The 539,208-nt window shown below is 44.6% G+C and overlaps 9 protein-coding genes and 4 long non-coding RNA genes across 26 annotated transcripts; 7 read left to right on the plus strand and 6 right to left on the minus strand.

Annotated features, from left to right (window-relative positions):
- Positions 1–4,818: 4,818 nt before the first annotated feature.
- PPRC1 (PPARG related coactivator 1) lies at positions 4,819–28,581 on the minus strand. The gene is made up of 14 exons (XM_081192149.1): positions 28,382–28,581; positions 20,278–20,418; positions 19,581–19,733; positions 18,455–18,556; positions 14,956–17,662; positions 14,286–14,339; positions 12,743–12,803; positions 12,396–12,463; positions 10,555–11,419; positions 8,257–8,394; positions 7,396–7,462; positions 6,106–6,227; positions 5,794–5,945; positions 4,819–5,215 (listed from the first exon to the last, which is right to left on the minus strand). Exons 1-14 carry the CDS (start codon positions 28,487–28,489, stop codon positions 5,112–5,114), a joined length of 4,842 nt encoding a protein of 1,613 aa, XP_081048275.1. The 5' UTR covers positions 28,490–28,581; the 3' UTR covers positions 4,819–5,111.
- Positions 28,582–41,234: 12,653 nt separating this feature from the next.
- LDB1 (LIM domain binding 1) lies at positions 41,235–104,202 on the plus strand. Of its 3 annotated transcripts, none has more exons than XM_081192264.1 (11): positions 41,235–41,618; positions 92,959–93,061; positions 93,774–93,818; positions 95,910–95,985; positions 96,220–96,322; positions 97,538–97,710; positions 97,938–98,060; positions 98,564–98,647; positions 100,271–100,394; positions 100,890–101,032; positions 101,728–104,202. In XM_081192264.1, the coding sequence occupies exons 1-11, from the start codon at positions 41,594–41,596 to the stop codon at positions 101,956–101,958; spliced, it is 1,230 nt and encodes a 409-aa protein (XP_081048390.1). In that variant the 5' UTR covers positions 41,235–41,593; the 3' UTR covers positions 101,959–104,202. The 3 variants fall into 3 exon arrangements, with proteins under 3 accessions (XP_081048390.1, XP_081048389.1, XP_081048391.1); XM_081192263.1 differs by having other exon boundaries at positions 41,238–41,618; positions 100,890–101,038; XM_081192265.1 differs by lacking the exon at positions 41,235–41,618 and adding an exon at positions 73,181–73,594 and having other exon boundaries at positions 100,890–101,038.
- Positions 104,203–125,130: 20,928 nt separating this feature from the next.
- Positions 125,131–157,168, plus strand: LOC308586007 (prominin-1-A-like). 4 transcript variants are annotated; one of them, XM_081192209.1, is made up of 25 exons: positions 125,131–125,270; positions 127,046–127,387; positions 136,184–136,245; positions 137,480–137,685; positions 139,881–140,001; positions 141,537–141,600; positions 142,331–142,420; positions 143,574–143,764; positions 144,145–144,219; positions 144,631–144,694; positions 145,986–146,145; positions 146,723–146,875; positions 147,611–147,734; positions 148,077–148,168; positions 149,176–149,260; positions 149,475–149,621; positions 150,557–150,628; positions 151,333–151,428; positions 151,626–151,679; positions 152,349–152,429; positions 152,867–152,935; positions 154,326–154,415; positions 154,868–154,980; positions 156,250–156,276; positions 156,879–157,168. In XM_081192209.1, the coding sequence occupies exons 2-25, from the start codon at positions 127,258–127,260 to the stop codon at positions 156,928–156,930; spliced, it is 2,418 nt and encodes an 805-aa protein (XP_081048335.1). In that variant the 5' UTR covers positions 125,131–125,270; positions 127,046–127,257; the 3' UTR covers positions 156,931–157,168. The 4 variants fall into 4 exon arrangements, with proteins under 4 accessions (XP_081048335.1, XP_081048338.1, XP_081048337.1 ...); XM_081192212.1 differs by having other exon boundaries at positions 125,141–125,270; positions 127,050–127,387; XM_081192211.1 differs by lacking the exon at positions 125,131–125,270 and adding an exon at positions 125,337–125,602.
- A 4,607-nt stretch (positions 157,169–161,775) lies between these two features.
- HPS6 (HPS6 biogenesis of lysosomal organelles complex 2 subunit 3) lies at positions 161,776–167,905 on the minus strand. The gene has a single exon (XM_081192234.1). The coding sequence runs from the start codon at positions 166,961–166,963 to the stop codon at positions 164,516–164,518; it is 2,448 nt and encodes an 815-aa protein (XP_081048360.1). The 5' UTR covers positions 166,964–167,905; the 3' UTR covers positions 161,776–164,515.
- A 1,049-nt stretch (positions 167,906–168,954) lies between these two features.
- On the plus strand, positions 168,955–297,435 carry ARMH3 (armadillo like helical domain containing 3). Of its 4 annotated transcripts, XM_081192235.1 has the most exons (27): positions 169,796–169,829; positions 172,830–172,893; positions 176,558–176,669; positions 177,114–177,170; positions 177,312–177,458; positions 177,927–178,034; positions 179,825–179,917; positions 181,030–181,104; positions 181,645–181,731; positions 192,489–192,545; positions 193,347–193,390; positions 194,013–194,073; positions 194,347–194,393; positions 195,547–195,622; positions 197,803–197,899; positions 200,979–201,080; positions 204,013–204,071; positions 205,306–205,371; positions 206,161–206,230; positions 207,652–207,712; positions 209,651–209,739; positions 221,343–221,425; positions 222,472–222,598; positions 224,008–224,083; positions 261,814–261,892; positions 293,339–293,455; positions 295,440–297,435. In XM_081192235.1, the coding sequence occupies exons 3-27, from the start codon at positions 176,568–176,570 to the stop codon at positions 295,530–295,532; spliced, it is 2,073 nt and encodes a 690-aa protein (XP_081048361.1). In that variant the 5' UTR covers positions 169,796–169,829; positions 172,830–172,893; positions 176,558–176,567; the 3' UTR covers positions 295,533–297,435. The 4 variants fall into 4 exon arrangements, with proteins under 4 accessions (XP_081048364.1, XP_081048362.1, XP_081048361.1 ...); XM_081192238.1 differs by lacking the exons at positions 169,796–169,829; positions 172,830–172,893 and adding an exon at positions 168,955–169,092; XM_081192236.1 differs by lacking the exon at positions 172,830–172,893 and having other exon boundaries at positions 169,776–169,829.
- LOC308586045 lies at positions 172,037–195,659 on the minus strand. The gene is made up of 3 exons (XR_014007726.1): positions 195,534–195,659; positions 176,170–176,245; positions 172,037–172,870 (listed from the first exon to the last, which is right to left on the minus strand). It is a non-coding gene; the product is annotated as an uncharacterized lncRNA (long non-coding RNA).
- Positions 297,436–301,782: 4,347 nt separating the features above from the next.
- On the minus strand, positions 301,783–319,206 carry LOC308586046. Its single transcript, XR_014007727.1, has 4 exons — positions 319,091–319,206; positions 317,542–317,681; positions 316,575–316,651; positions 301,783–310,001 (listed from the first exon to the last, which is right to left on the minus strand). It is a non-coding gene; the product is annotated as an uncharacterized lncRNA (long non-coding RNA).
- A 185-nt stretch (positions 319,207–319,391) lies between these two features.
- Positions 319,392–435,839, plus strand: KCNIP2 (potassium voltage-gated channel interacting protein 2). 5 transcript variants are annotated; one of them, XM_081192275.1, is made up of 9 exons: positions 319,402–320,093; positions 424,632–424,734; positions 425,967–426,087; positions 427,129–427,198; positions 427,757–427,827; positions 429,817–429,924; positions 430,068–430,172; positions 430,846–430,908; positions 431,122–435,839. In XM_081192275.1, exons 1-9 carry the CDS (start codon positions 320,021–320,023, stop codon positions 431,167–431,169), a joined length of 762 nt encoding a protein of 253 aa, XP_081048401.1. In that variant the 5' UTR covers positions 319,402–320,020; the 3' UTR covers positions 431,170–435,839. The 5 variants fall into 5 exon arrangements, with proteins under 5 accessions (XP_081048404.1, XP_081048401.1, XP_081048403.1 ...); XM_081192279.1 differs by lacking the exon at positions 319,402–320,093 and adding an exon at positions 405,138–405,534; XM_081192278.1 differs by lacking the exon at positions 424,632–424,734 and having other exon boundaries at positions 319,392–320,093; positions 425,963–426,087.
- A 532-nt stretch (positions 435,840–436,371) lies between these two features.
- Positions 436,372–439,278, minus strand: LOC308586044. The gene is made up of 2 exons (XR_014007725.1): positions 438,932–439,278; positions 436,372–437,653 (listed from the first exon to the last, which is right to left on the minus strand). It is a non-coding gene; the product is annotated as an uncharacterized lncRNA (long non-coding RNA).
- A 157-nt stretch (positions 439,279–439,435) lies between these two features.
- Positions 439,436–465,774, plus strand: OGA (O-GlcNAcase). Its single transcript, XM_081192229.1, has 16 exons — positions 439,436–439,804; positions 443,110–443,161; positions 444,342–444,439; positions 445,750–445,880; positions 446,055–446,226; positions 448,202–448,300; positions 448,448–448,732; positions 448,954–449,112; positions 449,715–450,319; positions 450,655–450,829; positions 454,106–454,191; positions 455,062–455,166; positions 456,085–456,170; positions 457,887–458,079; positions 459,172–459,331; positions 463,681–465,774. The coding sequence occupies exons 1-16, from the start codon at positions 439,579–439,581 to the stop codon at positions 463,815–463,817; spliced, it is 2,769 nt and encodes a 922-aa protein (XP_081048355.1). The 5' UTR covers positions 439,436–439,578; the 3' UTR covers positions 463,818–465,774.
- An 11,226-nt stretch (positions 465,775–477,000) lies between these two features.
- Positions 477,001–483,192, plus strand: NPM3 (nucleophosmin/nucleoplasmin 3). Its single transcript, XM_081192291.1, has 6 exons — positions 477,001–477,187; positions 478,860–478,945; positions 479,397–479,516; positions 480,293–480,386; positions 481,336–481,487; positions 482,296–483,192. The coding sequence occupies exons 1-5, from the start codon at positions 477,112–477,114 to the stop codon at positions 481,467–481,469; spliced, it is 510 nt and encodes a 169-aa protein (XP_081048417.1). The 5' UTR covers positions 477,001–477,111; the 3' UTR covers positions 481,470–481,487; positions 482,296–483,192.
- Positions 483,193–503,656: 20,464 nt separating this feature from the next.
- Positions 503,657–522,009, plus strand: FGF8 (fibroblast growth factor 8). Of its 2 annotated transcripts, none has more exons than XM_081192289.1 (5): positions 503,657–504,212; positions 504,395–504,431; positions 506,618–506,798; positions 516,082–516,188; positions 520,499–522,009. In XM_081192289.1, the coding sequence occupies exons 1-5, from the start codon at positions 504,181–504,183 to the stop codon at positions 520,784–520,786; spliced, it is 645 nt and encodes a 214-aa protein (XP_081048415.1). In that variant the 5' UTR covers positions 503,657–504,180; the 3' UTR covers positions 520,787–522,009. The 2 variants fall into 2 exon arrangements, with proteins under 2 accessions (XP_081048415.1, XP_081048416.1); XM_081192290.1 differs by having other exon boundaries at positions 506,651–506,798.
- Positions 508,005–514,630, minus strand: LOC308586048. The gene is made up of 2 exons (XR_014007729.1): positions 514,539–514,630; positions 508,005–508,390 (listed from the first exon to the last, which is right to left on the minus strand). It is a non-coding gene; the product is annotated as an uncharacterized lncRNA (long non-coding RNA).
- Positions 522,010–539,208: the final 17,199 nt, after the last annotated feature.

Genomic DNA, 539,208 nt, shown 5'->3' on the forward strand with positions numbered 1-539,208 from the left:
ACACTGAAATATCTGTACAATGACAAGCTGACTTTAAAATTGCTACCTGTTGAACTCCTGGCTGGGCCACATCTTCCTCTGTTCGGAAGGCCTCAGAGCTTCACAGCAGGATGCCTGTTAACATCATAGGTGTCTACCCCATTTTTCTCAGAAAGTTACATCCTAAGCAGCTTACAAAGTATCTAAAAGCACATCATAATTTCCATGGCACTTTGAAATTGATGGATACATACTGGGTTTAGGCAACTAGGTTATTCTCAGTTACACGGACATCAAAGCAAAGCTTGGAAGGCGGATTTTATTTCTGACATCTGTATGGTGCCTCCCGACTTGAGGTTCTCTGGGCAGATTTCATACCTTCACAGAAACAGCCGCTTCTCTTGCTCTCCAGCACTATCTCAGAACAACAAAACTAAAGAAGCACATGTCAGTGCAACTGAACTGTTGAAAAGTTGCTGTATCCCCTGCAAGCTAACACAGCACTGTATCCTAAAGCTTTGGGTTTTTTTATATTTGATTTGGTAAGAGATTATATCAGCCACAATGCCTTCCAGGTCAGCAACTAAGTAGAGATTTACTACCAAAAACACTTGGTCTGCCCAAATTGTTTGATTTCAGCCAGCAAGTAATTTATGCATAGTAGCAAAAAGCAAGCAACCAACCCAGGAACCAGTTTTCCCCTAATAAGTCCTTTCACACACCAATGAAGCTTTCGGTGAAAAAATGTCATCAGGGCATGTCTAGGGTACAGCTACAATGGCACAGACATATAGTGTGAGACAGTGAGATGCTTGTTCTGGCATATAGTTCTGTTTAAGATTCGTGTTGCATTTGTACCTCTGAACTGTAAAATGGAGAAGGAACTTCAGATAAGAAACTAGGAACCACTTCAGCCTCATGCTTTAAAGTTTCAGCTTTAAAGTCCTATACTGGCTTACTCAAACCTTTTCACCCCAAGTTGCATTACTGATTAACTGCTGTTTTACACTCCCTTTCATACTCGCTACAATTTTTAAGCAGTGCCTTGGACCTTTGGAAGTGGCAAAGTTCACACCACGAACAACAAAGGGAAACAAGTGCAATCCTGCAAGAGGAACAATGCTCCAGGCACATAATTAGCCATATTTCTCCATCGTGCAGACCCCCAATGACAAGTGTCCAAGAAATCTTGAGACTTGAATTCCAGGTTTGTTGTCTTTAAAGCATTTCCACCTTGTGAATTCCAGGTGAATGCGCCCTAGCCGAGAGCCCATGCTGCAGGAGATCTAGGAAAAATATAGAGCTGGTAGCCAGGCCAAATTAAAAAGCAGAGGTGCCAGGGCATAGGATCAGGAATGAGGACTCTGTTCTTAAGCAAGTGAGGAGTTTGTAGAGCAAACATGCAGAGAGCAAGCAGATGGGACATACTGACTTTACATTGTATTATCCAACTGCTTATTAGTATTAAGTCTAGACAAATGTGTGGTTTCTTAACAGGCACTGCAAGGAGGAGCTGAAGAAACAGCAGCACCCGATGGCTTTTTCTATCTGGCTTCAGAGAAACCTTCACCACATGGGTTCGGAACATCTGGATCCTGGAACATCCAGGGTGCCTGGCCAATTGCCTGGGCTGATGGGAGCTGGAGCCCAAAATGTCTGGAAAGCACCGTATGGAGGAAGGCTGCTCCCAAGGATGAATTCTGCTTCAGAGGCACTTGTTTCCTGGAAAGACTCTTATTTTGAGGTTAGAGGAAAATCAGCTTGCCAAAATTATAAGAGACAGAATGTACTAATAGTCTGAGAGAACCAGAGGGCACACATTAAGAGAATCTCGCAGTCATCACGGGAAGAAGCCAGAGGCACTCGCTCTCTTACAGGCCCCAAGTTGCAGCTTCCACACCAAATTGTCTGATGACATGATTGATCAGGCAAGTTGTAGCAGATATGGCACTCTCTCATGGATTCCCTTGTATCCTATCTGCTAATACTGAAGTATCATGTAGTGTACTTGCTGCTAAGCAGGAGAATGGGAGTTGGTGCCAGCTGCAGCGATTCTGCAACCCTAAGACTGCTTCCTCCCCAAGAAAAAAACCACCCCTTGAAGAACAGCCTCATGAGTGTAAGAAAGGATTTCCACACTTTCAATGCAAACATGTCTACCACCTTTGTTACATCTGTTTCAGTGGTGCAGGATAAGCGGGGAAAGCATGTGTCAAATACAGTCGTACCTCAGAAGTCAAACAGAATCCGTTCTGGAAGTCCGTTCGACTTCAAATGCGTTCAAAAACCAAAGCGCAGCTTCTCATTGGCTGCAGAAGCCCTGTAGGACGTTTGGCTTTCAAAAGAACGTTTGGAAACAGGAACAGTCACTTCCGGGTTTCAACTGTTCGGGAGCCAAAACGTTCGAGAACTAGGCTGTTCAAAAACCAAGATACGACTGTACATAGAAATGCTAGCAGATGCTGTGTCCAATGAGGACTGAGTATACTCAGTGCTGGCTGACTGAATGTGGGGGGGGGGGGCAGAGGAAATGGCATAGTGTCTGGAAGAGTGTGTCTGACTGGCTGCCTGAGCTGGAGCACTCCAAATTGCAACCTTTTCCTAGAGATCCCACTTCTACTTTGATACTGCGGGTTCCTGAATTCTCAGTCCAGGCACCAGAGGGCACCACCTATTTCAAGAATGGATTCACAAACATTACGCCATGTAGTGATAGTGAGGAGGAACTTGCCCCAAAGCAAGCCTGCATCCTAGTTGCTGGCAACTGACACGGAGTTTGCAAATAGACTGTGACTGTGTTTGCAATCATCAGGGAAAATTTTTACCTCTAAAACTGCATCCTGAAAAAGCTGCTCGCAGCTGTTGAAAAATTAGCTGTGTAGCTGGAAGTCTATGATTACTGTGTATCTTCCCAAGCTGCAGGATAGTGTATAGATAAAATAAAGTCTATGGGGGATTTTATGCCTTGATCTAAAAACTTCCCTAATAGATTCCAGTTGATGGTGCAGATTATGTCTTCTAAACCCTCTCTGCAGTGTCATTTCAAGGAAGTGAGCAACCATATGTATACAAGCAGGGGGTAAGTAGACACTCTCTTGCTGAGAACATGACCTGGCACAGCACCCTAGGGGGAGATGGAACCAATGCAAAGATGCCCCCTGCAGAACCCACAAAGTACAGAATACAGCAGCCTAGGTTGAAATCAGCTGGTAAACTTGCCAGGATCTTCTGAATGGTATCTTATTCTCCATGCAAAGCAATGACTACATAAAAAATCTCCTAGCTTGTATGGCTTGAGTGATGCATGGCACCAATCTCCAAGGAAATAGTTCAGGGAACAACTTGTGCTTTTAATGTTATTGTGTTCCGGCTTCAGCAATTATGCTATTTATTGACTGATTTATGTACAGTGCCATCCAGTGGTGAATGAGGCCACTTGCTCCAACTTGCTAAAATAGATCCATCTCCCATTCAGGTAAGACTTGAAACATTCAGGATGCTTGCTTTTGCCTTATTGCCAAGCAGCTAAGGCAGAAAGCACAGTTGTGGGGGTTCCCCATGCTGCCCTTGTGCTTCTGCCCCTTTCTTCTATCTCAATCTCCATTCCCACGTCTCACACTAATTCTCTCCTCAGGGTATTAATTTCCTGTAGAATACCCGTTTTATTTAATGTCTGCTTAAGTTGTATTGGCATAGATTTCAGAGCAGAATTCACAGGCCCTTAAATCAAGCACCATGCTAGCCTATTACTTGGGCCTGTGCACAGCCACACAGAGATGCAGGTCTGATGGAAGACTGCTGGAATGTGTGCTGCTTGCACTTGAGCTAAGACCACGTTCCTACTGCAATTCAGCAAAAAACCTGAAGGATACTATATTGGGCACAGAATCCAGTTTCCAGTGAGCCTCAACGATCAATTTTTTTAAAAAAAGGAAGAAAGAAAAAAGAAGCAGATTTCTAATCCTTACAGCTTGAAAATTTTGTTTGAATTTCAGCAGGCAATGCCTACTGAGATCTCAAATATCAGGTGTTGCTAGACAAGATTCTCAGTAATCGGGACTTCAGTGTCCTTTGTAATTCCTTGCTCCTATCAACAGCTAGAAAAAGGGGTGTATCCAAAGTAATGTCAAGTAACAGACCTTTCCGATCCCTGCATGCCTCACTGAATCTGTCCTGGCTTTCTCCCCACCAACCCTCCAGAGATTTTGGGGAGGGCACAGGCCAGGCATGAGCGAAGGGCAAGTTCCATTGCGCGAGCTTAAATCCATGGAGCACATTAGCTAGATACTTCCCTAAGTGATTGCCTTGGTACATCATCATCATCGTCATAGCAGTAGTAATAATAATAATTATTCCTACTGTGGACTTGCAACTCTAGAAAAGGGGAGAACAAGTCTGCAGGGTTTGTTGTAGAAATATACCATAGGCAGAGCAAACAGAGAAGGGGTGTCGCAGCACAGGAGACGTTCTGGGTGGGCAAGAGAACAAAACCAGCCCACCCAACCCCACAGGAGCTGAAACACATTAACTATTGGCCATTCAGAACTGTGGTGAGCCTACATTCTTTATAGCCCTGGTGAATGTAGACTGGGAGAAACTAGACAACAAGCAGCTTCTGCAGCCCCACCCACAGCCACCTTACAGCCCACCTGTGGCTACCACAGGTCATTAAGACAACAGCACATCCTAACTTTGTGTGACACCCAAGGTGACCCCTTCGGACCTTGATCAGATGAGCTTGATTTCACACCTGTATGAAAATCCCTGAGGCCTTGTACCTTGCCTCCTCCAATCCTGCTGTGACAGATACAGACAGACAAAAAGTAGGAGACTGGGAAGATCTATGATTAGAGTTTATTGTCTGCATAGTGATTAAGTGGACTGAAGGTGGTTGATGTTGTTTTTCCATTCCTGTGCCCACTGTTAGAGAAAGTGTCCTTCCCCTTAAATAGTCCCTAGAAAAACAGCCAGGATAAAAATTGTTTATGGGATTTTTTTCTGTTATATTTCATTACAAAACCACGCTGGACATAGCAGCTAGGCCCAAGGGGCACCTGCCCCTGCAGCCAATCTGAGGTAAGGCTGGTGTAGGCAGATGCCTACCGGGCAACGTGAGCCCGAGAGAGCCAGCGTTACCTCTGCAGACTCCGCTGAGCCTGCTTCAATAAGGTGTCGAAGTCAAGGGAGTCAAATTTACTCCTCGCGGGAGCAGGCTCAAAGTCATCTCGGTTTGAGTCTGAAAAACACAAAGACAGTCACCGGTGAGTCAACTAGAATTAGAAACCAGAAAAGTGCACTGGAATGGAAAGGCTGACTAGGCCTCTAGCCACCTCTACACTCCCCCTAGACTGTTTGCCCCAAGAAAACTCTGGAATCAATTATTCCGAACTCTTCTCTCTCTCCCACCTTCTCTGTCACACATAGGTAATGAATATACGGGGGTGTTACTATTATGTTATCCATTTTGGGTTTGTATGTTGAAAACCACCCTGTGATCTTTGGATGAAAGGCAGTATATAAATTTAACACATAATAATAGGCAAAAATCAGTGCCAAGCTAGCTGAACCTCAACTGACAACTCCATTACCCAAGATACTTAAGACCAAGCTTCCTTTGCTGCGTTGCGAGACACCTCAATGCAGGACTGACACCACAAGAATCATGAGATCGGCAAAATAAAGGTTAAGCAGGGGGCTAACCTCCTGCACAAAGAAAGTTCCAAGAACTTGGATACTCCTGTTTGCTCAATGTCTCAGAGAAAGTTCATGGCAACTACGTTTAACCCAAACTCACAGTCACCTCCATGGACTCACCCAAGTCGGCGTAGTTCCTTTTGCAGAACTGCCGGCGTCCTCCAAAGCACAAGTCAAAGGGCTGCTCATCAGGGCGTTGCAGTGAATGCCCACCGTCTATGGCAGCAAAGGCATCTTCAGCATAGCGGTATGTCACAAAGCCATAGTTATCCCTGCCAGATAGGAAGGACAAGGAATTACGATTCTACAGCTGGGACCAGCCAGGGGGAAAGCGAAGGGCCAGAATGAAACACCCCATCCTCTTCCCCCCTCTTCCCATTAGATCCATGCAGCAAAGGAGGTTGCCCAAAGGAAGGCTTGATCCTCTCTTACCCCTGCTCCCGGAAGTGCAGGGTGCATTCCTCAATGATCCCAAACACAGAGAAACGGTGTCGTAGTTCTGAACGAGTCATCCGGCTGGGGATCTTCCCAATGAAGACAACACGACGTTCTTCCTATGCACATAATTGAGGGAGAGAAGGGGCAGAACTCAGCCACAGTTCTATCAAGCAATCATCTTCCTCCTCCCAATCCACTTGCCCCAACAAGAACACTCACCACAAACTCATTTTTAAATATAGATCCCCCTGCTTACTTGTGCGAACCACTGATGGGGAACTCATGGTCCTTCAGGATGCTAATAGAATATACTTTCCAGCATCAGTGAGCACTGCCCATCCAAGAGCAAAAATCTGGAGGGCCACAGGCTTCCAAAACTTGTTCTAACCCTTCCCATGGTGCCTCTGCGGATCACTGAGAGGAGGGCTACAGCTTCTCTGGAAAGTGCCGGAGAATTTTGGGATGGCCTCACGTTCACTTTCTATGTGGCGAATGTGTTCATGTGCTCTACACATGAACTTCCCCACTGAACAGAAGTCATGAGCCGGTTTAGCTACTACGCAAATACCCACAACTATTAACCTTTGTTCATGCAAATACAACTTCAACTTCTAATAGAAAGTGCTCCAGGACCTCACTTGGAAGTTTGCCTAAAGGGCTAAGACATTGTCAGGTTTTCCTCAAGGGAAGGGGAAAAGCCCAAGTAGGTGCATGTTCCCAAGGTAACTCAACCGTATGTGTACCATATCCAGGGAAATCCAAATTCGACAACCAGCATGCTTTTTTGCTAGCTGAGTGCATCTGTTTTTATTTTTCCTCTCTTTTTTTGCAACTCTTGTTGTGTATTTGCCTACCTCAACAAGGACAAAGACTCTGAAGAACATACCAAGCCTAAACCAGCCACCTCTATGGCTTCTGAGATTTCAGCAAGCATGGCCCACATACTGTCAAGGTCATCTCTGCAGCTCAAGAAGTAGCTACTTGCTTTTTTTTTTTTTAAAGCAATTGCTTGCTCAAAAACTGCACTTCTGCACTATATTAGCACTTTGGCAGTGAGGAAAGTTCACTGTCACTTAAACAGGCCAGCCTTTCCTTATTTGGATCAATGGAAAAAGCAGAGCTGCCTGGTTCTGGGAAAAACAGCCCAATAGCATTAGGTTGAAGAAAGCGTATCAATTCCTGAACAGGAAAGCGACACATGGTCTTACAATGGCCATGATTAAGGCAGCCCCCCATGATGTAGCTGCCCTTCCTAGAACACTGGTATGCCCCAGAAATACTCACTATTGCACGGTCTTTGTATCCGTTTTTCTGCCTTTGGTAACGCTCACGGGAGCTGCTGGAATTGTATCTGTATGGTTTTTTGTAAAAAAAGAAGTCAAAGCAAAGCAGAGTGAAAAAAGTGAAATGGTAGCAGAAAGGTAGGAGCAGCTTGATTCTTCACTTAGGGAGATACAGCCATCATCTCCTGGTTTTAGCTCTTAGAGAAGAATAAGATGTTCCAGGCTGCAAGCAGCTTCCAAGGGAGAGAGGGGGTGGGGAGAGGGGGGAGAGAGAGAGAGAAGTACAGATCCAGTTGGGGTCCACTCATGTGGCTGGTCAGTATAAAGCTAAACACCCCACTCATTGTGAAGGTGGGGGGGAAGTGCCGGACAAAAAACCCTGCAAGCTGTTGATCAGGTGACAACTAACTTGTGAAAGTTGGCACAGTGGCAAGAATACAGGGAAGACCTGGAGATCCTAGGCTGCAGTTCAGCTATGAAACTCAATGCAAAAGTCACAGCACACTTTACTGCACACGAGGCAAAAAAACACACCTCTGAGCCCCTTGGAGGAAGGGTAGAATACTAAGGTGCCAAATACGTGGGAAGGGTTCAAGGTTTCAAGAAAGGAAAATGCAAAACTACTTCACAAGGAAAACCCATATGGTGACTTAAAAAAGCACAAAAATGCATTTAAAACATTTCACATTATTTAATGTGGGGAAACAGAGAGGGAGCCCAAACTGAACATAAAATATTTGACTTTACTTTCATATTAGAATTGCTGGGGTGGTGGTGGTGGTGGAGAAAGGGGAAGAAGACAGATTATATATATTATTATATATATATTCAAGAGAACAAACACAAGTGCTGCATGTCTCACCTCTTCCTTCTGTGCAGAGAGGGGGAGCAGGAGGATGATCTTGATATGTAGGAGGAACACGAAGAAGACCGGGACCTGCCCCTCGACCGGCTCCAGGAGCTCCCACAGGAAGAGGAGCTGGAACTTCGAGAATGGTACCTGGAGTGAAGGAGGGAGCCCAGTGAGACCAGCAGCTACACACACTGTGTGTCCATGGGAGTGCCTGCAAACACACACAGGCGCTCCCAAGTGACCTTCAGCTTGTGCAACCTGCTTGCAATGGAGCTTCAGCATGCCTTCTCTCCCAAGGAACAAGGGCTTCCCAAGACAGAAAACTTTGTGGCAAAGCAGACTGTGACACCTACTTGCATTGGTAGAGGTCTATCCAAAATATATTGGTCAAATGTTCACCCTAAGACATGCCCAAGACGCTTTAACACTTGTTCTGTAAGGGACTGGAGCTTAATAGGGCATTTGCATTACATGCAGAAGATACCCAGTGAAATTCCTAGCATCTAAAGTAAAAAGAAATCAGTTAGCAGGAGATGGGGAGAGCTACCCTGGAGAGCTACTGTCAAGAATAGACAATGCTGATTTAGATGGATGAACGGGAAGCTGCCATATACCAGATAAGACTATGTTTAAGAAGTAACTTACTGCTAGCAGTAGAAGTGCAGGATATGCACAGTGCAGTTAATTAAGGGCTGCATAGCCATTTCTATCTCCCCACTACAAGATATACCAGAAGTATGGCAGATGTTCAGGCCACTCTATTCCACCACAAATCGGGACAAAGGTCAATTTCTGTGCTTGGTATGCATTGTGCAAGTTAAGGCTTCATTTCCATCAACAGGTCTTACTACAGTGGTACATCGGGTTACAGACGCTTCAGGTTATGCATTTTCAGCTTGCGCACCGCACCAATCCCGGAAATACTGGAACAGCTTACTTCCAGGTTTTGGCGCTCACACATGCGCAGAAGCACTAAATCACACTTTGCGCATGCACAGAAGCGCCAAATCACGACCCACGCGTACGCAGACGCAGCACTGCGGGTTGCAAATGCCACGGGTCACGTTTGCAACCCGAGGTAATTCACCTGATCAAAATTTCTCCAGAGAGAGGCAATTAAGGAGAGACTGCAACTTGCGCATCCGTTAGCCATGGACTGTTGCCACCTATGCCATTGTGTGGCTAACCTTCCACTCCAAGGGTCCTGAACACTGGGTTTTTGGAAATAATTGAAATCTTAGGCCTTAATCATCATCCGCATCCATGTGCATTCCTTAGTACTATCAAGTGAATAGACCAGCTGAGGGCTGGATATTGGCAGCCGCCTCAGGCAGCACAAGATGTCACTAGAAACAGAACTGATGAAAAGAGAAGCAGAGGCTTAATGGGCCCAGCTGAAAAGGTTCAGCAACCCACAACCTGCCATTCCTAGGATGGGAAGAGTCCTCATGGTGACTATATGTCACATGCAAACTGAATTAGTTTGTGGCCCCCTCCGTATAAGGCGCAGAACAAATTCACCAAGAAGGGTATCCAACTAACATGTCCCAGTAACAAAAGGATTTCCATTTATGCAAATCTGCTCCAGAAGGCTGGCAGAACCTCCAAAAATAAAATTAGGGGCATGGGGAGACAGGGAGAAACTCCTGTTGTGCAAACAGAAATCCCTGTGCTAACAGGACCGTGACTTAGCCCTGCTTTGGATTCAACCCAAAGGGACAGAAAGGGATGCTAGATGCACACTCATTAGAGCAGTTTGCAAAGCTATCCTCCAAGTAACAAGATGCAAGTTGAGAAGTTCAGTCCAAAAGCTCCTCTGGAAGAGAACCAGAATAGGCATGCAAAGATAAAGGTAAAGGACATCTGGACGATTAAGTCCAGTCAAATTTGACTATAGGGTGTTTTCCAGGTCATGTGACCAGCATGACACTTCTGGCGCAATGGAATATTGTGACGGAAGCCAGAGCGTTTACCTTCTCTATTGGTACCTATTTATCTACTTACACTATACATACATAGGCATGTATACTGTAGATAAGAGCCTAAGACTCACTAAGCTAGGAAAGGGCCCAGCTATCCACAAGGCTAGCAAAGAGTACAGTGGGCTTCCTCTTGGGCAACATAGACTCCATTGCTGCTCACGTGCATGCAAAACACCCCAAGCCACCCCACAGCACTCCACACCCATAACTTTCAGCCACAACAGCTGCTGAGGGAAAAGGCCCATAAAACTTCTGTGCCACGCAAGGGCAATTTGACACTCAGGGTGCCGAGTCTTGGCAAGAGGAAAGAGACTTCATCCCTCACCTTCGCCAGCGTTTCGCTGGGGGAGACCGAGAGCGTGACCGAGAAGAGGACGCAGAGGAAGAGGAAGAGGAGGAGCAGGAGGATGAAGAGTCACTGTTGTCACTGTCTCCATCAGAGCTGGAGCTGAAGGATCGGCTGGCGCGGGTCCGGCTGGCGCGGGTCCGCCTGCCTCTCCAGGGCCCCTCTGGGGGACTGGCTGACTTCTGCCTGCCCCGGTAGCACCGCAAGGAGCGTTTGGAAGCCAGCCGCTTCTGCCGAACCTCTTGAGGCTGCTGCAACGTGGGTCCTTCTGCGTCCCGGCAGGGGGATGCAGCCGGAGATAAAAGTACGGAGCACGGATCGTCGCTGCCCGCGGACCTAGGTGCGCTAGTCCGGTGGTCCAGGGGCTCCTTTTGTGAGCTGGTGGGGCTGCTGTCCAACAGCGGTGACTCTGATGTGTCAGGGCTGGAGCTGGCTGCAACGGGAATAGAGGCTCTGAGCTGCTCCCACCCAACATCTCTGGGACTCTGGCAGGCAGCCACCGTGCCAAGGGAGCCAGCAGGGTCCAGTCTGGCAGCAGCAGGGAGCTGGCTTGCAGCAGGGGGCTGATCCGGCACTTCTTTTGCCATGGCTTTGATGGGCTTTATTGTTATGTCAGAGTTTTGCTTGACGTTCCACCGGGCACCTCCCTTTGGCTGAGCGGCACTAAGCTGACAGTAGTCATGCTCACCGGAGCCGACGTGAACGGGGGCTGCAGCTTTCCGGTGAGGCTTGCTCAGGGATTTCGTGAGCCTGATGCCTTTGGTGAAGCCAGCCTTACCCAACAGGGAGACGGCCACCAGAGGTTTCCAGAGCTGGTGGGGCGGAGTGGCTGGAGGCGTCAGTCCTGCAGAGAGACAGAGAGCCCTCAGGAGATGGAAGAGAAACCCATGTGCACAGCACCCCTCCCACCCTCAAAACATGTGGTCCAGGCAACTGGCCTTGTTGCCCCTCCTATGGGGGGGTGTCAAAGTTTTCACCCCCAGCAATAGCCCAAACCAGCTCAATTTTACAACTTCCTTCCAGAAAAAATTAAGAAGACTCCATCTTCTTGAAAAGGCTATGCGGTGGGTAACCTTTTTTTGGGAGGGGGGGTGGCATTCCCTTCCGGGCAACCTTCCAAGGGCCGTATCCCAGTGTTGGGCAGTGCCAGTGATATAAGTGGGAGGAGCAACTTATGCAACTTTTACCACTGCACAGTGGGCTACTTTCTATTTACACACCCTTTTCTGCCCCCCATCTGGACAAGCAAGATACATTTTCAAAGTTTGAGGACACATTACAGCCAGAGAAAAATAGTTTGCAGTGTGAAAGACAAGTCAGTAAGGACAGTTGCCTGGGTTGCAGAGTTCCAAGGGCCACACAGAGAGGCCTGAAGGGCCACACTCTGCTTCCCTCCCCCATGCTCTAGTCTTTGAGTGAATTGCCACCCCCACCCAGCAGTTTACCTTTAATGTAAATTTCATGCCTTTGCATTTTGACGGCAATTTATAATTACTTGATTCTTTTTCTGCTTTTTAGCTTATGTCTTTTCATGTTTATGAAAAGGGTGTGTCACAGTTGCCCCATCTACCTTCCCAAAAGAGCACCCTTCCTCAGCATGAACAACCTAAGCTAGGCCCCTCAGCAAGAGCTCAACAGAGAATCTCAGGAATGCATTTTTTTGGGTGCTGAAGAGTTGAGGCAAATTAGCTCTGCCCTCAGCACTCACTTCACCTCTACCCCACACCACTCCTGGAGAAAGAGCGTGTTGAATTTCCTGGCATTTCAGTCTCAGGGATCATCTCTCAGTACAGAAAGAGCTTAACTCTAAGAGCCTTCACCTGCAACATTGGTGAGCTCTGGCGCCTGAAGCCGGTCCACCATTTTCTTTTCCTGCTGTGCCTCAGAGCTGAAGGGGAGAGAGAGAGAGAAAGGCCTCTATTACACACAAAGTGTCCCACACAATCAGGAATCACCTAGTCAGCACATGGAGCACTGAAACACCGCATGCTGGGTACTCCTTAGCAAGTTATCATGCAACTTAGTCCAGGATGTGCGTGCTCTGAAAAGCAGGTCTCTTGCCACCAGTGTTTCGTGCCTGCCTCCAGAAATGCAGTGCTATTTGTCAACCAAGCGGAAATAATTGTGGGTGGGAAGATACCTGGTTAGGACCAAGTTCTGTACTCACCCATTGTTCCCCAAAGTCACATTGTCCTTAGATTTTGCCATACTAGGAGCTTCCTTTTTGGCTAAAAAATAAAATAAAGCAAAGCATTATTCACAAGCATTTTTTTCTGAGCACAAAACTTGCCTATCTTTTCTGGAGACCTAGGTTGTTTTCAATGAAAAACACATTCACCCAAGCCAGTGGGCGTATTTGTTTTATTTTTACATTTATATTCCATCTTCCCCTCTCATCAGCTCTAAATAGCATACATGGTTCTCTCATCCCCATTTTATCCTCACAATAACCCTGTGAGGTAGGCCAGGCTGGGAGGCAGAAGCTGGCCCAAGGTCACCAGATGAGCCAAGTGGGGAATTGAACTCTGGTCTCAGATAGCTCTCTTCGTTTCCACAAGAAGTGTGGTGCTTTGTGGAAAGAAAGTGCAAGGAAGCCTGGGACTGGCTGTCACCTTCATGTGATACACAAGGCAGTCAGGCATGTTTGTGTCAGCTTGCATTTCTTAGTAGAGAAAATATTGATCTGATATGAAGAGATCTTTCCTATTCTGATTAATTCAAGAGGGTTCTGGAAGCTTCTCTGCGTGAAAGAAATAAGAAGGTTCATGATGTTTGGGTCATTCCTTCAGAGAAGGCAGAGTACAGCTGGCTTAAACTGGTTCTGTTATCTCTTTTGTCAAAGTCATGCTGACTATAATAGGCGGCCAGAAGGAGCCTCGGTTTCACTTTCACTTTCTATCTCTTTTTTTCTTCTGGTGTGGTGTTCTGTTCACCATTCTGGAGCCCCGTTCGCATCCTGAGTAGAATGCAACCCACAACTGCACATGTGCGATTCGACGCTTCTGCGTGCAACGGCATTTTGAGCGTCTGCGCATGCACAAGTGGCAAAACCCGGAAGTAATGTGTTCCGTTACTTCCGGGTCACCGCGGAGCGTAACCTGAAAATGCTCAACATGAAGCATATTTAACCCAAGGTACGACTGTACAGTCGTACCTTGGCTGTCGAATGGAATTTGTTCCAGAAGTCTGTTTGACTTCTAAAATGTTTGACAACCAAGGCGCGGCTTCCAATTGGCTGCAGGAGTTTCCTGTACGCAATCGGAAGCCGTGGAAGCCACACTGGACTTTTGGCTTCCAAAGAACATTCACAAACTGGAACACTCGCTTCTGGTTTTGCAGAGTTCAGGAGCCAAGGTACGGCTGTATAGTGTTAAGTTTTAGACTTATTAAAGTCGTTGTAAGTTGAAGTCTGCTGCAACAGGATTTCTTATGGACAATGCGAATCCTGAGTGTATTGAATTTATGACCATTATGCTCATTTGCCTTAAGTAGCAGTAAAGCTCAGCTGGATGAAATACAATTGCCTCTGGGAATCCTGCAACGTGCTTAAGTTTTTACTCTGCTAAGTATAGGTTGGAATCTGCTCTGGATCAATATGGAGTAGAATTTCAACGACAGTTTTGGGACAGGCGAAGAAGTTGGAGGAGTGAACAAGCCTGCCGGCACACTGGTCAACGTGCTGAGCTGCTTGTCCAAATTTCGCAACTCACCTTCTGTCTTTTCAAATTGCTCTAGCAGGCTGGACAAATCAGAGGCTTCAATTCCTGAGGGGAAAATGATAATATTAACGCATTGTGTACACTCGTTTGGGCTTCGTAACTTCTCAGAAGAAGCTTCACTGGGCGGCCGGAGAAGCCAGCCTCCCCACTATTACCGCCTAGCCCTCTTTGCCAGCATCTACAAAACAGTGTCTTAAGAGCATGAGAGGGAAACAGACATAATATGTAACTACTTAAGCATAAAACATGGAATGCAGTTGTTTGGAGCAAAAAAAAAAGGGGGGGGGGTAAGCAGGTTGCGAACACGTGATGAGCTAGAAAGAGGACTGTCCCCAGGCTTTAAAGCAGGGCTTCCCAAAGGGATTTTGACCTCCTGAAGTGAAGGGGTCAAGAAATACCATGGGGCAGAAATAGGAAAGGAAAATAAGTTTGCAAGGTATAGTGCATAATTAGGAATTATGAGCCTCCAATGGATATGGGCTTCCTTTTCCTTTTCTTAGAAGGGGATCCCACCATACAGGTTTATGACCCACCAAGGGGACACCCTGATCTGCACCCCAAGTTCTGTGTCCAGCAAAGGACTGCCTGCCATGCCATTCTTAGGCCACAGATGCCACTTAACCCTCTCCTCCCCCCAAACCTCAGCAGCACAGCCACTCACCAATTTCATTGATAAAGGCTTGAACAATGTCCTCTTTACAGCTGCGCTGTGCAATGTTGATGAGTGGTTGGTACTTCCAAATATGGGCTGTTTTCTTGGAGAGCTGAGCAGTTTCATGCACCTTCTGGGGCACCAATGATGCTGGAGAAGCGGTTGCTGTTGGGGCAGCTTCCTCAGCACCCACCTCCATTGCAGTTGGCGCTGTGAACTTTTCTGGCACTGAGGCAGCAGGAAAGGAAGAACATTCTTCATGCGACCAGGAAGCAGGAGGTGCCTCTTTGGCACTTGAAGCTGCAGTCAGTATACTCAAGGTCTTCTCCATACGGTCAGAGAGCACAGGGGTCTTCCCTGAAGGTTGTAGCAGATCAGGAAAGGACAGCTCTTCTGAGGGCTTTGAGGCCTCCCTGACTTGCTGGGAAAGAGGTGCAGAATGGGGTTCCCCCAAAGACTGAGGGCTGGAGCCCTTCCTGGCACAATGAGACAGTGCCGCTTCCCCTGAAGGCTCAATGACTGATGGAGAAGGCAGCTTCCCCAGAGCTACTTGCCTCCTTGGGTCAGACACTCTTCTGGGGTCAGCTTTGATGGCAGAAGGGACATGTGCTGGCGGGAGCTGTGTAGGCAGGCTTGGTTTCTCACTGGCTGCCAGGCTTTGCATTCTGGGCTCTGGCATCAAGGCTGCATTCTGGGGACCAAGTGCCCCTTCGGAACAAGATGGTGCAGGCAAACTGCCAGCCAGATGTCCCTGATCCCCGTAAGGGATGGGCAACATTGGATGGGGTACTGGCATGCCCGGCCAGTACGGTGGCTGTGGCACCCACTCGACAGAGCTGTAAGGGGGGCCTGGGGCTAAAGGTGGCAAAGTAATGGGCGGGGGAGGCCAGGTCGGAGGGGGCACAGGAGGAACCATGTGGAAGACAGAAGGGCGGGCCTCAGCAGCAGGAAGTGGAGGTGGCAGGCTTTGGTAGGGGGCTGGCACAGGGGCAAAGGGAGGCCAGGGAGGCACAGGTGGTAGGAAAGCCCCTGAGGATGGGGGCAGGAAAGGCGGAGGCAACGTTGGAGGCACCTGAACCCCAACAGGGGGAAAGGCACAGGCTGTGCTGGGCAGTGGGGACGCAGCAGGGAGAGATGTGATAGGTGGTGGTGGTGGAGGAGGAGGTGGAGGAGGAGGAACAGGGCTCATACAGCCATGCTGCAATGGAGGAGCCACTCTTGGTGCAGAATTTGGAGCTGGCATAGATAGAGGCGGGGCACTTGCACTGCCAGCTGGGACAGGAGCAGCGGAGGAGCCAGCGGGCTTCTCAGGGTCCTTTGCCAGTCCAGACGAAGCAACTTTGGAAGGCAATGGTGGGACCAAGCAAGGAAGCTCAGCCAGTTCTGTGGGGAGTTCAGGGAGGCTGGGCCACTTGCTGGCGCTCTGGTTCTCTGTGCCGCTCCTACAGCTCCCATCGCGAGGCTGGCGCTGCTGACGGCGCTGCCTGTATTCACTCAGGCTGAGAGGCCTGGGCTTTGCTTCCTTTGGGGGGCAGCCAGCATCCTCATTACTGGGAGGCTGCCTTTCAAAGTCTGCAGTACTGCTGGGGAGCTGCTGGGGAGGTTCTGGGCCAGCCACCTCATTCGCCAGCAGGACGGGCTCACTCAGCACATCCCCCTCTTTGTGCTCAGCAAACCGCAGTTCCTTGTTGTATGGCACAAGTGGGGTTTGGGGCTCCAGTTCCTCCATCTCAATGTCTGATCTTTCCACTGTATGGGCTGACTGGTCTGAGAGCAACCTGCCCTGCTCTTCCCCTCCAGCTTTCTCCATCTCCTCCTCTGGCACAGGGTGGCTTGGCTTAGTCTCAGCCTGCTCTTCAGTACAGAGAGGAATCGGCCCACAGCTTGTGGCCTCTTTGCGCCCCATTGTTTCCTTCTTCGATTTTCTCTTGCTGCACATCTTGTCCTTTGCCAAGGCACTGCGCTTTGGTTTTTTGTGTGCAGCTGAGCTAGGTTCAAATATAAGTTCTTGTTCATCCATTGAGTCCTGGGCTTTTGCCCCTGGATGAGCATCTTCTACCCCTTGGAGGGCAACCCTGCCGACATCTTCAGCCCGCTTGTCCAGGTCAGGCTCTCTGTCCAGGCAGGCAGCCTTGGTGCTGTCATCAGGTGGTAATTTTTCCAGGGCAGGGTCCAGGAGTGCTGCCCCTTCATCCACATGGCTAGCTGTACAGTTGCTCTCAGTTCCGTCCTGGATCTCTGTCTCCATTCTCTGCAGGACCACAGGGATCTCCATGCTCTCTCCACTCTCAGGCACCACCTCCAAAACAAGTGGGCCGGCAAGGAGCTCCTCGGCAAGGGGCCGGTTGTTAGGACTCAGGCACACTGTGAAAGTGGGTATGCAGTAAGGGTGCATGGACCTCACCAGCTCACTGAGGGAGATGCTCTCCGGGGCAATGACACAGGGACCATCACTTGCAGGTGGGTTCGGTTCCGCCTCCTTCATCGCTGATGCTACAAGGGTCTCCTTCACACCTGCCCCCAAACCCTGCCTGCTGCTTGTTGCGGCCGCTTCCTCCTCCTCCTCTTCCTCCCCATCACTGCGCTGCAGCACAGGCAGCTCTCGGTCCCTGTGCCTAAACAGCACACGCTTGCTACTGGGCTTCTTTGAAGCAGCCGAGTCGTTGTGACAACTTGGAGGCAGTCCCAAAGGGAGGCTGGCAGTGCTGGCTTCAATCTGGAGGGGAAGAGAGATTATGTAGTAAAGCTCCTTGCAGGTATGATGATCTTGGGCGGGGGGGGGGCGTGATTTCCAACTCCTTTGCTATCTCACCAAAGGATGCTTACTAAACACTGACTTTAGAGAGATCCACTGCCAGAATTACAGTGGTACCTCGGGTACAAACACTTCAGGTTACAAACGCTTCAGTTTACAGACTCTGTTAAGAACTTTACTTCAGGATGAGAAGAGAAATTGCGCAGCAGCAGTGGGAGGCCCCATTAGCTAAAGTGGTACCTCAGGTTAAGAACAGTTTCAGGTTAAGAATGGACCTCCGGAATGAATTAAGATCTTAACCAGAGGTACCACTGTATATTAGTCTCTTAGGGTTGCCAGATCATCACCCAAGGGATGCTTTTACTTATTTAAAGCATTTTTAAATGCATTTGCGCCTTTCATAGCTATGTGAAAGGCAGCAGCTAAGCAAGTGGCGTTTCTTCCATTTCTGAAGTACTCTGGTGGCAGAGGTTGCCCTTACTCGACTCCTGCTGATTTGGAACTCAGCTCCCCCTCTATGTAGCCCCCAATCCAGGAGAGGCCGTGCCAAATAGGACTTCATAAATAATCTTGATACAAGGCAGATAGGTGCAGGGAAATATTAGTTTAATATTTTATTTCATTTTTTTTTATACACCGCTTGATTTTAAGAAGAAAACCTCAAAGCCATTTGCAAGATAATGTAACGGTAAACCAGAGATAAAAACTGGGTTGCCCACTGCACAACCCACCGATTTGGTTGGAACATCTCACCTTCTCTGTCACAATGGAGCAAAGTCTAGGCTCCTTTAAGTCCTCTATGGTGTGGAAGTCTTGCTCAGGGGGTGTCACGGATAAGCTGAGAAACCTCTGAAACTGACAGAAGGAGAGTCGTTTGGAAAGCAGAAGTAAATTCAACTAAATCTGAAAATGCCATGTGAAGTGCTCCCATTTTACCAGCGGAAGCTGAGCTTTGCAAGATAGCAGCCAATCCATGCTTGCCTGGGGTGCATAGATTGAGGAATGTACTTCAAACCACATTTAGCATCTTTGCATGTTTCCACCCAATGGCAAGAGAGCCCTTTTAACACTACCTAGCCACCTCTTAATGCCACAACATGTACACCAGAGGGCGCTCTGGCCTTGCAGAGTTCACAGTGTGCTAGATCCATTACATTTGGATGCCAACTGTAAAGAGGGATACTTGCCAGGATTTTCTGAATGCGTGTACTGGTGCACATGCCTGCCAGGAAGAGGCAGCTAGCCTGGAGAAAATGATGTCACTATTGTCAATGTATAAGCAAAAAAAAAAAAAAAAAAAAAAGACGTGACTGTCCTAAGAAACTTCATCATCAAATGCAGATTGAGATGAGATCACAGGTGAGGAAAAGGGCCTCCAGAACTTCCATAAGGTTGATAAGCATCATCCTGGAACTGTGACAAAACCCACAAGAAAACCAAATGCTAGCAGCCAAGAACAGGATGCTGTTGTGTGTATATAATGATGACAGCAATAAGCTGGGAAATCTTGGAGCTGAGTACCAAGCAAAGTATTAAGCAGCTTGGATGCTCAGCCTATGGGAGACGTTTCAAGCTGAAGGAAGAGGAGGATGGGGTCATTCACATCCAAGTCTCCTCTTGGTGGAGAAAAAATATATACTTGGGAACTTAGCTGAGATTAGATGAGACAAACTCTGCCAGGGTCCAATCAGCCTATGGTATTACAAGGACAGGATGAAAGTTACATTAGCTTCTGTCAAACTGACATTTCATAATTAACCTTACCCGGGACGGGCTGCAATTTCAAAGGTGCTACACACTGTTGTGGTAACCCCACAATTTTAACTGGCCACACAAGAGAAGGCAAGCAAAATCTTCTGTCCCATAAACCATGTCATACCGAAGAATTATCACGCTCTCTGGGTGATGTCAACAATTCAGAGTCAGGAATGGTATCAAAAGGAGAGAGAGACTCGTCATCGGTGCTATCCAGAATATCTGTGATTGCAGTCAACAGGGAAAGCTCGTTCTCTACATCCATGCGGCCTTTTGTCTGTTAGGAGGGGGAAAACAAACCAAATTTGGAATAGACACTCAGTTCATATATGAAACTCAGGGATGGCCAATTTAGCTTTACCCAGGGAGAGTCCAAGGAAGGAAAGGAGCAACTCTCAAGCTCATTGCCAACACAGGCTTAACTCACTGAAAGTTACAAGGAAAACAAATTAAGTAAACAAGCTGTGGAGGTCAAGGAATGGAATGATAACAGAGGGTTGCTGTTAATGGCAAACAACTCAGATCTGCAAGATGAAGGAGCATTACCAAGATAACTTCACAACCAAATAAACACAGAATAGTTAGAACAATTGAAAATAAAATCCTTGCAGCTGGTTAACATTCCTCATACCATCCAAATAACAACTTCTGAAGCAGGTGTGAGGAATTTAGATATTAGGCCAGCCAACACATAGCCACTAAGAGTTTAAGGTCTATAAATCTCCCAAAGGATGTCTGAACTTTTGAGCTTCAACGCAGGCCCACACCAGTAGGTTGCTGTGTGCTGGCCGGCTTTCATCTCTCCATAGAGCAGACCATACCTCAGTCAGACTGCTGAAATCCTCAATGATGGAGATGACGGAAGAGTCTAAGTAGTCCTGCATCGTTTCCAGGAACTCTCCTGCTTCAAGGATGGTTTCTGCATCCAGTGATGTCAAATGCAAATCCTCTGCCAATAAGTACTGGGGTGAAGGAGAAAAAGGAAGAGCAACAGATGAGGGCATAGAAAGCTGCTTGGGGGACAATGTAAGTCAATTAAACATTACCTACTAGGGGCAGGTTAGAGCCTTCCTAAAAGTTGACTCTGTCTGATATTAATGCCCTCCCCTCTATTTTCGAACACTAGTCTAAACAATCAGGTAATCTTCAGCATGAAGGGTAGGATATATATCAATTTAATGAAAAAAGGTACACACAAAATGGATTTATTGCATGTGTGGCACAAGCACCAGTTCTGCAGTTCTAAGCTGTCAAGTGGGCACATATGGAATGAAACACTCCTTCCAGTAGCCTTGTTCCAAACTGCTGGAGGCATTATATACTAACAGAAACTTACTATACGTACATATAGTACAATAACATTGTTTTCTCAAGTGCTACAGAGCAGCTACTTGCAAGAAAAGCTTTAATGCCAATAAGGCTTACATTTTTGGTGTTGAGCTTCTTAAGAGGGAAGCAACACTATACTTCTAAGGCAGAGAAGACCAACCATTCTGAAGTTTAGGAAAAACCTCCAAGGTGTGAAAAAACTCCCCCCCCCCCCCGAGATCATATAGAGGAAACACATACTGGAAGAATTTTGCATCTCAAGGAGATGGGTTAATTGGTTTGTACAATTATTCTTCCTTGCTTCTCAGCACATCCTTCAGGACTTTCAAGGGCTTTCTGGTTTGCTTTATTGTTTTGACTTGCTGCTTGTGTTTCAGGGATAAGTGTTGGCAGAATGTGGGAGGATCAGCTTGTGAGCAAGTTCACAAGGTTGGGTGCCTGCCAGGAGACAGCTGCAGAATTTATTAATTAGGCCAGTGGAGAGGGGTCAGCATATCTTACCTTGCAGGTGATGTGACATTCCTCACACCATCCAAATAATGACTTCTGAAGCAGATGTGAGGAATTTAGATATTGGGCCAGCCAACACAAACCCTTAAACTAAGGGCTTAAGGTACATTTATATAGCTCTCAGGTGGGATCTGAAATTTGACCTTCAATGTAGATCCAGACCAGTAGGGTACTGTGCTGGCCAGCTTCATCTCCCCATTTTCATTCTCATCAACTAAATAGGAAAGACTCTTATCTTGTTTCTGTTATGTTGCTCTGCTTGAATACTGGTTTCAATGACTTTTATTTTGTATTGAGTCTACTATTTAATAAATCACCAAGTTTTTCTCCCCTGGTGTTATTTCCACTGACTCCCAAAGAACTCTTGCATTTGGCAAAACAGATCACTAGAGTCAGAAGTGCAGCCCTTTTCATCCAATAAATGTTGGATTCCTGCCCCTAAGTAAAGTCAAGCTGTTTTGCTAATACCTTATCCTCCAATTAGGGTACCAATGTTGCCTTACTACTCAAAGCTGTGAGTGCTAGCATGCACTAGGTCAGGAGTTGTCAATGTGGGGCTCTCCAACTCCCATCAACCCCAGCCAGCATGGCCAATGGAATTTGTCTGGAAAGCACAACCTTGCTATCCCTGCACTAGTTTCTATCCCCCGTTGCCTATTTCCACAGTCTCTGTTGATTAGCCCACAGCATGTAACTTTACTGAGTCAGTGCATGTTTGCCCCCCACCAACACACACACACACACACACACACACACACACAAAATCAAAGAGAAATGCCAAGCCACAAAATAAGGTGCAATTTGTTGCTAATGCAAGAAAGGTTCATATCATCCAACTGTGCTAAACGTGTTTTTGAGGAATGGATCTTCAAACATTCTAAGCAAAGCAATGGAATTATCATATCAGCACTGGAATATTCAAGAGACATTTGCACAATAGGATCACCATGCTGATCTCTTGATCACTTCTCAAGGGCTAGTGGGTAGTGAGAAAAGACAGGAGCAGTCGCCGTAAATGGCTTGCCTTAAACAAGGACAACTATTTCAAGGTAAAGGCTAAGCTGGAAGAAAGCAGTGGTCTTCATCTATTTCTACATGGCAATTTCTACAGGAGTAACATTAACTATGAGGCCGCATTCCAAAATCAGTATTGTCAGAGTCAGCAGCAAATAAACATGCATGATCTCTGGGAGGAGCCACCCATTCTGACCTGGGAGATATTTTCTGGCTGCTGAATCAACACATTTAAGATGGGAAACTTGCCAACTGGAAAAGTCTGCCTTCACTACTGGTTCTGACAAATGGATATGGTGGGAATTCCATTTTCCAATGCCTGCTCCCTAGCCTTTAGGAAGACATAACTGCAAGAGAACGTGATGAGCAAAGTTATGGGAAACTGTGACAATGAATAGATTACCTGTGGACCTCCGTATGCTATTGGACTCCCAGCCATTGTGGTCCAACAATATCTATAGGGCTATAGGTTTGAACCCATACTGGACCCTGTTTAGCTTTGCAGACATGCTAGCAGTTTTACTGCTGCACCACTAAATCCCACTTCAGATCACAGAAAAAATGCAGTTGGTCTCATTCACCCTAAGAACAACAACAAAAAATTCCATTAATGCTCCTTTATTTCTGAGGAATGTTCTCCGGATAGCATATTCCACTGCAGTCTAATATCAGCCAAGGAGCATTATAAAGTCAAATATGCTGTAACACACTGTACTACAAAAAAACCCTCTAGCACATGCATTCAGTGAATACTATTGCAGTCTGACATATGTTTTGCAGTAACTTGTGATCCTTCTTAGCCCCATATATCAAACTGCAATGGGAACAGCAACATTTTTATACTCTTCCAATGAACATTCTACAGGCACCACTCAACAAATCAAGGCATGGCCACCCTGCAATTAACCACTTGTTCAGAGTTGCAATCCTGTCCACGTAAGCAGTTTCCTACTACTTGGCCGCACTGCACACACATGGATGTCCAGCAGGCAAGTTGGTAAATGTTATGCAATTATCTGTAAACACTAGGTCAATGGAAGGTAGCAGAGCTGGCAGGATAGGTAAAACTATGAAGCTGAAGACTAGCTTCTCGGGGCAAAGACTATTTTTGTTATGTAACTGTAAGGTGCCCAACGGTTGACCAAAGTGAATCTGAAGGGCAGCCTTTTGTTTTCTGTGTGTGTACATACATGGTTAACAACCAAGTCACCATGAGCAGCAGTCTGTGCTCTCCTGCCAAGGTAACAAATGCTAACATGGAAGTCTGACAGCTGAGGGACACTGTTCCTGGCAACTGAGAGATCACTAGATGAGATAATGTTTTAGAATGCTTTTAAGAACTGTTTTGTTGTGGATGTGTTTGCAGCCTTTGACTCCTTTAGGAAGGGCAGGATACTACTACTACTACTACTAGTAGTAGTAGTACTATCATCAACATCACCATCATTAACAATATTCCATCAAGAATTTTTTTCACAAATATAATATATGCCTAATGCACTGTACTTTCACATTACAGCTAAACCTTACTCCAGATGAGTTTCTGGAACAGAAATGTCCAATTCATCATCCTTCATAGAATCTATGATACAGGTCCCAGGAGCCACATGGCTCCTACCTTTTCTATCCCTGGTTTCTAACACTGGTCTCCCACGCAGTTGGGGTGGGAAAGAAATAGGGAGTCACATGAACAGTTGCTCTTCCCAGATACCAAGCACAGAGATGCTAAATCACTTCAGCACGCCTGTTATCATTTTCCCTGTGCTCTGCCCTTGCATCAACTCAGTGGCAATGCCCCCTGCCCCCAGCAGCATCCAGGGGAGATCATTCTGTCTGGCCAGCTAAAATGCTGGTGCTGATGGAACATTCACCATAGTATGAAGTTGAATCCCACCCTGAGTTAATGCTTGCTAATCACCACCAAAGTTCGGCACCTCTCAGTTTGGCTCTCGTTTGTCATAAATCCTGGTTTCCAGTCTGCCGGGAATCCGTAACAGACTCTCTTACCTGTGGCAAGCTCGGGAAAGGATGCTGCATCTTTACCAACAAGCACCTTCTGATCCATTTCAGCACTTTGATCCTACTGCTGACAGTACTTTAACTCCACCAAGGCAGGCTCATAAACACCTCTTCCTAGGGCACTCCTTTTTTATTTTGGTGAAGCAGGGCTAGTCTCAGGGATGCAAACACCCAGAGAGCAGCCAGCTCAGCTTCAGGGAGGGAGGAAATGTGCAGAGCTGGTTAGAAAGCAGCTATGGAGCAAGTTCTAACTCAAAGCATGTTTAACCACTTCCCTCCCTAGACATCCAGCTGAAATTATTGGGCTTTGCACAGCAGACTCTCACTACAAGGACTTGGCAATACTCCATGAATACCTGGGAGCATTCTTTGGCCTGATGTCCCAGTCACCAAATTTTTCCATGACAGCTTCCCACCTAGTCAGCCAAAATTCTTTTCAGATGCAGAATCCAGAGCAGGGCTGCTAAACTGTTCCACATTTTCTACATGGAGGAGTCTGCATAGCTAGCTTCTCAGATTCTGAAAATTCCCATGGAGTCGTCTGCATTGCTAGCTTCTCAGATTCTGAAAATTCCTAATCAGTTTAAGCTTGAAAATAACCCAAACAAGCTCAAGGTAAGATGGTTTCACATGTGGGGGAGAGCATCCTGGCCTTGGATCTCCATTGTGGTCATTAACATCAACTGCTCATCTTTTGGTTGGGAAAGTGGATTTGCCTACCATCTTTCTCTGAAGGTCCAAATGTGGTGTTTTTAAGGCACTCCATAAAACGAAAACTGTTGCCACAACATGCAAAAGGAAAAAAGTGAATTTCTCAATAGGACCCATAGCTCATGATGTCAACTGGATAGGACAACATCTTTTCTTGGATTAAATGTTTATGGGTGGTATCCAGCTTTCCTGTTCCACTAGCACAAGAGACTGTGGACCAGAACCCCCCCCCCCACGTGCCTCCCCATGCAGTCACCAGCACACCCTCAAAGTCAGCTGTGGAAGGCTAGGAGGGGGGACCTTACAAAGATGATTTTGGGGACAAGCAGGGCAAGGAGAAGGGGGGCTTTTTTTGCTGTGCAAGCAGAGTTCTATTTGCAGAGCACTGGGTACAACCCAGGCAGTTAGCTCAGTTGGTAAGGCCAGGTTGTGGGTTCGATCCCTGTACGGACCAGCTGCATTTTCCCCTGTTGAAGGGGTTGGAATAGTTGACCCTTGTGGTCCCTTCCAACTCTACAATTATATGATTAACCCTTCATGTTCACTTTCCCTGCTGTGGATTTCACAACTAACCTCTTCCCACCCCCCACGTGTCTGTAAATGGCACCAATGACTACAGAACAGTTTCCCACCATCAGTAGATTACTGTGGCAAAGCAGGTACCCTTTCACTAGGCCTGAGTCAATATGCTGCATGAAGAGCTAATCACCTAAACGAGCATAAATGCATCAACAGGTAAATTCCTGACACTGCCACTGACTGCAGGTTTGACCTTGCTGCTCCCTCAAACTGCTGTAGGCTATGTTTGGTTAGCCATCAGGTCCCTGATTACAACGCCATGTCACCTAAAGCTGGATTTTCTCTCCCAACCCCTTTATAACTGTGGACCAGGGATGATGGGAGTTGCAGCCCAACATCCAATTCCCTAGAGAGCTACATGCTCCTCCTTCCTGCTATAAGCTCACAAGATCTTTGTCTATGCTTCCCAGTGTCTTACACTGAACCTTGTTTCCAGATTTGCCTTCTCCAATAGGCAAACATACTCCAGTTATATAGTAAGCCCACAACTTACACCAGGGTTACATTCCTGGGGTTGCACCTAAAGCCAAAAGTGCACATACAGTAGTCAAAACACAATGGATTCAATGGCAGGTGGGATTGCCAAAGTCATTTTTCCCAGGCCCCTTTCTGCTCCCTTTCATCATCATCATAAACATCATCATTTTGCCATGCACATAAAGCTGAATGCATACAAGTTATGGGCTTACTGTATCTTAATAAATGCCCCTATAAATATACCATACTTCAATTGTAATTTAACAAAAGTATAGATTATTAAGGAATTAACATTAAGAATACAGTGAAGGGAAATAGAAAACAAAACAAGAATCCTTAAAGAGGATTTAAGAGATGACAGGTTGAGAATTAACACATCTACCACTGTAATAAAGTCACATATGTTATGAAGCCTAAAGTCTGGTACTTTTATCTGCTTTGCAGTGTGTTCTCCATGGTATTAGGAATATAGGAAGCTGCCTTACACAGTCAGACCATTCCATTGGCCCATCTAACTCAGTACTGTCTAACTGACCAGAAGTAGCTTTCTACAATTTGTGATAGGGTATGATTGTACTCAGAAAGAATTTATGGGCTTAGTGAGCTTATTACACTGCGAAATTCAATTAAGATATGAATGTGGAATAGTGACAAATGAAAACCTAAGATAAAATCTTGCAAGAGAAGCCAAACATAGTGGTTCAGCTTCTGCAGATGAAAGCTAAGGAAGGCAGGTTCACCTACTACTTAACACCCCTTCCACTTCCAACTGCAACAGGCTGGTAATTTAGCAATATAAATTATGTTAAATGCATTTTCCTTTACTTCTCACTGCACAGACACACAAAACAACTAATTTATTTTTGCATGGTCAGGACACAGTCTGCAATCACATGCTTAGTACATTCATCACATGGTATGGACGTGGTAGGAAGGAACTCAATTGGAGAAGAAGTCCAGCTGGAGTCCCAGCAGACTCTTCCAGTGAACAAAATGCCAAAGCAGGCCACATGCACATTACTGCTATTTATCATTCCTAACATGGGCATACACTCTCAACTCCCATAAATGGCTTCTCTCTGAAACTGCTTGCTGGAAGCAAAAGCCATGCTCCAAGTGATCATAATTTTTCAAAAAAATATATAAGCCAACACCAAGGGTTTTCAGGAATGCTGGTAGAATCAGATTCAGAGAACAAGAGATGCTAGATTGTTTGGAGCAGACAGAGGCATGCATGCTTGTAGAGTGCCTTCTCTCAGAAGAATTGAAACTGCTGAAAGACTGCATCATCAAATGGGGCTGAACAGGATCAGCAAGTGGGTGGGGATGAACACACCCAGAAATGAAAAGCTTTGGGTGGGGGGTGTATAAGAGGAAGAGGGTGGAGTTAAGGCAGGCAAAAGCATCAGGGCCCATTTTTACATGAGGGAACGCTTCCCAGTCTGCAGCCAACCCAGCGCATGAGACAGGGCTCACCCATCTCCAGAACAAGCAAAAAGTGCTCTAGCCCACATTGGCATGGGTGGAGGAGACAAAACGAGCCCCGCCCCGTTATGAAAGATAATGTGGATATACCACAGAAGAGGGAGTTAAAAAACAATCACGGGAAAGGGGCTCATTCTGAGCCAGATTTGATCAGAGCGATTCCTAAAAGATTCATAAGTGGGGAGGTCCTATTTCCTTTGCTTAAACCCAGGACCCCAGCCAAGTCATAAATACCCCAGTTCTCCACGGAAATAAGTCCAAAACCGCCCCAATGGTGGTCTAGGGGACACACACACCCCCGACAAACTCTAAAGCTAGGACTAGCATGTCTTAGAAACCTCCAGTTTAACGTATCCGTTATGTCGAGGCCCTCGATAACTTTTTTTGTCGGGGTGGAGGCCACCTCCAGATCTCTGAACTGCGGTGGCCCTGACCCAGCTCCCCAAATCCCACCTTATGTCACCGTGTCACTCCTCTGGCCGCCACCGCGCGCCCGGGGCCCACGCGAAGAGCCTCTCCGGGACTCCACCATTCGCAACTTCGCAAAAGCTGGAGCCAGATGTTCCGCGAAGCATTTCCCCCTCCTGCCCCCGAAGCTCCCTTCCTGCCCGGTTCCAGCGCTGCCTTCGCCCTCCTCGCCTCCCAACCCCAGGGCCATGCTAACCCCGGTTTCCCGGTCGTGCTGGCCGGTGCCACCTCCCTATGCCGGCCACGCCGCCTCCACGTGTCCACCCAGCGCCAGCCAAATGGGCTAGCCCAACTCTCTCCCGCCCGCTACCAGCCGCCAGACCCGGCCATTACCTGCGTGGAAGAAAGGCCATTGCCCGCCACGGACTCCGGGCCCCCTCGCAGCGGGAGGGTTCCCCCAGCCCCGGCATGTCCCGCGCCGCCGCCCCACAGCGCCGCCATCTTGGCACCTCCTCGCAAGCAGTTTCAGCAGCCCGGCCGGCACGCTAAAACTCTGTTTCCCAGAAGGCAGCGCGGCGGGGAAGTGAGCTTTTCTTCTGGCGCGATGTATGCTGAGAGCTCCGTTCCCTAAAGCATCATGGGCGTTGTAGTTTCTTCTGCTGGAGGCGGGCTCAAACAATAATCAATCACTTCAGGCTTGCAGTAATAGCGCGGACATTCAGTGGTAAAAGCATTGCTTTATCTTTGCATTGGTCTGAGGTAATGCTACAGTTTTTAGCCTATTTGTTATGCAATTAAGAAACTGTACAGAGGAGAAATCGTTTGGCACTGGACTTCAGTGTAGGGTATAACTAAGAGGTCTTCTTCAGCCTTCGCCTGTCTGAATCTGATGCTTGGTGATGGGATCTCATCAAGCTGCGTGGTTGATTTTTTCCAGCAGCTTGATCGGAGGTTCGTTGTTATGCAAGATGCAGACCCTCAAAAGTTGCTCTCTTGTTATACTACTACGTCGTTAACATGCTGGGGGAAACGATGCGGAAAGGCTACGGAGATCAGTATTGAAGCAATTATTCTGTTTAGCCTTCTCTTTTTTGTAACAGGTCCAGATCCCAAGAACTAAGGTTGCAAGAATACTGTCAACTAGCGTGCCCATTGAACACAGCGAGATTTCATAGGTCCGACTACGCACGCATAGGTTCGCGCAGCTTAGCACACCATGTGCGCGGTAGGCAGCCTGGTGACTGATTTGCAGATTCGGTGACGCAGTCTGTAGTTTTGTTCTAGCCTTGGACCCCGAAAGACGTCTCAGTACAAAGCAGTATTAAATCATTTCCGACAATTTCCTCTTTATTGAATGCGGCATTTCCTTGCTTACAGCTGCCATGAATTCTATATTCTTTTTATGCAGCGCGAGAGAAAGCAGACTCTTAACAAAGATCAGCTCTGGACTTAAGGCCGTTAGGCAATCTTATTACATGATTACAATACAATAATACAATTATGCGAAGGAGGAAGACATTTTACAGTTGGGCACGGGCTGCTGCCTCAGCTCCATCTTAATAGTAGGCGGCCCGCCCTTCGACTCCGGGAGTGGGTGACGTCACTCAGCCCCGCCTCTTTGTGGCCTCATTTTCCCGCGGTTAGAGCCCGGAAGTTTCCTCCCACAAGCTTTGCTTGGTGCGTGCTTGGCTTCCATGTGGGCAGCTGAGCTGCTGCGTGGTGAGTCAAGCTTAACTGCAGCTCTGCCAAGAAGGAAGCAGACAAGAGGCCGTGGTAATACTCCAAGCCTCAAGGGGCGAACGGGCTGAGCAGCCGGCACTCTTAGAACCACCCAGTCCAGCTGCAGCCGCTTGGGCTCAGAGGATTAACTTGTTTGTTTATTATCATTTTTTGCAGTTCATATATTTCATAAATATTAACAGTATAATAGCAGTAACAACAAGAGCATCAAAGAGTGCAAAAGTGTAACATCAACTGAGTTCAGCACGTATAAATCTTAAAATATTTTCAGCGGAAGATTCCAATTCTAAACGTAGCTAATCCGTCTGTCCTCTCAAGGGGGTGTGCAACTAAAGCGGTGGAGCAATAAAATGCCATTAACTTTAAGCAGCAGCAGAAGCATAAACATTTCATTGAATTACCAAATGAAAATTAAAATATATATCAACACAACAGCTTATAAAATACAGGCAGCCATCTATTCTGTATGCAGAAGGTCCCAAATTTAATTTTGGACATCTGGTAGGGCTGCATATGTCTCCTGCCTGAGACTCTGAAGTGCTGCTGCCAGTCAGTGGTAGACGTTACTGAGCTAGATGGACCTTATTCTGGTCCATAGGCCCAAAGGAGGGCTTGTGGGAGTGGTTGGGTGCAGGGATGTTAAAGAAAGATGTCAAAAATGCCAGAGTGATCAGTTCTAGGGACATATTAAAGAGAAAGGTGTAGACTTACAGAAAATCAGCCTGCAAGGTCTTCCAGCTTTTACAAAATAAAAAAAAATTCCTTCCAGTAGCACCTTAAAGACCAACTAAGTTAGTTCTTGGTATGAGCTTTCGTGTGCATGCACACTTCTTCAGATACACCTTTTACAGACGCAGGATGGACACCACAGCAAAGAGATTGCTTATCTGTGCCCAAGCAAACATTCATGTATTTTTTATACACAAAGCAGCATACATCATTTTAGCCAGGACTTCACATCGCTTCACCTGACCAGATGAGGGCATAGGTGGCAAAGACCCAAGTCATGCAGATAGTTCCTGTTCTGGGCTCAGAGCCCAACACCCGAAACCCACAGGTAAAGATAACACCAAAGCAAGCCAATTAGCTTATATCAAAGCATGTGAATATAAACACATATGAGTTCATTGCTACAACAACTACCACTTAATTGCGGGGTTATCTTGACTACCAAGATGGTGTTGCAGAGCTTCCAGAACAGTTCGCCTTTGGTTCAACACAGACCTAAGGTCTGATTCAACATGAGGGAGGGAACCCGAGGTTTGTCACAGCCAGGCATTTCATAAGGATGGGATGACACAGAAGAGCCCTTATCTCTTGCGCCTGCTAAGCTGATAAATGTTAAGGATGGGCCTCTTGAGCAGGACCTCTGCACTCTTTCCTAGGACCTGGACAGGTCATAGAGGTTCAGGCAGTCCTTCAGATATACTTGTTGCAAGGTTTATGCCACTTTAAAGGCAATCACCAGCCCTTTAAATTGGGCCTGGAAACATACTGGCAACTAGTGCAACTGATACAGGATTTGGCTTTCCAACCACCTTGTCCCTGCAAGCAATTTGGTGGCTGTATTCTGCAACAGCTGAAACTTCTGGACCATCTTTAAAGAAAGCCTCATGCAGAACACATTACAGTAAAAGGTAAAGGTAAAGGACCCCTGACAGTTAAGTCCAGTTGCAGATGACTCTGGGGTTGCAGCGGTCATCTCGCTTTACAGGTGAGGGAGCCGGCGTTTGTCCGCAGATAGTTTTTCCAGGTCATGTGGCCAGCATAACTAAGCTGCTTCTGGCACAACAGAACACCGAAACCAGAGCAGCGCACAGAAATGCCATTTACCTTCCCGCCGGAGCAGTACCTATTTATCTACTTGCACTTTTTGGCGTGCTTTCGAACTGCTAGGTTGGCAGGAGCTGGGACCAAGCAACAGAAGCTCACCCCGTCATGGGGATGCAAACCACCGACCTTTGATTTGCAGGCCCAAGAGGCTCAGTGGTTTAGACCACAGTGCCACCCGCGTCCCAGCTGGCTGCAGATAAAAGTCCTGTTCAGTGCCAGAGTGAGGCCACATACAACAGCACTATTCTATATGTTTGTGTGCATAAAGCAGACATAGGCTCAGTTACACACACACACTGTTTAAAATCTAGGGTAGAGTATTGTAATGCTGCCTGATGGGAGCTGCCATTAAAGAAAGTTCAGAAACTTCATTTCATATTTTTTTAAAACAATAAATAAATATTTTTTTGTTAACAATCAGCCAGCAAGATACTAGAAGAAACAAGATGGCCTCCTTTGCTTTACCCCATTCCTAAATCAATTGTATTGGTTACCAAGTTGTTGGTGGGCTCCCATTTAAACTGCTGGTCTTCTAAAGAGGAATGGGTAGTCAGATTGTGCGAGTACTTGGAGCTTGCAAAGCTGACAGATGCAATAAGAGATAAACCTAAAAAATTGGTGAAAGAAGAATGGGAATGTTTAAATCATTATTTAGGGGACAAGGGCTCAACAAGAAAGATCTGGCTAATGATACCACATAGAGAAATGCTCCCTGATACCAAGATGAGGGATTCCTTTGGAATGCAGATAGAGATAATTGATAAGAATAATGATCTGTTGTGAGCTTGACGGAAGTGTACAATAGATGAGCTTTCCTGCTTTGGCTCAGCTTTCTTTTTTTCCCCTTTTTCCCTTTTTTCTTTTCTTTTATCTTTCCCATAGTTGCTTATGTTCTGTCTCATGTACTTCATTATTTTTTGTAGTTTTTTAAAAGTTTTTCCCCATTACTAGTAAGGAATTTTCCTTTGTAATTTTGGTTGTCTATATTTATATGTACCTGTTTAAAGCAAAATAAAAGTTTTTTTAAAAACCTGCTGGTCTTGATTTTTACAGCAGTAAAAGGTTTGAGATCAGATTATATTGTTATAAGAATTCTGTAAGGTATCATAAATAAAATGAATGTTCATAAGTGCACAAGGTAAACGCACATATATAAATACATGTCTGAAATAGTATGGGAGAGCAATCCTGAAGCCATCTGGACACTTAATGACCCCAAATATTTGCTCTGCAGAAGGAAGCATCTTGGAAAAACCTGCCCCAATAGCTCAAACCTTTCTAATTTTGTTTTAAGGGCATATTTTGTATTTGAATAGGGTAGGCCTGTGACCTGGATTCAAGAAATAAGGTATTTAGCATCTCAAAAGATTGGCCCAGGCTGGCCAGGGAATGCAATCAGTGAAACATTATCAATTATCTTAAGATCTGCCTTGTTTTCCTTCTGCTGGTTCCTTTCTCCATTCAGTTTTCTCTCACCCATAACATAAGTAGGGGATGCTGAATCCCTTGATGGAGAGTTGGGCTGTAAAAGCCAACTCCATTTTTTTTTCTATAACAAGATGAATAAATTACCCGTACATGTAAACCTGCCTAAGCCTGGAGATTGGGCTCAGTAATGATGTATCAATTAGAGACCCAGGGTGTAGGTTTCTGTTTTTAAAAAAATGTTTCAATATTAATTGCATTTAACCTTTGGCTCGAATGCATCCATGAATGATTCCTGCATGCCAGCATTTTGTGACTCTCATGCCTCCCTCCTCCGCTGCATTCCATCTCTCCTATCTGACCCTGAAAGTGGCACAAAGGCAGGATGTTTTCCCACGTCTGTTGTGAGTTAGCCCCAACATCTCCTTAGGGGTTTCAAGGAACAGATAGGGACAGGAATGTCAACAACCCTGTCAAAGGCTGGGTTGCTAAGGAAACAGTGATAAAGTAGCACATTTGAGACCCAAATGGCCTGAGCAGTTAGAAGCACCCAAAAGTAATTGTGGAGGTGAAGTTACCTGTATGGAGCCATGTGTGTTTTCTTTCTCATGACCTGTAAACTTTCTTGATGTATGCAGAAGACTGTTTGATGTTGTATGATGCTTTGTTTGATGTGTTTGAACTACTGTATATAAGTTTTGTTCTGATTTGTCTTTGAGCAGCCTTTTTGAACTGGTTCTTCTGAGTAACTGATTGGCAAGACTGTGCTATTGCAATAGTAAATAAACCAGGTCCCTAACTGAATATGCTGACACTTGCTGTAATTCTTTTGGTTCTGTGTTTTATTTAAAAGGTGTTCCCTCACCTGGGTAACAAACAGGTGGTGTAGAAGCCAAATTCTTTCCACAGTAATCACACTCTGTGGCTCAAAATTGGGAAGACTGGCAGGCACCAGAGATAACGCTGTTTCAGGGGTGGTTCTGCTGCCACAAAGAGCCGCACAAACAGGAGGCAGAGATGTGAGAGGGCATCAGCGGAGGAAGGGAAGGAAAGAGGGATAGAGGCCAGTGTTGCCCGCGACACCCCTGACCATCATTCAAGGCACCCCAGGGTGCCACAGCACACTGGTTGAAAACTATTGATATATGGTGTTAATTATCCAACATGCAAGAGAGTGGATTGGTGCATGTGTTCAGAATAACTCTCCTGCAATTAGTTTGCAGCAGAAGTGAAAAACAGTCCCTGTGTATCATATACCGTAGGTAAAGACTCTGGTTGTAAAATTTTGCACTTGCTCCTTCTTGAGCTCTAGAGCTTCCTTTAGAACAGCTTTTTTCAGCCCTAAAATGCCTGGGTGAACAGGATGCAGCTCACCTTAGGCAGCTGCTGTTTGGGCAGAATGCCAGCTATCCACATGCTTCAGATGTTTTTTCATAATTCAGCCTATGAGTGGCACATTTGCACTTTCTGCCCAGACATGGCTATAGGACTGAGGAACTGTTGATTGGCATTGGGGCACCAGTAGCAGAATCTTAGAGGGCACAAAGCCACTGTAGGGAGCCAGATGCCTTGTGATGGCATGATGACTTTGCAAGATTTAGAGAAGTTTACCCAGCTACGAAAATGCCCTTATTCCATGTGCTATCATATACTGCTCACCATGGAAAATACTTGCCTACAAGGCTTCTATTGCCTTTTGATGAATTTGGGAATTCACTCTTGACAGGTGTGTGCATATGTGAGATGTTTGGACACAGCAGGTTCCCGTATAAAAAAAGCCCTGAATAAAACGTACTTCTTCCCTTAACCCCAAGTAACATCACACAAAGACAGAAACAGGGATTTAACTTTCAACATGTCCTTGACATGGACAATGCGAAATAGCCTCAATGACCTTGGGATGACACTGGATTGTAAGACTGTGGTGGGTTGGGGTGTGTGGAATGAAGCATACAGTTAGCTTAGTGCTACAGCTGGGCATAATACGATGAATGAAAGAAAGGAGTGTTATCAATTATTTGGTTGAGATTCCTACGTTTCAGGGGGTTGGACTAGATGACCCTCAGAGTCCCAACTCTACAGTTCTATGATTCTACCTGTCACTGCCAGCCTGCTGCGCCCATACCCACTCCACCCCTTTCCCCTCATTCAGCAAACCAGGGCTTTCCCAGACCACCTCCAGTCACCCAGTCAGGCTGCAGAGGAGGAGTGAGGTGGGAGCAGCATTTTCAGTTTTGCCTCAAGTGGGGAAAACATCCCAGCCAACTTCCCATCCCTGGACCTGATTAATTTCCCCTCACTAGGGACTGGAGCTGTGTCCGGCACCAAGGGAATGGTTCTACAAACTAGTTAATCAGGACAACACAGTTAACATAAGCTTTCCTTCTAATTACGGTAAAACACATGGTTTGGGGAGGGGCGATTGAAGTCAAAAGTAGACAAACTGAAAGAGAATCACAGTGATCCTCTTTACAAATAAGCTACCAGTCTCTCCAAAGTTTGACCTGGTAAGTAAAAAAACCAGTACCGTATGTTATTCAGGAGAATGGGAGCAGTTCTCCTGGAATGTACCAAGATCCAGATTTTCTCACAAACTCTTTGGGTGGCTATATGGAATCTAGAAGGTCTCTTAAGTGATTTCTCCATAGATGCCTTCCTGACCCTCTCTCTTCATATGGCTCCTGGCATCCTCTCCTGCCCTCCCTGCCTGCCAGCCTCAGTGGATTTCCCCCTAGCCTCCTCTTTAAGAATACTAATATTAAAATACTATTTTCTGTTGCACACACATGTTCAAGGCAAGGATGCTGGCACTGCCCTAAATTTCGGAGTCTGAAACCAAAAGCCATGAGCCCAAAGACTTGGCTCCTGCACAGGGACGCGGACTTATAAAAAATATTGGGGGGGGGGGCCGGGAAAGCTCATGAATAATAAATAAGCTCATGAATATGCAAATAAAGTGGCGCCGCCTCCTCGTGAGCGAATAGGGGAGAGTGTGCTGTGCCTATTAATCAGCTCCGAAGAAAATTGGGTGGAGCTTTTGCTCGGGAGGGAGGGCAGGAGGCATGCAGCCCGACCCTGTGCATTTTGGGCTGGGGGAGGGGCGGCGATGGCGCTCTGCTGGAGGGGCGCCGGAAATTATTGGGGGGGCAGAGCCCCCCAAACGAATTTTTGAGGGGGCTCGGGCCCCCTCAAGCCCCATGGAGTCGGCGCCTATGCTCCTGCATCAGTAGCCTCGTTAATTTCTGTAAGGCATCTTAAATTGTTCTGAATATTCTCAGGAAATTACATTGAAAAGGAATGGTACTGAAGAAAGTTGCAACTCCCTAACTGGAAGACACTACATCTATTGAGGAATGTGGCTATTATTTTAAAGTTTCTGTTTTGGATACATATTCAAGTTTCACTTCTTAGCTCTGTTGCCTGCTGTGTTATTGATGTCAGACTGTACATTTCAAAGGTTTTTAATTATACTTCATCTATTTGTATTGACAGAAATATATGATAACTCTGTTCCATTTGCACTGGCTAGAATGAGCATCAGAATGTGAAGTTTCTTGTCATTATCAGATTTTATTAGTAAGTGCTCCCTCCTTTGTGTGAATGCGTTCTGTATCCTTTCAGTGTTACTTCCTTTCTCTTTGTTCTTTTAGATTCAACATCTAGGAACAGGTTATCTAATATCCTTTGGAAGGCTTCTAGTAGGAATTACCACTACCACCATTATCATCAATACTTATTGAAATACAAATTGCTTTTAGGATAGAGGGTCAGTGTCTTTCAGAGCACCAACTTATTGAAAGCCAGGGTCTCTTCTGTTCCATCCTCAGCTTTTGCCTCATTCTGATCAACACATGTGAAAATTTTAAATAAATCTGCAGCACCCTTTGCTCTCTTTTTGGTAATAATTAAGTGACCACTTATCCTCACCCTATCTCCTCTGGTTTTGTTTAATGTCATTCTCTTGCAATAAAAATAATAAATAAATATGAATGCACATTTCGCTAACAGCCTGCCTCTTGTAGCACCTTAAAGACCAACTAAGTTAGTTCTTGGTATGAGCTTTCGTGTGCATGCACACTTCTTCAGATACCAAAGACAGTGGGATACGTGGATTGGAGAGGGTTCTTAATTCTAAGACCCTTGGGTATAATGTCCAGGTTCTTGCATTTAGTAAGAAAGAAGATATCAGTCTGTACTTGTGCAAGTTTCTTGGTGAGGTTGATGGACTTCCATTTCATGCGGCTCAATGTGGTGCCTTCCATGGTTCCAGTAGTAGATAGGTAGCCGTGTTGGTCTGCCATAGTCAAAATAAAAAAATTCCTTCCAGTAGCACCTTAAAGACCAACTAAGTTAGTTCTTGGTATGAGCTTTCGTGTGCATGCACACTTCTTCAGATACCAAACACGAAAGCTCATACCAAGAACTAACTTAGTTGGTCTTTAAGGTGCTACTGGAAGGAATTTTTTTATTTTGACTATGGCAGACCAACACGGCTACCTATCTACTACTGGAGCCTGCCTCTTGTAAGAGGTTTTCAGGAAGCAGGTTTGCTCCTCATATCCCTTCCCCAACTCCGTATCTGTGAAGTCTTTTTATGTGCTCCATATCTGTGAAGTCCTTGCTGCTAGGTAAAAGCTAATTTATTAAAGAGCTTGGCCATCTGTTAAGAGATCAGATTGTCCCAACCCTCTGGAGAACTGTTACAATAATTTTAAGGTGTACACACATAGTGGGCCATATTCCACAGAAAACCAATCCTTCACCCTTCAAAATTAAGAAATATTTCCCTAAAAAATTAGGCACTTTACTTTAGCACACAGGACAATCCCAAAGCCATATTATTTTTCCTAATGACCCCAAATATTTCTTCAGCAGAAGGAAGTATATTTGAAAAAAAACCTCCCCCAATAGTTATTTTCACTTACAAATCCTTTAAATCATATTATGTATATGAATAGGGTAGATCTGTGACCTGGATTCAGGAACTAAGGTATTTACCATCTCAAAAGAATGGCCCAGGCTGGCCAGGTAATGTAATCAGTAAAATATTATCAGGTACCTTGATAGACAGGAGACAAGTCACACACTCTAATTTCTGTTGTAGAGCTCCTCTTTTGGTGGCAAGTGTATGAAGCTTTTTGGGTGCCCCTGGCTAAGGGGCTGGGCAGTTTCTAAAGCCTTTGGAAGTTATTGGACTTTTGTTCTGGGTCCTCACCACCTACCAAAGGGGGCAAATAATTCTGTTGCAACAGGTAAATAAAGATCCGCCTTGCTTTCACTGCCTCCTGCCTCCATCCATTCTTCTCTGACTGATAATGGACTTAGGGGACAAGTGGAGTGCCTTGATGGAGAGTTGACCTGTTAAAGGCAACCCCAGATTTTTCTATAACAGAATGTTGTGCTCCCCAATAAAATAGATATTGGTTATCTCTGGATAACTGGGGATGTCATCTGCAGGCACATGCATGCCCACAGGCCAAGTGTTGGCAACACGTCTCTAACCACTACACTTGCTTGTTCTCATGGTTCCCATTGCTGGAAAGTTATTAAAATAAATGGTAAGTTTGTGGATTTGTATACACCTAAAGGAAAGTACAGTATGGTGAATAAAAATAATGTAAAACATGATTACCACCCACTCCTTTATAGCAATCACACAAAACTATTCCACCCTACCTTTGGGGGATAAACTGTGTCAAGAGATATCAGTGAACATCATGAATATGCAGTACTTGGAATTCACCTATTTTTTTTCTTCTTCTTCACTGGTTGCATGACATCTTCCTAATCAGGAAATGGGAGAATTCTGCCATCACACATAGGTGCACCATCAGTTCAACTTAATAATTAATCAAAGAGTAGACATTTAATTTTTATATAAAGCTGGGGGGGGGGGGAATAAGATAGGTTTTTATAGAGTTCCTTCTAAAGTGGCATGAATGAAAAGAAAGGACCAGGAAAACCTATGGTGAAACTAGGAAAAAAAGCAAATAAAATCTGGTAATGCAGATAATACCAATACGTATAAAGAGGTGCTGTCAAAATTTAGAATTCTGTATTTTAAAAGTACAGCTAAGGAGAAATACTGCCATGGACTAATTAAAAATAACCTGTTTTTTTACCCTAGTACACATTGACACATTGCTGGAATTGGGCCGTGGGGAGCAGTGTGGAGATGACCAAATGAGCACATGCTGTTTGTGGCCTAATATAAGGTACTCAGTGCATACAAGCAAGCTGAGGCAGGCTCTGCTTTCCTGTATCTTAAAAGCAGACTTTAAAGTATCCAGCAGGCAGTGGCGTAGCGTGGGTTGTCAGCACCCGGGGCAAGGCAAGTAATTTGCGCCCCCTAACCAGTGGAGAGAGTGAGTGAGCCAGGTAGGGACAGAGAGCTGCGAGTGCGAGCGCGCCCCCCCCCAGATGTTGCGCCCGGTGCGGCCGGGCCCCCCTGCACCCCCCACGCTACGCCACTGCCAGCAGGGAGTTAATATTGATTGTGTTATTGTGTATTATCTATGTGCAGTCTTTACATGGTCAGAAGTGGTTTAACAGGCTTAATTTCTAAAGATAAATTGCTGGTGACGCTGTGGTCTAAACCACTGAGCCTAGGGCTTGCCGATCGGAAGGTCGGTGGTTCGAATCCCCATGACTGGGTGAGCTCCCGTTGTTCGGTCCCTGCTCCTGCCAACCTAGCAGAACTAGACTCATGATGAAATCTTCACTCAGCTGTGAAACCCACTGAGAACTATAGGGCTATTTCAGTCTAACCTACCTCCCGGGGTTGTTGTGAGGATACAATGTATGCTGCTTTGTCCGTGAAAGAAAATGGGTTATAAATGAGGCAAATAATTTGAAGATCTGGATTGTAAACTGCAGTAGGAAATTGAACAAGAATACTGTACAGTATTAATACAATATAGGAAAAGACTGGCTGGGCTATAGCTTTGCAGATAAAGAATACAGACATTACAGTAGATCACAAACTACTGTACATTATAGGAGGCACTGTCATAAAAAGACGAAAGCCATTTTGTGTTGCCTTAGTAGAAACATTATAGCCAAGACACAGTATTAGTCCTGCTCTGCTTAACACTGATTAGGTCTCAGCAGAGAGAAATATGTAAAAATTTGACTGCTTAATGCTGAATATGATGCAAAGGAAAAAATGGAAGATTCAGGAAAGAGCATCAGAAACATGATAGATATATAGGAATTTTGAAGGGACATCTTATATTTATCTTGTACTGGGAAAAATATATGGAGGTTTCAGACAATGAGTGCTACTCCTGAGCAATTGCCTCTGGAATTTTTTAATTTTAATTTTTCACAAAGATTGCTTTTAAAGTAGGAGGATGTGGTTTTTCTTTGATAATAAAGAACAAGATGATATGCTTATAACTTGTGGGAAGAACCATTTAGGTTGCATTTTCCATCCAGGAATAATTACTTTGGAATACAGGTAAGGGGAGGGGAGGGAGGGAATTTTGTGTTGCTTGGTTTGGTTTTTTGATGTGGCAGATCTAACCCGGGCTCAGCTCTGAAACGTATTTGCAGCAACCAGGGCTTAGTGAGTCCTGGGAAATGTAAAGTAACGATACAAGAAAAGTGTCGCCGCCGAGCATTGCAGAGTGCCTTTCCTTCTTCGCCACTGAGTCATCGTGGCCGGTCCCCACACACCTCATTAGCAGGCCTTGCAGGGTAGGTGGCAGGCAGGCTTTGCAGCAAGCGAAACTACAAAGGGCATCCAGGGCAGGGCAATGGAGACAAGTGGTTTGAGAAATCGGGGAACGTGGGGAGGATCGGTGCAAGAGGCTGGGTCATCTGCAGCAGGGATTTGGTCGGGGAATGAATCCTGCCTCGGTGCAAGGGGAGAGAGGGAATGGACGGCTCCCGAGGATCCTTCTGATTTTGGAACGATTCAGCCCCAGCCACAAGTTCGCGCCTAAGCAAGATGCACGCAACGCACGTGATCCCGTGCTTTTGCACCCCCGGCGCGCACACATGTATATGCACGCTTGCAAAACATGCCAGCACATGCCAGCACACGAGAATACACAGAGAGAGGCGAGCGCGCAGGCTAGTGCGCGCGCCTGCCTCGGCTCCCCTCCCCTCCCCGCGCGAGCCCGCCCAGGGTGGCTGCTGTGGCAGAGATTGGTGTGTTTTTCCCCATCTGCGTCACATGGCTGCCCCTCCCCCCCGCCCGCCTGCCCCTCCCCTCCCTGTCGCGGCTCGGCGCTCGGCTCAGGTCACTTTGACAAGCTCGCGCTCGCTCTCCTCCCCCTCCGCCGCGCAATTAGCATATTAATCAGCCCCCGGGATCGGGATTCGGAGCCGATCGGAGCGCCTCGTCTACGCGCACGGCGAGGCCGGAACGCAGCGTAGCCCAGCCCTGGACTCGCCGAGAGACGCGGGATCGGGCTGCTGCTGTTGCTGCTGCCGCCGCCGCTCCGCTTGCTGCGGCTGCTGCGCTTCCCGGCGGGGAGGCCCCGCGATCGGGGGGCGGCCTTGCCCGAGGGCTCGGCCAGGGTCTCTCTCAGGGCGGCGGATGCCAGGGCCCCGCCGAGCGGGCACGTCGCACCTCCCCTGCGCCAGGCCGGGCATGTGAAGATGTCAGTGGGCTGTGCGTGCCCAGGTGAGTGCGAGCGCTCGGGGAAGCAGGGCGAGGGGAGAGAGGAGGGAGCGGTGGGGCGTACATCCTTCTCGAAGCCTGGGGGAAGCGCCTGCCTCCCTGCCCCTGCCCGGGCCCCTCTGCAACCAGACGGAAAACAACCCCGCAGAAACCTCCTCCTCCCTCCCCTCCCCAGCAGCGGGAGCAGTTTTGGGGATGGCGGGGTTTCAGCCGAGCATGAGGTGGGGGAACCTGGCGTTGGCTCGGGATCTGTGCGCGCGCGCGCGTTTGCGGTAGGGCATTTTGCTTGCCACTAGTATAGCTGGTATCTGGCCAGAGAGTGGGGGGCGGGGGGGGGGGCTTGCGCGGTGTGCCCAGCGCTGAGGTGAATGCCTGTTGGAGTTGCTCCTGTGATGGGGGAGGGTCTCCGGGGCTGGGAGTGGGGCACTGTGCAGTTAAGAGGAATGCTGGGAATGGGGGGGGGGTCGGGCTAGGATAGCTAGATCAACATTACAAAAATAGTTGTGGGAGGGACCTGTGCTCTGTGACAGCAGTGGCTGCGCGGGTACTGCTCTCCAGGGGTGTTCGGTTGTGGGGCGGAGGGTCGTCCTGTGGGGGTTGTATTCAGCAGTGGGGTGCCGATATCCTCAAGGGATGTTGCTTTGCAGCGCGCGAAGGTGTGCGCTTCTTCCGCCTCTACAGGGTTCTGTGCAAACGTCTCTTCCGTTTTTAGGATCACTAATTCCAGTAATTCATAGCCTGACAGTGCTCAAGGATGTGGTTTATTGGGGTTCACTCCAGTCTGGTGAGGTTAAGCATTTCCTCCAGAGTTGCTGTGGTTGTGACCACTTCTGGCTTGACTTGTGTGGCCCAAGAAGGGGGATAAGGAAGTTGCTATTTTGGGGGGACGGACACGGACTGACTATTGCCCTGCAACTGCTCCTTTTGGAGAAACTGTTGAGACTACATGGTTGTTGGGTCTCTCCTCTTTGCTAAGTGCTTTTGAGTTGGATTAGGGGAAGAGGAGAACTAGCTGGCTCATTAACATAGATTTTTATTGGTTTTAATTTTTGTATTATATTGCAAGTTGCTTTGAGTTTGCATTCCCTTTTTAAAAAAAGATCAACCAACAAGTTTAATAAATAAATAAATTGATCTAGCTGGCAGGCGTTCAGCTCTGTGCCAACATGGGTCTTACTGTGCTATCAGAGTGAAAATTTCCTGATAAGCCTGGGAGTTGCTCCAGAACTAGAGAGTTTTGTAAATTCTGGGTGCTCCTCAATATAGTATTATGCCCCACAACCATTGCTCCAGAGCTTTTAAAACACTTGCACATAAGTTGCCATCGTTATGAAATGTGAAGCCAAGCAGGGACCCATCCCATTAGTGTTTGGTAAAAGACAGGTGCCAGTCAGGAAGGCTAAGATCTGGGACTGGGTGTGTCTGATAACTGAGGAATGCATTAAGTATTCAAGACTGCTGCTAAGAGGGAGCTGATGGCCATCCTCCATAAAGCATCAAGGATGGGTACCGATTCTCTGCAGACTGTCTGTTCCATTATCAGAACTCTTTGTCTAATGTTATCTCTCTAAATGCCATGAGTGGTGGGGTGGGGTCAAACAGCTTCCCCAGTAGGTTTTCTTCAAAGATGTGTTTGACATGACCATGCTCAACTCCCTTTCCAGCCCCTTTCCTTTTGGAACAATTGCTGCCCGTGGCTCCTCTTCTGCTTCAGCAGCCTGTGACACAATCAAGCAGATTGTGTGGGCGTCACTGAAAAGTTAGGCTGCTTTCAGTAGGGAGCCTGCTGTGCTGCACCCACACAGCCCATGGTTTTTTGGGGGAAACCCTTCACAGCAGAGGCCTAATTTGCCAGAGAGGCTTCCCTAATGACCTCCCATAACTGACAGGGAAGTGGCTTGACTGCCTGAGAATTTATACCTCATTCTTAGAGGGGTGCTGCACCCCACACTGAGGTAATGCTAGTGGCCAGGTAATGTCCAACTGCTCCATCTCCCAGTGACACACCAGCCTGACCCAGATTTCCTGAGTGTGGGTCAATTTTCTCCAGTGGGCATGGGTCATTACTGTACTCCCAGCACACAGGAGCCTCCGCCTAATCTGACATTGGATCCCTGAGACCCTAACCTCTCAGATTCCCTCATTACCCCCTACCTGTTGTCTGCTTGAATCTACTTCCCTGGCTTGCAGCAATCTCTGTTTCTAAACAACCCCCCTTCCCTTCCACTTCCCTTCCCCCACAACCTCCTCCTCCATCTCCCGCTGGAAGCTGCCAGAGCAGCGGCTGCTTCCTCAAGCAGAAAGTCACGTGTTCTCCCTCCAAAGCCAGGCCAAACATTTAAAGCACCAGGCACACCGTGGGTTTCTTCTCCCTCTCCTCCCTCCAGGCATTCCTCCTTATCTAGCCCTGCATTGGCCCTTCCCGTCTGCTGGCCAATACAAGTGGGGTGGGGTGGGGGGCAGCCAGGGTACTCCATGTCCCAAGGAGCCTGCAATCTGCCTATAAAAAAACAGGTCTGCTGCTGCTGCATAATGCCTGGCTTTTCATAGAGGATCTTGCATTAAGTGAGATGAAGATTGATCCTCTCTGCATCCTTAGCTACATGGTACTCCTGTTTTCTTTCACATTCAAGGTTGGAGCTGTGTGTACCAAGGGGCTTGTTAAAATCCCGGCTCCCCAAGGTGTGCACACGACAACAGATGCTGTGTTGTAGCCATGTCTTGTCCCAGGTGTTTATAGATAGCATCTTACAAATGGCCTGGGGTTCAGAAGGCATGGTAGGAGAACCAAGTCCCCCTGCTAGAATGGGTGCTGGCTATTTCCAATGGCTGCAGAAGGGAAGTAAGCAGCCATGGTTGTGCCTCCGTGCATGTGCATCTTTTTTCATGCTGCAACTCTAGTTTTCCCCATGATTTTGCTCCTAGGAGCCCATAACAGACTGTTTATCGGAATATAGAACAAACAAGCTCTGGTTCTGGCCTCCTGCCAGCTAGAAACATTTAATGAGCCTCTCGTGTGGCTGCTCTTATGGAGAGGGGGGGCTGCATTAACTTGGAGGAGTTTCCAGCTGTGGGTATATTTGCCTTTAAAGGGGAAGCCATGGCATTTGTAAGTTACAACAAAAGGGTTGCCTCTATAGGGCATTTCTCCATGTGGTGTAGCTCTGTATTCCTTCCATTTTCTCTAGGACAGAAAGCAAGACTAGTGCCTCGCACGTATCCTGTAGACCAGAGGGAAATATCTGATTCCAGTGTGCTTACTGAGTCTCTTGCCTTGCACCAATCCTTCCATGCCTTTCTCCAAATTCCTCCAATTTCCCAGAAGCAGACATCCTTCTTGATTATTATTTTTTAAAGTAGGGGGTGGCTATAAAACGCGTGATGCAGGAGATCCAAAGCAGGGGTGTGTGTGTGTAATGATGATGATGTTGGTGCTGGGTGTGATGTCTCACTGCCACAGCTGGGCCTGCAGGGTTGTGTTACGCAGTGTGTTGTGTACCATATGTTGACTTCCATTATGAAAATTCTTGTGCGATCAGGACACCGCAGTAGTTTGCAAATAAATGTGCTTGTGTATATGTTATAAAGCTGTTTCCTATGAAGCTGCAATTGTTCAGATAAACAACTCTGCTTCAGAAAGGACTGGAAATGTTTAGTTTTGTAAAGGTGTTGTGGTTTCGCAGCTGAAGATTGGCTGATAAACATGAGTCCCTGGCTTCTCCGTTGGTATATGGCATGGTTCACTTGCCAACACCATTTTGATCCCACCCCCTCAAGGAGTATTTCAGGGCATCCACAAAAATAATATATTTTTGTAGTAGTGTAGTAGTGCTGGACATAGTGATACAGGGCCCTGCAGAAGCCCATTTGGCTTTCTTGGAGAGATTTCACAGTCTTTTCCTTTGTTATAGACAACAGTCACTCATTGGGTTAATAAGGAGAACCCAGAAGATGTTCCTCCCATACAATTCCTTCCCATGTTTTCTCTGCTGTTTGCTTTTTCCTTTCTTCATAAAGGCATTTATACCCCACCCTTTAGCAAAAAAAGGCCCTTGAAGCGTCTTACAAAAATCAGTACCAAGTTCTTTCTCATTGTGGTTTTTAAAAACTGGCATATGAAAATGTTCTTTTGTTTTTTTTCTTTGACTTCCAGTGCAGTTGCAACACAAACATTTCAATGGTTGCTATTGTCTCACCTGGTACAGAAAAGTGGTCTAGAACATAGCTGGGGTAGTATGAAGTCCTGCCTTTCTGCATTGCTTGCCTTGCAGCTACCTGTTTACACTTCTTCCATTACCTGTAACACAATCCCTAATGTTATTATTTGTCCAACAGTTGGCATTAGCCTTTTTGTTTTGTTTTGTTTCACTCATTAAATTTTAATTTCATTTTATTTATGGCACTTCTCAGATTTTCCAAATTTGTAAAGCGGATTGTGGGGGGTAGGATAGCTGACACTGCTCACTAGTTCTGTGCCAGGGACTGGGCAGCTCTAATGTGCCACCCACTTCCACCTTTGCTCTCGCATTCCAGGACGATAACAGTTTGGAACTACAGTGATAATCTCACTCTTAGCTGATTGCAGAAGGTTTCATAGAATTGTAGAGTCAGAAGGGACCACAAGGGTCATCTAGTCCAACCCCCTGCAATGCAGGATTTTTTTGCCCAAGCTGGAAGAGCAGCACCTCAATAGCACTAAAGAGCCATAATGAAGAAGCACCTTGGGTCATTGCATCTATTTGCATTTTCCCACACCTGCAAAGCACAATTTTATAAGTGGTTTTTCGAATGCAAGACATAGAACATTGGAAGCTGTTGTATACTGAGTCAGACCATTGGTCCATCTAGCTCAGAGGTTGCACTGACTGACAACGGCTTCCTAGAATTTCAGGCAGGGAGTCTTTCCCAACTCTTCCTGGAGATGCCGGGGATTGAACCTGGGACCTTCTGCATACAAAGCAGATTCTCTGCCACTGAGCTATGGTCCTTCTCTTTTAAGGCAGAGGTGGAATCCTTTCCTTCCCATTACTTTCAGAAGTCAATGTTACAGCTGATGGAGACTCTATTACTGATTTCTGAAGGTGACTTTGCACAAGAAAATGGGAACCAGGTGGCCAAAGACACTTGGTTAAGTGGGTTTGTTCTGCAAAGGAGATGCTACTTATATACAATCGTACCTTGGATCTCGAACGCCTTGCAACTTAAACGTTTTGGCTCCCGAATGCCACAAACCTGGAAGTGAGTGTTCTGGTTTGCGAACGTTCTTTGGAACCCGAATGTCTGATATGGCTTCCATGGCTTCTGATTGGCTGCAGGAGCTTCCTGCAGCCAATCGGAATCTGCACCTTGGTTTCCAAACATTTTGTAAGTCGAATGGACTTCCGGAACAGATTCTGTTCGACTTCCGAGGTATGACTGTATAATGGCTCATATTGCCTCAGAATTATTCTCTGTTCTGACCCCTTCAGATGGGACAGATATACATCCATCAAATTTAAGTAAATACAAATAGGTTATGATTTCTTTGTTTCCCTTCTTCTACAGAATTTAGAACAGGGGTCAGCAAACTTTTTCAGCACGGGGCCGGTCCACTGTCCCTCAGACCTTGTGGGGGGCCGGACTATATTTTGAAAAATAATAATAAATGAACGAATTCCTATGCCCCACAAATAACCCAGATATGCATTTTAAATAAAAGCACACATTCTACTGGTGGACTTCCTGTTTAGCCACGGCCATTACTGAAGTGCAGAGAAACCTCTCTGAGGTTTTCTGAGCAGCGCGGGGCTTCGGGGGTGTCGCAAGGACACTGCGCACCTCCAAACCTCAAGGGGATTATCCTTGAGGGACTGGGGCACCCAGCACGCTTATTTCCAGACCGTCTGGGAGCCGGATTTAGAAGGCGATTGGGCCAGATCTGACCCCCAGGCCTTAGTTTGCCTATCCATGATTTAGAATATGCTTGAGCAAGGAAAAGAGAGAGAAGCAGTCTGTTGTGAGAGCACTATAGTGGCAGAGTGATTGGAGTTGGGGGCCAAATAAGCAACTTGGGTAGAGCTCAAAGTTCTCCCATTACCCCTGGAAGCTCTAACCAAAAGCCTCTTTGGTTTCTGAATTTTCCACAGTTGTGAGGACCAGAAACTTGATTTAAAAAAACAAGAACTTTATGAAAGCTGAGATGCCCAGTCCAGATACCATACAATATTGATAGCACCAGTGTATTTGTCCTGTCAGAGCAGTTTTTCCTTAGGCATTGAACACTTCTGCCTTCACTCAAAGGGGAAGTACTGCCTAATGAAATTATGAAGTTCAGTAGAGTAGTTCCCGGTTCTTCTCCATTTGAATCATCACTGAATAGTCAGGCTATTTATTAGGCTACATAGGATTTAAAGTGCTCCAGATATCCAAATGGCCTCAGAGCACATGCACAGACCCTGATTCCATGACTGCTGTCTGACTGGAGATTGTCACAAACCATGTGGCCAGTGTTAGAAACTGGGATAGAAATGGCTCCTGGGACCTGGTTTGTGGGCGCCTAAACAGAATATCTAGTGTGGCCATTTGGTGGTGGTGGGGAAGTCGGCAATGCTTTTTATTTATTATTTTGTTAAGCATGAACTAATGCGCAATTCACATAAGTGACATATTGTTAATATATTTTTAACAGAAATTGTTAATACATGTTTAATTTGGTGTTTACAATAAAAATATTGGTACTATACTTCGGTTTTCTAAACACTACTCTTTATTACTAAACTCCTTGACATATTGCCTATCCTAAACCTTAACATATACTTCGAGCCTTCGAAGCACATACATTTCAGTAATCCTTGAGTTTCAGCCAGGCGCAAAAAATGGCACCCAGATTTTTGAGGTGCTTGCAAATGGAGAATCTTTAGATGCAAAATGCACCTGGTGCCCTGCTAATTTCAAACCCTGCATGTAGCCAGGAATGGCTTCTGTTGGGTGTGTGTGTGTGTGTGTGTGTGTGTGTGTGTGTGTGTGAAAAAGAGGGGTGGCGGAGGCTGTTCAATAGATATTTGAAATTCCTCCTTTCTTATGGGGTTATTCAGTACTGTGAATACTTCCCACAAATATCTTTTGCTGCTAAAGAGTCTGGGAATTTGCTTCATGCTAACTTTCTGCCCCTCTAATCCAGGGTCCACAGCTAACAATCCCAAAGACCCCATATTACCTTTAGGCTACTGTCAGATGCGTTCCATGAAGATCAAGGTGCTACTAAGTATAAACAATAGGCAGATGCTGCCTCTGACTCCCAAGGGATTATTGCTGAAGGACATTCTTTTGTGCAATTCACCACAATATTTAGAATTGGAAAGTCTTCTCTTAACCCTTTGGAGTAACTGGTCAGGGATGATTGCATGGCAAATGGAGAAGTTCGTTGTGAGTAGAAGAAACAGGGCAGGTACCACATGGTGGCTTCAAAGACATTAAGTATAAGATGGAAGAGGCATCAGTGGTGCTCCTTACTGGAGCGAAATACACTGCTGGCCAGAATGAGAGTATTTTAGTAGCATTATAGCAGCAGGAAATTGGGTCCTTTTAGTAGACACATGTAGAAAGACTAACCTTGCTTGTGCCAAGAAAGAGGTGGCAATGGACATTCCCAGTGGGGAGAGGAAACCACTGCAGTAGCAACTTTGTAGTCACAACCTGGAATTTAATGTACAGTAGATAGAAACACAGTTGTGTGCTGATTACATGGAGATAAGGCCAGAATGCAGGTACATTCTCTCTGTCTCTGTCTGCCTGTCTGTCTCTCTCACAGAGAGAGTCTTTCTCTTTCCCAAGCTTTTGAGCTCTTGATCTCTGCATGCACTTGAAAACTCCATCCTTTGCAAAGAGAAAGACATGTTTCACTCGGGTAGCCTTCCTATGCCAATCTCTGATATGGAAAATGTGGGTGTAGCCAAACAAATAATCAAAAGTATTCATGGGATCTGTTAGGTCCAGATGGGTCTGTGATTGTCCATCTGCTCCAAGAGAGTCAACAGAGGAAGCCACTTTACACTGAAACAGACCACTGGTTCATCTAACTCAGCATTGCCTACCCTGATTGGTAGTGGTTCTCCTGGGTTGCAGGCAGGGGACATTCCTAACCATTCACAGAGATGCCTGGGACCTTTTGCATGCTCTATTATGAACCATGGTCCTTCCCTCAACATGACTAGGGCTGCATGATTAATTCTGTTGTAGAGTAACCAGGAACTGGAAAATTCTACATAATTCGTGGACGTGAAAGAACCTAAGAGATCCATGAAGCAGATCCTGTGGAAATTGTGGAGCCTCCAAACAGGATGCCAAATGTGACTTCATGAGGCTGGAAACAGAATACTGAACTAGACTTTAGCTAATGATGCTACTGCAGTTCGAGTTAGTCTCAGCAGTGGATGCTGGAAAGAGATGACAGGATGCAGAGGGAACTTTCTTATTGTCCAAGCTAGGAAGGGGTGGAAGATGCTGGTAGGGATTGTTTTCAGATGAAGATAGGAGGTTCTAGGCAGGGCTGTTGCTGCACTTGGATGCAATAAGGGTTGGCAGTGAGAAGCAGTAGTGAGAGATTGCTTGATGGAGCCCGTGGGTGCTGAGTGGGGGCAGGAGCAGCGGATGCCTGGTGGGGGGCGAGTGAGCTGCTGTGTCATACTGGGCCATGATTGGTGCTTTCCCCGTGTGCACTCAGAACTGAATCAGGAGTTAATTGGGAGCTGTCACATGCTGGGTGCATGTGAGCCCTTGCCAGCCACGCTGCTGCGGCATCTAGCTCTGCTCTGCCGCTCGGCTGCCCAGGGAATTCACCAGCCAACCAGCTCTGAGACAAACACAAAGAAACCTCCGTGCTGCCAGCCTGGGGGCACACACTGTGCAGCCTGGGCATGCACCAGCCTTGGGAATAGGGAGGGGGCAGGCAGGGCCTTGGAGGGAGAACTGCAGGGGGCAGGATATGCTTCCTACTGGGGCAGGCTGGGGCTGGAGTGAAATTGGAATTCCCCTCCACCACCCGGCCAGCCCTCCTGCCGTCATTCAGACATTGCTTTCAGCATGAAGAGTCTGCTGCGTCTAAACTCACTCGCAGCTCCCTTCACAATCAAGCCATCTGCCCTGCATGTTTTGAGAGAGGAACTTTCCTAATGCATGCACTCTTCCTCCACAGTCTGTAAGATGGAGCTTTTTTATTGCAATAGCTGGGGAGGAATTACATGTCATGCACAACTGCACATAACAAAACACTATTAGGGTAAAGTAGTTTCAGGAGGGAGGCTGGTTCCAGAGAAGAGGCAGGGAGGCACGAGGAGGAAGTGGGTGCTTAACCCTTCTCCCGGCTGTCATTTTTCTGTTGCAGCTTCTGCCCCCCCCCAGCCACTATTCCTATGGGATTCCAGACACATGTTTGCAAGGGTGATCTTGCTTTTAGAGCAATGTGAGGCAGCAGCAGGTCAGGGAAGTTGCATTAGGAAAGTGTCAGGAGGGGGAAGTGCTAAAGACACTCCACCATCCCAGTACTCCAGTTTGCCTGCCCACCCCTGAAGGTGCTTTGCTCATGAAGTTTTGTTATGTGTTTTTGGGGGAGGAGAACAACGTGTATCTCTACCCTTGCAGATGACGTTGGTAAGTTTTGCCATGTGGCCCCAACATACACACTGGAAAGGAATGGCGTAGAAGACAGCTCTAGGGGTGCGCCTATGCAGAGACTAGGGCAAGGGGCTTTGTGAGTCTTATACAAGATTGCATGTGGAGGGAGACTCCGCATTAGAGGTAATAAGCAAGTTGGAAGACCTGTGTGAGGAAACATCTGCACGTATCTTCTGCCAAGATGTGGAAGCAGCATCCTGCAACCCAAATAAGCAGGTTGCAGTTACTTGAGGTTAATTTAGCAATCCCAGCTGGGAGGGCCCCCCAAAGATGCCCAGGATCATTACCCTCGCTGCTGCAGAGCAGCTTCCGTGGAATATGAAAGGATGCATTAGGCACTCAGCTGCAGGTTCGGCACTGTCAGCACACAGATGCTGAAGATACACAAGGCTATGCAGGGCGTAATGGAATAATAGCAGGTGGTGGTTTAGATGACAAGCTGCACCTCTAGATCATGTCCCACGTAAGGCACCTGAAGGAATAACATCTTTTTTTGAGCCAAGCCTTTTCTCTTCCTCCTCACCTGGATTTTCCTGGCAAGTTTCTCCCCCTCTCCACACCTTGTGCTTTGCCTAGGACGGTGCACCCCGCCCATCCCCATGGTGCCTGGGCACCCATCCCTGTGAAATGAATCCCTTCATGGCTTGTAGGGGGGGAAACAGTTAGGCTTCTAAAGGAGGTGAGTCACAAGTATGATTCTGTACTTGTGGGTGGGCTCCGTTAGGTATCCCCAAGCTAAGCTGCCTACTTTCCTGGCTGTTGCTTTTTGCGCACCATGGTACGGGTGCAATTATTTTGCCTGGTATATTCTGTTAGGGATGTTCAGCTGCCAAAGATACTGTTTTACTGCAGAGGTGCACAGACCTCAGGCTTTCAGGTTCCATTTTGTTTTCCACTAGAACCCACCAGCCAGAGCCAGGTGAATAAGAGTGTTTTATGCAGATGGCTGAGAATTAATTGGCAGAGGTTGCCTTTGAGCACATGCTCAGTCCAGGAATTTTACCAGAACCAGAACCAAGATCACATCTTTTCACACACAAAAATCACACCTGGTCTCTCACCAATGGGGAGTGAGGGGAGGGGGAGCTTTGTTGTTGTTCTTAGATAATTGGGAGTTTTTGCTGATCTGCTCCAAATAATCCAGAGATCTACCCGTAGAATCCAATCTACTTTCTGCCCACCTATGCTTTACTATAAGTGGTTATCATCACTGTTAGGTTCCCTTCCACACTTCTACAATTCATTCTGCAAACCCAGTTGGTCATAAGGGTGGCCCAGGATGCAGCTTTCCCTTGCCTTCTGTTCTGCTGGAGGGAAGGAGGGCCCAACATTTGGATTGAAAGCCTAGTGTTAACTCTAGCAGATTTTTTCGTCTAGTCTGGAATAACCCTTTGGTTATGCACCAACAGGGTCACTAACGTGGGTTCAGGTCCACTCAGTTCACTAGAATAAATGAACAGCATGTGGTGGAAAGCATTTGACCACGTTTTTAGCACTTTTAAACTATGCTGGCTGCTAGTACAGTGAGCTAAAGTGTTAAGAGGTAACTACTCTACATTTAGGGATCTTAATTATGGGTCTGTAAATGATGGTGGGGAAGTGCTGCCACCCTTTCCTAAACCTCAAATGCTCTTAGAAACATAGGATGGGAGTTGACCTAATTGTCACCTAGTTCATTTCTGCTCTGGGACATGATATTCCATATCAGCAGTGTGCCAAAAACCAAAAACTGTCTATATGTATACATACATACATAAATGTATACATACATATATATGAGAGAGAATATGGAAATTTCAAGGCAGCTTATTTAAGCATTTCACACTTTTACAGTTATTAAAATTCTTTCTTACATTTAACCTAATTTTCTTCCTTGTACTTTAAGAAAAAGTCTTATATTTCTTGCTGCTGAGGCTGAAATGATCACTTTAGATCATTTTAGACAATACAAAACAGTGAGCCTATTCCCACTCCTTTGATATTTTCCTCAGGCTTGAAGATACCCCATTGATTCAGCCTGTCCTAAGTGTGATTTGCATTTTAAACTGTGATTCTATAAACATCTATCTGGAAGTAAGCACCACCAAACACAAGTGAACATTCACAGGATTGCATTGTCAGGCTGCATTTCAGTGCACCATTATGTGGGTGTGAGCTTTGTGTAACCCAGTAGGACTTTTTTAGACTAATAATTTTAGCCTTTGCAGATCAAGGACCCACATGCAGAATAATATGTTTTGCATCTCCACTCATCTCTCTCTCTCTCTTTTCAAAAACCCTGAAAAGAACTGTGGTGGCATGACTCACCAGTTAAAGTGAGATCTTAGGCCTTTAATCATTTTTGTAGCTCTCTTCTGACTCCTTTCCATCTTCTTGTCAACACCCTCCTTGAATTGTGATGCTCAGAACTGTTGCCTACATGTGAGCAATGTATTTTTCCTGGCCTCAAAGCCTTGTCCTTTGTGGTTTTCAGAGACTTTCTGAGCTGGAGTTTAACTTTCGTTAGTTGGTAATCTAAAACAAAAGCCCACCATGGAATAATTTCCTTGTGTGTGATGCACATTTCTACTTCCATTGCATCCGTTTCCCACCCATTCCTTTTCATTGCACGGAGTGTTTAAATTCTGCATAAACTTGCAGTGGAGCCTGCGATCATATTGTGGGAAGGTGTGAACAAGAGAAATTGCTACCTGAGCATAACTCATGCTTCATACAGCAAAACTACCTATACTTTGGTCAGAATCTTGCTCAGGATGCATTCCCTCCTAAAACTGTCAGTGTGGTTCAGTGAGGTCAAAGACAGAGTGGACTTAGCTTTGTAACCTCAGCAACTTGACCCTTCCTGACCCAGAACATCCCATAGGGGATTTAAAAGGGTGAGGGGAGGAAATCTCTGTTTACAAAATCCAGTTTGTGGGTACTTTGACTGCAGGCTCGTCCCCAATCTTGTTCATTTCCCTTCATCTACCAGCATGTCGCCAGAATTGCCTGGTTTCCGAAACCACTCAGCTTTATTCAGAGCTATTCGTTCATTAGCTGAAGTTGTCCTGTCATAGACAAGTTGGCTGAGAACTAAGAGCCCTGCTTTGCTCTTTCCTAGGGAAGCCCTATATCAGGGGTCGCCAACACATTGCTTATCCTTGGGTTTGCTGGCTGGGGCTGACGGAAGTTGTGCTGTACAATAGTGTCCTATACCAAATGTAATTGAACTGTGGAAAAGACTCTATAAACTGAAAGTAGAGATGCTGTATATACTTTTCCTTGTTTATTTGTTTGTTTTGTAACACAATAAAATCTTTAATAAAAACTTTTTTTTTTTAAAGAAGGGCACCACTTTGGCTGCATCTGCCTTATATCATCTAAATCATGTTGATGGAATTTGTGCTCTGTATGTTCTACACTGATCTTTGTGCACATGTTTCCTGCCAGTTTTTGGTGAGACTCTACTGGTTTTATTCATGTTCTAGCAACACAGTATTTGCTCCGTAGTCATTCTGGACAGGGACTAGGTGTCAGCCACGTTATTGCTGATTTAGATTCACCTCTCTTCACCTGTAGGTTGGGCATTCCAGATAACAGTCTCCACCAGCAGGGAGTCATGTCTTTTACCGTGGAGTATATGCAATAGTATTCAATAAATAAATTTAAAGGTGACAGGAAGACTAAAGAGACTGGGTGTGGATGTGCACTTCAAGGATTGGAATGCCACTCACTCAAAGAAAGAATGAAAGAGGCTTGGAGAAAGTTTAGGACTGAGTGGTGTGCTTGGATTCTGCTGTATGTGCACTCTCATGCTGATAGGATAAAGGATATGGGTCATCCTACATATTTCTTTTGGTCTGGATCGGATTGGAAAATGGATTGGTTGAGCCCAGTGTGGACTCCTAATCTTTATTAGCCCTGCTGCAAAATGTGAGTAATAACGACCTACCTCACAAAAGTGTTGTGGGTGGACATGTTAAGGACTGCAAAGCTGCTGGCAGCAGAAACACTGCAGCACAAGGGAAAACAAAAACAAAACAGCTCCTACTCATTTTACAGCCAATATGAAGAGTTCCGGAAAGGCAGCAGGAACTCCCTTTTCTCTAGCCAAGCCGGGTGTTGAGTAAGATAATGCCTTTCAGTTGTTTGTTCTATGGGCAAGGGCAAAAGCTGTGTTAAGCTATGTGCCTCTATTAATATGTGCATAAAAGAGGCCAAGAGAAGGATGTGTTTTAAAAGTTCTTCCAGCTGTGCATCTCACTGGAGATCAGATCTCATGCAGTTGGAGACTATACAGTGGTACCTTGGGTTACAGATGCTTCAGGTTACAGACGCTTCAGGTTACAGATCCCGCTAACCCAGAAATAGTACCTCCGGTTAAGAACTATGCTTCAGGATGAGAACAGAAATCATGTGGTGCTGGTGTGGGAGCAGCAGGAGGCCCCATTAGCTAAAGTGGTACCTCAGGTTAAGAACAGTTTCAGGTTAAGAACGGACATCCAGTACAAATTAAATTCTTAACCCGAGGTACCACTGTATCTAAATAACCAAGCCAGCCACATTGGTCTTTCCTGTTCTGTCCATGAGAACACTAACTCATGGATAAGTGGCTTCCCCACTGCTGGTAGAATGCGTAAATGGCATTAAGGTTCACAAGAAAAACTAACACTGATGCAGCTTGGATTGTTCAGTTCACACTGGAGTTACCTAGCACAGAAGTATCACCAATAGCTGTTGCCTGCCATAGCTCAATGGTAGAGAATATGCTTTACATGAAGAAGGTTCCAGACTCAATCCTGAACATATCCAGGTTAGGGCTGGGAGAGAAATCCTTGTCTGAAACCCTGGAGACCCACTGCCAGTCAGTGTAGACAGTATTGTGCTAGATGGACCACCAATAGTCTGACTATTGGGAGGTTCCTGTGCATTGCCAGTCCTGTTCAGCCTTGCTGCCTCCCAGAATCCCCAGCATGGCAGGCTCCCATTAGGGCTTAGTTTTCACTGAGATGCGAACCTGTGTTTGGGCTGTACTACTTCAGACTATAGGTGGAGGTTCACATGACCGAATGCTCTTCCAGAAAAAAAGGGGTATGTGTGATAATAACTGCCCCAAATATGTCTAGATGGCAGGGGAAAAGCTTAGAAGCTCCTCATTCTTATGATTCCTAGAGGACCCTTAAGGCTTCTACCTCTTAAGGCTTCTCCCCGCCCACCTAAAAAACAAAATCAAAAAACCCAACAGCAGCTGGGGCTGCTAAAGCCTTTCAAGATATGTAAAAAGGAAACACTCTTCTGAAGATGCAGAACTCTTAGTTCACTGGCTTAACCCCATTAGATGCTCCCCCCAAATGTGTGCTATTACAGAATCTCCCAAAAAAAATAATGAGTTGACTGGGGATGAGGAAAGGAATTAGAATGGCATAAGGGGGAAAGAGGACAACTTGTACAGCAAAACCAAATGAAAATGCAGCTGCTTGCTTACACCTGAGTCCCAGTTTCAATTTGCAGAGGTTTCTTTTCAGAGGGGAGGGAGGCTGGGGATCCCATTTAATAATCAAGGTGCCTACTGCAGCATGTATCTGGCCTGAGACAATCCAGAACTGACAGTTGCTCTTGCTTTTTAAGTCCATATCTTCAAGGCAAATGCCATAACTCTTCCCTTCTAGGTATAGCAGCGTGATCCTTTCATCTCTTGTCTTGGAAATTTCAGCTGACCAAGTCTGTGAGCGTTCCTTTCCTTGCTAGAGGCCAAAGGTGTGCGTTGGCTGCTTTTGAAACACAGGCTCTTTCCAGCAACGTAGCTTCTGGAGAAAACTAGAGTCACAACAACTAGTGTCCAGTGGGACTGGCAGGATAGACGGCAGGGAGACTAACAGCAGGTAGAGTCAGAGCCAGTGAGAGGCAGAGCCACCCCATGGCTGGTTGTAAGTATGAGGCAGGCAGGCAGGGGGTAGCTGAGGGCAGACTGCAGTTGGTAAGGCAGTGCTCCTTTCACCCATATTGACCAGTCTCCACTGACAATTAGATTGTTTCCTATACAGTGGAACCTTGGAAGCCAAATGCCTTTAAATTCAAACATTTTGGTTCCTGAACCCGGAAGTGATTGTTCCAGTTTTTGAACGATTTTCAGAAGCTGAACGTCTGGCATGGCTTCCGCAGCTTCTGATTGGCTGCAGGACACTCCTGCAGCCAATCAGAAGCCATGCTTTGGAAGCTGAACGCTTTGGACTTCTGGAACGGATTCTGTTCGACTTCCAAGGTATGACTGTACTTGTATCCTGCTGGTCATATAGTGAGCTCAGAGCAATAGTTTAACCCCACAACAACCCTGTGAGGAAGATCTGGCTTGTAGAGAGTGACTTTCCTGGTAAACTTCATCCGTGAGTGGGGAGGCGATTCCAGATTTCTCTTGTTCAAACCCAGCACTCTGCTGCATCACACTGGCTCTCTAGAGAAAAACAAAGAATAGTTTTGTAACTGCAAGCAGGCTCTAAATTGCTTCCTGGCTGAGAGGGGCCGGAGTGTTATGGAGTGCTCCTGTTCTCAGCATGGACAGCTTCATTGATTACCGGGGAGGCTGAGTGGTGGCTGTAGTGATGAAGAACAGAATTATTTGCCTGAGCCGTGGGAAGCAGATACCATGGTTTGCTTCAGGATTTTTTCTGCATGTACCCATAACTTCTGTGACTCTTCTTCCTGAGGAGCAAGCATTTTTTGGGGTTAGAACATTTTACTGTGGTGCTTATAGAGATCAGGGTAGAAGGATAGAGGTACACACTGCTCTGAACTTCTGGTATTATGCTGACAGGTGCCATTGGCCATTATGAATGAAACAAATCCCCTTTCTTTGCCTCTTAATGGTGAAAGGACCAGCTCAGTGTATTACCAGGAACAGTGTTGAAGACTGCGCTGGGGCTCTTACCCCTTTAGTGTCAAGAGCAAACCAGGAAAAATGTATATAAAAGCACAGATGTAGATGTGGTGTCTGTGGAAACTGTGCTTGTTTATTTGGGATGTTGGTGGATGAATTTGGCTAATCTCTCTTCATGTTAAAATACAGTTATTTCTAATCAGTAGAAGTGTTTTGGTGTGGTTTCGCAGCTCACTGTGCAAGGCAAGCCACCCAGGGAGCCTGTTCTTCTCTCTCTCTCTCTCTCTCTCTCTCTCTGTGTGTGTGTGTGTGTGAGAGAGAGAGAGAGAGAGAGAGAGAAGTTGGAGGAGCTTGTTTAGGTTTGAGGACAGCTCATGATGGTCAGCTGTGCCCTGCCATCAGTATTTCTCATTCACTCTCTTTCTTGCAAGGATTCTGCAGGATCAGTGGTATTGGACACAGAATGCAAAGCATCATTCCATCTTAGATGTATTTCCTTGCTGGAATTTCCCCTGCTTTCTCCTAGGGAAAAAAACCTGGTACCTTGTTGGGATGAGTGTAATCTGCTTCTCCTAGCAAAGCCACTAAGCATTTAATCCTACCAGCCAACAGAGCTTCCCCAGTGTCCCAGTTTAAACCACCAGCCTTTTGTGTGTCTGGTAAATTCAAGTTCACTTTCAGAAGTTGACTCTCAACCAGTATTAACTCGATAGTTTCCTTTGCACAGAGAGCATCACTCACTTCTGCAGCAGGCACATTCCTAATAAATGTTAGCTGTGTTCAAGCAACGTGAGTTCCAGTGTTCAACAACATGGGAGCAAGGAGGAGAGCCACAACAAGTAGCCCCATCCCTAGGGTGGCATGTTCCTCTCCTGACATACAGGTGAATGTCTATAGGGAGGGGGACCTTCACAGGTGTGTGCAAAGGTCCTTTCCCTACAGACTTTTGTGCTGTACCTGCAGATGTTGGGGGAGGAGCGTGTGACCCTGGAGGTGGGGCTACTTGGTTATATATATATATTATATGTATTATGTATATTATATATGTATTTGGTTTCACAGTTCACTGTTGGGAAAAATATAATGATTTTTATTAAAGATTTCTTAGTTTACAAAAATACGTGTATTGTCTTATTTTGAGCTGTGTTTTCTACAGATCAGTTTCATTTGTTGTGAGACATTAGTGTTGTATGCATTATTAGGTTGAGAAGAAAAGAGGGGGAAAGAGGGGGAGGGTGGAGAGGTGAGTGGGGTGGGAATGCTTCATTATTCTATTTTTTGGGGGGGTTGTGTCAGTATCACTTGTGTGGTCCATTATTGTTGAACACTGGAACTCAGGAACACCCAAATACTGTAGGACTTTTGTTACATTTTTGTGACTCTGTTATGAAGAGAGAATAGTGGAAACACAGCAGTATTTTAATCGTGGAAAATTTCAGTGAGGCCTGTATGACGCAAATACTTGAACTCTTGGGCAGTATTAGTATTTGTTGCTGAGTGTTTGTAAGGGACAGTTTCTGAAGCTCAGGCGGGTTGGGAAACGTTATCTGCCACCACCACTGAAGCCAGTGAGGAACAGCAGCAACTGCAGCACCATGATTAGAACCTGCTAAATGTTTCTTCCAGCTTGGAACCAGCCACCTCAGGCTCAGGAAACAAGTGGAGGAAGATGGAAGAATTACCTATTCAGCAGGGAGCTATCTGTTTAACTAGGCAGAGTCCCAATAGGGACTGTAAGCCAGGCTGGATTGAACTGCACCCCCCCGGGGAAGGAACTGGCAGGAGAAACGCTATTCCTGATGCATTCAATATGCCCCCCCCCCCGGAATCCAGATGCTGGAGCTAATGGAAAGGGTGGGGCAGTGCGCATGTCTGAGCCACTGTGCATGCAAGTTAGTTAAGAGTGAGCATCTCTGTATTTGTGCAAATACAGGCATGCGTGTATACCAAATACGTTTGCACACTTGGAATTCTGCAATTGATATATTTGTTGTTTGTGTATCTCTGGTTTGCTTGCATTTGTGCACATTTGGGCTTTTAGGAATGGGCAGGCTTTTCTCCATAGAATGCATATTGATGCCTTGGAAAAGCAGTAACCAGCAGCTTCATCTTGACATGCTGAATCTAAGGCACTCTTCATCTAGAGACACACACAGAGCGTTTTCCTCCTTTACAAGCCTGGGAAATAAATTTGCTTTGTGCAAGTCCTGAGGGGGGCTCAGATAATCCATGGTTATCACCAACCCATTCCTCCTGAATTCTAGGTTAAAAAACGAGATTTGTGTCGCTGAGTGGGGGAAATGCTCCCTTCCTCGGCCAGCTGCAAAAAGAGCCCTGCAGATCCTCCTTATTGCCCAGCAACTGAAGGAAACCACAAGTCATGCATGCAGGTGCCCGATAAGCCTGCCTTCTGCCGAACAACTCTTGGGAGAGGGTGGGGCTGACTTTGCTGCTGCCTGTCCTCCTTTGCCTAAGTTGCTTTGTACAGTTCCACATGCTGAAGCCATGCTTAGGAAAGGGGCCCTACCAGATTTCCTCCCCAAACGCCAACATATAGCAGCCAAGGCTCCCAGTGATGCCCAAATCCCTACGTAACCTGGGCTATTTTTGCTGGGGGTTGGTCTATTGATATAATAGGCTGCCATGGTGTTTCTGCCAATGTCTCAACATGCTTACTTCCATACTTTAAAAAGAAAGTGAAAGCAACCTGTTGTTACTAGTAGGTAATCATATCTCACCTACACACAGACATGTGTGTACACCATTACCAATTGTATAATCAGGTAGTGCTTTGTAGCTTACTTGCATCTGATTGATGTGGGCATGTCATGCTAGTGCAACTGTAATTTCTTCAGAAGAGCAACACAATTGATCCTCTGCCTTGTGTAGTAACAATATTTCATATTCAGGAAACAGTTTCCTTGTATGTTGAATCTTGTAATCTTGTACCTCGGGTTACAGACGCTTCAGGTTACAGACTCCGCTAACCCAAAAATAGTACCTTGGGTTAAGAACTTTGCTGCAGGAGGAGAACAGAATTCGCGCTGCCGCATGGTGGCGGCACAGCGGCAGCAGGAGGCCCCATTAGCTAAAGTGGTACCTCAGGTTAAGAATGGTTTCAGGTTAAGAATGGACCTTCAGAACGAATTAAGTTCTTAACTCGAGGTACCACTGTATATGCTTCTAAAGTGTAGCCTTCCACCACTGGTGCTGTTAATGTTCAAAATCTTAAGTCAACCATTAAAAACCATGAGAATTACTTCAGAAATTCTAAACACACATGGATATCTTTTTTTAAAAAAACAGTATTTAATTACCAGTTCCTTACCCTTTGATGCATTCTTCCATCACATTTTCAGCCTTTTTGTCTAGGGATGAAAGAGGTGATTAATCAATCTAAAATGTTACCTTTTATTTTTTTTAAAAAAATCAGGTTTTAATCACTATGGGGAGGATGTTGGAAAAAGTAATTTCTGTACACTTCTTGACTCCACTTAACAATTTAGTGAAGATAATTTCCTCAAGAAGGAGTGATCTGCCTGTTTTTGTTAGCAAGCAAAAACTTATATTGATTAAATATCCTCAACATATCATCCAATATGGCTAATTGAAAGAAACATACAAGCAGTTGGAGACTCTGTTTTCTTCAAATTCACAAGAATTCCTTAGTTTAACTATGTGCTCCCAGAAGAGATAGTGATGGTGGCTAACTTGGATGGCTCTAACACAAGTTTGGCCAAATTCATGGAGAATACGACTGTCAATGGCTAGTAGCCATGATGGCTATCTTGTCGCCCCACTGTTGAGGCAGTATGCCTCTTAGTACCCGTTGTGGGGTTTCACATAGGAAGAGTTCTCTGCACTCAGGTCCTACCTGTGCAGGCATCTGGTTGGCTACTGTGAGAACAAAATGCCTGATGCAGCAGAGTTACACTAGTAAAGGGTTAAGAACAACAATTTGTTCATTTCCCCCTTCCAAGTTCACTGACTTCCATTTTCTCCAAAAGATGTCCCAAGCTTTACCCAAAGCCATGCAAATGTCTCCAGACACCTCCAGACACCTGGTTATTCTGGGGAACCAACTTGCTTCAGTAACTGATTAGTTTACATGCTTAAAGGATGAACCTTGAATGTGAAGTGAGCTGAAAGTCTAGCATGGTCACTCTTTCCTTTCTAGCACAACAATTCAAATAAGATAAAGGTTGTTATCTGTGGTGGGTGGAGTTCACAGTTTCCTAGAGAAGCACAATAAATTGTAAATGGCTGAAGAGATTCAACCAGGGGTGTGTTTGCTTGGCTGGTTGCTCGTAAGAATCCCCCTGCCCAAAAAGCATCCACTTCTCAGAGTTGTGCAAGGCTGTTGGTTACAAACAACTCCCCAGATAACAAGCTTGAGATTGAAGAGTATATTTGGCAAACTCTGATAAGCAACTCAGCTCCTGTAAAGCATGTGGGAAGGGGTAAGTGCCATGCTTTGGGGTCTGTAGAGTTGCATGGGGTCAGGATTGGGACAGCTGTAGGCTATGTGGCTTGTGAGTAAGAGCACTTTTTGTTCTGAAGGGGGTAATGATGCATTGCTGTGGTGCATTTTCCCCTTCTATTTATTCCAAACATGCTGCTCCCCCTCTCCTTCTCAGCCCTTTCTCCTGGCTTGTTTGTGTGTCCCTTGTTAACAAGAGACTCTGATGGACTGTAGTCATCTCCTTGGCATTTTGTTTGCCACTAAAACTCACATACAGGTGAGAAGTGCCAGAGTATTAGTGGGCCTGTCTGTGGCTTTCTCTCCTGCTGTTTGACAGCAGGGTGGTTTGAAGAGCTGTGGAGCAGCTGGCCTGTGCTCTTTCTGTCCCTTCCCTAGCAGGAAGAGAATCACCGCTGCATGGAATTGGCATGCACAGATGTAACATGAAACCAGAAGGTTAGGGTAATGCAGAAGTTATTGGTCTGCCAGAAGCCAGAAGTGGGACTCTGCTTGAGAGTTGTGAGCTGCATAGTGCTAGGTGTGTGGTAAAGGTAAAGGTAAAGGGACCCCCTGACCGTTAGGTCAGTCGCAAACGACTCTGGGGTTGGGGCGCTCATCTCACATTATTGGCCGAGGGAGCCGGCGTACAGCTTCTGGGTCATGTGGCCAGCATGACTAAGCCGCTTCTGGCGAACCAGAGCAGCGCACGGAAATGCCGTTTACCTTCCCGCCAGAGCGGTACCTACCGTATTTTTCGCACTATAGGACGCACTTTTTCCCCTCCAAAAATGAAGGGGAAATGTGTGTGCGTCCTATGGTGCGAATGCAGGCTTTCGCTGAAGCCTGGAGAGCGAGAGGGGTCGGTGCGCACCAACCCCTCTCGCTCTCCAGGCTTCAGGAGAGCCCCACCGCCAGCCCCACAAGTTCGGGGGACAGCGGGAGAGGCGCAGTGCGCCCTTCCCGCTGTCCCCCGACTTGGTTAGAAGGCTGGCGGGGGGGGGAGCCTGCTCCTCCCCCTCGCCAGCCCCGCAAACTCGGGAGACAGCGGGAGAGGCGCAGCGCGCCATTCCCGCTGTCCCCCGACTTGGCTAGAAGGCTGGCGGGGGGAGAAGCCTGCTCCTCCCCGTCGCCAGCCCCGCAAACTCGGGAGACAGCGGGAGAGGCGCAGCGCGCCTTTGCCGCTGTCCCCCGACTTGGCTAGAAGGCTGGCGGGGGGAGAAGCCAGCTCCTCCCCGTCGCCAGCCCCGCAAACTCGGGGGACAGCGGCAGGGGCGCAGCGCGCCTTTGCCGCTGTCCCCCGACTTGGCTAGAAGGCTGGCGGGGGGAGAAGCCTGCTCCTCCCCGTCGCCAGCCCCGCAAACTCGGGGGACAGCGGCAGGGGCGCAGCGCGCCTTTGCCGCTGTCCCCCGACTTGGCTAGAAGGCTGGTGGGGGGAGAAGCCTGCTCCTCCCCGTCGCCAACCCCGCAAACTCGGGAGACAGCGGCAGGGGCGCAGCGCGCCTTTGCCGCTGTCCCCCGACTTGTCTAGAAGGCTGGCGGGGGGAGAAGCCTGCTCCTCCCCGTCGCCAGCCCCGCAAACTCGGGGGACAGTGGCAGGGGCGCAGCGCGCCTTTGCCGCTGTCCCCCGACTTGGCTAGAAGGCTGGGGGGGGGAGCCTGGTTTTGCGGGAGGCGGGGGAATCCCCCCGCCTCCCAGGAAAGCCAGGAGAAGCCGTGCAGCCTTTTAAAAGGCGCGTGGCTTCTGCCGGTTTTGCGGGAGGCGGGGGAATCCCCCCGCCTCCCAGGAAAGCCAGGAGAAGCCGTGCAGCCTTTTAAAAGGCGCGTGGCTTCTGCCGGTTTTGCGGGAGGTGGGGGAATCCCCCCGCCTCCCAGGAAAGCCAGGAGAAGCCGTGCAGCCCTTTTAAAAGGCGCGCGGCTTCTGCCGGTTTTGCGGGAGGTGGGGGAATCCCCCCGCCTCCCAGGAAAGCCAGGAGAAGCCGTGATCTCTTTAAAGGGTTTGCACGGCTTCTGCGGGCTTTGGGGAGAGGTGAGGGAATCCCACCACCTCCCAGTAAAGCCAGGAAAGCCCTGTGCAGCCCCTCCGCCAAGGAGAGGCTGCACGGGGCTAAAGGGGAAGCCAAAACAGCGAGCGGGATCCATCCCGCTCGCTGCCTTGGCTTGATCCATAGCTGCACGCAACCCCTCCGGCAGGGAGAGGTTGTGTGCAGCCTGTACGCTGCTCTTTGGGGCTGCGGGGGGGAAAAAGATTTTTTTTCTTGAATTCCCCCCCTAAAAACTGGGTGCGCCCTATGGTCCGGTGCGCCCTATGGTGCGAAAAATACGGTATTTATCTACTTGCACTTTGACGTGCTTTTGAACTGCTAGGTTGGCAGAAGCTGGGTGTGTGGTAGTTTCCAGCAAAAGGTTTTGCTAGTACAGACATCTTTCTGTAGGGTTTTGGTTAGCAAGTACATTGGCTTGCCAGTTAATCTAGACCTCAAAACTAGAGTGATCGCTACTTCCCTATAGGGATAGCTGCTCCCCCTTAAGAGGGCACCAATCCCATGGGAACCACAAGAGCACTTTGGGTGCCACAGGCCTTCCTTCTAGCTATCCGCTAGAGCAGCCTTCCCGATTTTGGTGGCCTCCAGATGTTGTTAGACTCTAGTTTTCATCACTTCCAGCCAGCGTGGCTAATGGTCAAGAATGATGGGAGTTGTAGTTTAAAATATCTTGAGGGCACCAAGTTGGAGAAAGTTGCACTAGGGCATTTTTATGAAGCATTTTCTTCCCTCTGCATGCTGTATGGCTGTTTGTTATTGTGATTTTTCCAATTCCACCAACCCTGTCCACTAGGCTTGATGTCACTGAGCAGCTAGAGGGTAAGGCTGTGTGTACCCTACATAGTTAAAGCACTTTCAAAGCACCTTCTTTCCCTCAAAATAATTTTGGGCACTGTAGCCTGTTAAGGGTTGTTGGGAATCATAACTCTGTGAAGGGTAAACTACAGTGCCTAGAATTCTGTGAGGGAAAGAATGTGCTTTCTCCGGTGTCCTTTAATGTGCTTCAAATGTCCAAGTAAGAGTGAACTAGTGGTTGGTCAGTGGGCCAGGTGGAAGTTTTCCTCAACTGGGCAACAAATCCAGTTGCTGAAAATTAATATAAGTAGCCCTCATAGGAAAAATATTTTCTACAATCAAGCGGCACATATATATTTTATGAAATAACAATTAATAAATAAAAATTGTACCCATTGTTTACTCAGAAGTAAGTTTCAATGAGTTCAATGGGGCTTACTCTGCAGTGGGTGACTATAGCAATGCAGGCTCAGGAAGTCAATTTAGGGAGCAGTATGGTTGTAGAGAGACACTTGAAAACTCGTCTCAGAGAATCACATAGTAGCACTTGCTTCTTTTTCAATGCCAGCTTCATGTTCAAAACCAGCACCACCCAGTGAAAACCAAAGGCTCTAGGCCAGGCCACCGAGAAGTGCCCCTTTAAGTGGCATTTTTTAAAAAAGGGAGAAATTAGTAAACTGTACCAGTGTTCTATTATGAAAATAATGGGCCATAGGCCAAGTCCTTGTTAGCTTGTTTGATAATTCCTTCGCTGGTCAAAATGACCTCAATCTCAATTGTCAGAAAAAAACCCCAACAACAAATCAGGCACAGAGCCAACAAAAAAAATATTATTGACTGCTCACAATCTTTTGTTGGGATCACCTAAATGGAGCTTATGGTTTCAGAATCTCTGGTCTAATAGCTTAGTGCAGGAATCAGCGACAGTTACAAGCTCTGTCTAAATGTTTTCAAAGTTGCAATCAGAGCAAATTTAAAATAATTTCCCTTCTGTCTCAATGACTGGTTCAGAGACACCTGATGTCTCTTCCAGTTATCTTCCAGGGGCAGTGCAGGGCCATCAAACAAATTAAGGCATGCTTTCCGCCTTTTATTCAGGTCAATGTGCATTACATTATCATACAATGCAAGCACAAGAATTGGTGTTGGGGTCAAACTTCAGCATCCTGAGAATGTCACCTTCTTTTAAGTTTCTAGCCCTTAAGGCTGCAAAACAAGACTTGAAAATGCCCTGAACATCATATGAAATCTCAGAAGCCAGAGGGGGAGGAAGACAGGAATTTCAGTAGACAAGCAGAACAGATTTAGCACCTGGCATAGCTCTTTGTTCCTCCCTATGGCTAACAGAAAAGGAGTAGATTATGCAAAAAATAATAATAAATCAAATTGATATTGCATGATTTTATACAGGCCACTTCATTCGGTTTCCTTAGTAAAAAACAATGATTTATTTATCTCTAGACAGACACAGTCTCTTGATTATATTGAGCTACCAACAAACAACAGAAGAGATCAAATTATTCCAGGTTGCTATATGCTAAAGGTGCCTGCAAGCCAATGAAAAAGTTGGTAAAACTAGCTTTGTTGTTCAGAATACTGTCATGCCAGGAATCTGTATGTAAAATCAGGTAAGTTTTTGTAACCTAATAGAATCCAGCTGGAGCAAAAACTGCTGGACCCCACCTGAGGCCCTGCTACACATGAAGTAGCCACATGTTCCTGTATAGCACAGGAGATAAGCTGAGTGGCACCCATAGCAGAAGCATACCTGGGTACTGGGAACATAGCATAGAAGCTGCCTTGCAGGGGGCAGCTCTTTGGAAACCTCATTGATCAGCGGCAACAAAAGAAATGAGATAAAATGACAGTGGACTATTTGCCTGTGGAACTAGGGCTAGGCTAGAGAGGGAAGATGAAGGACTCTGTTTAGCAGGCCCTGAAGGAAGCACTTAACTGCCTGAAACAAGTGACAGGAAACACCTGCTCAGCTGTGGCCTTTGCAAGGTGCAGAGGTCCCCCCCTCTCCTCCGGTGACTTTGCATGCCAATGAGTCCTGGAGTAGACAGCCTGCCCCTCAGATGAGGGCCCTTCCCCACCGTCACACACACACAGCCCCAGGATTTGTTGGTGAGCAATTGTTTTGGTGCTTTCTCTGGAGTGTCCCTTCAAGCTCCTCAGGGTCCTACACATAGGATCTGGAAATCCGACCCAACCTGCACCCTCCATATTCCCTAAGGCGTTCTAACCATCTTGGCTATCCAATCTTGGCAAAGCCCCAGCGAAAAGGACTTAAGTTTCTGAGCAGCTGTGTCTCTCTTCTAACAAGGGGAAGTGCTCCTCGTCGGAGAGCAGCATCCGTTGCCACGTGGTTGGATCAATGGCCGTAAAGCTGTGTCTGTGTGATTTATATCTCCCAGAGCACCAGTGCTAGCTGCACAGAGTACAGTAAAAAGGGGCTGGTGAACTGTGGCACATGAAAAGACTGAAGAGAGAACTGCAGGAGGAGGGGAGAGAGAGAGAGAGAGAGAGAGAGAGAGAGAGAGAGAGAGAGAGAGAGGTTGGTTCTTGTGCTGCTGGACTCCTATGTATAAAAGGTGGAAGGGATCTTCTTCCTCCTCTTCCTCTTCCTGTTAAAATATGTATAGTGCCCTTTGTCCAAAGATCACAAGGTGGTTCACAACATTAAAATACAAAATGAGAACACAAAATACACAATACCTCCCAATGGAGACTGAATAGGACTTCCGCCAACCACATCCCAGTCCTGCTTCAGCATCCATCCAATGCCTCTTTAATTATTAACTTGACCAGAACCAGAACCAGCTGGAGCTGCTGCATCTTTGTGGACCTGCTCCAGAGAGGGATCGCTGAAGGTGAGGATGCGCTGCAAGGCTGCTGTAGCATAAGGGTGCCCTAAGTGAGCAGACAGGAGAATAAAATGCACACACAGGGCATGTTTTCTTTCTGCCTACCCAAAGGTTGCTAAAGATGTGTTCCTACTAGAGGATGTGTTCCTGTGACATGGACTGATGCTGCTAAAAAATGATATTGCTGACCCCCACACCTACCAGTCTGCAGGACTTAGTGGTTTTCACCCTCCCCAAATACATGTGGGGAATTTAGCCCCCCAGTTTCTGGATTTTGATACACCCCATGAGGCAGGTATATCCCACCATCTCCATGCCTAGCTAACCTGAATCACAGAATTTCTAGCTTTGCCTAGCTTTGTTGGGAAGCTTGTTTGTCTCATTTCCTAAGCCCATTATAATATGTATATTGACAGTCCTTGTCACTGCAGTGTTGATGGTGGTGCAGTTGTGTGATGTGTGAATCTGAGATGTCAGGTGGGACAGAAGTCTACAGTGTGTGAATGCCTGAAAGACGTGCACTCCAGTAGATTAATAGATCTGGTACTTTGATCTGGAAGCTCTTGATGTCTGTTCAAATGCTGCTAAAGATTACTTATATAGTTTTGAGAAAGAAATGTTCAGCACCAATCCCACCACACCTGTAGAAGAGGAATCCTGATAACTTTTCTCTCACAGCATTGTGGTGAGGTTAAATACAATAAAGGCTGTACGGCACTTAGGAAATCAAGAAGGTTATAGCAGGCAGTATTTTTGTCCTTATAGTAGTATTAGAGGCACCCCCATTACTTTCAGTGTCTTCCTGTTCTAGCAAGACATAATATGACAGATGAAAGAAATGAGTGTTCTGGATCCTTTGGTTGAGATCCCTGCATTGCAGGGGGTTGGACTAGATTACTCTCAGGGTCCCTTCCAACTCTACAATTCTATGACACTATGAAAAGGATTTAAAAGAGCGCTGGCACTTAGAGTTGCTTTTCTATGCTTCCCAGTGTAGCACAAATACAGGTGTGAAGAGGAGGTGGAAGGGGATAAGCTATTTTGCTGTACCTCCAAAATATCAGATTTATATGATTGTTACAGGGATTGGGTCTCCCTTTCTAGGAAGCTTTGAACTTGCATCAGCCACAGGTTAGAAACCTCACAAATATGTGTGCATTAGGATATGCTGTGGCTCCATTTCCCAAGCTCATGCCGCTTTGGGTCCTGAAGAAGTGTTTCCTTGCCACTGTGGATTGTTAGGATGATACCTGTTGATGCCAGGAGAGGGAAATGATTAAAAATAATAATATTTTACAAGGGTTATTTATTTATTTTTAAATCAGACTCTGGAGTTATCAGGAAAATAGCTTCACAATCAGCCTTTCAGGTTCCATGTGACCATTCAGTGTTTTATGTCATGGTATGGTACCCTGAATTTTGGAAATGACTCATAACCCTTTGCTGCAGTAGTGAACATATAGCAGCACCATCCTTTCCCAGACACCATCACTACAGCCATAGTAACTGGGCGCATCAAATAACAGATCCACCATGGTGCTTCTGCTGAAAGGAGCAAAGCTCATGAAGGTGCTATTCTGTGACTCATCCTGTTTTGTCTGCCGTTCCTTGCAAAACCCAAGTTTATTAGAGGACTGCTTGGTAGCATTTTAAATCAGAGCCAGAAACTGTCCCTTGCACCTAGGGCTAGAACCCTAGGCTATGCTGCTTTTTAATGGCATTGAAGCAGCCAAGAGGAGAAATTCTATTGCTGCCTTTGCTTATTAGGCTAGAAACTCTGTGATCCACTTGGGAGACTGAGCATAGATCTGAGAACGTAGTAGTAGTTAGTTAGTGATCAAAATGGGATATAAGTGTTCGGGTGATCCTTGAGGTACCCTGGGCCCAAGTTGTTTAGGATTTTGTAAATACATACAAGGACCTCTTGCTGAGGGTGTCACCAGTTTAGGAGAGTGAAATAACTGAAAAGCAAATGGCAAAGGCTGGAGTTATATGCTGATTCATTGCAGTATTTCAGGCTTCCTCTGGTACACCTGGAGCTGGTTCTTGTCAGAGAGGGGATACTGTGCTAGATGTACTAACCACATAAGACTGATCCTTTGTTTTTATGTAGCGGAGACTCACATCTCCTTGCTAGACCCTCACTAGAACCAACTGCGATTCTCAGGAAATTTGTGACCTGAATTCTGTAGCTTAGAGTCTGGTAATTAGAACCATTCCTATCGCTAGGCTGTTCCCGAAAGCAGAGCTTTGGTTTGTCCCAGTGGCAGTTTGACACACAGCACTTTAGCTACGTTTTGTGTGTGTGTATGATTTCGTATTTCAGCACATAATCCAAGCCCCGACTCCTTTTATGAAAAAGAAAACAGATGTGTAGCCTTTCAGCTGCAGTTGCAATTGCACGTTACTCAGAGTTCTGCAGAATGAAGTATTCTTCCATTATTTTCTTACTTGCTCAGATGAGTAGCAGGCATTTAAAATGCTGTATTTATTGACTTCTGATTTTAGCATCTGATGAAAATATGACAATCCTGGTTCAGGCTGCCAGTACAATTAGGCTTGTGCTGCTAAAGTGGAAGTTTAAGTTAAGTGGAAGACACACAATCCATATTTTGAGGGTTTGTTCTATTACAGTCAAACCTAGAAACCTGTAACTTATAAAAAGTCTATTGTGCTAGAACAGTTGTACAGCTGCAGCTGTATATGTGTGTACATTTGCACAACCAGCTATATACTCCCCCCCCCCCAATTATTTTCCAATGCTCAATTGAAGGAAGCACCTAATTTTATGCCTTGAATCTTACTGGCTTTTTTACCTGGTGTGTGTCTCAAAATTACTCCTCATTGCAGGAGAATTAAATATACCAACCAACACCAGCCAATCTGAGTAGCTAAAAAGGCTTGCTCTAAAATGGAATGATACTTACTTGGGGTTTAGTTTCCAAGTTAAAAACAATAATGTGTTGTTACTACTTTTTTTAAAAAAATGCAATTAAAAGTTCTGAATGGAAAAGTGTCTTTTGCCAGCTCTGTCCATCAGTTCTCATTTGCAAAAGCTGCCATGTGTCCTTATTTTGGGATGTTGCATTCTACAGAACATATATTGCCCATAGAACAGGTGCTGAAAACTCACCTTTGTCTCTCGTTTCTGGCTAGTACTGGATTTCATGCTTCCCTGCTTAGTAACATTTAGGGTTTGAAAGACATCTTGTCTGTACCTACAAGGTTCCTATATCCCAGGGCAGCTCTGAAGGGGACGCAGTGGCCTTAGACCTAATGATGAGGAACTTGTAGCTCTCCAGCTGTTGTGGGATTATGGGAGTTGTAGTCCAGTGATGTCTGGAAGACACAGGTTCCCCTACCCCTGCTTTAGTTCAATACTATCTTACATAAAGACCAATGCTATAGATTCACTGTTTCTAAAATTAGAAATGTGAAGGCTGAAACGTGCCTGCAGGTCACTATCCTGCGCTAGAAACCTTCCACTGAATTCTAAATGTGCTCATAATATTTGTAGTTATTCATCAGGCGGCCAGTATAGGTACTCTTATTTATGATTACATGACATGTTCAAGGCTGAGCCCTAGGCTAAGCTTGCATCCTTTTCTCCTGACAGTGGTTCTGTGCTATTGACAGCTGGAGGACATGCAGTGATGCAAAAGGAATGGCTTTCACCATTCCCAGCAACCAAACTGTGAAGCTGTTGGCTCCTCTGTTGGATGGGGGGAACTGACAATCTGAGCCCTAGGTTCCATGGCTGTCCTTGGTGAGCCACAGCACAAGTTTAGTTCTACTGGTTGCTCATAACAACTTGACACAAATTCAGCCCTGCTGCAAGGGAAGACATAACTGTTTTTGGCTACATTTAGAAGAGACCCCATATCACAAAAAGGCACCACATCCTGGGAATTGCAGTGAAGGCTTTGGACTGCACAGCCCTAGGATGTCTCAGTTGCCCTAATTACACTGGGATATAAACATTTTGCATCTGGCATCGCAGGAATTTAGGCTTTTGGTCTACTCTAAATCAAACTCTACAAGCTAGCAGGAACTGGAGTAGTTAAATGCCCATCTCCTCACATGCAGTTCCGCCAGTAATTATTTTCGTGGTTGTTTGTGGGTTACAAAATATCAGTTTCAGCTGGATTCTATGCATGTTTAATTTACTTGGAAGTAACTCCTACTAAAAGCAAAGGGTTTTTGCTTCTTAGGTGCGTCGTTGCAACAAACTACCCAGTAGGAAAAAGCACTTCAAGCTATTTCAGGACGCAATCCCAACCCTTTCATTGAATTAAAGCGATTTGGGCACTAGATTTGCGCAGATGGAAGAAAAGAGTGAAACCTCCCAACGTGGCGAAGTTTCCTTCCTACCAGGGATATTTGCAAGACCTGGAATAAGGCAGGCTTTGAAGCTCTCCATCCCGCTTAGATGGGGGTGGGGGGAATTGGCCTTTTTCTGTTTTTGCTGTAGAGCCCGAGAGTTTCTTCCATGGTGGGAGAAGACCTGGTACTTCCCAGCCTGCTTTACTTAGAGTGGGGAGCTTTTTCACCCACCCCTCTTCTTCTTCTTCATCCTCATCATCTTTAAGGGCGGATGGCATCACCTCCCACCGCAGCTTTCTCTCCTCTGGTCTTTCCGGCTGCCTGGCGTCCCCTTCCCTCCCTGGGATTTACCTCTTTCTGTCTGGGTCTGTCTCTCCCTTTTGTTTTTCTCAGCCTAGGCATGGCAGATCCCTCCCTCTTTCATGCGATCAGAGCAGCCCCTGGAGCGGGGGAGAGAGGAGTGGGAGTGGGGAGGGAAGGCCTCCTCCTCCTCCTCCTCCTTGGAGAGGAGCTTCTGGGCCTCTTTCTGAAAGGCACAGGGAGGTGTGTGTGTGCGCGCGTGTACGCGAGAGCGAGCGTGTGTGCAAGAGCCGAGCCTCCTCCATGCCCCAACAGAGGGCCTGAGACAGCAGCAGGAGCAGCCATTGTTCAGGGAAAACCTGGCAGACAAAGGACGGGCTTCCTCCTTTTCACCGAAGCCTTCCTGTTTCCTTCGGCGGCCGCTCGCTCCGCTAGGCCTCTCGGCAGCCGCCGCCGCGCTCCGCTCCCGCCTGGTCCAGTTGCAACCCGGCTCCTGGCCTTTTTCTCAATTATTCTTTCCATTTTGAACTTTCTCTCTCCTCTCCCCATGGCTGGCTGGGAGTAAAGCACCCTCGGGCAGCAGGGATGTTCTGAGTTCCCGTCTTGCCGCCGTCTCCCACTTCTCCCCCCCCACCCCACCGTCCCGCCCCTCGCCCGCAACAGCGACACTCCGCCACTTCTCCCCAGGTAAGGCTCGGAGCTCGCCGCTCGCGCTCGGATCAAGTTCGGGGGAGGTCCGCGAGGCCGTCCCCGGTGCCTGGGAAAGGTCCGGGTGTGTGTGTGTGTGGAGGAGCCGGCGGTGGCGGCGGGGGCCGTTCAATGGCTTCTTCCCAGCCACGGCTTTTGCATGGATGCGGCGCGGCGAAGGGCTTCCTCCATCCGAGCATGTCTGCGCTCCTAGAGCCATGTGAGGATTGGGAAGGAGCTGTGCTGGGCAGGAAAGGCAGAGGGGTTGAAGACACTCCGGCTTACCTTTTGGGTGGGAGGGTGGGTGGGTGGATCTCCCAGCGAGGGGGTCTTCTTGTTCCCAGCCTGTTTTTTCCTTTCTTCTGGATTCCTCTCTCTCTCACCCCCCCCCCCGCTCCCGGTGTCTTCAGGCAGTGACACTAGGCCCTACTCTCCTCGGAACAGAGTTGCAAGCTGGCCCTTAAGAAAGAGGGTGTGTGGGAAGGGAAAGGAACTGAAGGGGTAGATTGGGAGATGGGGGCTTCCTGGGTCTGTGGGCTTTGCTTAGTAGCAGCAGCAGCAGCAGCAAAGATAATAAAGTTTCCTTCAAGGTGTCTGTGTCTGTGTGTGTGTGTGTGTGTGTGTGTGTGTGTATGTTTGGTCAGTGGGCAAGGGAGGCCGCCAAGACACGAGTGAGACCAGAATTCTCTTTTAGTGGAGTTTACAACTCCCAAGTCTGCTGTTTTCAAAACAGGGGAATGGCAGAATCTCGGAGTGTTAGGAAGAAATTGTGGGAATGGGTGGGTTTTTTTGGGGGGGAGATAGGTCCCTGGAGATAAGCAGCACTAGGGGTTGCAGTGTGCATGATGGGGTCGTTTAATTTTTCTTTGCCGGAGGCTGTTCTCCTGCTGTCACTCTGCAGCAGCCTTCCCTGGCCTCAGACCCTTTCCTTCTGTCTTGCTCCAGCTTCTTTCTGTAAACCAGAATAGCTTGTGTTTGGCTGAGAGCTCTTTCCCCTGGAAAACCAGTTATAAGTTTTTCCAGTTTCCAGGCTGCTCAGCGAGGCTAGAGCTGGACAGGAGTGGCCTTTGCATATCCAGTAGGTCGGAGTTGGGATTCTGTCAGTGTGGAAGCTCTTAACCAAGCCTTCCCCTGTTTTATGCATTTCTTAAGTTTCAAACAAATATTCGGACTTCGGATAGGACAGTAGTTCCTGGGGAAAATGTGGGGAGTATTTTCAATTAACCTGTCATATTCTGTAATTCTTCTTAGTATTCTTGAGACTAAACAAGCTTTGTAGCTCTATCAAACCCTGTCCAGGGGGCAAAATTTGCATTGGACACAATGTCTTCAACTTGGAAGAGCTGGCGACTTGTACCCATATGAGTTTATTTACTGTGGTCCTTCCCTAGTGGAGAGCACATTTGTCTTGGGGTCATTAGACACACTGGCTAATTCTAATCTAGACCCTAGCTGCTGGTTGACTCAGAACAGGGTAAAGAGGTGGGGATATGTTGAGCTCATGAAAGAGAATTCTCATCTGCACTAGGCTTAAATGAAGCCTTCTACAACCTGGTGCCCTCCAGAAGTTTTGGGCTGCTAACCTCAACCCCAGCCAGCATCATCAATAGGCAGGGAGAAGAGGAGAGGTAGCCCATCTGCAAAAATTGGAGGGCACCAGGTCGGGAACAGCTGCTTTAGTGTGTCTTGGGGCTGTGTACTGAAATTAGAACATGTCCAGTTCTTTACAGACTCTTGCCTCAAAGAGGCCCTGCATACCAGACACTAACACTGTTAGTGTAGACAACTCTACAGAACTTGAATTTCCAGTTTAGTGTCTCCCTTTGGTTTCTTGCAAGTCCTCAGAACAGGGAGAAGGATTTGTTAAAATCTCAGCTAAAGGTTTGACAGACTACCTTGTGGCACCTTAAAGACTTAACACATTTACGACAGCATACATTTTTTGTGGACCGAACTCTGTGGTCTATATGAAAGTTTGTGCCATAATAAATTGGTTAGTCTTTAAGGTGCCTCAAGACTTTACATTTTTTGCTTCAAACAGATTAGCAAGGATATTGTATTCACTTTAGGTTTTGTTATTTAGGTGCTTGGTCTCCAGACTTTGGGAAGGGTGTGTGTGTGTGTGTGTGTGTGTGTGTTATTTGACAGCAAATCATAAAAATCTTTGGACCTCTGTTGTGTGTTGGCAATGTCAGTATACTTTGTGGAAAGATAGATAAGGGATGAGATGCAGTTTCTCTAGAAGATTTGGTGAATAGACGCTGCAATCAAGAGCTGCTCAAGGGGTACCATCTGTCCTCCAAGGTTTAAGTTTCCCCATCTGGGTAGTTATTCTGAACATGGGATGACTAAAGCAGTGCTGGAAAGCAACAACCTCTCCATGACAGACTGGCCACATGCAGTGTAAAGCACAGTATTGTGCTTCATCTGCACTGAGCCCAGTAGGGAGTACAAACAGGTCAGTAAGAATCATTTAAGGAGGCTGAGAAAAGCAAATAATAGGTCAACAGCCAATTTATTAATCTCCTTAGTCCTTTGTTATAAACAAGCCGTTTCTATCTTTTCTGCATATTTGTAGGGCAATTGTTGTGAGTTTATTTGGAGGAGTATGCTGGTAAAATGTTTATGTTCATACTGCCAAAGGAGATGTCTGATACTTTGGTGTCTCTCCTTTTCTGGAAGCATCAATGAAGGAACTGAAGAAGTCTCCCCACAGTGGATAATCTCTTGTTGCTGGGAAGTTTTGAATGCGCAGGGATCTGTGTTTGAGTTTTATGTCTTACTTGGAACAGTGCAGAATCATAAAGCACTCTAAAGATTAAAAATGTAACTGTGACTCGCACAACAGTGCTATCACACTTTAGGTATGTGCCCTGTGTTTTTGAATGATTGTCAGAGAAACCTTCCTGCCCAGAAATCCCATGAACATTATCCATTTCACCCATCAAATATACCCAAGTTGAGCATATACTATACATGTGACAAAATACTCCTGTCTGTATTACTATGTTTTTGTGTCACCTTATGCAGTGGTTCATTCCCCCCCTCCCCCAACTTTTCAAATCCAAGCAGTTGAAGAGCTCCTGTCAATTACAGACTATGCCCATCATCTTTGTCTTATTGTCTGTGGTCAGTTCCAGATTGCTTGAGGGTCTCCTGTTGTAGAAAGAGATCTAGTGGGCATGCTGCTTCTCCGTGTTGCTCTATCCAGTTGTCATGTAAAGTAGAGGGTTCTCTAGCTATTGAGTAGCACCATAGATTTTCCAGTAGGAATTTATTTGAGCAAGGGGAGCTTCATTTATTTTTTACAAGATTGTAAGAGCACCCGGATTTCAAACTATTGTTTAGAGCAGGCTATGTTGTAGTATGATTGGAGCCTGCTGGCTAAACATCACAGCCTGGATCTGCACAGGAAAACCTGCTGATTCCACTATCTCCCTCAACAAAGCTCAGTGCTGCAAAACAAAACCATTAGTGATTAGGTGAGGGATTATCAGTTCCCCAAAGCTGTATCTTCTTAGCTCTGTCACACCATCTCTCGAACATGCTCAGTACTGATTCAGATCTATTCTGTAGCTTTTGGAAACTGACCTAATGGAAATGTGGTTTTTCATTGTGCTTCTTTATTTTGGTTTAGAATTCCACAGCAGAGAGTCCTAGCCCAGACTCCGCAGGTCCTTGGCACTGGATTTAAGGCATGCCATCCACTCTCCAAAGCACTGTGCTACTGCCAACCCACGGGGGCTCATGGTTGCACAGCACTTTGCTGATCAAGCTGACAAGTATAATTTAAAAAGCCCACAACTCACACTTTTATTTCCTCTACTTCTTTGTCAAGGCCTTTCCAGTTGTATAGAGGTATATATGCTCCGTTTTGCTTTTTGAGATCTCTCTTCCTTTCCATAAGAGTATTTGGGCCAGCTCATGTAAGGGTTAATTCATTTGGAATGTAGAATAGCTTTTGGAGGTTATAAAGAAATGGCAATAATGTACATACAATTGACTAGCATTGGGAATGCAAATAATGGATGTGCTTGCCAATCTCCAAAAGGGAAGCTGCTCAGCTTATTCCATGGGTAAGAGGCATGAGCCCCAAATGGTAGTCCAGCTCATCTCATGTGTCTTACTGTGGGTGGAATGGGAAGAGATATGTATGATCCCTCTTCAGGCTTTATACTGGAAGCATGAACCACTGGCACTGCTGTGCTGTAGTACTTCATCAAACCACTGCTGTGCTGTAGTACTTCATCAAATATGCCTGTTTTTTCCGCCCTGTGGCTTTTAAAAAGATAAATAGGACCACCCTTTCTGCACCAAGAATTTAGAATTCCAAAGTGGAGTACTTTGGGATTCTACCTTGGCTTTAAATGTTGGTTGAAGTGTGCAGGCTGTAATCCTGTAAACACTTACCTGGCTGATAGACCTACTGAGCCTAGTGGAGCTAGTGAAATAGATAACCGTCTCTTCAATTGACCACAATTTTGCCTTTTTCTCCTGGCTTAACACTGTTGCATTATAGGGTTTGAGGCATCAGACTGATATAAATGTGGATGCATAACCTCAGAAATAGTGTAGACTTCAAAATGGGCAGCACTGATGGTAGGACACAATCTGGAGTAATGCACATTACTTTAGGGAAGATTTTCTCCAGCTTTTGATCCTTAAAACAGCAGCATGTGAGATCACAATCCTTCTACCTCTTCTTTCTTTGTCTCTTTTTTATTTGCTGTGTTTCTGTCCTGTTGTCTCCTAAAGCGGAACACATAAATGAAAGAAAGACAGAGGGCCTTCCATCAAACTTACAAACTAAAAAGACAAACCGCACAAGGGAAAAGGGATAAAATGGTGAGCTGTAAGTAGGCAGTTTTAACTCGCGTGTGCTTCCTTCAGCTCTCCAGTCTCAGGGTTGGAGCACATACTGGTGTTTTGGAACTCTTAGTGGAACGTTGCCTTATACACTGCGGTGCGTTACATCTTCTGAGTGTCCAGGAAACTTAATGGGAGCCAGGAAGCACCTATTTATAGTGCCAGAAGCAATGCTGGCATAACAGATTTCAGTGTATCAAAGACATGGCAGGCCAAAGTTGCAGGCCCAGTTGATCTTCTGCAGAATGATAGTTGAAGGATCTCTGCAGCAAACTAGTGGTTGTGGAAACTTTGACTTGGACCCTTTTGCATTTGATACTGCATTCTACTTTCCATCCGTTACTTTTAATATTTGTTAAAGAAAACTCTTCCCCCTCCCACAAAGCTTGATAAAATTATCCCAGCCCCCTTGTTGGCATGTCTCCTGCCTTACATTGTATTACTATTATTTAGATGCCGAGATGTTAATTAGTTATGAGAGTCCCTTCCGTGAATTACAGGGATGGGGAGCCTGTGGTCCTTCAGGTGTTCTTAGACTCCCCTTGGTGGCAGCCAGCATGGCCACTAGCCAGGAGTGATGAGAATTCTAGCTCAACAACACCTGGAGGCCTGCAGATTCCCCCTCTCCAATGCATTGCAATCCACACAACTCTATATTTCTCTTAACATTTATCTGCACCAGTCCTGCTTACCATTCTATCCCTGCTGCAATCATAAGACCACTTTTAAATATATTTATTATTTTAGTTATTATTTGCATTTGCTGGTCACCTTAGACTGGATGTTCTTTAGGTGCCATGAAGCAATTAGATTTTAAAACAGAATTTAAAGCACAGCATAATGCAAGAAAATTCAGTATAAAAGTCTGATACCAAACAAGGAGAATAAAACATCACAACCTTTCTCACCTTCACTGGCTCCTCATTTGCTTCCAGGCCCAATTCAAAGTGTTTGTTTTGACCTGCAAAGCCTTACACGGACTGGGACTTTGGAAGCTGGCAGAAGACATCCTTCTGTATTTATCAATCCATGCATTATGACCTCCTAAACTGTTTTGCCTGAGTCAGTCTGACATACAAAGAGTAGTTGCTAAAGAAGAGGACCTTCTCAGCAGAGTCCCTTCAGTTGTGAAATGCCCTCTCAAGAGTGGCTCACCTGATACCCACATTAATGTCTTTACAATACCCTAAGAAGGATCAGGCCAATGGCACATCCAGTCCACATCCTGTTCTCCCAGTGGCCAATCAGATGCTGCCACTTGCACCTCTAATACTGCCACCAACTGTGGAGGCGGAGCTTGGCCATCATGGTTTGTAGCCACTGATCCACCAGACAGACTTAGTTGTTCTCCAAGGCCTTTTAACATCTTCTAGCATTCTTTTACATTGGCATTCATCTGTGAAGCCAGCTTATCTACATCTAGATGGGGTTGTAGCTGGGATGCCAACCTAAGCTGGTGAAAGGCACTGTGCACCACAGATACCACTTGCACCTCTAATAACAAGGATGGATCTAAGAGTGCCCTCAGGCTACAAACATGATTCTTCAGAGGGTGTACAACCTCATCTAGAACTTCATGTTGGAAAGTGAACTTCATAACCCCCTTTTCAACATGGTATTTCTGTTAGAGTACAGCACCAGGGAAGAGCCTTCTGGCACCTTAAAAGATGTGCACCATCTTTTGTGGACTGGGGTCCACTTTATCAGATACACCAGTGTTTCCCAAACTTGGGTCTCCAGCTGCTTTTGGACTACAACGCTCAACATCCCCAGCTACCGGAACCAGTAGTCAGGGATGGTGGAAACTGTAGTTCAAAAACATCTGGAGACACCCAAGTTTGGGAAGCACTGAGATACATGAAGTGCTATTCTATGTTTGTAGGTCAGTATAAACCTGATGGTAGAGAGAGGAAGAAGAAAGCAGCGAAGTCATGGTGAAATGAAATGCAAAAATGTAACAGCTGGGCTAAAGCTTAAACGTATGCAAAGTTTACCATTCACAAAACAGTGTTAAAGATAACAAAAGCACCAAGCACCTGATTGTCTAGTCCATGAAAGCTTATGCCATAGTAAAATTTGTTAGTCTGTAAGGTCATACACAACTCTTTGTTTTTGTTGCAACAGACTACCATAGTTTCCCCTCTGTAAATGGCTAGAATACTCAATACCAGGGGTCAGCAAGCTTACTGGATGATGGGCCAGTCCACGCTCCATCTGTTGGAGGATGGGTCGGAGTGTGTGCGCAGGCGCACTCTTCCGGATCAGAGGAGTGCCCATGCGCACATGGTATTTCCAGCGCTTCTCTGACCCGGATGTGTGCCAGAAATAGTGTGTGTGCATGCGCATGGGCGCTTCTCATGCTATTTCCGGTACACATCTGGGTCGGAGGAGCACCTGTGCACATGCACACGGGTGCCATCAACCTGGAAGTCAGTCCCCACATTGCGCCACACCAGTAAAAGTGGGGGGCAGCAAGGGTCACAATGGGCCAGATAGACGAGCCCCGTGGGCCACTACCGGCCCATGGGCCTTAGGTTGCCAACCCCTGCTCAATATGCACAACTACTAAACAAGGTTTTTGTATGATAGGAAGAGCATACTTAGCTGCCTTATATTGAGTCAGACTATTGGTCCATATTGCTCAGAATTATTTGCTCTGACTAGCGGTAGCTGTCTAGGATTTCAGACAGGGATGCCAGGAACTGAATTTAGTTTTGGGTTTGGTATTGCAGATTCTGTAAGGGGTGCCATAACAACATAAGGAAAGCCTGCTGGGTCAGGCCAATGACCCATTTAGTCTAGCATCCTGTACTCATAGTGGCCAACCAGATGTTTGTGGGAAACCTTAAGCAGGACCTGAGCTCTCGCCTCCTGTGGTTTCCAGCGGCTGGTATTCAGAAGCATTTCTGCCATCGACCACAGTGTCAGGCCCCTTTGTAGTGCACATTAACCACACTAGGACATCATCCTGCTGAAATGGCATTAGGAGTAACTAATATAAACTTGTACCATCATGATCCCTGATTTGAATTCCCCCTCTGTTCCTCTGCAGCCTCTCTAGTTGCAGCTGTGTATTGAGCCTTCCTAATTCTAGCCATGAAATGTGTGCTGAGATATGAAGGTTCTGAATGCTGCTTGTCAAATGTGATCAGGTTAGGGCTCTGACAGACATCCAGGCGAAAGGAGCAGCTACTGCAAGCACGGCTGTACATGCTTCGTGAAGTTCAAAATCTTTTTTTTTTAAATATTTTTTTATTGGTTTTACAAAAAAAAATTTATAGACAATACAAACAAATAAAGAAACAAACAAACATGTATAATTTCATATCCTTTTTTTCATAAACCTCACTTCTCCGACTCCCCCAAACCTCCCCTTTCTGCATCCCAATTTCTAAAATTATTTCAGCAAATCCTAACACTTATTTTAATCCAATTTGTCCCTTATTTATTCTTTTCATTTACTGTAATCCCCTTTTTTCTAAAACCTCAACATTTTACCATTCATTAATTTTGTAATATTTCTTAAGATAAATTTTAAATTTTTTCCAATCTTCATCCGCCGTCTCTTTCCCCTGATCACGGATTCTGCCGGTCATTTCAGCCAATGCCATATAGTCTATCACCTTCATCTGCCATTCTTCCAGGGTGGGTAGATCTTGGGTCTTCCAATGCTTTGCGATGAGTATTCTTGCTGCTGTAGTTGCATACATAAAAAAAGTTCTGTCTTTCTTTGGCACCGATTGGCCGACAATGCCCAAGAGAAAGGCCTCTGGTTTCTTAGGGAAAGTACATTTAAGTACCTTTTTCATTTCATTATATATCATTTCCCAGAAAGCCTTAATCTTCGGGCACGTCCACCAAAGGTGATAGAAAGTACCTTCAGTTTCATTACACTTCCAACACTTATTATCAGGCAAATGGTAGATTTTTGCTAGCTTGACTGGGGTCATGTATCACCTATAGATCATTTTCATAATATTTTCTTTTAAGGCATTGCATGCCGTAAATTTTAAACCGGTGGTCCACAACTGTTCCCAGTCAGCAAACATAATATTATGACCAATATCCTGTGCCCACTTAATCATAGCTGATTTAACTGTTTCGTCTTGTGTATTCCATTTCAGCAACAAATTATACATTCTTGACAGATTCTTAGTATTGGGTTCTAACAGTTCAGTTTCTAATTTTGATTTCTCCACCTGGAAGCCAATTTTCCTGTCTTGTTTATAAACCTCCATTATTTGATAATAATGGAGCCAATCTCGTACTTTGGTTTTCAATTTCTCATGACTCTGTAGCTTCAATTTGTCACCCTCTTGTTCCAAAATTTCCCAATACTTTGGCCATTTGGCCTCCATGTTGAGCTTCGTGAAGTTCAAAATCACACATGAATGAATTGGATCAGGATGTCCCTATTGCCAGTGGGCAGAAGAGAAGTGACTAACCCCTCTCCCAGGATCCTAACCTGGTGAGGAATTTGTCTGTCTATCTTCTCAGCTGATCTGCACTGGAGCAGCTGAGGAGGTGGAGGTATATGTGTGCTTCTCCTATGACTGTGTGTACAGAAAGCGAGAGAGCGCACTTGTGAAAGTGTGGGGTAGTCCACTTTTACATGCATCCATCACTGGCCCCACAGGTCAAAAAATGTTTTCCACTCCAGACTAGAAGATATTTAGGGTTGAAGTAACTTTAAGCTTTAAAGTTCATGAGCAACCCATTTCCTTTTCCCAAAAGGCTATTCAAAACTCTGGAGCTCGTGGATATTGTGCCCACAAACTGCCCCTTAGGAGGAGCCAGAATGCTGCTGTGTTGGGTTACTTTCTTTGTCTCATTGGCACTAGTCTGCCTAATTCAATTATTCTAGGAAAAGCTATATGTTTGGTCTCTAATCAAGGGCCAAGTGCTCAGCTGCTCAGAGGACTCGGGAATTGCTCTAACTCCTTTTTGTGAGTTCTGGCCTGTGACATTCCAGCTGTGTGCTGGAGCCTTGGTACAGAAAGCAGAGATCAGGTCATGCATTTGGCATTTTTAACCTTGGATAGCAACTTTGCTTCCTCAGTTACACAATGCTTTTTAAGCATTTGTCTTGCATCTTCATGTAGCAATCTTAAGCCAGTTAAGTTTTCTCTGGTGCATTATATTCCAAGTGCTACTGCTTGTCTTTGCCCTATGGCCAAGCTGCAGTAGTAATCTCTTCAGAATCCCCAAACTCATCACAATCTGTGCACTAACCTTCTTCCTGCCTGATGTCGAACAACCCTCATTGCTAAACTCTTTCCTCCCTCACAGCAAACAGTCCAGCAGGTGAAGCTCTTAGCCATTGTGTGGGTTTTTCCTCTACTCTCTGCTGTCCATCCCCAGATCAATTCATCCAGCATCACACCTCCCTCCCTTTCAGCTAAACCATTATCACTACACATTTATTCGAACACCTGATAACATAATACTATTCTCTATTAGATGACCCTTTCTCTGGGATCCAATTCTAGGTTGTCTTCTGGAACATCCCTACTCCCAACATAGTCTGTTCTTAAAGAAACTGCTATGCTACTTTGTGCTCCAGGGAAGCCGAGTGCAAATTCACACAGTCCTATTTGCTTTGTGATAATTCTTGCAGATGAGTGACAGTAGTAAACATCCAGCCAGGATGATTAGGTATTGCAGATACACCAATCTGAAAAGGCAAGCATATAACTTCATAACTTGCAACAATGCATTTTGTGAACCGTCAGTAGCTTGAAGTCTGTTAATTTTGGTTGCATTTAAAACGGGGGTTTGAGCTTTTAAAGGCTATTGAATGTATTGTTTTTATAAACTGGTCCTGTGCCCACAGAATCCACTGCATGGAATGTGTGATTCTGTAGGACCACCAGAAACAATGATTTGGAGATCACAGTGTGACCTTGCTGGAGCCCAGATCTTTCGCTCCTAAAAATTAGCATTCAAGGCACAGGAAGGAAAAATACCACTCCCAGAAACTCCCTTCTGGGTTGTGGCTCTGAGTCTAGAGCCTTGTGTTGATCACCTGGCCTGCTGTGAGTTTGCTCAGATAAGGGTCTTGCCTGCCAGCTGGATTCAGTTCCTCACCTCTTTTGTGGAACTTATAAAGTAATATCCTTGCTTCTGGGACAGTGAGGCATCTTGACTCAACCCATCTGGAAAAGCCCGTAATAAATGGAGCCAGTGACTTTCAACTTTGATGTGCCTACCAGCTGGTATGCTTTAAGGTGGCTCTCGCCAGAGCACACGGCTGTCAGTCCTAACATATAACACCTTCGCAAACCCAGACCAGATTTAGACAAGGCAGTAGGCAAGTGAAAAACATTTATACATGCAAGATTTCCCATAGTCTGGCATCCGACTTAAAGCGGCCTTAACTTGTATGCTGCCCCCTACAGATCTAGTGCTTGTGCATGGTGTGGCCTCCATCCAAACTGTAGAGTACAAAAGGTGCATGGACTGAGGTCAACACATGGGTTAAGAACCTTTTGGTATGATGCTGGACCATATGATGCCCTGTTTTCTTTCCAAAGTGCTTTTTGCACATCTTTGAACCAGGCCTTAGTCTTGAAATTTAAAACACCTAATTTTCAAAGACCTGAAATATGTATGACTCAAAATAAAAGGGCAGAATGGGCTGTATCGTTTCAGTCTGCAGAATAAAGGATGCCATTTATGAATCCCCCCAAATGCAAAGAACTTCTGCATGTAAAGAGCTTGCACATCAGAGAGAGAGATTCTAGCTTGAATAATCTCTGTACTTTTGCTAGGTTTTTTTCTTGCTCACCAATACCAACAGGGAACTTTTTTTTAAAGTGATCCCTGCAGTCTGAAGGGATCATTTTACTTTTGTTCTGTTCCATATATAGTCCACATGAAAGTGCCAGCACAGAAGTAAGAACAGGTCTCGGTCCCTTTCTAATGCAACTGTGAGAAAAGAATTGGGAAAAAACCCCAAGGTCTTTGAGAGAGCTTTTGGCTGTTAGCATACTACTAGTTATCGCCATGCAAATTTCTCTAGCTCAGAAGCCAGGTTTTTTTTTTAAATGCATCATACCAACACTTGTAACCAGAATGCAATTAAGCAAGTTAAGGAAATTTGACAAATTTGTTTGCTTTGAACTGTGATAGGCTGTTAAAGTTGATGATGCAGTAAAGCAAATGATGACTGCTTTATACTTTGTGTTTGGTGAGGTGCTTTCCACTCCAAAACGTAGTGTGTTCTGGGCTTATCTTGTGGATGGAGGTATCTCCATTGAATATCCCTATACCAATGCCATTGCTCTTTCCAGGTTACTGATAACTACTGTGTAAATGTTCCACGCATTAAAGGAGCAGTGTAGACCCCTACTGTGAGGAAATATACATTCGGAAACTTAGTCTTATTAACTGATGTTTTAACTTATATTTGATGTTCGCTACATATCAATTGACTATGCAGTGAATGAGTAAGCCATGAAATTATCTGTCAGGTTGTTTTAGCTTTGCCCAAACCAGCATGAAAGCACCTACCTGATTGCCTTGGAGATCTGGCTGCAGATTTGATAAAAGAACAGTGCTTATTCCTACAATGCATAATTACCTTATGCAATTCACTAATGCAAGATATGGTGATAGCAATGATGGCCACTAGCTCAGAAGGTTTTTAAGAGGAAGGCTATCAGCAGCTTTTAGCCATGATATAGCCAGTATACCTCCTGAATACCAGTTGCCAGGGTCTAACAGTAGATGGTCATCATCATCTTGAGCTTTCAAAGATGACAGGCAGTTGTCTGGGTACCAGTGGAAAAAAGATGCTGAAACAGAAGGACTTAGTTCTGATCTAGCAAGGCAATGGAGACCAATGCTTCTGCCCCTTTTTTGAGTTATGGGGCCAAATAAGAAGTCCCTTCAGCTTTCAGGACACCTGGGGAGTAGGTCTCCTCCAAAGTGGGCTTTACCAATCCAGTATGCATAGGGTGCGAGTGAGAAGGCATGGAGGGGGCGCTTTAGTTTAATGAAGGTTGTGAAGTGTCATGAAGGTTGCCTAAAAATGGGCTGCTCCCAAGGTGTGGGAACTGTTTCCTCCCCTACTCTTTTTTATGCAGCTTGTTGGAGTTTAATTTAAATATTGAGAGCAGACTTTGTCCTGGAGGAGCTTGCAGTGAGTTTGCAAGGAAAGCTAAAGTGCCAGGCAAATCTCTGAAATGGATGGTTTTGGTGTAATTAAGCTGCTTCGTGTAAGGAGTGTTAGATGTCCCTTTGGGTAGCCTGATCTTGTGAACTCTGACTAGCTTTTTCCTGCTGCTGACAGAAATCCTTTCCCCATGTGGAGCTTTCAGCATATGGCAGACAGGCTCTAGGTTGATCCCATTTTAAATACCTCCCTTTTCAGACTTCCTTCGGCACAGTTCTGGATGCAGCTGCACAGAGATGCTTCTCCATTGGCTGTGCATGTGGAGTGAGTCTTGAGCTCATGTGCCTTCCCCCTCCCTTCTCTGGTTTAGCCATGGAGAGGAGATTGGAAGCTTTTCCTTCCATTTTAGACTTAACCACAGTTTGTCGTGGTGTCTCAGCCCAGCAAGGTGTACAGTGGTACCTCGGGTTACAGACGCTTCAGGTTACAGACACTTCAGGTTACAGACTCCACTAACCCAGAAATAGTACCTTGGGTTAAGAACTTTGCTTCAGGATGAGAACAGAAATCGTGGCACGGCAGCAGCGGGAGGCCCCATTAGCTAAAGTGGTGCTTCAGGTTAAGAACAGTTTCAGGTTAAGAACAAACCTCCGGAACGAATTAAGTACGTAACCAGAGGTACCACTGTATAGTGGTACCTCAGGTTATATACGCTTCAGGTTACAGACTCCACTAACCCAGAAATAGTACCTTGGGTTAAGAACTTTGCTTCAGGATGAGAACAGAAATCGTGGCACGGCGGCAGCGGGAGGCCCCATTAGCTAAAGTGGTCTTAAGGTTAAGAACAGTTTCAGGTTAAAAACAGACCTCCAGAATGAATTAAGTTCTTAACCCAAGGTACCACTGTAGTTAATTTTCAGTCTATGGTTATTCTATGGTTTCCAAATGAGGTTTTTGCATCAAGGGGATGGTCTTGTATTTGTTGAAATAGTGGGATCGTGTGGAGTATAAAATCTCTAAATACATCAACCTCTTTAATGATAGTTTGTTTAAACAAGCCAGCTTCAAACTCTTTTTTTGTTTACAATGCTGCCATGTTTCCAGAAACTATAGTTTCTGGAACTATAGATTAACTGCATTTTAGGGTTCAGGTGTAACACTAAATTGTGGTCAATTTAAAATGGGAGTGGAAGCTTCCAGTCTCCTCCATGCAGGTGTACTGGAGGCTTAGCATTACAGGTGAGTGTAGGCACATTGTCCTTGCATAGCTTGCAGATGATTTGTTGGCTTACCTGGAAGGGACAAACAAGCATTTTGGGCAGTTTACATTGACTGCCAGGAAGCACGAATGTTTCAGGGTTGGTGGTCCACATTTGGAGCTCAGACATTTGGAGTGTGCAGGTCTAGGCGCTAAGAACCCTTGGTCAAGCTGGACTAAGCCGGATGTGCAGCCAGCCAGCCAGCCAGGGAAACTCCATTACTCACCAGCAGCAGATGGTGCCTGTCAAGGGATGCTGAGAGGGGAGGAGCAGGGTGGTTGCCTCGGTGATTTTTCCATCACCACAGCAACAGAAAGGTCACCCAGAGGGTCCTTCATGCTCTCCCTTCCTGTGTATGAAGCTCTGAGATTTGTTGGAATGTAAGTCAGGGGGTATGATTGGAGGGATGGTATATTCTGGGAAGGGGGCAGTGGAGGTTAGAGAGATGCCTTCCAGGATGAATTGTCTTGGGGACCCCTCTCCTGAGATCTTGGAACAGCAGGTAGTACCTGTTCCAAATGCTTTAGACTGAGTTCGAAGTACACATGAGTGAAATGGAATCCAGAATTTGGCTTGCTTCATCTTTCAGAGTGAGAAGAGTCCGTTCCTTGCTCACATGCATAGGTAAAGGTAAAGGGACCCCTGACTGTTAAGTCCAGTCGCGGACGACTCTGGGGTTGCAGCGCTCATCTCGCTTTATTGGCTGAGGGAGCAGGCGTTTGTCCGCAGACAGCTTCTGGGTCATGTAGCCAGCATGACTAAGCCACTTCTGGCGAACCAGAGCAGCGCACGGAAACGCCGTTTACCTTCCCGCCGGAGCAGTACCTATTTATCTACTTGCACTTTGACGTGCTTTCGAACTGCTAGGTTGGCAGGAGCAGGGACTGAACAATGGGAGCTCACCCCATCGCGGGGATTCGAACCGCCAACCTTCTGATCGACAAGTCCTAGGCTCTGTGGTTAGACCACAGTGCCACCTGCATCAGGTCACTTCATTTAGGTACCGTATTTTTCGCTCTATAACACGCACCCGACCATAACACGCACATAGTTTTTATAGGAGGAAAATCCGTAGGCATGCCACTCGTGGGCATTCCCTCCATAACACGCACAGACATTTCCCCTTACTTTTCAGGAGGAAAAAAGTGAGTGTTATGGTGCAAAAAATACGGTATTTGAAAATCAAAAGTTCCCCCACTGCCTCTCATTGAGCCAAAAACTCCTCTTATCAGAGCACACATGTTTCTTTGCCTTTTCCCATATATCTACTTATGATGAGGGACAAGAGGAGCTGCAGGTCTGTGTTCCATGTAGCAGCCTCCTGCAATAAGCATCCTGTGGAGGGAAGCAGAGAGGAGAAACTGGAACAGTTTGTCACCAGGGCATCCAATGTGGCAAGTTGCTCCTTTTCTGAAGAAGAGCCATCTGCTGTGAAGGAACCAACTGGAGTCAAATGATTCCTGATGGTGGGTGGCACTGCTAAGGCAACAATGTCTAGCACAGCTCCCCAGTTGCTCCCTTGAGGCAACAGCTCAGAGGGGGGCAGCTTGGAAACTTACAACCAGGGTTCTTTAACTAGAACTACCAACACAAAATGCCAGGGAACTGGTTCACTGTGTCCCAGATTGCATGTGCATTTCCACATCTTGGCTCCCCTGTCTTTGATTGAATATATCCAGGGTGTTTTGCTACTTGACTAAACAAAGGGCCTGTAAGTGCCCCCTACCATTCCCCCCTCCCCCACAATGTGCATGATGTTGTTAGCTAAGCATTTCCAGCTTGAACTCAGCTATTAGGACCAAAGGCTGGTTGGGTGGGGAAGGTGATGTGCTGCAGCACATACTGTCCAGACACAGTGGCGGCACCTGCCAGGAGTGGAACTGGTCTTTCTTGCTCAGCGGGAGTGGCTGCTGCACTGGTGCAGTGCTTCTCCTGGGGAAACAGAGGCAAGATCCGGCTCTGTTCTTTTGGTCCAAAGAAGGGGGCTGAAGGGAGGGAGAGGGAAAACTGTACTGATAACACCAAAAGGGATGGGGCAGAGGGGAGGGGACAGAAACCAGTATGTATGTCAATACTCTGCAATGATGTGGCAGAGATTGATGGAGCAGCAAATAGAGCCCTCTAGTGACACATTTGCTTGTTAGCACGAGAGACACTTGCCGGAAGAACACGTATTTTCAGCCCCTTCCACTCCCACTGAAACTCTGGTATCTCCCCACACATTCGCTAATTGACATTACTTTTTAGTGCTTTAAATGACACTGGATTGTCAGTGACAGCCTCCTCAAGAAGAGAGATGTAAAATTATCAGAAATTTTAAAGCCATCAAGGACAAAAAAACCAAAACAGTTTTTGGGGGGTGAAATTCTTGAGGAAATTGAAAAATAGGCAATACTTTTTTTCTAGTGCCCTTTAAAGATCCAAAGTCACTTTGTTACTTTAGAAACATAAAATGTATCATGCATAACTTGGTTTGCTATTAAATTACCATGTTCTGTATGTTATATTAAAAATACAATTTATTCAGTTAACAATTACAAATTGAGTATACTTTTTGCTTTTCTTTCTTTTTGTTACATTTGGAGTTACAAGCTGCTGAGCTGTAAGAAACCTAGCATCTCTTTGGTTTTTGCACTTTATGAGAAGGAAAAAAACAAACCCCAATAAAAACAGGAGAAACCACCAGCACTTTCTTTTTTAAAAAAGAAAATTATTATGGGTTGTGTGCAACTAAGTCCTACATTCTGTTTCTAAACAGGGATAGAATACCTGTGGCCTTTGGGTGCTGGCTGGATTCTAGCTCCCATCAACCATTACCAGCATGGCCAGTGGTCAGAGTTGCACATGGGAGTTGTAGTACCACATCTGGAGGGGCACAGGTTCCCCACCCCTGGTTTAAAGCTGTTGTATGCGGAGACATTTTCCTCTTCATTTCTGCTCCTTGGACTTCCCTCAGTGGGTTCTCCCATGTACAACTCTGATCCTTTAAGTATGTGGTGCAATTTTTCCTACCGACTGCAGAGAGATTAGACGCCAGAAGTGAATTGGTGGATACAACACCACACTGCTCTTGATTCTGCATATGACCTTGGGTATAAGGCACCAACTCCTCTTTCTCCATCACTCTGTACCAGAGCTGCTAGCCACACCCTTTGTGGCAGGAAGGATGTGGAGTGGTTTGGATTGAGGGGGTGTTCTAGCTGCCTGAATTACCTGCGAAGGAACTTTGATCTAGATCTAACTTTTAATTCACATCACGTGACATATTTTCTGTAGTGTCTAGATTTCTTTTTCCGTGTTGGTACAGAAAGTACTTGTACCTGGGCCCTACTAAGATAAATGTATCTTCCCAATCACTTCTCTGAGCTCAAAGCAAGCTGAATGAGGTGGTAAAATTTGAAGGTGGTAGAAGGGACTATGCCACTTAAATTTGCATAGCAGCACTATAGTTTTTAAATACTCTTGCACATAAAAACTCTCAGTCACAAGAAAGAAAAGCATAACAAGGAGAAAGGATCCATACCTCTTGCCTGCTGTGCTGGTTTCCTACATGCATGCAGGTGCTGTTTCTGTGGTTGTTGTTTTTTATTTTAATGTAGGACAGTTAAGGGGGAACCTGTGGCCTTCCAGATGTTAGATTACAGTTCCCACCATCTCTGACAGGTGCGCATTGTTTTCTGGGGCTGATGGGAAATGTTTCAACAACATCTTTAGGACCACCATTTTCCCCCACCCGCCCGGACATATAGACTCCAGAGGTTTAGGTATGAGGTTCAGAAAATGATCAAGGGACTAATGCAACTTCTCTATGAGGAGAAGTTAAAACATTTTGGGCTTTTTAGTTTGTAGAAGAGTCGAGTAAGCACAGGGGCATAATAAAAGGTGCCTAAAATTATGTGTGGGGTGGAGGAAGCAGATAGAACCAAAAGCCAACAAAGAAAATTGTATGTTGGAAGAGGCGTTGCCCACAAAATGAACTATTTCACGGTTGGAGACAGAATCCCTTCTGAATACTACCAGTTGCTGGGAAACACACGAGGGGAGTGTGCTGTTGTGCTTGGCGGGCTTCAGGAACAGGACACTGGGCAAGGTGGACCTTTGGCCTGACCCAGCAGTGCTGCTATTATGCAACAAACATATAAATGGCACCTTGTGCTGCAAACCAATGTTCTGCTATTTACGGTTTCCACTCCAGATACTATCTTGAGCAGGGGTCCCCAACTTTTCTGGGCTCAGGGGCACTTGATCTACAAGAGGAAGTGGGTTCTGGGCCATGACAACCTTTGCAACAGTTACTTTGTTATCCTCTGAGGTTCCACAGGACTCCGGTGGAGAGTGTCCCCCAAACTCCTTTTATTTCTATCTCTTCTTCTGAAAATGCTACTGCCTTGTTGATGCTGGAGAAGTCTCGCAAATTAGTGTTCAATGAGGTGGTCACCTGCCACTTAATTTGGCTGGAAGTGGTTTCCTCCTGCCACAGTCCATTTCCCTGACAGGGAAAAAGCAGCACTAAGCAATGGCTGCACCCTCTCCTCTTTCTCTTCTTCCCCATATCCAGTGTGAAGTCAAGGGGAGGCAGGGAGGGAGGAGAGCATCTATAGCAGAGCATTATACTTTCATGGCACAACATAACTTTGGCAGCCACTCTGTGTGACTTTTTAGTAGAAGGGAGGAGTGCATGTAGCTGTAATAGTGGTTCACTGTGCTTCCTTTGCTGGGAGCCACACCACAGTGCTGGAACAGCTCCTTCCATGCGTCTCTTGCCCTTGAATGTTAGAAGACAGAACCAGAAGCACAGCTACTATAGCGCTGTGCTGTTTTTCCATGGTGTGGGAAAGACAGTGCTGTGCAGTGGCAATAAGGGGGATGTGGCAGGTGTCAGTTTTTGTCACCCAATTCTTCAGCCAATGATATTTGCTCTCTTATCTTCAGCTTTGAGTTTTGTTTGATGCTGGCATTTTATATTCGGAACTTCTCTGTCTGGAGGAGCTGAGTCAGGGCTGGTGTGGTAGTGGCGTGGATGCCTAAGGGGCTGTAGTAGTCACAATGAAATCACGTATGTCTCATCCTTGTCCCTTGTCTGCTCCTTGCTGAGTGATCTTCTTTCATTTTCCCTCCCCCAGGCTGTTCCTCTAAGTCATTCAAGCTGTACTCTCCAAAGGAGCCCCCAAACGGCAACGCCTTCCCCCCCTTTCACCCGGGCACTATGCTAGATCGAGATGTGGGGTAAGTGAGAGGCTCTTTTAAAGATGTTTTTCCTTCCTTTTGATAGCTGAGGAGGTCACCTAAATTTGTTTCTGGAGAAACACCCCTGGAGTTCAGGGGAGCTCAGTTCCTGCGTATCATCAGCAGGGTCCACTATTGAGTAGAAGGAGGGAATCCCAGAGACATTAATTGTTCAGAGAGACAGCAGGTGGTTGGTTACCTTTAAGGGTAGCTACTGTATGCTGAGGGATGTGGGTGGCGCTGTGGGTTAAACCACAGAGCCTAGGACTTGCTGATCAGAAGGTCAGCAGTTCGAATCCCCGTGACAGGGTGATTTCCCGTTGCTCAGTCCCTGCTCCTGCCAACCTAGCAGTTCGAAAGCACGTCAAAGTGCAAGTAGATAAATAGGTACCACTCCGGCGGGAAGGTAAGTGGCGTTTCCATGTGCTGCTCTGGTTCACCAGAAGCGCCTTAGTCATTGCTGGCTACATGACCCGGAAGCTGTACGCCGGCTCCCTCAGCCAATAAAGCGAGATGAGCGCCGCAGCCCCAGAGTTGGCCACGACTGGGCCTAATGGTCAGGGGTCCCTTTACCTTTACCTTACTGTATGCTGATAGGAGCCATTAATTATTTTCTCATGGCACACCAGCCATTCTCTTCTGGCATGCTGCTGTGCCCTTGCATACAGTGCTTTTTTGTTAATCTATCCTGTATTGGCTTATTTCTCTGCAGACCAACTCCTATGTATCCGCCAACATACCTGGAGCCTGGGATTGGGTAAGAGACTGCACTGCTTTTCCTTCTGACAAACTGTGTTAACAACAGGGTAAAGACAGATAAAACATTTTTCAAGTGTGGTGCAAGTGATTTCTGAGCAGATCACCCAACTGCCCCCTTGTTCACGAGGGTATGAAGGCGGTTACTTTCCCCTCACCTTGAAAAGGACATAGAGGTAAAGAAGGAAGTTGGAAGACTCTCTTTCCCACTTCCTCTTTCAGCTCTATGTGCTTTTCAAGGCTTAGCTTAATTCTGTTGGATCTGACTTTTACTAGATCCCTTAGAAAAGTGAAGGTTGTGTGCATTCTCTCTTTCTCGGGGTGGGGCTGATGTGAGGGAGAAGGGAGAGAAGTGACCAGAGAGGGTGATACCCATAACACTAAAAAAATTCAATTGTGCCCATAGACCTAAAAAAAGGTTGGCAACCCATATAATCCATATGCATGTTGGAACCGTACCATAGTATTACTGAACTCATATTCTGGAAGAAAAACAAAACCTGGTTTCCAAACCTTCTTATAATGACAGCTGTTATAATCTCATGATACAGTCTAGCAAAGCTCTGTAGTTAAATGTTTCAAGAAACATTTGCAGCCCTTTGAGGCATTTGCTTTCATGGTAGCGGATCTGTGTTCAAACCACTTAAAATATTAACATCTGTCCTCATCCAAACAGAACCTTAAATGAAGGGTGCATGCGGTGTGCATATTTATGCATTTTCAGATGTGTATGAAATTACCCATTTTGACAAGAGTCAGAACTTCAGTGTGTAGGGAGAAAAGGGGGGAAGGGAAGTGGAATCAAGCTGAGAGAAGTGGCTGGGGCGACCCAGTCTGATGGGTGGGATATAAGAAATAAATTAGCAGCAGCAACAGCAGCGGAGTGACCTTTTCTCTGTTCCTACATTGTAAATCACTCTGAGGGTTTTTGCCTACAATCAAACAGTATATAAATTTTATGAAATAAACGCACTCTCTCGTTTGAGGAAATCCCGTGAAATAGTCTCCTACATCAAGTATCATGCAGGTACTTTCTTACTAGGATTGGAACATTTGTAGAAGAAAATCCCATTATATTCAACTGGGCTTACTCTTATAAAAGAATCTCAAGTTCAATCCCTGGCATCACAAGATAGGACTGAACTTTTTAAAAATATTGCTTTTATTTTGTATAATCGTGAGATACAAATACCCATTCCCCTCCCACAGCAATAAGCATGCAGCATGTTCTTCCTCCTATTGTTTATTTTGTTCCATAACCATCGCTGCTGGTGTCTATTTTGTTTCATAATCATGGAATGATTAGTAGATGAATCTCTGGGCTATGAAAGACTTTCACCTGAAAACTTAACGAGAACCCTTGCTAAGTCAGTGTAAACAGCCATGAGCTAAATGAATCAGTGGTTGGACCCTGTGTAAGGTAGCTTCCAGTGTTCCTATTTTAATTGACTAAAAAGCGACCCCCAATTAATCAGACAATAGGGTTTTTTATTTTAAAAAGCCCCAAATACTTTTAATATGAGTAGCTACATAAAGTTCTATGGTGGCAATTACCATCTGCAGAGACATTATCATATTTGCTACAATTTTCATCAGCAGCACCTGGTGGTGGTGGTGATTTCGCATCCCTGAAATTTGATGGCTGCTGTTAGTTTAAAAAGGAGGACTCCAGGCATGGAGATAGATGCAAATATGTGGTTAACGTCACATCTAATTGTATCGTAAGAGCAGTAAATGAAGTGTGTACCCTCCACCGCACCTCTGGAAAGGCCTTTTATTTATTTAACAATGGAATTGTTATTTGACAAGATTACTATACTGCTTGATTGTAAGAAAACCTTCTAAAAGTTTGCAAAAATATGGTCCAGTGATTGGAGAGTTGGACACAGATGTGGAGAAACCTGAATTGACATCCCTACTCAGCCATTAACTTGGTGGATGGCACTTGGGGTGTGGGGAGGCATTTTTCTGTCTGTGAAATGTGATCACCAAAGCAAGTAATACATTCTGCATCATCGTAACACCCCAGACAAATTATTCTATCTTATTAGATTGAAATATTAATTGTTCAATTGCTGTGGTTGATTGACAGGAGGCACACACCATATGGCAACCAGACTGACTACAGGATATTTGAGCTCAATAAGCGGCTGCAAAACTGGACAGAGGTATATTTTATATGGGAGTTCAGGGTGGTTGACTCAGGAGGAAGAGTGGGGAAACTTGCGGATGGGGGTACTGTTACTCTTTCAGGGGATGGAAGAAGAGTCTGGGGTGTCCACCAAGCCCTTGGAAACACCCTTCCTGGGTTCCTTTGCTGCCTTTGGTGGTGGCTGGTTATCTCCGAGCCTTTGGAGATCTCCCCTCCCTGCATGTAATGCTTTTGTCCTCTGTTGCTGCAGGAATGTGACAATCTGTGGTGGGATGCCTTCACCACCGAGTTCTTTGAGGATGATGCCATGCTAACAATCACCTTCTGTCTGGAAGATGGACCAAAGAGATACAGTGAGTCTCAGCCTAGGACGGATCCTGCAGGCAGACACCGTTGTCTCATGCAGGGAAAGGGCTGGAAACTGAGCAGGTTGCTTCAAAGCCTCTCCTGAGCTAACCTTGAAGGAGTAGTCCCCTGTTTTCAGGGTTGTCTGTGAGCTTAGCATCTGGTACATAGTTGGTGTGGCTCAACCAGCCCCCCCTTGCCTTCACAGCCCACCCTGAAGAAGGAACTCCAGAAGAATCTACTACATAGCTCAGATACTGGTAAAGCTGATGACTAGGAACGGAGTGTATATCGTACTGCTTACTAGGCTATAAAAACTGACCCTTCATTTTTCAACCACAGAACACTCCAGTTGCCTTTCAGCAGACATTTAGCTCCTGCAATCTTGCTTAGGAGCTCATGGTGTGTACCAGAAATTTCAGAAATTTCAGCAGTTTCTCTCTGTTCCTCCAGTATAAATACATTTTCCATGATTGAAAACAGATTTGTAGTGCTTCCTGGGCACAGACACATAACTTGGCTGAAAAGGTTGGTGTGTTAAGAGGCACACTGGAAATGAAAATCTTAAAAGTCTTAAAAGGTTCAAGCAATTTTTAAAAAGCATTTTCATCCCTGTAGTTCCTCCAAGAATCTTCATTTCTCACGGAGGAACTGAAAAGTTTCAGGGCCAGGATGGTCTTGATTTATGCATTCATGTCAGCACTTGCATGTGCCTAAGGCACACCCACACACCTCCCTTTATACATCATATTCTAGATAAGAGGCAAATTCTTTCAGGGTGAAAATGTGTATCATTTCTTTTTAAAGCAATTTGGCACATCACCATTCTCTCCTTGGGGCAGAGGTTGGAATGCTGTTGTCCAAGTAGGCTTTTGAAGCATAGCTTCCTAGAGACCCAGTTGATCACAGCAGGTCACAGCTCTGATCCCCACAATCGTCATGGGTGGGCCTTGGGCAACCCACCTATGAGTAAGCCCGAGGGGTTTGGAAACAAGGACAGTTTGCCCAGGACCCCCAAAACTGGAGCTTGGACTGCTATACATATTCATGTGGATACTTCATCTGGTGCCTTACTATGGAAGACTTCGCTTGCTTGGTATTTCCACAGAGATGCTCATGATCCCCAGCATAAAAATAAGTGCCTATTGCTCTAGCAGCCCTGAGTCTGCAGTGCAAAATATCAGTAACTGATTTTCATCTCCCTTTCCTTCCCCTGCGTCTAGCGATTGGCCGCACCCTGATCCCCCGCTATTTCCGCAGCATCTTCGAAGGGGGTGCTACCGAGCTGTATTATGTCCTGAAGCACCCGAAGGAGTCCTTCCACAACAACTTTGTCTCTCTCGACTGTGACCAGTGCACCATGGTCACCCAGCATGGCAAGCCCATGTTCACCCAGGTGAGAGGGCAGCACTGGTCCTCTGCCTCGCCCCCAAGCCAGGCTAGCAGGAGTCTGTGCTGAACTGCCCCCCAGAGTAGTTCAGCCCTTTGTCACTGCTTATGACCTCCTGCAAAGAGCCCGAGGGTGGCGGAAGCAGGCAGAAACCTAGAGACCAGGTTTGTTTGCAGGGTGGAGAAGGCTCACCTGAGCCTCCAATGCCTTTTGTTTGCTTTCCACTTTCCCAGGTGTGTGTGGAGGGCCGCCTCTACCTGGAGTTCATGTTTGACGACATGATGAGGATAAAGACGTGGCACTTCAGTATCCGGCAGCACCGGGAGCTCATTCCCCGCAGCATCCTTGCTATGCATGTGAGTCCTGTGTTTGGTACTGGCTGTGGGCTTGACCTGGTTTAAGCAACTCAGCCGGACTCCCTCTGAAATCAGGAGCATTTTGTAGTTTGTTTGAGCTTGCTTTGTGTTGCTGAGCCCTACTCCCCCCCCCCCAAAAAAGCACTGTTGCTTCTTGGATCTTTGCCAGCTCAGCTCCTCGGCACCCAGGCCAGCACCTGTCACCAGAGGGAAGAAGTGGGTGCACAATTCTCAATTCCTAAATTGTTGATCTTGGACTGGATGCCATACATGAGGCTTTTATCCAGCTTTTCATATCTGCATTTCATGGGTTTGTTTTTACTGCATTTCATTGGCACTCTCTTTCTACTGAAAAGAATCATAAAGTGGCTTTGGGGAGGAATAATACAAAATGCAAGGAAAACTAACCCCAAGAAATATTGATGATCACATTAAAAGCAACAGTAGTACAATTAAGCCTTCTATTCTTGTGGGACTCTTCCTTCTCTCCTTGCTCACTGCAGGCGCAAGATCCCCAGATGCTGGACCAGTTGTCCAAGAACATCACTCGATGCGGGCTGTCAAACTCCACGCTCAACTACCTCCGAGTAAGTGCTTCCCCACAGCGCTGGTTAGGCTGTGGAAAAAGCTCCCTTGCATCCTTCCCTTTTACTTTTCATAAAGAAACATAAAGCTTACCTTTCAAATGCGGCACCTGGGGACTAATGCCTCTGTATTTTTTGCTCTACTTTACGATTTATTTGAGCAGAGCAGATCATTTTACTGCGCGCATATTGTGGCTGCAAGGAGGACTGGAGGCCAGGAAGTTATTGCTAGAAACTAGTTCCGTGCAAGGAAAGAGTACAGGAAAATGCAGATTAAAGGTTTATACAGAGGAACATGAATTTCCATAAATATATTTATGTATGAAAATCAGCTTGTGGCATTGGCTTCTGCGAATGCTCCACAGCTGTTGGGGGCAAAGATGCCTTCATATTGGGCTATGCCCATGTGCACAGAAAAGCCTCTGCATTCTGTGTGTAGCTTGAGATGCATGGCTTGGAGGTGTGTCCCTGTGGATGCTCCACTAGCCAAGAAAAGGGGCAAGGCTGAAGCTGGGAGTGTACTTTATTCTGAGACCAGAGACTAGAAGATGGTTTATGTTGCCAGGGTGCTCCTTTTCCATCTTGCCCAAGACACAGACACAGAGCTGCATTTGGCTCAAGGGGGTTCCTAGCCTCTTTTTTATATATATAATTTTTTATTAACAATTTCAACATAACAGTATATCAAAACATATCATATTCATTATTCCCCCCCTTCCCCCAATCCCCATCAAACCCTCCCTCCCCCCCGAGACTTCCCGCAGCTCCTCTCTCTGATTTCTCAGCGCATGTTATTTTCTGCATATTATAAAATTATTTCAATTCTTATATTATCTATCTACCATGTTAGCAATCACTAAATTTGTGTATGTTTATTCAAAACCTGCCAAGGAGTCCCAATTCATTTTGTTGTCTTTTTAAATACCATATTTTTTGCTCTATAAGACTCACCTTTCCCCCCCTAAAAAGTAAGGGGAAATGTGTGGGCGTCTTACGGAGCGAATGCAGGCTGCGCAGCTATCCCAGAAGCCAGAACAGCAAGAGGGATTGCTGCTTTCACTGCACAGCGATCCCTCTTGCTGTTCTGGCTTCTGAGATTCAGAATATTTTTTTTCTTGTTTTCCTACTCCAAAAACTAGGTGTGTCTTGTGGTCTGGTGCGTCTTATAGAGCGAAAAATACGGTGCTTTGTAAAAAGTTCCCATTCTTCTTTGAAGTCACAGTTGTCCTTATCTCGCAGTTTGTATGTCAGTTTAGCCAGTTCTGCATAGTTCATCAATTTCTCTTGCCACTGTTCTTTTGTCGGGGTTTCCTCATTCTTCCATCCTTGTGCTATCAAGACTCTTGCTGCTGCTGTTGCATACATGAATAAGTTCTTCGTTTTCCTTGGAAGGTCTTGTCCTACAATCCCTAACAAAAATGCCTCTGGTTTTTCTTTACAAATGTCATTTTAAACATTTTCTTCAATTCATTATATATAATTTCCCAATTTAAAAAAAAATTATCTACATTCCCACCACATATGATAAAAGGTCCCTTCCTTTTTTGAGGGGTTTCTGGCCTCTTAATAGGGGCCTGCTCTCCGCAGCAAAACCCAACCTTCTCTCTCTTTCTTCCCTCTTTACAGCTTTGCGTAATCTTAGAACCAATGCAGGAGTTGATGTCACGGCACAAGACCTACAGCCTCAGTCCCCGGGACTGCCTCAAGACATGCCTCTTCCAAAAGTGGCAACGGATGGTGGCGCCACCTGGTGAGAGTTTTGCAGGGCCACCCTTGGTACTACAGCTTCCTGTGGCTTGACCACCAAGATGGAGGCATTTCCTGTGAAGCCCACTAGAGGGAGGTATAGGAATTGCCCTTCTCCGGCCTGCAACTTCTAGTTGGGACTACTGACATTTTCTGTGAAACCCACCAGAGGGTGCTGTGGGCATTGCCCTTCTCTGGGATGCAATCGCTAGTAGGGAATCCTGACAGTATTTGGTGCCAGAACTCTTGGCTTCTACTCCTGGCTCTGTTGCTACAATGTGGGATGGGTGAATGAGATCTGGGGGGTTGGTGATGTGCGAAGAGGTTACAGGCAAGTGTAACCAGTGAATCAGGCTTTGGGGGAAGCCTAGCAAATAGACAATAGCGAGTTGGGTTGGGGGGTTATTTTTAGTTACAGCTTGATTATATTGGGGAATACCGGATTCATTTGCTGGGACCAAGATGTCTCACCGGCGTTCCCTTTGCTAACACTTTCCAGCTGAGCCTGCACGTCAGCAGCCCAGCAAGCGCCGGAAAAGGAAGATGTCCGGGGGCAGCACCATGAGTTCTGGAGGTGGCAACACCAACAACAGCAATAGCAAGAAGAAAAGCCCAGCCAGCACCTTTGCCCTCTCCAGTCAGGTACCTGTAAGCATCCCCTTTCCATTCTCTCTTTTCGTAACCTGAGAACTCCTCCTGCGAGGGGCCCTGCTCCATGGAGCTGGAACACCCTCAGAAACGCTGGAGAAGGCTCCCTGCAGTGTATCTGCAGGGGGCGGGATAGAGAGCTTTGTTTGTTCAAAACGGTGGCGGCAGCCATCTTGAAAGTGGCAGCACTGTTGGGGTGCCTGGTGGTGCCAGCGCCACATCAGGAAGAGGCTTCCTTCTGTGATGCTTCATGTTTGACATCCTCACCCCCCTCAGCCCTATGCCACCTACATTCAGGCATAGTCAGAGGGTAAGCTTCCTCCTCATGAGGGAACAGTAGATCCAGAGGTATTTGACCTCTTCCTCCTTGGATCAGATCTGGAACAAAGCAGAAAGGGGCCATATTTATCCTGCGCTCTGGGATATTCCCAGACGTGTTAAGTGGCTGTCAGCTCCTAAACACACAGTGGAAATGGAGTAGCCACAGTTGTAGGAATGTTGGTGGGTGGGGTGGGGAGTGGGGGGTTCAGCTTGATGAAAGAAGTAGAGAGTAAAGGAAACCAAGGGGGTTGGGTGTCCTATTCAGAAGGAAATGTTTTGATTTGGCGGTGGGTGGCTGTCTCCCTCTGTGGTGTGGGTCAGGGCAGCCTCCACCTCGATTATGTTTCGGGACCCTCTTCCCTCCTCAGGATGTGATGGTGGTGGGCGAGCCGACCCTGATGGGCGGGGAGTTTGGTGACGAGGACGAGCGCCTGATCACGCGGCTGGAGAACACGCAGTTCGACGCTGCCAATGGCATTGACGACGAGGACAGCTTCAACAACTCTCCCGCGCTGGGCGCCAACAGCCCCTGGAACAGCAAGCCCCCCTCCAGTCAGGAGAGCAAGTCCGAGAACCCGACGTCGCAAGCATCGCAGTAAAGCCCTCACCCCCAGCCTGGCCTTCAACGGACTTGGCTGGCGTCCCCATGGACTGAGTCGAAACCGTTCTACCTGGACAATTTGTGAAGAAGAGTAGCCGGCTGGCTGGCCGGCAAGGTATCAGGGCCGGTGGGCCTTGCAGCACCAGCCTGCCCACCTGCCTGCCTCCAGTTGGCCTGGCCACCACTCCCTGATGTCTGCACTCTTGGCTGTGCCCTTTAGGGCAGACTTGGGGCACTGGGCCTGACGGAGCCTGGGTCTCACGCTAGGCCTGGCAGAATTTTAACTCCTCCTCCCTTCCCACCCACGCATCCAGAGCTCCGGACAACACAGGCGGCACTCCTGCAGGATGGCGTTCCGTGCTCTTTACACGCCCCGTTGGAACCTGACTGGCACGAAACACCTCAGGAAGGGAAGGGGCCACGAATGCTCTTGGCCATTTGGCAGAATGTCCAGCCCTAAGCACGTTTTATATAGAAGTCCAGCTCCATATTTGGCCTCAGGGGGCTCCCTTCTAACAGGAGGGTCTGGCAATGTCACAGGGGCAGCTATGATTTCTGTGGGGTGGGTCTCAAGCAGTCCCTCCTGGCAGCTGTAGGTGCGGCAGTGGGGCTACTGCTGCCCCACCTGAAGACAAGGGGAGTTTAATGCCTCCTGGAGTGTTAGAAAGCAACCCTGCAGTTGGCATGGTGAGGGCACCTGCCCCTTTGGGTCTGGCCTTCTGCCTGACCTGCTCCTACAGAAAACTGCAATCTTGACCCCTCCCCTGTACTTTGGGTTTGGTTTTTTGTTTTTTTACAAAAAAAATTATTAAAATTGTACGTTTAAAAAAAATATCTGCCCTTCCTCCCTATTTTCCCCCAGTCCTGATTTTTGTACAGGCTTGTCTACCAATTGGGAGTCTTGGTTTTTATATACAGTTCTGAGAGCTTCAAACCAAGGAGAGACTTTGCAGACTTCCTTTCTACATCCTTTGAGGACAGCATGGCTGCCCCACTTTGCCCCCTCTGTGTAACTTGTGTGTGCTGCTGTCCTTGCTCCCTCCCTTCTCTACCACCTCCCCCCCCCCCTTTTCGGGTTTGTGTACCTTGTGCTTGTATATTTCCGCGCTGTAGGCTGTGTGTATGATACTGTTCTTTCACTGTGTTCTCACTAATGCAGCCGCCCCCACCAGTGGTTGGGGGAGTTCATTGTGATGGGCGTCCTTTGTGGGAGGCAGGAGAGTTCAGAGGGTACTGTCACCAGTTTACAGCAGTGCAGAACATGGGGAATGGGGGTGAACGCAACCTGGAGATGGGGTAACACGTACTTTGTAAAGAAGGGTGGCCATTTCCTCCATTGCGGAGTGAGGTTCTAGGTAACTTTTTTACAACCAGATCCATCCTTCCTGGTGGGGAGTGACAGGGCTCACAAAGGTCCCCAAGGAAAGAAGACCTGTTCCTAAACCCACCCAGTTCACTCTCTGGTGTTCGGATGTCACTCAACATTTTCCACCTGCAATTCCTTGCTCTTAATTTTGTCCCGAGAACCATGGAGAGAAGTTGCGTTGTCATGGAGGCCTCAAACCAACCATCTGTCAAGCTTGGGTTGCCATGTGTGAGGTAGCCCCCAAAGTCTTTTGGTCACCTCATGGCATGGGCTGATTGTGAGGGTGGTGGCATTTAGAGGGCACAGTCTGGACTGTCATGGCAACCACCCTTTGCCTTACTTAGACTGTTTCTCTGAGCAGGTCCCAGACTGCGAGGGGTTTTTTCTTAGGAGGATGGCTGCCGCCAGGCTTACCCTAGAGCTGCTGTTTCCGGCCATTGCTCTGTGGTAGATGCCACCTGGCTCATGCGCTGGAATCCCATGTTCTCCATTCCCCTGGAGGAGCCCAGATGGATCAACCTGGAACATGCTTGGGGTGTGGGGTGGGACTGGTCACTTTTTGTGTTACTGGGCCCAGATGCTCCATTCTGCTCTGTCCCCCGGGAGTAGGCAATACAACAGTCAATACTATAATTTACAGGGCGTTTTTCTGTAACCTTTTTGTACCTAAATATATGAGTGTCACGTCCCCCATTGCTGTGCTCGGCATGAACTGGTGACGTGAACTCTGTCCCCTCTCCCCACCCTTCTTGCCCTTTCCACCTACCACTCCCTCCCCCCCCCCCGGGGCACTGTAAAGCCTTTTTTTTTTTTTTTTTGCATAGTTTGTGCCATTTATGGTCATGTATGGTACCAATAAAACAACTTTTTTCGGTTTGGTGCTCTCCTGCCAGAGTCGTTTCTCATCGGACCTTGAGAAAAGGGACCTGTCCTCCCTTGCTAGGTGAGGTTTACCTGTTTACCTAGACTTACCTGTTGTTCCCTGATGCCAGCCTCTCCCAAACTTTAAACTCTCATCCTTCTCTCCTATCCGTCTTCCCTTCTATCTCCACGGAAATGTGTTTGCTGGTACAACCCATTCTGGGACTGATACACCAGGAAACAAAAGAAATAACAGACACATCGAAAAATCACAGAAAATGTGAGGGCATGGATCAACAATGCTGGTAGTGATTGGAATGGCATTGCTCCTAGAAACATGGAGTTGGGAGTTTGCAACACGGCTTCTTACCTGCAGTAGTAAATTGTCCTACATCACTGACCCAAGCAACCGTAAGCAAGCAACCATAAGCCATGTTGTAGGAAGATGGGGGAAAGGAGGGAAATGTTATTTCAGGCTGGCTAAGAGAGTCACTTGTTAAGTACTTAGTGGTGGAAAATCATGATAGGCAGCAGTTCTTTGAACAACTTATGATGGAGTGCCAACGGCAAGAGCCATCTTCCTGCCTCACTGGCAGTGGTCACTTCTAGCGTTATATTTCCCTGTGCCTGCATGTGTTTTCAAAATGAATGCAGTGAAGCTACTTCATAGTAGTTGTAACTCTTCAGTTGTAACTCTTCTCGTGTTGGAAAGGCCATCTTAACCCATTGTGAGACCTGTGTTTTCCAAAGTCGTTGCAACCCTCCTCCCTGTTCCACATCTCCTATTTGGAACAGACTTTTCCAACATTTCAAAGACACAGGTCTTTTGACCGCTCTCCTGTCCCTTCTCCATGCAAATTTAAAAAGTGAGGATGGAGTGGTAACTTCTGTCAGCAAAGAGCCACAGCACAAACGTGCCTGGTTCTATCTAGGCCTTTATTCTTCTTTTAAGCTTAAACACATTTGCTAGCAGTTGCTAAACTGTTGGATCCCATAGGCACAAACCTGTTGGAAGAGAAGAAACCAACTTCTCCAAAGCCCGGGCCTTTATTTCTTTAACCTTTATACGACAGGCCTACTCAAGGGAAGCCGTAAGGAGTTTTCCGTCAGGATAATTATTTGTGCTGCTTTAGAAGCCTATAACTTTGGGTGGCTGAGGGGGAAATGGGCCTCCACGCTTTTGTTCTGACAGAAGCCTCCTTGTGCCTTGGCTCTTATCCCGATAGCAGTTAACCACAGAGATGCAAACAGGCCACAGTGCTTGTGCTGTTGAGGGTGAGGACAGGAGGAGGTTAAGCAATGGTTAATCTTGCCAATTGTCCTATCCTGTTGGCAAAAGACTAAAGGTCAGGCCAGTTCTGTCATGATACCATTGGGGAAGGCTCAGGTTTCTCACTCCTTTCCTCATCAGTAGGAGCAGCCAAAAAATACTTTTCAGGTCCAGCATCCTAGATCCTCCTTTTCCAAAAAAAGAAAAAAAAAAAGAAAAAGCTGTCATAGGTTACTAGAAACCCATAATGTTGGGGTTGAAAACTTGAATACAAATCAGCTCTGTTGTATCTTCATTGCCAGCAGCCTGCTTTTTGTGAGTTGGGACCCACAATAAAAACCCCTCTTTCCTTCAGGGTTACCTTCTCAGTTTGCGAGTTGCAGATTTCAACTTGCTCATTTTTTCTTTATTGAAAGGATGCTCATTTGGGACAGAGAAGAACAGCATGTAGCTTATAGTTGGCCTTAGCATTTGATGGTCAGTAGCTAATGGCAAGATTTTGTTTTAAAAAAATCAGCTGCAGTAAGAGCTAGCATGTCCTACAACAATACAGTGGTACCTCGGGTTAAGTACTTAATTCGTTTCAGAGGTCCGTTCTTAACCTGAAACTGTTCTTAACGTGAAGCACCACTTTAGCTAATGGGGCCTCCCGCTGCCACCGGAGCACAATTTCTGTTCTCATCCTGAAGCAAAGTTCTTAACCCGAGGTAATATTTCTGGGTTAGTGGAGTCTGTAAGCTGAAGCGTATATAACCTGAGGTACCACTATACAGTGGTACCTCTGGTTACGTACTTAATTTGTTCTGGAGGTTCGTTCTTAACCTGAAACTGTTCTTAACCTGAAGCACCACTTTAGCTAATTGGACCTCCCGCTGCCGCCACGCAATTTCTGTTCTCATTCTGAAGCAAAGTTCTTAACCCGAGGTACTATTTCTGGGTTAGCAGAGTCTGTAACCTGAAGCATATGTAACCCGAGGTACCACTGTAACACCAAGATGCACAGAGTCATGATCCACAGGGTTGTTTTTTGTTTTTGCTTGCCATGCAGTGAAACACTGGTGAAGAAAAGAGCATACAGGGACACTGATTTCACTGAATAAGATAATCTGATTACTTGCAGGGCAATCATATACACATGTCTACCCAAAATTAAGTCCCATTGAGTTCAGTGAGGCTTACTCCCAGGAAATCAGGCACAGGATTGCAGCCCTAATTCCCTTTGAAATGCACACCCACTGAGAAAAAATCAAAGAACCCCTCCCCTGCCCCCACCCACTACTTGTGCCGTAGCAGCTAGGAGCTGGTGCCTTGTTCCACTGAGCAAATTGATGCAGAGCAATTGCCACTTTGCCCTTTCCTCTCCAGAAGATTACAGTGTGATCAGCCTGAACACAAAGGCACTACAGTTTAGGCCTAACTGCTCTGTGAAGACGTGTTGACTTTGCGCTTGGATATGGAGGTAACATTTGGGTATATTTAGTTCTCTCTATGGTCCATTTAAAACTTGACCGTATACTCATTCTAAGAAAGGGCCACTTCTGATGCTGCAAGCTGCTTACAGGAACTTGCATTTAGGAAGCACAGTAAGTCTGCAACTTGTGTGCATTTAACTTGTGTGCATTCAGCTTTATGCGCTTGGCAATTAAAAATTCCCAAAAACATTTTAAAAGGGGACAGGCATCCAGGGGGAAAAACTTTCACAATCTCACTCACCATTGCATCCACTGTGTTTTGATTATATGTGATTTTGGCTTTAGGCATGATCTCTGGAACGTAACTCCCATGTAAGTGGCAGACGTACTGTACATCACATTTCAGGTGTATTCAGATCCCTTTAAAATCATGTTCATTATCCCATCATTCATTGGGATTTGATTTTCATGCAAAATATGAACATCAATATGTCATCCTATTCTGTCATGTTGTCTTCTGTTATTTACATATTGCATTTGTATCCCTGTTTTCAGCCAGGATTGGCTCCTGGAGTGACTTTTAAATAAAACACCCATATACCTTATTTTTCCATGTATAAGACTAGGGGTTTTTTAACCAAAAAAATAGGTTTAAAATTGGGGCTCGTCTTATACACAGGTAGTGCTGAGGGGTGTTTTCTTAATTTGGAATCGCCAAAAATAAGGGGGTGTCTTATACATGGGGGCATCTTAGACACAGAAAAATATGGTAGATACAATATATCTATAGAGATCTTTGGGGTGGGGTGGGGGAGTCTTTTTGCCCCTTGGCAGTCATTGATGCAATGCAGGCTTTTCTTTCCAGAGAGAGGGAAGGCAAAAGAACCTGCAGATAGATACAGAGGTTCGGTGATGGTACAGATGGCAAACCAAAAACGCTGCCTTTCCCTTGGTCGTCATTTTAAAGAGATGGAGGGGACTGGAAAAGGCTAACCCAAAGGTCTGCATCGCTCTTTCCTGTGTGATATGCTTCTCAACATGCCTGAGACCACACATTTAACTGTTTAGTATATTATTAAATTGAACAACATTGTGAAATGTGTTTCAATCTGCTTCTGATTATGTCAGTAATCTAGAAGCATTCTTCAGGGTATAGCCCTTTTAATATTCCTCCTGTGTTTCTCATAGGAGGGATGTTTTAAAGGACTGTCCTGTGAAGGACGCAGGTGGGTCAATTGTTCTGAAAGCACCGCTGCTCCCATTGGTAAATGGCACAGTGTCATTTGGATTCTTAGAGGCTGACCCCAGGGTGGCTTTGGAGTGCAAGCTAGATAGCCATTGGCTCCCTTCAGTTCTTAATCTGTGATTCTGGGAAAAGCAGCCGCTGTCCTGAAGACAAAACTACTTGTGTGAACTTAAAGGTGGCCTTGTGTGTTATATAAACACGTGCCAGGCAACGATGCCTGTCCCTGTCCCTTCCAAGGAGGAAGTGGCCTGCAAGCATCACAAACTCTAAGCCAGAACAGTTTGGATTTACCCTCCTCCACCTGCCCCTCATAAACTTCCTGCTTCCTGCTTGTATTTTCAAGCGTGCTAATCTCTACAGAGGTGTTCCTGTCAGCCACGCCCACAGCAAAAGTGCACAGCACCCTGCGGATTAAGAACAATTCAAAGAATTACAAACCCAAGAGCAACAGGAAAGTAGCATGTTGCTTTCTCTTTTTAAGCACTTGCAGCCATTTATGAAAGATACTCCTTACAGAGTTGTTTTAAGGATTATTGAGATAATGTATGTGAAGCTCTGTGAAAACACATAGGGTATTATATCAAAGCATACGTACAATTGTGCACTATTTTATTTAAAAGTATTTTAAGCCTGGCTCCAGATTTTTGCTAGCTTCAGGTTGTTGGGAGTTTGATAAATAAGCTGCAGCAGTGCACAGAAAGAGGCAGTCTGGGAAGTAGTTATTTAAAAAGAAGCAGGAGGGGAAAAAGGATACCATTTTGTAATATTACTTCCCTTGATCAGGAGCACTATACTTTGGTTGATGCAGCTTAAAATAGTATTAGGCTATTTTGCTGCTGCATCAACCTGTTGTCTCATGTTAAGCTTGTGATCCACTAAGACCCCTAGATCCTTTTCACATGGCAAGGCATGTGTCCCCCATCTTGTACTGTGTAGTCTGCATGGAGTTCTGCTGCCTGTTCCTTCTCACTTTTCCAAAAACCACCTGCAAAAGGACATTCTTTTCCTGCGATGACATCATGTAGCCCTGGCAACTTCCCTCTCCCAATCCTTCTGTCTTTGCCCACCACTCGGAGCTGGGCAGTACAATATTTGCATTGCCAATTGCACTTTATGGCCCAGTACTCTGCTCTGTTTCTTAATGGTACCTCTATCAGCTGATCTCCTGAAAGGGAAAACCAGTGTAGCCTGTATGTTTATACTGCACCTGGCATTGTCCCATAATACTCCACTCTTATTGCCTGCTTCCTTAAACTGGGACAAAGCTTCAGTAGCAGTGTTGGCAGTGCAGAGGGAGAGTTCCCAGTCCTTGCAATCAAGTCCCTTCAAATGCTTAAAGACTCACTAGAACTGGTCTCTGCATGCCATAAAGAGCACACCCATAGCTTTCTCAACACAGACCGGACAAGGAGCCTTCACTTTGGGAGTGTGCATTTTGTATTACAAATCTGGATTTCCTTTGTCCTCTCTTCTAGGATGGTCGTCTCCTGCTGTTTGGTGAATTGAGACTTGGAACAGGTAGCAACTGGGCAAAGCAGCAGAAATGCATTCATGTGTGTGGCCTTTTTATTACAGGTGAATGCTGTTTGTTCTGTTTTCACAGTCACTGGCTTCATATCCCTAAGCAAACAGGTGTTTCAGCATGTCACGCCTACACCTCTCTTGTCCACAGCAAGGAGAACTCCTGGTCTTTAAGGAGCCCAGTTCCAGACTTAGTTATGCAGGCTTTCCATGAGGGTGGCTTTAAAAAGTCATGAGATTTTAAAGTAGAATAACAATTTACCTCTTGTATTCTGACATATGAGCCTGTTGAAGCACACTAGAATTATTTCAAGTGCTCTCCAACTAGCATTGTCTTCTCTAAGGGGAATTAAGTGGGTAACATCCAGTAGCTATAACTCTTATAGGGCTAGGTAACTGCAGCCAGAGATCAGGGTTCAAATCCCCACTGCCATGAAACTCACAGGGTGACCTTGGGCAGCCACTGCCTCTCAGCCTAACCTGCTTCACAGGGATTAAATCAGGGGAAGAGTCACAGTGGCCCCTGCTCTTCCTTTTGAGACCCTGGTGGTTCCCCTCTGTCTGCCCCTGTATATCCCCCTTAGCTAGCCTACTGCCCTCAGGAGTGGTGGAGAAAGCACCTCCAGTGTTTGAAGTATGAACTGTCAGGACAGTGAGCTCTGGTACATGCAGTGGGGGAGCATCTTGTCCTTCACTTCGGACAGCATAATGTATTGTGCTGACCTCCCTCATTGGATCATCACCTTGTCATGGTGAGTGGGCCTGCACGTTCCTATGACTCTTGTGAACGAAGCCTGTCAGGAATCTCGTACTCCCAGCAGGGTCACCCAAGGTGGTAAGGTCAAAGGGAAGGTGCTAGACAAAGAATGATCCAATAAGTCCTCAACGGCAGAACAGGCGGATGATAACAAGCGGTATGTTACAACGGCTGTGAAGGCCAATGAAGGCTGCAGCAGATAGGATCTACCGGTTCGTCGTGACAACTCATGCTATCGGAACAGAGCCCTACTGCAAAGACTGTGCATTGATCAGCGTGCACTGAGCTACACACATAAAACAAATTCACGCACAGGCGTCTTCCAAAAACCCATCCCACGGACTTATTGTTAAAACATTGTTTATGGAAGCCAATCTTACTCGGCTACAAGTGATCGCCAAAGAAGAACTGTGCTGACCCTGTCTCTCTCACCACGAGGAAGCACAGGATTGCCGTAGATAAAGATGGAATTTCAGTTCCAAAATGCATTTCTATCCCACCTTTTCCTCCAAGGGGTTCAAGGTGGCATTCATGCCTCTTCCTACCCATTTTGTTTTTACCTTCACAACATCCCTGACAGCTAGAATAGGTGGAAAGACTGTGACAGGCTGAAGGTCACCCAGTGATCTTTGTGGCTGAGGCTCAGGGGTGCCAACTTGAATAAAATATGAGGGGGGCAGGTAAGCCCCATCCCTCATAATTAATTTGAATAGCAATGCCCATCAACTTTGGTCCCCCCGGCCCCCTCAAAATTTTATTGGGGCACCCCAAAGCACTCTTGGCCCCTAGGGGTTGGCTCCTATGGGCTAAGTTGAGATTTGAACCTTGGTTTCTCTGGTCCTAGTTCAGGACTCCAGTCGCTTCACCACAGGACTCCAAGACTATCCACTCCTAGTCAGACCCTTGGGGGGGTTTGTTCTCTCTCTCTCTCTCTCTCTCTCTCTCTCTCTCTCTCTCTCTCTCTCTCTCTCCCTGCCCCCCAGCATATTCAATAAAAAACCCCAATTCCTTGATAGTTCCTAGAGTGGCCAGAGGCAAAACAGGAGAGGCTGCTGCCCACTTAATAGCTGTGGGAAATTCAGCAAGTGAATTTATGGCATTTCTACCATTGGCCATTTCAGAAACTGGATCTGTTCTCATGGGGGAGGGGTTTATCTGGCAAAATAGGCCAGTTTCAGTCATATGTATCTTTCTAATCTAGGGCAAAGGACAAGCTTCAAGCAAGCAAAGCAGCATCTTTGGTCTGGCAATCTTTGTTGAATCCCAGTGTTGGGGCTGTTTGTTTTTGCAAAACAATTCTGTTCCCCTGAGGCGTGAGCTGCTTGCTAAGGAATGTCCCTCTGGAAGGATAAAGCAGGAGTCCAGACTCCCAGGCGGCTGCTTCAGTCAACCCCAAGGCACCCTTAGCTCTTTAACAAGGAAGTTTCCTGTCAGAAATTCCTCATTCCCCAGGCTCCACTAGGGATAGCTTTAGCAGCCAGAAATGAGGTGTTACGAACCCTCTGAGGGTGTTTGATTTAGGAGAAGGGTGGGTCTGGTTCCTTTCACAGGAGGAGCGGAAAGGCCTAGCGAAGAAATCAGTAGCTCCTCCCTGAGTTTACATTACTACAGCAAAGGAGCAATGTGGGAAAGTTCTATCCTCACAAAATAAATAGTTTTTACTAATCCTTTTGCTAATGGAACAAAACTTTTGGTCTAATCAAGCTTATCCCTGTGCGCCATACTTCCGAAAACTACAATGGATGACATCAGTTTCAGAAAGATTACTCCAAGGTCCCTTCATTTTTGAATTTGTGACGTACAGTTTTATACGGAAACATATTGAGCTCTGACTCAAAACCCTCTCACCTTGCCCCAGTCACCCTGAGTCACTCTCTCGCCAACTCAAACTGCAAGAATGTGATGCTCATATAGCTTTACAGTATCTGTAAGGAATGACCCCCTCAGGGCCTGCTCCTCCCCCTTGGAAATCTACCCTTAACTGCCCAGTGGGAAGGATCCTGATGTGTTTTTAATCTGTGTATATTTTTATTGTGTTTTAAACATATGTTTATTGAATGTTACTTGCGAGCTGACTTGGTAGGATTTATATTCTGAACGATTGGGATATAAAGAATTGCAATCCATAGTAAACAATAGATTCACTCCCCTAACTTATTCACTGTTGATGATATATTGAAGTGTACATCAACTTCTACTAATTGCATAAAATGGAAGGTCCAGGGACAATATGTCAACAGTCCATCTCACTTCTGCATCACTGCTGGAGATTGTTACTTAGGCTTTAAAATACAGGAAGGTTATTGCAATGTTTGTTTATGTATTTAGCTTATTATGCCTATTATAGGTAAGAACTGAAGTCTTTCTGAAACCCTCTGAGTTAGTACTCTGACACAGCCTCATGCCCTGCCATGTCTGCTATTCAAGAGAGTGTCACTCAGACTATGGGGAGATTAACAAACATATTGTGGCATAAGCTTTTGTGGGCCAGAACACACTTTAATGCTTGAGAACATTTGTGACAGGGCCAAAAAGGGGTTCGGTTGAGCAAAAATGCCAACAGATTCTGGTGATGTTTACTCTGAAAAAAATCCCACTTTATTTAATGAAACTTATTTTCAAATAAATGAGCATTGGATTACAGGCGTAGCTTTTCTTTTTTGCTCTGGAAACAGGCAGAGACAGCAGCAATTAAAGGAAATCAAAATATTATTTAACAAGCCTTGAGTGCATGATAGTAAGAAACTGCTTTTCTTCTAAGAGGAGTTGGTAACAAAATACCAAATGTGTTACCCAACAACTCATACAGGATACCATTAAATACTTACTAAAGATAAGGTGAACAAGCAACAGTCAATTGTGTCAGTTAATAATTCAATAATCTAACTGTAAAGTTGATAAAGGAAATCAGTACTAATAGGCTTTCATTTTTAATTATGACTTCTAGTGCTTTTATGTTATTCTGCTATCTCCTTCAACTCATTGTTCCACCAAATGCTTCCCCACAGTGCCTGCAGTTTTCACTCAAGGAGCATTTCCACACAACACCCAGGCCTTGCTCAGCGTGGCTTCCTTTTTTTTGGTTCTGCCTCTCAGCTCCTCTCAGTTGCTCTCAGCTTACTGCTAGCTGCCCTGCCTACGTGCAGCCAAGGCTGGGATTCACCAAGGCACAATCCATTATTATACGGCATGCCAGGTCAACCCAGGGTACCATATCACTCCAGCTGCAGCTTGTTGTAATCGTACAGCCTTCACCAGCCTGGTGCCCTCAGCTATTTTGGACTACAATTTGTAGTAGTAGTAGTAGTAGTAGTAGTAGTAGTAGTAGTAGTGTTGCCACCTTTGTTCTGGCAAAATATAGGACAGGGTGGGGTGGGGTGGTTGGGGGAGATTTTTCCCCATCTGGTGATGAAGTGACTTCAGACCAATCCATTGCAATCTATTGCAGCCTAACCAGACTGCCCTTCTGGAATTTGTAACACACAAACATGCGCATGAATTTTTAAATCTGTCTTCACTTGGCTACCCAGAGCTTCAATACATGACCTTTCACGGACATGCATTTGGTGAGGATGCCTGATTTGGCAGAGAGAGAAAGAGGAGACCTGAAATACAGGATATAACTGTATCAATACAGGACATAGCATTTTAAATTGAAATGCAGGATAATCCTGTATTATACAGGACAGGTGGCAAACCTAACTACAAGTCCCATCAGGCTCAGCTGAAAATGCCCCTCTGTCCCAAACAACATAGTTTCTCTGTCAGTCTTCTCCAAAGAAATGTTCCCTTTCGTTGTTGTTGTTTTAAAAAACCTAATATTAGATAATGACTTTCTATGAGGTTCAGTCTCATCACCATCTCTTTTGTATGCCACCATTCCACAGAAAAGAATTGTGCGAAGTGGTTTATGACAAAGAAAACAGGAATACATCTCAAAACCAACCAACAATTTCACAATACAGTCACAACATAATAGCCAATATAACACCATACCCAAAACCACATCAATTCAGTACTGTAAGTATAACAAGATTGTGTAGCACCCTGCTTGTGGTTAACGCTTAGCTGGAATGAAATATTCAACGCAGCAATAGAGAAATTAAAATAATTATTTATTTGTCAGACAAATAAATGAGAGGCACAGTGGTATATGGTTACCAAGCTCTGGCCTGGCCTCCTGCCATTATGGCCAGCACTTATATTCCCTTAATCCAGCCCCCTTTGCTCCTCCTTTGGCTGCCTCTGTCCAATCAGCCTGGTTGGATTTCCTATTGGCTGATTGCTATAACCAATCCTAATAGATACACCCATATCCTCCTGTCCTTATATGGAACACAAAGAGCTATATATTGTTACATCTATAAATGACAAATAAGTAGTAATATATCTTACATGTGTCTCAACAAGGAATCTTAATTACCAGGTCACCTCTTGCCCTCCTTGCCCTATTGCCTTCTAAAACAAATGGTTAATCTTAAATTTTTATCTTAAACATATGTCAAGGATCTTGAGTTTCACATCAACATTGAAAGATCTCCTTCATTTGAAGGTTTCTAAACAAATGTCTGACAACTTATATATCAAGACAGCTTGGATGGCGTCTTCCTGTCTGGCAGGGGGGCTAGGTTGGTGGCTGACTTAATTACAACTCTTACAACTATATGAAATAAGAATCTAGCATTTGTTTGCATAATTACATCTATGCCAATACACTTAATACACAACACAGGTAGCCTCTTAAAAGGAATAAGGCCCTTTGTAAAGTAGAAAAGGGACTCAGTAAAAAAAGGAACACAGTAAAAAACCGCTTTAAAAGAAACCTCTTCAGTTTACAACCCCCCCCTTCTCCAGCCAGTTGCTTTTCCCATTAGCTCTTCCCAACATTTATTGCCCTCTAACTTTCTCAGTTTAAGAAAGAAACAGCTTTAAAAAGACTTCCCAAAAATGTTTTTTTTTCTACCAGCTAGATGCTTCTCCATTTGGTCTTTAACCTTAGAAAGAAGATCTAGCTCATTTTACTGGGAGGCACATTGGTATTATTTTACTATTTACTCATTCCTAATTATATTTATCTCTGCCTTTGTTATCTTCTGTAACATGTAGGGTCAGTGTCCTTACTCAGTCTGTAATTCCAGCTTTTACGACTTTGAGAATTGTTTTCTGCTATAAATCAAGGGGGCCCCCTTGTCTAGGAGGAAAACATTGCCAGTGTTTTCTTAAGCAGCTGGTCTGCCTGGCATGAAACTTTTGAAAATCTAAGCCCTCTCTTTAATATACAAGTCCTGATCAAACATTAATAAAATGCAGGCTTATGCCTGATGCCTCATTCCCCCCTTTCAAGCTCAAGGACCTTCGTCCCAAGTGTCCTTGATAGCTTGACCTTCATCATATTCCTGAGGTAAAGCTCTGTATAGGGCCATGATATGAGGTAGAGTTTCATTTGAAACCATCTTGCTAATTGTACTTCTAAAACATGAAATGATACATGGCATCATACATAAAACCATTACCACTACCGTTAAGAAAAACAAGCAAGACAATAGTATCCCTTTGAGTCCTGTGACATTAGGTAACCAATTGGTGAGCCATCCCATATCCCATCCTTCCCATGTTTGTACTGGGACATGTGCTATATTCTCCATCTTTGTGGCCAACACACGGATTGCCTCACCATTATCTGAAATGTTAAAGCAACAGGCATTCCCTGTCAAGTTCAAGACTCCACATAGGCCTCCCTGCTTGGCAAGTACATAATCCATTCCCATTTTCAGCTGCAAAATGGCGGCTCTACTTTCATCCAACTGTTGTGCAATAAGTCTCAAACTCTGGGCCGTTGCATTGGTTACAAGTTCCACTACTGCTTGTAATCGAATTATTCTGTTTAGATTATAAATAGGATCCCGTGCCCCTTGTATGAGCTCACCAGGATTCCAGGAGGCAGGATCATAATAGGCTATAATGCGCTCTGGTGGCCAATCATCAGTACCGCTCCAACTTTGGGTACTTCCTCCTGCTATATGAGAAATATCAGCGTTTCTTCGTGTACGCTTGGCCAAATTAGTGGGCATAATCCACATTGGTGGTAATACCCATCCCAGGAAACAAGTCCCACTCCATTTGGAGGGGAGTTTCTTGTATGCCCATTCTCCACATATCCACCACAACCATCGGGTCTGAGGTTTTTGGTACGTGGAGTACAGAAGGCGAAATATCAAAAGAGGTAGAGAGTTCACAGTGCAGTATGTTAGATTGCCTTTTTCTGTCACACTTATGTTCCATACCACTTTCCATGCATGAATAAAAGGAGGTGCACAGGGCAAGGCATTCCGAGTTCGATAGGTAGTATCGTGTGCCCAGGTATTCTTAATATTATCCCAAGTATAGTGACAATGAGAAGAGCCTATCATGGTAGAATCAGCTGCATCTGATGATTTATGTACACAGAATTCCCCTTGTACAGGTATAACTCGTAATGGTTTAGTTGAGTTCCATCCGGGGAAATTCTGTATTTCTGTTTGGTGTGGTATTTCGCTTACCATACCAATGGCATCTAATGGTATCGGTAATAAGGGCATACCTCCCTCTGAATCATCTGGCCCAAGAGAGCAAACAAGGCAATTGGTCCTATTTGCAACATTGGCTACCATTTCAGCTAAACCTACCCACATATTGTGGTCATGGCGGAATCCATATTTAGTCAATTTGGTCAGATTCAAGGACCCTTCCCCTTCCCAAGGGATCAGGATTAATAATAAAATCATGTTGATGTCTAGCATATGCATTCCTTCCACAAAAGATTACCTTATTGTGATAGCAAATAAATATTAGTCCCAATATAATTCCCCCAGTGACAGAAATGGGGAACCACCAAGACCAAAACATATATCCCGAGGATCCCCAATGAGTAATATCTCTGATAATTGTTCCACAAGGGGGGGGCCATTCAATTAATTGTATAAGAGAATCTTTCCTTTCACAATCGCTGGTTCAGATGCTCCTCAAGCTTCAGGCGTGCGCAGGTCAGCCAGCTTCCAGGTTGTGGCTGCAGCAGGCCGGTCGTCTAATGTTGCCCGTGACCTAGCCCGTTCCCGGTAGGGCTAGATACAGGGGTTTTTGGAGAGAGTCAGTTTAAGAGGATTAGAGGGGTCACCTTTGCACGTCCAACTGCCTTCGGACTTCTTCAAACAGGAGTGATGAATCCAGGGGGTCACCTCAGCTACCTTCACCGCTGTTGGAGTAGAGAGCAAGACGGTGTAAGGTCCACGCCACTTAGGTGCAAGTGGATCACGTTTCCACTCTTTCACCCATACGCTATCGCCAGCCTGGAACTGATGAATCGGCTCGGCAATGCTGCACGGCGTGCGCTCGAGGGCCCACCTGTTAAGAGAAACAAAAACACGGGAGAGAGATTGCACTTGTCCCTGTGTCACATGGTCTCCTATTTGTTTAAGATCAGCTGGAATATCCTGAACAAAGGAGGGCGGTCTCCCATACAGGAGCTCAAAAGGTGACAACTTAAGTCTTTTTGTGGGTGCACACCGAACACGAAACAGTGTTATGGGTAACACATCTACCCATCCCAATCCCGTTTCCTGGGTTAATTTTGCCAATTGGGTTTTCAGAGTCCGATTCATTCTTTCAGTTTTCCCTGAACTCTGAGGCCTATAGGCTGCATGCAGTCTCCATTTCACTTGTAGGACTCGACATACTTCTTGTACTACTTGATCAATGAACGCTGGCCCATTATCACTTCCAATGCATCTAGGTAACCCAAACCTCGGGATCAATTCAGTGAGGAGTCTCTTAGTTACCTCTCGTGCCTTTTCAGTTCGGGTGGGAAAAGCTTCAACCCATCCGGTAAGAGTATCTACAAACACAAGGAGATACTTGAATCCCTTAGAAGGGACCAGCTCTGTGAAGTCCACAATTAGGCTTTCCATGGGGACATATCCCACATGTTGGATTCCAGGAGGTTGTACCGGTCCCTGCCTGGGATTGTTTTTAGCACAAAGAACACATTTCTGTGAAATGCAAGTTGCTAATTGTGATAGGTTAATAATATACAACTTCCGACTGAGACTTTCTCTGGTTGCAGTACCGCCAAGGTGAGTAGATTCATGATAATTTCTTACAATTGTGCCTGCTAGATGATGAGGTACATAAATCCTATTGTCCGGCAGGATCATCCAACCGTCCTTCACAACTGCTCCTTCCTGTTCAGCCCACTTCCTCTCTTTTAAGGGGCGGTAGTCTTGCTTCACTGCTGTGGCTAGCATTACCATCTTTTCCTTCTGCCACTTCTTCTTCTCTTGTTTCTCAGCCTCATCCCTATTCCGATAAACTCGGCGTGCAATGGCCATAATTTGGCTCATCAGCATCCCTTCCCATCCTTCTGATTTCTGAATTTTCTTACGAATGTCAGAAGCGCACTGGGCCACAAATGTAGCAGTAATCATTCTGCTGTTTTCAGGGGCTTCAGGGTCAAAAGGAGTCCATATACGATAGGCTTCTTGCAGCCTCTCTAAAAAGTCTCCTGGACTCTCATTTGGTTTCTGTTCCACTTCTGAGACTTTAGACATATTAGTGGGCTTCTGGCATGCCCTGCGGATACCTTGCACAAGCGTCTGGCGGTAAGTGGTAAGCCTGGCCAGATGAATTGCATTGTTTGGATCCCAATCCCAATTAGGATCTTCCAAGGGAAAGTTGTCTTGGAGATGACGGTCAATATTAAAAATATTTCCCACTCTGGCCTGCTCACGCAAATATATCTGTGCCTTTTCAATTATGTCTCTCCTTTCCTCAGTGGTGAACAGAGTATTCAGGAGCTGGCGGCAATCTGTCCAAGTAGGACTATGAGTATTTATTATTGAAGTCACCAAGTCCATCATAGCCTGAGGTTTTTCTGCAAAAGATGGGGTGTGTGTTTTCCAATTCATCAGATCCGTAGTTGTGAATGGAATGTACTGGAGGGTCGAAGTTCGAGGTGGCCGTGGTCCGAGTTGCCCGTTAACCAGCACAGGCTCCTCAAGTGCATCAAATACTCTTCTGAGAGGGGCTACTACGTGATCTTTCTCTTCGCTTTGCTCTAGGGGCCTCAAATCATAGGGGATGGTATTTGTCCCAAGGCGTTCTTTTAGCAGCCTTATACGCCTGGCTGTATTGCTTGCTGACCGATTAAGGTCTCCCTGTAACTTCTGTAATAATTCTCTAGGACTTGGATGTACAGGGGTTTGGGGTAGGCAATCAGTTGTTCCACTAAAAGAGACTGTAGATGGAGTTCTACTGGGACTCACAGATGGAATAACCGCTTCTGCTTGGGCTTTATTATAGGCCTCCAATGCCTCCTGAAGATATTTATCATAATCTATCAAGGAATCAAGTTCTGTGACTCCAGCCCCATTATTCATTCCACTTTCTTGCCTTGGGGTTACAACTGGTGGAGTGTTTGGATTAGGCTCCCTTCGATGTGGAGCATAGGGTGGAGGTGGAAGCAGCTCTTCCTCTGGTCCCTCAAAAATGGGTTTGAGTTTATTTGGCAAGATTCCTTTCCTAGCTTCGGCTTTTACAGCCAATAATTTGCATCGTTGGACTTTGCATTCCCTTATCCATGGAGGATTTTTATTTAATGTGCTCAGCCAGGAATCTATATATGAAAATTGTTCTGGGCACCCTCCAGTTTCTTTGGCGATGTTAGACCAAAGTTTGCTTACTAAATTTATATCAAAGGTTCCTTGAGATGGCCATTCAGTATTTTGCTTCGGCCACTCTAATTCACATAACGTTCTCAGGCGCTCTGGCGTCATTTTGACTCCATACGCCCCTGAGAAGGCTTTCTTAAAATTATTTAACATACATTCAAGAGGTGTATTTTCCCCTTTTGAACCCCCAACTCCCATTGTATGGCCCTGTGAAGTATCCACTCAGTCACTCACACACACGCTTCGTGGGTTTCCTTGCCTGGTGAAGTCGCCTTACCAGGAACCGAAGTACTGCCCACTCCACACTCAGGTCAGCTACAGATTGCTCTGTACTTTCTCACACATACAATGCGCTAGATACTTCACCACACACTACCTCCCAACTTTCCTTTCCCTACACCAGATCACCATCTGATGTACCCAACCACCTAGCGTACTCAGTTCCCACTTACTGAGACGCAGAAGTTTGATCAAGACTTCTCTTCCTCTCAATTAATTGGAGGGCCAAAAATCCCTTTGTGCACTTACCCTTGGTTGGTTCCGTTTCCCCCCGGTCCGTCGCCGCCAGTGAGCAGGGTATCAGACAGACGAGACTTCTGCGTTCCCCCTGGAAAAATTTACCAGTGCGCGCTGGGTAAGCAGTTTAGAGATCCTCTCTCTTGTACCCTGCCCATTAGGGCGAAGGGGCTGCGTTCCAGCAGACCACTTATCCGAGTCACGGGAGCACCATAAAATGTAGCACCCTGCTTGTGGTTAACGCTTAGCTGGAATGAAATATTCAACGCAGCAATAGAGAAATTAAAATAATTATTTATTTGTCAGACAAATAAATGAGAGGCACAGTGGTATATGGTTACCAAGCTCTGGCCTGGCCTCCTGCCATTATGGCCAGCACTTATATTCCCTTAATCCAGCCCCCTTTGCTCCTCCTTTGGCTGCCTCTGTCCAATCAGCCTGGTTGGATTTCCTATTGGCTGATTGCTATAACCAATCCTAATAGATACACCCATATCCTCCTGTCCTTATATGGAACACAAAGAGCTATATATTGTTACATCTATAAATGACAAATAAGTAGTAATATATCTTACATGTGTCTCAACAAGGAATCTTAATTACCAGGTCACCTCTTGCCCTCCTTGCCCTATTGCCTTCTAAAACAAATGGTTAATCTTAAATTTTTATCTTAAACATATGTCAAGGATCTTGAGTTTCACATCAACATTGAAAGATCTCCTTCATTTGAAGGTTTCTAAACAAATGTCTGACAACTTATATATCAAGACAGCTTGGATGGCGTCTTCCTGTCTGGCAGGGGGGCTAGGTTGGTGGCTGACTTAATTACAACTCTTACAACTATATGAAATAAGAATCTAGCATTTGTTTGCATAATTACATCTATGCCAATACACTTAATACACAACACAGGTAGCCTCTTAAAAGGAATAAGGCCCTTTGTAAAGTAGAAAAGGGACTCAGTAAAAAAAGGAACACAGTAAAAAACCGCTTTAAAAGAAACCTCTTCAGTTTACAACCCCCCCTTCTCCAGCCAGTTGCTTTTCCCATTAGCTCTTCCCAACATTTATTGCCCTCTAACTTTCTCAGTTTAAGAAAGAAACAGCTTTAAAAAGACTTCCCAAAAATGGTTTTTTTTTCTACCAGCTAGATGCTTCTCCATTTGGTCTTTAACCTTAGAAAGAAGATCTAGCTCATTTTACTGGGAGGCACATTGGTATTATTTTACTATTTACTCATTCCTAATTATATTTATCTCTGCCTTTGTTATCTTCTGTAACATGTAGGGTCAGTGTCCTTACTCAGTCTGTAATTCCAGCTTTTACGACTTTGAGAATTGTTTTCTGCTATAAATCAAGGGGGCCCCCTTGTCTAGGAGGAAAACATTGCCAGTGTTTTCTTAAGCAGCTGGTCTGCCTGGCATGAAACTTTTGAAAATCTAAGCCCTCTCTTTAATATACAAGTCCTGATCAAACATTAATAAAATGCAGGCTTATGCCTGATGCCTCAATTGCACTAATAACATTACATCTCCTGGCAATAGCTTTCTGGCATTGCCAAGAAAAATATTAACCAAATCACTGAACAGCAAAATCTATTTAAAGAGCCATCTTCTTCAGTCACAAGGTAAGATGTTCCATTCTAAAGTATGGTTTGTGTCCCATCATCCAGATTATGTACTTGTCTATACAAACATGTTTACCAATAAAAACCCAGAAAATATCAGCCACACAAAACTGATAAAATGGGAACTGAAATGTCAACAAGTGGTTCCTGAAGGTTCCTGAATGTTTGCTTAACATTTAAATCTCCATCTCTCCCCCTCCCCCATTTCCCAGTAGCCTGAACAATTTACCATGATGAACCACTTTAATGAGAAGTACGGTAGTGTGCCACATGCCTAAGTCTTCTTCCATAGTTTGAAAAATTTTAATTTCTGCATGCATAGCATTACACTCTTGCATTACATGCAACTATTCATCCTGAATAACTATTCCTTCCAGAGTTATTTTGTAAAGTAATCACAATCACCAAGGGCTGAACTACACAATCAGCGGACAACTTCACTATAATGGGCTTCCAATAACATTATTGGCCTGAGAGGCTTTGGAAAGCAGCAGAAAGATCTTGGTGCCTTACCGTATCCACGTCCCAGCATTCCAGGTGAGATGGCGCTTTCCTTCTGCAAGAGAACCTGGGTAAAAAATGCAGCATGAAAAAAACAAGCTTCCTCCATTGTTTGTCTTTTCTGTTTTACTGTACAGCTTTTAATTGATGCTTATTGTTTTTGTAATACTATGTAAACTTGTGAGTTCTACCTGAAAAGTAGTATACAGTGGTACCTCAGGTTAAGAACTTAATTTGTTCTGGAGGTCTGTTCTTAACCTGAAACTCTTCTTAACCTGAAGCACCACTTTAGCTAATGGGGCCTCCTGCTGCCGCTGCTGCACAATTTCTGTTCTCATCCTGAAGCAAAGTTCTTAACCCGAGGTAATATTTCTGGGTTAGCGGAATCTGTAACCTGAAGGATCTGTAACCCTTATATGAAACTCATAGCAAACCTTCCTTCAACAATGTTTTTAGATTTTGTCATTTCCCTCAATTCTGCTACCATTTGCCTTTTCTCTTTGGATACTTTCCCATAAATCACAGATGTTTTGCAAACAAATATAGGTTTCCAATTTGAAACTGGGAACAGAACAGATGATTTCTATTAATTATAGGGGTGTGTCAAAATTTAAAAAGTGTTGAAATTGTATTAATGAAAAGACAACTGACCTTTGTGCCAAAAAGTGATATACAAATAAACAATGATGACGACGGCTATACGTAGTTTCTGTCTGTTTATAAATAATTTATAGATGAAGTTGTACATAAATTTACTTACATATTTTTAAATTATTACATTTATAACCTACCTTTTTTCCAAGGAGCTGAAGGTGGTGGTGTACACCCTTCTTCCGCTCTCTTGTGAAGTAGGCTAGGCTGAGAGACAGAGCCTGGCCCAAGGTCACCCAGTGGTTTTCACGGATGAGTGGGGGTTTAAGCACTGGTCTCCTGGGTCTAAGACGACTACGACCACACGCTGGCTCTCAAATGGTAATAAATTATTACCAGAGATGGAATCCAAGGGGATGAACTGTGGAATTAAATAAACTTGAGGATGAGGGAAGGGTGAAAAGAATGATTACATTTTGATAGATTATCTTATTTTGGGAATAATAATATTAAAAGGTGGCCTGATATTTGGTAGCGGAGGCAGAAAATGCAAATGGAAGCCCTATGGTAACGTAATTAACACTTGACAACTTGGTAGCTTAAAATCCACTGTGTGAGGAAGACCCACAATTTCATGCATAATGGCAAAGACAACCCTAATAATAATGTTAATCAGATTTGGTGATCCCAACCCGAATAGCGTGGCAGCAAAATACAGCCTAGGTAAGAGTTTTTGCACGTTCAAGACACTCCCCATATTTGCAGGAGAGTGCCAGTGTTTACAAAAAGCAGACCTCCTGAAGGTAGCATATGCACGAAGCCCACAGAACAGTTGTGTGCATTCACAGTCAGTTAAAGACTTGCCTTTTGGCTCATTTGTTTCCTAGCCACTAATAACAGATCCTCTCCAGTGCTATTATTTATGATTTTAAAATAAAAACTGGTAACCCCCTTGATCATAAAATATCCGAGAGATGAACAAAAGTACATTGAGAATAAAGATCCAGAAGATACATACCCAGTACAACTTATGGATTTACACTCTTTGGAGACATTAAAATCTAGCTAGGATCGGGCAGTTTGTAATAATATTTAGTGTGTGGGTAAGAACATTATTAGGCTATTATTATAATGTCCATCCAGCGTGGTGTACAATCTTTTTTCTTCAATAATAATATAAAAATAATGTATAATGGAAGAAAATCCTTAATTACTGTATATTCAGTACAACGCTAGCTACAGATAAAACTAATAACCATTCATTTCACAAAGTGAATAGTAAAAAGAATAAAGTTTTGTGTTTAGTGTTTTATTGAAAATCGCCATTGGAAAGCTTTATTACTGTGTTTATTAGAGGGTTTTTTAATGCATTGGTTTTAACTGCATAAAAATATTTTAATAAATATAAATGAATAAAAGAGCTGGAAATGCAGAAAAACAAAGTTGCTGAGGAACCATCTTGCGCTTGGGGGAGAGACAGAAACAGTCTGGTGAGTTGGGGAAGTATCCAATTCTCCATCTGTCCGGACCTCCCGCCCTCTTCCCTTAAGCATCTAAGAGTCTCCAAAGCTCCCGAGTCTGCAAGGGGCTGCGCTCAAGAGTTTCCTGCGGGCCCCGGGCTTTGGGAGCCGGGGATGGCCTTGGGGGGCGCAGGGGTTGCGCGCGGATGTCCTGGCTTGCTCCCGGGCCGGGGAGGGGGCACGGGCAGCTGGGAGGGGCCAGAGCACCGACTGAGAGAAAGCGGCCGCAGGCGGGCCGGGGAACGGAAGGGAGGGCAGGGCGGGGACTGGAAAGGAGGTGAGGCTGTTCTCCTGGGTCCAGCCCCCTCGCTCCACGCCGAGAGAAATCCGCTATGGGCACCGGCGCCCGACGGAGCGCCCTCGCTGTAGCCTTTGCTCTCCTTCTCCCGCGCCCCCCAGTGTCCGCGAGGGGGCAGCGGCAGGTGAGGCTAATCCCCCCTTCCCCAGGCGCGCGTGGTTTGGGCGGCTTTCTGAATCCATCTGCCTCTCCCCGGCCTGAGCGCGACCAAGCGTGGGATCTCTCCGGCTGGCTGAGGGGAGGGAGTCGGAGCGCGCGCGCGCGCGCGAGGAGAAGTTGAGACTTTCCTAACTCCCTCCCGGGCGGCGGACAGTGGCGCTTGGCGGGTCGCGGGGAGGGCGAGTCCGTGCCTACCTCACAGCCGGTGCTGAGCTCCGTGGCGCCGGCGGCAGCGCCGCTTACTTCCTCCTCCTCCGTGCCGCCTCGTTGGGGCGCCGCAGGTGAGGAGACTTTTCGGTGAGAAGGACTTTCCGGGAGGAAGTGTGCGAGTTCGGTTGCTTGGAGGGTGGGACGGATGGGACGGCCAGTGTGTTTCATCCTTCTGGCAGCGCCTCTTGGTTCTGGCTGGTGTTTCCTGAGTAGGGGGCTCCTGTCTGGGATGTTAGTTCTTGGAGTGGTAGAGGCTCGAGTTTGGCGCGAAAGAGGCGCTGTTTCTGCCATGGGCTTCGTAAGGACCTGAGAAATGCTCCTGCCCCGAGTCAGGCCAGAGGCTCATCTTGTCCGGCCACCTGTTTCTGACCCCCCCCCATGATCCTGGGGCCCCCGGAAAGCTTCCACATCAGCTTTGAATCTGGAAGGGATCCTGAGGGTCACCCAGTCCAACCCCCTGCGATGCAGGGCTAAAGCTTCTGTCCTGCTTTCCTCCCTCTCCTTCCAAGTAATATTCAGAGGGACAGTATTTCCAGCCTTTAGCTAGAATAGTTTTCTACGTTCATGTGCAGTCCTCTAAAAAACACAAACGTGCTGTTGACATGATTATTTTTCTCCAATGAACTCTGTAGTTCAGGAAGGCAGAAAATAAGCACATAAAGTTGTCCCCTCCCCGCTGAATTCTACGCTGGAAAATGCATCACCTGTTGGATTTTGGTTTGTCAGGCCGGTAAATACATAGAGATCCAGTGGTGATGGTGATGATAACAAATCACTTGCCACATTCCATCTCAGAAAAGGTTTGCTAACCGAACAATTCATTTGGGTGATGCAGCTCTGCAGCCAGTGTTGTTCAAAGCATTTTGGGGGTGATCATAAAGGTAAGGTTCAAAAATGGCTTTGTTGTGCTTTAATTCTAAAGCAGCCTCCCCCAGCCTGGTGCCCTTCAGATGTTTTGGACTGCAATTCCTATCGGTTCCAGCCAGCACAGAGGCTAATGGGAGTTGTAGTCCAAAGTGTATGAAGGGCCCCAACTTGGGACAAGTTGTTAGAAAATAATGAACTCATCGACATGACTGCAACACTGGGCCCTGCTGCATCATGGTCAGTGTTTGAACTCCTGAAGTCTTCCTTTCCTTGCAGTCGTTTGCATTTTCTTGCTGTGCTCTTGCCCATATACTGTTGGCTATGGCTGAGGTTGGCAGGTAGGGCATATGCCTCCTAACCTTCTGTGCCAGCCCCCTAAGCTACTGTTTGAAGGTTATGGGGTGGCATGATTTGGCTAAAATTGGGTGAGGAGGGAGTTAAGGGCATGAGCTTGTGGATTGCATTAAGGGCCTCCTATTTTCACCTCTGTGTCCTCTGTCCTAACTCCAGAACATCCCTGTGGACTACATTATCCACCCACATCCCAACTTGGACAAGGAAGTTGGTGCTATTTCATGTCCACACCCCCCCACCACCACTGCAGTCTTTTCCTGGTTGACTTCTGAGCTGCACCAACTCACTAACACCTTTGCTTTATTGCAGGCAGGCAGTTGAGCTCCCTGGTCTGGTGGGGCAAAATTCTCAAATCCTTTGCATCCAAGGGAAGGGTGAAAAGAAACCATTGCAGAGGCCAGCTGTCCTTCTAGGGCACTGCACGGGCAGGGATTCCTGTGAAGGAAATGATCTGAAGCTCCTCAGGATCTTTCTGAGCTTGCCCAGGAACTTTGAAAGGGCCCTGCATTTCTACTACCAAGATGGCTCTGCAAAACTTCACACAACCTCAATATCACCCACAACCCACTGGCCCAAGTGGTGGTCTGCTGGACTTGTACAGTATGGTGCACTCCTTCCTAGGGATGGTACAACCCAACACCTTCCCAGCAGGTAAGTGGTATAGCAAGGCAGGTTTTGCCAGACCAGGTCTTCCCTATGATCAAGGGCTACTGTGGTACAGAATAAAATTGGGTTATGAGTCTGTGAAGGGAAAACATATCTTCTCCAAAGACTGTGATCAACAGCTTATTTTCTCCATTATGCACACAGGTCCCACTTTCCAAGCACCCACTAGGTGAATAGTCACTTATTGAACATGAGGAATTAACATCTGAACCTCGCTATACACATCACAGATTCAGATATCAGAACCGAGAGCATTTTTTCCTTCCTTGTTTGCTTGTTGGAGAGAGGGGAAACTGATGGGACAAATCAGAGTGCATTTTGCAGAGGGATTTCCTGGTTTAATTTTTGCAGGGGTGGGGGGAGTCAAAATTCAATGATCAGGAATGCGTTATATATTTCCCCATAGGAATAAATGGAGATCAATGACTTGTTATTCAAATGCTTGCCAAACAAACGATTTCAGGGAACACATTGTGTTTAGTTGGCAGGACCTGCACGTACTGAGAAGTTACCTTTGGGATAGATGTTGCAGTTGACAACTTTCCCAGGATGAGACAAGAATTGATAACTGATAAGAGGTGTGGATGGCAAACAACTTTTGAGTTTCCAGTACCTTGCTATGGCACAATACAGGGATGTACTGTCAACCTAGTGCTGGAGACAAAGGCCTGTACCCTGCAAAGTTGGTCTGTTAGTGTGTGGAGTTCCACCTGTACAGCAGGACTGCCTGTCCCCATGTATACCCACACTCTGTTCTTTAGGATTGGGGAAAACCCCAGAACAGATTTGCGAGTGTGTAGATGAGAGGGAGAGGAATTCCCATTACTCTTGTGGAAGTTATTGTACTAAGGGGATGACTTTGGATACAACCAGAAAACTGTATTTTACTATTCTAGGATGAGATATTGTGTCTTTTGCTTTTGGAGTCCATACTTGTGACAGTATGACTAAAAAGTGGGTGGAGGAGATGATGGGGCATACCGTAATTTACACATTAGTGAGTCTGGCAGATAGAAGCCACATACCATTAGCTGCTGGGTGCGTTTATTGTGCAATATTCCTTCCTCAAATGTTGAAAAAATATGAGCCAACCTTTGGAGAGTCTTCATATCTACTGAGAGAACAGCATGCAGTGCAATTCTGTGAATGTCTGTGCAGAAGTAAGCTCCAGTGAGCTTAATGGGAAATGCTCCTGTGTAAGTGGGCACAGGAATGTGGCTTTTATTTCTCTCCTTGCTCCATTTGCCTGCTTGCTTGTTTCAGGCTCCTGTGCCAATCGCCAGAACAGGTTGTTTTTAAGTGTAAAAAAAAAACTTCTTAAAGAGAAAAATAAATTGCTGAACAAATGTTTGAACAAATTCATGCAGGCACTTGAGAAAACAACACAAAAGGAAAACGGTGTCTGAAGCACAGGAGACAATAGGCACCAAGTTTATAACTACTGTGTGTGTCCTTTGAGGAGGGAAGGCAGAGGGAAGCAGCAGGCACCCTGCAGCAAAACAAAAGTCCACACCCACTCCTGTTTCTGTATACGTCTTTGTGCAGTTTAAGAGGAGCCACATAACTAACTTTCAGCCTGCCCATATGCATTTTGCATGATAAACCTCCAAGCTGTGTCATGCTTTCTAATAAATGGTGCCAGACTTTCATGTAAAACTCCAGCAGAAGGTCTTAGAGGTCTCTGGCGAGAAAATGAGAGGGAGTATCCAGAGACAGCTCTGAACATATTGGTTCCGGTGACAGAAAATACAAATGGCCCCTCACTACCAATGATTTGTTTAATTGCATCTCTGCCCATTTCACATATAATCATAGCTGTCAACTTTTCCCTTTTCTTGCGAGGAATCCTATTCGGAATAAGGGAATTTCCTTTAAAAAAGGGAAATGTTGACAGCTATGCATATAATTGCAGTTTACAGGCAGCCTTCAAATGCAGCCCCACATACAGTCCTATGCAGTAGTCAAACCTGGAAGTCACCAGAGCATGGATAACTACAGCTAAAGGCTCTCTGAGGTCAGAGCACAGGTCACCTGACACCACCAGCATGGCCTTGTCATTTAAAAATGTCCCTCATTCTCTGTGTTATATATGAATAGGAGGGAGACATGATTAAAGAAGCGTGGCAGCCTTTGCTTCATCTAGTTTGGCCTTGAGGTAGGCTGTGTTATCTGGGATAATCACGAAGAAGGCCCCGAGATTATGATTTCTTATCTTCTTGTGATGCAACTTAAAACGTTGTTGGGTCCTCTTTTTGTAGCAGTGTTTTGCATGCTGACTCATGTTCTGTTTGTGGTCAGCAACCTTAACTTCATGACCTTCCCAACAGTTACTGACTCCTTCTCCTTTAAAGACCAGACACAGACAGACTCCTAAAATCAATGATTTAGCTAGTCACAATTTAAAGGTTTGTTGTTTGTTTAGCTAGTCACAATTTAATGGTTTGTAATAGCTAGTGAGGATTGGTGCCCCTTTTGACCTTCAAACCATCAAATTGGTTAGGTATGAATAAGATCCCTGCCCTTATGGGAAAAATTGACTCACAAATTAAGACTGGCAAGAGGAACAAAGCACAAAGATACCTTTGCTGGGAAATGCTGGAGCCTTACTTCATCCACAAATTCTCCAGAAAAGCAAAGACCAGTTCCAACTCATGGATCACTTAATAAGATTTTTTTTTATTAAAAAAAGCAGATGTATACTTTTTAAAGTTTAGGTGTATGTACAGGAATACAGGTTTTCAGAATGTATTTTTGGGACAAGTGAAATGTAAAGGGGGGGGGGGAATGAACAAGGTCCAGCCTAAGAACAGCCATGCTGGATTAGTTTGAAGGTCTAGCTGGGTCTGCTTCCAAGACTGGCCATCTTGGATGCTTCAGGTAAGGGATGAAGCCAAAAGCTTCCTCTTTGTTGTTGGTCCCCATATATGGTATTCAGAGGTTTATTGCTGGGGGGGGTGTGCATTGTCAGTCCTGGGGCCACATTCCCTTCCAGGCAACCTTCCAAGGGTTGCATGCCAGTAATGGGTGTGGAAAAAGGCACACGTGGGTAGAGCAATTAATGCAAATATTACTTTTCCTAGATAAGGCTATTTTCCTAACACGCACTCACACTCTCTTTCATCCATCCAGGCAGGCAAGAGGTGTTTCCAGAGTTCAGGGGCTCATTCCAGCCAGGCAAAAGCATTAGGTCTGCAGAGGAGAGCCAACGAGGGGTGTGGCCTGGGGAGAGTTCTGACTGTGAGATAGAGAGACTTGGAGGACAACATTATGCCCCTGGGCCTGAGGTTCCCTACTCTTTGCCTCGTGGCTCTGACAAGCGAGGTTCCTTTTAGCCATTGTAGCTAATAGTGATTAAAAGATGCAATGCTTTTAAAAAGCTGTATAAGGGCTGAATGAGGTGTGCGGGGAAACATTTCATTTTCAGAATGGCTCCTAACAGCTTCTAACATGCCATTTGCTGCCATTGTTGGTGCTCCCTGCTGGGTTTATATTTGCAATGAATTATCTGCCACAGTCCCTAAATTTGGCTAATTATGGCCAGTTCAGGAACCCACCAGCCTATCTGTGAAATGATCGGTTTTATTGTCCAGATCACATATGCTACACAGCATAAGAACCAAATATCTGTCATTTTGCTGTCCCTTCACAGTTTTGAGGGATCCTTTTGGAGTACCTTACAGTCTCCTTAGGATTTTACTATGCTGAATATTTTGGCGGTCATTTGCAAATCTCATACCTGCCCTCCAGATAATTTGTGAACAAGTTAAATATTGCTTCTCACAATAGAAAGTCCTTCAGGGTGGCCTTCATGGCTTATTTCCCTCATTTGTTTATTCCCTCTGCTTTTGATTGTTTGATCACTTGCCATTCCATAAGCAGACCTGTTCTCTTATCCCATGACTGCTAAGTTTACTCAAGAGCTTTTGGTGGGAGACTCTCTCAGATGTTTGCTGGCAGTCCAGTTATGTCAACTGGATCAGTCTAATTGATCTCCATGTTTTTGTTGGCAGTCTCACATAATTATACAAAGACTGGTTAGGCAGTACTTCACTGTGCAGCACGTTTGCAACCTGAAGAGCCGGGCCTGAGCCACCCCATTAGCATGGACTTTGCCAAACTGCAGAACCCAGCCAAAAATAGACACCCCGGCATATTTTTCTGTCCTTCCATCATAAACCCCTGATGCCCTCAGTAGTGATTTTTTAAAATATACCTTTCATCAAGATTAGATGTGGCCCCTGGTGGCTGGATAAACTAGGCAGAGAATGGATTCCACAGGAAAATTGTACCCTTAAGTCCTCTGTAAGAAGTGTGGGGCAGAGGGAGTGAGGAATTGAGCTATTTTATCCCAAGGCTTGGGAGGGCAATGGGATTTAACAGGTCATCAAGGGAAGCCGAAGCAGATAGGAATTTTTTTTTTAATGGAGTTTGATGTCAGCACTCTACCCACTTTGGCAGGAATGGCACTCTTCATAGAATGCATGGGTACCAATATAACTGGTTGCAGCAAGGGAGCTGTTCCAGCTTCAGTCAATCATTAACGTCTCTTAAAAAAAAAAATCCTAAGTGATCTGATTCCCAGATGCAGAAGAGAGAAGTGTGTTTGGGGGGCAGGGAGGAGGAAGGGAAAGAATGGAGGCAAGAGAGATGGCAAATGGGACCAGGAAGGAGGAACTGGAAAGGGAAGGTGGATGTCTTGGGAGGGAGGAACAAGAAGTGCTGTCACCAAGGACTCCATGGCCCATTATACAATCACACTAAACCAAATAGTGGCTTTGCACAGATGAGCAAACATTCGGGTTACTGGAAAGAAAAGTGCAAGCTGCTTTGCTCTTCCTGCCTTCCTGCTGCAAGCTATGGTTTGTCTTAGGGTTACATCTGAACCTCACAGTTTGTCTCAATCCAGAAAAGCCACGAGCTGTAGCCAAGGCTTGTTCTGTGGCTTACCACTCGTGGCTTGTCTGGGAGGAATAAACCAGGAGCCCGGCTCACAGGTGTGAACTGTGCCACAGAGTCCTGGATGACAGCACCTCTTGTTGCAATCTTCTTTTCCGAAATCCATATGGGTCCACAGTAAGCATTATAAAGTTTTTAAAGGCTTGGTTCAGAGTCACGTCCTCAAGTTGTGTGGGGCCATTGTCCACTCTGGGCGTTCAAATATCATGAGTCAGGGTTTACACATTTTGACCTTTTATGTTCTTTTATGATGTGGTTTCTTTATTTTTGTGGTTGCATTTCCCAGCTTCTCTGGCATGAGGGCTAAAAATCGCTGCCTTTGTTGCAATACTGCTAAGAATACTGAGCCATTTATTGATGTTCTGATGATTTAATCACAGTCATATTTTCAAAGATGGCTACAGCCTGTACTTTCTTGGAGTCAGAGGAACTGGGGTTCAAGCCTAGCAGAGAGCCATACTGAAAGCCATGCCCATCCCCCCAGTTTCTCAAGAAGAGCTGCGTGCTGAATTTTCTTAGTAGCAGTTTATTTATTTATTTTTACATTTATTTATTAATTTATATACATCAAATGACCACAGGGTGATTTACAGTATAGAACATAATAAGCAATATATGTCAACACGTTACTAAATATCCATACAATTAAAAAAAAAGTTTATATACATACCAATTATTGCGTATTATGAATTGTAGTGGAGAATATATAATAGTACATAATACTTTATGAGCAAGACATACTAAGCAGTAATGTCAAATTATACACAATGTCTTCCCAGCAGTGAACATCACAACTCAACAGAGTTATTGCCTACTTATCTCAGGTGCAACTATAGAACATAGCGCATATCTAAGAACAATAGCCTCTTGATAAATATGGGAGAGGAAAACCTGCTGGATATCTAAAGTGCAGAAATAGTGTACAAACGCACATACTTTTCTGTATACAGAACTAGCTCTTAATCCCGCCTTCCCTTTCTTCTCGTTTTTCACCCTGGGATATCTTCACTTCCCTGCCTCTCTCTCAGGGGCCTTTCATCATCTATCTGATACTTTCATGGGGGTGCATACTTTGCTCCCCTAATGTTTCCCCTAAGGGAAGAAACCAAAAGGGTTCCTATCCCTTGAGGTCATCCTTATGGGGACCATCACTGGTAGCCTGCAGCCTGCCTGGTTAGTAGAGTCCAGTTTGCTTGCCTCTTTGCAGCAACAGCTAATGGACACTGCCTCATGCACTCAAATGCTGAAAGATTAGTATAAAATGTTAAACAGTCTTGGAAAGTATCCTCCGCTATAAGAGGCAGAGAGTAAGGTCTTTGAAGCTCACCGTGCTTTCCTCCCTGGAGGCACCCCTATGCTTTGTTGTTATTTTACACACTCCAAAACGGAGCCATGGGCATTGTGTGTGTGTCCTGTGCATGCAGGCCTTGGCTCCGATTTAACTTTCTGTGGTCTGGTTGTTTGCACACATTTATAAGGCCATTCTATTCAATGAAGAGAAAAGCTTCCTAACCCTCTCTGGTGTGAGGTCTGCACACACTGGTTTGTATCGGACATGTGGCAGAGACTCTTTCTCCATCCCCTCTCCTGTCTCCATACCACTCCATACTGTCAATAGAGATTCCAGTTTCCAGTCAGTCAGCTTGTCCTCAGCCAGACCTGAGCCTTGGCATAAGGTAAAGTGACCCCTGACCATTAGGTCCAGTCGTGACCGACTCTGAGGTTACGGCGCTCATCTCGCTTTATTGGCCGAGGGAGCCAGCGTACAGCTTCTGGGTCATGTGGCCAGCATGACTAAGCTGCTTCTGGTGAACCAGAGCAGCGCACAGAAATGCCGTTTACCTTCCCACCGGAGCGGTACCTATTTATCTACTTGCACTTTTGATGTGCTTTCAAACTGCTAGGTTGGCAGGAGCAGGGACCGAGCAACAGGAGCTCACCCTGTCGTGGGGATTCAAACCGCCAACCCTCTGATCGGCAAGTCCTAGGCTCTGTGGTTTAACCCACAGTGCCACACGAGTCCAGTTTCCAGTCAGTCAGCTTGTCCTTAGCCAGACCTGAGCCTTGGCATACTTCTTGTTATATTTAGATAAATATTCAGCATAAAATGGACTCTGACTTTTTGATGTTTCTGTGCTTTCCAGTGCTTTTTAATATCTTGTTGTTCTTGAAAACTCCTCGCAACTTTAGAATGAAAGCACCAGAACTAGTCGCTGTGTTTCCGTTGCACAGGAAAAGTGCTGCTGTTAATCTCCCCCCTACCGCGCCCACAACTTTTGTTAATGCAGGAACTTCCCGTTCAGTAATGCTACCCTGCAGACTAATATTTAGATCATATCCTGGTGTCATAGCCCCATAGTCTTTTGCCTCCAGCCTACGAGGCTCAACACTGCTTATTTGTGTTTATGTAATTCTGTGAATCACATCTCAATTTACTGTCAGTGCATTTTTCTTTTTCCTGGGTTTTAAATCTGATTGTGTACAATGATGAGTCTTACCTGCTAGGTGGTGATCACCCAACTTCCCTCCTTGCATAACAAAGGGAGGCATTCAACAAAGTTTTACTCAGGGTAGACCCATTGAAGTGAATGAACCTAACTTAGTCACATTTGTTCATTTCAGTAGGTAAAATTCAGTTGAATCCCACCCAAAGTCACTACAGGTAGATTAGACCACAGCACCACCCGCGTCCCTTCAAGCCTGCTTTTGTTGTTTAGTCGTGTCCGACTCTTCGGGACCCCATGGACCAGAGCACGCCAGGCACTCCTGTCTTCCACTGCCTCCTGCAGTTTGCTCAGACTCATGTTTGTAGCTTCGAGAACACTGTCCAACCATCTCGTCCTCTGTCGTCCCCTTCTTCTTGTGCCCTCAATCTTTCCCAGCATCAGGGTCTTTTCCAGGGAGTCTTCTCTTCTCATGAGGTGGCCAAAGTATTGGAGCCTCAGCTTCACAATCTGTCCTTCCAGTGAGCACTCAGGCCTGATTCCCTTAAGAATGGAGAGGTTTGATCTTCTTGCAGTCCATGGGACTCTCAAGAGTCTCCTCCAGCACCATAATTCAAAAGCATCAATTCTTCGGCGATCAGCCTTCTTTATGGTCCAGCTCTTCTTTATGGTCCAACAAGCCTGCTAGTTTTACCTAAAACCTGGAGAAACTGATATTCTCAGTCCCATATGTTTACAGGCTAGAACCAGCTGCTCAGTAGTGGGAGAAGAATACATAGGTGGGCCGTTGGCCTGGGTTAGCGAGGCTCATCTTAGGTGCTTATGTTTTTACCTGCTAGATCAGAGTGGGCAGAAGGCAGATCTAGCTTTACTGGTAGATCTTTGAGTGATTTGCAGTAGATCAACAAGGGTTTCCGACTGCCAATTGTTTTGTGGCAGCAAAATGATCCCTTTTCTCCAAATTATATTTTCTCTTCAGAGCTGTTGAAGCTCAGAGGCCATGTTTGGTAAGCATACGGTATGGCACCCCTTAGTGGTACAGTGGGGTATTGCTTAACTTGGGCTGCAAAGGGGGGGGGGGAGTTTCTTTTCTATCAGCATAATGTTTCTTGAGCACTATAGCCCGTGGCACAAAATAAAAAGAGAGAAAGAAATTTCATATGTGATATGCATAGAGTCATTCAAACGGGTTGTAGCAGGAGAGCTTTGGAGAAGGACAGCTGGAGAAAATAGGGCCTCATTCTGGTAACTTAGGCTATAGGTAGGAATTTCCAAAGAGATCTCAGTGTTGCGTGATGCACAAATGTCCAATAATGTAGGTGATGGTATATTCCCTCTTCCCCCTCCCCACCACTGCTGACCCCTCTGTTCTTCTCCTCAGATCTTCTGACTCGCCTGATCCAGCGCCAGGTTAATTTTACAGACCCAGCAGTGTATAAAGAGGTGATTTATTTATTTTTTGTATTGGGTCATGGAACTCAGAGGCTAGTGGGTGGCAGTTGGTGAACCTGGACAGGGATGAAAAGGAAATGTTGGTTGGTAGGCTCAGCAAACACCAAAAGGTTGACACTTCACCTAGAAGTCAAACATGGTCAGTGTCTCAATAAATATATAAACAGTACAAATGAAAACATTCTCAGTTGCCCTCTGCAAGCTTAATAAACCCAGTAAAGATTCTGATAGGGACTCAGGGATGCATGATGGCCCCTCTTTCAGGAGAGTGAAATTAAGATCAGCTGTGGCATTGGAAGGAGAGTGCTAGGGAAGAAGTCCAGAAAAAAACCCTGGTTTGGAGGATCAGACTAGGCCAAGCTTGCCTAGACAGTGCCATGCCTTCCTAGTACACTTTTGGTGCTAGCATGCGCAGTTTACATTATCCTGGAAGGCTAAGAAGGAAAGACCTTCTGAGGTCTGAGCTTCCACAGCCACGTTGTTCATAGGGATTACTGGACCTGTGATTATGTGTGACTCTGGGTGGGAACTTTTGAAGCCCGAGTGCAAGAATGCAGTGCCCTGTGCAAGTACATATATACCCTGATGACTAACAAGAGCAGCCTGATCCTTGCCAGGAATGCAGGAGCAGGGGTAGAAGCCTGTAAGCCCTGGTACATGCGACTAGGTCACTACCTCTATTTTTTTTTATAATGATTTTTATTGGGGTTTTTAACACATATTTAACACAAACAATACAATAACAAACAAACAAACACATAAACATGTAAAATTTCAAAACCTTCTTTTCTTGAACCCTGTTTCTCCGACTTCCCCATACCTTCCCTTTCTGCATCCCTATTTTCAAATTTCTTCCAGCAAATCCTCACTTCAGAATTTGACTAATTAACCTTTTACTCCTCCTGTCTTTTACCAAATCAATACAGCTGTAACCTCTTAATTTCCCTAACCTTGGCATTTTAGCACTCATTAGGTCACTACATCTAGATGAGCAAAGTGGACTCCAGAATAACAAACTTCATGTCCAGTACATGGCCAAGAAAACATTCTAATAAATCCAGATTGTTTTTGAAGAAGAACCATCAGTGGACTCCTGGCGACCACCCTGTGCTGAGCCCTTCACCCTTTTATTTTGGGGCAGGGAGGTGTCAGCATCTTTGAATGATCATACTAGCTGACTACTGTGTCTGTTTGTTTTCTTCTCTCCTCCCCTCCCCTTCTCTAGATGTTTGTATACCAAGCAGGCTTCCTCGTTTGCCTTGTCATTGGTCTTCTTTTCATCATCCTTGTGCCCCTGGTGGGTTTGTTCTTCTTCTGCTGCCGCTGCTGTGGGCACTGCGGCGGCTCCATGTACCAGAAGCAGACGAAAAACACCAATTGCAAGAGGCGGACATTATTTGCATTCCTGCTAGCTGTCTCTACCATTCTCGTGTGAGTTGAGTAATATACTGAGCACAACGAACAGGGCGGGAGTGGGTTATTGCTGTGACCAGTTCAGCAAGGAGTTTATTCCAATCTGTCTACATTGCCTGTTCAGCAGTAGTGGACAGCATGGTGAGGCTGTGCTGCTCACCTGACTTCCCTCTGGCTGAGTCAGTGCAGAATACTGCAACAGAGTGGCTGAGGGATGAGGTTAAAGGTAAAGGTAAAGGGACCCCTGACCATTAGGTCCAGTCGTGACTGACTCTGGGGTTGCGGTGCTCATCTCGCTTTATTGGCCAAGGGAGCCGGCGTACAGCTTACAGGTCATGTGGCCAGCATGACTAAGCTGCTTCTGGCGAACCAGAGCAGCGCACGGAAATGCTGTTTACCTTCCCGCCAGAGTGGTACCCATTTATCTACTTGCACTTTGATGTGCTTTCGAACTGCTAGGTTGGCAGGAGCAGGGACTGAGCAATGGGAGCTCACCCCATTGTGGGGATTCGAACCACCGACCTTCTGATCAGCAAGTCCTAGGCTCTGTGGTTTAACCCTCAGCGCCACCCGTGCCCCTTGAGGGATGAGGTTGGTGCAGTGCAAATGCACCAGTGGAGCCAATCTGGCGCTCCTGCCAACATGCTTGCAACATGCTGACCTTACCTCCCACCCTCCATCCTGGTAACTCAGCTGGAAGGGAAGTCAGCTGATGGAGCAGCCCCCAACTATACAGCTACTGCCATTCGGACCCAATTTCAAGCAAGATGCACCTGCTTAGCTGTCTGATATGAATTGGCTTGTCTCACCTGCATGTACAATGTTTGTAGGCCAGGTGGGCACTTCTCTTATGTGCTGATGTTGTACACATAGTGGCTGCAGGTCTAGTTTAAATGAGACAATTTATTTGTCTACTTGGCATCACTTTTAAGTCTGCCCACAGCCTTTTATGATGGCCTTGTGCAAAGGAATGGCTTCTTGGAGCTGAGGGAGGATGGGATGGTCCCTGCAGGGAGGCCCAACAGGAAATTGCACTGTGCGTGTAAGCTACTTCTATTGTGTGGAATGAAAAGTTGAGGTTAGTAGCTCTGGCAGCAGAGATTGAGTTTCCAAACCTTTGGGGAGCTGGGAGATCAGCCACTAGAGACGTTTAGCAGTGCAGTATGATCAAAGTAGGCCTTAATTCTTGCCAGTTCTCAAGCAAGTATATCTCCTCACTGAACAACTACAGAGTTACATTGGAGTTATATTTCCAGTCAGACTTGACCTCCAGCATCACTGTTCCTATCAATTCAGCACATGGTTCAAGTCTGAGCAGCCGGTCACTAATTAACCTTGAGGCACATGAGCATAAATGTGTGAAGGGAGACTCCCAGGAGCCTTCTGTGGCATGGCTGGCTTTTACTCTGGAGCATGCCACCACAGGCACAAGCAACTGCCAGAGCCCTTTCTGCACCATTTGTCCTTGCACTAGTTCTAAGGAGGTTCTTGCAGCCTCGAGGGAACCCAGGGTGCCTATGAAGTGCTGAATTATTTCAGTATCATAAAGTTGGAATGGATCTAAAAGTGACCTGGATTAACCTCTGACCAGGGGCAAGGGGAGTGCATCCACCAGGCACCCCCAAAATCAACCTATACATTCAAGATTACAATGTGTTGCAAGCACAGAGTGGGCGCTACAGAGTAAATAGTTGGAGACGAATCACACAGACATGCAAGTCACATGCTGCAGTTTTACTGCTGCCTTTGCGGGGGTACCAGTAGGTATAGAGAAGAAGAGGAGTTTGGATTTGATATCCCGCTTTATCACTACCCGAAGGAGTCTCAAAACGGCTAACATTCTCCCCACTCTGTGGGGTGAGTGGGGCTGAGAGACTTCAGAGAAGTGTGACTAGCCCAAGGTCACCCAGCAGCTGCATGTGGAGGAGCGGAGACGCGAACCCGGTTCCCCAGATTACGAATCTACCGCTCTTAACCACTACACCACACTGGCTCTCATTACCTGCTCACATTGCTTACACTGTATCCCACATTTGCTCCCCCCAAAATGGCACAATGTCAAACAAGACACTTCATAAATAAGTCACAACTTTGTTGGTTATGCTTTTTGACTGGTTGCATGATATTACTAGCTTTTCCTCTTTGAGGAAAAAGAGAAGCAACTTCAGTATGAAGAGTTGTCCTCTCAACTCTGCCTGCTTCCTTCACTGCAGGGCTGGGGATATTTGTGCGTATGTCAGCAACCGTCAGATATCACAGGGAATCAGTGGAGGCTTCGTCACTTTGAACAATACAATGGACAACCTGTTCATGTTCCTGAACTCTATCCCTAAGGTATATAGTCTATAAGCTGTATTATGCGCCTTCCCCTGCTTCCTTTCTGCAGGCAGGTGTCCTCCTATCCTCTATGCATGATCACTTCTACTGCCCTGCCTACATAGTCAGGTGTTCTTCCTCTTTTTCTTCTTGTTTCCTACACCAGCCTCCATATGCCTTGCCCTGTTCCCCAGAAGTGCACCTCTGTATCCCTACCTCCAACCTCAAATGATATACTTATGAGCATCATAGCACTGTTTAGCGGCCATTATCCCACTGACATGCCCTAAATCTGCACTTTCAACACTTCAGTGGCCATGGAAAACTACTTAGCCACTATCAGTTAGCAAGGGAAACTGGATCATATGATACCTGAGGAAGAATCCTGTGCCAGGAATAGAGGTCCATGGCTTTTCAAGCACAGGTACAAGGTGAATTCTGGGATCATGACAGGGCTACAGGAGTCATCTTGGTAGTTCTGGACTTCAGTGCCTTCTCAGGCACTTGTTTTCCATATCTGCTTTGACAAGGATATAGAAATATACTCGTTTAAACAGCAGCACAAACTGTTCATAGTACTGGAAGGCACAAACATGCTTTGCTGTTAACACAGAAGAATTATCAAAATGGTGCTGAGCTACATTGTTTACCGAGGTATATTGGTTTAATGGTACCTCCCACTGAAGGCAGCTCCCACAAGAAACACAGGGACCAATATATCATGCCCTGCTAACTTCCTAGAGCTGTTTCTGAATAGTGAATTAAATTGTTCTTTGGGAAATCATTTGCAAAACCTACATGTGCCTGAAATATCTTTTTAACCCATGCTTAACCATGGGGATTGGGAGGAGCTGGTCTGGATAGAAACACCCACCATACCTGGAGGCAAAATAACTGCAGTTGTGCTCCCAGTCCACAAAATGTTGGGTTGGCTGTGGCTTCAGTGTCTCTTCACCTGCAAAATTAGATGGTAGTCAATTTTGTATGTTCGGTTCCTCAATTTTTTTGCAAATAGTATTTGCCTCTATGGTGGAAGATACTCATGAACACTTACTTCTAAGCTGTGATCCGTTATGAAGTTCCACATATATTTTTGCAGGACAAACCTAAGTGTGTTTATGTCAAAATAAGTGCTCAAAGGGGACTGATTTCCCAGTAAGTGTACACAGGATGGTAGTCTTTAGGGCTTGTTTTGTAGACTTTCTACACAATATTTATTTATTTAGGCTATTTATATAATGCTATTTCATAGAAAACAAACATCAATTGAATCAAACATCAATTAAGTATTGTGGAATTGGCAGTGATTCAGGAGTTCAAAGAAATCTTTTCAACTGGATTGGTGTAAAACTGGGGAGTGAGACAATGCGGAAGCAATGCACTTCAGTACAATGGGCACTTTTGAGTCCTCTGTGTTCAAGCAATGCACATCATGCTGTTGTCCTTATAATTTCATATCCATGACCATAAATATGTTCAGGATCTTGATCCCGCTTGCTGCCCCCTCCCCTGCAGAGCATACTGTATTTCATCACTTTCCTGGTTCTTCACAGGAGATTAATGACATCATTGACTCCAGTTCGGTGCCACTGAAGCAAGCCAATCAGAGCCTGCAAGGTGAGTTTCTGCCACTGGCCACAATCTGTGTTGTTTAAATCTTGAGTGAGTGAGGCAAAAAAAGCAGGCCTCAAGCTTGGAAATCAACTGAAATTACCCAGTCTCATTGGTGGAGGTGTGGTCAAGGAGCAAGCCAGGAGTCAGGGTCAAATAGCAGGCCACAACTGGAGGACAAACCAAGAGTTTGGGAGTCAGAAATGGAGGACAAACTAGCTGGCATGAACAAAGAAGAATGAAGGATTCAGCGAACACACCAGTGCTCAGGAAGACTTTGTTGCTCAAGCAAGGCTCAGCTGAAATGGGTAGCCTTTTATATTTCTTCCTGCTCAGGAAGATACAGTGTCCAGCCAGGGTGGGTAGAGTCAGACCAGTACTGGAAGGGTCTTCACTAAGAAGATGTTCACCTGAAGCTCAGTGCTCCACCACACAAGACAGGTGCATACAGACCCAGCATTTCCTGAGAATTAGAAGTCTGCCCCAAAGTTCAGTGGTCATCTGCAGAATTCCTTCCTTTACCCTTGTGGCCTGCTTCATACACGCAGTCATCACTGAATTCTGCTCCTACTTAAACTGTAGAACTTTGGTATGTACCCAAAGCATTGCCCATTATCCCTTTATCATTCAAGGAGATCTCAATGTCCATAAACCATTTTTTTTCTGGCATTTGGTATGTGACATAATAGTGGGAAGCATTCTTGTTGATCCTCTTGTTCTGATGTTTTCTCTGCAGAGATTGGGCAGACTTTGGGAGACAAAATCAAGAATCAAATAGGTGGACGAGTAAACGAAGCACTGGACGATGCTGAACGTCTTCTCAATGGTACTGACCTACTGTTTAACGAAGAGTGTGTTGTGGGATCTAGTAGTAGAGATGGAGGCCCAGAAAGTGTGTCAGTTTAACTGTGGCACAGGGCGAGGCAAAGGTGCTCAGAGGACAAAGAAGGTTTAGAGCATGGGTCAGGAATTTTTGGCCCTCCAGATGTTGTTGGGACTCCAACCCCCATCAGCCACAGCCAGCATGGCTAATGATTAGGGCTGATGGGCACTGTAGTCCAGCAACTTCTGGAGGGCCAAAGGATAGCCAGCCCCTGCTTGGGAGAAAAGTGCTCATTGCTGCAGTTCAGTGTCCTGAATTTGATTTGTTTGTTTAAAGCATTGTTTTGTTTTGTTTATGTTTTTACCCCTCTTTATGTGACTGCTTCAATCTGTGGAACTGGCAATGTTATAGGTCCTGTATAGTATTTGTTCTTCATTTGTAAGAAATTGATCTTGTAGTGGGGCAGCCCCCACACTTAAGAACTCCTTGCCTATTGACATCAGGCAGGTGCCTACGTTGTGCTCTTTTTGGCACCTGCTAAAAACATTTTAGTTTAGGTAAGCCTATCCAGATATGTTGAATGTTGACAGGGTTTTTACTCTGGTTTTTAGTTTATTGTATGTATGTGTGTGTACACACACACACACACACACACACAGATAATTTCATTGTTTTATATCTTTGTTAACTTTCTTTTTACATTCAAGTGCCATATAAATTTTACAAAAGAAATAAATTGCATTTGATTTGTTCATTTAGGTCCAGCTCTGAGGGCCTTCTGGTGGTTCCCTCCCTGTGAGGTTACAGGGAACCAGGCAGAAAGGGCCTTCTCGGTAGTGGCGCCCGCCCTGTGGAATGCCATCCTGTCAGATGTCAAAGAGATAAATAATTATTTGACCTTCCGTAGACATCTGAAGGCAGCCCAGGAAGCTTTCAGTGTGTGGTGTTCTGTTGTGTTCTTATTTATTCTGTTGGAAGCCACCCAGAGTGGCTGGGGCAACGAACTCAGATGGGTGGGGTACACAAATTTATTTATTTTGTTTTATTTTATTTCATAAAACTTATGCACCACTTGATTCCCTTGTGCTAAAAACTATCTGTCATCGGGGTGGAGATTGCAAAGTTCCTCCTCACTCTTTTTCTCTGTCCATTGCAGTGACTAGCTCTGTGGAAAAAGAGCTCCGGGCAGTCAATGAGTCAACAAATCACTTGCGGGACCTTCAGGAACAGCTGAGCCAAAACCTGACCGCCTTGAGCACTGATATCAACCAGACTTTGAAAGACTGTGGTGAACCTTGCAAGGGTGTCCCAATGTGGAACCTGGAGCCTGGGGCCAATCTCAGTGCGGTAAAATGGGGTTGGAGTGCAGAGACCTTGGGAAAGGGATGGTGGGTTTTGAGAGAACATGGGAAGAAGCACCACTTTCAGGATAAGTAGGCTTAGCTAATTGAGTGACACTACTGAGACAGAGGCTAAAGCCAGTGTCAGGTGGTGCAATAGATGTCAGGATGGAATCTCAGCTGAGGCCTGGCTACAGTGTTGGAGCGTGTCTACAAGATGCCCATGGATGTGTTTGTCTGGTCTTGCCAGCATGTAAACATACAAACGTCTCAGTGGACGTAAACATTTGAGTGAAACACAAAGATTCCTACCCCTTCCAGAACACAATGCATCATCACTTTAATTTATTATAGATAGATAAACTGCCCCTTTATCTGTTCCCACAGGTTCCGGATGTCAGCCACCCACTCCAGCTGTTGACCAATCTGACAGACTCAAACCCTCAGGACACCATTGCAAAGGTAACATCCTTCCCTCCGTCCATCTTTTCTCTCTCCTCCGCAATCAGAGTGTGCCACAGAGAGCAGGTTTTCTGAGTGCCCATGCCAGGTGGCAGTGTGCCAGGGACGGCCTGTCTAGGAGAGGCTGTGCAGTAGGAGCAGAACCACAGACTGAGCCTAGCATCATAAATCACAGCCTTGGACCATAGGGCTCCCCTGATCTCTCAAACCATCAATGCCTGTATCCCATCCTCAGAAGGTATTGTTAGCCCACTTCCTCTTTGGAATCAGCACGTATTGCAATGCCTTTTTGATTCACATTGCTTTGCCCTTTGTTCAACACTATAAGAGCATATGCGATTCTGAGATCTGTGTTGTTTGTCTTTTGTTTCCATCTGCATATGTCTTTATTCTGGGTTCTGGCATTGGCAGGCAAGAAACGTTCTGGCTGATATTCCAAAGAAGGTGTCTGAACAAACAAAAAAGGTGGTGTCTGGTAAGTAGTTTCAGCAGATAGATAAAGGTGTGTGTATTCTCATTTCAAGAACCAGTTGAAAGGCTATGGTTACACTTATAACGTCCTCAGAAACTAGAGGTCACCTGCTAAATATCTCTTTGATCAGTTCACATTAATATGTGGAATTTAGTCAAGTCTTGGCTCTCAGTCATTCAATATAACTGTTTACAGTTATGCAATAGCGCAGCCTTTTCTTTGTTTAGAAATTGTTATTCTACAAATATACCTTCTACATAGTAATTGGAGTTCACACCCAACAGTTTCTCACATGTGCATGTTCAAGCAACATGACATTTCCTGTCCTGAAGCTCCAGTTACAGCTACCTGCTGTGGATGCATGGAGTGATAGGTGTGAGTTAATCACATGTGAACATATGAAGCTCTTGTTCTACAGAGTCAAATCAAGGGTCTGTCCAGCCCAGCACTGTCTACTCTGATTCACGGTAGTTCTACAAATTCCACTTGAGATCCCTTAATTGGAGATGCTAAGGAATTCAGTCTAGGACCTTGGACATGCATTCACTCTTATCACTGAGCTACAAGATGTCCCAAAACATTTTTAAAACGTATGTCCTCCTATGGACCAATGCCACATACACACTGTTGTTTAGAGGACATGGCTAGTCTGCACATTGTTGCTAGCTCCTCCATTTATTAGGCATCAGTGGGGCTCAGTCAGGGCTGTCTTACGCATTTGCGGCGCTGGGGTACAAAGATCTGCCCGGCGCCCTCCCCCCGGTTGCCCAGTCCCAGGGGTGCAGGAGGGCAGAGCCAGCTGCCCACCTCAGCATCTCACTGGCTTGGTCACCCCCGAACTCAGCGTGCAGAGCCACCCGCAGCAGAAGAGCCCACCGTGGTGCTCTGACCGACCGACGGGCTCTTCCCCGGACTCAGCTCTCGGGTCCCAGACTCTCAGCCTGGCGCCCCTGAGAGCCCGGCATCCAGGTGCCCCACACCCCTAGCGCCTATGGGTAAGCGCCTTGGGCTCAGTGGAGCTGGGCGTTTCCCTTCTCCCAATCCACAGCTTTCCTTGTCCTTCCTATTTTGTCCTCCCTAACTTGAACTGAATGAAGGATGGGTAGCCAGAAATGAAGGAGGCATGAGATTTGCTGAGGCATGTGAATGGTTCTTCCTCGGAGAGCTAATAGGCAATTGGGCATAAATGCTACATATAGAGAACACATAGCAGATGGCTCCCCTGTGGTAAGATGCTCTCTGCCATAGTGAACAAAGTATATTTGTTTATCTGTGTATCTTTTGGTCCTTGCAGAAGGAGAGGCTCGCCTCCGTGATGTCGAGCAAGCGATTGAAGATAGCCGTAGCAACTTTTCCACACTGAGCAGAATGGGGAATATCTCTCAGTCCATGACAGATGTTGTCAGTTGGGCGAGTACCTATGAGCCAGATATTGTCACCTATGATAGCTACAGGTATGAATTAAAGTGTTCTCAGAGTATTGTAAGCTGGCGGAATCCCTTAGGTTAGCTTAAGCCACACTAGGTCATGTGTTGGATGAAATGTTGGTCCCCTGTCCCTCCTGACCATGAGTGGTCATTATGTTATCAAAATGGCAGCTATAGAAAATGGAATGAGAATGGTAGCCTAAACAAAGGGCTAAAAGCTTTCTGGCCACTATTTTGGAAGCCTCTGATGTGCAGTTTCATGTCACACTGATGGTTTCCCACAGCATTTTTGGACAGGGCACCACATCTAGTCTGCAGTAATAAGAAAATTAAAATCCTTGTCTTCCGATTTGGTTAATTGGCCCAGATAGCACTTGTTTTTCTTCAGTGCTATACCATTGTTCATAACCTAGGCTTGGATGGGATCTCATGTTTTCTAATTTGCTTCTTCTTGTTGCCAGGGCTTTGATGCACATGCCAGCAGAGTATAGTCTTGCTGATGCTGGTTTTTAGCAGAGATCAAACCCATTACTAGGGTTTTGACTCCTTCCTTAGCCATTGCCTTCTGTCGGAATCTTAACTGTTTTCCTTTTCCTTACTTTAGGTGGATTGCTGGCCTTTGCCTCTGCTCTCTGGTGCTCGTGATCATTGTATTCAACGTGCTGGGCCTGTTGTTTGGGGCACTTGGGCTAAACCCGCGAGAGATACCTACCAAACGGGGCTGCCTCGCAAACACTGGTGGAGACCTCCTCATGGTGTAAGAGACTTTGCACCTTCTCCCATCTCATGACAGACAGTCATCCAATAAGTCAAAGGAATGTAGGAAGCTGCTGCTGCATCCCAATGTCAGGCCCTTGGTTCATCTAGCACAGCACCATCAATGCTGACTGGCAGTGGCTTTCCAGAGTTTCAGCTAGAAGTCCTTCCAAGCCCTACTTGGAGATGCCAGGGATTCATCCTGGAACTTCTGCATGCAAAACTCATGTTCTATTACAGAGCTCTGGCCTGTACCCTTATTACCCTTCCTGATGATTGCCAAATATTGCCAAGCTGTGTTATGGCATAGCAAATGTTAGAGCATGGGTGGCAGGACTCAGGAGGCGGCTGCAGATCTTTACATGTATTGCTGGTTGCCTCATTCCCCAGCTCTCTGGGAGCTATTCTATGGAGGGTTTTCCCGTACACAATATGTTTTGTGTACAGGCTCCTACTAGAGAAAGCTAGGGTGGGAATGTCCTTAAGTATCTAGAAATGCAGTGTTACTGGCAGATTGGCACATTGCAGAGCCATGCCCCCTGAGTATTTGGTACCCTGATCTTGTCCTGGACTTTCCCATGGACCTCTGGTTGTTCCTTATGTTTATCTGATGGATTGTGTATCAGAATGAATGGAAGGGTTGCCTGGGGCAAATGTACAAGGGCTCCGACGGCTGCTCTTCACATCCATCCAGCAAAATCTCAGGCCTCCAATCATGTTTTCCCTTCTCTGACAGGAGCGTTGGGTTCAGCTTCATATTTTCATGGCTGCTGATGCTGCTAGTTCTACTGACATTTTTAATTGGGGGAAGTATGTACACAGTGGTGTGTCGGCCGTGGGCCGATGGGCGTCTCCTTCAGGTAAGTTCCTTGGGCTACCATGAGTATTCTTCGGTACTGCTGAGTGCCATCTGCAGTGGAACAAGGGGGGAAATAATGTGGGCGAGGAGAGAAGTGAGACATGGTTTCCCTTAACACCAGACCAGAACCCACACACTGTAACCTTAGATTCTAATCCTGGGATCCCATCTCTCCCCCTTGTCAATCATTATCATTTTGGCATGGAAATTGCTGAAGTAGGCATGAGACAGCCAGGCAATCCCACATTCTGCAGAGGAGGAAATCGCAGGGAGAGGCAAATACTGAAGATGTTTTGAGTTGAGAGGCTAAGAATCTAATTAATGACTCTTTATTTTCTTCTAGTTTCTGGACACACCAGGGTTGTTTCCTGAATTCAACCTGACACGGCTCTTGCATTTGAAGAGTTCTGATGTGAACCTCTCCAGCCTGTACAAGTGAGTGGCTGGCTGGCTGGATTCCTCCATGGCTTCCTGCCTGCTGTGACTTTGGTCCTCACCTTCCCCCAAAGGGAGAGAGACTCTTGAGAGTAGTGTGGGAACTGCAGGCCTGATAGAGTCAGGCATGCAGTGTATGGGAGTAGAGAAAAGTAAGTTCCACCCACTTGCCAACATGCAATGTCAGGGTACCATGCACAGCCATGCCAGGGGGCCCTGGTGCAGAGAAGTCTTTAAAAAAATATATTTAGTTTTTTCAGATTTTGAAATTTGCAAACAATTCTCAAACAACCAACACAGAAAGAGAACTCTTTTTCCTTACATTTCCAGCATGTATTTGACCTTGTTTTATACAAGCTAGTTTACTAGGGGTTTAATATCAATGATACATCAATTTCATATAATTTTCTTTCAACATATAACATGTCCAAAGTCCTTGCCCAGCATAGACAGGAAGCTTCATAATACAGTCGTACCTTGGAAGTCGAACGGAACCCGTTCCAGAAGTCCGTTTGACTTCCAAAACATTCGGAAACCAAAGCGTGGCTTGAAGCTGTGGAAGCCCTGTCGGACGTTTGGGTTCCAAAGAATGTTCGCAAACTGGAATACTTGCTTCCGGGTTTGCAGCGTTTGGGAGCCAAAACATCCAAATACCATGGTGTTCAGGATCCAATTTGACTGTGTAATCTCAAATCTGGTGCAGAGAAGTCTTTCCCTGACCCACAACTTCTCCATTCTGCCAAGAGTTTGCTAGAATAACAGCCTGAATCATGCTTTTCTTTCTCTGAGGTACCTTTCAGCCTGATCACTGTGCTTCTTAGTCCTGCTATTTCCCCACAGTTCTTGCCCCCTTGCTGAGCTTGTCACCAGCAACCCCATTGCCCCCTGGCGTAAGAGTTAAACTACATGATTGGAAAGCTTGATTGCGTGGTGATGCTGTTTCCCCAGTTTATGTTTGACATAGCACAGTGTATGCTGGTCTCTCAGCTCCGTTTTCACTCTTGCAGGAACTGTGAAAACAATGCCCCCTTGTGGAGCACCCTTCACCTGGGTGAGGTCATCCCTCTGGATGAGATCCTAAACACCAGCAAGGTCAGTGATGAGTGTCTGTAGGTGAACTGAGACAGCCACAAGAGAAATTGAATGACCAGCAAGATTAGTGTCCTCAGATATGCTCTGGGATAGTTTAAAGTCCAGATCTGGGGCATATCTTCAGCCACCTGGAGAACCCCAGAGAAGTGTCCTGGGAGACTGGATTGTTATGTACTCTGCACCTACTTGCCTTGTTTTTCTTTTGCTCTTACAGTACACCGGTAATATTGATGCAGCCTTAAAAAAAATAAATATCAGTTTGGGCTCCACTGACCTCCTGACAGATGAGCAGAAGCGTCGCCTGCAGGAACTGGGCTCAAAGGATGGGCTGAACCTGAATTTTTCCAGTGCTCTGAAACAAGTGAGATGAGAGGGTGGAACAGCTTATCACAAGATGATTTCTTTTCTTGATCTTTATGGGGTTTGACATTGTCTGGTATCGTGTGAGATATGTCACATCTGAAAGAGAGTCGTGTTTTTTAAAAAAATAAAAAGGTCAGGCCATTAAAAGTCGTTTAGATTGCCTAATAGGACTAGTGACTTGCCTAGAAAATGATATCATTGCCAGTAATAGTAGTGTAGGCTCCATCCCCACAGGAAAATGAATGCCCTTCATGCTTGCTGGGGTATGAATTGCTGCAGGAAGGAATCCGTCAGCTGGGATATTCTGATTAACTGACAATGGAAGGGTCGTTGGGTTGATGATGTCAGCATAGGTTACTGGCAGCTGCTCAGTCTGTTCAGGAGAAAGGATAGTGTCTGGAAAGGGCTTTGGGTGCAGCCCAAAAGGAAAGCCATTCCCCAACAAAACCTGTGCAGGTTACTGAGTTTAAGAAAATCTCAAAGACATCTGTATAATGAAATCATGCCATTCCACATAAATAAAAGCAGCAGTTAACACGTAAACAGGATAGGATTTGCCTGGTGCCTAAAAGCAACGACGAAGATGCCAGGCAGATCACCCTTGGGAGGGAGATCCATAATTAGAGCACAGTCACTAAAAAGGATGGCACCCACATGTCCTTTTGTAGGTGAGGGCACCCAGAAAAGAGCCTCTGATTGTTGTCTCACAGATCATTGGAGGTGGAGGGATGAGGTGAGCTTTCTCTTCCCAGAGGTGTGATGTGAAATAATAATAGCTTACATAATAAAGGGGTTCAAAATGAAATAAAGCAAGTTGGAAAGCGGATTCTAGGAAGTGTGCGAACTTAATCTGCCTGGGCCCTGACCTTACTCACTCCAATGTCTCTTGCTATCCTTGAGGAGCTGACCCACCGTGTGTCCCTTTCTTTGCAGATCAACGAGACTGTGACAAAACAAGACCTGTCTTCATTGGCAGCAGATCTAGATAAATTGGCAGAAAACACAGTGAGTGGTGCTTTGATTGGGATATCCCCATTCTTCTGCAGTGCTTCTCTCCCCCAGCTCCCTTTCTAGGGGGAGGGGCCCTGTAGGTGTCTTTTTGGGACCACTTCAACCCAGAGCTGGCCCAAGACATTTTGGCACCTGAGGCGAACCACAAAATGGCACCCTCCCTGCCAGAGAAGTAGGGGTGAATGAAGATCTACATTGGGAACAAGGGGGAGAATTGAATTAATCTTATTCAACAGCTGAAGTGGGAATGAAATGCCATCATGGCAGGGGAAAGGGGGCCTGTTCTGAATCATGCCCCCACCATTTCCTCTCTAAGGGTGATAGGAGACCAGCAGCAACTCCTGTTTGCCAAGAGGTCACTGTAGAGGTGGCATGGGGGGCAGGGAACTGTTGAGGAGAGGCAGATCCAGTCCCCAAGCAGTGTGCCACAGCCGTCAGTGCCACTGCAACAGCAGCCATGGGCATGTGTTCCTTGGATGCTGAATCGGCTGTCCCTGTGGATCCTGCTGCCTGAGGTAGTCACCTCATCTTCACTAATAGATAGGCTGGCCCTGATTTAACCCCAGATCCTCCCTGAAGATGAGAAATAATTGCATCCCACATTGTCTCCTGGAAATGTGCCCACTTGTACGTGTGAAAGCAGCAGAAAACCTATCAATTTCTCTTCACAACGGTGGTGCTTATGAACATATTTTCAGGCAATTAATGAGAAAGCTCGGAGCGATTTTCAACTGGAGGCCAGAAGGCTGAGGAAGCTCCGGGATTGGGTCAATGACACGTTTCCTCCTCAGATGGTGAGTGCTGCTCTCCCCAAACACTTTTACCTCCTTTTGGCCCAGACCAGGTGCCGCCTTGAACAAGGCCTCTCTGGACGGTTTTGATTCTTGGCCCTACCAGGCCATAAGATGGTTGATATCTGTCCCACCTTCTGTCAACTTATTCCATCCAGCTCAGTGGATGGTGCCCTCTGATGAGCTTTCTCTGTCCTCAGCACATCCTGAGAAGCAGCATTCGAAAACTGCAGAAGTCTGTCCCTCAGATTCCGGTAAGCAGGGCAAGGTTTGAGGAAGGAGTGATCTGGGAAGTGGGGCTTTGATGCCAGGCTTTCTGAATGACACCCCATTAGATATTGGATGGGTGGGGAAGTACAACCTACTGACAATCTCGCCAGGCCTCCTTGCATAACAATGTGAGATCTCAAGGTAACAGGTGCCAATTGGGAGATACAGAGATTTCCCTTGGCATTGACTGTGTAGGGATGAGGTTTCAGAACCTGGAAGACTGTGGGAGATTGACAGAGTTGGTAGGCATCCCAAAGATGGACAGAGGAGGTGTTAATGGGGCACTGGCAGAATTATGCTTGTGTGCATTCGGGGTCTGTATGGTGCTGGGTATGAAATGCTAAGCTGCAGTCCTTCATATGTTGGACTCCCAATTCCCATCAGTCTCAGCCAGCATGGCCAATGGTCAGGACTGATGAGAGTGGTAGTCCAGCAGCATCTGAAGAGCTGCAGTTGTGCAACTCCCGCTAAAGCATACCAAAAAACCTGTCTCAGCCTTTTGATAATATACCAGCGCTGCTCCCTTATGCCCATTGGATTATGTGATGTTCTGCTCAGTGGTCTGCTCAGATCTGTATGGAAAGTGGTGGTGAGGGCAGCCCATGAGACTGGCTCTGCCAGGGAGTGAACCTGACAGTACTGTGTCCTGCCAGGGTACAGCGAACGCCACGTTGTCAAAAATAGAAGACGCTCAGATATTTATGAAGTGGCAGGCGCAGGACGTTGTCAAAAATGTGAGTCTTCTCATCATTCAACCCATTTCCTGGTGGGGGTACACAGAGGGCATCATTAAGACTGGATTTGTGCATCGCCACATAATGTAATATGGAGGCTCATCCAGAAGTCCTGTAGGCCTCTAACTACGACATTAGACATGCTAGTGAACAACTCTGGGAAATGGGAATACAGGAAATGCAGTGGAGAGGAGGAGAAGCGAAAGCTGGTGCTCCTAGGATGGGGACATGTGACACCCCAGCTGATCGTGCATTGATTAGCCGTATTACCTTTTCCTGTACCCCATAAGACAGCCCAATTTCCCTTCCTATTCTTGGAACCATTAATGGAGCTTGGATAGGGGATTGGAGCCCCATAACTGAACCCCTTTCCTTGTTTGGAAGCTGTTGTCCTATCCTCTAACTTGCACCCACCCATCTTACCTTCTTACCTCTAGGAGACTTCAGCTTTCGTGAAAACTCTGCTGGGTTTATTTGAATCATATATAGACTGGGCAAAGAGTACTGTAAGTAATGCCAACTGCTGTTGATGGAGATTGGGCTTAATCCTGAGTGATGACAAGGTGGGAGCCTGGTTGTCCTTGCTTGTATACTTCTGCTATACTCACATCCAGGCTGGATGCTTGCCTGTGGCTATGCATACCCAAGCCAGTCAACCATGAATTTACTGGACCTTTTAGCCATAGTTTATTTATTATTTACTGGTTTAAAAGATTTATAAACTGCTTAATCAAAGCACTCTCTAGAGACGGTGCGCATAACAAAGTTGTAGTTAAAATGCAGATGAAAAATGCAAAGCAATAAAAAACAAGTATATATAAAACATACTGCATTTTTCCATCTATAAGATGCCCCCTATTTTTGAGGACTCAGATTTAAGAAAATGGGGGGGGGGTATAAGACAACCCCTAATTTCTGACATTATTTTTAAGGAAAAAACCCTAGTCTTATACATGGAAAAATACGGTAATTAAAACACTGATTAAATCAGTAAAACTTTAAGAACAAATACGAGTAACTAAATTATATGTCTGGGTAAGTTTGCAATAGACATCTAAAAAGATATGGGGCAGGGAACCTTTTCTGCCAGGCGGGCCAGAATTTTATTTCCAAATCTTTGACAGGTTACTTTGGGCAGGTGGACGGAGTTTTGACACCAGGTGATACTGCAGTTTGAAACTTCAGTTGTCCCCATGCCCTGCTGCCTGAACTTCTGAAAACTGTCAGGAGCACTTTTGCAAAGGGCTTTCAATAGCCACACACTCCTTTTTGAATGGCCAGTTTTTGGAGGTTCAAACAGCAACACCTGGTCCTCCATTCTGGCAAGATGCCCATGCAACCTCACTCATGAAACAGGAAGGAGGACTCCTGCTGAGCTTATGGCAGCTGATGAGTGAGGGTTAATTTCTCCTGGCTTGGCTGCACTTGCCTGTTTCCTACAAGTGTGAGCAGCCAATGTAACATTGAATCCCGTCATTCTGCCCATCAGCAGCCAATGCAAATATCTGAGGGCAACGCCAATATGCTGACAGAACCTTACTCCTGGCAGCAGTCGTGCTGCAGCATTCTGTGGTTAACTGCACTTTCCTGATCAGCCACTTGCATTCACATGCCAGTCTTACAGCCTCATGCACAGGTGGCCCTGGAGGCATATGTAAGCAAAATCAAGTTGAACTCGTGGGAAGTGTACTGCCGTTGCCCATCTTACTTCTAGGGTGCAAGCACAGCATGAAGTTATAAGGTTGGCAATGCCAGGACAATTCCTACCATGTGCTTAGCTGGACAGGCAACATTTATGATGACATCAGGATGAAGGTGTTTGGCCAGGAAAGGAGTGCAGGGCTCGGGATTTTTCCTTTGGTGGTCATGATGTTTCCTTGTCTTCTTTGCTGGCAGATCAAAGAGCAGGTGGGCCGATGTGGCCCTGCAGCCTGGGCACTGGATAGTGTGAATACCGTGGTCTGCAGCTGCGTTGTCAATTCATTGGTGAGGCAGTCAACACGAGGGATAAGCTGGGGTGTGGGAATGAGCCAGCATGGATAAGGGACAGCAGGGTGGCAGTCCGTAGGTTGAGAGATGGCGACTGCAGCCCAGGATGTAGGAGTAACTGGTAGGTGGTGGGGCCACAGAAATTGTAACTACCTTGGGCAAAGGCTGTGCTGTGGCTTTGGGAATCTTGCCTCGGGTGGCGCATGGAAAGAAGCTGGGGAGACATCTGCACATAGGACAGATCCCTGTGCTCTTGAATGGGCACAGGGCTGGGGAAAGTGTATAGATGTATGTGAAGGGAGCTCTAGGGAAACGTTGGGGAGATGGATGGAAAAGACACAGGTAGGCTGTAGGCGAGGCTTACCTTGCATGAGCTCAAGCAGGGTGGGAGTTAAGTGGAGAAAGACAGCGGGAGTACTGACAGCTGCCTTCCCCTCTTCTCCCCTTAGAACGCCTTCTGGTTCAGTCTGGGCTGGTGCACCATCTTTCTGCTGCCGAGCATCATCTTGGCTGTGCGGCTTGCCAAGTTTTACCGCAGAATGCACATGGATGACGTCTACACGTGAGGATGGGTTATACTTTTGCCTGTCACCCTGCCTATGGCCATGGATCAGATGCTTTACTTCTCTCCCCCCACCCCACTCTCAGTACTGTTCACTGATTATAGGCTTGGACACCTCGTAAGCCCTCCACCCTCCAGTTGGTTCCATTACCTAGAAGTGCAAGTCCAGCTGTAGGGCTGCTCCCATGGTATTCTTGTAAACCAACAATCCCTCTTGTGAAAGTGTCTGCTTTTAAGATACTGATGGAAAAGTGGGTTCTCCAGGGGAAGCCTCTAGGGGAAAGTGCTAACTGCCTTCCCTAGTAAATGAAAAAGGGAATGTTTTGACTTCCCACTTGCTTATACAGTGGTACCTCGGGTTACAGACGCTTCAGGTTACAGACTCTGCTAACCCAGAAATAGTACCTCGAGTTAAGAACTTTGCTTCAGGATGAGAACAGAAATCGCGTGGTGGTGGCGGCGCAGCGGCAGCAGCAGCAGGAGGCCCCATTAGCTAAAGTGGTGCTTCAGGTTAAGAACAGTTTCAGGTTAAGAATGGACCTCCAGAATGAATTAAATTCTTAACCCAAGGTACCACTGTACTCTGAAACAGCTTTCAACCTTTCTGGCAAAACATGGTCCTGTGGAAGCCACACCAATGCTGTGTTATCTGGGTTTGTTGTCGTTGTTGGCATCAATCCGTCTTGAGAGACAATGGAGTGTGCCTCCATGGGTGAAGTCAAATTGCTGTGATAGGGACATCGAGGTGACCTCTCCAGGGCACAAGTCTGCACAGTATGAAGCAATAACAAAAGAACCCCATGACCCTGGGCATGAACTAGACTAGAGCCATGACAAGTTCAAGAAACAATTGCTCACGTGACCAGGGAGGATTCTTGCTATTAAGGCAGCATTTCAGAGGGTGCATAATTCTAAGCTTATGGCTAAACTTCTTTGCACCCACTTTGGCTGTGCGATGCCAGAAGTAGACCCAGAGAACACATGTAAGACACCTTACTATATAAAGGAGCTATGCTAGCTAGTGCTTAGGTGCATTGAGCTTGGTCGATGGACATGGGTTTTTCTGCTGTTCAACAGGCACCCAGGTTTGGCAGCACTGCTGAAAGGTTGCATTGTCCTGCCATCTGGTTCCTGTATAAGCAGTTGGGGGTTATAGTACTCTTTTTAATTCCCTTGCCCACATTAGGGTTGAGGGAGCTTAGCATGCATTCTGGAAAGCCTTTGAGGAAGCTGTCATATATCCCATTGACATTCTCTTTCTTTTACTAGGGATGGTGCCATGGAAAATATGGAACTGTAAGTATCTTTTCATACCTCCTGTCTATGTTTGGTGTGGAGTTCAAAAGAAAGCCGCCCTAGATGTAGGAAATGACCATGCAATTTAAGTAACGGGAAGGAGGTCCAGTACTGGAGAAAGGTGCTAAACAAGACCATTTTGGGAAAGGAGCTCTGCCAATTCAAAATATGAAGCTCTCTTGCTTTGGTGTTGGTGTCTGAGACAGAAGACATTTAATGCTCTGCAGGGTATGCTTTTGGTCTTCTTTGCGCTAAGCTGAGCTTTCTGTTGCATGCTGGCTCCAGCTGCACAGAGGCAGTCCCTGGGGTGCTGGTAAGAGGAAGTATGGCTGGCATTGTGCACAGAACCCACCAAATCCTATCTGGGCATGAACTGAACCTTAGCTGCAGGGAATGCTTTTACAGTGGGTGGGGGCTAGGAAAGTATTCATCCCCACTTCCACTACAGGCCAATAAGAGTCATATAGACCAGAGAGATTTCTCCAAGTGTCATTAGTTGTTGTTTTTTTAAATCCTTATTAGAAACCCCTTTCCGCTTCATGCCCTGCCCAACCACCTAGCCTCAAGCTTAGAGCGCTCTTTCTACTTTTCTCCCTTTGCAGATCAAGGCCACCACATATGTTCAAAATGCCCCGAGCAGAGCTGAGGAACTAGCAGTTACCTTACCAATTACCTTGCCACCTATCGTTCTTGAGCAACACTGAGGATGACACATGAATGTCTGCAGAACTGCTTTGCTTCTCTTCCCAATGGGGAGCATAAGGATCACCACTCAGAAGCAAATTCTCCCTGGCCAAGTTGGCTTATCCTGCGAATGACACCATAGGGGTAGCTGCAAGACATGTTACACAAGAGCAGGCCTAGCTGTGTTCCCAGTACATAGCCCCACGTGTGTGTGTGTGTGTGTGTGTGTGTGTGTGTGTGTGTGTGTGTTCATTCTGAGTGATTCTACCCTAAAGACTAGGCTTGCAGTCTCTGCACTATGACATTTCTGCAAAGCCACAATCCTCCCATTGGGACTGTAGCTCCTTATGCCACACTGTGGCAATGATAAGTATTCTGGAGAGCCTGCCTCTTCTTTGAACACCAGTGCCTTACACAGTTATATGCCATTGAATGATCCTGCTGGCTTGGGTTGATGGCTGGCTGTGCTTGCTGTCTGTCCAAAATAATGATGGTGGCTCCAGTGAATGCAATTAATCCACCCAGAAGCAGCAAAACTCTTTCCCTGTCCCCATCTCTATTTGGGGTTCAGGAATGCCGTCTGATGCAGCTGAATCCAGGATTTTGTGTGACACAGCTAAAATGACTGGTTGGGGAAGCGTTTTGGCAATTCAATTATGGGCATTACAAGAAGCATCATGCTGAGCAACATGACAATCCTCCCGCAAGGAAGTGGGAGCTGACTTCAGTTTTATTGGGACTACAGTGGTGCCTTGCAAGACGAAAAGAATCCGTTCTGTGATTCTCTTCGTCTAGTGGTTTTTTCGTCATGCGAAGCAAGCCCATTGACTGATTAGCGCTATTAGCGGCTTATCGGCTAATCGGATCAGCTGATAAGTGGCTTAGAAAAAGGGGGGGGAGGGGAAAAAAACCCGCAGGAACTTGCAAGACATTGTCGTCTTGCTAAGCAAGCCCATAGGAAATTCATTTTGCAAAGCACCTCCAAAACGGAAAACTCCTTCGTCTAGCGAGTTTTCCGTCTTGCGGGGCACCACTGTACTTTATTTTTTTAACCCTCTATGGTTTTCTACTGTGTGTTTAAATTTACAAAGCAAAATCGTGTGCTCTAAATCTCTTAATAATGAAGGTATAACTGAATTGTGTACAATGCATTGACAATGCACTCTTATTTAAAAATGCTAAATAGTGCCTTGCTGTCTCAGGGCAATTTCTATCTATCCTTTACAACAGGGGTGAGGATCTTGTGGCCTTCCAGATGTTGTCTGACTCCAGCTCCCATTAGCCCTAGCGATCATGGCAAATGATAAGGACTTATGGAAGTTGTAGTCCAGCAACATCTGGAGGGCCATTCTCCATTCCTGCTTCACAAGAATCCCAGCAACCAGCAAGTAATAGGTGGTCCCACCTTCTCCCCATCCCTGCTCTAGACTGGAAAGAAAGGAGCAAGTACTGTATAGCAAAAGGAGGCTTAGCTAAAAAACAACCAAACAACGCATACTGTATGGTTCTGCTAATCCACATGTGCAGAAAGCACATGTTGCCTTAGGCCACTCGTCAGCAACCTGTCCTCCAGATGTTTCAGACGGTGATTTCCCAAGGCAGTACCATTCCTGAGGCCAATGGGAAATGCAGTCCTAAACATCTGAAAATCACCAAGTTAGCAAAGGCTGTTCTAAATTGGTGGCTAGAACACTTTTTCACATTTCATGTTGTCCCTTGCTATCTCAGGACATGCATTTGCATGTTCCCGTATTGTATGAACTTCTTCTACCCCCCTCCTTGATTTGCAGTCTTTGGCATTTTATATTTTCCCAAAACAATGAATTTATACAAATGCATCGTGCCAAAAAAAAGTAGGTCTCACTGCGGACCGAAAACTCTAGTAGAACTGGGAATGGCCTCATGCCTTCACTCTAAACTGAGGGTGGAACTAAGGCGAACTTCTGTCTGTGGAAGGATTTTTCCTTGTGCAACAAGAGTGTTCTCCCACTAAATCTGTTTTAGGGGTTCCCCCAATCCTTGGGAGAAAATTTGGGGGGGGTGCAGGACATGCACGGGGGTAGGGGGGAGTCCTGTTTGTGCAAGTGGAGACCGTTCTGCTTGTGAAATAATTTAGTTGAGCATTGCCCATGTGGTAGTAAAGCTTGTCTCTCTTTAATGGGTTACAAGCTTTCAATAAGAAATCCAAGAAGTAATCAGAAACAGCATGTGCCAGATTCCAAGATACATTGTACTACCTCCTTTAACAACCACCAGTGGGTTGTACATTCTGGTCTAAATGTATGTAGAATGTTTATTGCCAAGGTTTGGAGTCTAGGTAGGCTGTATGTTTTTAAAATTTGGTCTCTGTTATTGTAGTGATGTATTTTCCCAGGTGGAAAGAAGCCTCCCATGCACCCCATTCCTGTTTCTAATAAATTTCAATTTGGATTCCTGCTGTGGGTAGATAAGCATTATTGACACGCTTGGCTTCTGATCCAGTGGCAGCTCCTTGAAAGTGGTGCGTTGCTCTTGCTGCATTTGGGCTGCTGTCTGAGAACTTAATCATAGTTCTGAGGTTGGACAAATTCCCTAGTTAATGAGAAGAGTTCTTTTCCTGACGATGCATTTTTATTCAGTATTTTTAAAGATTGGTACAGAATTACTGTATGAGATCCAGCTGCCTTTTCAGTATGTGTGTTATAGGGAGTCTGCAGCATTTTTGTTGCTGGGAAAATGAAATCTCCTCCGAATTGCTAGCATATCACTGGCTATACTTGCTATTAAGAACGATGTGGTTATGAGGTCACATCAGGCATATAGTGGCTATTTCCTACAGCATCACTGAGAAGAGCAGATAGTCCAAATGTCATTTTGTAAACTGTAGGAGGCACTGTATGCCCACTATAATTGATCAGTGAGGGAGGTTTCAAAGCCCTATTAAAGCTAATAAAAGCCAGCTTCTTATTGGCAGCTGTACCCTCCCTAAACAACACCTATTCTTTAGTACTGCCCTGTACCACCAAAATCCTATAACCCTTCCAACACCATTCTATTTAGTATCCATTTCAGTTTTGAGTCTTTTATAACCTCTCATATGGGTCTTCATCTCCTACCTTAAAAACAAACTGGGGTGGCGGTTCCCAGTTCATCAGTGCTATCCTTTAATTCTAATACCAAGGGGCAAGGTATTATGCTATTACTGCTTGATCGAGATATACCAGCACAGATGTTCAGCAGGATATTTTTAACCATCTGGGGGAAAGACTACATTGCAACAGAACTTACTTCCTGAAATGTTTTACAGCCCTCTCAGAAAATGTGGTAGGTGAATTCTGAAGTGTAAGAAAAGCCTAGCTGGACAAATTTTTTTAAATAAAAAATAAATGAGAGAGAGAGAGATGAGGGTACACTACTGTGTAGCAGCCATACAGCTCGAGGGCTGACATTTGTGTACTGATTTGTAAGTGTGCAAATTCCTGGTAAGTGTTGTGTAGGGAGAAGAGGTGCCCAGGAGTCACAATCAAGACTTAAGATGGTTAGAAAGATATGCTAAAGCAGGTGGGGAACATCTGGCCTGGAGAGCAAAAGATTCCCATACATATGCTGCAGTCATGTAAAACACAAGGAACAAGTATGCCATAAGAAACGGGAAGCATTTATCACTGCAACATCACAGTCTGCAAAGTATCCCTAACTGTGCTCACTAGCATGGCAAAGCAGAGAACATATGAAAACTCACAAGAAGGTATAGTTAACCTTAGTGGGAAGTAATTCTATATTATTATGTGCAGGATGGGAAATATCTACCATACCGATTCTCTGTGGCATTTCCAAAGTGCAAAAACAGTGGCAATTCCAATTGCCAAGCTCTACAAGATTTCAAATGAAAATGAAAACGAAAGTCTGTTTGAGTAGTACTAGATAATCCAGGAATCATGCTGTAAAGCCACAGGATCAGAAGTGGGAAATGATTAGCAATCTGGAGTGAAGTATCTACCCCCACTTTTCCTCCCTTGATCTTGCTGTAGTAATAAGCCGCTTGAATTAAATGCCACAACCCACCCATACCCAAAGTACATGTGATACTACAGTTCTCCGTGTGAGTAAAAGCGCTCTTCTAGCATTTTCTATAATTATTGGATGATCCATTTGTCTTTTTATATCACTTCCGTGCATTCAGACTTTCCATTACTTTTTATAAGGTATAAGCCAGGGCTAAAATATTGGAAAATTAAAGTGGTGGAAGAACTACTGTAGAGAAACGGCTCCGTGAGAAATAAGGGTCACAAAATCTAGTGCTGCCTTGTTGGACTGCAAGTTGCTCCTCCTGTGCCCATTGACTGGAAGTGATCCAAGAGTGGTATTCAACTGAACTTTACTCAGAAATTGATGAACATGACTAAGTCAGGCCCAGAAATTTCAAGGGGCCTACTCAACTTTGTTGAATACTGCCCTGCCTATTTTGTGACTCTCTTAAAATGAGCTAGTAGCTGCCGCTGCCAAGTACAGTATCAGACGGTCAGGAAGCTGAAGTCTGTCATTGGATCTTTACAAATACAAAGAGTGTGTAGAGAGGAGAGCAAATAACTACGAGGTCTTCTAATAGGTAACTCCTGCAAACACTGCTATTAAATATAATCTTGGGATTCTATTGCACTGGATTGGCTAGGGCTCTTTCAGTAGTGGAATACCACCACCCCAATCCATTGTATTCTGGTTTCCATCAAAGGAACAGATACAAAGCCAGGACATCCTTTAGGAAAAGGCACCCCTGGAAGCATAATAATCAGTATTACATGCTGCTGCTTATAAAATAAAGAAAAAATCCAGACCAAGGAGGCTGCTTGTTCTTTATGTATAAAGAGACATCACACGCTACTCCCCTCTTGTTATAAAATGAAATCCTATTTCAAGCTAGTTTGCAACCATTTACCTATTGCTTCTCCCTTCCCTCCTGCACTTGTGTAGCTCTTGTCAAATCTCTACATCTCCCCCCTTCACTTGAAGGGACACTTTTAACCTCTCCTTTGTTGGAGGCAACTGTGAGGGAATCTAAAGGGTAGACTATGACCCCCATAACTGCTTTCACAGAAGAAGCTGGGCAGCTGCCAGCACAGCTCTTGTGCTATGAATAAGCAGACAAAAGGTGCATTGATTGCGAGCAGAACAGCTTGCCCGCTGCAGCTTTCCTTCCCAGCAATGGTTTGCTTTTTAGTGGAGGGACTTTTTCTGGGTCAGGCTGCAATTTATCTGCTGGGATTGTTCCCCATTAACAAGTGAGGCCGAGCCTGAATCAACAGAAAAGGCACACACAGCTGGGTGCCCAACAATACATATGCCAGGTACTTCACAGCCACAGATGAGTCCTCTTCAAGGTTGTTTACCTTTTAATACTGCATACAGCACACAGGATTCAAAAACAAGAATCTCATTAAAAACAGAATAAACTTGCCAAGATTAGCATAAAAAAAATTTCTGCCAAGTTACTCAGGATGGGCAGGGCAAACACACCATCCAAGGACCATTATGCGGGCAGTTTCTCTTAATCCTCTGCCTAAGAGGCCCCACTGGGCCATCAAAGGGAAGCTTGTGAATCCCAGCACTGTCAAAACCTTTAAAAAATTTTTTTTTAGGTTTTGCAGAGAGGAGGAGGTTTGTGCAGTACTTGGAAAAAGAAAGCCCACTCCTCTTTACAAGAACCCACACATTCCTCTTAAGTTTTCAGGTATGAAGGACAAGGTGATTTACTCTCGTCTTATCTTTATATATATATTTTTAAAAAGGCTCCAGGCTGAGGAAGCGTATTATGGGTTCCCTGAAAGCCTGAAAAAAACTTGTAAACAGTATTGCAGATGTGGATTAACTAGGTTTGGAACAAGTCCTCCATTTGTGCTGGTTTTGGAAGGCAACTCCCAGTAACACAATTATACCTCTGCATGTCAAGTATTGACAAACTGGTCACTGGTCAGTATTGGTATGGCTTTCCTCATTCTCTGACAGAAGGGGGCAAGATCCAAAGCTGTCCTTGTGTTCTGCTACTTATCCATTTCCCCAGCCCAGGAAAGGCTAATCTGCAGCACCAAAAAGACGTATTTGCTCTGCGCAGGAAAAATCCAGATTGCTAAGGCGCTGCTGCAGCATCAGGCTTGGGCTGAGGCAGAATACATGTGATCTGCTTGGAATCCAGGCAGCTCAGTCTCAGGGCAGGGTCCTGTCTTACAAAGGGTCATAAGCCTACAGAAAATTACCCACCCAATTCAACTGGCGTACAGAATCCAGACAACACTGTGAGTAATAAAGCCTCCCACACCCCATTTTTGGCTGGCAAACCCATCCATTGAGTTTGAAAATTGAACTGCATGGTGACTTGCTGCTTACACTCAATAAGCCATCTCTCTCCTTTGTACTATATTGGGGAACCTTTGCAATTAAAAAAAAAGTGATTTCAGCAATTTCATAAGGTTTAAAATGTTTTCTCCCACCTGCAAAAAGAAAAACCCACTCCTGTCTGGAAATGTTAAAATTTACTCTTCCTGCCCCATCTATGTAAGGCGGCTTCAGTGATGAAAGTCTCATTAGGTGAGAATATTCCTCATTCCCAATGGCAGCTATTCTTAGGCAGAATGAAGGAATTGCAAGACACCAACAAGCATTACTGTCTTGCTCCAAGTCCCCATCATTCTTCCCCTATAATAGAGATATATTTGATTTAAGCCTACAGCCAGCGTGGGGTCCCAAACATGAGGCAAGGGTTACACTACTCTGCAAGTGTACAGGACATGCCCTACCCCTGGGAACTGCAGAGCTCCTTCTATTGACAACCTCCACTTTTCTTTTTTTATAAAAAGCAAAAGATAAAACCACTCTAGGGGACAAAGGTGTGCGCACACATTTGCAGTGGGGCTTCCCCAGTTGCAGGTAAATAATGCATGTTTAAACACATCAGAGGAGTGAGCTGTGGATTATCAGCCAGAGAAGCAGACAGAGGACATGCTTTCGGTCAGGGACTTTCCAAAATGCTGGTCTCAGGGGGAAGTAATACTGGTCAGTGAAACTTGGCAACATACAGGATGGCATATTGCCAGGAGCAATCCCTGCACTTTAAAAGGTAGCTACTAAAGCATATTGATGGAAGTTCAAGATGCGCATCCTTAAGGTAGTCAAAGCAAGGCAACTCCCCAGTGACACTAAGCCCCCATGCAAATCCGTCAGATGCATGTAGACTAGCATTTTACCAAAACGCAGAGGAAGTTTAACAAAACCCAAGCCCACCAGCATCATTCACAAATGGAAGGGAACACACCAGCAGCAGTTCTTCAGCTAGTCTCAACTGTGTGAGCTCAATAGTTTAGCTCCTATGTGACTTTCTCTGCTCTTGTTTAAGGCACCAGAAACACCCAACCCTTACTACAAGCTCTGCACTCTTCCAAAAAACCCATTGGCAATGCAATAAACTTTGGGATTTACCTCCCACTTTGGCAGAGGCAGCTTGCTGATGCAGGGCCTAAGTGGATACACAGGCTGAAGGCTCCTGACCCCACCAGGCCCTTTTGCCTGTTCCCACCTCTAAGCTTCATACCACCTCACGCAATGAGTGGTGTGTGTGGTTCTGAAAGGGTGTTAACTCCTCCTGGGCAGCTGCCTTTGGGGTATCTTTCTTTTGCCTGGGTGGGGTTGGTGGTGGGAAAGTTGGACTCTGTAAGACAGCATAGATTTCATCCTGGCCAGGTGGGCCCTGGGCAAGTCTGTGCAACAGGGGCTTCAGCAAGCCAACAGTCAGCTGGGATGACCCACCTGGGAGAAAGGGAGGAGGATCAAGTTCTGTTGGGGGTAAGTATTGCTGAAGAACGCTCAGGATGTCAGAAGCGCTCAGATTTGTAGGGCAGAGTTCCCACAGCTTGTCCAAGTAAGGGTCCAGGTCCCTATGCTGGGAGCACTCTCTCAAAAGGATGGTGAAGATCTCTTTGTTCAGCAAAGGGCTTAGCATGGAGAACTTTTCTGCAGCCTCCATCACACGCTGCCATCTCCTATGCTGGATAAGGAGGTCCATGGCCTGCAGGATGGCTTTGGGCCGCTGGCTGCATAGCAGGAGCTCAATCTCCATTTCCCCATCTGCCAGAGAGCCTCTGCTCCTCCTTGGCAGCACAGCCAGTGCCCTTCTGTAGAGGGGAACAGCACCCTCGGGGCCCTCCTTGTTGCCGTAAGTCCAAGAGGCACCCAGGTACTCTTGGGACAGCCCCACAAACTGAGGCAGCCACTTGGGCTTGAACTGGTGCAGCAAGAGACAGATGAGTTCAAAAAGTGGAACCATCCCATTTAGAGGCCCCTCCTCTTGCTTGCTGAGGCCGGGCACTGATCCCCCCAGGATTTTCTTCCACACATCTGGAGTAGCTCTGGCTACCAGTACTCCATCCCCATTCTGTTGCAGCTGCAGGTGGTTTTGGATGGCCTTCCAAGAGGCCCCAGGGAAGGAACTGAAGATGGCATTCAGGTAGGCCAGGTTCTCCTTGTTTAAGTCCAAGTGTAGAAGACGACCGAGCTCCTGCTCCACGAGCGCCTCACCATAGCTCTCCACCTCACTTTCCGAGGCCCCGACCACACACAATTTAAGGAATTCCAGCTTTTGGTAGCTCTGCAGTTCCAGCTGCATTGTGCCCAGCAGTTTGGTGTAAGGCTCTGGGAAAGCCCTGGGACGTTTATCCTTGGAAGCAAGGCTATAGCACAGGATGGAGGAGAGTGCAATGGGAGCCTGGAACATGTCTCCCTTTTTCAGTTTCTCTACGGTGAGCTGAGAGCTGCTGAGGCTCCGCCGCTGATAGTATTTGCAGGCCTCTTCAAAAACCATCTCGACCAGGGTGGGCTCTTCCCTGTCGGTACCAGAGAAGTCAAGGCTGTAGATGCCATTTGGACCCAGGAGCTGCACTTCCTCCTCCTCGGCATGGAAGTCCAAAAAAAGCACTTCCTCCGTGATCAGGACTTTCTTTTCTATCAACTGCCTGCTGCCCAAGTCCACAAGATAAAGAGCCCCTCCAAAGAAGCAGGCAAGGGTGTCCCCAAAAACCTTCAGCTGGACCTGCTCCCCTGGGGCCAAAGCACTTCCCCCAAAGTCAAAGATGGGTCTCCACACTCCGTCGGGCTGCACCAGCTCCACAGCTCCTGCCGTGCTAACCAGGAGGAGCCCCCTGCGACCAGAGAGCACACAGCTATGGATATCCAAAGGGTCCATGTTTGCCAAGAGTCCCACACAGCCCAAGAGCAGCTTCTTGAAGTCCACTTCACTGCCTGGAAGCAAAGCCTTAGTACAAATGCAGCCTTTGGATGGAGCAGCAATGATGATGTCAGCATTTTCGGGACGCCAGATGAGGACAAACTTGGCTACTCCCTGGAAGGTGGCTGGAGTGGGCAGCAGGAAAACACCAGAGGGTGAGGCGAGCACTCGGTACACAGGGCTGTTGTGCAAGACAATCCTTAAGGGGCTCAGCTGGGCTCCCTGCTCCCCGATCTGAAGGCGTCTAGTGCAGATGCAGTACCTGAAGGCTCTCCTCTCGGGCGTCAGCTGGGCGTCCAAGGGGGGCCTCTCCTCACACCACACCAGCTGGGCCCCCCAGCTGCAGATGGAGACAACCCGGGCACGAGCTCCATGGCACAGCTCCAGGCTCTGCAGCAAGTGCCACCCCACTGCGGGCACAAATCGCCAGAGTTCAGTCTTGCCGTGCTCCCAGATGATCGTCAGCACCCAAGAGACAGCTGTCCCGGGGCTTTCCAGGAAAAGCAGCCCCACCACGGGCGGCTGAGGAGGCTGCCAACTCCTCTCCAGGTCAGCCCCGTCGGCGCCCAGGCGCTGGAAGGCCACAAGCCGAGCCTGCGAGGCCGGCTGGTTCCACAACAGAAGCAGATGCTGCCTGTCCGGGCTGGCTAAGAGGCGGCTGGGAGCCTCGCCCGGGCCGCCCTGCTCCAGCAGCTCTCGCAGGCAGCGGCCGCGGACGAAGTCGCTCCAGTCCGAGATCTGCCGCAGCTTCATCTCGGGGCGTCCGCCGCGGCTGCCGACCACATGGGGAAGGAGCTCAGCGGGACGCGCCGCGGCGGGGCGAAGCTGGCGGCGCCTCACCAACGCGCCCTGCCTCTTCGAGCCGGGAGCCTCGCCTCGCCCGGTCTCCCCGCCGACTCTGGCGCCACTCTATCCCCCCTCGACGCCCTTCTTGCTCTCGCCGGGCACTTCCACGTCCTCGAGGAGGGCCCCGCTGCCTGCCTCTGGCGCCTCCCGAGTCCCCTTAACTCTAGTCCGCCAGCTCCTGCGCGCCCGCTCCTCCGCAGCGGTCAGGTCCTGGCACTCCCGGGCTCCGTCCCTCGTCCTCCTCCCGCTGCCTCGCTTCTTCCCTTTTTCCTCCCTTCTTCGCGCGCTCTCGAGAGTTGACAGCGGCTCTCCCTTAGGCGCCCCGGGGTCCGCCCCAAGGAGGCCGAGCGCCGCGCCGAGTGCAGGCAGGTCGACCCGGGCGTTTCTCCAGCGAAGCTCTGGGCGCGCGGGCAGCGAGAACCTCGGCGCCTCTCCCCGTCCAGGTCCGAAAGCAACAGCGCCCCGCACAATTACTGCAATCACGAGGCCTCTCGTTTCCGGGCGCAGTCGCTTCCGCGGCCGGGCCTCGGCGGCAGAGCCCGAGCTGCCTCCGGCTCTCTTACTTCCGTCCCTGCCCGATGAGGTTAAAAATCTCACCGCTTCGACTGAGCTGCGGCTCCGGAGTGCAGAAGCAGGCAGAGGGGAGCAGAAGCCCTCCCGGGCCTGCTTTACAGCTCCGCCCTGCGTTAAAGAGACACGTCATTATCATCAATAGTTTTCACTTGTATAGCGCTTCGACGGAATCTCTAAGCGGTTTATGTTTTAGAGGCAGGTCGCAGAGTATTTACTACGAAGGGTGAGAGGACTCAGCAGGCCTTTGGCCCCTCAAAATTACCCGCTTTGCATTACCTGCAATGCATGTTTACTCATGGTGCTCAGCGGCGTTTACTTCGTATAACACTGCAATTTACCGTGGAAATAAATCACAAGCCAGTGGTTTTTAGCACTGTGTTAACATAGGATTGTTGAAAGCAGCAGAACGCTTCGTTGGGGTTTTCCGACAGGAGACCAGCCATTGGCTTTATTGAACAGTGCAGTCATAGTCCCCCTGCTTGAGGGGGCCTCACAGGAAAGCGGCTTTAGGGTAAAGATGGCAGTCTAAACTTGTAGTAACATGGTGTGCAGTCCACAAACAATTACGTTCATGGCCTGAAGTACACAAAAAGCAGCTTCCTAGCCTCGAGAATAAGCCCTACTGAAATAAACTGAATTTTCTTCCAACAGGATCAGGCTGCTTTCTTAAACTCATTTATAAAACCCCCACCAAAGTTTACTTCAAAAAGGGGTTCAGTCCTGTGCACCCTTTCTAGTACCACTGTAGAACTTATGTCTGAGTAGAGGTGCATAGGACTGGGGTGCATATCTGTCTTGCCTCAGAGAATACAGTGGTACCTCGGGTTAAGTACTTAATTCGTTCCGAAGGTCCGTACTTAACCTGAAACTGTTCTTAACCTGAAGCACCACTTTGGTTAATGGGATCTCCTGCTGCCGCCAGAGCACGATTTCTGTTCTCATCCTGAAGCAAAGTTCTTAACCTGAAGCACTTTTTCTGGGTTAGCAGAGTCTGTAACCTGAAGCGTATGTAACCCGAGGTACTACTGTATTGTACTCCTGCAACCTTAGTTTTACCTGCATAGGAGTAGTGGGGAATAGGAAGGATTGGGCCCAGCTTGGTGGCTTGCCATAGGCATCAAGTTGGCCACTATGAAAACAGGATGCTGGACTAGATCAGCTATTGGCCTGATCCAGCAGGCTGTCCTTATGCTCTTAAGGATGGTGTGTCTGAACTATACAAATGTGTGTGCAGGCAGCAACGCTTCTCAGACGAGGTTTCTTGCTTTGCCAAGAGTGGGGCACATTTCCCGTCTTTGTATTTATTTCTTCTTCAGAAGCAAACAAGCAGAGGCAGGAAAAAGTCTGGAATGACAAACACGCCCAGACTATCTGCAGAGCAGGAACAGCCTCCTGTGGCAAATTTGTGCAAATCTGACTACAAGCGAGCGAACCAAACGTCAACAGTTTGTTCTTATCTAACAGTGTGTATGCGCAGCAGTACATGAAGAGCTCACATTTACAGGACGACAAACCAGCTGATTGATTTGATCTGATTTAATTGCATGGATTAATTTGCAGCTAGGGTTTCTTCACGCTTATGCTGTGTGAGTGTGTAAAAGCACATGGAGGATCCCTCCTGCCTCGTGGTGGTAACTGCTTCTTTTACACAGGCTACTTCAAGGTCTTAGGAACGGGGATCAACTGATTAGGGATCTTGGAGGCAGATTATGTGGATCCTTTCACTAGTACATGAGTTTTCCATAAGAAGGGCTTAAGATCCCCGTAGGCAGGACACTGCAGCCCTGTAGTACGATTCTTTGCACGTTGACTCTGGAGTAAGCCGCAATATGTTTAACAGAGCTTCCCCCAGGTAAAAAAGCGCGTGGGATGTAAATACAGTGGATCGGGCTGTGAAAATTACATCTGCTTCCGTACTTTCTAATCCTGGGGTAGATTACAAAATAACTGGCTGCGGGAAGCCAGTTCTGCTGAAGGTTTCCTTTCCCCCATATATGCCCGTGTAAGGCCGGCTCGGCTATGCCGTTCGATTTTCATCCGCACTCAACTCGCACTAGTACCCAGCAGAAGCCGTCCTCCGCAAGGTGGTTGGAGGTGGGACCGGGCAGATAAAGGACGGCGCGCCTGCGTAGTAGGGAGAGGGCGGGGCGAAGTCTGACTCGGTGGCGCATGCGCGCCGAGAGGCGGTCGCCCCGCTCAGGTAACGGGGGCTATTTCGCTCCCTTCTTTTTAGGGTCCGGCCTCCGTTGCGCCCCGCGCTGTGTAGTTAGGCTGCGCCCTTTGAGGATAGGGAGGGAGCGGCCAGGGTGCGAAGTTGGGGTGGCGGTGGGAGAGGACCTGGCGGCATTGCCTGGGGTCGGGTGGCATAACATGACTGGGAGGGAGGCGTGTTGGGGTGCAGAGGGGGACGTTTGAGGAGGCTGCCCGTGGGGCGCTCTTGGGGGCGTGTTTAGGGAGAAGGGGGCCTGAGCGCACCTGTTTTTCTGTGTACGTGGGATAGGGGGACGTACCTGGGATGGGAAGAGGAGAGCCCCGTTTACAGTGGAGGTGAGTTGGGGTGGGGCAGGGTGGGGCGGGAGGAAGTAGGTAGGTGCTGCTGCTCAGGAGGCAGTTTTATGCATTTCCTGCTCTAGTCATCTCCCCCTACTCCTCTTTTCTGTTGTTAAGCGCTTTCACCTTCCTGCACCCCTGTTGCAGTAGTATGGAAGAGGGAAGGGGTCTCATTTGGGGGCAGGTGAAGTGTCTTGTTCTGCTGTTGCCCACACGCTTAAGCCTCCACGTGGTTCCCTGCCCTCATAATTGGGACCAGTGTGCTCTTTCTTCTCTTGTTTCCACATATTTTGATAAAAGATTGGCTTCCCTGCCCCAAATCTTGTTTCTGTATGGGGTCCATTCTTCATAGATCACGTAATACAGAGTCGATTCCCAGCTGTTGGAGATGACTAAATTAATATTCTTCAAGGGTGGATTCCCTTCTTTTCTTAGCCTTCCAGGGTATACCTATGGGCACAGTGAAGACTGTTAATCAGTTCGTAGGAGTTGGCTCCTATGTTTATAGCTTATACCATCACAGTGCATGTACGCACTTTGTTATGTGTTCACAGGAAAGCTGAGTGATTATAGCAGCTGGGTGCACAAGAAAGTGTACACATGCATTACAATACATATGTGTTGTCCACCTTCTTTGATGATCTATGTATTTGTTAACTCCCACACAGAAGTAGCTCCGTGTTGGGGTTTTGCAATGTCTGAAGCTGCTCCAAGTGTGCTTGCACATGTTAATAAAATCAAACTTCTCAGAAATATTGCAATCTGCATGTGGCACTTGTATTCATTTTAAAATATACCTGCGTTTTGATTTCTTCGGTCTATAGTTTTTTTGGGTCACACATAACCAAGTGAGGGAACCTAAAATTGAAATGGTGAACACTTGCTTAACAGCAAGGCATATGTTTTAAAAATGACTTATAAAATACCTTATGCATTTCCCCATTTCATAAAGCAAACGCTTTGAAGTAAAAGAGAAGCTGCAGAACTTAAAACCACAGTTGATGTGGTATTCATTATGACCCTTTTCTTTATGCATGAAAGTAGCCATAAGGGAAATAGGAAAATGCACATGGGGTTACAGCTAGGTAACTGGCTTCCCTCCTCCAGCAGGCCATTCCCTTTCTACACACACACCATTTCTGCCCTCCATTTCACAAACAATATTCTGTGGTTACTGAGAATTTTCTGCCCTTATTGGCAGTTTTTGTTTTTAAATTGTTTTATATCTGCAACCCTTGGAGTTCCCTTGAATGATCTGATTCTTCTCTCATATTTCTCTGTGTTCTTGTTACTTTTCCTGGCATTCCCCACTTGATTTCACTATTAGTAATTTCATCATCATCTTGTGCCTCCACTCAATGCAACCCCTTATATCCCACCATAAGGAGCATCTGTTCACATAATCCCAACACTGCTTTGAAAGTGTATTAGCATTTATTCAAAGGTAACAGATTCCATGGTTTACATTTTGTGGTAACTCTGACAGATTAGAAGATTTCCTCATGGTTTTTATTTCTGTAACAACTTCTCACTGAAGCTTTGTTTAAATAATTAACATTTGTACATAATGAAGGGGAGCTGAAGTTGTAAGAGTACAGTTAACTTAAAAGACAATCTGCATTCATGCCTAAGTAGGAATTTGGACCCATACCTCTCTAGTTCAAGAGGTAACATTGCCCACCAGCTCACATTCCAATAGCAAAATTTGATTAGAGGTTTGTGTCCCAGTGTTGATGGTTAGTTTATTATAAATGAGATTGATTGGCCTGGAGAATGGTCTGAAAGTACCTGGCACACTTTTGCTGCAAGCATGAAGCAGAATTGGCTCTATCAGGAAAGAGTGGACAGACTACAGACTTGGCAAATATTTTTTGTTCTTTATTAGAGTCCCAATATCTATTAACCAGAGCCAGGAGCAAAAGGCATAGAGTTATAATTAAAGAAGAGGGTGCCTCTGAGTTAATTCTGAGCCCAGGAATTGGTTTTCAGTGCCATAACTGAATTAAGCTCACAACCCTTTCACAGAAAAGTGCATTCCTGGTTAGCGTTCTTCATTTTTGCAGCTTAATTTACGTGTGAAAAGTCATCTTGTTGCTATTTTTAAACAACTGGGAGTCAGGAATGCTTGCTGATTTATTGCAAATGGTCTAGAGATCTATCAGTAGATTCCAGTCTACACTCTTCCCACCCCTGCTATAATGGGTGGATTCTTGGGAATCCTTTTATCTGTTCAGAGGCTCTGATGTAGAGGGACATCTTATATTATGCTTCTAAATATCATAAATAAAGCTGCATATTTGTAGCAGATATGTCTAACCCTTAATGGGTTACCGTCCGTTTGTCTGCCGTTCTCTAGAAGTAGTTGTGGTTGGTTATGCCAACAGTGTCTATTTTATTTTTCCTTCTCTAATTCTTCTCCTTTCTCATTTTGCTTCTGTATTTTCCCTCTCTGTGTTAGTAAGACCAGTCGGTTGGGTGTTTTTGTGGTGGAGGGATCTGAAACACGTGAGCTAAAGTTGCTGGGCAGTGAATCAAGTCATTGTCAGGCAGGTTTTAACCTGAGAGTCGGAACATGGCAGGACAGCAGGGGTTCTTGCATTGCAAACTTGATCTTATTGTATTCTTTTCTACCTTTCTCTTTGTATTACAGAAGTGGTAGGTGCTTCACATGGGGACTTCTTAGACACTGAGCTGTACAAAAGAAGATCAAAATTGTAAGTGCTGATTCTAAGGAAGGTACTTGTATCACACCTGTAACTAACTTCAGTCAGATACTTTGCTTTCTCCGGATAAGAAATTCAAAACTGGCTACTTTATTACTTCAGCTGTAGGTTTCAGGATAATAAAATAATGTTACCCCCCTCCCCCGGCTGTGGAGTGTGTTTACAACTTAATATGAGGCAGTTGGCGTCTGTATTGCTCTCACACAAGTGGTTTCCTTAGTTCCAATTAGTTCTAGGTGTGCAAATGTATTCCTGGATGTGGGGTCACAAGAGGCTTAATTTATAGGCACTGAGGCCATTCTGAGGTTATTGTGGGCTTAATTTTGTTCCCTTGTAGATCAGTTTTAAACTCTGGCAGTAGAAAGAAATGAGCTTGCCTCTGAATATCATTTTCCGGGAATGGGAGACTGCTGTTGCAGAGACCAGAATGGTGGACAAGATAAGCTCAGCAGAGTTCTTCTTACGTAGCTTCAGTCATGGGATGAGACTGCAAGTTATGGCGGGGAAACATTGCACTGTAAAATATTATGTTTAGAACAGAAAATTCTATTTCTAGAAATATTTCAGTTTCAACATATAATTGTATGGTGCCATAGAGTATTTCCTGATTTTAATGTAATCTCTGTGAAAGTCAATGTTTAATCTCACTTCTTCATTTTTAGTCTTTCTGCATAATATGAGATAAGGAGAAATTAATGTATCTGGCAGCAGCTGTGTATGTAGCTGCTCTGTGTCATGCCCTGTTGCTCTGTTGCCTCTTTTCTTCTCTGCCTGTTACAGCAGGCTGAAGGGGCTGGAGAAAGCAGAGGGGTGGTGATGCAGGAACACAGCAGCTGCGTACTCTGACATTGCTTCAGTGGGTTTCAGTCTGTGGTGGCAGACATTACTTTAGGTCTGGCCTCTGGCTGTCGACGGTGACTAGAGAGAGAAGTCAGAGAGGTTCACAACTAGTGCATAACAATATCCTTCTCCTGTTTGTTGGTAGCATTTAGGGCATTATTTGAAAACCGGAATCTGTCTGACTATAATTCTCCCTGCCCTGTCCCACCCTTGGGTATTGCATACTACCCGGTCAAGCTTTTAAAAAAGTTGCTCTGGATTGGGATGCTGGAGGAATGCTATAACCATTTCCACCTATTGATTTCTCTTGCTCAGCCCCTTGGTGGACCCTCAGATGTTGAAGACTTTGGGGATGCATTTCAGTCTGCTAGAATTATGATGCTGTGTTTGTTTGGAAACATGGTAATAGCTCTGTTGAAATAAGCAGCTACTTTTCTAAAACTGAAGAAGAATGAAGGTCTGTGCCAGTGATTTCTGTAGATCACGAGACCAAAAAAGCCTTTGAAGTTTTAGAATGAGAGGGTATTGTACTTTTTGTTAACAGCTTTCCACATGTTACTTTGGATTCTCTAACGTAGGCAGCTATAAGATAGAAGAGACAGTCTTAATTGTTGCCTCTAGCAATTTCCCATATGTATGTGTACTCTGTCTAGTTTAGGACAGCCTGTGTCCCAGTTCTAGCCTTGTTGAAAGCGTGAACTTATCTGCATGATTGTGTTACCTGTCTGTAGCTTCTTTGCTCTCACTTTACAAAGGGATGTAGAATATTTTGCTTTCCTGGGCACCCAACACAAGAACTGAAATCTGTTACTCCTGACTAGGTGTACAAGGATGTTCTTTAACCGCATGAAAGTATGGCTTGTTGTTTTAGTAGTGGTGACATGGTGTGATTAGTTGTATTCCCGGTAGACTACTCGGAGTATATGGACATAAGTGTGTCCTATTGATCTTGCTCCGACTTTATGATTTTTGTTGCAAAAATCCTTGAGTCTGACAAACAGAATGTTGTGCTACTGGTATCACCTTCCTACAACTTTCTGGGTTGTATTCAACCAACTTGTATTCAGAGTAGACCCCTTGAAATTAGTGACCATGGCTAACTTAGGTCCATTAACTTCAATGCATCTACTCGGAATAAAAGTTAATTGAATACAACACAGAAAATTACAAGAAGGTGATGCCAGTAGTGCATTGCACTACCTGCTAGAGATTGGCATTGTGTTCCAAAGGTAACAATGGTGAATGTTTCTGCACCTGCCCCTTTAGACCAGACAAATGTGTGGAATAAATGTCCTGCTATATGACCTGCTTCATATGCCTGATGTTTGCAGAAGATAAATCTCTGTGTGGTAGGCTGAAGCTAACATATGTCAGTTACTGGAAATGCTCATGAAGGAGAAAGTTGTGGTATTTTCTCTCTATTGTAAGCAGTTGAAATGAGGAGCTCTTTAGGCGTTGCAGATGTGCTACCATGTTTGTGCTGCTCTGTGCATTATTTATTGTGCCTAAATGGAACTGCCATATGCCCCAGCTTCTGCTTTACCTCTATAAGTCTATGCCAGCACAGATGCTAGTTGCTTTAAATCCAGTAATCCTAGTATTGGGGTGAGGGCTGGTAGTTTACCCCAGGAAAGGAGACTTTTGCAAAGTGTATGTAGGCTATGCGATTGTAGGGCAGTGTGACACTTTCTTTGTGACTTCTTTCTCACAAGAGGAAAGCAAACTTTTCAATAATGGTAGAGAATAGTTGTTGAATAGAAAATACAGTGGTGCCTCGCAAGACGAAATTAATCCGTTCAGCGAGTCTCTTCGTCTTGCGGTTTTTTCGTCTTGCGAAGCACGGCTATTAGCGGCTTAGCGGCTATTAGCGGCTTAGCGGCTATTAATGGCTTAGCGGCTTTAAGAAAAAGGAAACAAACTCGCAAGAACTCGCAAGACGTTTCGTCTTATGAAGCAAGCCCATAGGGAAATTCGTCTTGCGGAACGACTTAAAAAACGCAAAACCCTTTCGTCTAGCGAGTTTTTCGTCTTGTTAGGCATTCGTCTTGCGGGGCACCACTGTATTCCTTTGGGCCAATTCCTATGTTAAACAAAGGTGTGCTTATCATCATTTGTACATGTTTAGAATTTCAGTCAATGCTAACTGCCTGGAGCATGTATCTACATAATATATTTCTAAAGGTGTATCTGTGGCTTGTGTGTACTGCATTTTTATATTAACAGGTACAGATTTTTTGGTGTGAAGTTGTGTTGCAGGATTCCTAATTTAGCAGGACTTCTGATACAACTATAGTGCTCAGTAGACCAATTTCTACTTTCTTAGGTGCTAAATTTATACTTCCTGCTTGGGGTTTCCTGTTTGGGACTCTGGCTTAGCCAGATATTTGTTGGATTACTTTTGACAAGACTTTCTCTCCAGTTCCTCACCTTTTTAAATGAATCTGTAATCTTCCATGCTCCACACTTTCGCTTTCTGTCCAGAATACCTGATGTGAAATGATTCCTGCAGCAGGTATAAGAAGAAAACCATTGCATATAAAAAAACCATGTGCAAATCTATTTTGTATTATGCACATTTGGACAAATTGCATTTTATTAAACTTATTTTTTGTACATTTTTCTCCTATGTAGAAAAAATATGTGTGAAGCAGCCCAGAGGAAATTAAGATGGTTGTAATGTAGTTAATAGCTATAAAGTGCCTTGTAAGCTCTAAATTTTTTTTAAAAGCAGAGCATAACCTGGAAACGTGTGAATGTTGTGGAAATTAATCTTGAGAGAGCTTCTCTGAAATGTGGCATGTCTCTCTATCCATAGATTGTAAACCATGGCGCAAGCTGAGAAGAAAGGCGGATTGCTCCGGAAATCTTCAGCTAGTAAGAAACCCTTGAAAGAGAAGGTTGTGCTAATGTATGATGAGATCTTTACGGTAAGGATGGGACTTTGTTCTCCTCATTGTGGCATTTTGTTCAGCTGCAGGATACATTTTACTATGCTGAAGTAGTCCCATTGGGAAGTGTAAGGCAGGTTGCCCTGGAGCTGTGCCTTATTGCATTATCTCTGGTTTCCTCTCTTAGTTTAGTATTAGTAGTATCTAGTATTAAGAATGAGAAGGGGAATGCAGTGAATCCTGCCTCTGGGTATGCTTTTACTTTGCCGCTTTGAGGTGAGTATATCTATACAGCAGGAGATTTCCTCATTTAGAATTACCTCTGCAGGCTCTACCATTGATAAACTGCGGAAGAATATATGGTGTGTCTCAGGGCCCATTTCTGCATGCTGTTTCCTGTTTTCCTGGTTATAATATTGCTATAAGGACATCCATATTTGTATCCACAGTGGCCATTGTAACAGGAATTACATTCTTTTTCAGACAGAGGATCCCAGTAAATGCAGTCCTCGGTTTTGGGAGGAGCTCTTCCTCATGAAGGTAATATAGCAAAGATCAAAACATCCACTGTCTTCTAATCATCTCTTCATGTTTACTCATCTATGTAGCAATTTCCCACCTTTAGCCATGTCCTCAGTGACTCCATGAATTGGCTTTTCCCTTTTCCCTTTGTCTTGACAGGTGAACTTGGAGTACCTGGAAGGGAAGCTGGAGTCTCTAGATGGCGAAGAGCTGATGAAGATAAAAGATAATATTAACTGTTTGTTCCAGCGCTGCATCCGGGCTTTGGGAGAAGAACATCCTATCAGAGTGGTCAATGCATTACAGGTGCTGTACTGTACATTTTGTGTCTCCAGTGGAGCTAAACCCAGGAACAGGCAGCTAATGACAGTTGTATCAGTGTTGATGAAGGAAAGAGTCCACTTCCCATTAAGATTGACTAAGATACATGTCAGTTCAGTGTGCTAGACCAAAAAATCCCCTCTGTTAGCATTTATGTAATAATAAAATGGTTTCTCTTCTTTGCTACTTTGTTGGCAGTCAGGAGAGTAATTGAGACTGAATCTATGTAAGCATATTTCAAGTTCCAAAACAGGCAAGCATACTAAAAATGCAGCCTGCATGGACATGGAAGAGAGTGAAGACTATGTAATATGAATCTGCTGTGTTTACTAAATCAAAGTAAACATCTTCCCAAAATACAGCTGTAAGTAAGGGTCTAGGGCATATAATAATAGGCTCTTGGTGCACTGGAAGCTTTCTCACAGTTCTAGTGTTTTTCTCTTTCCGACACAGACGCTGTGTGCACTGATCCGTGGAGTTCATCAGAAGAACAAATCCACATCTGGCTTTGACATCATCAACATGTTAATGGGTTTTGACAAGGCTGAACTGTGTATGAAGGTGAGGGCTAGCTAGAGTGCAATAAAAGAAAGTGCTGCAGGTGAGGGTTAGGGAGACTGCAATAAGAGGCAATGGTGTGCTTGTGGAAGAGACATGTTAATCCATTGTTAAATATATTGGTTACAGTGTCTCCCATAGTATTAAAAGGTCTTGTCCAAGGTATGGACAGTCTCATGTCAAATATAGTTGATATCTGCATGCAACCACATGCGTTGCTTATATTTCTGCTAGCTTTCTTTGTCCTCTTGAGTACTGGTAACAGAGAAGAAACAATGGCATATAGTGCTTTTTGCAGAATTGATGTGTTGACTTTTAGACACTGTATAAATATCTATAATGAGGCTGTGATTTGCAACTAGAGGGCAAAAATAGAAATCCTTTAAAATGCTTCATAACTAAATGTATCACAGCTGGGTTTTCTTTTGTGTGGGGGGAATTAGCTCCATAAGGAAGCAAGGCTAATTACAGTATAATAGCACCTTGCTTGAGAATTACAGCATAATCAGGAGGAAGCCCCACTCAAGGATCCTTCATGCAAGCACTGGCACTTCACTCTCAGGCTACTCTGTGCATCCATCTGGGCGTACATTTTTATTTCCTTTTGTGAAATCAGCTGAGATTCTGAGGGAACAAAATTGTGTGTCACAATCCACACTGTGTGGTTTTGATTTGATGAAGCACAGTTTTAGGCAGAACTGTTGCTTTAATTTGTTGTGGTTATCTGCCTTGGGAAATATATACTTGGTAATATTTATGTTTTAGATGATGGGACAGAATACCTTTTAGAGAATACCTTCTAGAGATGAAAGTAATTAAACAGATTTATTTATTAAAGACATTTGTATACAAATCCCCCCATAAAAAATGCTAGGCAGCTAACAACAAAATCAAAATACGATTTAGCAAAATAAAATATAAGTTACGAAAAGTTAAGAATTTTAAAACACCAAGACCAGCGGCAGAGTAGAAGTTATTCCAAAGTATCAGATGAAAACAAATATAGTAAAAGTGCAGTCTACAAAGAAAGAACATTCTTTAAATGGAAAGCTTTTATTAGCTTTTGTAAAGCCATTACAGAGGGGACCAGACATAATAGTATGTATGCAAGACAGCTTCATTTAGACCAGAGATGGAGAACCTGTGGTCCTCCAGATGTTGGACTGCAACTTCCATCACCTCTTACCTTAGCCATGCTGGCTGAGGCTGATGGGCATTTGAAGTCAACCATATTCAGAGAGCCAAAGGTTCCTCATTCTTGACCTAGAATTTTACTAACATAGATCCTTCCCATCAAGGATCATGATTAAACTCTGTGGGGAAGGGCCATAGCTCAGTGGCAGAGCATCTGCCTTGCACGCAGAAGGTCCTAAATTCAATCCCTGACATATCCAGGTAGGGCTAGGAATGTTCCCTGTCTGAAGTCCTGGAGAGCCATCGCTAGTCAGTGTAGACCAAGGGTAGTCAACCATTTTATACCTACTGCTCACTAATGCATCTTTCTTGATGTTAAAATTTCCTTACTGCCCACCAGTGCTCGATGGAAGGAGGTTTCAGCTTGTGCCGTAGAACCCCCTACCGCTCTCCTAGAATCCTGAAATGCCCACTAGTGGGCAGTAGGGGCCAGGTTGACAACCCTTGGTGTAGACAAGACTGAGCTAGATGGGCCTGTAGTCTCACTCAGGCTAAAGCAGCATCCTATGTTCCTAGTACTCTATCGGGTACAGCGTCCGTGTGGGGGTTGTGAGAAGTAATGGATATGCTGTGGTTCATAGTAACTTTCCCCCCTCTAGAATCTGATGGAGAGTCTGGATGCTCTGCTATGTGCAGAAGGCTCTGAAAGTCTCAAGAGTTTGTGCCTGAAGCTATTACTCTGTTTGGTGACTGTAAGTAATAGACAATAGAGAGTCAACTATAAAAAGCATGCACTTTCAAAACTTGGAAATTGTTATTTGTGAATTAGCAAGGAATTCTTAATTTCTAAGGCAGAGGAACTTTCAATTCCAGCTGATCAGTATTCCTGCTATAGAGATGACTGCTGTCTAAATTACAGTCTTGGATATAAGTATTGTGTTAGTACATTTAATGTGAAGCCTCTTTTCCTGTCACAGGCAGGGATGTACTCTTATGTATAGACCCTGTTTTAAGATTGTTCAGCGTATGCATCTCATGGAGGGAAGTTTGATACCCTTAATTATTTTAGAGAAGATTTACTAATTTACAGAGAGTTTTGTATTTGTTGCTGATATCTACCTGTGAGAAATTGGTTTCTTTTTTGTTGCAAGTTTGTATTGTTTATCTTTCTTTACAAATGTCTATCTTGTCTATCCTATCTTACAACTTTTCCTAATAGCTAATAATAAACAAGGAAAATCACCCTGAGGGCAGGGTGAGAGGTAGGCCAACCCATAATTAATGCAAGTATGTGAGCTTCTGTACCTCAAGCACATCCCTAAAGCTCTGCCAAGTAAAGTGTTAAGTTTCAAGAGTTTCCAGCCTAAGTCTTATTTTCTAACAGAGATTTTCAGCTTCCCTCCATCCAGAGCTCAGTGGTAGGAATGTAGCAAGAAGCATTGTGATGAATCTTCTGGTGTTGGAAATACTGATTTTATTACTAGCAATATTTAGAAAGCACCCCTAAGGATAGAAGATAGCCCAGAACAAAATGGTTCAGGGGAAATTATATAAGTGATAAGATAGCATTAATATTGTACTAAGTAAAATCATTAAAGTGTATACCAAAATCAGTAACCTCACTGTAGCCCTAGTACATATGCCTAGAACCCACAAAGAATGGGCTTCATTACACAGAATATGGGAGAGTGTCAGTAATTGAGAGCACTGCTTCTTGAAACAGGAGACAACAAAAATACTGTGGAGTGGTGGGTGCAGTTCAGTAATTTTGCAAGGGTAGTAGTAGATAAGAGCATGTTTTAAGTGTGTTGTCACTTCCAGAAACTTCTTTAAAACAACAACCGCCCTTTGATTCTCAATTCAGGTGACAGATAACATCAGTCAAAACACAATTCTGGAGTATGTGATGATTAACAGCATCTTTGAAGCTATCTTACAGGTAAGTTCCACCCCCCCTAAAAAAAACCAACAAATCTCTGGGCAGTTAAATTTTCCATACTGCATAGCTATAAATAGTGCAGTTCCTGTAATGTTGCTTAAATGGAAACTTAAGATGAATGCCAAGTAGCATGTTAATGTCTCTCTTGCTTTAGTCTTTCTGTTTTTGGTTTGGTCAGTGGATACATTTTAGAAGATTTCATTCACATATTTTATAAATTTGGCACTGTGAACCTAATTCTCTAATAAGCTATGACAAGTAAATTTTTTTAGTGCAGTCAGCTTAAGTCCGTACCCAGCTATTCATTCCCTTCAAATGTGCTGATTCTCTTCAAGGTAAAATGTTCGTTTCAATTTGCTCCGTACAAATGGGGGTTGTCAAGGCCTTTTTAAAGTTGTATAGGTTCATTTTGGAAACAGACTTTGGGTCTGTTTGCCTGTTGTTTATCTACATCTTTTCAGTTCAGGTGTCTAGAATCACTTTGTTCTTTGCAGCATAGAACCGTAGTTTAATCTAAGTTACTCCTTTTCTTGATTTTAGATCCTCTCCAGTCTCCCCAGTCGCAGGGAACATGGTTATGAAGCTGTTGTCCTGCTTGCCTTATTAGTAAACTACAGAAAATATGAGGTGAGTAATTCATGTGTAAACGTGTACCTTATCCCTAGGGCACACGTGTCCAAAGTCTGAATGAATTTTATTTTTTTGGTCACAGACCAGTTCCAGCTCACATACAATATCAAGGAAGTCATAAAACACAATAGGAATACATTTGAATTTGCAATTAGGTATAACAGGGACAATACAGATATATCAACAGTTTAAAAATATATAAATTAAAACTTAGTTATTAACATATAACCTAAAATTATCATTTAAGGTCTTAATCATTATGATAGCACAGCTTGTTCTCGAAGTTTTATGACAATTGCACAGAATTTGGCCACCCTTAACGTGATCTCGGGATCCTTGTCCTTTACCAGGGATTTTAGACATTGAAGTTCGGAATCATTTGGAGATTTTTGCATAGCAGGGGTAATAAATACTGAGCTTATATCCCCGTAGAAACGGCAGCGTAACAAGGCAGGAGAGACAGTTTCTATCTCCATCAAGCTGCAGGGGCAGACTTGCTCCGAGTATGGTTTACCCTTGAATCTGTCCTGCAATAAGGCAGATGGCAGCAGGTTGAATCTTGAGAGTGTAAATGACTGTCTGTATTTAGGTGTTTGTAATTTTGACAAATAATTTGCTGGGGTAAATCCTCTCCCATTATCTTTTATTGCTGGGTGTTTATTCATCTCGCTCACGTGGCATTACAGTTCCACATCCCAAATTTGTTGGCGGATTATTGCTCTAGCTTTCTCATAACCTACAGCTATCAGGGCCTGTGGGGAAAACCCCAAGCCCCTTAGCTTTTCATGCAGTGTAGCTTTCCATTTGGATTGGTAGGAATCCAGTAGGGTTACGGGTGCCAACCCAACAGGGAAAAAGATAAGTTTTAACCAATAATGGATCTTCAGTTTCCATATCTGAGCTCCAACAGGGATTTGCCTGACCTCCAGGCAGACAGCTATGTTAGACACACAAGAAGGGATCCCTAGCAGGCAATGATAGAACTTAGTTTGGAATGATTCTAAGGGAACAAAGTTTAAGAAGCTGCAGAGCCATATGTCAGTTGTGTTAATATTTTTGCAGCAAAGACCTGGTAGGCTGCCGGAATATATTGGCTCCCCTTTCCCATAGAAAAATGTTATAATAGCTTTGGTAGATCTTTGGGCATTTACAATAGTATTTTTAACCTGATAATGCCATGGGCCCTTTTCCTGGAAGGTTAAACCCAGGTATTTAAAAGATGATGCCCCTGTTCAATAGGTCGATTGTCAATTCTCCATTTGTGTCTCATTCTTTTTTTAGAGAACACCATAACTTTCGATTTGCTATAGTTAATTGTTAATTGTTTGGCATTACAATAAACAGTGAGATATCTTAGAAGTTTTCTTAGGCCTACACAGGAGAAGGAAATCAGAACTGCATCATCCACATATAAGAGAACCGGGAGGGGTGTACCAGCCAATTTAGGGGTGTGGGCATTTTCTTTCTCCATGTTTGCTACTAAGGAGTTAATATAGAAGTTGATTAAAGTAGGCGCAAGGACACAGCCTTGTTTAACACCACGGTAGGTTTGGATTTCCTTGGATAAATGGTCCTGTCAGTCACACCTAATCCGGACCCGAGTGTTTTCGTATAAACTGCGGATGAGACACAGTAGACGTCTGTCTATGTTTGAGGTGCGATATTAAATCCGGCCTGACGGCCAATTTAATCCAGTCCCTGTGACAGTTTATTTCCTGGGGTAAAATCCCCCCAAAAGCTGAACAACTTCAATCCTAAAAAAGCTCAACAACTTTACAACTTTGGTCGGCCCTCACGCATGTTCACTTCATCAAATCTGGCCCTCTAAGAAAAAAGTTTGGGCACCCCTGCCCTAGGGGTTTACAAAGTTTGTTTGGCTTTAGTTGCCAATTAAAAAATGGTGGTTGCCAGGACTCTGCCCCTTCTCTAAGAGGCAGATTCCTGCCCTTGAAAGCATCATGCACGGCCAGGAACAATTTCCACTTTCCTAGGGTGGCAGACTGTTTCTGCAGTTGTGCTGCATTTCCACTATGTTCCAAGTGCCTTGAACGTGCATTGCGAAAAGGAGCCCCATTTGTTTTCTCCAACTTCTTTGTTCCTGGGAAACAGTATAGCTGCAGGACAGTCCCCATCTCTCTCTTGTGGGTTTCAAGCTGGAGTGGAGTTCTGGGACTTTTTCTCCTGAGGTGCCTCAGAAATACAACAATGAAATAAGCAGCAGCCTTTCAACCTTGTAGTAAGAGAGGTAGGTAGGGATTGTCGGCACAGTTGCACTCTAGTTACAAGGTTGGGAGGAAAGCTAGTACCGTATTTTTCGCCCTATAGGACGCACTTTTCCCCCTCCAAAAATGAAGGGGAAATGTGGGTGCGTCCTATGGGGCGAATGCAGGCTTTCGCTGAAGCCTGGAGAGCGAGAGCGGTAGGTGCGCACCGACCCCTCTCGCTCTCCAGGCTTCGCGGACCTCTCGGCAAGCAGCAGGAACGCTCCCGCTGCTTGGGGAGAGTTGCTGGCATCCCGAAGCCTGCGCGCGCTGATCTCAGCGCGCCCAGGCTTCGCGGATCTCTCCTCAAGCAGCGGGAACGCTCCCGCTGCTTGGGGAGAGTTGCCGGCATCCCGAAGCCTGCGCACGCTGATCTCAGCGCGTCCAGGCTTCGCGGACCTCTCGGCAAGCAGCGGGAACGCTCCCGCTGCTTGGGGAGAGTTGCCGGCATCCCGAAGCCTGCGCGCGCTGATCTCAGCGCGTCCAGGCTTCGCGGACCTCTCCTCAAGCAGTGGGAGCCACCGCTGGGCTCCCACGGCTTGCAGAGAGCTGCCTGTTTGGGGGCTGGGGTCGGGGGAAGCTCGGGCTGCCCCAGCCCCGCGCCTGGGGGGGAAATAATTTTTTTCCCTTTATTTCCCCCCCAAAAAACTAGGTGCGTCTTATGGGACGGTGCGTCTTATAGGGCGAAAAATACGGTAGTTGTTGCTCACCAGGTGAGGATAGTGAGTGGAATCTTGTCCTGGTGTGCTAGAATGTGAGCTAGAGCATGTTGAAAAATTGTGTCCTGCTTGCATCCAGATGAAAAATTGTGTACTGTATCCATTTTAGTAGTATCTCTGTGTTTCCAGTGTACTTTGTGTATGTGTTTAGAAATAATCCTACAGTTCTTTGCTTATAAGCACAAGGAAAGCTGTTCTATAAAGTACATATTTTTAGTATGGGAACAACTGTGGTGTTTGCAAGCTTCTGCCCCTTCTTTAAAAAGTGGGAGTTTCTAGTTTAGGTTTTCAGACCCCATAATATGTATGATTTGGCAGCTAACTAGGTAGCCTGTTGGACTATTAACGCCCATGATAGAATTGATGGCCATGTGATCAGTGGATGACCTGGTATGTCATGTAGCACACAGTTCCTTGAGAGGATAGTGTGCATGTTTCTGATGCTTTCCAATTACTTGTTATTTTCTCTAGTTTGCGTGAGGCACAGTATTTTTATTATGGCTTCTATCATTTTGCCTAGTCTGCAGGATTTGATCTCACTGTTATCTACTAGATGCTGAAATCCATTTTGCCTAGTCTGCAGGATTTGATCTCACTGTTATCTACTAGATGCTGAAATCCATAATTTCTGGATGTGGAAACAAGATGTATCAGGTTGTTTCATATTTCTGTAGTCCCTTTGGGATGTTAGTGCATACTTCAGTCAGAAACACAGAAACAATGCTAATAGCATTCCCAAATCTAAAAGCAAACTTAGGTCAGTGGAAATATCCTCAGAGAAAGAAAAGGTTATTGTTTTGCTGCTATTAGATGAGGGTCACTGGGGTAGTCTGTTTCAGATAAAGTCATTTGGAAGTCCCTCCTGGGGAAAATAAGCTTGCATAAGGCTTAATTTTTCTCCTAGGGGTTGTCTTGGCTTTGTATTACAGCTGAGAGAATTTATATGTATGTGGTGCTGTATAAAGCAGTTAGTATGATTTGAGAAAATAGTAGATTTTTTCCTGGTCAATCTGGAGAGACATTAGAATTGCATGTATTTGTGTCATGCCTCCAACATTGCAAATCTTCTGTTGGAGGGTGTGGGGGATTTTCCTGTTTTTTATGTAAGCTGTGAGAGTCTTTTCATTTCAACCACACTGTTGCTGGTCATACTCTTTTTTTCCCCCAGAGCCTCGTGGGCTGCTAAATTGTTCCATTAAGTTAAGGAAATCTAATTGCATTGAGAGCGTATTCGTTGCTTATGACTTTAATGCTTGTCTATAAAAAAAACAAAACCCTCTAGTGTTGCTTACAAAAACATGGCTTTAAATGTGCTTCAAGATTAGCAGAATATTTGCTGATGTCTTTATTCTTATCCAGGTTCACCTTATTTTTTTTTATTGCAAAATCATTAATCTGATTTATAGACAGTGCTCCTACCAGCATAGAATTTCAGTCCATTGCTCTGATTACCACCTCCAAAGGCTTTCTTTATTCCCGGGTGATTCCATGAACTGCAGCAATTTAGCAGTGGGTAGGGCTTTCCTAAATCTACAGATTCATTTCATCTCTAGTTTAGAGCCCTTTGATATCCAGTTGCCAACACCTAAGCATAAAGCTTTCTGGAAGCATAAAAACAAGTAATTTCATAATCTTAAACTGAGAGGTGGGTACTTCTGTCTGCTGAATCCTAAGGCAGAACATGTAAATCTCTATAAATACGTGTATGTTTAAAGTGAAAAACAATATAATAGAATGAAACAAACACTTATCTGTAATCTGGATATGGCATGTTAAGACTAGGCATGAATCAAATTATCCTCCTTTTGCGATCTCTGACACAGCAGTGGAGAACAGGATCTGATTGGGCAGGTGGGGGTTGAGATTGTTTTCTCCCCCACTCTCATGGGCCATGTTTGGCAGGTGGCTGGAGCCACCCATCGGCCAGTCACTTTCCCCTCAGGAATCTTATGACTTCAATGTCCCTTTCAAAGGGCAATCTTGCTCAGTACTTTGCAGGCACTGTGGGTCAACTGATTGGTGGTGTTTGCAAACCTTCTTTTGGAGCCAGATTTTTCCCTGTCCCATGCCTGATGCCATATACGGCAGGTATAGGGCAGGTGGCTGTGGCTTGGTCTGCAGACAGGAGGTTACCCATGCCTGCTGTAATAAAGTCTGTTCAGCTTCTTTTGTGGAAGGTCTCATTTCAAACCCCACCCAGACTGTGGTTTGCAGCTCTAACCATAATGCAGAAACCAGGCCATGGTTTGAACTTTAAAAATTATACAGGCAAGCTGCTTCCGTACAGCCAGTCCTCCAGTCCTTGACTGCAGTGGCTTCTGAAGGTGGAACCATGGCCATAACTAGTTCAAAACCCATAGTTTGACAGTTTTAACACCTCATGGTACCATACTTCAGCTTTCTAGTGTGTTAGCAGAATTGGTCTAAGGCATAGTAATCAGAATGGCAGTCAATTTTAGATCACGGTTTCTTTAAGAATCTCATAAATCCTGATATTCTAGTGAGAGAAATGTTGAAGATGTGTGCATTTAGGCATTTAGGTTTTAGAAAATTAAGTATCCCACAATTGTATACATGTCTGTATGTATGCATGACTCCCATATAAGCTGGTGTAGGCTTTGCAGCCTTAGCCTGGTTTCATGTTGTGCGCCCCACTCCTGCCTACAAGCAATAAGAAAATCCAGATTTGGCAGGGTGTGTATTGGGGAAAGGAGGGAATGGAACCTCCTTACTATGGTTTGGTAATCAGAACAAAGCACGTTTGTTAAACTGATACAGTTACATAATTTCCATTAGTCTCTTTTCATTCAATTATAGCTATGAAATCACTATAAACATGCCTTGAAATTGTTACTTATACATTCTATCTATCGGTCTCCTGACCTTTATGTCTACTTCTAGGGCAACTCATAAATGATGATAAAACAATGATGGATAAAGATTAACAAGTTAAAACAGCAGAAGTAGAAAAGCAATTCAGATTGGTTTTAAGGGGAAGGGCTGTAACTCAGTAGTAGAACATCTCTTTTGCATGTAGAAGGCCTTAAGTTCAATCCCTGGCATCTCCTGGTAGCACTTGGAAGGACACCTGTCTAAACTTTTGGTGAGCCACTGCCAGTCTGTGTAGACAGAGCTGAGCTACATGGGACAATGGGCATCTTCCTATGTTCCTTGATCTATGTTCCTAGATGCTGTTTTAAAAGTCTGGGGAAATAAAAAAAGTATTTACGTAATGTAAAATATGTGCAGAGTTTACCACCCTGGCAGGTACATTCCAAAGGTGGGAGAAGGCTTCTAAAGAAGGCAATCATAAGCTAGTCCCCAGGTCCTAAGCTGTACAGGGGTTTAATAGTAAGCATCAGTACTGAAGGTACCAAGTAAATCCAGTCAGCTGATGTGAAGTGACAGCCATCTTGAAATTACCTGCTCATGTGATTTAATATGAAGTAAAACTAATTGCTTTTTTGTTTAACCTTATTTGTGACAGTTTGGTTACTTTTATTGTTTGGAATCTTATTATTATTACTACTGTTATAATATATTTATTTATACCATGCCTTTTTCATTATGGGACTCAAGGCAGCTTACAGATAAAAAATAGGAACTGCTAAAAAAGAAGAATAAATCATTAAAATACTATCATTAAAATATAATTAGACCTTGATAGAATTAAAACGGTCTACATCTATGAAATCTGTTTAAAATTTTCATGATAACAATATGTACACTGCATGTAACTGAGTAAACCTTTAACATTACAGTGGTACCTCGAGTTACAAATGCTGCAGGTTACAAACTCCTCTAACCTGGAAGAGTTACCTCGAGTTGAGAACTTTGCCCCAGGATGAGAACGGAAATGGTGTGCCAGCAGCACGGCGGCAGCAAGAGGCCCCATTAGCGAAAGCATGCCTCTAGTTAAGAACAGTTTCAGGTTAAGAACAGACCTCTGGAACGAATTAAGTTTGTAACTAGAGGTACCACTGTATTTAAGCTCATGTCCTTTAAAAAAAAATAACCCATGTTGCCAGTTTTAAAATAATAATAATAATAATAATAATAATAATAATAATAATAATAATATCTTTATTGTCATTGCCCCCTCTCGGGGACAACGAAATTACTTGGCTGCTCCATCCACCCAGGTAGGGCACTCCACACAAAATCAAATCAACTATAAAAACACTAATTAAAACAATACAATATAAAATACAAAATGTGAATATGCTAGCTCATAGAAAAATGCCGAGTCGATTTAAGATAGCTAAATAGTGGTATCTTTTAATCACTGCAGTTACTGCAATACAGGCACCACCAGGTGGCATGGTCAGCCAAATGCTTCTGGTGAGAACTGGGGGTGAGAGGCTGAGCCCCTGTTCTGGTTAACTCTGTAGCTGCACAAAATGCAATGTGCTTGAAGTTCCACTTCTAGTCCTAAAAATCCATGACTATCACAAAAAACACAGTGGTGACCGGACCCAAAGTTGGTTAGCTTGGGCAAGGTAGTAGCCATCTGTCCCTTCATACCATATCCTGTGGAGATCACTTCAGAAACCTTGCAGTGCCTTTTCTCTTTTAGAGGAATTTCTAAAGTCAGGAATGGGATGATTGTGTGCTGAGAACTGTACAAGAGCCTAACTAACATTCATAGCTGTGGAACTGAAGGATAACCAAGATTCACCAGAGAACTGGGTAAAGTCGTTCCAAAAGAATAACTGTGTTTTGCCATAAGTAAAGGAAGACGCGGAACAAGGTGTGGCTGTTCTTGTAGAAAGCTTAGGCCTAGGGGGTATTAGAGAACTCACTGATACGATCTCCTAGCTGTGGCAGGCCCTTGCACCCAAAGTGGTAATGGGAAATTATGGTGCAGGACCAAATAGCCCTTTTAGGTGAAACAAAGCTCTGTTTATCTTAGTGTCTTCAAAGCTATCTCCTCATCTAATCAAGGTAATTATGTAGAAAGGTCAAAGGCCTTGAGTACATTGAACAGTCGTAAAGATTGTGTAAAAGAAAAGATCTGAAAGTGCAGAGGCCTGGGGGCAAAGCTATTCTGTTTATTAATTCTGCCCTGGGAGATGAAAAGGTTGTTTTTTAAAAATGATTATACACCAAATAAATGAACAGGTTCAGCTGCATATTGTTAATCTCTTGCTGCAGATAGCAGTGCCATGTTTGGAATATACATTCAGGAAGCACACTTTCCACAGATGAGGGTGTTGTTGTTTTTGTTCTCCCCCCCCCTTCCTAAGTTTAAATTTGTGAGAAATGTTCTCATCCCTCCCTCCATTTTAAGTGTTCTTGTGATGCAGAGCTGGGGGCATTATGCTATTCTGGGGCTTATGTTACAAGATACCGGTCCGTATTAGCCCTTTTTTCTTCTTTTAAAAACACTTTTCTACCTTTCCTCATGGATTACACATGACTCATGTGGGACTGAGTTGGAGTTAGGCAAGAGTTAAGTTTTTCCAAACTGCAAAGTATTGCAACCAAGAAATCCATGGCCTCCCCAGGAAAAGAGGAAGAAGAGAATCAACAGAGAAAATAAAACACGCATAGCCGGGAAGGCAGGTGCACTCCCTCTTCACCCCTGTGCCTCAGCACTTACATTCTTGATCTATTAGAGCCGAAACCCTACTGACCCTGATAAATAACAAAGAAATCCTCTTGAGTATGTGCATTTTCTTATTTTAAATGTACTTAACTCATGGCACCATCATGACTGCAGGAATAGCATTGTGTTTCCTTTTGCTGCCCTAGTGCTAAGCGCTTTTACTTGTGAGAAAACATCATTTATATTTTTAAAGTAAAAGTACAGTCATACCTCGGGTTACAGATGCTTGAGGTTGCGTGTTTTCGGGTTGCGCACTGCGCCGAAACCGGAAGTACTGGAATGGGTTACTTCTGGGTTTCGGCGGTTGTGCATGCACAGAAGCGTTAAATTGTGACCCACGCATGTGCAGACACGGCGCTGCAGGTTGCGATCACTGCGGGTTGCGAATGTGCCTCCCGCACGGATCACATTCGCAACCCGAGCGTCCACTGTACTAAACTGAACATCTGTAATGTTGTGCATAGATTGGAAACTGTGTGTCTGGTTCAGTGGTGGTGTGATCCTGACATTACTAGGGTGGTTCTGAGTTGCTTTTATGCATGACTGAAGAAAAGACACTTGAAATGTGCCGAGGCTTTCATATTTAAGGGGAGGGTATTCACTTCAAGGATGCCAATAATAATTATTTTTTAATCGTTTCACAAAATACCCAGTGTCTTGACTTCTGCCCTTTGAACTGCTCCTGAGTGAAGAAAGCCTTTGGTTCATACACAAGGATTTCAAAAGGGTCTGAAAGATGTGAGTTATTTGGGAACTTAGATGTTGCTGTTCCTCCAGTCAATGACCCTCAGAGTGGCTTACAAATAGATTGAACATATTTAAATTTGTGTATACATATGTGTAAAGAAAATTCAAATTTTTTTAGTCCTGCTGTGTTGTATCAGCTGTCAGAACACACAGATATGAAGTAGGTAAAGCTTTTCCTATACACACTTAGTAGGAACAAGTGTTGTTGAATTCATTGAGACTTTCTTCTGAGTAGATATGCATAGGGTGTACGGTCAGATGTCTTTTTTCTGGTTCTAGCTGTCTTACCTATTCCTCTCTTAGTCTGCTTGTCTCTCTGCTAGCTTTTGGTTATCCCTGTCCTTGTGCCTGATAAAGTAGGTAAAGGTAAAGGGACCCCTGAGACCATTAGGTCCAGTCATGACCGACTCTGGGGTTGTGGCACTCATCTCGCTTTATTGGCTGTGGGAGCCGGTGTACAGCTTCCGGGTCATGTGGTCAGCATGACTAAGCCACTTCTGGTGAACCAGAGCAGCGCACGGAAACGCCGTTTACCTTCCCACCGGAGCGGTACCTATTTATCTACTTGCACTTTGATGTGCTTTTGAACTGCTAGGTTGGCAGGAGCAGGGACCGAGCAACGGGAGCTCACCCCGTCACAGGGATTCTAACCGCCGACCTTCTGATCGGCAAGTCCTAGGCTCTGTGGTTTAACCCACAGCGCCACCCGCATCCCTGATAAAGTAGGTACTTGCCTCCAAAAGCTCATAGTGCACTGAATTTATCTGTCCTTAAGATGACAGATGCTTCTCTGTATTTTGCATTACCATCCTGTAATGGCAATTTTTCTTGAATTGTTGCTTTTCTCTTCTCAGTATTTGGCTCCGTTTAGGCACGGATAATCACTGAACTAAACCAAAGCTTTGAGCATAAGGTTGTTGTTAATGGGATTGCAATTCCTTTGGTCCCAGATGTTTCAGTCTGTGCTGGTCAATCTCTCATATATGAACCAGTCTGTGCTAGACACTATGCATAATGAGTGTTTCACGGTGGGTATGTATGTATGGGTATGTATGGGTAGCTCTTAGAACGCTGTTCAACCAGGAGCATAGAAAACTACTATACTGATGGACACTGGCACTAGATGGATGCAGTATTGAATATATTGGCTTGTTTACTGTTTCCCTAACAGTGAAATAATGAAGGCTAATGTGTAAAATGTGACCATGACTCTCAGTATCTTGGAGGGGCTCTCATTTGTATGTGAGGCTACTGCACTGAAAGGAGGAGTGGACCTAGAGTCTTGTGGTTTAAATTGACAGGCACGTGTGTCCCCTGGCATCATAAGACGGGCAAGACCTTTGCATGAAGCTGTGTTGGCTTTGCTGAGTCACTAAGCTAACCCATGATAACCCATGACTTTCCTTCTTCCCACTACAGTCTGTGAATCCTTATATAGTGAAGCTGTCCATCATAGATGATGAGGCCACCCTCAATGTGAGTATGATGGATTAAGTGCTGTGACTATTGCACGTTATCCAGAGGACTAGGAATACAACAAGGAGCTGAACTGAATTATTATTTTTTAAAATCTCAAGACATTTTCAGAAGCTCTGATTTCTGTGATCGTGACTGAAGTATTCCACAGTGTATGAGAGAGGAATAAATCTATGATATAAGTAATGCAATAAAATATTTAATGAAGAAACAAAACAAAAAAAAATATTTGAATGAGAAATTAATGGGATCTGTAGCAATGTGAAGCCTCCACATGTTTTTCCTGCCAAAGGGTATAGTCCTAATTTGGGGACATAGCTTTTGCCTCCACCTATAGAACCGGTAATACAGAATTTTAGTTCCATTATTTTCATATCTTGCCTTTCTTCCAGAGTACCCAAGGCAGCATACATAGCTCTCTTCCCACCATAATTTTATACCTTCAGCAACCTGTAAAATAAATTAAGCCCGGGGGGGGGTGCCGTTGCCCTCCAGTGAGCTTCAAGGTTGCATAGTGATTTGAACCTGGGCCTTCCAGTCCTAATCTGATATTCTTAGCACTACAAAATGCTTGCTTACTTGAAATGAGTCTTACATGGAAAGGGACGTGCAGATATGACCTTGTCAGATAATGACAGAAGCCTGATCCCTGTAGCTTATATGGATCTAGTGCTATAAATTATTGGGGGTAATTTGGAGAATAAGCTTTTGGGGGGCAAAGGGCTCTGTCTCTGCTCTGCACTTGCTGTGTGGCTGTAATCTGTAGGGAGTAGAACTCAACATCTTGCTCTGTTTTTACAGGGAATGGGTCTTGTAGTCGCTCAGGCTTTGTCAGAATACAACCGGTAAGTCAAGTTAAGGCATGTCTTTTTTTTACAGCAGCAAAAGGAGTTAACATCCCCTTCTGAGAAAACTTGCTGATGCGCCTGTCAGCTGCTTGCTTCGGCTGCCTGAAAATGACTAGATCTTTGAGACATTGCATTCCTGCTGTCATTCCAATCAGTAAATCTGTTTTTGGCCTTGCGTAGTAGAGGTTTGGTTTCACAGGGGAACTGCCAGGATTGCATTTACTTTCTTCTTCCTTTAATTGGCTGTACCTTTTTGTGAACTGTCTGTAACATCTTCTGCTCCACCACTGATAGAAGACTAAGTGAATTGCTGTGTATTGCTTCTGACAGAAAATCTATTTTGGTTATAGGACTTTTGAAATAAACAAATATCTAACCATATAGAAATTATTAGAGTGGATCAACTTTGTTATTCACCTCATCCACATATGAGCTCTGATGTGGGATCAGTTACTTAGAATAATAGAATTGTAGAGTTGGAAGGCACCCTTTGAAAATAGGAAGTGGGCGAAAGCTGACTATTCCTCTTTTCTGTTAAGAATTTGAGTCAAATCTTTTTTGCACACATAGGTTGGCAGCATCATGGCTTGATCTATCTGTTGCTGTCCTCTTTTTTTAGGCAGTATAAAGACAAGGAAGAAGAACATCAGAGTGGCTTTTTCTCAGCCTTGACCAACATGGTAAGGGGTGTGCGTGTGTGTGTGTTTGTGTGTGTGTGTGTGTGTGTGTGTGTGTGTGTGTGTTGATGGTCAGTGTTTGCCGTGCCAGGGGCCCAGTCCAATGCTTGTAAAAGAAAATGAAAATGACTTTCTTATTTATGCTACATTAGGCTATGACTCTGGCTCCCCTGAAAATATGTAGTGTCCATTTTACTTTAAGAATTGTGTGCCTGCTCAGCTTGAGGGAAAATTTCTATAGATCCTAATGCTGTGCAATATTGCTTGTTTCCACAGGTGGGCAGCATGTTCATAGCTGATGCAGATGAGAAAATCTCCGTTCAGTAAGTGCACCCAGCAGATAGCAATTTGCTGCTTTGATTGAGGAGTATAAAATGCTATCCATTGCTGACATTTAACTTAAAAATGTAAGACAAGAGAAATTTAACTCTAGCTCAGCAGCCAATACTAGAGATGGCAGCAGGCAGTCTGGTACATGAGTGAATTAGCAGAAGCTTTAGTCAGATGGTTAGGGTATAGCATTCTTTTCTTATGCACTGAAACTGGATGGAAATGGGGGCAAATAGGAAGGAGGAGTTACCATACATGACATTTGGATGTCCATGTTTTTGAGCAGATACAAGTAAATTATTTGACACTGATGACCACATCAGAAATTTTGCCACAGTCAAGCAAACAAAAACATTGTTGATGCCTGCAACCTTCTGGGGCCATACCTACCCTATGTGTTTTAAGTTGACCAGTTGGTTGTAGATGATTTCCTTTGTCCTTCCTTCTTCTTTGGGGCTGGGGATAACTAGAGCAGGGTGCTATATGTGAAGTGCAATAAATAAATGTTAAGTGCTGCAATAAATTGGGGTGGACGACTACATTTGTATAAAGCAAAGGTTACCTTCTATCAATGCATATGGGGTACGTGTAGATTTTTGCTAGGTGTCTAGTGGGTTTGGAAGTCCTGAGGGGGGCGGGAATACCCTGCAGGGACCCAGCTTTTTTTCCTTTAAAAAAAAATCATTAAAGATTTCTTAGATTACAAAAATACATTTTTTCAAGTTGTGTTTTCTATAGATCAGTTACATTTGTTGTGAGACATTAGTGTTGCATGCAGTATTAGACTGGGAAGAAAAGAGGGGGAGGGGGGAATGGTGTGTGGGGTGGGTGGCAATGCTTCTATTATTCTACTTAGTGTATGTGTGCGATTTTGTGTCAGCGTCTCTTGTGTGGGTTCTCTTTCTATTCGCTTGTTATGCTACCTTGGTGGTAAGAGAGGTTGGTTGTCTTTGGTTGGCTGTAGTGAGATTTGTTTATGTGTGTGAGGGGGTGGGTTTTTGAGGGACCCAGCTTTCTAATATAAATATGTCTTTGTTTATCATTCTGGGTATCCAAAGTAGCTGGGTAGTAAGGGCGGGGGAAGTGACCCATTATTTTACCCTCATTTACTGCAGCGCATCTTTTTCTCTTACATTCTTTTTGTAGAACCAATGAGGCTATCCTTTTGGCTCTTTATGAAGCTGTTCACTTGAACCGAAACTTCATCACTGTATTGGCACAGGTGGGATGAAATTCCTTTTTCTGCACCTGAGGATTGGAATGAAACTAAAATAGCTTCAGCATGCTGGAGATAGCTGTGCCAATGGACCTTGGAGCTCTTCCTGTCTTTTGTCAGATGTAGTGGTTTGCCACAAGAAGCAGGCTTTCTTCTGAATTTGATGGCTTAGGGAACAAATGCACAATGCTTATTTGTTTCTTTCTGTTATCTCCCCCCCCCCCAGTCTGAGTACCTCTGAGCCCTGAGGGTGAGATTCAGACTAGTTTGTTACTGAAATGATCCTGAAGCAAGATGTGATAGGTCCCAGGTGACTACCAAGTGAGGAAGGATGCTTCAAGCTAGTTTAAAACTGGAGAATTGTTTGTGCAGTATTTGCATACCAAATGGCTCTTCTTTTATCCTAGTCTTTCCCAGGTTAAGTGTATATTGGTGGGAATCAACACTCTGCAGGCAAGGATATCTAGTCCTGAAACAACCTCAGTTGGGCCTGGGAAGGCAGAAATTGCTTTGGTCCCCTAGATTTAAGGGTATTAAATTGTTCTGATCATCAACTAGAGTCGAAAACTGCTCTATACTTTCCCCCCTACTCATAAGGTCTTTTGAATGTTGCTTTCAATCTCTGGCCCTTCTTTTTTATTTAATCAACCAGTAGTAAAAAGCCTTCTGCCCTCTCACCTGATTTAAAGGTTACTGGCATGGCTGTGGCATTTCCAGTCGTCACTGCTCCTTGGTCTGTGCTCTTGTAATATTCTCTAGAGCTGCATATGTTTTGGCTTTCTTCTGCATGTTGGCTCTTGTGAAAAGCTGAGTTTTAATTTTTCTGCTTGTGCAGTTCTTGCAGGATTGGCTTCTGTACTGGAGTGCAGTAAATGTAGTGGTATTTTATTAAGTTTGCATCAATTGGCGTGTGTGTGTGTGTGTATGTTAGCATACAGAACAGGGCTACTTTTCATGTGTGTTTGCTGGTATTGGGACCACAGCTAAAACTTGTGTAATTCATATGTGTTTAAGTTGTTTTGCTCATATTGTACATGTGCACAGGCTGGAGACTATAGAGCAGAGCTAAACGGGGAGGGTATATGTTGGTCTAGTAGATTTTTTTCTCAAGCTATTGGGGAGTTGTTGTACCATGCACAAAATTACATTGATAGATGTGTTTTAGAAATGAGGTGCCAATGTGCTGCTGCTAGGTGGTGCTGTTATCCCTTAGCTGGCTTGGGAGTTATAAAACCTTATTATAGCAGCATGCAATCGTTTTATTGCATGGAAATAGAGTTGCTTGCCTGTAATATTTTCAATGGGCTGTATGTTTCAAAGCTTGCCCCAGAGATGGCTTTCTGAAATTGGGTCTACAACCATTGGCGATGTGCTCTCTTACAAAATGGGCTGGTAAGAGCCCATTAATAAACCAGACTTTCTAGATGTCTGCCATGGCAGACCCCTATGTGAACTTCCATGAAACGTTGTGCAGTTAAAAGCAGATTGGTAGTTCTAGAACACATTTCAAATCATTGCTCTGCTTGTTGCCGGGAGAACATTTGAAGATGCATTGATATGAAAGGCGTACTCTGAAACAGACTTCATTACTTCACTGTTGGATATGAAATAGAATAGTATGAAACCTTGCCTGTTCTCGTGAATGCCAGTGATACAAATGGAACCCTATGGAGAATAAAGTTAAATCAGAAATTAGATTGGGGGGGAGGGGGCTGCTGGCTGAAATGAAATGCAGAGAAGAACTAGTAGAAGAAGGCAGGGGAAATCTGTAACTGCATTATTATTTATGTAGCCCTGTCCTCTGGAAGCACCTGGGTTAAGCAGCTGGGTGGCAACGTGATGCATTGACTTGCTCTTTAAGGAGAAATACATTAAGATAGGAACTATAAGGACAGGAGGAAAATGCTGCTTCAGCAGCAACTCTGTATTTTGGAGGGTGTGAGAAAGAGAGCGTCCCCCAATTGGTACTGTCAATTCAGTTGTTACAAAATAATGAAAGGCTGAATGGGGGCACTTTCCAAGTTTTTCTATTACAAACACCAACTCACAGATTTCTGTAGGGATTGTAGGTCTCATCAGGTTTATCAACAATGCTGAGCTTAGAATGAGGGTGCAGCAAACAAAACTTACGTTGTACGGTATGGGCCACGTGGAACAGAACTGATCTACATGTGTTTGGTTCCTAGAGTCATCCTGAAATTGGTTTGGTGACCATGCCAGTAAGCCCAACGACTCCGACAACTCCAGTCACTCCTCTTGGGACCACACCACCTTCTTCTGATGGTGAGCTCTTCTGCATATGCTCCAGTTGCCTGCATCTTGATGTGTTTATACCCTGGGAAACATAGCAATTGTCCTCACTTTGTCCAGAGAAAACTTAAGCTTTTGTAGTTCAAAGCCAAGGTTTTCAATGCATCTGGAACCCCACCAAGTGTAAGAATGAATCACAGCATGATGGCTTCATGTGGCTGGATCATAAACTGACCCCAAATAAGATTTCCCCTGAATCTGTTTTTATGATGTGGGAAGGCAGTTGTCCTTGGTAAACAGGAGGACAATACACAGTTGCATGAGCAAAGTTGTGGGTAGTTATCCTGGAGAAAATAGCATCAATTGTCTATACTGGACCTCACGGTTTCCCTGTGTATGTGTGTGTGCTGACTTCTTTATGCGTCACAGATGGTTTAATGGCAGAATGTGAAGGGCTTGAATAGAGCTCAGTTGGTAAGCATCTCTGGGTGAGAGCAGTGTGTGTTACCCTCTTGTCGCTGCTATTCAGGTCACTCCGATATCCTAGCAGAAGAGCATTCTTCTCTGGGAGGATAAATTCTTCTTGGTTGCCATGGATATCAAAAGCCTCCATTTAAAAAAAATCATGTCTTCTACCTCTGCATATGTATTCCATATGATGCTGAGGGTTGGGAGCTGCTTAGGCTTTCTTTCAAATTGTTCACTGCAAATGTATCCGCCCACACACTTTTTAAAAAATATTCAGCAGGCAGAATTTGTGCTTACCTTCATCTCTCTCTGTCTTTCGCAGACGGCTGCAGACAGGCATAGTGAGCGCCGCCTTCCTACTGCTGGGAGGTTGATTAACAATAGTAGAGTAATTTTAATCTTGACCTGCATCACTACCGTTAAAGGTCTTTCTCACTGTTGCTTTTTATTTCTCCTTTGTCCTTTTAGTAATCATGAGCATGAGTTTGCTTTGCTCCCAAGATTTCTGGCTCATTCTTTTTTTAATTTTTTTTTAAGCATGCCAGGATTACTCCACCTCCTCAGGCCTTGCAATTTAGTAATCATTGACTCACAATTGGCAGTATACTACTTCAAAGTGGAAGGTCACTTTTCCTTTTGGTTTGCCTCAAAAGGATTTTGTTAAGCCCCCCCAGCCCATGTAGTTCCGGGTTCTTTACCAGCAACTGGAGTTTGCAAACAGGCTTACAGTCCAAAACCACTTCCTCTGCATCTTGCTTGTGACATGGACTAAATACCATTTTCAATTTTTTAAAAAAGTAAAAACCCACGCTTTCTTTCATGAAAGGGTCAAGGCTGCAGGGGTTGAGCTATGATAAATAGTAACTTTCTACACAGTGATTTAAAAAGAAAAGAAAAGAAAAGAAAATGACCTACCTTTTCCTGATTTTGCGTGAACTGTGTCTAAGGTGACTGTCACCATGGTTATCCTAAGTGCTGATTTTGCTGGCTGCTGTTAAATATTCATTCACGGTGTGCATCATAGCAGCTCCAGAAGGATCCATTATAGTTGTTGAATACATATTAGTTAAATCACTGAGTGGATTAGTGCTACTATGGGGAGGTTGTATAGTTCTGATGGTAGAGGGAACAGCTGAGCTGAGGGCCCTGTTAGCAGTGAGCTGAGAACAGCTTTCTTGCCTGTTAAATGTGGAGGAATGACCTACTGGACAAGTTACATAACTGGGCTGACCTCTCTGAAACTGTCATATTCTCATGATTTCTCTTTGGGTGTCCCAGAAGTGAAGGCAGCAAGAAATGTGTTGGGCTGGCAATACATATTGCTTGGCCATTATGTTACAAGGCTTTGATGGGGAACTTGTGGATGTCCAAATATTGTTGGACTCCCGTCATTTTTAACTGTGCTGGCTGGGACTGATGGGGAGTTCAATATCTGCTGGGGCCACAAGTCCTCCATCCCTATTTGAAGGGCTTAAGTGTTCTTGTTTTTGTTTAAATCCAGCAGTGCTAGAAATGCCTCCACTCCAGAAAAGACACATAAGACTTTGCTGTACTGGTGATCATTAAATGGAAGGGAAAAGCTAATGGACATCCAAGCCTTGCAATGCTGTTAATGACCAAAGAAATCCACATCCTTCCTGGAAGCAGCAGAGATGTGGGGGGAGGAAGCTGCTGTATTGAGCTTGAACTGAAGCTTGACATCAGGGTTCTTGTCCCATACTTAGATGGAAACCTTTTGAGCAGTAGTGGAAAAGTATGTACGGATATTGCAAGGAAGAGAATGGAGAAGTATGCAAATCCCAGAGAACAGAGTTCAGTCCTTCTCTTTCTCTTGTTCCTTCTCCTTCCCTCAGTGATTTGGCCCTTTCTCTCTCCCCCGCCTCCTCTCAAAGGGAGCTGAAAAGTTGATGCGGATCCCAATCCCTCCCCCCTCCTCCCCATCAAAAGGAGCCATGCAGCTGATTCGGATCCCGGTCTCGCCTGCCTCCCTTCCCCCCTGTCAAAGGGAGTTGCGCAGCTGATGCAGATCCCAATTGTGCCTGCCCCCCCCCCAGTTGTCAGAGGGACCCAGTGCCAGGGCTGCTGCTGCAGCCGGGCCGGGCGGCAAGCGATCAGGCAAGGAATGTCACCGCCCCCTGCCCCCACGAGCAGGCCGTGGCGGCAGGATCCAGTGCTTGGGGGGGGGGCGGCAACATTCCTTGCCCGCTTTATTTAATCCTGCAATTCACCAGGATCACTCCCGTGATCTACTGGTCGATCATGGTCGACAGGTTCCACATGTCTGACCTACAACAACTGGAGAGCTACAGGTTAACCAAGTGTGAGTTAGGGCCATGCCTGAAGAATAGGATATTAAGCAGGGTGGCAAAAGCACTACAAAAATGTGCTTTTATTGGAGTATTTCCTGTGGCGTTGGTTGTGGATGGTCTTACCACATTGCGGGAGTGGGGAGTTGAACCAATGAACGTTATTTTTTATTGACATCAGGACTGGTAGTGGTACTGCCTGGGACTATAGAAAGTTATGAACAGAAATACCTGTAAGACTGGATGTTTCCATAACAGAGGCATCCTCTTTACCTCCACTGGGAGAGCTTTCGAAACTTTGTGCTGGTGATTAGCAAATCTTATCTGACCTTTCCTAGTTATAAGCACCGTGGAGCTGCCTCTGGATGCCGATGTGCAGACCAGCAACCTGCTGATAACTTTCTTAAAGTACAGCTCCATTGTAATGCAGGACACCAAAGGTAAGCATTTGTGTTGACACAGCTTTACATTTCAGAAATTTGCTGGAGGGTGGGGGGGGGAGGGGATGTTGCTAGTTGGTCTGTATACAAAAATCTACCTGGACTCCCCGTGGAGATGAAAGTGGTTCACGCTGAGAGAATGAGCTGGTTTCTCATTGCCAGATGGCAATTACTGGATACTAGGGAGCCCTGGCGCTGAAGGGAGGGAAACCAAATATAGAATAAGAAAAACTGTAGTTCATAACCGCCGGAGGAGTCTCAGCATGCCCTCCCTATGAGGCAAAGCGCATCCAATTTTCAGCTATATCGAGGGAGGCGGCAGAGGCTTCAGTGCATAGAGTATGACATTTCTAAGAGTGCCCAAGAGGAGCAGTGCAAAACAGAGCTCTGGATGAACCTCTATGTATCATATTTCCTGACTGGCAAAGGTAGCTTGATGTGGGCTGGTGAAGGAAGGCTCTGCTGAGTGGGCAAGAAGCTTTGACTTTCTTCATAAAGTGGGTGATAATTGGGTCGTGCATGGGTTTAGGTAGTCTGCCTACATCATGGTTTCATAAATCACAGTGCCTTGTACGCTGGCATGTTTTCTTTCCTCTGTATTTTAACCTTTTGCAGACCATTTGTATCACAAGATAGGAATTTCTGGCATTAGCCCACTACATTTTGCTTAGCGTCCCATTTTTGGCAACATGCAAAAAAAATCTCCTGAAGAGTTTAAGAGAGAATTGTAGCTATTCCCTACCTCCCACCCTTGACTAGAGTCATTTGGTCCTTTTTAAATTTCCATTACAGTTTATGTAGCTAAGTGTGAAGACATTAAGCAGCACAATGCAACTTTTTGTTATGATTCCTTTGTAACATCCTGCAACAGCAATTTTAGCTGGGCCTGGGTTCTTTTAAATTCAACAAAATGTATCTTCTGAGAAGACAATTACATTGACTCCCCCTTTAAAAATATTTGAGATTACTTTTAAATTCTTTCTCTTTTCAGGTTTTTTAAGCAGAGCGTAATTCGTGTTCTAGGTTAATCTTTCTAACGTGTAGGTGGCTGAAAAATTGAATGCTGTCCGTTAAGGATATTAATTGTTAGTTCACCTCTACCAATGCTCAGTCTAGTTAACATTTTATGAATTAATTCCCCTAGTTGTTACTCTCATTTGGTGTTATCTGTTAATGTTTCCTGGTTCTGACTTTTCCTTGGCTTGAGATAGAGAAGAAAGCTCCAGTCAGGTAGCCACTGCCTGCATAGAAATGGCATGGTAGCAGAACCTCCCTCTCCCTGTCACCTCGTCTATGACCTAGGACCAAAGTCGGTATCTACACCGGGGTAGCTGTGTCATTTTTATAATGTACTTATGGTTTATAAAGAGGAGTAAGATGTGCTTATACTAAAGTACTGCTCTGTGCAGCTGCAGATCCATACGCAATGATGTGCTGTTGAACATATTGCATCACTTGCAGTATGAGTAATCTAAAGAGCAAATGCTCAGTATAGAAAAGTAATGCCTGGCATGTAATCCCAAAGGAAACACGACTGTGGCCACAATGTCTTGCAGTGAAAAGATAACAAGGCTCCAGAGTACTGGGGCTTTCTTTTTAAATTGGTAACACACATGGCCTCAAGGGATGGCAATGTTTAAATGTACTTGTGTGCCATTGTGCTTTACATGTACCCACAAAACTGGTTTGGGTGTCATGAAAAGCCATGCTTTATTGTGATGGGAACGGGTTTCAGCAAGTATTGGGCTTGCATGTGCTCTCTTCCCCTCCTCTTGTACCATGGCTGCAGAGAGGAGATTAGACGTTTTTTCTTCCATTTCGATCAATCATAGCTTGTTGTTTCACCTATACGTGAAAACTGGTTCATCTTAAATAAATATGTATTAAAAACAAGTCAGATTCATAACCATGGGTTATAAGCTACCTTGTTTGAACAATTCTTATTTGAGATTAATCACAGTTTTAGAATTGGACATAATGCAGATTGCCGTTGATCAACAACTTCCAATTTCCTCATTATGGTTGCATCAGAGAAAGACGTAAGATGTGATGTGATAGCTTCCTTTGGCTTGTTCCTGGCATGATAAACGATGGCTTATTGTGATGTCCAAAGCTGCCCACAGTTTTGAGGTTTTCACGTTTATCTTTTTTAAAATGACTCTTTGTCCCTAGTGAGCAGAGTTAACAATTGGATCCATGTCAAGGCTGCCCACCACTCTTCAAGGCTCTTCATTGTTAGCCAGAAAATCCATCTCATTGTAAAAGGCTTTACGAGGCCAAAAGAGGATGATAAGAGCTCTGCTAGATCAGAATGAAGGCCCATCTTGTCTACCAAGTGGCCAACCAGATGCCGATGGGAAGCCAGCAAATAGGACTTGAGTGCAACAGCACTTTCCCTGCCTATGATTCCCAGCATCTGGTATACAGAGGCATATTACCTGTGACCGTGAAGGCAAACTACAGCTATCATGTCTAGCAGCCTTTAGTAGCCCTAAATTCCAGTGCTATTTTGCTAGAAAAAAGGTTCCAGAACTAGGTGTGATGATACGGAAGAGAAGAATGATGGGAGTTGTAGTCCAACAACATCTGGAGGGCCACAGGTTACCCCACCTTAACGATAGGCTCTGGGACAAGAAATATTTCTGTACTAATAGTAAGTCTAGTGGCTGTGTTACATAGACACAGTGGAAAAGATTAACATCAAAGATGTAAAGAGAGACGATGAAACCAGGATTAATAGCACAAGCTTTATTACAGATCTTTGGAGGTCTTACAGTTTCTTGTCTAGGGTAACAACTTTAAGCGTAGAGCTGAAATGCTACTGATGCCTCACCTCTTGCTCTGCTTTTTCTGCTTCCTGATTCACCTATCGACCCTTTGGCACATCAAGGTATAAGTGCCTCATGTGGGACCTGCTGTTTTTCATTTTCAGATGAACACCGGCTCCACAGTGGCAAGCTCTGTCTGATTATCTTGACCTGCATAGCAGAGGTAAGCCCCGCTGCTGGTGTCCTGTATTTCATTTACATATGCATTAGCCTCTAGCCTGTGACCTGGCACTAAGCCTGCATTCCTAGCCCTCCTTTCTTTAGGAAGTCGAATGATAACTAATGCGGTATTTATAGTTAACCATGTGCTGATGGTCAGCTTCCCAAACAAATCATTCCCTTTTGTCCATTACTTTTATTCTGATACTGAATGTTTGGAGAAGTAAACATGAGAGATCGTGTGTGTGTGTGTGTGTGTGTGTGTGTACACACTTATGTGTGTATGTGTATATACTTCTGCAGAAGGCACTTGACACAGGTTGTCTAGGAAGTGATACATGATTACACATTGGTGCTTTCCAGTCTCCTAGAGGAGTCCCATTTTTCTATTGGAAAAAGTATATTTGTTCAAGTGCCAGCTAATAGTTGGTGTTCTGTTTTGTTTAGCATTAGAGCAAGACCCTTCTGCCCTACAGCAGCTCATTCTGCATCAATGCTACCCAGAATCTTGGTTTTTAAAGTTTCAAGAGGCCATGAATTCCTATTATTTCCGTTGCATTATTATTTTAAAGTGGTATTTCAGGAGGCCATGAATTCCTATTATTTCCATTTCATTATTATTATTATTATTTAAAAAAACCCTCAGCAATTAGCTGCTGTCGATATCACCTAAGCTTACTTGAGAGGAATGTAGGTAGTAGAAGACAGTTATTGTCTGCTTTCAACCAGGGCAATGTTTGACTGTGGAATTCAAGGAGAGCAAATTTGTTGCCATACTTGTGTTACATAGAACATGATTTGATTTAGAATTGAAGCTAAAATGAAAGCTGACTGAGGCTGCTGAGCCATCTTCCAGCAGCTCAAGCTGTAATAACTCCAGTGACAATGAGTCCATTGGAATGTCGCCATAAAGCTTTCTATATACATTATTGTAAAGAAGCTTCTTTGTGAATTCTGCAGAGTGCATTACAATTTTCCTGACACTTTCCTGCAGAGATGAACATCAGAAGGAAGCATCAAAATGCATCCAGTTTTTTGTGGGGTTTTTGAGCTGGGCTAGTCATCCATATGGAGAATCTGCATAAAAGTATAATTTAAAAGCACGCTTAAAAACATAATTAAAAGACTGATAATTACCGGTAGTTATCTGTATAATATTTACTTGGCAGTTTTGCAAGTGTTTACCTTTCATGACAGTGCTACCTTTCATGACTGTAGTGTTTTTTCTTCCTTAATAGGACCAGTATGCTAATGCTTTTCTGCATGATGACAACATGAATTTTCGAGTAAACCTCCACAGAATGGTGAGTCTTTCTCATTAAGTGCCTTGGTTTACCAGACTGGTGTGGACTCTTAAATTGGGTATCCTTCATGCATGGTGATGCTTCCAAATATATGAAAACCTACTTAATGTGGAGTGCCTGGTGTGCTCTGGTCCATGGGGTCGCGAAGAGTCGGACACGACTAAATGACTAAACAACAACAACAACTTAATGTGGATTAAACACACTTTAATAATATGTTTAAATAATTGAGATAACTGAACAGAATTTTGAAATGTAATTCTAGTGTGTTAGAATATCATAAATTAATCCTGAAAAGACCCATATTAACATAAGGTTTCAAAAATGCACATCTCTCATAGGGTCACTTATGATTTCTATTTAGCTCATGCATAAAATTGTCTTTTCTTTTTTGTCATGGCCCCTTAACTTCAGACACCAATGGTCATATCAGTTATCTGACTGTGAAAATCTTCTCTTCCTGACTTGTAGATAAAACATCATAGCCAATGATTGTATGAAAATCTGCTACCTAGCTCAGTATTTTTTTCTCTAGCAGTGATGTTTATGGACATTGTGTTGAAGGACACAATAGGAGGTACAGCCTAGCCAAAACCCAGCCTACAGATACCCTAGTCTTTGCTTATAGCCAAATCAGTAAAGTGACGAATGGGACTGTGTGGAATGGGAGAGGGGGAAAGCCATCCCTTTGGGCAGCAGTTTTATTTGCATGGAAAGCATTTGAGATAATGTATCTTGGGTGTCACTGCTGCATGCCACATGACTATTTTATCTCCATGTGTTTTGAAGCCTATGAGACACAGAAAGAAAGCTGCTGACAAGAACCTTCCCTGTCGGCCTCTGGTTTGCGCAGTGCTGGGTAAGTGTACTTACTAGATTTGGTCAGCAGCTATTTCGAAGATCAGTGTGTGTGTGTGTGTGTGTGTGTGTGTGTGTGTGTGTAGATTTATTTATTTAATTTGTATATCATCCTTCATTTAGAGATCTCAGGGCAGTTCACAACATGAAAATACAAGATAAAAACATAAAATACATAAGAACAAAACAAGAGCAGAAAAACCCAGGCAAACCAATAACCCCCTACTCCCTCCCACAAATACATTTAAAAGGGTATAGGATGTTAATCAGCCAAAGGGCTGGTTGAAGAGAAACGTTTTTGCCTGATGCCCTAATGTATATAATGAAGGTGCCAGCCGAACCTCCCTCAGGAGAACATTCCTCAGTACTTTGCCAGCTAGGCATTAATTCTAAAATGTATTTCATTTACCAATATGGCATCTTCTTGCCTCTTCTCTGCCTGCCCCTTTACTTACTTTGGGCAAGGAGAAAAGCGAGTCTTTATACATAAATCTTAACTGAAATTGGCTACAGAGTAATGGAACACATTTGTTCCAAAGAGTTTCAGAAGCTAATGGAATACTGTGTTGCCAACTTTCCTTAGCTGGATAATGCACTAAAATCTAACATATTAGTGCTGCACATAAATAAAATTAACTGCTGATGACTTTAAATAAGAGGCTGGATGAGCTGGTGTGGATAATTGAATATAAGAATTCTTATATTCCACTCTACTCTACAGTTCTTTGAAAATTGGTAGGAAAGACAGGCAAATATTGGCAAAAGTGTCTGGGTCACCTTGTCCACTCTGGAAAACATTGACAAAAGGCCAGAAATAGAAATTGAATATTCTGAAATTGAATTTCTGAAACTGTGTGATGCCATTAGACTTTATTGACTCAGTGACATAGGAACAATTTAAGCTATTATTGAGACCCTGTCAGATTTATTGTGCTTTGGAACATTCTCCATAGATGTAAAGCACCATTTTCTATCTCATTATCTAGTGTAAAATAAATATGGCCCCCTATCACAGCAAATTTCTGAAACTTGTTTTTTGCAGGAATTTTCCACCAGTGACAAGATTTGAAATATGTAGAATTCTAGCCCTCAAAAGTAGCTTTTGATATGGATGATAAGGGGAAAGTTGGACAACTGTTTGAAGGATTTGATGCTTGGAAGTTGAAAGGCATACACAAACATGGCTTTTAAGGCATTCATTTCCCACTAGTATCATCTCAGGTTTTTGGAAAAGAGAATAACCACAGCCAGAACTCTCCATACGGTCCCTTCCCACTGCTCATAATTATAGTGTGTTATGTCTGCATTGATGTTAACACTAGGCAGTGCAAGTTCACGATCTGGAAACGAAAACTTAAATTGATTATAAGTCCAAGGTCTTTGTCATAGTTTTGTCATGATATCTATATCCTTTCCTTCTAGATCTGATGGTAGAATTTATCATCACACACATGATGAAAGAATTTCCCATGGATCTTTATGTGTAAGTAATAGTTGACTAAAGCATATTGAGACATTTATTAACAGGCATCGCTTTTTATTTAATTTTTTTAAAAAACAGAATGATTTCCCTCCCCAAGGTAATTTCAGGAAACTCCCTAAGAGTTGTGCTTTTGTTCAATGTGCCAAGAAATTGAAATTGAAACGAATTCCCATTCGGAGAGTTTTCCTAAATTACTTAATCAACAGAACAAGAGCAAAAATCTTGAGCTGGAAAGTATTTCAAAACACCAGGCAAGTGTGTTAAGCATTGTCCAGGAGAGATGGTGAAACACGGTGCTAATGGCCTATAAAAGGCCAAAAAGGAAAGCGGGGGCGGGGGGGGGTGATGCTTTGATGCCTGTGCATGCAAGAAGCCACTTCATTTTACCTGGCTTATCAGAACCATGTATCATATGTAGCTCTTGAGATGTTCTTTCAAAATTCTTTTGAAGGACTATTTGAATGTCAGCAGCAGTACCTTTGTGTACTGTGAGAGACTGGGAGATTAATCAAATCATTTATAATGCTTCATTTCCCACAAATGCATTTGTGCTCGAAACAGTTTACAAAAAAGTGTTACTGTTACTTTGCAATAGGTGAAGAACTCAGAAGTGATTATCTTTCAGCCTCCTGGCAAGTGTGCTGTGTGGTTGCTGCGGGTTATTATCTGCAGGTTATCATCCTATCATCTCTATGAATCCATTGCAGGCGGTCCCTTGGAGATTTGGTACAAGGTGTCATGCCAGCTTTATTTCTCAGTAGCGTTTGAATCAGGAGAGTGTATCTCTGGATCAGTGCCTGGACTCGGTGGTAGTCTGGGTAAGAAGAAACTGACTTGGTATCCTGGCAAGACAGGCATTGTGATTGGTTGGTTTATGAGTTCAGATAATTGGTCAATTGCCTGCTTTGGACAGAGTTGTGCTCCTCCCAAAGGATCAGGTTTGTAGTGTGAGGTTACTCTCTTTGTCACCAGAGATGGACCCCAGTGGCCAGGAGAGACATTTTCTAGCTTTGGCTGATCAGATAGCTATAACTGTTTCTGGACCAGGGTAGCCTGACAACTGTCAGCCATGTGCTACCTATATGTGGATGTAGCTCTTTGTGGAACGGCCCTTGAGGTTAAGCTGGAAGCTGCAGCTAGTGCATAAAATGACAGCTCACTTTGGCTGAATATCACCATCATATTAATGGGCTGTTGAAATAATTCCATTGACAGCCCAGTACCTAACTGGCAAAGTTCAAGGTCCTAGCATGGGTGGGAAAAGGCCATATACAGCTGGGGATGAGGATACTGAAAACATATTGGCATCCTTATATGCCCAGCAGTCTGAGCCAGTGTAGTGTGGTGGTTGAGTGCCGGATATAATGGAGTGGGGTGGAACAGGCGCACTACCTTGAGCTCACTGGAGGACAGGTGGGATATAAACTCAAGAATGAAAAATTAAATATAACTGATCCCTACATTCTGCAGGAGGGGGAATCCTGAAATAGCATCTTATAAGGAGGTCTGTAGTGTAGCAGCAGCTATCCACTGGAACTCAGACAGGCACCATCTTCATTGTCTTTTTTGTGTCTGTTAAAAACTTCGCTTTTTCAATCAAATTTCCAATAGGAGATCTTTATTCGACGCAATATCTGTATTGGATTCCAAATGGTTTTAACTGTGTTTATATATGTACTGATTTGTAATTGTTTTATGCGTGCAATTGGTAGCTATTTTTATATATGCAGTTGTTTTATATATGTTGTTTTTGTATTGTGAAATTTTCTATCTGTTTGGTGAGATCACTTTGATATCCCTTTGAGGAAGCAATTCCAAAATTAAATAACAATATCACTTTTATGCAGCTGGCTCTTGAAAATTTGCCAGTGTTCCGGCACTGTATATCACAATTACATGCTGCTTATTTCATTAGGCTTTCCTCTCTATTTTCTCCAGACGCTGCATTCAAATAGTGCACAAGCTGCTTTGCTACCAGAAGAAATGCAGAGTGAGGCTTCATTACACTTGGAGGGAACTCTGGTCAGGTAATTATTATTTTTTGCTTGCTTTCCTCTCTTCTAGTACCAGTTTATCCTTCTTGTCCCTTCGCAAGCTTGGTGTTTTGTTGTTCTAGAATCAGAATTACTACAATAACTGAAGTGTGTTGCCCATTAATACCATTGTCCTGTACCTTTCGAAGCATGATTGCACCAGGAAGTATAATTGTGGGGAAGCAAGGGGCAGGAGAAGTAGCTGTTTAAATCAAGCTGTATGAGTGGTTTTCTTTAGGTAGAGCTTCCTCCATATCAGGTGAGAAGTTTCTATATAGGATCTGTTCTAATCGCTGTTAAATTTTAGAGCAGAAATAGGTGTGATCCTAACAATTGGGTGCTATTTTCCAAGTTTGGTTCTCCCTTTTGCCCCTGTAAGTTTCAGACAGATTTACTTTGAAATCTGATTTCATTCTAGGCAATCCCCACTCCTACTCCTCATCATTGGCTACTGCTGGGGGTGGAGAAAGGCAGGTAATATTCAGGTTTGCCTGAATATTAAAGAGGGGCAGTGGGGTGAGAACTTTGTGTCAGGCTACTGTGTCCATACTAGCCCTAATCCAAGCATTGTAGCTCTGCCCTGGGAGATTTAAACTGAAATGGGGCATAGCAGTACTTAATAGACAGGCAGTGGACTGACTTTTGCCTCTGGAGGATGAAAAGGATTGAGCTAATCGGTTTGTCTAGCTTCTAATTCTGCCTTCCTGTTCTATGCCTGGAAGCAGGACCAGCAAGTAATTTTTGAGTACAGCTAACTGTGCCCTCACCATAAAAGTTTCCATGCTTTAATAAAGAAGTTGTTATAGAAATGGTCTAGTCCTATTATATGTCCTGGGAACAATAGCTAATGGCTTGGTTTTTTCAATGAAACTCTTTAGGGAAGGGCAATTGGGAAGCTGTGTTAAATTGTTCTTAAAGCAGAGCTTTGTTAGATGGCTAGCAGTCTTACCTCTATGGCCAACTGCAGCTAGGTGAAAATACTGCTGTTATCTGATTCTGCCTCAATCAGTTCACATTTCTTTTTGTGACATGTGGCTCCTTTAGGTTTTCTAAAGCAGAGTACAGAGGGTGATATATCTTTTCTCTATTAATGAATTAGCAATATTTCTGTTGCCCTTGCTTTTGTCAGAGCTGTGGCTGGCACTGAACATTATGAGAGCTTTCCCCTTCTTTCTCACCCTGATAATGTTTTTTGCTGCCACTTGGTATGAACTTGCATATCACACATTTTGCATTTCTAAGCATTGCTGGGGGAGGGCAGAAATGTGGGGCTGCTGCTTTGGATAGCAGCTATGAAATATGTGTAACATCAAGCTCTGTTCAGTTGCACTTAAAGACAAGGTTGATTCATATGGCGAAGTACCAAACCATTAGCTAGTGCTTGTCATTCTTGGAATGAATAATAATCTGACAATTATCATTTACCCTATACACACCAGTGGAGCTATATGCGTGTTCATACAGCTTCTAAAAATACTGCTTGGAGGGCATGTGTTGGGTTGAAATAAACAACAGACGAATGACAAGTGTCATATGGGAGGCATCTCTCGAGCATGACTCGGGGAGTCCCTTTTATTGAATATTACAGCATTGCCACATGTGTGCTTGTTGCTGATTGGTTAACACAAATACAATGCAAGGGTTGCATATAGGCATTAATCGTCAATAGATTAAAGGTTGGGAAAGGGAACACAGAATTGGACAGGTATGAAAACCTCCTTATTAAACTGTTACTAGTGATTGATATAGCAAAACTTAAAAGAACATAACTATCACATTCCGTAGATGTGGTCAACCATGCATTAAGAACAGGTCAGGGTACGATGTTTCATGAACTCAATGTGAACTAAACATTCTAGGGTGGGTGAGGAAGGAATGCTTCAGCTTAGAGCGGTTTGCCAGACTCATGTGCAGAAGCAAAACTTCCCATCAGGCATGAAACATGCAATCCTAAAGGCTTCCTGATATCCTCTCCTGTTGGCTCTCCAATTTGTTTCCTGCCTTTGCTCAGGTCAAAAGCAAGTTCCTCTTATTGCCAAAACACTGGCTTGTTGCTCCTAAAACACTTCCTATGTATTTCAACCACCAGATCTGTCTCCTACTGTATTGTGTATCTCCATTCTGTTCTTCTACACGCCCACACAAAGTTTGCGTTTCTCTTGCTCCACTTTCTTCTTCCCCTACCTTTCTGTTCTTCAGAAGACTCCCAACAGGGAAACATTGCTTAAGCCATCATAAGGGAAGCACATCAGGGTGGTGAGACTTGCAGCTTTAGTTGCAAGGAAAGCCCTCACAGTGTCATACAACTAAAGAAAGTTAGATCAGCATATGCAGCACAAAGGTTTCTTGGGGCAAACCCCACATGTTTAGACAGTATCGGTGATCCTAGCCTCCCATCCAACTTTCGGTTTCCCAGTTCAGATATTCAGAGACTTTCTCAAGAAGCCAAGATAATTTTTCTGAAGCCAGATGTGAAAGGGACAAGGAGCGAACATGCGGGCACAACATGATTTATCAGATCAAGATTGGGATGGCCAAACCAGGCCCAATATGTGTCTTGTATGTGTGTGTGTGTGCTGAACCTGCCCTAGCCTAGGGCATACATGTTGGCACCCCCAACATAATGCATTGTATGTTAAGCTGTCCCTGAAGATTGTTTGGAAATGTTAACTGTCTAGCTGTCCTGTTTTTAATTAGTTAAATTGTATGGAGGAACTTCTCTCAATGAAAACAACATTTAAAAAACAAACAAACATTGGGATGAGGGTAATTATTAACTTGTTAATTACGAACCTGTTTGAAATCTGATCTGCTTCAGAGGCCCTTCTTCAGGTGCCCTCCTTGTCAGAAATTAGGTGGATGACAGCTGGGAAGCGAGTCTTTTTAGTAGTAGCTCTCCATCTTTGAAATACTTGCTCCAGATAAACTCAAGAGACAGATAATGCTATTTCATTTAGGTACCAGTTTAATGCCTTTTTCCTTAACAATATTTTTTAAAAATTATGCTTCGCTATCCACTATTTTTGCTATGTTTATGTTATCTGTGTTTAATAGTGTTTATAAAATAATAATAAGAATAATAAGAATAATAATTTTATGTAGTTCTATAATTTTACTATTTGAAGGCTTTTTTTAAAAGTCAGAATGCAACATTAACAATTGTGATGAATAAAAAATATGTCATCATTTTGACTAGCCTGGATAGGGGTGTTCTGATCTGTGGTGGCATGACCTTTACAACAGCAGAATTTCCACTCTTGCTTTGTTACTCCAGCGCCAAGAACACACATTTTGTATTGTGAGTATCAAGTGTATTTGTCAGACAAACATTGGAATAAAAAATAGAAATCAAAACACATGGATAAGGCATTCGTGCAATTTAAATCAATCAATCAATGCCACTTCAAGTGCTGCATTTTGTTCAGGATAGCCCATGTTATGAAGGGTGTTGATAACCTAGCACTTAAAACAGTTGTATTGCCTAGGCGCTGAGGATTTACCCACAGCACCACCCGTGTTCCCAGTGAAGGTTCACTGGGAACGCGGGTGGCACTGTGGGTAAATCCTCAGCGCCTAGGACTTGCCGATTGCATGGTCGGCGGTTCGATTCCCCGCGGCGGGGTGCGCTCCCGTCGTTCGGTCCCAGCGCCTGCCAACCTAGCAGTTCGAAAGCACAATGAAGTGCAAGTAGATAAATAGGTACCGCTTACTAGTGGGAAGGTAAACGGCGTTTCCGTGTGCTGTGCTGGCTCGCCAGATGCAGCTTGTCACGCTGGCCACGTGACCCGGAAGTGTCTGCAGACAGCGCCGGCTCCCGTCCTATAGAGTGAGATGAGAGCACAACCCTAGAGTCTGGCAAGACTGGCCCGTACGGGCAGGGGTACCTTTACCTATTGCCTTCACTGAAGTTCTGTATGTCCATATTTTTAAAGTAAGAGTACTTATGTAGATCTTAGCACAGTTTATGACATTCAGTGATCAGGTGGTAGATTGCAGAGTATCCATTCACGGCAGGCATTTCTTCTGCCTGTGGCGTTGTGTGGCCAGGCACACCTCCGCTTTCACTTATATATCCCCAGCTCCCTTTTGGCAAAATCCCATTGCTTTCTTGGCTGATTGACAGCAAGCCTTCCAGCACAAGTAGTGTCCCCTGGTAATTGCCTGCCATGTCCATGAATTCTGGGGGAGACTGTGCCTCAGGGAAGTTTGATGCACTTGTTTGTAAGAAAAGAACATCTATTTCTAGAGCAAACTCTGAATCCATGAGTATCTCTCTGGAGGACGGTGCTGATACCTCGCTGTCAGACCCTATTTGTAAATAACCCTCTCTCTCACCAAGTGTGTTTTGATCACTCTTGTGTCACAATTTGATTGGTGCTTAGTGTGGCGGGTTCCTGCATCCTGGTTAGCAAACAACCCCCTGCTACTCCCTTAGGAGATTTCTTCCTGGAGTTTTCCTGCTTCCTGCCTTAGAGTAGTTGTTGTTAAGACATCATGGTATTATTACAAGTATAATGTGCAGGCCTCAAAAGAATTGCTTTGGAAGTGGAAAAATAGAAATATACTGACGCTGCCGCCTTAGGGCAATCTCAGTTGCTTTATGTGGAAAGTGTGTCTATCCACAAAGGGTTTGACCAGGCTGTGTTTACCTGATGGCATTCACTCTGGCAATAGTTAATTCTAGTTGCCTGTTGGCATTAAGGTACAAACCAGAGATCCTAGTGCTACGGTCTGCTCAGCTAGCTAGGTGTGCCTCATGCCACTGCCTGTGATGGCCTTTCAGTAGATAAAGGAACTTGAGGTTTCTGCTTGATTTTCTTTATTCAACCTGGTTGGTATTGCAGGAATAATACCTGTCTTGTTTCATCTAGCTGTCATTGAGCATTGTAAGAAGGGTACTCTGGCTGAGTGAGCTGAGCCACTTCTGAAAGATGTCAGTATTTTTAGAAGTTTGTTGTGAAGAGTGGTTCACCAACTCCCTGCTCAAGCATTCTTAAGGAAAATAAGCTTTGTTTACTTCCATTTGTTCTGCCTTTGACTATGGACAGCAGTTGAATCATCTTTATTCCATTGTGTATTATTTTTGCACAGTATTATTTTACTCTGTGCGTATATGTACATACTCTATATCATTACTAAAATTGTACCCCAGCCTCTTCTCCCCAGTTTACCCTCTAGATTAAGTGCCTCCTTCTTTCAGTTTTGTCTCTTAGCCAAAGCCCTTGGCTTCTTCTTAGCCAAGCCCTTGGCTCTCTTTATTGCTCTCTTCAGAGCCCTCTCCAGTTTGTCTAATATACTGTATTTTTCCATGTATAAGACTCCCCCTATTTTGGCGGACTCCAAATTAAGAAAACACCCTCTCAGCACTACCCATGTATAAGGACAAACCCCAATTTTAAACCTAATTTTTTGGTGAAAAAACCTAGTCTTATACACAGAAAAATACAGTATGTTCCTTCTGTATTGGAAGTTGATTGTGGTGGAAACTCTTTATTGAGAAGCCTGCAGGTGGAAGCTGCTAAAGGAGTAGTTTCTCATAACTGATTTAATTATTGATTTTATTTGCATAATTAACCTTCTCAGAGCATTTAGTCTAGATTATTGTCCATTATTTTGGACTTATTTCACCTAATTATTGCCCCTTCCTCAGCCAGCCAGCTTGAGGAATTAATATCTTACCTGTGGGATCTTGCCACCTCCCCCTAGAGGCCAGTGCATATGTAACATTTGAGATTATTTTTAAATATGGTAAAGAAATTGCAAGTGTACTAGAAGATGCTCTTAGCTCATTTCTCTCCACCACCCCATTCCCCTAATCTATCTTAATCTGTTTTCAGTGTTGAGAGTCATCACTACCTTTAGTGATTAATGCCAACTAGAATTTTACACTTAGCCTTAGTTTTGGTTAAAGTTGAAGTCTTCCGCTGCTTAGACATATTTATCTGAATACCTCTGTTTTGAAGAAGATTTGCTTACTAGCACCTGGATGGACTTTCTGCCAGCAGTAATTCAGTTGTCTCCATGGCTGCTCAGAAGTTCCTGTGGTTCCCCCTTCCTTTCTCCTGCTGCTGGACTATGGGCAAAAAAAGCCAGTCTGACTTGTCATGTCATCTGAACCTGGGTCATGGTTTGTTTCCAAACAAGCAAGAAACAGTAACCAAGGTTTGTTCTTGTCTTATCATTTGGGGGGGGGGGAGCACCGTAGGGACTTTTGAGCATTGTGCACCAGCATGCTGCTCATTCATGTTAAGTCATAGTTTTTTATTTAAGCTATGGTTTATTTAAACTATGGTTAGTGTGACCCGTGGACTGGGCCACTGAGTCAGAGAACATACATTTGATGTCCAGATTTACATGCAGCCTTGCATGACTTAGCATTAACTTCTTTGCCTGCAACAGTGTGTTGGTATTTCATATATGTTTCATTTTATTTTTAACACTCTCCTAAAAAAAGAGAGGTGACAAACAGCATTGTGGATGCAGAAGGAATTTTCTGCATTTTGAAAATCAACTGGGAAGGCCTTTTGTTTCCTTTCAAAAATCTGCACAAAGTCCATAGTTCTCTTCTGCTTCTTCTCTTCTGAAACTTTGACCCTAAACAGGAGGTAGAATAAATCTGAGAATTTTTCGTTCATTCAGGAGTTGAGTGCTGACATTAGGAACTGACACAATATGCAGTATAGAGGGATGGATTTGGTAGAGCACCTTTGGTAGAGATGTTTGGTTGCCGCCTCTTTTTCTGCTTTGAGAAGTGGGGCATCAGTAAGAGTTAAAAGTCCTGGAGCTGGAGTTGCCCCTGATTTTTCAGAAAATAGGCAAATAAACCCCCGTCTCTAGAGTGCCATGAAGGACTTAGGAAAGTTGCATTTAGAGACTGGACCTGTGCACAATGCCTAATCTCTAACTATATTGTACCTCAATGGAGATAATGATTTTTAGCACATCTTATACAATTTCAGCAGGGTGTTTCCATGTCTTTCTACCTGACCTGCTTTTGCCAAACAGTTATATAAGGTTTTGGCCTAGTAGTAAGAAGAGGCAAGCAGTAAATCCCATGAAGATGTTCTCTGTTCTGTTATACCACCAGCACCTGCCTTTGATGCAGAACTTTGTGCAAACCTTCCTACCTTTCTTTTTTCCACTTTCTTGAATTTCTCCTCTTTACCCCCACCTGCTTTGCAGATTGTTCAGATACCAAGAATGAAGTATAATATAGTCTTTTCTGTTAGCTTCAGGTTTCCATACTATCCTGAATGAATTGTGCAGCTTGGTGTGGGTTCTATAGCTAGATAGTCAGGAAGTGGATAGTGGCTGGCCAAATCGCATACCACTCTTCTCAGGGGGTTCTCACAAAGGGAACAGGACCCAAGCATTTCCCCCTGCTATAACAGACAGCTCAAAGCTCCTGCTGAGTACTGGAAGTGCCAGTTTGCAGACTAATCAGAGCTATGTGAGCTGGAGAGCCATACGAATTTGCAGCCATCTTAATAATAATAAAAAAAAAGATTGAGAAAACAGCTTAAAAGCAGGTTACCCTACTTTTTTTCTTTGGTTGCTTTTATCCCAGTGAGAGGAAATTGAGGGAGAGTAGTAATCTGGGCAATTAGACGAAATGCCAGTGCTGTCAGTTGTGGACACGGCCTGTAACTTTTGTACTGAGCTTCTAGTTTGCTCTTGCTTCCTAGTCTGGGGTACAGGTGGATGTTTTTGGGTCTTTTTATATTAAGAGTTCAAATGGTAGCAGCCAGAGGAGGAGCCCCTTGAGAATGAATGAAGTACGGAATAAATTTTTGTGCCCCTAAGTGGTGTAGTGTTTAGTCTCCTGCCTTTCTCTTTCTGTCTCTTTCTTCTCTCTTTCCTGCTGAGTTTCAGCAGTTGGGGGACCTGAAATTGCTCTCAGTGCTTCAGGGAATGAGGATGCTAGGATATTTTGTGGCAACCTGTGACAATTCAGAAAAGCTGGTGTTTTCCCCCCCTTTGGAGATGCATAGATCACTGAGACTCTGCTGTTCTTTATAGCTGGGGTGTGTGGACGTAGCCAGGATTTATGTTAGAGGGACAGGCTTTATGTGGGGGTGGGGTGGGGCAGAACCAAGCTGTCTACAACACGATTGGTCAATTAAGTATTTTTATTTATTGATTTGGGTGCGACAGATGCCACCCCCCCGGCTAAACCCATGCTAAGCACCAACCTAGATGACCACCAACCTAGATGGCTTTAAAGAGGATTAGACAAATTCATGGAGGAGGAGGCTGCTGACATTATTAGCTATGATGGCTGTGCTGTGCATCCACAGCTGGAGGCAGTAATGCTTCTAAGTACCAATTGCTGGAAACCACAGGAAGAGTGTTCTTGTGTTTGAATCCTGCTTGCAGGTTTCCCACAGGTATCTGGTTCTGTGATAACAGGGTGCTGGACTAGATGGGCCTTATCCAGAAGACTTCTTATGTTCTTACGTCCTGTACTGGCTACCTATCCTGAGCCCAGTTCAAGGCTGATGTTGACATACAAAGCCATACACAGCTTGGGGCCTGATTCTCTGAAGGAGCACATCTCCCCCTTGTATGTTGAGATCAGCAGTGGAGACGTTTCTGTCATCCATCACTGGGTGAGGTGCATAGTGTGGTGGCATGGAATAGGGTCTTCTTGGTGGTAGTGTCCTGTCTCGGCAGTAGCCTCCCCTATAAGGTACATCTGACACCATCATTGTTCCTCTTTTAGTTCCAGTTGCAATACATACCGTTTTTTCTGGGCTAATATTGGCTGTCCAATTAGTGTACAAATTTTATTTTATGTTACTGTTTCTTGCTTGTTACATATTAGTGTGGTGTTACTGTTGCTTGGATGGTGTATATTGCATGTTACAGTTTTTATTGTTGTTTTAAGTGTAACCCAAGTGTTCTCCATGCCAGAAGCTAGTAGAAGTAGGATCATTTTAAAATAAGAGTTCAGACTTTCAGGGTAGAGATTTTCAGATTCTCCACTAAAACGGAGCAGCCTGTGAATCAGACCTGCCGATAAACAGCCACAGGCAAATTGCACTTCTGCAGACAGTTGTGTGGTGGAGCATTCCATGCACTTGAGCCAGTGATCTCTGTCTGTGGAATTTCTTAAAGCTGAGCCAATGATCAAAGCATATTATAGCTGCTCATGTGAGAAGTGTCCAGTAAACCACCATCACAAAGACTCAGGGCAGCTGTCTTAGTCCCTAGCAGTGATTGCCTTGGATGGTGACATTCACCATGGAGGCTTAGTTACCTTGGAAACATGTTTTAACTGCATCTCTGCTCTGAAGAACCCATTTGAAGCTACTCTTCTGCCCTGAAGGCTGATGCCTCTAAGTACAATATGGGCAGCAGACTCTTTCAAGCTGGAGACAGTGTGGCATATAGGGCATGCCCACAGTCCCCAAAGCACAATTCATTACACTAGCAAATGAAGCTATAAACACAAGACTAGGTATTAACACAGAGAGGCATGTTAATAGCATGAGGACAGTGGGTGGGTGCATGTTACTGCAGCGGTGAGCTCATTAGTGCTCTAAATCTGAGGGGAAACTGTTATCTTCTAAATACAAGGATGAAATGTGTAGGTTTTTTTTAAAAAGGAATTTGCAAAGAAGTTGTCTTTGGTTGTCATGGTTATATCTGTGATCACTAGACCGAGATGGAAATTGCTTCTCTGCCGTATTTGCTTGATTATGTTCTGGCCTAAGATGAGTTTCTAAACATTTTATCTGTCTTTCTGTGATTAACCTGATGTACACCGACACCGGTAAAATAATACTGGATCATGTTATTGGATCATGTGGCCCTCACTATCCTTCAGCTGTTTTCAATCATATCCAAAAGATCAGAGAGCCCCACCTACCCTCAGTGCCATGGTTGGTTCTTACTCCTCTCTTGTTCTATCATCTTCCCTGCAGTTATTGACTTGTGGCTGAAATCTGTTCCAAATGGATGAATATACATTGGGCAGACTCCTCCTCCCCCCACCTTACCCTGCTTGTGTTTTTATCCTACTACTCATATTAACCTGGCCCACCCAATGCCCTATTGAGTAACTCATTAGACCTTCCACAACGTGCCTGATTTTTAACATTGTCTCATGACAGAGGATAAATTCTGAGCATTTCAAGTCTCTAGATCATGGGTAGGCAAACTAAGGCCCAGGAGCCGGATCCAGCCCAATCACCTTCTAAATCCGGCCTGTGGACGGTCCAGGAATCAGCATGTTTTTACATGAGCAGAATGTGTCCTTTTATTTTATATAAAATGCATCTCTGTGTTACTTGTGCGGCCTGCCTGGTGTTTTTACATGAGTAGAATGTGTGCTTTTATTTAGAATGTATCTCTGGGTTATTTGTGGGGCATAGGAATTCGTTCATTCCCCCCCTCCAAATATAGTCCGGTCCCCACAAGGTCTGAGGGACAGTGGACCGGCTCCCTGCTGAAAAAGTTGCTGACCCCCGCTCCAGATAAATGATCAGTTGGCAGCTGGATAATCTTTTGTTCTGGATCCTGCCAGATTGCCCTTGTCTTAAATGGGCTTCCTGTTCTGGGAGTTCTCAGCTAGCGGATTATAGAGCATGTTGCTTTCTTGCACAGTGGTGGTTCTATAAGTAGGAATGCTCTTCATGATAATGCTCTAGCTGTACCTGTAAAATTTGGCTCACAGACTGACATTAAGCCGATCCAGCTAGAAAGTGATGAAGAGCCTTTGACATAAAACTTTTTTGTATGGTTTCCTTACTGGGAAATTTCAGGCTAAGAATTTGATCACAGAACTCCTATATCTACACCTAGCTTTAGAGCAGAAAATTACTGTCAGTTCACATAATCAGAAGGGGATTCTTTCACTTGCCAAATAAGCTCCAAGTAAAACAGAAGTGCCTGTGTTTGAAAATTGCTTTCTATTGTTACCAGTGATTGTAATAACACTGTCAAGCATATAAATTTCTTACCAGTATTCAGAATGCAGCAATTCCTCATAAACCATTCATGAGCCAAACATTTTTCATTTACTAATCTGTCCATTCTCCTTGGGTGACTGTTGATATAAAAGAGGGATGGAGAATCCAGTGGCTAACATTTTCTTCTCTCCAGGCAATACTCCCAAGAGGAATCAAAAGCGACATGTCCTGCCCTAAGAAACCTGGCACTCTGTGTAGTATCTACTTGGGTGTCATGCATGCCATTATAAAACTAGTCAAGCTATTGCAGAGTTGCACTACACCTGCTTCTGCCTTGTGCATCATCAGCACAAATGACAGCTGAGATTGGTTCTCCGTGTCCTGTGCTGTCAGTGTTTGAAACTGAAAGCTGGCAGCTGATTTCCCAGACCCTTGGTGCTACTTAAGGTGCTGACAAGTAGGGGGAGGAAACCCTCTGTGTCAGTTGATTTGAATGGCAACTGACTCAACATGGTATTGAACAGGAAGGATAAATCTGGGACAACAATACATCAGTTTCTGTGCTTGCTTATCTGTGACGGACAGGATTCTAATTAATCAAATGCTTTCTTTGAAGACTTTGAGCAAGTATCTGCTTATGATAATGTAGTTGCATTAAAAAAACTCTTTTCATTCTTTTCTCAGCTCTGATTAATCTATTGAAGTTTCTCTTGTCCAACGAGACTGTTTTGCTGGCAAAACACAACATCTTTACATTGGCTCTCATGGTGAGTTTCTTTCTTGGGGACAGTGAGAGTTAACAGCACTGAATTTAAAACCTAGGAATTAGTGTGGAGCATGCCCACTCAAAAACACACACCAAAAAAACCAGATAGTGATCTTATTGGAGCCATTCTTAGAAGTTCTGTTCTCTATCATGGCATCTCTGTTTTTCTGTGTATCTGGGTTGGGAGCACTTATTTTTGGCTCAAGCTGGAATTGGATTCAAGGACTTTTCCTGCGGCTGGATATCTGTTTGGAATGTCAAAGCATTTGGGCAAGGTGTTCAGTGGAAATGTGAGAGAGGGAGGAAAGCCCCTTCATGTGTATGTTATTGACTGTTGTGCTGTGCGACAAATGGATCTGTCACTGCTTTGGGTAACAAGTGGAGTCTGCTCAAACAAACAAATGAAGCAGTTGCACTGTATCCCCATCCCCTAACAAGACTGAACATACTCAGGAATTCAGCCAGCCTGGAACAGGAACCTTGTACTGGCTTACATGGGAGAGTGGGAGTTCCCCAGCAGAGCTGTATAATGTGAGAGGGCTCAGGTTTGGGCCCGGTTGCTAGATAGGGATGTTCTTGAGAGTGGTAAAAGGAAAATGCCTCCCCCAGCACACCCCACTGCTTTTCTTCCCCTAGCCTAGAAACAGCCCTGTATAGAGCAAGAAAAGGAGGTGTTTTTTTTAACCCTCTCAGGATACTTGCTTCTGTCCCTAAGCTCTGTCCTCTCGCTATTAGGCTTTGGCAGGCTCTCTTCTTCAGTCCTCCAATTTCCTTCCCTCCCTCACGGGAATGATGCCCGCTTTCAGTGTTTTGGGTGGCTTATAACCAGTTTTTATTTTTATCCCTAAATTTATCAGGGAAAGAAAAAAAGTGGTTTATAATCAATTGAGGTGAAACACTTGTTATCTACAAAACACTTGTTATCTATAAACACTTGTTATCTACAAAAATTAAATAATGACTTTTTTATTTTAAATGCTTAGATAACTGCATATATTATATGGCACATTTTTCCTGTAGTAATTCCTATAGCTTTTGTTTTTGAAGGTGGTAAACCTGTTTAACATGTTCATCACTTATGGAGATACCTTCCTTCCGACTCCTAGCAGCTATGATGAGCTATACTATGAAATCATCAGAATGCACCAGAGTTTTGATAACCTGTATTCTATGGGTGAGTAGTGTCGGATGACTTGGTTTGCTGTTGACAAAACACACAGCTATGACAGATAAACTGTGTGGGTGTGAGAGAGAGCAATTGTGTACTCACTGATCAGCATGTGTGCTCACTGTGTGGCTGTCAGTTACCGCATGGATGTGAAATAATCCTGTTCGAAAAGGATAAAGGTTCCTTGTTCTTGGCAAAGGACATTTTGAAAGTGACTCTTCAGGAGCAGACATCCAGAAACGATGCTGTTTGGGTACAGAATTGCCATCTGGTTCACCTGTGTATACATGAAAGTGTGTTTGTTTGCTATTGCCAGGCATATAATATTTAAATGGCGCACGGTGCCCTCATTTAGAGTGAGCCAGTCTGCCGTGCGCAGAGAGTTCCCAGCTGGGAAAATATGCCTTAGTCTCAGGTCAGAGAGCAAGCGCACCCCCCAGAGCCAATCAGCAGCAGGAGTTGGTGTTGTAAACAAGAGGTGAAAAAAGCATTTGATGGATGCACAACAAGGAACCTACTGTACAGAATAGGGAGCACGTAGGCCTGCTAGCATCCACAGAACCAGGTCAAAGCCTCAGAAGCAGTTGGAAAACAACCCCCCCCCCAATACCCTTTTTAAAATAGTGCAGCAAACAGTCTAGATCTGTAAATGATGTTTTTGGGTGGGGGAGTGAAGGTGCAGAGAGATGCAGTGAAATGCTGTAGAGCAAATACTTAGTAGGGAGGCAGAATGAAGGGGAGGAAGGAATGCTGGCAGGGAGACATAACCAAGGAATTATATGAATGCACTTACCTCTGAGTAACACTTTAGAAGGGCTGCCTATAAAGGGCCAGCCCTCCCTGCCTCCCATTGCTTTCCTCTCCTCTTAGAAACATTAGTCTGGCAAGCATATAATAAGGGTTAAATGGTCATTCATAAAAGGGACGTAGTTGATCCACTCACACAGCATGATAATGTTAGAACAGTTACATAAAACTTCGGATAGCCTCTTCCAATAAACATTGATAATAACTTTAAAACAAAAAATTGAATGTACATGCATATTCAAAGTGAAAACAAATAAAAGGAAAAATGTGTTTTCCCATATTGTTTCTGCTGTATGCTGAACAGTGGAGGCAATAAGCTTCTTAATATTTTTGTTTATATGTTGAGCAGTGTAGAAGCAGCACAGTGAAGTTCCAGGAAGGTTCCTTAGGTTGGGATGTGTTTTCGAAGTCTTATCCTCCTTATTATACTACATGCACATTCTTTACTCGTGGTGGTGGTCACATTTGGATGATGCCTGTACTTCATCTAAGATTATTTATATTTTTCTAATAATTTGTTTAGTTACTTGATTGCCTTGGAAAATGTTGTACTGTTGTCAGAATAGGTGCCATAGAATGTAACCTTCCTTTAATCTTTTTTCTTTCAGTTTTGAGGCTATCTACCAACGCTGGCCAGTGGAAGGAGCCAGCCAGCAAGGTGACACATGCGTTGGTCAACATACGGTAAGAAAAGGAAAGTTTTTGTTACTCATTTGTGCATTCTTGCTTTTATTCCCAGAACACTTCAATTTTTGTTGCAGTATAGCATGCTGGTTGGTTTCTCAGCCAGGATATTGGGGTGGGGTGGGATATAAACCTGAAAGAGTCTTGTAGCACCTTGCCCCCCCCCCCAAAAAAGTGCTATGTTGCCTAGTTTGCTGAACATGTTCCCACTTCAGCAGCGATTGCTTTTGTAAACTTAGGGGTACAACAACTCGTTTGTTCTTTAAAACGGGTTAAGGTATGCGTTTCAAAATACATTGTTTTCTAAGAGTAAGATGTAGACTTACTTTGGATAGTCAGGGGCAAGGTGTAAGTATTTGAATGCATCTTTTGCAATACTCTTTGCTGTTCCCAGAAGTTCCACTTTTTAAAGCTATGAGCAAGTGCCTATGAGCTCATCCTCATAATATCCCTGTGGAATGATACATGATTCTGCTGGTAGGGGGGCTGATTGGCTAATGGGCTTTCCTCCATACTGAGGCTCTTACATCTCATGGGGCTTACAGGGGCTGCTGGAATCAATAGTGGCTGGCATGTTGGGTGATGACCTTGGGAGCCTGTCCCCAAGGTAATATTTAAAATGAAAGATTGGAATAAAAACCAATACTTAAAAGCAGATTATGGCCTGAAGAGTATTCCTTTCTCAAGGGGCATGCAAACAACTAATTGCTAGAGCCTGCAATTCATCTTTCTTGAGAGGCTGTTTGAGAATTTGTGTCCCTTGCCTTTTTCGTTCAGCAGTGGTTACTGCTGAAGACTGGAGACTAGCCAGGTTGGGAGAGAAGTTACTTTTAAATGTTTGGGGGTTGTGTAACTGGAAGTTTAAAACTGAACAGCCCCATGATTCACTAAGAAGTACCAAATCTTCCCCCTTGAGTTCCCTAAGAGCTAGTCATTTGTGTCAGGGTAAGAAGGATTAGAAAGTCAGGCACAGAAGTCATGCTTCCCCTGTGACACAAAACTTACCTTTGTTGTGGTGTCTCTCAGGAAGACAGCATGTGGAAAACAAACTCCCTCCAGGCATTTTCCAAGTAATTTTATGTGTCTGTAAACCACCATTAAAGATTCTCTCTGCAGGCCTGTGAGTTTCATGTCCTTATATATAGGTTCTGCAAGATTTACTCTGCTGCGCTCTTTATTTTTCATGAACAGAGTTAAATGAAGCTCTTGGGGACTGATAATGCTCTAAATGTACCAGCTGAACAGGCAGTCATAGGTAGGGGGTTGCTATATAAAATGCCATAGAAGATTGAGCCTGCCCTTGGCATGGTCTGAATCTTTTGGGCGGGGGCGGGGGGGGGGGGACTGCTTAGAAAAGTCTCTAGAATTGAGAGTAGAAACAAAGTGAATTATGCTTGCAAATTGGAGGGATGTGACTGGAGAACAGTCTGGCTGTTATTTCCTCTGCAGGCTCCTTGACAATTATTTACTATAATTGATCTTCTTGGACAATAGGAAAACAGCCACTAGACTGTATTAGCAGTTTTGCAAAGAGAACGATCCTGCAAACCTTTTTGGTGTTAGACTGTTTGCCCAACTAATACTTAAGGCTGCAGTCTTAAACCTGTTTATGTGGGAGTAAGCACCACTGAATTTAATAAGACTTACTTTTGAGTAGACACAGTTAGGATTGCTCTGCAAATCCGTTCCTTGCATTCCACATGTATAAACTTGCATGTAAAACTAAATTAACTTGAATGAGAAATAGTTTCTTACTGATGAATTTCTTACCTGGCAGGCATTGATTCATTATATGTAGTTTTGAGAGGTTAGTTTGTTAAACTATGATAAGTGGCATACTCTTCTCTATTAACTTATGGGTTTTAGTTTTGACCCACAACTGTTTTGATGGAGGTGGCCTGAAATTGCTGGAGCATTGTGCAGATATGTCGTAGTTGGCTTATTTAGGGCTTTCTTAAATTTGTCTCTTCATTTGGAGGTAGTGATGGTAGTTCTGTTCTTCCCTCACTTTCACTCTGGAGATAGATGTTAAAGCAACATGATATTGCATGGGAGGTGTTGGCTTTACAAGTCTTTTCTTGTTCATAATTTTCACCTGCCTCTATCTGCCTGGACCTGCAGGTGCTGAGAGTTGTCCAGGGACTAGGACCCTGGGCAGGCAGACAGCATTGATAGCACTTGTTGCCCCAGGTGTGAAGCAACTGCTGGGACAGCTATATAAAGCTTGCCTGCCTTGTGGGTGGGGCTGCCATAAAGGGGCAACACCAAAGGGAATTGTACCTTTCGGGGTGGCACTTTGGGGGGTTGGAACGAGGGCATTTGCCAGCCTCCTTGTGGTAAGATCAGTGTTTTTAAGGGGGATGGGGATGTTTTAAATTGTTTAATTGTTAAGTATATTTGTATTAGTTTGTATATACATTAATATTGTTAATTGTTTTAATCAATTTTATTGGGATTTTTTTGTTTTTTATATTGTAATCTTACATTTGTGTAATGTAAAGTAGCCTGTGTGTAATTGTGAAGTAGCCTGATACCTATGGGTATAGGGCAGTATACAGATTTAATTAATAATAATAATTTTTCTTGATCCATTTGCTGAAACAGTTGTGGCTTTATAGTTGAGACTTGCAGATGATGTGCAATCTTATGAGATCAGTGTGTAGCATAACATGATTTGAGGACAGTTTTCATTTAGACTTAACAAAGTTTGATCATCTTGTTGTATTCATTGGGGCTGAGATACCATCAGTATGCAACTGATGCGTATCTTTTACCCCCAACCTCTTCGCTTCTGTTATTAGAGCTTTTCTTTGACTTACTGTGATTTTTCCTGATCTGTTCACAGGAGGGTAAAGTTCTGCTCTTGTTTCAGAGTGCTTTAGACTATAGAGTCCAGGCTGGTTGCATAGGCCAATGTATAGTTTCTTTTTATTAGTTCAGCTTATTTTGGATGGATTATTCTTTTTCCTTCATTTTTATGCTTCTTTTAAAAATAGAAATAGAATACAGTTTTCCTCTATTTTACAAATGGATTATGTGCTACTGGGAGCCATTTGGCCATAGGAGGAGGAGGAGGAGGAGGAGGAGGAGGAGGAGGATGATAATAATAATAATAATAATAATAATAATAATAATAATAATAATAATTTATTTATACCCCACACATCTGGCTGGGCTTCCCCAGCCTCCCTGGGCGGCTTCCAGCCAAATATTAAAATACAGCAATACATCAAACATTAAAAGCTTCCCTCAACAGGGCTGCCTTTAGATGTCTTCTAAAAGTTTGGTAGTTGTTGTTCTCTTTGACATCTGGTGGGAGGGCGTTCCACAGGGTGGGCGCCACTACCGAGAAGGCCTTCTGCCTGGTTCCCTGTAACTTGGCTTCTTGCAGTGAGGGAACCACCAGAAGACCCTCAACGCTGGACCTCAGTGTCTGGGTAGAACAATGGGGGTGGAGACATTCCTTCAAATATACTGGACCGAGGCCATTTAGGGCTTTAAAGGTCAACACCAACACTTTGAATTGTACTCGGAAACATACTGGGAGCCAATGTAAGTCTTTCAAGATCGGTATTATGTGGTATTGGTGGCCACTCCCAGTCACTAGTCTAGCTGCCACATTCTGGATTAGTTGTAGTTTCTAGGTCACCTTCAAAGGTAGCCCCACATAGAGCGCATTGCAGTAGTCCAAGCGGGAGATAACCAGAGCATACTGTTCATTTTTTGTAGTACATCATTTGAGGCATTCTTCAGTTTTAAAAAAAGAGGGGAATCATTTCAAAATGTTTTTCTAGTTTAATGCAGGGGATCATTTTATTCTAAATCACTTAAGGGCAAGAGAAGTCACATTAGTGATACCCAAGCTCTGTTGGAGATCTTTTAGTAATCTGGTCCTTGTTGATTGCTCAGCATTTCCCCACTTTTTCCCATATGATACCTTTTGTGCTTGCATGTTATATTTTTTTCTTCAAGGTCTTACATTTTGAGTACTATTTTACACCAGATGTTTGTTTTCAAATGATTTTGAGGCAAAATGCTCTTCTCCTTACCTTCCACTTTGTTTGTGCCATTGGTTTAGTTTAGCTGATTCTAGTATTAAGTAGCCTGTAGTGCATTTTTGTTTGAACTTTTGATTTTCCAAATCTCGCTAGCAAAGTAAATGGCTCAGTAAAAGAAGACATATCTTTAACTCACCACCACCACCACCTGTGCACCCCTAACGCTGAGATTCCAGTAGGCATTGTCCATAGACTTTCAATACTATCCTTGTAGTCACAGAGGCTAGAAGCTTGCTTTTAAAAAAGATTTTAAAATCTATCATTTTCAGGAAGTTGAATCCTCTTCCCAGCACTCATGTCTCCATCTGCATAGCATGATTGTGGAATATATTTCCCTCTGTCAAAATGGCAAACCTGGCAATGTCCAGTCACCCTTGATTGTTGCAGAATTTACCATATTTTCAAGTTGCATGTGGTGGTTTCCTATGTAAAACGACTGGCTGCGTTGGTTGAGGTGCTCAGCTGTAAGGTCGATAACTGGAAAGCTGACCTTCACTTCCGTAAGGAAATAAGCAGCTTTCCAGGCGATCAATTTTTCCAGGCTAATGAGCCCCTTTACATTAACATCTTGCAGGTTTGCATTTAATGAGGCTTTTATTAATGCAGGGTTTGAAAGGACATCCTCTGATTGCTTACTAAGTGATGGAGGTGGCGCCTGAATCATTGTATTCTTTTAATAGACTTTCTTCTGATCAGTAATTTTCTCAAGGTGAATAAATAGATTAACCCCATGATTAATAGATTCAATTGCTCCATTATCCGTAATGCAGTGACATCATTTAAGGTCTTCCCCCCCCCCCACTGAAACATTTTGAAATTGGCTAGTGAAGTCTTTGCTATGCTACCTAGGCTAATAGATCTTTGATGTTTCATTTGGGTAATTGTGTTTCTTCTGGTGCTGTCCATTGTGGTGTCTCTGCCTCAATGCTGCTGCTTGCTTTATTATCTCAGAATGCAGAGTTGCTCTGCTGCAGTTGCTCTTCTTAGTCCTCTTCTAATACACGAGGCCCTGCTGCGTTCAGCATTGTCACGAGAGTGATTAGTGAGGTGCGGCTGCTGTTAGAACATAATTTCTGCATGTGTATATAATGGATATGCTAGATGTCGGGTTGTGTTGGCAGTAGTAGGGCTGTAATTTTTTGAAGTTTAAGTGATTTAATATTCAGGTGATTTCTCTTACAGAATTTGAGAGGTGATCATATTATAGTTGGGCTCAGGTGCTTGATGAATGTAAGTCAAACTTCTAGGTAGTTAACGTGATGAAACACAGGGAGGCTGAAAGGGCTACCCTAAGATGTTCATTATTATCCCAGCCTGTTCATTGTATATGTACCAGTTCAGAAACCTCTTAGTTGAAAGTAAGAAAAGGTCTTGCTGTTAAACATTTTCCAGATATCACAATAATTATTCTCATTTGGGGTCCAAACCTAATCCAGTGCAGGATCTGAAACTATTGGTATTGTTAAGAGTTTCCTTTCTGCCAGAGTGTTTTTTCCCCCACCTGTCCATTCAAATTACAGTGGTACCGCGCAAGACGAACGCCTCGCAAGACGGAAAACCCGCTAGACGAAAGGGTTTTCCGTTTTGGAGGCGCTTCGCAAAACGAATTTCCCTATGGGCTTGCTTCGCAAGACGAAAGCCCATAGGGAAATCTCCGGGGACCTCTTTTAAATGCTAGCGGTGGGGAGCAAAGCCTTTCCCCCCCCCACCGGCCTTCAGAAGAGGTCCAGGAAGGCTGGCGGGGGCCGAAAGGCTTTGCTCCCCAGCGCCAGCATTTTAAAAGCAGTCTGGGATAGCAGGGAAGCGCTTCCTGCTATCCCGGACGGCTTTTGAAGGCAGGAGAGATCCGCGAAGCCTGGGCGCGCTGCGCGCAGGCTTCGGCATGCCGGCAAGTCTCCGCCAGCAGCGGCAGCGCTGCCGCTGCTGGCGCAGAGGTCCGCGAAGCCTGGGCGCGCTGATGTCAACGCGCGCAGGCTTCTGCATGCCGGCAAGTCTCCGCCAGCAGCGGCAGTGCTGCCGCTGCTGGCGGAGAGATCCGCGAAGCCTGGGCGCGCTGCGCGCAGGCTTCGGCATGCCGGCAAGTCTCTGCCAGCAGCGGCAGCGCTGCCGCTGCTGGCGGAGAGGTCCGCGAAGCCTGGGCGCGCTGATGTCAATGCGCGCAGGCTTCGGCATGCCGGCAAGTCTCCGCCAGCAGCTGCAGCGCTGCCGCTGCTGGCGGAGAGATCCGCGAAGCCTGGGCGCGCTGCGCGCAGGCTTCGGCATGCCGGCAAGTCTCCGCCAGCAGCGGCAGCGCTGCCGCTGCTGGCGGAGAGATCCGCGAAGCCTGGGCGCGCTGCGCGCAGGCTTCTGCATGCCGGCAAGTCTCCGCCAGCAGTGGCAGCGCTGCCGCTGCTGGCGGAGAGGTCCGCGAAGCCTGGGCCGGACAGCTTTTGAAGGCAGGCGGGGGGAGCAAAGACTTTCGCCCCCGCCAGCCTTCAGAAGAGGTCCAGGACCTCTTCTGAAGGCTGGCGGGGGGCAAAAGTCTTTGTCCCCCCTGCCTGCCTTCCCAGGGGCTTTTAAATCGCCCTGACAGCGGAGAAGTCCTTCGCTGTCCCGGGGCGATTTTAAAATGCCGCCCGCCAGCATTTTAAGATCGCCCCGGACAGCGGAGAAACCCTCCGCTGTCCCGGGTTTTTTAAAATGCTGGGGGTGGGAAGAAAAGCCCTTGTCCCCCCCCCAGCCTTCAGAAGAGGTCGGGGGACAGACTGTCCCCGGACCTGGTCTGAAGTCGGTTTCCCTAGGAACGCATTAATTGATTTTCAATGCATTCCTATGGGAAACCGTGCATCGCAAGACGAAAAACTCGCAAGAAGAAAAAACTTGCGGAACGAATTAATTTCGTCTTGCGAGGCACCACTGTACTTTAGTGTCCTGGGAATATGGAGTGTATGAATCTGCCTGTTCCTGTGGATAGCAGTGTCTTATACTGCCACATTGCATAAATGGGCACATTTAAAGCTAGATTTTCCCTTTCACCTTCTTATACACCTTTTTCCTTAGGTGCCTTTTGGCTTCATCAACACTGATTGTTATGCCCCCATAATAAACTCCATCTAGTTGCAGTATAATGACTCCGTTTATATTGTTCACTGAGGTGCGTTTAACAGTAATGACCTTTGGCATACTGTCACCGCTAATCTAGCTTGGTTGATCTCAAATTGCAGGATAACAAAGAGCAGCCAAGTGGCTAAAAATGCAGTCCTAGTTGTTGTTGGGTTTATCGCTGAGATCTGGAATAGGTTCTAAATGCAGTTGTAGGAATAGGATAGAGATGTTTTTCCCCCTCTCAGATGGAACGGTTTCACATAGATTCTCTCCCCCCTCCCCCTTTTGGACGTTGTACAATGGGGTATGACATGGGAAGGAGAAGAAAGCAGGCAGGAGGGGAAAGTAGCAACAGGCTCTTGAGGGGAATGGAGAGGTAGCAATTTTGAGAGGCTGCTTGGAGTGCCTCATGAAATGTGGCTAATGCATTTCATAGAGAGAGAAAATATAGTGCTTTCTCCCTCTGCATTTCTTTTAAGTGAAACATGGTATATGTGTATTGCCTTAGGCATATTGCACAGTTGGTGTAAGAGGCATTTTGTGAGCTGCTTTTGATGCTGAATATATTTCATTGGTTAAAAATTCCCTTGTAATATATTTCTGCAACCCCCTGTAACTTTCTTAGCTACGGAAGCAACTTAAAGTGAGTTTTTGGCAGGGTGTGGGTGTGCAATGTGAGGCACAGAAGAGTTACACATTGTTACTTTTACACATATAAATGGCAAGACTAGAGATAGGGAGCCCTGACTTCCCAGCCCTTTTCTCCCCCCTGCTAGCTTTTTAAATAGGTATCTTTCAAAGATTCATTCCTTCTGCATATCAACACTTCATGAAGTGGCAAAAATATCTGACCAAAATATTGTACGTTGTTATTCTACATCTTGTGTCTCCTTTTTTATTTTTAAGGATGTCTGCTTCCACAAAGGTGTGTGGATACTGTGGGAATTGGTGTTCATATAATATCTTGGGTTTCTGTTATGGCAGCTGTTCTGCCCTGTGCAGAGCTAACTCTCCTAATTACATAGTTATGCAACCACAAGTGAACATTTGAAGCTCCTCTTATATTGAGGTGATTGGACTACTCTGCCTGTGTCTGTTGACCCTGACAGCAGCTTTCCTCCCCAAGTTCAGATACAACTTTCTCCACTAGAGCACAAATTCTTACTACTGCTCTGAACAACATTTATGGACAAAAATGGTTTCAAACCAGTCCCAAACTCTGGTGTCAACTTTCAGCTAAGCAGGAAGTCTGGTTATTCTTTTTTTTGAAAAAAATAATTTATTTTGCAAATAAATTTATTTTGCAAATAACAGATGGAAAGAGAGAGACAAAGAGATAGAAACATTGCCAGCTGACATTAACAATATTCCATCAATCCTAACTTAAAACATAAAGGCTTAAACATACAGGGATTCCTTGTGTCCAAATAGGTTCCAAAATCAGATGGATGCTTACAAACCATGCAATGGAACATAGAAAAGCCAGTGGGAACTTCAGACCACTGAATAGTGGACAGTCCAGCGTTTATCTTTCCAGACTTGCAATATAAGTTTCTTAGCCACCATAAGGATTTGTGAAATCCACTTTTGCTGTCCACCTGTTCATCCTCTGACTGTAGTGCTATAATTTAAGAGTGTCTGAACACCCACAGATATAAAGGATTTTTCCAGAACAGAGTTAAGATGAACAATAATTTCTGAGCAGCAAGAAAACATCCTGGGACATATTATACCTCAAAGAAGTGTTTTTAGCATTACATTGCCAGCAAAAGAACTAGCCAGTTTTTTTTCTGATAAAGGCGTGCTGTGGAGTCCAATGTACTTGGAACACCAATGTTTGCTGAATAAATTTCAATTTTAAATCTAACAAAACAATACATATAGATGCTAAAGCAACTTTCCATCAATTGAAGTGAATGAAACACTCTAAATCTATATTCCATGCATCTCTTAAGTTCCTGAACATCAATTTACAGCATTCCAATAAACTTTTATAAACCATTATTATGAGTTTAGCTTTCTGTGCAGATCCAATTATTTGAGGCACTCAAAGCTGATGGCCCATAAATCGACTCTAAAAGGTGCTGCAGTTGGATATATTACCCTTCAGGTCTAGTGGGTTAGTGGTGTCTGCGCCACAAAACTGAAAATGACAACAATTTTCTATCTGATCCTATTAACTGGTCTAACATATACAGTGGTACCTCAGGTTAAGTACTTAATTCGTTCCGGAGGTCTGTACTTAACCTGAAACTGTTCTTAACCTGAAGCACCACTTTAGCTAATGGGACCTCCTGCTGCTGCCGTGCCGCCGGAGCACGATTTCTGTTCTCATCCTGAAGCGAAATTCTTAACCTGAGGTAATATATCTGGGTTAGCGGAGTCTGTAACCTGAAGCATATGTAACCTGAAGCGTATGTAACCCGAGGTACCACTGTACATCCCACTATCAACCCCTTCTACAAAAATGAGGTTAATCCAGCTGTCCTTAACCACTGTTAGTGTTGACGCAGACATAACATTGAATTGAATTGAAGGGCAGGCAGGAATTTATGCTCCAAAATGGCAGGGAAGGAGGAAGGAGATAATTTGGGTGTATGGTTCCCCATTTCCCCCCGACACAGCTCCTTTTGTCTGAAATAAAATTCTGCCTTTAGCTGGAGACTTGAGCATCAAGAGCAGATGGCCTCCAAAGGAAGAGCAATCTTTTTTCCAAGCCAGTTGGACTAATGATTTTAAACGGGGTAGCTGAAGAAATAAAGCGGAAGGCAATATGCTTTGATGTATCCATGCAAAACCTGTGGAGCTACCACCTGTTCTTTCAGCTAATCTCTCAGAACAGTGCAGCTTCATGTGTAACTTCTCAGCAGAAGCAACCTAAACCCTGGTTTTTCTTCTTCTCGGCATATTTTACAGTTAGTATTTACATAAGAGATAATATTTCTAGAAAGTCAATCCTGCATTATGTGGCTTTATTATTAATTATTTATATATATAGTGCATAGTATATGCAAAAGCCTGCTCAGTACTTTTTCTTGTTGGTTTGTACACTTCTAAGGTAGGTGGTCTTAGGTAGGCGGTGATAGTTTCTGCTGTATAAATGAGAAATTGAGCTCAAGATGTAGGACTTGTAAGATTTGCATTGTGTATTAACAAAACCTTCATTCAGCAATCTGTATAACATGCCTAGTGGTGTTATTTGCCTTCATTTGCACCATTCCACTATAAGTTGTGTGGTGGAGCCGGGAGTTGTGCAGGAGGCTGAACTTTACCCTCACCCACTTCCACTAGAATCTTTTTCACCAATTCCTCTTTTTGATTTCACCAGGTATGGCTCATACATTTAAAACTAATCTTTGCAATTCTTAAGGACTAGAAACTTGCTTTTCTAAAAGAATTGCTTTTTATTGTTTTTATTTATTAAATTTATATACAACCCTACATCCAAGGATCACAGGGGTGGTTTACAGTGTAAAAAATACAAAACTGAGATTCTTAATAAGTCAAATTCTTCGCCAACTGTCATGTTTTAACATGTTTATACATAAAGATGGGTGAATCAGCATATTTCTAGTCCATGTCAACTTCATATGCATGCAGTCATAGGTCAATTTCATCCTGTCTGCCGCCCCCCCTGGTATAAATAGAAATGCACAAGACAATCATGTATAGCTTGTATGCATTTTATACATTTTCACCTGCATTACATATTGAATTTTCCTGCAAAAATGCATTTTGAGTCATATTTTGGGAACCAAAGCTGTACTGGAAAAAATGGAGAAGTGCATAATCTGATTGATAGCTGCATTTCATCCGCATATAACTGACCAACTAATGACCAACAAATCAGGTCATTTCACCTTAAAATCTAATTCAAATGAATTTCTCTTTCTTCCTTACTTGTCCATAACATTACTGTTTTGATAGTTGCTCTAAGACTCTTGATATGCTGTCCAGAATATATATCCCTCTGAATTCTAAAATTATAATGACTTCGCCTCTTTTGGATGTGAGATTGTCTCTAATCTAGAGATAAGGAACCTTTTTTCTACTAAGGGCCATTGACTCACAGGAAGTAAAAAAAGGGAAAGGTTTCATGGTTAATTAATTGAAGGACGGATTGACCCCCTCCCCCCAGTGGGTCGGTGGTTGAAGAACACCTTTGAAATTCAGGTTTGCTGTTAGCTGCCTGATCCACAACTTCTGAACATCTGAATGGCTTGGGCCATTTAAAATGTGTTTGTGGGAATATGATGTAATGTGTTGGAATGGGTAATAGGGAAGTGGGGATGAAAGAAACAAGCATATGCCTGAATCTAAAAGAATGTACAGCTTTGAGCTTGTAATTGTTGAAGAACAGGCTTTTTGGCAAACTTGCTCTGCGACCAAAAGGACTTTGAAAATTGCTTTGTGATGTGCATTTGGGATGTACTGTTCAAAGAGACTCAAATTCCACTGGTACGCTCTTGTTTTTAACTTATATTTACATATCTAATTAAATGTTTAAATGCATCTCAGACTAAACCTATATCTCAGAATTCAGATCTTGCCGTGGGAGTCTTTCAGTGTCTGCTAGAAGTTGGTCTATTTTCCCTGTTGAAGAGCTGTGGTATTTCCCCCAGGATCATTCTTAATGGAGTTCAAAGACAGTCAAATTCATCCCCAAGGATCCCCATGATTCCATGTCTCTCTCCTCCCTCCATTCAGTGATATCACTCCTGTCATGCTGTGCTCAGCAGGTTTATATGCTGCCTATGGCTCAGATAAATGTTTGTAAATTAAGAAGAACCTCTTGGAGTAGAAGTCTCAGAGGAAATAGGATCAATCTGAATGTATTGATGAAGGATCTCTGGAAATGTAAAAGTCCAAATGTTTGGGGCATATAGAAACAGGGATTGCAATTAGAGATTTATTTAGTACATCTTTAGTCTGAGGTTTTAACTGGAGACTCCTAGACCTATATCAAATACTGGTCATTTTTTTGCTTGTTGTTACTAATTAGCATGGTCAAAGCTATAATTATTCATTGCCCAAAATTATTGCCATTGGAAAAAATTATTGAGTACCATTATTTGAACAAGTGGCAACAACCCGTGCAGATGGTTCTGCTGTCTATCAGATTACCCAATAATTTGGATGATAGCTTCCCTTTCTGCTGGTTGGCTTCTTTCCACATGTCTCCCTGGAAGAATAACAATTGCAGTCGGATGTTAGGCCTGTTTTACGCTAGCTTTTGCTGTGTGTGTCAAAAAACTTCATGAGGCACTCCACCTTGAATGCCATTAACAAATGTATTCATTCTATGATTTTTCTGCTCATAGCCAGATAAATCATCTGCCAAATTTCCCAGAGCCTCTTGTTGGTTGAGATGTAAGTGGAGGCTGGTACCCATTACAAGAGGAGGGGAATCATGAGGTGGGGGCTTTTCCTTTTGACAAGGCAAGGCAGTTTTCCAGAAGCCACCTTACCAGGGTAATATACTATCCCCTGCTTCTCTCTCACACCTGGTTTCTTCTAAGATGGTATGAGTGTGGCATAGCTGAAGGATAATGGCAGAAGACAAATGGCAGCCTGATCCTATGCAGGTTTACTAAGTTCACTGGGCTTACTCCCAAATAAGGGTGCACAGTCCGTCCTGCAGTCTTTGAAAGTCTCTCTGTTCTATCTAGGCAGATAAGAATGCTGGAAGAAATGAGAAAGTAAAGAGGAAACCCACTTCTTCCTTAGTACTCTGCAACTTATTTCATGGGGATGAGCCATTTTAGAGTGGTTTCCAGAAATGTATGTATTGCTAAACATGACTGGAACCGCTTCTTAATCTTATTCCAGCAAAACCGAGTCTCCTGACTCAATATGGAAACTTTCCATGTTCAGGGAGTTCTCCCGCCCCATGTTCTTACTGTGTGGTTTCAGTACAAGGCCAGGAAGTACAGAGGCAAAAGCTCGTTTGATCTCCACAATATCCACGTACCACCAGCTCCTATGGAATGCAGCTGAACACGATCTTATCATGTTCCTGTTGCTGTCTGCCTGGGTTATATGTATGCCTGAATAAATACATTTTCGCTTTCCAGCTGGCTTTGAACGTTTTGATTCAAAGATTGACTTTCATAGAGAGGTTTTAATTGCAACCCCCTCCCTGTGCGCCAGTAAGAACCAAGCAGTTTCTTCCTTTTGTTGCTTAAATGGAAAAGAACAGCAAACATAATTGTTTTACTCCTGGTACCCTGAGACTTGTGTTTATTGAATAACAGACACTCCGGCATCCAATAATGTTTTAATTAATAGGTGATAAAATTGGGGTGTGGGCTGATTTTGCTGAAGAAACAGATTTGCAGTTTTGATTCCCCCCCCCTTTAGGACTGGATCAGCTCATTAAGTACATCTGTTCATTAAGGTAACAAAGTGCCTACCTTGATTGCCAACAGAAAACAGTGATTATAGTGACTGGCAGAGCTCCAGTCCCTGAGATGAACAAGAAGATTAGAGGAAGGAAATGGCCCAGAGATAAAAGCAAAGATTACAGTCCCATGTACTCAAGAGGACATTGCAGAGTGCAAAGAGAAGATGGCTTTCTAGTTAGATGTGTAGGCTTGGGTGCCGATCATTCAAGGAATGCCAGTCGACACAACAGGGAATAATTTGTCACCAAAACACTGGCTGCAAGGAAAGGGAATGCAAATTAAATGAGTCACCAAATGAATGTTTTCTTTTCAGTTGTTAAAGGTGCCTCATAAGCCAAGTACCTGTCTGTCTGCAAATGCCAGCCTATGGGGATAGAAAAGTTTGGCTGAGCTAGTTCCTGTCCCCTGGGAGTTAATGCCACCTTATGAGATACTCAAGAATAGAAAGCAATGTTTTCCCTAAAGCCTGTATCTATGGAGACTGGAGAACATACTCTGGGTTCAAAGGGCCACCCACTGACTTGCAGTTCTGCTTGGCCTACTGTCTTCTGCAAACAGAAGTTCTCTTTGCCAGTAGTGGGGTGGGCATGTGTTAAGTCATGGTGTGTTACCTTTAGCAATGCTAATTGGAATGAAAGAGGCCTGTCAGATGTTAAAGCTGCTGCTACTCATGGAAACAGGCGTCATATAGAAGTCCAAAAGGGCAAGGTATGTGTTGCTTTCAGTAATGCGTCCTTTGTGCTCTGATATATTTTTTGCACCAGGGACTGATGTTTCTTCAAGAAGCTGAAATTCTGTATGAAAATGAAGGCTTTTTTGTCATATGATTTATATTGTCTGTGATCAGAAGGAATCTGAGCCGCAGGGCACCAGCGACACCCCTGTTGGACATTTTCCCTAAGAGATTATGAAAGCTCAAAAAAGGTGTTTTCTCGCTGTTGATTAATGATTAATTAGACCAGTGCCATCATTTTGTGTATTAATTACAGTCATTATTTTCTTCCTCATTAGTTAAGAGGTTTCCTTGGTTGTTTGGGAGATGCTGGAGAGTACCTGCTGTCTTCACAGCTAAGGAAATGTCAGCCTACATCCAGACCTCCTAATACCAGGTTTATTTGAACTGTGAGGAGGATATTTATTAGGTGAAATTAGAAATCCTGGTATGCTTGGAGGAAATAGAGTTGGTGCTGTGGACTCTAAGGGACGGTAAAGGCAGTAAACAAGGACTAATGATATTGCTTAGGCTCGGAATAAGGGGAAATGTACTGCCTGTACCTGAAGGGTTTCCTACTGGGTAAATTAATCCAATTCTTGTGTGTGTGTGTGCACGTGCACTGAGATGTGTAGGCGATAGGATACACATGATGTGTTTTGCATGTTAACCTTTGTGGAGTCTCCAAGGCTTTCAAAGAAACAGGTTGTTATTAATGCGTATGCAAAACAGAGGTAAAAGGTAAGGGAAGTGGTGGCGCTGTGGTCTAAACCACTGAGCCTCTTGGGCTTGCCGATCAGTAGGTCGGCAGATTGAATCCGTGCAATGAGGTGAGCGCCTGTTGCTCTGTCCCAGCTTCTGCCATCCTAGCAGTTTGAATGAGTACCAGTGCAAGTAGATAAATAGGTACCACTGCAGCGGGAAGGTAAACAGCATTTCTGTGTGCTCTGGTTTCTGTCATGGTGTTCTGTCACACCAGAAGCAGTTTAGTCATGCAGGCCACATGACCCAGAAAGCTGTCTGTGGACAAACACCGGCTCCCTCGACCTGAAGCGAGATGAGCGCCACACCCCATAGTTGCCTTTGACTGGACTTAACCATCCAGTAATCCTCTACCTTTTTAAAATGCAAAGCAGAAGTAGCTTTTATTCATACACATTCTCCCTTAAGTAATTATTTAAGAGCTTGCTTGTGATTTTGTGCCTTAGTTGATTTCTCCCACCCCCACTTTGGATTATGAACTTTCTGCATTAACTTTTCATAGTCATCTGAGTCGAGCCAGTCTGATGCAGGTGTGCTCTTTCAGTTTTTCAGGGCAGCGTGCCTACCATATGCTAGTCATGATTGTTCTAATTGTTTAGCATTTGAAATACTTTTGTTGCCTTTCAGTTTGCCCAGAGATAATTGCTGGCAGGAGAAAGTCATGCTTTCATAGCATGTGTCTCCTCTTGTAGCTTCTGCACTGTCAGAAACAGTCAGCTGCAGCCATTTAGGAAGTGTGTGAACCAGAAGGCCAGAATGGGGTAACTTACTAAATTTAACCCTGAGCTGAAATCAGATTTGAAACATTTGATCCTTTTTTGTTTGGATCTCTCCTTGTCCAAGTAAGAACAGTGAGACCTCACTTTCCCTCTGCACATTGTGTTCTGTGCAATATTGTGTTCTTGCACCTGGCTGCTGTACCTCAAAATTAGGGATTGCACGTTGAAAGCTAATTCATGCCACCATAAAGAGATGCCAGTTTACAAATGCTTTAAGTTTCTGGGGTTTTGATTGAAATTAGTGGCATATTTTCTGCCACTTTGAGAAACTGGTAAGACTATCTGAAGGGAATTTGGGAGGTGCTGCTGTACAATTCACATTCATATCCCATTTAAAAGGTGGTTTTGCAACCCTAAGGTGGTTTTGCAATCTATGAGTGTTCAGGGCGATGACAAGATGATAAATTCCTGGGGTCTGTTAGACTTCTGACCAGCCCAAGGTGATGATTTCTGATTTGGATTTATCGGGAATGTAAGAGGGAGTGGTTTACTGAGAAAATCGTGAACAGATGAAAGGTCCCTCTTTTATGCTAGTGATTTTTCTCTCCCACCTTCATTTTGGATTTATTTTCATTTGCTTCATTGATAACCCTTGAGGTCCCTTCCAATTCTATGATTGTTATAACCATGTGTGAAAACATTACTCTGTGAAATATTAATTTTTAAAAGCGGGCTATTTGCAAATAGCTTTTTGTAGTTATTTTTAAAAGTTCACTGAATAAAAAGCTAAGCTCAGAAGAAAAACTGGAGCAGTTGTCTCATTCTGCCTCTTATCGATGAGCTTGTCAGCATATTGGGTCTTGTGGATGAGCTCCAGCTTTGAAGCGTAGTCATTTATGAGAGAAAATTAGCCTGAGTATGATTAATGCTGTGCCTGACAATCTGACAGGGAGCTCCCTGTTGACTAGCAACAGTAATTCTGCATTTCCTCCTATGAAAGATTCATCCATGACTGAAAGACCAAGCACAGTTCACATACAGCACTAAGCCCAAATCATAAGTTAACTGCAAGTTGTCCCATAAATGCTCAAACACACCATGTATTGTTTTTCTAAAGCTTGGACTGGTTTCCATCTGCTCTTGCTCTTTATCTTTGGAGCTTGATGATCCTGGTTTTGGTGATCAAACTGTGGTTAGAAAAGGTGATGAATTCATGTAACACTAAACTGTAGTTAAAACAAACTATGATTTGTAAGCCGACAACAAACCATGGTTTCAGATAGTGATTTATTGTCAGCAAACAAAAAAATAGTTAAGCTGCTGGGCAGGGTTCAAATGATCAATCAAACCATGACTTTGCTGCATGTGGCTCATGCATTGGAATACCAGTTAAAGTTGTATTAAAATTAAGTTAGTGTGAATTGACCTCCAAGGAAATTAATGTCTTACCATGGGAGGTAGATCTGTTTTTGGCTCCTGGGACTTTTCTCCTCCATTTTTTTAAAAATGCATGTCCATGTAAATTCCACTCCTGTGTCTTACATGTTGTTGTGAACTGGGATTCTGTTGTTGTTGTTTCTATTTATATACTGCCCTTCATCTAAAGATCACAGGGTTATATACAACATAAAAAACTTAATTTACATAGTATAATAATAAAAGACAATAAAACAATATTAGAAAAAATAAATAAGAATCCCCCCCCATTTAAAAGGCCATAGATCAGGGGTGTCAAACTCAAATTCATCGGGGGCCGCACCAGCAGTTTGGTCACCCTCAAAGGGCCGGTTGTATCTGTAGGACTATGTGTCCACTCTTTATTATCATAAAATATTGCCACTGCATTCAATTATATTTATGTTTGTGTACACGAAAACACACACACCCCACACTCTTCCCCACCGGGCGACCCACCGCTCACCTTAGCTGCCACTGAAAACAACGCCGCTGCAAGCGCCCTGTCACGTCATAGCCGCCGGCCGCGCTCGCGTCCCCCCCCACAGAGCGGAGGCTTCCGCTGGTCTAGAGCGGACCGGAAGGGCAGGCGGGCGGGGCGTCGCCATGGCAGCGCCGACGGGGACCAAGATGCATGCGCTGAAGAGGCGGGAATAAAAAAAAAAGCGAGAATAAAAGGTGAAGGCTGGCGGCCGGCGGCGGCTACATGGGCCACATGACGAGGTCTGGCGGGCTGGATTCAGCCCGCGGGCCTTGTGTTTGACACCCGTGCCATAGATTGTTTAATGGCAAAAGGCCATTTTTGCCTGGTTCCATAATTACATGTCTTTAGGCACTAGGCAAGCCTCTCTGGGGAGAGCATTCTACAAATGGGGAGCCACAACAGAAAAGGCCTGTTCTCATGTTGTTACCCTCTGAACCTCTCAGGGAAGAGAGACACAGAGAAGGGTCCCAGATGACAAGTGTATGGGGAGAGGCAGTCCTTAAGATATTGAGGTCCTGAGCACACATGTGGTCTAATGTGGGTTCTAATGTGGTCTAATTGGGTTCTGTAATTTTACATGTGGACATAATAGATGGACCTCTTCTTAAGCATGAGTCCATTTCCACTGCTCGATTTTTGAACAAAGGATCTATTAATTCAATACTAGTTTCTGGCTGCACAACTTTTATCCTCTTTGCTCTGACTTGAGCACCCAGGATATTATTTTGGATGGAAGCTGCTTGTAGCTGAATGTTCCTAGCTTGATCTCCTCATTATTCTTTGGTCAGTGGCACAGCTTGGTGGACCGCAGGAATCTGTCATTTGAATTGATTCAGAGTGACAGCAGGGCAGGGAAGAGGTGGCGGAAGCCGCATGTCTCTTGCAGTCTTCACATCTGGCTCCTCTCTGATGAATTCAGTGAGCTTCGTTCGGATTAATCCATTATAGCAAGATGTATTGCAGTGTTGCACTGTGTATGGCAAGAGAGAACTGGCGTTGCTGCTAGGATTGGATTTGCTGTGCAGATGACTAATTGTCCTGTCACCTTTTACTGTGTGGTTAGCCTTAAGTTGATTAGCTGTATAACAAAAGAGAGAGGACAAGGCAACATAACATATTGGAGAATAACATAAAATCCTGCTGAAGAACAAGAGATTTTAATTGGAAGCTTGGTGGATTTGGTCAGCAAGAACACTTTGAGAGCAAGTGTTCTCAAAGTGGCAAATGGGTGTTTACAGCAGGAGCTCACTGATACCCCACATCCACCTAGGCTACCTTAGATTCTGCAAATCTGGGTTACATTCCAAAACTTACCAGTTCTTAAAGTATCTGCTTACCTACAACACTCATTGACCTGCATCTCTTGCAGCCAGAGGAAGTAATGATAGGCAGTATTTTAAAATAATAATAATAATAATAATAATAATAATAATAATAATAATTAATAATAATGTGTCAAATTGAACAGAAGGGGGAAAACCTCACAAAGATTGGTGGTTTTGGTCTATTTTTAATATTAAATTTGAATGATGTTCATCTTCCCAAATTCTTAGGTATAGCCATTACCAGCCTATTTAAATTCATTTTAATCATTTGGGAGATCAGAACAAAAAATGTCAGGATATGTTATGACATCTGGGCACCAGCAAAATTGCCCATTAGTATACAAAGTATGTGATTTACAATTACCCATTGGCATTAATTTAGACTTAAACAGTTAATCATATATCTTGAGACACTACCAAAGTTATTAATTAATAGTAATTCATCCACGTACAAAGCTAATTTAAATTCTACTTGCTTGTGAACAAAACCAACATTTGCCCTTACTTGCGATTTAGGAGAGTGGTATAATATTCTAATTCACTTCATATATTCTTGAGGAAATCAAAGTTTTTCCAAAGAAAAAAACATAAATTGCCAGTATATTTTGTCAAACACATTTTCAGTGTCCAGAGAAATAAGTGAAACTGGATATTTGGTACTTCCAAGGGCAGCAGCTTTGTGGGGTTTGAGCTTCATTGGAGTAAACCTTTAATTTCATTTCCCTGTAGTTCTTCCCTTCCCTTCTGCAACTATTCATACAGTTGAGTTAAGCACCCCAATACAGCCACTAAAGCTTTAAAGAAGGGTGGGGAGAGTTATGTAGAAAATAAAATCTTTGCCACAAGGAAAAATTCTTGCAATTGTATGGTAGGAATATGAGGAAACAAGACAAACCAGCTGTAAAGTGAACTTGAGAAAATGAATGTTTAGTTAACCATCCTAAGTGGCCAATCATCTTCTGTATTCCACCCAGTGCCAAATATCTTCCCACTCTCATCTAGAAAACTGTCCTGAGGTCTTATGATGAAGGGTGATATATAAATCAAATGAATGAATGAATGAATAGAAAAACAACAACATTTATTTCTTACATTTGTATCCTACCTTTCTTCAATTGTGAAATCCAAGGTGGCATACTGATGTATTCTGTTTCAATAAGACTAAACCGAACAATTATGAACTGGAAAATGGGTTGGTAAAGAATTGATTTATGACATGCATCCTACTAGAATTCAATAAAGTAGTTTTGGTTGGGAGAATTCCTTTGTGGCCTCCTCTATCTTTCTATGTATGAGACCCTGTGCAAAATAAATTAGTTCATGAAAAGCTAATGCTGAGTTCCTGGCTTTCTTCCTTTTCTGCATTAGACTACATGAAAGATTGCTGTATTGGTTGGAAGGCTCTAATACTGTACTCTTATTCCTTGGTGTTTATCATTGCTTTAGTATATAAACCACACTCATTCTTTCCTGGCGGTCAGAAATCACTCTTCTGTGTGGACTAGATAACCACCTCAAATGTAAAGTCTGTGATCATCTGACAAATTGCTTGGAATACATTACTGGTGATAAATGCAATCTCCTTAAAGGGAAACCTATTCATTTAACATAGTACTTCCAGGATTAATTGCTTGCCAGGCTAAATTGCTCCATAAAAGTGCATACTTTTTTATCCAATTTCTTCATGGCATGATTAGTTAGACCATTCCATGCTTTGTGTGCTAATTACACTGGCTTTTTCTTTTCTTTAATTATTATTAATTCTTACACAGCATGTTTTGCTTTTAGTTTTTTGGCTGCTGCTTTAAAATCATATTGCTGTTTCCTCTTTAAATATCATGTTGTGCTTTAGAAAACAGAGGAAGCAGCTCTACAAAATGTAGGCAGAGGGCAGCCCTTACTTCACTACCAGTTAGCAGTATTAGGAGCCACAGGGTGCTAAATACTTCCATTTTATTTTCCACCCAGATGTCCTCAAATTTGCATATCAAAAAATAGAATAAACAATGTTATTTCAAACACAGAGTGAGAGCAAGAGCAGCAGGAAAATAATCAACACCAATGCGAGGAGGGAGAGCAAATAAATATTGAAGGCCTGTTGAAGTGAGACACTCTTCTCTAGATGTCAGAAGGTCAAATAAGGAAGGGGCCAGATGATCCTACCAAGTTTGTGTGCTGTAGCCAAGAGGGCTTTATCCTGTATTCTTTCCAGCTGCACATCTCACACCTGTAGAAAGCTGAGCGAGGCCTTTCTTGAAGACCTCAACAGATGGGCAAGATCAAGTGGGAGCAGGCTGTCTTTTAAGTAGACAACTTGGGAACAGAGAGACTGAGGAATGTTTATTATGTTTGCTCTCTGTAACTGTTAGCAGAGATTGTATTTGATGGAGTTATTTTATAATAAGACACAAAGGTATTTCACAGTGCAGTTCCTATACAGATTGGGCATCTCTCACATTTTTTAAGAAAGACTTTAAAAAAAATGTTCCCCAAAGCTTTTGATACAAGGTGTGAATTAGAGCTTTCTATTTCGGTGGAATCTGATAGTAATGTAGTCAGTATTTCTAGTTGTTTCAACATTTATATCTTGCACTAAATCTCAGTTGCCACTTAAGACTTTGTGAAGTTAAGTAATAGTGTCTACTGGATTAATCGCTATGCACTTGCTTATTGACACTCAAAGAACACTAAAAGGTTAATGAGACAGGACTTTCCTTTGCAGAAGCCTTGTTTCTTTTTTGGCAGGATTTGTCCTTCTTTGTGCTTGATAATTTTATGTTTTCCAACAATTTATCTGGAATATATGTTAAGCTAACTAGACTGCCATTTTCTGGATCCATTTTTAAACATTGACATAACTTTGAGCACCTTACAGTCGTTTTGTACAGAGGCTGACCTTGTTATATATTTTTGTGAGAATACGAGCAATTCTGCATTTGAGTTGTTTAAGAATTCTTGGAAGGATACCATCTGGGCCTAGTGACTTGGTTCTTTTCAGTTGTCAGTAATGTCTAGAACTTGTCACTACTATTTGCCTTGATTCCTCAGGCTCTCTTCCTGAAAATGGCAGTTCAGGCATGGGTATCTGCCCTACATCTCTGAAGTTGTACAGTTGTGGAAAGAATGTACCTTGTAACTTCTTAAAAACAACATTTGAGTTGACTATTGCTTGAATTCACAGATAAGTGAATTTTGCAGAGCTACAAATCCAAGATAAATATAAGAAGAAAAGCCAAGAAATTAAGAAAAATCCCTAGTATCTAGAAGAGCACCAGAAAAACAAATACCGTATTTTTCGCTCTATAAGACGCACCAGACCACAAGACACACCTAGTTTTTGGAGGAGGAAAATAAGAAAAAAAATATTCTGAATCTCAGAAGCCAGAACAGCAAGAGGGATCGCTGTGCAGTCAAAGCAGCAATCCCTCTTGCTGTTCTGGCTTCTGTAATAGCTGTGCAGCCTGCATTCGCTCCATAAGACGCACACACATTTCCCCTTACTTTTTAGGAGGGAAAAAGTGAGTCTTATAGAGCAAAAAATACGGTACTCGATGTATTGTCTATCCTTGAACTGTGTGTGTGCGCACACCCCTTTGCCAGAACAAGGAATCAAGGGCACATTTATTTGGATCCATCTGCATTTTAGTTAGTTGCACCTGTAGTTCTGCTGAGTCTTTGGCTGGTTGTTGATAACAAGATTTGGACTATAAATAGTTTCTCTCTTTTTTTACCACGACCCCACTTCCAAGCCTTTTACTCTGTCTGAGCATCCAACCCCCAATGCCTTTCAGACCCCCAAGATGTGCACTGGGAAACCCATAGTGAACTTAAAGGTAAAGGTAGAGGGACCCCTGACTGTTAAGTCCAGTCGTGAATGACTCTGGGGTTGTGGTGCTCATCTCGCTTTACTGGCTGGCCAAGGGAGCCAGCGTACAGCTTCCAGGTCATGTGGCCAGCATGACTAAGCTGCTTCTAGCAAACCAGAGCAGCGCACAGAAATGCCGTTTACCTTCCCGCCAGAGCGGTACCTATTTATCTACTTGCACTTTGACGTGCTTTTGAACTGCTAGGTTGGCAGGAGCAGGGACCGAGCAATGGGAGCTCACCCCGCCGCGGGGATTCGAACCGCCGACCTTCTGATCGGCAAGCCCTAGGCTCTGTGGTTTAGAACTTACATGTCTCCTAAATGGCTCATCTGCATCAATACAAAGGATGAAAATAAACCTCCAGAAGTGTTTACAAAATACCTCAGTGAGTATGTGGATTAGTTCCTCATACAAAGCTAGATTCTCTGGTAAATTATTCCCCAGCATGCACATTGCTGATGCTGAGCAAACAAATAACTGAAAACTCAGTAGGGAGTTGCTTCAGAACACCAGGCTAACACTGTCCCTCAGCTCTCCCACTTTTTTAAAAAAACAGTATAATTTTAATGGGTTAGGATCCCCCCACCCAATCCCGACTGACATATGTTGAATTGTGGCAGCACTAGCATAACCACAATAGTTTAGCTCATGGGAATTGTAGTCCAGATCTGGAGGGCTCCAGCTTGGCAAAGGCTGCTGTATTACATGATTCCTAAAATGGGCTGTCATCTTTACACAATGTGTTATAACAGAAAGATACTTGGGGGTGAGATGTGATGTCAGTGAAGCTTCAAATAGAAGGTTGTAGATACCTCCTAGTAACAACAAAGTTTAGCAAATGATAATTGACTGGTGTAATGTAAACTGTGCAAGTATATGTGGGCTTAGACTTTGTAGACGTTTTGTGTTCATTCAATGATACTGTAGCTGTTTAAGGGGAAAAATATTTTTATTTTCAAAAGCAACTTATGCTACAGCCTCAGTTCCTTCACCTCATTTTAGAGATGCTGTTATTACATTTATGGTAGAATGCAAACCTGACATAGGAACATTAGTTGCATCCCATAATACCCAGTTCCAGTTGTTGCACTTTTACTGGTGTTTATCCTAGTAACCTCAATGGTGGCAGTATTTAGTGTGTGACAATGTTAGGATGAGAATATTAATACTTTACTTTTTTCAGCTGAATTCTCATCGCAAGTATTGCATCTGTACTACATTTTTAGAGATGTGCTTTATCTGTAAGGGCATTTTACCATAATTATTATCAGGGTTGAAGCTACAGTTGTAGTAAGTAATTATTTTTTTGTGAGCACTGCTGAATTTTGAATATGTTACACATTGGCAATATGCTCCAAGCCAAGGGGATCACTGTTTTGAATTTCTTATTCTTCTGGGATGTTGAGAAGGGGTGTGCATCAGCACAATTTGGAAGTACTTCTCTTGGCAGCATCTAGAATTAAACTGCTAGGATACCAAGAGAAATTGCTAGTCCAACTCCCTGCTGAATCCAAAAGTCCATTGCTTTAGTGAATTTCTAGTGTCTTGCTGGAGCTCATTGTTAATGAGAACTCTGCATGTGCTCTGGAACTATGTGATACTTTGACGTTACTCTGCCCTTTAGATTCATTCCAGAGTAGTACAAAAAAAATGCTTTAAGCTGACTGACCTCCCTAGCATGGAATTGAACAGCAGTATTGGCTACAACATGTGCAAAAGCCAAATTAGTTCCTGGAACCTTTGCCATATATAATTCAACCACATGCCATTATTCAGCCATTATGTTTTCCCAGAAGATTCCTCAAGGAAACATCTTTAACCAGTAATGAAGCTGAGTTCACATTTCCTGGGAAAGGATCACCATCTTCTTCATGAGAAGCACCTCAAGTCACCTGGCTGCTAGTTGTGATTGGCCAGAGACCTCTTGTGAGCATCCTGCCACTCTAGCAGGAAACCTATAGAATCACAGAATTGTAGAGCAGGAAGTTAACCCAAGGGCCATCTTAATTCAACCCCCTGCAATGCAAGAATCTATATTGATATGCCGGGTAGTGACTCAGAACTTGACTTGAGTAGCATTTAATGCCTCTTCTTTTCTTAACACATTTTGGTTATGGTACACTGCCCATCAATAAGCCCCTTTGCTATAACTGGGCATCTGGCAGATTCCCAAGCTATTCAACTGTTTGGATGCCCCTAAAAGGCTGCTTTTCGTGCCTGTTCTTCCATATGTTATTTCAGTCATGTATCTGATGTGAAACACAACCTACTGTGTTCTTAAGAAAAGCTTTTCCTATTTCTTAAACTTTGCTATGAGGAACCCAGGGTCGTAATGGGGCGTGTTGTAAGCCTGGCTCTATTGTTTTCTTTCTGGAAGATGAGTATGAGGTGGTTGAGCCCTTTCAAGGTAGTCTAGTCATTACATGAACCGTTGTGTCAAATACAGAAGGCCAAGCATAGCATATGGAGGAATAAATCTCTGTGCACGTTCTATATTTCACTTTACATTGTGTAAGCTTTGTGATAGGCATTATCTCTGTTGACTAACCTGGCTGCCCCTCTGGAATGTAGAATAAACATTTTAAATGTCACTCATTGCTTGGCATATTTTGAAGCTGGCATGTGATCTGCACAAGCCACAGCAAAAGGAACCCCAGATGCGTCATGCTTTTTTTAAAGGGAAGAAGCATGTAATAAAATGACTAATTAGACTACTAATGAGCGTAAAGAGTAATTAAAATATTTTTGCTTTTTGCCAGCACCAGACTCTGAAGTGTTTTAAGTCTCAGAGGGCTGGAATCTAAACCTATTATGATTTATTTTGAAGCATATGAGCCAATTTACAGTTATTACTGTTGCAGGGGGTGGGTGGGAGTAGGACTCAACATTTGCCAGCAGTGCCTATTATGAAATGACTAGGGAACTGGTGCCTGAAGTTTTGTGGTAATTCTTACACTGTTGAGTCCCATCACATAGTCTAATGCTCATCCCTAGTGACCCATCCCTTCAGTTACCTTCTCCTAGAATGCAGGTTTCGCCAGAACCTTAATTTGCCTTTTACCTTCATCATCACGGTGTAATCGGCCAGAAAGGGACACAAAGAACATAAAAGGTGTTTCTGAGTATGTGTTTTCATTCACTCCCCATATTACGCAGGCTGTAGTGTGTGACGAGCAATGAGTAGGAGTAAGGCAGACCACTGAGCCGGTTTATCACGGTATAAGTTTAGCAAAGCAATTTGAGTAAGGAAACCTTATTACAGAAGAGAGAAAAACATTCTTCCAGCTTAATAACAATTTCAGCCGGGAGATTGTTGAGTCTTTGGGTATATTAACCAATAGGATGAGAGATTATAATGTTTTGTGTTAAAGCTGATACGCGTGAAGCTCACTTTTAAATTGTTTCCCCCAGCAGCTGCCTCCACATAGTGAGTCAGCATCTTCTCTTCATACCACTTCTAACCCATCTTTCATATTTCACTCAGTGAAACATGCATGTAACCACCTGGTGAGATTTCTAGAAAGCAGTGTCTAGGGCAGGGGTAACTGGCCTATGTCCCTTTAGATGTTTTTTGTTCCCTCAGACCCAGCCAGCATGGCCAGTGCAGTTCCAACATTTGGAGGATCATGGGTTAGCCACCCTTGGTTTTAGATACACAGAGAGGCCCATTCTCACCCATCTGTAGCCTGAGGCAAGCATGCCTGTATAAAAGAGAAACTGCCTTAAGGAGAAGCAGCGTTAAATAGTGACAACCATGAAACAATTGCAGATCAATAATGAGATACATAGCTGCCATGTTCTGCTGGTGGTAGCCTACCCAGCATTCTGCCTTAGAGCCATAATTAGCCCTATGTAGCTACCAATATATACCATAGACTCTATGTAGAGTGGGTCTCTCTGTACATTTTTGCCTCAGGACTTTTGTCTCTGGTAGCTGAATGTTGGAAGAGTGTGCATATGTAGCTGTGTCTGAATGTGTCCTTTCATATCAGACGTTTTCTCCAGGTGACGTCTGCAATAACAAATAGCAATGTAGGCACCATGCTATTTCCACCCTTGCTTAAACATGGCATCTTTGCTCCACCGCAGGGCTGTTGGGGCTGGTCGCTGTGTACATGGTAGACCAAACAAAATGGAAAGCTTTTGAAAAAAAGGTGTTGCTTCACATATCCTTTGCCAAGCACAGTATAGAGTTGTGTGTATGAACTCCATAATACATCTGCGTTTATGCTTTTGATAGACAGGTTCACTGCCTTGCTCAATATTTAGGCTAAAGACAGAGTCAAGGGAAACAATGGTACCTCCCATGACAATACTTACCCCCTTGAAAAGTATGGACTTAGCCCTTTGAGTGTGGAAGCAAAAGTCATGTGTTAAGCCACCTTCAAATAATTTATTTAGTATAATTTAAGACCATCGCAACTCATGTTCCATTTCTTTAGTTTTAACACCTTGTCTCACAACAACTGCATTGTTATTTGAATGATTGCCCTACTCATAGCATTTTAAGAGGCATGATTCATAATTATTTCATATGTTTACCTTGGAAATTTATTTGGCAGGTTAGGGGGCTTCTACAGAAATTACAGCTAGCCACTGGGAAATATGGGCAAAGTACATGTAGTAGATGAGCGGTGCAAAGTGGACTTATTTATGTTGTACCCAAAGGCATAGGTAAGGTACCTAACAGGAGCACTGGTGTCTGTGGTTGGTTAGAATAAATCCTCATGGTCTGTTTGCTTACCTTTAAGTCTCCTGGGCTGCATATCTTTAGGCAGAAGGAAGGGTGTCTTGGTGAATGATCCAGAATGCTTGAAATTTTTAACTGACTGGCTAACATGTGAATAATAAAAACAATAGTCTCTGCCTGCCAACCTCTGGCCCAAGTAACACAATACAAAAGGAGAAAGAGATGAGAAAGGAAGAGGAGGCAAGCACACGCCAGTTACTATCTAAGTTTAAGGACTAGCTGTTTAGGGAGAGGATGAGCCCAAATGTTGTTCTCATAGCAGGACAGGTAGAAAAGCCCTTCCTCTCATCTCTCTCTTTGCTGTGGCCTGATAGAATGGTTGCTGCCATGTGGTGGTTGAGGAATAAGCCTGATGGAGTTGGTCTTCCAACAGAGTTGATAGAGTGGCCCTACTTCCCAGAGTTCCCTCTGAATTAATCAGCCATTAGCTTCACTAACAACTGCTTTGTAAACGAATTCCTTTTTGATGTTTATGGATGTTTAAAGAATCTATGTCCCAATCAGGCACTGTTATTGTCCAATGTGAACTCATTATGGCTCATTGGGTACAGAGGCGTTTTATTTCCATAGGAAAGCTCTTTCCGACATGTGACAGATATGCTGTGTGAAAGGTTGCTGTGAATACCTGCTTTATATGCCTTGTGACTGGTAAATGGTCACACTGAAGTGGTTAATCGTTGGACCTCTGCTATCTACTCTGGCAGAAGTCAAAGAGCAGTGATTTAAGAGGGGTGGGGGATGAGAACTCGGATACCTCACTCATCTTAAATCTACAGCCATGCGTTGCAGCAGAAAATTAGCTTATTCTTCAAGCCACAGAGATAGACTGAATTGCTTAATAACCAGAAAGTGATGAGAGATAGAAAATTGAGTGCCGGGGAAGGAATCAGAAGCATTCAGTGTGTTCCCTTTTGCAAGCAAACGGAGCCAGATGAAAACAGAGAGGCTGAAAAGCTGCTGAAGGTTCAGCCTACACAAGCAGGCTCTCTTCTGTACTTTCCCCCCTGCTTCTTTAAAATGGGATGTGAGGCTCCCTCAACACAGAATCCATCTACCGCACAAAGAATACATCCCCACTTGACAGGAATGAACAGGTGTAACAGGCTGCTTTCTCCTACCATCTGACAACATTGCTGACTCAAATATTTTTCTGTACCCTTAAAAAGAATCTGCTTATACTGTCTGATGAAACTATCCCTTTGTTTTGCTTTCCCCCCTGCCGTTTATTTTTGTGGCTATTGGATCCCTCCTTTTAAAGCGTAAACTCACTGGTTTATTTTTATGCTCATTACTGAGGAGGAAAACAACCCTGACACTTTGCACAGAGGAACAGCAGCCTTATCATTAAAGCTGGGTCAGGAGGAAAGTCCTAGCTGCAGCAAGAGCTTCCTCTTTGGCTGCTTCTTGAACGGTTTACTTGACTTGAATTCACAATGGCAGAAGCCATGGGAGCTGGTTCAGAATGTCAGCAACCTCTCTGCTCAGGGTTGCCCATTACAGCACTATTAGGCCATTGTTTAAAGATTATAGATTGGGTTTTGTGTGTCAGCTGGCATATGGTGGGATGTTCTGTTACCATATGCCCTGGTTGACATGCCTGTGTGCACTTTTCAGACATGGACCCTTAACATTTGGAGAGGAATTTTGAATGTTGTGTTAATGCTGGTGTTCAAATGCTACTGAAATCTGATGTCCTTTTTAAAGAGAATTGAAGAGGCCTGAGACGATTGTATTCCAGAGGAGAGCAGTGAATTTTATCAAGAAGAAATTAATGAAACAATTTATTTAAAGCACTTAATCCTAACCAGAATTTATGGTGCTAATAAATGCTCAGAACTGTTCATTATTCCGGCAACTATAGGTAAAAGCAGGAGCTAAGCAGAAAAGCAAACATGTACTGTAAAATATCCCAATTCTCTAGTAAGAATATGGAAAGGGGGTGGGGGAGAGGAAGTTGGGCACAAATAGATGGTTTTAAAGTGATTATTTTTGCAAATGCTAGGAAGTTGGGCACAATTAGAGGGTTAAAAATTGATGTAAATGCTAGGGGTTTCTGGGATGAGATGGGTAGAGAAGAGAGCAGGTTTCCAGGGGGTGCAAATAAGTGAGGATAGCAGAGCAGAGGAAGAGGTGCTTTTCTTGGGGCAGGGGCACAGTGTGTCATGAGGGAAGGTATGTGAATAATGCAGTGGTTTGGCAAAGAGTTAAGAGCTGAAGAGTTTATGCCTTAGGTGTCAGAAAAACTAGGTTAGAAACAGAACAAAATTCGAGGGGGTGTGGAAATAGAGAGGTGATAACTTTTGTTGGCTTATGGACCAACTAAGTAAAGAGGAAGGAATTAGTGGAACTTGTTACCTTTCATTATCTGCATAGCTGACTGGTGGTGAAGTGGAGGCAATTGGGCTCCAGTAATGAAAAGGGAGGGACGCAGGTGGGTTGAACCACAGAGCCTAGGACTTGCCGATCATAAGGTCGGCGGTTTGAATCCCTGCGACGGGGTGAGCTCCCGTTGCTCGGTCCCAGCTCCTGCCAACCTAGCAGTTCAAAAGCACATCAAAGTGCAAGTAGATAAATAGGAACTGCTAAATAGGAAGGTAAACGGCGTTTCCGTGCACTTCTCTGGTTCGCCAGAAGCAGCTTAGTCATGCTGGCCACATGACCCGGAAGCTGTATGCCGGCTCCCTCAGCCTATAGAGCGAGATGAGCGCCGCAACCCCAGAGTCGGCCACGACTGGACCTAATGGTCAGGGATCCCTTTACCTTTACCTTTAATGAAAAGGGAGATGGAGGAGGATGAGAATGCAAGATTTCTCATGCCATCAGACATCTTTGGGAGAAAGAACCCCAAAAATCTGGAGCCACTAACTCTGGCTTTTTTGCCCAGGTTTAATAAAACAACAACAGCAACAAAGAATAGATTCCTGTTACTTGATGGTTCATTTAAAGCATTATTGGGATGTTAAAAGTTTTAAAAGGTGCACACAGTTCGAGCACTCCCACTTTGCTCCTGCCACAGTGGATCAGGGAAACAGCAATTGACTTAGCGTTGCATCTGAATCAGTTCTCATGGTTTGCTTCCCTCCCTATAAACCATGATCCGAAGCCAACATTTCTTTTGTGGGAGAAACAAGCCACAAGCATGGAACTTTTGCCCAGTGTGATTAAACAAACCATACCTCTTGGCTCAGCATTATGTCTGAATGCATCTTCTATGCACTGAAGGAGACATAAACCTGGCTTTCCCCTTAACCTTGGCTTGAAGATTGCTTGCCTTTCTAATCAAAAGCTTTCTGCCAAACAGGTGTGTTCTTTTGCAGATGAAAAGTCTGCCTTTGTCTCTTAGCAGGCTGACTTTCAGTTTGTGCTAAAGCAAATTCATTAATGTTGAAGAATTTCAGTCAATTTTTGTTGCCACTTCAGCGATGAAATATGCGCTAGTCAAAGGAGCCTTAGCACAAGGTTGTTTCCTGCCCAGTTCTGGGCAAGAAAATTACTTTGACGTTCATTTGCCATGGAAAATAGTGTCTGTCTCAAACAGCTCTGAGTTTAAGGCAAATCAATATCCTGTTTGTGGCTAATCTATAAATTAGGAGACCTGTCCAGAGTATTCTGGATCCATAGCAGAGACCTGAATTACGACAGTTTTGCTCTCGAGTAGTTAATTCTTAGATAATTTGCCTCACAGTTGCATTATTAATCTGAAAAAGAAATGTAGAATAGCATGGAATAGATGCATATTTAAAGCACAGTGCTGTTTAAAACAGGGCTTTTGTGTTTATACTAATGTGCAGTTCAGAGACTTTATGAGAAGTTAGAAGTTGGGGTGCTGTGAATAAAGCACATTGCTAAGGGAAGAGCCAATTGAACCCAGCTTCAGATGTGAACCAGGGGATTAGTACAGATTTAAAAATATTTTTTGCTGGCTTTGCTTTATTCTGTTTTGCTCACCTACTTCTGGAATTGAAACAGTGAGGAGGATGCATTTGAAGAGAGTTAAGTCACAGTTGCCTTGATTATAGCCTATATCAGATTTGTATAAGCATGGTAACAATAAACTTATCCAATTGAGTTAATTGCTCAGAGGCAAATTATCTCATAGCAATGTAAAGGTAAAGGTAAAGGTACCCCTGCCCGAACAGGCCAGTCTTGATAGACTCTGGGGTTTGTGCGCCCATCTCACTCTATAGGCCGGGGGCCAGCGCTGTCCGGAGACACTTCCGGGTCACGTGGCCAGCGTGACAAAGCTGCATCTGGCGAGCCAGCGCAGCACACGGAACGCCGTTTACCTTCCCGCTGGTGAGCGGTACCTATTTATCTACTTGCACCCGGGGGTGCTTTCGAACTGCTAGGTTGGCAGGCGCTGGGACCGAGTAGCGGGAGCGCACCCCACCGCGGGGATTCGAACCGCCGACCTTTCGATCGGCAAGCCCTAGGCGCTGAGGCTTTTACCCACAGCGCCACCCGTGTCCCTCATAGCAATGTACTCCAGGGCAAATTTCTTACTTGAACAAGTACCCATATTTAAACTTTTAGAGCACAGGAGCACAGAACGCTGTTTATACAGCGGCAGTTCATTTGTCCCTTTAGCTCAGTGTTGCCTACCTTGACTGGCAGCAGCTCTCCAGAATTTCATGTGTCTCTCCCAGCCCACCTGGAGATGTCAGGTTGAACTTGGATCGTTTGGTATGTATCACATGTACTCTTTTCACTGAGCTATGATTCTCCCCACAATTTGATATGATGAGTCAGGGTAGTACGCATCATGTTCAAGAGGAAACTAGTGCTCTCATAAAATCTATTTGTTGTTTGCATGAAGCAACAGTAGTGGTAATGTTAGGCCTGCTGACTCTACCTGTATTACCACCAGTATCTGGAGGAAGTTGTAAGCAAATACACTAAAGGAGTTCTATGGACATAACCAGGGTTGGGTGTCCTCTGTCTTTTGGGTGAAACAGTTTAAGTATATGAATGCTCACTAGGAAAAGAGTAATGGCCAAGCTACACATTATGTAATATCCACACTCACATTATGTATTCTCTCTTCACCCACACCAGTGCTTTTTTCCAAATAAACTTGCCAGCTCAGGTGGCTATTTGCCTTTTAGAGCTTAAAATATGTATATATAATTAAAATCTTATAGCAGAACAAAGCTGTATCAGAAATAAAACTAGTGTGCAAAACAAAAACAATTTAAAATTGACTCTTAAAGAGTTTTTTTTAAAAAGCTTGTGTAAACAGGTAAGTTTTTAAGAAGCATTTAAAAGCTCATTAATTGCATATCATTCCAGAGGGAGATGGTGAATGTTATCACTACAAGGCCTGTAGTAATCTGGTAGTTGCGGAACCACCGGCAGGGTCTCATTGGAAAATCTAAAAAATTGCCCTGGTCTGTACTGGAGGTCATGGTCTTCCAGCTATTACTTAAAAATATGTTTTTCAATTGACAATACATATGAGTAGTTCATCAAGCATCACTCTCCTGGCTCCCACTCTCAGACAAAGTACTCGGACTCTCAACTTGAGAATTCCCAAAGGCTTTATTCCAAAAGTCATCACATAGTTTAAACATAGATTAAGATACAGGCTACAGAATTGGTAATTCAGAAATAAAAGTGTAAGATACATGGTTGGCAGAAGCTAACACATTGTCACAACAGCTGACATGTCCACTTTGCTCCTGCTTTGCAGAGCGGGGTGGTCACAGTCAGTCTCATGATTCATGTCCCAAACAATGGGACTGGACAAGCAAGTGGGCACTCCTGTATGTAGGCTGGATCTGCTTGCCAGCACATTGAACAGCACATCTTTGGAGATGGGGCCAGCTCACTATTTGATTCAGGCTCATTTACCTCCCTGGTTGCCAGGGCAATCTCAATCTCCAGAGGCAGGTTGACAGCTGGGATGTCCAGCAGCATCTGGGCAGACTATCTGGACCCCTCCTCTTATTTCCCGCTCTCTCTGATAGATCCTGCCAGGACCATCCCTCCTTGTTTGTTGCTATGGGGCTTTTGACAGTCACTTTTGATTGCTTTTATCAATTTGTTTTTATTGATTTATTCTATGCTCTGACTCTATAGCTGCCCATAAGGTAAATTTACTTGGATATTTTATTCTCCGTTTTCCCCTTTTCATCCTTCTGTCATATTCATCTCATTTCACATGTTTGGTACTCCTTGTCAGTTATGCATGGCTGTCGTTAATAAGGTGGTACTATAAGGGAAGACTGAAATCTTTGCAAAATTGCTGCTGAGCTCTCCACACCTAAAATACTGGATGAAATCCAGTATAGCGCTAAGTGAACAAGGATTGCTGCTTGTGCAGCGGAACATTCCCCCTTCCCTCATGTGCCCCTTAAATCTGTTCTAGGGGTTGCCCATGCAGATTTGCCGTGGGTGTCCATGGGGGGCGGGAAGGGGAGAAGGTCTCATTGTGCAGGTGGAAATCCTTGTGCTGACAGGGTGGTTTGTTGAATACCACCCAATATTTTGAGAACACTTGAAGGGTCAGCTCAAACTTTCTCACAAAGAAGAGGGGCCCCTGAAAATGATGACTTCACCCTAGTCTTTCACTCTGGAGTTTATGGACAGGCACCAAAGTCTGATGGAACTTCCTCTGGATGTCTACAATTGTCTTGCATTGAGCGGTCACTCAGCTGCTCTCCACACACCCAGTTCCAGGCTTCAGAAGGCTTGGTGAGTTTCCCAGGGGATCTAAAAGATGGCAGATGGGAATCCCTCCATTCATAGTTCATTCTGTGGCCTCTTCACAGTTCTCCTTTTCTAGCTACTTGGAAGAGTGCTTTATAGCAAGCTCTCTTGCTCAGAAGTTCTGCAGAATAGGACTATGTAGGAAGGCTGGATCTGACTAAATTAAAGTGCAGCCATGTGTTATCTGTTTATGAAGGAATCCCTCCCTGCACCTCATGAATACCATATGCTCCTTCTTACCATAGGAGGGCAGGGATTAAAGGTCATGCTGCATGTAGCTTGGAGTGAATCAATAACTTTTATAAGTGCTAAGCCACACCAAAACTAATTATTTTTGTGGTCCAGAAAATACATTAGTGCTGCATTATGATGCTGGCATAGGCAAGTGGAATCCATCAAAGTCACTGGTCTCAGTTGGTGGGGGAGAGCAGCTTGCTTTGAGAAGAAGCTGCTCCTCCTGTTGCAAGCAGTGTTTAGGGGAGTGCTGAAGGGAAAGTGGAGGAGCGATCCCTGCTTCCTTCCCATAATACGTCTTGATAGAAATGTTCTAGCTACATACTACTCGCCCCACTTCCAAGAGAGAAAAATTGGACTTACTGTGAAGTTTTATTGGTTTACCTCACACGACCCAAGTCCTAGGGTGTGTGAGTGTGTTATGAATGCAATATTTATAGAGGATATCACCTAGGTTGGGGACTCCTGGGGACTTCTAGCTACTCTTGTTCTCTTTGGATTGATAATATTGTTATTTAATATTAATGTCCCCCCCCCTTGAATTCAATGTTTAAGTTTAGATATATCTATATTGAGAAGGATGTGTGTGTTTTGCTCCTTTGTTACTTGTTTGTAGCAGTAGGTAAAGCGTCTCCTTAAAGAAGCTTTATTCCTACCCTGGCACTAATCTCCTTGATAAAGCATAGTGGGCTGAGAGCCAGTTCCTTCTCATTGGATGAATACAGCTGTCTTTTTACAAAGGGTTTTGCTTGTCCCCCTTTGCTCATTATGGGACACTGTATTCTGTACAATGATTATATAAAAGCAAAATTATCAAAATAAAGAATTTTAGCGTGCTTATGTGAATGTTCTCTAGTAGTTGGAATAAGGAATGGATTCTAAGGGTTTTGTGTGCAAGAGGTTTGGAGAGAGAACTTAGTTCCAAGAACTAAGAGACGTTTTAGGTTAGGAAAACAAGTGCAGCTTTTGTAGGCAATCGTTTGGATCGTTTCTTCATCTCCTTAGTGTTCATGTAATGTATTGACCTCTGCTATGTCTATGAAAGCAATTTACATTTAGAAGAGCTGTTATCACACTTACCATAAAGAAATCAGTATTTTTATTCGTAGAACCGGGAGACTTTTAACAACCTGAAACAAAACTGAAGTTCATGCTTTATCTCCATTTGCCTTTGTTTTGTTTTATTTTGTGTTGGTCGCAAATTGCATTTGTACGTTGTGTGACTTAATTTTATTTGCACTTTTATATATCACCATGCAATCTGTTGATGGAGGGTGGTTTAGAAATATTCTCAATATATAAAAATACATTTTGATTGTCTTAACTCCTAAGACTCTAATAGCCTTGTACGGGGATTCAACATTGTACTGAGGAGTAAGTGGAAGTTATTTGAAATATCATATTGTTCTTGTCAGCATCTCCAATCAGCTGTGACTTGTTTATTATGCACTTTGCAGATAAGGTTGCTTACATGCTGTCCACCTTTGATGCTATAGTTGGGTCAGAAGTGTCATTAGTATCATATTTTGCCGTTGACTATCTGTTTCGGTTAATATCACATTAGGCCACAGAGAGCATACTTAAGAAGCTGCATGCAACTGTATACACAATGTACCATAGACTGCCCCGGCTGATAAAATTTGCTAGGGAAGAACTCAACTTAAAACTGTCTCCTCTAATATACAGTATTGTCTTAGTGCTGGAGATTTTCTGGTAATATGACTGACAAATGCTCCCAAAATAGTGGTGCTATGGGATAGTCATAGGTGGCTCATCTGGTATGGTGCAGCTTCTACATTAGTTTCTCAGCAAATGGATTACTTTTGCTTACCAAGAAGTCAATACGATGTGAATTTGGCAGTCCTGCTGGCATGCTTGCACTGCACTGACTTCCCTGCCACATCTCCCATCTCCTAGTAAGTAATAGCATCACAACTGCTGGGAAACTAGCATAGCAGCTCTGTTACCCTGGCAGCTGAGACCACATAACACCAGTCATGAAAGACCTACATTGGCTCCCAGTATGTTTCTGAGCACAATTCGAAGTGTGGGTGCTGACCTTTAAAGCCCCAAAAGACCTCGGTCCAGTATACCTGAAGGAGCATCTCCTCCCCCATCGTTCAGCCTGGACACTGAGGTTCAGCTCCGAAGGCCTTCTAGCAGTTCCCTCACTGCAAGAAGTGAGGTTTCAGGGAACCAGGCAGAGGGCCTTTTCAGTGGTGGCACCCGCCCTGTGGAATGCCCTCCCACCAGATGTCAAGGAAATAAACAACTATCTGACTTTTAGAAGACATCTGAAGGCAGACCTGTTTAGGGAAGTTTTTAATGTTGGAAGTTTTATTCTGTTTAATATTCTGTTGGAAGCCGCCCAGAGTGGCTGGGGTAATAATAATAATAATAATAATAATAATAATAATAATAATAATAATAATATCTATCTCTGAGGACAGCATAATTGAAGTCTGAGAACCATTGTGGCAATTTCTGGATTTGAGTACTACCTGAGACTACTCAGCACTGAAAGGCTGAATGATTCCAACAGGCAAGAAGTATCATACATGCAGACAGGCCCAATGCCAGCATTGTTTTGCAACTTTGAAAATGAGCAACCCATGTCTACATTCAGCTCTTGTGTAGCAAAACATAAGCTGCTTCACGTTTAGGGTGACTGTGAACACTGGAGCCATCAAAGGAAGGGAAATTTCTGATTGATACCTAGAACCTCATCTCCTCAGCTGCATTGTTTGTTAGATCATAATTACTGAGAACCTTTTTTTTCCTCTCTGAAAAAATATATATAATCTGTTTGAAACAGAAATATCCAGATGACTGAACAGACCAGGACTATATGCATGGATATATTATTCTAGAATCTGTTTCAGGCAAACTCAAGAGGAGGGCTTCAAGGACCAGTTTAGTATGGTGACAAAAAAGAAATCCTAGGTAACTTAGTAACCACCAGATGCTCCTAATTTTTATTGGTTTTCCATGTAGAACTGATATGTGTAAATATATCCCTTTGAGCTGTTGATTTTAAACTTTGTCAGCTGAAATGACACCACAGCTATGCAATACAATAGAAGAAAAGGCTTCTTTGCAACACGTAATGGAGAATATTTTCACTCTCCGACCTTCATACATGAATGTAAAATTTCTCTCTCTCTTTCAGAGCCATTATCAACCATTTCAATCCAAAGATAGAGTCTTACGCAGCTGTGAATCACATCTCACAGCTTTCAGAAGAACAGGTAAGTTACATGCATCTTTTTAATTCTGTTATTTCTTATGGTGCAGTGTTCAGAAGAGTTCACCCTACTCTGTCCCGGCTGACTGCATTGGAAGCCTTACATTATCCCGAGCTAGGGTTTAGCAAGCTCTCAAAATAGCAGCCCATGAGCAATAAATGGGGCATGTGCCGCCACATGGTTAAAGTCTAGGAAGGCAGAGCTGTGGCCCAGGAAGAAAGACTTTTTCCAAGACTACCCTGAATTGAAAGAGAATGCCCAGCAGGGTCAAGGTGGTTTCTCATTTGCAAATGTGTGCTTGATAAGTGATGACTCTGGAAATGCACAGTGAGATCTTGGCAAACATTTGGAATGCAACTTAATTTGGGGGAGTGCTAGGATTATGTGAACATACGCAATAGTTGATGCTGACTTTTCAGTGTAATGGAATTCACTAAGCCATGAATAGCTATTTTAAGTACATTTCTAAATGAGGAGATTTTTCATAGAGCAATTACAGTTATATTTTATTTTATCATAATTCAACCTGATTCCTCTACTTCCTTGCCTGTCAGAGCTGTGTAAATGGGCCTTCCTGAAGTTAAATAGCTTCAGGGAGGAAAAGGTTGACCTTCTTGTCCATTTCATTAAAACACACACACAGAGAACTGGGGCTTAGGAATTTTGAAGCTTGGCAGTAGCTAGTCATACACTCGGTCCACCCTTCTTTCCCTTCAGTTACAATTTATTATGTTGATGCATTGCAAGATAACCTGAAGGTATGGGTTAATGATGCAGCATCCCTGTTCTTGTTGGCTTTCCTTTGTACAGTTCCTCTGCAGAAAGAGTACTGCCAAGCTCCAGACAATCTATTCAACTTAATTTTCTTGCCAGGAGTTGCTGTACCCGTTACTATGTTCTATGATGTTGTATTTTACAGATTCTCATTCATCTGTTCACTGTTGATTATATCAGCCTATGCTTTTTTTACTTCTTTTTTTAAACCCTTCCAGCACGTGCAGTAATTGAAAATGGGGCCCTGGATGTGGGAGGCTTCGCAACCATGCTTGGCTTAGTCTGCTAGTTTTAAGAAAGGGAAGCAGCTTCTCCCTGTCAGTGCAGTGGAGCATTCATCCCCCAGCAGTTCAGGGAGGTCATGCTGAATTCTTTCTTCACCACACGCCTGTGCTTTAAATAAAACCACCAGCAGCAGCAGGCGGCAGGTAATGAAATCAGCTCTGATGCACAGAGCAGTTTGAGGAGAGATTATTAGGAAGCAGGGAAGTGGTTTGATTTCTTCTTTCAAATGGAAGCATTACCCCAAAGTGGCAGAAAGATCAAAATAGAGAGGAGTTAATTAAAAAGAGGTGGGACCTCCGGATGGCATCCAAAGGAGGAAGGTCTAGGCTAGGGCCATGCTAAATGGTAGCCACTTCAATTTTGTGCATGGAGGTAAAGCTTTGGAGAAGGGGTGGAATGTTCAGTGAACACTCAAATTTTGTTTACCTTCCTATCTCCTCGCTGCTATTCACTGCCTGGTTTTTTAAACTGGAACATCTTCCTGGGACTATTGAACCTAGCCAATCACAGATCAGCTAGTGACAGTAATGATTTCACTGAGGACAAATGAAGCCAGTATATTTGTTTATATTTCTTAAATTTGTATACCTCCCCCATCATCTGTAGTCCTCAGGTCAGTTTACAACATAAAAATACAAGGCCAAAAAAAACCTCAAGAACATAAACAAATCAATAACCACCCACACCTCCTTCCAGCCACTTGCTTTGCCCTCACCATGAACCGTGATATCAGAGATTAGGGATAGGAGGGATCTTGCACCTGTTGTCAAGGCAACCAGGCTTGGCTATCTTGGTCATTGCTACATTGGACTGGGGTGGATTCATAGGTTAATAGCCTTTGCTGTCACTGTCCCCACACAATAGGTGAACATTTGAGCCCCCTTTCTTTGACCCTTCAAAAAAATAATAATGAAGGAAGGGTCTGCATTTTGTAGGTGCTTGAAAGGTTTTGAGAAACAACTCTCTTTGATTCAGCATTAATCTATATGTCCATCCTAAGAGGGCCTTAGATCTGCTTCTGCAGTGAGAATCATGGAATCATTCTGGATATGGGACTCGGCTCTATTTTTGATTTTTTTTTAAAGCTAAATATTTCTGAATGCTTCTGCTTTTAACCAATCTGATAATGAGCTAAAATATATATTCCAGTGTTTTGAACAAATAGCTTGACTAGATAGTACACACAGACTGTTAATTTGGAACATCATATTAAATACATTGGCTAAAGCAGGGTGAGGGTGAGAAAGCGCAATATTTTTTGGCAGTAGTGTGCTGTGAGCACTGAATATGCTTTTTTGAAAGGTCATCTGTTAAAATCTGATAAGAAACCCAATTTTGTAACTTACAAATAATTAAGTAAATTGCATGATTATTCATAGGTTATATCAGTGCTTTTTTGTACTATCAAGCATATAACTAACAGCATTGTAGTAGCTAGAAGTTACATCTGTTGAAAGGTCTGGCTATCAAGTTTTCAAAACTAGGGAATGTCATTGTGATCAAGTCTACCCACCCTCTGGCTATGCAGGCAACTCCACAAAGCAGTTGTTGCATCCAGGCATTGTGATTTAGTTAACATGCTTCTCAGTTTGTGTCCACATACGGGCTTTCCCAATTTTATAATACGTGGAGAACTTCTTATTGTTCACTGTGCATTTGCCTCTCAATACTTGCTCTTTTTTTGTCCCTCCATTTTATTTTCTACTCTACTGGATGTGGATGTGGGGAGGATAATTAAGTTTAACCCTCAGAGTGTGTGGGTTACTCTGCTGGTCACTCCCCCAAATAGATGAACCAGAACAAGCCATATTGTGGAAACCTTCAAGCGACTGCTGCAAATTTTGCTGCACAGTCAGGGCAGATGTATTCAGCCAGTTCTGTCTTTGTGCCCCGTTTTTTTCAAGCAGCTGTAGCAAAACTACTATATCATGCTGTCATTCCACATTGTCATTCCGCATTGTCATTCCGCATTGTCATGCATTTCCTATCTAGTTCTCCTGATTCAAACCTTTAGTAATTTTGCTGGAATTGTCTGTCTGATGACATTTAGCTCTTAGTGATTACAGTTATGATGTAATAAGAGCTCTGTTGCTCAGTAATACTAATTTGTGTAAAGCTATTAGCTAAATTTTCTTCTGCTCCCTCTGCTTTTCATTAGTTTATTTAAAACAAGTTTTTTAAAAGCAAATAAACTTAGGAGTTGCTGTTTGCAAGCTCACATATCCCCACCATGATCCTAAGTGCTCTGCTCTGTTCTCTTTACATCTGGGTATGTACTGAGTCCCCAGCTACAAGTAAATTAATATAGTAGTTGCTTTAAGTGGCTGTTCTTGGTATTTTGAGCAGGGAAGAATATGTTCAAGCTTTTTCAAGCCACTGTTAATTTGTTTCATGGTCAGGTCATATATCCGTAAATGTCTTTGTGCATGTGTATTTAGTACTCGAAAACCGATGCAAGAAAGATCAGAAATGGTCCTCATTGTTAACAGGCTCTTTCATACACACTCACCAAAATACCACCAGAATTTCATAAATGTCCAGCTTTCATTTAAATATGAAGTGTACTCCAGAATTTTAACCTTTGTTTTCTGGGGCTTGAATTCCAAGCTCATGGATGAAATTAGCTTGCTGAAGTGGTGGTTTTCTTACTTCTAGTACACATTGTGCTAGTTTACTGTTCGAGTAGCACACATGAGTTATGTAATACCTTGTGACAGCTTTAGAGCATGCATATGACAACATTTAATTGTGTCCCAAAAATATCCCTGCTTAACTACAAAGAGAGAGAGAGAGAGAGAAGCCTCAGAGCAATTGCTTTAGTGCCTTTTAGTGGCTTCCATTAAATTTAATGTATTGGATGCAATAAAACAAATGTCACTGGAGCAGGATGGAATGGGCAGAAAAGCCACATTGGAGACAGGATTGGCTTGCTATATACCAGGGGCAGTTTATTGTCAAAGAGAGTTGATCCCTCCTTCCCCTGTTTTTTTAGCCATTTCATAAATGCATTTTCTAATTTAGTTATATTTTAATTACATGGAAGAATCAAGGCCTTTCAGGGCAGCAAGTATACTTTGGCAACGATGTATTCTGAGTTTATCAGACTCACATGTGTCTATGTACAGGACTTAGCTTGACAGTTTAGGAAAGATCTTCAAGTGCAACTTCTTCATAGTTCAGAAGCAAAAAATATTTCTTTTTGATAACTAAAGGGGAACACACATTACAGGTTTCTGTCTGAGATAGCCAAGATAAATTAATTTTTTTAATTACTTGAATTAAAATTAATTGAATTCAGTTACTGCAAACAATTAAATTTCCAAAATATCTGTCAGGTTTCCCTGAGTACATATGTGATGGGTGGAATTCAATGTCACGCTCCTCCAAATGTTCCATCTGTGCAAGCATTGCAGCTTGCCAGATGAAGCAATCCCCCCTCTCCTACCGCTGTGTGCTGTTCTTGGATTTTTCCCGCCACTGCCCCTGAGCCACATTCAAGGTACATGCTGAGGGAGGAGAGGGTGTGCAAGCAGAAGTCCTTGCATAGGGCTTCCACTGATGGGACATTAGGTTTACTTTGCCCATTATGATCAGCTCAATGAGAAGATTACAATTTTTGCAAGATCAGGATGGAAGACATTCCTCTGATGGGGTGACACTTGCCACCACATGTGACATGCAGGGTCCAACCAGGTCTTCTGCCTCGTCTCCAAAGGGAGGAGCCATTCTGCCCACCAGTTTGTGGGTGGTCTAGGTGGTGGGTTGAATGGCTCTATGTCGCAGTTTATCTTCTGACTATATGGTGTGTGTGTTTTCCAATTTTTCTAAACTCTTTTTTTATCCAGTTTGGTTGAGTATGTTCCTTCCACTCCATGTTCTCATTCTGTCTCCTGCCATTTCTTTCCAGCCCCTTTCTTTTTCTCGTTCAACCCCATTAAGTGTTTGTTCTCCTTCCTCCACCACCCACCATCCCGGTGTGGTTCCCTGGGGTGTATGTGGGGTTTATTTTAGGAGTGATGCTGAGGAGTCCTGTGATCCTCAGAATGGGTCTTGGAGGGTAGTTAGCAGTGGTTTCTGCTTTTGAGATTTGTCTAGTGACACAGAGCACAACAGTTCCCAGTCATCTCTTCCAAAGGTGGAAATGTTTAAAGTGGTCTTTCTGCCACACCCCTCTCCTTGTTTCCTCACCGCTCCATAGTGAGCTATTCAGCCCTGCTCTCTGGTTCCAGGTATTCCAGCACCTTTAGTTCATCTGGACTGTCTGTGCTCCTTAGCCTTCTTGGCAATTGGTGTGTGGGCATCGTTTGAGAACAGAGCAGCTTCAGGTGCATCTCACCCTTAGACTAGCTTGGCAGGAGCATCATTTTGGATTTCATGCATGTCTGCAGATACTGGCTTCCCACCAGGAAACTAGCTCAGTGGGAAGGCCTGTTGAGGCTACGGCATTAGGTACTAGGTGCATCGTCACAATAAACTGGCTAGGCAAGAATACATTTCCTGTGCTATAGGTGTTTAGTAGTTCACTCTCACAGGAGTATGCTAGTCAGTAATCACACAGTTCAAAGATTGAGTTAACTCTCTGTTAGCAAAAACATGACCGTCACAGACTTGGTTGTGTGTCAGACCTAATGAGCAGAGTAGCTCATTCCCAATGGTCTTCCTCCATGAAAATCAGCAAGACTAAAAGTCCCTGCCTCCTCACCAGGGCTTTCCCCAAGCAATCAAAACCGCACCTGCATGCAGTCAACCTCTCCTCCAAACTTTTCATATCTCTTCTGGTTCTGGGAGACAAGTGGGGAAGGGAGCTTGCTGCAGCAGGAAGAGGAGACACCTGTGACTCTTCATCAGCCTGACTCATTTCTGCCTCTTGGCCTCCTTCATCCTCCTGTCCTGCTTCAACTTCTGCCTCTGATTTTGGACTTCTCTCTGCCACAGACTCTCCCAGCTCACTAAGTCCTGTTCCCTCTTCAGCTTCTAACACCTCCTCTTCTCAGTCTTTTCCTTCTGACTACTGATCGTTGTCCCACCACCACTCCTTGGGCTTTGAGCCTTCTCCAGCTGGTTCCTTCCATCATTCCTCTTTCTCCAGCCAGTTCATGGCAATGACTGTATCCTAGGTATAGATTAAATTTGAATTTAGATGTTTGAATTTAGAAACTATAGGTGGTAAGCTAGGTAAAAGTAAAGGGACCCCTGACCATTAGGTCCAGTCGTGACCAACTCTGGGGTTGCGGCGCTCATCTCACTTTATTGGCCGAGGGAGCCGCGTACAGCTTCCAGGTCATGTGGACAGCATGACTAAGTCGCTTCTGGTGAACCAGAGCAGCGCATGGAAATGCTGTTTACCTTCCCGCCGCAGCAGTACCTATTTATCTACTTGCACTTTGACGTGCTTTTGAACTGCTAGGTTGGCAGGAGCTGGGACCGAGCAACGGGAGCTCACCCCGTCGTGGGGATTTGAACCGCTGACCTTCTGACCGGCAAGCCCTAGGCTCTGTGGTTTAACCCACAGTGCTACCCGCGTCCCTAGGTGGTAAGCTACTAATGCATCAAAGTGAACACAAGAATTTCTGCTTGCACAGTGAAACTTCCCTCTCTCTCCACTTCCTGTGCAAACCCCACACCCTCCCCAAATTTAAGAAGAATGCAGGAGGAGGGGAGGGAAGGTGGGAGAATGTTCCGTTGCACAAGCAATAGTCCTTGCACTGATGCAACAATTGCCTTAGTGCTATGTTGGATTCCACCCTATATTTTTTCCTACCCATTTTTTGTGTGGTTTGCTTGTTACTACTGTATTCCAACTCCTGGCCCGCACATCTTGTATGCTGGGATATTCTTAAACAAATCTTTACCATTTTACTGCTAATTATTTTAAGGGCTGTTGCTTGTTGGTAATCTGGTTATTTCAAATAATTAACTTTGATGTTACTTCAGTTAATTAACTTGAACCAATTAACCTCTTGTTTTATAGATGCTCCTTGTCCCATCCAAGCACTTGGGGTCAGAAAGCACTTTCTGCTACATGGCGGCGGGGCGGGGGGACTAAGGCAGGACTAATCAATAAGGATCTTTTTGCTGCTAAGGATGTTCAGATTCTGTGTTTCTAATGTGCAGTTAAAAGACAGTGGTTGGGATACTAGGGATCCTCTCACACCAGGTGTTTTTTATTGTACAGATATAGAGGTCAAGCGTTAAGACATCCTGCTATGCAGCGCCAAACATCCAGCATGGAATGCCTGTCCTGGTGTCAGAATAGCAAGCTGAGTTTAGTGGTCAACATATTTGTTCCTAGCTGTCCCGTACAATAGGGTGTGCTATCTTAATTCTATCTTAATGAGGATGCAGGCAGAAACATTTTGAGAGACAAGGCTGCTATTTTGAGCAGCATTCAAAGTGCTGTATGATGTGTCTAATTTTAGGTACTCTTTCAGAGATGGCTTTGTTTACTGTTTTGGTATATTGAAACTTGCCACGAGCCTCTGTGATAGGGTAGGTTCAGTGGTAGTAAAACTGCTGCTCCCTAAGCATCAACTCAAGAGTAGCATAGCAGATTATTAACCTATTTTCTATTTATAATCCAAATTCACTGGGTTACAGGCTAGTGCTCAGAGCACACTCATTAGTTCTATTTTTTATTATCTCTGCATTTGCTTGTAGAAAAATGCCTAATAACTTCCATAATTTAATTCCATCAGTTGGAGCAGGGGGTACTTGTGGCTTTCTTAACACCGAGGCTTAATGTGTTGGGACTTGTGAAGCTCACTGAGATTTTTGTGATGGAGGATGTTGTCAAGTTCAAAGTGATGCTGTTGATTAGCCCTGCCATTAACCATCTGCTCCAGTTGGTTAAAGTGCCACTGAAGAACAATCAAAAGAGCCTGCGTTTAAAACAGATTAAATTACAACTTTTTGCATCTGATATTAAAGAAGGAGCTGTCGCTTGTTAGCTTTTGTGAGCATTTGATTATCTGTATTTTCTTACCCCCCCCCCCAGTTTTAACCCTTTCCTGAAACCAAGGGGACAATAAGCACTGACTGCTTTCAGGCATTGACTTCAGTAGCATGACATGCAGGTGCTATGTAAGCTGCCTTCCTGACACTGCCCGCCCTCCCGCTGCTTTCCCCTGGATTATCTGCGCTGTGTAGGTGACATCTATTCCCCATGGTGGCAAACTAGGTCATCTGATTTTTATTTGCTTCCTAGGAGGGGGAAGCAGATCAACCACTGTGTCTCCTGGAGCATCAGAACAAATGCTTGTGAGGCAAAAGGTGCAGTGTCTGTAGGGAGACAACGAATGAACGCTGCTTTGGTGGTTGGTTTGCCTCTCACTTTCAGATGCTGCGAATTCAGTTCAAAGTGTTAGCCGGCAAAGACTGTCAGCCCCTAGATGCCCAAAGGGATGCTTTTCATTCCACATGAAGGGAATCCTGCATATCTCGGCTGAGATGTGTCACTGTTCTGTGTTGTATCTGTCCTGGAGAGCCAGGAGATTGAATAATGCCAAATTAATGGAGAACTAGGTGCAAAAAAGGGCCACTATTTTGTTAAATTGAAATAGCTGTATTGAGTCCCATCAAGGGAAATGGTGGGTATAAATAATGTATAAATAAATAACTATATAGAGAGCAACCAAATTTTTAGTTTAAAGAGAGCAGGGCAAGTCAGAAGGGTGGTATGCAGGTGCCAAACAAATGGACCATTGTACTGACATTCCTCTCTTCTCCTTGAGGTAGAGGAGGATAGTTTTCACCTGCTGTACCTCTTCCTGGTGAAAGGTGAATTCTGGACACTAGGATGGCCCTATTTTCTTAATAGGGTTCAAGATCTTTACAGAGCTTCTTTTTCTTACCATGCTCTCTTCCCTGCCTTTGCTAATTAGAGGCCCATGGTACCCAGACCAAAGTAAGGAAGAAAAAATGCCCTTTGCTAGCCTGTCACTTTAAGATTACCCAGTTTTTCTAGCCCTTGGTTCTCCTCTGGTGGGGAGTCATGTCCTTCCTGCCAATTTCCCAATACACAGGCTGGGGAAAGGCTGCTAGGCTGCTGTCTCCTAGGTGCCATTGCTACCTTGCCTGATTCATCCCCTGGTTAAGAGCCACCTGTTGGGCAGAACCAACGTGGGTCATAGAATAGAATCATAGAGTTGGAAGAGACCACAAGGGCCATCGAGTCCAACCCCCTGCCAAGCAGGAAACACCATCAGAGCACTCCTGACATATGGATGTCAAGCCTCTGCTTAAAGACCTCCAAAGTAGGAGACTCCACCACACTCCTTGGCAGCAAATTCCACTGTCGAACAGCTCTTACTGTCAGGAAGTTCTTCCTAATGTTTAGGTGGAATCTTCTTTCTTGTAGTTTGGATCCATTGCTCCGTGTCCGCTTCTCTGGAGCAGCAGAAAACAACCTTTCTCCCTCCTCTATGTGACATCCTTTTATATATTTGAACATGGCTATCATATCACCCCTTAACCTCCTCTTCTCCAGGCTAAACATGCCCAGCTCCCTTAGCCGTTCCTCATAAGGCATCGTTTCCAGGCCTTTGACCATTTTGGTTGCCCTCCTCTGGACACGTTCCAGTTTGTCAGTGTCCTTCTTGAATTGTGGTGCCCAGAACTGGACACAGTACTCCAGGTGTGGTCTGACCAGAGCAGAATACAGTGGCACTATTACTTCCCTTGATCTAGATGCTATACTCCTATTGATGCAGCCCAGAATTGCATTGGCTTTTTTAGCTGCCGCGTCACACTGTTGGCTCATGTCAAGTTTGTGGTCAACCAAGACTCCTAGATCCTTTTCACATGTACTGCTCTCAAGCCAGGTGTCACCCATCTTGTATTTGTGCCTCTCATTTTTTTTGCCCAAGTGCAATACTTTACATTTCTCCCTGTTAAAATTCATCTTGTTTGTTTTGGCCCAGTTCTCTAATCTGTCAAGGTCGTTTTGAAGTGTGATCCTGTCCTCTGGGGTGTTAGCCACCCCTCCCAGTTTGGTGTCATCTGCAAATTTGATCAGGATGCCCTTGAGTCCATCATCCAAGTCGTTGATAAAGATGTTAAATAAGACCGGGCCCAAGACAGAACCCTGTGGCACCCCACTAGTCACTCTTCTCCAGGATGAAGAGGAACCATTGATGAGCACCCTTTGGGTTCGGTCAGTCAGCCAGTTACAAATCCACTGAGTGGTAGCAGAGTCAAGACCGCATTTTACCAGCTTCTTTACAAGAATATCATGGGGCACCTTGTCAAATGCATTACTGAAATCAAGGTAGGCTATATCCACTGAGTTCCCTTCATCTACCAGGCTTGTAATTCTGTCAAAAAATGAGATCAGGTTAGTCTGACATGACTTATTTTTCAGAAATCCATGCTGACTATTGGTGATCACAGCATTCCTTTCTAGGTGCTCACAGACTGTTTGCTTAATGATCTGCTCCAGAATCTTCCCTGCTATTGATGTCAGACTGACTGGGCGGTAATTATTTGGGTCCTCTCTTTTCCCCTTTTTGAAAATAGGGACAACATTTGCCCTCCTCCAGTCTGCCGGGACTTCGCCTGTTCTCCAGGATTTCTCGAAGATGACTGCCAGTGGTTCTGAGATCACATCTGCCAGTTCTTTTAATACTCTTGGATGCAGTTCATCTGGCCCTGGAGACTTGAATACATCTAAACTAGCCAAATATTCTTGTACTGTCTCCTTAGTTATTCTGGGCTGTGTTTCCTTTGCTGAATCATTTGCTCCAAATTCTTCAGGTCGGGCATTGTTTTCTTTATCGGAGAAGACTGAGGCAAAGAAGGCATTGAGGAGTTCAGCCCTTTCTGTGTCCCCTGTTTGCATTTCACCATCTTCTCCTCTGAGTGACCCCACTGTTTCTTTGTTCTTCCTTTTGCTACGAACATACCCATAAAAGCCTTTTTTGTTGCTTTTAACCTCTCTAGCAAGCCTGAGTTCATTCTGTGCTTTAGCTTTTCTGACTTTGTGTCTACACGTGCTGGCTATTTGTTTGAATTCCTCTTTGGTGGTTTCCCCCCTTTTCCATTTTTTGTACACATCCTTTTTTAATCTTAATTCAGTTAAAAGTTCTTTAGATAGCCACCCTGGCTTCTTTAGGCACCTTCCATGTTTCCGTCTCATTGGTATTGCCTGACGTTGTGCTTTTACTATCTCCCTCTTAACAAACTCCCAGCCATCATGAACTCCCTTTCCTTTTAGTATTGCTGTCCATGGGATCTCACCCAGCACTTCCCTAAGTTTTATGAAGTCGGCTTTCTTAAAGTCAAGAAATTGAGTCCTAGTATGCTTGGCTGCTCCTTTCCGCTGTATAGTAAACTTCAGAAGAGCATGATCACTCGCGCCTAATGATCCTTCCACTTCTACCCCACTAACCAGGTCATCAACATTGGTTAGGACCAGATCTAAAATGGCTGTTCCTCTTGTTGCTTCTCCCACTTTCTGGACAATGAAGTTGTCTGCAAGGCCAGTGAGGAATCTGTTTGACCTTATGCTCTTGGCTGAGTTTGACGCCCAACAAATATCCGGGTAATTGAAGTCCCCCATTACTACTATCTCCCTTCCTTTTGCATGCTTGGCCATCTGTTCCAGGAAGGCATCATCTATGTCCTCCGTTTGGCTTGGGGATCTATAGTAAACTCCCACAATTAGGTCTCTGTTATTCTTCTCTCCCTTAATTTTGACCCAAATGCTCTCACATTGGCTTTGAGGTTCTAAATCTTGGATCTCTTCACAGGTATACACATCCCTGACATATAACGCCACTCCTCCTCCTTTCTTGTCTGGTCTGTTTCTCTGAAATAGATTGTATCCCCCCATTATTACATTCCAATCGTGGGACTTATCCCACCAGGTTTCAGTGATGCCTATTATGTCATATTTAGTTTGCTGTACCAAGAGCTCAAGCTCATCTTGTTTATTTCCCATGCTTTGCGCATTAGTGTACAGACATTGAAGTCCATTAATCATTCCCCCGTGTCTCTTATTTAAGGATTTTTTCCTCCCACCACTAGGTCCGCGTGCTGTTTGCTCCATTTGGTCTATGACATTTGGATGATCATCTTCATTAATTGATAGACTCCTACCTTCAGGAGCACTGTCTCCCTCCCCCACATTAGTCAGTTTAAAGCCCTCCTGATGAGGTTTCTGAGATTTTTGGCAAAAACATTCCTCCCAACCGTTGTGAGGTGCAGCCCATCACTTGCCAGAAGTCCATCTTCAAGAAACTGCAGTCCGTGATCTAAGAATCCAAACCGTTCCTGTTTACACCATTTGCGAAGCCAGCTGTTCACTTCCACTATTTTCCCCTCTCTCCCTGGGCCACGTCGTTCAACTGGGAGGACAGACGAGATGACAATTTGTGCATTTAGTTGCTTCAATTTCCTGCCGAGAGCCTCGTAGTCTCTTTTGATCTTCTGGAGGCTATTGCTTGCAGTGTCATTGGTTCCCACATGAACCAAGAGGAAGGGGTATTTGTCAGTGGGTTTTATGATTCCTTGCAGTCGTTCAGTTACATCTTGGATCTTAGCCCCGGGGAGACAGCACACTTCCCGAGACATCTTGTCAGGCCCACAGATCACTGCTTCTGTTCCCCTCAGTAGGGAATCCCCTATCACCACTACACGCCTCCTCTTGGGTTTGGTCGGGGTTCTTCCGTGAGCTGTCCGTTCCAAGGTCGCCTGCACATTCCCTGAGGACTGACTTTGCTGCTCGTCTTCATATACCTGATCGACTGTAATGAGGGAGAGATCCTCAAATGGAGTCTGCTCTTCGTCTTCCATGCTAGGAGAGAGGACCTCAAAGCGATTGTGTATTTCTAAACAATCAGAGTGAACCCTGGGCCTCCTACTTCTTTGAGTCACGTTTCTCCATATATCTGGCTCCTGTGTTGATGAACTAGCCTCCTTCTCAGGGGAGTCCCCTGTCTCCTCCTTGGTGGGGACGGTGTGCTCTGTTGCTTCCAAGAAGAGCTCCAGCTCTCTAATTCTTTGGAGCGTAGCTACACGTTCCTCCAGTTGCTGGACTTTGTCTTTTAAAAGGGCAATCAACATGCAATTGCTGCAGGTGAAGCTGCCTGCAACCTTTGGCAAGATGGCAAACATTGCGCAGGAATCGCAGGCGACTGCAGCTGTTCCCTCCCCTTCCATCTTGAGATCGTGTTGTTGGGGGTGGCTCCATCATAAAAAGCTTGAAGACAGGACAAATAACTTCTCCCACACAAAAAAAACCCTAGGTCTCCCCCAACAAACGTTTGAGACTAGCTCCCCTAAATCTAAAAGATGGATATAACTGCGCGCGCCGCTAGGCGCGCGCCGCTGCCCTACAAACTCTGATAAGCTCCTCCCACAGCTAATCCCCTGCCTCAACAGAAACCCTGCCCCCTCTGACCTTTACACAGGGAAAACAGCTAATCAGCCACAAGAAACACACACACACAAGAAAACCCTTTTTGCTCCTTCTTCAACTGCTGCCCTACAAACTCTGATAAGCTCCTCCCACAGCTAATCCCCTGCCTCAACAGAAACCCTGCCCCCTCTGACCTTTACACAGGGAAAACAGCTAATCAGCCACAAGAAACACACACACACAAGAAAACCCTTTTTGCTCCTTCTTCAACTGCTGCCCTACAAACTCTGATAAGCTCCTCCCACAGCTAATCCCCTGCCTCAACAGAAACCCTGCCCCCTCTGACCTTTACACAGGGAAAACAGCTAATCAGCCACAAGAAACACACACACACAAGAAAACCCTTTTTGCTCCTTCTTCAACTGCTGCCCTACAAACTCTGATAAGCTCCTCCCACAGCTAATCCCCTGCCTCAACAGAAACCCTGCCCCCTCTGACCTTTACACAGGGAAAAGAGCTAATCAGCCACAAGAAACACACACACACAAGAAAACCCTTTTTGCTCCTTCTTCAACTGCTGCCCTACAAACTCTGATAAGCTCCTCCCACAGCTAATCCCCTGCCTCAACAGAAACCCTGCCCCCTCTGACCTTTACACAGGGAAAAGAGCTAATCAGCCACAAGAAACACACACACACAAGAAAACCCTTTTTGCTCCTTCTTCAACTGCTGCCCTACAAACTCTGTTTTCCCTGTGTAAAGGTCAAGTGCCTTAAAAGCTGGACTGTTGCAAACAAAATTGGTTGTCCCTCAACTTCACAAATAAAATATTTTTGCTCTCTGATGTCTTTAGTTTTACACCAATAGCTTTAAATTTTTTTGGAAGTGTGTTGGTTTCTTTTAACAGTACTTGGAATCTAAAAGTCAGCAAGATGGTCAGGTATATGCTTCTATCCCTCTTCTGACGATGGGCAGATAAGGGTCTATGTTGAACATACCATATGATTGCCTGGCAACCATTCCTCTTGCCACCAGTAGCAGCTTCTGAATGCTTTGCTCCAGTGAAGCAAGCAAACAATCGAAATAAAACAAAGCTCCCCCCCATAAGCAAGGCAATAGTTTATCTTCTTGACAAAGAGGCAGATGGTCTCACAGATACGTAGTTCCATCCCCCTGAAATAATTAAAGTCTGTATTTCCCCCCCTTAAAGGGAATTTGGTATGGGACAACAGAATCTGTCACTACATCCTCCATGCCAAAAAGTTCCAGATCTAGAGGACTTCCTAAAGCTGCTTAATTCTTATTCAAAAGTAGGCTCTGATTCTTCATTTAACAGATGACAGAGCTACCTCCCCCCTTTTACCCTGCCCAGCTTTCTAGTTTCCCAAGTTATGCTGTTTGACTAGGGTATAGCCATCCCTGTATGGAAGATCAGATCAGATCTCTTGCACATTCACAGCCAGTGTTCCAGACCATTCTTTTCCTTGGTGCCATCTGAGTGTGTGTTTTAAAAGAAAAGAGTCAGAGAGGTATGGTGTTCTGAACTGCCCCTGATTTTGCCTCAGAGGTCTCCCACACATTGTGGATAATGTGCCAAACTACTATCAGCTTAGCTGAAATGTTTGTCCCTTCCTAAACCTGACCTTTGTCTCTGCTCATAGGAGGAGATCACACTCCTCTGCTGCCCAGCACAAAGTAACTGTTTGTGTCAATTGTCCATTACCTTCCTTTGTACCACATGGTAGTTCTTCTCTCCAGCCAATTCCTGGCCAAGAAACTGATTCAGCCTGCATTTTTACACAGCTAAGCTGTCTTGCACCTGGGTGAGGACTTCAAGCATTTAGTGATCTGCATTCACAAACTAGAAACTACTGGGGGAATATCTGCTACCCAGGACTTTTAGGGGATCCTACAAATCCATAACAATGCATACATAGAACAATAAATAAGATTTATAACATTTGTGTGCACATGATATTTTTAAACCAATCATTAAACTGTGAATAACCTTTCACGGAAGCAGGCAAACAGTTTCAGACATCACAACCCCTGGTAGTAAAATCTAACCACTCCCAAAGGTCCTGGGCAAAGATGTGCATCCTCATCTATCGAGAGGACACCAATAGCATCAGCACAAGATGCACCTCAGAAGAGAGATCTATCTTTCCACAAGTGGGGGACCACCAGATAAAAGGTCTTCTCTTGCACTGTCACCTGTAAATGTAATTTGCAGGTGGAATCACAAAGACTGTCTCCTCTATAAGTCTTGATGCACAAGCAGGTCAATATTTCTTTTGAATATGGGGTCCCAAGTTGTTTAGGGCTTTTTATAAGCACCCAGAATCTGGCTAAGAGGAGAATTGACAATCCTTTTTGACCCCATAAAATTTCCCACTATCTAGTCTCAGTGCCAACATGGAAAAGAGGATTGAATCTTTAGCTGGACAGATAGCTGTCCCATAGAGGAAGAGTTAAAAAAAATCATATTTTTTTTTTAGCTCTCAGCCTTTTCTGACCCACGCTCAAAGTATCATGAGTTTTGGTGCAGAGGAGGCAGTTTGACATGACATGGGCTTTATTTTATCAGCATGAAACAACTCTCTTGCTGCTTCTCTGTCACAATTGCTGCAGTTACTTTTCCAGGAGGTTATACAGGAATATAAAGTAGGTCATGCTGTGCACTGTGGATTCCGTGCAACCCCAAATATGGAAATCTGCCTGTGCAGTCTATAAGTGGGACATTCTAGAAAGTTCTGGAAGATTAGAGGTGCCACCACTCTCTTCTTTACCCAGGTATTTTGGTGTTCTTTACATGGAGTGAGGGAGTTTAACCAACAGCTCTTGGCTCAGTTTCTTTATGACCACATAGTGAGCAGCAGCAGAAAGGGACCTCTCATCATTTGGTAGTTTTGTAAGTTGTTGTTCCCATTCTCTTCCCCACCTCCAACTCTGTACGGATAGGGTATTGCTAAACCAAATGTGTCATGACTTCTTCCACCCCTTCCAAATTCTCTGAATTGGCCCGTCCTTGTCATTGCCTAGTTTGTCAACATTGTGAAGGCATCAGCCTTGTAGAGCTTCTTGAACTCTTTATCAACACTGCCTTTGGAATCTTTAGGCTCAGAAGCCTTTGGCTACTCAGTGCCATTACTGTATTTCATCCACCTAAGCAGTTGTGGCTAAGCCTTGTGCCAGTGCCCCCTTTGTATCAGCATGTTAAGAAGCTTTATACAGTGGTACCTCTAGTTACGGACTCGATCCGTTCCAGGGTGCTGTTTGCACCCTGAAAAGTCTGTAGCTAGAGTGCCACTTCTGTGCATGTGTGAGACACGCAGAGCGCTTCTGCACATGTGTGCGCAGCGAAACCCGGAAGTATACACTTCCAGGTTTGCCATGTTCGTATCCTGAAAAAATGCAACCAGAGACTGACGTAACGAGGTACGGCTGTACAGGATCTCCTTCTAATACTTCTACTTGTTGCATCATCATTTTCTCAACCATTTGACAGTGGCCAAACACTATAAACAGTTCAACATTGCCTACAGCAGTGAAAGTTTTAAACCTAACCTAATGGGCTGAAGAAGTTACTCTTGGCTATCGTTTAAAATGGTTGAGAAGGAGAGAAGTGAGAACCATCCTTTTTCCTCCCCTCTGAGGTCAGAAGACAGAAGTGACGGACCAGACACGTGTTTCATTCCAGAAATCCTTTTCCTCTGTACTTCACAAAAGGAAAAGAAGGCAAAGAACCACGATCTCCTCCTTCCTCCTGGCCCCTTGCTGTTCACTGAGGAAGAGGTGTGAATTCTCACTGCATTTTTCATCTATCAAGTTGGGAGTGGGGGCAGGGGAACAGGCATGATGCCAGCACACTTCCTCCCCATCCCATCAGCATTGGGGGTTGCCTCTAGCACTTCAGCCATGAAGAGGCAAAAGCAATCATAGACTCCCTACATGTTGAAGCCAGTCTTTCAAATATAGTTGTGGAATCTTTGAAAGCATGAAGCTATGCTGATGTCTGTCCAGCACGACTTCAGAGGTGCCATTCACAATGACAACACCTGTAATTCTCAACTGTCTGGGCATTTAGAGTGGGTTAACATTGCTGTGAGCGCTTGATTCTTCTAAGCCTGTCCCTTTCCCACCTGGACTGTCTGACTAGTGCTGCTCTGCTGTGGAAGGAAGTTAATAAAATTGTTGACTGGATTGATTCTGAATTACACTCTGTATTACTAAAAGAAATTAAATGCTAGGTGAAGACATCACTGCTCGAATGTCCTAGGATTCAAGACTTCATTAGGCTAAAATACTGGGTTTTGTATAGAAACAATAATTTAGAAGAGGAAGTCTCCTTCTGCATGTCAACTTCCCAAATCATATATTCACAGCAACATTAATACTTGTGTCAGACTTTCAAAATAAGTCATGATATACACAGCTTTTCCTTTATGGGCATTATCTCTGTGTAGGCAAAATCACCAGAGGGTGGTATTTTGGCTACTACATGCAGTCAATGCAAGGATTTCTGCTTGCACACTAGGACTTCCTCCCCTCTCTTCCCCTTGTTCCTGTTCTGTGCCCTCCTCTAAACTACTCTGGAGGGCTGAGGGAACTCCTAGAACAAATGTAGGGGGCATGCAGGCAGGGCTGTAGCTAGGGGGTGGTGAGGTGGGCCCCCGCCAGGGGCGCACAAAATCAGCTTAAAAATATGTCCATAAATATATATATATTGAGTATTGCCTCATAAGAAATGGTTTTAAATAGAGGGTGAATTGAATGGGTGGAGGGAGGGGGGTTGTAGGAAAGGCAGAAAGAAGAGCTAATTTGTCCATGGCTAGGGGGTGCAATCTGGACGGTTCTGCCAGGGGCGCAAGATCACCTAGCTAAGGCTCTGCATGCAGGGGGAGAAAAGGGAGAGAATGTTCTATTGGTCAAGCAGAAATCTTTGTGCTGATGGAGTTTTCACTTTAGCACTATGTTGAATACAACCTAGACATGATTCTGCTGAGAAGGGATAATGGGGCAAGTCCATTAGGAGCGGGGAACCAAGCAATAGGAAAATAAAGACAAGAAAATAATAGAGAGAACTATTTGACTTGGGGCAAATGAGCGATTTTAAAACAGGAAAAAGCAGCTAACATATTAATCCCTGCTGTGCAGCCTCTGTGTTCTTTTTGCAAATGATTTCTGAATGTCATCTAATCCTTCTAAAACTTAGGAAATACAGGCTTGTCTCTGTACGCAATGCTATGTAATCAGAGGAAATTAACCAGATAAAGTGAAGGGAGCTAACTAAATTGATAAATCATTGACGGTAAGGAGTTGTGTATGTACTGCATCTAATTGCATTTTGTAAATTAATGCCCAACATGTTCCTGAAGGGTTGGTGTGCTGAACATATATGCAAAAATATGCTAAAATACCCCAGTGAGGCTTTGAAATCTGCCTGTTCATAGATCATTGTGCACATCACCTTCAATTGCTCTGGACAGCTTCTAACAGGGACTTTTTGCAGCCCTTGAATTTATGCAGTGGAAATTCACAATGGAAATTGAACAAACCTCAGAGTCGCGGAATAAATCAAATCTCATTTCTCCGTGTGTGGAGGGTGGGCTTTTTGTCCTGTCCCTTTGCCTTTCCAGCAACTTTTAAATTGTACTGTTTTCACACCACCAGGTCAGATCCACCTTTCCTTTTAATGATCAGTTCTTAGTGCTTGGCCACTTCCCTGAACCTTTTTTATTTTTTATTAAATCTGAGCTAATGGCTTCTCAGATGCCTGGTGCCTTGCTATAGCTCTGTAACTTTAATTCTTGCATGAGAATTGTTAGGCAGAAAGAATGATGGCCCTTTCAGGAATATAGGAAACTGCTTTATATTGAATCAGGCTATTGAGCTCATGTATTCCCTGCACCAATGATGGTAAATCTGTGGCCCTCAAGATTTTGCAGGGCTACAGTTCCAGTAATCCTTGAGCCATGCTCGCTGGGGCTGATGGGATTTAGAGGGCCAGAGGTTTCCCAATCCTTGTCTGTACCAACTGGTAGTAGTTCTCCAGGAAAGGGAGTGTTTCCCACCTGTTTCTGGAGACACCAGGAATTGAACCTGGAAGACCAGGTTCTGCATACTAAGGAGGCACTGTACTACTGAGCCTTGAGCATTCTTTAGGCTCACATGTAACACATTTGGTTGGCAGTACAGGCCAGAATTCCTAAATGCTTTCTATGAAATGCTTCTTTCACTGATAAGAAAATCTTAAATGATTTGAATGCTCTGCTTCTTTTCTTTTTTCATTTAGGCCAGGGGTGGTGGGCAACCTCTGGCCTTCCATATGTTGGTCTGCAGCTTCCATCAACTCCAGCCAGAGGTTCCCCATGGATATACATACAGGATGTAAATAAGGTTACTCAGGGCTGTAAATACTGTAACATCAGTATATTGGGCTGCAGTCTGGAGAACTGCACAATTCTTCTCTCTGTCTATTTTTAAGGCAGATATTTGGACACCAAGACTGGCACTATAAAAGAGGATTGCCCTCATTTTTATTGTATACTTGGAATCCTATTGATTCTCTGCCTCTTTGAATGGCTTGTTTAAGATCCACCCAGCATTTCTTTAGTAGCCCCTACAGAGTCCACACCGAAGCCTTAGCAGACATTGTTTGGCTTGTTGGATTTGTGCACTACTTGGTGGGGGATATTGAAGAAGTGGATTTTGGGGTATTAGCTGTAAATTCTTAGTCTAATAGTTATGCATAGTACTAGTCTCTCCTGCCTTAAGCATTGCTTGAGTACTTTTTTTGTTGGGGGGCAGTGCTTTTTACACCCTTGGAAAACCCTTGGAAAACCTGGCTGGCACTTTCTCCCCTTATCTTCTGAGTTGTACTTACTAAAGGTTACAATGATGAGACTAGCCATAGCATATACGTTTGCTCATGGCTATGAAGGGTTATCTTTTCCAAAGCCTACCTCACTATCAGAGCTTACAGTTCTACTCATTCCCTCATCCTTGATGGGGAACCATATGCCTAGATCAGAGGTTTTCAACCTTTTTGAGTCCATGGCACCCTTGACCAACTACATTCTTTCTGCAGGAGCCCAGTTATGTCACCCTTGCCTGCAGAGCTGGCACCCTCTCACCCTTTCTCGAACATGCTCACTTGTGGAGTGTTCCCTCAGTCTCCTCTCCTCTCCCCTCTCATTGGGAGTCCTCTGAGCTGCCCCTCCCCCACCCTCTAAGAGATGTGCTTCCTCATATTACCCCACAGAGATCTGGGACTTGTCTGCCCATTCCCAACAGTGGGTCTGCAGCTCCCAAGTCTCTAAAAGCTTTTTGATTGCACTGTAGGGACAAAGGTTAATACTGGCTCTTTGTTTTGTAAAGGCAATTTCTTCCAGAAGAAATCTATCAGGCTTATATGTGTGTGCCCAGCACAGAGAAGTCAGCTGCCTTGCCTGGACCTGCAGCAGCCTCTAGGGTGGAGTTTGGCAGATGTTTTGCATTCGCAGTGGTATCATGAAGGGTACAGCAACGAATTGCTCCCCTGATTAAATCTGCAGGGTGCACTTTAGGGAATCGGGATTGAATTACCGGAGCTGGAACTTGTTCAAAAGCCTGAGGATCATCCCTGCTGTGATTAACAACAAAAACAAACCAACTGTTGGTTCTCTTCTGCTTCAGACATTAACTCCCTGGCTTGCACCTGTGCCCCTACTCCCCCCACCCAGTGCATTGCATAAAAGAGGGGAGTGGTAACTATTATGGATTCTGTAGGCAAGATTATCTACATTTTGCCGTGGAAGTGGGGGAGATAAGTTCAGTTAAATAAAAAGGAAAAGTGTATTGGCTTTTTGATTAAACAAAGCATCTCAATATATAACATAGACCTTTTTCAGTTTTGCTCTATGGAAGCTTACATTTTTTTAAGCAACAGGAGTAGGTTCTGTTGGAGGTGATATCCTCTGGTGTGAGAGCTATCTCACCCTTCCCTTCACCTGCACCAGTGATCCTTCCTTCTGATCACCATTGCCTGTTTGTGCTTTGCCTTCCCACTTCCCAACTGCAGTTTGCCCCATGATGTTATTGTGCCCCCTTTTTGTCAGTTGTCCTAAGAAGCAATTTATCTGGGTGCCCAGCCTCAGTGACCTGTAACACAAATCATGGTAGTAGTACTCGTGATCTAGAACTAACCTTACTATGGGTTATAACACTAATTTTGCCGTAGCAACTTCGAAGAAAGGACTGGTGCTGCTTTGGAATGATAGGGAATAAAGAAACAATAGTGTTTGTTTAAAAGAACAATAATTCTTGAGAATTGGAGGGGGGCAGTTTGAGAGAAGTGCTAATGTGCCTGGATTGAATAAGCAAAAGGAGTGCAAGCAGCATAAATGGTATTTTCCCAAGTGAATTGTAGCCACGTGATTCTCATTGACTTGAATGGGTGTCGTGCTGCTAAAACACTTTTAAATTCAGCCCATTTAATGGCCAGGCTGGGAGCCAGCGGGAAATTACTGCCGTTGCTAATACATGCTTGCATCTTTGCAAAATCTGAGAGTAAACCTAGGTGGAGGAACTGTGGGTTTTGTACTCTCCTCTCCACCTCCAACCACATCATTTTTCCTCTTCACTGAAACTCTGCCCAAGTCAGACTGTGGTCCCTGCCCCCACTACGGTCTTGAACAGTGCACAGCACAAGGCCTGATCTAGTTGGTAACTTTGAACTACTGCTAGACCATTTTACTGTGTCCTCAATCTTGGCTGTGTGGAGAAGTGATTTGTTAGCCTCTTGGAGTATTGCAACAATAATGTCGTCTACTGTGCAGTAAAGCAAATGAAAGATGATTTTCTCCCCAGATTTACAGCTGTGTTGGCCTTGGGGTCCTGGCTGTGTCATGACTCCAGAGTCTAGCAGCAAACCAGACTGAGGCTGCAGCTAAGGAGCTGAACCAGATTCAGGGCTCTGAGCCTGCTGCTGGAGATTGGAAGACCACTGAGGTTGACTGACAGGAGCACCCAGAACAATCTCTCACACCACCAGGATCTATAGCACCAAGACCCTAATGGGAGCCTTCCCTCTGAGCCTGAGGAACAAAATGCCTCTCACAATAGCAGCACAGGGAGGAACATAGGCAGGAGGCTATGGAACAGAGGAAGAGTGCCTGTCTTCCAGGCAGAGGATTGACCCTTTAAAATCTAAAGTTATCCACAAAGGCAAGGAGCCTGGGAAAGGCAGTCTGGGTAGCAGAGACTAAAGAAGGCTCAATTCTGCTCTCAACCTTTGTTGAATGAGTAAGTTGCTTGCTCAGAGCTATCCATGGTTCTGCAGCTCCTGCCTTGCCTTACATCTGACTGGAAGAGGACATACTGCATCCCTTTTTGGAGGATGAAGAGCCTGAGTCCTAATCTCTGTACCCAAAATCCCTACAATATGGTGTTGGTCACATTTATGATTTGGTTAAGAACATTCCCATGAAAGAAAATGTAAAATAGGAAGTATCAACAAGATTCTGGTGTTCCATTAAGTTATGTGCACTTCAGTGCCTGTTCCACCCCACCCAGCCATTTCTATTAATGCTATGTATCCTTTGGTTGTAAGATCCAGTTTGTTCAAAAATGTAAGAAATACCCGAAAACTCCTAACGTGTTGTTCCTCTCCACTAGAGGAACAAATAGGACAGTTTTACTCTAATTCTGTCTCTGATAATTCTCCCAAGGTGTTATTCTTTTCCATCAGAGAGGAGGGATCAAGAAGAAAAGGACAATATTGTTCTAATTCTGTCAAAGCCATTTACTTGCCATTTAGGAGTATATTCTTGTTAGCCTCAGAATTTCATGTAATAGAACGCTATCCAAATTCACTTATCATGGGAGTTGGCTCTCTCTCTGGTGAGTATGAGCCCCAATTCCCTCTCTAGCTCTGAGCTTGGGAGAAGGGCAGAGGTTTGCCTCTGCTATCAAGATATTCTTTGGAGGCACTTGCTGCACAACCCAAAGTTCAGGATGATGTCAGACAAGCTCTTGCCCCTGCTTCAGCGACGAGTAGAGTTGATGGTGAGCAGCTGTGTATCACCTTCATTTGAAAGAATCTGGAAAAGGACACGAAATCTTAAGAACACAAGAAGCATTTGTTGGATCAGGCCAATGGCCCATCAAGTCCAGCGTCCAGTCATCACATTGACCAACCAGATGCTGGTTGGGAAATCAGCAAAGAGGACCTGAGCACAAAGCACTTGCCTCTTTTGTGGATTCCAGCAATTGATATTCATAAGCATACTGCTTCCAACCATGGAGGCAGAGCATAGCCATCATGGCTAGTAGCATTGACAGGCTTCTTCTCCATGATAATCCTATTTTAAAGCCATCCATGTTGATGGCCAACAGTTCTACAGCACAGTCATTTAGGGAGTCTAGACATTTTACCTTTTGTCATAGGTGGAGCGCATATGCAGTCATTTTATGTGAGGATACTTGAAGCCACCCATTACTACAACAAAATTCCCATGAATTTTATCGGTCACCAGAAATTCTTTGTTGCATTGAAAATGCAAACTAGGCCCAGGTGGCAGTGCAATTTTGTTTTGAACAATTTTGAAGTTGGCAAATATTTGGTTTATTTTGGAAAGTATGCCCTTGGTTAATGCAAATCATTGACTTTGGCTACTGAGGGATGTTTTTAAAAGCTATGAACACTTAATTCATATGTGTTCCTTCCAGCTGAACTAATGAATGTATACAGTAAACAATAGAGAGCACAGCTAAAGTAAAAAGAGCCAAATTTGTCTGGGAAGAGAATGTCTTGCCAGGTTCAGTTGTGTATCCTCTTTAAATGGCTCCAGCTACTTTACTGTTGCCAGAATGGTACACACACCCACACAGAGTGAGAACCTAAGACCATTTTTAACAGCATACTTGCTAGGCCTGCCTGAGGGAGGAGCTGGACTCCAGGACAGTAACCTGTCTTCCCCAAATACCATGTAGTAGTAGTAGTAGTAGAAGAAGAAGAAGAAGAAGAAGAAGAAGAAGAAGAAGAAGAAGAAGAAGAAGATTCTCCTCCCCCTCTTCCTCCTCCTCCTCTCCCCTCCCCCACCCCCAGTTTGGTCCTACTTCTACTCATTTGTAATTTCTGCTAGTTGAGTTTAGTATCCGTAGTACATTATCTGAAGAATGTAGTGAGACTCAACTGATAGCTCCATCTGTTTGAACTAACATACGAGAATGACTTGATTCTGTGGTTAGTCGTACGGATAACTGCTGATAGTCTGAAACAGCACTGCTGTAAAAACCTTTCAATTTGGATCATGAACCACAGCCTGCTTAGCCATTCTGTCTACAGCTCAGCATATTTGTCTGTGGAAAAGTGGTCTCCTGCTTCAAATTCTGGCATTGTGTGTTCTATGCCTCTACAATAAAACAGAGTAAGGCACTTCTATTGATCAGGCGCTAACTATGTAACTATTGTGGATGCTGGTTTTAGTCCAGGGCTACTGCTTTAAATTTCTATTCCGCCTTTCCACACAATAGTGTTCAAGATAACAACAACAAATGAGATACAATGCAAAATAAAGTAATTGCACAAAATACTCAGCTGTTTATAGAACAAGTAAAAAACAGATCAATAAAGCAGTGGCTATTTAACAAAAGGCAGGCAGTAGATGAAACAGATCAGTGGAACTGGCCAAAAGCCTGTCTAATTAGAAAGGTGTTCACTTGTCAAAAGATCGCTAGAGAAATAAGGCTTCCCAAGAAGGGAGTTCCAGGGCCTGTGCAGCCACTAAGAAGGACCCTTTTCAAGTTCCACCAAATGAATGGTGGCAGGACAGAGAGAGGAGCCTCTTCTATAGATCTTAAAACCCAGGCACGTTTGTATGGGAGAAAGTGGTCCTTAGGGTCACCTCAACCAAAGCTGTTTAAGGCATTGTTGAGCATCACCAGCAGTTTGAATTGCACTTGGAAATAGACTGTTGGCCAGTGAAGATGTTGTATGAAGAAAGTCACATACTGCCTATAACCAGCCCCGGTTAGCATCTTGGCTGCAGCATTCTGAACCAGCTGAAGTTTCGAAGCACTCTACATAGGCAACCCTACACAGAGTGAAAGTACAGTAGTCCAGATGAAATGTAACCAAGACATGTGTCATATGGCCAGATCTGAAATTTCTAGGAATGGACACTATACACTAGCCATAACTGTGAAGGGCCATTCATGTAATGGTTCTAATGTACAGTGGTGCCACGCAAGACGAAATTAATTCGTTCCGCAAGTTTTTTCTTCTTGCGAGTTTTTCGGGGCTGGCGGGCGGCATTTTAAAATCGCCCGGGACAGCGGAGGACTTCTCCGCTGTCCGGGGCGATGTAAAAGCCCCTGGGAAGGCAGGCAGGGGGGGACCTCTTCTGAAGGCGGACGGGGGGCGAAAGTCTTTGCTCCCCACCGCCTGCCTTCCAAAGCCGCCCGGGACAGCGGAGAAACGCGCTGCCTTTCTCCGCTCTCCCGGGAAGGCAGGCAGGGGGGAGCAAAGACTTTCGCCCCCCGCCCGCCTTCAGAAGAGGTCCTGGACCTCTTCTGAAGGTGGGCGGGGGGTGAAAGTCTTTGCCCCCCCCCGCCTGCCTTCAAAAGCCGTCCAGGACAGCGGAGAAACGTGCTGCCTTTCTCCGCTCTCCCGGGAAGGCAGGCAGGGGGGAGCAAAGACTTTTGCCCCCTGCCCGCCTTCAGAAGAGGTCCAGGACCTCTTCTGAAGGCGGGCGGGGGGCAAAAGTCTTTGCTCCCCCCCGCCTGCCTTCAAAAGCCGTCCGCGATAGCGGGAAGCGCTTCCCTGCTATCCCGGACTGCTTTTAAAATGCTGGCGGTGGGGAGCAAAGCTTTTTGGCCTCCGCCGGCCTTCCTGGACCTCTTCTGAAGGCCGGAGGGGGGGGGAAAGGCTTTGCTCCCCACCAGCAGCATTTAAAAGAGGTCCCCGGAGATTTCCCTATGGGCTTTCTTCTTGCGAAGCAAGCCCATAGGGAAATTCGTCTCGCGAAGCGCCTCCAAAACAGAAAACCCTTTCGTCTTGCGGGTTTTCCGTCTTGCGAGGCATTCGTCTTGCGAGGTACCACTGTATGTTCCTTAATAAATACCTTAAATGAAACTAGATTCAGATACATTCACTACTTCTTCATTTGCTGAGATAACACGATGTTTGTTAATGTGTTGAGTGCTCTAAGGAACATTAGGCTGAATTGAAAAGAAGTTGGGGGAGGGATTTTTTTAAAAAAGTAGAAACCATGGAAACTTGGACAAAGCTTCTCTTGGTCAGGAGTAGTGTTTATGCACAATTCCCTTCCCTTGTCATTTGTGCAGTTATATATTACCTTTTACCTTGCTTTCTCGCTTCCCCAAGGCCTCACCTAAATGGTCAGCACACTATGAAAGACTAAGTGTTGCAGTAAATTACACAATAGTTCAGAAAGTATGCAAATTTAATTTAGTAAATAATTACTCGAGTGAGGAATTGGGATTTTGGTGGAATTGAGCTGAACACTGTTAATGGATCTCAGATGAATATTGTGGGTGGTCCAGTCACAGTCTAGAAATCTAGAAACAGTTACATAATGTGCTGAGTGTTTTGTTTTTATTTAACATCTAATTATTTAGTTACATACAGTACTTTGTCTTTGCTGCTTCGAGGAATTAATTCCAGCAGAGACTTCAGCTGCATCAGCAAATTCTTAAGATGCTGTCTGCAGACTGATACAGTTTTTCAGCTTTTTCTGTATTAATTAGAACACTCTTGTAAAATTTGTCAATTATCTGTTGTTTTATGTACAGATGCAGTCACTTCTTTCCAGTTAAAGTGATAAGTCTTTCAATTACAGGAATAAATTATATTAGCAGCTAATAGTTTCCAGAGACATGCTTTTGGATAATGGATTGGCATGTTAAGTGTAGGACCATTTTTGTGACATACAGTGCTTAATTAACTTTATTTGTTTTGGAAGAATGCATAGGAAATAGCTGTTTAAATTAAACATTGGGCTGATCTGTCCCATCTAGCTGTATTCTGGAAGGTAAACACTGCAGGTCTAGCAGTTCATTATATTTTGCTTTGAAAGGGCTTTGGTTAGGATGGTCTTCCCCAACCTGGTGTGTGCCAGATGTGTTTTGGACTATAACTTCCATCAGCTTTCTGTTACAGGGATAATATAGGTTGCCACTTTCAAAAGAAACTAAGGCAATTGCATCTTTGGCCTATCTTCTCAGCTGTTTCTGAAATAACCTCATGACAGATATTACTGCGAGTTCGTATGACCCCCTTTGTGTGCTCAAATTAGGAGGGGAAAAGCAAAATAGGGGCACTAATTGCACAACCTTCCTTGTTTCCAAGGTAGCTATTAAAATCTTAACACTTTTCGATTTCCCATATATGCAGTTCCACAGTCCCCAGAGCTACAATTATTTCCTTGCCGTGGGGCGTTTATTTTTTCTTGTTACTAAACCTATAAGAGAGGTCATGGAGTGAAGGCCTATTCAGTGATAACATGGTGAAAGATAGATCTAATCTTCAACAATACATACCTGTGTGAAAATCGTTACAAGTTCCTTCTTAAAGCGAGAATCTGATGGGTTTCCTCCTCATAAGGAACATCATTTTCAAATGTTGCAACAAACAGGCTATCTTTACATGTGCACAGCATTTAGACTATATGCATAGCATTTAGACTATAGCCCCACCCTGAAGTACCCTTGATGGGTGCATAGCATGGTTAAAACCTGTGACGTTTTATATAGAAGTGTTCCTGATATGCAGAATGTAATAATCTGAATTTTTTTAGTGCCAGTTACCCAAATCAGGCACATTCATAGCACACATGCCCCAAACACCATATTTTGATATTGTTGACATCCATCTGTCTCGATAGACAATGGATGAATGTGCCATTAGGGGTAAGTCAAATTGTTGGAGAGTTACAGCACCTGCTGTAGCTGTAGAGACCAATATGAAAGAGACATGTTTTGATGGAGCTGGGGCAGATGAAGGTGTCCGCTTCTGCTGATGCATGTGTACTATAGTGTTTCTTCTCTCTGTGGTCCTCCTAGCGGTCATTTCTCCTCTTGTCACTGCTGACTGTCTCCAGACATTGCAGTTTTAATGTTGCCAGCCTTCATATCATGTTTGCAGACATCTTTATAACATGATCTGCCAGCAGGCCTGGAGCCTGGAGCCAGCTCCTTGGGGATCCTGCCATCTTCCATTCTGTGTCCAAGACCAAGCCAGTGTAGATGTCACTGAGACAGAAGCGTGAACATGCTGAGAATGTTGGCTTAGGAGAGCACATCTTTGTTTGAGACTCTGTCCTGCCATGTGATGTTTATATTAGGAAAGCCAATACTGATTTATCAGGAAATGTATTCTAACACTATAAAATATAAAGTCTCTCAGTAATTCAGTAGGATTTTATTCCATCAGAAACAGCCTTTTTGCACCTCTATGTTCCCGTGATAGTTCAAGAAGTTCATTCAATTATCATACTGGTGATGTGTTTTGGATGCTGTCTCTGCCTTCCATATTAATAGGATACCAATGTGGCTGGGATAGATGTTTGTTTGTTTTTTAACTCACTGTGCAAGAGGTCTAGTACCTGCCTCAGATCAGCATCTCTGACTGTAGTTCTAGAAACAACAACATGGCTGAGTTGCAATAGTTACCTGATCTTCTTATTTGCAAAACTGTATTTGACCATACAAGCACAAGAGCTTAAATTCTCACAAGTTGCTTAATAAGATCCATGTTTCTTCTATACATGGACAAAAATATGTCTTTTGGAATGATTGGGAAACAATTCATTTTTGCAGAGAACATCATGGCCTCTTGGTTCATGAGAACAACATGTCTAAATCTTTGACAGTAGTGAGGATTTCCACCAAGTGGACAAAACCAGCCTGTTCCTAAAAATTATTGGACTGACACCCTTCATTTGCTCCATAGCAACTGTAATGTGATGCTCACTTAGACAGCGTCCTGTATTGCAGATTGTCATTTGCAACTCAAGTGTTGTTCCTACTTACTGAGATGAAGAGAAATTGGTAATGTGCAAGACTGTTGCCACAAGTTGCGGCTTGTTCAGGGATTGACCTCACTGTACCACCCACATCTTGCATCCCTAAGATACGGCAGGCAGTAGCAGGGTGGTAGCTGCTACTTCTGGGGGGGAAACAAGCTGCAGAGAAATCTGGAGCAGGGTTTATCTGAATGAAGAACAAAGCAGATTTATCAAAGGAGCCAGCTCTGTTCCTGCTGTGAGTGGCCTCAGTCTAGATCTTCAGATTACATAAATTCTAAACTGCATTTGTCACTTGTGGAAAGAGAAGACAGTTCAGGCAGAACCACTGCAAATGCCAGGGTATAAATACTGGTCCTCAACAGAGTGTAAGAATGGGGAACTGAGATTTGTGGAAGAGCTGCTCCCTGCCGTGTTCTTGGCTTAAAAACCATTGCAGCTATTCCCCTGCCTGCTGGACCTCTCTTTTTGCAAAGCTCCTAACAGGTATTTTTGTGTGCCATCTCTGCCCACAAATTGACGTTTACACATCTTCAGAAAGTGAGGTGATCTGTTTAAAAGCTGTGCCAATCCAACAGGGACAATTAAGCTTTGTCTCTTTCTGAGGTTTTTTCCCTGAGAGGCTTGGAATACACGGCTCTGTTTGCTGCTGGAGTTGTTGTTATTACTTATATTTGTTAGCTGATTTACACAAAAGAAAGTCTCAAAGCAACTTAACAAGATAACAGACCACAGATAAAACAATTAAAACCAGAAAATTTAAAACAATGAAATCCAAAATACTTAAAGCATTTATCCACCCCACTAAAGGTGACCATCACCATAGGAGCCAACGATTAGCAACGGTCTGAGTAATAATGATGGCACCAGGTGCATTTCCCTGGGGAGAACATTTCACAGATGGCTGGGGAGGTCACTACTGAGAATGCCCTTAAGCAACAGAACTTCATGTGCAGCAGTAGAAGGCTGATGTGACTTATGTGTTGCACAACAGCAAGAAAGCCCAGCCAGAAATGATGTCAGAGACTTCAGGTCAATGCCCAGGAACAGACAACCATTTAAATATGAAAGGAAAGTAATTGATACTAAACTTAATATGCCTTTTTTTAATTTTAAAAAACCCAGTGTTGAGAACTTGTGTGTGCAAACTCTTGCATTCTCACTGCCTCCTCAGGCATTTAAAAATAAGATCATGGTAGCTTTTTCAATGTCTCATGGTAAGAAGCTAAACAGGTGAGAACCTTGTACACACTGCCTTGAAGCACACATTCAGAAGACAGCTCTGTTCAGAGCCTCCTTCCCTTTCAAGTACACTTCACCTTCTTTCTGTGGTTAATTGCAGATGACTTGAATCTGTACAGTTGGCAAGAGGACAGAGTTCTGATTCATGGAGCTGTGGTGATAGCTTTCTATTTAACTGTCTGGCAGAGGGTGTATTATTCTATTATGCTCAGTCCCTAGTGGCTAGTTGCATTCGGGAGTGAATTATTCTTCCTCCTGGGTCTGATCTCTGTGCTTGAGGTCTATGCTTTCAAACATTTATTATTCCCATCGCAACCTCGGCACATATGCAAGAAAATGGCCAATTGAATCTGTAGATAGCTGTTACTGCTGGTGATTTTTTCCTCACTGCCAGTAAACCTGACAAACAGAATCAAGGAAGGAGCCTGTTTTCAGAGGAGGCAGCCTGTTCTAGCAACAGCTGGATTGCTGACAAAACTATTCAGAAGTGACCTTGCAGCACATCAACATTTATTCTTCCACTGCACCGCCCCATTCTCTGTTGTGTAGTGCATAGATTGCACCTGTGGAGAGCATCTTCGAGGTGCTAGGCAGCACATTTTTATAGATCTACTTGGCAGAGCTCCTCCAAGTTTGGCAGATTCCTCTTCCATCCTCATTTCCCATTAAGGCAGTAGGATTCCTGTACGCTCACTGCTGAATGCTGTAGATTGAACAATTTTCAACAAGCTGATTCTTCTTTCTCATTGTATATTTCTGGTGCAGGTTTTGGAAGTGGTGCGCTCCAACTACGACACCCTCACCCTAAAGTTGCAGGATGGGCTGGACCAATATGAACGTTACTCAGAGCAACACAAAGAAGCTGCTTTCTTTAAAGAACTGGTGAGTTTCAGCTCGTGAGTAGGAGCCTCAAAGTCTTGGCCCATGGTCTACTTTGCAGAGCAGCCACAGCACAGCCAGAACGTCCCTTTTATTATCCAGAAATATGACTGGCACAGGTGACAAACTAGTGTACTTTTCATTAGGTCACTTTGAACAGGATGCTGGCGAGACATGATTAAGGAAAGAAGGTTTTACCTCCATTCATCTCAGGGTTTCTTGCACTCATTTTCTGCATGTTCCTGAAGGAGAGAGCCAGAGAAATCTCATGCTGATTGAACCTTCCAGCAGCTCATCAGATGAGCATGTTCCAATAGTTCCATTGACAGAACATGAATAAGGGTGGTTTTTCATTTGAATTTCCCAAGAGGGAAATTGCCAAACACAGAAGCTTGAAACAGCCATGTTCAGAAACAGCCATGGTTGTCCTGATCTGTGCATTCATATAAGCAGGTGGCATATTCCCCTTCCCTTGTACCATGTTCTCTGCTACTTTTTGTGCATCAGCTGTGTGCTGCCTAAGTTCTCTCCTCCCCCCCCCCTTTCTTCCGGGAATTGTTGCTGCTCAGTATGCCCTGCTGTTCACTAACTTTACATTTCCCTTGATTAAAATGCAGATTTGCTTTTTCCAATTTTCTGAGATTATACTTTTTCCAGAGTCCATCCTCCTAAATGCTAGTAGTTTAGATTCAGTTTCACCGAGTATAGCTAACACAATTGCCAGCAGTCTTCCTTCCTCCAGTTTTTCTATCAGAAATGTTCAAATGGACTCTCTTCCCAGTTGAATGAAGACAAGGAAGCTTTCGTCATTATTCTTCATCTGATGATTGAACAAATGCAACCAGTTTAATCCCTATTTCTCTAGAGACTTCTTGAGCCTCTTACAAGCCAATCTCTGAGAACTACAATAAATGTTTTGTGTATTCCCTGAGTTTGCTATCAAAGCAGAAGGGAAGAATCCAATTGACCTGGTTTGGTTGTATGTTGACAAAATCCCATTATTTACCAGTTAAGATCTGCTGCCCTATTTAATAGTAAGGGGGTACATACTCTGAACCAAACATGTTCAACATTAAATTATGGAAATGTCCCAGATCTGCACTGTTTATTTTGATTGCTGTGTTCTGAATTTTTATGCAGAATTATGTACATTTATCTATGACTACAATAGAAGGTGATCTACACGGAAACACAAAAGGTTCAACTAGTTTAGCATTCTGTTTCTTACAGTGTCCCCTGAAGGCAGCTGTCATGACTTAACAGACCTATCACCCATGCTTTTCCCAGTCCTCTTTTCCTTTCTCTATGTTTTTAAATGGAATTCACTGTAATGATATGTGGTCCTTGCCACATATCATTACAGTGAATTCCATTTAGAAACATAGAGAAAGGAACGAGTGTACAAGCCCTTACGTTTCTTCTCCTGGCTTGTGCAGGATGCAGAAGAAACCTTATTGGACTTCAAAGCAGTAAACATCCATCCAGGACTCAGGGCTTGCACCACTTGTGGCTCAGTTGTGTACTGAAGCTGCATGCCTGGGAGCTGTTCACAGTCCTGCCAACCTTGCATCTAGCCAATTTCCCACTCTGTCTTGCCACTGCTATTGGACCTCCACTAGCTCTAATCCTGACCTCGCCACCACATCCTTCCTCCAATTTACCTCTGGGTTGAATGCACCCAATTCCCGAGAGCCCTATCTTGGCCCACAAGCTCTGAACCACCCGAGACACAAAGACAGACTGAGGAAGGAATTTTTTCAGCCATCTCTGCACTTGGATAGATTCCAAGCAGCATGAGAGAGATTCATAGGCTGTTTTGATCTGACTGAACATCCTTGTGGTTGTTGAAAGTCTTAGTTTGTTGGTAGGCTTTCTTCCCCGAGCCAATCACGTTGCAACAAAAGCTCACCTATCAGGGGTCTCCTTCAGTGCCAGAGGTGCTGGTCTGTGTAAGTGGTATATGAAATGACTGTTCTCTCTCACACAGGTTCGATCCATCAGCATCAATGTTCGGCGAAATCTGGCCTTCAACACTCTCAGCCAGGAAACCTTGCTTAAAGAATTCTCAACCATCTCCTGAAGCGGAGTTACCATCCTGCTTCCTGGCCAGTCCTGGCATCACTGAGTCCCTTTCCCCAGCATTGGCTGTAACTCCTGATTGTGGGGTGGTCTATCCCTAGTGCTTGTGTGGTTTTCCCCAGGAATCATCAAGGGAAGAACTGGACTTGTCCCACATTCCTGAGCACAGAGAACTGGTGATGTTGACTACACTGTGGAGTTGGGAGTGAGGAAGAGGAATATGTAGTTACTGCTTTTTCTCGCTTTTCTCTGTGCAGCAACTATTGTGCAGGGATAAGAGTTTTTCCCCAAGTGAGCAAAATTAGAGCAAAACAGTGTTGTTGGGAGAGGTCATCCTTCTGATTCTCTGCAACCTGTCTGATGATGGACAGATGCCGAGGAAGAGAAAGTAGTGCAGGGCATGGGAACTAAGTCCTTTATAATAAGGGGCAGATTGACTGAACTTCTGTCTATAAGTTATCTGCTTGACTTGGGTGATTTGCATCTGTTGCCCATGTGTATTGCCAGCCCCATCTCAAACTGGTGTGGAAATTACCAGCTGAAGTCTCTGCCCTTCACTCTGAGTTAGGGCCTCCTGACTGAATGGTGCTTGCAAGAGGTTCTCTTCAAGAGGTTTTGCAGTGTCCTGCCTAAAACACTTGGTCTCTGGAGTTCCTGAACTAAGAGGTTACCTCTATGAGCTCACCTCTGCTATTCCTACTGCCCTGTTCTGAGACTCTGGGGATTAAGGATATGAATATATGCCATTGATTCCCCACCCCCACCCCATAGGACCAATAAAAGAGAGTGCCCTCTGCTTTTATTGCTAATACAGTTGTTGTGTATCAGAGGGAACCCATTTTTTCCTGTTTCCAGTAGGTTAACTAAGCTCCTACATTAGGTTCTTCAGCATCTCTTCCCCTGGCCTGATACTCCTGGATCCCCAAGGTGCTGATACGGTGACCAAGTGCTCCTATCCACATTTTCAGTGTCTAGTCCATTCAGCACATACACTGCCTATGCCAAATTTCACGTTGACTGAAGCAGGAACTGCTTAGTTCACCTTCCCTTCCTCTGTCAAAGTCTACCTTCTCTGTGCTCCAATAAAGTGCTTCCTTGCATAGGTAGAAGTAGGGAATTAATTAGTTGGTAGTATCTCACAGCATTTTAGGGGAAAAGAAGCCTGGGATGGGGCAAATCAGTGTTCTACATCTCTGGCATTCTGTTCTATACTCCTGTCCACCAAGGGCTGCAACGGCAGATTACAGGACATGTTTGTGCGGTCAGCTGCCCCATAGATTTTTGTTATTCTTTTTCTAGAAATATAGGACTGTGCTCTGTTGGGAAGCCAGGAGTTGTTCATACCTTTGGTACTGTACTCAGACTGGAAATCTCAATCAGATGAGCACTAAAATTTAGAGTCTGAATTCTTAATTAAAATGTTGGGAGGATTTGGCACAGTATCTGTTGCAGGGGGTTGCCTCCTACCTGCATATTATCTTCCAGGTTGCAGAACCATGTCGAATGGGTGCCAACAGGATTCAGCAAGCAGGTGTACAGGCACCCTTGCTGGGCTCTTTCCTGGTGTATGTTGGTTATTATTCAGAACAGACTGCCAACTTGTGTGAGTCCTCTGCTCTTTTTGGACTCCAATGAGAACCTCCCTTCCCCAGTACGTTGATGGATCTCAGCCATGCTTAGCAGTGGACTCTGAGGCCAGAATTTCAAGGAATAATTCTTTTTTTCCCCTCTAGAAGAAACACTATGAACACCTTGCTGCTGAAATAGCACCTGTAAGATGATGTATATAGAATTTGGCAGTAAGGGGCCAGGGAGGGGTGTGGCGCCTCTGATCACTCTATTGTCTGCAGTGTATCTTTTTGTGCTCTTTTGGGGGAGAGGTAATAAATTATTACTACTCTTAACATTTTCTTGGTGCTAATGCTGTGCTTGCCGCTGTACCAAATACACAAACGACATCGTCCTTGCTAAAGAGCACTTGCCATCTTCAGTGAAGTATTTAGGATGGGATCTGCGAGGTGGAGAGAAGTTGGGTTTGAAAATCTGAAAAGTGCAAGCTTAATTCTTTGAATCCTTTTCAGTTTGTTATCTGCAAGCATTTTCTTTGTCAAACCAGTTGCAGGGGTTACCAGCACAGAGCACATTTGACTTCTGCAGCACTCACGGGTCCCCTCCCCAGCCGAAATTGGGTTTGAGAGATGTATTACTTTGCAGCCAATAGAAGAGGTTGTGACTGAGTGGGTGGGTGGCAACCCCTGCTCAAGAGCCTTTTACTTCTCTCCCATGTGACCACATGGAATCTTTTCATTTGTTCATGTGCCTTCTCTTGCTTGGTAGGCAGGGTCATCCTCCTCAGAATTAACCGGGAAGAGAAGCTCCGTGTTCCTATACTTTGGGCTGGGAGCGGGGTCTTCACAGAGGTCATCAGAGTTCTTTTCAGCAAGGTGTGTGTTTCTGAGCTTCCCCCTTTCCAATCTGCATTCTGTAGTTAGTTCTCAGTTTGTTATAGGAGTACCCTTTGTTTTAGGATGTACTTCCTAGTTTATAGTGATTGGTATTATTATGAATTGATGCCTTTGGGTTTATCTGACTCAGTTGGAAGCATCTTGGATTGTAGTCTGTATCCAACACTGTCATTTCTCTTGCACAACAGACTTTGGCTTGCACGGTGGAACTTCCCCCTGCAGCACCCTGAAGCAGATATGGGGAGGGTGGGGAGAGCAGAGGCAGAAGAAGTCTCATTGTGCAAGTGGAATGTCCCTCACTCAGCTTTGGATACAACACGATGTCATTTTTCTACTGGAATTCTTTGAGCAGTAGCGCACTTCCTGTTTGCATGCATATCCCTTGATGCTTGTGACAAAAGGTTGGCTGGGGGAAGATGCTACCCTCACTATAAGCACATGTCAAGGAATTCAAGGTGGCTTGAGTCAAGGGTCTCTGTTATGAAGTGTGCAGTGTGCACGCAATGCAAGCTTGCACATGCAACCTTGGCACCTATTGTTAGGATCTTTTGTGCTTGAGCCTGAACACACTTTGGAATTTGGCACTCCATGGGTAGTCATGGACAATGAAATCTAAAGTAATTTTTTTTTATTGGAAGGAATTACTGTAACATATTTGTTGAAAGCTATTAAGCAGAATCAATTGATGCCGATGTTCACAACACACTAACAACAGGCTAAGTTTAAATGAGTTTAAAGGTAATAAAAGGGTTAAAACTAATGGTGCAAGCTTTCAATTCGCAGAAATATACAGCAAAGGAAGAATGCTAACAAGAAATTGAGGAGGGGGGGAGCTGCCCGGCCACAGCAACAAAAGGAAATAATTCTAAAGCACCAGCCTTACCACAAAAACTGCAGGAGGGGGCTTGTGCAGCACACGTTGAAAAAAGAAGATGAGCACAATTTGGCAATATTAACAAATGAGGAAAACGTTTGGGATGACTGGCAAAGGAAAAGGATTTCAGTTCTGGAGAGCTTGAAGCAACTAACGGTATGAGCTATTTGGCTTTCTTAACAGAAAACAGGGAAGTAAGTCTTTTTTTAATAGTGGAAATGCTTGAAATGGTTTGTGAGCATAAAGGAGAGAAACATGGTGGAGAAAATTGCTGCTGAGGATGTGCTATACAAATCTGTTTGGAAGAAATGTGAAGGGAAAGGCAAAAAAATTGCACGGGGTGGGGAGGGATTTTTAGAGCAGTAGGACAAGCATGGAGAAGGGAAAGATCTGTTGCCAGCTTAAGAACACTGGCTCAGAGTATTTTGGTAAGGGATGCAGAGGAGAGTTTGGTAGTGTCATCCTGGAGCGATTCTGGTACAGCAAAAGGAACAAAAACAAGGAAAAATAAAATGAGGTAGTGTAACGAAGGGGCATATGGCCTGTTCTGTGAAGAAGAGGACACAGTTTCTGACACCTGCAGAGTGGGTGGGTGGATCTGAGAGTCACAGATTACAACCTTAGTGAAGATCCTGGGAGATGGAGTCCGACCCTTGAAGATAAGAAGCCCCTAACTCTGAGCAGGCTAGTAGCAGCTTTTACAACTAAATCTGAGTTTAATATTTACAATAAAAGGCTAAAAATATTGTCTTCCCGAAAGCATTGGGTGCTAAAAGTTTCTAAATCATGCCAGCCAGGAAGAGACTGTCCTAAATCTCTGAGAAATGCATTCTAAAGGTGTAACTTCTTTCTGATGTCCAGGTGCGGAAGGGGAAAAGATTAACATCACCACTATTTTCTGGTGGGAGCCTGATGCCACTGAAACTTCTTAATTAGCTATGTGGGGAAAACGAAAGAGTGACATTTTAGACGTCTTGGCTTAACACTTCCAGAAAGGGTCTTATGCTCTTGTGTTTTACTTTTAAATTTACAAGTGATAAGGAAGGATGTCAAGAAGACAGCTGCCAATGTATTTAGCAGGACACATTTCAGGTGGTTCATTCCTTGTCGTCCAGATCATAACAGAGCTTCCATTCTCAGGTGCAGGCTACAATACTTAGAGCAAAATCTGAATTTAGGGGTACTTGGTATCATTCCCTGTTGCTGCTGTACTGCACACTGGGGTTTTTTCCAGCAGAACTCATGTCTTCACACAGTATAGTATTAGAGGCATTGCATTAGGCCCAAGGCAAAACCTGGGTTTGATTATTTTGTTGACTGGCCTTCCTTTTATCCTGTCTGGAACCACAGCTGCCTCCCAGGCAGTGGTTTGTCCCTTGAGAGATATGGAAATTATGTCGCTGCTTGCAGAGGCCATAGAAAGAGAAAGAACTCAGAATTACTGTGAATTAGTGATTCTAGATTAGTTAGCACAAATCTATCTCCAGTGGGGTCTCCCTTATTCTGAGCCATGACCCCTGTCTGAGACAGCTGTAGCTTTTCATCTCTGCTAATTCTGCTTGGATTTTCCTCCATTCCTTCCACCTGATGCTGGCTCAGACTCTTTAGAGACAGGATATGTTTAGCGCTAATGAGGGAGACTAAGATGGGGCTTGTGGTGGAGAATTTCGACAGATCTATATGGAGCACTTGAATAAATTTTATAATGGTTAATTTATAGCTACCTTTGCCATCAATTTAGCTGCCTCTGAGACTCTGGAGTTGCCAGGTCTTAAGTGGAGTGGCAGAAGCCAGAAGACAAATATTTTAACTGCATATAATGACCTAATCTTAGGAGGGAGGGGGTATGTACCACAAAACATGAAAGTGGATGTGCCTATTTTTTAACTTATATGTGATCTAAGCAGTACTATTTTTCGGGGGGGGGGGTGCCAGAACTCAACACAAATGTCTCCCTTGTTCTTCTATAATGGCAATGGTGCCCACCTGAGAGGTGCCAGAACTGAGTTCTTTTCTCCTAGGATGCTTGCATACAGAGTAGCCTCCTTGCACCCATATTTAGGGGGGCCAAGATTCAGATGAGGGCAGGGCACCTAGACCTATATAAATAGTTGTGTGGAGGAGAGAATAACATGCAAACTGTACCTGCTGAAATTCTGTGCTCTGCATAACCATTAAAGGTGCAGGAACCGTGCCCTCATTTGCATCTTGGCCACCCTGCCCACCTTTGGTCTTGGTCTTTCAGTGCCCAGTTCTCCTCATCTGTAGGCGCCAGTACTGAAGCCAGAGCCAGCAATATGTCAGACTTTAATAAAAATGGATGCTTTTAAATTCTAAACATTTAATTTTGGCAGCCAACCTCTTGCAAAGCTTTCAGAGCAATCTTGTTAATGTTTTAACCAAAGCAGAAACAAGCATATCTCAGCACTTCTGTCTGGCTCTCAGGATCCCCCCCCCCCCACCTCCTGCTCCTGGAGCATGCTCAATTCTGCTGCTGCAGCGTGCTTTGCCTGGAAAGTCTTAATTTGCCAAATGGACATTTGCTCACAGCTTGCCCTTAGTTAAAGGGTGGATTGAAGTGGGGCGATTGAAATCTCATAGCCATTAACAATGTCTGTGAAGTGAATGTTCATAAAGCAGTGAGGGGGAGACCCCTGCAACATCCTTCCATTCTGAGCAGAATCTAAACTAAGAAAAGGATAAATTAGAGATGTTTTCAGTGGGCATATATAAATAGTTGCAAGCCAAGGAACTCTTGCTCTCAATTTGTAAAAAACTGCAATACACAAAGAGCATCCTAGAAACACTGTCCATGCTCGTTGGGGATTGTGCTGGTGATTTCACCCTCATATTACCTATATATTGGGCAGCCAATGAGATAATGATGTTCTACCACATGCCTCATCTCTCTCACACGCACACTGACCACTCAAGTGCTCCCATTCCATCAGCTCCAGTGGCTCAGGCAGTAATGACTCTGCTACTTCCAGTCCCCAGGTATCTCCACAGGCAGTTCTAATCTTGTACTCCTCACAAGAACTATTTCTGAGCACAGTACAAAAAGGAAAGTCCATGCAAAATAAGACATTTCAGCACTTTTCATAGAACCTCAGACCATGTCTGGCCAACCGGTACAGAAAACTACCTCCAAGCAGCCTTGCAGCTGCTGAATGACCAGAAGGCAGATTTTGCTGCACATCCCTGAAATAAATTTCTGTCCCTAGCACCAGCAATCGTTTTAGTGTTCTGACAGCCCCTGGACTGCAAGGCGAAGTGGCCCAGAGGCACTATATGGTCCATTAATAGAACACCTAACAATGGCAACTTTCACCCATTTAAATCTGAAACGGCTCAATCACTGCATGAGAACTTAATATTTGCCAATTTTTCATCCTGGCAGGAATTGAATCTCTGTGGGCATCTGTTGATCATTCAGAAGCAGACTCTGTAAATGTTTCCAATACAGAAGGCTTCCAGTTCTCTCTTTGCAGCCCTGAGGGAGTTTGTGAATGTTTTTATAAAGGTTATGGCACACTTTGTCTAGCAAGAATTGAGTCTTTCCCAACCCAGATTATATTATTCTGGTCTTGTCCATGGGGTGGACAAAGAATAAAGGGATGCTCAAGCCTGTCTTAACCTGCCTCATGGACTAACTGCATCTAGAGAGCTCTCTTCCTCTGTTGCAGTGATGAGAAATGCTGAATTCATGATGAAATTGGGTTATTGATGTTAACATCCTGATTTAGGTCACTGAAGAGGACTTTAGGCAAATGTGGATCTTATAGTCTGTCAACCAGTAGGGGATGATTGTCTCACAAGAGTAATTGGTCCAGATTCCACACAGTTGTTTTCAGGGCTCCTCTTGCCTTCTGGCTTGAGACTGCAGTGCAAACATACCTACAGAGTTAGTTAATGAGGGATATTTGTGTATCGCCATTTTGGTGTCTGTTCCCAGTCAGATGCAGACAACCACAGACTTTCTTCCTTAGTCTGAGTATTTTTGTGTGTGATGAAGCATCCTGGATTTAGGAGCCAGGAAAGAATTCCCACTCAAGTTCCTCAAAGCAGAGATAAGGATGATGGGTGAAGTGTGAATCCGAGAACTAAACTGGTGCAGACAGTACTTGGTTTAAAAATAAGTAAAGGCACAGCACAAATAGCTAGAAAAAGAAGAAGTCCTCAACCTTAGCTGCTATTCCTGCATGCAACAGGAGGAAGGTTATTCCCAGGGGTTGTAGGGTGGGTCATTTCTCCCACCCATGTTAAAAAGAAGCAAGAGAAAGAGAACCTGCTGGTCACAGGCCGAAGTATGAACCAGTGATACCTGGCTTGTTCTTTTTGGATGTCTGAATTTACGAGCTTCCAGCCTAGATATTCTGAGTCCAGCAGGATCTCATAATGTTTGTTTTACATTTGTGTGCATCTTACTGCACTTGGGTATAATAGTCTTCTGTTTTTTATATATATAGTTATAACTTGTTAGGACTAAAGAGCTTTCTTCCAGGCTATAAGGGCTTAGTATAGGAGCTAGAGGGAAGCTCCTTCTCCCCCTGGATAAGCCCAACAATAAACACTGCCTGACCCCAGAATCCCTGAGAATTAAAGTCAGTGGGGAATACTTCAAGTTTAGTGGAAGAAGGGGTATATGATCCTTGTGCCAAAAATCAGCTATTTGATTATTTTCGCAAGGAATTCCCAACATTATCCTGCCTTCAGCTGCATGGTTTCTGCCAAGCAATGGATCTGCAACTCCCATCCTGCAAACTACTTGGGAAAGAAGCATTCTCCCCCAACCCTAAGAGAGCAGGTCCCTTTCCCATTTATTGCAGCCAGCTGCTATCAACTCAAATCTGCCTTCTCCCTAGCTGCCTTTTATCGCCTCAATTAACATTTCCTTTATGGCAGCTTGTGAGTGTGGGTAACTGTTCAATAGCCTTCTCCCAAGGCACACTATCCAGACTTCATATGCTCTGACGGAAGCTTACCTAGCATTCTGTCCTCATTACAGCCATTTCACACCCCATAAGTCACCACAGGGCACTAATGTGGCACATTCACACTGGAAAGGGCTCTCCTACAGTAGCATGTCTTGCTGTAAAATGTGTGTGCGCACGCACTGTGCTACAGCACAATAGCAGTTCCAAGCGTTCTGGCTCTGGTTGGGCAGTTTATAAGCTATCCCAAATGGTTGCTTACTATCTTGCGAGAAGCTTATTACCACACCACGGCTATACGGGAAAGCCTGCTGGTCCATATCAAACGCATTCCACAAATGAGTACCTTAGGAAAACCATCACCAATCTTGCCTAGTTGTCAGGGTCTTCTGCCCAGATGGCTTTGAGTTCAGTATTAGAAGGGTATAATCCCTGGTGATAGCCATTACTTTGTTTCTCTGTCACTGGAGCTGGTTCTCCCCAGTGCTCCTGTCCCAAGTCCTCATACACAAATGTTGAGGTGGCATGTCTGTGATTGGAGCAAGGCTGCACCACTTCAGATTGTACCACTCCATGACTGATGGGTGGGCAAGGAGAGGGATTGGCTAGTGCTGGCAGCAAGGAATAAGAGCAATTGCCACGATTCATCTGGCTTGGGTAGTTCTAGTGATCAGTGGGCCCTGGCAGCTGACCTGGGTTACATATTTAATATGCATTGTGTACTTGCTCAGGGAAATGAGAATAGATAGGGTAGAGGTCACCAGCAATGCTCATGTTCAATGGCTAATCCTCAATATAGGATAGGGAACCTGTGGCCCTCCAGATATTGTTGGATTACAACCTGACATCCTTGAGCACTGGTCATGCTGGCTGGTGATGATGGGAGTTGGAGTCCAACAACGCCTGGAAGACCACAGGTTCTCCATCCTTGCCTTACAAGTTCCTTCTCAAGTAGATGCTTTTTAGGGTGAATTTTGCATCAAGGCCAGAGCCAGACTTCCTTCTTTAGGGACGAGGAGGCTGTGGGAAGTTTATACCTGTGCATGGGGGAGAGAACATGATCGATACTGAGGACTATTTTGTTGAGTCCAATGGCTTTTGAATTCAACAGCCAAAGCAATTCTATGCGAAAGAGTCAATTGCTGGCTCTTGAATCCTATATCTAGAATGGAGTGTAGATGCCTAGCAAATATTTAGACTGGCAGCAGGGCAAGATCTTAAACCTGCCGTGATCAAGCAAGTCATGTGACATGAAAGGAAGGAATGTCCCATGTAAACTATTGAAGGCCCATCTGATTCCAGTTGTACAGCATGACAAATAATTATATATGAAATTTCTATGCCCTGCAGAAAAATGTTAGCCCTTTGATCTAAGCAGAGCGTCTCGCCTGCATCAAAGGAACAGAGCACTTTGTCCTAGGGTACTGTGAGCCAACTCAGTTTCAACAGTGTTTGCGTCTAAGGATTTGCTTTTGTGTTGTTGAGGTGTGCCAAAAGCACATGGGACCTGTTCCGTTTTTCAAAGTGGATGGGGAGTCTGAGCATTGTCTTCTGGTGGAGGTCTCTCATCATCATCATCATCATCATCATCATCATCATCACCATCACCATCTGGCTGGGTTTCACCAGCCACTCTTAGACCTTATCTGTTTTTGTTTCTGGCGTGCTTGCTTTGCCTCTGTCATATTTGCTGGTTTTGGAGCCAGCTGTAGCACTTGAGGTCGGCCAAGTGGTACAGCTGAACCATATGGCGTGAAAGCATGGATAACATGATACCCTTCAACACAGTGACTTGCTGCCCTACCTTGTCTGCAGGAAAACACACCCACACATGAAGCAGCACTTGGTGCATAAGGATCATGATGGATGATGGGCCTCTAGCATGGGAATTCATCTGGGGTCAGCCTGGCACTTTTGCAGTTTTGTATTCACATTTCCTGCCTTAAAGCACCCTGTTGTCTAGCTGCAAGCTGCCATGTGGCATAACACATTTCACCATGTTGGCATAAAATAAGGCTGCCAGCCTTAGCTCAGAATTCTCTGTGTCCCTGATTCACAGGTGGCCAGTTCCTCAAAGGGGGTGTGCAAGATTGCACTTCACAACATGGAAACAATGTAAAGCCATGTTCCCTCTCCCTGCAGCCCCAGCCTTTGGCTCTTGTTGAACTATTAGCTTCCAGCAAAGCATTTTTCACACTTCTGGTTAGCAAGCTGCATTGATACACCTTTTGTGGGGTTGGGAAGCGGCACAGCATTTTTGGGGGGAGGGGCTCATTTGACTTGTCTCCATACAGAAGATGATTCCTGTTGCTTCTGTTGATATGCATTCCACATCTATGCATATTTACACACGTTGGCCCCGCTCAGTTCAGTGGGACTTACTCCCTAGTAAATGTACACAGTGGTGTTGTGGGGATTCTTTTGCACACACACCCCTTTTTGCAGAGCATGCATATGCAACGTTGGGGAAATCATTGCTTTAGACTAGAGAATTAATTCATGCGCTCTGTTTTGTTGATAAAAATGTGCCCTGTCTCAAATGGTTTACACTGGCCTCTCAGTCTTAGAGAATAATTCAGGCCCAGGCCATTCTAGAGACAAAGACAAATGCATTTCCCACCCTACCTTGCTAATCATTCTGGGCAGAGTTGTGCCACCCCAGGCCTTTGATTCATTTCCCTTAAACGCTTCCCTTCCTTTCTGATCTACCTAGTTGCTGATGAAGTGCAGCCTGGTTCAGGCTCCTTCTCCTTTGCCCCTTTCGGACTAATTGAATTAAGCGGATGGGAAGTGAATCCAATTGACTAGATTAAATGAGCTGGGCACAGATCTGGGAAGAAATCGGGGCCTTGGAAGCTGAGCAAAGGAGCGCTTCCTCTGGCCACAGCTCTTCCGCTGCCCCATGAACTGCACCCCCCCCAGGTGCCGTCACTTCACCACCCTTTGCCTTTTGCTTAACCTCTCATCCCTGGTCTTCCAGCAGCCCCTGCTGGGAAAGTGCAATGGCTCCCGTCTCCTCAGACATTTCCCCCCTCACTCTCTTCTGTTGCGCAGAGCCTCCTTACTCTCCTAGGTAATTAGTGGTTAATTAGCCAAGCTGTCTGACTTCGGCGTGGCCCCCTCCACTCACGCTTCCCTCACGCTGGGCCTCAGGGCTGTGAGTGTGTAATGAACTGCAGGCTGGGGAAGGCCCCAGCCACATTTGCTCATTTAATTTCTGCTGCATCAGCTTACAAGCGCATTGGCTTTTGAGGCTCTTGCTGTGCTGGAAGGGGCTTGGGACCTCCAAGCTGTTAGGTTTAAGCTGCGCTCCGGGGAGCAAACGCTCTGGTGACAAGCACCAGCTGGGACTGGAGGCTGGTGAGCACTGTCCTCTTCAATGCCAGCATTCCCAGACTGGCTTTCTCTCCCCGCCCCCCCCCACTCCCGCCTCCAAGAAGAACTGTCCCTAGATACTTCCATACATCTGCTGCTAGTGGAGGGAAGAGCATGTTTGTGAGGATGAAACACACAGGCTCCGTTTCCCTCTTTCCCTTTCGAAAGTGAGTGGAGACGCGGTGCAAACGCCTCTAGAAATAATGATAATCTGAAATGGAAGGTTTTGCCTTTTACACTTGACATTCCTATCTGGTCCATGTTTTGGATCTCCCAAGGTCTGGGTAACATTTTTATTAGCTGCTTTGAAAATTGAGTGTGTGTGTGTGTGTGTGCTCTGGGTCCCCACACACTCTGGGTTGTTTAACCTTTTCCTCCAAACATCCATCTCCTGATGTAATTTCCCCCACACCCTGCCCCAAACTATTTTTTAAAGTCAGGAACAGCATCTGCACCTTTCCCTTCCCCCGCCCCAATGCCTCACTACTCATGGAGATAATAACAATGGGGGGGGGAGGGATTTACATAAGGGAAAGGACTAAAACCCTGTCCACAGTAGCCACATGAGGGTGCTTATTTAGTTTTCTCCTTCTCCTTAACACATACTGTAATCCTAATCCCAGATCTCCCACATGCCAAAGTTACACAAGAACAGCCCTATACTACCCAGCTCCCTTGCTGATTTGGAAACTCAAAACATTTGCTATCACCATCTTGCCACATTTTAAATCCCCGATAGGCTGCAATATTTGCCAGCAAACATGGAGTTCCTGTCCATGAAACTGACAAGTAATCTATACACTGCCATTCATACTTAGCAGAGTTTTTAAAACTCACCTATCCAGCCTTAAAGATTATTATACCAAGTAACATAGAAGCAGAGGACAGGAAATGAACCTCCCTTCTTGAAATGCTTCCTGAATTGCGGAGGTGGCTGTGGCCTTCCCTGCAGAATGGGATGCCAATCTTGCTCATAGGTAGCAAGGCTTTAGGTTAAAATCAAACCAGGTATTATTGTTGTTTATTAAATATCTATACTGCCCTTTATCCGAGGATCACAGGGCTGTTTACAATATAAAACACAACACTATTCCTCACTTCAAAAAGAGGAAAAATTAATTATGGTAAAATCAAAATGGAACATCAACTGTCCAGGATTTAGATCATGGTGATTTAATATCCTGTGCTTTACTTTTCCCACATAGTTAAGCCATAAGAATGGAAACCTGCAATTAGCTAAAGGTGTGCTTAATAATGGTGATCAATGCTCTGTCTTTACTTAATGAGCTGTTAAATTGCATCCCTGAGATAGATCACTAAGACCAGCCTGCCATTGTAGCTGGGAGGTGAGGTGCTATGTTGCAATGGTGAGGGCATTGTGCTCTCTTTCTAACACAGATACACACCATGCTTTCCTCCTAGCAGGACTGAAAGGACTTGCTATCAATGTTCTTCATTTGCCCTCTTGATTTACAAAGTCCCAGCATTTTGGTCCTGAAGGGTTACTATGAATATGGTCTCATAAGTTTCCCACTAGCCTCAAACACTGCAGCGAGACTGTATCTCCTGCTGCCACCCCCCATAGCCTGCTTTTATATCCAGGTGATTGTAAAGGCCTTCTAAGTGCACAACAAGCAACCCAATTGCTTTCGAGCTCAGGTTGATTCAGCCTTCCAGCTGCAAGCTTTGAACATAATGCTCTTGCAAAATATGCTGGTCTATTATTGAGGTGTATGTGATGGATTTGTTATCTGATCTGTACCAGCATTTGAATAAGCACTCTTTCACAGCTGCTTTTGTTTTAATACAGCCAAACAACAGCAACAAGTGATGGAAGATGTATATAACTGCATGCTGTATCTATTTTGGCTATGTTTGCTAATACATCAAGGCTGTTGGAGTCCATTCTTTTTGTGTCTAAGCCTTTGTGAAATGCTCCAGGCCAGAGTAAATCAAGTAGCCACTGGAGTTTAGCATTGAGGTGAAAGCTATTTCAGACAATGCAGGTATGACTCAAAGCAGCTTTACGTCCTGCAAAGAAGTCACTAAACAGGAATGATTCTGTCATCTTAAAAAATGGTCTTTATTTCTTAAATTCAAATGTATGCATGGTACACTCCCTTCTATTGATCTTGTAACAAACTGAAAGAAATGCAGAGAGGAAGAGTTGGTTTTGCGCACAGAGCAATTAACAACCAGAACAAGTAAAAACTACCATCTCCAACAAACCAAATGGAAGGTGTACCCAAATGGGTATGTGCTTTTTTTTTGGTGCCAGGAAGAATGAATTATCCCCACTTGGGGGGGGGGCAGTTCACACATGCATGAACATCACTTGATGACATGCAACTGACAAGTCTTGTCTATGCATGCAGCAGAGTGAGCTGCTTGAGTTCTGAGGTTACATAATGGATTTTACCACTTCCAACTAGGGCTGAGGAAGGAAACCACTTTAATGTTCAAAAGAAATAAATCCCTGCAAATAGCAAAGTATGAAGCAGGCTGCACCAAAAGCTTTATTCCTTCCATGTTATATGTCTGTATGTGTTTGTCTATATGTCTTTATTGTTTATATGGAGGAGTGTGGGATTTTGCCTAGGGGAGACCTGAAATTGCACCCACCCACCCCCCACACCCGCAGTATGAAATGGTGCAGTCTGTCACCAGTTCTAAATATATGAACCTACTCTATTGAAAAGTATTAAGTTTTTAGATGATGTCAGGTGCTTGATCTGTGGTGGCTTTTGCAGATGTTTGTAGCCTCTGAGAAGGAGCTCCCAGACAGTCTCTCTCTAAGGAAATACCTTTCAAGAGGCACTCAACTCTGGTTTTAACTACATCCTTGATTCACCAGAAGAGCACAAAGTCTGATTCCTGAGGTCCCACAACTGGTTCAGAGAGAACATCTGAGAAGCAGCTCTTGAGAAGCACTGAGCTCCTGTTTCCACCTTAGCACCCATGATTCTTCCCCAAAGCCATGCTGGCACCTTAGGAGATGAAGAGGCTGCATCCATGAGAGTTGCTCATGCCACAGAAAGTTGAGTGTTGTATCTAGTAATCAAATTGTGCTGTTTTTTGTTTTACTTCTACACTCTATAATTTACTGTTCTCATCTCACATGTATACTGCCCATCTCATATCTGCTGCAGACTTGCCTGTACACATCATGCCCCATTAAATCAATATGGTTCTAGTCTATAGGGTGCCAGAACACTTTTTGCCCTCCTCCTGCTCACAGAGCTGCTTTCTGGGAAGTTCTATGAGGTATACTTATAGTTACCTATGTAGAGCTTGCCTGGCATCTCCCTGAGCCAGGGAGCAATTACCCAAAAAGCTTTGATTAACTCTTATTTGACAGCAATTGAGAAAAATAACCTTGGCCAGAAGAGTTTTTGGCACTGATTATTTAACCTGACATCATGTGTCCTGTTGGCAGACCCTGGGAGGCGATATCCATCTGGAACCACTTACGTTATTCATTGTTTCTTACATTTGTTTTTAATTTGCCCTTATTTGACTCTGGCTGTGACCACCTAGCTGACTGCAGTATACACACTCCCATTCCTTTTTCCTGGGCTCAGGTTTTACACTCTGCTTACAAACAAACAAAAACCAACCAACCAACCAAAGGATGGAAGACAACAGAGGATGGCAGTCAACTTTTCCCATCACAGTCCATAAATCGACCCCTCCCACAGAGCCCTAGGCCAACAGCCACCTGCTCAATCCCAAGATTTCCCCCAGCTTTTGAGGGCTGAACAGAATGGGACTATAATATCCCATCCAGCAAGTGGCTAGAGAGCAGCTTTTCCTCCCTTTTTCATAATACTAGAGCCCCAGAGTCACCTAATGGTAGACAGACAAGAGGACTACAAGACTCTGGTTACAGCCACCAATTTGTATAGCTTTAACGTGGGATTAGATAAATTCATGGTGGGCAAGGCTATCAATGCTGAGAGTCACAATGGTTGTCTAATACTTCCAGGAAGAGAGGCAACAGGGAGACGGAGAGGGCTATTGCTCTTGTGTCCTGCTTGTGGACATCTGGTTGACTGCTGTGTGAAAACAGCACACTGGACTAGATAAACTTTTGGGTTGATCCAACAAGGCTACTCATGTTCTTATGGACTCCGGGATCAACACAGGTTGTTTATAAGGCGCAGTTCTGTCCTCTGTGACCAGTGTGGGCTGCATTGATAGGTTGAACTATTGGAGAGGATGAAATTCTATGATTGTATTGAAACAACTTGGGTCAATAATAACAACAGTAGCATTGGCAGAAGATTTCACTGTCTGCAAAGCGTTTCACATATATGTAGACCTTTTAGAAGAAAAAAAATCCCAAAAGTGAGTGGTTTTATCCTCATATTGCAGTGGGGGATTAAGGCTGAGAGCCAAACTTGATGTGACATTATTTTGCCATGGGCTTTTAAAAAAATAAAAATAACTGCTACCCTGGACCCAATCTGAATGGAATGATTCCACACCTGCTATCTGCAATGACAGGAAAGCTCTCACTGGGAACAAGAACCTGTGGTTTTTAGTTCAGTGCCAGGACTCAGCACCAGTCCCCTGAATATATGCAGAGTTTAATTTCAGCCAGGTGTCACAAAGGTTTAAAATCTGGAAGCTGTCTTCAATGCCTGTGAATCTGCCTTCATTATGTAATACTCTGTGTCTAACTAGAATGAGTTCCAAGTTTATTAAAGAGAAGGTGGGAAGCATAAGAGAAAATGAAACAAGCTGCACAATACACAAAAGTAAAATGCACCTACAAGTCTAATATTAGACAGGCAGGAGCTTAACTTCCAGCACTGTAACCCCTAAGGGGCCACAGCAGCATATTAGAAATTCAAACTAAGTAAAGCAATGTAGTTCACTCTTTTAAAAAAAGCTCTGCAGAAAAGTGGGAAACCACTTAGATCTTACAACTCATGAACAAATCAAAAGAGGGAGGGAAGATAAATTTCAACATTTTTGGCCATGACCAGAGCAGGATGCTGAACTAGAGGGGCCACAGGTCTGATCCAGCAGGCTCTCCTTATGTTCTTAAAAGTAAGTGGCACATATATATATATCTGGAACTCTCTATGGACTGAGTAGAAAACAGGATTTCTCTTTTCACTATGTACCCCACTGTACCATCCTCACATTAGAGATCTTGGTGTGCTGGTAATTGGTAGCTGGCCCCCTCACCACACTTTTCTATTCACATTAGCTGAAAGATGGGCTGTGGATTGGACTCTGGCAGAGATTTCCTCTTTGTTTGACACCTTTCAAGAGAAATACCACCGGCTATTTGATAGACTATCAAAGGAAATTGTTCCTCTTTGTAACAGCTAAAAAGCCAGGCTAGATAAAGTGTACATTTTGGCATTTTTTTAAAAAAAAAATTGTGGTGGGATAGAGAGAGAATGTCATTCTGGAGATAGGAGTACTGTACTGTACTATGTAAAAAGAGAAAAACAGGTAGAGTTTGGGAATTTGGTGAGGTATAGTTACAGTATAAGGGACGTGGGTGGCGCTGTGGGTTAAACCACAGAGCCTAGGACTTGCTGATCAGAAGATCGGTGGTTCGAATCCCTGTGACGGGGTGAGCTCCCGTTGCTCGGTCCCTGCCCTTGCCAACCTAGCAGTTCGAAAGCACGTCAAAGTACAAGTAGATAAATAGGTACCACTCCAGCGGGAAGGTAAACGGCATTTCCGTGCGCTGCTCTGGTTCGCCAGAAGCGGCTTAGACATGCTGGCCACATGACCTGGAAGCTGTCTGCGGACAAACGCTGGCTCCCTCGGCCAATAAAGTGAGATGAGCACCGCAACCCAAGAGTCAGCCACGACTGGACCTGATGGTCAGGGGTCCCTTTACCTTTACCTTTAGTTACAGTATATCCTTGCCCTTGAATCACTTGAATCTACCTGGGCAGTTATCTTTCTACAAGGGCTGACATTGATGCAGAAATCCAGCATCGCCTGAGCTCTGCGAGTGCGGCTTTCTCCCTGTTGAAGTGCAGAGGGTTTGAGGACCAGGACATTCGTAGGGAAACCAAAATGCTTGTTTACAAAGCTATTGTACCCTTGAGCCATGGAACACTGCTAAAATGCAAGCCTTTAAAGTAAAAAGTGAAATATATATTGAAAGTGCATTTAGCCACAGGTTAGAATTTGTGTTTTTATATTATTTCAAACCAGTATTGATTCCTTCATCCTTACCAACTCCATACATTTTTTAAATAAACCAAATTGGATTTGGTTTGGGCTCTATGATCCCGATGAATCTTTACTGCTTCTGACAGATCTCCTAAAGGTGTGGGCTCAGCATGTGCTCTTTGCTGCAGGGGGAAACTGGCAGGGCTAGCAGCATCCCTAGAAGAGAAAAGGCAGCCTTCTGTATTCCAAATAAAATGGAAGCTTTTGTCGAGCTCCCATACGTCTGGGTTTCCCTGGACATTACTGGGATTTCAAAGGCAGAATTGACATTGGGGGTGGGGATTTCCCAAAGGCAGCACTTTGTCCTGGATCGTAGGCAAGTCAATTAAAAAAAATTTTTTTTGGGGGGGGGGCGCGTTTTTGTAAATGAAAAAAAAAAGGCCAAACAACCTTGAGGTTTGTGTAAAAAAATCCTAACAAGTTCAGTGGTTTTATTTAAAAATAAACCAGCTCAACAACATTCAGGATATCCTGGTTTTTAGTTTTTGATATATGGCAAGCCTAGCTTTTGCCCTTTTTGCATACGGCAACTTGCACCAAGGGGACATGAACCACAGCCTCTCTTGATTTGCCCTGGTACTTCAGGGCAAAGGAATCTGTCTTACTGTGAGTGTTCCCTTTCTTGTGCCAGTGGGATTAGCTCAATGGCTTATTGATCAGTTTCCCTTCTTCTTGGCTGCAAGGTTCTCCAAGAGAAGGGCAGCTGCTTTGTCCCTAGTGTGCAGCCCTGTTGCGGAACAATCATGGACACCCTCTGAGCCTATATATATCTTCTTACAATACCTTCGGAGTTCTCACCATGTCAGTGACGGCCACTCTATTCTGACATTTATGCCCTCGCCCTCTGGTCTTGTGGTGCCTTCCAAATAACTCCGCTGAAGTCCTTGGTTCAAACTGACCCACTCCTACCACGTCCCTGATTCCCCCTGTGGGCACAGGCAAGAGATTTTTCTTGTCCCCCTCTTGCTTCAACTTTGCAAACAAGTTGAATCAGAGTCAGATTGCCTCCCCATTTCTCTCTCTCTTTCTTTCTCTTCAGCAATTAATTTGTGGAAGGAGCTGCATCATTTTCTCCCACTGCCTCCTAAGCGAAATGTGTGTCTCATTTGCTGTGGGAATGCTGAACGCTGTATTCGGTATTTAGAGCACGAGCAAGGAAAACCTCAAATTAATAACCCTCCCACTCACCATCGGAGTGAATGGGGGTGGAGGAGAGGGAGGGAGGGCTGCATGCAAGCAGGAGAAATGATTAGAAAGAGATTTTCTATCAAGGCTCAAGAAGAGGGGGAAGGAAAGCAGGAGAAGGGCGCTGGAAGCCACAAGAGCAAGAGGTGATCTCCTTCCTGGCTCCTGGGTCTGTGTGTGGGTACCACCTGCTCCGCAATGTAGGGGGCTGGAGGAGGTGTTACTGCTCATCAGAGGACAACCTGGAGTCAAGGTAGCCTATGCCACCCAGGCTTTTTGAACGAGGAAATGTGGAATAGCCAGTGGTCTTCTTTTGATTGGTCCCAGGGATGTGAGAATACTAGGCATATTTCTCCTTTGCCTTGAACATGGTGAGAAAGGTGCCAAGATAGTGTTTTCTCCGGAGACTCTATATGCAAGAAAGTTCCAGGGAAAGGGAATGGGGAGGAGTAGGACAGAGAGCACTTGCCAAGGCCAGTAAAACTCTCATGGGGAGAGACACCTCTAGGAGCATAAAGGACCTAGAAGCAGCAGCAATAGATTGCCCTTCCTCCAGACTCTGGGCCCTTGTAAGACCATCTTACATGGGCTGCCCTTTGGGGCTTGGGGTTAAGTCAGGGAAGGATAGGGAAATCAGCTGGTTTTGAGAAAGTGTTATTCTGTGTCAATGAGCTTTGCTTTGTCGCTTGCCCCCAAGCCATGGGAGGAGGGATGGGGGCTATTTTAGAAGAAGAAGAAGAAGAGTTTGGATTTGATATCCCGCCTTTCACTCCCCTTCAGGAGTCTCAAAGCGGCTAACATTCTCCTTTCCCTTCCTCCCCCACAACAAACACTCTGTGAGGTGAGTGGGGCTGAGAGACTTCACAGAAGTGTGACTGGCCCAAGGTCACCCAGCAGCTGCATGTGGAGGAGCGGAGACACGAACCCGGTTTCCCAGATTACGTGACTACCGCTCTTAACCACTACACCACACTGGCTCTCTTTTAATTGGCACAAAGTAAAATCTGAACATTGGGACGAGGGTGGCGCTGTGGGTTAAACCACAGAGCCTAGGAGTTGCCGATCAGAAGTTCGAAAGGACGTCAAAGTGCAAGTAGATAAATAGGTACTGCTCTGGTGGGAAGGTAAACGGCATTTCCGTGCGCTGCTCTGGTTCGCCAGAAGCGCCTTAGTCATTGCTGGCCACATGACCCGGAAGCTGTACGCCGGCTCCCTAGGCCAATAAAGCGAGATGAGCGCCGCAACCCCAGAGTCGTCCACGATTGGACCTAATGGTCAGGGGTCCCTTTACCTTTACCTAAAATCTGAACTAAGCTTGGTTTTTCATATTGTGACTCTCATTACTCCAAGTTCACAAAGGGAATGGCCTCTCTTTTTGTCCCTAGGAGCCATTGGGAGAAATTCAATGTAGAGCTGTTATTTGTTATGTTTATATCCCTCCTTTCATCTAAGGAGCTCAGGCGTGCGTACATTCTTTTGGTTTCATCCTCACAACAACCCTGAGAGGCAGGTAAGGCTGAGAGGCAGTGGCTGGCCCAAGGTCACCCAGAAAGCTTCATGGCTCAGTGGGGATGTGAACCCTAACCTTGCAGGTCCAACACTCTTAACCACACCACCACACTATTGCTATGGCAATTGTTCTGTCGGAGCAAGCTTCTCGTCCCCATGTGCAAGTCTGGAGGTTCTCCTGACCTCCCTGAGCCTATTTTGGGGAGTAGGTAGCCCCACTACACTAGTAGAAGTCCTTCTATGGGCTTCCACTAGCAAAACTGGTTACTGAATTCTGCCATTATGAATCCCTTTTGGGGTGAGGCAAATTGGTACCTTTGCTTCTTCTATCTGCAATTGCTTGGGAAATTCCAGTGTGGGCTTTTTCTTTTTCTTTAAAGTGAATTATTGGAGACTGGAACTCTCAAGCAAGATGAATTGGAGTTCAAATATTAATCACAGGAAATAAATACTATAATCCCAATTGATCTGTTCACTTGACAAATGGCACTCACCTCAGTCTCCCATGTGTGCGCCCTCCAGACAGACTGCTGTCAATCTGGTGTCACCTGCTCTCTGTGTGACACTCCATCTATCAGATGAAATTAACAATGACATTTCTCAAGTTTTCCCTAGTCAGTTTCTCTTTCCCTCTCCCCCTCCCCGCCCCCCGTGTTTGCCTTCTCTCTCAGAAAGCTTACTTTTTAAAAAGCGGGGGAGGATGCTGATAATTTGAGATCCAGGCATTTCTCGAGGAGCTGTGATATGCACATACTCTGGCACCTCCCTTCCTTGCTACAGCAGGCTTAATGCAACTCTTGCACATTCACACATGTTCCCGATACCTTCTTTTTGCCGTTCTGTATTTGTGTTACACAGTCTTGCATTGTGGTGTCACTGAGGGCTCCTGTAACTTGCAGAGACCCCACTCCTATTAGGCACAGGCTATCTGGAGTACCCTGAAAGGGTATGAGACCTGAGGACCTGGCACTCTCTGCAAAAAGGCTGAGCAAAATTGCTGCCAGGCCCCTTTTCTCCCCAGTCTCTTGGAGAAAACAGAACAGGAAGATGGTCCCATAAAGTTTACTGCTTGCTCGAGCCCATCAATGTGGCAGTCCTCTCCTCAACCAGGATAGCAAAACTCTAATAATAAATGAAATAATCAACAGTTAGCTGTTCATGAATGGCCCCCCAAAATTTGCATCCTTTCCCTGCAGATCAGCCCTGTCAATCAGCTTCCCACTTTCTCTGCCAGCTCACACTTGTGGTTCCTGCTTGGTATTGAGAAAAGCACTTTCTGAATTGCTTATGGACAGCAGCCCACAAGTCCCAAGGCTGGGGCTATCACTCTCTCTGTGCCCCTCTGGACTGTCGAGTGCAAGGCCAGAGGGCACCCCCCCCACACAAAAAAACCCCTTATCCCTGACCAAAGATATTTCAAGCAGCCCATTTCCCTGATGAGCACAGGCTGCCCATACTCACTTGGAAGAATTTCAGGTGGCATTTGCTTCAGGGAAATGAATCTCCACATCCATCACAGGGCACAATGAGAACACGCCATCAGCTCCAGGTCTCCAAAGGTCTGTAGGTAGCTTTCTTATGCTCTTTGGGAAATAAAGCACCTCAGGAAGGGGTAAAGGGGAAACTCTAATTAGTCTTATCCCCTTCCTTTTGCTTCGCACACGATAGTGCTCAATAATTACGTGGAATGTTAGCTCCTCCAGATGGGTGTGGCTTGGGGGTGTTTCACAAATCTTTAATAAAATGAATGAACTGTTTACCTCCTCTGCCCCAGCTCTGTGGGGAGATGTACAGACTCCAAATTCCTCTTGCAAAGAAAATGGGCAAGAACAGAGAAGGACATATTGATTGGAGCAGCCCATGTCATCCTGAGCCAGCTCTGCCAATGCTGAATACAGGTATTGTAATTAAGGAAATTATTTGACGTCGGGGAGGCGAGGCAAAGGAGCAACAGCAGCCATGGAAGTACTGAAGGGGGCGGTATTAAACTCTATAGAGGTATGGCTCCCCCACGCCACCTGTTGGCCACCATGGAACAGTTCGGTTTCTCCACAGTGGTATCGTAGACTGGGTTAAGGCTGGAATGAATTTGGCTGGCGTTTTAGCAGTACAGCAGAGACCAGAATATGAGCAGTACTCATTAATTAAGATTAATGGTGTGGGTCGAGGAAAGTGAAGAAGATGCATTATCTGCATTTCCAGGCTTCACAGAAAGATGCCCTCTTTTTTTAAAAAGCCAAAATTTTCCTAGCATTTTTTGTTTTAAGAAAAACATGAGAATTACCGAAAGGAACAACTAAGAAGCCAAGAGTGAGATGGGCTATGTGGCAATCTAGCCAAGAAGCTGTTACACGCATAAATCTCCTTTCCAACTTACTGGGATATGCCCTGCAACTTATTCCTGGGCCACTGTGATGCACTTTCTTTTGTGGCAACCCTGGGCCAGTACAGTCCACCATCCCTTGCTGTAGCAGCTCTGAGCCCGGCCTTGGCTGGGGAGGGCGGGGTATAAATAAAAAATTATTATTATTATTAAACATGCTGTGGTTTCTATAAAGGTCCTCATTAGTCAAGTGGATGGGTGTTGGACCAGGACAGGCTGCAATCCATCCAGAGTGCACTGATGGAATGAAATACATCATGCTGTGATACCTCTGATCCAGCATCTGAAATCCATCCCGGGCAAGTGTTCTCTTAGCTTAGCTACTGGCCCTCTGACAAATGCCTGCTGTCTGGCTATTGGGCCTCCTTAGTGAGGAACTTCCTTTAGTCAGCGTGTCCCATATATCCCTACCAACAGCCTTTCTAGCTGGTCTTAGGACCTGCCACCTGGCAAGCTCCTGCGCTCTTAGAGGATGCAACAGGCAGAATTCAACCGGTGAAGCTCTCCCACCTTGGGCTTATTATTTTTTCATAATAACGGAGCCAGGTTGTTTTGGTTTTTTTAAGAGAGGTGGAAGTGGCAACCCCACCCCAAGGACTGGTTCCTTCTAAGACCTCGGAGTCCCACCTGCTCCTCTGAAAGCCTTCTAGAGCGGGTTGTACTGGCGAGGGCCGTCGGCGAAGGGTGCGCACGTGCGGCGCTACGCAGCGCGCGCTGGACGCAGGGAGGCGCCTTCGGAATGGCGAAGTCTCAACGGTGGGTCCCATCCCCGGCCTCTGCGAGCGCAGGTGGACGGGCTTCATTTGTATAGTACCCGGCCGGAACTCTCCCCTTTTGCTCGCGGCTCCTCTGCTCCCGGATCTACGCGCGAGGCCTGGTGGGCGGGGGCGCGCCTCGCCTGCCCCCGAGGGGGCGGTCTCCCTGCGCGCCTTCGCTCTGAAACTGTGGGAGGGCGTCGAGGAAGCGACCTCGCGGCGCCGGCGCGCGTATTTGTGTACCGGCGCACGTGTCTCCCGGCCTCAGGAGACACGTGTCTAACTGACTCCCCCCCCCACACTTTTTTTTCATTCCTCAGTTTCCCAGCCGGCGTGCACGATAGAAAACCCCACCCTCCCCTCCCGGGAAAGAGAGTGTTAGTTCCAGCGTGAAGCGCCTCCCTCAGCGTGGGGCGGTACAGAAGACGGGAAGGACCAGGCGCGGAGTCTCGCTCGCCTCAGGGGAGGCAATCTCCTTCTCCCTTAACTCGGTGTAGAAGCCCGCCCGTGTGAACGGGAGGAAAGCGGCTGTGCGCAGAAGCTGGCGGGGGAGGTGGAGAAGGCAGTCGGAGGAGGAGGAGGGGAGAGAGCGGGCGCTCGCTTCTCCTGTTGCCGGGGAGCTGGACGCCGCTTGCCCCGCGCCCCGCCGGGAGGATCTGCCGAGGGCGCCGGGGGGGAAGAGGGAGGGAGGGGAGGGAGGAGCTGGATCCCGGGCGCCAGAGAGAAGGACAGCTAGGCAAGAGGAGGCGCGCAGTCGGTGCCCGTCCCGTCCCAGCGCCCCGGGGCGTCTCCGCTCCGCAAGATGCGCGGCAAGGACAGGAAAGAGAGCCTCTCCGACTCCCGCGACCTCGACGGTTCTTACGACCAACTAACCGGTGAGTTCCTCCCGGGCTGGCAGGGCGCTCGGCTCGGGGGCGCTGCGGGAAAGGGTAGCATCCCTCTAGCGGCAAACTACCTGGAGCAGGGTAGAGGTCCCGGGTCTAAAATGTTCCGTCTGAACTTCACACACGCACCAATGGCCCTTTGTGCGCCCTCGCCACTCTCTTGGGCGACCTGCAGTCCCTGTGCAAACTTCCACTTAGCCAAAGTCAGCGCTTGCTCGATGTCGACTTCGTCCCTTGAAATCTGGCCCCGTGGCTTACCTAGAGCATGTTGGCTGGAGCATGTTGGCTGGAAGTGTGTGTGTGTGTGTGTGTGTGTGTGTGAATGAATGCTGGAGAAATGAGTCTTATTTATTTAGCGTTGGGAGATGCACCTTGCTCCAGACAATCAGAACTATTTGCTGCCTGGATTAGGTGTGGTGCCCCCTTTGCAAAACTAAAGGGAATTCTTGATGAACAGTCTCTCCCAACTCCCGTGTCCAAGTCAAGGTAACCTGAGTGAATGGACGGACCCACCTGAGAAAGGCAAGTGAGCACCTGGAAGATAACACAGAAGGGGGTTCATTTAACTCCCTTTGCCTACTCCAGACACCAAGGTAAAGCATCAAGATGCATCTCAGGTGTGTCTGGCTTACTAAGGGAAGGCATGCCCCCTGGGGCCTTCGTGGTTTCCCCACACCTGGAAAAGGGCCTAGTAGATAAAGAACCCCTTGCACAGGGGACTAGCAAAATCCCTCCAGAGGCCTGTAGCTCTCCATGGTGCTGGTTTTTGTCAAAGGCACTGGGTCCTCTGCTATAGCAGAGTAGTCCAATTTTCGCTGCGCCTGTTGCCCCTAAATGTCATTTAAGCAATTCAGTGCCTGCAAAATGGGCTCTTCACCCGCAGAGATGTGATGAAAGGAGATATTTTGAGCTGAGTAGGAATTCAAAGCCCACACAACTTTCCCATTTCTCCAGTGACTTTAACACGTCCATATGGATTTAAAATCAAAATCAAGTTAAAAATAGAGTGCCTCCCAGGCTGCAACCTTTGATTGCAGAGCCTGCTGGGGAGACGCAAGCATTGTGCTGCTAATTCTCTGCTGTCCAGGTAACAGCCTTGATTTCACAGTACCCTGTTCAGCAGGCAGATTTCCGTGTGCTCTTTTCATATGAAGGAAAGCGAGACACAGTTAGAAGCAGGAAATCTGTGCTTTCCAAAGTGAGTTCTGCTTCACAATTACTAGTGAAAATGAGTAATGCCTCTCCATTGTTGTTGCTGTTTCTGGATGTCATCATGGATTCATTCTCTGTCTCCTCATTTCCCTTTACAATTGGACAGAATTCTCTCTTGGAACTAAACTTCACGTATAAAGCTGCTGCAAAGGAAATAGGGGGTTATTCAATTCCGTTTTACTCAAAGGAATGAACATTACAGCACTAAGTTAGGATAATTGATTTCAGTGGGTCTACTCTGAATACAACTTAGTTGAGTACCACCCAATATGTTTTGGTTTTTAAAGGGATTTGTCCAATGAATAGGCTTTGTCTTTTAAGTCAGTTGGTGTACTTGCTTCTGGTAGGTTGGGATCAGATCCTGTCCCTTCCATCTCAGTCACTTATGCTGCCCCATCGTTTTCAGGTACAACTTCATATTTCCTGCCTCATTTTAGGTCAACTGTCTCTTTGCCCCCACCCCACAGATCCTCTTGTCACCAACTCCCTTGAGTCATTCATCCCCATCTTTGTAGTCTCTTCCCAGACACAGCTGCTGTATATGTCCTCGGTAGGCAGTTAGTCAGAAGACTAAACAAGAAATGAAGGGAACAGAACACTTGCTATGGAGCTAGTCAAACCATGTGGCTGAAGATCACATAGAGCTACTGTCACCTGCACTGAACGTGCAGCAAAATATGACCTCCCAGTAGACTTGCAAAGAAAGCGCAGTGGGGGCTGAGTTCTCCTTGTCTGACAGTGCTGTGCTGGCAACTGTCCCTTTATCTGCAGGGTGCCTCTGCAGACATCATGCGGGGCAGTGATGGGGACAAAAGGCAGGTCTGTTTGCTTCACTAGATTCAGGTCAGGGCTGCTGTGCAAGCCCACATTGTGACCTGACATACCCTGGTTTAACCATCTTTTCAAAGTTTTCTTAGGAATGTAATGAAGCACAGTGTTGGTCGTGTGTAGAGAATTCACTAGGCCTGATCAAAACAGGCTGAAGTCATTAAAAAGTTACCTTGTGTTGATGAGCATGCTAAGGATGGTTGTGTGAACTGGCACACAGTGAGAAGGCAAATAAAGTGCCTGGGCTTATCCACACTTTTCCTTGTCCCATTGCCTTCCCTTTAGCGCTCTTTGGTGCTCAATTGCAGCAAATGTCAGTTTGTTCTGATTTAAAGCTAAAGAGTGAATTTTCCCTGGGAAAGGAGTGGGGCAAGGGGAAAACTGCTCAGTCCTGTGCTTTCTAGGCATGGGGCAAGCGCAAGTGTGGATGTGCCCTTGGTGTCTGTGTGTGCACAGTGTTTCCAGACACACCTCATTCTGGAAGTGCCTGACAGCCTTAGCTATCCTGAACAGAATGACTTTGGCCTCGAGAGTACCTAAAAAGCATCATGATGTTCTGGCCAAGGATTGTATTCACATACATCACTGTGCCTGTGGCACCGAGCAAGATATTATTGGAATGCCAATAAAAATGCAATACACTTTCAGTGCTGCTTCTGGCTAACTCAGCAACAGCCCTATTTTTTCCAAAGGATGTTGGAAAGCATTCTTGAATCAATAATCTGGCTAGACCCTTTACTTGGTCCAATCTCATCTCCAAGTCATGCAGGTTTTACTTTCCTAGAAGAAACCACAGAATGGTTAAGCTATCACTTTGAGGTTGTCATACAATGTCCAAAGTTGGTCCACAGTGGATATGGATTTGACCCATCAGCTGTATCCAGTTTTGCACCCCTGAGTTATAGAGTGCAATCTTATTTCTTAGCCATTGGTTGCTATTCTAAAATTGTAGTCTTAAAACATTGGAAAGCAACTGTGCACAAGCAGCCTTCTCATTTCTGTGCAACTGTTTGTAATGCAGATCTGAGCAACTTTCAGAATGCCACTGCCACCACAACAATTCTTGATGAGTACCTTGCAGTGGGGTGAGGAACATGAGTTTAGACTCTTCTGTTTAGTGTCTGCACAAGTGGGTGTCCAGTTTGGTTGCTTTCCACATTGCTTTCCACCATTGCCACCTGGAAATCAAAACCCTATAAAAAGCACCTGAAGCCATCACAGATGCTACAAGTTGCTGCTTTGTGTGAGAAAGAGGGTGAATTCTGGGCACAGAAGTGTAGAAATATAGGAAGCTGCTTTATAATGAGCCGGACTATTTGCCCGTCTAGCTCTGTGCTGTCTGCATGGATGTGCAGTGGCTCTCCAGGGTTTCAGATAGGAGACATTTCCAGTCCTATCCTACCTGGAGATGCTTGGGATTAAACCTGGGGTCTTCTTCCTTCAAAGCAGATGCCCTGTCACTGAGCTACGACCCATTCTTCTGTCATACAAATCTGAACCTGAAAATGAAGTATTAGACCCTTGCTGTTGCTGTTATTCTGATCTGTTCCACTGTTGTAGCCACCCGTATCAAGGCCAAGTTGTACTTGGAGTAGGCCCATTGAAATGAAGTCAGGACCAATAATTTCTGTGGGTCTGCTCTGAGGAAAACCTTGTTGAATTCTACCCAATAGATTTAACAAGAGATGGTGGCAATATGACAGAGGCATCATTGACTGCAGCATACATGTATTTCTTTCGTCTCACTATGGTTCTGGTGAAATGAGTCCTGCAGCTTCTTGAAGCACTGTAAATACATGTGAAACGTCTTCAGTCATAAACAGCAGCAAAGCACAATCTCCCACCCCACTCAGTTTGTAAAGTCTTCTCCACTCAAGTGTCTTCCAGATGTTTTGTACAACGATGATCATCCCATCAGCTGTACTAACTGGAACTGAGGAAACTCATAGCCCAAATATCTGTAGGATACCCAGTTGAAGAAGGTTGGAGTATGCTATGGGCAGATGTGGCCCGCTCATGCGGCCTTACATTTCCGCTAAAACCGTTGGCTGGCTTTGCCTCATTACGCCCCCAGCACAGACCACAAACACTTTGTGACTGGTTCTAACCACACTGCACTGTTTGTGATTTATTTCACAACTCACAAGGTGCCTCTTGTGAAATAGGCAGAAATGTGAAATACCGATTGGAGATTAATCACAAGTTCTGGTGGTTCATGATTTTAAAACATCAGACCTGCCAGGGATAAAGATGTAGTTGGTCTCCCATTCTTGGTAGCACCTACTTTCTGGTCACCATTTTGCCTCATCCATACCTTGCTTCCCCCTGAGCCTCCATCCAGTAGGCTTCTCCTCGCAAATCCTTTGCCATGTTGTTGACGCAGAACAGCTGTTGTGCTCAACCCCAGAGACAGCTGCATTTTGGCAGCGGGTGAATGATCACTATAGAAACAGCCTACATTGTGCTTTGGGACCCTGTCAAGGCATAAATTTACTTCACTCCATTACAGTGACAGGTAAAGAACTGCAGTAACTCATATTGCCTCTTCCAAGCCACCTACTGGGGAATGCCAAGCATATTAATGTATATGATCGCAAAGTAGCATCTGGCCTGATCCCCCTACAGCCCACAGAGGGGTTGTGATTAAAAACCCTTTCAGCATGAAATGTAAGGCCACGCAGGCAACCTGGTCCTGTCAGTGTGAGGGAGGAGAAAGCGAGGTGTGACGATCGCCCTCAACTATTTGTCTGCCTGGGGAAAAGACAACAGAGGCTATGGTATTTTAACAACTTTTGGCATTTCATGCGCTGTGTGGCTACCAGCGAGCTTTAAGCCCTGTAGGAGGCAACAGTATGAGCCAGAATTCTTTTCTTATCTATCCAAATAGCACACGTTGAGGTCTCCCCTCTTTTTTCTACAGAAAACAGCTTATTGTCTGGCCTGAATATGAGCGATCTGATTGTTGTGCATACAGTATACTTAAACAGCACGTAAGATGTGTGTGCATGCGTGCGGTGGAGTACGATTGTGTGTGTTATGTAGCAAGTGGTGTGTGCATGAGGCAGAATTAGTGTGTGTGTGGAGGTGCCTCCCCTTACATTCCCCCCATCTTACCCCACCCCCTTCGAGTTCTTTTGCTTATGCTGACACTCTGATATAGATTTTGCTGCTGGATTTTGACACCCTGTTTGTCTTTGTTAACATAAAATCTTGTAAATGTCTGCCTTGAGCGGGCTAATTTCATCCCCAAAGGTCCATGGGCATATTGGCCCCTGTATGCTGGAGCCTCCCCACCACCACCCATTTGGTTTTATGGTGGAGACTACTCAGAGTAAGTGGGTAGAAAAGCCGATCTGGACCAGACTGAGCCCAGTGGCATGAAATTTCCAAGGACAAGTATTTTGCCCTATAGGGATGCTGCACCTTATGCTGTTTGGGTCCATATATACTGCATGTCACCCCTTCTCTCTGTGCTGTGCCCATTAATTAAGTCTCTCTCTCTCTCTCTCTCTCTCTCTCTCTCTCTCTCTCTCTCTCTCTCTCTCTTGCTCTCCTGGCTTGGAAACTCCCTTGTTTTAGGCTGATTAATTGAATCTGATTTGTGACTGTTTCACCTGGCTCTGAGTCAAGATGAGGTGGTGGTTTTTGTGATGCGCAGGTGTATGTGTGCAGCGAAGTGCCTGGGGGCTGCTGTTGTGGTACAAAGCAGATGGCTTGTGGGGGATTTTGAGGTGCTGAGCAGAGGCTGGTCCAAGTCAGCTGGGCTTGTCTCCAAGAGGACATGGACAGAGGGTGAACAGGGCCTGTGCGCCAAAATCTGTGCATTTGGAGAGGGTCTGAGGAGCCCGTGGCAAAGCACTGGTGCCAGCAGCCAAGCTGAAGATGGGTTGGAAGGGGTTGTCTGGGGCTATTTTTTTCCAACTTGTGGCTTAATTTAATTTCATCTGAAAAGATGGTTTTGTACAGATTCTGGAAGGACAGAACAAAGGACAGATGTTGTCTTTCTTAGCCTGTCTAGTGAAGCCCCATTGACAGGGGATTGGTTTTGCAAAATGCTGCAGGGTTTCAACCTGCCCACGTTAATCAGCAACTCGGGAGAAATTCTGAATTAGCAGAATGGACCATTTTCATGTTGCCATCACCTGTGCAAAATGAGGTTTTCATGCTGCTTGTGTCTTAGGGCTGTTACAGGAGTGCTAGTGTGCTCCATTAGTGTGCTGCTTGCAGTCACATTTCCCAGCTGGGTCCACTCCAGATGTTTTGGACAACAGGCATGCTGGCCGGAGCTGTAGTTGAAAACATCTGGAGGGAACCTGGTTGGGGAAAACACTGGATTACAGTTTTGAGCCTGATCATATTATGAAGGCAAGAAGATTTCTAAGCATCCAGAGGGCCTTTCGGACATGATGCACAGTGACACTTGGGTACCACTGGGGCTTCACTAGTGCAGGAGCTAGGAAAACCAAAGAACTGCAGCTCAGGATAGTGGAGCTATTATAAAAGCAACAGAAAAGGTAGTCCTGGGGTAGTTTGAGGTGGTCTGACGGGGCTGATCCAGCTCCCAAATACTGGTCCATCCAGATGGGAACATTCCTTAGTGCCTGGTTCATGTTTGGGTGCTTACAGACTCCATAGCACCCCAGATCTTAGTCATCTTTGTGATACTCTTTATGTTCTTTCACGGGGGTGGAGCCTGGAGGAAGACAGAGCCACAAAAGGCCTCAGTTTGATCCCAACCTTTCGTGAAGCAAGCTGCTAACACAGAGCTGTCTATGGTTCAGCAACATCTCAGCCTTGCCTGGCTTCCTTCCTTTTCATAGGTTCCAGCACTGGGCCAGACATAGGTGGTCTCTTCCTCCCTACCTTTGGATGGGTGGGGGGCTCTTTTGGGGGAAATTCTGAGGGACCCTTCGGCCAGGGCCAAATCCAAACCTTTGTCCCCTGTTGGCTGTGTGCTAGACACCCCCCTTGCCTTTCAGATGCAAGCAAGTCATCTCACCTAACTGGACTGGCAGGGAAGCGAAAGTAAGCAGAGAGCCTGGATCAATCTAGCCATTTGGGATGAATTCCTGAGCGGTTATCATTTTGGACGATCAGGCAGTGGCGTAGCGTGGGTTGTCAGCAAGGCAAGTAATTTGCGCCCCCTAACCCGTGAGCCAGGTAGGGGCAGAGAGCTGCGAGTGCGAGCGCCCCCCCCAGATGTTGCACCCGGTGCGGCCGGCCCCCCCTGCACACTACGCCACTGCGATCAGGAAGATATAAGAGGAGTTTAGAGCATCCAAAGTGCTCAGCTAGAAGCACAAGGAATGGTTCCAAAGAAAATAAGGTGCAGATGCTGTGTGGGGGGTTCTGGTGCCAACATTGCACCCTCCCGTGGGTGAAGCGCATCAGCTGCTCAAGAGTCCGGGATTCCCCATATTTGCCATATGGATGGATTAGGTGATCAGAGCTTGGCAGTTAGGTATGAGCGCTTGTGTGGCTTATGGGCTCCTGGGAAGGAGCAGCCCACCCCCACGCTCTCCCTGTTCGCAGACATATCCAAGCGGAGCTGTCACCTGCTGTGTCGCAGAAACTCAGAATCCATGCAACAACAATGAAAGGCTAGACGGGGGGAAGCATTAAAAATCATTAAAAATCATTCTTAGCCCGCCATCACTCAAACTAAGGATGGAAGGTAGGAATGGTTTGGGTTGCAAAGGAGAGGGAAGTACCATTCCTGACCTGCTAAGAGATGTGGCTACTCAGCTGGGTTCCAGGTGGTCCTTTCCTGCATATGCGCTCCCTGAAAGATACTAAAACCCCTACGGAGTTATTTCTTAAGAGCTCAAAATGAGATTAATAAAATGAAGATTACCCGTTGGGGAAGGTTGGGACAGGGGAAAGGCAAGGCAGATTGGCCCAGCTTTTCCGATAGGCTGGAGTTTCTCCCCCTCCTGCTTTCCTTTTTATCAGCAGTGATTTCATTAAGCAAAGTGCTTTCACTTTGGTTTAAGGCAGATTGCTACACTGAGAAGCTGGTGATTAATCAGCCGGGTCTGGTGGCTTTCTCCCTTCTTAGGAATTGTAGGAACAAAGCTATGCAACAGGGGCTCTGGGGCTTTGAGGGGGTCGGGACACAATTTTGGATAAACTCCATGGCCTTCCTGGTCTAACGTCTTGGTTTACATGGAAACTTGGGACCTTGTTATCCCCACTAATCAGCAATTATCTGTAGGCAGTAGCACCTCAAGGACGATCCATCTGCAGGAGAGCCAACCACCAGTGCCTAATACGACAGCCATATAAAATCAGGATCCAAGCCATGCAATCTTCTTCTCCTGGCTTTTTCTGGGCACTGGCAATTTGCGCTGTTTAAAACTGCCTGCATCTGGTAGATTATTCCATTTTAATTGTACAAGCTAGAAGGGGCCAACAAAGCTAGGGAGGGCCAGTGGGCATGATCCCAACTAAGTCCTAGGTGACTTGTGGTGCAGCGCTTTCTTCATCTTAGGCTGTGTAGACATTACCGGTTAAAAATACAGTGGGGTCCTCCTTTTCTCAACTCAGATCAAAGATGGTTTGTGGGGAGACACATCCAAACACAGTATCTCATGAGAAACAGCATGATAGGTATGGGCGGTCGCTCATGTTGCCCGTACATCACTGCATTGGGAGTGCTCTGCACACAGAGTGAATGGGAGGGTGTACACAGGGCTTTTGTTTCTCATCTGTTAAATGGGAGTAATAATTACCTAGCCTATCTGCAGGGTTCTTGTGTGATTAATGAACGAAAGACGGTGAAGCAGTGATGTTGCTGGAAACCCCAGGAGGGAAGAGTGCTCTTGTGTTCAAAGTTCGCTGGGCGGTTTCCCTTGGGCATCTGGCTGGTTGGGGTGATAACAAGCTGCTACACTAGATGGGCCATTGGCCTGATGAGAATAGCCAGCTGGGGTCTCACATTGGCTAAGCAGCCGGCTCTTCCTCTCCTCTTAATGTGCAAAATGTGCTAGTGCGCCTCCCATTCATGCTCAGATTGTGCGTAGGGCTTAACTGCTCTCCAGGCTAGGAAGAAAATGAGTTACTTGCCAGGATAAAATGGAAATAATGCAAAATGTGTACATTTCTCAGTTGATGCAAAAGTAAAATTGGCCTGAGAGCGAGGGTTTAGGATAGCGCTGAAAAGGGAGGCAGGGTCAATATTGTGCAGCTGGAGAAAATCTGACCAGGGTGCAAAGGCATTGTGCTAATGTTGTGATTTCTGAAAACAGGCAGTTTATATTGCTCTCTGTTTGCTGCGACATCATGTCTGGCCTTTCTTGCCCTTTGGCACGGACATGTCTCACCAGAAAATTAAAAGGTCTTGGGCTACGAGTCCCAGTTTTCTCACTATCAGTGTGGCGTTTGGTAACAAGGTACTTTCATTCCATACAATGTCTCTGTTAACAGTTATCTGCCTGATTTCTCTACACAGAGATGGGTTGGAGCTCTCTTTTTAAGAATCTGGGTGAGACATTCACAGTAAGGAATGTTGTGAGTTGCTTCACTGCCATAATGCATTTGGTTTGCTTTGAGCACGCAGAAACAAAAAGCATGATATATCAACAGTGAACTCATCCTCTGTAGCCAAAACAGTAGCATCCACGCACAAAAGGAAGGTATCACCAGACATTGGGGGAGCCGCAATGTTTGCAGAAGTGCAAAAAAGTAATTTTTTAAAAACCTAAAGGGATGGGGAAATTAAAAAAACAGCCCATTGAGGATTGACAGAGGTGGAGGAATAGAATATCCTGGAACAAGGTATGGGTTGCTGCTTGAATCCGGAATAGGAGCGTTCCACACACTGCAACATTTTGTTGCAGCCCCCCCCCCCCCAAGACTTCATTTGCTTCCTGTTTTTCACTTCTCTCAGCCGCACACTTTCATTTGGTGGTATATCTTGACTGTGCCAAGAAGGACGACTTGGCTCTCCTCCTCCTCCATTATCTTAGGCATTGTACTTAGGCATTACCCGCTCTGTGTGTGTGCATCTTCGCTCTGCCCTAGTTTTGACTGATGTTGTGGTTGGAGGTGGGGGAAGGCAACAATAGTGCTGTTCCCTCATTTTTGCTGGTCTTACAGTGAAGCACGCCAGGGGTTTTCCCTCCTGTTCCCCTCCCTGCATTGATCTGCCTGGCCAAAACTCAGAAGTGAGTTTTGCTGGCTAATTTGTCTTCATATTGTCAGCTACGACTGCAGATGCCAGAGCCGTTTGTCTCTTCATTCAGGGGAGGCTCTCTGTAACAAAAGCGTGGTGAACCCTGACATAGATGCACCTGTAGAATTGTGTCCTCTTATGGGTGCCTCTTTTTGACAACCCCCCTTTACTGCCCTTAATGGTTCCCTCCCCCCCCCCCCAGTTCTTTCTCAGGGCTCGTCGGCACTTCATCTGCACAGCACTGGGTTTGTAGGGTTTACTCCATCTTTACACGGCACAGCCTGCTGTTGTAATTCTTCAGATTCTGAGAGGATCTTGTGTTTGCACAACAGTGAGCTCTCCTGTGCCAGAAAGGCTGCTCTGGGCTCCATTGAGGCTTCCTTCCTCCACCCACTGGCAGGTATTGCGCTTGCCAAGGCAGTCATGCAGATCATCCTTTATTATCCTTTTTAAAAGTTGCATGTGGGATTGTGGCATTGTGCAAAATGCATGAATAAATCTTTCATGGAAATGGGCAGTGACACAAATCCGTAGTCATCCAGGAGGTTCTGTAAAGCAGGCAGCAGTTGGGCTTGTTTGGGCGGACAGTCTCTTCCCATACTATGAAAGAAAATGGATAGTCAGCACAAGGAAAGCCAAGGCCAGGTGAAATAAGGATCACCTGGGAAATACAGAGAACTGGACTATCAGGAAATTATTGAAATCCTAATGACAAAGGTTTGAACAGTGTCCCACATAACCTTTGTGGAGCTTTAAATAGATTTTATTTTATATTATTTTATTTTATTTTATTTATTGCAATGCATTGCATTGCAAACCACTCTGTGGGGATTTCTTTATCCCGAAAGGCAGCCTAAATACTTTAATAAATAATAAATCAATTCATTATAAATGAAATTGAATTTAGATTCACAGTATAAGCACAATTTAAATCAGACTCATGCCAGCTACATTACTGCCCTGGAGATGTTTGGGTTGAAAGGCAGAATACTAATTCAATTAACAACGCCAACAACAACCTTTTTACAGGCATATGTCAAGGGCTCAGCACCTCCTTTTAAGTATTTGAATCCGTTACGTTTACATGGATATTTCCCCAGCTTCTAATAACATTTGCTCTCTTCTCTCATAGGATTTTCATACGTTTCTGGTGCTGTTATAGATTATTTTTAGAAAATGCTTGTATTTTTTTAAAAAAGCACAATATATACAACAATGTACAATTTAATAACACATAAATTAAACTAAGTCATTATTATATTGTAAATTAATCTGAAATAATCTTAATTCCTCCAGCATCATGTCTCTGTATAATAAATTTAGGATCAATGTTGTATTCTAGATTTAAAATGATGATTCAGTACATAAATACAGAGGCAAAATTCAGAGCTTACTAGCAACCACCTTTTTAGGTTTTCTGTAAACTGGGGAAGACATCCATGTTGGAAGTTCAATTCCTTGCTTAGCCATGAAGCTCAGTGGAAATTGCCTTGCTCTTGCCCTCTCTAATCTGCTTCATGGGGTTGGTACAAGGATAAATAAAATAAGAAATGTACAAAAAAAAAAGTTGCTGAAAAATGTTGTTGTTGTTGTTCCTACTGCTGCTGCTGCTATTGGCAAGCCTGGTTAGAAACCGGTCATGTTTTGCATCTGTATGTGAGCTTCTTTGAAACTTCCAGTCTGTTTCCCAGTTGCTCTGTGCACTTTCCACTTTGACCTGTGTTTCAGGTTCTGAACTGCTTTGTGCAAATGAAGTTCTTTGCCCCCCCCCAATTCACAGTCATGGGGAATTTAAAAGTAGCTATAAGTAGATGAAATTTACAGGTACAGAGCCATTCAAGAGTGGATGAAGCCTGCCAAATTGCAGGCAAATAGGTGCAGGAGCTTTTTGTGAGGGAAATGAAAGGAATTCACTTGCCTCTAGAAATCAGGTGAGGTGTTTCTTGCTTTTTTAAAGGCTTAAAATGAAAAAGTGACAGAGTGGTGTGTATTGTTGCTTGTATACAGTATTTTTTATTTTAAAAAAGACATTGTTACCCCAGCCTTTCTTTCCAGCACTTGCTTCTTTTGATAGGCCTTCCAGGCATTCAGTAGGTCTTCCTGTGAGACTCTATGCAAAATGTTGCCTGCAGAATTCTGAAGAGCTCTTGAGTTTTGTTTAGCTGTTTGTTAAACCAGAGCAATGCAGGGTTTTCTTTTTTTTAAAAAAGCCCATATATGAAGCTTTTAACTTTATTTTTAAAAACACCCTCCTCTGCCTTGGTTTAACAAAAAGCAATCCAGAGAATATTCAATCTAGACAGGAAATGTTTTGGGTGGCCTCTCTTCTTGTAAGGCCCCTGTACCTAGAGATTCATAGGAAAACGTAGAGCCATAAGGTACAAAAACCACAGAGCAACATGCGGTCCAACCTGGGAAGTGATTATGATAAACTTTGACTCATGGGGTGGCAGTAATGGGGGCAGAAGACATCCAAATCAACCTTCACCACCTCATTATTTGGCCTCCACCTCTAGTCTAGAACAGGGGAATGAACAATCATGATGGTGGACCCAAACCAGTTTGTGATGACAGCTGCGCATCCTGTCAACATGCATACAAGAGGCTTGGTGTATGGATGAAATCAGTGTGGGCTCACTGGAAACTGCCACATTCTGAAAGGAAAATTAGGTCTTAGACATCCCTTTTCCAGTGTCTTAATTTCTGCCCCATTTAGTCAGAAAATTGGGGTTTGTATTCCCATATTATTATTTTAGACTTTACAGTTCTGATCTCATCTCTGCTCAGAAGTATACAGTGAGGCAGGCCAAGTAGCAAAAGGGCAATGGGCTTTATGACTTGACCAAGGACCTGAGCTTTTCTCTGCCACGTCCAAGCCCAGCAGTCTCACCGTTGCACCATCCCGGCTTGCACTGTCCCTTTTATGATGCCCCAGTGAAAGCAACCTCACTGACTGCCAACCCAGCAATGTTCTGAAGCATCCCATGAGTTCAGTTTTCTTCTAACACTGTATAAGGAGGTTTACTTAAACCATGAAGGTTCCTTACGGTTATTATTTTAATAAATTTTTCATTGTGCCTTTGCTCCCACCGCAACTTAAAAAGTTATCATACATTCCACCTTTGAACCTCAGCTGCTGAAAGAACAGCAGGGGGAACTGTGGAAGAGGAAGGACTTGATAATGGTGAGAAGTTCTAGGAAGCAGAGTGCATCTAGTCCTGTAGAAACTGGGGACTGAGATGCAGAAACAAGTGTGTGTGTTTGTATAGATGATAGATAGATAGATAGATAGATAGATAGATAGATAGATAGATAGATAGACAGCTCTGATTACTCAAGACAGAATATGGTGACTTCCCAGTGATCTCTTTTCTGGGCAACTCAATGACAATTTGACGTTGTTTTATTTAGTTTTTTGAGCATGTTTGTCCTTCACGTCCCATTAAAGCAGATTGGCACAGCTGAGCCTCTATAAACAAGTCAGGTATGGGTAATGAGATTCCTGCTATGGCCTGGCTGTTGGAGTTTCTTAAAGGGGAACAAGAGAAGCAGGGAGAGGGGTTTTGTTTTGTTTTGAGCCCAGCACAGCCACCTGAAAATGCTCTACTGCAAACATACTGACCCAGCACTTACATTTTGACTTTGATTATCAGCGGAAGTGATGCAGAACTTAATGCAAGGTGATAGCTTCATCCCTTTATTCTGACAAGTCCTTTTGTTAGTTTTTAATATCTGTATTCCATTTTGCACATTAAGAGGTTTCCCCCCCCCCAACATTTACTTATTCATATAGCATCATCAGTGTGCATGGTGCTTTGCATAGTACATAGCACCAGGTCCCTTCCCTCAAAGATTTTGCAATCTAAAATTCAACATGCACGAAAAAAATAGAGGAAAGGGAGACAGGGGAAAGTAGGGAAGTAATATGTGGATGTTTCTCTGTTGTACTGGCTGAGGAAGAATTACAGACGAAGTTAAAGTAGGGCAGAGGAATAAAACTTTTATAACAAACCTTTGATCTTATTATTATCCACTCAGATTTTGGCTTGTTCCTCAAACATTACCCAAGCTGCTTCTTTTGAACCCAGTTTCTTTCTTCTTCATTTGCCTGTAGTAAATATTTCAAGGAGATATTGATCCCTTCGTATGTCCTTAACTTGCTTAATGCACTCCATTGTGGTCTGTAGTTTGCTCAGCATAACCACAGTAACCTAACAGAGCAATCCTATGTGTGTCTTCCCAAAAGTTAGTCCAATAGAGCTCAATAGGACATAATCTCAGGTAAGGCAATACAGGATTGCAGCCCAAATCTGGAAATGCTAACTCTCTCTCTTTCATTTTGATCTGGAATAAACCTGAATTTGCTTCTACCATTGGATCAAAAGTCTTGGGAAACTTTTTGCCATTTTCCCCCTGTGTTGATCATTAACTTCACTGTAAGATTTTGAAAGAGTTTTAAAAGATTTAGACAAGAGTCTTCCAGAACGAGATACATTCAAATACTTCAATATCCTGGATATCTCCTTGAGCCCTTGGCTCTGAGCTTAAAGTTACTGTTGCTAATTAATTCTGCTTATGAATGAGCAGAGCAGAATATCTAAATGTCTGACTGGCCTTATACTCCACTGAGAATCAAACCTGTCTCTGTATAATGAGTATTTCTTGCACATACAGATGAAAACCAATAAATCTGGGTTTGGGTCCTGTTGATTTTATATCCTGATACTATTTATAATTTCTGAAGAATAGACTTAACTGGAATGGGAGTGAGCAAAAACAACATAACGGCTCATCAAATTGGGTTTGGTTGTTAAGTTTGTTTAACTGAACATGTAGCATTGATTCTAATGATGCTGAGCTTCCAAATCTTAAATGTATTTTGAAACACTTTAATAACACTTTAAAAAATTCAGACATATTTACTATCTGTCATATTGTGATTTGTGTTGTGAACTGTCCTGAGATCTGTGGGATTAGGGCAGTATACAATTTAATATATTTTTTAAAAAATATATGTACCATCCAGACACACCCCCAAGAGCTGGAATTGGCTGCCAGTTCCTTCCATGTTTCCACATGGTGGCAAACAGTGTTTCCTGTCATCTAACGTGAAAGGTGTCACTTTAATAAGAAGCTCTAGACCATGGCTGGGAACACGTAAGCTTAATCAGACTAAAACTGTGGGGTTTTAATGAGAGCTGTCTTTTCGGAGACGTTCTGCGCTGATGGCATTTTTGTAAATAATCTGTGCACTTGACATATCTTGAGTTAGGAAGTGCGTTAGAGCCAAGCTACACATGACCTTAAATGCATCTTTGCTTTTAACAGCGCCGCTTTTAATAAATGCAAATAGCATTAGCCAAAGAGGGGCGGGGGATAATTATCACAGCATGGGATGTGATTAAACCCTTTCCTCCCCTGCTTTGGTCTTGAGTAAGATCCATCTTCTGAAGCTGGAATTTGTACTGGGAAGAAATCCCCCCTTCCTGATCCATGCCTGCTGTGGTTCCAAAAGTTATCAGCCCTCTCATCACAGCAAATGCTCTTTGCATTTTTCAAAAACCTGAAAGTTGTATGCAAAGACATATTAATAACCCATGTAGATTGGCCCTATGTGCTTAAAGAGGGACAACAGATAGGATTTCCTCAGCAAACAATGCCTTCTGCTTCTAGGCATGTACCTCCTATCTTTTATTATTTTGACTAGGGAAGACTTCTGTTTATAACCGTGTAAAATTACCCAACTATCACCTTTATTGAAACATGATGATCATGTTAATTTTAATTACAGGCAAGCAATTAATTAATTATAGTTAATGGGCTAAAGCAAGCTGTACTTTCTGAGAACCCTATTCTATCCATTTGTGTAATCCACAGGAATGCCTGATCCTGCCTGGAATCCCAATGCATTCCTAAAGGTCACTGCCTCCCTGCCACTAGCTTGCAGATTTGGGCTGCATGAAGTCAGGTTCTGCTCAGTTCTCCTTCTTGTTTCCAGTACGTTGGAGGCAGACACAGATCCTGCACTGAAATTTGAGGAGGATTGTTCTAAAACCGAGCAGAGGCAAGAGAAGGCCCTCTACTTTTGAAAAACATTTTAGATCCTCATTCTGCCACAAACTCTGTCCCGTGAGAGAAGGTGTCCAGGGCAGATAATGACCCCTTTTTCCAGAGCTTGCTTCCACAAAAGATTGTGCCCAGCGGCAGAGAATAGCAACTGGCCTCCACCCAAGACTTCTAATCTCTGATTCTGTGACTGCAATCCTGTGCATGCATTCTTGGGGAATATGCCCCATTGAACTCTGCAGGACTTAGAATCATAGAATTGCAGAGTTGGAATGGGCTCCATCTAGTCCAGCCCCCTGCGATGCAGAAATCTCAACTAAAGCATCCATGACAGAGTCCATTCAACCTCTTCTTGCTTCTGAGTAAACATGCATAGGAGCAGGCAGTGCATTTCCGGCAATATTCACCATATGTCAGGAGTGCTCTGATGGTGTTTCCTGCTTGGCAGGGGGTTGGACTCGATGGCCCTTGTGGTCTATTCCAACTCTATGATTCTATTCTAATATGATCACAAAATGTGGATTAGCGACCGCCTTTTTTCACTTAGTCAAAGGGCTTAAAGAGTGGCAAAAGTGGGAGTTTTCCTGGCTGTTCCTAATAGTATTGAGAAGATGGATCTGCACAAGGGAGAATGGGCTTGGTTAGCAAATCTCGAAAGGAAAACGGTCAGAGGCACAAATCTAGGAGAGCCAGACTGATTGTAGAAATGTATGCTGAAGAATCTTTTAAAAAATACTTTTAACAGTACACTGTTCCTTCACAGCCATGGATGTGTGAATGAACACTTGCAAAATGGACACAGACTGTTTTGCCTGTCCCTCTTTAGGAAGGGGGCCAGAAATAGTTTGTCAGTGGAATGATATCAGGTTGGCATCGTTACCCCAATGCACAGACCTCTGGATGCTGCAGCAGGCTATAGACCCGCCATTGCTTGCAAGTATGTCTACACATTCATCTGTGGAGCAGCCTGGGTTGGGGGCTCCAGAAATTAGCTTGAATTTCTATCAAAAATAAACTTGGGAAGCATTACTTTACTGTCACCTGCTTGTTTGCTTGGCCTCACATGTCTCTGTGTAGTCTTTGAGGGTCCTGTGTTGCACAGAGTCACATGCACGACTTTCTAGGGCTGCCCTCAGCCACCTGATTAAATTTGGGCATCAATAGATTTGAAGTATACGCATGACTGAGCAGCCTCCTTGCCTGATGCGAAGCAGCGGCAAGGAGGCGCTGAGAGCTGGGAGGTCAGTGGAAATTACTTTCACTACCTCCACACTCTCGGCAGCTGTGGCAAATTTGCAAATAAATGGTTGGTTTTTCTTTACCCCTAGAGGAGGTCTGGGAGGATTTGGGGTGGGGCTCCCCGGGGGCTCGACTGTCTCTTTGCAGCAAGACCTATCATTCTGTTTTCACCAGAGCTTCTCTTTTAACTGGATTAGGCGAATGAGCTGCTATTTGGATAATCGCTTTGCTTCCCTTTAGATTAATTTTTTTAAAATTACATCGTGCAGGGGAATTAAAACAAAAACAAAAACCCTAACCTTAGGTACGTTTGCAAAGCAGTAATCCCAGCAGCCTTATGACTGGCGGGGCCCAGCTTTTCCTCTGCTCCACAAACTGCTCTCACTCCTTCCCCTCTCCCCCGCCTCGCATGTCAATTTGCCACTGCCTCTGACACCGCTGAGAAGTTGCTGGGAGAGAGTGTTGCTAATTCCCTATTCAAGCCAACTTGCTCGCTCTTAATTTTCTCCAATGAAATGTCAATGAATTTTAAATGCTGTGAGTTCTGGTGACGGCAGACAGAGTTCCCCTGGGAGGGGAGCGAGCGCTCGCTCACAACAAGCCTGCTGCAGCAGTAAAAGCAAAGGAAACTGCCAGTCCAACCCAAGGGGGGGGGGCTGCAAACCCCAGCACTGGCTGCCAGTTGAGGGCACTTGAGCATGCAGAATGGAGGCCTTCCAGCAGAGGGCAGCACAGACAAGGGCTGGTTGGAAGCCAGTCTGAAAGTGTAAGTGTCCCTCTTCCATGCCTTTGTGCCGTTGACAATTCAAGAACAGCTTGCCTATACTGTAGAGGCCAGAGGCACTGAGAGAAGTCTCTGTGGGTCACTTCAGATGCTCTGTCCTATACAGTGGTACCCCGCAAGACGAACGCCTCGCAAGACGGAAAACCCGCTAGACGAAAGGGTTTTCCGTTTTGGAGACGCTTCGCAAAACGAATTTCCCTATGGGCTTGCTTCGCAAGACGAAAGCCCATAGGGAAATCTCCGGGACAGGGCGTCTTGCCCACTGTCCTCGGACCTCCTCCCGCCGCCAGGCTTCGGAAGGCTGCTCCGAAGCCTGGCGGGGGGCGGAGAGGTTTTTTAAAAACCCCGGGACAGCGGAGGACTTCTCCTTTGTCCCGAGGTTTTTTAAAATGCTGGCGGGCGGCAGCGAAGGCTTTGCTGCCGCCCGCCAGCATTTTAAATTCGCCCCGGACAGCGGAGAAGTCCCCCGCTGTCCCGAGGTTTTTTAAAATGCTGGCGGGCGGCAGCGAAGGCTTTGCTGCCGCCCGCCAGCATTTTAAATTCGCCCCGGACAGCGGAGAAGTCCCCCGCTGTCCCGAGGTTTTTTAAAATGCTGGCGTCTTCCCCTTTCTCCCCGGACCTCTTTTGAAGCAAGGGGCGGCAAAGGGGAGAAGCGATCTTCTCCCCGTTGCCGCCCCTTGCTTCAAAAGAGGGGACAGAGGGAAAAGCGTGCGCCTTCCTCTCTCTCTCCCCCGACCCCTTTTGAAGCAAGGGGCGGCAAAGGGGAGAAGCGATCTTCTCCCCGTTGCCGCCCCTTGCTTCAAAAGAGGGGACAGAGGGAAAAGCGTGCGCCTTCCTCTCTCTCCCCGGACCCCTCTTGAAGCAAGGGGCGGCAAAGGGGAGAAGCGATCTTCTTCCCTCCGCCCCTTGCTTCAAAAGAGGGGAAGGCAGGCGGGGGGCGAAAATCTTTGTCCCCCCTGGCTGCCTTCCCGGGAGGGCTTTTAAATCGCCCCGGACAGCGGAGAAGTCCTCCGCTGTCCGGGGCGATTTTAAAATGCTGCCGTGGGGGGGGGGGAGCAAAGACTTTCGCCCCCCCCCAGCCTTCAGAAGAGGTCGGGGGACAGATTGTCCCTGGACCTGGTCTGAAGTCGGTTTCCATAGGAACGCATTAATTGATTTTCAATGCATTCCTATGGGAAACCGTGCATCGCAAGACGAAAAACTCGCAAGAAGAAAAAACTTGCGGAACCAATTAATTTCGTCTTGCGAGGCACCACTGTATAGAAATCTGTGTAGTGGACGGGATCTTTAAAAAGGCACATGTAGGCAATCTGTCTCACTGCATGCATATACTTGGTACATACAGTGAAATGGACAAGTTATAATAATTACAGTACATTGCAAATGACTACATGAAAGCAACTTGCATAGGAAAGGCAGTTTTAGAAGTGTGCCTGTGATTGGAGGAGCTGCTGTGATGTCAAGGAAGGGCATCAGAACTTGTAGGATAGATTACTGCAACGTGTTATATGTGGGGCTGCCTCTGAAGACTGTTTGGAAACTCCAGGTGGTGCAGAATTCAGCAGCCAGGCTGCTCACTGGGACAAGACTGTTTGAGCATATTACACCGATCCTGGCCTGGCTGCACTAGCTGCCAATGAGTTTGCAGGCCCAATTCAAAGTGCTGGTTTTGACCTATAAAGCCTTAAATGGCTCAGGACTGGAATACGTCAAGGACTGCCTCTCCCCGTATGAATTGACCCAAACCCTGTGATCATCATCTGAAGCTCTTCCTTTGCAAGAGGTCTGGAGGGTGGCAACACAAGAAAGGGCCTTTTCTGCAGTGGGTACCAGCTTGTGGAATGCTCTCTCCAAGAAAGCTCACCTGGTGTCTTCATTACGTATCTTCAGGCTCTAGGCAAAAATATTCCTCTTCAACCATTTGGCTGATTAACATTCTACAGCCTTTTTTTTGGGGGGGGGGTATTGGTTTGTTTGATCTTCAGATGAAGGGCAGTATACAGATTTAATAAATTAATGAAACTAGAAGGAAGCCTGTTCCAACGAGTGGGAGCAGGGAGGGGATCTGGGTCTGATGTCTGCTTTTCATAGTTACCTAAGGCAAGGCAGAACCGCGTTGGCATGGAGCCATCTCGTGTGACATAGCAGTGGTTCTACACACAGAGGCTGCTTCAAACTGCCTGTGTGATAAAGGTAACATGTAGCCTAGCAACTGCCTAGCCCTCAGTTTTGCTCCTCGGAAATCTTCTTTTTGCTATTTGCCGTCTAAATAATGACTGCTCCCCCCCCCCACTTCTGTCCAAAGGCCCATCCCCCAGCACTTGACAAATGCATCATATCTGACTTGTTTGCTGTCAGAAGAACCTGCAATTTGCAGAACACGACAGTGGTGCCTGTACATGGAAATTCTGCTAATGGCAAACGAGTCAGGAATACTTCTGATGTTCCTGAATGGAGCAGAAATGCTTAACGTGCTCCTTGGTTGTTTCTGATGGTCATGTGTTAACACCTGTGTGTCTCCACAAGGACTCCTGTGTTAGGAATCACTAAGGGAACCAATGGGAACTTGGTGGACCGGTGAGGTGGGTATTTGCTGGTGTGTGGGTGTCATAGATGGGAAGGGAAGGATAAACCTCCCCTCTACATGTGCTAAAATTCTGATAACAATCCCACCCACCATGTGCTGCTATTAATTTAAGAAAAAAGGAGAGGTGTAGCTGCATCAAGTGTAATGTGGCTTGATGTTTTAAAGGTCTCCTCCAGACCACCTTTTGATTCCATGTTCATGATGATATGTTCTCAGGTTGGTCATGTGTGATACTGCATTCAGTACCATTTGCCCCTGCAAGGGTTTGGGGATGATCATACTGCTTATTTCCCTGTCACTTCCTACTGAAATCCTACAACTTTTCATGCCACAAATGTTCTGGGGTTTATTGGGGGGGTTTTTATGGTCCTGCTTTTGTTTCACTGGAAGAGTTGGGGAGCCATCACAAAACAAATGAAAGTGGAATAAATCTTTCACCAATGCACTGTTATTGCCCAATGCAGCTACAATAAAACACTAGTTTGGAGGTTCCCAAGACCCCTAAATCAGGCACGTCTTCCTAGAGCCAGTGAAAGCATCCTCTACCCCTTAGACCTGTTTGTCATGGGCAGTGGGAAACTGACTACATCCACATGGCCTATGACCCAAGGGGATTGATGTGTGGCTTCAGCCACCAGAACGATGCCTCTATTTTATTTCCACCCTTAGGCAGCTGCCCATTTCAAAATGGTAAAAAACCTGGAAATGAATACCGGTAATTTAATGGTGGAGGTGGTGATGGGGGGGGGGTTTGCTGAGAAAGTTGCTTGCTTGGGAAAGGGAGTTGCCAGGTAAGTTGTTCCTTCACAGCGTGGGGAGACCAGCAGGAAGACAAGGAAATTCCTGCGAGAAAAGGGCAAAGCTCCCGGGGGAAGTAGTGATAGCCACCACTTTGCATGGCTTTAAAAGAAGATTAGACAGATCTATGGCGCAAAAGGCTATTGATGGCTACTGGACATCATGGCTATGTTCTGCCTCCATGGTCACAGGCAGGAATCCTCCTGCATACACCTGGTTTCCAGGCATTGCAGGTGGGCAGAGTGCTGTGGCACTTAATGTCTCACTTGCAGGCTTCTCACAGGCATGTGAGAACAGGATGCCAGACTAGCTGGGCCATTGGCCTGATCCAGCAGGATCTTCTTAATACCTTTATGTTGAAAATATTCTTTCTGCCTCCTGCATACCTGATTGATAGCTCCTTTTTCACCTGGAAGCCCCAGAATCCCCCTGGCACCCCCAGTCTTCCCTGACTCACTAAATAATGTGATTAATTCCAACTAAATGAAGTGCTAATGGCCTCACACTTCCACAGTTATTTAATTAACTGCCAATAAAAGCAAACCTCGTTGCCCTGGGGATTCTGGCAGCCTGTAATTAATACAGAAAGGGATGTGGTGGTGGTGGGATATAAACAGGTGCTCCTTGCAAAGGGTTAATGTGTGATGACACAGTTTCCTGCTGCCCCGCTTCCTTGGGATTGGTTCACAAGAACCTGAAGCCTAGCTGGATGCTAAGAAGGGGAGGGGCAAGGGAAACCCAGAAGCAGAGAATTAAATCTTCTGCAGGCTAGTCAAGGTATCAGTACATGCAGAGCGAGTGGCTCACAGACAGCAGAGGAAACCAAGAGGGACACTAGGTAGTGCAGGCATCTTGCTAACACACTCTTCAGTAGCAGCCTCTGCCTTTACTGACTTAGTAGCAGCCGCTGCAACTGACTTTCAGGCTCACTAGCTTTTGCTCCATCAAGGATGAAGGTTTCCTTGTGTTGGAAAGTAGAGGTCTCAGTTGTCATTATTAGAGTCCTGTCTATACATCAGGACTGCCCCTCTACAGAAGCCACAAGGGAGTGCAGCTCCAGCATGCCAGAGGAGGAGTGGACTTGCCTATAGTCCTCTGCTGCGGAATAGCATGCTAGGGTCATGTAGCAGACTCCACCCTTGATACCTGATGGAGCCAAACATACCCCTCTTTTTTTGTCTCCCTCTGCCTTTCCCAGCCATCACAGATGTGTTCAGAGACAAGGAATTCCATTACCAAATGGGAGGACAACATTGTGGTGCCTACATTAGCTTGCAAGCAATAGAGGAATGAATGTGGCCACTTTCCTGTTCAGCTGGAGAGGATGTGCCCTAGCAAGAGACGGTGCCAGTGATTAGCTTGTTTGCTTGTTTCCAGAAGCAAACAGGGTTGGATGGTGTACATCCAGGGAGTCTAGCTTTGTCCATCATGACATAAAGATCAGATCAGTTACTCTGGATCTTTCCCTGCGTCTCTGGTTTTCCTGTTTTAATTCCCGAGCCTTCCAGCAGCTTGGTTCTTACTCCCCAAACCTGTACATTATGTTACTTGGTCGCTGGGATTATAAACTTCTTGGGCTATCCAGCTGTCGGCATGAACCTGTGCCACGACCCCAATCTAAACTAAGGGGTCCATGACTTATTCTTTGAAGAAGAAAATGATGTTGAGAATTCCAGTCACGAAACAGCAATTAAGCATGTCGTTTGACCCTTAGACAGTAGAGTTTTGCTCACTAACTGCCTAGGACAAGTGATCTGTAACACATCCTGCTTCCTGATATAAGTTCACTTGGAAAGGCTTGCTTTAAATTTGGTTGCATTTACATGGGCAACGTACTGCTGTGCTGTTATAGAAAAGACAAATTGAGTTCTAAGCTAGGTGGTGTTTTAAATTCAACCCTTTCTCCTTCACGAGACAAACACTATTTGGCGAAAGCAGCTTCTTCCCCAAGCTGTCTCTTGCTTCCCCAGCTTAGAATATCTGAAGGCATTAATGCGCTTCCTCCTCTGGTGAAATCCCTGACTCAGTTTCCTCCTCATTCATTCTAGAATAATTTCAGTGGTGAATTCATAACTGGCATTTGTGTTTACTGCCCTCTGCCTGGCTCAGAGGGAGCATTCCCAGAGATTCACAAGCTTTAGCTGAACATGTAACTTTTATGCTTCACTTAAAAATTCTATCTTTTTTTATTAAAAAAAAAAAAATCTTCTCAGAGAGATCGTGAGCTTCAGATGAGTCTTATTTGACTCTGAGGGTGAGAAAGGTGTGAGGTGGATAGAATAGTTGGGCTATGTGCCCAATGCTACTGTAGTCTGTTTCTTTGTCTTCTTATAATCATAGAATCATAGAACTGTAGAGTTGGAAGGGATCCTGAGGACCATCTAGTCCACCCCTTGCAATACAAGAATATGCAGCTGCCCCATATGGGGATCAAACCTGCAACCTTGACATTATCAGTACCATGCTCTATCCAATGGAGCCATCCAATCAGATTCAATAGTTTTATTATTGTTAGAACCTAATTATTGTTATTGGTGCATTTTAGTGGCTGGAAACCGTTTTATAAGTCAGTATTTCTGGAAAGCGGCATGTAAGTCTTTTAAAATGGTAAAGGGACCCCTGACCATTAGGTCCAGTCATGGCCGACTCTGGGGTTGTGGCGCTCATCTCACTTTACTGGCTGAGGGAGCCGGCGTACAGCTTCTGGGTAATGTGGCCAGCATGACTAAGCCGCTTCTGGCGAACCAGAGCAGTGCACGGAATGCCGTTTACCTTCCCATCGGAGCGGTACCTATTTATCTACTTGCACTTTGACGTGCTTTTGAACTGCTAGGTGGGCAGGAGCAGGGACCGAGCAACGGGAGCTCACCCCGTCGTGGGGATTCGAACCGCCCACCTTCTGACCTGAGTCCTAGGCTCTGTGGTTTAACCCACAGCACCACTCACGTCCCTCCAAGTCTTTTAAATAGAGCAAAATAAATAAAGCATCTTGGGGGTTGTTTTATAGTTCAATACTCTAAAATTACAAACAGCATTTTATAGCATCAGTAACAATTTCCCTGTTTGCCCACATGGGCCAGACTATATTTCTAAGTAAACGGGCTTCCAGTGCACTTGGTAAGAAGTAAGAACACAGTCTGTTTCTTCATATTAATCTAGGCCTGGGTAGTTGTCTGTCTTGCATAATAATGCCCAGGACTTTCTGAAGCTCATGGTGGGGTCTTTCTCCACCGTGGGAAATAGGCTCTTCCCAGTTCATTGTCTGCACAATTTATACTTTCCTTTTGCTAACTTGCAGCCTATTGCACAGATAGCTTTTGTGGAATGCAAATGTAGCACCCCTCCCTCACTGGGCAAGGTGGAATAATGCAGGCAAGCCATGCAGGTGCAGTGTTTGAGGGCCATTAGAGCTACGATTCTGCTGCTGCAGAAACCTTAATGCATCTCACTCCAGCACAAGAGGAGGCAAGGCAAATGTGCCACTAATTAGACTCCTGAGGCCTCCAGTCAGTGCCGTGGCTTCGTGCAAACTGGTTATTAACATGCTTATTTGTGTGCTGATCGGTAGAGCCAGAGGAAGCAGACCAAGTGCAGGAAAATAGGCTGTGTTCAGCTGTTCAACCCTTTATCCTGTTTGGGAGCCCAGCAGCTGCTATTAGAAGGCTAAGAGTGGCAAAGGGAGATTCCCTGGTTGGCAATGAGAACAAGTTTGGGAGCTTGGGAGACCCAAGACAGCAGGATTTATTAGTGTGCAGTACAGAATCCTGGCTGTGATTAATCTGTGGCACACCTGCATTTTGTTTTATGAAATGAGAGAGTGTGTGCATTTCAGAATAGCACAAGGGGACCTCCCTGCTGCATTATAAGCTATTATAGTTTTTGAAATTCTGGATCTGTTTCTCTGCTTGCATCCAAAACCGTTCTTGTTGTGTATGAAGCATTGGCTTCTTTGCTTGTGAAATTTTGGTTGCAAGAAGCAGTGTTTGTGCTCTGGGGAGCTCCCCTAAAAGGCTTGGCATCCTCCATTAGAAGGAGTTTGGTGCGTGGAGTTGGCAGCCAACCGCCCAAAGGTGCCACAGCCAGAAAGAACATGGCATTGGCCAGGCCATTTCAACAGCGTGCTTTAAACAGGCTGCCATCGTTGCTGGAGTGTAAAGGAAAGAAACCTCAGGGATGGCAGCATGGCTCTCCATCAGATCAACAGATGGAGCTCTATTTTGGTTTGGACTGTTTCTGCAACTCTTGAGTAATTTCGGTAGTATTTGACAGCAGCTTTGCAATACTGGAATTGGCCTTTCTGTGGCTCAATTCCTGCCCCCCCCCCATCCCTCTACTTGGTGTCGTGCCCAGAGCAGCTCATGGATCTGTGCACATAAGGTCTGATGTTCCATAGAACTGTTTTGCACTCCACTATTGTGCTGACAGAAGGACGCGGGTGGCGCTGTGGGTAAAACCTCAGTGCCTAGGACTTGCCGATCGTATGGTCGGCGGTTCGAATACCCGCGGCAGGGTGAGCTCCCGTCTTTCGGTCCCAGCTCCTGCCCACCTAGCAGTTTGAAAGCACCCCTAAGTGCAAGTAGATAAATAGGTACCGCTTTATAGCGGGAAGGTAAACGGCGTTTCCGTGTGCTGCGCTGGTGCTGGCTCGCCAGAGCAGCTTCGTCACGCTGGCCACGTGACCCGGAAGTGTCTCTGGACAGCGCTGGCCCCCGGCCTCTTAAGTGAGATGGGCGCACAACCCTAGAGTCGGACACGACTGGCCCGTACGGGCAGGGGTACCTTTACCTTTACCTTTATTGTGCTGACAGACAATTCAGAATTAATAAAATGTATATGGTACAGCAGGATTCAGGGGGGGGGGGAACAGAAAGGAAAAATATCATACACATTGAATGCTAAGGCCAAACAAAAATCTGAAGTGGTTGCTTTCTGCATACAAGTATGTTTTGCCATGAAGGAACACAAACGATTGTACTGCCTGTTCCCCCCTCCTTTGAATGTTTGAGCTGATGCTAAATCCTCCTCCCACACAAGTGTCAGGTGGAAGAGATGTCGCTTCTTGGTGGTTGCCTAAGTGATGTGGACTGTTTCATCTCCTCCCCCTCCAGGTAATACAAAGCTTACACTTTGGGGAAGGAGCCAAAGGACAGGAGAGCAGTGGCATTCATCCCACAGCTCTCAGCCAAGGATGAGCAGCTGGTGGGAGCAGGAAAAGCACCTGGAGCATGAGACCCTGCAGAAGGCAGGGGATCGTCAGGGGCAAAAGGAGCTGCCACCACATTAACACTGGTAAGCTGACTGCCAGGAGAAAACCATCTCAGCCTGTCAGCTCACCTTAATCACCAACACTATGATTAAACTCCAGCACACAAAAAACTAGAAGGGGAAATCTGGTCCCCAAGAATCTGGGAGATCCCTGCTCCCTCACTAACCAATACATCCACAACATAAATAAATCGGGATAAACAAAAACAAACAAACAAACAAACAAACAAACAGTGGTCTTCATATTCAAGTCAACCCCTCTATTAATCTAGCACATGGGTAGGCAAACTAAGGCCCGGGGGCCGGCCCAATCGCCTTCTCAATCTGGCCCGCGGACAGTCCGGGAATCGGCGTGTTTTTACATAGTAGAATGTGTGCTTTTAATTAAAATGCATCTCTAGGTTTTTGTGGTGCATAGGAATTTGTTCATTTTTGTTTTTTTCAAAATATAGTCCAGCCCCCCACAAGGTCTGAGGGACAGTGGACCGGCCCCCTGCTGAAAAAGTTTGCTGACCCCTGGCCTAGTCACTCGAGGCACAAAGAGAATGGATTTGCTTGGATAATGCTAATGTCACATTTTGAGTTGCGTTTTTTTGTTCTGCTTCCATGACAGCAAGAATGCTGTGTTAAAGCTGTGTGAGGCAAAATATACGTATGTGAAAAATGTGTAACTTGTAGTCTGACGGTTTTTCTTGAAGGAGAAAAGCAGCTTCCAGAGAGCGAGCCAAGTAGTGGTAGAGAAGCAATGAATAAGGAGGGGCACTTAACTCTTTTCTCATCTGCCATTTCCCTGCTCCAAATTTTCCCCAAACAGCTTCCCCACTCCCCACACACATCAAGGTTTCAAAAATGGGTTATTGCACCAATGGGGTGCCCAAAGATGCTGTCCTTCTGGACATCCCTGACATCTCCAATCCCTACCAAAAGCAGCTTCGGAGCCTGAGAGCCTTCAAATCAAGTATCCCATAGGAATTAAGAAGTTTGAAAGCTCACCCAACTTAAAGAGGGGTGTCTAGGCTTCATATCAGACCCTGGTACTCTTCCTTTGGTGCTCGCTAGCTTTCTGTCCTGAATATGAATGCATAGTTGAGTGATGGTCGCTGAACTGGATGAAGGGCCAATGTGAAATTTGATCATCACCCTAGAGGGCTGCTTCTGAATTTAAGAAGCATGCGGCCTCAACCGCAAGAAACTACTTCAATTTTGCCATCCTTAAGTTCAGACTCATTTTCTTGCACCTCTGCAAAGGCCGATTCCCATCTGCAGACGCCATGTGCTGAAATGATAATGTGGAAAGATCTAATGCTATTCATGGCCTGGCATTTGGGAATGTCACTGGAAGGGTAGTTTTTGAGTGCTTGCACTGACGTGCAAAAGCTCCAAAGAGAACCAAAGCCCTGGGGATGGGTGGTGAGTTAATACCACAGCTCAGTGGCAGAGCATATGTTTTGCATGCAAATGGTCCCTAGCTCAATCTCTGGCCTCACCAGTTAAAAAAAACACGAAAGGCTGTACCTGAAACCCCAGAGAGCTTCTGCCAGGCAGAACAGACGATGCTGGGACAGACGGACAAATTCTTTGACGACTGCAACACATGGTGCCCAAGATTTGAATATACTCTGTTGACATTCATCTGGAAGAGTGTGCTTTTGGGGGTGAAGTCATGGAGTTTGGCCTTACCAACAGCCTGACGAAGACCAATATCCTTGGTTTGAATATACAGGCTGTGGAGGGTTGTGTTCTGGGCCTCCCCACATGTAATTGAAATCACTTGGGTCTCCTCACGAGCCAATGGGGCTTTGTTGAGGCCTCCCCACCTAACAGCTGCTGTGTGGGGTAGCACAGCAGCAGCAGCTGCTTCTCCTGTACGTCAGCTGTGGAAGCCCCCTGCCCCTCCTCGCAAGCCTGAGGCTTGTTGAGGCTGCTCAGTGGGGTGGAGAGGGTAATGAGGGAGGTGTTGTCTGTTGGGGGGGGGGATAAGATCTGTGACCCATGTGTGGGTTAATTAACAAACGAACCAGCTGGAAGCCTGGATTCAAAACAGGTTTTGCACACTCTTCAGCAGAAGAGAGCCCCCAGCAAAGTTATAAACAGCCACAGAGTTAAGCAGCAGTATAGTGTGGGAATATGGGTTGTTAAATCTCCTTTCATATCCTGTTTAAACTGCCTACAGTGTTTGCCCCTCTCTCTTATCTTTCTGGCAATGAGCAGACAACGCTCCTGAGTAAGTTTAAAAGCTTTACTTACAAAATCCAAAGGTCTGATTCATGTACTATTCCATGCAGCAGCAAGGAGAACACAGGTAGAATACCCTTGGGTACAAAATACAGAAAGATGGTTTCAAACATGCAGTCTGTGCTTCATTTCCTTCCTCACCAGGGGGACATGACCTGAGTCTAGGAACACAGTTCTAAGGTCTTAACCCCTTCATGCACTAGCTAGCACTCATGCATAGTTATGTTTGATTGCAATTTCCCACCTAATCATTGTATTGGGATAGTTTGTGTGGAATTTACTAAAGCTGTTGTACAGGACTGCTCCCAAGAGGTATCTGTAGGGGCATGGTTTTTGCAATGCATCTTCCAGGTTTATAGGTAGAGTAGATGTGAGTGAGGAGCCACATGAGAAGAGAAAGCCAGCCTTAGGCAGCGATTCCAGGTTACACACATGCCTTTGTTTGTGCTGCTCTGAAGCCTCAGAACCATCTGCTTCCCTTTGCCTTTCCTTAATGACCCAACAGAAGCTGAGCTGTCTGTATAGGAAAAGGATGGCAAATCCTGTGGTGCCCTGCAGGGCATTTCTGTGACACAGCAAATCTAGGCATGCTCATCACTTGGCACGGGCTTCTCACTCCAGGAGCCTACGGAGCACTGTTGAGCAGCTGAGGAACCCTGCTAGCACCTTCCCCTTAGGGAGATTCTTTAATGACTCGCCAGCTTCAGAAAACCTGAGTCATTTGCCCTGTGAGAAAAGTACTGCATAGAGACTAGGGAGAGAGGGATGTATTAGGGGACATAGAAAGCTGCCTTACACCCTGTCAGACCTTTTGTCTTTCTGGCCCAGTGTGGTCTTCTCTGATTGACAGCAGGGCTCCAAAGCCTTAGGCTCTTTCCCATCTTCGGCTCCCTGGGTTGTTGCTGTTTTATGCTGCTGATAATAGGGGATTGAACCTGGAACCTTCTGCGTACAAAGCAAAGCATCTGCTCGACCATTGAACAGAACCCTGATGGTCATCCTCTACCTCCACTGCCACAGGCAATGATTATTAGGTGCTGCAGATTTCACTGTTGTCCTTGGGTCCTGCTCTCAGGCTTCCCAAAAGCATCTGGTGAGATCAGGCTACAGTGGTACCTTGGATTAAGAACTTAATTCGTTTCGGCGGTCTGTTCTTAACCTGAAACTGTTCTTAACCTGAATCATAGAATAGAATCATAGAATCATAGAGTTGGAAGAGACCACAAGGGCCATCGAGTCCAACCCCCTGCCAAGCAGGAAACACCATCAGAGCACTCCTGACATATGGTTGTCAAGCCTCTGCTTAAAGACCTCCAAAGAAGGAGACTCCACCACACTCCTTGGCAGCAAATTCCACTGTCGAACAGCTCTTACTGTCAGGAAGTTCTTCCTAATGTTTAGGTGGAATCTTCTTTCTTGTAGTTTGGATCCATTGCTCCGTGTCCGCTTCTCTGGAGCAGCAGAAAACAACCTTTCTCCTTCCTCTATGTGACATCCTTTTATATATTTGAACATGGCTATCATATCACCCCTTAACCTCCTCTTCTCCAGGCTAAACATGCCCAGCTCCCTTAACCGTCCCTCATAAGGCATCATTTCCAGGCCTTTGACCATTTTGGTTGCCCTCCTCTGGACACGTTCCAGTTTGTCAGTGTCCTTCTTGAATTGTGGTGCCCAGAACTGGACACAGTACTCCAGGTGAGGTCTGACCAGAGCAGAATACAGTGGCACTATTACTTCCCTTGATCTAGATGAAGCACCACTTTAGCTAATGGGGCCTCCCGCTGCCACCGCGCTGCCACTGCGCGATTTCTGTTCTCATCCTGAAACAAAGTTCTTAACCCGAGGTACTATTTCTGGGTTAGCGGAGTGTGTAACCTGAAGCGTCTGTAACCTGAAGTGTCTGTAACCCGAGGTACCACTGTATTGGACTAGGTGGGCCACTGACCTAATCCAGGAGACTCTTCTTAGTGGGAGCCAGCTTCATCCATAGACTGTCGGGTAGGGGGTAGGCTTGAGGCTCTGGTTCTTTCTAGCCTTTCTGGACACTGTTTTGGCAGCTGATGGTTTGCCATGGCTCAAGGTTAATAATGATAATAATAATTTATTATTTATACCCCGCCCATCTGGCTGGATTTCCCCAGCCACTCTAGGCGGCTTCCAACAAAAGATTAAAAATAAATTAAAACATCAGTCATTAAAAGCTTCCCTAAATAGGGCTACCTTCAGATGTCTTCTAAAAGTCTGGTAGTTGTTTTTCTCTTTGACATCTGGTGGGAGGGCATTCCACAGGGCGGGTGCCACAACCGAGAAGGCCCTCTGCCTGGTTCCCTGTAACCTGGCTTCTTGCAGGCATGGAACCGCCAGAAGGCCCTTGGCCGGGCAGAACGATGGGAGGTGGAGACACTCCTTCAGGTATACTGGACCGAGGCCATTTAGGCAGGCCCAGACAGAGGGGGGGGGCCATATGGGCCACTTGGCCCAGGCCTCTGATTCCAAAGGGGGCCTCGGTCAGCATATTTATCTATATTTTCCATTTTTTCTTTACATGCAGATACGGTTCAAGCCTTGAAATAAAATTATTTGTCAGCATAACTTTTGTGAAAATTATTTATATACTTACTTATTTATAAGACTTCAGTTATCCCCAGGGTGAAAAAAAGGGGGGGGCACATTATCTACCTGGCCCGGGCCTCTGCCTGGCTCTGCAGGGCCCTGTGTTTAGGGCTTTAAAGGTCAGCACTAACCCTTTGAATTGTACTCGGAAACATACTGGGAGCCAATGTAGATCTTTCATTGTGGTTATGTGGTCTCGGTGGCTGCTCCCAGTCACCAGTCTAGCTGTCACATTCTGGATTAGTTATAGTTTCCGGGTCACCTTCAAAGCTAGCTCCACATAGAGGGCATTGCAGTAGTCCAAGCAAGAGATAACTAGAGCATACACCACTCTGGCGAGACAGTCCACGGGCAGATAGGGTCTCAGCCTGCGTACCAGATGAAGCTGCCCTGGACAGAGAATTAACCTGCGCCTCCATGGACAGCTGTGAGTCCAAAATGACTCCCAGGCTGCGCACCTGGTCCTTCAGGGGCACAGTTACCCCATTCAGGACCAGGAAGTCCTCCACACCTGCCCACCTCCTGTCCTCCCAAAACAGTACTTCTGTCTTGTCAGGATTCAGCCTCAATCTGTTAGCCACCATCCATCTTCCAACTGCCTCCAGACACTCACACAGGACCTTCACTGGTTCTGATTTGAAAGAGAGGTAGAGCTGTGTATCATCTGCATATTGATGAACACCCAACCCAAACCCCCTGATGATCTCTGCCAGCGGCTGCATGCAGATATTGAAAAACATGGCGGAGAGGACAGAACCCTGAGGCACCCCACAAGTGAGAGCCCAGGGGTCTGAACACCCATCCCCCCCACTTTCTGAACACGGCTCAGGAGGAAGGAGTGGAACCATTGTATAACAGTGCCCCCAGCTCCCAGCCCCTCTAGACGGTCCAGAAGGATGTTATGGTTCATGGTATCAAAAGCTGCTGAGAGATCCAGCAGAACTAGGAAACAGCTCTCACCTTTGTCCCTAGCCCGCTGGAGATCATCAACCAGCGCGACCAAGGCAGTTTCAGTCCCATGATGAGGCCTGAATCCTGACTTGAAGGGATCCAAATGGTCCGCTTTTTCCAGGCGTGCCTGGTGTTGTTCAGCAACCACTCGCTCAATCACCTTGCCCAACAATGGAAGATTTGAGACTGGGTGATAGTTGGCCATATTGGCCGGGTCTAGAGATGTTTTTTAAAGAAGCGGTTTAATGACCGCCTCTTTCAGCAGGTCTGGGAAGGCTCCCTCACAGACAGAAGCATTCACCACCCCGTGATGCCCATTGCCCAGTCCTTCCTGGCTAGCTTTTATAAGCCAGTATGGGCAAGGATCAAGGAGACAGGTGGTTGGTTTCACTCGTCCAAGCAGCCTGTCCACATCCTCGGAGGTAACAGATTAGAAGTGATCCCATGCAACTTGACTAGACAGGACTCTAGCACTCTCCCACCCCAGCCCTGCTCCCATGGTGGAGTCTACCTCTTCCTGAATCTGAGCGACTTTATCTTAATATTTTTTTGCCTTCCCCACAGCTTGTTCCTTTCTCTTTCTCTTTCTCCTTCTCCCTAATAAGTGCATGACCTGCAAACTTCAGGCAGCAGAAGTGTTGCTCTCCTTCCATTCTTTTGTGTGTGTGTGTGTTAAGAAGCTTAAGCTCTTGTTAGGAACATGTTCTGATCTGGGGGATTTCTAACTAATTGGTTCTCACCCCCATGTTAAGGCCCTTTGTCCCTTCAGCCAAGTTACACAGAGAAAGGAAGAGAAAGAGGATGCTAACCTTTCTGCGTGAGGCTTTGGATGGAGAGAGGTTAGAGGCCAGCAGATCTGTGGTGTAGTATTCCAGTGTGAAGCCCTCACTCCTGCTAGCAAGAGTTTTCATTGCACTCCCCAGTGATGGGCAAGTGTTTGGAGATGGATTTGGTTCCAGTGGTAAAGTAACTAGATGTCATACCAAGTGATTTCTCAGGTGCTGATTTAAGGGCTCAGCAAAGGACCCCAGGATTTCACACTAGTGATTAAAGGGTGACACTTATTTAGTAGTGGATAAATCTGTGAATTTCCCTATCTCCGTGTTTCTTATTTTTTCCAAATTTAAGCTCATTTTCTTGACATTTCTGTACCAGTTTGTGATCTATTTTTGTTTTTTTTTTAAAGTCCTCAGAAAAAATGCTACAATTTTTAGTGTGCATCTTCTCTAATATTTGCATTTTGTGCAAACAAATTTCTCTAATAAATTTTGTATCTTATTTTCTCTAATATTTGCATTTTACTACACAATTTCTCCTTTTTGGTTGGAGAACTGCATAGCAAAATTCAGAGGAGAGCTGCATTTTGGTTCTTGCACCATTTCAGGAAGTGCACATTAGGTAGGATTGCATTCAGATGTGAAGCAAACCAAATTGCTCCCCCAATCCTGCTCTTCTTCTGAGCATTTTTCTTTGACTGGGTGACTTTTGTCCTCTTAATGGTGGCTGTGAGACTGATACGAATGTGGAGGCAGATTGCCTCACAGCAGATCACCTCCCTGCTAAAATTGTTTGGAGTTGCCAAACTCTCTACGCTTCTCTAGAAAGACCACTGATGGCCTTTTTGATCTGTCAGCTCTTTTGACAAGATGCAACAGGGACTCCGAGGTGCTCTCCTCGTCTCATTCCACGCCACTGCCTTCAACAGAGCACAGCCTTTGATTTGCTCTTTAGCAGTTCATTCCTGGCGTTTGGGGAGGCTTTTCACTCTGGGGGCAAAGGAAGTCACAATGCGACAGTAAAAGCCATTCCCATGGAGATGGGGACCACTTTAGATCACACCTCATTGCAGATTCACACACGTGCGCAGCAGAAAGCAATGCGAACATAAGGGAATTAGCTGAACACGGCCTTCAGTTTATCAAGGAGCAACCAGTGCACAGTTTCAGGGAAGCAATTAATTTCTCGTTGTCACAAAGACAGTGACCCTTGGCAGAGAGCACAGTTTGCAGTGAGCAGATCTTATTTTCAACGTAGAGCAAAGACACACTTCACTGTGGTGGGAGCTCAGGGGACATGGGAGCAGGTTGGCTGCTCCTGTGGCAGCACCGTCTGAAATATGCCCAGGGTTTGGGTGAGGGATGCTGAGCCCATCTAGCATGACCCCTGAGTCACAGTTGAGTGTTCATACCTTCACACACAGGGGTTTTTGTTTAGCTGTTGCTTTAGAGCAGGGGTCAGCAAACTTTTTCAGCAGGGGGCCAATCCTCTGTCCCTCAGACCTTGTCGGGGGCCAGACTATATATTTTGGAAAAATAATAATGAAAGAATTCCTATGCCCCACAAATAATCCAGAGATGCATTTGAAATAAAAGGACACATTCTACTCATGTAAAAACATGCTGATTCTTGGACCATCCATGGGCCGGATTGAGAAGGCGATTGGGCCAGATCGGGCCCCCGGGCTTTAGTTTGCCTACCCATGCTTCATAGATAGTAGGCTGTTTCAGTTTTGTGATGTTATAGGCATGCCTCTGCCCAACTTCGCCTAGTGCGCCGGACCCAGGTTCGCTCCTCAGCTCACAAGCTCTGTTGTGCTTGTGCGTGTGTGTCGCACTTGATCTCTGAGCCATCCCCAGTGCCAGATACAGCCATGGAGCCCTCTTTTCCTCCTTCACCAGCAAGACAGGAGGCCTGCATTATTCATCCCTCCCCTGGTATACACTGCAGCCTTCCTTCCTTCCTTGCCTGACTCCGATCTAGGCTGACGGACGGAGAGCTTTCCCATGTACAGCCCTGAAATATTTAGCAGAACTGTCTGAAAAATGCAAGCCTGCTTGAGCAGGCAACTTGTCTCACCCTGCTTACCCAGTACTTGATCCTTCCAGAGTGGAGCTCGCTAGCTTACCCAGACTAGCCCTGTGGCACCACCGCGGTGGGAGCCTGACCCTGACTCTATCCTCAGGCGCCTCCATCTCTTGCTCTGAATCCAAGGGCTCAGAGGGAACTACGATGTTGGGGAACTGGTATGACGGACAAGAGGCTAAGAAAGTCTTAGTATCTCAGAGCTGGGGGGAACCCAACTACAGCACTCAAGATAGGAGAGGCTTCCCATCTCTGCTTGAAAACTTCTAATGTTCAGGGAAGTTTTTAATGTGTGACATTTTAATGTATTTTTAATCTTTGTTGGAATGGGACGCGGGTGGCGCTGTGGGTAAAACCTCAGTGCCTAGGACTTGCTGAACGTAAGGTCGGCGGTTCGAATCCCCGCGGCGGGGTGAGCTCCCGTCGTTCGGTCCCAGCTCCTGCCCACCTAGCAGTTCGAAAGCACCCCTAAGTGCAAGTAGATAAATAGGTACCGCTTCATAGCGGGAAGGTAAACGGCGTTTCCGTGTGCGGCAACTGGTGCTGGCTCGCCAGTTGCAGCTTCGTCACGCTGGCCACGTGACCCGGAAGTGTCTTTGGATGGCGTCGGCTCCCGGCCTCTTGAGCAAGATGAGCGCGCAACCCTAGAGTCGGACACGACTGGCCCGTACCGGCAGGGGTACCTTTACTAATTTTTGTTGGAAGCCACTCAGAGTGGGTGGGGAAACCCAGCCAGATGGGTGGGGTACAAATAATAAATTATTATTATTATTAAAAGGGATTCCACTACTTTCCAGTGAAGTCTGCTCCACTGCAGAACAGCTCGTCATGTCAGGAAGTTCTTATTAATGTTTAGTTATCAATTCCCTTCATTATAATCTGAATGCTTTGCTCTGGGCTCTACCCTCTGCAGAACGGTACCCAGGGATGGCTTCTTCCCAGGATACCTCTGGGTCCCCCTTGGGTGAGAGAGGCGAGGCAGAGGAAGCTGGTTCTTTGCATTCCAGTATGCCCAGTTTTTCATATATATATAGGATTTTTGTAAGCAACAGGAGGAGAGAAAAGGGACTGGATGGGAACATAGGAAGCTGTCTTACACTGAGTCAGACCATTGGGATATCTAGCTTAGTGTTGCCTGCACCAACTGGCAGTGGCTCTCCAGGATTTCAGAAAAGGTCTCTCCTAATCTTAAGAGATGCTGGATCTTGAACCTGGGATCTTTTGTATGCAATGTTGAGCTATGACCCTTCTCTCCCTGGTAAATGTCTGGTGGTTGAGGTGAGCGTCTGAGGGGCTGGAGAGTGAGAAGTGTTGGGGAGTGTAGCCTCTCTTAATTTCTTGAGTGTGCGATTTTGTGGTTTCTTTGGAGGGCAGCTGTGCTGTGCTGCCCAGGCTTGTTTGTAAAGAGTTTGCTTGTAGTGGTGGTGATGTTGCCTGTGTACTTCAGTATTTGCTTTTGTTTTTCAAAGGGGTGTGTGTGTGGAAATGCTGTTTGGGTAGGTTTGGGGGTTTTTTAGGGTCCTCCCCCCAAACTTCAAAATATGCCTGTATACATTTGGTGAGTCCTGCTCTTGAGCAATAGGAAAAAACTTTGCTCCATCATCTATATGAGACAGGCCTTTGGATATTTGGAGATGGCTATCATATTGCTACTTAAATCATCTCTTCAGGAAGTCCATAGAGAAGGACAAGATTATCCCTGCCCTGGGGGATAAGCATGAGCTACTTATCTGGATATTACACAGATTTACAAAAACGGGTGCTGTGATCCCAGTTGTTCTTCCCATTTTCCTGCTTTTCAGATGTCTGAAGCCACATGCACAGCATGTTCTGCCTCCACCTGTCAGAATTTTAACTAAGTTTAGCAAGCTGCTTCCAGGTTTTGTTTACTTGTGTGCCTGGTTTTATGCACTATTTTCAGTAAATAAACTGTTCATTGTTTGAGAACAGCTATTTTGCCTGGGGCTGTTGAAAAGCTTTCACTTGCTGATGGGTCTCATCTGTTTAGTACTATGTTAGTGGGACATACAATATTCTTGAGTAGGTTAGAAAGTTTTCCTGTGTTTTGAAATGCACAGAGTGCACAGAACTTCATGGCACTCCCAAGCCCCCTTTTGCTTGAGTGTTAAGCATGCCTGTTTGGCTACAAATGAGTGGTGGCATGTCACCTGAATCAAGCACTAGTAGGAAACCTCAGCTAGCTTATTCTGTCTTCCCTGGATTTGAATGTGAGAAACACATTGGGCCATCTGAATCCACCCTCCAGGTTCATGATGGGCTCATCCCTCCTTCCGTTCCCCCCATGTTTTCTAGGCATCGGTTTTTCTTTTTTCCTGCTTTCTGCCAGCAAACCCGCTGCTTACTGCTGAACTGGAACAATCATCCATCACCTTGCTGCCCCTTTCAGAGTGTTGTCCTAGACTTCGTAAGATCATAATGATACTAGATGCAGTACTTATATAGAGATCTCGCTCTGAATCTACTCAGTTAGATCAAGAGAGAATCTGGCAGCTGGGGTTTCTTGGTTCTGCTTGGCACAGCTGGAACTTGCTGCAAGATCCATCAGGTCCCAGCAAGAAACAGACAAGTGGCAGTATTCTCTGACTGGCAGGAGGGGAGTGCGCAGCAAGGCTGCGATCTTGCAACACAAGGGGCTTAATTGTGTGTGGAAGACCATCATTTGGGAGGGAATGTTTGCTGCTTCTCCAGGAGGGCAGGGAGGAGGGAAGCCATGATTAGTTCTCAGCTCTTAAATTCCGGCACTGTGATGACATGACATATAATGACAGCACGTCCCATGTCAAAATGATTGCGAATCCTGGAGGCTAATAGCTATGCAAATAACCTCGTTATCTGCCCTGTTTATTTCCTGGGCTTCACACTGCCTTTATTTAAGTGATGCTTCTCAGACTGCCGCTCCTAGAGAAGGTGGGAGGCAGTGTCATCACCATGGCCCTGCCTTGGCTGAGAAAAGATGCTGACTCCTGCTGAGGTTCCCTTTCCTGGAAGAGAGGCCCAGAATCCAAGGGCTGCCTCCATACACAGTTCCTCCTTTGTCCTGTAATCACACCAGGCAGCCTACCTAGTCATGGGCAGTACTGGTGTTGATAGAGTTCTGGGGGACCAGTTGGATAAGTGGTGCTTTTATCCATTCATCAGCTGTGAGTTTAGAGGACTACACCAAAAGTTGTAGAGGTGCTTTATCTGCACATGCACATTTATGTTCACAGGGTATACCCTGTGTACATAAATGTGCATGTGCAGATAAAGCACCTTCTCTAGCGACATGTGACTGACGTCAGCATGTCTCATGACATGTGCGCACAGTGCATTGCGTGGGGGCGAGGTGGCACATTAGCTCTTCAAGGTCCTGTCACGTTTGATGAAACGACCCATCAGATCAGGACCCAATATCCACGTGCGCATTTGTGGAGGTAAGGCCGCTTTTTTTCACATGTCTGGTTCATAGATTTGGTCTTCAGGACTATGATGGCCCAGGTCATATTTCTCAAGTATCCAATAAATGTCAACTAGCCCCACCTTTCCTCCACCTTTCTTTCTTCTTAGCTCTCCAGCTGTTCTAATAAATATTTCACTGCAAACAAAAACTTTGCATTCCCTGATGTTGGCTTGTTGGGATGCGCTTTTTGTGTAGTAGCCCAGATGGTGCTGTATTAGGAAGACGGTTTCTTTGCCAAGTCCTTGCCCCTCCGGGTTGCACAGACATTGCCAAATCTTAGGGAAAGAGCCTCAAGGGTTGTATCGTTGAGAGCAAACTCTTGTCATTAGAACAGTACTGTGCATAGGCGCCGACTCCATGGGGCCTGAGGGGGCTCGAGCCCCCTCAAAAAATTTTTTTGGGGGGCTCAGCCCCCCCAATAATCTCGGGCGCCCTTCCAGCAGAGCGCCGCCGCCGTCCCCCGCTTCCTCCCCACCTGCTCCTTCGCCAGCCAGCCAGCCAGCCGCGCGCCCTAATCGGAGAGCCCCGGCCGTCCCCCGCGAGATTAGGGAATCCCCGGGGGCGGGGGCTCCTGCCTCGCTGCTTCGCAGCACCACCGCCACTGCCAAGGCACTGCCGGAAATCCCGCGAGAACAGGGGAATCCCGACTGGCCACACCTCCCAGCCAGCCAATCGGCTGGCTGGGGGGCGTGGCTTGCCCTATTTAGGGCCGGATCCACTTTATTTGCATATTCATGAGCTTATTTATTATTCATGAGCTTTCCCGGGCCCCCCCAATATTTTTTATAAGTCCGCGTCCCTGGTACTGTGAACACATCTCGCTTGAAGCCTGGTGCTGCAATTCTCTTACTTAGGAGAAAGGAGCAGAGGGAAATTTGTTAAGCTCGCATTTGCACTCCTTGAACCAATATGCAAACTGAAGCATGGCTAGCCTTTGAAATTCTCACTGTTCTGATTTTTGCAATGCAATTTTCTGCCCCTAAAGTCTGAATTAGGGAAGAGTGTGCACATAAATGCATATTTTACTGAAATTAACATTAAAATGCATTATTTTTTTCAGGAATTTGTTTGCATAACTGTGTGTATATTAGAAACAAACAGCATATAGATGTTTTTATATTGGGAGAAATGTGTGTTACAATCTTAGCATGTGGACCTACAGAGAACTGATTCCTACTTTCATTTATGATGTGATAAAACCACAAAGAGATTATGTCTCTTCCCCGCCTCATTTTTGCATTTTGTATACTGATACTTTTCTTCTGACCATCCTCCTATGTAGTGAGATAGATGCCCCCATCTGGAAAATTGCAGTTCACCATGACCTGGAAAATGACTGAAAATAATCAGTCTCATCTCATTATGGCCATTTAGATAAAAGCTTCAGAACATTTCAATTGGGGGGGGGGGAGCCACCCCTTTCAGAATAATGTTCCATATTCCCAATATTGCGTCAGCAACTGCATCAGATTACCTCTGCTGTTTAAATGCATTTCTCTTCCTTTCTGATCTGAAATGGATGTATTTAGACATCATTCTCTCTCTTTCCATAATTGCTGCCGTGAGACTTCACCTCTGTTCTTCCAGAGTCAAAGTTGAGGGGGTTGCACCTCTCTCTGCCTCCCACCCTTTTAGAACTGCAAAGTTTTGGGGGAGAATTTGTTTCTGATGTCAGTTGGGCTTAGTTTACGGGCTGATGGGAAGAACAACCCGCAAATGGATGATCTATTTATCAGTACCTGTTTCTCCGCCCCCCTTATACTTTACTGAAAGTTTAAAACTACATAATTATATGTGCTCGAAACATGGTGAGACATACATAAAAGAGAGAAAAAGAAAAACAGCACCCGTATAGAAGGGAAAGTACCAGTAAAAGGAGGAGGGGAAAACCCCCAAACTGTATACTTTACAAAGTTGTTGTTGTACTTCACCAGATCTTAACCTATTACAGTATTTGTAAGAATGGATTCCAAATATCACTGAATTCGTCCATGGCAAGTCTGCATTTATATACAAGTTGTTGTTGTTGTTATATGCAAGTTGTCATATGTTGCGAGTTTGTATATATCTTCAATCCAATCAAAGAAGGGAACTGCATTTTTATTTTCCCAGTTCATCAGTATCAGTCGCTTTGCTGTGGTAAGGGCACAGAGAGTCCACTCATATTGTCCTTTTGGGCATATAATTCAAAAGGATATTTTGTTCTGTAAATGTAAGGTTGTTCTGTACAGTTCTGTTGTCAGTATAGTACTTGTTTCTTGAACCCAAATGCCATTGATAGGTTTGCAGTGCCACCTAGTGACAACTATCTGTTCTGCAGCAATTCAGGACTAAAAGTTATTTCTCCCCTTAGCAAGTGGAGACTCGCCAGTAACTCTGCCCACCTATGTGATTTCTAGCAACTGGTATTCGGAGGCATAATGCTTCTAACAGGTACTGGGTAGGGTAGCCACTCTTCAGCAACTGGAAATCATATTCAGGCACCTTTCAGACTTCTGAGCGTTTAGCAGGCTTTGGATGCACACTTTATTTATTTATTTTTAAAAAATTCACATCCCAGGCATTTTAAAGACTCATTTTCTGTGAGAATGGCACTCAAGGGCAATGTACAGCCAGGCATCAGAACAGCATGAAACAGCATGAGTTAAAAAATGGCAGAACATTAATAAAAAAACCTAAAAGCCAAAGCAGCAACGATATAAAACATAACACACTGCACAGTCACCCAGAGGGAAATGGCTTTTCAAGACAAAAGGTTTTACCAGCTGCTGAAATAACAGTAAGCAGCGAAGCAGAGCGGAGTTCCCAAGGAAGGATGCTCCGCAAAGGGGAATGCCACCTTCCCTGATCACGTCCAACCTTTCCTTCTCCCTGGCCTTACTTGAACAAAGGATGGGATGTGGAGCTGCTTGCCTCCTGCTAATCAACAAGAGAATGGGAACAACCACCCCCCAAAGTACGAAGGGTCCAGGCTATCTCAGGCGTTAATGATCAAAAACATCACTTTGAATTCTGAAATTCAGCCGCAATTTGAGTTTTGAAATATGCAGCCATTCCGTCTTAAGCCAAGTTCAGAATTGTGTGCTTTCTGTAGCCTGTTCCAGTTATGAGGCTGGCAACTGCAGCTGCAGCTTCCAACCTGCTTTTAAATTCCAGGCGATATTTCATGCCTGTCTTCATAGCCATGTGGGATAGAAACTTAAATGTTTTAGTAACATTTAGTAACATCCCTCCTCACAGGCTCTAGACCTAGTGACTTCCATGGCAACACTAGGGCTCTCCCAGTTTGTTTTGGGCCCCACTCATCAAGCAGGCCACACGTTGGATCTGATCTTTGGGGCTGGCATAGATGTGATCATGCTCCCTGCTGTGAAAGTGCCATGGTCTGATCACTACGCTTTAAAAGCCAAGATTGACTTCCCGCTCCTCCCCGGCTCGGGTGGCGAACCTATTTGGGCTCGTCCGCGAAAACTGATGGATCCTGATAGATTCCGACAAGCCTTGCGGAACCCTGCTCCTCCTGGCGACTCATTAGATGACCTTGTTGAGGACTGGAATAACCGGCTCTTGGCAGCCATTGATGAGATCGCGCCTAAGCGCCCTCTGCGACCCCGTCGAAACCGGGCCCCTTGGTTTACTGAGGAGCTCCGGAAAATGAAGCAGGATCTCAGACGGCTAGAGCGAGTATGGCGACGGACTCGTGACGGAGCCTCAAGAACATCTTATAGGACGCTTATGAAAGCCTATGAGATGGCTATGAAAGCTGCTAAGAAATCTTACTTTGCAGCTTCCATTGCATCCGCTAGCTCTCGCCCGGCACAACTTTTTAGAATAATTAGGTCAATAACGTCCTTAGGAGGACAACCAAATTTAAGCACAAATTCGACCCACAGCTGTGAGGCATTCGCGAGCTTTTTTGTGGAGAAAGTCCTGTTGCTCCGCCGTGACCTCCCTGCCAATTTAGACACAGTGACTGAACTGGAGGCCCCTCGACTGACTTCAGGTCCAGTGTTGGACCATTTCGATCGGATACTCCCTACTGATGTGGATAGATTCCTCCAAGTTGGTAGGCCCACCACCTGCCTCCTTGATCCGTGCCCGTCTTGGCTGATTAGGGAGTGTCCAGATGTTGCGCGGACCCCCCTGGTTGAAATTATCAATTTGTCCCTTGACACGGGGACATTCCCAGGGGAACTGAAGGAAGCAGTGGTGCGTCCACTCTTAAAGAAAACTTCATTAGATCCCTTAGACCTATCCAATTACCGCCCAGTTTCAAATCTTCCATACCTGGGTAAGGTAATTGAGAGAGCGGTTGCTGAACAGCTTGGTAGGTTTCTGGAGGAAACATCGGCATTAGATCCATTTCAGTCCGGTTTCCGTCCTGGTTTTGGGATGGAGACGGCTCTGGTTGCCCTAACAGATGATATTCGTAGACAACTGGATCGAGGCGGGTCAGGACTGCTGATCCTTTTAGATTTGTCAGCAGCCTTTGACATGGTCGATCATGATCTTCTGGACCATCGCCTTGCAGACGTGGGGATACAGGGCATAGCCCGTAACTGGTTGTGCTCTTTTATCTCTGGTCGGGGACAGAGGGTGGCACTAGGGAGGGAAATGTCGTCACGCCACTCCTTGGTGTGTGGAGTGCCGCAGGGCGCAATTCTCTCCCCAATGCTTTTTAACATCTTTATGCGCCCTCTTGCCCAGATTATCCGGAGCTTTGGGCTGGGCTGTCATCAATATGCTGATGACACTCAGCTCTATCTACTGATGGATGGCCACACCAACTCGGCCCCTTACACACTGACCAGATGCTTGGAAGCTGTGGCTGGATGGTTTCGTGGGAGCCGATTGAAACTAAATCCTTCGAAGACAGAGGTCCTATGGCTAGGTCGGGATAGCATGGGGATGAGGGACCAACTCCCTTCTCTTGCGGGGGCCCAATTAGTGCCATTGCCTTCCGTTAAGAGTTTGGGTGTAATCCTTGACGCCTCCCTTTCCATGGAGGCGCAAGTCACAGCAACAGCCAAGGCGACATTTTTCCACCTTCGCCGCACCAAGCAGTTGGTCCCTTACCTTTCCCGCCCCGACCTGGCCACAGTGATCCATGCAACAGTCATCTCCAGGCTTGACTACTGTAACTCGCTCTACGCGGGGCTGCCCTTGAAGCTGTCCCAGAAACTCCAGCGGGTACAGAATGCTGCAGCGAGGCTCCTCACAGGGTCTCTGCCATGGGAGCATATTCATCCAGTGCTTTTCAAGCTGCACTGGCTCCCGGTGGAGTACAGGGTCAGATTTAAGGTGCTGCTTTTGACCTTTAAAGCCCTTCACGGCCTAGGACCCTCGTACCTACGGGACCGCCTCGCCTGGTATGCCCCACGGAGAGCCTCAAGGTCCATAAATAACAACACCCTAGTGGTCCCAGGCCCTAAGGAAGTTAGATTGGCTTCAACCAGAGCCAGGGCCTTTTCAGCACTGGCCCCAACTTGGTGGAACGCTCTGTCTCATGAGACCAGGGCCCTGCAGGATCTGATCTCTTTCCGCAGGGCCTGTAAGACAGAGTTGTTCCGCCTGGCCTTTGGATTGGAGCCAATTTGATTCCCTCCGCCCCCTTTTTCTTTTTTCTTTTCCTTCTCCTGCAATGAGGCTCCATTTTAATATTTTAATGTTCCATTATTTTAATGTTGTATTTTATTTTTGTTTTTAAGTTGTAATCACTCATCTTGTTTTTATTATTGCTTGTAAGCCGCTCTGAGCCCGGCCTTGACTGGGGAGGGCGGGGTATAAATAAAAAATTATTATTATTATTATTATTATTAATGAAAGCTGAGATTCCCCCCCCCCGGAAGTTTCCTTCTTTGTCCAGTATTGCATCCTTTATATTTTTATGAACTCCTGTGGAAGTGTGATACACAGCTCTGGCTGTGGTGCTTGATCTTTTTTGCTATACAGTGGTGCCCCGCAAGACGAATGCCTCGCAAGACGGAAAACCCGCTAGACGAAAGGGTTTTCCATTTTTCGATGCGCTTCGCAAGACGAATTTCCCTATGGGCTTGCTTCGCAAGACGAGAACGCCTTGCGATTTTTTTCGCTCCCCCCCTTTTTCTAAGCCGCTAAGCCGCTAATAGACTTTTAGCCGCTAATCCGCTAATCCTTTAATAGCCGCTAAACCGCTAATAGCACTAATCCGCTAAGCCGCTAATAGGGTTGCTTCGCAAGACGAAAAAACCGTTAGATGAAAAGACTCGCGGAACGGATTATTTTCGTCTTGCGAGGCACCACTGTACTCAGGGCAATTGGAACTCAGCTCCTAACTTTGCTCAGCTCTCCTGCCTGCTGTGCCCAGTAATAAGCAATGTCCATGTTCAACCGCTAAAGGTTGGCCTCTCCACAAATGTAATCGTTCTCTGCAGTAGTATATCTGAGATGTATTTAAAAACACAATTGCTCTACCAGCCAGGAAGATACAGTTATAATTGGTTATAATTGCAAAAATGTACATTAAAGCTCCAGCGCCCCCGCCTCCCTTTTAAATAACAAAAAACCAGTTTCAGATGGGGTGAACATGGACTGGAGAGGCAACAGCTGGCAAACATGCATTTTTTTCACCTTGTAAAGGAAAGGCAGCTTTAGAAATGTGCCTGGGATTGGAGGAGCTGCTGTCATGCCAGGGAAGGGCATCAGAACTTGTAGGATAGATGACTGCAATGTGTTATACATGGTGCTGCCGCTGAAAATGCTTTGGAAACTCCAGGTGGTGCAGAATTTGGTGGTCAGGTTGCTTACTGGGTAAGACGGTTTGAGCATAGTACACTGATCCTGGCCTGACTCCACTGGCTGCCACTTAGATTCCAGGCCTGATTCAAAGTGCTGCTTTTGACCTATAAAGTCTCAAATGTCCCAGGACCGCAATAACTCATGGACTGCCTCTCTCTATTTAAACTGAACCGGGCCCTGTGATCATCATCTCAGGCCCTTCTTCACGTGCCTCCTCCACGAGAGGTCCAGAGGGTGGTAACATGGGACCAGGCTTTTTTGCAGTGACTCCCCATTTGTGGAATGCTGTCTTCAAAGAGGCTCGCCTGGCACCTTCATTACATAACTTTAGATAAAGGTAAAGGGACCCCTGACCATTAGGTCCAGTCGTGACCGACTCTGGGGTTGCAGCGCTCATCTCGCTTTATTGGCCAAGGGAGCCGGCGTACAGCTTCCGGGTCATGTGGCCAGCATGACTAAGCCACTTCTGGAAAACCAGAGCAGTGCACGGAAACGCCGTTTACCTTCTCACCGGAGTGGTACCTGTTTATCTATTTGCACTTTGACATGCTTTCAAACTGCTAGGTTGGCAGGAGGAGGGACCGAGCAACCGGAGTTCACCCCGTCGCGGGGATTCGAACCACCAACCTTCTGATCGGCAAGTCCTAGGCTCTGTGATTTAACCCACAGCACCACCCGCGTCCCTTAAATAACTTTAGGCGTCTGGCAAAAAACAATTCTCTTCAACCAGGCATTTGGCTGATTAACATTCTTTGGCCTTTTACATGTGTCTGTTGGGGTTGGGGGTATTGTTTTGGTTTTGGGGGTTTTTTTGTGGGTTTTTTTTTGCATTTTCATGCTGTATTTTTATGTTGTGAACCGCCCTGTGATCTTCAGGTGAATGGTGGTATATAAATTTAATTTAACAACAACAACAACAACAATAATAGCAGCACAATGTGTGCATTTGTATAAAATGCTGTATTACGGATTGCAGATGAGAATGCTGCTTGGAGACTATATTGGCATTGCTCAGAAACCAACTTGAAAAAAAGAGTGGAAGGTGGTTTTAACCAAGGCTTATCAGGATCTTCCCAAGTCGGTGCTGCAAGTAATTAGCCTCTGGGGAAGGGGAAGCTGTTCCTCCCGGCTGGCATTTGAGCCAGAAACTGTTTAATGGCCCTTGGAAGCAAACTGATAAATCCCAGCACAACACCATGGGAACAGAGCAACTTTGGCTTTTTCCTATGTGGACAGGGGTCAGCAACTGGAAGCTCCTGAGTCCAAACAGGCCATTAAGGACAGCTGTCACCCCAGAGACAGAGGGGGAGACTGGTGGTGGTAGACTAGTCTGGGGACTCTGCATTCATCCATTATCCCCTCCAATGTTTCTCAAAGTGGCCCTCCAGGAAAACTCATTGCAGGCCAGGATATAAGTTTATGTTTATATCTGTGTGCTTCCGTCTGCCTCCCCGCTGGTTTGGCCTGCAACTCTCATCAGCCCCAGGTGAAGTTCCTGGTTCAAATCTCACCCCTGGCCATTAATTCGTAGATAGCTTTAGGCAAGCCACTGTTTTGCCAGCTTCAGTGCTCCTCCTGAACCCACCTGCAACATGGCTCACTTTGCAGGGTTGTTGTTACAATTGCGGCAAAATAATGCATGTGAAGTGCTTTGAACACTTGAAAGCACTACAGAAATCCTGCCTGTTGTTGTTGTTATTACTCTCCAGGGCCTCTATCACTTTTTGTGTGCTTTTGTCATCCTGCTTCCTTCGTTTCTTAGATCCTGGTGCCCCTATGGGAGTATTTTGTAGAATCATGGAAGAGTTGGAAGGGATCCTAAGGGCCATCTAGTCCAACCCCCTGCAAGGCAGGAATCTCATCTAAAGCATCCATGACAGATGGCCATCCAACCTCTGTTCAAAAACCTCCAAGGAAGGAGAGTCCACAACCTCCCGAGGGAGACTGTTCCACTGCTGAACAACTCTTACTGTCAGAAAGTTTCCCCCTCTTGCAACTTGAAGCCCACTGGTTAGAGTCCTACCCTCCAGAGCAGGAGAAAACAAGCATGCTCCCTCCTCCATATATCCTTAATATATTTGAAGATTGCTATCATATCTCCTCTCAGACTCCTCTTTTCCAGGCTAAACATACCCAGCTCCTTCAAGTGTTCCTCATAAGGCTTATTTTCCAGACCCTTGATCATCAGGGTTGTCCTACTCTGCACAGCTTGTCAACATCTTTCTTAAATTGTGGTGCCCAGACTTGGACACAGCATTCCAAGTGTGGTCTCACTAAGGCAGAACAGAGTGGTACTATTATTTTCCCTTGATCTGGACACTATATTTAACCTAGAATAGCGTTAGATTGTTTGCTGCTGCATCACACGGTTGACTCATGTTAAGCTTGTGGTCCACCAAGATCCCCTAAATCCTTTTCACATGTACTGCTAGTAAGCCAGGTGTCTCCCATCCTATCTTTGTGCATCTGGTTCTTCCTGCCTAAGTGCAGAACCTTACGTTTATTTGGGGCCTTTCACTTAACGTCACTTTAAAAAGATAAGAAAAGGCTTTGGGTGCTGCTAGGTTCTTGCCAAAGTTCATTCTTCCATGGCAATTTCAAAGCTGGATTATAAAACTTGAAATCCAACTGATTGACTTATCTGATTCCCCACCCCCAGGATTTAAGCAATGATTGGTGCCTTCCCCCTGAGGATGTGGCATGTTGCAGAGCCCGGTGGTTTGCTGGTGTCAAACCATACCTCATTGCAGAATGGTAAAGAGGACTGGGACTGAAAGTCCCCATGTGGTTTTGGTCATGAATACTTTGCAGGCCAGGAGTGGCATGGTCCTGTGGGAGCCCCTAAACTGCCATGAGTTCATGTTTGCAAGGCCAGAGCTAGTTTTTCCTCGTAGCATTTTCCATTAAGAAGTGTGAACTGCTGCTGTTGCACGGGGAGAGGCAATTTTCACTGTAAATAGCATGTTTAAACTGACAGCAAAATGTTATTGCAAATGCAGCCTTGGATCCCTTTATAATCAGGAGCAATGACTCTGGGGCAATTGAAATATTAAACTATGAACATAAACACTTTGTGCCTAAGACAGATTTGGGAATAGTTTTATATTTATCTTTGTAATTAAACAGCAGTTCTATTTATGAGTCGACCGGGAAGCTAAAATGGTCTTGGCACGAGGCCAGTGGGGCGGCAGTCCTTTATATACTTTCCTGAGAGAGAGATCCAGTGAGCACGATGGGGATTTTCTTCTGAGTAAACATAGAGCAGGTGTGCTCTGGAAAGTACAGAAGGGGTAGGACAGGAAGAGAGTGTTTATGGTGGGATGAGAAGGATGGTTTCTATGGGAGGAAGGTAGTGGGAGAAGAACCACAGCTCAGTGGTAGCACATCACCTTTGCATGTGGTCAGCCCCAGGCACAATCCCTGTCAATTCCTGGGAGAGATCCCAGTCTGAAATCCCGAAGAGCACTTGCCAGTGTAGACAAAGCACAGCTGGATGGACCAATGGCCTGCTTCAGGTAGCTCAGTTGGTAGAGCATGACCCCTTATTTCAGGGTCATGGGTTCGAGTCCATGTTGATGCCTGCATTTGCAGGGGGTTGGACTAGATGACCCTTGTGGCCCCTTTCAACTCTTCAGTTCTGTGATTCTAAGACAGCTTCCTATCTTTCTATGTTTTGACATGGCATGGTGCATAAAAAGGTACCTTAGATATTGAACCAGAGCACGAGTCTATCTAGCTCAGTATTGTCCACACTGAATGGCAGCTGACTCTCCAGGGTTTCAGACTGGAGTCTCTCCAAGCCCTACCTGGAGATGCCAGACCTTCTGCATTCAAAGCAGGTACTCTTCCACTGAGCTGTGGCCCTTGGTAGGTGATGTGCTAATCAGCCACAAGGTGATGCCGCTTGCCAATGCCAAAAGAAAATAGGAAGGTGACTAGGTAGGACCCATATTTTAACTACACACTGTGCGAAGAAATACTTTTATGAGATGGGGTGAGCTCCCATTGCTCGGTCCCAGCTCCTGCCAACCCAGCAGTTTGAAAGCATGCCAAAAAGGCAAGTAGATAAATAAGTACCGCTCCAGCGGGAAGGTAAATGGCGTTTCCGTGCGCTGCTCTGCTTTCGCCAGAAGTGGCTTAGTGATGATGGCCACATGACCCGGAAAAACTGCCTGCGGACAAATGTCGGCTCCCTCGGCCAGTAAAGCGAGATGAGCGCCGCAACCCCGGAGTCATCTGCGACTGGACTTAACTGTCAGGGGTCCTTTACCTTTACCTTTTAAAGCATCCTCGCACAACCATAGCCCAGAGCGTAGCCCAAGCAGGAGCTCACCCAAATGGCAGACCCTCCAAGTGTCCCTTTTTTCCAGGGACAGTCCTGCATTTACAGAAGCCATCCCAGTTTCTGATTTGATACCAGAATGCCCATTTTTTCCCTTAGGATGTCCCTATTTTCATCAGAGAAATGTTGGAGGGTGTGTGACCCCCCTGAGCCAAGGAGATAAGTAACTATACAACCTTTAGAAGACATCTGAAGGCAGCCCTGTATAGGGAAGCATTTTAATGTTTAATGCTTTGTTATGTTTTTATATATGTTATATATGTTGGAAGCGGACCGGAGTGGCTGGGGCAACCCAGTCAGGTGGGTGGGATATTATTATAATTATTCTTTTTAAGGAATAGGACATCTCTATTTTCACCGGAGAAGTGCTGGAGGCAGTCATGTCTGAGGTGCATCTGTATCTGACTGGGCCCAATATTATGGCCACCACAAACTGATGCCTTGGTTACAGGATAGTAGTACTGCCTTCTTCCACTAGATGTGCTCCTCCTCTAACACTTGCTAGGTAGCTGAGAAAGGCCCTTCCGGTACTGTCATCCACCGTGTGTTCTAAAAACCACTTCTCTGGCTTCTTTAAACAAAGGCTTGGTAGCCTACAAAATACAAAAAACAGGGAGCAAAACTGCAGCTTCGTTTCTGGTCCTCTCACCTTGAAAAAAAGGGTATTGTGTAGTGTTGGGAACAGCTGTCAACTTTCAGATTTGAAAATAAGGGATCAGCAGCCTTGAAAATAAGGGATCAGCAGCCTCCCCTGTCCTGGGGACAGTCTACGGGATATCTAACAATCCAGGATAGCAGCGGGAAACAGCGCTGGAATAAGGGAATTTCCCGCCAAAAAAGGGAAGGTTGACAGCTATGGTTGGGAAAGGTTCAGAAACAGCAACCTAAATTGTCGAGGGGGTGGAGTAACTACTCTGTGAAGAAAAGTTGCAGCATTTGGGACTTCTTAGAGAAAAGGCAAATAAGAGGGCACCATGCTAGAAGTTTATAAAACCATGCATGGTATGAAGACAGTGGATAGAGAAAAGCTTTTCTCCCTTCTCTCACAACACGAGAACTCATGGACATAAAGATAATGCTGGAAGATTCAGGACAGATAAAAGAAAGTGCTTTGCCCAGCACATAGTTAAACTATGGAACTCGCTCCCAGAAAAGGCAGTGATGGCCACCAACCTAGATGGCTTTAAAAGAGAATCCATGGAGAAGAGGGCTATCGATGGCTGAATACCAGTTGCTGGAAGCCACAGGAGGGGAAGAAGAGTTTGGATTTGATATCCTGCTTTATCACTACCCAAAGGAGTCGCAAAGCGGCTAACAATCTCCTTTTCCCAAGGCACCAGAATCGTGGAAAGAAGCTTATATTACACTCATACCGAAAACAGAGACTGAAAAGACTCAGCTCAAGAACTACTGCCCTATATCGTTACTTAATGTGGATTACAAAATTTTTGCTGACATTTTGGCTAAAAGGTTGAAGAAAGTATTGATGGAAGAGATTCATAAGGACCAAGCAGGCTTTCTCCCAGGAAGACATTTGTCAGACAATGTGAGGAATATAATAGATATTTTGGAAAAACTAGAAGTGAATATAAACACTAAAGCAGTACTGATTTTTGTGGATGCGGAGAAAGCTTTTGACAACATTTCTTGGAGTTTTATGAAGAAGAATCTACATGGGATGGGGGTAGGCCAAGGATTTGAGAATGGTATGGGTGCAATATATTCTGAACAAAAGGCTAAGCTAATCGTAAATAATGTGGTTACGGAAGAATTTAAAATAGAAAAAGAGACACGACAGGGGTGCCCAATTTCCCCATTGCTTTTTATATCGGTCCTGGAGGTTTTGCTGAACATGATTAGAAGGGACCAGCTGGTTAAAGGGGTACAGGTCGGAGTTAAACAGTACAAACTTAGAGCATTTGCAGATGACTTGGTACTTACATTACAAGAGCCAGACACTAGTACTAAAAGAGTTTTAGAATTAATTCAAGAGTTTGGTCAAGTCGCAGGATTCAAATTGAATAAATTAAAGACTAAGGTATTAGAGAAAAACTTAACAGCTACTGAAAGGGAGAGGTTCCAGAATGAAACGGGTTTAACTGTGGTTAAGAAAGTGAAGTACTTGGGGATTAACATGACAGCTAAAAATGTGAATTTATTTAAAGACAATTATGAGAAATGCTGGACGGAAGTAAAAAAGTATTTAGAAATATGGTCAAATTTGAAGCTTTCACTGTTAGGCCGTATTGCTGTGATCAAAATGAATGTATTGCCTAGAATGTTGTTTTTGTTTCAAACATTGCAAATTGTGGACAAGATGGATTGTTTCAAGAAGTGGCAGAAAGATATCCTGAAATTTGTCTGGCAGGGCAAGAAACCTAGAATAAAATTTAAGATATTAACTGATGCAAAGGAAAGAGGTGGATTTGCCCTGCCAGACTTAAAACTTTATTATGAATCAGCAGCTTTCTGCTGGTTGAAAGAGTGGCTACTTCTTGAAAATACAGACATTTTGGATTTAGAAGGTTTTAACAACGTATTTGGATAGCATGCATATTTATGGTATGATAAGGTCAAAGCACATAAAGCATTTAAAAATCATATTGTAAGGAAAGCATTGTTTAATGTTTGGATAAGATATAAGGATTTATTGGAAAATAAAACCCCAAGGTGGCTATCACCGATGGAAGCGAAAGCTTTGAAAAAGCTCAATATGGAGGCCAAATGGCCGAAATATTGGGAAATCCTGGAACAAGAAGGAGACAAATTGAAATTGCAGAGTTTTAAAAAATTGAAAGACAAAGTGAGAGATTGGCTCCATTATTATCAAATAATGGAGGTTTACAAGTTGGACAGGAAAATTGGCTTCCAGGTGGAAAAATCAAAATTAGAAACAGAATTGTTAGAACCCAATACTAAGAACTTGTCAAGAATGTATAACTTGCTGATGAAATGGAATACACAAGACGAAACAGTGAAATCAGCCATGATAATGTTCGCTGACTGGGAACAGTTATGGACCACTGGTATGAAATTTATGGCATGTAATGCCTTAAAGGAAAATATTATGAAAATGATTTATAGGTGGTACATGACCCCAGTCAAGCTTGCAAAAAATTACCATCTGCCTGATAATAAATGTTGGAAATGTAAAGAAACTGAAGGTACATTCTTTCACCTTTGGTGGACGTGCCCAAGGATTAAGGCTTTCTGGGAAATGATATATAACGAAATGAAAAAGGTATTTAAATATACCTTCCTTAAGAAACCAGAGGCCTTTCTCCTGGGCATTGTCGGCCAATTGGTGCCAAAGAAAGACAGAACTTTCTTTATGTATGCTACAACAGCAGCAAGAATACTCATCGCAAAGTATTGGAAGACACAAGACCTACCCACCTTGGAAGAATGGCAGGTGAAGGTGATTGACTACATGGGATTGGCAGAAATGACTGGCAGAATCCGAGACCAGGGAAAAGAGATGGCGGAAGAAGATTGGAAGAAATTTAAGAACTATCTTAAGAAACATTGCAAAATCAATGTGTGCTAGAATGATGTGGCTTTAGAAATCAAATGGAGCACAGCTGTAAAGATTAAGTTAAAAGAAAAGAAAGGTTGACAATTAGATAAAATTAAGGGTGAGGATTTGCTGAACTAAATATTTGAAATGGGAATGCAGAAAGGGGAGGTATGAGGAGGTCGGTGAAGTAAGTTTTAAGAAAATAAGGTTCTGAAATTATACTTGTTCTTTTTTTGTTTGTGTTTGTGTGTATTGTTTTGTTTGATATAATTTGTAAAACTTCAATAAATATCTTTTTTAAAAAAAAACACAGCAATCTCCTTTTCCCTTCCTCCCCCACAACAAACACTCTGTGAGGTGAGTGGGGCTGAGAGACTTCAGAGAAGTGTGACTAGCCCAAGGTCACCCAGCAGCTGCATGTGGAGGAGCGGAGACGTGAACCCGGTTCCCCAGATTACGAGACTACCGCTCTTAACCACTACACCACACTGGCTCTTGTGCTCAAATCCTGCTTGCTGGTTTCCCACAGGCATCTGGTTGGCCACTATGAAAACAGGATGCTGGACTAGATGGGCCACTGGCCTGATCCAGGAGGCTCTTCTTGTATTTGATCAGCCAGTGTATCTGCAAATATGCCTTCAAGTAGGCTAGAACTGAGATCTTCAGGAAAAGAAAACCCAAGTTGGGTGGTTTATTAAATACTCCCGGCCATGCAGGGGAGGCCCAGCTATGACGAGCATTGCCTTCTTGTGCCTCCTGCTGCTGTTCTTCCTGCAAAGGATGTCACTGAGCACCAAGATAAACAAAGACTCCCACAGAATGCTGCACTCTTACATTCTTTTTTATTACACAATCTAGGATGACTACCACTTCCTGTTTCATGGCTGGCAGCAGCACCTGGCATCCTTGGGCAGCTGCCAGAGCACCAGCAGACTGGCAGGGGCCGCCACTAATGCCTGCTCCGGCCCCCACGTCTTCATCCTGGCACTTCCAAGAAGCGCCAGGCAAATGGGTCTGCCTGCTGATTTCATTTCCCACAATGCCCCAGCGGAATCTTCAGTCCAGAGGCATTGTGGTCAGTTCACATGGTGGCTCCGCCCAGCAACCTGGCGCTGCTTGGCTGGTGCCCACTGTCACCAGGTAAGGCGGGGGGAGGAATTAGTATACAATAAACTCAATATGCAGAGTACTGACAGTGAGCAAAGTGTTGTTTGTATTCACACGCTCTACTGGTACTCTGTTGACAAGTACTCATGTATATTTAGCCTAACTTATACATCTCTCTTGCATCAGAAAGTTCATCATTGTAAGGCACAGTTATACAGGGATGTATGCATTGATCAGACATGGCATTCTCCACATGGTGTGTGTGCGCGCAGGCTCAGACCAATGGGCCAGAGACTTGCTCCCATGACTTCTTCTAGAATCTATACACTGCAGGGAGAGTATAACTGTGAACTGTGAAGAGGCTAGAACAACCCCACTTCACCCATAAGCATGCTTAAAAGCAGTAGGGAAATCCATACTTGATTATCACTCTCAATGGGAATCAAGCGACTGTGCAGGGGGCTCCTTCAAAACGTGTGATGTTTTGACTGTAAGCACACTGAGAGGCAGATATCTGTGACTACCAGTCATGTAGCGTGGGAATTCAAGAAAGTGGAGAAGTGGGGAAAGATTGTATTGCTCAGCTTTTGTGGCAGCTGAAGTCTACAGATTGTTGATTCTCTGTGTGTTCAGAGCTGCTGCACCAGGGAGTTTTTAAGCAGACGCCGCGCAGTAAGCTTGTATGCCATCCCTTCTTGGTCTTGATCTGACCCGTAGTGAGTATGGCATGGTGGTCTTGAGTCTGCCTCTAAGCTAGGAAGGATCAGCAGTATAGAGAGGGTTGTGTGTGCAGACTAGTACATGATTTGAGGATATTCTTGGGCCAAAGAGATGACCCTTCTCAGACATGCACAACTAGCTAAAGACAAGCTTCCACATTGATGCAAGGAGGTGACCCCTATGTCTAAGGACCAAGATTTTGGCCTTGGATTGGTTGGAGTGTTGTCATAGGTAGGTAGGTAGGTTGACAGATAGTCAGTCAGGGATGAGGGGTTTGCTGACTTGGATCAGGACCACAGTGTGAGTGGGGGGAAGGGGGCCTTAACACTTTGTCCCCATTGGTCCTGTTAATAGGAACAGGAGGAATGGCAAAGTGTAAAATTTCCTGCAGTGATGATCATCAACTTGGATGACTTTAAAGAGGATTTGACAGCCTGTGTTGTACCTCCAACTCCCATCCATCCCAGACAACATGGTCAATGTCCAGGGATGATGCAATCAACATCTGGAGAGTCATGGGTTTCTCACCACTGGTGTATAGAGACAGTTGATGATCTGAAAGTTGCCAATGTTTATCTGTTTCTTTGAACAATGTTCAGTTCAGTTCAGTTCAGTTCAAGGTTTCCCAACAGTCAGGGGAAAAACCTAGCCTCCAACTGATACTCAAAGCCACACGACAACAGGAACATTACAGGCTTATACCAGGGAAGATTATTTGTCTATCTAGTCTAGTATTGTCTACTCTGACTGGCAGTAGTCTTGGGCAAATCCTATATTGTAACTGGAGATGCCAGGAATTGCATCTGGAACCTTCTGCATGAAACGCATGTGTTCTACCACTCTGTTACGTTCCCTGCTAAATTTAGTGTACATGCAACACAAGCGTACCTGAAACATGTTGGAACTGACTCTAAGTCACGTGGGCATGTAATAACAATATACTTCCAAAATTATCAGAAAGGCTTTTTTCCATGTAAGAGATTCATGCTTGGATTTAGCAGACTCCTGTGTGTTGTTTGGGAGATTCTGTGGTGGGAGAGACAAGGCTTGTTCTCCCAGGAGATTATGTAATATATTTAACGACAAAGCTCAATTGTTCTTAATGTAGGCTTGAATGGATGTTCAGTTTTGTATAGGTTGCATTTGTTTGAATTTTGGGTTAAAGTGTTGTAAGCTGCCCTATGAACAGTTTTCTGCTGCAAGGCAATCTATGAATGTTTGAAGTGAATAAATGAAATCCGTACTCTCTCTTTTGTAGCTTTTTTGAGCATCTAAAGCAGTGCCAGGGAAGCTGCAACTCTCAGGATATTTTTGGACTCTAGTTTTCATCTGCTCACAGCCTTTCACAGCCAGTGGTGAGGGAAGATGGAGTTGAAGTCCAACAGCATCTGGAGGGTCACAGGTTCCCCACCTCTGATTTCCGTGCTTTTATTTGCTTTCCCCAACTAAACCTCTGCTTTTGCTAAGGTCTGGCTTGCTCTGGGTTATTCACAAAGCGCATTTGCTTATATAAGTCTCTGAACATTTTAAGCTACTGTGTGTAATACTCTTCAGGATAAGAAATGGGGTAAAACTGAGTGAAGTAAGAAAGTATGTCACCACATACGTACTGTATATGCTTTGCTTGCGTATATGCTTTGTTCCAGGTACTTCTGTCTGGTGTCCACTCATTATCTTGCTACCTGGATCTCTATAAGGTAATGGCAGTGAAAGAGTTGTAAAGGTGTGTATGAAAGCAGATTCACCATCTCTCGCATTCCTGCATGTGTGTTTTTTTAAATATGCTAGCTCTTAGCAAGATAACCATCTTGGGTTGTCTGGACAAGTTACTTGGTTTGTGACACCTGCATCACCTCTCTTACACGCCATGCAACAAAGCCCCATCCATTTGCCTGTTATCTTCAGAAACCAAACTGTGCCGAAGTGTAATAAAGGATGTCGCTGCAAACTGTCAAAAGCAGCGGGCACAACTATAGGTGTGTGGCCAGCCACCACCCCCTCCTTTGGGGCTGCCATTCTCCTTCCTGGTTGTTAACCCAGATCCTTTTCAGATACAGAGGCAGGTGGATTTGTGGTCCACAGCTGCGTCTCTTCCTACCTCTTTATTTCCACCCAGCTGCAGCTTTCCCTTGTCACTCGCTGATGTATCGCCCCGATAGTTTGAGGAATTACGTTGCCAGCACTCCTTTGTTTGCACAGAGCCAGATGTGGAGCAGTGCTAGGCGTCTGTCTCTGTGCCCTGTCCTGTCATGCTTCCCCCACTTTGATGGAAAAGGCACATCCTTGCAGTCTGCAGGAAAGGCGTTAGGAGGAGGCAGCGCCCCATTGGCCAGCAGGACCTGTGGAGTCAGACCATTGCCATGCCAACCGACACTGCCTGTGGTTTCCCGGGAGCCTGTTGTAGAGCGCTGGGTGTGGCAGAGGAAGATGCCAGGCAGAGCAGGGAACCGAAGAGGCATCTGCTGCCCAACGTTGCCTGGAAGGGGACACTCCCCCAAGGCAGGGCATTGCCAGTTGCCCCCCTTCATGGAACTATGTGACTGGCTGGGAGAGCCACTTAGCACTGCCTCTTTTGTGGTTCTTGCTTCGCTGTCCACTCCTCGCTGCTTCTTCCAGCAACTTTGCTGCACGGAGGAGGAGGAGGAGGGTCTGAGGAGGGAGCGTCGCTTGCGTGTGTCATTGGAGAAGCTCGCAGTTAAGACAGCAGCAAGCCACTCCGTGCTCAGCTTTGTCCTGCGCTACAATTGTTCCAAGTTTCAGAAGCCCTCGAAAGTGCTGGGACTTTCTGAATCTGGATGGGGAGCACAGCTCTGGGCGTGTCCCCTGACTGGCAGCCGCTGCTCTCGCGGTGACCCAGGCATTGCCTGTGCCACCACCAATCCCAGCGGAATTATCTGAGCACAAACCTCCTCCTCTTCCTCCCACCTAGCCCTGCTGTCTGTCTGAGATCAGGGGGTTGTTCTGGCTCGGATGTCTGGGCACGGTCAGAGGCAGGAACAGAAGGGCCCCCTACTCCTTGAGCACTTCTAGTTCTCACCCTGCCCAGGGAGTTGTTTTTCTGACCGGGGGCCACCCTGCCACTGTGTATTGGCACCATGACTCACTGCCAGCGACGGTGCAAGAGGCAGCTGGGGCGGGCGATCCGTTTCTTCTACCAGCTGGTCACGGGAACCCTGTCTCAAGGTAGGCTGCTTCCGGGCTTCTGGTGGAGGGGTGGGCTCTGGAGTTGGCATGGCAAGGAACTGTGGCAGATGGCTAGAGATCATGAGCATTTTGTGGGGTGGTCTTTAAAGCCATGGGCTCTGCAGTGAAGCACAAGGAAGGGGGGAGCAATCTTTCTCTCTCCCCCCCCCTTTAGTTGTAGGTCATCCTGCCTCTTTGGAGTAGGGGAAGAAGAAAACAAAATTCATGTGGCTAGTCCAGAATGAAAATCGCCTGGGGATCCTGGGCACCAAAATGACATGCCTGAGAGATGATGGAGTCACACTGAGTTTCAGTTGCGCCTCCACACATACACTTCTGTTCTGGTTCAGGGCCAGGACCCCCAACCAGGTCCTTGGAATTGGTGGCTGGGTTTTTCTGCAACCTTGCTGGGAGCTCCAGGGCTGGCTGGGAAGAAATCGTTCCTGCATCACACCCTTTTCAGACTCTCTTGCTTTAAACATGAGGCATATCTAATGTGTTGGCTCCCACGGCCCATTTCCACCCCACCCTGTAAAAGGCCTCTTTGCAGAGAGATGGAAGCTCTGCTCTGCAAACAGAATTATATGTACCCAGCAGAAGCACCGAGAGTTGGACTGGAGCCCATTACTTCGTATTGGGGCTGATGCCGTTTGATCTGTGCACCCAAACTTCATGCTTATTCCTATTACCTGACCCAGAAAAGCAAGCCTCAGGTGGTTGAGCTCGAGCAGAGTCCAGCCTTATGCAGAGATTCTGGGCTTTTTTCAGCTTTTTCCTGTCCCAGTGTGCAACAGCCTTTCTCCATTCCTTCAGTGTCCTGTGTGCTTCCCAGGCGTAGGTTTGGGGCAAAGAGTGAGTCATGATTTAAGTGCACATTCTAATGCAAGGATGAGGAGCCTGTGGCCATCCAGATCTTGTTAGATTCCAGTTCCCATCATCAAGGCAAATAGTCAGGGATGATGGGAATTCTACTTCAACATCATTTGGAGTACCACAAGTTCCCTGCACTACTTCTAATGTGTGTTGTCCTCCTTTTCTAGTTAAATCTCAAATGGTTCTCCTCTGGTGTCATCCTTTCCTGATCTAGAAGCTCATTGAGTTGAGGAAGAATCACATCCCCAACATATTCCCTCTGCTTGTTGGTCTCTAGAATTCAGTGAATATTCAAAGGATTTCTGTCGCTGGGTCAAGTTGCCCAGTGGAGGTGGTCAAACTCGCTTTCAGCTCTCCCCTACTAGACCTGGGCTCAGTATTTCAAGATGGTACTTCCTCCTGCATTCACTGTCCATCCCAGCCTATTTCTGGACCCAATGAGTGGCACATTGCTCTGAAGCATGGAGCTGTCTCTGCCATTTCCAGAGTCACATGCAACAGTTTGGTAGGATGCTAGCACTGATCGCTGAAAAGTTGAGGAGCACCAAGGGCTGCATTATGTATCTCCCAACTTCACTCCCTAGTGATGCTAATTCTGTATTTAGCGGGTGCCAGTCTTGAGTTTTGTAAATTTCATTGTGATAGGTGTATCTTCTTGAGGAAGGCAGAGAAATAGCCTAACTTGTGGATGGACTGAATATGGGTGGAACTTAACTGCCTGCGGGAGATGACTACGATAGCTCTGGTTTACCATGAGGACTTATTGAACTTAAGCCCATTTCTTGGAGAGTGAAGTTGAGATTCTATATGATGCCAGGACCTTGGGCTGAAAGTGTGCTTGCTGTAATGTTGATCTCCTTGGGAAAATAGTAATGATACCATTTATTGTTTAAGTACCTAACCCAGGGGTAGGGAACCTGCTGCCCTCCAGATGCTGCTGGACTACAACTCCCACCATCCCTGACCTCCAGCAACATCTGGTCCTCCATCCCTGGTTTAATGTAACTGAATAGTAATGATTGAAAATGTATTTCAGCTCTGAACTCCTTGTTCTCCAAGCCCCATGCTCTGTCAGCCACACCACACACTACCTGATTGCCCAGGTAGAAAGAGGACACCATTGGTTTTTCTGCCCTACTTTGCCAGTTTCCCATACTATATGTCAGGAAAGTTCATTTCACAGCTGGGCATCAGAGCTTAGGTGCATATTCAGGTGTATATTCATAATGCATATTCAGAAGGATGCATTTTGTCCTCTGTGCCATTGGCTGTAGCACCCAAGTCCCTAAAACTGGCATATTAGAGTCATCCTTGTGTTTGCCTGAGGAACAAGACAAGTTCCTCATGGGCCATGCCTCAGTTTTCCTAGGTCATGCAATAGGCATTTATGGTTAGTCAGGAATGAATAACTTTAGTTTACTCTGGAGCCAAGGCACTCAGAATTTGTCAGTCTACCTTAGCTCAGCATCCATGGTTGAGGTTTAACAGAGGCAAACAGAAACAGAATCATCAGGTTTAGCCAGCAGCTTGTATTCTTCTCAAGATTTAAAGCCACTTTGGCTTTATGCTTTATGTTTGACTTTATGTTTAACACAGGTGCACCCATGCTTGGGTGGCAAACACCAGAAAATATGAATTCTGGTATTCTGATTTAGTCTGTGCCAACTGTTCACGTGTGAACTTTTTTGTTTGTTTAAAAGTAGCACTTTTAGGGTGCTGAACTGTCTCCACCCAAGTCCCCTTTGTCCACCCCTTTCACTGCTGTTCCCAGGCTTTTTGCTGCCTGATCAACTGATGTCAGTTTGGGGTGGGGAGGGAGAGTATGTATTCAGCAAGATGATGTCATGCAGCCAATTTGATTTGGCTGTGTGCAAACACTGTCAAGCCAATTCATAGCGAGAGTAGTGTTTCCTGCATCACATTATCCTCACTCTCAATATGCTCTGGGGATGGCAGGGAGAGTGCTTATCAGGGCGGTAGGGCCATCACCCCTTTTAACACCCACCCCAGTGGAAAAAGCATTTGCAAAAAGCCCTTCTTCCTGCCACACACACATTTTGTCTTACCCTAAGTGCAGTGTTGTTTGTTCCACCGTGTTGAAATCCTTGTGAGAATTGGGATATTTCCAATCAAATACTGCAGGTGCAAAGGGGAAAGTTGGCTTCTTTGCTTCCTGTTAAAACAAATGGAATTTCCCCCCAGACGTCTTTCCCTGGCTCTGCCTCTTTAAATGACTCCACCCGTTCATGGAACATGCTGCTCAATGGGGCTTGCTCCCCTAATGTTCCTACCTAATACAAAAGACAATGTAGATTAAGAACATTTCCCCTGTAGCTGGCTGCAGACAGTTAATCAAATTGCCCCAAGAAAAGAGAGATTCAATTTGTGTAAAGGGTGCAAAAGAAGATTAACTTGGTTCAAAACAGAATATTTGGTGTGAGGGATCAACTGGTATCCTCGCAGCAGCTTCTCCAGGGACTGACCAAATCGCAACAACTAGGCACTTGATGTATCAGCCCGGATTTGCTGAAATCTTGGACTGCCAATATTTATGCAATATCCGGCATAAAGTGTGGAGCTGGATGGAAGGTTTTTGCATCTATCATGCCCCCCTCCCAGACACACATGTTTATTAGTTGAGGGGGTTTGCCAGTGGCCTGCAAGGAAAGGTACCTCTGATTCAAACTCCAAGCTCAGGTGGGCCTGATGTCATCTCTCTTTTTCTGCAAGAATAAATACCTGAATTTTGGCCACGAGAATGTGACTTTTTAACTAGTGAGAAGATGCATTTTTTGTTTTTATGTTAAAATTATATTACATTTAATGCAATTTCTTTTCTTAAATGTAATGCAAGTTGTTACCATATTTCCCCTTAGGATTCAAGGGTCTGCACCCTTATTATTTGGTCTGCCAGTGCTTTGTTCCTGCTCCAGAGGAGCTTCAGTGGTACTGGGATACAAGCCTGCTTAGAGTTTGACTCTTTCCCCATAAAACCTTTGTACTTAATCTTAGGGCCTTAGTACATCATTTTTATCATGCATTCATGTATTCATAGTGCTACCTAGGTGGTCATACACAGTCCCACTTTCAATACTGTTTGAAATGTTTGCAAACGTTTTGGGGTGGTCACACTGCTGCATTCCCAATCAGTGCCTATCCTATAGCTTCCTGCTAAAATCCCATAACCTATTATACCACCAACAAACTGGTTTCTCTTGTTGCACTGTAGCCCCTCCAATAATGTGGTAGCACTGGGGAAGCATTGCAGAACAACTAATGAAGCAGAATAAACATACTGCTAATGGACTATTACTGTGTCAAGAGCAAGTTGCATTAATGCATATGAAATAAAACAGTCTGGACTAGGTGTGCAGAAGTAGATTGTGCTTCTAATGAATGAAAGGCACTCTGCACATGCCCTAAGGTGCTCTCTTCTGTATTATTCATTCACATGCCATTAGAGCTGGGCCCAGTCCAAATAAAGCACAGGGGGGAGGGGTGGCAGTATTAATCCGGGAAGATTGTTCTTTCAGGGCTCTACCATCGCCATCGATCCCCGGCATTGAATGTGTTGGCCTAGTGTGGGGCTCCGAGGAGAGCTTGGCTGTCTGGCTGGTGTACTGGCCACCTAGCGCACCAGCAGCCACCCTGTCAGGCCTGCTGGAGGCGGTGGCCGGCTGGGCCTTGGAGTTCCCTAACCTATTGGTATTGGGAGACTTCAACTTCCACGCTGATGCCACTCCCTCCTCACAGGCTCTGGACCTGGTGTCTTCCATGGCGACAGTTGGGCTCTCCCAGTTTGTTTCGGGCCCCACACATCAAGCAGGCCACACGCTGGATTTGATCTTTGGCGCCGGTATAGATGTGATCATGTCTCCTTCGATGAAGGTGCCATGGTCTGATCACTATGCTCTGATAGCCAGGATTGACTTTCCACCCCCACCCTGCTTAGGTGGCGAGCCGATTTCGGCTCGCCCGCAGAGGCTGATGGACCCTGATAGATTCCGTCAAGCCTTGCGGGACCTTGCTCCCCCTGGCGACTCATTGACTGAGCTTGTTGAGGACTGGAATACCCAGCTCCTGGCAGCCATCGATGAGATTGCACCTAAGCGCCCTCTGCGACCCCGCAGAAACCGGGCTCCCTGGTTTACCGAGGAGCTTCGGAAAATGAAGCGGGACCTCAGACGGCTAGAACGAGTATGGCGGGGTGCCCGTGACGGAGCCTCAAGAACATCTTATAGGGTTTTTATGAAAACCTATGAGATGGCAGTGAAGGCCGCTAAGAAGTCTTACTTCTCGGCCGCCATTGCATCCGCTAGCTCTCGCCCGGCGCAATTATTTAGTATAATTCGGTCTTTAACGTCCCTTGAAGGACAGCCAAATTTAAATAACAATCTGACACACAGCTGTGAGGCATTTGCGAGCTTTTTTGCGGAGAAGGTCCTGTTGCTCCGCCATGACCTCCCTGCCAATTTGGATACAATAAAGGAACTGGAGGCCCCTCGACTGTCCTCGGGTCCAGTATTGGACCACTTTGACCGGATATCTCCAGCCGATGTGGACAGATTCCTCCAAGCTGGAAAGCCCACCACCTGTCCTCTTGACCCGTGCCTGCCATGGCTGATTAGAGCGTGTCCAGACGAGGTGCGGGCCCCCCTGGGGGATATCATCAATTTGTCCCTTGGCACCGGGATATTCCCAGGGGAACTGAAGGAGGCAGTGGTGCGTCCGCTCTTAAAGAAAACATCATTAGATCCCTCAGATCTATCCAATTACCGCCCGGTCTCGAATCTTCCATTCCTGGGTAAGGTGATTGAGAGAGCAGTTGCTGAACAGCTTGGTAGGTTTCTGGATGAAACATCTGCTTTGGATCCATTCCAGTCCGGCTTCCGCGCTGGTCATGGGACCGAGACGGCTCTGGTCGCCCTAACAGATGATCTCCGTAGGCAGCTGGATCGAGGCGGGTCGGGGCTGCTGATTCTTCTAGATCTGTCAGCAGCCTTTGACATGGTCGATCACGAACTCCTGGACCACCGCCTCGCCGACGTGGGGATCCAGGGCACAGTCCTTCAATGGCTGCGCTCGTTTCTCTCTGGTCGGGGACAGAGGGTGGCGCTTGGGGGGGAATTGTCATCGCGCCACTCCTTGGTGTGTGGCGTGCCTCAGGGTGCGATTCTCTCCCCGATGCTTTTTAACATCTTTATGCGCCCCCTCGCCCAGCTTGTCTGGAGTTTTGGGCTGGGTTGCCATCAGTATGCTGATGACACCCAACTCTATCTGTTGATGGATTGCCATCCTGACTCGGCCCCAGACACACTGACCAGATGTCTGGAAGCTGTGGCTGGATGGTTACGTGGGAGCCGGTTGAAGTTAAATCCTTCGAAGACAGAGGTCCTCTGGCTGGGGCGGGACAATATGGGATTGAGGGGGCAACTCCCATCTCTTGCGGGGGTGCAATTAGTGACAGCACCGTCCGTTAAGAGTTTGGGTGTAATCTTCGATACCTCCCTCTCTATGGAGGCGCAGATTACAGCTATAACAAAGGCGGCATTTTTTCATCTCCGCCAATCTAAGCAGTTGGCCCCTTATCTCTCTCGCCCTGACCTAGCCACTGTGATCCATGCGACGGTCACCTCCAGACTGGATTATTGTAATTCGCTCTACGTGGGGCTGCCCTTGAGACTGACCCAGAAACTCCAGCGGGTGCAGAATGCCGCGGCGAGACTCCTTATGGGGTCTTCGCTGCGAGATCACATTCACCCGGTACTCCCGGTGGAGTACAGGATCAGGTTTAAGGTGCTGGTTTTAACCTTTAAAGCCCTATACGGCCTAGGACCCTCGTACCTACGGGACCGCCTCTCCTGGTATGCCCCACAGAGAAACCTACGGTCTGCAAATAATAACATCCTCAAGGTCCCAGGCCTCAGAGAGGTTAGGCTGGCCTCAACTAGAGCCAGGGCCTTCTCGGCTGCGGCTCCAATCTGGTGGAATGCTCTGTCACAAGAGACTAGGGCCCTGCGGGACCTGACATCTTTCCGCAGGGCCTGCAAGACAGAGTTGTTCCGCCAGGCCTTTGGTCAGGGCGCAGCCTGACTCCCTCCTCTGGCAACCTGCACAGAATTTTGCTTAATTGGTTGCCATCAATTTGATTTAATTAATTTTTATAATGAAATATTTTTAGATTGTGTAACTATTTTACTGTTTGATTATTTGATTGCTGTTAGCCGCCCTGAGCCCGGCTTCGGCTGGGGAGGGCGGGATATAAATAAAATTTATTATTATTATTATTATTATTATTATTATTATTATTATTATTATTAAAAGTGCCCTGGAATGCTGTGAGCTCCCTGTGACACTGGGTGAAGAGAAATGATTCTGGATCAATTAACCAGATTGAAACAGTAACATCTGTAGCCAAAAATAGCCTTTTGTCAATATTTGGCTGTGCTTTATTAATAATCAGCTCCCACTCTGATTAGCAGCTCTGTAATAAGATTCAGCTGTGACCTAAATTTAACTCTCCTAATGGATAAAGCAAAAGAAGAAGAAGAAGAAGGTATTAGCCATCATTAGATCAGCCTGACCAGGCCAGGTAATCTAGGTGAGTGAGCTCCCAGCTGCAGGAAAGGGCACCCATGTCATCAGTGATGAACCCTCATTTCCTGAGCATTGCCTTAGCTGAACAGACGGCGCAGGCAGATTCAAATTCTGTAGGACCCACGTTCCGCTGCTGGCTGAGTTGCGTTTTAAGGAATCTGTTGCTGTTATATAACTATGAAATGGTCCATGTGATCCATTGCCCTATTTCAGATAGAAATCAAAGCTGAGGTGTGCGTAATTAACCCATAACTGACAGAGATGGGATTGTGTTGGAATATATATATAATATTTTTGCTGTTCAGATAAATAGGATCCCAGGGCAGCTTACAATAACCAGTAGTAGGATTGTAAGCCTGAGGGCAGGGACTCTATAAGAAGACATGGCACAGAAGGAAAAAGGGTGGGGAGGGAGGAGGGAAACAGCAAGCTCAGGAACCAGTTCTTAAAGTTACAGTATTTATAACGCAGTTATATAGTTCTGCCTACAGATTCTGGAGAGAAGCCCCTCCCTGGAAGTGCTCCCTCCTCCTCCTCAAGGTTGTACAGTATCTAGGAACAGAGCAGGTGGAAATGTTTGTGTCAAGAGGGCAGGATTGTTCTTGGCACGCAGTTCTTCCCTCAGTCAGCTGATTCGAGGACAGTCAGAATCCTAAAGAGAGGCCTTGATGGAGTTGCCTGCCTCCCTTGCTGTTCCCTGTGGTGGTTCTGGCTGTCTTGGCAAAGAGCAAGCGCTTCCTGGGAGCACCTTTCCCCTCTCTAGATCAAATCGGGGAATCTGCTGAGAAAGGACAGAGTGTTTTGTGATGGTCTTGAACAGTGTGGTATCCAGAAAATGCTGCCTGCATTTTTGGCTTATTTCTGGGGAAAGAGCGATAAAGGATGCTCTGGTGTCCAGAGCCTTCAGCTCAAATTCTCCAAGTACCGCCAGTCTCCCTTGGGCTTGCAGAAGAAGGCAGCCATCCTGAGTTTTGGGTTTTTCAAAACAACACCACCTGAATGCAAATGGCTTTTTGTGATCTGGCAACCCAACCTGCACAGTGCTTGATGGGGGCAGGCTGCAGAGTATGACTTGGGTCATGGGGCCACACATTCACAATGGCATGGAAAATTAGTGGCTGTGCTTGAAGTCTTGCCGATGTGCAACTCTGTCTGCTATTTTTACCCAGGCAGGTGGGTGACTGTTTAATTTTAGCTCAGTGCCAGCACTGTCTCGCCAGGGAACTGGTGTGTGTGTGTGTGTGTGTGTGTGTGTGTGTGTGTGTGTGTGTGTGTTTTCACAGCTTTCTTTTACATATAGAGGGAGATAAGTGGGGTGATGACACCTGGTTCTTAGACTCGGACTGCGTGCAAAGGTGACAGCACAGTGGTGCACTTATGACAACACAGGCTACACGTAGAAAAGTCATAGCTCAGTGGTAGAGGATTTGCCTTGCATGCAGAAGGTCGCAGGTTCAATCCCCAGCAGGGAGAGGCTGTCTGAAACCCCGGAGAGCCACTGTCAGTGTAGACAATATTAAGCTAGATGGACCAATGGTCTGATTCTGTATAAGGCAGTTTCTTGTTATCCTAAGTGCTTTGAACATTTGAAGATGCTATATTATTATACAGTAGTATTATTAGGCCAAAGGGTGAGCGACTGAGCCCAGACCCCTGGACATTGTCATCTGCTTCACATATAGATCACAAAAGGATTGTGGTGAAGGGCTGGGAGGAGGCAATGTTGCTTGTGTATGCTGCATTTCAGGGTACTTATATTTGGGGGATTATCTTTGTTGTGCTAAAGGTAAGTCCTTATGCACCTCAGGTGAATCATATCTGGTTAGTGTTTAGAGAGAGACTTACAGACCCCTAAGGATAAATACACCTGTTTCCTCTTGGTCTGTCTGTGTTATAAAAATGCAGTAACTTCGTGAGTGAAGGAGGAAAATTCTCCCTCTCTGAAATGGAAGAAGGTGACCCTGTTTATTCCTGTGGGTTACCCAGTGGTGACATGAAGTGTTTGGACTGTTACTCCCAGGTACCCCTTTAGTTTAACAGAGATTGCTTTCCCCCATGCCTGTCTTTGATATCAGCCAACTATTGTTTGTTGCCGAGAACATCTGCAGCTAAGGAAGCGTTCTGTCTAACCAGAAAGTTTGCTTCCTTCATTTTAAACACTAGGCTGGATTGCTGCCTCTCAGCTTTGATGCAATGAATACTGCTAGTAAAACACTTCCTTCAGTCACTACTGAAATTTGAGAGCAAAGCTATTTTGGCATCTGGAGGTGGGTGAAGCTTAACTGATCACACTCATGCGTGCGCGCACACATGTGTGCACACATACAGACTTCAGAGACATAGTGCTTCTTAATTGGCATCTCATGCCTCCTGGAGAAGAGTTGCAGCAAAGTTTGTAGATAGGGCTGGGGTAGACCCCTGGCAGAAAGCTTGGAGGACTGCTGCTAGTGAATTTAGACTAGGGGTGTCTTCCAGATGTTGATGGACTACATCTCCTATCATACCCAGCCAGCTTAGCCAGTGGTCAGGGATGATGGGAGTTGTAGCCCAACAACATCTGAGGACCCATTTGAAGAAGACTGATCTATACAATGCTGATCAAGATGAGTCAATGGTCTGAGAGTATAGGGCAGCTCCCTGCCGACCATTTACTCCCTGGGTGGGGCACGAAACACCTCTGTATTGATATCTAACCAAGGTTTCAGAATAGTGAGCCCTGCTACTCTAAACAGTTGGCTTAGGGAGAGGAAGGAAGTGTGTGTGAGTAAGAATTAAATTTGAAAGACCATAAGAAGTTGCCGTAGGTGAGGATGAACACTGGCCTCCATATCTTACCTTGGGGGAGATTTGAGCTGTGGAGGGAGTTACTGCTTCTTCAAGCAGGCAAAAAGCAAAGCAGAAACCCAGCTACTTCTGCACATTCATTTAATGTGCAGTTTAATTAAGCACAATTTAATATCTTCCCATTCATTATATATAAAGCTCCATGGGGAGGGGGGAGAGAAGCCCCAAACTGCCAGGTGGCAACCCTTGCTGTGGGACAGAGGCGGCCTCCGTTTGTGGGGTGGGGTGGGGGGTAGTGAGTTCACACAGGAAGATCCAACACAGTAGGTCCTGATCCTGCCCAAGTAGCTCACCTTCCCCTTCTCCAATGCTCACCCCACTGGGCTCCCCCCGGGCCAGCCAGTTATTTTTAGACAGGCGCCATGTGTTGGAAGGAGAACAATTAATGTAATTGGTTTGGGGAGCCTCGTTTGTGCACGGGGCCGAGAGTGGCTCTGAATCTGCCTGGAAGAGGCTGGCACCAACATAGCAGAGGACCGGGGGGAGCCAAGGGAAAGCAGGGTGGGCAACGCATCTGGCATGGAGACATGGAGAGGGAAACGCCACACAGTGACAGCCTCTTGTATGCCTCCCTTATCGTCATCCTCCTGGTCATGTCCTACTGGTTCACGACCAAGTGCTTCAAGATCCTCAGTGGCATTGAAGGTAATTTGTGGGCTGCGGGGGGTGGAGGGTGTCTGGTGGAAAGGAAGTGCTGAAGGCAAACCCCAGGTGGAAACGCTGGGAATCAGGAGGAAAGGGGTTTCTTGCCGCATAGCAGGCAGCAAGGATTAGGGGCTCCCAACTCCTTTACAGCCGCAGTGTTTTCTCTTTTTCTTCTTCTGCAATTGCTTTACTCTACCTGCACTTTTCTTCCTTCCCTGGGTCCCTGATCTCTTAACATGTCAGCAGTGGGCTACCCAGTTCCCCTCAGTTTATAAGGTCCCCATACCTGTGCACTGATCCATGTTCCCAAATTAACACATGGTCTAATGCAGTAGTCTTCAGCGTTTTGAGACCCAGGACCCGCTTTTAGTCCAAACATTCATTTCGGGATCTACTGCTTAATCTTTTACCATATATTTGCATGGTGGTAGTGCTCCTGTTGTGGCCCACCTTGGATTCGGCTGCAACCCAATAGAGGGTCCCAACTCACCAGCTGAAGACCAGTGGTCTAATGGACAGCCTTGGGGCTTAAATTCGTAAAGGGAGACTTCGGAGAACCACAGAAGGATGTCATTCTCTAACCTGTGGTGGGGTTTTCCCCCATCTAAACCCAGTTGTGTTACTTGTTATGGTTACTTGGAGGTAGGAGAAAGCACTCTGCACATGCTCTTAATTATTATCAAAGCACCCTGATCTTTGTGCTTCTGAATTGAGCATCCGAGATCAATGCTTTGTGTGTTCAGCTCTAGTTGACTTCTGGAGTTACTGTTGCTGAATGGGATGCTCCCTGAATAATTGATTCTGAACTCTGAGTGATTTTCACAATATAGAGAAATAGGGAAATTAGCTTTCCCCAGTTCTGAAGTGGGAAAAATAGGTCTTAGGTGCTGTGAGTTCCATAAGCACCAGAAGTTGTTGGTGTGGGTGTGATGGATGCCACTGCCTTAGCTTCGCTGGACTTTAGCGTACAGTTTATGACCGGAGGACATATTGTGCTCCTTTCCATCATGTTGGCACTCTGTAATGCCAGCAGTGTTTGTGGAGGTGGGGGTTATGGGTAGGAAAGAATGGCACTTTGCAGTCCATTCTTTGGATCATGTTATAGTTCTCAGTTCTTTTGACAGACCAGTTTGTTTCTGTTCTTGTCTGAGAAGCTTCATCAGGGTGGTTCTTCTGCCAGTTGCACAATATGATTTTACACATACACAAAACGACAGATTAAGAAAAGTGAAGGTGAAGACAAGGACTAGTTTGGAGCTGTCCACAGGCAGAGTGAGGGATGGGCTTTGGCTGCAATCGTACCTGCTAGACCAGGGGTCAGCAAACTTTTTCAGCAGGGGGCTGGTCCACTGTCCCTCAGACCTTGTGGGGGGGCCAGACTATATTTTGGGGAGGCGAAATGAATTAATTCATATGCCCCACAAATAACCCTGAGATGCATTTTAAATAAAAGTACACATTATATTCATGTAAAAACACCAGGCAGGCCCCACAAATAACCCAGAGATGCATTTTAAATAAAAGGGCACATTCTACTCATGTAAAAACACGCTGCTTCCTGGACCATCCGCAGGCCGGATTTAGAAGGCGATTGGGCTGGATCTGGCCCCCAGGCCTTAATTTGCCTACCCATGTGCTAGACCAATGAACTACTAGGCAGTTGTGCCTGGTACATGCATAGAGAGGGATGCAAGGTACATGCAGAGAGAGAGAGAGAAACTGACCTGAGAAGGAGATGGTGCTTTTGAAAGAAAAAGAAGATGGCAACCCTGGTTATGATAATGGATAGTACCAGTTGCTGTAGAGGCTGAAAATCCATTCCAGAAGGACAGCCTATTTTTTATTTTTTATTTAGTTTAGAGAAAGGACAAAGTACAGGGGACACGAAAGAGGTGTATTAAGATTATACATGGTGTCAGGGGTTCAGGAGCAGAGGCAAGGGCAAGGGAGGAAACAGAGAGCGAGGGGGAGGAGGCAGAAGAAAAGATGAGTGATGACGACGACCCGAGATCTCCGAGTCTTTCCAGTGAATCAGAAGATTCACAGAAAGGAGCACCAGTGGCCAGGGCAAGGGGGGAGCCTAGGGGGACACCCCAGGAAGAAGGGTCCAGAGGGGGCTCAGAGGGGAGCAGTTGGAAATCGGGACCAGCGTCACCAACAGAGAGCAGGGGAGAGGAAGGGCGCCAGGTATCAAGCGCTGGCAGCTCGCAACAGGAGGGAGGGCACGAGTCAGGAGTGGCCACACCTCCATCGGGGAGCGAAGAAACGGTCAGGCGGAAAGTGGAAGGTTGGGCGCGCGCGCCAAGTTCAAATGCACAGGAAGGTGGCGCAGTAAGCAGCCCGGAAAGGGAGCCAGGTCCTAAAGCAAGGAGACAGGAGGGTCCGGGGGGTCAGCGTCAGAAGAATCCCGGAAGGAAGAGACCACGGGGGGCAGAGGGACCCAGAGAAGAACGGTCAGGCGGAAAAGGTGGAGTAAGGCTAGGTTAGTAAGCTGGTGCACAGGGGGCGGAGACTCAGACGGAGCTTCGCCGGTCTAACCCTTAAGACGTAGAGCTGCGCGCAGCAGCTTGAGAATGGAAACTGTAACTCAATAAAGACTTTTACAAGTGACCGCTGGCTAGCGTGATCCTCTGTGAGCTAGGATCGGGAAGCAGCTCTGACACATGGTGTGGAGAAAGTGGGTATTTTTTCTCCCTCTTTTGTAATACCAGAACTCCAGGACCATCCAATGAAGCTCAACATCAGAAGATTCAAGGCAAACATAAGAAAGTTCTTCTTCACACCGTCACGTAGTTAAACTATGCAGTTTGCTCACACAAGATGTAGTCGTGGCCACCGACCTGGATGGCTTTAAAAGCAGCCAAGCACCTGGAGAAGAAGGCTTGTAGCCAGTGACTCCTAGCCGTGATGCCTCTGCTTTGCCTCCACTTTTAGAGGCACGATGCCTCAGAATGCCAGTTGCTGGGAATCAGAAGTGGAGAGAGTGCTATTGCACTCAAGTTCTGCTTGTGGGTTTCCTATAATGGGCATCTGGTTGGCCAGTGTGAGAGCAGGAAATGGGCTACAGGAGCCTTTGGCAGGACTCTTCTTACATCCTTAGGTGTGCTTGTGAGCACAGGGGCCAGGATACGGCCCAAATGGGGGAATCCTGGGCATTTCTGCCCCCCACCTCCTCCACCACAGGGCTCCAAATAGGCTTGCATTGTAGACTCTACACTGGTATTCTGTGTGCCCATAGTCCTTAGCTGCTTGATACGCATTTCCTTGTTCATTACATTTCTATCCTACCTTTCCTGCAAGGAGCTCAAGGCAGTATATGTGGTTCTCCACAACAACCCTGTGAGGTAGGTTAGGCTGAGAGATAGCTGCTACCCACACTGAGTGGGGACTTCAGCCTAGGCCTCCCCAGTTCTAATCTAACACTCTGGCTGTTATAGTCAAATGAGACTGACGTCAGCATCCAGTGGCAATCTCCCTAAGTGTGAACGTACTGAGAATGTAATTTTCAGGCAAAGTCCTCCATGCCTTCAATTAGTCCTGCTGTGCCACTTATTTCAAATGCTTTTAGACGCAGCTGCGGACTAGTTTCTTGGCAGGGACCCTGCCTGCCATGCCCATTTGGAGTAGGAAGTGGGGTTTCTTCAGCAGGAGCAGCAGCTGTGTTTCAGACAACAGAGGTGTCGCACGAAATACAACAGGGATGGGGAACCTGTGGCCCTCCAGACATTGTTGGACTCCAGTTCCCATCAGCCCTCTGCCAGTATGGCCCAATGATCAGGGATGATGGGAGTTGTATGCCAGAAACATCCAGAGGGCCACAGGTTGCCCCACTCCTGAAATACAGAATCAATACCTTCTAACTTTAATGTAGCTTTCAGTGCATCCAAGTTCCCTGCATCAGAAGGTGCAAAGAAGAGGCTGCAAGCTGTGGGGCCCAATGCATTAAGAGGGCAGAACCAACAGAGAGAGAAAGAGGGAGGGAGGGAGGGAGGGAGGGAGGGTAGGTGGGTGCCTGCCAAGTGCTGGCACTTAAAAACTCAAGAGCAAAGCGAAAGCAAACTGGACAACATTTCAGAGTCTCATCACTTCTTTCCACCCCCAGATTTATGGACTCAGTATTCTATACTGACAGAAGCATTTGTTGGTAATTCATTTGTGAATTTGCTACTTGCTATTAATGAATTCAGAGTGATGTCGCTTATTTGTTATAAATAATTTCTGAAGCACTTCAGTATGTCAAGTGTTTTACTACTCGTCATCTCACTTGCCTCTCTATCCCTGTGAAGTAGGTCATTGCAATTTCCATTATAAGGACAATAAGTCAAGACTGAAGTCCTTCCTGCAGGATCAAACAAAAGTGCCCCAGCCACATTTCCTGATTTGTGTGATACTCTTGCAAATTTGAATCCAGTCCTAAGAGTGCACTATTGCTGCTGTTTCTCCTTTCCCCCTTTTTGGAGTAACTCCCACTAACTACATGTAGTCCATCACACAGTGGTGCCAGGGCAGGTCTTCAGAGCAGGAGTCCAGGGCCTCACTCAGCAGAATGGGTAGCCCCCTCCCACATATGCAGCAGGAGGGGGGACTCACCACAGTGTGGAGGAAGTGAAGCAACATACATTGCCATTTAAGAACCCCTTTGTTTAGTCGTTTAGTCGTGTCTGACTCTTCGTGACCCCATGGACCAGAGCACGCCAGGCACTCCTGTCTTCCACTGCCTCCCGCAGTTTGGTCAAACTCATGCTGGTAGCTTTGACAACACTGTCCAACCATCTTGTCCTCTGTCGTCCCTTTCTCCTTGTGCCCTCCATCTTTCCCAACATCAGGGTCTTTTCCAGAGAGTCTTCTCTTCTCATGAGGTGGCCAAAGTATTGGAGCCTCAGCTTCACGATCTGTCCTTCCAGTGAGCACTCAGGGCTGATTTCCTTAAGAATGGATAGGTTTGATCTTCTTGCAGTCCATGGGACTCTCAAGAGTCTCCTCCAGCACCATTAAGAACCCCTACCCACTCATAAAACCACTAAGTCCTGTTTCTAACATTTGCCAGCAAATGAAGGAGGGAGGGAGGGAAGAGAGGAAGGAAGGAAGCATCTCATGGATGCTGTCATTCAAGGATGATGGGAGTTGCAGTCCAACACCTCCCATCTTCCCCGACCATTGGCCATACCAGCTGGAGCTGATAAGTGTTGGAGCCTGACCACACCCAAAGCTTCCCCATTCCTGATGTACCCAGAAGATTCATGCATTGACCATGGGGTTAGATTTGAGGGCCCCCAATGTCTCTCCCAATTCATGATTCTGTGAACTCAAGGCAGCTGAGAGTTGGTGGGTGGATGTAATTTTGATGCCTTTGCTGCTTATTTAAGTTTTAGTTGCTGTTGTTTGGATGAATGTGCCAGTGCTGGAATTGTGTCCAGTTCCCAGCAACATGGGAGCCAGGCATGGACTTGTGAACTGAGGCAGGAGAGCTGCAGGCAAATGAAGACTAAGGCTGGACACCAGGTTCTAGGACACAATAGGTCAGGGGCTGTGAAGAAGACTAGAGAGAGAAGCTTATTCTGTATTCTATACCGTCTACAATATGTTTGTCCACACTGAACATACACAGCTATTGAGATTGCCATCTGTGCAAAGTGTCATATTTTCTCAGGTCTTATATTTCTAATATGGGGGAGTGTGGGAGTGATGTCCCTGAAACAAAAGGCCATCTTCCATGAAAGGCATGTGAACTGTGTTCAGCAAAAAAAAAAAAAAAAGTAATTCTGGAGAAAAGTGGAATATGTATGTCCTGTATTAACCAAAAAGGAGCCTGAAAAGTGTAAGCCATTGAAAAACCACAGAAGTGAAGTATTCAGTCTATCTCTTGCTATTGCCTGACCAGACACAACTTGTGTAGACAGTTCCTTGGAAGTGCTGATCAACTAGCATTCTTCATCTCTCACTGGGATGACATATATACTGCCATTTGTTCTAATTTGCAGTTTTATCAGAATGCTTTGATTGGTTTCCAGAAGCACCTGGCTCCTGAGATTATAAACTATACCTGGAAATAAGAGCAGGAAATGTAACCCACATACGCTTCAACCTGCTTGATCTATTCTTTAGAAGAGTGGGCCATGATATCCTTATGTGTACTCCTTATAAAAAAGAAATACTTAGGCTTCACATCAGTTTCGAGTTGTGGGATGTGAGGGTGGGAGGGAGTGTGTGGGAAGGTGGGGGTGGGAATGTATGGTGCATGTGAACCATCTATTTATGTACATGGAATTAGCTTAAATACATGGCGTGGCGATGTCAGTAGTCTTGAGCAGGGTGCTAGGGTGAAAGCAATTAAAAATTAAGGTTGCACAGATTTTTTTGAGCTTTAAATTTGGGCATGAAAATTAAGCCTCCCTTATTCAGGAAGAGGGGTGTGTGATTATTAGTGGTCTTTTGCATCATTTTCCTTCATGCCTTCTGTCATGCCTCTGCTAGAGGAGTCCTCCTCAGATGAAAAATTGCTGCTCCCTGGGGGGAACCATATGGAGGAAGAAGTGAGGCAGACCCAGGCCTATCAGACTAGACTGTTAACATCCCAAGCCTGGGCTGAGCCACCTCCAAGCCCTGCTAAGCTATCTACCAAGGAATGCAGGAGTTGTTTCTCCAACCATGAGGTGCCCAATCCTACATTTAAAGCCTGAATCTCTTGTGTCTGTAGTGCGATGCTAACTGCTATGTTCCAGATTCCTCTGCTACATAATGCTGTTCTGTACTTCAGTTCTTACCAGACTCTCCCTTCTCTTCCTGAATTTCCTCTAGGCTGCCTACTTTCCGATTTCCTCTAGGCTGCGTTGTCACATGCGTGTCCTTCATTTCACCATCCAGGTTTCTAAAGTATGGGTGGTGGTCTGCTGTGGGAGTGATGAAATCCACTTGGCCATTTTATGGCTAAGAAAGCACAGTGGTGTGAGGAATATTGTCCCAAATCAGTGTCACTAGCTCCCACTAATTTGGTGCCAGACTATTATTGTCTTGAGGGTCCCCGAGTAGATGTGGGTCCCCAGATGTTTCTTGCATACCACCCATGTCCTTGCACAGCACCCCCTGAGTTCATCTACCTGAAAAGCATCCACCCCACAGAACCCCTACAAATAATGCAGGATGTTAGAAGGAATTTTGCTCTTGCATTTAGATCTGAGCAGCTTGCCGTTTCAGCACCCTGGACAGTTCATGTGCTTCATTACCAGGCACATAGAAGGCCTCATTATTTTAAGAAACATTTTTAAAAGAAAAATCTGTGAAAAGGAAGGTAGGAACAGAAGGTCTCTACAGCCAGATACAGAGAATTCACCCCTGTGAGATTAAATGCTTAACTCTTCACAATCCCAACCAAACCATGGCCTTCCTTTGAAGCTTCATTTCCCTACATAGTTTTGTAATTAATATGCTACAGATTTGGGGAATGGAAAGGGTGATTCAATTTAGGGCTCGGCTGCGTTTAGAGACAAGAATAGGCTCGGTCGTAAATCCTTTTAATGTTATCTCCCCTGACTTCCCAGAGTTCTTTTGCTCACCTGCATGGAAAGATGACTTGCTAAATCAAAGACGAATTTATAATAATTGTGAATTAGATTGGAGGATCGGTGCAGTGATAAGCCTTAGCAGGCTAATACGTCATTTTGCATGCTTCTGCATTTGCAGTATTAATTTTGCAGCTACAACAAGTGACACCTTGGTCACAGATAAGATGGAACCATATGTAATGGCAAATTAATAGCAAACCCTTTTTTAAAAACAAAAACAAAAAGCCTTCACTGTTTCAAGGAGTGTGTATTTAAAATTACACATACATTAAAGAGAGAAGTACTTTATTGCATATGTAGACATTGATGGATCCAGCAATGTGGACTCTTCCTTGACTTTAGTCCACATGTTTGAATAGTTGCTCCAGGTTCTTGATCACTGTAGGCAAGTATTGCTCTTAACTTCGCTTGAAGAAGTTTCTCCCTTATTGTCTCTGGTGCTTCCAGACAAGTTGCTGCATCATTTACATTCCGGTCTCATTTCCCATATGACATTCATGAGGTAAAGTAGGGATGGGGAAACCGTGGTCCTCCAGATGTTGCTGGATTACAACTCCCATCATCCCTGACCATTAACCATGCTAGCTGGGGCTGATGGGAGTTGGAGTCCAACAACATTTGGACTGCCACAGGTTCCCTACCTCTGAGGTAGAAGGTGTGTTTTGTATGAATCAGTGTGGATTACTCAACCTTTAACATCCTTTCAGAAGGTTAACCCTGTGAGTCCATTGCAGCACAAACAACAAAAGCACTTGCGGCACCTTAACCTATGTAAACCACTGAACAATAGTCATTTTCCTTTTGTGGCAAAGGGGTTACATTTTCAATGCATATTAATGCGTGAGTCGGAACTTAAATGCACTGCTGATTGTTAATAGAAATGTTAGGTAGTAAATGTTCTAACTAAATGAATCTGTTTTAGAATCTTGTTATTCATATGTGTCTGAACGTGCATGTTTCATGAAAAACTATTTTGAGTTTGACAGCCAATATGATGGTTGGCAGTGAGATAATTTAAATTCTGATGTTTAAAATTTGTTTGGTGGTTCCACAACAAGATGATCAGCTTTACAAAATAATAATAATAAATGCTTTTAATAGTCTTCTACTTTTTTGGAGATTTCATGCCAGCCGAGTGCATTAAGTAGTGTTGTGTGGTTTTTTTTCAAAAGAAAAGAAAGAAAGCTCAAAAGGTTTTATCTGCCTGAAGCACAGAAACAGTTCTGTTTAGTAATTCTGAAGGTTTTGGCCTTGGTTATTGCTAGGAAACCTGAGCAAGGGAGGTTTCCAGATGGAGGAAGGAGAGAAGATTCCTGGCACATGGCAGGGGAAAGATCTGATCTGAAGCCAGGGATTAGCAAGATGTGCTACAAAGGGATGCTGAACTCTTGTTTGTGGTTGTCCAGGTAGACTTTAGCCACCAGAGGGTGTAATGAAGCTGCATTTTAGAGCAGTGCTTTTGTTTTGTTCTGTATCTTCCCAAATATCATTCTGGCCATATTTAGAATTTTGTTAATCCCTTGAATAAATTGCACTAAGCCTTTGTTCTCCTGCCTTTGTAGTTTTGTAGCTTTGTTATGTGCAAAATCTCTGTTCCCCTCTGCTTTGACTATTTGCTATCTTGTTCTTTTTATTTATCTTGTTCTGTATTATCCACCTTGTACTAATCTTCCCAAGCACTAATGCTAAACAAGCAAACAACATGTTAACAATAGATCATTGGAGCATGAGATCCCACTAACCCACATCTCCTTTGCAGTACCTGGCATGGGGACAACAGATCACAGCACTGTTGATTAATATGGAATTATTCCTGGATCTGTGCTTGCAGTCCAACTCCCTTCTAAGTATGCCTGGAAAGAGTGGGAAATCTTTTGCACTTAATCACCCATACTGTGTGAGAACAACAAGGTATTTAATAGTTGTTAAGGAGTAACACTATCATGTCATATGATCCTGTATGTGTATCCCCACAGGTGGCTCTGGGGTGACCTTAATTTATGGGTCTTGTTCTTTAAGTGGACTTTTCAAAGTGGCTAATTCTCAGATTGCCTCCAGGATGTCAGTATTTTGCGTGAGGGATTCAAGTGCCTACTGGAAGTTTAGGTTTGCACTCTGCCCACATAGTGCACAAATATCACTATTTATTTATTTATTTATTTATTTATTTAACTTTTTGCTGTTAGGAAAGTGACAGGGAAATGCACTGAAAAGTGTGAGATGAACAAATGACACAGGAAGATGGACAAGCAAATCAGGACAAATGCTCATTGTCATATAACCACCCCATAAACTGATCAGGACAAATGTTCAACAAAGACTAGACACATTTTAACCTTCCTCTCTGGATGAGCCCGCGTTTTCATGCAGCGATAACATTTGACCACTAGAGGCCACTCTGGTGTGTGCCTGTGGGATCTTGCTGTCTCCTCCCCTCAAGCAGGGAGCCCAGACTGGATATTGACAGCAAAATTAGTGGCTTCAGAATGGAGCACAAAGAAGGTTGTTGGTGTTCAGGTCTTGGCTCGTGCATGCAGCAATCAATTTTCATCCATTCACACATCAATGTAAACAGCATCACTGGAGTATATGAGAAGGACCGGCTCCTAAGGTCCTGATGGGTTATAGACCAGGGGAGTACATTGCTTCCCTCCCCTCATGGTGAATTCTGTTTTAAATTGAAAGCTAATTGGTAGGGAGGAGGATGATGTTGTTGCTCTTTGGATTCTTTTTTTAAAAACTGAGCTGAATGTTCTCTTGTACACCAAGGTTGCACTGGTGAGCAACTGTGGCACACAACCAGGGAAGGCATATGTGTGTGTGTGTGTATAGATTGCACATAGTTGGTTTGTTGCTACTCCTCACTAATGATATCTTGTACCATATGCAATATTTGTTTATCCATTAGACATCCAAAGCTATTGAGATTGCTTCTGTGGAAAGTGTCACATTTTCTCATGTCTGAAATGTCTAATATGGGTAGGTGGGAGTAATGTCCCTGCAATATAAGGGCATCGTCCATGCAAGACCATGTTAAACAACAAAAAGTAATTCTGGAGAAAATGGGAATAATGCATGTCCTGTATATTAACTTCATTAACCAAAATTGAAAAACCACAGAAATGAAGTGTTTAGTTTGTCTTTTGTTATCTCCTCATGTTTTAAGTTCTCCAGCAGTCTAAGTCCATTGCTTAACAAGACACAACTTGGAAGTGCTGATCAAGTAACACTCTTCATCTCACTGCGATAACATATATATTGCCGTTTGTTCCAATCTGCAGTTTTATCAGAATGCTTTGATTGCTTTCCAGAAGCACCTGGCTCCTGAGATTGCGAACTATACCTGGAAATAGGAGCAGGAAATGTAACCCCCATACACTTAACCTGCTTGCCTTAATATTCTTTAGTAAAGTGGGCCATAAGATCCTTATGAGTTAAATAAGAAAGGAGTACTTAGGCTTCACATCAGCTTGGAGTTTCTTGTGCGTATGTGTACGATGTATGTGAACCATCTCTATTTAGCTACATGGAATTAGCTTAAATACATGGTGTGGTGATGGCAGCAGTCTTGAGCAGAGTGCTAGTGTGAAAGCAATTAAACATTAGTGTTGTGCTGATTCTTTTTTGAGCTTTATTTGTGTTGTGACCTGACTGTCCTTCATCTCATCATCCGGGTTTCAAAGGTGTGGCTGGTGGGCTGTTGTGGGAGTGATGTGATCCTCTTGGCAAAGCAAGGTGGGGTGAAGCACATTGTCCCAAGCCAGCCCCCACTAGAAACCACTAGCTACCACTAATTTGGTGCCAGATGTTTATTGTCTTGAGGGTTTCTAAGCAGGTGAAGTTCCCCAGATGCTTCTTGGATACCACACAAGCACTTGCAGAGCACCCTGTTCTGCTTCATCTATGTGAAGAGCACCCACCCCACAGACCCTCAGCACAAGTGCAAACAAGCCAAGAAGCCCTTGTTTCTATAAGAGTCCATTTAAGTTCAAAGGAAGGGGCAAGGTCAAAGAGAGCCTCTTGTCACACTCCCCACTTCTGTGTCTTATAACTACCTAAAGAATCTGTGAGTGTAACCTTCTGTTGGTGTTGCTGAACTCATGGCTATTATAGTCAGGATGATAATTGCTGTGTTGGCTTACATCTACTTTGACCTGCTCCTTTTGTTGGTGATGACCCTGTTCTGGTACTTCAACTCTAGTCATCCTTGTGCCCATAGCTTCCTGAAGCCCTTTTAACACTGTCCTGAGTTGGAACACGACAAGCCTCCGTTTGCATGGATTTAAGATGCACAGCAAGGTTGAGAACAGATCAGCCTCTCTTTGTGCCAAACTGACCTTGGCTTAGTTTGAAAGGAGTTGGCTGGTAGATGCGTAATTCTGTCTCACTGCTGGAATAGATTGCCTTTTGATAGACACTTTCCACTTCTGTGAGTTTTTATTCTATGTAAAGGAGCTGCTGCTGGACTAAGCAGTGTGCAGGATGACAGCACCCCATACTTTAGAGTGTATGGACTGTAGTGGACTGTGGCTGACTTTGCAATAGCTTTTCATTTAAGGGGATAAATGCTGCCTTCACATTATCTGTCTGAAGGCTACTGGTTCCAGAGCTTCTGTCTCCTATTTCGTGTGTGTGTGTGTGTGTGTGTGTGTGTGTGTAAGGTAAAGGACCCCTGGACGGTTAAGTCCAGTCAAATGTGACTATGGGGTTGCAACGCTCATCTCACTTTCAGGCCAAGGGAGCTGGTGTTTGTATACAGACAGCTTTCCAGGTTATGTGGCCAGCATGACTAAACCACTTCTGGAGCAATGGAACACCGTGATGGAAACCAGAGCACATGGAAAAACTGCTTACCTTCCCACCACAGCGGTACCTAGTTATCTACTTGCACTGGAGTGCTTTTGAACTGCTAGGTTGGCAGGAGCTGTAGATACACAGTTGGCAATGCACATACATAATTATACATTCTGATCTAATAGCAAGAGGTAGTTCTTAGTGTTGTAATTCACTACATACAGTATTCGACCTGGGTGCCAGCCCTACTGTCACAAGGATCATACAAAGATTCCCCAACCCCTCCCACATACATGAACATTAAGGAGGAGGTGGGATTTTGTTGTGTCCTGAGGCTGCATTGAGATAACAGTATCTCTGGCTTTTGGCACCTGTTAGCACTCTGCCTGGCGTGCTCTGGTCCAGAGGGTCACGAAGAGTCAGACACGACTAAATGACTAAACAACAACAACAAAGCACTCGGCTTCCCTGCAAAAAGGCCTACTCTCTGTGTTTAGCTGTGTAGCTGCTCAAGCTCCGGGATCTCCCCCACACATTCCTTTGTGTCTTTCAACAGGGAATCTCTGCTAAATGAGTTTGCACATTTTACCCCTTTTGTAAGGACAGATGCTGTGCATCATCAGCAGCACTGCTTTGTGAATGGTTACTAATGATTTTACATACATTTAACTCAGCCTTAACGTACAAGTTACAGTCTGCGCTCTCTTATTTCCCCACCTCCCTCTGACTTCACAGCTCATATTCTTTCCTCTCCACAACTGTGTGTATGTACTGCCAATTTAGGGTAACACTTTTGTGCATCTAAAGAAGTGGACGCTAGTCCATGAAAGCTTATGCCTGGCAGGAGGGATTTCTCGGACGGAATGAATGCATCAGAATGAGAGAGCGAGGCTAGCGTAATCCAGCCCTGCAGAGTTGCAGAGCAAAATCTCCTGACCTGATGGTGTTTGGCGGGGTGAGGGAGAGTAGGAGGAACCTCCAGATCCACCAGGGATCTGTACCCAGTTCCTCTTCTCCTTTGGACTCAACATTTGGAAAGAGATGCAAAGTGACTAGAGGGATGAGGATGACACATACACTGACATCTCTACTCACTATCCCATTGGTATAAGTGCACTCTTCTCTTCTGCTCTGTAATAAGAGCGGCTGGCTGGACTGGGGTGCAGAGTTGTCTCTGATGAGCGATAATAACCAATGGTTTGTGGGGATTAAGGAATTAACTCTTGCAATGGGAGAATCATTGGCTTGGGCAACCCTTGCCCTCTTCCAGCAGGCCACAGTTGGGGCTCTTGTTTCAGGTTTCGTCTATCTGAAGAGCAGGCGCCAATGCCAGGCTGGCAGCCTCCCCTGGGCTCTGCTGGTATGAGTAATATGCAGAGCCTGGGCAGGCCCTCCCCCTCCCCTGAATCCTGGCACCAGGCCCTGGCATTTTTCTTGACTCTGGTTCAGGCACATCCAGTTCTACAAGTGAAAGGCTTAGCCAGTCAGAAACTGCCAATGCTGCTGCTCACTAAGCTGTTAAGATCCGGGCACTTCTAGGTATGTGTGGTGACAAAAATATAGACCAGGTGGGTGAGAAGGGCTAAGGGAGAACACCAACAGCACAACGGAGGTATCTAAAAGCTGGGGCTGAAGGAGTTTGGGGCACAGTCTGGGAAACACCCAGAAGTGGTAGAACTTGTACGTGGGATATTGGATGCTCCCATTCTCCACTCTTCTCCCTCCTTAGGCAGGGATAGGAATGGATTTGAAAGCTAGTCAGGTGTTTTAGATGCCAATCAGGTTGATGGCTGGGGGAAAAACTTGCATACCTTTGGCAACGTCTTTGTTAGTGCCATTTTTGCTGACGGTGGATTTAAAAAACAACAAGTCAGGCAGTAGAAAAAATAAATAGAAGTATCTAGAAGGTGAACAAGTAGGGGACCTGTCAGGTGTTGGCAGGCTATTTTTATTGCCATGCTGCTACTTTTATACGCTTTGACAAACCCTTCCCTTCCCCATGCCAGGCAATCAATAGCTTTCTGAATATTGGTGTGCGTAGTGTATTTCTAGTGTCTGCTTTGAGCCCTGGCTATCAATTTACAGGTAGCGGCTGAAACAACATCAGTAAATATACCTGACTGCTGCCAGCTACAAAAGCAGGCTGCTTTCTCCTCTGGCATTAGAATTCCACCCCCAGGCCAGTTCTCCCCTTGGCGTCTGTGGGGCATTATTGGGGAAGAAATTCTGAAGGCTTGGATGCTGCCTTAGATAGGGATTCCTTCTAAAGTCAGGCATTGGGGGTTCCTTCTCTGTCCAGTGAGCTAGTTTATCATTACCCTCCCCCCTTGGTCTTATGATACTATGCAATCCTTACCCTTTTGTCCAGCATGATACTTCTTAACCACCAACACACACACACACATCGTCCAAGCAGAGGCAGCTAGGATGCACTTTGCGATGGTGGAATTATCAAGGAGAACCATTGTAAAAAAAAATAGAAAGGAGAACCATGTAGGATGATGGGAAGAACATTAAGAAATTGGTAGTCACCATATGGGCTAGCCTTGCTCAGCTGGGTGTTCTGGGGTGGACTCTCAGGCTGGGTTGAAGTTTTCCAGAGTATGTTGTCCTCTGCACATTTTAAGCTCCGTTGTTTTCTCTGCGGTAAGAGATGGGCAAGGGCAGTGCCTAGAGAGATACAGGTGTCCTCTCGCAGCAGTGCTGGGACTGGACATGTTGAGGCGTCACATGAGGGTCTCTCCCTGTTTAATGCCCCCTCCCATCTGCACTGAGCTTTCCTGGGCACAAGCCAAGATCCTCTTAACTCTCCCATCTCCTTAGCAGCTGCATTAAGCAAATCGATTGTGTTGGTGTCATTGGGATGGGATGGGAGGGCAGGGCTCCTTCTGCACACATTCCTCTCCCCCCCCCTTTGCATTTCTCTCTTGGCGCTGCTGCCACGCTCCCTCTCTCCCTCTCACTTTCATCTCTGTGAGCCAGGCAAGCGCAGCTCAGACTCCACTGCCTCAGACTTCGCAAACTCCCTGCCCTGCACTGTGTGACCCTTTTCTCCCCTTAGCAGGCACAGCAATCGCTGTGCCCCTTGGGAGAGGGTCAGAGGTGCCCTCAGTGCTGTTCCTGATGGAGGCTGATCTTCAGCAGCAGGGTTGAAAGCAGCAGCACCGTTTCAAAGGGAATACAAGGACCCACGGGCATGTGGGTGACCCTGGCTGAACTGGGGTGAGTGAGGAGCTGGGAGAGCAGGCACGGGTGGGCTTTGAGGGCCTTGATGCCATGAGTCCCCTTCACCATGAACCTGGAAGGCCTGGAGATGATTGCCGTGTTGGTGGTTCTGGTCCTCTTCGTCAAGGTGCTGGAGCAGTTTGGACTCTTTGAGCCGGTCTCCTTGGAAGGTAATGCACAGGGAAAGGGGTGGTCTTGGGGAACTGGCTCTGCTTAATCTGTACTCCTCTGGCTGGTTGTAGGGTGAGCCTTGGTTAGCCAAATCTATCACTTTTGACAGGGCAATGGGTAGTTAAGTTTAGTTCAACAGTGGAGAGGGAGCCTCTGCTGCAACCCAGAAGGCTTTATTATCCCTTCAAAAATAAAAAAAATAATAATACTTGGATGGTCTCTAAGGGGCAATGAGAGTGTGGAAAGGGTCGTACACCTTTTGGAGTGCGTGCAGTTGAAGACTATGCTAAATACAGAGGATAAGCAGCAATGCCTATCCTTAAGGTGAGAACTGGAAACTAAAATAAACTTGTACTTTGTGCAAAGTAAGAGAGAAGCTCTACACCAAATGGGTGAGCCTTGGGGGAAGTAGAACTTCGAAGCAGGCAGGTCATCTAAGCCACAAGCCTGTGTTGGACACAGTGTCCCCTGCCAGGATGATGACTTCTTAAAGAGGCAGGAAACCATGGAACTTTCTGAACCCCATCTAGATCTGTAGCAAGTGGGCACGAGTGTGGCACCAACTTGGTGCCACTAATACATGCGTTCACCATGCATGCAAAAAACATTTTAGGGGTGCATGTTTGGAGTGTGGACTGGTAAACAAGCATGGTGAACCTGAGCAGGAGATGTGTGACGGATGGCATTGGAAGGTGGAGGGGGCACTGTGTATATGGGTTATTATGTTGATAGAGGTGGTAGCTTGCTTTCTGTTGGCAATAAACACATGTGAAGCAGTAGTATTGGATGACTAGAGACAGGCACTGTGTGCTTATTCTAGTCGGAAGTGTGAAAGTATTGATGAGCCCTGTATAACGATCTCTGTTTCTGTACAGTGCTTTGATGTTGTGGACTCTGCAAATGCCCTTCTGCTTCAAGGCGTCAGCCCCTCTTTTCCTATGCTAGACTTCCTTGAGACTGGGCTTCTCTAGGCAACCTGTTTATTAAGCACTCGTGCTAATTTGCTTGCACAGATCTTACCTGGAGCTTAGATTATGACCAGGCTTTATTAAGCATTCATTCTGATTTGTTTGCAATGGGGGTCATGTGGCAATGAACATTCATTCTGATTAATAGGAAATGATCTTCTTACTAATCGCTTGCTCATCCCATCCTTTTAAGTGCACTTCCTAGTCACTTTCTTAGCTGCAAAAAGTCTGGGGCAACAGATCACTTTAATCCACTTCAACAGCACAAACCTATATTTCCAGTATGCCCTTGAGTCCCTCCCTGAAAATAGTGCTTGTCTGGAGGAACCCATTGTCCCTCACTGCAGCACTTAGAAGAGGAAGATGCAGGAGGAAAAATGTTAACATAAGGACCCACAAAGGGGAGGAGGGAAGTCCATGGGAATTTATGGAAGTCTCTTTTCATTTTGATTGCTTGACGATTGATTGTAAATTTCAAAATCTGAAAATTAAATAAATTTATTTTTTTTAAAATAGAAGAGGAAGGGCTGTAACTCAGTGAAGCGCATGTGCTTTGCATGCAAAGGTTTCCAGGTTCAATCCCCACCATCTAGTACTGAGCTAGATGGACCAGTGATCTCACATGGTGTAAGGCAGCTTCCAATATTCCTATAACATTGCAGAATGAAAATAATATGTGATGACGCCATATAAGGGTAATAGTTTGACCAGGTGATTAGATGGCTCACATGCTCTTTCTCCACTGTGGGCTCATCTGCACTTCTGCTTGTGCCATGCATGGAAGGACAGGTCTGAGTGGTTTTCCCCTTGCCCCGCTCCTCTGCAAGTGAAAAGCCATTCTTTAGTGATAGACTGGAACAAATGGCAATCAGGGAAACCCAAATTGCTGTTTGCTCAAATTGAAAAAGCAGAGTTTTCCCCAGGGGAAAGTGGCAGAATGAGAGGAAGTGTGGCTAAGCCCTGAGTGTTGAACAAGTTGCCTGAGGTTGCTTGCCTGTAGGACTCCAGGCATTAGCCCTGAAAACCAATACAGTTCCAAGAAGCAGAGACAGGGAAATAAGAAAAGCAAGCAAGCCACCGTAGATTCTGCTTGGGCAAGAATGCTCTGTGCATAGTTTGACCCTTGTGTCACTTGCCTACTCCTGCCCTGTGACAGGCTGCTCCCAGAGCCGGACTCCATTGCTTAGTATGATATTTTGGAGGAGATTTCTTGGTTCTGGGAGCTCATAAAGGATCTTTCCCACCCTTCCCCATTCATGGGACATTCCATTTTGTCTGTCCTTTTCACACTGGCCATGTAGCCACAAGTGTAAATAAGTTTGTTTCAGTTCCTACTTTCACCTTGGAAAAAACCAGTCCCATTTTCCCCACCCCTTTGGCGGAGAGGGGCAAGTTAGGTGTCACAGAAGTGGATTACATGCTTTGCTGCAGCTATGGTGCTTTGCCTTTCATGGGTTTTCCATTCCTGCCTGCTTTCTCCACTGAGAGTTGGGCTTAACTCTGCCCCCTCCATTGTGCCTGCTGCGTTATCTCTTTGTGCAGACATTCTGGGCAGAGATCTGTGGCTGCTCTACTTGTTGCTGCTTGAGACTGGGACTTCCCAGAGATTTATGCGTTGGAGGACAGCATCCAGTTGCTTTGCAGATGACTTAGTTTGGGCTACAGGGAGTGGAGTCTAATTCTTTGGCTGCTTGGTTTTTAGAATGGATTTTCTGCCTGAGAGGATGCAGACATTCAATATGTGTCTACACAAGGAGAGAGATCATAGTCTGGCAGATAAAACTGTGGCATATCCAAGGTTAACAAGTCACCCCAGTTGTCTGATGGTCGCATTTCTTCATAGCATGGCTGCAGAGCCAGTAAAACACCATCTCTATAGATGGCCCTACGAAGCACCTTTCACTTCGTCATCTATCTGTTTCACAACACTATTGTAGTCTGACCTCTTGTTTCCCGTGCATAGACAGTCACCCCTGGCTATAAATTTAGCAAAGAGACAAAACCAGAAACGCATTGCTATTAACATAACCAATAATCTGTTCACGACCTACATGGTAACATTGATACTTGGCAAATGGGTAAGGGAAAATGGGTCACATAGCAGAGAATGGCAGAGTTCAAGATCACAGAGAAAGGGAGTCTTGTCAATAAACCCACACTAGCCTGGGGGGGGGGATTTAACGGCCTGCTGGGGTTTATAGAGGTGCGATGCAGAATTCCATCCTTCTTGCAGCAGCCTGTTGTATTTCTCTGCTGGCTGTGGAGCAGGGGGCTTCCCTAACCCTCTGACAGCCCACTTGGTTTCTGTGGTGGGTGCATTCTGTGCCTCTTCTAGCAGCCACGCCAGTTGCCTACATGCATAAAGGAAGTGCATTCAGTGTTAGAGCATCTGCCTTGGATCCAGAAGGTCCCAGGGTCAGTCGACAACTCCTGGTAGGGCTGGGAATGTCCCCTTCCTGAAACCTCAGAGAGCTTCTGCCATTTAGTCAAAACAACCCTGAGCTAGATGGACCAATGGTATGTCTCAGTAGAAGGCACCTTCCTGTGATCCTATACAGTGTCTCTCTATAATGCTTCTTTATTTTCCTTGTGCATGAAGTGTAGGGCCTAATCAAATTTGATGCCTCTGATTTGCAATTATGGTATCTAATCAGAATATTATGCCTATATAGGTACATCCACTAAAGAATAGAGTACCACGACAAGTCCTGTTTTGCTTTGTCCAGCAAAATGTTGTCATTGGTTGCTCTGTGGTTCTCCATAATCTGGTCTTGTAGGGCACAATAATGACTTGACAACTGCATGAAGAGTCATTTGCAGCACCTTTGCAGGAGCACAGGAGCAGGCATGTGGCTAGAGGTCCCTAGTCCTCCACAATTATTTATCTATCTATTTAATGCATTTGTACCCCCAAAAGGTTCCCAGAGTGGTTTACATACAAATAAGATAGTCCCTGCCCACAAGCTTACAATATAAAAGGCATGGCACACACACGGGGAAATGGACAGGTAGCGAAGAGGGAAAAGCAAACTCAGGTACCAATTCCTAAAGTTAAATAGTTCAGGGACAGGATGTGCCAGATGGAGCTGGTCTTTCAGCAGAGCTGATGGGAGTGAGCCCTGCTTTTCATTTCTTCCACAACCACTTTGTAAATGGTGTAAGAATGTAAGAAGAGTCTGCTTAACCAAGCCAGTGACCTTTCTAGTCCAGCTTCTTGTTCTCCCAATAGCCAGCCAGATACATATGGGAAACTTGCAAGCATGACCTGAATTCAAGAGCACTCTCCCCTCCTGCTGTTTCCAGCAACTGGCATTCAGAAACCTAATGCCTCTGATCACAGAGGCAGAGCATAGCCATCATAGCTAGTAGTCACAGATAGTGTTATTCTCCATGAATCCATCTAATCCTCTTTTAAAGCTGTCCACATTGGTGCCCATCGCTGCCTCCTGTGGGAGCAAGTTCCTTGTTCAACTGTCAACCTTCTGAAGAAGTACTTTCTTTTTATCTGTTCTGAATCTTTCGACATTCAGCTTCATGGGATGTCAATGAGTGTAAGGAGAAAAACTGCTCTCTATTCACTTTCTCCATGCCACACATAATTTTATAAACCTCCCATTCACCTTTTCTTTAAGCTAAGAAGCCTGAAATGCTGCAACCTTTCCTCATAGTGGAGCTATTTCATCCCCGTGATCAGATTGGTTGCCCTTTTCTGAATCTTTTTTCCAACTCTACAATATACTTTTTGAGGTGAGGTGACCAGGACTGTACACAATATTCCAAATGCAGTCACACCGTAGATTTGTGTAACAGCACTGTGATATTTGCAGTTTTATTTTAGAGCAGTGGGAGAGGGGAACTTCCATAGGCTTAATTAGGCCTGCCAGGCCTCACATCATTGGGCCCCTCAGGCCATTCTGGCCATGTCACACCCACCTGCCAAGGTAAAAGATGACTCCTGAAGTTCTGCCAGTCAGCTGATCTAGTAGCCTGCCATCGCTACTAGGTCTGTGGGAAATCCTGTAACTCAAGACAAGTTCCCTAGAGTGCCCTGCTCAAGACTGATACAATGCTGGGAACTTGTAAGAGGAATTCTTATGTGCCATTTCCCTCCCACAAATTTTTGTCACCCTTGAAGCAGAAATGAGAACCTACCTGTTCTCTTTGGCCTATATGGCTCTGCCCTGGTCTCCACCTTCCCTCCCAGCAAGTACATTGCTCGAGGGCATGAGTGAGGATCCATCCCTGTTTCCGAGCTGATCCTCCGGCCCCTGCCTCCCCCTCCCTCCGTGTGTTATTTCTGACCACAAAAGTGCTCCCAGGCCAGGCACTGCTGCATCATGCCAGCTGGTGAAACAAAATCCCCTAATGGTTTGCAGATATTAATGGATGCGGCCCTGCAGTCAGCCCCACTGCAGTCCATGCTGATCATCCCTGTGTCTATGCCAAGCACTAGACTGGCTTTTTTCTGGCTGTTGCCCAGCATAAGAAAAGGGCAGGACAAGGTAGGTGGGAGACGATGAATCCCGAGATGGTGCAGGATGGCGAAAGCAGCTTCTTTTCGATTTGCTGTCTTCCCTTGGAAAGTCATTCAATTCAGAGGCACATGATCCCAAACAAGCCTCTCTAACGTGAGTGCCAGGGCAGCCTATGGATTATTATTCACAGTGTAATTAATGATTAGCAACTCTCCTATCCTCATGTCTACCTCATTTTGTGAATGTGTGTGTGTGTATATACAGTGGTACCTCACTTTAAGAACAACCCTGTTTACGAACTATTTGGTATACGAACTCCGCAAAACCGGAAGTGTTCCGGTTACCGAACTTTACCTCGGTCTATGAACAGAAGGCAAATGGTGGAAGGGCACCGGCAGCGGGAGGCTTCATTAGGGAAAGCGCACCGCAGTTTAAGAACAGCTTTGGTTTAAGAACGGACTTCCAGAATGGATTAAGTTCATAAACCGAGGTACTACTGTACACACACACACACACACACACACACACACACACACACACACAATCACACACACTCACAAAATGAGGGAAACGTGAAAATACACACATACACAGATTTAACATTTTGTAATTCTGTGCTCACTGCACAACAGGTGTGGACAACTTTTGGCCCTCAAGTTGTTACTGGACTACAACTCCCATCTGCCCCAACAAGCATGGTCAACAGCCAGGGTAGTGGGAGTTGTGGTTCAGCAACACCAGGAAGGCCAAATGTTCCCCACACCTGTAGAACACGTAGCTCTTTTTTCAAAATAGCAAACTCTAGTAAGACCGTTACTCCTTTTGTTCCCAACAGAGCAGAGCCCATCTTAAGACTGTTTCATTCTACAGCTCCCCCCTCGCTCCAACCTTGTTTTCTTTTGTTTAGCATTCTGAGAAACTGTTCTGGAGAGATCAAAAACGTGTGAATTATTTTGTGGCATCATGATTGGTTCTAATTAAAGTATTGTCCTACTGTGGGTTTTTGATTTCCTCCCATTTTGTGAATCTTTTGGTGATTGTTATTTTATTCTTTTATTCTGCCTCTCCTGCATGGGTACAGCAGTTCCTCCTGTCAAACTAGTCCCCTTGGAGAGCAGGAGTTAACCCTCCTTTAGTCTCCCATAACCAAGTTGTGATTGTTTAAGCAGAAGTAAAAGCTGTCCAGGCCTACAGAATTTCAGGGTGGTGCTCAGCTGAGAGGAGTTTGTGTTTATGTATTTCATGATGATGTTCTACCCAGGGAATATTTCCCCTCCCCCAGATATTTAAAAACCTTGTTTTCTGCTATTAGACTCTATATACTATGAAATGCCACAAAATGTAAGATTCAAATACTTTTAAAAAAGAAAAACTGAAAAAGAATCCTAAAACTTTAAAAGTATGGCGAGAGCAAAACTAAAAAAAGCCCCTCAAATAATGTCTGTTTACTATTAATAAACTCTTACATACATAAGGTGATCATATGCATGGTCCTCTATCTGAAGTATGGAAAGCACAGTCCTCTATCTGAAAGTTCTATTTGAAGAGCCGTCTGGTGCAAGTCCATTTAAAGATAAACAACTCTAAGGAGGGGCCTTGAAATTTATTCTGCCTGGCCTGCCCCCCTGGCAATGTAATGCACACAGAGGAAAAAGCTCTGCTGGCATTGCAGTATTACTGGGTAAAGGCTAAAATACAGTTTGGCATTGTGCGGGCATAAAGATGGAACAGGGTGAATTTGTCAAAGGAAGGTTTGGCTCAGTGCTAGGGCTCAGTCTTGGCTCACGAGAACTGTTGAGTACTCAGCAAGGTGGCTGTGAGTGGAAGCTGATTGCACAGAAACACTGACCTTATCCTAATGAAAGCTGTGTTAATGGATACAAGGCTTTGTGCTTTATAGACTGAAATATGTTGGATCTCTTTGATCTTTAATTGTGGAAGAGTGCAAATAAAAGATCTGTAGGAATTTCCCACATCCCAACCCTAAGTTAAAAATGGCTTCTCTTGGATGGGGCCTGATAATACCAGATTGTTAATGCTGGGATTGAGCCCTTGGCTATAAGCCGTATGAACAGCCCCACTTTCTGTTTCTCCTGTGAGCTCTGGCTGAAAAGCAGGCTTACTGTACCATTGGTGGAGCAATGAAGATAGAGCTGCACCACCTTTTTCTCTTCCCATCCAAAACTGCACTGCAGCCAAGTTTTCTGTCTTCTTCTCTTTCATTGTCCAGCTTCGCTACCTATGCCTTTGGGGGGCCATAGGCAGGAACATTTTCTCTTACTTTTTGCAGGGGCTGAGCATGGGGGTGCTACTGTAACCTAAGAACAACTAGGATTGTCTTAATTAATAGACTCAGCAGGTCTTTGACTGAGCCATGCACAAGTTGAGATTGTTGTGGGGCCCACAATCCAGCCTCTTAAGAATCCATGCTTTCATTACAAGCCCAAGTGCCTGTTTCTTATGGCTGCAGAGATAAGATCAGAATAATTATTCAGTGGATTAGGCTTACGGTCCAACTAGTCCTGCGTGCTCCCTCCAGCAGTGTCCAGCCAGGTGCTCCTGGATGTGATGGAGAAAGTCATCCACTTTTCTTTGTCCCCATCTGTTGGTAACCAGTCTTGAATATTGGGGGTAGGAGTTTCCTTTGTTTGATCCTGTGTCTTGTAGTACTGGTTAAGAGTTACATTCTGTCCTGACTGCAATCCTTTTAGAAAGCTGGTGATCATCATTACTGCCACAGCTGCTGGTTTCATGGGGGGGACGGGACATTTTCTTGCAATAACTCAGAATGTGAGTTTTCCTAGTCCAATATTTTTATTTTAAGAGTTTGCATAGGATACATACTGTCCTATGCTAAAGCAGTGGTATGTGTCTTGAACTTCATTCTGTTTTTGTTTTTTTTAAGAGTTGGTAAATAGATTTATTGTTTATTTATTTTTTAAAAGATATTTATTAAGAGTTTCAAAATATTACAAAAGAAAAAAAGAAAAAAGAAAAATACAAAGAAAAATACAAAATAAAAATAATTAAAAACAATTCAGTCTTTCAATCACTTATCTTTCATTTGCTTATTTCCCGAACCTCCTCACGCCTCCCTTTTCTGTATTCCGATTCAGTTTGTTAGTTCAGCAAATCCCTCCCCTCTTAGTTCATCCTAGTCTTCAATCTTAAAATATTGTAACATTAGATTTTTACCTATTAATAGTCCATTTTCTCATATTCCCTTATAACACTACAGCTAGAAACCACTTAGTTTCTATCCAACATCATTCTAACATTCATTAATTTTACAATATTTCTGTAAATAGTCTTTAAACTTTTTCCAGTCTTCTTCCACCAACTCTTCTCCCTGGTCTCGGATTCTGCCAGTCATTTCTGCCAGTTCCATATAGTCCATCACCTTCATCTGCCATTCTTCCAGATTGGGTAGATCTTGTGTCTTCCAATACTTTGCAATGAGTATTCTTGCTGCTGTTGTGGCATACATAAAGAAAGTTCTATCCTTCTTTAACACCAATTGGTCGACAATGCCCAGGAGAAAGGCCTCTGGTTTCTTCAGGAAGGTATATTTAAATACCTTTTTCATTTCATTATAGATCATCTCCCAGAAAGCCTTAATCCTTGGGCACGTCCACCAAAGGTGAAAGAATGTACCTTCAGTTTCTTTGCATTTCCAACATTTATTATCGGGCAAATGATAAATTTTTGCAAGCTTGACTGGGGTCATGTACCACCTGTATATCATTTTCATAATATTCTCTCTTAAGGCATTGCATGTCGTAAACTTCATACCTGTGGTCCATAACTTTAGACCAATTCTTAAAAACAAATGGACTTCAAAAAATCTCTCAAATAAATAAGTTAATGTTGAACTACAAAATAACAGAACAGGAGGTGGAAGGTGCCATTCAGAATATGCAGTTGGGCAAATCTCCAGGGCCAGATGGCTTAACCTCAAAATATTATAGATCTTTGAAGGATTGGATAATTCAACCACTAAAGGAGGTTTGCAATGAAATTTTGGAGGGGGAAAAAGCACCAGAGTCGTGGAAGGAAGCTTATATTACACTAATACCGAAAAATGAGTCTGAAAAGACACAACTTAAGAATTACCGCCCCACATCCCTGCTTAATGTGGATTACAATTTTTTTGCAGATATATTGGCTAAAAGACTGAAAAAAGTTTTAGTTGAAGAGATACATAAAGACCAAGCTGGCTTTCTCCCGGGCAGACACTCGTCTGACAACACGAGAAATATAATTAACATTTTAGAGAAGCTGCAAGTGAATATTAATACTAAAGCTGCTTTAATTTTTGTAGATGCGGAGAAAGCCTTTGACAATATTTCTTGGAGTTTCATGAAGAAAAATCTTCAGGGGATGGGGGTTGGTCAAGGGTTTGAAAATGGTATAAGTGCAATTTATTCAGAACAAAAGGCTAAACTAATAGCTAACAATGTGGTGACAGAGGAATTTAAGATAGAGAAAGGGACACGACAAGGCTGTCCAATTTCCCCACTGCTTTTTATTTCAGTCCTGGAGGTTTTGCTAAACATGATCAGAAGGGACCGTTTGATCAAAGGTATACAGGTCGGAGCCAAACAGTACAAATTGAAAGCTTTTGCAGATGATTTAGTATTGACGCTACAGGAGCCAGAATCTAGTACTAAAAGAGTATTAGAATTGATTCAGGAATTTGGTCATGTGGCAGGATTTAAGTTGAACAAGTTAAAAACTAAGGTGCTTGAGAAAAATTTAATACCGATTGAGAAAGAGAGGTTTCAGAAGGAGACAGGTTTAACACTGGTTAAGAAAGTAAAATACCTGGGGGTTAATATGACCGCTAAGAACTTAAACATATTTAAAGACAATTATGAGAAATGTTGGTCAGAAGTGAAAAAGGACTTAGAGATATGGTCAAACTTGAAGCTTTCCTTGTTAGGTCGAATTGCTGCTATAAAGATGAATGTATTGCCAAGAATGTTATTTTTGTTTCAATCATTGCAAATTTTGGACAAAATGGACTGTTTCAAGAAGTGGCAGAGAGACATTTCTAGATTTGTCTGGCAGGGCAAGAAGCCCAGAATAAAATTTAAAATATTAACTGATGCAAAGGATAGAGGTGGATTTGCCCTGCCAGACCTTAAACTTTATTATGAATCAGCGGCATTTTGCTGGCTGAAAGAATGGCTGCTTCTTGAGAACACAGACATTTTGGATCTAGAAGGTTTTAATAAGGTTTTTGGGTGGCATGCATATTTATGGTATGACAAGGTCAAAGCACATAAAGCATTTAAAAACCATATTGTCAGAAGAGCATTGTTTAATGTCTGGACAAGATATAAAGACTTACTTGAAAATAAAACCCCAAGGTGGCTATCACCGATGGAGGCGAAGGCTCAGAAAAAACTCAATATGGAGGCCAAATGGCCAAAGTATTGGGAGATTTTGGAACAGGAGGGTGATAAACTGAAATTGCAGAGTTTTGAGAAATTAAAAAATAAGGTGCGAGACTGGCTTCATTATTATCAGATAATGGAGGCATACAATTTGGACAAGAAAATTGGATTCCAGGTGGAAAAATCAAAATTAGAAACAGAACTGTTAGAACCCAAAACTAAGATTTTGTCAAGGATGTATAACTTGCTGTTGAAATGGAATACACAGGATGAAACGGTGAAATCTGCTATGATTAAATGGGCACAAGATGTTGGACATAACATAATGATGGCTGACTGGGAACAGTTATGGACTTGAACTTCATTCTGATTGCCTCTGTCATGAACTTAGTGTATTTTGCCTTCATGGATACCCTGACACGTATTTTGTGCAACACACATGCATTGGATGGTACCAGGGATTGCAGCTGATATTGATGGCATAAGTGTTGAAGGCAAGAAAACTCGGAAGGTGATGGCCTCTCCTTTTATGTCTGAAAATTTTTCTATACTAAAATGTATAGAAAATGGATAATGTGCATCTGGTAGAGAGAGCTGCAAAACTGAAAGATCCCGTTTCATATCTTGTCTCTGCTGTGAAGTCTTAAGGGTGGCCTTAGGCAACCTTCCCTCTCTCAGCTTCATCTACCTCCTTGTATAAAATATGGAGATTATATCACTGACCTACCTTACATGACTGTTGTATTACAATACAGTGTATATGCAGAGTGTTCTGAAGACTTTTAAAGTGCTACCTAATACCAAGGATGATCATTATTATTTCAAAATAAAAAAAATTGGGGGGGGGAGGACTTTTCTACCGCCTTTGAATGTATAGATGTGCTGGTGCACATCTTCTGTATTTCATTCATGCTGTGAAACAGTGTTATGTGTGCAGACTTTATGACTGGTGTTTCACAATGTGCGGTTTGACATCATTTGCTTAGAAAGACATCACTGAGCCTACAAGCGACATGAGTCTACTTCTTAGCATTGGGGGTGGGGAGCAGTGAAAAGAGTGCTTTATTTACATATAAGTTTAAGGATGTATCCAGAAAAGGAGACACATAGAAATGGTGGCAGGCTGCCCCTTATATTCTCAGCTTGCTTTTCCCTTTGTTCCTGCCAGTACCCCATGCAACTAGATGGTCTGCACATGCTCTAGAGCCATCAGATAGGATGTTCTCCCCGTCTTTGGTGTATACGCTTTCTCTGAGTGCTATTTATATCCCACGATGCCAGTAACTCCCTCCCTTAACAACCTTGGCATATTCATGGCCCTTCAAGGTGGAATGTGGTGTCCCCTAGTAGTTTGGAGAGGTGGTGCCATCTGCTTTGAAGCCTTGCTGCATCATCACAGGCATGCCATGCCAGGGACTAATGGTGTTGGGAGAGTCATCCTTGAAACCCACGGTTCTTTAGAGCACCATCTTTACTACTCTCCACAAACCCACAAAGGTGCTGACTCATTGGTGGCCCAAAGGCTGCTACTCTTCTGAGCCTTTTTAACTGGGTGGGGGTGATGGGGAGGATGAAAAAGCTGGCGTTATTGATTATGGCTCCTGAAGTACCGGCATCAATAATTCAGAAGAGCAGTTGGCAGGAAACGGAGGCCTCAGAGTGGGGCAAGGGAATGTGACAGCTTGGAAAGGGAGCGGAGGAGGAGATAAAAGCCTGGCCAGGGAATATTCACACATAATCTAGTCTGAGATGGATGTTGGGCAAAAGTGCAGATTGAAATTGATGAGTTGATTACCCACACTGGGATGGATAGGCTCAGTTGTGGATCCTGAGAATTGTCTGTGGGATGAAAATGTGAATAAGGGTAGTGATAGGTAACCTCAAACCAGAGGCCCCTCAATATAACCCATCCATTTTCTGGAGTAAGTAGACCTGAAGACTCCATGTTGCCCATGTGGCATAAAATTCAGCTTGCATGCTCACAGTTTCCTTAAACATGTTCCTACCAGATTATCTGTGGAGCTTCTGGGTATGTCGTGCTGCATCATGAGCAACAGCTTCCTCTTGTGGCATCTGTTGTAAAATCCTGGAGAAGAGGGACTCTGAGCTGTGATCCCAAGTTCAATCCCCCATATCTCCAGGTGGGGCTGAGATCGTCCAGTGCCTGAAACCTGGGAGAGCCTCTGCCTGTCAGTGTAGACAGTACTGAGCTAGATTGACCAACGGCATGACTCAGTATAAGGCAGCTTCTTATATTCCCTAGGCTCTCATCTTCTAGGGGACAGTTGAGAGTCTAAGCTTGCCAAACATACCCCCTTCAAATTATGTACTACAGAGTACATGAACCAGCAAATGTTGCAAGAACAGCAAATCGTCTTTGAGATCTCTCCATCCTGCTCACTCAGAAGGGGAGTTTTCACTGTAATGATGGTATCGTCTCTTATCAAAAACACTGAGCTTGGTGCTGAAGAGCCAAAGTAATGCTGAGAATATTAATATAGGATGGTGTCTGCACATCCTCGGTCCCCCTTTTGCTTACTCTGAGATTGAAATCTGTTCTGGTCTTATCAGCCTCTCAGCAGAGCAGCAGGTTTGTCTTCCTCGTCCTCTGCACCCACCTTAGGGGAAATAGTAGCAAGCCTGGTTCTAGTTGCTAATCTTGGCAATCCACTGGCTGCCGTGTACCTCCCTGTCATGGCAGCTCTTCCAATAAGTACATTGTCCATATTGTCAGTGGTGCCACACTCCTTTGGAACATGAAATTATCTCCTTCTGCACTTTCCCTTAGGCTACATCTAACATTGTAAAAGAATATATAGGACATCTCCTGCAGTTCTTAAAAGGCCTCTGAGCTGCCACCACCTGTTAGTTCACTGCAGAGCAACAGGGAAATACCAACTACAAGTCATTATCCATGTTGACGGCTCCATGCCTTAGTTATTTAATTATATCTCCTGGCATTCCAGTCTCTCTAAGGTTCGTTCCCGAAAAAAGTATAGTAAACCAAAGCAGCAGAGGCACAAATATGGCCTTTTCTAAATGGCCAGTGACTTTCATGGAGGAAGGTTAATAAAGGGATACTGCAAAGATACTGCAAAGAATCTTTCTTGCAACCTGTGTTGTCTGGGGATGGAGGGAGTTGCAGTCCAAAACACCTGTACAGCACCAGTCTGGCAAAAGAAATCAGTGCCTGGTAAGTGTCCCTGTGTGCGTTTCCATGTGCGGCACTGGTGCTGGCTCGCCAGTTGCAGCTTCGTCACGCTGGCCACGTGACCCGGAAGTGTGTTTGGACGGCGCCGGCTCCCGGCCTCTTGAGCGAGATGAGCGCACAACCGTAGAGTTGGTCACGACTGGCCCGTACGGGCAGGGGCACCTTTAAGTGTCCCTGAGGAAAGAATTCCACAAGCAGGGTTCTATTAACCAAAGGTTCTACTCTAGTGACATGTAAAGGAGGGCTTTTGAGTTGGATCTTAAAGACTGGGGCAGAGTCTCATGGCAGCACATGAGCCTTCAGATTAGATATCCTGGTTCCAAGCCATATGGGAATTTATAGGTCAAAATCAGCATCTTGAATTATGCAGAAGAACAAATTGGAAGCGAATGATCCTCTTTTTAATACTGGTGAGATTTCTTCTAATCAGCTAGTACCAGTCAGTAATCCAGTTGCCATATTCTGAACCAATGGAAGTTTCTGAGTGGTTTTCAAGGGCGGCCCAATGTACAGCTTGTTACAGTAGCTGAATCTGGATCTTACTAGGGCATCGATATCACCAGCTGCGGGAATAGTTTAGGTTATTCTTATATCTCCTGATTGTGGGACTACAGATATATAATTGGTGAAGCAATGTTTAGTTCTGCACTTAGAGCCATGCATTTTTCTTTTGTTCCAATTCAACCATTACTCTTCTTCCTTTCTAAATTTCTCTCACTCAGTTGGAATTGCTATATATTAGCTCCACCTGGTAGCTGGAGGGACAGCATACATATTCAAGTTTTTATTCATTATATGGATTGTGCCTGATTTTGCAAAGAACTGTGTTTAAGTTTTGCTTTATTACAGCTTTATATATCTTTTGGTGTTAGTTGTTTCTGAGTGAGGAGGGAGAAGCTGTTTGATTTGGCTTCCCTGGATGTTTTAAATGGGAAAATGAAATTGCAGTGAGAGTAGGCACCAAGGACAGCTCCAAAATTTGCTGTGTACTTTTCCCCAAGGTCTAGAAGTCTGCATCCTTCCTTCTCCTTCCAGCAGATAGGTGCACACAATCATTTAAAGTGTTCTGTAGCACCCTCATTTTTGACTTTCAACAGAGGACTCTGAGCTAATTGTTCTTCTTCTGTGGCTTATTTCAGCTGTGTATGAAATGCTGCCAATACAGTATAGCTTAAATTTGCTCACCTATCTGACGACCTTTTCTGGGGTGAGTTGCATTTGGGGGACTGGCCATAAAGTGACCACAACAATATATTCTGCCCTTTTCTGTGGATTGCATCTCTCCTGTGTATAGGGCTCTTCTGGTAGTTTAGGGAGCTCCTTTTTATTGGAATCAGTTATTGGAGCCAATGCTAATTCATATGTAGCCCTGTGTGCAGGTACTTGCATAGACTTTGTTCCTTTTGGTCTCTTGTAGTGAATTCTGGTGTTTTCATCCCAGCTTCCTTTAAGCTTGTTCAGAGAGCTGTGGTGAAATTGGATGATACAACACTGGGCAGTGTTATTCATATGACTTGATTGTGTTCATCCTGAAAGGATGATTTAGTTCTGTGGAGACTAAACCTGTGCTTCAGGTTAGAATTGAAGCAAGACGTGAACGTTTTTTATACAGTTCAGGATCCACAACAACCAATGAGAAGTGGAGGGCAAGGCACAGATAGGAGTGGATCAGACCTCTATTCACAATAGTGAGATTAGTCTTCCATGAGAAATAAAAATACACTCTACTGGCAAAAGAGGCAGTGTGTATGATCTGGAGCAAGTTGCTCAGGATAAAGATATACTTGCTTCCTGGGCTGATTTATTATTTATTGTGCATCTAGAGGCTATTTTCTGTAGAGCACGATCATAAATCTATGTGGTCATCAACTGGAGCAAATGTTCCCCAGCCTCCCTAGTGGGTGTTTTGTGAAAAAGATGGAGTACGTAGCTTTCATGTTGTGCAAAACTCCCATGTCCTTTTGCAGTCTTTATAGGTGTGCTATGTTCAGTGGATCATACAGCAGAGGGGGGAAAGTGTGTGTGAGAAAGTGAGTGACTACCTTTTAAAGTTACTCTTCCTTGTGAAATTATTATCTATGGCACTATTCAAAGCTGCCCAAAGAGCATGTGCTGAAACAAAATGCCCAAAGCCAGGAGAGCAAATAAACAACTTTATTGCTTCCCCAAACCATCTTTCCTTTTAAGTGCATGTTTGACTGCTGTGTTCTCAGTGTTCTTACTGAAAGGTGCTGCTGTGGGTTTGGTGGTTTGGGTTCCCTTCCTTCCTGGAAGTGTCTTTGCACCTAACCTGGTCTGGTCTGAGGCAAATGTCCCTAACTGCTTGGCTGTCTGGGTCATGGTGTCTCTCATTTCTCCTGTATTGCTCATCTCTCTAGCTATTCCTGTTTGTCTCCATTTGTCAGTCATTGCCACTTCTTTTCTATAATGCTCAGAACATCCTTGCAGTCATGAGTCATGCATGCACACACACTTGTACACAAGCTTAAAAGCAGCAACATTTAAATTGACCCGAGGAAGTAAACAGCATCTGAAGGGCAATCAGTGCAACAACCCTGGTAAAAAACTATTCTCATGCATTCTTGAGACAAGTATGAAATGATCTGCTTTCATATCTTCTCCTATCAAAAATTAGGCTGCTGCTTGGCCAAAACATCCAGGTGAAAGAATAATAAAACAACTGAAATCAGACAAAACAATAACATAGCAAATAAAATCACCAATAAATCCAGCAATAAAGTGAGAAATGGCAGAAATTAAGTATCCATTAGTAGTCAAGTACAGGAATATCTTCACCGGGCATCAAAAAGACAATGAGAGTTGGTGCCAGCAAAGTGTCCCTGGGAAGTGTATTCCACATTACACGGGTGAATTCACTGGGAAAGCCCTGTCTTCCCTATCACCACTCACCACACTTCTACAGGTGGCAGCACTCAGAGCAGAGCCTCTTAACAATGGCGCAGGTTCATTTTAGATACTCCGTTCCCTGGCCTCAGGGATCTTCCCTCCCCAGCCCTCAAATAGGTATGTGTGCTTAAGTGCTAGCTAGCTAGTTAATTAATTACAAAATAAATAAATAAAGTTAAAGGTGATATATAAATTTATTGATAAAGAGAGCTGGGAAAACCCCAGAACTAAGCGCTGTGGGTTAAACCACAGAGCCTAGGGCTTACCGATCAGAAGGTCGGTAGTTCGAATCCCCGCGATGGGGTGAGCTCCCGTTGCTCGGTCCCAGCTCCTGCCCACCTAGCAGTTCGAAAGCACATCAAAGTGCAAGTAGATAAATAGGTACCGCTCCGGTGGGAAGGTAAATGGCATTTCTGTGCGCTGCTCTGGTTTGCCAGAAGCGGCTTAGTCATGCTGGCCACATGACCCGGAAGCTGCACGCCGGCTCCCTCGGCCAATAAAGCGAGATGAGCGCCGCAACCCCAGAGTCGGTCACGACTGGACCTAATGGTCAGGGGTCCCTTTACCTTTAAGTGCTCAGTGGCCTGAGCTAGAGTATATTTACTCTCTCTGAGTTCAGCACAACTTGCATCCTGATAACTTTGGAATGTATCCAACTAAGTCATACTCAAGGAAGAGCCATTTAAATCAATGGATTTAAGTTAGTCAAGTCCATTGCTTTTAATGAGTCTGCTCTTAGAATGACTTTGTTGGGTACAGCCCTGCACTTAAAGTGTAATGCTACATGTCTAATCAGAAGTAAGTCCCACTGAGTTCAGTGGGGCTTACTCCCAGGTAAGAGTTTGCAGTCTTAGGAGTTGTGGCCTTAGTCTTATTTAAGAAATTTTGTTGATGAATGGAGGGGAAACAAGACATTTCTGGTCCCACATTTGCAATGATGATGGGGAGACCTGCAAAGCTCAGAGAATAAGGCAACTGATACCCAACACACAAAAGGCAAGGATCAGTTACAGCCGGACTGCAATAGTTGAAAAACTATTTTATCAAGGGGAAAGTGTTTATCCTTTTTGTAAAAAGAGATGAATTTTGGTGTGCTGTAGAATGACATTTTCTTCCAAGCCATTTTTACCAAGGTGTATAAAAAGGTTTTTTTGCAATAAGATGGCAACCATGCCAACCTTTACAGCTGCCTTTCATCCAACCTGCCTATCTGTTTTTGCACACATTCTATATCTGCACCCTTCATTCATTCCTCATCCTCTGTGGGCTGCAACCGCATGTTATGTTTTAATTTGTACAGCTCAGCTTTATACCTCATTTGTCTTAAAGTGCTGACCATTCTTACAGGAACTTCCTTCTCCACGCAGCCTCTGCTGCTTTCCTAGAGGCAGGAAGAGGAAGGTGCACATCTTTACTCCCAGCCATTTTCTCCTGAGAGCTAAGGGTGGAGCCTAAAGCCCTCATTCACCTGCTCTGAGCTACTAGATCTAACTCTCATTTAGAATAATAGAATTGTAGAGTTCAAAGGGACCAGGAGAGTCATCTAGTCAACTTCCCTGTAATGAAGAATCTTTTGCCCAACATGTGGCTCAAAACCATGATCCTAAGATCATGTGATACTGACTGAGCTGCACATCCAGGGTATCATGCTGGAAAATGCCATGTCACTCATCTATTGGAGCAGCTGATTTCTTGGGGCAAAGAGTGCACACTTAAACACCTGGATGCAGTTTCTTTGGCCCTCCCGGTGTTGCAGCTTCCTTTGGGTCAGGCACAGAAAACCTGTGGACCTCCAGATGTTGTTGGACTCCAGCTTCTATAAGTTGTAGTCAGCATGGCCAGTGGCTGATGAGAGTCCAACAACATCTAAAGGGCCACAGGTTCCCCATCCCTTCTTCGTGCCCAACTGATGCTCAGTGGAGCATGCATGTGCTTTAGAAGAGTTGTGAGTCATTGTTGGGTGTACTGTGACAGTGCTGGATCCATTTCCCTGTTGCATTGAAGCTATGCATGACTGTCTTTCCGATCCATACCATGTCTGTTGTGGCTGGTGCTTAGGGATCGGGTGTGGGTGGAACAAAGGGTGCCATCATATGTTAATGCTTCTCCTGGTTGGCAACTGTCATTTCTTTGCAGGCAACCCACCTGGCCATGCTAAAAAAGCCCTGAAGCAGCGGTTCCTCAAGCTGCTGCCCTGCTGCCGTCAGCCCAAATCCATCCCCTCAATCAGCGAAAGCAAGTGACACTTTATCCCTCTCTGTGTGTCTTCTCTGTTCTGTGACATCATTAACTCCCAGGAGCAGGGGAAGTGGGAGAAGGGATTCCTTCTGTATAGTATTTATGTAAAATACTTGTATGCCACTTTTCTCAAACACCAATCCAAAGCAGTGTATTATAAAAGGACTGTGAGAGTGATGTAGGCAGGGACAAAAGGGACTAGAGGAGACAAAATGTAGGCTCTCTGCCTCAAGCCGCTAATTGTATATGGCTGCTTTGTGGATGAACTTGTGTCTGGAATAGCTGTCTTCTCCAGCTTTCTACTCCAGTTGACAGAGCTCAAAATGAATAGGAAGACAAAGGACAGCAAGGTGGGGATTTTGTCCTAGAACACTGGAGAGGGCAGGTTGTATGTGGAGGCAATATATGCAGCCATCATGACAACAGCCGATGCATCTCATTGATTGATTACTTATAATAGTGTGTTTGGGTTGAGTTTGTTTGTGGTTCCAATTAAAACCTCCTTCTGCCTCAGTCAATGCCTCTGTCACTTATTTGATGCTGTTAAGAGTTTGGTTTCCTTGATTATGGTGAATGGGCCTGACATTATGAATTTGCCTACCTAGCAACTAACATGTTTTTGAATCCAAAGCAGCGTTAGTGGTTCTGCTGCTTTTCATAAGAATTTTTCTACTTCCATTATCTCTGCTTGTATATCAGTAAGTCAACAGTAAATACAAAAATGCCACAAGCATTTCTTTCTTCCAAAGGAAAGTAAACCTGGTAGTACTGACCCTGGTCTTCTCAATGTGCATTGAAGTGAGGAGTGCATAACACTGTTCACAGCCTGTGTCCATGGAAGATGGTGTAAATCAACTCTTATCTCTGGTTCCTATCCAAATTGATCTGAATTTAATACTTATCGTTTCCCTTGATGCAGTATTGGGAGGGGGGGTATTAATGCATTTCACAAACAGGGCTCTATCCTGAATTGACCAAAGCTCTCTAAACCTCCTCTAGGCCAGGATGATACTGCAGCACTTGATTTCTGGCTGTAATCCAGGTGTGAGATCTTGCATCTAAAGGTAGTTCCACAGAGTACATGCACATGAGATGGGTCTATTTGTGCCAATGCAGGGTGGGAAAGGAAATTCAACACCTCACTTTGAAAAAAATTAATTCAAGGAATGCAGGTGGGATGCTTTGGTTCTGTCCATGCTATACTTTTGAAGCTCTTTCTTTTCTTGCAGACAGTGTAGAGGATGAGTTTGAGCTCTCCACTGTTTGTCATCGGCCCGAGGGCCTGGATCAGCTGCAAGAGCAAACCAAGTTCACCCGCAAGGAGCTGCAGGTCTTGTACCGAGGCTTCAAGAATGTGAGTTGGAAAGAAACTCCCTTTGCTGCTGGTGCACTTACAAGCTTGCTTGGGGGCCATTTCTTTTCCCTATACTAGGCTTTAAAAAAAACAAGTACAAAACTTTTGGATAGAAAGAAAGAGACTATCCTTTTCCATATTGTTGTAGAGAGCATATTTTAAAACATCCACTCACTACACATCAAATTTGCAATTTGTAACTTACAGTCACAAAAACTATAACTATAATGAAATCCTCTTTTGTGACTATAGGCAGGCACTTCCAACACACTGCCCAGCCAAAGTGCTTCCCATTACTCAGGAACAAAGATGGAGCATCAGACTTCTTGTATGGCTCCAGTAAGCTCTCTCTCTCTCTCTCTCTCTCTCTCTCTCTCTCTCTCTCTCTCACACACACACACACACACACACACACACATTTCCCCTTTGAGAGCAGCACACACCACTAATTCTCATATAAATGAAATTGCACCAGCACTTCGACATGGGGTGGCATGCTTCTTTCTGCTTTTGAACCACTCATCCCTCCTAGGCCAGTAATGGATGCCTCCAAAGCACAGAGGGATTTTCTTTGTGATGTTTGGATGCCAGAAGAATCCAGCTACATGCTATGACTTCCTCTGAGCCTGGGGAGGCCCCCTACACAATAGCCCCCTCTTGCTATATCTTACTGGCTATATTCTGCACTCTGATTGGAATTTCTTCCTATATTATCTCAAGTGTAACCACCAGTAGATAATAAGGTAATGCTGCTTTCTGCTTTCAGAAGCATTTGTTTTACTTACGTGCTTACATACACACACACACACACACACACACACACACACACACACACAGCCGTGTACAGTGGGATCACCCGCAGCCTGAGAGACACTGCTCAAGTTTTCCCCTAGGAGGTGATCTGCTTTCTGTCATTGGTTATGAGAGTCAGCTCCTCAAAGTCCTCTTTGATGACACACCTCACCACACTGGCCCTACCCTGGCGTATTGTTTAGACTAGCTCTTCCAAGGTGAACTTGTCTGCACTTTTCCATTTGACAGGAGTGCCCTAGTGGCATTGTTAATGAAGACAGCTTCAAGCAGATCTACTCACAATTCTTCCCACAGGGAGGTGAGTGCCACTCCCAGCTGAGATCTTTTGGAGGAACTGGGAGGCCAGATAAGGACAGTGAGTGGCTTGGCGGCTGCTAGAAATAATTTGGGATATATTCTTTAGGGCCTTGGCACAGTCATCTTCAGCTGCCCATAGCTTCCTTGCCTGCTGTGCCAAGCACAGCTTCTTGCCCAAGAGAACGGTCCATGACACATCTTTGTAGTTAAATATGGCTTCCTCTTTGCTCAATTTTAAACAGGCTTTTAAGACCATTTTACTTGAGCAGGCTTTTCTTGTTAAGTGCCAGGACTGTTCTTTATCATGATAATGTTTTTATTTGTAAGCTGCCTTGAGTATACTTTATTAGAGAAGGGCAGACAATAAATACTGCCATAAATAAATAAGATATCTATGTCTAAGGGGAAGCAACAATAATTTCCTGGCACTTGATAAAGTATTTCCAAAAGCTGCAGCTATAGTCACTTTCTCTGGTTGTTCTCTGCCTGCAATTCGGTTGGTTTGTTGACATCTGGTAAAAGGCCTCCTAATCATTTACTGTGATGCACTTCTTTTCAGATTCCAGTACATATGCAACTTTCCTTTTCAACGCATTTGACACCGACCATGATGGCTCAGTCAGTTTTGAGGTAAGATTCTACATGCAGTTATTTTTGTTGTTGTTTAGTCGTTTAGTCGTGTCCGACTCTTCGTGACCCCATGGACCAGAGCATGCCAGGCACTCCTGTCTTCCACTGCCTCCCGCAGTTTGGTCAGACTCATGTTTGTAGCTTCGAGAACACTGTCCAACCATCTCGTCCTCTGTCGTCCCCTTCTTCTTGTGCCCTCCATCTTTCCCAACATCAGGGTCTTTCCAGGGAGTCTTCTCTTCTCATAAGGTGGCCAAAGTATTGGAGTCTCAGCTTCAGAATCTGTCCTGCCAGTGAGCACTCAGGGCTGATTTCCTTAAGAATGGATAGGTTTGATCCTCTTGCAGTCCATGGGACTCTCAAGAGTCTCCTCCAGCACCATAATTCAAAAGCATCAATTCTTCGGCGATCAGCCTTCTTTACGGTCCAGCTCTCACTTCCATACATCACTACTGGAAAAACCATAGCTTTAACTATACGGACCTTTGTTGGCAAGGTGATGTCTCTGCTTTTTAAGATGCTGTCTAGGTTTGTCATTGCTTTTCTCCCAAGAAGCAGGCATCTTTTAATTCCGTGGTATGTTATTTATAGAGCAACTTTTATAACAAACCTTGACTGGGTGTTTCACAGAATAAAAACAGTGCTTCTAGCATTGCAAACAAGCCCACAAAAAGCAGGCTCACAATATTGTTTCTCCAGCAGCCCACAGCATTTCTAAGCAGAGAAGGGCACTTCCCTCTTCTTAGAGCCTACTTGGTTTCTATACTGAGTGCAAGAGAGAGATGGAACACACAGTCCCTCCACCACTGCTCACCTGTGTACAGTTTTTCAGGTGTTTAAATTGTGTACTTTTATCACTGATGTGTATGCTGCCCTTTGGGAAGAAGGGCAGGATATAAATTTAATTTTTTAAGACATTCCTTGTCACCTATGAGTACCAAATGAGTTCTTAAATACAGGGTGGTAATTCAGTAGTAGAGCATCTGCTTTGCATGCAAAACAACCCTGGTCGATTCCCAGCATGTTCAGCCTTACAACTCCACTGATCCTAAAATCTCACAATTATTTCTGCACTTTCAGTCTATGCACCTAAACCCTGCAACTCAGGTCAGTGAGGCCACCTGGTAGAAGTGCATGGACCTGCCTTTCTGAGCTCTTTGCTAAGTAGAGTGAGGGCAAATGACATAAAAAAACACAGACATCCTACCTGAGGAAGGCATCTTTCCCACTCTCTCCAGTGAACAACCACAACAGCTTTCTCTCTCTTGCCTATTGATTTTCCCAAAAGTTTTGTGAACTTTCATTTGTGTGTATTTATATTTCTCTCCTCTCAAGTACACTCTGTAGATCTTTTTACTTCAAGATTCAAACCCCGGAAGCTTAGGGCGGGTAGCAATAAGTTAAAAAATATAAAGTAATTATGTACTAGATATCTGAGACTTCCTCAGTCTACACACTTAAATAAAGCCAATGGAATGGCTGCCCTAATGGAAACAAATTTAAATGAATGAATGAATGAATGAATGTTATGCTGACAGATTGCCTGAGAATACTTCACCATTTTCTCTTGTTCTAATTTCAAATTCTGTTGTCAAAAAATAATCATGAAGGTTGAAGCAGGAAGATCAGCAGGAAAGCTCTTAAGTCAGGGGTGACGAACCCTTCCAGTGTTGTTGGGATTCCAGTTCTGATCAGCCCCAGGCAGCTTGGCCAATGGGATGGGATGATAGGAGTTGTAGTCCAGCAGCCTTTGGAGGGTCATAGGCTTCCCACCCCTGCTCTAGGGTATTAAACAATCAGATTCTCAGTAATTCTTTCCCCAGGTGGGTTTTTTTACTCTGTGAGTTGCTCTTTGCAGTTTGTTGCCATTGGGTCCCCTCCACATCCCAGAGTCTGCTTTGCTTAAATCTCAAGCCTTCATGGCACTTGAGCTAGACTTGATTGTTTCTTCACCCCACCCCAGCCTTTTTCTTTTTCATTCCCCTGCAGGATTTTGTGGCTGGCTTATCCATTATTCTACGTGGTACTATAGATGATCGGCTCAACTGGGCCTTCAACCTCTATGACCTGAACAAAGATGGCTGTATCACCAAAGAGGTACATATAGAGGGAGATGGAGTCAATGGTACCAGAAGATACTGGGCTCTCCTGCTTGTTGTCCACTTTCTTAGGAATCTCCTTCAGCCCACAATCGAGTTCTGATTTCTGCTTGCCATTCTTTTTGTGCTCTTGTCTTGCAGGAAATGCTGGACATAATGAAATCCATTTATGACATGATGGGCAAATACACTTACCCAGCCATGCGAGAAGAAGCACCTCAGGAGCATGTGGAAAGCTTTTTCCAGGTGAGCCTTGAGCCAGGACATTTCCATGGGTGAAGAAGACCCAGTGAAATTAATGAACATAACTAAGGACCATTCATTTCAATGGGTCTGCTCTGAGTAAAACATAATTACTACCCCATGTCAGCATCCTGCAGTTCTACAAAACCTTCCCATCCCTGGTAGTTGAGCGAGTGGGTTATTTTAGTCAAGATATTTGGGTTAACTCCCACCATACCTGCCCAGCGTAACCAATGGCCAGGGATAATGGGAGTTGTAGTTCAACACATTTGGAATGCAAATGTGTGCATTTGGGTACAGAGTCAACACAGAGTAGAAAACTCAACACAGGGTTTTGTCAGAACTTTAAGCTTTCCCAATGGCCACTCTTCCTTCCTCTTTCCAGCAGAGGCAGCATCTCCCATCTCTTACTGTTACAATCATAGTAGTGGACCTGTTTGCAGCACCAGCCCACTGCTGTTTCCTTGAATGCTTGCAAGATGTCATTAGTGAGGTAGGGGGCCATTCTCTGCCAGAAATGCCTTTGAAGCTACCTAGAAGCTGACCGGTTCCCTGACCAGGTCTGCCTCAAGGATGTCCTTCCTGGTTGTGGGTATTGTAGTGTGCCTGAAGCTGCTCCTAGGAAACAGATGTTACCTTGCCTTTAATTCTCATATCCCTGGTTGTTGCATTTCAGAAAATGGATCGGAACAAGGATGGAGTGGTGACTATTGAGGAATTCATTGAGTCCTGCCAGAAGGTAGCATACCCCCATTAGAGAAGGGTGGGGATATTGCATTACTGTCAGTGGGTACAGACCACTGCTATTTTTCTGCCATGCATAAAAAGGGGGTAGGGGTTGAAAAGGTCCTTTACACCCCCTATACGTTTTTTGGGGGGCGGAGGGAGTCAAAGCTGATAATTAGTTCTAGGACTTCTTAATTATTCTAACTTGTCCTCTTTTCTTTGGCAGGATGAAAACATCATGAGTTCCATGAAGCTCTTTGACAATGTGATCTAGCGGGCCACTCCTGGAGCCCAGACCTTCACACACACTCCTGGGGCTTCTCTTCTTGGTGTATCCCTCTGAGGCATTCTTCTCTTGGCTGTATGGACAAAGCAGCCCCTTGTCCATGCTGGACTGGGAGACATTTCTGGAGACCATGTATTCGAGATACAACTGGGGGAAAGTCCCTGCAATGGGAACCACGGGGGTGGGAGGGAGCCTTTGGCTGGGTTGGACCAAGGCCCAGCAGGGGGAACAGCCTGACATCCACAAGCACTTCCTCTGGGCATTGAAAAGAAAAAAACCCCGGATCAACCTGCTGCCTCCCCTTGGAAGCTGCACTGCCCTGTCACCAAGTAGTATGCCCACCCTTTAGGGCCTTCCAAATCACAGCAACCCCTGACCCTTCACTGGGGTTCCAAGCAGGTTTCACACCACCAAATGGCAGTGCAACAGCTGATTGCCAAGGACTTTCAAAGGATTTTGTGTGTGTGCAATCTTACCCACTGCCTATAAGGAGTGGACTCCATCTAATTTGCCCCAAGGCTCTCATTGCAATACCCTGAGGCTTCCAGTTGGGAGATAAATTTCCCAGTGTCAAGGTAACTTGCAATCCTGGCACTAAACTCTGGGGGAGAGCTGAGGCAAAGAAATAGAGAGTGAATGGGATTTTGCTTTGTGGTTTCTTTCCTTTGCATCCTCAACAGGGAATGAAAACTGTGAGCCACCCACGAGAGGCAGGTACAACACAACCTTTAGCTTTCATTTACAGATCAGGAGGGAGGGGTGAATTATGCTTGGATTCCCATGGCAAGAAAGTACACTAAGCTTGATCAGAGCTTTTCCTTGCATCCCGCCCCCTATAAACTGTCATGAAAACAGGGGTAGAAGTGGTGAGGACATGTCACTAGAAACGTTTAAGTGAGGACGGAATCTCTGGTCTCACTGGGCAGGGTCTCTATGCGGCCTGAGATAATGATAATACTATCTGTTACACAGCTCCAACAACTGAGGGCCATACAGAAAGTAGGTGTCAAGAGCTCAGACATCCTTCAATGAGAAGAAACTCAGGGTTCAGCTAAGGTTTACGGGTGACAGTCTGGCATCAGCCAAGGGTATGCTTTGTCCTTGAACTAAGTTCACTGAAAGATAAAAACATGACATAGCTCCTTGACTTACAGTGATCATGGTGAATGGAAAGGGCATGTGTGAGAGTAGATAAAAGAAAATCCTAGGAATCACATTAGAGGGTGGGGAGAGCTTTGCTTTTTCTTCCCTGTGCCAACTATCTCTTTAGCTGCTGCTCATCTCTCTGTGATGCTTACTCGCTTTTCATATTTTATTACAAATAAGCCCTTGGGTCATTCAGAAGCAGAAACAGTATAGGCAACCAGCATCTTCAGAGTGTTTATGAATCTCCAACAGAGTGCCAGGTTCTGAACAGAGCACAGCAGCAACACTGTACCTGTGTAAAGAGGGCTTACAGATCACACTAGCTGGCCAGGACAAGGATACTGTAATGGGTCAGAGATTCATAATGAGCAGCGGGAGTGGACTAGCCAGAGGAGCTGAAAATGTAGGTCTTGTGGAAGGGCTTAAATTGGAATAAGCTGTTTGATGCATGGAGGAAAGAGTGGCATGGCAATATAGGAGACAAAAACTGATGAAAGAGGAGTTGTGCAAACTGCAGAGGCCAACATGGAAAATAAATAAAGACAAAGAAAGAGAAACTGCCTGTAACAGAGATATTAAGGGCTTAAAAAGAACTAGAATCTTGAAGCTGATTCTAGTATGAAAAGACCACTCAGATTAAGGCAAAGTATAGGAAAGAGACAAGGATGATACTGAATAGGTTTGGGGTTTTTTGGCCACACAAACAGGTACTATATCCCAATGAAGGCAGAAAAGTGAGGGAAGAGTTAGCGAGCCAGAGGCTGAGGTACTCAACAGCAGGCAATATCTAGATGGCAGAGATGAGCACCCTCTATCCTGGCCCTGCCTAGCATCCCCTTCTACCAATGTTCTTAATATCTTACCCACAGCCCTAGTTTTATCCCAGCACTTAACTCCGCTCAGGCTCATCTCAGTTATTGTTCCTGCACCCTAACAACCAACCCTATACTTTAGCTCCCATCTCAGACGACAGTTGCAATCTTGAGTAAGCACTTAGGCACTTGGCAGTCTAGAGCAAGATTCAAAGACCCACACAAATGAGTTTCTTTGTTCTGTGGTCTGAAAGTGGAATGTATCATTCAAGAGTGTATGAAGGACAGGAATTGGAACTGGCCAGCTCAGGATTTTTAGCTATGCAAACAGACTTCCATGTGCACTGGAGCCCAGCTTTGGCTCTTCTCCTTCCTGAAGCTGCCATTTCAGTTCTTGCCAACCCATCATGCCAGCGCTTAAGGGTCCCTCTTTGTGTAGTTCAGACATGTTTTCTGCTAAGGGTCACAGCTGGGATCAAATCTTGGAGATTGGAAACAGTTTGGCATCTACATGGTGGTTATTTTTTTTTAATTTGTACAATGCCTGGACCCATAACCACACTATGTTTTTAAAGTTCCTTTACCTTGGCTTAGCTTCTCCTCCCCATGCCTCAAAATGATTTTAACAATCCCATCGCTGTATAACCCTCCCCAAGCCTGTCCCTTCCACACATGCATTCTCTTCAATGAAACAATTTCTAATCACAAACATCCTCCTACCATCTTGCACTCCCATCTTCCATCCAAGAAAGCCTGTTTCTGTGCACAACACAACAGTTTCCTTTCTCCTGCATCTCTCCCATCCTCATTCCTCACCGGTACCATCCTGTCTGGCTTATCTCAAACTTAAGGGTTTACACTAGTATTTCTTACCCCTTAAGGCCTATAGGAGAAGCTGGAGGGGGGGGGAGGGGAAGAGTCACACCCTCCGTGGCTATTCATAACCAGTCAGAATAGTATAGTAGTGCTCTGCTACCCTGCAATTGCTCACAGGGCAGCTTCCAGTATAAAAGTTGCCTACTGTGGTATATGTGTATGTCTGACACCAGAGCATGTTCTAATTGCCATCCTGAAATCATTGATATGGCCATAATGTGTATGGTAGATCACTTTCCCTTGTACAGAAAATTCCCATGCTACCATTGCTAGGAATATCTTGTGGTGATGTAGAAACTTCACACACATCTGGGGAAATCCACACTTTATGGTCACTGCATGAAGCAGCCATAATATTTAAACTGGCTCTGTTAGCTGTGGATGGGATGCAAGCCACATGGCTGACAGCTGGCCACTGCTGAGGGAACTACCCTCATCAAAGATGAACCTGGCTGGTATGCAAAGTTAACACTACCCTTATAACACCGCCACTTCCAAGTATGTCTAAAGTAGCCCTGTGCTTTTCCTGATGGGTCTTTATGCTGGAACACTCTAGCAGAAGTGATTGTCTCACTTTACTAAGAACCCAGAGTTGTTCTTCAAGAACAGAGGTGACAGTTCAAAGGCCTTCCTGGTTACAAGCAAGTCAGGGTGGAAAGTGCTGTAATCAGAACTGGGAATCACAATTAGTCCAGACTCAAGACTATCCTGCTCTCAGATACAGGCTGGCTTCTGGGGCTGCATTTTCAAGAAGGGCCAAGAGCATATTTCCTCATATTGTCAGCTACCAAATAAAGATGGGTGTTGGTGAGCCCAAGTAAATTATAAAAGGAGGTGCTTTATACCGTGTTAGGCCAATGGTCCATCCAGCCTGATACGGTCTGTCTTTTCCAGGTTTAGGCAGAATTCCTTGCTTCCAGAGATAGCTGCATTAGTCTTCAAAATGCAGCTGTGGCCCACTCCCATGAAATGTTGATAGCCTTTCCCACTTTTCACCGTGTCTGTTAACAGATACAGCCATAGGTCCATTAGAAACTATGGTGGGGAGTTGAGAGTAAAGAAACACCACATAGATTACCTCCCCATACACAGTGATCTTCCACCAGCCCAGCCCGGCCCAGATATACTCACTTTTAAAAAGGGCTTTTATTCCCTTTCTGACAAAGTACTTCACTATTCCAGGGGATTTTGCAGTTGAGAAGTATATCTTAGGCTGCATACTCAACATCCCTTCTAATACAGAGAATTTGTCCTTCTGACACCCTTTAACTAAACTGTCACATTTGTAGTAAGGGTGGTCAGAGTGAGAAGATGGTGAATTTACCCACCATCACTCTTTTAATGCATGTTTATGGGTAAAGTGGTGATTTCAATCTAATTAAGAGAGCATTACAGAAACCAGGTTATTCTAAAAGAATGAACATAAAGTAGGAGGACATGACCTTTTCATTCAGCGTTACATTGGTTCTATTTAGAATCATTCTCTGATTTTGCAAAGCCCATATCCTGACCCATCACTCATCTCTTTGCAGATTGTTCTTTTGTTTGAAACATCTTCATCCTGTCTGTTGATACTCCTAACCTGATGGCAATCCCTATGTGGGTGGGGCTACTGCTCCACTCCTCACCTATACGCCAGCTGCATATTTCTACCTGTGCTCTCACTACAATCACTAAATCAGGGCCAGATGGCCCATTCCCACTGCACTAGTGGGGCACATTGAGCTCTGCTATCAGCTTTGCATTTTCAACTCTGTATATTTTGTATAATAATAAAGATCAAGTATGACAATAAAATGCAACCACAATGGCTATGCACAAACACCACAGCCTCTGCTGCTGTTTGCTTTCCCACATATCTTCACAGGGAAGTGCTGGGTACTGCATTCAAATGGGTTGTGTGTGCCTCCTTTTCACTCTTGATATTACTGTTAAGGCTAGCAGGGGCTGTACCTTCATATGTGCAACTACTACTGAAACATCTGCAGTGGTTCATCTCTGTGTCAATATGAAGTATTCAGACTCTTCATTGCAAATGGGATCTGAAGTCTTCCTTCAAAAGTGCAGCAAACTTGCTTCTGGTCAACTGTACAGATGCCACATAAAGAGAACCCTCCTTAAAAGTTGCTGGAGGCATTGATTTTCCAAGAATAAAATGAGGACAAATGAAGCAATCAAAACAGTATCAAAGTTGGGGTAGGGGTAGGCCCTGATTTTATACCTAGTGTAGCATCAGGCTCTCCCAAGTTAGGTGCTGAAAGATTGCCCCCCCCCCCGCACGCACAGTTGGGAATCTGAGGTGAGATACTCATGCAGTGTAACTTTCTCCCAGTTCCAGTCACTACACAGAGGCAGATTAAGGTCCAAAACAGTTTACTGCTGCAAAAGATCAGGCCTCAGTAATACAGTTCCAGATGTTGACATATGCATGCAGCTTGTAAGCTTTGCAGATACAGATACATACAAGTAGAAAATATCTATGTTGCTCCAGCAATTCAAGACATAGACACAGACTCATCGACTGATGAGCTAACATGCCTTAATCACACACACACACACACACACACACACACACACACACACGAGACACTGGGCCATAGCAACCGGCTTTGCTGACCTTGCATCTGTTGGCTTATCTCAGACATGGGGTGATTTGTGGCCATGAAATAAATTAATGCCTTCATGTCCATTTCCTCCAACATTATCCTCCATAAATTTGTCTAATCCTCCTTTAAAGGCATCCAAGTTGGTGGCCAACACAGCCTCCTATAGGAGCAAATTCTTTAGTTTAACTATGCACTTGCATGAAGAAGTGTTATTTTATCTGCCCTGAATCTCCCAACATTCAGTGTCATTGGATGTCCATGAGTTCTACTATTTCACCAAAAACGCATCTGTGGCCTGCCAAGGTCAATGCTGCAGCTTTTGGAGGACTGGTCATGCCACCTCTGGGGTGGGGAAGGTTGCAAAATGGAGAGATTTGCCTCTCCCCACCGCTTGCACCCTTAGGATCCTGAAAGAGCAAGGGTCTTAAAACACAAATCTATAAGCAGAGTGCCATCTAGTGACCAATGGATGCAACAGCATTACCCTATAACATTCACTACCCCTCCTTCTTGCATACTAAGAACTCAGCAGAAAGTTGAAATGGGTGGTCACATAACTCCCCATACCATGGATGGGTAGCTGTGCCTCTGCAGATATTGCTGAATTCCAACTTCCATCAGCTCCAGTCACCATGGCTAGTGGTCAGGGATAAGAGCTATAGTCCAACAATATCTAGAAAGCCACAGGTTCCCCATCCCTGCTCTATGGTGTGAGGAGTCTTTTTCCAAGAAGAGAATAAAGCAGCTCAGAATTAAAGAGGCTCATACTTGTGAGGAACAGAAGTCCTTGATGATGTGGTGTGTCTGGTACTAATACAGAGAAGCTGCCCAAAGTACCAACAACTCTAGTGCAAGTGGAGAAAAGAAAGTGGCTAGTCAAAGCAAACAGAATCAATCAGATTTCATCTCAATTGTAACACAGGTGTTTCTTTTATTTCTGAGACAAAAAGCCTCACCATCACAGAAACTTTTGATCTTTTGATGAAGTTGCTTGTTTCTACACATCAGATTACGATCAACCCTATCTGAAGCCTAAAATGATACATAGAAAAAAAAAGCAAACAGGATGCAAGTTTTTATTATTTAACAATATGAAAATGTTAAAGCCAAGACATAAAATAAAGCAACAGCAAAACAGATTTTAAATCACACCCCTATGAAATTCTAGACCATCCTAAGTATTTGTAGTCAATTCAAATTTTTTTAATGACTAAAAATTAAAAGAAGCCAGCCACATGGAAATTTGGTAGGTAAAGCTTTCCTAGAAAAAATGCTTTGCCCGTACAATTTCTGTATTATCACTGAACGGCACCAGAGCAGGCACAGCAAAAATGTGGGACCTAAACTTTTTCCCGCTAAGATAATTTTTATGTGTCTGCTCCTCGAAAAAGAAACTAGATTTTGTATTATCCTTTCATTATTAGCACTTAGCGTTGGGCAATGTAAAAGTGTTACATATGCAAATAAAGCAATGACAATTGTACAGAAAAGCAGCAATCTTTCCTCAGTAAGGTTTGTCAACAGACCACTATGTTACTAGTCCAAATATAAAGCTGTACTCTTGCCAAGTAAGCAACCCTGAAAAGCTAGCAAAAGACCAGCTCGGTCCAAAACATGCCAGATTCTGTCCTGGGTCCTCCCCTCACCCATCTTGTACTCTCACTCACCAGACTCTGTCCTGGCTTCACCTGCATCGGGTGCACCCTGCTCTGCCAGAGAGGTGGCATTTTTTCAAAAGCGAAACAGAGTAACCAAGGGAACACGTCAGTCAAGCACATCTACCGACATTGGAGATTATTGTTCACCCACTGGAAACGGGCAGGACTTTTCCAGGAGCAACCCAGGAGTCCACTGGTCCACTTTCTTCATAGAGGGGTTGGGGTTCTACAGGGTTTCAGACAGACGCCTTTCCCAGCCCAGCCTGTCAGAAATGGAACTGTATGCCTACAAACCGTGTACTCTGCCAATGAGCTTGCAGCCCTTTCCCTGTTCGTTATTTACTTCATTTTTATCCAGCTTTTTAGCCAAGGAGTTTGGGCAACTCAAAGCCTCACACACTGGGGCGGGGGGGGGGGAGCCGCCAGAACAACCCTGTGAGGTAGGGTTGCGAAAGTGACTAGGAATGTCACCGAGTGAGCTTCGTGCCTGAGCGGGAATTTGAAGCCAGGTGACAGTTCAATCACTGAACCGCCTTGGTTCGCTATTCCTGCAGCCGGCCTCTTCCCAGAGGTGAGAAGCGTGCTCTGAGGCGCGCCCAGTTAGCTACCCCTCAGGTCTACGGAGGCCCCAGCCTAGAAAAGTAGGTCAAACCTCAAGGCAGCGGACCACAAGCTCCTCCTTCTCCACAGATGTGCAGCGAGGCGGAAAGTCGGCGGTGGAGAAGCCTACCGCTTTCGTGCGCCTACGCAAGACTCCGCCCCTTGCGCAGCGTTTAATCAAACAAACCCCCCGTGGCTACGCTCGGCGCTTGCGCCTTAACCCCCGCTACTTTGTTTATTTCCCCTCCCGCGTGCGCAGTAGCCTCCTACGGGTTCCGTTCAGTAGCTACGCATGCGCTCCAAGGCCGCTGCTTAGAGCTGCCGTTGCTCGCCTGCGCAGTGGGCCGCGATCTCGTTTTCGCGCGTGCGCATTGACACGCCCCTCCCCCGCCGACCCCCGCGAGACATGCGCAGTAAATGCCCTGCCGGTCCCTCGCGCCTGCGCGGTTAGGTAGTTTTCTCAGCCACCCTTCCCCCACGTCCTTTTCGTTCGCTCAAGCAGCTGCTTTGTTGGACTGCTCGCCCCTGCTCCCTTCGCCTGGCGCGCGGTGGGAAGGAGGTGGAGCCGGCACGTGATCAGCAGCAGCGGCCCCGGTTGGCAGTCGAGCGAGCAGGGCGGTTGGTTCCGGCTCGGACCGGTTGGGGCTGGTTTTCCCCGCGCAAGCGCAGCCCGCCCCGGTTAGAGCGCAGGGAAGGGCGATGGCGGCGGACGGGAGTCCCGGAGCGGGCCTGGCGGGGATGGTCGACGAGGCGCGGGGGGAGCCTCAAGGCACACCTGGCCCCAGCCCTGTGGCTGCCGTCGCCTCGCCCAACGAGGCGTCCCCGGCGAGACCCGACCCGGCAGGCCCCGAAGCGGATCCCGACAGCGGCTCCGGAGCTGTGGGCAACGGGGGCCTTCGGCGGTTCCTCTGCGGCGTCGTAGAAGGTAAGGGGAGAGCGAGGGGCTGCGGGGCCGGGCGAATTCGCGGTCGAGAGCGAGGAGGAGAGGCCGTAGCCGGAACAAAGCATCTCCGCCTCTCCCTCCAGCGCCGTCGTCTCCTCCTCCCCGCTCCATTTTCCTCTGGCTCCGCCCTGGGAATGAAACCTGGCGGCGGAGGGTTAAAACCGTTTGCTCTGTTACGTGATAAAGACGAAGCTGCCCTTTTCAGGGCATCTGCCTTCCAGTTCGCTGAATTTAAATGCTGCAAACTTCCGAGCCACATGTTGGTTCTTCCGTTCACGTGAGTGCACACACTGGAAAAACGTTACGAAACGTGCAACAAAACAAAAACAGTTCACGGACCATAGCTGTCAAGGTTTTCCCTTTTTTAAGGGAAATTCCCTTATTAAGAATAGGATTCCTCGCAAGAAAAGGGAATGAAGTAACCAGGTTGCTGATAGGGTTACAGTTCAGCTAGTGTTCTAGAATGGATAGTGGTAGTAGGCTTGTTTTCTTCCTGTGTTTTTTCATTGCCACACAGAAAGAAAAACACTGAGGTGTTTATTGATACTTACTGGTTGGTTCTTCAAGTACCAGTGTTATGCTGCTGCCTAGACTAGGAGTGGGAACCTGTAGCCTCCCCCCCCCCCCGAGTTGTTAGATTCCCACAGCCCTAGACAGTATGGTCGTTGGCAGGCTGTCATGGGAGATATGTCCCACATAATGCTCATGGGGTCTTGACTGGCAGTGAGTGACTAGGAACAAGACCTTGGGGTCATAGTGAAGATCTCAGCCCATTGTGCAGCAACTGTGAAAAATGCAAATTCCATGCTAGGGATCATTTGGAAGGGATTTTAAATAAAACGGCTGATATCATAATGCTGTTATACAAATCAGTGGTGCAACAGCTTTAGGGATACTGAATACAGTTCAGGTCACTTCACCTCAGAAAGGATATTGCAGAGTTGAGAAAGTTTCATAAAAGGTCATCCAAAATAATCAAAGGGGTTGGGAAACTCCCCTTTGAGGAAAGCATACAACTTTTGGGACTTCTAGTTCAGAGAAAAGGTGAATAAGAGATAGCATAAAATTGGATAAACTATCTGTAATTTGGAGAAAGTGGATAGACAAGTTTTTCTCCCTCATACTTCTAGTACTAGTAAACATCCAATGAAGCTGAACATTGGGAGATTTAAGACAGTCAAAAGAAAGTACAGTATTTTTCCATGTATAAGGCTACGTTTTTTTCCTTTAAAATAATGTCAAAAATTAGGGGGCGTCTTATACACAGATACACCTTCCCCCATTTTCTTAAATCTGGGTCCCCAAAATAGGGGGAGTCTTATACATGGGGGTGTCTTATAGACGGAAAAATACAATACACACAGTGCATAGTTGAACTATGGAATTTGCTCTCATAGGAGGCAATAATGGCCACCAACTTTGATGGCTTTAAAAGAGAATTAGACAAATTAATGAAGGACAAGGCTATCAGTGGCTGTGATCCATGATGGCTATGTTTTGCCTCCATTATTGGAGGCATATGCTTTATACTGTTTGCTGGAAACCGCAAGAGGAATAAGTGCTCTTGCTCTTGGGTCCTGCTTCTGGGTTTCCTATAGGCATCTGGTTTGTCGCTGTGGGAACAGTAGGATGGACTAGATGGTCTGATCTAGCAAGCTCTTATGTAGCCTGTAAGGTATGTTGGCTACCCCTGAATCTGGAGAGGTGGACCTGCAGGCTTATGAAAGGCGTGTTCCTTCAGCTTGAAGATATAATCTTGTTCACAGTTGGTGGTAGAGGAGCATGCATGAATTTTGATCTAGCATAGATTTAAGCTGTGAATATCAGCCTAAATCTAAATGTTGGTGGTTTTTTCCCACCCACACAGTAGGTGTTGTTAGCTGTGGTGTTACATGATTTTTTCCTGTGGCATGTTGTAGGTTTGTGGTTTTGATGAGATCTCAATATGGAAAAGGAGGTTTATTTCCAGCTTGATTAATATAGAAAAGGGGTAGCTAATGTGTTGCCCTCCAGAAATTTTAGATTGAAACTCCCATCCTTGAATATTGGCTATGCTGGCTGGGACTGATGGGTATTGTACTTCATCACATCTGAAGGGTATCACATTGGCTATCCCTTAATATACACACTATCTGTATGTGTGCCTACTTTGTGTGGAGTTTTTGTGGGAGAATTGAGAAGTCAGATGGCTACCAGGTGTTGTCAGGAATTAAATAGGTTTATTAAATCAGTCATGACTTGTGTATATGCAAAATGCCTCTTCTAAATAGCAACTTCTATTACAAGGTGTATATATTGTCTCATGCCAGTCGTGTTTGCACTTTTGTGAAAGTACAGCCAGGCACAGACATAACTCCCCCAAACCCTTTGTTCCTGGAGTGAGAAGCTTGTAATGAAAACTGCCATATTGATGGTTTTGGTAACCAGAGAAGAGCATAACAGCTTCCCACGCTGGCAGTTGTCTGAGTATTTTTGCAGGCAGTGTCGGGGGAGGGTTCATTCTTACCCTCCTTACAATCATGTTTTAAAACACTCTAGCTCCACTTCTGATTTAATGCTCTGCTTCAGGGCTTAAGTTGGGTTTTAAAAAATGTGAGCTCAGGAGGCTATTATTTTTGACTGGGCTAGTAGCCTTGTAAAAACTTGTGGTTGCCAGGACCCTGCCTCTCCCCTTGTCCCTCTCCCCATGTTACTGGAATAACATGATTGTGAATTGGCTGTTTGTGGATGGGCACTTGCTGAGATGTAACGTTCAGGACCTGTGTGCATTTATCTGTGAGTTACCCAGGTGCATGGATTCCATTGGTAACAGATTTGGAAAGGCGGCTTGTGTCATAGTCACTATGATGGCAGGCCTCGTTCACATCAGGGAAATGAACTGAGTGTACATTAGAACAGATTTTCGAAAGGTCATACTTTGCTCCAAGAAATGCATTCCAGTACTGCTAAACAGGACATAAATTCCAACATGTATCATGCATACAGGTTTGATCTCGCAGCATTTTACACTGCCGTACTTGTTTATATGTAGCGCTTCAGGCACTACTTAAAGGAACAACCTGAGGCCTATTTATTTCAAACCCACTAGATGCAGCTTTTGACAGCTAACTTGTACAAGTTTACCTCTTTAGTTCTTACTGTGTCCTAATTAAAGTTGCTTAACAAATTTGTATAATGAATTATTAAACTAATAATTATTAGTTTATTATGGCTCAGATGTTGCACTTGATATTTTGTTAAGAAGCAGCACAATATTTGAAACTGTCTACCACCAATATTTCCCACAGGATTTTATGGAAGGCCTTGGGTTATGGAACAGAGAAAAGAGCTTTTTAGAAGGTATGTGGCATTGTGTACTGTAGCATTCTAATACATAATTTGGGGGGGCTTATTGGGTCATTGTTTTTGTTTTGATTTTATGTATTTGATATTTTTGTGAACTGCCCTGAGTCCTTTGGGTATAGGGTGGTATACGAAATACAGTAAGTAAGTAAGTAAATTATAACAATTAGTTGTAAAAATAAAGAATTTGTTTAGTGCAGAATTAAGGCATAGGTTCTGAAAACTAAAGTATGGGAGGAGAGGAGGAGCCAAAAGGTCATAGAAAATTGAGTGGTTTTTGCTTTCAGTGACTGTTCTAAGCTAACTCATAATAAATCAAATCAAACCTCTGAAATTCAATTTCTGTGCTGCTTTTCATTCAAATGAATCCCAAAGTGGCTTCAGTTAATAGTTTGATAAAACAATACAGATACAGTATAAACCATATAAAGTAATTAACAAATCATCAGCAAAACAATTGCTATATATAAAACTCTGTTAACAAAGCAACAACTAATAAGCTAAACATCACAATTAAAGCAAAAGTCATATATAATTAACAAATCAATACAACATGTAAACAATATCAACAATATTAATAAAATAAATAAGCAGAATCCAGCAAAAAGCATTTATATACCACTTAATATTTCAAAAGCTCTGAGCAGTGTTTTTAAGTTAAGAAAATGAATAGTGTCCTCCAGTTTCCAAGCGTATCACAATCAATATGTCAGTTTATTTTGCAACAAACCTATGGGCATTGGAAAATAGAATGGCACCAATAATGGATTTATAGTGACTTTCTGTGTTATATCTAGAATTTCCTTGAAAATTATCTGCCAGAATGGTTGCATCTGCACACTTTCCCACCACATAAGATGCACTGTTCATACCACAGTCCCTCCAGCAAAGCAGTTTCCCAGGATGTACTACCACCTGAAAAAAACCTTGAAGTAACATTTTTAAAGAAAAATAACAAAAAGTAGAAGCTTGTAGAACAAAAAGCATCTAACCATGGTCACAGATTAAGATTTGTATATTTGGTCCTCTTATTTATCTTCCTTATGTGTTCAGGTGTACCATTCTTGCTTTTTCTCCCTGGGGTGTTGCACAACTTGCATGGTACTCTTGGCTATACAATTTAGCAATGCAGATTTGTACAATGTATTTCAAACAACATTTTAATTTTGCTTTGTAGACTTCAGAAATGGGGCCTGAATGCATACCTATATGCACCAAAAGATGATTACAAGCACAGGATGTTTTGGCGAGAAATGTATTCTGTGGAGGAAGCTGGTAATTAACTTTATTGCATTGTTAAATATATATATTCATTGAATTACAGTTGTTTCTACATTTGGATGGTAAAATAAAAGTGAAGTTGAGAGGGGTAAGCTTTTTGTTGCTTTAATTAGAAGATGCATTAAATAACTCTTAGAGGCTTTCCTGCCTAGCTGGATGAGAGAAAATCAGTGTTCTGTTAAAGTACACACAGATAATTTTATAATATCGTCCCCAACCCAACAGTCCAGTCATGGAACTCAAGACAGTGTACATAGGATTCTTAGGTGGTCCTCCCATCCAGACACTGGCCATAGCCAGACCTGCTTAGCTTTAACAAGGTTGCTGCATTATATCACCTTGAATGATGCCATGGGATGATCCCTTTGCCTCAATGCTAGGGAGAAAGAAGACATATTCAACAATGACAACCCACAATGCTTCATTAATGGAGGAGAGAACAATGCCTGTGCTCCTAACTGACTTAGTTTCTTATTATATCAGCCTGGTACAGATATAGCACAGTCTTTTCTCTCCTAACCCTGGTTCATGTGCACAGCATTTTCCCCATCATCATCATCATTTCCTCCAATTCTTTCATTTTCAGAGCAAGCTGTGGTGCAGCATTACATTTGCACCAGCATTTTTGTGAACCACACTTTGCAAATCCATTTCTGTTCCAGCTGGACTGCCACTTCCCCACTCCCTTTCTACCGTGTCATCTACCACCTAGAGTCCTGTGGGACAGATTCCAGAAGAGAGAGGTTGGCTAGCAAAGACACCAGAGCCTTCTCCAGCCAGAATTGCTCCTGCCCCCTAAGTAGCCTGTGAAGAGGCTTTTGATGAGAAAGTTACATTAATGATACAACAACAATATTAAAAATATATTTCATTATATGCCACTTTGAAAATATTTGTATCCTGAAAGGTGGAATATAAATAATTGTAGTGAATAGATGTGATTTGTGCCTGACCTTGTTAGTAAAAATGCCATTGTAACACTGGATCTGCCCAAAATATTTTAATGTCAAAGACAGAAGGAATCCTTTGTTCCAAATTGGCATGTGCAACTTGATCCTCTATACATGCTTACTTGAAACCAGATCCCAGTTTCCCCACATTTTACCGTGTGTGTGTGTGTGTGTATGTATATGAATGAATCAGATGGAGGACTGAATATGTTTTGACAAAAAATGTTAATTATTCATATTTCTTTGGGCCTTAAAAGTATTTTTTTGCCTGCATATATTGAAATGTATTCTGATTAATAAAATGCCTTAACTTCATAGTTGCTTGTTGCTAAAATAGTTGGCTTTGATTTCTAGAGCAGCTCATGACTCTCATCGCGGCTGCTCAAGAATATGGGATAGAGTTTATCTATGCTATCTCTCCTGGACTCGATATTACCTTCTCAAACCCGAAAGAAGTTTCTACATTGAAACGCAAGCTGGACCAGGTATCTTATATTTATGTATATTATAATTTTAAACATAAATGAGAAATTGCAAAAACACTGGATAAAGGAAATATGCCCCTACCTGTGTTGCACTCTAGATGGGGTTACATTCTCTAGCTTTTATGTTGTACAATATTAACAAGCGTTAATATTTTTTCTTCTTTATCCTGCTAGGTTTCTCAGTTTGGCTGCAGATCTTTTGCACTGTTATTTGATGATATTGATCACAATATGTGTGCAGCTGACAAAGAAGTGTTCAGTTCCTTTGCACATGCCCAGATCTCAATCACTAATGAAATCTTCCAGTATCTAGGAGAGCCAGAAACATTCCTGTTCTGTCCCACAGGTAAAGTGACAATGCAGATACTGCATTTTAACAAGAATGAGGTCAAAAAGCCTTCTGTTCTTGTCCCCTTCCTCTCAAGGCAAACCTTTCCTGATGGAGGGGTTGGTGAAGAGAATTGCCGGTTAGACACCATTCCTTAAAGACACCCTGAGCATCTTCAAACAGTTGGGTACAACCCTCCTTTCTGTCTTAGCCACACTTTACTTGAACTTGTTACAAATTTAATAGCAGTCTATGGTAAACTGGGTGCATGTTTATGACTTCTAGTTGCTGGTATGTGGCATACTTTTTCACACTGTCTGAATATTTTTTCTTTGGGAGTTTGGTGAGGGTGGGATTCTAGCAGGTTTGCCATCTTAGTCTGTTGTAGTAAAAAGCAGTTTAAAAAAATTACTTACATTGTGGCATAAGCTTCTGTAGAGCAGATCTCACTTCATCAGATACAGGAAGGCCCACTCCTATAAAGTCACAGCATACGGAGCCAATGAACAGGTTCTTGTCTTAGTATTTTTTTCTGTTGTGATCACTCTAAAATCTTTGGGTGAAGGGCAGTGTATAAATTTAATAATAATAATACCTTGGAAAGAGGAAGCAGAGGAAAACTGTTGAACAGTTAATTTGCGATGTCATGAAATGAACAATTGCTGGTTGTAATTTGTGTTTTGCTATTGTTGCGTGTTATCCAGCGTGTTTTATGAAATCACAACGTATTCACTAGACTCCTGAGTGACTTCCAATCTGACTTTCCTCATCAACGGATTAGAACTATGTGCAATGAAGGATTATATACACTGAGTACCAAGAGAAGAATAAATGATTAAAAAGAAAATACAAATGGGGGGGGAGAATCTAATGAACAACATTCACATGGGGAATGGCTAGCTCCTAAAATTGCTAGTTTTGGAACTAGAGCGTAGAAAATTCTGTGAGGGGCTTTCCTTCCTTGCCATTTCCTTCCTTTATGTACTTACATTATGTGAAGTGTCCTTGGCATAAGTTCATACATATTCTCTGTTGCCCAGGGTCTGGTGCATGAATTACTTTATTTGCCAAAGTACTTGTTACACTTTTGGCTGTTCCCCAACAATGGTGTTGAGCTAACCAAAGGTTCACTGCCTAGACAAACCCTGCTATCAATCTTGCCAGGTTGTACATAGGTATGGTATTAAGATAACCTTACTGGAGATTCTCAGACTTACTTCAGAGCTTAAATGTAATCCTGCATGTGTAGCAAAATAACAGAGTTCCAGACTTGTTTTGGCGGGTATGCCTTCTTAAGAATAAATTTCTGCAATTTTGGATTCAGCTTTTTGAGCATGCATAGCTGAGACAAACCTACTCAATTCCAAAAGGAAGGAAGAGGTAGAATCCCTACTTGACAGGGAAGGAATGGAAGTAAAATGGGCTTACGGCCAGCTACTGTGGAAACACCTGAACAAAGGTCTGGAGAAGAGATGGCAGTCTCAGAACTGTCAAGCCTCTGCCCAGTTACCAGTCAGTTGGTCCCAAAACACAGGTGATCAAAAGAAACAAGAAGTGATACCGGCAACATATCCCAGTTGATAAGCAGTAGCCAGGATCAGCTCTAGCACCATTAAAAGAAGTAGCAGTAATCAGATAATTGAGTCCCAGTAACCTCTTAACTGTCAGAGTGTCCCTAATACCTTAAGCCTTGGAGGACAACGGGAATGAGCCTTTTGGAATTTAGGAAGGCACTTGCATTGTTGAGAATGTTTATGGATTCCTGTGGGAGTCCCTAAAGTTGTGTTGTTGTGACATTTATTTATTTTTTGTCTTTACATTTAAACACTACCTCAACCATTGCAAGAGTTAACAATAATTTTTTTTGCATAAAAGCAAATCTGTCAGAAATGACATGGTAGGATATTGGGAACTGCCATAATCATCTAGCAGTGCCACACACAAGAGAGCAAAATGGATAGTGGGTTTTAACTTGTATTTTTCTCTGTTCCAGAATACTGTGGCACTTTCTGCTATCCAAATGTTGCTCAGTCTCCTTATTTACGAACTGTAGGGGAAAAGCTGTTACCTGGAATTGATGTGTTATGGACAGGTGAGTATTTTGCTTTGTTGAGGTTGATATTGCCAACTTAGTTCAGCATTCTTATTAAATGTTTTAGTATGTTGCTTAAATTTTATCCTCCTGGCCTATGGCTAATCACTAAACTCATTCTGAGTCAGTTGTGAAACTACATTTTAGGTCCCAAAGTGGTATCTAAAGACATTCCAGTGGAGTCCATTGAAGAGGTTTCAAAGATAATTCGCAGAGCTCCGGTCATCTGGGACAACATTCATGCCAACGACTATGATCAGAAAAGGCTGTTTCTTGGTCCATATAAAGGTCGATCAACGGAACTCATCCCACGCTTAAAGGGAGTCCTGACCAATCCAAATTGTGAATTTGAAGCCAACTTTGTTGCTATTCACACCCTTGCAACCTGGTATAAATCCAACATGAATGGAGTGAGGAAAGATGTTGTGATGAGTAAGTTGATCAGAAGTGCTCAATCACTATCTTAGGAACAATGCTTTTAGAAATAATGTAATAACCTTAATAATTTAATAATCTTAAATTTTCACTTTGATAAAAGGAGTTTCAGGAAATGTCATCTTAATAAATTAGTACTTTTGTCTTTAAATGCAAATACATGGCAGCCTTGAACCTTGCTCTTGAATTAATATTCTGTTTCTTAATAATCTGTGCAGCTGACACTGAAGACAGTACGGTTTCAATTCAGATTAAACTGGAGAATGAAGGCAGTGATGAAGATATTGAAACAGATGTTCTCTATAGCCCACAATTGGCCTTGAAGTTGTCATTAACAGAGTGGCTACAGGAATTTGCAGTACCTCATCAGTACAGCAGTGAGTAAGCAATTTTGGTTTTGTCTTGCCTACAATATTGGAGCGAATGAAGAATGTTACTCAAACCAAAAATGTTTTTCTAGAGTTCAGTAAAAAAAAATCTGCTGAATAAAATACTTCAAAAGATTGCTGCTGTTACGGTTTCGTTATGCATCAGGAACAGTTTTTGTTTAAATTTTTTTAAAGGAACTGACTCTTTCTGAGTGACAAGTATATTTCCCTGAAGCAATGTACTTTGTAAGAGATTCTGTGTCGGGTGTGGGGGTGTTCTCAATTTGTCTTTGTTGGGAGAGGACACTATCAAACTTACTGTATTGAAAATATGTGGAACTGCATTGCACCCGATGTAATTTGTGCATCTGAAGGGATTGTTTTGAATTACACATCATATTTTTGGTACATGCAAATGTATTTCAGGCAAATGCATAAGTGTTGTACCTTTTCAATATATGTCTAATTGCAGCAAAATAGACACTTGCATGTATGTGTATGTCATTCAGAGACTGAGAGTGTGTGTGTTCACAAATTATTTATATATGTGAATCTTGGTTGTATGAAAAAGCTGAGTAGATATGACTGAATTTTGTCTGCTCTGTCTGCAGGCAGACAAGTGGCCCATAGTGGCGCTAAAACAAGTGTTGTGGATGTGCCTCTGGTTACACCGTCCGCTTTAAATTCTACCACTGTGATTACTACCGTTTACCAAGAACCCATAATGAGCCAGGGAACTGCACTAAGCAACGAATCACAGGTTCTGGTCAAAGAGGAAGAAAAGAAGCAACTGGATGATGAGCCAATGGACATGGTAGTGGAAAAGCAAGAGGATTCTGACAAGAATATCAATCAAATATTGACTGACATTGCTGAAGCAAAAATGTCAGAAGAGTTAAAACCAATGGATACGGATAAAGAGAGCATAGCTGAATCAAAATCTCCAGAGATGTCAATGCAGGATGATTGTGGTGATATTGCACCTATGCAGACAGATGAGCAAACTAACAAGGAGCAGTTTGTGCCTGGTCCTCATGAGAAGCCGTTATATGCAGTAGAACCAGTAACTCTAGAAGATTTACAGTTGCTTGCAGACTTGTTCTATCTCCCATATGAACATGGAGTCAAAGGGGCCCAAATGTTACGAGAGTTCCAGTGGCTCAGAGCAAACAGCAGTGTTGTTAGTGTGAATTGTAAAGGAAAGGACTCTGAAAAGGTGAGTGACTGCATTGTTTTCATTTGGTGTAGGTGTGCATATTTCCTATTTGAAAAAAGCACAATAGCAAAAGAAATAATGAGCAACTGCATTGGAAGTCTCTGAGCTGAACCTAGCCTGTAGATAATTAAGAATATCATGCATGTAGGCTGGTTGGTGGTTGAGTGTCTTGTGCTGTAGAATGTATCTTCACGCTTTGAATGTGTGCACTACTCGTGCGTCATCCTGGCTAGAGATGTAAAAGTCAATAGGTATTGTCATAATATCCATCTAGTTTCATCCTCAACATGAAAATACAGTTTGTATGAAATTTGTTCCTTTTTATCTTTACTTAGATTGAAGAATGGCGTGCTCGAGCCGCCAAGTTTGAAGAGATGTGTAGCTTGGTGATGGGCATGTTCACTCGTCTTTCCAACTGTGCCAACCGGACAATCCTCTATGACATGTACTCATACGTCTGGGACATCAAGAGCATCATGTCTATGGTGAAATCTTTTGTGCAGTGGCTAGGTATGTTCTTTAGGAACCAGTTAGAGCGGCAACTAGCATAAATGCTTGTCTTTAATTAGCCCATGGAAAAAATGATGTCAATTGAATGTTTTTATATTATGGTCGCTTTGACCCTAAATCCTTCTTACTTTTTCTATTATTGGTCGCCATTCATGTTTCACTATAGACTGGCAATAAAAGTGACAGTGGACATACATTGAATATATCTCTTGGTCTTGAATTTTTTTTCTTGGGCTAAGGAACATAAAAGTTGATCTCTGAAACATAAGTTTTGACTCAGACTGAATGCACACTGGACTATAATGCAGTATTTCCCGGCCTTGTTGCAAAATTGGAAATGACACTATGAAATGTGACCATGCCTCAGCTATCTGCTGCTTGCTCTGTCTCAATAACGTTATTGCTGTCTTCAACAGAACAATTGCAGATGTGACCTTTCAATGGGCCTGGCCAAGAGGGAGCCGAGCCTCCCAGCCCTTTCTCTGCGCATGCGAGCTTTAGCATAAGGCTATTCTGGTGCAAAAGTGATTTGCTTTAACATTCGCAAGATGTCTGATTTTGGGCAAGGGAAGAAATTCCAGAGCTCTGAAGTCTGCTTTCATACCAGACTGTTCTCTAAAGAGAAATCAAAGAGCCTTTTTTGCCTGCAGCCTTTTTTAAATTACACAGGGTTTTTTTGGAATAGCACCAGCATGGCCTGGGTTCCTCTAGTGACCTCATTTCACTTTCAGGTTTCAATCCAACTGTAAGGAATATGCTGTGGACTTGCTTGATGCACACAGCAGGCAGCAACGCTGATGGTTTCCTGTCACAATTTCTGTAGTTGTCACAAATCTCATAATAAACCTCTTGCACCATACTGGATCAGCCTACAGTTCTTGGATCACTTGAAGCTGTAATCACTTGTATACATTCATAAGTATTCATAGGTCGTATTGCGCTAGTTGCCAAGATATCCAGTATTGCATTTTGCTGTTACTCAGCAGAAGACCATATGGTTCTAGCAAAAAAAAAAATAGGGCTTAGTGTAGAGAGGTTTTTTAAGCCGGAGCATTTCCCACTAAATAAATAGGAAATAATTCAAAACTTGAATAGAGTTTGTACCTTCATGAGACCAACTCTCATATTGAGTTATTTCTTTGTCTTTTTCTTCTCCCCTCAGTATTGGTTCAGGCATTATAGATTGTTTAGGGAAGAGGAACAGGAAGGTAGAATCAGCCAACCCCTACAACAAGATTGTCAGCCCCTATTTTAAAGGCAGGAAGGGAGGCACAGATGGGAAATGAAATTGTGCATTTCTCCTGGAAGGAACATGAAGCAGCTGCAATGATAAACATGAACTTGATTGACCATAGATTTCAGCTGTGAGGTTGATTTGCTTTTGAAACATTTCCCAATTTTTGGAGCAGGCTGCTGATCATAGCTGCCATTTTCTTTCATAAGGATGGCTTCTCCCAGCAGAAGTACTTAGTGCTTGCTACCCATTTCTGACACTGTCTGGTAATACAGTACGTTTGTATATTCCACTGGATGCATCTACACCAAAAGAAACTATCTCGCCGCAGACCAAGTGAATTCTTGTAGCTGAGATCTTGGTCTTGCTGTTTATTGAGACCCATTCTTTAGTTTATATAATTACTTATATAGTCATAAAATTTGCTTCTCATTTGATGTGAATACAGAAGAATCACTAAACTGGAATGGTTTAGCCATTGAATGTTGATACACTTGGTGGTCCACTGAAGGCTGATCTCTATACCCTTTCTTTCAATCCAGCTAGCATTCAGTTTATGAAACTAGTGTAGATAATACTACTATGGATTACTAATGCCTTCTACTGTCTTCTTCCCCAATGTGTGCAGATGGGAGAATCTTCAGCACAAGTATCTACTGCTATTGGATGGACCACGCCAGATGCTTTCAGCGTGTCGTGATTAATAAATTTAAGATGGGAAGGTTCTGTCCATGAGGCAGCTCAGATTAGGGCAGTAGGCATGGCCTGAAGTCACATTTGCGCAGCGACTCAGGCATTAACTCTTGATTTTCATTCATACAGCTCTTCATTCATGCAGCTCTGTAAAGTGTATAATAGTTGGAATGCTAGTTACGGTGTAGTCTCAAAGGAGAAGTACTCCAAGTTACTAGCGAAAGGGTATAATATAAAGCCTCTTTAATGAAGCACTCTGATATGGAAACACAAGAAACTAATTGACATGTTTTGAGTCATCTCAAACCTGCTATTTTAAAGGCTTTCTTTCATAATTGGCTAAGCATTGATATCCAGCTTGGTTCACTTTGAGACTACCTAGCTAGTATGACACATTCGACTGTACTGATCTGAGATTGTTACTTGAACAGGAAGTAGATCGCTGTCCACAAGAGGAAACAAACTTGCGCAGCTTATCTTATCAGAAGACTAGGCAGGTTACTTTAATCCCCGCATCAACAATTCACCTGCCTATCCCCTCTCAAAGATGTTAGTTATGCTAATTGGTTGTATAACTTGGCTATCAAAGCTGTTATCAAAGCATAGCCATTATTAAAAAATATATATCCTTCTTACTAAATTGTGCAGAGGGCTTTAAAGCCCTTGCCACAGCTGCCTGTCAGGAATTAATGGCATTTCTCACATGGTTGAGGGTGGGTAAAATAAAATACTGTAACCGAGGCTGTTGTTGCCTAGACTGGGAACAATATGTGTGCTGTGGTTACTGTTGTGTAAGCAGAGCTACGGAAGTGGACAGTATTGGTTTCTAATCTCTTGAAAAAGAAGTATCTGTTCCACATAGCTGTTTGGGCTATTCCATCCCACGCCAAACCTGGTTTTCTGGCAAGATTCAAACAATATGAAAATGTGACTTCAGACAGGTCCAAGTATTTCCATGGGGCTGTGATAATGGCTTATTTTCTATACCTTGATCATTGAAAATGTGAGAGCTGTTCCATGTTCTTAGTGATGAAAGAGAAGGACAAGGCAAGCTCAACTCTTGGAATAAATATTATACCTGTACAGAACGGGGCATACTGGCTTTTTACAGTATTGAATTTTCTGCTGTCTAAGGCTATCGTCTAACTTCATTTTATTAACAAAGAGCACAAAGGATCTAATCAGGAATCTTTATACACGGCAGCATTATCGCAGCCCCTCAAGTTCTTGGATTATAGCTCAGTTAGAGAGCTTTTCCCACAAAGTGTGTATTAGCTTGTTGGACATTTTAGCATCTCAGGACAATCCCCCTTCTCGTAACGTTCTCCGCTTGGATCTGATCTCCACAGGGTGTCGTAGTCAATCTTCAGCACAGTTCTTAAGTGGAGACCAAGAACCCTGGGCCTTTAGAGGTGGTCTAGCAGGAGAGTTCCAGGTATCAATATGAATTCACAACTGAATGACATTGTCTTTGTTTGAGAAATCTTTTATTGCGCGTCGGAGGACTGGAAGGCTTGGTCTGCCGAAGGCTTTCTGGTCCAAACCCAAATAGCCTGACAGCTTTGTTTTTAAATAATTTTCCTCCCATTTCTACAGTAATATCACAAGGAGATGCTGCCATTCCCACGCGCCTGCGAAGCGCTGCGGCTTTTAGTTGTACATTTCACATTGTTTCTTTGCAGGTCGCACAGCGTTTTTATCTGCGCCCGCAATTGCACAATGCGCGCCTGCTTGTCTGCCGACGAGAACTCCATGAGCAAAGAAAATACGATACTGTGTATTCCAAGATCCTCTCTAAGCAAAATCTGTCGTTTGCGTTCCTCACAATCCAGTTGGCAAACCAGTCCAAAAGAAATGTTTCTTCTGTGCCTGAATTTGCTCATGGATTTTTCAGGGGCTTACTTTCTTCCCCCTCACAGGTGCTCTCTGCGCACAGCCAATTGAGTCAGCATGTTGTTTTGGGGTTGGTGTCTCCTCTGGCCAGTTAACCCTCTTCAGACCAAACCTTTCCTCCTGACATGGCTATGTTAAGCTGAGAGCATAGATGAGATTTGGTGAAATTATACTAAAGCAGAAATGAGTTTAATGTAAACTCCATTAAGTGTTGTAACAGTTGTGTATCTTTAAAAAACTTCTGTTCAGATAAAATGGAAAAATGGTCCTTACATTTGTAAAGCCTACAAAACCCTACTTCCCTCTGGGGTGCCTGCAGTAGCAAAAGTTAACTTGGGAGTCTGCAATGCACGCCCAGGAATGTATTGCATCTTGCTTCTCAAACATTTACACTAATTTTTTGTTTTCACAGCGTTTGCTGCCTATTGAAGGAGCAAATGACCTCTTTTTTCAGCCACCTCCTCTTACTCCAACTTCAAAAGTTTACACCATCAGACCCTATTTCCCTAAAGATGAGGTAACCCATTTGTTTGGTCATTCTTGTACACAGTAATGCTGTTTGGAGGAGCATGTTGATAAAAGCAACTGTTTCTCTATATTTTGTTATTCTGTGAGTCTTCTGAATGCCTAGGAGAGGTGTGGTTCAAATGGAGGAAATGTAACAAGACTGAGTGGCTTATTCTGGCTTCATGGAAGTCTCTGGCAGCCCTAGCAGTATTATAAAAAAAAATATTTTTCCTAGGTGCTTTTTATGTGATCCCATTTATCAAAGGGAACATAAATAGGAAAAGCCTTGGGATTCCAGCCCAGTTGACTGCCTTGATAACACTGAATGAGTTTAATGTAAACTACTGATCACCAAGGACAATGAATAAGGAGTGACATAATCCAAATGCATGTTAGCCTGAACTATTTGGAAATAATACATAGTCTCAGAAGCATTGTAGGATTGCTCAGGAAACATAGTAAGCTGCCTTGCATTGAGTCAAACTATTGGTTCATCTAGCTCATTATTGTCTAACCTGACAAGCAGCAGCTTTCCAGGAGATTCTCTGCCCTACATGGCGGTGTTGGGGATTGAACCTGAGACGTTGTGCATGCAAAGCAGGTGTTGCAAGCCCTGAGTTGTGGCCTTTCCTGTTAGGTTATTTATCTGACGCATTTGTACTGTGTACTTCCTCCAATGTGACTTACATGGAGTTATTTTAGTTTCAAGGCACAAAGAATTCCACGTGGATTTAAGCCTGCATTTCCCTAGGCCATCCAATCTGCCATCCACTACCTGTCCAATATGAGCTGTTGTGGAGACATGGAATAAATGAAGTAGTGAGGATGCCTGTCAGTTAGTAGAACACAAGGCTTCCTAAGCAACAGTTCAGGTGTATGTGCTGTGGGAGGGAAAACTCGCACAATGAATATTTGTATATGTCTTTAGGCATCCGTGTACAAGATCTGCAGAGAAATGTATGATGATGAAACTGATCAGCCTTTCCATAGCCAGCCGGACTTAATTGGAGACAAGTAGGTATACTCTTGAAATAAACTGGAATTTGTTGAATTACATACAGTGGTACCTCGGGTACAGACGCTTCAGGTTACAGAGGCTTCAGGTTACAGACTCCGCTAACCCAGAAATAGTACCTCAGGTTAAGAACTTTGCTTCAGGCTGAGAACAGAAATCGCACAGCAGCGGCACGACAACAGCAGGAGGCCCCATTAGCTAAAGTGGTACCTCAGGTTAAGAACAGTTTCAGGTTAAGAATGGACCTCCAGAACGAATTAAGTTCTTAAGCCGAGGTACCACTGTACTGTATTCATTTAGTAATAGTACTCCTTGTGGGTGGCTAATCTTTGGCGCTCCAGATCTTGGAGCCCAGCCACCATCATCAGCATGCAGCATGGCCAGTGGTCAGGGATAATTGGAATTAGAATCCAGCAGCATCTGAAGTGTCACAGATTGTCTGTCTCCTAGTATGCATCAAGAAATGCTATCAAGAAATGTAAATACAATATTCAAAACAACTGGGAAGAGCAGGGAACTTCCATGCCTTGCCAGCTGAATAGAACACACAGGTTTTGTAAGGCTGGGGCCTGTGCTTCACATGTTCAATTTGAATCTGAATTCTAATCTGAAAGATGCTCTCCATTCTGGCTTGAAGACGGACTTCCAAGTTCTGTAGACTTTGTGCAAATTCAAGTGCAACTCAGCAAACACTTGATAGGGGAAACAAAATTTAAGGAACAGAGCAGAATTGGCACCAATCTAAAGTAACAGAAAAAATAAAAGATGTCTGTATCACCCTTTGTGGAAGACTCCAGACATTCTTCTGAACCAAGTATGAACCGCTAGAGATTAACATCTAAGATCTTCACACCCTGCAGATGCAGGTCAGGGTATGAAAAAAGGAATCTGTAAACTGTTGTGCTACTGGTATCCAGCCTTTAATTTCTTACGCAGTTAGTACAGTGCAGTGCTGCCAAGAAATCATGCTGAGTCATGGCAACGATTTACTGAAAACCAACTACATTCTTGCTGTTTCATTGATCAAACTGTGTATGTGGGGGGGGGGACGCATCCTATAAGGTGCTCTTGTAAGCTTCAGACATGTTATTGTTTAATGAAGGTAGTGCAGCTGCAAATACTGTGATTATATGTTTGTATGGATTGGCCATTGAATATACTAACTGGATTGTCATGTAAGCCTCCCTTTTCACTCCCATTTGAGGCTTGCCAATTCTCATGATCCCCAATACTGCAATACTGTTGTTGTTTTTAAACTATTTTTTAAAAAGCATTAAACCATTTGGGGAGGAGTAGGGAAGTTGGCTTTACTTTGTAAATTTACAGCTGAAACTACTCTCCAGGCTTTAGGCATTTACTCACATAGTACTCTTCTGCTGCCTGGAGCAGCCGTCTTGACTGTTGGTAAAACCCACTTCTGCACTTTTTATAATCCCTACTAATTCATTATAACAATTCCCAATTCTGATTACCTTTCCATAATACACTTAATTTTGAAACCCCCTTGGATAGGTACATAGTCACTTGTATGTTCTACATAATGCCTAACTGGCATTTAAAAGTACTAAGTCATAGTTCTCAGACTTGTACAACTTGCAGCTGTGGTTAATTTATTCTTCTGTGTTCTCTCATTATGAGGCCTCACTAGTTTAACTTACGTAGATTTGTTTGCATCAGTTATCTTTGGGCTCTACTGACGATTCCTTTCTTCTCAGGCTAGTAGGTGGTTTGCTGTCCCTCAGCCCAGATTACTGCTTTGTCCTGGAAGATGAAGATGGCATCTGTGGCTATGCACTGGGCACCGTTGATGTAACTCCTTTCATTAAGAAATGCAAAATTGCCTGGTTTCCTTTCATGCAGGAGAAATACAGCAAGCCAAGCAGTGATAAGGAGCTATCAGAGGCAGAGGTTAGTTATGCTGGTGTATGCTTGAGTTGTCAAATTGCTGTTTTTATGCTTTCATCTCCTGTTGTCATAATACTCCTAGGAAGAGTAGGGACAATTTATCCAATTTATTCCAATATAGAGGCCTCAGACACATGACACTGTGATAGTGTGATGGCCAAGTAGTCTCTAGAATTAGTTTATCTCTGTGCCTTTATAAATCCACACTTACAATTATCTCTAACATTGAGTTATATTTCATTCTTACTACTTAAACAGAACAATTCTAACTGATAGCTTTATATTTAGTACACTGCAGTATGTAATCATAGATTCTATTTTACAGTGTAGTTATGGTTCAACATGAATCAGAGAATAGGCAATGTAGTGTGTTCATTAGATTTCAGAGACTCCCTTCCTGATCACAATATTATAAAAGCTCTGGGAACAGTGCCTGGGAGAGGCTTGATAAAAAGCCTCACTTCTTTTCACTGTCCGGAATCCAAGCATAATCATCTAACTGCCAATCTGTCATGACACTCAATCCTTTCCCTTCTTTTAACCACTGTGATATTTGCATTTAGGATAGAATAGCTAACTAGCCTGATATGTTTTAGATATACAATTTCTGCTGCTGCTGCTGAATTTAGTTTCTCTAAATTTAATTTATTTGGATTTCAATAAACTCATTGCATTATTTTTGTTTTGCTGAGTGTATGCCAAAATAATGGCTATCTTTATTGTACCTTGAAATAAACTTACGATTTGTTACCAGCAATTAAGGTCTGCATTGTTTAAAAAAGATGTTTTTAATCAGAAGCTTAGAACAGTAAAAGAGAGCATAGCTTTCAAAAGGGAAATTCTTCTGTTTTTCCAGCACCAGCCACCCAGTTTAATCTGTATACTTATGTCTAATTACTTAAAGAATGGTACTCACCAAATCCACTGTATTTAGCTACTTTAGCTTTTTGTTTAGAGATTAATGTGGTTGTCAAGTGAATAGGCTAATCCAAGTCTGTAGAAAGTACCTGTTCGGCAAGTGCACACAATGTTTCCAGCATTTCACTGAACATTTTTTTTGATGTTGAAAGACTATTTCTGTTGTGCCTGTTGTAGAAAATTATGCTGAGCTTCCATGAGGAGCAAGAAGTTCTGCCAGAAACATTCCTTGCCAACTTCCCATCACTGATAAAGATTGATATCCATAAGAAGGTGACTGATCCAAGTGTGGCTAAAAGCATGATGGCATGCTTGCTCTCTTCTCTGAAGGCAAATGGTAAGCTCTTGTAGCTGTTGGGATATGAAAGGCAACTGTAGGCTCCTTACTAAGTGCCTGTGTCCGTATCTGAACTAGACCTGGGCAATTTTTCAATATATCTTTCAAAATTGGTTATGAAGTCCACATCACAGTACCGTATTTTTCGCCCTATAGGACGCACTTTTTGTTGAGTTTGGAACTTAACAGGTTAAGTTGTTCCCATGATGCCACACCATTCTGACGTCAGTTTTCGAAGCTGGGAGGAGTTTGGGAGGAGTTTGCCATTCTCACTCTATGCTGTGAGGGAAAAGGAGCAGATTCATTTTTTGCGTATGTTTGGGTCAGGTGCATCTGTGCCGGTACCTACTGCTTTGCAGGGGCCAGATGGATCCAAGTTCCGGAAAATGATCTTCTGCGGGTATGAGCCAGAAGCACGTGCATGGAGGTTTGCATTTCCATCAGGTGATCAGAGTAAGTTACTGATCAGTAAACACGCTGAGTTCTATGAGCAGGATAAAAGGTCAAAACCTGCTGTCATGCGTGATGTGCTCTCAGAATGTTTATCTGATTCTGATGAGGAAAGGGAGGCAGAGGCTGATCCCGGTGATGAGGACCAGGTCCAAGATCAGGATTCAGAATCCGATGATGACGATCAGGTAACTGACCAAAGTCAGGAACAGGAGGAGGTATCGGTAGTTTCTCAACAAGATGTTAAGGGAACACCCAAAAGCGAGCCTAGTTCTCCTGTGAGTGTAATGGAGAGGATTCGAAAACGCTTTAAGTCAGAGGGGGAATCCCGTGATGCTGAGGACACATCTCCTGGTGGCAGTGAGTCAGAGGTAACATCTGAGTTTGTGCCCAGAAGGTCTAGTCGCACAACAAAGGGCGTTCCACCTGAAAGATACCAGGCAACAAGTGCGTGGGCAAGATTCGCACAGTGTGATTCTGGGAGTGTTGAAGGGGTTCAACAGGTGCCTGGGAAAGATGCCGGGAAGGGGCACAAGGCAAAGGGGAAGGTGTTGAACTCAAAAGGGTCTTGTCAGAATGTGCGGCAAGGGGGGGTGTTGAGTTTGGAACTTAACAGGTTAAGTTGTTCCCATGATGCCACACCATTCTGACGTCAGTTTTCGAAGCTGGGAGGAGTTTGGGAGGAGTTTGCCATTCTCACTCTATGCTGTGAGGGAAAAGGAGCAGTTTTGTCATGGCTGCAAGCAGTCCTGGTTTTTCCGGAGATTTGTTGGAATAAACGACTGTAAATAGACAAACCTGTACTGTGTGTGTTTGTCTGGAAGCTAAGCCAAGCTACGTGACAGTTTTACACCGCTGTGTTAAACTCTGCTGAGGCGTGACTGAGAGCTGCGAAGCGGAAGTGTGCCGGGCGGCCATAAATCGCTAATTGAGGATCGCAAATCAATTAGCGGGGGTCACGTCAGACCAATAAACTTCAAGACTTTTCCCCCTCCAAAAATGAAGGGGAAATGTGTGTGCGTCCTATGGGGCGAATGCAGGCTTCAGGAAACTCCGCGGGAGCCCTCCCCCGGATTGCGCAGAGCCGCCTCTTATCCCGAAGCCCCGGCACGCTGGGCAGTTGCGCCGTGGCTTCGGGTAGCTCCGCGCAAGCCGCGGGAGGGCTGCCCTGGCTTGCGCAGAGCTGCCTCTTAACCCGAAGCCCCGGCGCGCTCAGCAGTCGCGCCGGGGCTTCGGGTAGCTCTGCGCAAGCCGCGGGAGGGTTCCCATGGCTTGCGCAGAGCAGCCTGTTCTGGGGGCTGGGGTTGGGGGAAGCTCGGGCTTCCCCCGACCCAGCCCCGCGCCTGGGGGGGGGAATAATTTTTTTCCCTTTATTCCCCCCCAAAAAAAACTAGGTGCGCCTTATGGGCCGGTGCGTCCTATGGGGCACAAAATACGGTAACTGTTTCATGAAATGTTACTTTGCAGATATTACAATTTTGAGAAAACTGTAGCTAGCCAGTGTTTCTTGGTGCCTCTGCTACCTCCTGCAGGAGCAGCGGGCGACTCACAAGAGCAGGCTATGTTTCTTTAGATTGTGCAAGGAGCCCTAGCTCAGCTCCGCTGCCTCTGCAAAAACAGGTGACAATTATGAAAGTAGCTGGAAAAGCAGCAGCCAGCCAGCAGCAGAAACTTATCAGCCCTCACAATAGACTTCTTTCGATTTTGCAGCAAGCGCTGGCTCAGGAGGCTAGAAGCCAGCGTGGCAGGCCAGTAGGTGTGGTTTACAGAGATGCTGCTCTGAGCTGGCTCGGGGCTTCTTGTTGGGAGCCCCCTTTGCCCCTTCCTTGCCCCCATGAAAGAAGAAACTATGGCTTTCTTCAGAGCAAGAACCAAAAACGTTGCCCTGTCATTTAACTCTTTTTCTTTACTCCCGTCCCCCCTTCCACCTGTGTGAGTACATGCACTAAGTGTCTCTCTCCTCTCTGATGCCTTTAGGGTGCAAGTTGCTGTGTAACATTGCTGGTTCACCCTAAATAGCTTCCTTCATATAAAAAAGGAAGTTTTTTTTAAAAAAAATTAAGGATGCTATCTTGTTGTTTGCTTGCCCTTCCTCCTTCCCTTGGATAAAAAGAGAGAGAGATTGGTGGGATGGGGGCTTTTGGGGGGCCCTTCTGTGTCACAGAAGGGGGAAATGAAGGGGGAAAGATTTGTTTCTGCCTTTATGCTGAAATGGGAGATTGAGGGCTGGTTGTGCAAGCAAATGTATGTCTACTCAGAAGTAAGCCCTACTGAATTCAGTGGGGCTTACTCATGCATAGAATTGCAATTGGCCCTCTTGAGTGGGAAAGGAGATGCAACTTGACACTAGTAAATTACATAAATTATCTTAAATGAGTAGAAAACAGATTAAATTGTTAATCATATGCAAGTTTAATTAATATTTTTACTAAATCTACTACTTTTGTAAATTTTTTATTTGCCTCTAAAACTTTAATATATTCTCCAGAAGTCTTCAGTGCTTTAGTTGAAGCATGCTATCATTGAGTTAATTTTCATATAATTATATGCATCAAATTTAGATTCTTTGTTCAATATTTTCCTGGATTATTTGTATTCACAATGACTCATCACTGTATTTTGGATTGTCCTACATCTGAATACCACAATTTGGTATCCAAGCCCAAAACCAAAGTCGTGTTTGGATACATCTCGGGTTGCCTGCTGATGAAAGTGATGATTTCATCAGTGTATGGTAATTTAGACCCGTAACTTAGTAGTAGTTGCCAGGACATTACCATGTTCACATCTATGTAGCACCATCTTATATCAGATATCTTGATATATCGGTATATCATGCTGTTTAGTTGGTGATATATCATAATACTGAAAACCAGATATCGTCCAGCCGTAATATGAACATCTCCACCCATGGCCTGAAGATAAGATCTGCCTGAGAGAGAGCCCTCCTTAGTATGCCAGGTGTCCTCACTATCTAATGTTTGCTAAGACATAAGGAAAGGGCTGGTGGCAATGCCCTTGCTGTGGAACCCCCTGCCAAATGAAGCCCATTTACCCACATCCCTCTTGGTTTTCTTTGTTCAGAAGGGCCTTTGGCTTTAGAATTATAACTCTTCAGTTGGATCTGTATGTGTCACCTCATTGATGAGATGTCACCTTTTTTAGCCAGTGAAGAACCACTTCTGTAGCCCACATCATCCTTGCAAGTCCTAGACAACTATGCAGTTTGAACAGTTGTATGCAAGCTTCCTGTGAAGACTGGTGGACACCCAGTAGCTGAGATCCAGAAAAGCATGCAACTACAGTGGTGCCCCGCAAGATGAATGCCTCGCAAGACGAAAAACTCGCTAGACGAAAGGGTTTTGCAGTTTTTGAGCTGCTTCACAAGACGAATTTCCCTATGGACTTGCTTCGCAAGACGAAAACGTCTTGTGTTTTTTGCAAGTTTGTTTCCTTTTTCTTAACACCGTTAATACAGTTGCAACTTGACTTCGAGGAGCAACTCATAGTGTAGTAGCCTTTTTTGAGGTTTTTGGTGATTTTTGAAGCTTTTCCAAAACTTTTCCGACACCGTGCTTCGCAAGACAAAAAATTTGCTAGACGAAAAAACTCACGGAACGAATTAATTTCGTCTTGCGAGGCACCACTGTAGTTCCACATAGTTTGTTTATACAGTATGCTGCTTTTCCATAATAAACTGTGCCCAAAGCAGCTCATGATAAGATTAATATCAAAATATAAAACACTTTAAAAAAAACACCTCTTGACCTTGATTCAACTGCACAATGCAGAGTGAATTGATTAGAGATATCAAACAAGGTTTGTGAAGTTTCTTCATTATGAAGACTCCTCTCTGCTTCTACTCTCTCCCCAAATATCTCCTCTCATGTCTTTTTCAGGCTCCCGTGGGGCTTTCTGTGAAGTGAGACCAGATGATAAAAGAATCCTGGAATTCTACAGCAAACTGGGATGCTTTGAAATAGCTAAAATGGAGGGATTTCCAAAGGATGTCATTATTCTTGGAAGGAGCTTGTAAGGAGATTGTCGGTGAACTTTTGATACTGTAATCACGTAATGGTTGGAGAGCCTGAGGTTTATCTTGTTTCTGTTCCATGCAAAGGCAGCAGTCAGCTGGCCTGACAGGAGCTATGTGAAAATTCATCCATTACCCTTTCTGAGATGCTGCTCGAAACATTATTTGGAAAATGGATACTGGTCATCCTCATTTCCTGGTCTTAAGCAAAGTGCCAAGGAGTACTGCATATTACATGAGTTCCCAAAGAGGTATTGGTGGCAATTCCATGCATCCACCTCTGTACTCAGCAGAATGCTGTCTTTTCCAGAAAGTCCTGACATGAAATAGTTCGTCCCTGTGTCCTGTTCTTGAAGTGGGATGAGAGAGATGAACATGGGATCTCTCCATTTACAGAGGGAAACAGGGTGCCTGTGTTGGCCAGCTTTAGGGCAAACAAACACTGACGACTCTAGGTTTTGTTGATTGTCATGCTTGCTGATAGGGAAATTGAATGACCATCACTTCTAAAGAATTGGTTAAGCTTTGTGCTTCATAGGGATAAAAACTGTGCATTTGTCTGTGGCAAAGTCACTCAGTGGCAGAAGTGTAAATTTCAGTGTGTAAATATATATAAACTTGCTGTATGCTAATACTTTGTGTTTAATCGTTTTAGTAATTTTGCTTTCTGAAGCAAAGCGGTATTCTGAGACAGCACCTTTGAATAATGTCAAACCACAAGAGAGGCTAATGCCAACTTCACTACAGGCCTTTTCTACCGTGCCTCGTGCCCTTCACTAGAATTGCCGCTTTGGGGGAAAATGAGCGCTGATCAAGAAGGGCCGTTCCTTTAGAGGACAAACTCTTCAAAGGTGGAGTGGACACTGCCTCCTGCTGGGGGAACCTCATGAAGGGCAACCTCATGAAATCATTGATGCCCCTGACAGCCAGCCAGATTGCCTATCCAGACTGGTTGGATGGGTGGAATACTGCAGTTTACAGCTTCCACCTTTCCATGTCAGTCATTCTGACTAAATCAGGGTCTTCAAGTCATGCACATTTGTGACAGACTTCTTTGTGGACAAAAATAAGCACATTTTACAGATTTAAGTAGTTATCTAATTTTATTATCACTGCATTTAAGTTGTCCCCTGAAATCAGATAAGTGGTATCTGCATGGCTTAGGAATATTAGTAAGTCCATAACTTGGAAGGAGTTATTACTGTTCCATATAATGCCTTGTTCCCATGAGGCATTCAGTCAACGTTACACCTCATTTTTCTCATCTGCAACAGTCAACTGCTTTTGCTTCCTTTGAAAATATTCCCTTTTGAAAGGATTGAGTTTAACCTTTTTTTAAAACCCTCTGTGTAAACTTTGAAGAGGTTTTATACAGTTTTTCAAATGGAATTTTACTGTTGGTGTACTTTGCAGCCTCTTCTGAGATGCTGGTGTTCAGCCTTTGTTATATGTTCACTATGAGAACAGTTTTAATAGCAAGTTATTTAAACTGCAGCAAATACATTTCATTTGGAGTGCAAGGCACCAAACCATAATGATAAATCTTGCATAATTCCAAGCTGGTTTTCATGAGGATTCTATGGCTTTGAGTGTATGCAAAGCAGCTAGCCACTTGGTTTAGTTTTAATTAGATCCCAGAGAAAACATCTGGATTTATGGCATTACACATTTCAGGGGAGGGGGGTACCTGGGTTTTTATACTGTTAACATAAACTTATGAATTTATCACTGTTAAGTTAATTGTGTGATGGTCTTGAAAGTCTGGGTCAGTCTTTCACTCGGGTTGTAAAGTGATGCAGTGACACAACTTTCATGGTTATCAGTTTTCATTGTGTACAGTTGGAATGCCACTTTCATGACTGTCTTTAGACCTACTGTATCTGTAGCAGAACAATGGACTGTGTAAAATTGTATTTGAAGACCATGTGAGAAATAGAATAAATTGCAAACTGAATGTAAAGACTCGTCTCTGTATAATGCTGCAGAATGAGGAAAGTGGGTGGAGAAGAATAATTCTTCATACTGTGTTTCAGAGCATTCTGCTGATTATGTTGAAGAGATGGCTTTTAGTACAGCAAATTTGCTTTTGAGCTGTGTTCATTGCTGCCGAGCCTAAACATTGCTATTTTGTAAATAGCCTTATTAGCATGGGGGGAAAGCATAGGGAACTTCTGAAGGTTTATTTGTCTTGGGCGGGTGTAATAATCTAAGATGCTATTTGGAGGTCAAATATAATGTCGTATTTTTTAAATAAAAGAATCAGAGCAATTAAAATTATATGATGAAGCTAGTGGTGGCCAGTTTGTGATTGAGGCTGGCTATTTACAGTATTTCATTCCCCCCCCCCTATTCATTCCTTTTATTTGTTATGTGGCTTTCCCACAAAAAATCATGCTCAAAGTGGCTTACAACAAAGAAAATAGGAACACATTTCAAACAAACAGTGTAAAAACAATTTCATGGTAACATAGCAAAATAGCTATTTCAATACCATAAATATAACAAGATTACTTAAACAACATGCAGGTTCCAATAGCAAAAATAACAAGGGAGCTTCAAAGTTTCACCTTGGTCCTAGAAACATCCCTTCCATGATGTTGCTGTCCTGCAGCCACTTGCAAGGCTTAGGGCAACACCTCTCCCATGATGCTAAAGTTTATACACCACTTTAAAAACAAAACAAAAAACCCTCAAAGAGGTTATGCCCTATGGTTTGGAAGGTGGGAGGAAATGAGACATTCAGAAGCCTACTTAATGCACTGTCCCAAACCTTTGATTTCTTTTCCATTAATACTGGACATTATTAGGATTCTAACAAACTGCTTCATACAACGCATTTAAGTATCCGCCCTCCTTCCCAATTTGCTGTAGAGCTTAAAATTGCATGAAGAGCAGAATAATTGTGTGTTTTATTGCGACATTGCGTTTCTATACACAGACAAATGTGGGGCAAAGTGAGCAAGGGGCCCAGAGCATTGAGTTTCTGATGGTATTTTTGGCCAGCGTTACTCTGCTGTTTCAATGCAATGAAAAGCATGATGAACACAAATACATTCATTATCCAGAACAGTTAGCCTCTCATAAGAAAACAACTTGTTAAACTCATCACTCATGTTAGTCTCCATTGTTTCGGAGTAACTGAATTTAGGAAGCATTAGCTTAGGAGCCCTTCCGTTTTAAGACGCTGTTGTTTTCCTGTCCAGATGGCTTAGCTCCCTATTACACAGTGGCCTATCCCACTTACAGAAAGCAAGTGACCTGAATCCAGGATGCCCTCACTATTTCTTTTCAGCAGGAAAGGAGTGGAGCATCTGTCAAGTTCTTGGCTCATCTCCCCACCCCCTGCTTTTAATCCAAAGAGTGTCAATGCTCACCTCTGCTGGATGTGGCAAATATGCCACTCATCTTCCTCTCAGATTCCACAGGGTTTAAATTAGGAATCATTCCATATCAAAAGTTGTCTTTTACTGGACATATGGAACCAGTGCTAATTGCATGCACGTTGGCAGTTATGCAAATTTTAAAGTGTTTTCTCCTATTTGCTTGTCTAGTCTTTTGTATTTTTTGATTTCCTATTCCAAACCTTAATAAAGTCTTTGATTTGGAACTTGAATGTGTACTTTTGTCAATCCCAAAGATCTACTCCTTTACATATCTTAACTACTACACATATAGAGCATGGGAAGGTAAAAGACTGAATTTGGCTTGCTGTGACAGGGGAGCCAACTAGTGCTTATGTCTCCCTGGCAAATTCAGCTCAAGCATTTTGGGACGTTTCTCAACCAAGAGTAGAGAGCACTGAAAAGTGGTGGCCATTTAAAAGGAATTGCGGTTGAGGGATGGGGCTGTGTGTGCCAGAAAAGGTCTTGCTCTAACCCCTTCTCCACTCCACAAGTATGTCCTGGTAAAGTAGGTGATTTGAGATACGTGATTGGGAAGATCTGCAGTTAACACATTCCCTATAGGAGTGGATATCATCCCTCATAGGTTGCTGTAGTAGTATTTCAGCTGCCTCTGCTGGGTGTTGGATGCTTACAAACTCTCGGTTCCAGTGCCTTACTGTGTATATTCTCTCACATTGGTTCGCTTTAAGAGAAACCCAGGTCACCAAAATGCTGGAGAGGGTGCATCTCCACAGGCACATACCTCCACATGTGGTGGGAGTGTCCCAAAATCCAACTATTCTGGACAAGAGCCATACGAGAAATATATAAAATAACCAAGCAAGTATTAGAAATCACCCCAGAATTGGCCCTACTAAACTTATTCCAAGACAACAATGCCCATTTACACCACAAATAACTCATAACCCACCTACTCTCAGCAGCCAGAAACAACCAGACATTGGAGAGACCTGTCAGGAATAAACATGGACCAATGGTACCAAATAGTATGGGAAACAGCCTTACTAGAAAAATTAACCAATAAACTGAAACTATCATGGGGACAAATAGAAGAAGACGCCTTCACCCTGGTATGGCTCCCCTTTATCATATCACAGCCCAACAAGACAATGACAAAAATCCACCAACAGCTTACAAATCAATATGGCTAACCTGATCCAAAACCCACCCACCCCCACTCACACATGAAAACACCACAGCCAACCACAAACAGCCACACCCTAGGCCAGTGTTTCCCAACCTTTTTTGGGCAAAGGCACACTTGTTTGAGGAAAAAAATCTCGCGGCACACCACCATTACAGCCCCGTGACGTCAGCGCGCAGCGTCACGTCGGGAGGGACGCACGAAAGTGAAAGTTTTCAATTTTTTTCCCTCCCCCTTGCCGGGGAACCTCCAAGCTTTGGGGGTGGGGAGGGAGGAGGCAGCAAAGCGAGGGACTGAGGGACGGTGGCAGCTGAGGCGGCGGCGGCTGTTGCGGTGGTGGCGGCGATAGCGGGCGGAGGAGGGGGCGGCGGTGGGGCCGAGGTGGCCGGCGGTGGCGGGGGAGGCGGCGGCGGGTGGAGCAGGAGGGCGGCCGAGGCCGGTGAGGGAGTAGGGTTGCCCGGGGCTTGAGGAGCCGTCGCCGGGAGTTGCTGCTGCTGTTGTTGCTGCTGCTGCCCGGACATGCCGGCCTCCTCCTCGTCCGCTGTCTCGCGCTCCTCCCTTTTGCACGCGCTGCCCCGCCGCCGCCCCATTGGCTGGGTCCTGTCAGCTGATCCTGTGTTATTTCCTGTGTGTGTGTGTGAGGGGAGAATGGAGAGAGAAACCTCGGCACCACCACCGCGGAGCCGCCCCCGGCTCGACGCGGATCCTCGCCGCCGCCGCCTCTCACCGCCCGACTCGCCCGCCTCCCTCCCACGGCACACCAGCCAACTTCTCACGGCACACTAGTGTGCCGCAGAACACCGGTTGGGAAACACTGCCCTAGGCCAACCCCAACCTCTCTCACCACCAAAGAAACAAGGGAACAGCAGAGAACCTGCACAAGCAACGCTGACACAAAACCCCACATATATTAAGTAAAATAGAAACATCACCACCCGACCCGACCCCACGCATCTTTCCCTCCTCCACCTCTTTCCCCCTATTCTGCCTAATGTCTCAACAAATGAAACTGATTTGTAAAAAAAAAAGTTACATGGGGAAAAAATACGAGAGAGAGACATTGCACATACCTTTGTAAATCAAGAAAATATTTAATAAAAATACATTTAAAAAAAGAGTAACCCAGGTTTGGACTTTTTAAACTGAAAGTACGTTGTATTTTACTTATTTATTTAAATTTGTTTACTGCCATTGATATTTGTATACCCATTGATCTCAGGGCGGTTTGCAACATAAAATCACAATATAAAAATCAGAAAATACATAATAAAAACAAAGACAACCAATCACCTTTCCACAACAGACTTTAAAGGGGCATTGGATTTAAATCAGCCAAAGGCCTGGTTAATGAGAAACATTTTTGCCTGGCACCTAAAGGTGTATAATGATGGTGCCAGCTGAACTTCCCTGGACAGAGCATTCCACAAAAAGGGAGCCACTGCAGAAAATGCACCCTCCGGACCTCCCATGGAGGACGCTCATGGAGAAGGGCCTCAGAGGATGCTCTCAGGATCCAGGTAGGTTCATATGGAGAGAGACTGTCCCTGAGGTATAGCAGTCCTGAGTCAATTAAGGCTTTATAAAAACCAGCACTCTGAACTGGGCCCAGAAACTATTGGGCCATTGCAGTCGGACCAGGATCGGTGTAATAAGCTCAAACAGTCTTGCCTTGGTGAGCAACCTGGCTGCTGAATTTTGCAGAAGTTACTGAACCATCTTCAGCCCTACGTATAACACATCGCAGTCATCTAAACTGGAGGTTAATGAAGCATAGACAACAGTAGTGAGGCTGTCCCTGTCCAGATAAGGGAACAGCTGGGCCACTAGCCAAAGCTGATGGAAGACACTCCACGCCACTGACGCCAAAAATTGTATCAATTGTCAATGCACAAACCAGTCTTCCTCTATGGAGCAGGATTTGACTTCCCTGTCCTCTCTACAGCCCCCATGCACCCTCCAAATTTGTTCCTCCTGATCAGATTTAGGGGGAGGCAGGAGAGGAAGACGAGAACCCATTGTGCAAGCAGAAGTCCATGCAGTGTTGGATTCTGCCCAATAGACAACTTCTGAAAGAAGAGAGTGGTCTGCAGAACGAGTTACTCGTTTGTTTCTTGCCTAGGGGTATAATTAATTATGTTTTAAGTCTCTTACTGAGCAGCAAAGGAATTGTAGTTTATAATGGCATATAGTCAAAAATAAAATAAAAAATATCTTCTGAAAATCTGGCTTAGTTTGTGGTCAAAAGAATGTGCATGAAGAAGGGTTAACCTCCTGCCAGAGGCCTGCACAGATAGAGAGTGGGAAGCAGTCATATATGCTTGAGTGAGATGATATGGAAATGTAATACAACTGTATTCTGTGTGGTATCGTCCCCCATCACTTTCAGTGTACAATGATGAATCCTGGAAGAAGAGTGAAGGAGAGATGGATTCATTGGACATAGCATAGCTATTCCAGATGTCAAGTTGCTGGATTGAAGGCTAGTGAATAAAAAAGCCACAAGCCAGGCTTAGGAGGAGGGGTGGATACTGTTGAGCCTTTTTTAATTCCAGCTCTTAAGCAGAATTGCAATGTATATTTATTTGTTAAGATTAAAGACCTTTTTTGAAAAAAAGCGTGCACTCAGCCTCCAAGTTTTTGACTGGCACCTAAAGATATACAGTCGTACCTTGGATTTCGAGCAGCTTAGTTCACGAACAACTTGGAACTCAAAACGCCACAAACCCAGAAGTAGGTGTTCTGGTTTGCAAGCTTTGCCTCAGAAGCCGAACATCCGCAGGACGCTCCTGCAGTCAATCGGAAGCCACATCTTGGTTTCTGAACGTTTCGGAAGTCAAACAGACTTTCGGAATGCATTCTGTTTGAAAACCAAGGTATGACTGTATATGGAAGGTGCTAGGTGAATCTCCTTGGGGAGAGCATATATCCAGGAAGTTTGTGTTGGGATACTGCCAGGGAGACAAAGTCCATCATGGCCCCACGTCGCCTCCGGACGTCCATCGATCTCCCGCAGACACGCGGTATCAGCAATTAGCGACATGAGCTCCAGAAATAGCTTCCCACATTCTGGAACTGATGCACGCTCTTATCAGCAGATAATGCACAACATAAGATGCACGCAGGAGAGCATTTTTCATAAGTTTATTCTGCGTTAGTCAGAACAGAGAAAAACATGACTGCCTTCTTCAGTGTTGAGGCACCGAGAGAGAAAACGAAAGCAATAGAAAACATAAACATCCTGTGAACAGGAAATGCGCAGACTCTGTGACTCACAAAGCCTGCTCCCTTTTAAGGTGGAACGGAAATATCCTAACAGTTTGTAGGAACATGGTATACACAATAAGGTTGGGCAGTTAGTTGGGAAGGGTTTATGTATAGGAATAGCAAAATACCTGGAAAGCCCCCTGTGTGCTCCGCAATCTTAGCTAGTGGCAATAAATATTTTTAGCCTAAATACTGCATTCCTTTCTAGGCAACCCGGGGGCCACATGCCAGAGGTGTGTGGGGCCAAATGGAAAAGTGGACAGAACAGTAAATATAAAAGTCACTTTTGTACAGTAGGCTAATGTGCAGTTGTACTCTCACACCCCTCTCTATCCTCTAGAGCAGTGTTTCCCAAACTTTTTTGGGCAACGGCACACCTGTTTACTGAAAAAAAATCTCGCGGCACACCACCATTAAAGCCCCGCCCCGTGACGTCAGCACGCAGCGTCACGCCGGGAGGGACGCACGAAAGTGCCGAAGTGGTAGTAGCCAGCAGCAAGTTATGTATCAGTATGTAAATACGGATTTAGCCTCGGTTTGCTCTGGCTTTGAAGCTAAAGGTTAAAGGGGGGGGCAGAGAGACGTGTAGACCCGTTTGCTTAGAAGTAGGTCCCCAGTGTTTCCCCATGGGGTCCCAAGGAAGAGCGGCGCCACCCGATTGGATTTCCTAAACTCCCGCCCTGAGCGCTGGAGTTCCACGTAAAACCCGGTTGCTTACACTCTGTCCAGTAGGACGCACAATCCCCGCTTGACGGATGGGTCTGTTCCAAGGCTGGCTCCGCTGGCAAAGCCGGCTTGCTGGACGCCTCTTGGCAGGGAGAGAAGCGGACGGACGAGTTTTAAGAGGCTCTCCGTCGCTCCAGAAGAAGGCAGGGCGAAGATTTCAAGGGGCATCGCTCCGGCTGCTCCCTCTCCCGCCGCGCAGGAGCGATGCCTCTCTCTGGCTCTCCCTCCGCGCAGGCTGAGGGAGGGAGGGAGGGGCGTGTGTGACCCGTCTCTGCTGGGAGACCAAACCCAGCGAGACAGAGTCGCGCGGAGGCGCCCAGGCAGCGCTGCCGGCTGCGAGGAGGAGCGCCAGGCAGCAGCAGGAGGCGCGGCCTCTCCTCGCCGCCGCCGCCCCGCCTCTCGCCGCCCGACTCGCCCGCCTCCCTCCAGGCATCTCGCGGCACACCAGCCGGTGTCTCACGGCACACTCGTGTGCCGCGGAACACCGGTTGGGAAACACTGCTCTAGAGTCACTACTCTAACAAGAGTCACTACTTGAGATCAATGGTGCAGTCCAGGCAGGTGAAAAGTTTCAAGATTCCAAATCCTGGATAAAGAGGGTGAGGCTGGGGTAGAAAGGGCTCCAAGAGGCCTAGTGGGCCACATTTGACTCCCACACCTGAGGTTCCCACCCCCTGGCTTTAAGGGTTTGCTGCCTCTTAGGTGTTTTCATACCATCTTTCAAATATATTCCCAGGGATGGTTGCACTCCAACAATTGCAATGTAAATACAGAAAAGGCAAGTTAAAAACCACCAAGGCAGCACAAAAACATCAGGATTAAAACAAAACTGAGAAAATAAAAAGGACAGCGTGAATGGTGAGGGTTTCTTAAGGCACAGTATGAGAAAGTACAAGAGGTAAGGCACCAAGCAAAACATTTCCCTTCAACCGGCCGTTTGGCTGATTAACATGGCCTTTTAAATGTGTCTGTGGCATGGTGGTTATTGGTTTGTTTTGTTTTATTCTGTATTTTGTATTTTTCCTTTTGTATTTTTATGTTGTGAACTGCCCTGTGATCTTCAGGGGGTATACAAATTTAATAAATAAATAATATGAAGAAGCCAATCCTTTTCAAGCCTTACCTTCTTCAATCCTATATAAATTGACATGTGAGTAAGTCCCATTGAACTTACATCCTGTGGGACTTAACTTCTGCATGAACAAGGGTGTGCTCTGGTTCACCCAACATTTCCGCAGCCATTTGGGAGCCCATTTGGGGGCCCTGCACTGGTGAGGAAGGACTGCAGAATAATCAAAGGTTTAGTGCAGTTCAACCGATCCTTTTAGGTAGGAAAACCATACACCAGGCCTAAACTTGGCAGCTGGAATAGCTCAGTAGGTAGAGCATGAGACTCTTAATCTCAGAGCTGTGGGTTCGAGTCCCCTGTTGGACAAAAGAGTCCTGAATTGCAGGAGGTTGGATTAGACGGCCCCCCCTTCCAACTCTACAATTCTATGATCCTACTTTATCTCTGTGTATGTCCCAGTGCTGGAAACTGCACAACTTCCAATCATCTCCTTTCCCAGGGAGGATATCCACAACACTTTGCACCCTTTCTGATTCTGTCTGTCCGTCTGAAGGGTAAGGAGCTTCTGTGTTCAGACTGCTGGAAAGCAGAGGGTTGCAACCATGCTGTAACTACATAGGATCAGATCAACAGGAGGTACAAGGACCAAGCGCTTTGCTCTTTAGAACTAGGACTTTCTGAGAAGACAGGAAGGAAACTGCCTTACTGCGAGGAGAGAATGTCTGCTTCTGTACGAGGCAGCTTTGGGATTGCTCCTGAGTTCTTCTGTCTTTTAACATCTGACAGCAGAAACTAGCTACCAGGAAAACTCATCAGTATCCCACTGGGGCAATAACCCTTTTGTTTTTACTGCCCAGAAATAAAATACTATAAATGTGACATTCAGCAAACCACCCCCTGCCTTCAACTCACAGCTGGGAAATTGACGAGGCTGACCCAAAAATGGCCTTCTTTCTATGCGAGGCCAGCTGATATTCTAGTGAGCTGCAAAAAAAGGGTATACCACTGTGTTTGATTGTTTTTTAAATCTCTGCTAAGGCTCATCTTAACATGATCCTCATCTCTACAGGAAGTTAAGCCTTGTGCTGAATGGCACAGGTCATTTTCCAAACCATATAATGACAGAACAAAGGCTCCTAGATGCTGCTACAGAGCTATGGCAAGTGAGTGAATAATCATCACCTCCAGGTTCCTAATTCTGTGGAGGGGATGGTTGCGGTGGAGAATCCTGATGACCTAAACAGATGGCTGCAAGTGAGGTAGGATTGCTAAAAGCAGAAGGTAGGCCAAGACATTAATGTACCGCTCATCTGAAACCACAGTGTGGGTCTCCATAGCCCCAAAGGGTTTGGCCAGGTTGGGGCTGCAAACCAGCCGCTATATATTTTATTTAGAAAGGGACTGACCCTTGTGATCTTCCTTTGCTCTCATTTTAAGATTACCAGGATGCCTTGGGTCAAAATACCACCTTTGACATATCTAAGCAACACAGCCCTGCCATGCCAGATTTAAGGCAAGGTAGACAGTTCCCCTGCACAGGGCAACAAGCCAAGGGGGTGCAAAATTGAGAAGATCCATTAGAAGGCACCAAATTTTGGCCTCGCACACCAAAGATCACCAAAGTCTGCCTCTGAGCCCTGTAATCAATCATTTTCAGTTACACCTATCGTTTCCCTGGAGATGGTCCTAGAGCAAGGATGGGAAACTTGCACATGATGCTGGACGTACAACTCCCATCATCCCTGACTACTACTGGCCATTCTGGCTGGGGCTGATGGGAGCCCCATCTCTGGTCTAGAGTGTATATCTGCTCCAGCAGCAAAGCATCTTGAACATGGCTCAAAGCAGATGAAACCACTATTTTGCTGCATTCACACATTGCGAAAAGCATGATTCTAATACAAAATCATGATCATTTGCAATTTAAAGCTGGTGAGAGAAGCGAATGCTGGAGAAGCTGCCCTGTAGGTAGGTTAAGCCCAACCATTTCCAACACCCCTTAGCGTAAAAGGCAAAGGACTCAAACCCTCCTTTCTCTGCTTTCTCCGAATTCAACGGGGGCAGCGGCTGCCACGCTCGGCAAGGGAGTCGCCGCACCCTCCACTGCAGAAAGGTCCTGGCATTTTGTTGAAACTGCTGCCGACACTTCAGAGAACAGCGGGGCCCTTACTAAGCAGGAGGAGCCGCTTCAGTTTTCCTGGGCGAATCCTGAGTTCCAGGAATAATTGGAAATGCAGGAAAACTGCCTCATCCCTAAGTCCAAGCACTGCTGCTACCCAGTGCCGGATTTACGCTAAACAAGCTTTAGCTTAGGGCCCCACTCTCTTGGAGGCCCCAAAAAAATTTAAAGGGGGAAAAACTGTTTGCACATTTCCAAAATATAAGATAAAAAACAAATAAAATAAAACCTACATACAGCGACAGTGTTTTGTGTTGTGTAGGCTCCTATGATGATAATGGGATAACCTGCTAACCTGCTCCCTAAAATATCAGAGATCTGCATTGGCTCCCAGTATGTTTCCAAGCACAATTTAAAGTGTTGGTGCTGACCTTTAAAGCCCTAAAAGGCCTTGGTCCTGTATACCTGAAGGAGCATCTCCACCCCCATCATTCAGCCCAGACACTGAGATACAGCACCGAGGGCCTTCTGGCAGTTCCCCTCATTGCAAGAAGTGAGGTTACAGGGAACCAGACAAGAGGGCCTTCTCGGTAGTGGTGCCCACCCTGTGGAACACCCTCCCTTCAGATGTGAAGGAAATAAGCAGCTATCCTATCTTTAAAAGACATCTGAAGGCAGCCCTGTTTAGGGAAGTTTGTAATATTTAATGCTGTATTGTTTTTAACACTTGATTGGGAGCCGCCCAGAGTGGCTTGGGAAACTCAGCCAGATGGGCAGAGTATAAATAAATTATCATCATCATCACTGGTTTGCTCATTTCTATATGTGCCTACATTCTGCATGTGCAAATGGCTTTAGATACCTTTTAGATAAGTTACCATATAGCATATATTCAACACAAAAAATAGCGATAATTTGTTGTTGACAAAGGACAGCTGAACATATAAAGGGCCCCATTACCTTCAGTAGCTTAGGGCCTCATCAAACCTAAATCTACCCGTCTAGCGCAGGCACGGCGACAGCGGCTCTCCTGCAGGTCGTTCCCAACCGCAGCTGGAGACACGACTGCAGGAGGCGGCTGGACCCAGGACCTGCTGCATACCGCGTGCGTCGTCCACGGCAGACACGACTCCACTTTTGGCCAGCTAGAGTGCTCACCCACTGATAGGCAGTGGGAAGAGGCCCAGGATCTATTGCATGTCCGGCGGGTCAAGGCGCTCCAGAGCGATCCCTCTCTCTCCCCCACCCTCCCGCGCCACCTAAGACTACGCATTTCGTTTCGGATCCTTGCATGATCCTTGCACGAACAGCGCCGTCTCTCCTTCCGGGAGGAAAGCAACGAAAGCAGAACCGCCCTCTGGAAAATGAGACTTTTCTAAGGCGCAGATAAAACTTCCCCAGAGCAAACGAGATCACCCACCTCGCCCGCCTCCCTCGGAGGGGCCGCCTACCTCGTCCGCCGATTGGAGGAGGGATCCGCGTTGCCGGTGGGGCGGCCTTAACCAAGCCGGGCTAGTCGGTGGTTCCGCTGCACGAGCGTCTTCCTGCCTCGCTCTCTTTCGGCGCAAGCCATGGCCTCTCTGGTGGATCTGGAGTGCCTCGCGGATGGAGTCAAGGCGCCGATTTGCACCAGCAGCTTCTTGTTCCGTAAGTTGAAGGAGGGCTGGCCTGTCGCTGCCTGGAAAGAGAGGAAACGGGGATAGGCGAGCATGTAGGTGGAAGGGGGGAAACGGGGCCCTTTGGGGCAAAGCAGGAAAAGGCATTTGGGGGTGTTCAGAGGGACCTCCTACTGGGATCTGGGTCGTTTAGACTTGACCCTTAATGGGATTTGTTTGAACTGGGTCTCTACATGTTCAAGGCCCGGAAGCACGTGGCGTGGCGACGCTAAGTTATCCCGGTGCCGCGTGTGCCTCTTAAAGCCCCAGATGCGTCCACGTGGCTTGCTTGGCTCGTTACATTGGAGGAGCAGGAGGGGTATTTCCCACCGAAAAGGCATTAGATCTTTCGTACTGTAAGATCTGCCTATGTTGTAATCAGAGGAGCGGCAAATATTTCTTGACCCTAGAACAGCAGTTCGGCGCACGTGGGTTTTGGAGTCCACGTGCATCGCTGAGCCCAGTGAGACTTGCTTCGGCCTTCGGGTACATAGAATCAGACTACAAATAATGTTTCTGGGGGCCCTTCTAGTTTACGTCGGGAACATAGCACAGTGGATTATATCCTTCTGCGGCAGTCCAGCAAATGAAACCGTTAGAAATATAAATTCTGTGTACAGGCAGTATGAGATCTCATAGCTATATTAATGACAGCAATAAAAGTTTTTGTTAGAAAACAAACTAATTATTGCATCTGAAAATCGTTTAAAAAGATTTTGGGGACAATCCAATTAATTTCAAAAACACAAAAGGGAAGATTTAAAAAGTGTGAATGGTAAATATGAATACTTTGTAAAGAGTGGATTTGTTTCCAAATGGTCAAACGCCTTCTTGCAGAGTGGCACAACTGCTTTTGCAATAGTGAAAAATACCTCTTAGCTTGAATCACACACCTTCTCCTCATCCCCTCCTTATTTTATTTACAGTATCGATTTGGTACTAGGGTCCAACAAAACACTGACTAACCCAGATGTTGTAATCTTAATTTAATTTCTTCATTGGTCAAACAGGAATAGCTGGAGGGAGGGAAGTAAAATAAGGACATGCGCAAAATGCCGAGATGAAATATTGAACTCATAGTAAATAATGGAAGGTAACTAATGTTCCCCTCACTCAAACAAAGGACATTACAAAGAAGAAGGCGGTGTTATAAATGTGCACAATGAAAATGTTAACTTCTGTGTTAAGGTAAAGCAAGCATAGAGCAGAATTGTCGTCTGCAGGAGAAAAAAATTACTCCTGGGGTCTAACACTGCATTTTGTCCACTCAGGAATATCTTCCCCACCCACCCCTCAAAAACAGGAAGAATATTTAGTGCTCTAGTGGTAGTATAAACAAACAAAAAATGGATTTAAGGTAGAATTCCAAGTTATTTTGCTTGCCCTCTTTTGAGAAATTGCTGAGGATAGAAGGGACCCAGTGAGCTTATGCATTTGGTAGCTGCACTTTCCCATTCATTTCTACAAGAATAAATTGAATACCTAACAGCTTAAAGTGAGAAGCATGTGAAGAAAACACCATTCTAAAAGTTTTATAAATATTTCAAATAGCTGGCTCGAGAGGGTTAAGAAGGAAGTTGTTCAGTTTCTTGCAAATCTGCTGCTTTTAGAAAATTGACTTATCAGTTGCAATATTTGTATGTTTCTCTTTCCCCCCACCCCAGGATGTGAGCTGAACAGCAGTACCCGATCCTACACTTTTAAAGTGTCTGATGAAGATGACTCTGATCATATCTTGGCTCTGAACATGGTGAGAGAGGTTACATCCTGAGCTTGGAAAACCAGGACCCAGACCCGTTAGCATGACCTAGTATTTGAGAACTCAGCTAGTAGCCAGAGGTGACCAGGAGTTCTACATAGGCAAATCCCTCTTCAAATACTAGGCATCACTTGGTTTCTTTGCTAGTTACCTGGAAGGATGAGCCTCAAACCAGGAGAAATCTTAAGTTTGCCCAGTCTTGTGCTGTGAGTTGGCTACTGGACTTCTATGCTCCTGTTTTTGAAGCGGGACCTAAAGTTCCCCAGAAGACCTTTTGGTAGAGATTATGGTTTTTTACTCTACTGGTTGCATCTGTTAATGGATGATCTCACACTCCTAGCTGCTTTATGGGGTTTGGGGAGGGGGGTATTCTCTCTTTAGTAAGTATTGCTGAATATTTTGGTTTTTACTCTTCTTTCCATTTTGTCCTTCCATCTTCAAGATTTGCCTGTCGGAAGGTGCCAAGGATGAATGCAATATTGTGGAGTTTGTGGGGCACGACTATCAGGACCAGGAGATTGTGGTGCCAGTGGCCAACCTAAAGTTGTCGTGCCAGCCTTCGGTAAAAGAAACAGTTGTGTGCATGGGCAATGTGGGAGGTGGGCATATGGTGGCTACAGGGTCTGAAAGGGCTAACGGGAAGACATGGTGATGGTGGGGGAGAAGGCTGGGTTTGCAAGACCTGAGATCTTTGTCATGGAGCAGGCTCCTTTAGGTCATCAATTCAAATGTGTGGTTTGATGCAGTGTTTTTAGTATGACCTGAAAGGTGTCAGTGAGAACTTAATTTGTTCCTTTTGTTAGTAATTATTGTTATTATTATTATTTGTACCCTGGCCGGAGTTGGGCTCAGGGCAGCTAACACCGTAAAGCTAACACAGTATACAAAGAATGTAAGAACATAAAAACACGCAATCAATTAATTAAAATCTTAAAATTAGTTCAGAACAAATTAAAATCTGGACAGATTGCAGTCCACGGGTAAAATTGAGAGTGGTTAATATTCTCCAGGGCCAACTGTTACCACAGGACCTGTGAGCGGGCTAGGAGGCCTCTTTAATGCTTGTTCTTATACAGAAAGAAAAGAATCAGACTGAACCCCGAACAAAGCCTGGGGGAACACCTTCACCTTACAGGCCCTGCGGAAAGATGTCAAATCCCATTCAGCTGTGTGTGAGAATTTCATGGCTGGGATAATAGAAAATAGACTTGCTAGTGCCCTGGCTCTCTAGCCCAGAAGCAAGAGGGGAAGAAGAAAGCTCAGAGTCTAGTTGCTCTAAATGGGATCTGGAGACATTCCTTCCTCCCATCACATCTTCCTCTCCTTCTCCTTTCTCAGTTGTGCTTGGAAGATTTCGAGCTCCAACCCCCGGTGACGTTCCGCCTGCGCTCAGGATCTGGCCCGGTCCACCTTGCAGGACAACACCAAATATGTAAGGAGGCTGGACTAGGATTTGGGGAGCTACTGAGAGCAAAGGGGGTTCCTAGAAATTAAGAGAAGAGAAGTGGGTGTTCTCTCTTAGGGAGGGATGTGCTGTGACAGACTCCTCCATCCATTTTGGGCCTGTGGGCACATTGCAGAGTTTGAGGAACTGTTGAGGCCACTGCCACAAAATGGCTGCCACAGGTAAAAGACAAGAAACTGGGTACAAGGCGGAGGCTGGGTGTGAGCCACACAAGCCGAACCACATACTTGAAAATCCCCCTCCCTGAAGGAAAAGTCACTATACTTGGGTACAAAAACTGTCCCCATCAAATACATACGTGCTGCTTTCCCCCAGTTTGCAGCAGTGGGTCTCCCTTTTGCTCCCTACTCTTTCCTTTTAAAAAAGGTGGTTTGGTTGGTCACACTGAAAAGCAAATCCCCAGCTCCAGCTGCCCTGTGTCCCTCCTTCCCTTGTCTTAGAGTGGGGTAAAGAAGCTGAAACTTGCCTTCCTGTGATTAAACCAGCAGCAACAACCGTAGGAGAGCCAGGGCACCTTGGAAGGCACTGCTGAGGTGTCTTGAGGCATGGGGGGGACACTTTAAAACAGGCTACTTGGAGGAATGTCATTTATATAGTCAAAAGCACCCAATGTGTGGCTTTGCTCAGTGGTGCGCTCTGTTCAGAGTTGCGTGTAGGTTGCTTGTCCTCCAAGTGAGGAGGACTTAGCCACATCTCATGGGCAGGTGTGCATGATGGAATGGTACCTAGCCCTTCTTTGAAGCATAAGGCAGAGAGCTGGGGAATGTTGTGTGGATGCTTTGGCACGCACAGGTAAATTCACTGCTTGAGACGCTCTTAGGAATGGGGTGGAGTTGGCTAGCAATGGTGAGAGGAGGGGCTGGGGGCATTTCCCCAGGTCATACTGCAAAGTAACAGTTCCAGCTGCTTCTTTCAGTTCACAAAAAGGACCTCTCAGATGATGAGTTCAGTGAAGATGAGGAGGATTTTAGTGAGGAGGACGAGTCCATGGAAGAGGAGGAAGGGGAGCTACCTCCTATCAAGCCAGCGAAGAAGCAACGCAGATCTTAGCCTGACATCTCCCTGAAGGTACGTGTTTGTGGAGAGGTTGGGCAGCTAAGAAACGAGGACAGATGCCCCCAATCTGGTGCTCTCCAGATCTTATTGGGAAAAAACTCTGTGACCGTTGGCTGTGCTGTTTGGCACAGCAGGTTGAAAAGGAGGCCCACCTGGGCCATTGTAGTGCTAAGATTGGGGAGGTGACATCGTCAGCTGTTTTTGCTGTACTTTGGTGTTCTTCCAGCTACAGGAGCTGACTCTGTAACAGCAGCCATGCCACCAGAATTGCTTTTTAATATAACTGGGCCTACCAGCCCTACACTGTCATCCATTTTCTGGCCTTAGGATGTAATAGAGCCATAGGGATAAAGGAAGCTGTCTTAGGCAGAGTCCAGTCAGCTCGATATTCCCTCTCTGTTTGTATTTATACCCCACCAAGGAGCTCAGAGTCACCGCATACTATTATTCTCACAACCACCTGGGAGGTAGAATAGGCAGAGAGTGAATGGCTGGCCAAAGGTCACGCAGTGAACTTCATGGCCAAGTGGGGATTTGAACCCTGCTCTCCAAGGTCCAGCAATCAAACCACTACAGTGATTGGCAGCAGCTGTGCAGGGGTTCAGAAGGAGGACATTCACTGCCCTACCTGGAGATGCTGGGAATTGAACTTTTGGCCTTCTGCACACAGAGGAAATGCTCTCTTATCACTGAACAGTTGGCTTTTCCGTTGCGTGTGGCTAGCTGTGGTGAAGAAGGCTTAGTGGTTCACCTCTTTTGGTGCTCAGGGTGCATAGAAGCTTACACCACCACACATAATTGAACTTTTTCTTCCTGCCAGGTGCTGCTGGTTTTCTTCTTCCTAAAATGCAGTGCTCCTAGTCTGCAGCTGAACTTCTTGAAAACCTTTCTTATATTTTCTATACGAATCTGATGGCTGACACACGTAACTGGTGCTACTGACTACATGGGGGAATAGCCTGCTGATTGGCAAATCCGAAGACTCCTCAAACACATTCCCCTCCTGAGAAAACTGGTTCCTGTTGTGCCTTCTGGTCAGATTTTTTGGGTACTTTGAAAGGTGCCCAAACTTACTGCTGCTGTTGATGTGTGATAGGTTGTTTTCTCTGCAGGTGAGGCAGTCAAGAGAGGGGTGCAAGTTTTATGTTCCCTGTGCATTTTACATCTTTTTAATGGATATGTTCCCCAAGGAATGGGTAATACCTGTGGAATGTAAGGTGGTGTCTGTGGTTGGTTGGTTGGTTGGTTTGTTTGCTTCAGAAAGCAATAAAAACATTTTAAAAGAAATAAAAGAAATTAGTTACCCGCTGAGCCTCCTTCTCTTGAAGCTTGCGTGCCTTAGTTCTTGGTTTTGGAGTGCTCAGACAGATCAATGCAGGGTTTAGTTTCTGAGGGGAAAACCAGATCTTATTTTTAATCAAATTTTAAAACCATATATGTATTTGTTCATATTATATTAGCCACATTCTAAATGCCATTATTGTAGAGAGTTTTTAAAAGGATTGCTTCCAACTGAACTCCACGCCTGGGAGAAGGAATAGAACCTGTGTTATGCTCCTGTTGTTTCGGCTCATCCTTTATATGTCAAGAGCTGTGCGGGAATTAATAGTAAGACATGGATCATAACTGCATTTGAGACATTTGGACATAGTTGTTTTCACATTGTGCCATCTCTTCTAACAAGTTTTGCTTTTTTGGAATAAATGTGTTTGCAATATGTGGACTACTCTGAACTTTTTTTTCTTGGTGGGAAGTGTGGAATCGAGAGCCATGGAGCACCATGACGCTCACTTTCCAGCTACAGGATTTTATCTTCTCCTCTTGAAATACATTATAAGTATGAAAGGATTTCTTGCTGTTTCCCAGAAGTGGCTTCACACGGGATCTCTCCCTCAGCTTGTCTGGCGGAGTAACATATAAGTGACTTTGAGCATCAATCTTTGCATTGCCAGTTTGCCTAATTTCAAGATCTGGGAGCTTGCTTTTCTTCAATTTAAATAGCTGATAGTTTTTACTGACTTATTTTAGTCAGTAGAATTAATAAAATAGTTATAGACATGTCAGTAATGGCCAAGAAATACACAATTAGTATGCAAGTTTTAAGCAAGTAACACTACTAAAGACTAGCTATGCACCCCTAATCTAGGAGTAATGGGAATTCCTTTGAAGGAGACATAGCATTGCCCTATAAAAAATACTAATGTCTTAGCACTATTATTTCCATGACTAAAGATGAGCACCTAGTTTCCCAATACTGTACTTCACTACAAAATCTATATTACTTGATTGAGATATAATTGCCTGGTTCATTCATAACACCAAGCCATGCTTTGTTTAAAAAACTGCAGGTTCTCCCATACATGATCGAACCATGGCTTGTTACTCCAAAGTTAGGTTTGCTTTCAAGCTGCTTTTGCCTTGTGCCTTTGTAGTTTGGTGAGTATCTGGGGGTCGAATGACAAAGCAAGTTGAGGTTAAAAGAGAACTGTGGGTTCACATATACAGTGGTACCTTGGGTTACATACGCTCCTGGTTACAGACTCCGCTAATCCAGATATAGTACCTTGGGTTAAGAACTTTGCTTCAGGATGAGAACAGAAATCGTGCTCTGGCAGCACGGCAGCAGCGGGAGGCCCCATTAGTTAAAGTGGTGCTTCAGGTTAAGAACAGTTTCAGGTTAAGAACGGACCTCCGGAACGAATTAAGTACTTAACCCGAGGTACCACTGTAATGCCAAGACAGAATTAACTGTGTAGTGAAAGAAATTGCCATTAGCTCTGTGCTCTCTTAGTCAAGTCTAAATATTTGTTAATACATGGCATGTATGACCCCACTCAATTGCAGGTCTAGTCGGGGGTAGAGGGTGTACAATCTTTAATGGGAAGGCAGCGTGGTAGTAGGGAAGTTTATCTCTTCCCTCCCCAGTGAAGCTGGAACAACCACTCTGCAAGTGCAGTTAAGAGCCTTGGGAGAAAAGTCCCCATAGGTGCCAGTGAGGATGTGGCAACATAGGGAGCTATCGGGCTATACAAAGTCAAGACAATTGGTGCATCTTGCTCAGCACTGTCAACATCTCTCCACCCACCCCCCTTTATTTTTTATTTTTTCTTCTTCTCCCCCTAATGCCTCAACAAATGAAACAGATTTGTAAAAATGCTACATGGAAAAAAACAACAACGAGGCATTACACTTCTGTAAAACAAGAAAATCCTTAATAATTTTTTTTTAAAAAAAATAAAACATTGACTGGCAGCAGCTCTCCAGGGTTTCAATATTTCCCAGTTGTACCTGGAGACATTTTGAAAATCAGACATTTTGCAAGCAAAAGCATGCACTCTACCACTGAGCTATGGCTTTTTCTGGAACCTTCCCCTAAAGTTATTAGCTGATACCTGTTCTGACGGTGGTGGGTAAGTGAAGAGGTAACCTTCCCCTCTCTAAGTCCTCCTTCCCAATAAAAATCTCCCATATCTAATTTAATAAAACTAGGTACGCACTCATATCCTGCAAATGTCTAGTTTTGCTCCTAAGTATTACGATTCCAATTGTTGGGAGAAATCTTGCAAGAGGCAATAATGGTTTATCCACCCACAGAATATGATTCTTGAAGGCTAGTTAGGGACTCCCTGAAGTAGTGATGGTTGGATGTTATATCACATTCCCTTCCTGCTATAAGTACCTACAGCACATGGCACACCTTAGCTGCCTATCTCTAGAAGGGATTTTGGGCCTGCAGTAAAGAGGCTGAGAAAAACCTTCAGGTATGAAGAAGAAGGAGAAGAAGAGTTTGGATTTGATATCCCGCCTTTCACTCCCTTTAAGGAGTCTCAAAGCGGCTAACATTCTCCTTTCCCTTCCTCCCCCACAACAAACACTCTGTGAGGTGAGTGGGGCTGAGAGACTTCAGAGAAGTGTGCCTAGCCCAAGATCACCCAGCAGCTGCATGTGGAGGAGCTGAAACGTGAACCCGGTTCCCCAGATTACGAGACTACCACTCTTAACCACTACACCACACTGGCTCTCTTGGTTTTGTTCAAAATTTATCTCCGGGAGTGGCTGAAGCAACCGGCCTTTCTCTTTTCTTTAAGGGAATGGGGATTTTCCTACCTGCAGATGAGAAGAGGATGGCAAAGAGCCCCCACCCCAGTACGGTTCCTGCAAAAGGCTTGACTAGTTAGTGGTTAACAGCTGTAGGACTTCCATGAAACAACAGGCTATGCAGCCACAAGATGGCAGACTTGCCATCATTATTGGTGCCTAGAGCTTTCCTTGGCCTGCTTTGCTACAGTGAGGAAATGGTTTTGTTTTCACATTTTTGTTGGAAGGCCCTAGATCATAATATAGTAATGGCACAAGTTTGCATTCAACTAAGTTTTGCTCAGGCTAGGCCTATTGAAGTTAATGGACCTAATGTCAACGAGCCTACTCTTGAGTAGAACTGATACTGGATACTAAAGACTCATCTGAAGAAGTGTGCATGCACACGAAAGCTCATACCAATAATAAACTTAGTTGGTCTCTAAGGTGCTACTGGAAGGAATTCTTTTATTTATTTATTTATTTTGTTTTGACTACAGCAGACCAACATGGCTACCTACCTGTAACTAAGGACTCAAGGGTTCGTGTGCGGAGCAAGACAGGAGGAGTTTGGATTTGATATCCCGCCTTTCACTCCCCTTCAGGAGTCTCAAAGCGGCTAACAATCTCCTTTCCCTTCCTCCCCCACAACAAACACTCTGTGAGGTGAGTGGGGCTGAGAGACTTCAGAGAAGTGTGACTGGCCCAAGGTCACCCAGCAGCTGCATGTGGAGGAGCGGAGACGCGAACCCGGTTCCCCAGATTACGAGACTACCGCTCTTCTGATATAACCTTGGCTCACCTTTCCTCAAATGCTAGACTGACACTCTCAGGGTGTCTGACCTCACTTCCTGCTTACCTCTCTTTTTTGTACCATCGTGGGAGAGAATGCATCTTTCCTGTGTCTCCTGCAGTGGCTCTTGCACATTCACCTTAGTTAGCTAAAACTAGGATATTTCCTATCCATCATGTATTTTCTATGATAAACAGCTTTCGTATTTCCCCTATTCAAAGTATCCATGTGATTGCATCAAGGGTAAGGTGTGATCCTTCAAGCTGTGCACAGTTCAACTTTTGCTGATGCATTTAAAACTCCAAATGCCATCAGGGTACACAGTTCACAGATCCACTAAGCCAGCCTTCGCCAATCTAGTGTCCTTCCGACCTTTTGGCCTGTGGCTGTTCTGACTGGGTCTGATGGGAGTTGTAGTCCAAAACATCTGGAAGGCACTAGGTTGGTGAAAGCTGTGCTAGGGCATAGCATTAGTATAGAACTGGTGCAATATTATAAAGAGCACAAAATTGCATTAAATGAACCCTGGAGAAGTTCGCTGCAGATTCTGAATCCTTCATTGTTCTAACCCATAGTCGTATAGGGAGATTTGTCAAATGCTCCTGTTAAACGTTTTTTGAAGAGTTGCAAGGATTTGAATGTTCATCCTTTCTTCTGCCTGCCCTCTGGGCATGTTTGATATCTTTTAAAGCTGCTTTTGGTGTCTCCGCTTTGAAGCATCATTTAGTAATATCCCACTGGGCTGCATGTGGTGTATCTTATGTCGTGGGTTAAAACTAGAGAATGGCTTTGCACAGACTGGAACAATGAGACATATACCCCCAACTGCTTTTCAGTTAATATCCAGTTCCCAGTGATTTACAGGGGTGCCTGGATTATTACAGAATGCTGTAGTCCACTCTTTGGGATTTTGCTCTGTTTTGCGTGGCAATGTGTTCAGCAACAGAATGAGTGTCTTCACCACTTTCACCAAGATGTCAACGCCCTGCTTCTTCTTAAATATTGCCACCCATATCAGAAGCAGCTCTCCAGAGATCAGTATGACTCTGTTAATATCACCAGGCATTGCATTAGCTCTTTGTGCTGTAGTATTTCCACTAGGAGCACTTACCAAGCTACCCACACTCACTCATGAAACACTGACTTAGGTTCTCTTTTCCCTAGGTTTCTTTAGTTTCACTAAAAGCAAGAGAGAGCATCATATATGCCTTGTCCCTCTCAGCCTGGGGAAAACAAACTAACAGCCCCCTTGCCTTGGAAAAGCTTATCAAAAGCAACCTCTGACAGCAAGCTCTCCTTCCCCTAGGACTTCCTTTTCATTTGCACAAAGTATTTGAATCCGTTTTGATAGCATCATCTCCAGAGGGGGACCGATTGCCCTATCCTGACCCTCTAATCCTATTCTTTCCCCTTAGACACAGACTCTGTGTGTGTGCGGCCCCCATCTCTCTCTCACACACACCTGATGACAATCTCAAAACTGATGCTGTAATCCACAAGGATTAAGGACTACCTCTTCTGTTCTGAAGAATTCAGAAACTGCTGGAGGGAAAGTGTGCGCGTGGGCATATATAGTGGTGTACCGAGAAGCTTGCAGCCCCAATACACTGGAGCTGAACTTTGCTAATTTCATACATAAACGTTCAAGTGCTTTCAATGCTGTAACGGACCCTAGCAATTTTCAGACAAGGCAAACACACAGTGTTGCAGCGACCACAGGTAAGATGCTACAAGTCCCAGGTGGCATGAGACCCAGTTAGCATGGCTGGTGATGGTGAAGAATGATAGTTCAGGCCTGAAGAGCACCAGGTCGGGGAAGGATGCTTCTGATTAGCATAGCATTTTAAAAGACTCTGCCAAGGTGGTCCCACAATTTTAAATGTAAAGGGTCTGTAACTCCGGCATCCTGAAAGATGAGAAGTGGCATTCTGAAGTCGTAGTGCAGGGATGGAGGTGGGAATGTAGAAATTTCAGTGGGGTCCTGTGCAATGCCAAAATTCTGCACGCCTATACCTCCCGCGCTCAGTTGTAAATCATAGTTGTGGAGCCCCTGAGGGGCACTAGCAAATCAATAGGATAAGCCAAAACAACTCACATTTCATGGACTCAGTATTGCAGAGATCCTTTTCCTCACAGCCCTCTCCTTTCAAAAACAAATAAAAACAGGCTAGCCAGCCTTTGTTGAAATGAGGCTGTATTTGGATGCTTCGGAAACCTTAACTGCCCCACCTAAACACACACACACACACACACACACACCATGTACACTGAGCATTTCCCCCACTTTGATGTGAGGACATCCAGGTAAGCACCATGAACTGGGGTGGGGCTGTAGGATATTTCTCGCAGAAGCAATATCATCTCGAGGTGAGGATGTCAAGAGTGCAATCTCAGTGTTTTGCCAACTCTCAGGGTCAGTAGTTCAGCCATCGCGGAGGCAAGAGGCCCTGAAAGCCATGTGGTAAAGGTTGCTTAGGCCTACTAGTAAGTAAACAAACAGGTCTAAAATTACAGCATCCTGCACTCTGAAGTTTGTCCGAGCTACCCTCAGATCCAGATTTGATGACATACCCATACCCAAACACTGTCACCTCTGTGCAGCAAACGCGTGGAGGGTCTCCGGTTGCTTTAGATAGGGCTGATTCTGTGAGATGGATTTAAATTGCTTTCAGAAGCCCATGCCCCAAAAGTGTATCTGAGCCAGTGCCAGGCTGTGTTGGAATGGCTGTGGAGGAGCTGATAACATATTCATTCATCTTGTTATTTTAATCCGTACAGTGGTACCTCGGGTTGAGAACTTAATTCGTTCCGGAGGTCCGTTCTTAACCTGAAACTGTTCTTAACCTGAAGCACCACTTTAGCTAATGGGGCCTCCCGCTGCCGCCGTGCTGCCGGAGCACAATTTCTGTTCTCATCCTGAAGCAAAGTTCTTAACCCGAGGTACTATTTCTGGGTTAGCGGAGTCTGTAACCTGAAGCGAATGTAACCTGAAGCGTATGTAACCCGAGAAACCACTGTAATTGCTTCAGGATCCTTGTTGGGGGTGGGGGCAGCGCATAGGCGCCGACTCCATGGGGCTTGAGGGGGCTCGAGCCCCCTCAAAAATTTTTTTTGGGGGGGCTCAGCCCCCCCAATAATCTCGGGCGGGCGCCCTTTCAGCAGAGCGCCGCCGCCGTCCCCCGCCTCCTCCTCACCTGCTCCTTCGCCAGCCAGCCAGCCGCGCGCCCTAATCGGAGGCACTGCCGGAAATCCCGCGAGAACAGGGGAATCCCGACTGGCCACACCTCCCAGCCAGCCAATCGGCTGGCTGGGGGGGCGTGGCTTGCCCTATTTAGGGCCGGAGCCACTTTATTTGCATATTCATGAGCTTATTTATTATTCATGAGCTTTCCCGGGCCCCCCCAATATTTTTTCTAAGTCCGCGTCCCTGGGGCAGCGGGGTGGGAAAGCAGTTTGGTTATGTGTATGTGCTAATGTCCAGGGAAATGCATCAAAAAGTGTGGGATGAGCAAATTATCAATGAGAAGAGGTATAAGCTCCCTGGAAGCAAATGAGATCAGATGCTCAATAAAATCCAGATACGAGCTAACCTCCGTGTGAGGTTTGTGCAAGCAAATCAGGATGAAAGTTCAATAAATAGATGGAGGGGAGGAGCCCTTGGGCTGTAACTGGAGGGCAGGGGACTGTCTTTCTTTTCCTCTGGACACCAGGAATTGCAGGGGGGCAGAGTGCTGTTGTGCTCAGATCCTGCTTGCAGGCTTCCCACAGGCATCTGGTCAGCCACTGCGAGAACAGGATGCTGGACTAGATGGGATATTGGCCTGATCCAGCAGGGTTGTTACGTTCTTTTTAGTAATTTGTAAACCACTCCAGGAGCCTTATTTTATTTCTGTCTGAAGAGCATCCAAATTAAAGAATTTTTTAATTAAATGGTGCAATTAAATGATTATTTAATTCCTTAAATAAATACGCCATAGGGCGCTGTCTCACTTGCTCAGTGCTGCTACGTCCCACCCCTCTGTCATGATACTTTGTGTTAGGATAGTTCACCTGTACCCATCACCCTGCCTTTACAACACAGAATGGAGCCCAGAATGGAGAGAGAGAGAGACAGCAAGGCGCTTCTGCTGATGCCTTACCTGGGAATTGCAGCTTTTGTGTTCAGCTCCTGATCATCAAAGAGCGCAAGCAAGGCCAGCTCCCATGCATGGCTGCTGATGCCCCTAGGCCAGGTTTGTGCTGTGGGTATAAACAACAAAATCATTCCCATGGAACCTGCCCTGGAAAGCCGGGTTAGGGAGCTCTCTGAGCCTGGGAGAGAGGGGATGTTAATTGGGTCTCACAGTCTCGCCTGGGGCAAGAGAGTCACCCAGCTGTGGCAAAGGTGTTGTTGTCACTGTAAGGCTGCATTAATATGGGTCCCCTTTGCAGAGATGTGCTGTGAACTCTGTTGTTCTCATTGGCCAAGTGCCATTGGGGGCTGAAGGACCTTCCTTGCTTAAGGTATAAATCTGCTGAGACCTTTCATTGCCACACCTTCCAGCTTTTTACAGGGCTGAGGTATAGGCAGGGAGGGAGGGGAGAACAATGATGCAACATCGGGATGGCCTTTGGCCTGAGAGCTTTAAGCATGTGGATTGGGGGGCTAGGTTGAGCGGCTGTAACTCCTTGTTTCCCAACTACCACCCTTCCCTCCCAATTAGGAAAGGAGAAGGATAGACACCTGCCTATAAAATTGCATTGATCTGGGCCAAGACTGAAACTCATCTAATCAGAACTTTCATTGCTGTCTTTCCAAGTTTCTTAGTTTAGCAGTGGGAAAGGCGAGATGCAGTGGTTTACCAGAGCAAGTAGTGGGTGATTATCCCCTCCAGGAACTGTTTTCAAAGCAGTTTTATTCATTTTGCAGTGCTTTGATTGAGCTTTAATATATATAGATATATATTGTTACGCACTTGGAGGCCTTGAAACAGTGCAAGCTAGAAAATCAAATATTTCACAGAAAGTTATTTGTGTAACTCAGGATTAACTTGGCTAAAGATGACGTGAAGCCTTCTTGATGCTAACCAGGATTGAAAAGGATTAAACAAAACTGGCAAGGGAGGGGATACGCAAATTGTAGCTCAGGCTGTCCATAAATGTCTGACTGCTTGAAGTAACCCACAGGAGAGGGATCACACTTTAAAGTGCCCTGAAGATGAGCATCTCCCTTTGCAGTATTAAATCATAGCCAAAAATGTGAAAGTGGGAGAGGGAAGAGAAATCACAGGTATGCTAAAATATTTATTTGGACCTGTTAGTCCTCGCCTTTTTGGAGTGTCCCTGTAATGAGAAAATCCAGATGGAGGCAGGGGAAAGTGTGAGAAGGCAGTGATTTGGAGGAGGACATCATATGGCCTATGAAGAATTAATAGAACTACAGGAAGCTTGCTATCCACATTGAGCAAACAGAAACGGGGTCTGAAATGAATTTGCATTGCATTAGGGTTCCCTAGGGTGTGCCTGCAGCGCAGTGGTAGAGTAAATGCAATTGTAGGCAGAAGGTCTCCGGTTCGATCCCTGGCATCTCCAGTTTAAACAAGCATAGGCCAAGGGCCCCTTTCATGAGTTCTGATATCACAGAATTCACAGAATACAGACAAACATTAAAGGGGGGCAGGAGGAAAAGGGGAAGGGGAAGTCTGTATCAGCTGCACATGGACCAGCTTGGATGTCAAGCATAGGAAAAAGAAGGGACCACACCCATGGTGGGTGGGGAGTAGAAGCAAGGTCTCAAAATGGTGCTCAAAAGTTGAAAGTGTTTTATGGTTTATGGCCAACATCCATTTTGAGATATCATATCCTGAGTGAACCAGCTGTTCCAGAATAATGGAACTGGACTGTCTTAAGTTTTTGTTTTGAAAAGCTTTTCATTTTGTATTAAGTATACAGCTTTTCCATTTTTGCCTGTGTAACATATAATCATGAGGCTGCAGCAGGGCTGATGTCAGATGTCAGCATTACTGGGCACATGCCACCAGTTCAGGGGTCCCATGGCTGATCCCCAAAGTATCACTCTCTTGCTCCTCCTCAATTTCCTCTTTGCTATCAGTGCCTGTTCACCAAGAATGCAGGCAGTGACCAGAGTAAGGAGACGGAGCAGCTTCCTCCATTTCTCTTGCCTTCTCCTTGTGAGCAGTTGTGCAGATTGGGGCCAGTCTGGCCAGAGGGCAGGTGGTTGATGGTGGCAAGAAGGAGGGGTCTGACTCTGACGCACTAAGGGCAGCTGGCCCAAGGGTCCACACTGAATTGTCCTATGGTAGTTTGCCTTCTTTTACCAGCTGCTGTTCTCACCTCAGGCTTTGGTCCCATAGAGAGAGGTTTACAACACCATGGTTTCTGCCTTGGGGAAAAATCAACAGCTGGAACAGGCACCAGAAACAAGGGTTTGTTCAAAAGCAAAGTTTATCTTGAGAAAGGATGATGCAAGTTAAAACTTAGCTGCGTATGTATGCAGTGGCGTAGCGTGGGGGGTGCAGGGGGGGCCGGCCACACCGGGCGCAACATCTGGGGGTTGGGTTAGGGCCCGCAAATCCACGGGTTAGGGGGCGCAAATTACTTGCCTTGCCCCGGGTGCTGACAACCCACGCTACGCCACTGTATGTATGCTGAAAGAGGTGAGCTTTAAGGAAGGAGGGGTTTGGGTGTTTAAAAAAAATCAAGAAAATTGAAGTTAAAAAAACACAAACGGATACAAAGCAGCTTTGGATAAATGTAATCCGAAAACAAGACTAAGGAATATGATCGCTGAGCTGGTCAAGGAACATCTCCCGAAAGAAAGAGTGGGGGTGTAAAACAGAGGTTAAAACAAATGTGGTTTAGTGTCTTCAGACTGCCACCTTGTGGACACAGGTTGGCTTAACGACAAGAGTGGCTTCTGTACGTACAGTGTTAGGAAATTTATCTGTTCTGCCAAGGATCTCCAAATAAGAAGTGCCATGTACAAATAAAGACAGCAAATTAATATGGCAAAGTCTCTCTTGGAAAGATCTTCTGTAAGCAGATCCATTGAGGGGACCAAGAAGCTGGGCATGGTTCCTTGGATACCGTGGCTGAATGTAAGTGGGAGAGAGGAACAGAGTGCGGAATCATCTCTCTTTCCTGAATTGTGCCCAAGGAAAGCACAGTCCAGTTGTGTCAGTTTCTACAAAACGTAGGAAATAAGCATTTGGAACAGTACAATGTTTACACCTTAGGCAACATAAACTATTTTTTCAGTCTGAGGTTTTAGGTACTTAGGCTACAAATGTTAAAGAAAATAGACAGGTGGAAGGCATGTTTGTTTAACATCTAGCCTAGTTAAGAGTTCAATATGTTGTATTTGGGTTTGGTTTTTTCCTTTTTTTTATTATTTTAAATTTGGGCTGTGAGCCACTTTGAGCCTCCAAGATAAAGGAGGCCACAAATGTTCTAGAGAAATAGAAAATAAATAGCAAGGAAAATACAAATAAAACTAAGATCTCTCTGTGGATTCTTTGTAAGCGGGAAACTCAGTTTCCTCCATTGCTGCTGGGTCCATTTCTTGATCATATGGGAAGTGACTCTTCCTCCTGCTGCTGCCATTCAGAGCACAGCTGGTGGCAGCAGGCAGCACTGCCCGCCACCACACCATTGGGGTATTTTGCTGCTGCCTGTCCCATCACAAAATGGGAGGTCACCTTAAAGTACACTACACTGCAGGGGTCCTTGGAGTGTTCTCTCATTTCCCAGCACAGAAGAAAATGGAATGCCCACGCTCCTTCTGGTTATCTAAATGAACAAAGTGTGGCAATAGAAACAAGATCCATCCCCTTCCATGCGTCCCTGACTCTGTCAATGTAAATCTCCCATATAAGGCTGTAGGCCACTGGAATTAACTCACTTGCCTTCAGAAGTTTACAATATCTATCATCTATCTATCTATCTATCTATCTATCATCTATCATTTATCTCTGTCATGTGTGTTATAGAAAAACGAAATACTATTAATCACAATAAGTGATATATGCAATAATAGTACTTAGATTTACATACAGTGGTACCTCAGGTTACATATGCTTCAGGTTACAGGTGCTTTAGGTTACAGACTTCGCTAACTCAGAAATAGTACCTCGGGTTAAGAACTTTGCTTCAGGATGAGAACAGAAATCATGCTCCGGCGGCACGGAGGCCCCATTAGCTAAAGTGGTGCTTCAGGTTAAGAAAAGTTTCAGGTTAAGAATGGACCTCCGGAACGAATTAAGTACGTAAGCAGAGGTACCACTGTAGTTAACTTCCAGTGGTCAAAGTACTTTTTTTACAGTGTCTCAGAAAGAGGGAGGGACACTTTTATTATCCCCATTTGAGGACAGACGGGGAAAATTTGACACAGGATTTTCCGTTCAAGTTTTCCATATATATATTTTTCATCTAGAGAAGCCAAAGAGAATGTGTGGATGATGTTTTCGGCTTCAACAAAGCGGTGTTGAGGAGTGCAGTGCCCTCCTTGGGTGAAGTGTGTATAGTGGTACCTCGGCTTAAGAACTTAATTCGTTCTGGAGGTCCGTTCTTAACCAGAAACTGTTCTTAACCTGAGGTACCACTTTAGCTAATGGGGCCTCCTGCTGCCACTGCACGATTTCTGTTCTCATCTTGAAGCAAAGTTCTTAACCCGAGGTACTATTTCTGGGTTAGCGGAGTCTGTAACCTGAAGCGTATGTAACCTGAAGTGTCTGTAACTCGAGGTACCACTGTATGTGAATGAGTGAGGCGGGGGGGGGGGCCTTTATCTGTCACTCATGGATCAGGCTGACAGGAGCTGTTTAGGTGGCAAAAAGCCCTGATTGCTGATCTGGGAAAACAAAATAGCAATTGTAATTATGGTCTTTGATAAGATAAGGTCTTGGGTGGGGAAGGGAGTCCTGAGCAATCACTAGCCATTTACACTGAATTAGCAGCTGTCAGTCCACGCTGGTCCCCAGGCTGGGCTGAGAGGGAACATTATTAATGGGATAATTTCTCAGTAAAGCAGAAGGGCTAAGGGTCACCCTGACCACAAGCAGTAGTATCCTCTTCCTTCTGGCCCTGCTAGATTTGGGCTTATTGTACCAACAATAGGTAACTAGATGGACTGTTCATACACTTCTTCTGTGTAGGGGGTCACATACCCTTAACTTGATTTTTCACCAGTTCACCCACATCCATGTTGCTGCCTACTGTTCAGTGGTCTTGCCTGCCTGCCTGCTCTCATGAAAGGTAAGTTATCCTCTGCCTTTTAAAATGTGTGAGAAGATTCTCTCTGTGTCTTGCTCCCTTTAAAGTTTCTTAGGAACAAAGCAAAACTGCCTGAGACCTTTGGTCCATCGAGCTCAGTACTGTCTGCACAGACTGGCAGCAGCTCTCCAGGGTTTCAGGCAGAGGTCTTTCCCAACCCTACCTGAAGATGCAAAAATCTGGTGCTTTTTTAATGCAAAGCTTGTACTCTACTATTGAGCTAGTTTTCTTTTGCCCTGTATGAAGTGCAGGGAACTTCTCTGGTCTGGGGAATTTTATGTTTGAAAGCCAAAGCGGGACACTCATTTTCTCAACTTGCTGGAACAACACAAGGAAATTTGACCTGGAGCAGATGAACTGAAAGTCACCTTAAACACCAAGTGTTGAGGACTGGAGAAAAATTGGATCTTTTAATTTTTGTGTTGTGCAGCTCAGCCCTACTCAGGAGTGGAGGAAAAGGTTTGTGTCTGATCTCACTTTCCCATATTATCTCTCTCTCTCTCCCCCCCCCCTTGATTCCCACAAAAGAATTGAAAATACAGGTGTCTGCAGTCTGCTAGAGATCTTCCCATTTCTACCTTTCTCTTACTATTTCAGAATAATCACTCTTTAGCTGCTTGTGGTATATTCTCTTCATTTTTACTTTTATTATTCCTAACCTGCTGCACAAGCCCATGAGTTGCTTGCAAAGCACTCTCTCACACACACATTCTTCTTCTTTGGTGACCACTTGTAGCCAAGTAAGATTGTCTTCCATAAACACAGTTTTAACAATGAGTCCCTAAGTGACTGTAGAAGCCAGTTCTGGATCCACATGTCCTTCCACAGTGGGGACATTGGTTTCGGGCTGGAGTTGATCAATCATTCCTTCCTCTTAGCACATTATTCCCTTTTGTCCTGAGTTCGAGTGTCTTCAAAGCCCATGACACCTTTGGTAAAGGCTGTTCTCTAATTGGAGACCTTGCAGGCAAGTGTTTCCCAATTGTTGGTGTTTATACTACATTTTTTAAATTTGCCTTGAGACAGTCTTTAAACCTCTTTTGTTGACCACCAGCATTACGCTTTCCTTTTTTAAGTTTGGCATAGAGTAGTTGCTTTGGAAGACGGTAATCAGGCATCCACACAACATGGCCAGTCCAAAGAAGTTGATGTTGAAGAATCATTGCTTCAACACTGGTGATCTTTGCTTCTTCCAGTACACTGGTATTAGTTTGCCTGTCTTCCCAAGTGATGTGTAAAAATTTTCGGAGACACCGTTGATAGAATCTTTCAAGGAGTTGGAGATGGCATTTATAAGTGGTCCATGTTTCACAAGCATACTGAGCTTAGGGCTGCAATCCTTTCTCCACTAAACCTTCTGAGTATTGTTCTTATTCCTTAACACTTATAAAGTCCTTAAAATTATCTAACTGCTATTCAGATATCAATAGATAAGATAGTGTCTGCCTGCAGGCTTTCAGTCTAATCCAGGAAAAATTGAGTATTGGGGGGGGGGGGAGGAAAGCAAACACTGGAGCATATACTGATGGGATGGGCCAGGTCAATCTCCCCTTTGCCCCGATATTTACCCTGGAAGGCAGGGAGAGCAGACTCACAGTAGCCCTGTTCCTGGCTCATGGACGTGGCAAGTGCACGAACGAGACTGACATCTAAGTAGGTATGTATAAGATTGTGCTGTTAGTCTCTTGGAAAATGAAAGTGAAGTTCTATTTGCTGGCCTTTTCTCACTGGTATGAGTAACCTATGAGTAAACTATGCCCTGTAGGTGTGATTGATGATTCCTTGTATGTATTGCTATTTTTCTAGAAAAAAAAGGTGCCAGAACTCACCATGCTCTCTCATAATGGCAAGGGTGCCCACCTGAGAGGTGCCAGAACTGAGTTCTGGTGAGTTCCTGCTAAAAAAAACCTGTTTGTATGTCCTGAGGAAGAAATTTGCTGCATAAGCAAAGAAAGAAACCATCCCACAGACAAAGCCATTTAACATTTTTGTTTGCTTACAGCACTGACGCTGACAACAACAAAACATGCTTGAGATGATGCATTGAGTTTGGCTTAGCACAAAATGCCACCAGCCGATAACCTCGGTCCCACAATGTATAGTGTCACTCCTTTGGAATGGGTACTGGAGTGACCATTTCATGGTCTAATCGCTCTACTTACCACATCAAAAGAGTTTTACAATGATTTGGAATGAAATATAATAAAATGCTATAAAATAAAATCATGCATAAAAAACCCAGCAGCAGCAACCACAAAGGATAAAAAACAGAATTGCAGCTATAACAACATCTATTTCAGCTAAAAAAGCTATTTGAAATAATAAAAAGAGGCTTGCATCTGCTGCTTGAAAGATGGTAAAAGAAGATACATACAATTCCAAATAGAGATGGGTGAACTTACCCCATCAGCTACAAATTGTGAAGGGGAATTATTCAAATGGATGTTGTGCCTTCTGTGCTAGGTCAGTCCCTGTCTCTGCCATTGAGCTACCAGCTGACCTGTGTCAGGACATACCATCCCTGGCCTGGAGGGAGGGGAGTTAGTGGGCTGTTTTTGTTTTTATTTATGTATTTTGTGTTTTTGAATTGTGATTTTATTCTGTAACCGCCCTGAGACCTGCGGGAATAGTACGGTATGCAAATTTAATTTTTAAAAGTGTGTCTGCTCAGGCTATTCCACATTGGGCAAAAGATTCCTGCCTTGCATGGGGTTGGACTAGATGACCCTCAAGGTCCCTTCCAACTTTACAATTCTCTGATTCTAGAGGTACTGATTCAGACAGAAGTTTTCAGATAGTTCTAGTGCATCCTGGGCATCTGGCATGTGTAATGTGGCATTGTTTTTCCAGCCTCATGCATCACACCATCACTGGCTGTTTCCGATTTGTTTCTTCCACATGCCTTTTGCTTGATTGGTTGTTGCATGGTTTCAAATCCAAACTTTTAAACAGCTTGGTTCTTTTGGCACAGAGTAACTAATTTGTTACTGCAAAATCATTTCATGCTCATGTGCACTGCAAATGGGACTTTTTAACTTCCTTCAGAAAGTAAACAGATATATCAAGCGAGATCTGAGCATGCGCAAAGGTGGCAGAGTTTGGGTGCTTAGTCATACGCAGAACATGTGAGCATAGAAAACATCCGTTAACTTGCAATCAGGCTCAGTTTGAATTATGAAAATGTTTTTTGGATTGAAGTCAGGGTTCATGAACTATGAACCTACTGGATTCAACCTACAAATAGAATAATATTGAGTTTTGGTGGCCTCACCAAATCCAAACCTTCTCAGCTTGTTCAAGCAGTAGTCTTACTGGTATGCAATGAAATTAACTCCTAAGTGGAACAGCAGTACTTACTGGGGAAGCTACACATATGTCATAACTTTAGTTTTCAATAAGTATTGCTGTTCCAATTCCCCGTTGCATTTTAGACAGACAATTGGTTAAAACTCTGTCCTGATGGAAACTGGAAGCAGAAAGCTAAAAGATTACAATTATGTATATATCGGTTCTTTTCTTAGTATATCCTTAGTATATCCTTATTGGAAGTGACTGAAAACCTATTATGATAATGATCATGATTATGATGATAATAAACAACTGGGGTGCAAGGTATCCCTAAATATTTAGGAGAGACAGACAATGGATGGGTCTGATGACCCTGCAGCTTCTCAGGTTTTTATCAGATGTGGCAGTGGAGGCAGTGGAGACAGGATACTGGGTTGAATGGTTTGCATTCACCTGGCAGGAAATATTTCTTTATAATAACTTTGGGCTTGACAAAACTTTCAGTTGAGTTTTGTACACTTTGCAAATGTTGCCTCGAGTTATATTCGTTTAAAAGGATTTTTTTGTTTGATTTAGCAACTAAAAATTATTATTTTTTAATGGTTTTGGGTTTTTAAATAAAAGAGAACAATGAAAACATAACTTCCAAAGCCAAATACAATAGAATAATTTATCCAAAATAGCCATGGGAGGGTAACCATAGCATTCAGATGATTATATCCAAACTGAAGAGAGTGCAAGACTGCTATTGACCGAGTGTTGTATTGGCAAAGAGAAAATAGCAAAGCATCTGATAGAACTCCAAACTTTTTTCAAAGAGGGCCAGATTTGATGAAGTGAAGGGCTGTGAGGGCCGACCAAAGGGCCAAAAAAAGTTGTTGACCTTTTTTTAGGATTCAGGTTGATGAGCTTTTTTTAGGATTTTATCCCAAAGTTGCTGAGCTTTTTTTAGGGTTGGAGTTGTTTTGGGGGGATTGATGTTGTTTTTAGGATTTCACCCTAGAAAATAAACTGCCACAGGGGCCACGTTAGGCCCCCAAAAAGCACTTGGGACATGCCTGCTTTAAGACCAACAGATTTATTGTGGCATAAAGTTTGGTGGGCAACAACTCAAGCCACACAATGCATCTCTTGAACATTAAGGTGCCACAAGACTTTAGGATGTTGCAACAAAAACAACTAATATTAAAGCTGACTAAGTGCTACATGGAAGAGACAACTGAGTTTAGATAAATAAGTGTTTTGGGGTGTTACATTGCATATATATATGGGGTTTGGTTTTTACACACACTCACACACACACACACCAACAAACAAACAAACAAACAAACAAACAAACATGGGTGTGATCTGGGGTTGGGTTTTTTCCTAGCATGGGAGTGGGGAAAATGTTACCGTTCCCAGAAAAAGCACAAAGTTAATTAGACTGCAAACTCCTGCGCTTCTGCCTAGCCCCAACTTTCCTCTGTTTCCAGTTTGAAGGGAAATTAGTGAAGCTGTAACTTCTGGCCTTATCAGTACACAGAGCAGATAGAATTACCTCTCCAGCAGAAGGTGTGCTGCTTCCGAACCCTCCTGGGGCTTTCACCCCCTCTAGCTGACCTGCTCTGTTGCTTGGGCTTGGCTTCAGAAAGCAGCAGACAAAACGAAAAATGACTTGAGTTTGGCTTTAATAGTTTTGTGGATATTTGTGCCACCAATGTTCTCTCCCCCCCCCCCCCGCCTCCATGGCTTAGCCTGCCTTGAAAGTAGAGGAAGAGAGGAAGAATAAGTGGATAATGGGACTTAGTGGAGATAATGGGCACTGCAGTGTATTTATTTGTTTTGGTGGTGTGTTTTCCCCCTCCTGAAAGTCTTGCTCTTTACTCTAATTCTTTTAATGTCTATCACTTGCTGCAGTTCGCTTGCACTGGTTGTCCCAATCCACAAAACCAGATTTCCCAAAGTCCGTGCATAATAGTTTTAAGTCAAGTCCGGGCCCCATGCTGAACTTTATGTGGTGGTGGCTGGCATGACAGAGTAGCAAACCAAAACTACACCACTTGTGAGAATGCCTGCTTTCCGCTTTGGATGGGATTGGTCTTTAGACCCTCTTTATGGGCACATGAACACCTCTCCCCCAAACACACAGCTGGTGTCTTTCAACAAAAAAGAATTACCCTGGGAAAACATGGGCCTGTGAAACCATACTGGAGGAGTAATGCAAGGAGTTCTGGTAGTCATCCAGTAACAATTATGCCTGAATTTATTATCCCACCTCTTCTGTGAATGGGTTATTGGATTCCACTTGGACTTCATGTCTTGGGTTGTCCTTTGAAAAAGATGCTTGGCCAACGCTTTCTGGTGTGTTCACAGGATGATCTCAGAAACCAATTGTGGAAGCTCCAACAGTCTTGCTAGAATAACCTCACAAACTGGGTTCCTGTGATCCAAGGAAGAGAATGCTGGGACTTATTTGTGGCAGATGCCCATTCCTCTAGCTACCAGGCGACTGACATGGGGTAACCACTGGCTTCTGTTGACAGGACTGTGATTTAGGTGCAAGAGGATCAGGGTGTAGATGCAGTGGTCTGGATGGGATGCAATGGAAGCTTCTTCCCAGCAGCTTAGACGATGTTCATCCTTGTTCAGCCAATCACATCTCCATACTTCTTAATTATCTGCAGTAGGTACAATTTTGTTCCTGGGTTCCCTTATGCTGGGCTTGGCCTCTTAAAATCCTAAACCAGCCTTAAAAACATTGGGAGAGCATCAGGGATATACTGCAGCAGACTGTGGCGGTTCCATTTAGCTCTTATGACTTAGCATTTATGTATTTATATCCCACCTTTTCTCTAAGGAGCTTGAGGTGGTTCACATGGTTCTCCCCACCCCTCATTTAATACCCACAGCAAAGAAGGTTGCTTTGGGTAGTTTAAGCTGAGAGGCAGTGAGTGAGCTCCATGGTTGAGTCGGGATTTGAACCCTGGTCCCCTAGGTCCTAGTCTGACACTCTAACCACTATGCCACATGGGCTCTCATTGGTAGACCTAACCTCAGAATGTGTCTAATTGCCTATACCTCTCTCCATGCCTTGTGCCAGTGGAGTCCACAAGTTCATTTATGCATTGTGTGAAGAATGGCTTTGAATCACATTTTCTTCCCTGGGTTTTTGAGTTGGTCATTTCAGGTCCTGTAGGGCCAGCAAAGGCAACAAGTTAACTGTTCTTCAGTCACTCAATGCAAGCCTCCCACTCCGGCCCTTCCTCTTTCTTCCCCCTGTAGTGCTTCCCTTCTCCACTTCAGCGATCTGGCCATTTTTATTGTGTGTCTCTCTCTCTTAAAGTGCTTAATTTTTGAAATGAAAGGTGCTGGGGCTCAAGTCCATCTGTAAGATGCAGCCTTTGCCCTCCTCTCCCAGCCTAGTGCTCCCTGGGGTTGATGAGACTTGTAACATCTGGAGGGCACTGGGTTGGAGAAGGCTGGTGTACGTACACCGTGCAGAAAGGAAGGAAACCTGTGCCTGTGTGCTCCACATGTCACCGGTGCGGAGCAGCAGCACTGCAAACAGGTTCCACGGCTAAGTGCCAGCTTTGGTCTACATAAAGCCCTGGGGAAGGGGAGGAGAGGGGAGAGAAGCAGCCATTAGGCTTTGTGGGTGCTGGGTGTTAAACACACACACACACACACACACACACACAATTAACAAAGCACCATTGGCTGCTCCTGCACATAATCTGCATACCTAGCGGCCCAGTTTTCAGAAAACATACCATCACCTTAATGCACTTTCATGCCTTTAATATTTTTAGTGTGCTTATGTTTTCATGAAATGTGTACTCTCTGTAGAAAAGTGAAATATACATCTATTTAAGTATTACATGCTCTCTATGTGCAAATATATTTTCCCTGGTCTCAGATATGCATTTATTTTCAAACTTGTGCACCTACACAGGCCACATTTCTCAGGTCCCATAAAGGACGGATTCCTCACTTTTGCACTCTACCTAGCCTCTAAGGCACACTCGTTTTGCGCCATTATGTGCCGAGCTTGTATTTGTGCAGATGGACAGAGAAAGCATAGGATATATGTGTGTGTGTGTTTGAATATCGCACCAACAACCTTCTCACATAGCCATGTGCATAATACACTTTTACCATTAATGACCGTGAAAGCACCCCTAGGCACGGATCCCAACATTTACCCGACATCTCTCCCACGAGCGTTTCTCTCCCCACCGCGACACAAAAGCAGGTGCTTAGACACACTCGCCTCTACACACAGCGATTTCCCTCTCGCGTGTAGCCAAAGCGCCCCACCGTGCTCCAAGACTGGCACACACTTCAGCCTGCTTTCTGCCGCTTTGGCACCCGTCACACACGCGTCCGAGGCTGGTCGTGGGAATCCGCGCCACCCCACCCCCCGGGCAGCCTCGTGGGTACGCACACGCGCGATGCCACCGGGCACAGGCCACAACGCACAAGCGCATGTGTGTGTGATCAGCTCTCCCCCCTCTTCCCTGCCCAGCTGCTGCGTGGGTCTCTATGTGAGCGAGAGGAACCCACCCCACCCCCCGCCTTCCGAAGGTGCCTCCTCGATAGCCTTCGGGATGCCTCGGAGCGCAGCCTGCCGGTCCCCCCCGCCGGGGGGGGGAGGAGAGAGGAGGGGGTCTGCCGGAGGGCCATCCCCGGACAGATGAGAAGGGGCTGGCACATTGGCGAGCCGCGCACAAGAGGAGGGACCAGCGCTGGGCCGGTGCGCACTGCCCCCCGGGCGCTTGGAGAGCAAGAGAGAGCGAGAGGCGCAGCGCCCTCCCTACCGCCCGGTCGCCTTCCTTCCCCGCAGCCGGCGATCCGGGGCTCAGGAACTGTCAGCGCAGCCTGGGCGCCTGCTCTGCCCCGGAGCCTTGCTGACAGCCGAGCGCCCCTTCCGCGCCTCGCCGGGCTCTAGCGCAGCCGACCCCCGGGCGCGCCCTCGCCGCTTGGGCCCCCGGAGCAGCCGCCGCAAGACCGGCGCTCCCCTCGCTTTCCCGGCCCCGATCTCCTTCCACAGCGGAGGCGCCGGCTCTCGAGGGCATGGGCTGGCCGAGCCGAGGGAGCCCCTTGCCCTGACCGAGCCGCTTCGGGGAGGCAAGTGCCGCGTGGGGAGCTGGGCGCGGAGAGACACGCGCGAGGAAGAAGAGGCAGCCGAAGCAACCGGCGAGCTTAACGCAAAGCGAAAGAAGGGAGGCTGAGAAGCAGAGCCTCCCACCGTCCCGGGAACCGGCCAAGATCCAGCGCCGGGGGAAACCGCTCAGGATGAATCTCTTCTCGTCCATATTCAGCTATTTGTAAGTAACTGCTGATTATTTGGACTTTCCCGGCTTTCCCTTGCCCCCCCCCCAAAAAACAACCACCACCCCAACAGCCTCCCTTGATTTTCCATCTTTATTTCTGCTCCATTTCAAAAGCGAAATCACCTCAACATCTACTTTGTTTTTTCCCCCTTTCCTCCGCTTTCCCATCATTCTAGGCTACTGCACTTGTTTGCTTTCTGCTTGCAGGCACAGGTAAGGAAACTGTTTTATTACTTTTTATCCTTTAAGACATTATTTGGTGCGTCTTGAAGCTCATAGCCAAATCTTTTTCAAGCATCTTTTTTTTAAAGAAATGGAAAGCGGTTATAAGAAAAAGAAAAAGTTTAGATAAGGAGTTTGATGGGAAGCGTTTGATGGAGCAACCAAAACACGCAGCAGAACGTTAAATATAAAATGTTTGATAAAATTAAACAACAGGAGGTTGGTTAAAGTGAAAGTAGATGCAAGCTTGGTTCAAAAATTGAAATCGCAGACATGACAGACGCATGCAAAATCCAAGGCAAGAAATAGATGCTGATTAATTTAAAATGTACTGCAGTGTTTAGCCAGACATTGTGCAAGTGTGTGGATGGATGGGTAGGTAGGTAGTTATTGTTTGCTGAAATTGCTAGCACCTTTGCTCCGTTGCTATGATTTTCAAAAGTTTAATAATATTTAAGGGATGGAAATTCTAACCATTATTAACTCTAGCTTGCTGGCCATCGGTAGTGCTGCTAATATATTAAACAACACAGTCTGATACTGTGGGATCTATAACCCTGCTGGTGCAGTATTGATTGCAAATCCAGAGAGCTAAAGACAAATGCAATTTCCCCTAAGAAAGAGAGTGAAGGGGGGAGAGAGAGAGGGAGAGAGAGAGAGAGATAACAGGTGTAAGGTTCCGAGTTAAAATTGCAAGGATCTCTTGATTTTGTAAGTCAGAGTAACAAAGATCACTCTGAATGTGAAGGAGGAACATGGGAGTTGTGTAAAAAAAAAGAAGAAGCTACATTGTAATATTTTGGGGGCGTCAGATGGAAATCAAAGAGGGATGTGGGTGTCCACATGGTCCCCTCATCAGAGCTGGCAAAAGAATCCAGAGATATTATCAAAAGAACCTTCTGTAGGAAACACACAGAGAGACACAAAGGAAAGGAAAGGAAAATTGTCAAGGGAAGACTTCTATAAACTCCAGCTTTGAGGAGGAGGTTACTTTTCCCTTTTGCATGGAATAACCTTAGCATTTGACATGGGCAGCGGGTGGGGTGGGGGGAAAAGAGAGAAGAGTCGGGGGTTACTTCGTACACTGCCACCCCATGAGGTTGAAAGGAACAAATCTCCTCAACATTTGCTCAGAATACGTCTTTATAAATGTCAGGGGCAAACTAAACCCCTTCAGACTTAAAAGAGGAATCGGAGATGTGGAGGGGGTGGAAGAATTCTCCTAAGACCAGGCTGTGTGAGAGAGGAGAGAAACAGATCTGAGCAGTGGCAATATCATTGTACAACTGAAGCTACACATAGCTGCTCCCCGCCCCCCCCCCCCCGCCCGCCCGCCAAACTGTTCCATAACAGAATCTACTGCTAACAGGGTTACGAGTACTTTGAATGTGTGGCTGGGGGTGGGTGGGGAGGTGGGAAACCCATAGCCAGCCTTGATGTGTATGGAAAGGCTCGTAAATATTAGCTGCAAAGACAATTCCGAACTGCCTCGGCTGCTGACACAACTGATCCCTGTTTAAGGGGGATAAAATATGGCTGCTCCCCCCCCCCACCTTCTTCTTTTGGTCACTGGTTACTCTGGTCCACAGCGCACAGGGCCCTTACAGCCCCACAAAGCAAAACTCTCAAACAGGCCACTTGAAAGATCAGGAAAGCAAATACCAAAGACACAGAAACAAGCCCAGTAATTGAAAGCCTTGGGATGATTACCTAGCTAGAAGTCCGTCGCACTCGCGTGCATGTTGTATTGCCTGGAATGAGCCGGATATGAATGATGGAGCCGGTTTATTTTTGCTCTGGTGGTGACCTTAAAGTGATTCCTGCAGAGCCTTCCTGGGTTTGAACTGGAGCAAGCAGGATCGGGACCATGCCTACTTGAGCTCCATGGCGTTTGCGAAATCTGAGGAGCTGTGCTGGTTGTAATTCTGTCCCAAGTGTTCCAGGATCACCTGTGTTTTCTTTATCCCATGCTTGATTCTCAACAATAAATGTCTAGGTAGCGGTTGCAATTTTTGCATCCATGCCAGGGTTTCTTATACTGACCTATCACGAACCTGGCTCTGCACAGCACCAGCTCAGAGTGCTCTAAAAAAATGCACCAGGAACATGCCGAGAGCGCCTTTCTCGGAGGAGTAGAGATTATAATGGTGTGTTGTATATTTTTCAATTTCCTAAAGGTAACTGTTCAGTCCCCACCTAATTTTACACAGCATGTGAGGGAGCAGAGCCTGGTGACCGACCAACTAAGCCGGCGACTCGTCCGGACCTATCAGCTGTACAGTCGGACCAGTGGGAAGCACGTACAAATCCTGGACAACAAGAAAATCAATGCCATGGCGGAGGATGGAGATGCTCATGGTAAGGCTGAATATGCGGGCAGAAGGGCTGGGGGAGGGTGGTGGTGCGCGCAGCACAGTAATTAATGATTTCCGTCCTCTTTGTTAGCCAGAAATCATTACAAGTGTTCAGAAGGCAGGGGTCTTGCGATGGAAGAATGTGGCAATCAATATTTGTAATAATAGTACATTGCTTTCCCCCTGGGGATCAGGATGATAGCTCTGATTATGAGGAGGCGTGCGGGTTTCGTTTTATTTTTTTACACCTGATCTCTCTGACCACCCAGATGATGGGGTGAGTTGCATTTAAAAAACGTTTTTCTTTTGTGGTCGTGGTGAGGAGCGGAAAAGAAGAGGGATGCCCAAACTGTTTAGATTAGAAATAGCTGGTGCATTCCTGCAACATAGCTCTAGCTAGGATCTCTCTCAGTGATACGGAAACAAGGAAGCATGGAGGATGTGATTCGAAGCCCCAGAGTTTCCCAGAGTCTTAGGCAGAGATTGTCACCAACTGTATTCAGTCTCTGAGTGCAGCAAACACAAATCTGTGGGATGCACGGGAGAACCTGGCAGCAGATCCTCTTGTTCTCTAAAATAAAGGGGGTTTGGCAGGGGAGCCCTGAGCAGCGTGGAAGTTTTAAATAACTTAGATCGTAAGTGTTAATTACTCTTTCAAATGCTCAAGCCATATACAAGAGGACAAGGTGCTAGCAAAACTGTGGCTTCAATAAATTGTAAGTCTTTGAGCTCCTTTCCTTGCATATGTGAGACATGGGACAAGGTTAGCTGACATTCTGATAGCTCTGACTTCCTTTATTTTCTGTGTGCTGGCAAAAATATGTGCATCCTTACATTGCACATACATATTTGTACATGCTGTATGCATCCTGCTTAAAATTCCTAGCCTTCCACATTAGATGTGATTTCTCCTTTTCACTTACAACTAAACTGCTGCAAACATTCATCCTCTCATATAGCTTTGGGCTGACTGAAGATTTCAGAATGAACTTTAATAGTTGGGGCTAAGTGGGTTCTACATGCACAAAGATGTATTTTTAACCTTTCAAGCAAAGCATGCCAGCCTTAAAGCAACCATGATCTGAAGGAGACCAGTTTGTTTCACAAACAAAGTTCCCCCTCCCACTTAAATGTCTTATATATAAAGAGAGATTACTTTAGATTTAAATGACAATGTTAAGAGAGGCTAGAATGAAATGAGGGAAACAGCTTGAAAAAGAAAAGACCTCTATTAAAACATAATAAAAAGGTTAAGCATTTGAAGAGCTAAGAAGCAAGCCGAGCAATGATCTAAAACAGAGAGAGAACACAAGCAGTTTTTCAGATGTAAAGTTTTAAAAGAGTCGCAAGTCTGTAAATGTTAAAATAGAGGTTCAGGATTGTTCTATATGAATCTCTGGAGAGACCCCCATGTCTGGAAGAGCTATTAAAACTCTTCTTACTTTCACCTTTTTTAACATTTCCTGAATACTTTCTCCTCTTCGCAGTCCAGTTAGGGGATCAAGTGTGCCTCGCTGCATTTTTTCTGCATCTACGTAGCCACTTTCCCTTCAAAGTTTGAGCACGAAACATAATTTTTCTGGGATAAATCTGTCACTGAAGTGAAAGAATAGAGTTGAAAATGTTAAGCTCCCCCCACCCCCCACCCCAAACAAAATCAACCTTTCGCACCATTAACATCAAATATTAAAACCTCAAGTCTTTATTTTATATTAAGTATTGAAATTGGGGGCTGAAGATTTTTCCTTTTTAAGTGATTTATTTCTGCCAATGACCATTTTCTCTGCTGTGACATTTTTACGGCTGACTTAATGTCAGGTCCATTTTTCTCGGTTATCTGTCTTGATTGTCAATATCTTTCTCCGTTTTCTAATTAGGAGCAAAGCCCCATGCATCTTAAACCTTGGTCCACCTCTCTGAGCTCTGTTTAGCCGTCTATAATCTGGATTAAAATGGTCTTTATCTGTATGAGAAGGAAATTGTTCTGAAAGTGAATGATAATTGCTGTATTGGATTCTGGCTGTGTTGACGGCTGGCATTTGCTACTGGGACCTGGCTGCCGTACATATTTTCGTGCTGCCTGGGGCCTGGGATGCATCTTCCACTGCTGTGGCTTTTTGTAGGCCAGTTGTACTTAACTCTTTGCCCTTCCTGCCCCACTGTGAATCCACGGCTCTGCTTTCGAGCAGAGTTCCAAGCCAGCAGGGCCTGCCAAGCGACCAGCGATTCAGCGCTGGAGGCCGGTCACCAAAGCGGCTCGTGTGGCAAGGCAAAGCCCACCAAACAGACAATAAATCAGAAAGAGCCTTTGAAAAGGTGGAAAGGACAAAAAAGGGGGGGAAAAGAGAGAAGCAGCAGCATGTGTTGTTCTGCCTCCGTTCAGGGCTGATTTTCTGTGTCTTTCCATCAGTCAGCAGAAGAGAGCATGGAAATTGATGCTCTTTAAACCTTTTACTGCTCTCTTGATCGACCTCCCTCGCTCGTGCCCCCCAAAGACAGATAAATAAGGGGACCTTGTCTATGTGGCTCAATGAAGAGGAGTCGGGGGTCCAATTGCTCTTTGGCAGGGGGTGGGGAGACGGGGACTTACAGATGTTAATATTTTATAGGAAGGAGAAGTGCTAAAATTAACGGGGTTGTAATGGGTCGGAAGAAGTGATGTGATGTTGTAATTCATACACAGCATAGTATGCAGACAGGGAGGGAAGCAGCCATTCTGCCAGGGTTTGGACCACCAAGGCTTGGGGCCTAGTCTAAAGGCTTAGTTTAGATAACTGTTTTCATTATTGTTGGTGAATCCCCGACTACTGACACGGTTGTTTTCTAATCTTTCCTTGTTCACGTGTGTCGAGCCATCCTCCACTATTGTTAATATTGTGGATGTTGGCCCCTGTTGAGGAAATATAGTTATTTTGCCTCAGTGAAGCTGAGGAGAATAATAATGTTGTGGTGAGGTCCTGGCCTTTCACAGACAAAACATGCTGGTTGCAAGAGTTGGGACCTGAATGATCAAAGGGCAGAAACAACTCCCCTATGAGGAAAGGTTGCTATGTTTGAGGCTGTCCCCCACCCCCCAGCTACAAAAAGCCAAGTAAGTAGGGGGCATGATCAAAGTTTGTAAAATTATGCATGGTGTGAAGAAAGTTGGGTCTGAATGATGGGAGATTTAGGAAAGGCAAATGGATGCATTTCTTCACACAATATATAGTTAAACTCTTGGATTTGCTACCACAATATGTGGTAATTGCCACCAACTTGGATGGCTTTTAAAATGGGACTAGACAAATTCAGCTATTAACAGAAGCTAGTCTTGATGGCTGTGTACTACTTCCAGTATACCTCTGAATGCCGGTCACTAGGGAACAACAGTAGGACAGGACTTTTGCCCTCATGTCCTTCTTGCGAGTTTCCCATAGGCATCTGGTCCACCACTGTGGAACACTGGATGCAAGACCAGACGGGACTTTGGCCTGATCAAACAAGGCTCAGTCTTATGTTCTTATGAGAATGAGAGCAGAAGAATGATCTGGTGCTGAATATGTAATAGGATGAATTTCTGTGGGAAATAGTATAGATCCACTGGTGTTTTTATGATCCATAACTCTCTTTATTTAAGTCAAATATCCAGGGCCTGTTACTTTAGGATCCTGCCCATCCAAATCTAGTTTTCCTTTTGCCCATCTACGCTGTAATATTTGTTGGATGCTTTGTACCCCAATTATTATTATTATTCTTTAGAAGGCATCTGAAGGCATTCCTGTATAGGAAAGGTTTTTTTTAATAATGTTTAATGGTTTATTATATTTTTATATACATTGGAAGTTGCACAGAGTGGCTGGGGCAACCCAGTCAGATGGGCGGGGTACAAATTATCATCATCATCACCACCAGAGGAAGAGACTGTTTCTCGTCATAATCCATCTCAGGTTTGCTCCAGACCCACTACTTTGCCAAATGAGTGTTTTGTATGTGTCAGTGGCAATGGTGATGGAGGAGTGAACTGTAGGTTCCTGTGAAATAACATACCCCAGAAAAGCATCTTAACCAGCCCCTAGCTATATACATAAATGCAGCTTCCATTAGCTCGGGCATACTAGGTTTGAGACCATTGATTTATTCTACTTTGTTACTGTTGCGTCTTGGATTTTATTGCTCCTGTTTATTCAGCTCTAACAAAGTGTCAGACACTGAGCAGGCCATAGAACAAGCCTTGTAAGCCAACTCTGGATTGAAAGATAGTGTGGAAATCAAATAAATAAATAAATAAATAAATAAGTAAGTAAGTAAGTAAGTAAGTAAGTAAGTAAGTGATACAGTCCCTGCCTTCCAAGCTTTGTAAAATCGATAGGACAAAAGGGAGAGGGGCAGAGCTTGAGAAAGGTTTCAAGTTGTCCTCATGAATGGCTAAAAAGAGAAAGCATTGTGGAGTGTAGTGGCCTTTTAAGCACTAGCTTCAGGGCCACAGCACTGAAGGATTTCCCATGGTCCTATTCAGATTGGAAATACCTCGCCCCCTTGCCCTGCCTGAGGAAGCCAGATCACAAGGGCAAAATGAGAGGTTTGTGCACAGCCAAAGTCAAGGGCCAAAAAGCCTTGTAAAGGTCAAAGGGCAAGGTATAAGTGAAATAGAAAAGTCTACTCCTGCAAATGAACTGCACTGCTTCTGAAGTGTCTCTCTTCCCATGAAGAAGGATATTTAAAAAGTGTCTTTTGATGCTTTTTCATACAATGCTTATAGCACATCAAATGTAGAGTAGCTGCTTGATTGTTGCAAAGGATTTAAACATCTTACTTCAAAAAACCTCCCATTTCAGGCACAACACAATTTCCTAACTTTCAGATCATCGTAATACAGTATATTATGGCTGGTGTAAAAAGGCCATTGCGTTTTGAAGTGATGCTGTCTGGAACATGGCAGTGCTACAATTGGCTATTGATTAAGCCCAGCATCACTGATAATGAGTGAGACAGTCTGGACCCAAAATGTCCCTCAACCAAACCTCAGGCATCTGGTGACCCAAACCCTAGTGCTCCATTTGCCATGAGGAGGCTTGCATAAGAGCTAAGCTGGTTACAAAGTGGGAAAATGATCCTCATCAGTTTGCAAGTCTATATGTTTTGCCCATTTTCACAACTTGAATAGTTTCTTTGACCCTTTCCTGTGTCTGTAGGTCAGATGAGAAACTTTCATTAGCTAAAATTCGTTCTTCTGTTTAACACTTTCTCACTTCATTTCTCTCTCCCACATTAGCAATATTCACATGTGATACATTCCAGATGAAAAATGTTGGTGTTAGGGAAGATCCACATGTTGTTATTGCAGACAGTTTGGGAAAACATGGGTTAAAATGACCGGGGGGGGGGGGGAGGTGGAACATTTGCAGGAGAGAATTGGAGGAGGGTTAAGCACCCCCTGCCAGTTCTCCTCTATACCCTCCCTATATTAGCATTACGGAAACCCATGCAAAGTTTGAAATTCTGTGGGTTTTTCCTACTGGGAAGTTCCACCTTTAGTGTCACAGGTGAATATATCCCTTGGTTTGAGGATTTAGCTGGCATTTCTACTTGATGTCCTGAGTCTCGACAGTTTTGCTTCTTTTGAAAGCACCTTCTCTTTTTGGTAAACTGAATGCTCCACTTCTTTTATAATGAGGTGCTATCATCCTGCCTTTCTAGGTGTTTGTGTTATGGAAATGTGCTGTAAAAACTATCATCTGATTGGCTGAGCACAAGAAGCAGAACAGGAGAGGTTGTGTTTATGTTTTGCCTAATGATTAGAACAAACTCATTCAAGTTTTGCATTGGGGGTGGGTGAATCATTCAGCAGCAAAGGTGATGCAGGAAAGCTGCTTCTTCTCAGCAAATTTCAAGGTCTCGTTTGATCCTTCCTCTGACTGATTAGAGTTTTCAGCTTTGTATTTGTGGATATGAGGCATGGATTACCACAGACCACATATAGCTTGACGACGCATAAGGTTTGTGTATGAAACTCAGGATCCCCTTTTCTTCAGAAGCCCTTGTCAGACATAGTAGGTCTCAGACTCTAGAATTTGGGGGGAAAGCACTGACTCACTATTTACTAGAAGGATTCTCTTACCCCCTGTGTGCCCACTGGACCACTTCAATCTATGGAACTGGCCATTTTACAAGCGCCAAACAATGTTTGCTACACGCTTGCAAGTAATCAATCTTTCAGATAGGCAGCACCTACTCTTTAGAGGTCCCTGTTCATTAATATTAGGCAGGCACCTTTGTGGTTTTGGTTTTACCAGGCATGTAATTTTGACACACAATTTTATTATGTACAATTGTTTAAAAATTGCAGGTTTTGTTTGTATATAAAAATTACGTTAACTTTTTCTTAATGTTTGCTTTTTATTGATTTTTATTTCAAATGAATATTTTAGATTTTTCTTTGCAAGCCCCTTAGAGGCCTTCTATTGAGTAAATTGGATATAAACATCAATTGACAAACAAATATTCCCTGCACTGCCACAGCAGCAGCAAATACATGTTGCAGCTGGAGATTTGAGACAGAGGTTTGTTTAGTCCAGTTGAGACCCACAGGGTTCTCAGTGTCTCCTACAGTATGCCAATCCTTCCAATATAACTGCATAACCGAATCACTTCCATTGTTAAGTCTGATCAACTTGCTGTGACAGCTAAAACCATTTTACTTTGCTCTGCGATAGGGGCAGGAAACATGCAGTCCTCCAGTTATTGCTGGACTATAACTCCCATCATACCTGACCATTGGCCATGCTTGCTGAGACTAATGGAACATAGCAACATAGGGGTACAGGTTCCCTGCCCCCTCTCTAGAACATCTCATTGCTCCCTCCGAGAATCCCAAGTACCAAGCTACCATCATTAAAGCTTCAGGCCCTTTCTGCAGATAGACTCCTGCAGATATATTGGTCTCAAAACTATCTATGATGGTGGCAGGTGCATTAAATCTGGGCCTGCCTTGGTAGCAGAGAAAGGGGGAGCAGAGTCTCTTTCTAAGAGCAAAGGGGACATGTGAGGGATTGGACCCCTTCCCTCTCCAGTACCTTGTCAAAAAAATGTCACTATAATGCTTTCCGTGCAGCAAAATGGGCCTAGGACTGCCTGTAACCTGTCCTGTTCACAATAGGTGATGGGATGAGATGGTCCTAGATGGGACTTCCCTCTTGTCTCTCTCTGTGTGAGTGAAACGTGTGAAATTGAGAATCACAAACAAGAACCATTTTGCCTGTACCCAAGACATGATGAATTCCATAATCTGACATTGCTAGAGGGATAAAGTCTAACTTATCATAACTGGCACTGCAACAGCAGTGGGAGATAAGTACTGATGATGTATTGAGCATCATCAAGAGTAATGACTGCCTAGGTTCTGGCTTGTGAGCAAACCTTCCCTTTAAAGTCATAAAGAGCAAAACCAGTTTTGGTGCCTGGGACACCTTGAATCCCCATTCAACTGACAAAAAATGCTGCACAGTACAGAAATGTTGCTCCGTTTCCTCTCTTTCATGTACAATGACAGAGAAGGGCTGGTATGGGTGAGATGGCCCTTTGGGGCTGGCTGGCTCCATCTCTTTGGGGTTCCTGCAGCGGCAAGAAGAAGGGGACGAGCCATTGATCTGTGATTTGCATAGCCGCTTTGAAAGTTAATCAATGCCTCCATTAAAAAAACTGAGACTAAATCAATACGCCCTCTCAACTCTCGCAAAGGTGAAATGCATTAAGGGGCTGCCCTTACCCTTCCTGGCTTCCTCTACCAGCTGCAAAGTCAGCATCAGTTCAGAGAGACAGAGAAAGGACTTAAACTGATCATATGGAGCTTCTTGACCTACACAGAAAAGAGATACAAGAAGAGCAAGGGGACCAAGTATAAAAATACCAAATTAGAAAGTAATTTTCCTGCTGTTACTGCCCAAATCATTGTGTGTCCTTTTAAAGTAGGATGATTTAAAGCAATTACTGGCCAGGGCTTTATATTAACCTTGTGTCCTGTAGCCTTTCTGTGTTGTGTGCCACAGACATGTGCCCACTTAGTTCTCTATAATGAGAGGACAAGGGATCTTTTGCTCTAAACAGCAACTGGATGTCCATTGGTTTCAGAAATGGAAGTATATAAGACATTCCATCCAGCGCTGTAAGACTTGCAATAGCCATCATGCATGGCCGACTCTCGAAAATAGGTCTGATTCTGTCTATTGCTGAATTTAAGATGTCCGTTTCCTGAAGAAACAGGACTGCTGAAACACCTGCTGAAAACTTTTCTATTCCACCAGGCCTATGCAGGCAATTAAGAGTACATCTCCCTCAATGGTCTATTGATGTTTGTTTTTAATTTCCTTTTGTTTTTAACTAGTTTTTAACTTTCTAAGATTTTATTGTCTGGTTTTATGTTTTTATATCGTTGTAAGCCATTGTGATATATTTTTATGATACAACGGTATAGAAATATTTTTTATAAATAAATAATAAGTAACCTTTGAATGGAAGCACAATTGTTGGTTTGTTGCTGCTACTATGGGTGAACAATTAGGAAGCCACCCAGTACATGTAGTCACTATGTATGCCATATTTTCCCCAGGCTTCTCCACTGATTTTGATGACAGTGGCAGCAAAAAGAAAAGAAATTTAAAATACTAGTGCCTTGATGGTGGGGGGGATGCAAATCACCTCCTACCCTAGCCATTGAATCAATCATTTGATGAGAGGAGAGGAGGCAATAGCTCTCTTCCTTAGTTGACGTGCATGGAGGTGAGAGGGATGTGTGTTTGTGTGTGTGTGTGTGTGTGTGTGTGTGTATGTGTGTGTTTAAAAGACAGGTTTGGGGTACTAGACATACCCACTTTTGGCCACACTCATCACTAGCAGGTCGCTTTTGAAGGGTGGCCAAGGTTGAATGTGACACTTGGTCTTATAATTAGTTCACCCTGATCCTTCTCTTAGGGGAGGGCCATAGCTCAGTGCTAGAGCATCTGCTTTGCATGTAGAAGGTCCCAGGTTCCATCCCCGGCACCTCCAGTTAGAACCAGGACCATCTGCTGTCTAGCAGAAAAGTACTGTAGACAATACTGAGCTATAAGGACCAATGGTCTGACTTGATAGAAGGCTACTGTAACATATGCTATAAGGAGGGACACAGCATCCCTTCCCTTTGGTTGTGTGGTCCGTGCTGCCTAAGAAAATGCTATTTCTAGAAGACAAATTATCCTCTTGGAGTACTGTATGTGGTGCCCATCTTGTAACATTCATGTGACTCATTTTCTTGCCATCTTCTCCCGCTCCAGCCAAGCTCATTGTGGAGACCGACACATTTGGGAGCAGAGTAAGAATCAAGGGGGCTGAGACAGGCTTCTATATCTGCATGAACAAGAAAGGAAAGCTGATTGGCAAGGTAAGGGGGCTTCTGGGGTAGGAATTGCTTGCTCTGCGACAAGGGGAGGAGCAGGACAATCTTCTCAGGAACAAAATATGGGAATGGAAGGGAAAAGGGCCTACAAACTGAAGCTGGAAGCGAGCTTGTTCACATGCATTCACTTATGCTGTATTTCATGTGGCTACTGCTGTGGTTAGTCAGAACCACACATGCGCTGAAATTCAAGCAATGTCTAAAGATGAGGAGCAGTAGAGGTTGGTCCATTAGAGCAGCGCCACTCCAGCCCCAGCCTACCCTCAATGACAAAAAACATTCCAAGACTGAAAATCTGCTGCATCAACTCTTCTCCATCATTAATATGCTGGGCAAGTATCTGGAGGCCCTCTTTTGCATGGCCAGAAGTAGCAGACAATTTAAAAGGCTTGAACATACACACACAAGCACACACACTAACCTCTTGCTATGGGAGGTATCAGATGGTTTTTCTTTCAGGTTATGTCTCCTTTGGAGGGGAAGTCTCATTTCCCCAACACTCAAGCAGCAACTCTGTATTGCTGAGAAACACGATGCCACCTACTGCCTCCATTCCTCTTGAGGTTACAATGTACAGGGTTGTTGTGAGACCATCACAAGCACCTATTTGATAGAGCCTGTGGCATTCATAGCATCATATAGTCATTGGGTTGGGGAGGGGGCAGTCTTTTAGACAACCCCCAAGTCAATTACATATGCAGGAAATACATTAGATTACATACATTTTCTATCTATCTATCTATCTATCTATCTATCTATCTATCTATCTATCTATCATCTCTCTTTCATCTATTCATTAGTGTTAGAGCATCCCCAGCAAATGGCTGTCTAGTCTCGGACAGAAGGTTTCCAGCAAGGAAAAGCTGGGCAACTCCCTTTGTGATTAGTTCCAAGGGAGGAAGTGTTCCTACCACTAAGACAATTTCTCCTAATATCTGCCATCCCACAACTTAAGCCCATTTCTGATGACAAAAGTCTCGCCTCCCTCTCCCTCCTCTCCTATTAACATGCACAAGTTTGGGATGCTCATAACTGTTCACCAAAAAACAAGCACCATGCAAATAATAAATGAAAATACCAAAGCAATATACTATATAAAAAACAATATACTATCCAAAAACCAGTTAGGATCTGATGATTTGCTGTGGTGACCTGCTCTGTATTTGTATGGTTTACCACTTATGCACATGCGTTGTTGTTTCATATTAAATGCATCACACCCTGTGATCAATTAAAAAAGCAGAATACACTAAACCAAATGAAAACCCAAGAATTGGCCTAGAAGGTCTCCTCTCCACTCCCTATAAATACAGCTATCCTCAAGCATCTCCTTTATCTGACACCTACTTGTCATCTGTTTCACTGTTCAAAGATGCTAGCCAGGAGACATTTTCCCCACTGCAAAGAAAGAAAAGAAATTGTCCAAGCCCTAATCAAGCATACTACGGAGTAAGATCCATTGAACTTGGCGACTCCTGAATAAACATATTTAGGATGGCACTGTTGGTCTTCTTTGTAACATGGTGTTTGGGGGGGTTTTGCTTGCAGAAAAAGCATTTCAATATGCTGTAATAGGAAATGATACAGTTCAGGAAAAGCTTTACCATCTGATTTTGCTGATGTGTGTAAACTGGCCCTGAGCACAGATCTAAGACTTCTTGGAAGCAGAACTTAGAATGTGTTTGCTACCAAAAGAAGGGGGGGAAAGCATGATTGAATTAGACTTTACAGCAGAGATAGGGGGCCTTTTTAAACTCAAGGGTCAAATGCTTGAGGAACATGCTCAGGGGCTGCAAACTAGTAGTAACACCCCTTTTCTTATTCTGCTGCCCACTCCTATTCCTTTCTCTCTCCCCCCCCCCTTCTCTTGTTACCCAACACAAAAACACAGTGGGCTGTTCATTGGAGAAGTGCTTGCTCTCTTCTTCCACCAGCAGCTTCCTTGGCTTCCATGCTGGGGGCTGAGAAAGCAGTTTGCTTCTCTCAGGGTCCAGCACTGAAACATTGTTCTCTATCACCCCACATTATAGCCTTGGGTTTACCCTTAAAGAATGCCCATATGAAGCAACTACACTTTTCTAGCACCTATCTAAGAACATAAGATGAGTCCAGCATCCCGTTCTCGCAGCATCCAACCAGATGCCAATGGGAAGCCTGCAAGCCAGACATGAGTGCAATAGCACTCTGCCCACCTGGGATTACTAGCAGCTGGTATTCAGAGGCATCTAGAAAAACGCTTATTTTTTTGGCCCATCAGCATTTGCAAAAATAGTTCTAGTTCTACCAAAACAGTCCACAAAAGCCCTAGTGTCCTAGCTGAAGAATATACATTGTTCATTAAATTCTGTTCATTGCACTACTACTATAGTGCAGAATTTCAAATCTTGGGAAGAACTGCACACACATACATATATATTTAAATTTCCCCTTGGGATAAGCCAAGCCACAAAGGCAGAGAATGACTGTAGCTCAGTGGTAGTGTGCACACTTTACATGTAAATGGTCCCTCTTAGGCTCAGTCTTCAGAAAGGGCTGTGAAAGACCCCTCTCTGAAACCCTGGAGAGACTCTGCCAATCAATGTAAACACAATGTTGAACTATACCAGGCTTCCTCAAACTCGGCCCCCCAGATGTTTTGAAACTACAATCCCCATCATCCCTGACCACTGGTCATGCTAGCTAGGGATCATGGGAGTTGTAGGCCAAAAACATCTGGAGGGCCAAGTTTAAGGAAGCCTGAGCTATACAGAGCAATAGCCCAACTCTGTTTAAGGCAATTTCCTATGCTCCTTCCTGTGTAAGCACTTACTTTGCTTTGCCAGCAGTGACCTTGCAGTTTCTCCTCTCTGTAGAATTACTTGCTCAGCCATGGATAATTAACCATATGACCTTCCAACAGCTTAGCTTTCCTCAACCTAGATGTCCTCTTCTTCCTTTTACTTTTGTCCTGGGTGCTGCTTGTGTGATCTGTTCCTGATTAGAATCAATCAGGGGACAGGTGGCTGCATTGCTTGCATTCCAATAAGTATTTGAGTGCTTGTTGCCCTTGCCTCATTTCTCAGGTACAGTGGTACCTTGGGTTACAAACACTTCGAGTTACAGACTCCGCTAACCTGGAAGTAGTACCTCGGGTTAAGAACTTTGCCCCAGGATGAGAACAGAAATCGCGTGGTGGCAGCAGGAGGCCCCATTAGCTAAAGTGGTACCTCAGGTTAAGAACGGACCTCCGGAATGAATTAAGTTCATAACCAGAGGTACCACTGTATTGACTAGGTTGGTAGTTGATGGGTTGACTAGCTATATATCTTCTATCAGCCAATGATGTCAACCAATCCTAGCATGAGTGTGCTGAAGTAGGTCTGAGCATAGCTGCAGATTTCTCTGCAGTATCCTGGAGGTGGGGTGGAGGTGGGATGGTGGGGAACATTTCCAAGTAATATTAAGCATAATCTTTGGACATAATCATCCACTCTCTTTGGTAGTGTAAGGCTGAGGACAGTAGACATTCACAATCTAGGTGATTCCTCTTGAGTCCCCTCTGAGTTTGCCAGTTGGTTTGAAGTGTCAGGATGGGGTTGAATGTGAGCCACCAAACAATCCTATATGCATCCCTCATGAGTTGGTTTGCATTCAAACAAAGCAATCCTTAGCAACATCCCAGGTCTGTCGAGTTTTCTCATAAGTGCTAAGGACACTTTGCACCTTCTGAAAGTGGCCTTTTCAAAATAGATCTACACATTACGGCAGATCTACACATTACACTTTAGCCAGAGACAACTTCACGAACCAATAAATAGCTAGAGAAAACCACTCGATGTGAACTGTTTAGTTTGTGCCTGCGAGATTGGATAAGGTAATATCAGATGTCCAGGGATTTATGGAAATGTGTGTTTATTGAACTGAATGTTTAGATAGCTAAACAGGAGGTATTAGTACTAGTGGTATACTAATATTAAAATCGTGGATACCCCCAGTTTTGTAATTTATATTCCTGGAGTTCCCACAAACTTTGAATTGGATGCCTTGACTGTTCTGGATAATACAAAGTACAAAATAGACTTAACTGTTTCCTTTGGTACATCATTGGGGGATGTTTGTTAGACAATAAGCATTCTTGGCATAATAGCACCCAGGTCAAACAGTGTTCAAAGCATGGTTAAGCGCTATCACTACTTACAAAGTCCCTGCCCCCCTATTTTTAGACCAGGACAACCTGGCTCTGGTTCCATGGGGAGACATGGGGAAAAGATGAAGGGCATCTCCATTCACTTGTCTCCTATTGTTCCCACCTGCAGAGCAACGGCAAAGGCAAGGACTGTGTCTTCACTGAGATTGTGCTGGAGAACAACTACACAGCATTGCAGAACGCAAAGTATGAAGGGTGGTACATGGCCTTCACCCGCAAGGGGCGTCCCCGCAAGGGCTCCAAGACTCGCCAGCATCAGCGTGAGGTGCACTTCATGAAGAGGCTACCCAAGGGCCACCAAACGACAGAGCCTCACAGACGCTTCGAATTTCTCAATTACCCTTTCAACCGGAGGAGTAAAAGGACTCGGAACTCCAGCCCCAAGCCCACCCCCTGACCCACCACCCTCCTTAGTGCCACTTTGGGTCCACCCTCCTTTCCCTTTTTTGTTGGAGGACATTCTGTAGAGACTTTTAACTGATGGACAATGCCTAGAGACTCAACCTGTGATGATAATTAAAACGAGGGTGGAAGAAGAGGGGGAAACCAAACTTGATCTAGTTGTTTATAATTGTTTGTTTTGTGTTTTTTAAAAAACAAAAAGAGACTCTATTTTTGTATTCCAACTTTACTGCTTTTTTAAGAAAAAGCACTGTAACGTTAAAAGACTTGTGAAGGGTTGCTCTTCACTTAAGAAACATTTTGAGTCCATGGGGGGCGTGTTATGTTTTAATAGACTGTTAAAGAAAAAGTGGGGTGGGGGTGGGTAGGAGGTAGTTGATCTAGGGGTAAGCATAGAACCTGCCCTCTTCAATCAAATAATAAATTTTGGGACCAAATTTCTACCTCAAATAAAACAAATGTAATAGAAACACAACCCATCCAGAGCTTTTGTGCAAGTTCCATTTATTTTGATGGGTCTGTGTATCCACCTGTTCCTGGTACCTGCAAACTGTGGCCTTTCTCAGAGTCAAATGAGTGCAAGTCCCTTTGTAACCAGCGAGAGACTTGCAGGCACCAACAGGGTGGGATGTGAAGTCACTGTTTCCATTTCTGAATGAGAGAGCGAGAGCAGAATCCCCAAGGATGAATGAATGAACGCCAGCACAGAGGTGGTGCTGAGATGAGGGCCGCTAGTTTTGCTTTGTATGTTCTATCCAAGCTGATCATGTCTCCAGAGGTCTGCATTTTTATTATTATTCTGTAGACCATTTATTTTGTATTTGTTATGACAATAAAGTGCCACTGAGTGCAAATGTTATATATTCCCCATTACACCCGTTTCATCAAAGGTGCTTCTTGTCTCAAGTTTCCCAATGAGACTGAACTGGGATCTCACTCATGTTACCGGCATGGAGGGTGGTTGGGCCCCTAAAAAGCCAAAAGGAAAATAAGAAAGGAAGCCTTGCTCCCACTAAACTGGTGTTAGCAATTTGAACCTCTTCCCAGTCCATATCTGACTCCTCAGAAATGTTGCCTTGCCCCTCACTTACCAACCTTGATAAGAGCTTGCAGCCTTGCTTGCAGATACTCCGTTGGCCAAGAAACCCTTGAGAATCTTATACCAGGGCTGTCTAACAGGTTGGTCCGTGGTCGATCCTGGTTGATCTTGGGACCCTCAAAAAAGCTTTGTAACAACTTTACAACTTTGGCTCCCTAAAAAAAGCCCAACAACTTTGATCACTGCCAGGTTTTTTTTTATAGTGGGAGTAGTAGATCAGTCTCTTGGAATTTGGACAGCCCTGTCCTATACTGATGGGGGTTTCTGTGTACGAGATGCTGATGTTGGCCTTTAATCGCCACAGAAAATATTGCTTGCCTTACTGCCTGTGTCCCAGTTTATTTCTCTGCAGGGAGGCTAGATTAGATCCAGCTACGCAAGCCTTGAATGGGCTGCTGAATGGTGGCATCTTTTGTGTAATCAGGAACTTCAGAAGGCTTAACTAATACTTTTAAGGGCGAGGAGGGAGGGAGAGATGCTGAGTTGGACGTTTGGTTTGAAAGGGGTTTCTACTTTGGTTTACTACTTTGCAAAGGATTATTTAAAATAACAACAAAAGAAAAGATACTTTTGAAAACTTCAGTGTGTGGAAGCTGTGAGCTGGCTTGTTGTCACAGCACATCTTTCTTGTGGGGTAGTTTGTCTCCTTGAGGGATTTTTTTTAGAAAAATTGTTACTGTGTACAAATTGAATATGAAATGGTCTGAAATATTTATTTAATATGTGCATTAAATTTTTCTACTAGTATAAATGAGGTGTGCTCTCTCTGGCTGTGTGATTTCTAGCAGGGCTAGGAATCTTTTTCTTTTTTTTTTTTTTTTGGGTGGTGCTGGAGGAACACAAAGGATTGGGAGGGGGAAATTTGCAAACACCAGAGGTGAGAAAAAACTGGGTTGCAAATCCTTTAAGGGTTGGCACCTGGCTTTGGCTCTCTGGGGACAGGTCATCACAACAGCTGCTTGTGTTTCTTGTGGACATTTTAACAATGTAACTAATTGTCGCCTTTGAAAAGTCTTGGAATGGGAGTATTTTTTTCAAAGCTTGTGGTGGTGTCCAGATTCTTAACAGCTTGGGAAGGGCAGCTATTATGGCTACAGGAAACTTTGAAATGCTGACTTAAATTATCAATACTCTGGAAAATGAATTAAAAGCATTTTGGTAGCTAAAAGCCAGAAGCACCCCTCCCCCCCAAAAGGAGAGGATGACCCACTTACTACAAACACTCATTTAAATTGACATAATCATCATCATTACTACTACTACTACTACAACAACAACAACTACTACTACTACTACTACTACTACTACTACAAATACATACAAAGCATTAGGATGCAATCCTTTGCCCACTTACTTGGGAGCCAATCTCGTTGAACTTAAGGAGTTTGGCTTTTAAGGAGACATGCACAGGACTATACTATGTTTTAGGAGCTAATAAATATTGTGATATATAATAATAATAGTAATAATAAAATTTATGACGGTCCCAGACCAGATTCACATACCGTACTAAGCGAACATAAAACACAATAGGATTAAGTTTAAATTAACAATTGAATATGACAATAAACAATACGAATATGACAGCCATTAGAAATGTGGTTTAAGTCTTAGTCTCTTAAAAATTATCTAGAGTTTGCATCTGAGGCCTTAGTCTTTGTAACAGCACAATGAACTTGTGGCATTCACTGCTGCGATACGTGGTGACGGTCACTAGCTTGGATGGGGACTAGGCACACTAGTGTAGAGGGGCCCATTGACCATTTTGCTTGCTCTCCAGATCAGATCACCTCCTGGAGGATAGGGTGTGCAGATGTTGCTGCTGCTTCCTGTTCCTTGTACTGCTTGTTCACTTAGAAAGGGCAGGTGAACTGGCAGAAACAGCAAGGAAGAGAAGCAGCCACAAGGCATGAAAGATCCCCTGCAAGGGAAATACATTTGAAAATGGGATGGGAGGCAGGAGTTGGTGAGCTTCAGTTTGAGAGTGTATGTCTTGAGAGTGTGACATGCTCCTAATTGGGAAAGAGTTCTGGGGGAGAATGTTATGCACATTGGTCTGTAGAATGTTTGGGGCTGGGGAGGTTGGAAGGTTCCCTTCTCCCCACCCCCTTTTTTAATAAGAAAAGCCTGAGGATGAAGATGCTGCAAGCGCAACCCAGGCATCTTTTCAAACTCAGGCCCAACTATTCTCACTGGCTCGGTTTCCAGCTTAGAAGCAGAGAGGACATCCCTGTGATTCACTCTGGAATTGCCCTACAGCAGTGATTTGGAACCTGTGGCCTTCCAGATGTTGCTGATTTACAACCCCCCATCATCCCTGGTCACCTGCCATGCTGTATAGGGTTGATGGACACTAGAGTCCAGCAAAATCTCGAAGTCCCAGCTCCCCCCTCCCTGCTCTACAGGCATCTACAGGAATCTGGACTACCAGCAGAAATGAGAACAGGAGCCCAGAATTATGTAACTGGTAAAGTCAAGGCTTCTGCAACTGGATATCCAGTTTTTCACAAAAGGAAGAAATTCGAGCTCCCTTCCGTATAACTTCAAGTTTTATGGGCAGTTCAAACCATTCTGTTTGGGAGCGCAAAGCTGATAACCATTTAACATGGGCCCTTCTTGCATCAGGATGGTGTGGGGGATGTGGCAGTTTGCTAGGTATAATTAATAGCTTCCTTGCAAAGCGTTTCTTTGATGAAAAGGCAACACCCCCAAGAAGTCTGTCATTATATAATAGCCGAAGTCCCCTGTACAATTAGTATTAGCAAAACCTAGCCAGGCTGTGGCCTCTGTTACAGAACCTTTATTGAATACCCTTCCTTATTGATTTGTATAAATTCCCTATACGGTTGCAGAATTGCTTGTACTTGAGTGGATACTAAGGTTTCTAGATCAAAGAGTGAGTTGTGCAAGAGTTGGAAATAAGGGAAACTCACCCTTACAGACTGTGGGGCTTGATGATCCTGAATAGGAGGGAGAGCTTTGCATCAGACTGACCTCTAAGTTCATAGTATTATTTGTTGTCTCTTTGGTGTATTATATTCACAGTTTATTTTGGGATAAATTACAGGGCGATCCTTAACGTGCCTATTCAGCAGTAAATTCCATTCAGTTCAACAGGAATAACTTCCAGGTAAACGTTTCCATTCTGGGTGGCAGCTATCATCTGGAATAAATGCTTCCATATACTCTTTCTACCTCTTCATTACTTATGTGATTTACCCAGCTGCTATCCTATATATCCACTTACTTATTTTTACGCCCCACTGTACTCAGAGTAGACATAGAATCACACTACTCCATAACTTTTAGGATGTGCTCTCAGGAATATGAGCCATTGGCTCATATTCTCCAACCTTCCTCCTAATTGTGGTTTAATAAAGTGCCATGTTCTCTACCGAAATTAGTGCACATTCAGAAATCACTGTAGATTTCATATATGCGAGGTGCAGGGGGGTCATACTACTTTTATGGTTAGGAATCTAGTTAAGACATGTAATGATTTCAAGTGATTTCCATAAAATAGTCAATGTTTCAGGTTTATCTGGTTTCTCCTAGCCCAGTCTCTTTACAAAAGGCTCTTGATTCTTTGAATACTCCCTCCCTGCTGATGGAAAATATCCTGTCTGATCTCCCTTTTTGGCACCTTATCCATCATTCAATTGATCATGCAGCTCTGAACCAAGCAAAGATGCACAGTTCCACCAACCTATGTTGAAGTGCAGGAGTATACAAGCTTCACAGTTACACAGAACTCTTTGTCAGGCAAAATGAAAAGCAAGCTGAAACCATGGGATAGAATGCAACAGGCCATGATGCCAGGGCCCCGCGTCAAAGATAGAAGCTGCTTCTGCTGCTTGGATGGCCTCTGGAATGCCTCCACTCTAGAAGGGTGGCTCCAGCGTGCTTGTTTATTGCACAGGGCTCAGCTTTCAAACATCTTTCCTCCGTGCCTTGTGCCCTCCTCCTGCTCCATCGGCCCTCCCCACTCCTTTAATTAATTCTAGTTACAAAGTGCTGCCTTTATTGTGCCATGGAGCCCAGGGCTCCCCCGTGGGAAAAGTCACACCTTCTGAACAGCTTCTGATGCCATGCAAATGAAGAAGAAGTCCAGGAAACGCTTTCATGTGGGACCTGTCCAGCCCCCTGGCCCATTAATTACACACGTTTCATTTGTTTGAGAGCAATTCCAGTGGGGAGGAAGAGCGAGGGAGGTAGGGAGGTCCTGGGGTTTGCTGGTCATTCCTGCTGGATTTTCTAAAGACCCCCCCTCCTTTTTAAAGGGATTTATAGCTAAGAAGGGACTCTGTAAAAATCCCAGCAGGAGGACCCCATACTTTAATTCCCTCTGTCCCTTACTCCAGATTAAACTGGCTTGACTTGCAAACCCTCGTCCCAGGATCACAGCTGCTGAATGAGCTATTGTGCTCTTAGCACCTGCCACGGTGGAACCACAATGTTGCCCTTGCCGCACACCATCTTCTCTGCTGCCGCCGCCACTAAAACTATGGCTCTAAAGATGTTGCTGGGCACAACATGCCAAAGCTTTATCAACTCTTTGGAAAGGAGTATGTGCTGAAGATCAAGAGCCAAGCCAGAATCCACCTTACTGTCCTCAAATGGCATGCAGGGCACCACTGAAATTTGGGAGCCCAAAGTCCGCCACTGCCAAGGGGTGTGGTAGGCTGCTTGTGGAGTAGGAATAAACTTTCCGCATCACCTGACTGCCTTGTGAGAGTTGCAGGCTAGGGACAAAGTCAAGCCCTGGGAGGAGGGATGGGCCACTGGTTTAGCCCAAGCGTTGACTCAATCTCCCATTATGTGGCCCAAGACAAGTGGTTCTGCTCTTCATCCCCAAAGGCTTTTGCTTAAGGCTGTGCCTTGTTTTGGCTAAATTCAGGGGTTGAGGTAAAATTCTTTTCAGGAAGGTAAATCGGAATAGCTGCCATTCTGTCTCCCCCAGAAAGCTCTGTTTTGGAGTGCTTTTTGAATTTTGGGGAGTTCAATATTGCTGCCACTATAAGAAAAAATGTTGCCTCCTTTGCTATTTTCTGGGAACTACTATTAAAGTGAACAGCAGCTGAATATACAGTATACAGAAAACACACACACATTTTACTGAATGCACATATCATTCCTCCAGCAGCTCATTTTATTTAAGAGCTGAAGTGTTAAAATACCTTTCCAATGAAAGTGCAGCTATTGAAGGTTAAAAACCTTAAAAAGCTTATTTTTAAGACTGTATGTTAAGGGATTCTTTTTAATGTTTGGAATTTTTAAATTAAAAACATCTTGGGAAAACTGTTTGTCCCAGACTATAATATTTAGTTTTTCACTTCACCTTTCTGCTTTTCCTTTTTCCTAGGCTGGTGTATTTTGGCTCACTCTTTGGGTACTTCCAGATTACCTGTTTATTGAACATTCATCATTATTTGTTTGCAGGCAGACAAGGTTGGCTATTCAGTAAGCATTCCCTCTGATTTGTTTGTGGGGAGGCTAGATAATGTTGTGTCAAAGAAAGTGCTTTGTCCCAGGCTCTCAAGGCCATTTCCCCATCACTTTCCTTATTGCAAAATGTCAATATTTGTGGGGAGCTGGTTTGTAGTGCAAGACCTCTCAATCAACTATAATTATGTAACCTGAATTTACTGGTATGTGATTGAATCCCACCTGAAAATAGTGACAGTCTGGAAGTGTTCTCTCTCTCTCTCTCTCTCTCTCTCTCTCTCTCTCTCCAAAAAACCTGTTTCCTCCCAAGCTAAGATGTCTTGATATGGATTGAGACTTCCCTGCAGCTCACAGGGTAGCAGCAGGAGGTGTTCCAAGCTTGTGATTTGACTGCCAAGTAAGTGTTAGGTCCAGGGATGTGGAGCATGCTGATGTTTTCACAGCTACTTTGCTACCACCTCTTGGTGCTTCCCATGTAAATTACAAGTGTCATGCCATCATTATCCAATTACTTAATGTGAATCACACTCTTTTCGGCTCATGATAAAGTCTAAAATGAAGCTAGAGGAAGTAGAAACAGGTCCTTTGGGGCAATTAATCTATAGTGCAAGAGATGTGCAGCTCCCACTTATTTCTAGTGCACTGTCCAGATGTCTTTCCTTCATGTTGCACTTCTGATACAGGGATGCTGTACTTTGTGATAGAAAAGGTGATCCATTGCTGTTGTGATTGTTGCATGGAATGTGGTTGCAGGCACATACCAGCCAGGAATAGCCAAAATGGTGCCTTCCCGATGTTTGCTGGACTACAATTACCATCATCCTTGGCCATTGGCCATGCTTGCTGAGGCTGATAGGAGCTGGATTCCAGTAACATCTTGTGACCACCATGCTGGCCGCCCCTGGTCCATGTCATAGACTCTCATGTCACCAGTGATGGTGATACAGCTCCACCTCCTATTATCTGCAACATTTTAACACCCCCTCCCCGTCTTTTGCCTCTGTATTTTTAACATGCCATTGATGGTGGGACACTCCTCTCAAGAGTGTGACTACAACAGCATTGAAGAGATCATTCAGGGAGAAGGTTTTTTAAAAAAATAAAAAATTAAAGTTTGAAAAGCAGCATGTCTATTTCTACTCCCTCCCACACACTGCTTCTGCATTGGCCAGTCATTTGGGAATTTTTACTTGGCAGGTGGGGGAAAGGTTGTGTGCTCCTTTGCTATGAAGTGCTGCAGCACTCAACCAAGTTATTTGTGGGTGAAATAATGCATGTAAAGTTCCCATTCAGAGGGAAGGACCATATCTAAGTTCTAAAGGGCCAGTTTCACTCTCTGGCATCTGCAGTTAGGGCTGGAGAAGATTCCTGCTTGAAATCCTTGAGAGTCCCTGTCCATCAGAATAGACAGTTCTGAGTTTGATAGGACTACTAGCCTGACTTGTTATAAAGCTGGGTTCCTGCTCTATATGGAAGCTAACATGAATATAGCATTAAGGATTAAATCCATGCTTACAAAAATTAATAACATATGATACCTGTCATTTTTCACACACATAATCAGAATAGCTTTTTACACCCCCTCCAAAGTCTCAAATCAATATTGTAAAAATTCGATAAAATAGCCAAAAGCAACAAAACCTAAAAGGGTGCAATCAGTAACAAGAAAACTATCCTTCCTGACCTAACCAAAAGATGAAAAGCCAAGAGCCAGCCAAAAATCAAACCATATCAAGACCCAAATGCCCATGGAAACAATAATGTATTTGTCTGGCATATACAAACTGACAACAATGGTACCAGGCAAATCCTCTTTAGATAGAGAATGTTCCTCAGCCATGAGGCCACTGCTACAAAGACCCAACTTCTCATTGCTGCCCATTGCACCTGCCTTGGAGGAAGCACACAGAGAAGGGCCTCTGGTGATGACCATAACATCTGAGTAGGTCCATACTGAGGGAGACATGGTCCTTCAGGTATTGGGGTCCTGAGACATACAGTGGTACCTCAGGTTACATACGCTTCAGGTTACATATGCTTCAGATTACAGACTCCGCTAACCCAGAAATAGTACCTCAGGTTAAGAACTTTGATTCAGGATGAGAACAGAAATCGTGCTCCAGCAGCGCGGCGGCAGCGAGAGCCCCCATTAGTGAAAGTGGTCTTCAGGTTAAGAATAGTTTCAGGTTAAGAACGGACCTCCGGAACGAATTAAGTACTTAACCTGAGGTACCACTGTATAATACTTTATAGGTCTCAATCAATGCTTTGAATTGGGCCAGGAAACCAAGTGGCAGCAAGTGCAGTTGAGCCATAATCTATGTTGTAGCTGCATACTCGGTTTGTCTTGTCCCAGTAAGTTATCTGGCTGCTGAATTCTGGTTGAAGTTTCTTTAGGGGCAGCCCCATGTATATTGCATTGCAGTAATCCAGCCTAGAGGTTACCAGAGCATATCCCCAGTGCTTCTGTGTTCTCCTTCCTCACTCAAAATAAAAAAAATTTCATTTTTTTATTTTGACTATGGCAGACCAACACGGCTACCTATCTGTAACTCCTTCCTCACTGTGTATGCTGAGGCTGGAGTCCAGAAACATGGAGGATAAAGGAAGAGAGTGGCAGCTGCACATGACTCAGGACTTCTCATTATAGTGTCATGCCATAAAGAAGAATTAAAAAGGGGGAGGCTGGCATTAGCCATGGTGGGCTTCCTGGGGTTCCTGGGGCTTGATTCTGGTCAATCATTCAATCAGTCATTTTAATGATTCTTTTGTACTGGTTTTAATTGTGTTTTTATATTTTACTGAACACATATTGCTGTGCACTACCATGATATTTTATGTTATGGTGGTATAGGAATGCTTTAATAGATAAATAAGAATAAATAGAATCACTTTTTGCAGAAAGGCAATCTTAGAAGGTTCTGTGCTGACCAAGTACAGCATGTCCTGGGGCTTCTCCATCTCTCCCGTGAGTTTTCCTAATTCTGCCAGTGTGATGAGCCCTATCTGTGTATACAAGCAGTCATGGTTCATTGCTGCTCGAAGGTCTTTGTGTGTGATGTTACATAAAGCTTAATGTCTACTTAGGATCAGTTCAGCACAATCAAGAGGAGAGATGGTTTTCGGTGATAGCGGTGGAGCTGCTGGCACAAAAACTGTGGCTAATTGATTTCGCTTGACACCAGCCTTTCCTGCAAGAAGGAAACGCAGCATACAGGGAGTTCCCAGGAGGTCTCCCACTGAGGTCGGGTTCAAGCCAGACAAAAAGAAGCATTGCATAGTTAAACTATGGCACTCGCTCCCACGGGAGGCAATGATGTCCACCAACTTGGATGGCTTTAAAAGATGATGAGATAAATTCATGGAGGGTGACGCTATCCATAGCTACTAGCCACAATGGCTATGTTCTGTCTTCACTATCAAAGACAGTATGCCTCTGAATGCCTGTTGCTGGGAATCGCAAGTGAGGAGAGTGCTGATGCTCTCTTACCCTGCTTCCAGCCTTCCCATAGGCATTTGGTTGGCTACTGTGAGATCAGGATGCTGAACTAGATGGACCTGCTTATGATCTCAGGCCAACACCTGCTTAGCTTCAAAGAAGGAAAGACGCCCTATAGCTTTTTATTTTATTTATTTATTTTTACTTTGGGCAAAATCACACATAGAGTTAGTGGGAAATTATTTATGCTGGGTGATTCTGGGGATGGATACAGAAGCCAGGGGAGAGACCTTATTTACCCTACTCCTCCAGTGGTAGCTTTTTAACAATCCACAGTAAAGCAATCAAATACAAGGATCCATCTTTCATCTTTAAGCCACCATTTTACTAGTTACAGTCCACATAAAGTGACACCCAACTGGGAAAGAGAGACCGTTTGCTAACAGCTTGTGAAGCTCTCTTTATTGCCCGTTATCACTGCTTTGCCTGCTAATTTCAACACAGGGTAAATTGCTGAGCACCTTAGTCTCTGTGAAGCAGCCCCTTGAAATCAGTCCTTACTGCAATTAACAGCCAGTTTGGCTTCAGTTCAGCCTGCTGACTATAAGGTGATCAAGAGCTGGTAATGATTGATTCCTTGGCAGTTGGGGCTTGGATGGAGAAGCCAAAGACCTGGGACATTAAACTGCATCCACCAAGCCTCAGCAAAGGGCACCTGGCTCAAAGATAAAAACACAGCAGCCAGGGACACAAGCACTGGCATCAGGACCAGGAAACCTGCAGCCGTCAATAATCACCCAGCTTTCTCAGCTTGGTTTAACTCAGGTTAAATTAACTTTGGTTAATTCAGGGCTCCTCCAGATGACCAGAAAGCCAGTGTGGTATAGTGGTTAGAGGGTCTGACCAGGGCCTGGGAGACCAGGATTCAAATCCCCACTGAGCCATGAAGCTCATTGGGTGACCTTGGACCAGTTGCTATCTCTCAGCCGAAACCACCTCACAGGGTTGTTGTGGGAATTAATAGAGGAAGGGGAAAGGCACGTATCCACTTTGAGCTCCTTGGAGGAAAATGTGGGATATGAATGCAATAAAACAATCTGTTTATCGAGCAGGCAAAATGCCTCCACAGAGGTTCTACTATATGTGGCCTTAAGTGAGTATTCCCTCCCCCTTTTTTCAAATAGGGAGGTTATCTGACAATGAGCAGTCACCCTGAATTGCTTGCACAATGTTTATATGTTTTGCTACTAGTCATTCATTCATCCCACACTTTTCAGCGCATTCCTTTGTCACTTTCCTAACCACAAAAAGTCAATTTGAAAATTGGACTTGTTGCAGAAGGGCAAATCCACTGTAATCGAGCAAGTTTAAATGTGCTTGATCCCTCCCGCAAAATATGGAGAGTCTGGAGGTGATCACAATCATGGTAATGTGGTCATTTCCTCCAAGTCCAGGGCCTGGCTTTTTCCTAATGTGGTACCCACTTTCTGGAACTGGTGTCGTTGGAGATTCAATTGCCCTTGTTTCCTAAATAATTCCCATCCCATTTTTATAGTTCTTTAAAGCCTTTGCTGATGTTAGCAAAATGGCTTCTGCTTCGTTTGGGGGCTGTGGTTGTATTGACTTTGAACACCTATAGTGTTTTTAGTGTTTGGGTCATTTTAACTGTGGTTTTATTAAGTTTCAATGGTTTGTTGGAACTCAGGAGTGCTCTTTCCTTCAAGGAACACAAGGCAGCATACATTACTTCCCATTTCCTTTTATCTTTATGCCAGTTCTGTGAGGTAGGCTAGATGGAGAGTGACTGGCACACAGCCACACAGGGAGATTCATCATTAAGCAACAATTTAAACCTGAGTCCTCTTCTAACATTCTAACCAATATACCACATGAGCTTTCAGTTAAGATTCCATGAGGATGTTGATAGCAAAAGTTTCTGTCAAGTTTGTAATGCAGTTTTTGCATATGATAGACAAGCCTGAACATGCTTGGATATCTGATTCAACTGAATGCCCCTAAACCTGTGAGATCCTCCAGTATTTGAAACTGGGACCTGCAGAGCTAGGGCAATTGTGCAGCTTTCTATGTCTTAAGAAAGAATATGAAATCTGTTTTGCATGTTTGTGCATATGTCTACAAATTGAATTTTTTGTTGATTCACTTTTGCTATGAATTTATGTTGCAAACACTGTTACGCTATCTGTCACAAACACATTCTGAGTGCAGCCAGGAATTGCAGTAAAGGGGTACATAAATAAATTTAGCTTGACTGGAATGTTGGGTTGAATTTGCCAACATTAAAATTTTCAACTCACTGAACTATGGTTTAGCAAGCTGGGAATGTATGTGCAAACCAGCCCATTGTGTGAAACCTGTAATTTCATTGCTGTGCTACAATCCTTCGGCACGGTATCTTTTGTGCAACAGACAGGACAGGTGATTACGAGAAATTCCTTCAGGCCTCAACAACATGTGCAATCATGATGTGAAGTCATTTGGACTCCAGAGCTTTGTCGTCATCCAGGATGTTCAGAGATACTGCCAGAAATAAGTCCCATTTCATTTTAATTCAAACTTATGGGGCTTCTAAAAATAAATTAATTTCAAAACAAGAGTTTTCCTTTTGGGGGGTGGGGACGGTGTGGGGAGGTAGCTCCTGGTCAGCATTTAATCTGTCCAAACCTGTTTCTTTCCCCTTGTCTCTAGCTTTACATTGTATTCCTCAGAGGGACTATTTAGGTCTACAACATTGTTGCTGGTACTTAAGAGCTTTGCTTACACACATGATCAAAGCTGCTGGTTCAAGTTGTAGCATGTAAAGAGTGGAAAGAGGCTGACACCTGTTTGAAAACACTTAGAAAACACAGAGAATGCACTACAGTGCAGGAATATGCCTAGCCTTGTGAAATACACACACACACACACACACACACACACAGAGAGAGAGAGAGAGAGAGAGAGAGAGAGAGAAATGCCACAAGGGAAAGGCTAAAAGACAGAGAATACACACAGCCGAATCGACAGAAATCCAAAATCAAGCCTTAGTCTCAAGAAATAGTCTTCCCTGAGTATTGCCTTTGTAGAAACACTTTGTAGAAGCACTCCAGGATGATGCATGAAAATGCAAGAGAGGAAAAAACCCAAACTGCTATGAGAGCAATGACTTCAGTATGCTACAGATGCTACAGATGCTACAGATCTGTGAACTGTTTTACATACAACATAGCTTCAAACCCAGGTTTGTGACCCAGTGCGCTCTCAACAGGAGCTCACAACCAGTCCCAGTTCCCTGACATGTCCTCTGCACAATAAACCTGTTGCAATTCATGCTAGTCACACCATCATGTTTTATTTTTAAGTATATACATAAATCGCCTGAGCTATACATCTACAAATGTAACATCTGAAGTGGCCCTGACTTTTTGTATTTCTAGTGCAATGGGGCCAGTATTCTGGATATTAAAGGAAGTTCAGTGCACAGTGTTGATTGCAGTTCTACACACTGGATCATATTGAACTCCACCTTTAGATTTCAGAACTCAAAAAGGTGTGTCTTCTTGACTGCAATATTCTCTTGGGAATGTGGTGTTGGTTTGTTTGTTTGTTTTTACTGCTATGCCAATCCCTTCATGGATGGGCAGCTGGAGATTTATCATGGCATAGATTTCTTTATGCATTCTGCATGAGAAATGTTGCAACACTTATTTTACTGCAGGGTACTCACTGTGTGTCCTGTGCATCCAGCTGTGATACATGCTTAATTAGTTGTTGTTGTTGCTCAGTTAATAGATTAATTAACATCCCACCCTTCAAACCAATTCTCTCTCTAATCTCAAGAAGTAAAGAAATTAAAATGACCAAAAAACAAACAAACAAACAGAGATCCAAAGAATACTGAGCTAGATGGACCAGTGGACTTGGTATAAGGCAGTTTCCTAGGTTCCTGAGTCAGATATAGGAGGAACTTCCAAATGAAAGTAGTGGGAGCAAACCTCTTTTAAATGAATGGACTTACCGTACTTCCATTCGTTTACATTTGAAACCAGGATGGATGTTTTCCATAATGCCTTAAAAAGACAACCCACATGTAAACGGTGCCCAGAGGGCATCACATTTGTGCAGGGGCACATTCAAAAAGCAAGTCCCCATGAGAAAAAGAAAAAACCTTCCAGGAGTCCTTTTTATTACAGTCGTACCTCTGATTGTGAACATGATCCATGAGGGAGGCACGTTCTCAACCCGCAGCATTCGCAGCCTGAAGCGCCATGTCTGTGCAAACGCGTGATGCAATTCAGTGCTTCTGCGCATGCACGTGACGTCATTTTGCACTTCTGCGAATGTGTGAACGGCAAAACCTGGAAGTAACCCATTCTGGTACTTCCAGGTTCAGAGCGGTCCGCTACCCGAAAATGTGCAACCCACAGCGTTCGTAACTCGAGGTATGACTATTTCTGATCATTTGTGCTCATGGTGATATTGGGGTGTTTATACAAAATCCTGCTTTCGATACTGTTTGTGCTAGCAAATGTTTGGGGTGGACGTAGTGCTTTGTTTCAGGTCCTGGAATTTCCTACTGAAATCCTGTAAACTTTTTATGCCACAAAGGTTCTGGTTGATTATTATTTTTTGTCTCTCTTTTCTTGCACATTGCTGCAAGAGTTACCCTCCAGAAGGCAATAATGTGGTAACATTTGGGAAGTATTGCAGAACAACTAATAACACTGGATTATGTGTAGATGGTCTAGTCCAGGCATAGGCAAACTCTGGCCCTCCAGATGTTTGGGACTACAATTCCCATCATCCCTGACCACTGGTCTTGTTACCTAGGGATGATGGGAATTGTAGTCCCAAACATCTGGAGGACTGGAGTTTGCCTATGCCTGGTCTAGTCTAAACCCACTAATGCACTGTTATTGCATCAGTGGCATGCTGTGGAATATACCCTTGGCAAAAAAACCCCCAAGCCCAGCCATCTGGAGGGTCCAATAATACAGTGGTACCTCTGGTTGCGAACAGGATCCGTTCGGAGGCCAGTTTGCAACATGAAAAGAACGCAATCCGCAGCAGCGCGTCTGCGGGTTGCGATTCACTGCTTCTGCACATGTGCGTGATGTCATTTTGCGCTTCTGTGCATGCGTGAGCAGCGAAACCAGGAAGTAACCCTTTCCGGTACTTCCAGGTTGCCGCGGAACGTAACCTGAAAGAACGTAACATGAAGCGGACGTAACATGAGGCATGACTGTACAGTCACACAACAGTATTGGCAGGAAAGGTCCTGTTACAAAAGGGAATGGAAAAAATAACCAGAAAATAGCATGAGAGGTTCATAGAGAGCTGACCCTCAGATTAATTTACTACATTCTTTCTCCTTGTCATTGTTATCAAGGAACTGGCTTTCTAGACAATGGAAATGTACCAGAATGGGACCATTTTGATTTTTAGTAAAATATCTGGTAACACAACAAAAATCATTACTCGAGAGATTAAAATAAAAGAAGTTTTGCTAACAGGCCAAATTTCCAGCAGAAGAGAAAAAACCAGTCAAGTCTCTCAGGGATAGGTCTTTGAGTCTGTTATAGTCAGTACAGTAATAATATTCTTGGGGGAGGAAAGTGGCTTGATGTAATCTGCAGATAACTAGGAGTCCTTGTAACTGCAGTGAAGGATCAGGAAATCATGGTGTATGAATCAGATGATCTCATGAAACAGAAGAACCAAAAAAAAATGAATGAAATGCAGTAGCAAAAAGTATAAGGTCATGCATAATTTGTCATGTGCTGGGTGGGGGGATGTAACAGAGGAAAAAGGTATTGGGGTACTAGTTGTTCATGAGATTAACCCAAGCTTTCAAGTTTGGCTGCAGAGGGGACAACACTGAATTCCTGATTTCAGCTTTTCTAAGTCAGGACAGAGAACCCTTTATGTGCAAGGCATTGGTATGGCTGCATTTGGATTCTTGTATACAGTTTTGGCAATGCTTCAGCTACTACTAATATTAATAATGGGATGGACTCAAGCCACAAAAAGTGCACAGAAGGGAAACGAAAATTATAGTAAGCATACAAATTGTTGCTGCTCTCCTTTATACCTTTTCCAGCTTGAAATTACCCTTTCTGATCAAAATGGGAGCAAGAATCCAGATGTGGCATCTCCAGTGCCTTGTACATATCGGGATCTTTATCCTTATAAATGCTTCACTTAATACAATCTCCTAGTTATCTGCAGAATGAATATATAATTCTCTTCTATGCAAATTTCCTTTTCAAATAAGCTCAACAGGTTGAGCTCCTTTAATCCATGGTATTAAAAGATTTTGACTTTGCCCGTTTGGGGCATATGTTCAGCTGCCTCTGAATATATCATCACCAAACTCAGCATGAGGGATCCTGAGATGATTTTGGCATGACTTCACTCAATTTTTGGTGTGATGGGTCCAAACTGACAAACTACACTATCCATTAAAAACATTTATTTAACAACATTTTTGGGTTTCTAAAAAATCCCAGGCAGTGCCAGGCACTCCCCACTTGTAAAAATATATAACTTAGAACACAAAATAAGATTGCTATTATTTATGTATTCATACTTAGTTAATAAATTCATATACAGCCTGTTAACAATGAAATTCTTCCCAAGGCAGTTTATGGACTATGGTCTGGTTCACATATCACACTAAGCCATAGTTAAAAAATAAACTATGGTTTAAGGTGAATGAGCAATGTGTTGGTGCACTCTGTTTAAAAGTAGCTGCCGTACTCCTCCTCTGCATCTTCCTGTGACGTGCCTCAAACGAAATAAGCTAGAGGTTGACTTCATATCACATGCAAACTGATGCTATTTATACCATGAACAGAATAAAAGGTTGTTTACAAAGAATACTGATAGATTATTGTACTGTTCCATCAGCAGGGGTCTGCAGTTATTTGACCTTGGTGGCCAACTTGGAATTTATCAGTTTATATGAGAGCAGAATCCTCACTGCAGTGAAACAACAGCTTGCAGAGATCCACTGTAGAGCAATGAGCAGTGAAATAAAGCAGGGGACGCAAGTGCTTTGAAGAAGATGAAGCCTCAGTAGAAGCCTATGCTCACCTCTGAAGAACTGACATCAATCTTGAACCCGCCTTCATGATTAATGGAGCTAATAAGAGATCAGGGTGCCATAGCTTAGGGATGGGAAGGTGAGCATGCTCAGGCAGCAGTTGTTAAATAAATACAGTACCACTGGCACAGATTCCAGAGAATGAGAGACAGGGCATGGGTAAGATGATACAAACTCTGCAGGTAAGACTTTGCAAGTGTCTTAGTTTCAAAGAGCTCTGTGAACCAGCAAAGAATGCAAACTCTCGCCACAGAAGTCAGTCCAATAAAAAGTATCACTTTCCATGCTCTGTATCTTACAGTTCCACTGACCAAGTGGAAGCAAATTCATATGAAGGGGTCACAGAGCTAGCAAATCTTACTGCAGCAGGCTGGGTTGTCTTTGGACCAGAAGCTACAGCAACATTCTGTAGCACAGAGCTGGGAAACCTTTTGCCTTCTCTAGGCACCGTGGGCTACAAGTTCCATCAGCACCTGCCAGCATGTCCAGTGGTAAGGGATGATGGGAGTTTTAGGCCAACGACACTGGAAGGCTACAAATCTCTCAGCTCTGCCTTAGAAGCTGGTGCTTTGACTTTGCAGTACAATAACATAAGAAGAGCCCTGCTGGTTCAGGCCAAAGTTCAGCATCCTATTCTCATAGTGGCCAACCCAAAAGTAAGACCTGAGGACAACAGCACTCTCCTCACCTGTGGCTTCTAGCAACTTGTACTGTATTCAGAAGCATACAGTGGTACCTCGGGTTACATACGCTTCAGGTTACAGACTCCGCTAACCCAGAAATAGAGCCTCAGGTTAATAATTTTGCTTCAGGATGAGAACAGAAATCGTGCTCCGGCGGCGTGGCAGCAGCAGGAGGCCCCATTAGTTGAAGTGGTGCTTCAGGTTAAGAACAGTTTCAGGTTAAGTACAGACCTCCGGAACGAATTAAGTACTTAACCCGAGGTACCACTGTACTGACTCTGACTATGAAGGTAGAATGTATCCATCAGGTTAAGTAGCCACTGATAGCCTTTTCCTCCACAAATTTGTCTAATCGTCTTTTAAAGCTATCTTTGTTGGTAGCCACCACTGTCACTTGTAGGAGCAAATTCTGTAGCTTTGCTATGTTTTTTTTTGTGAAGAAGCACTTTCTTTTGTCTGTCCAGAGTCTCCCAACATTCAGCTTCATTGCATGTCCATTTGTTCCAGTGTTATGAGGGATAAATGTTTTTCCCTATCCACTTTCTCTACACCGTGCATAATTTTATATACCTCTATAACCTCTTGCTTACCTATTCTCTAACTAAAAAGTTCCAAATGTTGTAAACTTTTCTCAGAGGGGAGTACCGGT

The sequence above is a fragment of the Podarcis bocagei genome (assembly GCF_964188305.1).
Source record: "Podarcis bocagei genome assembly, chromosome: 4".
Taxonomy (NCBI): domain Eukaryota; kingdom Metazoa; phylum Chordata; class Lepidosauria; order Squamata; family Lacertidae; genus Podarcis; species Podarcis bocagei.

What these genes read in the sequence shown, in the direction of transcription:
- PPRC1 (XM_081192149.1), bottom strand. Translation starts at nt 28,489, where the DNA reads ATGGCGGCGCTGTGGGGCGGCGGCGCGGGACATGCCGGGGCTGGGGGA. An exon ending in GCTCCATTGTGACAGAGAAG is followed by an intron (nt 17,663 to 18,454) that starts GTGAGATGTTCC and finishes CTTCCCCTCCAG; the next exon opens with ATTGAAGCCAGCACTGCCAG. An exon ending in GATACAAAGACCGTGCAATA is followed by an intron (nt 6,228 to 7,395) that starts GTGAGTATTTCT and finishes TTATGTGCATAG; the next exon opens with GAAGAACGTCGTGTTGTCTT.
- LDB1 (XM_081192263.1), top strand. Translation starts at nt 41,594, where the DNA reads ATGTCAGTGGGCTGTGCGTGCCCAG. An exon ending in ATGCTAGATCGAGATGTGGG is followed by an intron (nt 93,062 to 93,773) that starts GTAAGTGAGAGG and finishes ATTTCTCTGCAG; the next exon opens with ACCAACTCCTATGTATCCGC. An exon ending in TACCTGGAGCCTGGGATTGG is followed by an intron (nt 93,819 to 95,909) that starts GTAAGAGACTGC and finishes GTTGATTGACAG; the next exon opens with GAGGCACACACCATATGGCA.
- LOC308586007 (XM_081192209.1), top strand. Translation starts at nt 127,258, where the DNA reads ATGGCTCTGCAAAACTTCACACAACCTCAATATCACCCACAACCCACT. An exon ending in AGATCCTAAACACCAGCAAG is followed by an intron (nt 149,261 to 149,474) that starts GTCAGTGATGAG and finishes TTGCTCTTACAG; the next exon opens with TACACCGGTAATATTGATGC. An exon ending in ATAAATTGGCAGAAAACACA is followed by an intron (nt 150,629 to 151,332) that starts GTGAGTGGTGCT and finishes ACATATTTTCAG; the next exon opens with GCAATTAATGAGAAAGCTCG.
- HPS6 (XM_081192234.1), bottom strand. Translation starts at nt 166,963, where the DNA reads ATGAAGCTGCGGCAGATCTCGGACTGGAGCGACTTCGTCCGCGGCCGC.
- ARMH3 (XM_081192238.1), top strand. Translation starts at nt 176,568, where the DNA reads ATGGCGCAAGCTGAGAAGAAAGGCGGATTGCTCCGGAAATCTTCAGCT. An exon ending in TGTAATGCAGGACACCAAAG is followed by an intron (nt 201,081 to 204,012) that starts GTAAGCATTTGT and finishes TTTCATTTTCAG; the next exon opens with ATGAACACCGGCTCCACAGT. An exon ending in CACAGCTTTCAGAAGAACAG is followed by an intron (nt 261,893 to 293,338) that starts GTAAGTTACATG and finishes TTTCTGGTGCAG; the next exon opens with GTTTTGGAAGTGGTGCGCTC.
- KCNIP2 (XM_081192279.1), top strand. Translation starts at nt 405,432, where the DNA reads ATGAACCTGGAAGGCCTGGAGATGATTGCCGTGTTGGTGGTTCTGGTC. An exon ending in CCCTCAATCAGCGAAAGCAA is followed by an intron (nt 424,735 to 425,966) that starts GTGACACTTTAT and finishes TCTTGCAGACAG; the next exon opens with TGTAGAGGATGAGTTTGAGC. An exon ending in ATGGCTCAGTCAGTTTTGAG is followed by an intron (nt 427,828 to 429,816) that starts GTAAGATTCTAC and finishes ATTCCCCTGCAG; the next exon opens with GATTTTGTGGCTGGCTTATC.
- OGA (XM_081192229.1), top strand. Translation starts at nt 439,579, where the DNA reads ATGGCGGCGGACGGGAGTCCCGGAGCGGGCCTGGCGGGGATGGTCGAC. An exon ending in AATTGATGTGTTATGGACAG is followed by an intron (nt 448,301 to 448,447) that starts GTGAGTATTTTG and finishes ACTACATTTTAG; the next exon opens with GTCCCAAAGTGGTATCTAAA. An exon ending in CCTATTTCCCTAAAGATGAG is followed by an intron (nt 455,167 to 456,084) that starts GTAACCCATTTG and finishes ATATGTCTTTAG; the next exon opens with GCATCCGTGTACAAGATCTG.
- NPM3 (XM_081192291.1), top strand. Translation starts at nt 477,112, where the DNA reads ATGGCCTCTCTGGTGGATCTGGAGTGCCTCGCGGATGGAGTCAAGGCG. An exon ending in ATATCTTGGCTCTGAACATG is followed by an intron (nt 478,946 to 479,396) that starts GTGAGAGAGGTT and finishes TCCATCTTCAAG; the next exon opens with ATTTGCCTGTCGGAAGGTGC. An exon ending in TGCAGGACAACACCAAATAT is followed by an intron (nt 480,387 to 481,335) that starts GTAAGGAGGCTG and finishes TGCTTCTTTCAG; the next exon opens with TTCACAAAAAGGACCTCTCA.
- FGF8 (XM_081192289.1), top strand. Translation starts at nt 504,181, where the DNA reads ATGAATCTCTTCTCGTCCATATTCAGCTATTT. An exon ending in CTTTCTGCTTGCAGGCACAG is followed by an intron (nt 504,432 to 506,617) that starts GTAAGGAAACTG and finishes AATTTCCTAAAG; the next exon opens with GTAACTGTTCAGTCCCCACC. An exon ending in GGAGGATGGAGATGCTCATG is followed by an intron (nt 506,799 to 516,081) that starts GTAAGGCTGAAT and finishes CTCCCGCTCCAG; the next exon opens with CCAAGCTCATTGTGGAGACC.